Raw genomic sequence first — 576,716 nt, 5'->3', positions numbered from 1 at the left:
TTCCTTGGGTTGCCTTAGGATCTTCGTCGATACTAGTGACGCCAAAATAAGTTAATAGAATTCCCTTTCTAGCATAATAGCAAAAGTCCTTGAAGATAAGGTGAAGATTTAAAGGAAGCGTACCTGCGATTTCTGGTAGAGTTGAAGTTGAGACTATCTTCAAATGGGAAGCAGAGCCATTAAAATAAGCTCCGTATCTAACTTGGACTGAACATTTAGAAGATTAGCTCGCCTAAACTAGATTCGTGAAAAATAAATGATGATAGGAATAAACGAAGTATTGCACAGAAGTTGGAGGCTTTGCATATCTATTTGACTATTCTCACCGCAAACATAACAGAACATAACAGAACATAACAGCTGGATGTCATTTTAGAACAGTGCGCCCCAAATTTTTTTTACGCCGACACATTAAATGCGTGCCAAAACAATTCGACTTCTCACCCAGAATTTTGTAATTATTCGACACCCCACTATTTTGGTTAGTTCTTGACAAGTTGGTGATAAATGCAACAAGAGTGAAAGAGAGAGAAGGGACACGCTGCGACAGCCCAAGGTGTTGCAATAACCACTTTGAAAAGTTCTCTCCTAGACGTGTGTAGTTCACTGAAATGGTGAGGCTGTTGGTTGGTACTGGTCATTGTCTACGCAGTGGTATCGTCACCATTCCCCCCCCCACACACCAAGTGGAAAAGGCCCAGGTTCAAATCCCGTCGATGATGCGAGGAACTTTAATGGGTTTTTTCACTCCGTGGCTGAGTTAGTCCGTCTCAGGTGTAGTTAGCAAGGTTTTCCCCCCCTCCCAGAAACGGGTTTTTTCGTCCAGAAAACAGGCAAATCAACCAGAGAACATACGCAAATTACAGACATAACACAAATACGGGCAATATAAGAAATTATGGATGGCCTTAATTTAATAGTTTGGGGGGGGGGGGATTGAGGTACTGGTCATTCGTGTGTATGATTTTTTGAGCGCTTTCTCATGGTCGGTCCTAGAGTGCAGGCAGGGGGCCTGTGTGCAAGAATTAATTTAAAGCCACACGATCCACCTTGATGGTACCGAGGTGCAGTCCCTCAATTTTGTCTGTTTAGTAAGTCCAGGTATTCCCAATCTGGCTTATGAACACTTGCGCTTGTGAAACACTTCTCCCAACGAACTAGTTAAAATTATAGTGAATAGAAACCGAGTTGCACCACGAACAAGTAAAATAAATTATCTTGCGGAATGCTTAAGTCAAATTATCTTGTGGAATGCTTAATGCAGTAAGTCAAATGAAGTCATTTTAATATGCAACAACAATGAATTACTTACTTGAAATTAGATGCTTGTTCGAAAGAATCGTTCGCAATCGACTGACTATGCTATCAGCATAGTCATCCAGAATGCACAGAGGACTTCAATGTGGACATCGTTATTAGAGTTCTCTCACTATACTCACATTGTCATTTGCTGTTTCCTCTCTAAGAACGTGAGATACAGCAATCAGGCCATAGCGGGGTAAAGCTATATTGGATACGTGCATCTTATATAATCTGTCGCCCTCGTGAGTAGCACAGTTGGTAGAATCACTATCCTCCCAACGCTAGGTGTGAAAGGGCTGCGTTCGAATCCTGTCGATGTCGTGAGGATTTTTATGAGCATTTTTCACAATGGCTGAGTTAGTGGCCTTAAAAGAGGGTAGCATGGTTTTATCTCCCGCAAACTCGGGTTTTTCACGAAAAACACGAGTTTGCGGGAGATTTTTCTAAACGTTCACCTTATAATATAATAGAACACAAGGAGACAATTTAAATTGAGAAAGGTTGATTTCAGAAAAGATGTTCAATTGTTTTCCAAATCAAATACCCTGGCTGAAAATCTTCAGTCAGAGTAGAGTAGATGGAATTGTTTCTTTTGTAATCCTCATTTGGACACTATTTGGCATCAATATACATTTTGAAAAGGTGTATTAATTTATGATCTTAAGGAGATCATTTTACATGGTTTGATAAAAAAAATAATAATAAAACTGTCACTCGAAAATTACTTCATCTAAAACCTTGGTACCTCGCCTGAGGCCGACTAACTCAGCTATGGAGTGAAAATAGTCCATTTTTATGGCCTGTTTTCACTCCATGATGGCTCTTCGTGTCATTGTGGGATCGAACCAGGGCCTTTTCCACTAGTGAGGGACCATTGAGGGAGCACAGTTGGAATAATCACTGTCCTCCCCATACCGGGTGGAAAAGACTGATTTCGAATCCCATTGATGACGCAAAGAATTTTAGTGTCTTTTTCACAACTTGGCGAATTGGTGGTCTCAGGCGAGATTTTTATTTCCAGAAACTCGAGTTTTACGTCGAGAAAACAGCAAATCGACCACAGAATACACACAGTTTAAAGACACATTATTCGCAATAGGGCCTAATTTGCTGATGTGTCTAAAACCGCGCAACTATAGCAACAACAACCCGGTATGGAGAGGACGGTGGTTACTTGATTTGATAGTCAGTGTCCAGTGCAGCAAGCCGGTAGCCCATGCAGTGGTCTAGAAAGAAGATAACTATTCATATAATTCCATGTAAAATATTATTCTGTGGAGAAATGCTGAAGGCTTGACCAATGAATATGTCACATCTAAAGGAAAAAAATCACTAATTTCACGAAAGTTAAATAAAATAAATTCATACCGGCCGATTTCTTACTCAGACCTTTCTTAAACTGTTTTTTTTTTTTTCTGGATAGTAAGCATCAAGAACTTGCAGTAACTAAAGGTTATGCGAATGAATAAAAATATTGAAAGTGCATATTTGCTGAAATTATTTTAATGTTAAAATTTCTTTATTCTCTTGCATGCAAAATAAATTTTAAAATATTAATAACAATTTTCTTTTTTTTTCCTTTGTCTTTCAGTTCGAAGAAAAATGGGGAAAATTGAAAACCAGTGCAAAAAATACATGGCAAAAAACGAAAGACGGTGCAAGTAATACTTGGAAGAACATAAAAGAAAAATTTTCTTCTTCTTCTGGGAAGCCCTTTGAAATTCAAGATAAATAATATGATGGTAGCCAGTGACTCTCTTAAGAAAATAAAATAATACTACTACCAAAATGAAAAAAAAAAAAAAAAAATCCCAACAAATATGTCATTCTAAGTTCAATAGCAATGTAGACTTTAATATATTTTTGAAGAAAATAAACTGCTTGAACTCGAGTTAGTCCTTTAGCCATTAAATCCACCAAAAGAAATAAAGCCTATTGTCACTTCCGTATAACTCTGATGTCATCAAAATGTATCTAGAAATTTAATAAAATCAGAACTTTCCAAACAAAGTCATTGCGATCCATAGAACACAAACACGATCTTAATTTAATTCAAGAACAGTTAGCACAATAATCTAGCGAGGTTAGATTATTGTGCTAACTGTTCAGGAATAAATACAGGATGCTGAATTCATTACAAACAAATTTCTGCTAACGCAAGCTCTCACCTTCTGAAATTATCTCTCTTATACAATAAAATGTAAACTCTTCTGATGCTGCGCCCTCGCGATTAGCACAGCTGCTAAAATCACAATCCACTAACATCGTACAGAAAAAAAATTAAGTCGCCCGAGGCCAACTAAGGTCTCTACAATAAGAAATGTAAAATTTCTCCAGTAGAAGCGGAATTCGAACAAAAAGATGTAGTTTAAAGACATTCTTTAAAAAGAATGATTTTAAAAAGAGAAGACAGGTGGCATTTATTTCTTCTTCAACATTGAAGGAGAAATAAATGTCACCTGTCTTCTCTTTTTGCATCGGAAACCTTGCATCAGATAAAGCGAAATTTATGGATTCTTTTCATGGCTGATCAGTGTCGTTTCGTCAACAACTGCTCTTCAGAACGTCATGGCATCAGCAAATCTACATCTATTGAACATGAGCTGTAATTTTATATTTATCCATCAGTCAGTCGTCACAGTGTATCCAAGGCCCCATTTCTCTGCGCCTATCCTTAGCGCTTTGTGCAATGGTTCTAATGAATCATGGCTCACTTCGACTTCACCGAGAGTGGATTTGAACTCATTTCATAAACATCATGGTCGAGATCTCGGCAGTGGCTGCGTCGCCGTTTTTGTCCATAATTGACTTATTGATTTTTCAGTTCAACCCTTGTTTTAATTCGAATGATTTTCATTGCTCGTTGATTGCAAAATACAGGAGATGCATTTTTTTAACCTTCCTTCCCAGTTTCTCCAGATAAGTGTAGTTGGACTTTTAGCCAATCTTGTTTATCCAATATCTCTTCACAGCAGTGGAAAGTAACTACGATCGCTAACAGTAACTTCATTAGGCCTTCGGTTTCATATTTAAGTAACGAATTGGAAGCCATTGCATTCCAATCGGTGGCTTCAAACACGAAGAGACCGTTGTATAACGAACTGTGTTATTAATGATTGGAATGTGATCAGTTTCTAGAAATGGCTCACCTGACAACATAACAAACCTTCAGAGTCATTAGTGAAAACAATACCCAAAAATAAAGAAAGTCTGTTTTAAAACAGATTTGGTACTGAGTGTTTCAAAACCACATGTTTATAGTTACAATAGCAAAATCCTGCAATGTTATATGATTGTATAACATTGTACAGTACTGTAGTTGCAAACTATAATATATCATTGTACCATAGTTGCAAACGGAAATAAGTATAATAAAGACACTCTTAAAGCACCTGTTTCCAGTTTTCCTTAAGGCCTCACAGACATAACACTTAATCCCATCTGAAACAACTTCTCATTTAACGATCCATGTCCAGTTATCAAAAATGATGTGTCCATTCTCATAGAAAACCACATTTGATTCACCTTATTTAACATATATGTCACATTTGGAATGAAATATCTTGTCACTACTCCAGCTGAAGAATTGTCCCACCTCGTCTTATTTTCTAAACTTTGGACTATTCTGCAATTATAACTCTATTCCTAAACAAGTTGCCGGAATCCGTTTCTTAATTCGATAACAAAAGCCTCGAAAGACGACGGAGTGGGTGTGTGCCTTCTTCGGACCATTCCTGCCACGCCTTCACTACGGCATCCCTTGAACAGGCAGCAACTCCTGCAGTTCTGAGATATTGGTTGTCGCCTTCGTAGTGTCACAAATCAATCTCCATTAATACTCCGTTAGGTCCTTCTCTTTTCCCATTGCATGGGCCTCGGACTGACGAAATGACAGTCCACCACGCCACACCACACTGAGGCGGGCGACAACTATACATGTACCATCCTAAATGAATTATATCCACACCTATAGGAAAAAGCACAAGTCGTAGATGCCAGCAGTTCCAATACCCAGGAGTCTGCACGGTAGCACAGTGGTATCGTCACCGTCCTCCCCACACCGGGTGGAAAAGGCCCGGGTTCTAATCCCGTCGATGACGCGAAGAACTTTAATGGACTTTTTTCACTCCGTGGATGAATTAGTCGGTCTCAAGCGTAGTTAGCAAGGTTTCCCCCACCAGAAAACTGGGGTTTCTCGTTCAGCAAAGCAGGCAAATCGACCAGATAACACACGCAATTTACAGACATAACACACAAACGGTATATGCAATCATTTACGGGAGACCCTATAATAATAATACTGTAATACCCAGGTAGCCCAGTTCGGGTACGAGCAGGTGAATAATCCCGTCTCTAGTAAACTGGAGACCAGCAAATCTTTCCCCCAAAGGGACTGATATCAGAAAAAAGGGAAAAAAATACCACCGAAATCCTGTCCCTAAAGTGACAGGATAAATAACAATTTTAAATTTAAAAATAAATAAAATAATAATTAAATTTAACTTAAAAAATAAAATAAATAATAATAAGGAAGAAATCTTTATTGTACTAAACTGCGTACATAGTAACCATATTACACTGAAAGGACAGTATTCATGGGAGACCTGGTTCCTCGGCAACGCAACGCTGTCACCCCTCTCGCTAGTGGACGAATCCACCGCTTGGCAGGTGTATAGGTACACTGCATTCACGTAGATGGTAATTCGATGTCAGTATGGATATGAGTTAACCAACTTTGAAAGAGGGATGATAGTGGGTGCCTGACGCATGGGTCACCATAACGCGCAGGTGGTACAGAAATTGCACTGTCCCCGTTGGACAGTATCAAGAGTGTATCGAGAATAAGCCATTTCCGGAATAACATCTCATCGTGGACAGCGGTGTAGGCAGAGAAAAGTATTGGATGAAAGTGGCCGTCGACGTCTGTGTCGCATTGTTTCAGCCAACCGGAGAGCGATAGTGGCACAAATCACCACTGACTTCAACGAGGGAGGTACTAGAAACGTTTCCATCAAGACCATCAGGCGATCATTAGCCGCAATAGGTTATGGGAGCCGCCAACCCACCAGAGTTCCATTGTTAACACCATGACACTACGCCTCAACTGGGAGAAAGAACATCGACACTGGACCTTGGATGATTGGAGACGGGTCTCCTGGTCCGATGAGTCCCGTTTCCAGTTATTTATAGCAGACGGGAGGGTACGTATCTGGCAGAAACCGCACGAAGCTATGCACCCGTTATGTCAACAAGAAACTGTTCAGGCAGGTGGATGATTGGTAATGGTCTAGGGCGTGTTCAATTGGCACACGTTGGGACCTCTGGTACGTCTAGACCTCCTTATGTATTGGATATACATTGGCATTTTTTCAATCCAACGGAATCTCTCCTGAATCTTTGGATATACATTGACATGTAGTCATGTAGACATGTATAGTATCTTATGTAGGACGGCACCTGAACGAAAGTTCATCTCCGTCTTCGTACACTGTGATGGTTACAGAGCACTGTAACAGGCCAGAAATGTGTGTAACGTTATGTTCGTGCAGTGTGTGTGTTGTTGTGTTGTTTAGTTGTTTCTGGCCGTTTTGTCACCAGGCAGGCGATCACCTGGAAAGCCTGCCCAGTGTCCGTCTACACCACGGGGAGGTAGGCCACAACTGCGCAAGAACCATGGCCAACCTCAACAGTCACGTACTGAATGTCCAAAGAGGGTTTGGAGCCATTCAAAAGAACCCCGCGCCAGCAAGCCGGCAACAGCGCGCGCGCACACACACACACACACACACACACACACACACACACACAGGAGACAGGACAGCAGAAGACGAAGAAATAAGGATGAGAATAGCATAAAGTAAAAAAAAAAATAATAAATAAAATAAAATAAATAATAATAATAAAAAAAAAAAAAAATAGAAAATTAAATCTTTGTCCATTTCTTGCCCACATCTGTATGCAGTGCTGCCCAAAGTGGTCCACAAAGAGAAAAGGTGTATTGTCAAACAGAAGTTGTAATGTCATTCAATCATGATCGGCAGGAACAAGTTCTAGATATAATTCTGAATTCTTGTGGTCATTCTTGTGGTCATTCGCGTGGTCTTGAAAGCCACAACAATTTTGTATATGACGTCATCAGGACGACGAGGCAGCGCACAGTTGTATTATGATTTATGATGCATTTTCAGTTTCATTTCTTGAATTAACATCGAGGTTGAGAGCCTTCCTGCGATTAAAAGCAGCATTGCAGAAGGTTTGAAGGGCCTGGAAATTGTTGACAGAAATGAGTATCTTCTCACCTCCGGGACACAAGTTTGGTACTGTTGCCTTAAGAGCCGATCTTAGATCATCGTAAATGGAGCATTCAAAAAGTACGTGAGAAGAGTCTTCCGGTAGCCCACATCGACAGGAGACTGTATTGGAAAGTCTGAATTGGTAGAGTTTTGCGTTAAGCGAACCATGCCCAGTTAGTATGTAGGAGGTAAACAGTGAGGGTGAAAACCATTTTCTGGTGGATGATGAGAGTAGTGCAGTTACGTCGGGAACGAAGTTTTTGGTGATAGCTCCTTTTTTGGATATACATTGGCATTTTTCCAATCCAATGGAATCTCTCCTGAATCTAGTGATGCTCTCATAATTTGCCTCAATGGTTCAATGCACTCACTAGCCGCCTCCCTTAAAATTAGAGTATATGCCATCAAGCCCAGGAGCCTTACTCGCCTATAGACTCGAAAGTTTTTTCATTAAATAATCATGTGAAATTTCAATATCATTAATTACATATTTTTCAATTTCACTCCCAGAATTTCTCCAATATAGGCGTTGCGATGAGTGAGGCGCACTGTTCTATTCCGGAGGAGTGAATGCAGAAAAGCGAAAACGTCACCTTTCATTCGGAAGAAATTGATTAGCAGATTTAGAAGGGCTGTGATATTTAGGATATCAAAAGGAGCTTCGATATCGGCATAAACAACCGCCATTCCTGCCCTGGACTCAAATTCATTTCGAATTTCCGTTTGAATTGCCAGAAGGTTGGAGACAGTTGATCTGTTGGGGAGAACATAAATTTTATTTTTATTTTATTTTATTTTATTTTATTTTATTAATAAAAAGATACACAACAGGTAACCATTAACAGTGTATCTGAGATCAGATCAATAAACATAATAACAATAATGTGAAATCCTACAGGACGATAAACATTGATACAAATTCAAACAATAAAGCATATGTACAAAAGAGGATTGTATTAAGTTAAGTTACCGGTAAAACAAGTAATAATTAATCCGTTAGAGAATAGAAAAATAATATAACAAATAATAAGCTACAATAATTAGATGTGAGCTAGTCACTTTGCAGTTTAAGTGAAGAGGCAAACTTGTGGATGGAGTTCATCAGTGATTGGGAGTTGTCAAAGAAGTCAATGCGAGAGTCATTTGCTGATTTGCTGATTCTGTTCAGTGGACTGAACTTCATTAAGTCCGTGTTGGCAGAGTCAAGGCGAAACGGTGTAAGGTTCCTAACTTGTCTACAGGGAGCATTGAAGTTTATTTTACTCAGGATATCAGATGCTTCATAAATTCCAGTGATTACTTTGGCTAGGAGGGCGATGTCAGCAGTAACTCTTCTAGTGCACAGAGGCCTTAGATGAAAGTAATCACACAGCGATTCATAATACACTGAGTGATAGAATAGAGGATTGCGGTACGTAAGGTAACGGACAAAATTTTTTTGGACTGCTTCAATTTTGTTAGTTAAAGTCTTTGTGTGAGGATTCCAGATGGGTGAACTGAATTCAAGGATTGGCAGTACAATAGTTTTATAAAGGATAACCGCATATCTGTAGTTTTTGAACTTGTATGTGTTCCGTTTGATGAATCCCAGTGTTTTGAATGCTTTGCTGGTGATTTTAAGGACATGGGCATCGAATTTAGCACTGCTGGAAAAGAGAATCCCTAAGTCGTTAACTTGGTCACACCTTTCGATGATCACAGAGTTAATACTATACTCCGTATTCATTAGTTGTGGAGATCTGCAAGATGAGAAAGAGATAACTTTGCACTTCGAGGGGTTAGCAGACAAGCCATTCAGAGATAGCCACAGAGAGAATTTATTGAGAGCACATTGAAGTTGTTGAGAATCGGTAGTCTCCTTCACTGCTGAGTAGATCTTAAGATCATCTGCATAGAGAGCAACTTGAACATTGGAGGTGTAGATGAAAGAAGGAAGATCATTTACGAAAACAATGAAGAGAAGAGGACCTAAGGGAGAGCCTTGTGGTACTCCGCTTAGTGGTATAAAACAGTCTGAGTTCACTTGATCGATGATAACGCTCAAGGAACGATGCGTAATATAGCTGCGTAGCCATGAGAGCAAAGGGTCACGGATGCCATACAGCTTAAGTTTTTCCAGAAGTTGTTCGTGCGGGACTTTATCAAATGCCTTAGATATGTCTGTGTAGACTGCATCAACTTGTAGGTGGTTATCAAGAGCTTCAGAGGTGTATTGCCAGAAAGGAAGTAAATTTGTGACTACTGACTTGCCACTGCAGAAACCATGTTGATTCTGATCGATAAAAGGCTTGAAGAATTCGAAGAGATGTTTGTGCACTGCTGTGTCGAAGAGTTTAGCCAGGCTGTTTTGCAAGGTTATGGGTCTGTAATCGCATACGTCATTTTTATCACCTTTTTTGAAAATAGGAACTATATTGACCTGCTTAAAGTGATTAGGATACTTCCCCAGCCTGAGAGACAGGTTGAAGATCCGCAGTATGAGGGGTTTCAATGTAGTGACAGTCCTTTTCCAAAATAGGCCTGGAATGTCATCTGGGCCTCTAGTATAGTCATTTTTCATGCTTTTTAATGCCGAGTTTAAATCTTCATCAGTGATAAAGAGATTAATGAGGATATCATCTTTAACAGGTGTGAAGTCAGGAAATGAGGCAGGTCTCAATGTATCATTTGTTTGAATTCTAGAAAAGTGTTTGGCAAACTCTTGAGCAATACTGAATTCGTCAGATAAGAGAATTCCATCTGCGTTTCGGAGTTGTAACTTTCTACTGGTTATGTTCTTATGCTTCATGAAATTCCAGAATGGTTTGATATCTCTGTGAGTAAGCAGACTATCCTGAACTGACTCTGTATACATGTTGTAGGAGTTTAATATGAGAGTTTTCACTTCTTTGCGGAGTTGGCTGAATATTTCATAGTATTGACTGTCACCTGTTTGCTTATATTTGTTTCTGTAGAATTCTTTGGATTTAATTTTACGTATTAGTTCACTATTATACCAGTGCGGGTAGGTAGAGCGTGCGGTAAGATGGGATTGAGGAACAATGTCAGATATAACTGAATGGACACAGTTAATCAGGTTGTTGGTGAGCACATCGATGTCATCCATAGCGTCAGCGAGCTGCTTGTCTACGTTTCTTAGAGCTAGGTTGAGCAGAGGCCAGTCAGCCTTTCTGAAATTGAATCGAGGAGTACGGGAGCTGCATTTGAAGTTATGAGAAGTCACTGTGATGTCAAAAGTAATTGGTGAATGATCCGAGTGAAATATGGGGTTGTCGGTGTGAACATCTATATGAGTAGAGGAAAATATTAGGTCGAGGTAGGCATTTTCTCTGGTTGGAAAGTTGCAAATTTGTTCCAGACCATAGCTGTGAAGCATATTAAAGAGAGCCCTAGTCTGCAGTGATGGAGAAGAAGATTCTAAATTGGCCATTTGACAGTTAAAGTCACCCAAAACCATTGCTATGTCGGCAGATTGAATTAGTGGGAAGATTGATTCCAGCGAGCTTTCTAAGTACTGGAGGTCTATATTAGTTAAGGGAGGTGGAAAATAAAGCAATACTATTAAAACCTTTAACTTGCCAAGATGAAGAAGGCAGTATACTGATTCAATATTTGTGAAATTTGATGCAGTTTCACAGAGTATATGGTTAGAATGTATAATAGCTACTCCGCCTCCACGAGATCCTCTGTCCTTTCTATGGATTGTATATTGTCCATCTATAATCTCCTGATCATCAATATTTATGGAGAGCCAGGTTTCAGTGAGCAGGTAAATGTCGTAAATATGTGAGCCTTGGATTGCTCTGAAGTGGTTTAGGTTGCTAATTATACTCCTGCAATTCTGAAGGTAAACACTGAACAGTTGGGATCTGGGGATTCTATGACGAGAGGAGAACGTAGTATGTGTAGATAGCAGGGTATCTGATTGCTATGCCGGTGGAGAGGAGATTTTGGACTCCCTTGATGGTCTGTCCGTGAAGCGTTTTACTAGAGCCCCTGATAAAAGGGATCTTAGATTCAACACTTTTTCTGTTTGTGATGGAAGGCATGTTATTATAAAAGATGAGTAGGCGGGACATCGTGTCTTCAGAGAACGGACATCTACTCCGAAACCATATTCTTCTTTAATTAGGTTGATAAGATCATCAGATTTAGTGGAGGGTCCAAGTCTAGAAAGAAAAATTCGGTCTTTTGTGGGAATAATTGTGATATTATACTTGTGTTTGAGTAACTGAGATTTTTCTGCAGTAGTTACATTCTGTGTTTGATGAGTTATGGCTGGAAGCTTGGAGAAAGTACCTTGAGATATAGATGCTTTAATATTTTCTGACGGTTTGTTCTGTTTTGATCTTTGGTGCGATATTTGAGACTGGCAATCAGAAACAGGTTTACTCACTGTGGCGGCAGATCTACAGACAGGTTTGCAGACCTCATTAGATGTGGCAGCAGTTATTTTTGCATATGTTGCCTTAACTGATGTTGAAGAGGATTCCGCTTGGTGACTCTGAGCTTGTGAAATAGAAGTACAGACAGAACTGTTCCGCAGAGGAGAGTAGGTGGGAGGAGTGGTTCTATTTACATCAGAAGAATCATCTAACAGAGTCTGTTTGGCAATAAATTGCTCAGTTGAATGACTTGAATCATGAATGTTAGCAGGCTTGGGCAAGTTAATATTTGCAGCAGTAGAACTATTGAGGCCGGTGGAAGGTGAAGATCTGGTCTCAGTACTGAGGGCATCGTCAGTTAATGAAGAATTCGTATTCACTTTGAGCCCATTGGTGTCGAGAGTAGGTTCAGAATTCTTCCTAGCTTCCCTTAAGTGGCAAGACATAACTGATGTGAGATTTTTAATTTGGGCGTTAATGTCAGAAATTTCAGCCTGTTGATTAGCTAATATTGTTTTTATACCACAAATCTCCATGTATAGCTCGCTGTTTCCTTCATTGAGTGTATTAGAATCCAGGAGAATTTCAGAGTTTGCAGTATGAGGTGCACTGATTAGATGAGTTTGAATGAGGATTTTCTGCATAGTGTTAAAGAGTAGTTCCTGGAATTCAGTTGATTGCAGAATACCAAAGGTTGGATTCAGAGTTTCCGTAGGGAAGGAGTTAGCGCTGTGATCTTCTGACAGCACAGATGTTTGAGTTGATGCATCTGAGATTTGATGCGACAACAAAGAAGGATTAGAGGCTTCATCCATGTACGATTCAGAGTCGGTATTTCTAGTTATTGGCATGATATTTGTCTCAAATGTACTAGAGTACGGCATTTCAACTTTGTTAGCCGAAGAGGAGGAAAGTGACTCAGTTTCCGTGCTGTTTGGCGTTGCAACAGTTATAGGGCTTTTCTGAGAATTTCTGAGTCGACATCTATCACAACAGAATGATTTCCGCCGACTTTTATTTAATTTTTTCAGGTCAGAATGTGTACAGTCATTGCATATTAATTGTTTGCACTCAATACATTGGACAATGGGGTCAGAGCTGGTCCCACAGATGGTGCAGACGTTAGAATTTTGACAGGAGGTAGTATTTGTCATATTGAATTCAGTTACTGTAGTTTTACTAGATAATTTAATATCACCACAGTTGTGGTTTAGCAAGCAATAGGCACTGTGACCAGCCGGTCGCCTTAGTTGCCCTGCAGTGAAATCCACAGGGAGCAGGGGACTAAGTAGGGAGGGAAGAACAGAGCGGCTAGGCAAAACTCTAATGCCTGGTCAAGGTCAAGTGTCTGTTGGACACATGTATAAGTTGAACTACAAGATAATGGCTGAAAGCGCTTGTATGGAGTAGCGGAATGAACATGCAGAAATTCATTTAATACTTATCTGTTGTCCGTTCAAATAATACAGTACTTGCACCTGGCAGTCCAAGGGCCTATCCTTATGTGGTGGCACTAATAGGAACTTAATACTTTAAATAAAAAACACACAAAACAAGAAAAGTTTACGGAGCATATCATACAGACAGCCGGACACAATCATCCCCCTAGCGGAATAAATGGAGTTGTTTTGGTGGTTGTGGAAGAAGACGGCGTGTTATGCGTGGTAGAAGAGCATTTTTCAATATCTTTAGAAGAGTCGTTGCAGTGGATATCGGTCTATAATGCTTCGGCTGGCTTGGCACTTGAACTGGTGAATAGGGGAAACCCTGGAGCCCGCCAAAAAAAATAATAAAATACTTTGACTTGACTTTGACTTGGCACTTGAACTTTTGGTAGTGGGGCGATGGCGTATTTACTCCAAGACGCAGGAAACACCGAGAGAGAGAGAATGGAGTTAACCAAGTAGAGCACAGGATCACTTAAAGAAAAGAAAGAGATAATAATATAGATTAATACTACCCTAAGGAAATGAAGTCCAAGTAAATATAAAACTTCAAAACAGGAGGGATTTCTTTTCATGTAACAACGTCACTGTGCCACAGAGCTCAAGTGGTGTAGGAATATCTTTGAACTAAAGATATCCAACGACTGCCGTGGTCAGCACGATCACAGACTTAAATCCGATCGAACGTGTGTTTGACACCTTTGGGCGTCTCATTGCACGCCGACAGCCAACTTCTCGGTCACTTGGTGAGCTAAGGTCTGCGCTGGTGGGATTTGTTTCCACAGAATCTTATAGGCACCCTTATATCGAGCATGGTTCGCTGCCGTTAGACCTCTTTAGCCGTTGGCGGGGATCATACGCCGTGTTGTTGACAATATTTTAGAGCATCTTATATTGACTTCTGTAATGTGACATTTTTAGAAATTAGATTATCTACTCTAGATTAGCAGTCTGCGCGGTAGCAAGTGAAAGTCCCGCGTTCAAATCCCGTCGATGACACGAGGAATTTTAATGGGCTTTTATTCACTCCGTGGCTGAATTAGTCGGCAAGGTTTTTCTCCCCAGAAACTGGGGTTTTTTCGTCCAGCAAAACAAGCAAATCGACTATAGAACACATGCAATTTACAGACACAAATACGGGTTAACGTATTCAATTACGAGCAACCCTAAAATAATAATTTTTTTGCTCTAGATTAGCCAAGGAAATAGGGCACTGTTTTGTTGCGACCAGTACTTCCGGAAAGCAATGAATTTATCTAATCAGTGACCAAAACCAGCAATGATCTTCTAACTGAACAAACACTTGACTTTTATTGCACTTGACGTTCGTTTCTTTATAAAATATAAAAAGTACTTATCTATGCAGATATATCCATTGAAGTAATGAATATTGACAAATAGAACTTCACTTTATGGCAGCCTGATAACGAGTAAAAGATAATACTTGCATATTTAATAATTCACAAAAGGCAAAAACTCAGGAATAAGTAATAGACACCAGTATGCATTAAATTAATTTATTAGAGTTACCCGTAATTGATTACATAAACCCGTATTTGTGTCTGTAAATCGCGTGTGTTCTCTGGTCGATTTGCCTGTTTTGCTGGACGAAAAAACCCCAGTTTCTGAGGAAAACCTTGCTGTCTATGTCTGAGACCGACTAACTCAGCCACGGTGTGAAAAAAAGCCCATTAAAGGTCCTCGCGTCATCGACGGGATTCGAACCCAGGCCTTTTCCACCCGCTGTGGGGAGGTCGGTGACAATACCACTGTGCTACCGCGCAGACTGACACCAGAATACAGTGTTCGCCGCCTAGCGGAATCAAGTGAGATGTGTAAAGTGTATTTAGGGTCTAACGGCACCAGGGGGTTCCCCCAACTCCGCTGGATGGAGGAAACACAGCATCATGACAACGTCAGGATGCTGTGTGCTTGCAATTTAGTGCGAGAATGGGCAAGACGATATATTTTAGCGACTTTAAGTGGGGAATATAGTAGGCGCCAAACGCGCCAGTATTAACATCTCGGAAACTGCAACTCTGTTAGCGTTTCCATGTAAGACTGTGTCTGAGCTGTATTAAGATTGATGCAATGACCAAATAACATTCAGCCAGTGGCGATCCACTGTCAGAAAGAGTTCGTTGATGGAGAGGCTAATGGAAGCTGACTACAACATTGACTTCCAAAGAAGCATTTCAGAACGCATAAGTCGTCGTACTTGCTTGTCATGGATGAGGAACAGCAGCAGACGAACGAACTGAGTTCCACTTCCGTCAGCAAAAAAAAAATAAATAAATAAAATAACAGTAAAGAATTGTAAAAACAAAAAACCTTGCCTGTTCGGACAAATCACAATTCCTGTTGTTTTGTGGTGATGGGAGAACCAGAATATGGAAAAATATTCTAGTCCTTCGTCGAAATAAATTCCGTCTGCCAATTACCGATCATGTTGAGAAAACTTTCTATCCCAAAAACCATGCAGAGTTCCTCATGTCTCGTGGTGATTATGTAATGCTGTGGAGGAGTGTTTTCTGGTTATCCAGAAATGTTTTCAGACTGGGTGTCTCCCTTCAGAGCTGCAGTGTATCTGTCTGTGAATGAATTCTTCCAACAGGATAATGCGCCATATCACAAGGATCAGAATTGTATAGAGCTGGTTTGAGGAGCGTGAGAGTGAATTCAGCCTCCTGCGGTGGCCTCCTCATTCACCACATCTCAACCAAATTGATGAGTTGCAATGGACTCTTCAGAGTAGAGATGCGGTGAGTTTATGATTTTATGTAAATATTGTACTAAATTTGTCATTTAAATACTTGGCAGCATTGTTTCTGTAAATACAGTAGTGTAATTAAGTTCATGAAGGATTTTGATAAATAGACTCCACTAGAAACGGTTGGCAATCCGATGTGCTTCTAAAGCAATGGTATATCCGATATCAGTGTTATGATACCAACAGGAGTATATCTCAAAGGTAGTGCACGCGAAACAGTTTATCATTAAAGTTAACTAAATACATGCTAAAGTTAGAAAAATTTTGAATCTACCTTGATATAATTCTGGAAAAATATAAAGCAAATAAAGTCATTTCATTCCGAAAGCCTTTCAGTTTTTCTGGATAAGAACCCTGATATAAAACATTTAAAGGGGATGACGTTATTAAATCAGCTGTCTTCGGAAGGCACACGATAGTTGACTGTACATTCCTTCGCATCCACCCAACAAAGAAAGACTCTTTTATCTTTTAAAGAATAGATTTCGTAAGCAATTAAAGACAAATATTATGAAAGCTGGTTTCACAGCATTTATTCTGTGATACTGCGATTGCAGCTACGCTTTTATTACGCAAATTTTGAATATTTAGCCAGCTGAAAGAGAGAGCACACTTTAAGGAAACCTGTCACTTGATAAATTAATATCATCGAAGGAACTATTTAAACTAACTCTCCTTATCATCAGAAGCCTTACAATAGCATCTTAAAGATGCGTCCTGCAATCGTTCTCTGTGTTACGTTTTTCTTAATACTCGTCAAGCTTGGTTACAGTAAGGGAGAAAAGATATATGATAAAGTAAGTATTCTAGAAATCAATATTCACAAATTGATTTAATGAAAATGATATGTATTCATTTAAAATTTCCCTTAATAGTTAAACTGTTTATTTTTAGAGTTAACCGGACGATTTATTTTTAAACAATAAATTCTCCTTGCTATTTAATCATCTGGAGATACTTCACAGATTAATGTATGAGGAATAATCTTAATACATTCTGTGCTGAAATTATCCGAATATTCTGTTGTAGGTTAGCCTATCTTCTAAGAGAAAAATACTATGAACATTCCCCGGAGACTAGCTGTTAGTAATCGGTAAATGTCTGATAGATTTAGCAGCGTTAAAGAACACTTCAGATTAACTGCATTACAGTGAACTTTTATCTCTGTTCTCAGAAACCAAAATGATCACAGATTTAAAAAGAATTCCTGAGGGAACTCTTTTTGATATTCTATTACTGACCATTCAGGAGGAGGTGTTTCCTGATCAGCCTTAAACAATATGGTCCATTGCGCTACATCGTACTTACGAGCTTTTTTGTCACATTCCTCAGAGTCATTTGGATTGTAACATGTTTCTGTTTTCATATTCCCTTTACTGTAAGTCATTGCAAACCGCAGATTCACCAGATCAAAAGCTCATGGTAGCACACAAGAGCTCTCAGAGATTGTGCAAGTATCATTTTTTTCCCATTCAGCTGGCCTGAGTGGATCATGCCGCCTTCCTTAACCTTCTCCAGAGCTAGCAGTTTCTCTTAACATTTAATTGCTCCTCCTCAACGCTAGCAATATCACTTGCACCTCCTCTGTTTAAGTGAATACCATCCTCACGAAATAAATTCTGTCTACCAAGGGCAGCCATGCTAAGAACAATCCCCCCCCCCCCAATAAGACTTTCAGATTGCTGAAGCTTAGAGTTAATCCACAAGACCCTCATCATGAAATTCTTCCTGTCATGTCTGGGCAGAATGACAGACACAAGGACATTTTATTCTATATCGCGATACCCTTTCAACATGACCTTATATTTCGTAAAAAATTCACCTGTGCGTTTAAGCTTTAAGCAGTCACAAATTGCATTACTCTGCGCCCAGTAGTATCATTAAGATCACTACACTGTTGTCTCACTTTTCTTTTCTCTTTAGTTGAGTATAAGATATTTCTTCTTCTTCCAGTCACATAGCTCCCTGAGATGCTGTTGAGGTCACCAACAAATTCCTCCAACTGCATTGATCGTGTGCTATACGAGCAGCATCCAAATGTAATATATTTGGCTGTAGCTAATTACATATTGTCGAATTGCTCAAGTTTCCTTTCATAGTTCGTAATACAGTAATTACATATTGTTTTACATAAATCGCTAATTGGTTGATAAATTTGCAAATTTAAATGCAGGGCATTTCGGATGACATTATTATTATTTTTTTTCATTATTAGATTTTTTGCACCCCGTGAAGGGTACTGGTACCAAGTGCATGTGGTAGTTGGTTTTTGTCTGGTTACTATTCTTATTATTATTGTTGGTCGAAGAACTGTCTGACTATCCTACAGATGTTCAGGATCGCGGCTCTCTAGCGTTCCATGTAAAGGTTCTCAACGAGGACTATTGCCGCTAGGTTCTTATAGAGACTCTTTGCTGTTGTTGGGCACCGCTATGTCGATCAGGTAGGTTGCCATTTTCTTCTTGTCAATGAGGAATATTTGTTGGTCTATTGTGAAGAATTATCTTCTCCGCATTATCGCAAGGTACATTTTTTGAGCGGGGGGTTCCAATACGGCCTTGGGTACCTATTTTTGATACAGTGCACTTTCTTTGATCAACTGGTATTTTTGCGCTAGTTTCTGATTCGACCTGGTCGTGTCTATGAGTGTATTCCGTCTGAGTGATAATCCTACATCTAGCGGCGATGTGCTGGATTGTTTCTGGGGCCAGGTGGCATCATCGACACGTGTCAGCTGTCGGCGTTCCTTGGCGATATATTTCCTGTAGGACCTAGGGTTCATTACCTGGTCTTGGATGACGAGCATGACTCCTTCAGTGTCGGAGAAGAGCTTCCGCTCGTGAGTCATGCGTTAGAAGCCGCCTTATCTATCTAGTCTTGACGGAGGTCATTGTAGTGTCTGCAATGGAGTGTCTCTTCGCTCATCTTTCTGGCTTTATTTCTTCTATCTGCGTGAGTGAAGCTTCCTTGTTCAGTTCCAACGGTGTGTGCCGGTTGCCTATGTTCCTTATGGTTGGTAGATTAACGCTTGTTTTCCTGGAAGTAATCCCTGAAATTCTTAATCGCCTTCTTCTGTTGTTCAATATGTGGTCTGTCCAATTGCCCTTCTTCTTTCCGGGGATATAGTCAGTCTCTCGATGGCCGACTTCGGGTGGTGTTGGCGGATCTTGGCCATCATTATCCTGGTCGATCTCATGATCTCCTCCAGTTCAGTGTTGGTCCAACTTATGATCCCGAAAGAGTATGTGAGCGCTGGAATTGCGTAGGTATTTATGGCTGAACATGTACCCGCCATTCAGCTCTGATTTTAGCAGACTTCTCAGTCTCTGATAGTATTTCTCGGTGAAGTTGGCCATTATCTCCTTGTTGAGCCTGGCCTGCACCATCCAAATGATATTTGTAAGTCTCTTTCTATGTTATGGCTTCAATCTCTTCACCCATCTTCAGCTGATAGTTTTGACCAACAATATTTCTCTTATGCAATCCATTAGTCTTGCATTTGTCTAGGACAAATTGAATCCTGATATCAGTGCTGAACTCTACGATGATCAGAAGTAGCTGTTGGAGTTTATTCTCGGTTGTGGCATAGAGTTTAATGTCATCCATGTACATCAAGTGAAGGAGGATGTACAGGTTCTTCCTCCCTTTTTTTAGGGTATATCCGTGAAAAATTTTCAAGCTGCAATATTACTTTCAGGAACGTTGCAACTAGAATTCTCTGACTTCTGAATAATTATATCAGGCGCGCGGATGCATAAGTACACGGGCCTTGAGTGACCGGGGTTCAAGCCCGTGACTGCTGAATACGGTGCTGTTTCTTGTATTCTGTGTATCTTGTAAACTCCTCTGACCGTTTTGGTCGTCCCGGAGTATAAACAGAAAATTTATTTATTTATACATCCTTAACTATAAAATTATAGTATTCGAAATAGGCTGTCATTCAATTTTAAAAGAAAGTAATAAGTATACATTCATTTAACTATTGAGAAGAAAAGATATTAAGTATTTTTAAAATTTTTAATCTGGATTTCAAAAGGGTTTTTCTTTCTAGGTTCAGGAAAGGATGTCTAAGGCTCAAGTGCCTTTACAAGGAAGAAACCCAATTATGGGAAGCGACAAAATAAGTGATATGATGAAAAAAAACCAGGACAAAATAAGAGAAACGATGAAGAAAAGCAGCAGCAAAATAAGTGAGATGATGAAGAAAGGGAGTGAAAGAATTAAAAGTCAATCAGGAAAACCTGGTTTGACGAAAATGCTTACAGACATGCAATCTCGATCGATGAAAACATTTTAAGCGCAATCCAAAATTTAATTAGCAATGTTCATTTTTAATTAATTAACCATGTACTTTACAGTAATATAATTATATTTCTTGAAATATTAAATTAACATCTGGTTACCGTTCTGCTGTCCACTGAAATAAATTTCCTCTCAGGATGGTCGAAGTTGGCAGTTTGGTGAATTTTGGGACATGTGGATCGCTACCTTCTGGGAGTGGTAAGAACAAGATAATAGTGGCTATGCTTGCATAGACAATTTTTTTTTATAGGAGCAGCAACAGCTTGATTTATTTACAACTTTTGACATTTATTAATATTATTACAGTTTTTATTTATTGCGTTAAGCGGTTCCAGCCAACCTTTGGCAACATTGCCGCGTATTTGCAAAATCATACAGATAAAAGCCAGTAAAAAAGAAGATAGTTTCTGATCAGCAAAGTATTATTGCGAGCACAGAGAGAGGGCACGTAAAATTTGAGTAGCAACTCTTAAATCAGAATAGGTAAGAAGAACGAACAAATCTGAAATCTATAGCTGGCGAAGCAATATTTCAAGCAAAGAAAGGTTTTGATCAATGTTAGTACACTATTGGCAATTTGACCATTTCCAATAGTGTACTAACTGAAGATGTGTAAAGCACAAATGCGTGTAGTACACTACCATTTTGATGGGCCCAAGCATAAGTTCACTCAAGAGAGTTCACTGCCCAAAACTCTCAGATTTGTGCAGTGAACCTGCTTCAGCATGAATGAACGTATAACTCTTTTAAACTAATTTTAAACGATTTAAATTAAAGGGTCAATTTTCCTTTCTGGACCAAAGGAAATCATGGAAACACTTACCAATAATACTCGGCTTTTTGTATGTCGTTCAGAGATACTCCTCTGGCTCCATCTGCCCGCGAAGGTTTTCCTTATTTAAAGGCATTATACTTTCAACTGCAAGAAAGATTTTTCAATCAATTATTACAATCATTTATATATGACAAAAAGCATGAACAAGACTAAGAAGGCATTTTAGAATAATTACTACTTACGTACAGTTAGGTCTGCACTCCTTTTCACAACTAAACTGTTCTTTTGGTTTAAAAGTGGGATCTGCAAGAGAGAAGATAGTAAAGACGTTATTTTGCTTCCAAAATCAATGTACGTAATTAATACGTATTTTTCTTATCGTATTAAATTTGGCAGAATGTTCTTAATATTCAACTATTTTACTTACATTTCTTCAGAAAGATTGGAAGAAATGAGCTAATCAAATTCGAATGGAAATCACCATCATAATTTAAAATTTTTAAATGAATTAGGCTTTCAAATATCCACTCTTTTCACGAATTAGCCGAATTTTTTGCATTTGAATAGATTTCTAGAATTTCAAGAATGGCCTGACAATTTTAGGCCTACACCTTCAATTGCCACCGCCGTACTGCATTTATAGTTTTAATTGATGGTGTAGATAATCTTTTAGTAAGGCTGTTCTTTCAATATTGACATGTTAACGTGTCATAAAACATAGGGTCTTATGATTTTAATGGCGAAAACACCCATTTGAAATCCATGTACGTAATGATGATTTGGTTACTACTACTACTACTCAACGATTATAATCATTGTCCTTCCATGCTGCGCGGAAAATGTCTTGGTTCTTGTCCTATATAGACAAGAAGAATTTTTGAGTTTATTTCATACAGTGGCCGAGTTTTTTTAGCTTTAAGCGAGGTTTGCTGGGTATTCCTTCTCTGGATCTAAGGTTTCTCATAACCAGCAAAAAGTAATTTTGAACTGCGATCAGTATACACTCAATTAAAGGACAAAACAATGGCTGTATTATTTCCTCGGGACTTATTTCCCCTTTCCTTATTTTCTCGGTGCAAATAGAAAATCAACAATAACAAACAATCGATTGCTTCAGGGTGAATGGTGTGACGTACTTCTGGAGTTTTCTGACCAGAGCCCAATATAAAACATAAATTAAGAAATATTTCCATCAACCTCTGGAATACCTTTTCTTGTTGTTTAGAATTTTTAATGAAAATAAGGTTTCGCAATGATCAAAGTCTATAAAAAATCAATACTCTGTGTCAATAAAACATGAATTCGATGATTGGCTTCCTTGTTTTTAAGAATAAAAAACCGCGGAACTCTCACAGGAAAACAACTAATACATACCATATTAGCGGCTAAATGAGGCTATACAACCCAACCTAGCGAAATGTTATTGTTATCCATAAATACACGAAACTTTTAGTTCCAAGGAGTCTTATTTTTATAAATCACAAATAACTAAATTTTAGAACGAATAATAGAAAATCCACACTGTAATTGAAATGAATAAAAATTCATTTCAAACATCTAGGGCAAATTTATTCAAATCCTAATACAGCAAAGTGCAATTCACATGTTATGTAGCTATAATTATTCAATGCAGTGAATATCAATGCCAACCATAATCTCAGAGCACAAATGGCATTGCAAGACTAAGTGAGTACTGCATTTTGTATTAATGTTCATAAGATGCCTTGTAGCAATTCTTCAGTTCCGCCACAATTTAAAGTTTCCCTTGATTAATCAAGGGCTTTAAACTTAATCAAGGGAAAACCACACAACCAAGACTTTCATTATCAAGAATAGCAAGTTTCATTATTCGGTCACCAAGCAACTGGAAAATAGCAAAAATGTATGCAGTTTCAGTGTCAAGAAATACATTGTAAACCAATAGTCGCTGGGCGGACGATAAGGATAGGTTTCCACCCTAAGTAAATAAGACTGGTGTTTGAACGAGCGCATTGATTGGTTGGAGGATACGAACGAGTGCTCTGATTGGCTGTTAGGGCCTGTTCTGATTGGCTGTTGAGTCAAGGGGGAAAAAACATTTATTTTTGATCTTATTTCGTTCCCTAGATGGGATTGCGTATTTTTTGTTTTTATTTTTTTCCCTAGATGGCACTGCATATTTTTTCTATTTTTACCTAGGCTCAATGTCGTCAATGTTTACCCATGTCGTCCTTGCTAGTGGTCTGGTGTTTATCCCCACAGCTACCCTTTAAGCTATAAGAATATGTGTAAACGTGCCTGTTATAGGTAAAAGTGTGTGCGTGATGTCAAGAAACCTGTATTCTGCAATGAATTGTGGGCACTCCATCACAGGGCCGTGCCGATCGTTGTTTATTTCTACTGGTTGTATGTAACTGAAAAAAAAAAAGTTTTTATTTATTTAATTTCCAATGTTGCTGGAAATAAATACGGTGTTATTGTTAGTCCATTTTGCCAGTGAGAATCTGAAATTAATGATTTTTTATTTTATTAAATTTTATGTGTTTTGATGATTAAATATATATATTTATATATTTAATCATCAAAATGCGCCATCTATCGGTCCTTTCTGCCAGCTGAATTTGTCTCCCGTGTTTAGAGACACACTTTGTATGAAAAGTAAAGATTTTTATGTGTTCTGTACTGCTTTTGTTCTGTAAATTTATTTTCCAATGTTTTCCCTTCTTTTTCTAGAATGTAAAGTTTTTATTTCCATTGCTGATAATATTTGTATCCCAATGTTTAGAGATTTGCCTCTGAAAAAACCAGAAAAAGTAAAGATTTTTGTATGTTCTGTAGTGCTTTGATATGTAAATTTATTTACCGACACTGTGAATGATGACTACATCTATTGGTCCAATCTGCAACTTGAATTTTACTCTATATATTTTGTAATTTAATGCCATTTACATTTCTAAAAGTAACTTCCCAAAGTTTAAGGTTATTGATTAAGGGAAAAATTTTAATTTATTTTTTCTAGTATAATTACAATGTGGGGGTTATTGTGTTGTTTTCCCCAACAACAAAGCCTTCAATGTCGATTGTCAACCCCTCTTCTTCTAACAGTAGCACCAGCAGCTCACATAGGGCACAGAGAAAAATCATTATAAACGCCACCAGAATTCCTGAGCGTCCTGAAAGTAAGGCATCTCCGTCTGGAAAAGAACAAAAAAAAATGTTAGAAGATTACAATGATCCTCGTGTCGTGGGAAGTTTCAGTGGTGTTAATGCATTACAAAAACATACAAAACTACCCAGGCATGTCGTGAAAGAGTACTTGGTGTCTCAGCCTGCTTATATGAGACACAAACCTCAAAGAGTTAATTTTCCTATAAATCAGATAATAGTTCCAGGGCTATGCCAAATATTTTAGTGTGACTTAGCAGAAGTTTTCAATCTGTCTAAAGATAATGGAGGAGTATGTTATTGGGAAAGAAGACTTCAGCAGAAGATAGAAGAATTAAGAGTCAAGATAGGGCAATAACCAATTGACCCAATACCAACGGGGTAATAAGAGTAATAAATTCACTATAGGAGTCTCGGAGAAGACGGGAAAGAAGGGAATGGACCAACCGAACAGAACTGTACTTGCTCGTTTGTATAGATGCATTTTCAAGATACGCCTGGGTGAGAACACTTAGAAATAAAACTTCAAAGCAAATGGTAAAGGCATTCAAATCAATTTTCAAGGAAGAAACGCCATTCAGTCTTAACAGCAATCAAGGCAAAGAATTTACAAATAAAGATGTAAGAGCATTATTTAAGTCTCTTAACATTAATTGCTATACTACTAGTTTGGAAAAAAGGCAGCCATAGCTGAACGTTTCATCCGAACTCTGAAAGAAAAAATATTTAAATGGATAACTTATTCTGAAATTAAGAAATATGTGTGCATTCTTCCCGACATTGTAGCTACTTATAATCGAACACAGCATCGAACCATAGGGGTGCCACCAGCCGATGTCACGTTGCATAATAAAGAAGACGTCTACAGGAAATTGTACTTGAAAAAACCCAAAGAACAGATTCCTAAATTTAAACTAGGAGATCGTGTCGTTCTAAGCACAGGTTCTCATCTTTTCCGCCAAGGATTCTGGGGTAGTTGGAGTCGTGGGGTGTTCACTGTATCCCAAGTATTGAAACGAAGGCAACCAGTTGTGTACAGAGTCAAAGACAGGGCCTTTGAAACGATCGATGGCACCCTCTATGAACAACAGCTACAACGTGTTACTCTCCATGACGCCTGCCGACGTCTATCTTATTGAAAAAGTACTTAAGGTGCAATGTGTAGGAGGAGAGTGTCAATTACGTGTTAAGTGGTTAGGATATCCAGCATCCTACAACTGTTGGGTTCCAGCTAAAGATGTTCTTCTTAACCCTACCACGTAACGCGAGCATGGATTGCCATCCCCAGAATACACAGTCTAATTTCACTGTTGTCTTGCCTGATGCTATAGCTCTCAATGACAAGTGGGAGGTTGCGTTGGCAGAAATCCACGTTCCTAATTCCTGGAACAATATTTCCGAATGCTGGGCTGAGTTTGCAACTTTAACCAGGAACACAGAAGTTTTCATGTTGGACGCCGATTACGAAAATTCGACTAAATTGATCGATCACATGTGTAGTCTTAATGCCAATTTAGAGCTTAATGTAGTAGAGACAGAATTCAGGGCGAGATTCACAATTAACATTAAGAACAGCAGTGATCTGCGTACGGCTTTCTGAACTGCCAAAATTCTAGGCCTGATCCCTAAATCTAAAGCCAGGAGTGAAGTTGGTGTCAAATATAGAACTTTCAAAGGCGAACACACTGGAAAGTGGATACATAAAGGTAAAATTATGTTACCCGCAATAACGACCAACAGCGTTGATAGGAGGCTTGTGTTCAAAGGACCTTCGACTCGTGATGTTCGCGAGTATAAAATTCCTTATGGTAATTACAGTAGCATCTCCAAAATCATACAAGCTATTACCAAAATTAAGGGAAATGTAAATACCCATGGCTTTGTTTCTTTCGAAAGAGAAAGCAGGGTGTGTCTTCGTTTCCCTGAGACAGGACTAGGCAAGCTGCTCGGTTTGACCGTCTGCACGGTGATTTCAAAGATACTGTGAGATCGAGATTTCCGTGCGATATAAATAGAGGTGTCGGCTCTTACTTCGTTTATAGTAACATGATCGAAGATCAGATCATGGGTGATACCAAAGTACCTCTTTTGCGAGTAGTACCGTTCGGAAACAGAGGTGAATTCTCATATTTGCATTATTTACCAGTGCTTCTCTCAAGCATTCGTTCTGTGACTATAATGGAAACATTATACTGTATTGTAAAACCCGTGCCTAAAGTCAAACATCCGAAAGACAAGAAGGACTTTTGTCCCATCTCTATAAGCTGCAATTTATTAAAATTGTTCGAGAAGACTCTGCTGCCAATTCTTGTTATGCATTATTCCCATAAAAGACCACCATATTTACACACTGTGATTCCAAAGAGATCAACTGTGACGAATTTAATGGACACCCTATTTCGGATCCAAATGACTCTGAACGCCAAAGAACAGTTTGATGTAGTATTTTTAAACATTAAAGCTGCTTTCGATAATGTCTCAATGAATTCCTTGATGACAATACTTGAAAGGCATTTAAGAATATAGGGAGGACTATTAAAAGTGATCATTTTCATTCTCAAAGAAAATCATCTGAGAGTAGAATATAGAGCCTTCCAATCGAACCACGTCATCTACAGAGGAGTCCCCCAAGGTGGCGTCCTTTCTGCACTATTTTTTGCTGCTGCTTTGGACCCCTTCCTCTCTACGCATCCTGACTGCAGCTCTTACACAGATGATATAACACTCTTCATCTCATCAAAACACGGTGACAAATCTGACACAATCAACGCCCATGCCATTGCCCTAATAGAAGAACTTGACCATTATTTTGAGAATATTGGTCTATCCATAAATCCGACCAAGTCAGCACAAATGACTTTCACCAACTTGAAGAAGAAGATGAACATCCTTGAGGTTGTCACAGACATTCCCTCAGATATGCCAGACAAGCTGTACTTGCTACCTGGGAGTCTAAAACGCAGAGGGAACTGATATTCGAGACCACTCAAGTCAAGTGGACCAAATTTCGGCGAAGTACGGACGCTCTGTGACAGCCAAATCCTCTGCTTGCACCTTCACGATGGTGGGACTTTTAGTAATCCTGGGTATAACCTCCATGCACAAGTACATGGTGGGTGACCACCCAAGTGTGAACCAACGTAAGCAGGGGTCGATGTGTGGCGCCCACACCACATGGAGGAACACCGCCCCTCTAGGTTACCAGGCAGTACTAGGTGGTAGATGACTCTCATCAACCGGTGAAATACCACCACTTTGCTTATTGGAGGCTTGAAGTGGAGGAACCCATGTTTAGTCTCTAGAGCTAAGTTCCGGTCAACCCTTCCCTATCTCTTCCATCATGCAGTATGATTGATAACTTTCGAGGTTATTATCAACGTCGTGGCGAGATCCAATATTCCTTACATTTCGAGGTTACAGCTCTAAAACGGTGTTCGCAGGCCGGCCGCTAGTTAGTACACCGGGCCGAACCTATTGCCAACTCGCTAGGAGGCTGCCGGATCAGTTAGTGTATAATCTTGCTACCTCTACTCTGCCATATAGTGACTGGAGGGAGTCCGAGTAGTGTGTATGCGGGGAGCATTGTCGAGGCCACGTTATGTCAAGGGTCTGGATACATTCTTACCACGTGTACGCCATATCCAAAAATTTCATTACTTCATACAGCATGTCCCACCCACTTTTTCTTACTATTGAATACACCATGAATTGTCAAACTAATAGAGCAAGCTTATCTGCGAAAGATCTAAACCTCCCAAGGACTTCCTAATTCATTACACAAATGTACCTGGTCTCAATTCTAATCTCAACGATGTCCATTTCCACTTGCAGTCTTCCAAACCCCATGTACTTTTTCTGACAGAATCTCAGTTATTGGTTGATTCAACTACTGCTCATCTCAGATGCCCAAATTATTCGCTATATGGTTCCTTTCGCCTCAAAGGTGGTACTTGTGCATATGTCCATTCTGATATTCCCTGTCAGAGACTTGGCAATTTGGAATCTCCTCTCTTTGATCTTCTCTGGCTTAAAATCTCTCTACCTCATTGTGTCAAATTCATCCGTTGTCTCTACCGTTCTCCCAACTCCACTAATCACTTGGAGCTCTTTGACTTCCTCTCTTTGCAACTTGACTTTCTCCAGTCCAACTTTCCTAACAGTGAGGTAATTTTCCTTGGTGATTTTAATGTTCACAACTCCAGCTGGCTTCCGTTTTCTAGTCACACCGACCCAGCATGTCGAGATGCTGGGGCTTTTGCAATTACTAATGACCTAACACAGAGTGGTCATTTACCTACAAGGCAATCCTAATCATACAGCAAATACGCTTGATCTTTTTTTCACAAACAACCCTTCTAAGTACAAGGTCGAAGTGAGAGGTCCTTTAGGCACTTCAGATCACAACTTGGTGATTGTCTCTTCTCCAATGGAACCTTTATCTCATGGCTATTCCCAACCTCGTGTTGTTTGGCATTACAAGCATGCAAAATGGGATGCCCTGCGAGACTTCTTTTCTTCTTTTCCTTGGTCGGATTACTGTTTCAAAACTTCTGATGTCAACATTTGCTCAGATCGTGTCAGTGAAATTATTCATGCAGGAATGGAATCCTTTATCCCACACTCCACTTTAAAATCTCATCCTTTATCTAAACCTTGGTTTTCCAATAAATGTGCTAAGGCTGTTCAAGAGAAGAATGTTGCATATCGTAATTGGCTTGTTTCTAATTCTTCAATTTCATTTTCTGCCTACACCAAAGCTTGCAACAATTGTAAAGCAGTTATTAATCAGTCCAAACGCAGAGTTTGAACAGGCTAAGAGTAGAAAACTTGCTTCTTGCCCTAATGGTAGCCAAGCATTCTGGTCTCTTGCCAAAGCTATTGGCCGCAACTTTTGCCCATCTCTGCTCCCACCTCTGTCCAAACCAGATGGTTCTGTTGTCACTTCAGCCGAGGATAAAGCTTACCTGCTAGCATCCCATTTTTCTCCCAGCTCATGTATTAATGATCTTGGTAAAACACCTCCCACCATTCCCAACACGCTCCATTCAATGCCCCCTGTGGTCTTCCCTCAAAAGGATATCAGAAGGATTTTGATGAATCTTGATGCTAAGAAAGCTCCAGGTCCTGATGGTATTTCTCCACTTGTTTTCAAAACCTGTGCTCCTGAACTTACTCCTATTCTTTACCGCCTTTTTTCACTTTCTTATTTCAAAGGTGTTTTTCCTTCTGCTTGGAAATTTGCTCATATCCAGCCAGTTCCTAAAAAGGGTGACAAATCCCTCCCATCCAATTATCATCCCATTGCAATTACTTCTACTCTTTCTAAAGTAATGGAGAAATCAATTAACCGCCAACTCTTAAACTACCTAGAAACCTTCCGTCTGATCAACGATCGCCTGTATGGATTCCGTCAGTGTCGATCCACTGGTGATATTCTGGCTTATGTTACCCATTTATGGACTAATTCAATGGAAAGGTTCGGTGAAACACAAGTATTTGCTCTTGACATCTCAAAGGCTTTTGATCGTGTTTGGCATAAAGGTCTTCTAAACAAGCTTCCATCTTATGGTTTGTCAACTGTTTTTAGTAATTGGTTATCCAGTTTTCTCTCTGATCGCTCACTACCATCACCACTACCATACAGTTTTCTCTCTGATCGCTCACTACCATCCATCTAACCATCACCTTCAGTGAGAAGGTGATGATAGATGGCTCTCTGTCTTCTAACTTCTTAACTAATGCCGGTGTCCCCCAAGGTTCAGTTCTTTCCCCCACTCTTTTCCTTTTGTATATCAATGACCTTCTTCCATTGACTGGAAATCGTATCCATAGTTTTGCCGATGATAACACATTGCATTCAACTTTCCATTTTGAGAAACCTTGTCCTGCTCAATCAGCTTCAACTTCTCGAAAATCTGCTACCAATTCCTTAAATGCCGATCTTCAGGTAATTCTCCAGTGGGGCAAAGACAACTTAGTTGATTTCAACCCTTCTAAAACTCAGTCTTGTCTTATATCTCACAAAAAGGATTCTTCTGCTCCTATGCTTATCTTTAGTGACACTCCGATTTCTTGGCAAAATGATATATCTCTTTTGGGGATTACCCTGACTTCTAATCTCTCTTGGCACAAGCACATTACAAATATTGCTTCCTCTGCATCTAAAAAACTTGGTTTTCACTTTCGCTCACGGCGTTACTTTTCTTCCAAACAGCTGTTCACTCTGTATAAATCGCAAATCCGCCTTGCCATGGAATATTGTTCCCACATCTGGGGTGGTGCTCCCAAAACCTCTCTCAGGCTTCTTGATTCCATTCAGAAGAGGGCAGTTAGGTTAATTAATGATTCATCTCTAACAGAGTCTCTCCACTCGCTTTCTCATAGACGTACTGTTTCTGCTGCATGACTCTTCTACAGATACTTCCATGGGCACTGTTCTTCTGAATTGGCTTCTATAATTCCCGCTCTCTCTTTCAAAACAGTCCAAACACGTGCCGCCACCAGCCAACATCCATTTACTGTCCAACTTCAAACCCACAGAACCAACTTTTCATCTTCCTCATTTATTCATTCAACTGCCGTTTTCTGGAACAACCTTCCTTCATACGTATTTCCTGAAAATCACAATCTACCGAAGTTCAAGTCCAATGTCAACAAATATCTTCTTTCGTCTTCTTAACCTCCAACCCGAGCACGGTACTAAGTACTATAGATTCTAATACCTCTCGTGTTTGGGGTTCACATAAAAAAAAAAAAAAAACATCAATGGTATTATGGTTCAAAAGGTCTCTCATCACACTGATCTAGGGCTCACCTGTGATGAAGGCCTGACCTTCCAACAACACTTCGCCAACACTAAAGTAAAAACTCTGTCAGCAATTTGGGCGATAAGATGGGAACTTACTGGAGTAAACAACCAAAAACTAGCCACTCACTACATACAAGCATGTCTTCTTTCGATTCCTATGTATGCCTCGACGATCTCGTCCTCTGCTTCCCTCACTAACATCAAAAAATTCATGGATATCGAGTACTGGATTTTAAGGTGGTTGAACCGTGTTAATGGCTACCCCTTCACCATCTCGAGATCAATCATGTATGCTAACCTTGGTTGCACTCTTGGAATCAGTTGCTCATTACAGGAAATCTGCGTAATCTCTGTCAACTCCTCACTGATCGCTTTGACCCTCCAAATGTCCATAATCTTGTTGTAGGCCCTAGGCTTTCCCGCGTTCTTTGTAATAGTGCATGGATTTTCCTAAGAAGCTTATTACAGAATTTAACTATGCTTAGAAGATGTTTTCCGTCTAAAAATCCTCGAAACGTACAACACCCTGAAGATTCATCCCCACAAATTCTGTGATGAGAAAGCATACAGATCTGAGAAGATACAGAAATGTACCAACATATACAACTGTAGAAGTTTCCTGATTATCCTCTTCAGGATGGAATCTCCCTTCAACTCTACTTTGCTAAAGAATTAATTTGTTTTAAATCATTATGTGTTTTGTATGTATGTGTATTAGTTGTATATGCATTATTAGGCTTTATTTGCTCACATTAGATGTTATTTGTTGGAATATAGAAACTAATGTTTATTAGTATTAGTATTAGTAATGGCCGCATGGTGCATGTTTATATATCCGTAATTTATGTACGATTCCTATGTTTGCTCTCTAAGTTATAATGTAGCTGAAGGCTGTTCAGGGGTGAAGCATATGTAATAAATATAATAATAAATTAAAAAATAAATAAGTTATAGCTGAAGGCTGTTCAGGGGTGAAGCATATGTAATAAATATAATAATAAATTAAAAAATAAATAAATTCAAATTCGTACAGACAACGGCCAGATATTTCCATTCAGAGGAGGGAAAACTTTAATTAAGCTACGTTTTCCACCCCAATGAAAGCTTACGTGAAATACTACACCGTGTAGGCAGAGGGAAGTCCCTACTTTGCCAGAGCAGTGATCCAGAGAGGTCAAGGATTAGACAGCATATTCCGTTCTGCATTTACATTTCTCTCTCCTGTTCTGAAGCCCGCAGCTAAGTTCATTGGTCACCAAGTGCTGTCAGCAGGTTGTAACATGCTCGATGATGTCATTTCAGGGGACACATGTAAAACGATCGTTTATAAATCGAGCTTCCGAAATGGGACAAGCCATAAAGCAAAACGTCTGCAGTCAGAACGGATACAAATGCCGAAAATATCAGGACATCTTTCAATGATGCAGATGATGATGTCAGAATTAGATTTGTTCGTACAGCCGGCTACTAATCTGTGCATCGGACGGTCTTCTTCCTACATTACATTCTTGCCTATAGCATCTGTGAACACACTGGGGTCAATAGAGTTTTCCATTCCGGGAACGTCGGAAGAATATCTGGACCTGTGAAAAACTTATTTGCGGCTCAAAGTACAGTGAACCCAAAGCGATGGTAAAGAACTGCAATCGAGTGTGGTTGTTGTCAACAACGTTTTCCATTCCCTGTTTAACTATATCGACATTTTAGTTCAGGATAAACTCATCAACCCCAGCAGTGACACCTACGCCTATAGAGCTTATTTAGAAACACTTTTGAACTTTGACCAAGGAGCTAAAAACTCCCAACTCAGTACAGAACTGTTCGTAAAAGACAATGTTTGTGATATGCCACAGATGTTTTCTCAAACCGATAGCGGTATGAATCCGCATATGAAATACTTTTCAAAAACCAAGAAGGTAGAGCTTCTAGGATGCCTCAGATTAGATTTGTGCCACCAGGCCAAATATATTATTAACAGCATATCACTCCGTCTGATAATGGTTCGCAGCTCGCCCGAGTTTTGTCTGTTATCACACTACGGCAAAGGTACACATACGAGAAGCCTGTCTTTTTGTGCGTAAAGTTTAACTTAATCCCTACATACAGTTAGCCCACATGAGTGTTATTGAAAAGCACCCGTTTGTTTACCCCATTAACAGAGTTAACGTTACTTACTTCTCAGTTCCCAAAGGTATGTCCGATTCTACCAGAGACAATATATATCTAGGCCGGAACCCCGCCCATCTAATCGTCGGTATTGTGTTCAGTGATAGTTTCGATGGCTTCTTCAAAACCAACCGATTTAATTTTGCCCACTACAACCTGTGCTATTTACTTCTGATGGCCAACGGGGTCCAGTATCCTTCTGTACCACTCACACCCGATTATAAGAACGGACATTATACTAGATCCTACCTGTCGCTTTTTACATCCCTAAACAAGTGGAATTCGGACTGTGGAAACGACATATCCCTCTTGGATTATACAGAAGGCAACGTGCTTTACGCCTTCGATTTAACCCCAGATCAAAATGCAGTTGCGGAACACATCAGCTCAACACGTGAAGGTGGTGTTCGCCTTGAAATTAAATTCGCAGAACCACTTCCCGAAAACATATCAGTGATCTTGTATGCCGAATTTGAAAACATTCTTTCTGTGACCAAGGACAGGGCAGCCCTTATAGACTATGTATGAACACTGAACAGATCCTGAAAGTTTTAGAAGCCGACAGTGAATCGGGAAAACTTCTGATCGGGGTCTGTGCACGAGACGAATTACCGTCAAGAATACAGAGCAAACCAGCCCTACTCGTCGTCAATACTGACTTTACACACATGCCTGGCACGCATTGGGTCTGTATTTACCTGGGAAAAAACGAAACCCAATATTTCGACAGCTTCGGAAGACCACCACCACCAGCAGACATTGCAGAGTTCCTTAGCCAGAGGAGCAAGAAATGGGCTTATAACAAAGTGTTAATTCAACATCCAGAATCTATAGTGTTCGAACAACACTGTATTTTTTTTCTAACTCATAGATGTAGAGGTATTTCTATGCAAAAGATTTTAAACAAATATTATTGTAAAGATTTGTGGGCAAATGATGTAATTGCCACATTAGATGAAATTCAACATTTACTTCCAAATTAAATTTATTTTCTTTTAAAAAAAAGTCTGTTTTATTGAAAAAAAAATACTCACCATAATGATATCCATTTGTGCTTGTTCCTCAAGCACCGAGGAGAAATCAGTGCCATATAACTCCATTTGACTAACTTGCATTGCTTCTTCGCTCTACCCTCAGGCTGTTGTTGTTGCACTTCAGAGGGAATGCTGGGTAACGACACGTGGCTTGGTATCGATACGGTGACTTCGGTGTTGGGTGTTGCGTTAGAAATCTTTTTTTTCCGCATTTGTTTTCAGACCCAAATAAGACTGCAGAATCTGAAGATACATTTTAGCTTTAGACTCCGGAGGCAAGCCTTGTCTTTTTATTATAGCCGACATTTGCTCGTCTAAAGATACCAGCTGTTTTTGTTCTGGTGGTGCAGCTACAAGCAGGAATTTGCGGAAAGATTCGCTCATTTTCTGATCAAACTTGTGATGAGTGGTGTGATGATGCTTGCTAAGAGAGGGAACAATGCACCTCCTTGCTGATGGATTAATTTCCGATTACGTTTTTGCAAATCTCACAGAGTGAATTAATTTGAGTGGGGTTTGAGGCTTTCAAAATAGCAGTGGCCTGTTTTGGTCGAGCGTCCGACAGTAGACCCTTCGTTTGGCAGCACGTGTGTGCGCAGTCTCAGTCTATCGTCAGTATCCTGACAAAAATCAAACAGCAGATATGAATGCGGATCGTATGTGCCATTTTTATTTAGATAGTATGAATCAGAGCTGTGCTACTCGATATGTTCTACGTTGATAATAATATTAGTAAAATAATAAGAGGAGTATACCTCAATATAGTGCGTAGAACCCTTCCGTATGATACCCTCCAGAAATTAAAACGGAAAAAACGAAAAAATCGGCAAACTTACCGGTACATTAGAGTAAAAAATAAATAATTAAATAATCAAATTAACACAATACAAATCAATTTAAAACAATTAAAATCAAATTAACGCAATTAAAAGAATCAAACGAAAATATGTAAGTTGCACACTATATTGAACAATCACTCGGTTCTTTCAGCGTTCGCAACACAAATTAATGATCTGGTATACAACATTTCTTGCGGTGATTGCGACTCATCTTATCAGGGTTCGACCCGATTTTCTCTTAATATTGGTGTAAATCAACATGAAGCCTCATTTCGTGCTTCTCGTTCAGCGGCGTCAGAATTAGCCTTTCATGCCATTAACAAAAAACATACTTTTTTATTTAACGAAGCCAAAATACTTAACGTTCAACGTAATTATATGCGACTATTAATTGCAGAAACCGTTGAAATTAAATTACACGAGAATTCTGTTAATGTTCGGCGGCCATATTTGATCTCCGATTCGTGGACCTTTACGTGCATGCGCGAAGACAAATAATCTCTATTTAAGTAACAGGTTTAACCCGATTCGGTAATTTTCATTCCTGTGATCACGACATACGGTCGAAAAGCGTTGTCAGCTTCAGGAAGAAAAATCGTTTTGAATATTTTCGTTTGATTCTTTTAATTGCGTTAATTTGATTTTTAATTGTTTTAAATTGATTTGTATTGTGTTAATTTGATTATTTAATTATTTTTTTTTTACTCTAATGTACCGGTAAGTTTGCCGATTTTTTCGTTTTTTCCGTTTTAATTTCTGGAGGGTATCATACGGAAGGGTTCTACGCACTATATTGAGGTATACTCCTCTTATTATTTTACTAATAGTGCCATTTTTATATATGTGAACGAGAACACGTGACCTACCGGACTTGCTTGCTTGACACTTGACTTGCTAGATGTGAGATTTGTCTCAAGTCACGGGGATTTTTAAAAACAACCAGATAGTGTGAATTCAAGCTAATAGTGTGGAACTGAGTACCTTGAGAGAATAAGTTTAGTGTTAATAAAATCACACTCAGATTTCTGTGGTGTGATCCCTTTATAAATATTTCGGACACTATTGCACTATCTTTTGCCTGGCTAATGAGATCGTCTAAAACGAGTAAATTGTTTACTCTAGGATTGGATTTGGGGATATTTTAACCCTCTACGAACTCGATTTGTGGGTATCATCGAAACTTACCTTGATTCTCTAAATAGCAATAGACTATTCATTTAGGTGGAGGCAAAATTAAATTTTGACAGTTTTCTAACAGAGACAATACAAACATTGACTTCCCACTCTGTGTTGCTCCGGAGACTATAGCTGTAAATGGGTAGTTCATCATTGTGTAAGTGATCTTGCGCGAGTCTGGAGCCCCATATTTATGTGTGTTCGCATGCTAGTACAGATGCGAGAGGAAGGAGTAGCAACGGTAAAGATAGGTGACGTCTCCAGAAAAAAGATGCATTGTCCCACATTTAAAAAAAAAAAAAGTTGAGAATTTCACTCTGAAAAAGATCCTCTTTTTCGGGAAACTTTTTTTTTTGCCTTGAGCCCATCATGACAACATGAAAGGGTTGTGTACATTCCCCACCCAACATCTAAGTGCGCCCGTCACTACGTGACAGTGAGAGGGTGCTGCGACCCAGGTGCCCTCACCAACATCTGGAAAAAAGGAGATGCCACCAGGGTAGCCACTGAAATCTGCTTGGTGTCAAAAACATAGGGATTTCACGGGGATTTTCTAATGTTGACAGTGTGATGTCTAGGTGGATAGCTTTCACTAGGTGTCTGGGAAATATCCATAAGGGTAAGTGCGTCTCCAACCACACATTTAACGAAAGTAAATCCAAACCTTTTTGTGACTGAGGACTCAAGGAGACAAGAAGTGCATTTGTCTCTTCGGACAGAAAACGGTACTTCGACTGAAACATCAACATGTTGGCCTTTTGCTGCAGCTGTCATAACGTCCATGTTGACTACCTTCATGTTTTTGGCATTAAGGGTCACATTCTTGCATTTGGTCACCATTTTACCCCCCTCAAGTGCGAAAGAAGTAAGATTTGGGACCTAGTGAAGTGAACTTGACAATATGATCTCCAGATAATTCATCTGTGAGCTGTCCCAACGAGTGACTGACGGTTGGACGTTCGTCGCCCGGTTTCTGGATGAATACTACACTATCCGTGTCACAGTATAAAAGAGGGTAATGTAGAGGGGCCATAGCCTTGTAGAGCTTCATTCGGCCATAGGAAGCAATGAAAGAGACAATGACTGCATTCCCCCGATAGTAGGGTTCCTCCGTTCCCTTAATCAGAGCGAATGCAATTTGCATCATTTCATCCAACACTGATGTGGCCTCATGTATGATTTTTGTATCATCCATGAAAAGCTCTACACTGCTTTCGTAAGTGTTACATACTTTTGTACTCACCCTATTGGTTCTGATTGCGAGCCTCCCCCACAGAGAATTCAAACACAATTTACCAAGAGCGTGTTTTGCAGGGTTTGCCTTTATTTTGTGATTGTCCATAGCGATACTTTCTTTACTTTTAAAGTCGGGGATGTACACGTCGAGTTCAACCCCCTTGGGCCAGCCCGACACCTCCTGTTTGATTTTCAAGAAGGTGTCTATGTAGCCACCAAATAACGATTTATGGCTCTCTTCGAAATGCCAAACTTTGTAGATGTCATTAATTTTATAACTGCTCTCAACTGCCAGGTAAAACTCGGGTGTGCACCAGATCCCCGAAAAGCTCCAATCCTCTTGATTACACGTGGACGACATCTGCTTGGCACAAGCACCACATAGTGGGAACACTAGCTTGCCATTGGAGCTTATTGGGAGGGAGGCCAGGTAACAACTGCTTCTTGGGCGCTGCCACCCTTGCATGGATGACACCAAAGTATGAATTCTGACTATAGTCAAAGTCACTAAGAACTACTTTAGGGTGACCGTAGGGAAATAGAACCTTATTTGCAAACCCATGTATACAACGAACAAAAATCCACATAGTGAATCTCCTCGATATCTTCCACCTGGTGGCAAAGTTTAAAACAATCAACTCTACCACTTCTGAGAGCACTATGCGGAGTAATCGATTCGTGCGTTATGAACGCTGCAACAAAATCTTTCATGGCTAGGTCATTTTTCTGTTGGCATTCCTAAACAGAAACCACATCATATCCTTGAGAACTAATGAAGGCCTCGTGGTCCATGGTTTCAGCATATAGGGATCCCATCAGTTTGTTTCTTTGTGTCTGTATAGTGTTAGACCGAAAACACTTCTTGAGCCCATGATAGTAGCATCCATAAAACTCGTAGGCAGTGCTACCACAAATCCCATCTAATAAAAAAGGACCTACTCTAACTTCCCCACCCTGTGTTCGAGCTTGTTGAATTTTAATGTTGTTCTGTTGTTCCAGCCACGAAAGCCAAATCAATGCCTTCCTACTCTGTGTTACTCTCTATGTATCTGCCAGGTGGCAGGATAGCCATTGTGTTTGGTTCTAAAAAGTTTCTGGTGAAGATCCTGTGCTACATGCACTGGTGATAGTGATGTCTTGACAGAAAGGATCAACTTGTGAGACTGCTATGAAGAGAGAAGGAAACTTATTGCAGGAATCTCCCAATACCCTTATGTCATCCAAGGCATAAGCCAAAAGTTCACACTTCATGGTGTAGGTCTCTCATGACTTCTCTTGGTACCATAACACAAATTCCGTACGGGTTTCTTCGCTTATGAATTCCGGTTTAAAATATTTTTGGTCGGGTAAAGCTCCCACATAACCTAAAGTATCTATCTTGTGGAATTTGTGAGGGAAGAATCCCTTACGAACCTCAGGCAGCTAGAACATTGATGGCAGTTTTAGGAGCAGAATGGCTAGAAATGAATAAGAGTCCAAGAAGACTATGTTTAATGTGGACAGAAAGATGCCCAATATTTTCGACCCATCATAGATCATATGGGGAACTATGTGTTTCGCGAAAATATAAGATAGCACAAAGCAGCCATCCAAACCACGAAGGTTGTGAGCGACTACATGCACATTCTTATATTTTGGCTCAGAGTGACGAAGTTTTCGGCCATCCCTGCCTCGTTTCAAGGTCTCTTTCACTCCTAACAGCTCATCCAAAAACTTACCCATGCAATTTCGGCCCCAGTAAATGTGTTCTTGATCACCAAAAGAAGAAACGCAGAGCACAGCCACGTGATCACCGTTTGGCAAGATTGTTTCTGCGTCAAAGTAAACGGCGCCTCCATAGCCAGGTGGGCAGGAGCAGCAGTGCATAGCACACGCTTCTTGATTAGACCGGGGTTCGAGCCCGTGCCCACCAAATACGGAGGATGCGGAAAGGTCAGGGAATGACCACCGCATATCCCCGGAGCAATATGGCCTTAGTTGCTAATGCTCCTAAAATCCAAATAACAAACAAACAAAGTAAACAACAGAAGCATCGTGCTTCGGGTCCTCAGGTTTTTGAACAAAACAATGTTGTGTTTTGTGTGCAGTCTTGGAGTGGCTACAGAACTCGGGATTGATGCATTTGTGTGCTGTGTTGGTAAGAAAAGTGCACAAACAAACGCGACAGCGATACACTTCAGAGAAAGTTTTGTTTGCCCTGTGAGTGTTAATGAATTTTTCGCCTTGGAAATAACGATTGAAAAAGTTACATAAAAGAAGGTTACTTTCGTTATGAACGGCGATCGCTCTGCATCTATTGCACTTCATAGCGCAACTGTGAGTATTCAATCACTCACGATTAGGCATAACTTGATAGGAGGGAGTATATGATGAGAGCCCTGTCAATCAATTCGGCCCTGGAAAGATTGTGCAGGGCTCAAGGGGTAGAATTTTTTTCAGCCTGGTCTGTACTTGTTAACAGGAGAGACTGCTTCTACAGGGATGGGATACACTTAAATAGAAAGGTTGCAAGAATGTTTGCTGATGCTATCGAGGCAATGTTAGGTGGGTCGGAAAACTGCTAGATTGGGGGGATACAAGGACTAATAGATTAACAGTAGCCACTGGCAGAGGTGAAAGTGATTCTTGCACTGCTTCTATTGGAATGAGCCGCAGCCTGGAAAATAAGATGCAGGATATTTCAGAGACTGCTGGGAATCATTGGGGTACAAGTAAACACATGGGTTGTGTTAGGGTAGCTAAGAAAAAGAACAGGTGCATGTATACTTGTGTGTACACCAATGCTAGGAGTTTAGTAAATAAATTTGATGAATTTGCGGTATTGCTCAAAACATCAAAGGCAGATATTGTGGGGATTTCAGAGACGTGGTGTCACACAGATATAAGAAAAGCAGAACTGGAATTTGGGGAGTACAATGTCTACAGAAAGGATAGACAGGATAGGAAGGGAGGAGGGGTTATGCTATTAGTTAAAAAACACATAAAATCCAAGGAAGTGAAGCCAGTCGACATCGCTGGACAGTGCAGTGTTGAGTCAGTTTGGTGTGACATAAGCATTGGGAGATCAAAATTGAGAGTAGGAGTGTGCTATAGGCCTAATGACTCTGATGAGTATAATAAGAAACTGTTCAGAGAAATAGAGTGGGCCAGTAAATCAGAGAGTCTTATAATGGGGGATTTTAATTTCCCAGATATTGACTGGAAATTGGGGGCTGGTCACTCACACAGTAGCAAGGCTTTTGTGGATTTATTGGATGATTGTTTTCTACATCAGCATGTTCGGGAGGCAACTAGAGGGAGTAATACTCTTGATTTGATTATCAGTAGTGATTCTTCATGCATTAAGAATCTGCAGATAAATGAACCACTTGGTGGCAGTGATCACAGTGTGCTGAAGTGGGAGTTACTCAAAGAGGTAACTACCATTAGGGGTAAAGGGAAGGGGTATTGCTTTCGTAAAGGCGACTACAATGGACTGAGACAGTATTTAAATTCTATGCAGTGGGATCAACTGATGATATTGCCAACAGCAAATTCAAAATGGGAAGCATTCAAAGAACTTATCGTGGAAGCTACTAGGCTTTACATACCAACTAAGAAATATTGTTCAAGGTTTAGGCCTAAATGGTTGTCAGATGAACTAATGAGGCATATGGCAGAGAAGAAAAATGAATGGGATACATACAAATTAACACGTGACACGGACGCCTATGATAGATACAAGTTGATCTGTAACCAAGTTACAAAGGAGGTTAGGCAGGCGAAGGCAGATTACGAGAGATCCTTCGCAAGGGATGCGAAGAAAAACAGCAAAGAGTTCTTTACTTATGTAAACTCTAGAAGGAAGGGGATGAATCAGATTGGTCCACTTGAGATCGATGGGTCAACTGTTGATGACCCTGCTCGGGTAGCTAACAAACTAAAATGAATATTTTGCGTCGACATTCACACATGAGGAGTTATTCAGCGAGGGGAATGCCAGAGGTGTATTCAACTCTAGCAGTAAGCTAGAGAATCTTGTAATAACTGAGAGCAAAGTGGAGGAGAAATTGTTGAAGATAAACACAAGAAAGGCACCTGGGGTGGATGGGATCTATCCAGTTATATTAAAGGAGGCAGCAAAGGAGGTAAGCAAACCCTTAGCCATAATTATGAGAGCTTCCTTGGACTCAGGGGACGTACCCATTGACTGGAGATGTGCAAATGTGACCCCAATTCACAAAGTGGGATCAAAGGCTGACACAAGTAATTATAGACCTGTGAGTTTAACTTCTGTTCCCGGAAAATTAATGGAGGCACTGGTGAAAGAAGCACTGCAGGATCATCTAGACAAGACTTCAGTTATAGCTAGGACACAGCATGGTTTTGTTAAGGGGAAGTCTTGCCTGACCAATTTGATTGGATACTATGATGCAGTCACAAAAGAACTGGATGCAGGGAATAACTTTGATATTATATACTTGGATCTTAGAAAGGCTTTTGATACTGTTGCACATGGAAGACTGCTGCACAAATTGGAGCAGTGTGGCATTGGAGGCAAGTTGCTGCTATGGATAAAGGGGTGGTTGAGGGGGAGAAGACAGAGAGTGGTAATCAATGGACACTGCTCATCGTGGACTAATGTTATTAGTGGAGTCCCTCAGGGTTCAGTATTGGGGCCTTTATTGTTTTCTGTATTTATAAATGATATTGATGATGGTATATCAGGCTTAATGTCCAAGTTTGCAGACGATACGAAGGTTGGCAGGGTTGTCAAGGACACTACTGACACTATGCTGCTGCAACAGGATTTGGAAAGGTTGAGCAGATGGGTTTCGAGGTGGCAAATGAAGTTTAACATTGACAAATGTAAAGTACTACATATGGGAAACAGCAATCCCAGAGCAACGTATCAACTCTGTGGTACTACACTGACGGTGGTAGAGAATGAAAGAGACCTGGGGGTGGTGGTGCAGGCAGATATGAAGTTCTCTGAGCAGTGCAGACGAGCTGCAAGAGTAGCTCATGGTGTATTGTCAATGATATATAGGAATTTTTCTAGCAGGGATAAGGAGGTGATTATTCCCTTGTATAAGGAAATGGTCAGGCCACACCTAGAGTACTGTATACAGGCCTGGAGGCCTCATTTCAGGAAGGATGTAGAGCTGCTGGAACGAGTACAGAGAAGGGCAACTAGATTGGTGAATGGGACAAAGGGGTTCTCTTACGAAGAAAGGCTTAAGTTTTGCAAATTACAGTGTCTGGAAACTAGGCACCAGCGGGGTGATCTGATAGAGGTGTACAAAGCCTTGAATGGTTTGAGCATGCTCAATGCTGATGGGATTCTTCCTCTAGCTCAGAAAAATCACCTGAGAGGGCATAAATTCAAATTGAGGAAAGACAGATGTAGGATAGATGTGCGGAAATTTGCCTTTAGCCAGCGGGTGGTTGGTGGGTGGAACAGACTTCCATCCCTTGTCGTGGAAGTTGATAGCCTAAATAAGTTTAAGGCTCAGCTGGACAGGTATTTCGAACGAACAGAGGGGTGAAGTGGAAGTGGTTATTTTTATTTATTTATGTTACTTTTTTTTTTTTTTTTTTTGGCTGATGCTGCATAAGCTTGCTTTCTTGCATCAAATGCCTCTACTAATGCTAATGCTAATGCTAATGCTAACTTTAAGGCAGAGGGTACAATAGTAATCACTGCCAAATAGAGCTTTCAAAGATCGCATAAGATCATAATGACCATTGTGTCTGAGAAGAAATATCTGTTTATCAGCAGCGGGGCCCTGATATGCAACTTCAAAACCACACTCAGCGGAAATGACCATGATTTGGAAATCGGGGATAGCAAGCTGAAACAGTTCAACTTATGTCAAACCACAACTTCCTAAAGCAACTCCTGCGATTCCATGTAAATTAGTAGTCCTGATAGTTTGCATATTACATGCATCCTCTCGAACCTGTCTGTAAGTTTGAGCACCATCCTGATGGGCTGAAATTCCGACAGTTATAGCTCTGGCAAGACACAAACTGTCGGTATTATTGATTTGAATTACAGATTTTTTTTAAAAGTCATTCAAATTCAACATTGCCCGTTTTTTTATGTTCTCAGGACGGTTGCTTCCCTCCCCCTATTGGTGATATTAATGAGAATGGCGTCCAGATTCAAGTCATCCATAAGCATCAACTCGCTGTTTGACTGGTCGACGGCTATGAAAGCTGACATCACACGGTCAAACGTCAGGTCTGTCAGTGGCGTGAATGGTAAGTTTATAGGGTTCTTTAGACTGGGAGCATCAAAACACAACCTAACATGCGAATAAATGCCCTGGTTGTTTAAACTAGCAATTATCTCTTCCAACATCCGTCGAAAGTTCGAAAAAAAAGCGATCACCATCGATTAGTGCTCCTATATCTCTAAACCGGACCTCGAAAGTTTTCAGAAAACAGTTCTATCTACTAGAATCCTAGACATCGATACTTTTCTTCAACGTCTAGAAAACGAAAAGCCTGCATTTCTGCTAATGCAAACAGTTATATTGGAACACCTTGACAGTGTTAGAGAACGTATAAAGAACGATGTCTTTTTAACTTCTTTCGATGTTACGTTTAATGATGTATATGCTTATTATGTAAGAACTTCTGAACCACATACAAGTGTTCAATTTTTTTCTGCTAAGTGTTTGGAAGAGGGGATAACCACAGAGTTCAACATTTATGGTTTGTTTAATGCGGTAATTTCGATGATCGATGAACTTAATTGTGCCTACACTCTGAAATATACGACGTATCAGTTCAGATAAAAAAAGTATTGTACCTATGTAAGTGATTGTGTTAATTTTGTGATTTGTAGCTAGTTCTGTAAAAATCTTACCAATAAAAACATATCTATTTGTAAATATTGTGTCTGTCTTTTTTTTTTCTTAGATACTAGAAAAAATAAATTTTAATTTTTCCATTAATCAATAGCCTTAAACTTTGGGAAGTTACATTTCGAAATGTAATAGGTATTAAATTTCAAATATATAGAGTAAAATTGAAATTGCAGATTGGTCCAATAGATGGAGCCATCGTTCACAGTGTCGGTAAATAAATTTACACATCAAAGCACTACAGAACATATAAAAATCTTTACTTTTTTAGGTTTTTTCAATGGCAAAGTGTATCACTAAACATTGGGATACAAATATTATTAGCAATGGAAATAAAAACTTTACATTCTAGAATAAGAAGGAAAAACATTGGAAAATAAATTTACACATCAAAAACACTAGGGAACACACAAAATCCTTACTTTTCAGCTTTTCAAAGACAAAAGTGTGTCTCTAAACATGGGAGACAAATTCAACTTGCAGAAAGGACCGCTAGATGGAGTTTCAGATTCTCCCTGGTAAAAATGGAATAACAATAACACAGTATTTATTTCCAATAGTATCAGCATTGGAAATCAAATAAATAAAAAAAAAAATAAAAAAACTGTTTGTTTCAGGTACATATAAACAGAAGAAATAGTAGTAGTAGTAGTAGTAGTAGTAGTAGTAGTAGTGGCATGTGATGCAAGAAAGCAAATGTATGAGCTTATGCAGCATCAGCCAAAAAAAAAAAAATAATAATAATAATCACACCATTCCCTCCAAATGCCTGTCCAGTTCCTCCTTAAATTTATTCAACCTATCAACTTCCACAACGACAGATGGAAGTTTGTTCCAGCAATTAACCACCCGCTGGCTAAAGGCAAATTTCCGCACATCTATTCTACCTCTGTCCTTTCTTAATTTGAATTTATGCCCCCTTAGGTTCGTAATCTGAACAAGTGGAAGGATCCCATCAGAATTCAGCGTGCTGAACCCATTCAAGGCCTTATACACCTCAATCAGATCACCGCGCAGGTGCCTAGTCTCCAGCCACTGCAATTTGCAGAACTTAAGCCTCTCTTGGTAAGCTTTATTAACAAAGAACAGCAAGCGGCCCCTAGCCAGAAACTGGCAAATCCGCTATGTACATGCATAGATATATATACAATGATATATATATGATACAATATACTGTATAATGATACATACAATGATATATACATATAATCGTGTTAATTACAATGTTATAGGTGTGATGAACATGTATCATGTTCACACAGCAACTCACATCACGTAATTAAACAGAAGTATTACTTGTGTCCCAGGAACCACAAGACAGCAGTCTTTTCCTATCCTAGGAAGAACGAAAACCGCACCCACTGAAGGTAGTGCTATATACCAATGGGTGTTAGCTAATCCTGTATCCACAGCTGCCCAAACTGGGGTACCAGCTAATAAAAAAAAAAAAAAAAAAAAGAGAATAGATGGCAGGCGATATCAGTTTCAAGAGGCTATAGACATTGCAGGTGTTGGGTTGGTTCTTTGTTGTTGATATGTTGATAAACTTGAGAAGAGTTGCTTTCTTTTAGTGAAAACAGCAGAGCAGAACTGTTGTAGAGCTGAGAACGATTGAGAATTTTCAGTCAGCGCCACTTCATTTCCTTCAGAGAAGTTGCTGACAGCAGCTTGTAATGTATTTCTGTCATCGTGGTACAGGTTGCAGCGATACAGAATGTGCGTCCAGGTTTCCTCAGCACCACACAAGCAGAGATTGGTGTCAGACAAGGCAAATTTAAATAGTTTGGAGTTGATGGAGCCGTGCCCAGTAAGTATATACGATGTTGTTAGGCTAGGAGAAAACCATTGGCGGACGCTCTTGTTGAGAGGGAAGGTAACTGCAGGAACAAAAGAGTGGGTGACTTGACCAGTAGTACTGGAATCCCATCGTGATTGCCACACACTGATAAGTTCATTCCAGATTCTCCGTTTCTCGTCTTTGATGTTAGCAGTTAAGTTGCATGAGATGCCGAGAATCTCGCCGGGAACTCCGTGCTTTAGACGATAGCATAGTCCTTTGAAAATTACATGCAGGTCTAGTGGTAAGACTCCAGCAAGACCTGCAGAGCAGCAGAGGACACTGTCCTGCAGGCCCGGAGCATGGCAAGCAGCATAATCCGTTGAATGGAGATGAGCTTGGAACGGAGTTTAACATTAACGGCTCTATGGAACCAGACTCCCGAAGCATATGTTGTTATTGGTACGAATACTGCTGTATAATATAGTAAGAGAGTCTTCCTGTTTAGTCCCCAGTCCGATTTGGAAATTCGGATAACTGCTGCAGTGAATTTCTTAATCTTTGAGGCGAGGTGATTAATATGAGAGGAGAAGGTTAACCTGTCGTCTAAAATTACGCCAAGATGTTTTAATTCAGGAACAAAAGGGATTTGCTTTCCGTCTATCTTTACATTTGGAGGTCTTCTATAATCTAACTTGCCTTTAAAAATCATCAGTTTTGTTTTTGTGGCAGATATTCGCAGTTTATGTATACTTGACCACTTGATTAGCTGAGAAAGAGTTATATTGGCTGATTGTTCGAGTTGCAGACGTGATCGACCTGGAATTAGAAGAACCAAATCATCGGCGTAGGCGAAGGCAGAGATATTGTCAGGTTTTTGCGTGAGCCAGCTGTCCAGAACTATGTTCCAGAAGAGGGGCCCCAGAACTGATCCCTGGGGGCATCCTCTTGAGATGGTCCTTGAGAGAGATTGCTGTTTTGAGATTACTTGGATGAGTCTATTTTGGAAGTAGCTTCTAATAACTTGGAATAGTTGCTGAGAGCACTGGGCTTTGGTAAGACGATTGAGAGCGCTCTCCCACCAGAGGGAATCGAAAGCTCCCTCGAAGTCAATGAATATGGCCATTTCATATTTTGCCCTCGAAGCTGATATGTGGTTAACTAAAGAGACCAAGGCGTCTTCACAGGATTTTCCCTTCTTGAAGCCAAATTGGGATGGAGACATTAAGTTTTGGCCTTCAATTAAATCTGCTACTCTGGGTGCTAACAGTCTTTCAAATAGTTTGCCAAGGTTTGCCAAAAGAGAGATGGGTCTGTATGCTTTGGAATCAGATTTATTTTTGTCCGGCTTGTGAATAATTTTGATCAGAGCTACCTTCCAGAGATTTGGAAATATCCCCTCAGTAAGACATTTGTTGTACATAGTTAGAAGTATTTCTGGAAAGATTTCAGCAAATTTGATAATTACAGCATTTTCCACAAGATCTAAACCCGGACATTTATGGATATTTATTTTGCTTAGGGCCAGCTTTAGCTCGGGAAGAGTGAAGAGATCTGTTGCATATGAGGAGTGGTAGGTTGAGTTATTATTCCTGATAGATATTTGTTCTGGAGTTTCTGTGGTGAGATCGTCCAGGGGAAGCAAGCGATCCAGGATGGCGTTAACTGAATCATTCCAGTTAGTGGTTTCTGTGTTGTTGTTCACTACAGTGTTGTACACTTCATGAGAGTGATACTTGTTTTTGCTAATTTTATATAATAGACACCAGGGATCAGAATTTCCTGTGGAGTGAACTAAGTGTTGCCAGGAGGCAAGTTTTTGTTTTGCAATTGTATTTACGTATTCATTCCGCTGGCCTTTATAGATATTTTTTAGTCTGGTGACTTCTGGTTCAGGCCAGTACCTTCTCCGTTGAAAGTCTCTGCGTGCTTTGTGTACTTTTTTGCGCAGAGTGGAAAGTTCAGCTGTCCACCATGGAACTGTAGTATGCTTGCTAATTTTCTTCTTAGCGGAGCGTTCTGTAGCACGAAGTAAGGCAGCCTGTACATAGAATGCATATTCTGAGGAATTGAACTGGTTCAAAGACCGGCGAGTGTCAACGTTAAAATCCTGGTGAATTGAAGACATAAATAAAGGCCATTTGATGGTTTTGATAGAAAATCTTCTGAGATCTTTTGGAGGAGGAGAAGGAGGGGGACCTGTAGAATTTGGAAGGAGAGATACCTTAAAGGTGATTGCTCGGTGGTCACTGTTTGTGTAGTCAGTATGTATGGTCCAATCAGAGATCCTCGACGACATGGCGGACGTTGAAATGGTTAAATCAATGTTTGATTCTCCGTGGACGTTTGAGAAGGTATGCGGTTGGTTGGGTAAGTTGTGCAGATTTAAATTGTAGGTGAATAAAAATTCCTCCAAAATCCTACCTCTGTTGTCCAAGACACTGCTGAACCATAAGAAAGATTTTGCGTTTGAATCAGTTGTAATTATTAAATATGTGGGATTTAAAATAGCAAACACCTGTTCTAGATATCTTTGTGATAAATTAATATCTGCTGATGGTGGACAATATAGTGACAGTAGGTAGAACGAGAAAGTTGATGTAGAGACTAAAATACAGGTGGAAATTTGATTACATAAGCCAGAGATAACAGTGATATCCAGCTTGTTGTTGAATATGACGATGGCAGATTTAGGATTTGTTGCAGAGGACTGGATGATTCTTGTAGTCATGGGATATCCCATAACTTTGGAAGATTGCCCATAAATGTGCTTGGAGACATAAGGTTCCTGAATACATATTATATCAAATAAATTTTCTGTTGCAATGAGCCTGATCTCATCAGCAATGCATCTAGAGTGTTGTGCATTGATCTGCATGATTGTAAGTTGGAAGGGGCAGTCTGGTTCGCTGCCTAGCTATGCAGAGAGAGGCACACTGTCCGTCCTTGGTCTCGGGATCGCTTGTACCGCTGGCTGTTCATTATGATTGCCAAACGATGGCATTACCAAGAGACCTGCGGGCCACATATCTGTGTTTAGATATCTTTCTATATTGGGACTTTTGATCTTAATCCGGAAAGAGGAATAGGATGGATGCCTGGTATGGACCTTTATGGGGGTACCGGGTATGTTGAGCTGCTTCAGAAGGTTTTCGATTTGTTCTACTGTTGTTTCCGGGCATAGTCGACTTATAAAAATGCTGGTAGGCCTTGCCCTCCTTCCTCTACGCTGCACTGTTTTGATACCCAATGTGTTCGGATTAGAGCCAATAACTGCATCACGATTATGAGCTGCTTGGGTGAAGAAGGTCTTGTCTTGCTTGGAAGTAACGTTACTGTTGATAGGTGTTGATTTCATTCTCCATGCTCTTGGTTCAACTGTCTTCTTAGAACTATTTTCAAACGGCATGTTGTGACCATCAGTTGTATTTGTTGAATTACTGTCCATTGTTGTTCGGAAGTAATGTTGTTGTATGTTTTGCTGCAGATAGCTCGATTTGGGCTGTTTGGAATTTTTGTAGTTCAGTTCTGAACCTCTGACGGCCGCTTTAGTTGGTCTTTTGGTGTTCTGATGCGTTATTTCTCCTTGTGCAGCTGGTAACTAGTGTGTAGTCTGATTCGGTCTGTTTAGCTGAGAGGATCTGTCTCCTCTTAATAAGGAATCTGGAGTTTTTCTTTGTGTGATTTTTTTGATAAATTCTAAATAGTCAGAATTCCTCAGCATTTCTTCAAGGGGACTAGAGACCTCAAAAGCAGGTTTATTATTATTATTATTAATCGGCACCTGAGGTTGCTGCGGTACAGTCTCACTGGGCGCGGAAGAGACAGGATCTGATGTTTGAGTACCCACTTCCCTTTTGAGTATGGCTTCCTTTTCTTTTCTTGAGCTATTCGGGGTTCTTGGGTATGTTTCAAGAGTATCGGCTATTCTGTTAATGCCTTCAAGTATCATCTCAATGCCCTTTGTTTCATGCCCTTCTCTGTGTAATATTAAATCCTCAATTTTCTCGAGACGTTGTACCCAGTTTTCTAGTTTTTTCCCATTGGCCGATATATATTTTTTAAAATTATTTATCTCGCTAATACAAGTGACATGAAATTCTGAATTTTTTCTTTTTTTATCTCTGTTTTTGCTACCGGGTTCAAAGATCGCAACAGATCGTGGTTTATGGTCTTCTGTGTGGGTTACTGCTCCGGGCGTCCTCGGTTCAGGTATGCCGTCCGAAGAATCAGGGTGTCCAATAATTGTAATATTATCTCGCGTATTCTTTGCTTTTCCAAGTGTTTTCTTCATTGTGGTTTTCCTGTACGGAAATCTGAAAGTGCTGGTCGGGGAGTTATTCCTAGAAACCCTAGAGCTACATTTAGTTGGCTGAACACCGGAGGCACGTATTGGCCTGTCACTTAGACGTTTTAATTGTGCACATTCCTTTCGTGGGCAGTCTTGGTAAGAGGATCCCTTCATTCCCTTCACCAATCTTGTTGCCCTTCTCTGTACACGCTCAAGCAAATCTACATCCTTCCTAAAATGAGGCCGCCAGACCTGTACGCAGTACTCAAGGCGTGGCCTGACCATTGCCTTATCCAGAGGGACAATCACCACCTTTTCCCTGCTAGCAAAATTCCTATATATCATTGACAAAACCCCATGACCTGCCCTGGCAGCCTGTCTGCATTGCTCAGAAACTTCATATCTGCCTGCACAATTACTCCCAGGTCTTTTTCATTTTCTACCACCTTAAGTGTAGTACCACACAGTTGGTACGTTTCTCTGGGGTTACTTCTACCCATATGCAGTACTTTGCATTTATCAAGGTTAAACTTCAGTTGCCACTTCTTAACCCATCTGCCCAAATTATCTAGATCCTGTTGCAGTAGCACACTGCCATTACTGTCATTAACAACCCTGCCAACCTTTGTATCATCTGCAAACTTCGACATTAAGCCTGATATACCTTCATCAATATCATTGATAAATATACAAAACAACGGTGGACCCAACACCGAACCCTGTGCGACTCCACTAATAACATTAGTCCAAGAAGAGCAGCACCCATTGATTACCACCCTCTGTCTTCTCGCTCAGATAAACAAAGATCGACACCTGCGATGGAAGGGCCCATAATTCATTGCAGAATACAAGTCTCTTGACGTCACACTCACACACTTTTAACTATAACAGGCACATTTACACATATTCTTATAACTTAAAGGGTAGCCATGGGGAAAAGCACCAGACCACCAGCAAGGATGACATGGGTTTGAACATAAATAAAAATAGAAAAATACGCAGCGCCATTTAGGGAGAAAACAAAATATACGCAGTGCCGTCATGTAGGGAAAGAAAATAAATATCTTTTTTCCCCCTCGACTCAACAGCCAATCACAGTGCTCGTTCATATCCCCCAACCAATCAGTGCGCTCGTTCAAACACCAATTTTATCTACTGGCATCTATAAAACTGAATTTCCGATATTGAATAAATAAATAAAACTCACCTGTAGATTTACTTTATCTCATTCCTTAAATTAAAATATGTTCCCTCAATGCACCAAGAAGTAATACAAAAAAAAAAAAAAAAAAATATATATATATATATATATATATATATATATAACAAATACAAAGAACTAAAGCTAAGGAGAGAAATAAAAGGACAAATCTGGATCCCTCTGTAGGCTCCAGTTTTGTCCACACACTTCTCTAACCATACACTTTTGTAACTTAACTGGCACATTTTCAACACATCTCAAGTAGTTACAAATTACCAATAATATCAATATTTATCAATAATATCACTATTACCATTTTCGGATATATCAGTGATTCTTGGTTTTAATTTGCATTCTTCTTCTGTCATTGAGGGTCATAGAAAGGTATCCAGAGGAATTAAATTTGTACTTCTAGTTGACCTTTCTGTTGGCCTTCGGAGACCTATCCGCCATTAGATCAGGATTACTAACCAAATAGGAACTGTTAATGTCGAATTCGGTAGAGACGCATCACGATTCAGAACATTTTCCAGGTCAGAAGTGGTTGATCACACAAACCTTTACATCTCTAATTATTGTATTGCTCACTCAATATTCGTGGTTGTATTGCTGATTGTTGTATTGCATTGCAATGCAATTCTAATTATTGTATTACTCACTCAATATTTTTAGCAAATTCAAATCGAGAAACTCATTCCACCTATTCCGTAAAAGTGCAATTTTTTTTTTTTTTTTTTTTGATTTGGTAGTTGTTGGCGCATCGGCTTCTGTGGCCATATTGCACCTCCCAAGGTTTTTGCAGTACTTTGATCCAAGCCCGAGGCGGGAATCGAACCCGCGACCTTTGGGTTGCCGAAAAAGTGCAATTACAGTAGACTCCAACTACACTGCTTTAACGATCACAGCTGGATCGCAGTCCGCAATATTGAAAATCATGGTATTTCTCAACCTTCTACGCTTAATTTTCTCATTGAAATAAAGATTTAAATTTCAATTAAAAAATTGAAATAAAGCGTTTCAATTTTCTAATAAAGTATACGTTGATGATTAAACGCTTTAGTTTTAGAAAGATTTTTCCAATTTCTTTTCGTTTAAAAACAATAGAAATTTAAAAATACCGGAAGGCTTTCTAGAAATTCTGTTAGAGACATATGCATCTGTTTTTATAAATGCATATCTCTATAACAAAAATCTGCACCCTGAAAATACGCATATATTTTTAGATGCATATTTCTTTTCTTTTAGTCACGATCTGATTGTGATTTATATTCGTGAGATCATGGCTATTCTTAAGAAAACCGTATTCTGCCAGATTCGAGCTTATTATATTATCATGTGTTTTTAGGTCCCCTAATAATTAAAAAAAAAACATGGCATAAATTAACAGCTTAAATAAATTACTACGAATACTAATAGCGCTTAATAGTATATATATATATATATATATATATATTTTTTTTTTTTTTTTTTAATTAGAAGTATATTTTAAAAAGAAAATTAAAAAAAACAGGGTTCCTCTCTTCCGAAGCCACTTAATATCCCCCTTCATTGTGATATGTGAATTTAATCCTAAGAGCATTACATTTACTACTTGCCTTCTTTTCAACCATACCACATAGAAAACGCTTGTGTAATTCTAATCGCTCGAAAGAATTGAATAAATTAAGATATTCGAGGAACATTTGATTTTGTCACGACTCACAAGATATACGATACTTAAGTTCTTTCTTAAAGTTCAAGTGCAATAAACATTGGACCTACGACTTTTTTTCCCAAAACTCCTATTATTACAGTTGGACGCATGCGCATGTAAATGTGAGTTGAAACGGAATTCAAATGTCGGATATCGGTCTTTGTGATATCACTCCAGTGAATAAGCTCTGATCTCATAGTGCGACTCATAATTACTTTTATGATTTTAAACCATAATTGTTACTTAAAAGTAACCGTAAAATCCCTATTTGGTTTTCATTTTCGTTAGAAAAATCGTACTAAAATGCGTGTTGTCATCCTTTCTTACATGATTATCATCTTGATTATGCTGCTACACTTCAGTGCTAGTGAAGAACATGACGTGTGGAAAGAGGTAGGCCAATATATATATATATATATATACACTAATGGTGCACAGCAATGTGCACCATTTCATTTTTATTTCATACTATTCTAGGTTGTAATTAAAGAATTTTCTTCCTTCACTGCCTGTTGACTATGTGCCATTTTGGACTTGACTTAATTATATTGTTTGAATACATAAAGAGTTAGTTCCTCGTGACAGTTTGTGCAACAGCCGTATCACTATCTCCAGTCCTTTAATGAAATGGAGACAGCATTACTGACCCAAATGGAAAAAAACAATATTTTTGGAGAAACGTTTTCCAAAATATCAAAAATAGAATTTTATTAACAAATGATTAGTGTGGTAACACTCACCAATATCCCATTTTGAATACTCTATCCAAGTATGGATAGATCGGCATGGTAAGATCGGCAAAAGGGCAAGCGTTCGAGGAAAGACAGTTTATGTGGGTTACAGAGCTCGGCAACTAGGACCTTGGGGGGGGGGGGGGGGAGATATGACTGTGGTCTTTAAGGCTCTACGAGGAAACAGTGAAATGAATGAATGCGAAAGTCCAGTATTAGAGGCCATAAATTGAAATTCCGAGTGAAGAAGATTAAACTTAAATGTAGGAAGTTTTCTTTTAGCCAGACAGTTGTTGATGACTGGGATAAATCACCTCTGCTATTTCTTTCAATTGAAAGAAATTCAGAAGTCATCTAGAGGGTAAAAGATAATTATAGTCTTATTTTTTTGCATACTTTTTATATATCTTATTTTATTTTGTTTTAATAGTGTATTTTTTTTATATCTTCCTTTATATTTTTATTATATTTTATTAATTTATTTTTAGTGTTCATTTTGTTTTATTTATTTATTTCATTTTATTTATTTATTTATTTTTTATTATTATTTATTTGTATTATTATTTATTTATTTTATTTTATTTTTTGGCCGGCTTGCTAGCAAATAAAAAGTTTTAGCAAACGCCCGTGGCTTCCTTGCACTACAATGCTCAAAGTGGATTTCGGGGCAATAAATGGATATTGGATCACATCGTGAGGATCAAAACAGATATCAAAGATATGTTTTTAAGATAAATTCGCATGATATATTACATCACAGAGATCGTATCATCTTGCGGCAGTTTCTGATTTGTTGTCCTCCGCCGAAAATATGGAATCTGGCACAACGACGACACGATATCATCTGAAAAAAATGTAATATTAATAATACAGTATTGTCATGTGATCCTTACCCTCGTGGATAGCACAGTTAATATAACCACTGTCCTCCACACACCGGATGGAAAAAGCCCAACTTCGAATCCCTTCAATGACGCGAGGAATTTTTATTATTGGCGTTATTTTTTTTTGTTTTTTTTTTTTACCCCACTATGTGTCTGAGTTAGTCATCTCTTGGATTTTAGTCCGGCAAACAACAAATCACACTCACGCATGCACGCACGCGAATATCTTCTATAATTCTAATCTCTTGAAAGAAACGAATAAATCAGTTATTCGAAGATATTTAGCCTTGTCTTTGTAGTCCAACAATTAACTTTGGACCTGCTGAGTCATTTGTAAGATTGCAAGGGAATTTTCTGTAACTTACTGTTTTCTAAGAAATTGAGTTAGCACCTGCAAATCACCACAGACATCTTTTCAACTTATGATCATAGTATTTCAAAATTTTTTAACATGAATTTCAAACTATTGTAAGTTTCCTTTAATGTATGGAATAGGCAACGAATTTGAGGATAATATGTTCCCATTATGTAGCAAAACTCCTTTTAAGCTCGTTGAGCTTCAAAAGAGTTTGCTACATAATGGGTGTTATGTAATGGTAGCACCTTATATTCAATTCCTGTTGCCTATTCTTACTCGATTTTTTCCATTGAGTTGGCAAATGAAGAATTGAAATTTTATGTTAGTAAAGACCTAAAGAGAGCCCTCCTTGGAGTAGAAGGGAATGAATTCATTTGCTTCGTATCTTTACCAAGCAAATGAAATGCTAGGTGCCAATAGACTGTTTTCACTCAATATGGAGCCTAAGAGCTGTGTTAAATTCTTCCGGTTGATCTAAACCTTAAACCAGGTTGTTCAGTTCAGCTTGTATAAACTTTTGTGTCTTTTTTGACGTGGCTTCAAATACATCAGTACTGTACCTTCAAATTCACTATTCTTACTCGGGCAACGTTCAGAATCAGGGCAATCACGGCATGCCGTTTTCTGATCTGATGACCGTGTTTATTTTGGGCATTTTGTTCGGTGGATGTCCCTGCAACTTACGTGATAATTGTCCATGCAAAAAAACATGGTGATGTTAAGTCAGCACCAACCTTAGACAATGTTTGACCTTGACTATTGTTTACTGTCATACTAAAACCCCAGGGGCTTACATCTGGTGAGTATTCCTTTCTACTTCTCTCGCTCAGGGTAACTCGGGAATTTTTTTTTTTTTTTTTTTTTGGCTGGTGCAGCATAAGCCTCGGGCTTCCTTGCACCATATAGATAATAATAATAATAATAATAATAATAATAATAATAATAATAAAAGCCAGTTTCACAGGAAACTGTTCGTTGAAAAAGAAAGTTAAATTCCTCTTCGTCACCTGTGACGTGTTCACAAACCAAACATTTCTTCCTTATTTCCACTACACGTAGCCATGTACCATTGCAAATTCCATTTTTTATACCTAAGTTTCTTAAAACCATAACAATTGCGTTTACCTTTAAAAGTAGTCCATGCGGAGGCAAACCTTAAGGCTCCAGAGAATAATTCATCACACCAAACTATCTGGCATAGTTTGGTGTGATGAATAAACTATTTTCAGTTCTCCTGAAATCTTAATTCGGATACATTTTTTTCATTCAGCGAATTATTTATTGCGGCTAAATCGAAACTTTGCTTCCAAAGTAGTTCGATATTTCCAAAAACGTCATGTATTAAATTTCCTGAACTGCGATTATTTTCAGGAATCTCTATTTGATCATTTTCGTCTTTTACCACTTTATCATTTTTTAAGATTTTATTTTCTTTTTTCTTTTTTTATCAAATTAGAGTTTCATATTTTTTTAGCTCTTTTTGTATCTTTCCTTTCTTAATTGTGGAGCCTTTTAACTTATTACAATCGCTTTGTTATTATAAACGCTCTTTTCGTATCTTTCCTTTCTTATTTGTGAAGCCTTTAACATATTATAATCGCTTTGTTTTATTGGATATCAGGATTTTTAAGTGCTGCTTCATACTCTTCAATATCTTTTTTTTTTCTTCTCAGCCTTTCTGATACGATCTTTCTCTTTTCTATTATTGCATTATTAACAACATTACTAATAGCTGTGGTATATGCAGCTTAATTTAAGAGTGATGTGCCTAGGTTGAGATAGACCTGTCAATCACTTTGTTGTAGTATGACGCATAGCAGTTAACTCCACCTTGCGGAAAGCAAAACGTGTGCACGTGAAAAAACACTATTTTCCAAAATATTCTTTTATATATAAATTTTTACACTGTCTATTATATTTGCAGAAGATCCATTACGTTTAAAATCCTATTGAAATTCCTAGTGAAGGAATTTCAATAGGATTTTAGGATAGGATATTTGCAATTATATTTAAAAAAATAAAAAATGAGAAATTGAAATTCTCTAGTTTATAAGTCAATTTTGAAGGCAAAGTGAATGAATACGTTATATATTTTCTTTGCTGATCTTGTTCTCAGCTGGGTTCATTTATTTCCTTCTATTTGCAGCTCAAAGAGAAAACAAAAGATAAAATGGCAAAAGTCACAAAACAGGTAAAAGACGCATTTTCAAAACTCGAAGCATCGGTAGTAGCAGGATTTAAAAAAGTTCAGAAGGAATGGAAATCCTCATCATCACGTTAGCAGTTCGAAGATGTGCCTAACTATCTTAATTCTGGAGGGCATTTTGTTGGTATTCAATCATTGAACTTTTTGTTTAATTGCTCTTTTCATTTTTAACAGATTCAGTGAATAAATACTATATTTCCAGTCCTTAGATTTTCTTTCTTTTCTTTCGTTTTTCTTTTTCTATATTATACATAATATACAAATGATAAAATGCCAACTTATTTTATAAATACAAATTCTTGTAGTCTAATTTTGAATCATTTTACGGAGAATGAGAATTTGTATTATAATTCTTGAAAAGTTAATGCATTAAAAGTTTATCCAACTAAGGGCGCATTGTGTTATTTCATACTATGCATTGTCTTGCCAAAACAGAAAAGGGCCGTCTCCCATAGTACTATCAAGTGAAGGAACAGCGGAACTGTTCAAAATGTCAATGTAGCATGACATTCGTTGTTCTAAGACCAATGGTCCAAGAAAAGCCACGCGAAACAGTTCAGACGGTGACAGCACCTCCAACAAATTTCACGATTGGAAAAACACACTCTGGTAAATAACATTTGCAAGGATATCCACCGAACTCAAACACGGTCAACAGATCAGAAAACGGCATGCGTTGATTTGTCATTCCCTAACACAGCTATCTAACGTTCCAGGTACCAATTATGATCTTGTTTATACTCCCGCACGACCACCAAGTCAGTGAAGTTTACAATAAATCATCAGTACAAACATTAATCGTATTTAGTAGTCACGGGCTTGAATCCCGGTCCACTGAAAGAGCGCGTGCTATTGCACTCTCGCTCCGCTCCTGACCACTAGGCTAAATAAAGTGGTCTGTTAAGGGAAAATTATGTTTAACTAACCTGGATTACGATAGATTATGCCAGATAAGTCGATACCATTTATTGCATGTTGTCTGCGCGAGTAGCAGAGTGGTTACAATCACCGTCCTCTCCACACCGCGTGGAAAAGGGCGGATTCGAATCCTGTCAATGACGCGAGGAACATTTACGGGGTTTCCCCCCCCCCCCTCCTTGACTGTGTTATTCAGTCTTAGGAGTGGACAGCTAAGTTTTCCTCCCGGAAACTCGGGTTTTTCTTCCTGAAAAACACTCAAATCGATCACAAGCAATTTATGGACATAATACACGTGGGTAGATGATATCGTTCTTGGGTGGCCCAATATGACAATTCTTTTTTAATTTATTGCATGTTTTAATATTTTGTGCACTGTAGCTATTTCTTAAAATCCGAATCCCTAACGTCCTTACACTAATGTCAGTTCCTGCAGCCTCCCCTAATTGTATTCAATGGACTAACGGGATCTATGTACCATTCTTCTGAGCGCTCTTGTCTCTTTCATTCATTTTTACAGTCTACGGGAACTTTTCCCAGTTGTAGTAGCAACATAAAGTTTCCATTTGGTGATTATATCACCCACCATTGATCTAGGGTCATTTCTCTGTCATTTAAATGGATTTGTAGCTTCGTCGCTACCCACACTCTCGCCTATCAGCGACAGTTTCTCATCTACTTACTGTAACTCAACATCTATTTGGTCAATAGAAACAAAACATTAAAGACCGACAAGTCAATTCAAATAACAAAATAAAATTGAAAGAGATTATAATGACGCCCATTTAGCCTCGTGGCGGGGACGGGGCGTCACTTCCCCTCCGTGAGTTATTGTTCCCACCATGAGGAAGTAGGCTACTGCTATCTTACTAGATATGTTCTTTTCTGAAACAAACTTTTAACATAGATGCAAAATTCCGAGAATAACTTTCGAATCTCGAAGACAGCCCCCAGAACACCTTCGAAAAGGGCGACCATCCCCCTCTCCAGCCGAGCTCTAAAGTCCAAATAAATTGAACAAGTTAATATGATGTGAAGGCTGGTATCCGGCCCTCCTCAAAAGAAAAGTTCAGAATCAGCCAGGCCCAATTGGCAAAGCCCAGACATCAACCCATGTCCAGTCTGGGCACCGCAAGCAAACGGCTCAAACTGGAGCCATAGCCGAAACCTCCGGCTCAGAGTGTTAATGGAGGATAGAAAATGCAAAAGTCTGTCTTTCCTTCTCAGAATTAGTCCCCTGGTTCTGTCATATGGTTTCTAATTCATCACTGATTCTCCTCTGCTCAGATGTTAAACTCAGGCCATCGGTCGCCTGCTCACTGGGCATAACCGGACACCCAAAATGTCTCTGGGAATCCCTCGTTTGAGAGCATACATTAGAGCAGACTTTGCCACCCGCAGGCCTGCAGGGATCTTCCTGTCAAGATCACAGAGCACTTCATCGGAAACTGTCCTTACGGCTCGAGTGATGCCGAGAATAGCGATACGTTGTGCACAAAGGATATCCTAATACTGCTGTGAAACACACACCCTTTCCCAAGCTCCAGCCGCGTAAGTCATGATCGGGGAAAATATCTTATCGTAGAGGAGGTGGAGGGCTCTCCCCTTGATTCCCCAGTCAACGATAATTTGTTTTTTGTTTGTGTACTGTAGTATAATAGTAGCACCATTCTTCTGTATACCATTCTTCTTAGAGCTCTGGTCTCTTTCTGTCATTTCTACAGTCTACGCAAACATTTTTCGATTGTAGTAGCACAAATAACGTTTCCATTTGGTGGTTACATTATCCACCGTTTCTCTAGGGTCATTTTCTCTGTCATTTTAATCAGTTTGTAGCTCAGTCATTCCCAGATTCTCACCCATCAGCAACAGCTTCTCATCTGCCTACTATTTCTCAACATCTAGTTGGTTAATAGAAACACAAAACAATAAACAGAGATCCATAGATCAGTTCAAATAACAAAGTAAAATTGAAAGAGATTATAATAACGACCTTTAGCATCGTGGCGGGGACGGGCCATTATATCCTCACCTCCACAAATTATCATAGAGGAGCCATCGATGCTACAGCCAATGATATTTTATTGTGTATTGCGGCTATTCCTTAAAATCGAAATCCGTATCTCCTTATACTAATGTCAGTGCCTGAAGCTTCATTTCTACATTCTACGCGAACGTTTCCCTGTTGTAGTAGCACCATAAATTAGGATTAGGTCATGTAATCCTAATGGAAACTCCATTAGGATTACATGACCCACCATGATGATTATTATTATTATTATTATTATTGGCCATATGGTACAAGGAAGCCCAAGGCTTATGCTGCACCAGCCAAAAAAAAAAAAAAAAAAATCCCAAGTTACCCCCTGAGAGAGAGAGAGAGAGAGAGAGAAGTAGAAAGGAATCACCAAGAAAGAGAAGAATGATGATATCCAGCTCAGGACCCTGGGTTTGCCAAGCCCATACTCACCAGATGTGAGCCCCCGGGGTTAATTCCCGTTGGAAGTCGCTAAGCTCAACACCAAATTCCATCTGCTGTAAACTGCTATCTGCTTACTTCTAGTGTGAACACAGTTGATTTTATACCTATTCTTGACACGTTGATGGCGGGTATGGGCCATTTTCACTAAATCTCGGAGGTGTCTTAGATACTTTTGGCAATATAGTGTATATCAGGACGCCAAATTTTATGTAAAAAATTAGACAATTACGTTTAAAAAAACGGCTCTTTTAAATGGAGCTTAATGCCAATGAAAGAGCAACCCAAAACTATTTCCCCAAAATGGGCTTCAAAAATTGTGTTTGGGGGGAAAAAAAAATAAATATATATATATATATATATATATATATATATATAAACCTATGTTCGTTGAGAAAGAGTGATGGACGAATTTAATGCCAAGTGAATTACATTCATTAGATTTCCTTATTTTCAGCCACGCTTTCCAAGAACTTACAGTAATTCAATCCTACGAATAAATTGAGACATTCAAAAATTTGAATTTTGTCACGAGTCACATGATATACGATTCCTTAGCAATTCATAAAGTTCAAGTGCAGAAAACATTGGACCTACGACTCATTCCAAATCTCCTATGGTTACAAATGGACGCATGCGCAAGTAAATACAGAGTTGCAACAGAATTAACATGTTGTCTTTTGAAATTCATTTATTAGGAAATACGCTCTGATCTTGTAGTACTACTCACAATTATGTTTATGATTTTAAAGCATATATTCTACTTTAAAGTAAGTTTAAAAATACCGATTTTATTTTAACTTAATTAGAAAAAATCGTGTTACAATGCGTGTTCTCATCCTTTCTTACATGGTTATCGCCTTGGTAGTTCTACTACACATTAGTGAGAACGCTGATGGGAAAACGTGGAAAGAGGTAGGCCGATTATACACTATTTTGCAAAGTAATGTCTGTCTCTTTCATATTCTTAACTTCAAGCATTATTCATCCTTTTACGTGCCTGATTCTCCTTATTAAAATTATAGTGAATATTTGTGGGGAAAGGCAATGGATATCGTCCCTGACTGGGTCCCTAGTGGCTATTGCATTTCTTTTCTTTTTTGAGGAAATCTAGGTTCTTCATCCAAAAAAACACAGAAACTGGCCATAAAATACATCCAATTTAGAGACAATATACTAATCCACTCATGTATTTCTTGCCTTGGCACTAATTTTATTTTATTGAAACACAACATACACTATAGAACACCTAATTACAGTTCACGTGCAACAGAATGAAATAACAGTAATAAATATAATAATAAATTAAGAACAACTTAGAAAAATAAAAATAATAAAAATAATAAAAAAAAGGGAAGTCTAATTAGACTATATCACTTATTCCACCAAGAGAAGGCTCAAAGACGTTAATGGAGTAAATAGTGGTGACTGATAGTAATATGAGTTGTAGAATAGAGGATCACTGGAGGAGTAGTATCTTACGAAGTTACTGTGGATAGCTCTGAGTTTTTTCCAAGTAAATTTTCCTGTAGGAATTCCACACAGCTGAAGTATAGTCTGTGATTGGTAAAACGGTTGCTTCGTACCGGACAGCATATCTGTAACTTTGAAGTGGAGAAACGTCCTCCTGATGTATCCAATTATTTAAAAAGATTTACTATGGACATGATTTATATGGTTGTCAAATCGGCAGTTACTTGAGAAAATAAATCTTAATCAGTAATTTGATCACTCATTTGATTACAAACTCAACCAATACGGTAGGAACAGTCAAAATTATTAGATTTGGAAGTTACAAAGGAGGCACTTGGATGGAGTTTTTTTAGAACTTGCTGGAGTTGATGAACCAAAGATTTCGAAATGTTTGAGCAGAGTTTGATCGCAAAATGTGGTTGCTTGAATTGAGGATCCTGAGATGTTATTGATGAGGACGTTAAATAGGAAAATTTGACCATTAGTTTTTCCCCTGTGAACACAGTCAGAAGCAAACTGCCAAAATAGAATAAGTTTAGTGGTGACCGATCTAACTTTGAGGAATGCATATTGTTTTGAACCATGAAAAGTTTCAGATAGTAGTAGGATAAATTCCTGTGGATTACAGTATTGTCAAAAGTCCTTGCAATGCTGTTCTGGAGGGTTGTTGTTACTTGGATTTTAGGAGCATTAGCAACTAAGGCCATATTGCTCCGAGGATATGCGGTGGTCATTCCCTGACCTTTCCGCATCCTCCGTATTTGGTGGTCACGGGCTGGAACCCCGGTCTAATCAAGAAACGTGTGCTACGCACTGCCGCTCCTGCCCACCTGGCTATGTTGGTGCTACATTCTGGAGGGAAATTGGTCTGTAATTTTTATCAAGTCCTTTGATCCTTATTTAAAGATAAACTGTATGGTGACATTTTGAATTGAACGAGATAAACACCATCTTTTAACTGTCATAGTACGGCCTCTCCAGAACTAACTCATCTGCCCATGTGTAATATGTACGTAAATTGCATGTGTTCTCTGGTCGATTTCCTGTTTTGCTAGACGAAAAACCCAAGTTTCCTGGAGGGGGAGAAACCTTGCTTTCCACGCCTGAGACCGACTAACTCAGCCGTAAAGTGAAAAAAAAAAAAAAAAAAACATAAAAATTCCTCTTATCATTGACGGTATTCGAACCTGGGCCTTTTGGAGAGGACAATGAGACAAATGCAAAGAAACGTTGAAGACCTTTAGTCGACACTGCTGAAGACATGTTTTATTGTTGTTTCAGAAGAGAACAAGGATGAAATCAGGACCGTAGAGTAATCGTTATTCAGCTTGTTAAGAGCAAACTCTATATATTCATCACACATCAGTAAAGTATTCCTTATGATGAGAGTAGATTCAGTCCAGCAGCGATTCTGGACGTCATCTGGCGAGAGGTTGGCATACGGTATCACCCCCGAAAATATCACTGAAAGGGATCGATATGGCGGTCGAGGTGTTCTCCTCGACCGCCATATCGATCCTTTATGTGGTGGTCATTCCCTGACCTTTCCGCATCCTCCGTATTTGATGGTCACTGGCTCGAACCCCAGTCTAAACAAGAAGCGTGTGCTACGCACTGCTGCTCCTGCCCACCTGGCTACGGAGGCGCTGGCACACGGTATTACCCCCGCAAACATCACTGAAAGGGATCGATATGGCGGTCGAGGTGTATTCCTCTGTGGAGGCGTTATCTTGGATGGACGTACACAACTCCAGATACTGGAAGGCGGTACTGTAACCGGTGCACGCTACTGTACTGAGGTAATCCTTCCCCACGTGCGTCTTTCCGAGGTGTCATTGGCCCCGAGTTAGTGTTTATAGATGATAACGCCACACCCATGCAGCTGTTCTGTTGATATGCTTTTGGAAAGTGGAGGCATTGTTCGTATGGATTGGCCTGCCCGTTCCATCGGTCTAAATCCCATCGAACACATATGGGACACTCTGAGGAGACGCCTAGCGGCACGTTCACATCCAACAGAAAATGTTCACCAGCTGAAGATGGCACTGACAGGGGAATGGACGATGTTACCGCAAGAACTTATCAACAACATTATTCTAAGTATGGACAGGCGGTGCAAAGCCTGCATCGACATTAGGGGTGGCCATATCTCCTACTGAGGAACACCTCTTCCCTTTGTTCCATCTTGGGCAGTGATGCATCTGTATCATGGCAGCCAGTGCTATGTTGCCATTTTTGAATAAAGTAAAGCACCGGTTTGTTTCCGTTGTTGTGTCGGTGTTATTTCCTTCATCATTTCTGTACCTCACGAGGTTGCTTTTCCCATATCCAGGCCATTCTTGTGAGAAGCTACAGGTGAAAACCTGACTGGTCCTTAAATTTTACACACTAGTGTACAATTATGGATTTCGTGTTCGCAGGGAAAAAAGGCTCGGTTCGAAAGAGTTCAACAAAGATTTGATGACAGTGTTAGTGGTTAAGCTATTTTGAAGTGAATTGATTTAAGTTTGATAAGCCGATTGGCTTCCCACTTTGAAAGTTGGTAATTGATAAGATGTGCTTGATCACTAGATTTTGCATATCCTCCTAAAGAATTAATTTGATTTATTCTTAATTATGACCTCCTTGTTATACTAATGAGAAATTTTAGCATTGTACCAGAGATGGGAACACAATCATTGATGATTGAGACAACGGTATGAAGAAAATCATAAGATAAATGGCCGGTGTTCTTAGTCATGCTCAAAAATTAGAGATCGGAATTCCCAAAGATGGCATTTAGAGAGAAAATGATGAGTGGGATATTTGATAGAAAGTGAACTTCAAAAACAAGAGAAATGTGGTCAGATTGGAAGAGTGGAGTATTTTGTCATGCACTGATATCAGAGGAGGCCAACAAGAGATTCAGGCAGAATTTGATATCGAGGGAAGATGACAGTGCCGCTCAAGACTAAAACAACTCAGACATTTAAAATGCAGGCTAATTGTGTTGAATCTAGGTGATATCTAAGTTCGGCATATTGCTAAATAAAATGAGATAAACAGATAATTAGCCTTATTAAATTTCATCATAAATAAGATCATATATATATATATACTATTTTTCTAAAAGGATTGGGACACTACGAAACATTCATGACTAAAGAACTCATTTTTAATACAGCTTCGGCCTGCCTTTGCCTTTAATACAACAGACTTGTGATTATTTTTTTGAAAATTTGTATGTAAATGTTTCGCCACGCCTCATCCAGGAAATATACTGTTAAAAGTGTATGGCAGTCAGCAATTTCACGGGAATTCATTACTCCATATACTTTCTCTAACGATTTTCGCTTAAATACTTTCTCATATATGCGTATTAACGAAACTCGGTTTAACACACAAGCTGCTGTTCAACAATAAAATTTTAGATTTAGATTGTCTATCTGATGTGTTTTATGCAATTAAGAGTTTAAGAATCCACTTGATTTTTAGTAAAATTCCCTGCCAACTATGCAGAAAGAGCCCTTTTTGGATTTTAGAACTCTTGTCTACTTGTTCTGCAAGTAGTTAGTTGCCAATTTTCACGTGTTTGCAATTCCCCGCTAAGCCAAGTTACTGCCGTAAAATTTCAGAAATACTGTATTGGTCTCTTAAATCTGTTATTGCGATATTGTATTAGTTGCTTAAATTTTAAACATGAATAGATGAGCGTATAGTAGTCTATCCTATTATATTTACAGTTTCATTCATTTAATATTTCAATAGCTAATGTGCGCCTATAAACTGATATCATATTTAACGAATACAAAAGCAAAACCTACACCTTGTGGTTAAAAAAGCGAGCGAAATTATTAAAAGTTTTTAAGACAATTGTTAAAAGGCTCGCTAAACGGATATTTTAATACTCTGTCATTCCTCCATCTTACTTTCAGCTGGATTTATTTATTTCCTTCTCTTTGCAGCTCAAAGCAAAAAGAAAAGAAAAAATTGGTAAAGCGATAAAACGGATAATATTCATAGTTAAAAACCTTCAAGATTCAGTAATAGCAGGATTGAAAGCAATGAAAAAAAAAGCGAAAGCTTAACCAACAGCAACTCTAAGATGTACCTAATGACTTTGCCTTTGTTAAAATATTTTATTGGTATTCAGTCATTCATGTTTCTTTATTTATTTGTTTTTAGCATATTCAGAGAATAAATACTGCGTCTTCGATTCTTGGTTTTTTTTTTTTTTATAAGGAATTCAACAGAGATAAAACATAAAAGCCACACAATGACCTAATAGAGGTCTTTTAGCTGACAAAACATGATTTCAAGTTAAGCTGGTTCTGGACGTATCTCCATATTGGCTACAGATTGACCAGCAAACGCATCTGTTTTGCAACTTAAACAAGTTTCAAGACAGGATCAAATTTTTCACGGACAGCTGAAGATAGATTTTCATACAGCTTATATCATTTTTCAGGACAACATCTTCCAGAAACGAGGGCTGTTGGAAAAGTAAGGAAAGGAAAAAAAAAACATTTAATCGCACACAACACGAATAAAACACGAATAAATGAAGACGCCTCAGTGCCCTACTTTTCGATAAAGTCACCCATCACATTCAAAGTACTTGTACCACCGTGTATCAAGTACAGTCTTACTTCTGTCAAATAAATTAAGTGTGTGAACGTGTTTACGTGTATGAGTGATAATTGAGGATTGGGATAAAGTAGTGACAATTGCGCAATAACATTTCTATGGCATGTTAGATATCCTCCTCTCTGCGTTTATGCGAATTCGGCCTACGAATCTGTACTGCGACCTGAAAACAACGAGTGATACTATTGAGAATCATGATCCATAAAACGGGAAGTCGATGCTGATAGTTGCCTAAGGATCTAAAGGTACCATTCTTCGTCATATTGTATCTAGTGGTACCACGTTACTACGCTTCTTAAGCACCATCTCCTACCGAAAACTCGTCGAAAGCAAATACTGTAAAGTTGTTCGATACTGCACCTGTTGTCTTCCGTCACAATGAGTGATGGCATGGGTAGCATCTCTCGGACAACTTATGAATTAATGGAATTATAAAACACTGGAGCATCCACATACTCAGTTGATACGCGGGCCCAGGGCTTTGACGTGTTTTCTAGAATGAAAGAACATCTCTACGATTGATGTTTCAAAAACACTGGGATAATATGTCTCGCGCACCAGTGTTTTCTGGAAGACTACGCATTCCCCAATGAGTATATTTCTGATCATTGTCAAATTCCAGTTTCTGCAACCCAATTAATATACTGCGAAAATTGAACAGTTTGTAATCATTCAAATTTTCTGTTATTGAGACGTTGCGTTGGTTGCTTAACTTTTTGAACATGTGTTACACCTTAATATTGTCAAGAAATTTGTTTTTTGGCAAATCCCTATTGAAATAGCATAAACTGATATTATATTTATCTATTATAAATATAATATCAAATTTATATTTATTATAACAATTCTGAAAGTTTGTAAGACTATTTTTAAAGTCATAGTTAAAGTATAGTTTTACATGCATTCTTCGCTCTGCCTTACTCTCAGCTGGATTCAGTTATTTCCTTCTCTTTGCAGCTCAAAGAAAAAGCAAAAGAAAAATTTGTTAAAGTAAAAGACAAAATAGTAGGAGCATTTTCAAAATTTAAAGAAGCAGTAGGCAGTCGATTGAAACCAAAGAAAAGCAAGAGTGAAGATATTAAACACAAGTAGGAACTTGAAGATGTGCCCAAGGATGCAAATTCTGTACGGAACTTTTGTTAGCATTCAATAATTTATGCTTGTATTTAATTGCTTTTTGCTTTAAGTGGATTCAGAGAATAAATACTATCTTTTCAATTCTTAGATTCCTTTTCTTTTTTTCTTTTTTTTTTCTTATGTTTTTTCAAATAAACTGCCATGATCCCGTAAAACATGACTTGCTTAACATAAGAATTCAAAGCCAAGATGAGAATGATGTAACGAGGCATCTGTCTCATGTGCAAGACTTGAATGACCACAAGTGTTAACCGATTTAACCACATAAGTTCGTGTGATACAGTTAGTTATGAAAAGGAAAAGGAAACATTTCCGAGTAACTCCCTCGAGAAATGCCTCGTCCCGTCTCTGCTAGTCCCAAAGTCATCTTCAAATTAGTCCAGACGGTATCTAGGCCAATTACTCATCGATTAACTCGGATATCCAACGTTCTTGGAAACGAGAAAGATGGTCTTAGAGGAGAAGCATTTCTCAGCGTTTTTTATGCTTCGACAAATTACAAGTTACAGTTCAGGTTAGCAGTAAAGACCAATCAAATGTTGATTACTTTTAAACAGTCTTACATTTCACATTAAGACTTGAGGCTGTTTATTTTCACAGAGTTTTCTTTTCTTTATGTTTTTTTAAATTATTTAAAGAACTGCTACACTGATTACCAGTCCTGGATGAAAGCAAGTATTTTTAATTCCAGATCTGGGCTCTGATTTGTTGATCATCATACGCGATAACTTTTGATCAACATATGTAGATAAGAAATCTCAAGTAACTTGCTTTCATAGTCCACGTACTTGTCATTGAGTGTTGGAGTTCAGTTAGTTCAAGATACAAAGCTGGATCTGATAGCCCTTATAGCTGAAAATGGATTCTTAATGTTACATAAGCTTCCTGGACAGTTTTTTAAATGAAGTTTGAAATATTTTGCCTATTTTTTTATTTTTTTTTAATGAACACTCCAAGCACGAGAGGTATTACAACTTATAGTACTTAGTACGTCTCAACCTCCACTTGAGAGTGGAGGTCGAGAAGACGAAAGAAGATATTTGTTGACATTAGACTTGAACTTCTGTAGACTGCAATTTTCAGAAAATACGTATGAAAGAAGGTTGTTCCAGAAAACGGCAGTTGAATGGATAAACGAGGAAGATGAAAAGTTGATTCTGTGAGTTTGAAGTTGGACAGTAAATGGATGTTGGCTGGTTGCGGCACGTGTAGATATTGTTTTGAAAGAGAGAGAGCGGGAATTATAGAAGCTAATTCAAAAGAACAGTGCCCATGGAAGTATCTATAGAAGAGGCATGCAGCAGAAACAGTATGTCTATGAGACAGCGAGTGGAAAGACTCTGTTAGAGATGAATCATTAATTAACCTAACTGCCCTCTTCTGAGTGGAATCTATAAGCTGGAGAGAGGTAGGTTTTGTGGGCACTGCCCCAGATGTGGGAACAATATTCCATGGTAGGGTGTATTTGCGATTTGTACAGAGTGAACAGCTGTTTGGAAGAAAAGTAACGCCTTGAGAAAAAGAGAAAACCAAGTTTTTTAGATACTGAGGAAGCAATATTTGTGATGTGCTTGTGCCATGAGATATTAGAAGTCAGGGTAATTCCTAAAAGAGATATATTTTTGCCGAGAAAGTGGAGTGTCACCAAAGATAAGCATAGGAGCAGAACAATACTTTTTGCGAGAAATAAGACAAGACTGAGTTTTAGAAGTATTGAAATCAACTAAGTTGTCTTTGCCCCACTGGAGAATTGCCTGGAAATTGGCATTTAAGGAATAGGTGGCGGATATTCGAGGAGTTGAAGCTGATTGAGTTGGGCGAGGTTTCTCAAACTGGAAAGTGGAATACAATGTGCTATCATCAGCAAAACTATGGATCGGATTTCAGATCAATAAAAGGTCATTAATATATAAGAGGAAAGGAATGGGGGAAAGAACTGAACCTTAGGGGACACCAGAATTAGTGGAGAAGTTAGAAGACAGTAAGTCATCTTCTATCATCCTCAGGTCAGAGAGAAAACTGGATAACCGATTACAAAAAATAGTTGGCAAACCATAAGATTGAAGCTTGTTTAGAAGACTTTTATGCCAAACACGATCGAAAGCCTTTGATATGTCAAGATTCTCAAAGTTTAACCGTAATTTTCCATTAAATTTGTCCATAAGTGGGTAATATAAGCCAGAATATAATATCACTAGTGGATCGTCGCTGGCGGAATCCATACTGGCGATCGTAGATCAGATGGAAGGTTTCTAGATAGTTTAAGACTTGACGGTTAATTGATTTCTCCATTACTTTAGAAAGAGTAGAGGTAATTGCAATGGGACGACAATTGGATGAGAGGGATTTTTCGCCCTTTTTAGGAACTGGCTGGATATTAGAAAATCTCCAAGCAGAAGGAAAAACACCTTTGAAATAAGAAAGTGAAAAACGGCAGCAAAGAACAGGAGTAAGTTCAGGAGCGCAGGTTTTGAGAACAATCGGAGAAATATCATCAGCACCTGTAGCTTTCTTATCAAGAAAGATTCGTCATCAAGAATCTTTTCATAAAGATTCGTCACCAAGAATCTTTTCATAAAGATTCGTCACCAAGAATCTTTTCATAAAGATTCGTCAAAATCCTTTTGACATCCCATTGAATGGAGCGTTTTACCAAGATCATTAATACATGAGTTGTAAGAAAAATGGGATGCTAGCAGATCAGCTTTATCCTTGGGTGAAGTGACAATAGAACCATCTGGTTTTGACAAAGGTGGGTGGGGCAGAGATGGGCAAAAGTTGCTGCCAATAGCTTTGTCAAGACAACAGAATGCTCGACTACCATTAGGGCAAGAAGGAGTCATTCTACTGTTAGCCTGTTCGAAATCTAGTTTGGACTGATTAATAACTGCTTTACAATTGTTGATAGCTTTAGTATAGTCAGAAAATGAAACTGAAGAATTGGGAACAAGCCAATTATTATATATGCCACATTCTTCTCTTGAACAGCCTTAGCACATTTATTGGAAAACCAAGGTTTAGATAAAGAACGAGATTTTAAGGTGGAGTGTGTAATAAAGGATTCCATTCCTACAAGAATAATTTCACTGACACGATCTGAGCAAATGTTGACATCAGAAGTTTTGAAACAGTAATCCGACCAAGGAAAAGAAGAAAAGAAGTCTCGCAGGTCATCCCGTGTTGCATTCTTGTAATGCCAAAGAACACGAGGTTGGGAATAACCGTTGGATAAAGGCTCCATTGGAGAAGAGACAATCGACCAATTTTTGATTGGAGGTGCCTAAAGGACCACTCACTTCCACCGTGTACTTAGAAGGATTGTTTGTGAGAAAAAGATCAAGCGTGTTGGCTGTATGGTTAGGATTGTCCGGTGAAGAATCTGTGCGAGGCTTCCGGATCAGCTAGTATACACTAGCTGATCCGGAAGCCTCCTAAAGAGTTACCAATAGGTTCGGTCCGGTGTACTAACTAGCGGCTGGCCTGCGAACACCGTTTTAGAGCTGTACCTTCGAAATGTAAGGAAGATTGGATCTCGCCGCGCTGTTCATCATAACCTCAAAAGTCATCAGTCATACTGCATGATGGAAGAGATGGGGAAGAGTTGACCGGAACTTAGCTCTGGAGACTAAACATGGGTTCCACCACTTCAAACCTCCAATAAGCAAAGTGGTGGTATTGCACCAGTTGATGAGAGTCATCTACCGCCTAGTATTCCCTGGTAAAACAGAGGGGCAGCAATCCTCCGTGTGGTATGGGCGCCACACCTCGACCCCTGCTTACGTTTGTTCCCACACCTGAGTGGTCACCCACAGTGGCTTACGCATGGGGCTTACTAACAGTCCCACCATCGTGAAGGTGCAAGCAGAGGATTTGGCTGTCACAGACTGCCCGGACCTCACCGAAATTGGGTCCACTTCGCTCGAGCATCACCAGAATATCAGTTCCATTAGTGTTTTAGACTCCCAGGTAGCAAGCACAGCTTGTCTGGCATATCTGAGAGAATGTCTGTGAAAGCCTCAAGAACCCGCAAGCCATGAAAATACTTTTCATGAGGTGGATTATGATCGCATGTCGAAAACCACCAGAACCAAACTGCGCCTGAAAATATGACAATTGACATATAGCATATGACAATTGTATAAAGTTCTTAATTTGACAGGTCCCCTCGGCAATTCCCTGCCAGGTTTTATTGCATGGCATGTTTACATGGTATGTTTAAGTATTTACTTTAGGCAAATAATTCCCAACCTTCTTTTAGGATACGATCCATAATTATAACCAACATTCGCAACCTATTATGATGTTCTGTAACCTTACAGAAATACTGACATCCAAAAATATTTCTCATTAAGCTGTTTTACTACATTTGCAACTCACATTAAGATTTATAATAATATATCACATATTCATTTAAATTATTTGATTCGTTATTATTATTTATTATTCTTTGGAGTTCATATAGAATTCCACACGACCGATTACACATATTTCGGTGACTTTCAGTTGAAAAACGCTGCTTTGGACCAAAACACGTGACGCAATTTTGACTGTTTTAAACTAAAAGAAAAAAAATTAAAAAAAACCTGAAAATCATTACAGTGTTTGAATTTTCACATAGATTTCCTGTGGAGTAGCTGGTGTTCAGATATTTTGTTACAGGTCGCAATTTTATAAATTTGTTCCTGGATACCACTGATCTAAAGAATAATTTTAAAACAGTATTCTTTAAAACAGATTTAGGCATTTGTCCACACATCGCATATGAACATGAATTATCCATCGTGGGAACTAGTTATATCAAATGACATAAGATGGCGCCACTTTCAGGCACAAAGCCTCCATGCTTAAAATTACAGTAATCATTTTGATGTAGATGGAAATGTTAATACGACTTTAAAAGAACTCTTACTAGGACAACGGGCCTCTCACTTTCTGTGATTTGACCAATCAGGAGGGAATCTCATTTGGATCGTGCCAAAGCATTTTGATTCAAGACTTGACCATGTGGTGTATTGCCGCGAAATTCATGCCTCGTTCCCTGACTCGCACTGATTTGATTCTGTGAAAACAAGCGTATGTTTATGAAACATATATGAAACCAGGAATTCGTCTAGCGAGGACAACCCATGAACTTGAATTTGAATAGAGATGTCTGGAGAAGGTGTTCTGCTAAACATTCGAAGAAATAATTGACTAAAGACTGATTTTATATCGTGACGACAACGCTCTTGCTTAATTCTGCTTTGACTATGTACGAATTTCTGGCCAAAAATCGCAAGACTGCTGTCTCCCAATCTCAACATTCGGTAGAGCTAGAAACGCTCGAGTTTTTCTTTTTCCAAAACTGAAGTTCTCGTTGAAGGTGAGGAGTGGAAGGGAATTTAATGACATTATCGCTATACAAGAACAATGGCAGATTACAAAAACTATGAAAGTCCAAGTTTTTGAACTTTCACTTTCACAAATGCTTCTAAGAATAGCAAAAATCCCAGTTTTTCTGTATCAGGTCTCGAAGGATATTTTTGACAGTGACAGCAAGGAACACCAATCGAATTCGGGTGCAAATAAGAAACATACAATAGTAATAGTAGTAGTAATAGCAGAAGCATGTGACGCAAGGAAGCAAGCTTATGTAGCATCAGCCAAAAAAAAAAAAAAAAAAAAAAATTCACACATCCATTCCCTTATAAACGTTTGTCCAGTTCCTCCTTCAATTTATTTAAGTTATCAACTTCCACAACAACAATATATGTAAGTTTGTTCCGGCAATCAACTACCCGCTGACTAAAGACAAATTTCCACACATCTATTCTACAACTATCTTTCCTCAATTTCAAACTGTGCCCCCTGAGATTCTTAGTCTGAACAAGAGGAAGAATCCCATCAGCATTCAGCGTGCTCAACCCATTCAAGGCCTTATACACCTCAATCAGATCACCTCGCAGGTGTCTAATCTCCAGACACTGTAGTTTGCAGAACTTAAGCCTTTCTTGGTAAGACCACCCCTGCGTTCCCCTCACCAATCTTGTTGCCCTTCTCTGTACTCGTTCAAGCAACTCTACATCCTTCCTAAAATGAGACATCCAGACCTGTACGCAGTACTCAAGGCGTAGCCTGACCATTGCATTATCGATAAAGCGATAATCGCCGCCTGTTCCCTATCAGAAAAATTCCTGTATATCATCATCAACATCCCATGACCTGCTCTGGCAGCCTGTCTACACTGCTCTGAAAATTTCATATCTGACTGCACAATTACTCCCAGGTCTTTTTAATTTTCTACTACCCTAAGTGTAGTACCAGGCAGTTGATACGTTAATATGGGGTTACTTCTACACATATGCAGTTTCCATCGAAAATGTTTCCAATCCGGAAACTTTTTAGATGTAAAGGGCATGAAAATCGATTATGTTTTTTAATATATACGAAATTACACCAGGAACTAAATAACACCAGGAACGAAATTACACAAGGAACTCCTTGTGTACCATTCTTTAAAGACGACAAAGACCCATGTTTTTATTTAGAAAAGCGGGCAAACGACCATAGAATATAATTTACAGATGCATTACAGCATCTGCAAATTACGTCTTTTCTATGGTCGATATTTTTGATGTCTCTGCTTAATTTTTCATGCAAAAAATGGACATTTAACACTTTATTTTGGTAATTTCAATGTATTAATATTATTGAAATTAATAAACAAAGTAACCACAAAGTTACCTTTATTTTTAAAATCCAAACAAGATATCTGACGTTGAATTTTATTAGCATTAGCATTAGTAGAGGCATTTGATGCAAGAAAGCAAGCTTATGCAGCATCAGCCAAAAAAAAAAAAAACCCACTTCCACTTCACCCCTCTGTTCGTTCAAAATACCTGTCCAGCTGAGCCTTAAACTTATTTAGGCTATCAACCTCCACCACAAGGGATGGAAGTCTGTTCCACCAACCAACCACCCGCTGGCTAAAGGCAAATTTCCGCACGTCTATCCTACATCTGTCTTTCCTCAATTTGAATTTATGCCCTCTCAGGTGATTTTTCTGAGCTAGAGGAAGAATCCCATCAGCATTGAGAATGCTTAAACCATTCAAGGCTTTATACACCTCTATCAGATCACCTCGCTGGTGCCTAGTCTCCAGACACTGTAATTTGCAAAACTTAAGCCTTTCTTCGTAAGAGCACCCCTTTGTTCCATTCACTAATCTTGTTGCCCTTCTCTGTACTCGTTCCAGCAGCTCTACATCCTTCTTGAAATGAGGTCTCCAGACCTGTATACAGTACTCCAGGTGTGGCCTGACCATCGCCTTATACAATGGAATAATCACCTCCTTATCCCTGCTGGAAAAATTCCTGTATATCATTGACAATACTCCATGAGCTACTCTTGCAGCCCGTCTGCACTGCTCAGAGAACTTCATATCTGCCTGCACAACCACCCCCAAGTCCCTTTCATTCTCTACCACTGTCAGTGTAGTACCACAGAGTTGATACGTTCCTCTGGGGTTGCTGTTTCCCATGTGTAGTACTTTACATTTATCAATGTTAAACTTCATTTGCCACCTCTCAGCCCATCTGCTCAACCTTTCCAGATCCTGTTGCAGCAGCACAGTGTCAGTAGTGTCCTTGACAACCCTGCCAACCTTTGTATCGTCTGCAAACTTGGACATTAAGCCCGATATACCATCACCAGTATCATTTATAAATACAGAAAACAATAATGGACCCAACACTGAGCCCTGAGGGACTCCACTAATAACATCAGTCCACGATGAGCAGTGTCCATTGATTACCACTCTCTGTCTTCTCCCCATCAACCACCCCTTTATCCATAGCAGCAATTTGCCTCCAATGTCACACTGCTCCAATTTGTGCAGCAGTCTTCCATGTGCAACAGTATCAAAAGCCTTTCTAAGATCCAAGTATATAATATCAAAGTTATTCCCTGCATCCAGTTCTTTTGTGACTGCATCATAGTATCCAATCAAGTTGGTCAGGCAAGACTTCCCAAACAAGATATCTGACGTTGAAATTTATTAACTGGCTTGGTGTAAGAAGGTACTTATTTAATTAAACTCATTTGATTACACTCAGTGGCCGTTTTTCCCCAGACTCTGCCTACAAACATAGTAAGGTGTTGGCTTTCCATGGCGGCTTGTATATTACGAGGTTACGAAACATGTCCGGATATATGTTTCGTCATGGATCTCTGCAATCACCATGACAAATATCAAGTTTAGCTCAATCATCATAAAATCGCAAAGTTAGCCGCTTCATGAGGTAGGTAACTGATTAAGAGGAAGAGAAGAAGTGTTTTGAATATTCTACGAACTGTATCTGAACGCTCTTTGCCCACTGACATTTTCCTTTATTTTTCCAATCTTCGCCTCTTCGAATGCGTTTTCCCTCACAAAAGTCTGCGCCTGTTACTCGATTCGCAACAATTTTCAACATTCCTTCATCTCTCAAAGAGCAGAGCCTATTTGAACTGTTTTAACTATACATGGTGCTTGCTGATACAATGGTAAAAAGAAAACGTGATTCCCAAAACCAGAATTTTAAGACCATCTGAACTGTTGAAATTTGCAGTCTTTCGTGATATACGACTGCAAATGGAATATTGTGATGTTCCAAGATCAGAATTTTGTTGTCTTACTGTTATACTCCACCCAGTGAAGAGTGTATTGTCTTAGCCTTCACGAAATGTATTCTGGACGCTTATAACTGTATTCTAGGTGAATATTTAACGGTGTCGTCAAGGGCACATTAACCGAGAAACATCTCTCTTTAAAACTTAGAAAAAGTACGGAATTTTTCCCTAACACCATTGTAGAGAGAGAGAGGGGGGGGGGGGGGAGATTGTATTTCAATGGACACTGAGTGCACATATTGTCCCAAAATATTCATTTGTTAACCCTAACGTATTATGTTATCGAATAATATCGAAGAATTATCGAATCACATTTTGTGATTCGATAATTCTTCTTATTATTTATTATTATTATTATTAGCCATGTGGTGCTGCACCAGCCAAAAAAAAAAAAAAGAAATTCTGAATTACCTCTAGAAAGAGAGAGAGAGAGAGTAGAAGGGAATCACCAAGAAAGAGAAGAATGATGATGTCCAGCTCAGGTCCCTGGGTGTGCTAAGCCCATACTCACCAGATGTGAGTCCTTGGGGTTATAGTACAATTTACTGAAAATATGTCGAAGGATTAATCTAGCCTGATAGTCAAGTCTTTTTGAAATCCACTCTTACCTGAAATCTTTTGTTCGCTATCACTAAAATCATCTTGAAAAGTGTTCAAAATGAATGTCATTAAATGTTTTCTACGATGAAAGTTGTAATGTTTTTGTCAACCGCTAAATAATTTATCGAACAGTCAACATAAAATTAATTCGGATAATTAATTTTCCGTCTTCTATTGAGAGAAGAAAAGTGCGAAAATATATCACGGCGGATTGAATTCATTCGAATATTACACTTCTTTATAAAATCATCGCTTGACATTATCTTTTCAATCAAATTGTTATTTTCCTCTTAAAGTTTAAATGTGACCATTTGTGTAAAGAACAGTTCATCTGGAAATATTATGGAATTATGACGGAAATTATTACCAATAAATTTCCTGAATGATGATAAAAAATGAAATTTAGACCACTCATATCAAATACAAAACAAAATATCGTTTTTGGAATATTCTTGTCTTGATTTATGTTTAAAACAAAACTTAAACTGTTCATATTGTATATCCACGAACATTTTAGTATTGCTTTGTAAAATAATTATAACAAGGAAGTGAAATAGCACTTTTCCACCTATTAGACGTCTTTCCGGAAATTTGAGGCATCTGGTGGGAAATATGATTCCTGAAAACCATTTTTCCCTGGGCCAGATGAATCGAAAATTTTACGATTTCATCTACGAAGTCATAGTTCAATAGAATGATGCGACCGTGAAGTTATCGGTTACATAATTCATAGTTATAAGGGGTCAGGGAACGCGTCAGCACTCTGAATAGAAAAGGAAGATACTACGCATTCCAAATGCAAATGTTGTTGAACTGCTTATATTTGTAGTAAGCTTTAAGCAGCAAAATTTCACTTTGAAACCTGCTTCTTTTTCTTTTTTTATCTTTTACAGGGTTTGAATTTACAAAGGGAACTTTCGTTCCACTTGGGAATTAAAATGGCGCGCCGTTCAATACTAAACTCTCTCTCTCTCTCTCTCTCTCTCTCTCTCTCTCTTCAATCGAGGGAATAAATTAATCTTTTAAAAATGTCAATCATTTTTAAAATATTAATTTATCTAATTTAAGTCACTATCTGCTGTGCGTAATATTTTTAAAATTTATATAAGTGTTCTAATATTTGGTTGACTAAGATTATTTTTAATTACGTAGGACCTTTACTTTTGAATAATACTATCCAGCTATAATGTCACATGTATAGCGGATGCAACGCACTGAAAGCATCACAGACTGAGGTCAGCAATCGCTGTAGACCTATGTGAATATGCAATTTTCCAATTTCCTGGGTTCGATGTTCTGTGTGGTTATATCCGTTGCCTGTTTCGCTTGTTAGATAGCAAATATTTCGCCTGTTAGGTCAGCAAATATTTAAACTCTGCAATTTATTGCTAAGTGTTCTGATTTTATTGAAGAATACGTTGAATTTTAAAGAATTGTTTCATTTAATGCTGAGACAGCATTAAGAAATATTAAATATTTATTTACTTTTAAATTTAAAAGTAAATAAATTTAAAATTAAAATTTACAAAGCGTCTATTGTCTTCACCATGTCCGGCTTCGCATGTAATAACTTCAAAGTGGAGTTTCACGAAATTTTATATTTCGCTTTGTTACAAATATTTTTTGAGCCTTCCCAAATTTCATCAAAACGGTCATATAGAAATCCAACAATTATTATTTATTTATTTTTTCATACACTGTATCTCATAGTCCATCCGTATTCCCTATATGCCGAAGCACTGTATATTATGTTCGTTGAAATACGCTGTTGAAGGATGGATCAACAATTTGGCGGATACGTAGAAATGAAATGTTTTTGGTTCACGCATAAAATCGTTTTGCTTTTTGCTCTGTTTTTTCCTTTATTTTTTGTTTTAAATAATGAATTATTCCTATTTGCTGACGCGCTCGAAATATAACGTACTGCGTACATTAGCTTTTTTTTAAGTATTTGAATATAACAATAAGTGTTTTGTAATTGTTTTATTTTGTAACAATGAATGTTTTTGTAATGTTATTTTATCGGAAAAGTGATTTTTGTATCACTTTACCTATACCGTAAATGTGGATGGAATTACATCCCAGGCAACATCGAACATTACTGAGATTATCTGAATGCTGTTCCTGAAATGTGTTGCGCCATTAGCCAGCATCTTCATCAAGCTATGGAGGTAGTAGAAGTTTAGCTTAGGCTTTTTTTTTTTTTTTTTTGCATCCACAGATGGGGTGGTAGTTATCCGTAGCCACAGCAGTTGATGCCACTCCCTGCTTCGACCATCACTTTGATCTTGGGGCAAATATGTCCGATGAAGTGAGTTTCGCAATCTTATTTCCGCGTATTTTTTTTTTTTTTTTCTTTTCTCGCTACGGGATTCGAAAGTTCACCACTTTGTTGATCCAGCATCGTAACCCGTTAGCTAATCGCATCCCCTTTATTATTATCATTGGTAGCTTAATTGAGGATCCAGATTCCTGAAAGTAGTGGTTTTATGGTGGTAGAAGCAGCTGTTGCATAATTTAGTCTATAGGAGTGAAGAGCAAACAACTGTATTGATATATTTTACTGCAGTCGTTGACATCTTAAAGATCTTGGTGAGCAATTCATCTAAGCAGGTTAACACGAGTGAAGAGCATTTCGAAAAGGTGATGAAAGCTAAGTTTGTGGTCAAACGTAACTGCTAACTATTCCATTACGGTTTCATGGGGTGGGAATTGTTCAGATACAGAAAAAAATTGCCTCGCTTCAGAGAACTATGCTGAGAACGTTCAGAACTGTTTCTAGGGTGGCTCTGCAAGTTATAGCTGGCCAAATGCCTCTAGATCTTTATGTGGCTTACAGGGGTCTTTGTTACCGTATCAAAAAGAGAATACCTACTGACGTTTTGGGCATAATGCTAAATTTACAAATGGATGTAAAAAGAATGATCTCTTTGCTGGAATGAATGTGTGAACATATGACAGACCCTTTGGGATACGACTACAGCCGAGCTGGTGACAAGAGCATTTATTCTCAAGGTTTCCTTTCTTATTAATCAAAAACAAAATTGTTGGTTTTCTCTTGACATCTACTCGTCTTACATCATAACGGGGTATGGATCTTTAAACCAGAAACTTTTTCAGTTCAGACTTTTTCCAGAACGGACTTATGCAACTGTGGAGAAAGGTGTAAACGGATCCTGAGATTTCTCCCATCTCCGCGATTGACCTTTGTATCGGCCCAGAGATTTTAAGGTGTGTTGGTTATGTGCTATGTAGAGTGTTGTACCCTTTGTTCATTCGGTTAATAGCCGCCGCGACCCTAGTGGAACCCGATGTTACCACATCTTGCCTCTGGGAGGCTGACCAGGTGTACCATTGTTTCTAAAGTACTCTGGCAGGTCCTGGGATTTCAGTGGCTAGGACCTAAATAAAGTGCAAAGTGCAAAGTGCGTTAAGTGTCTAACGGCACCAGGGGTTCCCCCCATCTCCGCGTTGCTTTCATTGTGAGTGTACCAGTTCACTGGGAAGGCCAGAGATTTAAAAGTGTATGGATCATGTGAGTGTGTTGTGTTATGTACCGTTGTTCTTCTGGCCATTTAGCCGCTGGACCCCAGCTGAGGCCCAAGTTGCCCGCACTTCGCCCCGTGGAGTCAGACCAGGTAACCACTAGTTTAAATTTGCACTCTGGCAGGTCCTGCCACCTAGTTTCCTGGGATTTCAGTGGCTAGGACCTTTAAAAAAAAATTTGCATGGGAATATTGCGCTAGAATTAGAAAAGCCAAAATGGTGGGCGAACAGCGTAATTTAGACACGGTTATTTTTGGCGTGTGGGGCATTCGCTTGCATACAGATAGGGTTGGGTAGGGAGAATGAAGACTGGAGGGATAAAGACAGAAGAATGGGGTCAATAGGGGAGACGACCCCAGGTAGAATCAATGGGGCATGCCCATACCCCACCAGAGGGAAGAGTGGGGTCGGCAAGGAGGGGAGGAGACAGGAAAGCCGTCATCTTCCCCCGCCGGGGTAAGGGAGAAGAAAGGGCCGAACAAGGGAGCCGGCTCAGATCACTAACATGGCGTGTATGTAGCAAAGCTGTGGCTTCGTCACAGCTGTACAGTCCATTAGTTGGTCAGTGTTGGGATAGGATCTCATCCACTGCTGTTCCAATAATCAGGGTGTCAGTGTGGGATGGTGTCACTAAGGGGATATAGGTCTCATCCAGTAAGTCCTAGTCATTGTTGTCCGTTTCAGTTGTCAGAGTTCCAGTGTCGAGTTTAGGGAAGTTGTGGTAATGCTCGTAGTCTGCTGAACAGTTCGTGCGCACCTAAATAAAGCGAGACCTAAATAAAGCGAGAGCTGGGTGCACGTATTGTATCATTGTCCTTTGTATGACGACTTTAGGGAGGAATTAAGATCCTCAATAAACAGATCGTCGCCGAACAGTTTTGCTCCGGACAATGAATATCTCCTCATTCAGGATGCCGATTCTTATCGATCTTTGCAAACCTTCGCCAGGAACACTTTCCAGCGTAGGTGTGCTTTCTCTGGTCAACAGAAATGACACTGGTATAAGTAACGAGGTGTAATGAAGTTACTTTGTATCATAAGCTTTAAGTGGCTTTAAGTAGATTTTACCTCTTGTAAATAACTGTATATTTCATGATTACCATTTGTACCCGTGCACTCAATTCAGCTGCCGAGTTAAGTGTATAAAGGATGTAGGCGTTTATGATTGTGCAATTGATGGCTATGTATTCAAAATTTGTATAAAGGTTAGATACACTGTTGAAATCAAATTTAGCTTTGAATTCAGCACTCATTTTGTCATATACATATTTATTTGTATCTATTTGTAAATTTTGGTAAAGTTGTAAATAAAAATGTCAATAATGTTAAATTTAAAGAAGTTGATGTTACAACTTTTATTTATTATTATTTTTAAGTTAATTTTAAAATGTTCAGTTAATAGTACGTCGTAATTTTATCCTCTATTTTGGGGGATTAAGTATTGGTCGTTGATAACTATGTCATCGTTACTGCTAAATGTGAAGATTTTAATGTTAAATAGATTTTATTCATTTGTGAAACAAAGCGAAGTTTAACTAACGTTTCAGGAGCCGACCTGTCCTAAAACGTACTTACTTACCTATTCCATCGAAATACAGTACACACGTTATCGACAGGACTCAAACTCAGTGTTTGAGTTCACACGGTGTGGGGCGTTTCTATCAACTATGCTACCCACCAAGGCAATTTAGCACATGCTGTGTGTGCTGTATTCTGACAGTCCACATACCGCTGTAATTTTCCACGGTATTTACGAAAATTGTGCAATACTGATTCCAATGTAACGTAATTTTTAAAATTTTTAACGGTCTCTGCCTCCTCACATAAATCTTGTTAACAACAGTATTGACTCACTTCCAGGTAACGAAGTAATACAATTCAAGCCACATTATTTTAATTTTAATTAAAAAACTGTAATCATTAATTCAACCTACTCTTCCCTATGACATCGTAGCATTATACCTCATCCTCAATCTCCCCCCCCCCCAACTTTGTGTAATATAACTTACGAATGGCTTTGTTAAAAGTTAGCACCTTAATCATTAGATCCTGAAGCGTGGCTGATCCGCTTAGTTTCTCTTGACAATAGTAGTAATGCTATCTACACTCAAGGACGAAACGATAAATAAACAGACAAGATATTTAATGAACAAAATACTGAGAATTCAGTGAATTCACTAATTCCGGGTAGGGAGAAGTGGAGTTCTTGGAAAGAAACCAAATGGGATGAAAAGAATTTTTCATCCTATAGTTGATTACAATGATATCACTTTATCTTCATGCTCTTCAAGAGCGCTTTTGCTGTCGGATAGTGGCTTTATCCTACCATTTGTATCGTCCAGACAAAAGTAACACAACTGTATGAATGGTTTTCCTTACTGAGCGTCCTAAAAGCTAATTGAAGTGCATAATCAATGGGAAAAAAAACGCACTTTTAAGCACATTGATTGCTTATGACTTTTTGATCTTTCCTTTGCCCAATATAGAATAACCGTAGTTCTATGTCCTATGTCACCTCCACGCCTCTGCTAAGCACATTGTTTGTGGAGATTTCAATCTTCCACCTACTCTCGCACATCTCAGTAGGACACTCGTTATCAGTATGGATTCACTAGGTATCAGCCTTCTCAACTGCTACCCCACGAGAGGACCCAATCTCTTAGATTTGGTATTCTCCTCAGCACATGCGACCTCGAAGACAACCCTCACAATCTCTTTCAATCCGATCACGAACCCATTGCCATACTCCTGCACTTAGCCGCACCTAACTTCAATATTCAAGGCCCAAAAAAAGAAAAAAGAAATAACATCCCCCAAATTCATTGATCCAACACGATGTCTCGAAGCCGCATCCTCCATCCCTTGGGAAGCTCTCAACAATTGCGATCTCCAGTTGGCTGTGGACCTCATGACTAGGTGGATCCGGACCATTGCCAACTACGGAGCGACAAGGACTGTCTGCATCACTCCCCGTTCAAGAGCTTGGGGGACACCTCCACTGAACAAAATCTTCCAATAAAAACAAAATCTGCATAAGAGATGGAAAGAGTCAGTCGCTGTACAAGATCGGATTGCCTTCTCCAGAGCAAGGGCAGTGTTCAACCGCCAGAAATCATCTGCAATCAAAAAACACCTGAAAGCAACCCTACAAAATGGCAAACCATTTTATGACTCCCGGCACACAGGAATTCCTAAAACACTGGATCTTGAACAGTGGATGGACCACATTGCACGGTTCTCGAACAATGTGGCCCCGACATATCCAGGCAACTTACCTGTCAACAACATCCCAACGGATATGCTACTCGCCACCGTTAGCATCACCAGGAAGCAGCTTATAACTGCTATAAATGGATTGCCACCCACTGCAACTGCAGGCCCTGACCTTGTGCCACAATTCATGATCAAGTGTCTCAGCACGTTTATCATCGATCCACTACTCTCAATTTTTAACCGTCTTAACGCAGCACTACTTTCCCCCTCTCTGGAACAGATATGCTGTGAGGCCACATCCTAAATGCCAATCTGCATCCTTCATCAAACAGTTCAGACCAATCTGTCGCTCTTCCAGCCTCTTGAAACTTATGGAGAAGGCATTACTTTCAACCATCACCAATCAAATCATGCCTCACAAACCCCCACAAATTCACTATGCCATTCCCGGAAGATCCACAGTCACCAATTTAACATCCATAACCAGCACCATTCTCAGTGCACTAGAAGCTAAAGCAGAACTTGCCATTACGTATGTTGACACTTCGACTCAATCAGGATTCCCTCGCTCGTTCACCTCCTAGAAAATTACTTCCATATAAAAGGTGACTTGTTGTGGTTTATCACAACCCTGCTATCAGACAGAATCATTGTTCTTACAGCGGATCAAGATATAATCTCAAGAAAAATCACTGCAGGAGTTCCCCAAGGCGGAGTCCTCTCCGGATCATTATTTACTGCAGTCATTATTCCATTTGTTCAAGAGAAAGAAGACATAATCTGCTATGCTGACGATATTAAGCTACACACCCAGATTAACCCGGGCGAACATATCTCAAAAATTAATGAAAATACTTATTAATCCTGCAAAATCAGCCCAAATTGTCTTTTCGTTGAAGCACCAACTCACTGAAGTCCAAGCTTCTCTAGATGGCATTCTCCTTCCAGTGGTAAATACACATACAGACTTGGGAGTAGTTTTCGACTGCAAACTGACCTTCAAGCCCCACATTGACAAGTTCATAACAAAATTCTGCAAAATGTGGCGGATTACCAAACAACAACTACTCTACGTTAAGGATCTGGATGTGACTCGGCGGTACGTATACACCTCTGTATACCCGTCGTGTTATACGCCTCGGAAATATGGGCATCTGCAGCCCCCACGAATATCAAGCGTGTGTACTCCTCCGAATACTGGCTCCTTCGTTGGATCACACATAAACATCATCGTCCACCCCAGCAAAGAACAACTGCGATGGCAATCGCACTGAACTTTGCCCGACTGCCAAATCTTATAATGGAAAGACGCCTCACCCTAACTGTCAAAATGACCACTGGAATAATCTCGGAGCCAAACATATGGGAACTGTGCAGCTGGAGAATCCCTCAACCCGGACTAAGGTCAGCTCCAACACTTATAGCCAATCATAATAGACTAGTCCTTAGCGACCGATTTCTCCCTAAGCAGATGCTTATCACAGTCCAAGCAATCGAAGGCGACCTCTACAAATTTGTCAAGGATCGCAAATACCGGAGAGTGATCCTTGATGACCTGAACTCAACCAGGTAAACTGCACAGTAATGTCTCAGTATAATAAATTTTAAAAAAATGTCTGTATAATATTGTATATAATGTCAAAAATACTGTATAATATTTTTATGAATATTGTGAATAATTTAACCGAAACTTATTATGTTGTTGGCCCTGGGGGATGAACCCGAACTTCGATGTAGGCCCCGTCTTCAAGGCCTTTGTCCACCAGCCAATATGAAGCCCCTGGCATTCCTGCCGTGAAGGGTACATTGTATACATCCTTTAGTACACAATAAAGATTATACATATATATATCCAACGCATGTAGCCTATGCCCAGTCACTATGAATATGTATAGACATCACCTTATTAATAATACTATTCCGCTATTTACTTCTCCCATACTTTTGATTTGCTCTCTGTTAATAAACATATTTAATTTAGATATAATTTACTTCCTTTTCTTATTTTTGACCTACTCTCATTGAAATTCTTTAACACTAGAACCACCAGCCACGGTCGTCTACCTAGATGTGACCTCACAGGTCATTTTGACTGGGACATAAGAACAATGCACAATCATTGGAAAACCTTTATTTATAAAAGTTCAAAGCAACCCATATTAATTATACATTCAATAAAATATGTGATTTCAGAAACAGAAATAACTAGAATTCTAATTATCCGAAATTTCGATTAATCGAAAAAGTTTTTGAAGTTTGCCTTTTCGCTTTTCTTTTTCTCCCCAGTTTCAATCAAATAAATTGGCATATTTGTATAATAAAATCATGATTTCACTTATGCAAAGCATTATGAAAGAAGCAAGGAAGAGTAAATGTCATCTAGGTCACGTTTGTGTAAAACGGAATTTTTTACAGATCATAGCAATTTTATCATTGCTGTTCGATTAATTTTGTAATAAATTCTTTATACATTTGAACAGCAATGCACAAACCCAGAAAAAGAGCCGAATCGTTACTAGATGGAACAAATTTCAAGAAGAATTGAAAGAAGGTGACAAAGATAGAGAATCTTAAATCGAAAAAAAAAAAAAAAAAAAAAAGAAAAGACAAACAGCAGAACATTGGCAGGTATAGTTTATATAGGTTGTAAATAATAAGCAAATTATTATAATTTTCTCTCATTAATCTACTAAAACGGAAACAAAATCGATTTGAAAATATCACTTCGGATTTTAAATGTGGAAAGAGGCTAAAAAAATCTACTCGGTAGTAAACAACTACATTACATTTCATAATGTGACGTCACTACTGCAGCTGAAACACGTACTAACTTGTTGTTTTTTAAGTTGCAAACTATCGATCAGCCATTTTGACTAGTATGGAGATTTTAGGTATAATAACATCTAACTTTTAAAATAATGATAAAAAGTGAAAATAAAAATTTACTGCTACGTTGATACCATCATTTTATAAAAATTCTAAAGTTATAACTATGGAGGAACAGAACCCTAAAGACCTGGAGCAACTGAAACATTATAAAAAATGTCAAAATGACCTGTCTGCTGCTCCTAGTATTAAACCGATAGCGTTTGTAGAAAATATAATTAATACACTCTACAAACACAAAATGTTTAACCATCTGCCGGACATCAAATACCTTGTCCACGCATAGGCGATGAACACACCAAACCACGAGGTCCGTAACAATGACACATACAATACAAAACGCACGTGCATTATCACGCCTTAGAATTGATCTTCCTGTCTAGCAAACCAGTTTGTTTAAGCTGCCGAGGGGTGATGCTATGGACAAATTAACTGGGTTACCAGGACTTTTTTTTTGTCATATCACTTCCTGTCCGCCCAAGGGCAAGTAATGACGTCATCCCATATTTCCATTATCCAAAGTTCCCAGAGCTCGTTAGCATAGCTTTAGAGGCTGCACATGCAGTTTCGTTGAGGACATTTAACTCGAGCGAACTACAAACTTCTCTGGTAAGTAAGTTGCTTTCCAGTTCCAACTGCAGCCAGTCTCTTTCTAACTTTAGACATTTTCCTGTACGCTGCCCTTGGCAAATTCCCTTTACCACGGCTCGTAATAACCTCTCGTTTTCAGATATATCTGTTTATTTCAGCAGCTGAAACCCCTGCTGCGACAATGCGTCTAGAGGTCGCAATTTTATTAGCAACGTTTCTCTTTCTTCAAGTCATCAATCCGTGTCTGTGTGATGACGATGATGATGGATTTTTAAGCAAAGCCAAGGGCTTCTTCAGCACGGCCCGAGATCGTCTGAGCGACTTTGGAGACAAGGTAAGATTTCTTTATGAGACTGCCAGTTTATTTACACGATATTATTTTTAAATAAACATGCATAGCACTAAGAAGTAGCCATAGTTCCTGGTCGATCTCCCATACACGACCGCTTAGAGGACGTGTATGGGAGATCGAAACAGAGATTATATACACCCTCTTTATACATCGGTTGGAAGAGTCTTCAGTTCCAATCCCGTCAATGGCACTAGGAATTTTTATAGGTCTTCTCACAATATGGCTGAGTTCGTTGGCCTCATCCGAGGACGCCTGGTGTTCTTCTCTCAGAATCGTTTTTCGTCAAGCAAACTGACCGACCGAAAATTACATGCCGCGCAGCCTTAGTTTCTTTGCCTTAGTGGGAAGCACAGTTGGTATAATCACCCTCCTCCACTTCCTAGTGTAAAGACCTGAGTTTGAATCCCATCAATGGCGAGGAATTTTTATGGATTATTTTTTCATAATGTGGCTGAGTTAGTCGGCCTCAAACGAGGGTAGCGTGGTTTCTCCCCCAAGGAAACTCGGGTTTTCCGTCCAGAAAACAGCATATCCCCACAGAACGGAATGAACAGGCCTATTATATACGACGTAAAATGACTAAGTTGTTGATGCGCCTAAAATCCTACACCAACTAACGGTTTGTTAATGTAGGATAGCGCCAAAGAATCTAAGTTGGTTAGTTACTAACCAACCAACTTAGTTTCTTTGGCATTTAACACACACACCTATCCTAATTTAACCTTCCACTCTGGGTTCTAATCCCGTTAACATGACAAGAATTTTAATCAGCCATTTTTCACAAGTCGGACGTGGACTGACCGGTTTTTCATCCAGCAAAACATCTAAATCGACCAAACGATGCTCAAAGTTTGTAGATATACTGTAATATACTAAGACCTCAGCTTCAGCAACAAAAAAGAAACATCCACAAGAAAACATTCCCTCGGTTCGTCCTATTTTTTCTCACCGGTGGTATCCGTTAACTTAATATGGAGAACTATCAAGTCGAGTTGTGGGGATCCTCAGTTGTTATGTCAAGCATCCATTTTGAAAAATAACCGCTGAATACGTTGGGTGAAACTTATTCCAGAATTTCTCTCTTATACAACAATCAGCTAAATCTGCTAATGGTATCTAGGCTTGAATTGGAACTATATTAAAAAAAAATATTTTTTTTTTATTTTGCTCTCAGCCAGCGGGTAGTTGACTGTTGGAAGGCCTCCATCTGTTGCTGTGGAAGTGGACGTTTTGAATAAATTCAAGGAAGAACTAGACAAATTCTTGGATGGTGTGTAGGTGTTTGGTTTTTTTTGACTGATAGAAACTTAATAAATCTGAATATGACATCATAATGATTTTAACCTCGCTTATTTAACTCAAGTAGTGCGCTTTCAACGATACCGCTCATTTATAATCTAAAAGGGTACAGAAAACAAATTAGGCTTTTTCCTTCTATCTCTTCAATACGACGTTGCACAGTTGCGTAACGCTAGACGACTATTGGAAAAATGACAAAAGAAAAGGCAAACCTGATATTGTTGTAACCTTGATATTATTCTTCTCGAGCCATAAAGGTCTCAAGAAGAGTAATATCAAGATTGCGAAAACCACTTCACGAGGAGGGTCTCGAAGGCAAGCTTTGCCGACAGTTACATCATCTCTGGGTGACTGACCTGCGACCTGACTAACAACGAGATGCCGTAGGAAGATGAAAGCTAGGCAGCCTGTTCTCAAGCTGCTATTAAGCACAAGAATAACAGTTTTAAGGAAAACTGTATACAGATGATTTCAAGAAAAGGGATGTTGTTGTTTCGTATTTGCGCTGAAATAACTAAGCCCTACGAGACTTTATTATAAAAAAACATGGGGCTGTTGACTGAGCCCGAATAACTCATAATGAAAAAAAACAAAAATGCCCAAAAAGTCCCCTCCCCCAACAAGACTGTACTCCAACTCAGGCCGTTCCACACGGTGTGGAAGAAAATGAAAGCGAAAATAATCATAGACTACTTGCAAGGGCTCAGGAAGGAAGAATTCATATGTGACCGTTAGGTGCAAACAGGTCTCTGAAGTCAATACTAGTGGACTAAGGTTATCTTCACAGATGATTTAGAGCTTTAGTCGGAAACAAATTATAGACGTGTTCTCTTCTAAAGGGAACGGAAAACGCATTCTCATGCCTCCAACATCAGGAAAATGCCCTACTGTCGTGTCGGTGTTCCAATGGTTTTGGAGGCGTCATAACCCCTTCAAAGTAATGATAAGAGGAATCCGTCGGAACTATGGACCTGAATCCCATTTGAGCACGGCTGAGATGCTTCACAGAGACGGAACAGCACCTCTGCACAGAACGCATCCTGCCCTAAGACTTACTCTTGGTAGAGGATCAGGTTATCAAGTTAAAGAATGAATTATGAAGACTGATTCTTCATTTCTGGATAGCCTTGATATCCTCTTAAAATAAACAAAAATTCTAGTTTTTGTTTTTTGTTTAATTTCCTTCCTAATGGCTGTTTTTTTTTCTTTCATATTATTAAAAAACGCACTTGTCCTTGTTGTTGTTGTTGTTGTAGGGTTTTAGGAGCACAGCGACTATCATGTTGCTCCCCTATAAATTGCGTGTGTTCTGAAGTCTCTTTTCTGTTTCCTGGACGAAAAACCCGCGTTTCCGGGGGAGAAAAACCATGCTACCCTCGCCTGAGACCGACTAACTCAGCCAAGTTGAAAAACCCATAAAAATTCCTCCCATCATCGACGGGACTCGAACTCGGGTTTTTTCCACACAGTGTGAAACACACTTGACATTTAAAAAATAACAAATTTCGGTCACCTCTCCCATCTGTGTTGGTCAGATGTGCCGCAGTGCTGATTGGTGGAACGATGGCTGATGGACCTACAAGTTTCGATTAGTCTCCTGTTCAAATCTTTCTGGAATATTAAAGTTGTTTCTGCTTCCCTAATTTTCATTTGTCTTGAATTACAGCTTGCATGGCATTTAGCAGGCCATCTTATGTCCACGAAACTCAGTTCTCTACCTTTTGTAAACTCTAGGCATTTCCCTAAAGAAAGAAAGTTCCCAAACAGAAAGAAATTCGCTGTTCTGTTGGTTCACTATCTCTCTCTCTTATATCATACAGCATAAAGAAAGTGACATTTATCATCATCTACCCCCCCCTTCACGTGTGCGGCACTCTAGCGACAAGACTTTTACACCAACTGAAAACAAAATGACACACATTATAGAAACCAAATGCCCACTATCTTATGAAATCTCACTAAACACACTAACCGCACAGCTTCACTACATTATACCGTATGAAAAATATACCTGTTAAATTTCTGGTATCTTCTAAATGAATCTTGCTGATACTGAAGCTATTTACTCTTCTGTCTTTCCTACTACACACAAAGGAATTTCACAGCAGCGCCTTCTTTTCTTGCTTCAGGAACCACGATCATGGTCAAGCAGATCATGGTTTTCTCCATCGGGAGGACAACTAATTTTTTTTAAGAAAAGAGAATGGGGATTCTGTAAGAAGTTTCACTTACTAGGATTCCTCAACAAAACACATATTGAAAACACTAGTTTCTATTGCTGCTCAGACTACTACTATTTGTACCCCTCAAACTACGTCTGCTGTAGTGAAAAAAGTGGAATGGATAAAGATACATTGCAGTCCCCTGACAACCATTTCTTTGCAATCGGTGTTAAAGCACTCTATCGTGACTGTGGTTTCTCTGGTCTCCGGTGGAACGAGTTAATCCCTCTACTTTAGCTATAATTATGAGAGCATCCTTGAATTTAGGGGAGGTTCCTATGGACTGGAGATGTGCGAATTATCCCCAGTTCATAAAGTGGATTAAAAGTTGACTTAAAGACCCGTTAGCTTAAAGTCTATTCTAAGGAAAATAATGGGGTCTTTGGTTAAAGAAGTAATGCAGGACCAGCTGGACAGGAATGCAATTGTACTGCAATTACAGCACGGATTTGTTAAGGGGCAGTCTTGTCTAACCAATCGGATAGATTACTATGATGCAGTCACCTAAGAACTGGATGCAAAAAATAATTTTGATATCCCTCATAAACTTGGATTTCAGGAAGGCTTATGATGCTGTTGCACATAGAAGACTGCTGTGTAAACTGCGGCAATGTGGCATTAAGGGCAAGTTACTGCTATGGATAAAGGGTTGGTTAAGTGAAAGAAGACAGGGAGTGGTTATGAATGGGCACTACTCTTCGTGGACTAAAAAAAAAAAAAAAAAGGTAAACTGCAGCCATTATCAACCCACTGCAGGATGGAAGCCTCCTCAACAATTCATGCTGAGGGAAATGGACCATAATCTGCCACGCTCGTCCAGTGCGGGTTGACAGATCGACAGTCTACTCTTATTATTTAGGCACGAAGTGCACGAAGCCACTCCGTAGGCACTCGGCTACTCGGCTAAGGGCCTCCGTAGGCACTCGGCTACGGAGGCCCTTCGTGCACTAATGTTATATTTAAGTTCCCCAAGGTTCAGTGCTCCGCCCATTCTTGCTTTCAATATTTATTAATAATATTGATGAAGGTATACCAGGTTTAATGCTTAAATTTGCAGATGATACAAAAATTGGCAGGGTGATTAATGACAGTAATCAAAGTATGCTACTGCAACAAGATCTAGGAAAATTGGGTAGATGGACTGAGAAATGGCAGTTGAAGTTTAACGTTAACAAATGTGAAGTACTGCATATGCGTAGCAGTAATCCCATAATAGCTTATCAACTGTTTGGTACTACACTCAGAGTAAAGGAAACTGAAAAAAAAAAAAAAAAAAAAATCTGGAGGTAATTGTGTAGTCAGATACGAAATTCTCTGAGCAGTACAGACCGCTATGATACGCTGAAACTTTGCTAGCAGGGATAAGGAAGTGATTATCCCTTTGTACAAGGCCATGATTAGCCCGCATCTTAAATACTGTATACAGGTCTGGAGGCCTCCGTTAGGAAGGATGTAGATTTGCTAGAACCGGTACAGAGAAGGGCAACCAGATTGGTGAAGGGAACAAAAGATTGCTCTTACCTAGAAAGACTTCAGTTCTGCAAATTGCAGCGTCTTGAGACTAGGCACTTCCGCGGTGATCTGACTGATGTGTTTAAGGTCTTGAATGGATTGAGTAGGCTGAATGTTAATGGCATTCTTCCTCTTGTTGAGGCTACACACATGAGGGGACATAAAAATTCAAGTTGAGGAAGGATGGTTGCAGAATAGATGTGCGGAAGTTTGCTTTCAGTCAGCGGGTGGTTGATCGTTGGAAAAGGCTTCTATCTGTTGTTGTGGAAGGTTGTTTTGAATAACCGGATGTATTTTGTTTACAAAAGACTGCAGCACATGATTTTCCCAGGCATAATTCGTAACTGAACATCCACGATCCCCAGATTTTTATCTTTCACACTGCTTAAAAGGAATGGAATAAACTAACAACCTTCACTTACCGAAAGAATTAAAAGTCAATATCGAATCAGAAATTTCGCCAATAACAGACACTGTCAAGTCTCATCAAACATGATGAAAAGGGTGTGTGCTTATATTAGAGAAGGAGGAGACTTTCAATATTTCTTACAGTATTTGTTATAATTGGAGGAATAGAAAATATGGAAGTCAATTTATTGACGCCGTTGAAGGTACTCTTATTATTTCTATTTGAAAAATTCAACGTTGTAACATGAGAAGCAGACTGAAGTTTTGTTGAATAAGTAATAGTAATAAAATGTCTACTTTATACCGAATCAGTAATATATTTATTCATATATAAATACAGTTTTAAACAGCGTTTAAAATAATTACTTCTTTTTTTCCAAAAATCCACCATGCTGACTTGGTCACGCGCATATGAATTCAGGGTCACATTTCACGCTGTCGGACAGTAATATAACTAAGGCAATCTATTGAAAGTTATCTATGCAGTTAAAATCCTGTTTCCCACAAATACAACTGAAAGTGTGCAAAATAGTCATTATATACAGATGTAAAAAGTTCAGTTGTTATTTGCTGAAATGCGCTCTAAAACTACTTAATCTATTAGGCATTCCTCTCTAAAATCTAACACATCTCAATCCCCAAGGGTGTCGGATTTTAAAGAGCTTGTTGTATTTTATAATGACTTCTCTGTTCACTGATATATTTCAGTTCTTTTTTCTTTCTTTCTTTTTAGGTAAAAGAAGGAGGAACGGAGGCTCTCGGCAAAGCTAAAGAGTGGGCTTCCGGCGTGGGAAATAAAGCCGGTGAAACATGGAGAAATCTTAAAGATCGCTTCCGCAGTGGAACACAAAAAGGAAATGAAACTATCAAGAAAGTGGAAGATGTAGCAGAAGAAGCGGTAAAAAAATTCACCCCTTTTCGGTAGATGCCACGTTGTACTTCTGCGCTATTTCTGAACCTTCCAGTAAAGGCAACACCAAAGAATGCTCAAGTTACTAAAATCACATCGTTGTATTTTTCGCACTCAAGCCTTAATAAAAAAAAAACAAGAAAAACACAAATGAAAGTGTAATTTCTGCGTGAATTCAGAAAAATACAAAAGCAGAGTTGAAAGTTCAATTGTGGAAATTTCGATCATTTTAAAATCTTCTCATCATGTGAGTACAGTACAAAAGAGAGCGTAAATTCCCACTCTTGAATTCTTTCTACTTATTATTTACAAGTTGTAAATTAAATAAAGTGCCATATTAGGGTCACCCAAGAAATAACTCATTTGTCCATGTGTAATCCATAAATTTCGTGTGTTCTCTGGTCTTTTTTGCCTATTTTGATGGATGAAAAACCCGAGTTTCCGGGGATAAACCTTGCTGTCTACGCCTGAGACCGACTAACTCAGCTATGGGTTCACTGTATCATTGACACGATTCGAACCTGGGCCTTTTCCACGCAGTGTGGGGAGGACGGTGATTGCAACCACTTTGCTAACCGCACGGACTATTTATAAGTTGTGATTCTTATTGATGTATTAACCTGACCATCACATAATTCTCGCCACACTTTTTGAAAAGAAACTAAAGGGAAAATAGCAACCACGTTGTATTCGCGAATTAAATGCTGGACAATCTCGTTCCTGTTTTTCCACTCTTCATTTTATTTATCTTCTAAATAATAAATAGACGAAATCAGAGTCGACAACTGAAGGCAGCAGTAGCCGAGTGCTCAAGCGTAAAGTTATAGACGTGCCCGTGCTTGAGTGACTGTGGTTTAAACCTGCATGACTACTGAATACAGCGATGTGTCGTGTATTCTCTCTATCTTGTGAACTAATCTGACCTTGTTGTTGTCTGGGAGTATAAACAGAAAAATATTAATTATACACGAGTATATGACTAAAATTAAAACAGGTTTTATTTATATTTCGAGAGTAAGTTCATCCTAACTATAATTACTGTTGGTAGTTATGTAGTTTGTATTTTCTTGCTGACTGTTTCCCATATCCTATGCTTGAACTAGCTCACGTTGACACTGCCATCAGCGTTTGAACAGCACGGTTGAAATGTTACTGCAGTTTGTGTCGTGCGACTTCACCAGTGGTTGAACAGGTGCGATTAAATTGCCTTTGGCAGTAGGAGTGTCTGGGATCTGCAAGTACACGCGACATGTTAGTATTCAAAATGCCAATGACCGAATCCGCTCGGTTGCGTCAACAGACGACTTCACTACTTATGCGGTCGGCAGCAAAACGCACTTAAAGAGACCCATTTCATTTTTCAATTTCAAATGCAACTTATTAAGAGCTCCCCGAGTAACAAGCTCATACGCTCAAAATCACTTATACTAATTCAACATTTTTCCCAAGGTAATCCAACAATACAATATTACAAAAACAAGCAGAAACCTCAGTAATTTAAACACCGAGTCCATATCCAAAGACTGGCCTTCAGCCCATCTTGTATCCAGGTGCAGAGCAACCGTCCCTATCGCCTAGAAAATTGGCCTCTTATTACCCTTCTTCTGCTAAATACTTTTTGCGTACAATCCGAAATAAGCCAATATGTTATCGATTTAAGCAGAGAGCCGCTCAAGAACTCTATCTCCAAATTACCGCATTCTAATTCTAACATCCCTGATTCTAATTCTAACGCTTCAAGCTTACTGGCCCTTCTCTGCGCGTGTATTTTCGCAGGGTTGTTATCCCTGCCATGCAGCAGTACTATAGGGACATGTCAAGAACTCGAATCGATGATATAAGAATTTTATGGGATTTTTTCACTACTTGACTGAGTTAGTCGGTCTCAGGCGAATGCAGAAAATAACTCAGTTCGAGCCCAGTCGATGACGGGAGGAATTTTTATGGATCTTTTTAACAAGGTGGCTGAGTTAGTCGGTCTCAGGTGAAGGTCTGCGCGTGTAGCACAGTGGTATAGTCACCGTCCTCCCCACACCGGATAGAAAACGCCCGGGTTCGAATCCCGTCGATGACGCCAGGAACGTTAATGGGCTTTTTTCACTCCGTGGCTGAGTTAGTCGGTCTCAGGCGTAGATAGCAAGGTTTTTTTTTTCCCTCGGCAACTCGGGTTTTTCGTCCAGCAAAACAGCAAATACACTTCAGAACACACGCGATTTACAACGCAATTAGACATATATACAACGCAATATGGCCTAAGTTCTTGTGTGCAATTGTATAACTTTTAAACTTATAAATAATTCATTGATTAACTATATTCATATTATAGCAGGGCTTCTGCTACGCTTTTTTTTCTTTCTGCCATAGGAAAAATAAAATGTTTTCAAGACAAAGCAAAACGTGTTCGAAAACAGATTTAAGGGAAACAAAATATAACAATCTGATGGGAAAAAAACATAAATAACAGAGCTATCGTCTTACTGAAAGGTCTTCTGGGACTGATGGGAAATTGCTATAAGTCGTAAGAGGAAATAGCAAATGTCGGGCAAAGTGCCAAGCTTTTTTACAATTAGTGTGTTTAAAATACCCGTCCTTACTGATATGTTACGACATGATATATTTGCGTGACGCCTTTTCACTATAATCGTTTGTTCATTCACCCCAGAATTTACACCAAACGCATAACTGTGCTTTAAGTGCACTTTTATTACTATTTTATAAACGTCAATGTCCTCCTGAAAAATGGTCGTAGCTTTTAATTCGTATTAGTGTATTTAAGGGATGATTTGAGAAAGAAAGAGTTGCTAATTTTGTAAACTGAATCTCCTTGCTCAGCAGATCACATACATACACCCACCGCTAATCAAGAAAAAGCGAATCTGATTTAAACTAGGACTATTTGTGAATGTGATTTTCTTTACCGACAAAAATTCATTCGTGCACTCTCTAATGTGAAATAAAAAAATGCAATCTCTGTTCTGTTTTTTTTTTTTTTTTTTTTTTCTTGTGTAAGATAAAAAGAACGAAAAATGTGTATTCAAAAATGACAAAACGATTTATTAAAACGACATATTACTCTTAAATGGATCATGTGGCCTTTTGGTTCCCTTCTATCAACCCTAGGACTTCTTGGAAGATTTTTAGAATCCTTTATTTCTATATAAAATATGTAAATGCGTATCAAGTTACATTTAATAAGATGTATTTTTAATAAACTTAATTAGACAAGCGATGGGATACAACACAGTAAGACGAAGATGGAGACTAACAACATTCTGAGGACTTCCGCCTGAAACTTCGTACTAAAGTAGAAGTCGAATGACTAAGACAAGTTGAACATCAACGTATTTTGACAACAAAGGATCTTAAAACCGGTATCTTGGTATTGTCTCGAAACAACCCCACCAAAAGTTCAGGAACAATTGATAGTGCATGTACTGATGTTGCCGAGTGGTCAGAAGCGAGAGTCAGTTGCACACGCTCTTTGAGCGGACAGTGGTTCAAACCCATGACGGATAAATACGATTAACGATTGTATTTACGGTTTATTGTAAACTTATTTGATCTGGTAGTCGTGCCGGAGTGTAAACCCAGGAGGGATAGAACGTTTACTATCAACAAGATTGAATAGTAAAAAATGCCGTCCACAAGTGTTTCATCACCAAAGTTAATGCACGGCAAGGGTTGAACTATTAGGTTTTGGCCCTTTCTTAATCAGTTAACAAGTCATCATCATTACTTGGTAATTCAAATTTGCTGTTGTTCCCGACAGCTCTCGCTGCTTGGTCTGCCACCGTGCATAAGGATTGATGCAATGCTCAGAGAAACTAATCTCCGAAGGAGGGCAAAAGGTGACGAAATTCGATGTAAGCAGTTTATATCAGATTGAAGAACTTGGGTGTGGCAACCAGGGAGCAATCGGAATGGATCAGAATTCATCGCAACATCATTACCGTTCCACACATGAATCAGTAATGTTATGTAGATACTTTATTATTAAAAATGAGATGTATTAACGAGCTCTCTGTTTCGTAAAACTTTCCATTTCGACCATCAGGAAAACGATTTGAAAAAAACTGTAAGATCTGTAAAGTAGATGGCAGTTAGGTGATTTGGGCTTGTTTTTCATTGAATGAGATGGTATGAGCTTTAATACCATGAAGTTGATTTGCTGCTTCGATTTTTAATTCAAAACCACATCCCGCGAACAGGACACAAGTCAGCAGGTTCCCCTTCCTTTTATGAAGGTATTCAGGGATTTTTTTTATAAGAGATCTCTCTCTCTCTCTCATTTCTCATTAATTAAAAAAGAATAAATGCATTATTATCATTTATTGTTTCTTTTCTTTATACCATTTACACGCACTCGTGGATAGCACAGGCGGTAGGAACACCGTCCTCCTCACACCAGCTGGAAAAATCGTCAGTTCGAGTCCAGTCTATGACGGGGAGGGGAACTTTTATGAATTTTTTTCACAACGTGGCTGAGTTAGTCGCTCTCAAGCGAGGGTAACATAGTTTTTTCTCCTGAAAACTCGGGTTTCTCGTCCAGCAAACAAAACCGACCTCAGAACACGCGCATTTTATAGACAATATAAACGGGGCAATATGGTCTTAGTCGCTGATGCTCCTAAAACCCTACTAAAACTGCTTATATTAAAGATCTCAGGGCGCTCTGGTCGCAGAAGAGAACAGATCGGTGGATTTTTGGCTGCTATAAAGCGATAAGTATTTTGATAGTTTTACCATATTCTTCGTTAATTAGCATACCCTGGTGTGCAAAATTTAAGGACCAGTCAGGTTTTCACCTTAGCTTCTCATAGGAGTGGCCTGGATAATGAAAAAACATACCAAAGGAACCTCGTGAGGTACGAAAATGATGAAGGAAACAACACCGACACAACGACGGAAACAAAATGATAAAAAAGGATTTTATTCAAAAATGGAAACATAGCACTGGCTGCCATGATATAGATGCATCACTACCAAAAATGGAACAAAGGGAAGAGGTGGTCCTCAGTGGGAGATATGGCCACCCTTAATGTCGATGCAGGCTTTGCACCGCCTATCCATACTTAGAATAATGTTGTTGATAAATTCTAGCCGTAACATCGTCCATTCCTCTGTCAGCGCCATCTTCAGCTGGTGAGCATTTTCAGGTGGGTGTGGAAGTGCAGCTAGACGTCTCCCCAGAGTGTCCCATATGTGTTCGATGGGATTTAGATCGATGGAAACGGGCAGGCGGCCAATCCATATGAATAATGCCGTCACTTTCCAAAAACATATCAACAGCTGCAGTGCCATGTCGCGTTATCATCCATAAACACGAACTCGGGGCCAATGGCACTTCGCAACAGACGCACATGGGGAAGGATTACCTCAGTACAGTAGCGTGCACTGGTTACAGTACCGCCTTCCAGTATCTGGAGTTGTGTACGTTCATCCAAGATAACGCCTCCCCAGACGAGAACACCTCGACCGCCATATCGATCCCTTTCAGTGATGTTTGCGGGATGATACCGTGTGCTAACCTCTCGCCAGATTAACTGACGTCCAGAATCACTGCTGAGACTGAATCTACTCTCATCAGTAAAGAGTATTTTAAATAAAGATTTTGTGGTTGTAACCTTTTTAAATAGTGTTGGTCCTTAAGTTTTGAACACCAGTGTAATTAAGACACAGCATGGGTTTGTTAAAGGGAGGTTTTGTCTGACCAATTTGATTAGATACTGTGATGTGGTCACAAAGGAACTGAATGTCAAAAATATCATATACTTGGATATCGTATATAATTTACTTGAATATCATATACTTGGATTTCAGGAAAGCTTTTGATACTGTTTGATATCATATACTTGGATTTCAGGAAAGCGTTTGATACTGTTGCGCATGGAAGATTCCTGTACAAACTGGAGAGGTATGGCATTAAGGGTAAGTTGCTACAATGGATAAATGGATAGTTGGGTGGGAGACGACAGAGAGTGGTAATCGATGTACACTGCTCTTCGTGGACAAATGTTATTAGTAGAGTTCCTCAGAGTTCGGTGTTGGGCCCATTGTTGTTTTGTATATTTATCAGTGTTATTGATGAGTATATTTATCAGTGTTATTGATGAGTATATTTATCAGTGTTATTAGTGGAGTCCCTCACAGTTCGGTGTTGGGCCCATTGTTGTTTTGTATATTTATCAGTGATATTGATGAAAGTATACCAGGTTTAATGTCCAAATTTGCAGATAATACAAAGGTTGGCAGGGTTGTTAACGACAGTAAACACAGTATGCTACTCCAACTGGACCTAGATAAGTTGTCAAAATGGGCTGAGAAGTGGAAACTGAAGTTTAACATTGACAAATGCAAAGTTTTGCCTATGGGTAGCAATAAACCAAGAGAAACGTATCAACTGTGTGGTACTACATTCGGAGAAATGGAAAGTGAAAAAAACCTGGGGATAATTCTGCAGTCAAATATTAAGTTTGCTGAGCAGTGCAGACGGGCGGCCAGGGAAGGTCATGAAGTCTTGTGAATGATATATAGGAATTTTGCCAGCAGGGGCAAGGAGGTGATTATCCCGTTGTACAAGGCAAGTTTAGGCCACACCTAGAGTACTGTGTACAGATCTGGGGGCCTCATTTCAGAATGGATGTAGAGTTGCTAGAACGAGTACAAAGAAGGACAAGATTGGTGAGAGTTAAAAAGGGGTGCTCTTACCAAGAAAGGCTTAAGTTCTGCAATTTGAAGCTCCTGAAGAGTAGGCACCTGCGAGGTGACCTGATTGAGGTGCATAAGGCCTTGAATGGATTGAGCAAGCTGAATGCTGATGGGATTCTTCCTCTTGCTCAGATTAAGAATCCGAGGCGCCATAGATTCTAATTGAAGGAAGACAGTTGTAGAATAGATGTGCGGAAATTCGACTTTAGTCAGCAGGTGGTTGATTGGTGGAACAGACTTCCATCTTTTGTTGTGGAAGTTGATAGCCTAAATAAATTTAAGGCTGAGCTGGACACGCATTTGGAACGAATGGAGGGGTGAAATGGGAGGATTTTTTTTTTTTTTTTTGGCTGATGCTGCATAAGCTTGCTTTCTTGCATCGTTTGCTTCTACTAAGGTTAATGCTAATCTCATGAAACTAAAAAAAAAAAGTTGCCACAGAACTCTGAGAGTTCACAGAACAGTTTGAAAATCTATGCTATGCCTAGGCAAGTAGTTGCATATAAATGGGTATAGATAAAAGACTTGAATATAGAGAAATATCCGGGCACACGTCAGCTTTACAATGATGCTGCTGCCAGTCAGTAGAAAAGCATGTCAGTTCCCCATAGGCCGCTATGACACCCGTAGCCAGGTGAGCAGGAGCAGCAGAGCGTAGCACACGCTTCTTAATTAGACCGGGGTTCGAGCCCGTGACCACTAAATACGGAGGATTCGGAAAGCAGGGAATGACCACCGCATATCCCCGGAGCAATATGGCCTTAGTTGCTAATGTTCCTAAAAACCAAAAAACAACAACAGCTATGACACTTAATCCTTTTTGGGTAGGCCTCTTTCAACGAACCATAGACTGCAGCGAGTACAGTTTCCATTCCTCTTATAAAACAGTGACAAGTTCTAGTACCTCAATGTGAAATATATTGGTTTGAACATTACCGGAAAGTTCAGTTCGGTTGATATGGGAGATTCAGAAAGTTCAGAACATAGCATTGACAATGAAAAGTGATAGTAACTTTTTTTCTTTTTTTTTGGATAGCACGAAAAGTACATTAATTTTGTATACACTGTACTGATATTTTGATTAGTAAGCATTTCTGAATTTTATGTTTCGGATATATAAAATACGTTTACTAATATAGTACTTTATTTCTTGATTCGTTTTCCTTAAAATTCGAAGAAACTGAATTTCAATTTTGGTTGTATAAATTTTAACTCCCATTTCTTTTGATAAGCTAAATATTAAAGTAAGTTTTACGCAGCACTTTTACTGGCTTACAGGTTCTACTAGTATATATACAGCACCTGTATGCAACCCGTTTCTCGTGTAAAATCTTCGCGTTCTGAATTTTAATGCTTCTTGACCGTAGGGTCACGAAGCATTAAAGTCAGTATAGATCAATATGAAAATCCCAGCACCTCTCTTTCAAGGTGCTGGGATTTCAAAAGCTGCTGGAAACCATCATGAAACAAGTAATTACATGGGCTGTGTTAGGGTAACTAAGAGTAAGAACAGGTGCATGTATACTTACATGCACACCAATGCTAGGAGTAAAGTAAATAAATTTGATGAATTTGAAGTACTGGTCAAAGCTTTTTTTTTGTTAGGATTTTTTATTTTTATTTTTGTTAGGATATCAGAGACAATCAGAGATATCTGTTCAATGTGTACAGGAAGGATACACAGGAAAGGAAAGGAGGGGTTTATGTTGTTAGTTAAGAAACTTAAAATTTAAGGCAGTGCATCCAGTTGATATGTGTGGACAGTGCAGTTTGGTGAGCCAGTTTGGTGTGAAATAAGCACTGGGAATGGGAAAATGAGAGTGGGAGTGTGTTACAGGCCTAATGACTCTGATGAGTACAATGAACAACTGTACAGAAAAATAGAGTGGGCCAGTAAATCAGAATGTCTTATAATTGAAGATTTTAACTTCCCTGTTATTGACTGGAATTTGTGTGTTGGTCACTCGCACACTAGTTTGTGAATTTATTAGATGATTGTTTTCTACAGCAACATTTTCGAGAGGCAACTAGAGGGAGAAATGCTCGTGATCTGATTATCAGCAATGGTTCTTCATGCATTAAGAATCTGCAGATAAAGGAACCACTAGGCACAGTGTGCTGATGTTGGATTTGCTTAGAGGTGTACCTACCATCAAGGGCAAAAGGAGGGGTTTTTGCTTTCGTAAACGTGACTACGGTGGTCACCTTTAATGATTTTATAATAACTGAGAGGAACGTGGAAGAAAATTATTAAAGTTAAACATAAGAAAGACACCGGGGGTGAACGGGATCTATCATTTTATATTAAGGAATGCAGTGAAGAAAGTAAACAAACCCTTAGCCATAATTATGAGAGCATCCTTGGATTCGGGGGTGGTTCAGCACATTGGAAATTTGCGAGTGTATCCCGAATACACAAAAGGGTATCAAAGAGTGACATGAGTATTTACAGACCTGTTAGTTTAAATTCTGTTCCAGGGAAAATAACGGTGTCACTGGTAAAATAAGTAATGCAGGATCATCTAGACAGACATGGCCGCAATTATACTCCAGACACAGCATAGGTTTGTTAAGGAGAAATCTTGTTTTACCGATTTTATTGTATACTACGATGTGATCACAAAGGAACTGGATGCAAAAAATAATTTTGAAAGCATAAGTGGATTTCAGGAAATCTTTTGATAATGTGCAAATTGCAGCTGTGTGGAATTGAAGCAAATTGCTGCTATGGACAAAGGAATGGTTCAGTGGGAGAAGAACGTGAGTGATAATCAATGGACACTGTTTTCTTCGTAGACTAGTGTTATCAGTGGAGTTCAGTGTTATCAGTGGAGGGCTCAGTGTTGGGCCCATTGGTGTTTACTGTATTTATAAGTGATATTATTGAAGGCATATCAGAGTTAATGTCCAAGTTTGCAGATAATACAAACATTGGTTTATGACAGTAACAAAAGGATCTACAAAAGTTAGGCAGATGGGCTGAGAAATGACAACTGAATTTTAATATTGATACTGATAATTGCAAAGTACTGCATATGGGAAACAGTAATTGCAGAATAACGTATCCTGAGAATAGTACCAACTGCGTGATACTATTGGAGGCAATGAATACCTGAAATGGAAAGTTTTTTTTTTTTTTTTTTGCTGATACTGTATAAGTTTGCTTTCTTTTTTCTTTGATCATTTGCTATTGCTAATGAACGATCGTTACTTAAATTGTAACAGTTATGGCATTAAGGGCCAGTTACTACTATAGATAAAGAGAGATAGCTAGGTGGTAGGACAAAGAGTCATTAAAAATGGCCTGCTCCTCGTGAACTAATGTGAAGGGTGGTGTTCCACAGGGTTCTGTTCTCGACTCCTTATTGCTTCTAATATTCATTTCATTAATGCTATTGATGTATGTGTTTCAAGTTTAATCTGTAAGTTTTCTGATGATACAAAGATCAACAGTGTCATTAGTGTCACTGTTGGTGATACTAATGATACTAATCAGTGTGTGCTACTTCGACAAGACTTGGATAAATTATTTGGATTTTTGGATTGGTTGAGAAGTGTATAGTGTTTCTTGTCAAGCGGCACCAGGGCCCCCAACTGCCCCCATAAGCGGAAAATGGTCAGGCTGAGTAAAAACCAAAGAATTGGGGTCACCCGGTAAGCTAATACATATACAGTACCTGTACCGTATATATAAATTGGGTGTTCTCTGGTCGATTTGCCTGTTTTTTTGGACAAAAAATACCTTGCTGTATACGCCTGAGACCGACTAACTCAGCCACGGAGTGAAAAAATCCCATTAAAGTTAATCGCGTCATCGACGGGATTCGAACCCGGGTCTTTTCCACCCGGTGTGGGGAGGATATTTATTATTTTAGGGTTGTCCGTAATTAAATACATTAACCCGTATTTGTATCTGTAAATTGCGTATGTTCTATGGTTGATTTGCCTGTTTTGCTGGACGAAAAAACCCCAGTTACTGGGGAGAAAAACCTTGCTATCTACGCCTGAGACCAACTAACTCAGCCACGGAGTGAAAAAAGCCCATTAAAGTTCCTCGCGTCATCGACGGGATTCGAACCCAGGCCTTTTCCACCCGGTGTGGGGCGGTGTGGGGAGGATAGGCTAAGAAATGGCAACTGAGGTTTAACACTGAAAAACGCATCTGTAATCTTGTAATCTTAGAGTAAAGTACCAGTTGGGTTCCGCCAAACTGAAGATCGCAAATAATGAAAAGAGCTTGGGAGTAACTATACTGTCTCACGTGAAGTTTTTGAGCAGCGGGAACAAAGTGCTAGGACAGCTGATGAGGTTTTGTCAATAACACACAGAAAGAGATAAATCGGCGATTATTTCCTTAAACCAAGCAATGATTAGGCCGCACCTTGAATATTACGTATCGTTCTGACGACTCCAGAAGTCACCCCGCGTAAAAGGCTTTGAAGGTAAACAAAATGTTGAGAGAAATTTCCTGAAATCCAAGCATATGCTTTCAAAATTATTTTTTTGCATCCAGTTCCTTTGTTATCACATCGTAATCACATGACATGCACAAGGAGACATCAATGCAAATTGAGAGGGATAATTGTAAACTAGATGTCAGAAAATTTTCATTTAGTCAAAGAACGGCTGAATGTAGGAATAATCTCTCACCTACCCTTGTGGAGGTTGGAAGTGTTTATCTAAATTTAAGGAGGAATTAGACAAATACTTCAAAGAAACGGGCAAATGAAAGGAGAGAAGGTAAGATTTTTTTAAATTTTCATTTAATTAAAATTTAAATTATTCAAAGTAAAATGAACTTTTAGCATTTGAGGTGAATAATAACTACATTTTTTTTTTTTTTTTCAGTATTCTTCTTCGGCTGTTCAGAAGACGATAATCAATCAAAAAGAAATAAAATTCCCTCACTGTTTTTGAATTAAGAAAACTACTTTTCTTAAAGAACGTTTTCTATAACCTCAGGGGCTCATATCTGGTGAGTATGGGCTTGGGTCCTGAGCTGGATATCATCATTCTTCTATTTCTTGGTGATTTCCTTCTACTTCTCTCTCTCTCTCTCTCACACACACACAGGGTAACTCAGAATGATTTTTTTTTTTTTTTGACTGGTGCAGCAAAAGCCTCAGGCTTCCTTGCACCATATGGTTAATTATAGTAATAATTTCCAAAAAAAAAAAATAATAATAATAATAAATAAAGAACCATTTCCGTCCAGAGAACTCAAATAAGCCATTTGAATTCAAATAAGCCATAGTTGAAATCACTTTGATTATAATGTGTTGAAATGCGTCTTCTCTCCATTTATTTTATAGTTTTAATCAGCATTAACGCATGACGAAATTCATTATCAAGGAATACATAAATTTGCGGATATCCTGTTAATTTTGCAGTTGTGTATTATTGAGTTACTAAAAAACTTTCGCTCGTCTTCACAGTTGAATACCTTTTGTCACCTTCACCTTTATTCCTTTTCACCTTTTTATGACACTTAATATTGTAATAACGAAGGATCAGTTTTCAAGGTTGCAACCATAACGGATATACATCTTGGTGACCGCCTTTCTATACACGTATCAAACAAAGGCGCATCCGAGCTCTACTTAAAGCACACAGTTCTGAAATATAAATCGCTCATTTAACATTACTTCCAGGAAATACTGAAAAATTCATAATTAATACCCATTTTGTTAAAATAATGTTTTGTGGAAAAGAAAAGTGACCTTCAATCCTCATTCTTTAACTTCATATTATAAGCTATTTCGACAGTGTGATGAAAATAAAATCACAAGATCAGTTGTGACCTCTATTTATTCGTCAACCAATATAAATGGTATCCGTATAACATATAAGTGAATACAGGGCTGAAAAATGAAAGGGTAAAAAAATTTAGCATCGCCAACATTATTAAATTTAGCATCATTATCAATATAAAAAATGATTATAGTACAGAAGATAAATGCGGACATATTTAGGTGGTACAGAGTGCGATCATTGTGAGTATTAAGTTGATTAATGCAAAAATGTAGCTCAGTATATTATGATATAAACAGGCTGCGATGAAACTGGCAATTATTCATGTATTCCACTTTGATGTAGAGAAATGTGCACACATTTCTTTGATGTCCCTGTACGATACACCCTACAAAAAACAACAAGAAAAGATTTAAAACGGAAATTTTCGTGAAAAAGCAAATACATTAAAGCATTTGTGTAAGGAATTATATTCATATTCTCTCTCTCTCAGCTTAAAACTAGTATGTAACCAAATATAGTTTCCCACTGGCTTTTGAGAATACACATCTTTAGTAATATTTGATTTTTCTGTATCGCTTTCTTATGATTTCTTACTATTATTATCCGGTTCTGGTACCAAGTATACAGATTTGTTGTTATGTCCAGTTATTATTACTATAGTTCGAGTAACTCTGACTTGTCCTGCAGGTGTTCAGGAGTACGATTTTCTGTAGTTCCTTGTAACTGTTGTGTTCTCTGGTAGCCCTATTGCTCTAGGGCTTTGGCACCACGCCTGGGGTTGACACGGTCATTGGGATGGTCGTTACTTGTTCCATAAACCACATTTCTTTGACTTCCTGCCTTAGGTCTGTGTACCTCCTGATCTTTTCCTCATAGGTTTTCTGGAGGTTGCTGGTGTTGGACACTGCTATGTCGATCAGGTAGGTGGTCATCTCCTTCTTGTCGATGAGGGCTATGTCTGGTCTGTTCTGCGGGATCGCCTTGTCAGTTATTATGGCGCGGTCCCAGTACAGCCTGTGGTTCGTATTTGTAATATGGAATTATAAAAAAGTGCCAATAATGTTAAGACTTTCTTAGGTGCTGTAAAGATGGTTTCCATTTGAACATGGCCTTACAAACAACTAAAGAAGATATATCTTTTCGTAACATTTAAACAGACCTTTGTATTCTGCTCATTGACTTTCGTGGCTGTGTCTTTCCACCCTTTTGGAAAGGTTCAGGATCGGATTGCGTCGACACAAGAGGAACTTATTGAAGTTTTTTCATTTGAAAAGAACTGCAGAATTTCATTGGTAACCTGGCACGAAATTAGCACGCAAACATGCATGAGAACGCACAGAATTAACTCAACAAAAATATTATTCGCCTTTATAACAAAGATCGCTTTTCATCTGGCCCAATAACGTATTGCTTTGTAGTATTAAGGCATTAAAAAAAAAAACCACTGCAAAGTATTCTATTCAGTTGCGTATTGCAGAACCGAACATGCTTCATTTATTAATCGACAGCGGCCACAGGTTATACACATCTTTAAATTACCACTATAGAAATCTTGATCATTTACTGAATGTTAATAAATAATAAATAAAATAAATTCATGCGGAATAGAAAAAAGCTAACAGCATTACTGGATTCAATTGCAGTTAAAGAAAACACACAAAAAAAAAAAAAAAAACTACGAGAGAAAGATGGAGTTGTACATCTTTTGCTTATATTTAAAATAAATAAATGCACAAGGCATAATACTTTAAGAGTTTGGTATCTATATAATATCGGTGTTTAGATACACCATAGATAACTCTTAATAAGCTACAAAGTAGTTGTTGTAGGCATCATTTGCTGTTTCTCATATTGTGCTCTGCCTTCACGACGAGTTGCCATGATATTGCACTACTTCGAATAAGTAACTCTTCACTAATAGAGAAGACTATTGTTACTTATTCTCAGTTGAGTACTACTCAGGTGGTACTCAACTGAGAATAAGTAACAATAGTCTTCTCTATTAGTGAAGAGTTACTTATTCGAAGTAGTGCAATATCATGGCAACTCGTCGTGAAGGCAGAGCACAATATGAGAAACAGCAAATGATGCCTACAACAACTACTTTGTATCTTTTGCTTATGAAAACTAACTTATAAACACGAAAAATTTACTTTACAGACGTACTTCTCATCATCTATTTTACTCCGAGGTAGTCTTATTCTTATCGTTTTCAAGATCTTCAAGCAGAGTAGTATACTGAAAAGTGGAGGTTTCATTCATTTGATTCTCGTTCTCCAGTTTCGTTTGATTAACCATGTTTTCTTCTTCTGAGAGCAGCATGCTCTCGTTCTCTTCGCTACTCGATTCCTGAGATAGACTTCGTTCAAGAGTCATGTTACACACCTATAAGACACGAGAAAACATTGCTTTACATCAAAGATAATATTTTTATTTTACGTATTTGAGTTATCCAAAAAAAGTATATTTAAAAATATTTTTAAATGGATACAGAAAATGACAAGAAATACCGTTTTGTTCTGTATTAATTCATTTATTGTAAACAAAGACCCTTCTCCCTCTTGTCTTCTTTTTTCTGCAAACACATTTGCAGAAAATGGCATTACTATTAAAGTTTAAAATCATTTTCGCCAGTTATCAGCCTCGCTGGGAGGAATTGAATGTTTTGACAGATTATAAACTCTTGATACTCTAATTTTTGCGTTTGATGCTTAAGTTTTGAACATTAATAAAGCAGGTACTTTCCATTAGCATAATCCAAGTGTAACATAATTCCCACTTATATTCGTACTTTCCATGCTATTCTGAGCTTAATGTTTAAAAGTATACTTCGTATGATCACTTTATTAAAATGTCTTCACCATTACGTGAAACACCGGTCCATAGCAATCTTAATAAATCAATATTTTCATAAAATTTTTCTTAACTTTTATTTAGCGCCTCTTTTTCAGAAACGTTAAAGATCTATGCATTTCATAAATAATAACATGATTAAAGAAGTACTACTTCAATATACAATACTTACTTCTTTCATTTCTTCATACAGACAGGCCGCAAAATTTGATACCTTTAAAAAAAAAACGTTAAGATTTAATTCTGGAACATTTATCTTTAATTTTAAAGACAAAAATTTCTCATTTCACACATAAAAAAAATAACCAATGATATATTTCGGATGCAAAGATTTAGAGAGGGAAAAGAATATATTAAACAACTTTCACAGAATTTCACTTTATTGAAATATTTGATGTCGGAATTTAATATTTCCGTAACCACATAGAAAAACAGATAATGGGACTGTCTGAAAATCAAAACAGGCGACATAGCGTAATCGGAAGTCTTCATTCATTCATTAAGCCAGGATAGGCGTGCATTAAGCGCCAGAGTAAAGGCTATGAGGCATTAATGTATTGTGCCTCTAACGGCGTACATTCTTCGATCGATTTGATGTTTTCAGAGTTTAAAAACCGGGTTTAATCGGTTTAGCAGTTGATTCGTGGCACTTTTGGTGGTGGCCCTCTCCAGAGACCGGATAACTGAGGCACATTGTGAAAGCAGACAATAAAAATTCTTGTGTCATTGACGAAATTTGAACTCAGGCTATTTCCACACGGGAGGATGATCATAACCACTGTGCAACTCACGAGGATCACTGGAGGCAGGGCTGATTCAGGGCTTGTACTGATGGCGAAATGACCACAGCCATTGCAGGCATAGAGGATGCCTCTATGTTCGATGCTTTTAATATTTTCAATTTTTCGCGTTCTACGTGGTGGGACCCCGAAAAGGTTTCTTTCCAAGCCAAACCGAAACCATAAGCCAGTAATGACTCCAATTATCCGACCAGTTAGTTAACTTGTGTGTTAGGTGTTAGTGCCTGAAGAGCATATTTGTAGACATCAGATATACTTTAAATTCATTTAAACTATCAACTTCCGCAACAGCAAGTAAAACTTTATTCCAAATCAATTACTATTTGGCCAATGACATAGCTAAAATTTTGGACCCTTGTCCAAAGATCAGCCGAAGGGTTCCTCTCTCTGTTTTTATTAACGTGAAACGCCAATGTTTACTCGTAAAAATATTATTTATGTTGTACATTTTAAGTAATATTCAACAAATCTAAAAACTACAAGAAATTGTTTAAAAAGCTGGTTTGTTACGATGCTTATGAGTGGAGGGGGGGGGGGTTAAGTGTTCCTAAGCTTTTACACCATCAGTGTAGTTATGGCGTTTTAGGCACCGTTGTCTGACTCCCCTAAATATTACTATTCGTTTAACGGTAAGATTGGACAACAATCTCGTATATTTTCAATATAAAGGGGAGGGGGAACGTAACTCCTTTATACTGCAATTTGGATTGGCATTGTGATTAACATTAGAGATTTTGCTATGCAAAACAGCTTAAAACCTTTAATGCTGCAATAAACATATTTCTACTTTTGGTTTTCCTCTAGTATGGACGAGAGTTATCAGAGAGGGACAATTATTTAGGAAAACAGAACATTCATTGAAGACCTAGTCCTAGCATACACAACACATTCACAATTTAACATGAATAAAATTAGTTTGAATGGTATTGAACATATTTCCCATCTTCCTCTATTTAACTCCACGCATAAACTTATATAGAAATATTCCATTTGAATACTAAGCGTGCTTAAATACTAAGATACATTAATAGTTAAGACACAAAAGGTATATAAGATACCAAATACTAGGAAGAAATCACTCATCATTATCGTTCCTCTTGTATAGGAATTAACCCGATTATTTCTATTCACTTATTGTTATCTCAGACATTCTCCATCCATATTTATGGAATACTATTCGTAGAATAGGCATTTTCCACTTACCAAACTCACTGTGGCGCTGGGCCCTCAGAAGTTCAGGCGGTCGGGCGACGGAAGAACCAGCCTGGATATGGCGTTGGCTTCCTTAGTCCTAGCAGCGATCCCCATCAGCTTCTCATGGCGGCTTCTCGTCAATCTCCTTCTCTGTCGGACCACTTTCCTCCGTTGAATTCTTTCAGTACGATTCAACTCCCTTCTCTCGCCCGCCTTTTTTTTAGCTGCCCGAAACTCTCTCAAAGTTTTGAGAATCTTGGCATTCTACTGGACCGTCCGGATCGGGGACTCAGATCCCTATCACTCGTATAACATGTAATGGTCAGAAAGTAAAGAGCTGGACACATCATCTTTTCTTCGTCACCCTACACCTTCGCCCCCCCTCGGGGCTAAAAGCGGTGCCTGCGAAACCTATGAGCTGTTGCGACACTGACATAGGAAACCCTTTATTGCTAGGTGGTTCAAATATCTACCTCTTACTAGACCTGCGTAAACATTTTCATATTTCGCCATGAGAATTCCCCCCCCCCGCTGCTTCATGTAACGGGTTAAATTCTACTGGCCTCCTTTGGCCTTGGAGCGGTGGCCTTATTATGTTAAGAAATAGTTCAGAACAAAGCTTCTTATGGTTATGAGCTTTTTTTTGTTGAGTTACCAAGGGAGTTGGTTTTTCCAAACGTATTCTCCTTTTTTATCAGTACAAAAATAATATCTGCTCAAACATCTGGCTTTTATTATTAAACTGGAAGAATACAAGTGCATATGGTCTACTAATGATAAGAATATATTAAGAGAGGAAGAAAAGGAGGGAAGTGATTAAACAAAACACGGACTAACTTGCAGTAGAAATATTAAAAAAAAAACATTTGCGCAAGTGAACTGTACAGACCACAATATGCAAAAAAAAAAAAAAAAAAAAGCCTAATAAACATGGGTCCTTAAGTGAATCGTTTTCGAGATATTGCCCATTTCCAGTTGGGATCCACCACTGACAAGGCGAACTGTCAGTGGTGGGATACATCACTGACTTATTTGTTTAGGTTAGATTATGCTCATTCTCTCCCTTTCCCCTCTCTCAATGCTCTGAGACGTTGTAGGCATACTATACTGGTGTGCAAAATTTAAGGACCAGTCAAATTTTCGTCTAGCAAAACACGAAATCGACCAGAGAACACATGCAATTTACGTACATATTACATATGGGCAGATGAGTTAGTTCTGGAGAGGCCGTACTATGACAGTTAAAAGATGGTGTCTATCTTGTTCACTTCAAAATGTTACCATACAGTTTATCTTTAAATAAGGATCAAAGGACTTGATAAAAATTACAAAACAATTTCTCTCCAGAACAGCATTGCAAGGACTTTTGACAATACTGTAATCCACAGGAATTTATCCTACTACTATCTGAAACTTTTCATGGTTCAAAACAATATGCATTCCTCAAAGTTAGATCGGTCACCACTAAACTTATTCTATTTGGCAGTTTGCTTCTGACTGCGTCCACAGGGTCAAAACTAATGGTCAAATTTTCCTATTTAACATTCTTATCAATACCTTCTCAGGATCCTCAATTCAATCAACCACATTTTGCGATCAAACTCTGCTCAAACATTTCGAAATCATCGGATCATCAACTCCAGCAAGTTCTAAAAAAACTCCATTTAAGTGCCTCTTTTGTAACTTTCAAATCTAATAATTTTGCCTGTTCCTATGAGTGATCAAATTACTGATTTGGAAGTTATTTTCTTAAGTAACTGCCGATTTGACAACCATATCAATCATGTCAATAGTAAATCTTTTAAAATAATTGGATACATCAGGACGACGTTTCTCCACTTCAGAAGTTACAGATATGCTGTCCAGAACGAAGCAACCGTTTTACCAATCACAGACTATACTTCCGTTGTGTGGAATTCCTACAGGAAAATTTACTTGGAAAAAATTCAGAGCTATCCACAGTAACTTCGTATGATACCACTCCTCCAGTGATCCTCAATTCTACAACTCATATTACTATCCATCTCTCATATTATTATTAGTCACCATTGTATTTACTTTCACCTCAAAACTCTTGAGGTAAGAATTAACCTTAGCTAATCTGAAGTTTCTTCATAAAATTCTCTTTGGGATTCTTCGATACTACTGAAAATGATTAACTTTCATGTCCTTCATAGGACAACCAAACATCAGCAGATTTACTCTAATCAGTAAAGAGTACCTTAAATAAAGATTTTGTGATTGTAAATTTTAGAAATTGTGTTGATCCTTAAGTTTTGCACACCAGTGTAGTACTTGTCAAAAGGACAGTCAACATGGAAAGAGGTTACAGCAACGAAGAGTATGCGGACATGCACTTCATATATGGTAAAGCCAACGACAGTGCGCTCGAGGCTGCACGGTTGTACAAGAAGCATTTCCCCTCCGAAGGCAGTCCAACAGACGCACATTCATCAGGGTACATCAACGCCTTAGAGAACATGGGCGCTTTGCACATGGAGCACGAGCAGGTAGGCCCAGAAGCATAACACCTGATGTAGAGGAAAGGGTGTTAGAAAGAATATTCAAATTATTATATTATATTATGGCCACCCATAATTTCTTACATATACCCATATATGTATCATGACTGTAAATTGCGTGTGTTCTCTGGTCTATTTTCCAGAGAACCTTGCTATCTACGCCTGAGATCGACTATGTTAGAAAGAATAAAAAAAAAAAAAAAAAAAACTATTATATTTAGGCCACCCGAATAATTAAATTCATCTGCCGTGCTGTGTTTTATGTCTCTTAATTAATTGATTGTATTCTATGGTCGATTTGTCTGTTTGCTGGACGGAAAACCAGTTTCTGGGGAAAAAAAAAACTTGCTATCTACGCCTGAGACCGACTAACTCAGCCACGGAGTGAAAAAAAGCCCACTAAAGTTCCTCGCGTCATCGACGGGGTTCGAACCCGAGCCTTTTCTACCCAGGTGGGGAGGACGGTGACGATACCACTGTGCTACCCGCGCAGACTGTTAGAAAGAATAGAACAAAATCCAGGAATTTCGACAAGGAGGGTTGCTCTGCAGGAGCGTGTACTGAGTCATAGCAGTGTGTGCCGAATTTTACATCGCCAATTACTGTACTCCTACCATATCCAGCGTGTACAAGGTCTCAGCAATACAGACTACCCTCCCAGAGTGTACTTCTGCCAGTGAATGCAGAACAGTGTGTCCAGAACTCCCAATTTTTAAACATTTTGTTCACTGACGAAGCTGGGTTTACTCGTGATGGTATTTTTAATTTTCATAACTATCAAGTTTGGTCCGACGAAAATCCTAATGCAATTTACGAGTCACGACATCAGCAACGCTTCTCATTGAATTTCTGGGGAGAACTACTAGGAGACCATCTAATTGGACCACACTTTCTGCCAAACAGGCTAACAGGAGAGCTGTACCTTCATTTCCTGCAGAATGTTCTTCCAGACCTCCTTGATGATGATGATGATGATGTTCCACTTCAGCAACGCCAGAACATGTGGTTTATGCATGATTGTGCACCGGCACATTTTGCTCGAGTTGTGACTCGGTATCCAACTAGAAGGTATAGTCAACGGTGGATAGGTAGGGGTGGGCCTGTAAGGTGGCCTCCCAGATTACCAGACTTAAATCCTATGAATTTTTGTATCTGGGGTCATGTAAAAAGCTTGGTCTACACTTCAGACATTAACACAGTTGAGGAATTGCAGCGTCCGGTTGAAGGAACCTTTCAGCAAATTAGAAATGACAAAAAATGCCTGAGAGGATTCGCAACTCAATGCAGAGAAGACTACAAGGCTGCGTACGGTTCAGCATTTTGAACACCTTTTGTAACGTCCTGTAACATCTGTAAAATCCTGCGGTGTTGAAACCAAAAATGTATTATCTTATGTTTAATAACACCACCCTAAGCAAAGGTTTCACAGCTTTTTTGTTAAACTAGTGCTCTCATAGTCAGTGGCGGATCTTAACAAAAAATGTGCATTATCTCGAAAACGGTTCATTTGCGGCCCGATATTCACTCGGACATTTTTGCTTATTTTAGTTTGTACTTTTCACCTTTAAATTATTGACCATCATTTTTGAAACACCCTGTATAATAATACTGCTATTTGATATATTTTTTTTCTACAATATATCCTTGGATTCACGGGACCAACAGATGTGCGAATGTATCCTCAATTCACAGAGGGGATCAAAGGGTGACATGAGTAAATACAGGCCTGTTTACGTGACTTCTGTTCCAGGGAAAATAATGGAGTCACTGGTTAAAGAAACAATGTGGGACCATCTATATAGGAATACAGTTTTATTGCAGTCACAGCGTGGAACAGTTAAATGACAATTTTGTCGAACCAACCTGATTGGATACTGTGATGCAGTAAAAAAGGAACTGCACATAAATAAACTGGAATACTTTCAAGCAATAAGGAGGTAAGTTCCGACATATAAGGTATTCCAATTTTTTTTTCTTTATGTCAATTTACTTTCGGAACTTAAAGTTAGCCAATATTTTTTCAGTCAAAGAAACTGTAAGCAAAAAGTAATTGGAGATTGCAGAAAAGCTTCTGATACTATTGCACGTGAAAGATTTATATACTCGTACAAATTGGAGCCTCATACAAAGTGGAGCAGTGTGGCATTAGAGGTAGATTACTACTATGGATAAAGGGATGATTGAGTGGAAGAAGACAGAATGGTTATCAGTGGGCACTGCTCTTCTTGGACTATGTTATTAACGAAGGCTCCCATAATAACAGTGTTGTTTCCTATATTTATTAATGATATTGATGAATGTATATGAGGCTGAATGTCTAAGTTTGCGATGATAAAAGTTGGCAGAGTGGTTAATGACAGTAACCAGGGTACGTTACTGCAACTAGATTTAGAACAATTAAATAGATGGGCTAAGAAGTGGCAATTGAAGTTTAATGTGACAAATGCAAGGTACTTCATATGAGGAGCAGTAATCCCAGATTAACGTACCATTTGTGTGGTACCATATCAGGGCAGAAGAAAATGACAGTGAGTTGGGGGTAATTGTGCAGTCAGGTATGAAGTTCTCTAAACAATACAGACAGGCTGCCAGGGCGACTCATGGGATTTTTGTCAATGATATAGAGGAATTTTGCCAACAGGGATAGGGAGGTGATTATTCCACTGTATAAGACAATAATTAAGTTACCTTGAGTAATACAGGCCTGAGAGCCTCAAAGAGTGCTCTTACCAATAAAGGCTTCAGTTCTGCAAATTGCAGCATCTGGAGACTAGGCACCCAAGGAGATCTAATTGAAGTGTTTAATGCCTGAATAGACTGAATTAGCTCTATGGTAATGGCGTCCTTCCTCTTATATACAGACTATAGAAGAGGTGGTATAAATTCAAATTGAGGAAGGATGGTTGCAAGATATATGTGCGGAAATTTGTCTTCAGCAAAGGGGTAATTGATTGCTGGAACAAACTTCCATCTGGTGTTGTAGAAGTGGATAGGTTGAAGAAATTCAAGGAAGAACTAAACAAACTATTAGAGGGTATGGAGGGGCAATATGGGAAGTGTTATTTTTTGATTGATGCTGTATAAGCTTGCTTTTTGCATCGTTTGATATTACTAGTATTAACTCTAAATCATTATATATGTTTTAGAGGGACAGAGCCGTTTCCCTTCCTCCGTCTTCATTAGCCCTTACGCTTTGTTAGTTCTTGCTCTGATAACTATGGCTTTGTCTCTGGCTGAAAGCAAATTTCCGCACATCTATTCTGCAGCCATCTTTTCCCAATTTAAATCTACGTCCTCGTGTGATCTGATTGTGTGTATCATCTGAGAACGAGAGTAAGGATACCATCAACATTTAATTTACTCAATTCAGTTAAAGCCTTAAAAGAGTCAGTGAGATCTCCTTGCAGATGCCTAGTTTCGAGTCTCTGCAATTTTTGATCTCAGGGGGAGGGAGTAGGGCCCTACCCGTGAGTTATTCTGCATTTTTCAACCTGCACTCATCCAAATCGCTCGCTGAACACACTCTTTGCATAGGCATTTTACCCATAGAATAATATGGCCTTAGGTGATAATGCGCTATATAAATGACAATAATAACAGCAACAATACCCTTTTTGTGCTAATTTCTTTGTTGTTGTTGTTGCTCTTCTTCTTCTCCTTTTTTATCCTTTCCAACAGAATTATAATTTTCCTAAAATGAGGCTTCTAAACCTGTATGAAGTACTCAAGATGCGACTTAACTGTTGCCTTACAACAGGATAATTACCTCTTTGTCCCTGCTGGCAAAATTTCTGTATTCCATTGGTAGAACCCCTTATTAATGGACACACTAAGTACTAGCGATAACAACACAGATTTTCCATAACACAAATAGTTTACAATTTATGTACCAATTACTTACATTGCTGAAACTTGGGCATCAGCTTCGCTAGTAGATTAAAACACATCTTTACTGCCGGGTACTGGCTCTTCAAATGAGCAACTAGAAAGCATAACCGTCCATCCCTGCTTCATGCTACAACTTATGCTATAGAGTTACACAGCCAATGGTTTCCAGCTCTAATACAGAAACAACCTCATCATCCCATAGAATCGCCTTCATTCATCAGAGGGACTTCGCCAAATGCTACAGTAACTACAAAATCTGGATTTCAACTTTAGAAAATTAGTTATTGATCGAATTTAACTTGTCACAATTCTTTTCTCTGCAAAGTAACTCCTAAAGAATTAAGGTCGATCAGGGACTAAAGTCGCTCATCCGCAAGTATGGAATTATTTAAAGAGCTAGAACTTCAAACCGTTCTAGAGATGTTCTAGAAACTTCTAATCATCTAGGGATGTAGACCTTATAACCATCTAAGGATAAAGAACTTCTGACCAATCTAGTTGCCCTTCTTTGGGCCATCTCTAGAAGTTCTACATACCCTTTTTGGTGAGGCCCCTCAAGATCTAAATACAATAGTCAATGTGGCTAAAATGGTATAGAGTCCCACAGAATGACATCGTCACTTTTTTTTGAACCGCTACCATGTGTGCCTGTATCAGTTCTCGTGGGTCCTGTGTGAACTGTCGATGTTTATCATATTCTGAGTGTAAATTAATTTATTTGATTTACAAATGTAACCATTTTTCTTACGTGGATATCTCTTTCTATCTACCATGGCATTTAAATGAAGATTAGCAAAAAATTACAATCTACTTCTAAGTGTCAGTGTTATTAAAAGTATTAAAACAGGAATCGCCGTAATCTAAAAATATAATTCATTAAGTTATCAGAGAAGGAAATTAAACTTACATTAATATGATCACCATGACATTGTTCCCGACATTCACTAACCAGTTCCATAAATTCCTTTGTGGCATTGGTTTCCAGTAGCATATTTTGGAACTTCTGTCCAAGAAACACTTGTTCCGTAGAAACCTATCACGAACAATTTAAGACAAAATGAAAGAAAGAATGGAGATGGGTTAATAAAAGCTACAGGTACTAAACAATTTATTTTAACTGCTTATAAAAGTAACATTCTGCGTAATTAATTGCATACAGAATTAGACATCAAAAATTGGCTAATTATTGAAAAAAAGGTTTACGTGATTGATTGAGGAACCAATTTTGTGCTTCCATCTTATGGATACTCAATAATTTGATAAAGAAAAGGCCAAAGGATGCATAGTTTTACAAGGGAATTGTTCTTATAGGATTGCAGGGTGGAATTTCAATGCAATAGGAAATCATAAAATCTGTACTCATTATTGCTCTCTTTTGCGATACATCTTTAGCTAATAGAAATCACCATCTAGCTGATGAGAAACCAATGTTTCAAAACAGCTGTTTTGGCAGTCTCAGATTCTAATATGTATAGCATATTTTGCAATGCTATACCGTTAAAAATATATTAGCAACTTGGGCTGACTGTGGATAATGGTGTTTGTCTTTAAGTCTAACATAACCCCAAGCCTTAATGTCGAATACTCGGATTCACTCTTCAATGGGAGCAGATTCCCATTGATTGAAAAAGAACTCAGTACTGCACATCAGTTTTATTTGGGGTCAAAAGATACTTATTTCAGATATGAAACAAGTATCTTTTTTCCAAAATTAAAGTATAAATTTTGGAAAAAAATTGGAGGAAAATCCAATACACTGGTATCAGAAGTTAAACAATGAATGTAAAATGTGCTTATTGTGTTTTTAATAAAACCACAGTATTTTGGAAGCGATTTCACTTGTAATACATGCTCAAAAATCCTTCAAAACAGTTTTGTCGATTAATAAGCATTGAGACATGGTAGCTAAATATAAAAAGTAAATTAGTGAATGGCACCGTGATGCAGAAAGATCACAAAATGTAACGCGTAAAAAATTCACACTGTATTAATTACATGCATAAATATAAGTGTATTAATTAAAATATATAGCGTGTTAAAGGATAAGTACTTTTTTGTTGATTATATTTACATTTTGAACAAAAACTGAAAGAAGCCAAAATGATTAATGTTCATTTGCCTATGTCCGTACAGTAAATGCAACTTCTACAATGGTGGATGCGGATTTTTGTCAGATATGATACACTCCACGGGAATATGAATATCAAGACAGAATTATTAACCGTCGCTTGGAAATGTTAGATTACATACGTATGTTAAGTGCCAGAGCAATTAAGGCACTGAGGCTTCAGCACAGTGTGTCTGTAACCGCGTATATCCTTAGGTACGTTTGCTGGCATCTATTGCTGGACGAAAAACTCAAGATTTCTGGAGATAAAAACCACGCGACCCTCGCCTCAGACCGACTTACTCAACCACGTTGTGAAAATAAGTCCATAAAATTTCCTCGCGTCAATGATGAGATGCGAACTGAGACTTTTTCTAACAGGAATGGGAGGATGGTGATTGTAACTACACTGCGAATTTTAAGTAATCTTAATATTATGTGGAAAAGGGAAAAGATATGTTCCATAGCAATCATATGACAGCGAATCATCAGGTTACTGCTGCCCCTATTTTTTTAGTTGATAAAAATATCAACTTTAAATAAAAACCTAAGCAATTTTTGTTTGAATCAGAATAGGCAATCAGGGAAGCTGCTCTTGAAACTTACATGTGCTGGATTTGCCATGGGATTAGGGAAATCACCTGACCCACCTTATATATTGGTCGTGTGTATTTTACTTACTTACTATCAGTTTATTAACACAAGGTTCACCCCCTGTACAGCAAGTGGGCTAGGAGGGTCCTGATATTCATAACCAATCAAATTTGTGCTCAAGATGATCTACAGCAGCATTTCTCAATCTGTGAGTCACATTAAAATCTGGATGGGTAGATCCCCAAACATAAAATATTATATAATATAATAAGCAATAATATATAATAATTTTCGTTAAATTATATTTATAATTTCGAGTTGGAGAATTGAGTACTAAATAGCATATAACGCGTATTAATGGATAAGTACTCTTTTGATGAAAATATCTATAGCCATACCTAACAATGGAATGTAACGAAAATACGAGACGAAAAAAGAAATTGTTCACAAATATTTTTATTGTTGCATTCATATGACAAATACTTCTATTGCTGCAATCATACTTCCTGCAGTGGTAATTGCAGGAAGTATGATTGCAATGACATCACAATCCTGCAGTAGTAACTACAGGATTGTGACGTCGTACTGTTCAACAAATGGTTACAATCCAATTGGTAATTAGAATATTGGCTTGCTAACCTCTTTCAAGCCAAGGATGTTTTCACATAAAATAAAACATCTTTCGTGCGTACGAGGTACACACGCTGTTTTTTTTTTTTTTTTTCGTTAATTACATTTATACTTTGGATAAAAACTGAGAGAAGCCAAAATTATAATTTTCATTGTCCTGCGTCCACACAGTAAATACAACTTCTACAAAGGTGAATGCGTTTTTGTTTTGTTTTTATTTTTATTATTATTTTTTTTTTTTGATAATTTAGGTGGTGAGCGTTTAAGAAATTTTGAGCTGATGTAGAAATCTGTGAGCCTTTTCAGATCCTCTATGACTATAATCCGTTTAAAGGTTGTTTTTTTTTTTATCTTTGAAGAAAATGGGATCCATTATGATCATCCAGCAGCTTCAGAGATTTTCGTGTCTTGATGAAAGAAGAGATGGTTCATGTAGATTTCATATTGATTTTTTTTTTCTCTAAACAACTCGGTGGCAACAGTCCCTGGAAAATCCCATATGATGACGCACAGAAAATCCCTGTGGCGTCTTCTAGCTATGGCAATGTTAATTATTAATATTTCCATATTACCATTAATAATATTGGCAATATTAATATAAAATTGCCACGATATAATATATCGATATTAACATTAGCATTGCCATTAATAATATTACTATTGCCCTCTCGGTAGCACAATGCTTATAATCTCTTCCACACTGTGTGGAAGGAATGTTTGTTATGGATGAAGTCCCTTCCACACAGTATGGAAGCGATGAAATCCCTTCCACAGGGATTTTATCCTGCAACCGACTTAGTTGGTCTCGGGAAGGTGACACGGTTGCCCTTTTATCCAAAAAAAAAAAAAGCTAGAGATGTTATTTCTAATAGATGCGGAAACCAACCAGAACACTGATGCAATTTACGAACATAAATGATGGATGTGTTACACTTGTGCAAGTAACCCGAAATCATAATTCTTCTTTTTGTTTTCGTGTATCGTATTCAAGTGAAATAATCCCTAAGGTAACTTCGAGCAAAGTCTTCGTAAAAGATCTTTTAAGATAACCTATTACATGTATGTCTACAAATCGATAATTAATTTTTGACTAAATAAATTTCATACTTACGCATTCTATGATTTCGAAAGCACAGGAGAATGCCTGAAAATAACATACATTTGGTTAGACTCACGTAAAATCATACTAGTAATTTTTAGCTTACTTCGCTAATCATAGTTTCCGGATTTTCGAAAACAAATGTTTTCTAAAGAAGCTTATTTAAAATTACTTTAAATGCAAAATATTTAGACAGTAATGAAACTGTTATTTCCTCCGCTATTCGAAAGCAAATGAAGAATTCGTAGAGGTCTGTTATCAAAGAATAGAATACATAACTCACCTCCTTGCTTCTTGTGTCATCATCGTCTGATGGTGAAGTTGCATTAAAACACATCTCATATTTTCCTTTTAGCTGAAATCAAAAGTACATAACAGGTCTGCTTCTGAATTGACTTTTCGAATTAACATTACATGACTACAATATACATTAAAAATTTATTTTACTAAACCATTTTTTTTTTTTTTTTTCATAAGGTTCTGTCTTAAGCTGGAGTAGAGCCTGATTCGAATATCTAATCGTGGAGTCCATCTTTCCAGGCAGAAAAACCAACATCGATACAAGCGTACACACAGTATGACAGTATAAAAATAGTAATTCATATTGTCTTACAATAATGCTTAGAAATAATTAAAACAAATTAATTGCAGCTGATTTTAGGCACCTTTAGGCTTTGTAAGAATTAAGAACATACTCAATATAAAATAAATAAAATAATTATAATACGAGCAGGTGCGGCTAACAGAGTGCATCGCAACGAGCACTTTTTTTCAAAAATATTTATTAAATCATATATGTTTCGTAATGTTGCAATGTACACTCAGTGATCACTGAATTATGACCATCCCATCCGTAATGAACTACACCGCATAGCTCACATTATAAAAAACCGAAGAGTTTCGTACGCTTGAGAAGTGGTAATTTTCAGCTGGTCAATCAAGCCAAAGTGATCAAGTAGTCGTTATGGGACATAGTAAAGATATCACGCAGTTTCAAAAGGGCATGCTTCTGGGAGCTCGTGCGTCGGGTGCTTCCATATCGGAAACGGCACGTCTTGCAGGTTGTTTACGTCCCAATGCAGTTAAGGTGCACAAAAATGGTGTCGAACGGGTCACACCACCTCCCAGCGACTGAACTGTAAAGGATTATGTAAAGTGGATGTTTGTGATGCGTGAAGAGCGCAACACGTTGTATGGGCTGAACGGCAGGTCGCTGCTGAAATTGCAATATAATATGGGATGCAAGAACAATATCCACAAATGACGATGCGCCGTACACTCAGACGTATGGAGTTCCAAGAGACATCCTTTCTTCACCGCTGATCATCGTCGACGGCGACAAATGCTGTGGTGCCAATAACACGCTGGAGGACTGGAAACGAATGTGCTGGTCGGATGACTCCAAATACGTCTTCTTGTATAATACAAGCATCACGAGTCCATGGACCCAACGTGGTGGTTCTTGCTTAATATGAGGCATGTTTTTCTGGCAAGAACTAGGACCCCTTCTGTGTATGGACCAACGTTTCACCGGTGAGGTCTACCAGCAGCCCTTAGGAAACCATGTGCATCCTGCCATGTTGCATTTTTTCCAGGACAGAAACGGGATCTTCCAAGACGATAATGAGCCGTGTCATCGGGCCCGCACTGTGAGCGGTTCGAGGGCAGGCGAATTGAGGGCAGGCGAATTTGGCCTCCAAATTCGCCTGCCCTCAATACACTCGAGCACATGTAGGATGTTTTGGAATGGAAGTGAGGCGTATGGGCACGTAACCGTCATCTGTTCTGACACTGGAAAGCCATGCAGGCAGCATGGCAGCAGATCCCTTCGGACGTCTTCAGACATCTAGTAGACATTTACATTTTTTATTTCACATATACGCAAAACATGCATAGGTACAAACACTTTCTATTTGCAATTTAACGGCAAATATAAATTTAACAGCAAATAGAAACAATTTCTATTTGCTATTAAATAGGCTGTGCTCTTGAACATCCAGCCTTACAGTCATAAGGTCAAGACATCCAGTAGAGTTAATGCCTAGGCAAATAACAGCTGTTATCCGCGAGAACGTGACCCAACATGGTATTAGGTAAGTGTTCATAAATCAATGATCACTGAATATACAAATTTGTATATATATATAACGGCCCCCAAGCGTGCGCTCATAATAAGTGCAATAATTAAGTGTGCAGAAGTGTATTCACGGGCTGATTTGCATGTTGTGCGCATTGAAAACCCTGGATTTAGAAATTCTTCTTGATGACAAGAAGAATCGAATCCAGATAGACCTCTCCAAAAGTGTGGTAGACGGCATTGTATCGTGCTAGCTAAGGTGCCGAGGGGGGCCGTATTTTTTATAATGCTAAAATAAAGAATAACATTGTAAAAGATACAGTAAAAGACTAGGTCTTTTTTTTTTTAAATACATTTAAAATTATTATATTATATACAAAAATTATTTAAAAAAATATATATAAAATGTGTACAAAATGCACCACGCGCCTGCTTTACTAAAATTGTTATGAGTTCGTCGGAAGTTTACGGAATTATACTATACTTTACTCATTCCCCACAAAAAAAAGTAATAATAAATAAATAAAAACATGTATAAGGTATTTATTTGATAATTTCTCCAGAGGCTGTCAATATAGGGCTCTTAATCAGTCTGTCATCGGTGTCATCGGGGATTGTACAGCAAAATAAAAATAAATTTTTCTAAAAGTCGCCTTTCACAAGTTCATTTTAGGACGAGAGCTTAGTTCGACTTACTCTCTAGAACACGCTTAAAAAAAATAAATAAAGAAAACAAAGTCGGCCCTAATCAGAGGGCTATAAAATTCTTCGTTTTTCCTGACGAAATGCGTATATTGACCGCAATATGATGAAATGTCCTGCGCTCACCTTTTTTGTATTTGAATTTCAGGGTCAAATTTGAATTGCTCTTGCAGAAGAGTGAAAAGCTGCTGTCAAGCTTGAAGCACGGAAGTACCGCCAGGTCGGGTTAAAGGTAATTTCTTCTTCTCTAAAGGTCAAGGTTCGGGAATGGCTGCGTGTGTACGGTTGTAACAGCATGTGACAAGAAGGAAAGAAAGAGATTGAAATTTAGTATGGGCACGATTTTTTTTTTTTTTTTTAACCTTATGGTTGGAAGCAACGTCAGTAATGCCAAGAAAAAGAAATTTCGTGATATAACTTTCTAATAAATTGATGGGCGAATTTTTGTATCGGATGAAGTGAATATCACGCAAAGTGCTTAAAGTGCATAACTTGGAAGCGCGTGTATTGCTCATAATAACTAGCCAGATGTAAACAAAGTAATCTATGTATGACTCGCATGTAAGTATAAAAGAGCGATTATTTGAAAAATGAGACAATGTAAACGGCCTAAACCACATTCAGCGTGGATTAAATTCGTAAACCAGTCAGTCATCAGCAGAAATAAAAATAAAATACGCGAAATAGTTAATATTCTTAAAACTTTAAATTTAAAGCGTTTATATTTAATTTTTTCCTTAAGCTTCTATTATTATCATCATAACACAGAATCTCTCTTTAACAAGGTTTTTATATTGCAGGTTGGGCAAAACATTTACGATATAACTGCTTTGCCAAACAAAATAAATTATTTTTTAATTGCTTTTAACGTTTATACTGCTTGATTCAGCAGTATACACGTTAAGTTAAAAACAGCGAACGTAAAAAAAAAAATGTTTTCGTTCATAGCTCACAATAAGTATACTTACAAAATCAGGAATCTTTGAACATATGCACTCTTGTCCAGTATCTTCGTGGTGCGCAATGACTAAAAAGACCAAAATGTTTAAAATATTGTTAAAACATATATGAACTTAAACGGGTACATCTTTGAAAAATTAAAGTGCTCTTAGTGCATCAATCTCATATTCTGAAATTACATATAAAAACTGCACAGCGATTATACGTGTACATTGATTACAGATTTCAAAAATTACATAGAAAAGACTACATAAAATGTTCGTACAATGAAAAAAAACAAAATTTTTTTTGATTAGTGGGTACCTCAAAAAATGTATTCGGTGACACAGGAATCAGGAGTTATTTGACATATTGGCATAGTGTTTAGGGTAAGGCGCCACCCACAACTGCGCAGGACTTATTTGACAAAGGTTTTTCACAATATGGACATCAGGTTCGTGAGCAACAAACCATGATAGTATCTTGAATCTTTGTTGTTGGTTATAATTTGCTCTGAGGCGACTACAACCATAGTCCCGGGTACCAAGCGATTGTGACTGAGCGATTTCTCTGTGCTATTACTGCGATTTCCCAAAAGCGATTTACAGTTATTTTACGTTCTTGGCGTTAATAAATCTATTCATTTAATAACAGCTCTTGTTACAAAAGCACTTGTACAGAGCAAGAAAGGAAAGGCACCTTTCTTTATTTCTCATAGTTTATTACTAACACTTACTTTTCGCTTGGTCACACCAGGCACTGCTCCTGCCTCCCAGTGGTGGGGCCGGAAACCTTAGCATAACAGTTAATCAGCCAAGGACGAAAAGCAGCAAATATGGATCTTAATGTGTTTAATGTCTTTAGAGCCGACAAGCTCTCGGCCAGACACGGAAACCGAACATGTCATGCTCGGTTTCAGCGACAGATTTTCCTGCATTTATCATAATGCATTCTCTTGCCGATCGGTCTCTCAGTAAGCTTTCTCCGTTTCTTATCCATAAACACCTGGAAAGTCTTTCAAGATCTCCTAAGACAGTCAAGAGACTGCAATCAGGGGACTTACTAGTGGAGACAATAAACCGTGGGCATTCGGAGAAACTGCTAAAACTTACAAATTTTGCTGAAATTCCAGTAAAGATTTCTCCCCATGCAACACTAAATACATTCAAATGTATTATATCCAGCTGATATTGAATCTATTGAATGTTACAGAGGAGGAAATAACGCAAGAACTTCAAGATCAAAATGTCATTGCAGTGAAAAGGATTATGACTAAAAAAGACAATACACTCACACCTACAAGAAATATTATTCTCACTTTCAATACGCCAAATCTACTATTATCGATAAAAGCAGGCTATCTACTTTGCCGCATTAGACCATACATTCCTAATCCACTGAGATGTTTTAAGTGCCAAAAGTATGGTCACTCTTAAACGGCATACAGAGGAAATCAAGTTTTCCCCAATTGTGGGTCCTCTGATCACACTCAAAGTGATTGAAAAGAAATGACCTGTTCCAACTGTAAAGGCAACCATCCTGCTTATTCAAGGACATGCGACAAATGGAAAACTGAAAAGAAAATTGTCAAATATAAGATTGAAAATAAAGTAAGTTTCAAGAAGCAAGGAAAGTAATTGCTCCCAGTATGACTAAGCGTACATACGCCAGTTGCGCAAAAATATCTATCAGTGGCCACCCAAACTGACATTACAATCTCTCCATTTCTTGCCACTCTCAAAATATGAGATCGTTTGAACGGCAATTTCAGATATCCTTGAATAAAGTCCAAAGGTGGGCAGGACTCAATGGCTATCGTCTATCACAGCAGAAAACTGTTGCAATCCACTTTTGTAATCAACGAAAAATGCATACAGATCCTGAACTTCAGATGTCAAACTTTACCATTCCAGTGACTAGCAATATCAGATTCTTGGGATTAATCCTTGACAGAAAATTAAATTTCTTTGGGCACATTAAGCCTGTGCGTACTTCCTGCCTCAAAAAAACTGAACATACTAAGAGTTTTATCTGCTCTGTCTTGGGGAGCAGACCGTGTATCTTCGCTGCTTTTATATAGGGCATTGATCAAATCCCGATTGGATGCTCCACTATATGATTATGCTCGATAGAGTACACTACGCTAGCTGGATCCTATACAGCATAGTGCACTGCGGATTGCACGGTGCTTTCAGGACATCTCCTGCCCATAATTTATATACTGAAGCTCATGAGCCCCCTCTTTACCTCCGTAGATAAACTTTACTGCTTAAGTACGCAGCTAAAATACAAAGTTGCTGCCCGCAACCTATTGAGCCATACCTGTTTAATCCTCCACTGCAAAATCTCTATAGAATCAAACCCAGTAAATTAAGACCAGCAGGCGTACGCCTTATTGAATTAACACAAAGTTGGAATGCTCCTAATGTCAATAGGCTACAAGTAATGAAATGCTCTCATCCACCTTGGACACCTCCTCAATTAACTTGCGATACTTACCTTAACAAGTAGGGGAAGAATCATCTACCGTCACTCAGCGTGAAACAACTTCATGCAAGTCATATTCAGAAATATGCTAATTTATTGCCAATATACACTGAATTATGACCACCCGTATGAAAACTGAATGCGATCCGTTGACCACATGAGGTACGAGAGTGCGGAGTTAGTCGACCTACGTAGCATAAATAAGGTGTCAGTGGTTCAGTAGGTAGTAAAATTCCGAGCGTGATGGGTAAAAGGAAGGATTTATCGGACTTTGATAAAGGACAGATTATGGGAACTAGACGAGCTGATGCCTCGATTTCCCAAACGACTGAACTGGTGGGGTGTTCGAGAGCCGGCGTTGTTAAAATGTACCAGGACTGGCGTCAAAATGGTCAAATAACGACCCGATAGCAAAACTGCAAAGGTCAGCGAAAGATTGATATTAAAGGTGAGCGCCGGGTCCGACAACTCGTAGAGGCGAACAGGCGCAGCACTGTTCAAGAGTTGACTACCCAATACAACATGGGCCAACCCGGAATAATACCTGGCATGACCATGCGTCGCACGTATGGGCTATACCAGCAGACGACCCATACGGCATCCTCTCCTAACCAAGGTTCATCGGCGTAAAAGACTCGCCTGGTGCAAAGAGCATGCAAGTTGGACGTTAGAAGACTGGAAGAAGGTGTGCTGGTCGGATGAGTCACGTTATTTACTCCACACCACGGATAGTCGTGTACAGATTTGGCATCAACAACATGAGGCTCTTCATCCATCATGCATGGTATCAAAAGTGCAGGCCGGTGGAGGCGGTTGTATGGTGTGGGGCATGTTTCACTGGCAGGAACTTGGACTCCTGGTGCATGTGAAACAACGTATCACTGGTTTCCGCTATCGTCAACTGCTTGCTGACTGTGTTCACCCCGCTATGTTACACTTTTTCCCGAATGATGATGGTGTCTTCCAAGATGACAATGCGCCGAGCCATCGGGCACTTGTTGTGCAGGAATGGTTTGAGGAACACATTTCTGACTTCCAGCATATCGATTGGCCTCTGAACTCCCTCGATATCAATCCCATAGAGCACTTGTGGGACACTATGGAAAGGCATATCAGGCGTCTGGATACACCAATCACCTCCATACCTGCATTGCTGACCGCATTACACACAGCTTGGTTGGCCATACCTCCTGAACGCTTCCGGCATCTCGTTGAATCAATGCCACGTCGGATAGCTGCTGTACTGAGGGCAAAAGGAGGACCTAATGAAATCAATTGAAGAAAAAAGAGGCACAATAATAAATGGAAAAAATATAAACCACATAAAATATGCAGATGATATTGTGATTTTAACAGAAACCAAAGAACAACTAAAAGAAATATTAACAACCATCGATAAAGCAAGAAACAATTATGGAATTAATATTAATATAAATAAAACCAAAGCAATGCAAATCGGAAAAAAAACATAGAAGACATAAACATAAACATCCAAAATCAACAAATAGAACAAGTACAAAAATTTGTATACCTGGGCTCTCTAATAACCGGAAACCTAAGTAATGTTGACCAAATTAATCACAGACTGAACATCGGATGGACAAACATGAGCAAACTCAAAAACATATAAAAGAGCAATAAAATTTCAAATAGTCTAAAAATTAAACTATATGAAACTGTCATCATACTCACAGCAACTTATTAATCAGAGAATTGGAAAAGAAATAAGAAAGAAAGGCAAAAGGTAATGTCATTTGAAATGAGATGTCTAAGGAAAATCAATAAAAAAAATTAAAGAGAACATAAAACTAATGAACAAGTAAGGAGAGATCTAAAATTTGAACGCAGACTAATAGAGCAGATCTACAAAAAACAACTTCAATGGTTTGGACATGTGAACCAGATGAAACAACACAGGCTGCCTAATGTAGTACTGACCGGAAGAATTGGCGATAAGCGACCTCCAGGAAGACCCAAAAAGAATGGCTCCAATGTCTAAAGGAAAACACAGGCTTTCAGAATTATCAAAAAATGATGCAAGGTTCAAGAGATCGACAACAATGGAGGACGATATCTAAATAGGGACTCAACTCGTGCCAAACGGAAGAGTAGAATGATGATGATGATGATGAACTCTCCTCGCATGCCCATTAACATACCAACGACGTTGAGGCACCACAGATATTCATTGATGAGTGCTGTACTGAATTGCTTCGAGTAGTGTTTTCATGCCATAGTATGTCTCCGTTCAGATGAACAGAATATGTATATAAGAAAAAGAAGAAGAACTCTTTATTATATACAGAAAGCACATTGCTGTATACAACTCCATTCACGGCTACAAGCCAGGGGTTTACATAAAAGAAATCACACAACACAATAAACACAAAAAAGAAAAGAAAAAGCATTACGACAGGTTTGAACACTGGGATGATGGATTCAAGGCAGTGATGAATAGGTCTCTGGGAGCAGGTTCTAATGTCCTCTGACGTGGTCCTGGGAAGGAAGTCGATCGAGTACTTTCTGCCTATATTCCTTGTCGACTGCGAATTTGTAGAGGTCGCCGTCCAAGGACTGTATGTCTTGCAGCATTTGCACGGATAGGAACCGATCAGTTAGCTTTAACCGGTTTGGAATGGCCTGTAGGATTGGATTAGTCCTAAGGCTTGTGACCGGGATCTTCCATCCGCAGTCAGCCCAGAAATCTGGTACTGAAATAATGCCGACCATCATTTTGATGGCAAAGACGAGTCTTCTCTCTTGAATGATGGCAGGAAGACGTCTCATGTTGAGAGCTGCCGCCATATGTTGTGCCTTATGCAGGGCGATTCCTGAACGTTAAAGGAGTCGCTCTACATAAGATACAACAGATACATCATCTATAAAAATTATCCGCTTTGTTTAACTACTTTGTACCCCACCTCTTTTCACTATCTCCTTACTCACTGCTTCCAAACTTCTTTTTTTTGGGGGGGGGTCTCTGTCAGGAAGCTCTGGTGACCCTAGCAGAAGCCAAAAAAACAAAAAATTATGATATTAGGGTCTCCCGTAAATGATTAAATCTACCCGTATATATATTTTGTCTGTAAATTGCGTATGTTCTCTAGTCGATTTGCCTGTTTGCTGGACGAAAAAAAACAGTTTTTTTTTGGGGAGGGGGAACCTTGCTATCTACGCCTGAGACCGACTAACTCAGCCACGGAGTGAAAAAAGTCCACTAAAGTTCCTCGCGTCATCGACGGGATTCGAACCCGGGCGTTTTCCACCCGGTGTGGGGAGGACGGTGACGATATCACTGTGCTACCGGCGCAAATCCTGGCAGAGGCCAGTCAGAGTATAATGGGCAGCCTGGCTCACCTCCCAGTGGTGGTAGCGGACAATGTGGGATTCCGCTAGGGCCCTGAAGCCAAGCAGTCAGAGACACAACAAAAGAACAAACCAGACACTACACAACAAAAGGTGTGGGGAGGACGGTAACGATACCACTGTGCTACCGGCGCAGACCCTGGCAGAGGCCAGTCAGAGTGTAATGAGCAGCCTGGCTCACCTCCCAGTGGTGGTAGCGGCACCGCGACATTTACACTATCATTGCGTATCACTCGTGGCTTTTAACCACCCACCCTATATCGTTTGTAAGATCACCATGTGGCAGAGATGGATGCATGGAAGTGTTACGCACAGGGGAATATTATCTCGACCGAGTTCTTAAAATATTGTAAACCGGGCAATGTGGGATTCCGCTAGGACCCTGCAGCCAAGCAGTCAGAGACACAACAAAAGCACAAACCAGACACTACACCTTTCTGGCTTTTACAGAGGTTCTGTAATTAGAGAGGCACCTTAAAGACACAAAAAACCTCTGTAAAGATTTACAGAGGTTCTGTAATACAGAGGGTCCTAAGCTGGATATCATCATTCTTCTCTTTCTTGGTGATTCCCTTCTACTTCTCTCTCTCTCTCTCTCTCTCTGGGTAAATTGGATTTTTTTTTTTTTTGCTTGTGCAGCAAAAGCTTCGGCTTCCTTGCACCATATAGCTAATAATGATAATAATAATAATTCTGCACAAAGTACCGTGGCACAGATGTGGGGACCCACTGGTGGCACCTTCCACAAAACACTATGCCCGGTTAGGTCGTTCCTCCATGTTGATATGCCTAGCCGAATTTTTACAAGCCGGCTGGCCAGGCCTGACGCTCTTGTTTTTTTTTTTATTTTCGTGTTTCCTTCACGAAACGTCAATGCAAACGTTTATCGTATTTAGTAGACACGGACTTGAACCCGGGTCCACTCAAAGAGCGCGTGCCCCTGCATTCTCGCTCCTGATCACTCATCTATACTTTGTATCATCACAAAATCCATGTTATTTTGTGATGATATAGATGAATAGAATGAGCATTGGGGATGAATGTCTTTAAGGTCTCGTTACGCAAAAGAACAGCTATCAAATTACGCTGTAAGGAGTCGATGAAGGTAATGTGTACCTTTGACAATTCCTTATAAACTCCATTGGTATCATGGCAATAGCAGAGTAGACCGTTTGCTGTAAAGAATTTCGCAAAACTTCGTTTCTTTTTCGATAATGAGGTCAGACAAGAGGGAGGGAGGATTAGGGTTTTACAGTACCCGGGCCTGCAATGCTTCAAGGGACGCAGCCGAGACACCTAAGTATTATATTTTTTAGTAATTAAATTACTTGTTGTGTCCACGGCTTATTCTGGTCACCTTTAGGACAGCCGAAGTATAACTGTTTAAATTTTCTGAATATCCGTCGTGATTGCTCGCTGTTGTGGTTTAGTTAGGAAAGAGTCGCACACATAGCAGAATTAGCTAGGATGATTAAATACACTTTTGAGGCAATAATTCATCAATTTTACCCAAAACAATTTACAATCAAATAATTAAATAATGAAATGACACGGATATAAATATATTCAAACAATTACATTAATATGAACATATAAACAATAATAATTATTTTAATGTAACTTGGCTAAATCAGTCTCTTAATATGTAATCGATCTCATCAATAAACTGAGATTGCTATATGAAACCGAAAACAGATTTGGAATCAGTCCACATATTTTTTTTTCGATGAAATGTACTTACTGATCTCTGTGTAATCAGTAATCATTGCCAACTTTTCACCGCGACATTTACACTATCATTGCGTATCACTCTATAGCACTCGTGGTTTTTAACCACCCACCCTATATCGTTTGTAAGATCACCATGTGGCAGAGATGGATGCATGGAAGTGTTACGCACAGAGGAAGTATTATCTCGACCGAGTTCTTTTGCATGTTACGGTCCGACGGTTTGGACGGTTTGAACGGTTTGACATGTTCGAGACACTGAAAGCGTTCTTATATCGGATTTCGATCTAATTTCGTTAGATCGAAATCGTTTATGCACCCAATTGCTGCAATACTCTGCAATACAGAATATTGCAGCAGTTTTTGATTAAATTGAAATATCGCATCTTATGATCCACCAGTTAAGGTAATCCATCAGTTAAGGCAATCCATAAGTTAAGTTTAAGTAACAATTGCCTAAATTTCCAAAACTTACCTCCGATTTTTCTGCAGTTTTTTTTTTATCTCACATTTTAAAAAATAAAATTTCTTTTTAAAACCTCGCGGGGTTTCAGAGGAAATATTGTAAAATTAAACTATTGCTCGTTTATTAAAATTTTAATAGATTATTATATAAGTAAATAATATACATTTGATTCTATCTTGTAAAAACTAAATGTTATGGAGATGCCAGAGTATATTAATCGTGATGACAGATACAAAACTCCTGTAGTGCTAATTTCATTATGAATATGTGACGAACGAGTTAAAATGTGCAGTTGTATTTTCTTACATAAAAAATATACAAATATATTTTGTACAAATAAGTTATACAAATCTATGGGTGTTGCGTCATGTTTCGTGGTTAAAAATCTGACAACGGTAGACACGATAGATATACACTTGTCAATACGCCGTGGGGATATGTTATATAAAACAATTTATATTAGTACAATTGATGGTACGTGAATTTTTCCCAATAATTATATAAAGGTCATTAAAAAAGATCATGTTTCGACTGCTATCTTGTTCAATTAGCATAGATCTTAGGATTGTATAAATATGCCAAATATGGCTTTCTGAGATTGATATTGTTTTACAGGATCTCAAAAGATAACCAAAAGGGCGCTACGAACGTTGATAGACAAAGGAATCCCAGTTAGAAATTTGTCCATCTGGTAACATTCATATTGCGGATTTCTTTATACAAATGTTTATATAAAAGAAAAGCAGGGGGTCCCTTAAAATTTGGTACACGATGCTAGGAATACCAATATTAACGGCACATAAGGGAATATCTTATTTCTTAGATAAAATAGGAAAAATGTTTAATGACACTACTACACTGTGTAATATAATTACGTCCACTTTAACTTTGTTTGAAATGCCGAAATAGCATCAACAAATAGCATCAACAAATAGCTTCAACAGCAACAACGAAACTGATATTTCTTTCTATAAACTATTATGAAATTAAAATATCTTTGACTTCAGAAAGCATAAAGTTTTTTCATCTTCAAAAACCCCATAAATTGGAGGGTGTTGTTGTTATGAATTTTAATGCTTGTGCTGCTATTAATTGTTTTAATTGAAAATCGTACTTTAAAATGGAATTAATCATTATAGAATAGTTGGTATTAAGTTTGCCTTCCATCCACTAAGAAATTGGAATTGGACAATATCGTCAGGCATTTTGCTAGATTTAGATGGATTAATTACATTAAGCTTAACGACTAAGAGATTGCATCGTTATAACTTTGTCTGTATGCAAATAATGATCTCTTTGATTAGGCTTGCTGTCCATCTTTATTCAACCGCTCAATAACTTTAAATGCTGATTAATAGTTTTTACGCTAAGCAAATAACTAGACAATTATCGATATGTCTCATTTTTACTTAATGTAAGATTCTGTGTTTTGTGCGTCCTAGAAGGTGCCAGGGATAAAGCTGGTATTTTGTAATAATGCTTTCGTTACATTTGGCATAATAATAATTAATAATAATAAATTACCTTAGATTTTTGAGGCAGTATTGCTATAAAGTAGGCATACTAAAAGTAACGATCTATATTGAGTGCCCTCGTGGGTAGCATTGTTGGTATCACCATACTGCCTACACTAGGTGGAAGAGCCCTCAGTTCGAATTCCGTCAATGAGCGAGAAATGTTTATGAATCTTTTTCAAACATGGAAGTCGTGACTGAGTTAATAGGATTCAGGTGAGGATAGCACAGTTTTTCCCCCTCCGGGAAACAGGTTTTCTGTCCAGTAAACAGCAAATCGACCACAGAACACAGGCTATTTACAGACATATTACATACGGCGCAATATTTCTCTACACACCGGGTGGAAAAGACTTGAGTTCGAGTCCCATCGATGACGGGAGGATTTTTTATGGACCTTTTTCACAACGATGGGCTAAGTTAGTCGGTCTCAGGCGAGGGTAGCATGGTTTTTTCTTGGAAACTCAGGAGAAAAAAAAAACGTTAAAATTTTCCCTCCAGCAAACAGAAAAGCGACCTCAGAACACACACAATTTACAGATAATATACACGAAGCAATATGGGCTTAGTCGTTGATGCTTCTAAAACCTGAAGCTCCTAATCTAAAAACAACAACTGTACTTAGGTTTCAAGCATTTAGGTTGGATTAGTCCCAGTTTAATGAATTATTGCTATACTAAATATTTTAAAGCCTTCAATGAAAATTAGCTTTTGGCAGTCCACTTCTGTCGCCGGAAGAAGTTGAAAAGCACTTGCAGTCAGTAGTCAGTATAAGAGAACTTTATACGTTTTGCTCCCACTGTGGCTGGATTAGCCGGTCTGGGAGAAGACGTAAGATTTTTTTTTTTTTTTTTTTTCTTTTCAGGTAACTCTGGTTTTTCATTCCGCAAAACGTTCCAACTGACTTTAGAATACAGTACACGCAAATTGCAGACACAAAACACTGGTGCCTTGTGGCTTTAGTTGCTCGGCACAAAATTAAAAAAAATAATAATAAAATAAAATAAAACAATTAAATAAGACAGCTTCGAATGCACTCTTTCAATTTATTTTCTCGCTAAACAATAAACGGTTTCTTAATTATCTTCATTTTAAATTATATTTTTAATAAGAAAAATTCGTAATAATGAAGTAGATAGAACCATATTTAAGTAATACGAAGTAAAATATTGTTAAAATTAACCACTAACTACTAGCTATATTCATAAAGTTAAAAAATTAACTTTACTTAATATTTAATGAATAATTTGAACCAATATACACAGTTTTGGCCTTTCTTGTTTCGAATTATCGCATTGCCACAAATGTTTATTCGAAAAAGCAATAAAATATATCGACTTACCCATCAGAAGAGCCGCAGCAATCATCAAGCCAAATGTGACAATGTCTAATGAGTCACGACCTCTCATCTTTGTGGGTGACTGTCTGACAGACCTGTAGTTGGCATTCATGCTGTTCCTATATTTATAATGTATGTTGATAAGGTTTCCTGTCTGAAAGCGAAATGCGTCCAGTTCACACAGGACGCCTTCACAACCATTCAGTGGAATCAACAATGCATGAAGTTTTTCGTGACATTTTCATGGAACTTTTCATTGTATGCTATTTAAAAGAGACGCAACGATATCATTTCCTATGATTTTATTTTTGTGCAAGTCTAACTGTAGTCCTATGTTGGCAAAAAAAAAAAAAAAGAAAGAAAAAAGTGTTTGAGCAGCTGAAACAAAGACGGAAATGGTGTGAACTTTAGTCACGAAAAGACGCTTGAAACAAAACTATGAAGCCTCATCTCAAGTCAATGAGCTTGAAACAGCTGCGTACATCAAGCATTACCCACAATCCCAGAAAACATTGCTCTACATCCGTGAAGCAGTGAGATCCGTGATAGCGAAAAAGCACTATAAACAAAAGATTTTGCAACCACAGTTAATTCCTTTTCAAATGATAAGTGAAAGCAAATTTTCGATTGTAATTATTGCGCCTGTATATCTAAGTAATATACTTTAAATATAATGAAATATCTTTAAGAATACTTCATATTTTATTTTCTATATCTCGTTTAATCTTTATACACTTTTCTTAGCTGAACCACTAAAAGAAATTTTATGTTGTTCTCAGACAGCCATTGTTAAATTTAAATAACTATTAGCGACAAGGACCGCTGTTCTACAAGTATCCAAAAAGATGTGCAAGTTAACCTTTTATTTATTCTTTTTTCGGCACAAGCGTTAATTACTTCCTACACCAAAAATATTCGGACTTCCCTCCTAATGCAATGAGCAGTGCGAACGAGATGATTTAAATGCAAATCAGAACCAGGTTTAAAGTGCGGGGAACGAGCAGAGATATCAAAAATAAGTAGAAAGTGTCTCGACAAGCGCTTAAGGGGGCTTCAAAGAGGAATAATCGTCTGATATCATACCAGAAAATTGTCATTAGAAACGTGTGGCTGCATGTGACAGCCACGCGTTTAAACCTCGCAAGATAATTGTAGCTGAAACTGAAACAATGGAAGAACATAGATGATGTAAGTTTGTGCAGACAATCAAGTAGTTAAAAAAAAAAAACTGACAAATAAGAATCTCCAATTACTAAAGAAAGCGAACAGAGTGACGTCCTTGGAAAATATTACTGTCGAACTCGAAATGTCAATTGGAGTGTTTATGTCAAAGTAACATTTTTCTAAGGACATCACTGCTTAGAAGAACCACGTTACACCAAAACTTTCACATATTATTTGCAATGGTGTCAAGCCCATCGTCCTTGGGCCATGAAAAGCAGAAACAGAGGGGCAAGTCATGTTACATAGACTAGTCCTCAGATCAGACGTTGAGTGTGGGTGTATGTAATGCCTCGGAAAAGTAATCTGCAGCAGTGTATGTATTGTTCCCGAGTGAGATTGCAGTAGGGACACCGCGGCTAAACGGCTAGAAGAACAACAAAACACAACACTACGCTTCATAAACCCTACACTTATATATATATATATATATATATATATATACATTGTGGCCTTTACAGTGAACTACATGCATCACAAAATTACTATGCGAAATTGGGGTAGACCACCGATGCCGCTTGACATTGAACACTAGTAGTTGTTGGTGACTCTATTGTCAGGGAAACGGCGAACATACTTTGTAAAAAGGATAAGTGGAACAGGAGCAGGGTATGTCTGCCAGGGCAAAGGTTGATGACGTTGTAGAGCGGATATCACCTTTTAGGGGCACAAAAGGTGATATAGTTGTACACGTTGGTACTAATGATATTAAGAGTAGGAGACCAGCAGAATTACTTAAAAAGTACAGGTCACTGTTGAAAAAAAGCCGTGAATTACGGTTAAATTTGAAAGTGTCTGCAATTCTGCCCAGATACAATAGGAGGGAGTATATGATGAGAGCCTTGTCGATCAATTCGGCCCTGGAAAGATTGTGCAAGGCTCAAGGGGTAGAATTTTTTCAGCCTGGACTGTACTTGTTAACAGGCGAGACTGCTTCTACAGGGATGAGATACACTTAAATAGAAAGGGTGCAAGAATATTTGCTGATGATATCGAGGTAGTATTAGGTGGGTCGGAAAACTGCTAGCTTGGGGGGAGACAAAGACTAATAGATTAACAGTAGCCACTGGCAGAGGTGAAAGAGATTCTTGCGCTGCTTCTATTGGAAAGAGCAGAAGACTGGAAAACAAAATGCAGGATGTTTCAGAGACTGCTGGGAGTCACTGCGGTACAAGTAAACACATGGGTTGTGTTAGGGTAGCTAAGAATAGGAACAGGTGCATGTATATAGTTGCGTGTACACCAATGCTAGGAATTTGGTAAATAAATTTGATGAATTTGAGGTATTGCTCAAAACATCAAAGGCAGATATTGTTGGGATTTCAGAGACGTGGTGTCACACAGATATAAGGAATGCAGAACTGGAATTTGGGGAGTACAACGTCTACAGACAGGATAGACAGGATAGGAAGGGAGGAGGGGTTATGCTATTAGTTAAAAAACACATAAAATCCAAGGAAGTGAAACCAGTCGACATCGCTGGACAGTGCAGTGTCGAGTCAGTTTGGTGTGACATAAGTATTGGGAGATCAAAATTGAGAGTAGGAGTGTGCTATAGGCCTAATGACTCTGATGAGTATAATAAGAAACTGTACAGGGAAATAGAGTGGGCCAGTAAATCAAAGAGTCTTATAATGGGGGATTTTAATTTCCCAGATATTGATTGGAATTTCTAGAGGCAACTAGAAAGAGTAATGCTCTTAATCTGATTATCAGCAGTGATTCTTCATGCATTAAGAATCTGAAGATAAAGGAACCACTAGGTGGCAGTGATCACAGTGTGCTGAAGTGGGATTTACTCAAATAGGTAACTACCATCAGGGGGAAAAGGGAAGGGTTTTTGCTTTCATAAAGGCGACTACGATGGTCAGAGACAATATTTAAATTCTATACAGTGGGACCAACTGATGATGTTACCAACAGCAAATTCAAAATGGGAAGCATTCAAAGAACTTATCTTGGAAGCTATTAGGCTTTACATACCAACAAAGAAATATTGTTCAAGTGTCAGGCCTAAATGGATGTCAGATGAACTAATGAGTCACATGGCAGAGAAGAAAAATGCATGTGGTACATATAAATTACCATGTAACAAAGAAGCCTAGGATAGATATAAGTTGATCTGTACCCAAGTTACTAAGGAGGTTAGGCAGGCGAAAGTAGATTACGAGAAATCTTTGACAAAGGATGAAAAGAAAAACAGCACAGAGTTCTTTACTTATGTAAACTCTAGAAGGAAGGGGATGAATAAGATTGGTCCACTTGATATCGATGGTTCAACTATTGATGATCCTGCTCAGGTAGCTAACAAACTAAATGAATATTTTGCATCGACATTCACACATGAGGAGTTATTCAGCGAGGGGAATGCCAGAGGTGTATTCAAATCTGGCAGTAAGCTAGATAATCTTGTAATAACTGAGAGTAAAGTGGAGAAGAAATTGTTGAAGTTAAACATAAAAAAGACACTCTGGGTGGATGGGATCTATCCAGTTATATTAAAGGAGGCAGCAAAGGAAGTAAGCAAACCCTTAGCCATAATTATGAGATCTTCCTTGGACTCAGGGGAGGTATCCATAGACTGGAGATGTGCAAATGTGACCCCAATTCACAAAGGAGGATCAAAGGCTGATACAAGTAATTATAGACCTGTGAGTTTAACTTCTGTTCCTGGAAAATTAATGGAGGCATTGGTTAAAGAAGCACTGCAGGATCATCTAGACAAGAATTCAGTTATAGCTCGGACACAGCATGGTTTTGTTATTGCCTGACCAATTTGATTGGACATTATGATGCAGTCACAAAATAACTGGATGCAGGGAATAACTTTGATATTATATATTTTGATCTTAGAAAGGCTTTTGATTCTGTTGTACCTGGAAGACTGTTGCACAAATTGGAGCAGTGTGGCATTGCTGCTATGGATAAAGGGATGGTTGAGGGGGAGAAAACAGAGAGCGGTAATCAATGAACACTGTTCATCGTGAACTAATGTTATTAGTGGAGTCCCTCAGGGTTCAGTGTTGGGTCCTTTATTGTTTTCTGTATTTAGAAATAATATTGATGATGGTTTATCAAGCTTAATGTACAAGTTTGCAGACGATACAAAGGTTGGTAGGGTTGTTTAGGACACTACTGACGCTATGCTGCTGCAACAGGATCTGGAAAGGTTGAGCAGATGGGCTGAGAGGTGGCAAATGAAGTTTAACATTGACAAATGTAAAGTACTACATATGGGAAACAGCAATCCCAGAGCAACGTATCAACTCTGTGGTACTACAATGACAGTGGTAGAGAATGAAAAGGACCTGGGGGTAATTGTGCAGGCAGATATTAAGTTCTCTGAGCAGTGCAGACGGGCAGCAAGAGTAGCTCATGGTGTCTTGTCAATGATATAGAGGAATTTTTCCAGCAGGGATAAGGAGGTGATTATTCCCTTGTATAAGGCAATGGTCAGGCCACACCTTGAGTACTGTATACAGGTCTGGAGGCCTCATTTCAGGAAGGATGTAGAGCTTCTGGAACAAGTGCAGAGAAGGGCAACAAGATTAATGAATGGAACAAAGGGGTGCTCTTACGAAGAAAGGCTTAAATTTTGCAAATTACAGTGTCTGGAGACTAGACACTGGCGAGGTGGTCTGATAGAGGTTTGCCTTGAATGGTTTGAGCATGCTCAAACCATGCTCAAAAGAATCCCATCGGCATGGTTTGAGCATGCCGATGGGATTCTTCCTCTTGCTCAGAATAATCACCTGAGAGGGCATAAATTCAGATTGAGGAAAGACAGATGTAGGATAGATGTGCGGAAATTTGCCTTTAGCCAGCGGGTAGTTGGTGATCGGAACAGACTTTCATCTCTTGTTGTAGAAGTTGATAGCCTAAATAAATTGAAGGCTCAGCTCGACAGGTATTTCGAACGAACAGAGGGGTGAAATGAAAGTTTTTTTTTTTTTTTTTCTCTGCATGAGTTTGCTTGAGTAATACTATGTAAATATGCGCAAAATGAAGTTTAGAGGAGGGACGGACCACTGTGTAGGGCTGCTTCTCACAGAATGTACTCGGTGCGTAAACAATCGATGCGGAGTTCTACACTGACATCTTGGATAATTTCGTCGTGCATACACATAGAAACACTCTATCAGTTTTATGGAAATAGGGCCTTCCTCCATAAACTAATGCATAATGCTCCATTCTGTAGACTGAGCAGTAAAAATGCTTGGTTTGAAGAAAACCAAGTCCAGCAACTAGCCTGGCCAGCCCACATTCCAAACACGAAATCAAGTGATATCTTTTGGGATGAACCGGAATTCCAGGTCAGGACGGTGTCAAAGGAGCAGGATATTGTATACGGATATATGATTTACGTATAGGTTCTAAATTCGAAAATTTATAAATTTCTCGAAATTTCGGGGGGTTACATATGGTTTAGACCAGAATTACTCAAACTTTTCTTATTAAAATGTCGAGGAATTCTGGTCTAAACTATTCATTAAAAAAAAGTGTCCAAAGTGTATTTAATGAGTGTTGGTACGAAGTGTATTTAATGAGTGTTGGTAGAGAGAGAGTTTTCGGATCCATGTGAAAAAGCGCATTAGATGTGAAACACTATTGACTATGTTAGAAATAACAAAAATTATATAACACGTACTCTCATTTCTTGTATACTTAAAGCGTAGTGTTCCATTATGGAGAGGGAGGAAGACAAAAATAGTGATTATCCCTACTGCCTATTACTTGGGAGCATACTTTGCCCTCCTGCTGTTTATATTTTTCCAAAATTTGCTGCATCGATGTTATTATAAACACAACAATCTAAAGACTGCTATTTATTTTATTTATTTTTATAAAATTAACTAAGACTATGAGGAGTTAGTGTATTATATTTATGTATTGCGTTGGAGAAAAGGTGCAACTCTCGTTCATCCGAGGCCGACTAACTTTGCTACAGAGTAAGAAAAAAAAAAAAAATTTCCTTCCTTCTTGGTGGAATTTGAAGCCATGAAACTCCACAGTCTGGGAGAACAGTGATAAGAACTACTGTGCTATACGCGACGGTCTAAAAGTTTTTTTTTTTTTTGGCTGGTGCAGCATAAGCTTATGGCTAATAATAATAATAATAATAATAATCTTCTGCTGAAGTCTTCTTTCCCAAGGTGGTGGTTCCTTCTGTTTTCGGTTCTTCTGCTGCTGGTCTCTCGCTTCTCTTCCATTAATCCTCGTGGCTGCTACCGCAGCACAATACACGGCTATATGGGTGGCCTCCAGTGCTGTCGAGGTAATGTGGTATTATGTGCTGATTCAGGTGGTCTGTAACTCTCCACAAGGTTCTATTCGGCCTCTGCCTCGGTATCACGTATCGTCTTTGTGGGGTACATCTCTTCGAATTCTGTTAGGGTCTCCTTCCACTCGTCCTCTATTCTGGATATCATGACTTCGTCTGTTTCCACTTCAGCTGCTGTGGGTTGTATTTCCTCTTGCTCTTCTGCCTCTGGTTCGCGGTGGTATGTTCCTCCTCCGGTTCCATATTCTTTATCCTTTGTATTGCTCATGTCCTGCTTGATTTTTTCCAAGATTGCAGGGCAGGGGCTATTAGGTTCTTCGTGACGATGGTCCTTCTCTAGTCCGCTATTCGGTGACCTGAATATCCCCGAATCGTTCCAGCCACTTGGTATGTAGTCTCGCCCTATAAGTTGTCATATTGTAGTATATGTACGTATTCATTTCAAATGGATACGTACATATACTTTCAAATGAATACGTGCATTATGATGTACATATTCATTTCGATGTTCCATTTCATGCGTTGGCATTTTCTCCCATTCTGGGTGGTCACTAGCGCAGTTCCAGCGCAGGAAGAACTTCCTGTGGTGGAACTGCGCAGGAAGAACTTCCAGCCCCACCAACTGGAAGTTCTTCCTGCGCAATTAGGTTCTTCGTGACGATGGTCCTTCTCTAGTCCGCTATTCGCTGTTTGGTGACCTGAATATCCCGACTCGTTCCAACCACTTGGTATGTGGCTGGAACGAGTCGGGATATTATCGCCCTATAAGTTGTCATATTGTAGTATATGTACGTATTCATTTCAAATGGATACGTACATTATGATGTACATATTCATTTCGATGTTCCATTTCATGCTTTGGCATTTTCTCCCATCCTGGGTGGTCACTAGCGCAGTTGCGCAGGAAGAACTTCCAGTTGGTGGGGCTGGATGGTCTTGCCCTTCTCTTGTGGTAGCCATATGGGGGGACAGTACCACTCGCTCCACTGTCTTCCTCAGGAGATCGTCTCTGATTTTTCGAACCAAACCCTCTGCCTAAGGCCTGAACACGAGTGACTTTATCCTGCACCACTTGATGCAGTGTGATTAATATTTCTCTGGACATCATCCATTATTGGAGGTGGACCTGTTTAGCTTCGGCTTATTTCCAGTGGTAGCTCGGAGTGACGCCAGATAGCGCCACAATCTGCCTTAGCCGGCACTCCGACCTTGGGGTAGGTAGGGTCCCTTGGAACAACTTTGACGATGTTTCTTTATTTTATTAATTTTTTAATATTATTAATTTATTTATTATTATTCTAATTTATTACTATTATTATTATACTGGTCTCCCAGCGTGATGGAGCTGCGTTCGCTTCTGCCAAGGCGGTAATCGAACCCGGGTCCATCAGGCTGGTAGTCCAGTGTCGTAACCACTGGGCCATCGCGCTCCTTTTTTTATTATTATTATTGTTGTTGTTGTTGTTATTCTTATATTATTTCTCCCTGATTGGGGGATTCCACTCCTTGATGAGTACTGCTACCAACTACACAGGATGGTCGTAATGTCTGGTGTTACTGTTAGTCAAGCCTATTGCTGCTAGGCTGTTATGCAGAGTCTTTGGCACCATACCGGTGGTTGACACGGTGATCGGGATGGTCGATACTTCTTGCATATGCCACATCTGCTTGACCTCATGTCTCAGGTTGGTGTACTTCCTAATTTTTTTCTCATGGGTTTTCTGAACATTGCTAGTGTTGGGCACCGCTATGTCAATCAGGTAGGTAGGCTTTGCCATCTTGTCCACAAGGGTTATGTCCGGTCTATTGTGCGGGATGGTCTTATCCGTTATTATGGCGCGGTCCCAGTACAGCTTGTTGTGGGTTTTGGTCTCTAGTACTGCCTGGGGTTCGTACTTGTAGTATGGTACACTTTCTTCTTCTTCTTCTTATTATTATTGCTTTTATATTATTTCTCCCTGATTGGGGGCTACACCTCGTGACGGGTATTCCAACAAGTACAGAGGGTGGTTGTTGTTATATTATTGTTAGCCATATGGTGCAAGGAAGCCTGAGGCTTATATTGCTCGACTAGACAAAAAAAAAAAAAAAAAAATCCCACATCACCCTGAGTGAGTTTAGTTTAGTTTAGTTTTTTTTTTTAGGAACATTAGCAACTAAGGCCATATTGCTCCGGGATATGCGGTGGTCATTCCCTGACCTTTCCGCATCCTCCGTATTTGGTGGTGACGGGCTTGAACCCCGGTCTAATCAAGAAGCGTGTGCTATGCACTGCTGCTCCTTCCCACCTGGCTACGGAGGCGCCACCCTGAGTGAGAAAGAGAGAGAGAGAGAGAGTTGATGACGCGAGGACTTTAGTGGGATTTTTTTCACTCCGTGGCTGAGTTAGTAGGTCTTAGGCCTAGATAGCAAGGTTTCCCCCCCCCCCCCCCCCAGAAACTGGGTTTTTCGTCCAGCAAAACAGGAAAATCGACCAGAGAGTACACGCAATTTACAGACATAATTAATAAATTTCCCTCTTTGTTCCCTCAAATGGGTATATGTAAGAAATTACGGGTAGCCCTAAATATAATAGTTTTAGTTCGAGTACTCTGTGTTACTGTGGTTGTAGCAGTGACAAATTCTCATAATGTTTTTATACGAAGGTTAAAATTTCATGACTGTCTATAACTACACGCATGGTCGTTGATATCTGCATTGTGTTTACAAACCACAAGATCGTTTTCGTATGAAATTTTATCGAGTCCGGAATTAATGCATTAGTTAATGCATACTGTGTAACGTTTAGCAGACTGATTGCATATTTTGTTTTTCATGTTCGTGTTGTTTAAGTAAACTCGCAATTTTAAAGCTTGCTGTTACGAAACTAAAAATTGAATGGAATTATAAGTTGAAACTATTCAACATGGCATCCAGTTTCTGAAAACGTGGCTGCATGATTTGGTTCTATAAACATTATTGCATTAAATTGAGAAAGAAAAACGCACTAGCAGCTATAAAATTTATCACATGTATATTCTTATCTACTATTTCTTAGATAGTCTTTGTGGGGTATGTGATATTTTTTGTGTTTGTTTTAAACATACTATTATTTTAAATGACATTTACATTGAAACTCTAAAAGTAAAATAGCGAACATGTTGCTCATGTAAATGAAAAGCAAGAAGAGTACCTGTTACTTAAAATTTTAACAAAAGCAAGTGCACTTTACTTTGTGTCAAGGTATAAACTATGAATATATTTTTATAAATGCTATTCTGTTCTGTACAGAAAGGAGACAAACGTCGTATGTCCTGTTTTTTTTTTTTTTCTTGAATTCCAGAAGTACTGAAATTTAGATTTCTGGTCTTGATTTGCACATGTTTAAGTGGAGTTGTTTCTTATGTTGTATTCAACAGCTGACACTTGGCTTGGCTTAAGGTAAATTTGGCCTTGTCAATCTAACAGTAAAAAAAAAAAAAAAAAGTTAAGGTAACATGTCTAAACCAATGACATGTGCCTTTAGATGTATTGTAGTCTATTTTTCGTGATTAGACTACTATGAAATTTTGGCATATCTTTTCAAGCAAGATATGCAAAGATTTCGCTCCATGATCGATATCTAATGTTTGGTGGAATCCTAAGCCGTACGAAACTTTGAAGCAAAAATAATAAAATAAAAATATATGTAAATCCTCCTGAACATAGGGGCTCACATCTGGTGAGTATGGGCTTGGCACACCCAGAGTCCTGAGCTGGATATCATCATTCTTCTATTTCTGTCTCACTCTCAGGGGTAATTCAGAATTTTTTTTTTTTTTTTTCGGCTGGTGCAGCAAAAGCCTCAGGCTTCCTTGCACCATATGGATAATAATAATAATAATAATAATATTGTTCATAAAGCACATTCTGAGTTTAACCATAGACTGGTAGCATTATTTTGAGTTGTAGTGTAGAGTAATTTTTACTCCTATGGGTAAAATCCTAAGAAAATCAGTTTTATTTACAGGTTTTGATTTAAAACTGGTCAGTAATGTAAAGAGCCTTTATCTAGACAAGACCCCAGGGGCTCACATCTAGTGAGTATGGGCTTGGCACACCCAAGGTCCTGAGTTGGATATCATCATTCTTCCCTTTCTTGGTGATTCCCTTCTACTTCTGATTCTTTGTTTTCTCTCTTTCTCTCAGGGTAATTCAGAATTTTTTTTTTTTGGCTGGTGCAGCATAAGCCTCAGGCTTCCTTGCACCACATGGCTAATAATAATAATAATAATAATAAGACTGCAGTAATAGTTAAGACACAGCATTGGTATGTTAAAGGAAGGTCTGACCAATTTGATTAGATACTGTGATGTGGTCACAAAGGAACTGGATGCAAAACATAATTTTGATATCATATACTTGGATTTCAGGAAAGCTTTTGATAATGTTGCACATGGAAGACTGCTGCAAATTGGAGCGATATGGCATTAAGAGTAAGTTTCTACAATGGATAAAGGGATGGTTGAGTGGGAGACGACAGAGAGTGGTAACCGATGGACACTGCTCTTCGTGGACAAATGTTATTAGTGGAGTTCCTCAGGGTTCGGTGCTGGGCCCATTGTTTTATGTATTTATCAGTGATATTGATGAAGATATATCAAGCTTAATGTCCAAGTTTGCAGATGATACAAAGGTTGGCAGGGTTGGTAAAGACAGTATGCTACTCCAACTTGATCTAGATAAGTTGGGCAAGTCAGCTGAGAAGTGGCAACTGAAGTTTAACATTGACAAATGGAAAGTACTGCATATGGGTAGCAATAACCCAAGAGAAACTTACCAGCTGTGTGGTATTACACTAAGAGAAGAGGAAAGTTAAAAAAACCTGGGGGTAATTGTATAGTCAGATATGAAGTTCTCTGAACAGTGCAGACTGGCTGCCAGGGCAGGTCATGGTGTCTTGTCAATGATATATAGGAATTTTGCTAGCAGGGACAGGGAGGTGATTATCCCATTGTACAATGTGATGGTCAGGCCTCACCTAGAGTACTGTGTACAGGTCTGGAGGCCTCATTTTAGGAAAGATGTAGAGTTTCTAGAATGAGTACAAAGAACGGCAATAAGATTGGTGAGAGGGACAAATGGGTGCTCTCACCAAGAAAGACTTAAGTTTTGCGAATTGCAGTGCCTGGAGAGTAGGTACATGCAAGGTGATCTGATTGAGGTGTATAAGGCCTTGACTGGGTTGAGCAAGCTCAATGCTGATGAGATTCTTTCTCTTGCTCAGATTAAGAACCTGTGGGGGCATAGATTCAAATTAAGGAAAGATAGTTGCAGAATAGATCTGCAGAAATTTGCCCTTAGCCAGCAGGTAGTTCATTGGTGGAACAGACTTCCATCTTTTGTTGTGAAAGTTGGTAGCCTAAATAAATTTAAGGCTTAGCTGGACAGGCATTTGGAAAGAATGGATGGGTAATATTTGAGTTTGTTTTGGCTGATGCTGCATAATCTTGCTTTCTTGCATCGTATGCCTCTACTAATGCTGATTTTAATTTGTTATTAACAAAATTAAATTTACTTAAAATTTAAATGATTAAAATATTTTGCACTATTTTTTTTTTTGATTGGCTCTTGTGTTGTTCTTGCAATAGCAATTGGTCCAGGTTGAATATGAGTGCAAATTTCTTATTGAAAATTTTAGTTCTGCTGGATTTTGGTTTTGTATTCATTTTCCCCACTATAAGTTCTTCATTCACGTTTAGCAACAAGTTTGTAGAATGCAACATTGCAAGTGATGATGGTGTCGAGAGGCTGAAGATACATATGCTTTATTCTTTTCTTTTTTGGAGGTTCATATTCAATAGCTCTTTTTTGCTCAGCAAGTCTGTGATTATGTCATCTTCATCAAGTAAAGGGATATAATCCGGATCATCAGATCCAGTGCCATCTGGTGATAATGACGAAGCTACTTCTATGATATTTTCATCCTCAAAATCAGACTCAAGTCCAGCTAGGATTTGAAGAATATCCTCTGGGTTAGTGAACCTTTCTTGATCCATCATTGTAAAAGTTCTCTAAATACCTTCCCAGTAGGCTTTTATGAAAGAAAAATTTTAAAAATAATATGAACAAGGAATAGTCATTTAGTTACAAATGAGATTTTATGTATCTTGGTAGCAAAACAAAAAAATTACGTACCTTTGCGTTTCCCAAACTTTTTTAGTCACGGAACGCTTTTCATCTCAATGTATTTATGGAACACTTTCGAAAGACAAGTTTAGCGGAAGCCAAAGAACTGTTTGCTAATATTTTGTTACATACAATGCATTGTGCATCTTTATTTTCCAACACGTAAAGCCGAAATTCAAATAATTGTCATCATACTTTCGTTTTGGTCTTTTATTAGTTGGTTCCTGTTTTTTCACTTCAGATTTTTGCGGAACAAAAGGCTGCGATTGTTCATCCTCACTTTGAAGTGTGACAGTATTGTCTTCGTTTTCATCAACCACATTGCAATACTAGAAGTATTGCAATGTGGTTGATGAAGGCACAGTTGCAATACTTCTAGTATTGCAACTATGCTTCTCATTTTAAAGTTCCTTTTTTCAACCACAAATCCATGGTCATTTATTTTAATAATAATATTTTGAAATACTAATAATTATCAGAAAAGATTTATACAAGGAAATGAGTTTAGTTATGATATTGGTTTGCTTCCCCCTCTCCTTCAACCTGTGTACTCCAGGCTAAATCGCATATGAATGGCATATTAGATCACTACATTGTTACTTTTTCATAGATGCCATTACTTCTACGCATACTTTATGCAAAAGCCCGCCAAAATAAAGTGTTCCGCAGTCTATTTGATTATTAATCTATGCCAGTATATTAATAATCAGAAAAAAAAAAGTTAAAAATTATAATGATACGAAAGTGGTGTATGCTACAAATATACAAAATTTATTTATTTTATTTTATTTTATTTCTTTAATTATTAATTATGATTTTTCATGGAACACAAGTGTTCCTCGGAACGCAGTTTGGGAAACACTGCTCTAACTTCATGCCCAGGTAACATTATGTAAAATTTACTCCATACCCTTTTACTTTCACTTTATATTAACACATTAATGCTTGAACCCCTGCCACCTGTCACATCTCATGACTGAATAACCATAAAGAATTAACTTGGGGGAAAGGGGTAAAATGACATAAAGGAAAGAGGTGAGAGTGGTCTCTAAGATCCATGTGAGTAAGATTTATACACAACCAATCAAGGGTTAAAAAGAAGTGCTGTTACTAAATTCATAAGTTCAGAAATCAGCGACAATATCAAAATACATCTTTACACTGATATTTCCTAAGTTGTGCTCTGTAGAGGGCTGGAGGAGGGGGGCTTCATGGAAACCCCCAATGAAAATTTTTAAATAAAATATTCTTGAATAAACATTTTTCTAAGAGAAATATAAAGTTTTGCTTTATTTTCACAATACTTTGATTAGCACTGTTACTGATAAATTTATTTATGTAGCCCTTATACCCAAATGTGCTTGATAGATGGACATGACAATAAATACCAATCGTTTTGTTGTTGCCAGATAACAATGGTTTTATTGGCTTGCAGCAAAATTGACCATGAATATCTGATGCCTTATTGGTAGGTTTACCAGATGGATGAGTCCTCTCATTTTCTTGTTACCCTCCCTGTCCAGCCTCCATTTTCAGTAAATCTCATTTTGTCTGGTGTTTCACTCCCTCTAAACTGATTATAAATATATATATATTATTTATTTATTTATTTTTGTGCCACACTGCTCTATCAATAAACATATCTCAATTCATTATTCACAATGCTGTACAGCATTTGATTTCTTTTCCCCACCAAAAGTATATAAATGTATATTTCCTGCTTTACTTGCTAGGTGATAGCATTCTCTGTTTATTAGCATTAGAATTAGTAGTGGAATATGATGCAAGAGAACAAGCATATACATGCTGTATATGCTTGTTTTTTTTTTTTTTTCGCTGATGCTCAGCGAATAAAAAAAATCTTCCCAATTCACCTATCCATTTGCTCCAAAAGTTTGTCCAGTTCTTCCTTGAATATATTTAAGTTATCAACTTCCACAATGGCATATAGAAATGTGTTCCAGCAATGGCTAAAGGCAAATACCCACATATCTATTCTGCAACTGTCTTTCCTCAATTTGAATTTGTCTCCTCAAGTGCATAATCTAATTGAGAGGAAGAATCCCATCAGCATTGAGTTTGCACAAACCATTCAAACTTTATACATCTCAATGAGATCACCTTGCAAGTGCCTAGTCTCCAGATGCTGCAATTTGCAGAACTTAAGCCTTACTTGGTAAGAGCAACCCTTGGTTCCCCTTACTAATCTTGTTGTCCTTCTCTGTACTTGTTCCAGTAGATCTACATCCTTCCTAAAATGAGGCTTCCAGACCTGTATGCAAGGTGTGGCCTGACCTGACCATTGTTGCCTTATATACAAAGGGATAATCACCTCCTTATCCTGCTAGCAAATTTCCTGTGTATGTTTCTCAAACCTGAAGTTTCACACTTCAGGTGTGTTTCTCAAAGGAAAGAGATTTCTGAATGTTGAGGACAAAATATAACTGTTGAACTGAACATCTCTTTGGGCACCTTTGCTTATTCTTTGTAGAAACTTTTAGAAAAGTGTAATAAGTGCATTCAGTCAGGTGGTGATTACTTTTGAATAAAAATAAAGCCATTTTTGAGCTCCTTTACTCTGTGTTCTTTTTATTGCACCAGTCCCGGTACTTTATTACCACACTTCATATGTAACTTTTCCTTTTTTGTGTAATGCCTGAAACATATTGCCTGTTTTATTAATATAGATTTATGTGTGGGATTTGGGTACATGGTATTATAATTTAACTGAAACATGCTTTTCCTTCTCCAGTAATGCTTGAACATCCAAAACTAGGTTTCTGAACTGTCAAATTTGAATTGATCCTGAAAATCTTCCCAGGTATTAACAGAATGTACACTAAAGTCTGGTATCAGTCTGATGAGTAAGAGTCAAACATCCAAATGTTAAACATTCAAATATCCAAACGTTAGACATCTGAACATCAACAATGAGTAAGAGTTAAACACCATGGACTTTCCTAGTTGCCTGTTTACACTGTTCAGAAAACTTGATATCTGCCCATATTGTAACTCTAAGTGTATAATTTAAATGGGGGTCATTATCCCTCAAGTGCATTTTGCCACATTAAAACATAGCTGCCACTTTTCTGACCATTTTTGAAGTTGGTTCAAGGATCCTGAAGGAGCTCTGCTCGGCACCGATTATTAACAACTTTAGCAGTCTTCATATCGTCTGCAAATTTTGACATCATGCCTTCTATCCCTTCATCGATATTGTTTATGAAAATTAAAAACAATAGAACTGATCCTTGGGGACCCCATTCCTGATGTTACACCAATCTGAAGAATGTCCATTAATCACTACCCTCTGCCCTGTAGCCACTCAGAATTCCATCTTAGAATCTTTCCAGTAATTCCATCATCTCACAAGGAAATGAGTCAAATGCTTTGTTAAAATGCAAATAAACTATATTGCAATTGTTCCTTACATCCAGCTCATGAGTAACTGTCAAAGTAATCAAGTCAGTTAAACATGATTTTCTCTGTAACAAAACCGTGTTGTGTGTCCTTCAGAATGCCTTATCTATCCAAATGTCCTTGGATTTCACTCTTAATGATTTCCTCTAAGATTTTCCCTACACTGAAGTCAGACTAATTGATCTGTAGCAACTGCCTTTAACTCTTAGAACTTCCTTTATATATTGGCAATCCATTGGCACTTCTTCAATCCAAAAGAATCTCTCCTGAGTCCAAAGATGACTCATAATTAACCTCGGTGGTTCAGTTCACTCCCTTGCAGTCTTCTTCAAAATTACTGGGTATATGCCATCAACTTTGAGAGCCTTACTTGCCTTTATGCTGGAAAGTTTTTCTTATAAACTTTTTAGTGTAAAGTTCATTATACTCATTAGTTTTTCTAATGATGAATATAATGAACAACTATACAGACAAATAGTGTGGGCCAGCAAATCAAAATATCTTGCTTTTGGGATTTTGAACTTTATAGATAGTGATTGGAACCTGGATCAGTTGCTTGCTCAGTAGTATAGTAGTTCTTGATTTGCAGGCCAGTATGCTTTTTTAGCATGCCAGCCTGCAAATCCAGAAATGCTATACTACCGAGTGAGAAACTGATCCACAGGTTCCAGTGCTACATGTGAGCAATGTAGCATTAGGCAAGTTACTTCTATAGATACAGGATCGTTAAGTGTTTGGTGATGAGTAATTATCAGTGGCCACTACTAATGCTGTGAATGGGGTTGTATAGGGTTTAGGTGTTGGACCCCTTACTATTTTTAGCATTTATTAATGATATTAATGTGTTTTCAAGTTTTAATTCTAAGTTTACTGATTTTACAAATGTGTGTAAGGTGGTTAATGAAAATAATTAAGGTGTGCTATTTTAAAAAGATATCTAGATAAACTAGAAACATATTGCCACATTAAGTGCTGCCGAATACTGTTGTAAAAAGTCTTTACAAGCAACTGCACTTTATTTATAGTTGCAGGGACAAACTCCTTATGCACATTCCCTTTAAATTAAAAAAAAAAAAACAATCAAAATGACTAAAAAAATAAAAATGACTCACCTAAATTTTTAAATGTTGTTTTAGTTTTTCTTCATATAACAAGAAATTTGAAAAATGACTAATGTCCACTGCAAAATTATCCTAATTAGGTTAATTACCCACATATTGATTAATGATCAACATCCAGTATCACTTGAAAAATGCAAAATTATCATGTGGGGGGGTACTTACTCATAGATTGGGTATCACAGCACCAGCTAATATAGAATCCCAGAGCATTACAACAAATAAGTTTGTGTGCTGTGCTGTTTAGCATCTGGTTTAGAAATAATTTTTTAATTCATATCCTTAAAATGTAAGGTATATTTTCTTTCACTGTGGCGGAAGTCATCACCACTAAAAGATGTTTTATATTCTCATACTTCATGAAAAATTTTCTTTGTATTTCAAGCATGAATTTGGCCACCTTAGAATAGTGGTGTTTTGTACCAGGTGGAAAAAGCCTTGAAAACATTTTCATATTGAGAAGTAGTATTGCCTTTTATTAAATTGTGATACTGTAACTCTGACAGCTGCTTTTATCAAGTTGCTATCTCATGAGAAGGTTTTGGGAGCTGCCAACTAATACTGACCTAGCAAAGCAGGGATGATATGAAGCAGCAGTATAAACAATGCTATATGGATTTTCAATTAAAGCATCTTGAATTTTAAATTAAAGCATCTATTCAAGCATCTGATGTAGCCAAGTAGTCAGCATGGGAGAGTGCAGTAGCACATGCATTTGAGTTGACTGTGGTTTCAAGCTCATATTGACTTCTATTTAAATAGGATAAGATCATATTCTTGTCAAAATGGTTAGTTGTAAATTCCTCTGACTTTATGGTCATGCCCAAATTTAAACAGAACATATAAGTGTAAATTTAGTTTGTAAGTTTATATTATCATACTATTATTATATTAATTTAATTTAGCAAAATGAAACAGACTAATTAGAATAAGATATATATAATACTTATCTATTGCAAATATGTTTCTCTCCAAAGTGTAATAGGAATATTAGTAAAAAAATTAATAAAAATTATAGAAATTTGGAATTCAGTGTGAAATTTGAAAGATTTGTACTAATCTCATTAAAAGTATAATTTACAGGATAAAAATTTATGACAAGTTTTTCTGTTTCAGAAACTTTTAAACTATGCATTAGGAATCTAAAGATGGATTTTGAAGCCATAGATGGGTTTCTTCTTCATGGAAATCCAGCTGCTCAAGCAAGGGTAAGTTTTCCTGAAATGTATTGAAAATAGTGATTCAAAGTTTTCAACAAAAACTAACTTGTAGCCAATAAATTATCATGTTTGTGCACAAGATGTATTAATAATGTTGGTATAACCTCTTACTTTCTAGTTTATGCTCATTTAGTAAAAAGTCAGAAGTGGCACAACACTGAGTGTGGACTAAGAAACTTTTGTACACAATGCAGTACAATACAATAGGATGAAAGGAGTAAACAGTGTTGGTGAGCTCTGAAAAATCTTTTCTTTATCAAGAAAGATTAGAACAGTTCCTATTGATTTTATTTGCATTGGGGAATTGTTATTGTGAATATAACAATGTTATTGGGAATTGTTAATATTGTTATTGCGAAGTACCTACCTTTTTTGTATAGGGCATTGCCTCTAGTTTATTGATAACAAAGAAGAAATTTTTGAAAAATGTAGTGCTTGGTTTATTGAAGAACTGATTAGAAAGAGCAAAAATAAAAGTTTTCCATTGTACACAACTCCAACTTATAAAAGTTAGCATATTCACTTCCTTTAAGCGTATAAGCATAAAAGAGCACTAGAAGTGATATATATATACGGGCCCTGGGTGCAAAGCAAATTAGAGGTCAATTTCAGTGCAATTTATATAGAGCTGCTCTAGAAAAGTGATTAAAGTTCTTTTTAAGTTTATCCCATCTTTCTCCTAAAGAGCCTTTCATTTAAAGCAGTTCTTAACTGATTCACAAATTAGAATACAGAAAGGAATGCCTTTCTTTTCTTCTTCTCTTTGCTTTCTCTCTGTGTATTTTATTATTGTCTACTAACCGACTAATTCTTTCAACTACTTGACCTCCTAGTGGCACTGCTTCTGCTTCCCCATGGCAGGACTGGAAGCTGGGAGGGAAAGTTAACTCCAGGGAAAAAAGGAGAAAACCATGGAATATGACAACTATCCACCATTTGAACAGCCTAGGTGCTCAACATGCGAAATTGATCATGATACTGATCATGATACATTACAGTTAAAAAGACTGTGCATAGATGTGCAACAAAAGAAATGCCTATCATTTCCTGACTTGCATTCACTGTTGGACAAATCTTTGAGTACTCTTAACTCCATTCCTTGTACAGAAATGCTTAGAAAATGTGGTGGGTTCACCCAAAATGGTGAGAAGACTCAGATCTGGTGATTTCTTTTGGTCAAAACTGCAAGTCAAAAACATTCTGAGACTCTGCTCCAACTATCAACTTTTAGTGAAATATCCATGCAGGTTACCCCAGATGCAACATTAAATATCTCCAAAAGGGTAATTGCAGAGTGGGGACCTAATGAGCATTACAAAAGTTGAACTGGTCCAGGAACTGAAAAATTAAAAAATTACACAAGCCAGACACATTCAGAAGATATGGTGAAATTACTGCCACATCATCCTGATATTCAGTACACCTATCCTAGCATCCACTGTCAAAGCCAGCTATCTCAATAGCTGAATATGACCATATATACTGAATACTATAAGATGCTTCAAGTGCTGAAAATGTGGTCACAAATATCTTGTCAGGGAGATACAGCCTACCCAAACTTTGAGTCAAAGTCACATATGCAAACAGACAGACTGATGCTGAAATACTGCACTGTCCAAATTGCTAAGGTCACTGGCTTACTCCAAATCCTGTGAACTTTGGAAAACACGGAAAAAAAAATCAAAAGTATAGGATAAAGCAGAAAGCCATGTTTCACTAGGGGAAAGAAACAAATTATACTCAATATACCTAATAACACATATGCAGCAGCAACACAAACTGAAGTCTCAGTTTCTCTAACCATATCCATTGCAGGTTGAGCCTGATATTATCATCCTTGAAACAGATTCCTAAGGAACAGAAGGTAGTAGACAGATACAAACAATATCCCAGTCACAGTTCCACCAGCTGCACCATACACACCCTCAGACATTATAAAACTGAAAATTTATTTAGCTTCAACTAAGAAATCAAACAACTTTATATTAATGAAGGGAAGGATATCAGTAACAATGCCGACTCAGATGGTCACCAAGGCATGCTTGCAAACTGCCATGTGGCTTCTTGATTAGAAATTAGGGTAAGACCAATACCCCTTCTTCTGTCTACCGACAACTCTATGCTACATACTGAGCCGAATACTCTGACCTCTTGCCACTTCAAGCCATCAGTGAATGCCACTGTCTTCACTGATGGCTTGAGGCACCTCCGTAGCCAGGTGGGCAGGAGCAGCAGTGCATAGCACACGCTTCTTGATTAGACCGGGGTTCGAGCCCGTCACCACCAAATACAGAGGATGCAGAAAGGTCAGGGAATGACCACCGCATATCCCCGGAGCAATATGGCCTTAGTTGCTAATGCTCCTAAAAACCAAATAACAAACTAACAAACTGATGGCTTGAAATCAGAGTTTTCTGTGGGATCTGTTGCTGTCTTTCCAGATAGTACTATATCTGGGAAGATTCCTCAAAGAATGCAGCATGTACAGTTGCAGACAAAAAACACTGCATCACCTTAAAAAAAAAAAAAGTAGCATTTGTAGTGAAACATATAAGATATTGTTTGATTACGGTTATTTTGTTTGTTGCAAAGCAAAGGTATTGCATCAGATAACGCTTCTATTGCATCAGCCAGTAATTGCGAGGTGTAATTGCATCAGCTGTATCTATAAATACGTCATTGGAAGGGTATACTGCTTATTAGTACCCTGTTTTGCGGAGGTGTAAGCATGGCTCCATATGTTCAGTTGACACCAAGAAAAAAAGTGTAACTGTTGCTCTGTCCCAGGAAGGGCTTTTTATGCGTGTTATCGCTGATAAAATAATGCTGCCACCAGTCAACAGTATCCCGGGTGCTGAAATTAAAGCGTGAAACCGGTGATGTGAAGAGAAGACCTGGGTCGGGCCCTAAGAGAGTAACACTACGCCTTCCCAAGATCAATATTTGAAACGGCTATTCCTTCATAATCTCCATGCTAGTGCTCCTGATCTAAAACTGGACTTTGAGATGGCCTCTGGTGTTGAAACAAGTTGAAACACGAACTATACAAAGATAGCTTTCGGAATGTGGTCTGCATGCCTATTGACCCAAGAAGAAACCTTTGCTGACAGTTACACTTTTTTTTTCTTGGTGTCAACTGAACATATGGCCATGCTTACATCTCCACAAAACAGGATACTAATGAGCAGTATACCCTTCCAATGCCGTATTTATAGATACAGCTGATGCAGTTACGCCTCGCAATTACTGACTGATGCAATACCTTTGCTTTGCAACAAATGAGCAAGAAGCGACTTGCTTGGGCTAAAATGCATGTTTCATGGACAAAAGAGCAATGGGACACCGTTATATTTTCTGACAAATCGAAATTCAACCTGCATGGCTCGGATGGGAAGCGATTTGTCAGAAGATGAAAATCAGAGGCATACCATCCTGACTGCATAACACCACTGTAAAGTTCCCTGCTGGTCAGTTGGTCTGGGGATGCATAACAAGCAAAGAGGTGGGGCAAATTAAGTTTATTAATGGAACGGTGAATGCAGAAACCTACACTGCTATCTTGGAGGAGTGCCTGAAACCCGTTATTAGGGATCACCACACAGATGTCCAAAACTGCATTTTTAAACAGGACTCGGCACCTTGCCACACAGCAAAATTGGTAAGTTTTATGTTATTTAGATTTAATGATGAGTTTGTCTCACAAGGCTTAAAACGTACTTACACCAATGTTTTCCCTTGTTTTTGTCCTTTACCTCAGAAATGCCAGCATTTCTGAGGTACAACTGCATTTTAAAGGACAAAAAAGTTGTGTTGGACTGGCCCGGCAACAGTTCAGATTTGAACCTTATTGAAAATTGCTGGTACGTAATGTCTAAAATTGCTCAGAAGAAGCCAACAAGTAAGATTCAGCTGCAGGAGAGCATTGTAAGGGTGTGGTACCACGAAATTGGACAACCATATATCCAGAAGTTGATTAACTCTATGCCAGATCATTGCAAGGCTGTAATTGCAGCTCGAGGAGGAACAACAAAATATTGAGCACTTATTTTGCTGATTTACAGTACATAATACTATTATGTTAACTTGTCATTTCAGTCTGTACACATAAATGCAATAAAATGTATGTTTGGTTGTCATGATTGCCATTTGCATGATTTCTCATATTTTCATTAATTGCACATTTTACCCATTGGGAAGATATTTATGGCAATTCAGTATATCAGGTGGAGTCTTTTTATTGGATTTCATTCACAGAGATATATATATCCCATCTAACAAATGCATTTCGAACATTTCTACAACCCACAATGTAGCGCAAAACATTATTTGCAAAATTCACAAGTGATGCAGTTTTTTGTCTGCCACTGTATACAGTTGAGTTTTATGCTATGCAATTAGCCTTGGATCACATTGAAACTCACAAGTACCAAAGGTGTACGTTGTATACTGACTCTAAGTATACTTCAGGCTTTATCGGGGGATGAGGCATAATACTCATCCGTTCCTGACCCAGATCCAGCAGACATTACATTGTCTTTCTGAGTGTTCATTTGACATTTGTTTCTGCTAGATCCCAAGCCACATTGGGATTAGGAAGAATGAACTGGCAGATGCTACAGCCAGATCACCAGAATCCCACAACACTCATTGCCTCTTAGTCCCCCTATACAGACTACAGGCAGGTGATACACTGTAAATTACTTTCCCGATGGCAACAATCTTGGCATGGGCAGGTCACAAACAAGCTGATAAAGCCTGTAATACAACACTGGCAGTCTAGTCTGCACAGGAACCAAAGAGAGGCTTTCCTCCACATAGGACACAGTCATCTTACCCATGCATTTCTGCTGAGGGCAGATGACTGTCCTATGTGTGAGAATTGTGGCACCGTTTTAACCAGTCATATTTTAATTGAGTGTCTATGCTATAGACACGAGTGTGCTTTATATTTTACCGCTTTTAGTCATCTGGCTGAGCCTTATACACTCAGTCAAATTTTATCTGACAATGACCACGTGTCTTCTGTTTTTAGTTATTTAAAATCAGTTAACCTTTATACTTGTATCTAAAATTTACAATTTTATTGCTATATCTTTATTGTTATATTTTATAGATTTTTATGCCTTTATTGTAATATATATACTGTGACACAGTGACCTAATTCTTTAAGTCACTAAAATTTTAATTGTGTACTTTTATGACCTCGTTTTGGCGCATTATAGCCTCAGTAGCTAATGCGCCAATAAAACCCAACAAAACCAAACCAAACCAAGCCAACTCAGATGAACCTGTCCTAGATCTTCATGCAGAAGATGATGTAGACACTGGATGCTCAATGAAGCATGATCACCATAAACAGTATGGGCAAAAGAGTCAGAACCATCCTCATGCACCAAAACCAAAAAATGCACCATATCATACAGTGGAACTGTAGAGGCCTTCACAGCAACATTGATGATATCCACAAGCTAATCAGTTGTTATCATCCTGTGGGCATCTGCTTACAAGAGACAAATTTAACACTTCAAGTATCTTTCTCAATTAAAAATTATACACTTTTTGGGCAAGGCAGAACTGTTACGAATAGTGCTTGTGGAAGGGTAGCTATACTCCTGGACTCAAAAGACCTACGTAAACAGTCTTCTCTTCAAACCTCATTAGAAGCTGTTGTGACATGTATTATGATTGGCATTGCTTTGACACTTGTCTATCTACCTTCCATCCAACCATCCTTTTGCGATGCAGGAACGGGAAGACCTTATTTTGTTTATTGGGTGACTTCAATGGACATCATCCATTGTGGGGTTCTCCCAATGCAGATGGAAGAAGACAATTCACTGAAATGCTCACTGATAGACAAAATCTAACCACACTAAATACTTGCTCACCAACTTGCATCTATTTCCCTACAGGAAAAACCTCTGCAATAAATCTGTCTGCTCTCTGATCCTCTTTCCTAGTATCAAGTGGAGAGTTCTTGATGATCTGCTGAATAGTGATCATCATCCAGTAATATGTAAAATTCAAATATCACACTCCATAACCTCAGAAAACTACATAAAATGAAAATTTTCCAAGGCTGATTGGGCAGAGGTACTCTTCTCATGTATCCTTTGATGATTAGATTATCGAATCTTGTCCTATTGACACAGTCCCTGTCCATATTATGAAACAAATACTAGCAGTTGCAACTACTGCCATCTCACAGTTAGCATCCATAGAACCATAAATTAATTGGTGGAGCAAGGATTATAAGATTGTAAAAAAAAAAAAAAAAATGAGTATGGAATCTCTTCTCATCACCACTAATTTTTATAAATTACAAGAGACTTAGATCCAAGGCCTGCCATGTTAGAAGAAAAGCTAAAAGAGACTCATGGATTCAATTTGCAACCTCAATTAATAAAAATACTGATGTAAAGATAATATGTAGAAAAATAAAGCAACTAAATGATAAATTCCCTCCATTACCCTGTCCACTATTCAACTGGAATGGGCAGGAACTGTATTTACGCAGTTGTCTACCTCAACTGCATATGAACCATCATTTCAGAAGAAGGCTTTAGCCAAAATATCTCAACTGTACTTCAGAACCATATCTTCTCTGCCCTACAATCATCTACTTACAATGCTCAAACTTGAAGCCACAGCTACCTCAAAGAATAGTGCTGCTGGTCCCAGTGGAATATATTACACAATGCTTCAACACTTAGACAGTAAATCATTATCTTTTCTGATGACCTTCTACAATTACATCTTCATTTACATCACTCCCATGTACTGGCAATTCCAAAACCATGGAAAGATCACTCTAGTTCTTACAACTATAGACCCATTTCCTTGCCAGCTGCTTGAGTAAAACTTTGTAAAAAATTATACACCATTAACTAACATAGTATCTTGATTCCCACAATCTAATCTCTGATAATCAATATGGTTTCAGAAAAAAAAATCAATCATCCCTGAATCTGATGGTCAAACTTGAAACAAACATCAGGAATGCATTTATCCAAAACAAATATACACATACAAAACTTCCTTCAGCATAGATTGTTTCAAGTCCACTATCAACAAGCCCTCTCGCAAATCTGTATTCAAGAGGAAGGAGTCCCACAAGGCTCATTTCTCAGTGCCACCTTATTTGCAAAAATAATAAATCATGACCAAAAGTATTTTCAACCCTGTAAACTCATACCTCTATACAAATGATCTGACTATTTCTTGCTGTCCTGAGAACATGAGCTTCATTGACAGGCAACTTCAAATCTCAATTAAAATAATATTGAGCTATGGATAGCACAGAACGAGTACCGATTATCTCATTAGAAATGTAGTGTCGTTTGTACTTTTTTGTAACAAATGGAAGATGTATCCCGATTCAGAGCTACACTAAACAAATCATTTTTTTTTTTTTTTTCAGTTTGAATAGCATTTGTCTTCTTGGCCTGACTTTGATAGTAAGTTGAACTTCTTAGAATTCATCAAACATCTACAGACTACTTGTCAAGTTATTTCTTGTACAACATGGGGTTCAAACCGTTACACCTTGTATAGAACTCTAATTAGATCTTGCCTTGATTATTGTGCCCTGCTGTATGATTCTGTTAGGGAGAGAAATTATATTTGATGTTTTGATGTTCTCTAGAACTTCCTGAAGATTTCAATCCAGGAGGTTTGAGTTCAAATGAATTACCTGAGGATTTTCGATTGATTCCTGAACTGGCTAGACAGAGTATACTGCAACAACCAGCTTCGATTGCGTCATCCAAAAAGAAACAAAATGATATTTCAGCTCCACAGGTTTCAACAGTAGTCAAGCATGAAACATCGAACATGACCGTAACTCCTATAAATAATTTAAATGACAATTTCTGAAAAAAAAAAAAAAAAAAATTTGGAGCAATTTGTGATATCTGTGATCGATTATGGTTTGAAAATGATAGAAGTGCACCCAACTTTTGCTCATAACACAGATCTCATCAAAATTAAAGTTGACATTCGGAAATATTTTAACAACAGCCCTACATAGAGGAATAAAAGTTAAAATATTGATATCCTCCTGTGCCATTGGTAAAAATTGACACATTACTTTGCTGTTGCCAATGTGGGCTGCAAAAAAAGACTGGCAACACACATGTGGAAGGGAACTAGTTTGTAGGAATTTGTGCGTTAAGCGGCCCTAGATGTATGCTACCAGCGTTATTGAGGGGAAACACAGTCATAACAGATGTGGTGGAAGAAAAGATCTGGCAGCAGATAAAATTCAGTTCCATCTGGTAATATATACACTTATTGAATATACTGATGCATTCAGTAAATAAAAAGAAACATTTATTGAATTAGCATACTAATTCAATAAATATTACATGAAAAAATTGGCAGTCAACTAGCAACTCCCTCTAGTGAATATATAATGGGAAACTAATTTGCCATCATGAATGGTGTATCACATATAATACTCTTTAATAATTTGATTTATGTTTCCTCACATGTAAAGGCTTTGCTGGTCTCAGTTCTAGAGTTCTCAGTTGATCTTATGTACTCAACTTTGGATTATCCAAGATGTTTTTTTTTTTTCCCTGCTCCAAATTATTCAGTTTAATGCTTTTCTGATTTTTGTAAATCCTGCTGGTTTCTGTTACAGGGATCTCTGTAATTATACCACCATTATTAAAGATAATAATAATTATTATAATTATTATTTATTAGATGCTGTAGTAACTGCCATTTTGCAAACATGCTTTGTTTTACTTTGCTTAAAGGGCATGAATTGAATTATGTCTATTATTATATTTAGATTTTGCCAAAAAATTTTTATATCTTTCATCCTTTAATTTAGCTTAAGTGTCTTCATGGTATAATCTCTTCTTTAATAGCAATTTAATTTACATTAAAATTAACAAAAAGACAGTGAGTTAATGGTAAAAAACATTAGTGTTCTACAAAGAGAAAGTCCAGTCATTTTGAATACCAAAAAAATCATCGCCTTCAAATCCCAAAAACTCATCCTCGCTAATGTTGGTATCATTGTCTTCAAATAACACAGTGACTTCAGTGCCATCAAGGGCATTACTAATTCCAGTCTTCTTGAAAGACTTTATAATTATTTTACCACTTGTATTTCTCCAAGATTCCTTACCCATTCATATACCTGTGCAATGGTGAGCCTCTTCATTCTTCCTGTGGGTGTGGGGCCATAATCAGGTTCTCCCATTCATTTGTTCTACTGTTCTCTCTTATTTTGCTTAAATCGCTTGTTTATGGACACATCCAAAGGCTGAAATTGGCTTGTCAGTCCACCAGGAATGACAACCACTTGTGTATTCAATTCCCTCACCCTCTTTTTAGTGACTTCAGTTCTATGGGCTCTGAACTGGTCCCAAATTAGAAGAGATGGTTTCCTTAAGAGACCACCAGGACAGGATAGGATGCCTTGCCCATATTTTTTGGGGCCATAAATTCATTTCATTTAACATGAACAAATTCATTTCAGATTCATTCATCCATCCTTTTGGATGAACATGAACAAATACACTTTCTGGAATTTTTTCCTTATGTGGAGTTTTTCTTTTAAAAATTAAAAATGGTGGTAGTTTTGTGCCATCAGCACAGCAGGCCAAAACTAATGTGTAATGTTTTACTCATGCCCGGTGGTTTTTATCGACACCATTTTAGACCCTTTGATGTTCACAGTTTTGTTGGATGGTGCATCAAAAGTTAGTGGGACCTCGTCCGTATTTCCTATTTGGCCAAGTTCAAAAGAAGTTCGTTTTAGTGCCTTTATTACAAATTTATGGAATTCCCAGTATTTTTTCTTCATAATCTGCCATAATTATGGAATTCCCAGTATTTTTTCTTCATAATCTGCCAGGGCAGGTGGGGTAGGTAACAACCTACCCCACCTGCCCTGATGCCAATGGGGGAGGGCTCACTTCTGCATATAGGATGCAGAGTGATTTTTCAAGGCATTTTTTTGGGAAAAAAGTGTCTTACATGGTACCTATGACCAGCTTACACAATTGTAATTAGCGCAATTTTCCAAAGTTTATGGAATGAGTGGTAGTACTAGAAGAGAGAAATGTCACTATGTTTTGCATGGTAATAAAGTATTAAACAGTAAACAATATTCCAAAATGTGGTCTCTCTTCCCCTCTCTCCCTTCCCCCCCTTTCTCTCTCTCTCGGCACCTCCGTAGCCAGGTGGACAGGAGCAGCAGTGCGTAGCACACGCTTCTTGATTAGCTCGGGGTTCGAGCCCGTGCCCACCAAATACGGAGGATGCGGAAAGGTCAGGGAATGACCACCGCATATCCCCGGAGCAATATGGCGTAGTTGCTAATGCTCCTAAAAACCAAACAAACAACATCAAAACTCTCTCTCTCTCTCTCGCGCGCACACACACACACACACACACACACACACACACACACACACACACACACACACACACACACACACACACACACACACACACACACACACAAGTATACATAATAAATAACACACACCACTTCTTTTAATGTACAGCTCATATACATCAAGCTGCATAACAATTGTGTTAGCAAAAACCAAACTTGGCAATCTGTTATTACATGCAAAAAATTGAAAAAGATTTCACATTCCTCATTAAAAAGAATAGTTAATTTGTTTTAAATCCTCCAATACAAAAATAGTTTTTTTCTCTGTAATGTATTCATTGCCATTCTCTCTCAAATTGAGTGGGTACATGTAGTGACTAACAATACAGAATGTGAGAAATCATGTTTTGTATCATTAGTGATCAGTATTTCCTCCTTTAGCCACAATAAAAGAAGATTGCTTCAAATAAAAAATACTTTTTTTTTTAGATATAAAATATGAATGGCTGCACACTGTTATATTTTTCTGTGTGTACCACTTGTGGCATGCATTCCATTTGTTTTCCATCATTGATAGAGTGGATTTGCCTTTTCAGTTAGTGCCGTACAATTTAAAAAGATATTGTTAACTAAGGCTAAACTGTGGATAATGATATTTGTCTCTAAGTTGAACATAAATCAAAGCCTTAGCACTGTTAACACAGCAACATTTGTGATGGCAAATGGCATGTGCCAAATTTTAAAATAATAAAAATAAAATGGCTATCAGAGTGAAGTAAACATTAATTTTAATATTCCTTCAGTATATTTTTGACTTTTGATCTGCACCATGATTTTGCTGGAATTTAAGAATTATGTCCATAAAAATATCAGATCTGAGTATTAAGTGTATGCCAGTTCACGTAACAATAGGTTTAAGCATTGTGTTGAAAACACCAAATGTTTGTAATAAAAAGAGCATCATGTATCAGAAAAATTACGCCTAGAGGGATGTAGATGGCCAACATTATTTTTAGTTTGATTTCATATCTTACATATAAAGGGAAGGACTTTTGCTTTCGTAAAGGTGACTACAGGAGTCTCACATGTTTTTAAATTCTGTACAGTGGGATCAACTGATGATGTTACCAACGTTGAATTGTTGAATTCTAAATGGGAAGCCTTCAGGAACTTTATCTTGGATCCTACTAGGCTTCTCAATCCAACTAAGAAATACTGTTCAAGGTTCAGGCCTAAATGGATGTCAGATGAATTAATGAGGCTCGTGACAGAGAAGCAAAATGTATGGGATGCATATAAAGTATCAGGTGACACAGAAGCCTATGGCAGATATAAGCTTGTCTGTAATCAAGCCACAAAGGAGGTTACAAGAAATCAAGATTACAAGATTACAAGAAATCTTTGGCAAAGGATGCAAAGAAAAATAGCAAAGAGTTCTTTATTTATGTAAACTAGAAGGAAAGGGATTAATAAAATTGGACCACTTAACATAGACCACTTAACATTGACTATTGATGATCATGCTCAGGTAGCTGATGAACTGAATATCACTTCTGGCATTCCCAATGAGGGGAATGCCAGAAGTTTATCAAACTCTAACAGTGACCTAAGTGATTTTGTAATAACTGAGAGCAAAGTGAGGAGAAATTGTTGAAGTTAAACATAGGGAAGGCACCTGGGGTGGATGGGATCTATCCAGTTATATTAAAGGAGGCAGCAAAGGAAGTAAGCAAACCCTTAGCCATAATTATGAGAGCTTCCTTGGACTAAGGGGAGGTCCCCATGGACTGGAGGTGTGCAAACTTATCACCAATTCACAAAGGGGGTTCAAAAGGCGACACAAGTAACTATAGACCTGTTAGTTTAACTTGTGTTCCGGAGAAAATAATGGAGTCACTGGTTAAAAAAGCATTGCAGGATAATCTAGACAAGACCGCATTAATAGTTAAAACACAGCATGGGTTTGTTAAAGGGAGGTCTTGTCTGACCAATTTGATTGGATACTATGATGTGGTCACAAAGGAACTGAATGTCAAAAATAATTTCAATATCATATACTTGGATTTCAGGAAAGCTTTTGATACCGTTGCGCATGGAAGACTGCTGTACAAATTGGAGAGGTATGGCATTAAGGGTAAGTTGCTACATTGGATAAAGGGTTTGTTGAGTGGGAGATGACAGAGTGGTAATCAGTGGACACTGCTTTTCATGGACAAATGTTATTAGTGGAGTTCCCCACTAATAACTTTGTTTTGTGTATTCATCAATGATATTGATGAAGGTATATCAGGATTACTGTCCATGTTAGCATTAGCATTAGTAGAGGCATATGATGCAAGAAAGCAAGCTTATTCAGCATCAGCCAAAAAAAAAAAAAAAAAACCCACTCCCATTTCACCCCTCCGTTCGTTCGAAATACCTGTCCAGTTGAGCTTTAAATTTGTTTAGGCTATCAACTTCAACAACAAGTGATGGAAGTCGGTTCCACCAACCAACCAACCACCCGCTGGCCAAAGGCAAATTTCCGCACATCTATCCGACATCCGTCCTTCCTCAATTTGAATTTATGCCCTCTGAGGTGATTATTCTGAGCAAGATGAAGAATCCCATTGGCATTGAGCATGCTCAAACCATTCAAAGCCTTATACACCTCTATCAGATCACCTCGCTGGTGCCTAGTCTCCAGACTCTGTAATTTGCAAAACTTAAGCCTTTCTTCGTAAGAGCAACCCTTTATTCCATTCACTAATCTTGTTGCCCTTCTCTGTACCCGTTCCAGCAGCTCTACATCCTTCTTGAAATGAAGCCTACAGACCTGTATACAGTACTCAAGATGTGGCCTAACCATTGCCCTATACAAGGGAATAATCACTTCCTTATTCCTGCTAGAAAAATTCCTGTATATCATTGACAAGACACCATGAGCTACTCTTGCAGCTCGTCTGCACTGCTCAGAGAACTTCATATCTACCTGCACAATTACCCCCAGGTCCTTTTCATTCTCCACCACTGTCAGTGTAGTACCGCAGAGTTGATACGTTGCTCTGGGGTTACTGTTTCCCATATGTAGTACTTTACATTTGTCAATGTTAAACTTCATTTGCCACCTCTCAGCCCATCTGTTCAACCTTTCCAGATCCTGTTGCAGCAGCATAGCATCAGTAGTGTCCTTAACAACCCTGCCAACCTTTGTATCATCTGCAAACTTGGACATTAAACTTGATATCCCATCATCAGTATCATTCATAAACACCGAAAACAACAACGGACCCAACACTGAACCCTGAGGAACTCCACTAATAACATTAGTCCACGTTGAGCAGTGTCCATTGATTACCACTCTCTGTCTTCTGCCACTCAACCATCCCCTTATCCATAGCAGCAATTTGCCTCCAATGCCACACTGCTCCAATTTGTGCAGCAGTCTTCCATGTGCAACAGTATCAAAAGCCTTTCTAAGATCCAAATATATAATATCAAAGTTATTCCCTGCATCCAGTTCTTTTGTGACTACATCATAGTATCCAATCAAATTGGTCAGGCAAGACCTGCCCTTAACAAAACCATGCTGCGTGTGAGCTATAACTGAATTCTTGTCTAGATGATCCTGCAATGCTTCTTTAACCAGTGCCTCCATTAACTTACCTGGAACAGAAGTTAAACTAACAGGTCTATAATTACTTGTGTCAGCCTTTGATCCTACTTTGTGAATTGGGGTTACAATGTTTGCGGATGATACAAAGGTTGGCAGGGTTGTTAACAAGAGTAAAGACAGTATGCTACTCCAGTTGTATCTAGACAAGTTGGGCAGTTGGGCTGAGAAGTGGCAACTGAAATTTAACATTGACAAATGCAAAGTACTGCATATGGGTAGCAATAACCCAAGAGAAATGTACCAACTGTGTGGTACTACACTCAGGGAAGTGGAAAGTGAAAAAGACCTGGGGGTAATTGTGCAGTCAAATATGAAGTTTGCTGAGCAGTGCAGATGGGCTATCAGGGCAGGTCATGGAGTCTTGTCAATGATATATAGGAATTTGCTAGCAGGGACAGGGAGGTGATTATCCCTTTGTACAATGCAAGTTTAGGCCACACCTGGAGTACTCTGTACAGGTCTGGGGGCCTCATTTCAGAAAGGATGTAGATTTGCTAGAACCGAGTACAATGGGCAACAAGATTGGTGAGAGTTAAAAAGGGGTGCTCTTACCAAGAAAGGCTTAAGTTCTGCAAATTGAATTGCAGCGCCTGGAGAGTAGGCACCTGCGAGGTGATCTGATTGAGGTGTATAAGGCCTTGAATGGGTTGAGCAAGCTGAATACTGATGGGATTCTTCCTCTTGTTCAGATTAAGAACTTGAGGGGGCATAGTTTCAAATTGAGGAATGACAGTTGTAGAATAGATGTGCAGAAATTTGCCTTTAGCCAGCATGTGGTTGATTGGTGGAACAGACTTCCATCTTTTGTTGTGGAAGTTGATAGGATCGAATGGAGGGGTGAAATGGGAGGTTTTTTTTTTTTTTTTGGCTGATGCTGCATAATCTTGCTTTCTTGCATCATATGCATCTACTAATGTTAATATCATTGTTTGTTTTGTAAGTGTTTTTTTTTTTTTTTTTTTTATTTGTGCTGGCATTCAGCTAGCACAAAGTATTTTTTTTTTTTTGTAGTTTACTGGCGGTTTCCAGGGTGTCCCCTATGTCCGCCGTTCGTTAAGCTTAATTGTGTGCCAGCAGAATCGTTTTTTTAGTTCATCTAATTAAAATTTAAGTTTAAAGTTAAGTTTAAAGTTGAAGTTTAGATCAAATCGTTTGAATGTGTTTTAGTTAATTTAAGTTAATGTTTAGTGTTTAGTTTTAGGTTAGGGTTAAGTTAAGTTTGAGTAAAGTTTAAGTTCTGTTGTGTGTTTAAGTTGAGTGTTAGTTAATTTAGTGGGCAAGTTTGGGTTTGAGTTAAGTAATTATGAAGCTGGTTTTGACATTAGTGTAGGTTCGGTTTAGGTTTAAATTTAAGTTATAGATGAGTTTAAGTTTAGGTTGTAGTTTAGGTTTAAGTTTAAGCTTAGATTTGAGTTACTGTTTAATTAAAGTTATAAGTTTAATTTATGGTTGATGTTTCCTAATTTAATTTAGTTTTAAGTTAAGCTGAAGTTAAGTCGGGTTTGAGGTAGAGTTAGGTTTAATTTAATTTTAGTTTAAGTTTAGGTTGAATGTAAGATTTAAGATTTGAGTGTGATTTATAATTATAGTAAGTATTTAGTGAGTGATAAGTACGCGAGCCTTTACGGAATTTAAGTTATCTATCGCGGTTACTATTTATAATTGTCATTAGTGTGTGTAATGTGTTGTGTATGTTGTTTGTGGCTGGCATCTGGCATTTAGCAGCAGGGGGCCGCGGAGAACTAGTCCCGACCCCCCGCTCCCGTACCGCGCCACGAGGAGGCAGCCAGATTCTCTTTTTTTTTTTTTTTTTTTTTTTCCTCCTTTCTCCCTTCCTTTAACATGGTTATAAGCTTAGTATTACGTGGTAAGCCATCCCACACTTGCAGGGCCCAATCCTGACCTAGTGTGAGGGATATCTAGGTATGTCACTTAGTCATTACGTGTTTATGGACCGTCCAAATGTAGTAGATCCCACACTTGCAGGGCCCAATCCTGACCTAGTGAGGAAGATACTAGTGTTGACACATGATTTGGACTGTTCAATTGTGATGGATCCACTCTCGCAGGGCTCAATCCTGACCTAGTGCGGTGCCTCATGGTGAGTGAAAGTCTGTATTTACATGGTTTAATATCCATTTTGGCAAAGGCCCTGGCATTTTCGAGCCCATGCTGGTCTGGTGAGTTGATGGTAGTTTAGGGCACATATTGAAGACACATATTGATGACACTTAAGCGTGAGTATTGCCCAGAGTGGCATGTCCATTTGTGGTGGACCACCACGTGGTTCCAGTTTAATGACGCACATCACAGTGTGGATTGAGTCCCAGTTCGTCCAGTCCAACCAGTCAGTTCTGATTGTTCCCTTGTATCGCCTGTCTTCTTTTGAAAACGCGCTCCGCGAAAGTCGATACCTGTTTATAGTGTTCCTCAGTAGCAACCAACCGTGGAAAGTCACTTGTATCAAAGACGTTGGTTTCGAGTTGAAGGGGAAGCCTGTAATCCGTGTAGTAGGGACACTCCAGGATGATATGTTGGACCGTTTCCAGGCCCCCACACTTACAGCACGGGGTAGCTGATAATCCCAGTGCGTTTAGCCTCGAGTTCAGGCTGCCATGACCACTAAGGAGGAATGTTAGGTAGAGTCCCGGATTAAACCACGATCTTATTTGTTTGGTTATTTCCGCCGCTTGAGGTAGGAATAGATGTGTTGTCCGCCCCTTGCTGTCATTGGTCCAGCTCTCTTGCCAGTCTATGACGTATAGTTCCCGTAGTCTCTCGTTGTCTTTTTTAATTGTGAGGTTTCTATCTATTTGGTATCTTTCAAAAATAGATATGATGTTCCTACTTCGGCAATATTGGAGATAGGTATTTATGACCTCAAATTTAATTGGGAGCTTTCCGCTAATTATCTGTAGTGCTGATGTTGATATAGTGCGGCACGCTTTGGTGGATGCCAGAAGGAAGAATCTTTGGGCTTGAGTGATTATTTTGTTAACAGTATGTTTTTGTATACTGCCTGCCCATGCACCTGCAGCGTAAGTTATGATTGGAAGCAGAATGCAGTTGTAGTAAAGCAACAAGGTGCGTGGTTTGATATCCCACGAGGTTCTGGTAATTCGAATTAATTTTCCTGTTACTGTCTTAACTTTCTGGAGTATATATTTTGCATGGGGTATGTATTGCTTTTTACTGTCAATCATCACTCCAAGGTATTTAAGTGTAGGGACCATTTTTAGGGTTTGGCTTCCAATCTTTATGTTTGGTGGTCGTTTTATATCCAGTTTTCCTTTCAACAGGATCTGTTTGGTTTTGTCTGAGGAGATTTCTAGTTTATGTGTGGTAGTCCAGGCAGTCAGGTCTTCGAGGATTTCTTGAGCGGCGCTTTCCAAGGATAACCTTGAATTAACAGTCACTAATAGGGCACTACTTTGACCAAAAATTTCAAACACATTGGCACTTAAATTTCTCATTTGGCCATCATTATTGTCTGCAATTATAAAATATAAAACCTTTAATTATATCAGCATAAAATATTATCAATATAAAATATAAAACCTTTAATTATATCAGAATAAAATATTATCAATTTTATTTGCAGATTTATTGTGGACTTGTTTGCAAATCTGATTCACATATGATATGCACTTGATTGGCAATAAAGTGCAGGAAAATGGTAGAAGCAAATGTTACTTCCACCGTTTTTTAAAATTTTTTACTGTACTATCAAGATAATGAATATATTAAGTGCCCAGTTTTAAATTATTTATTTCCTTTAGTCCAGACATTTCCATGGAGGGCTCATATGCATCAGCCAGATGTTAATATATTAACACCTAGCTGATGCATCCCTTTTAGGGATGCTCTAAAATAGATGTCAATTTTGAAATCAGTAAAGAAAACTTTACTGACTTCAAAATATTTAGAAATTTTTAGAAAAGGCAGCACATTAGGACAGAAAACCCATTCAGCAGGGCAATTCAAGATTTCTGCAACTGAAATTGTAAATGTTAATTTATCATTGACACAATTTGATGGAATATTTTTCTTGTGAATGGAATGTGGTGCTACTGTCAAATTTAAAGAATTTGAATTTGAGAATAGCACCACATTCAAGTTCAAAAGGGAAATAAAGTCTAATACAGTAAATCCCTGCTATTCGCGGGGTTTACTGTATTAACTGGACGTTGAACCTCCTGTTCAATGTCCTCTACCGCATGATGAAGGCATTTCGGACCCTGCAATGCTATGTGGTTCCCGAGAAATGTCGCGAATACTGAAAACGTGAATACTGAGTTATGGCTCCCATAGTAATAAAGGGGTTCCGTTCCAAAGTATGAAATATATAAGAAAAACTAGTCTAAAATTTTGTCTACGTATGTATTATACAGGGTGATTCACTACCAGTGCGACAAACTTGTAGGAGGTGTAGGGGGCACAAAGACGAATCGGAACCACATAGCATTGCAGGGTCCGAAATGCCTTCGTCATGCGGTAGAGGACGTTGAATGGGAGGTCGCGTGAACAGCGATCCCGCTGGAAGTCAGCATTTGCAAACCGTTTCTGTTCAAGAAACCAAGTAGCAAAAGACCTCCGGAGTGGATAATCCGCAGGCTCCAATGATTGGATGCGTTGCAGATGGTATGAACTCATTTGGTTTGTTGACAGTATCCTCCATACAGTGGATTGGGAAATACCCAATCGTTGGCCTATCGCTCGAGTACTCGTACTTGGATTGCCTTCTGCAAGACATAGGACATTCTCCTCATTGTCTGGCGTCCTCATCATTCGCTCTCGATTCATGGTACCTCTCGTGAAACAGCCAGTCTCACGTAACCTTCTGTGCACACGTGCAAAAATCATATGATGAGGAGCACGCCTGTGCAGGAAACGTTCCTGGTACAAGTGCAGAGCGGCGCGCCTGTAACAGTCCACAGCTCCATACGCGAGGTGCATGTTGGCCAGTTCAACGTTTGAATACTCGTCCATCCTACTGCCTCAGGAACCGGTTTGCAAATGCTGACTTCCAGCGGGATCGCTGTTCAAGCGACTTCCTGTTCAACGTCCTCTACCGCATGACGAAGGCATTTCGGACCCTGCAATGCTATGTAATTCCGATTCGTCTTTGTGCCCCCTACGCCTCCTGCAAGTTTGTCGCACTGGTAGTGAATCACCCTATATGTACCTTCATAATATGACTATGTACGTAGAGAGTACATAGTGAAATGCCAGCATATGGCATCGAAATGAAAATAAGAATCAATTTAATATTAAATGTAATATTTATTAGAAATTTCAAACCAGCGCCTTTGCTAGCAAAAAAACTTATCCCGCCATTGTTATCACCAGTTTTGCTAAAGTGTTGATAAAGGAGTTTTGCCTTTTCACGAATGATGAGTGAATTTGACGGAATTTTATTTTGAGTTCGGTCTTCTATCCACAGATTTAAAGCTTTTTCCATTTTTTCTAATTTAACATCACGAGTTACAGAGCAAATTTTTGAAGCAATTAGCGCATTTTCACGGACATTACGGCAGATTTTTTCTTCCGATTTTTTGATTGATCGTACCGTCGACTCATTGATTTTATACTGTTTTGCCACTGAGGAGACACTTTCACCATTAGAAATTTTGTCTAATAACTCAATTTTATTTGCTAATGTCATCACCTTTGATATTTTCACATTTCCCTTGTTATTCGTAGCCATATTTTTGTACGGGTTAGAAAGAACTTGTCCACAATAAAGTCACTTTCTTCCGTTAACACACTCGAGAAAGTCTGTTTTACACTGCAAAAGGTAGATTTATCACTTTTGTAAGCATATCAATTTATAAATTTATTCAATTTATAAGCATATAAATTAAAAGCAAATGACGAAGCTTTCCATGGCAAGCGCATAACACATACTGAACAAGGATTAGCAAGAAATATCCATGCTCGCAATTTTGTCACCCCTCTCCCCCCACCCACCGAGGGCTGTTTTGACCGGGAAAGATAATTTTAGCCACGTCCATGTTTTTTTATGGCAGAAAATGTTCATGGCGCTTTAAAATTCACATTTTTTTAGGTTTCATTTTATATTAAATCAGCGATCGCGAATACGCGAAACCACGAATACAAATACCGCGAATAGCAGGGATGGCGCCTCCGTAGCCAGGTGGGAAGGAGCAGCAGTGCATAGCACATGCTTCTTGATTAGACCGGGGTTCGAGCCTGTTACCACCAAATACGGAGGATGCGGAAAGGTCAGGGAATGACCACCGCATATCCCGGAGCAATATGGCCTTAGTTGCTAATGCTCCTAAAAACCAAATAACAAATCAAAAACAAAAAACATAGCAGGGGTTTACTGTATTATAGGATTGCAGGAGGATTTTCAACACAGTAGTTAAAATAAAATTTGTTTTTTGTGTTCAGTTTTCTTGGGATGATCATTCTTTAACAACTGAATACCAAGGTTAATGTTCCGTGTAAAGACAAAGTTCTCATTGAACTACAAATTTTCATTGAAAATTGAACATAGTAAAGCATATAAATTTTATTTGATTTTTAACAGCTATGTTGAAACATCCTTCTACAGTCTTATAGTATCTGACTTTACATTAACAACTTTGAACGTGGATGCACTGTGCTGCTATTGTCAAATTCAAAGGATTTTAATTTGACAGTAGCAGCACATTCAGAATCAAATTCCACCAAGTTGTCAATAATAAATAAATGATACATTTTCGGTTGCAGAAATTTTAAATTGCCCTATTTTCTGCCCTAATGTGTTGCCTGCCTTCCCTAAATTTGCTATATTTATTTCAAAATTTACATATATTTTGTAACTGTAAAAACAAGAAAAAAGCACTTCTCAGTATTTTTTGAATATATTTATTTTGGAGAACTTAACTCAGGATTAAAATTAGGTTTTCATTTTTTTCCCCAGGATGAGTTAGTTAAACTAACTTTATTGATTCGGAATCATGACTCAGACCAGAGCAGCAAAGCAAAAGGCTCAAGCTAAATGGAGTGCTGTGGCTCAGGGGAGAACTGAGGAGGGCAGTTGCCCTCTGAATCACAGCCTTTTAAAATGCACTGCTTGCTTGATGTTTGTGGAGCAATCGGGTACGGAATACGATATTGCCAAGGGGGATGTCTTTGTGTGCACGATGTAAGGATTGTGAGGAAATGATGCGACAACTCACCGTTGTTATAGCCTATATGAGAGCTTGAAGGATGGTGGATGCCCTCGAAGGATCTAAATTGAGGGGCCCATCAAGCTCTCAGCTGCCCACATCAATACCAGAGCTTGCACCTGATCATGCAACACAGCGGCAACCCCCAAGGCAGAATGCGCTGGTCCCACAGGAACTAGTAGTTGTTGGTGACTCTATTGTCAAGGAAACGGGGAACGTGCTATGTAAAAAGGATAGGTGGAACAGGACCAGGGTATGTCTGCCAGTGGCAAAGGTTGATGACATTGTAGAGCAGATATCATCTTTTAAGGGCACAAAAGGTGATATAGTTGTACACATTGGCACTAATGATATTAAGAGTAGGGGACTGGCAGAATTACTTAACAAGTACAGGTCACTTTTGAAAAAAAAAAAAGCCGTGAATTAGGGTTGAATTTGAAAGTGTCTGCAATTCTGCCCAGACACGATAGGGGGGGAGTATATGATGAGAGCCTTGTCGATCAATTCGGCCTTGGAAAGATTGTGCAAAGCTCAGGGGGTAGAATTTTTTTCCGCATGGTTTGTACTTGTTAACAGGAGAGACTGCTTCTACAGGGATGGGATACACTTAAATAGAAAGGGTGCAAGAATATTTTCTGATGCTATCGAGGTAGTATTAGGTGGTTCGGAAAACTGCTAGCATGGGAAGATACAAGGACTAATAGATTAACAGTAGCCACTGGCAGAGGTGAAAGTGATTCTTGCACTGCTACTATTGAAATGAGCAGCAGCCTGAAAACAAGATGCAGGGTATTTCAGAGATTGCTGGGAGTCATTGTGGTACAAGTAAACACATGGGTTGTGTTAGGGTAGCTAAGAATAGGAGCAGGTGCATGTATACTTGCATGTACACCAATGCTAGGAGTTTGGTAAATAAATTTCATGAATTTGAGGTATTGCTCAGAACATTAAAGGTAGATATTGTTGAGATATCAGAGACGTGGTGTCACAGATATAAGGAATGCAGAACTGGAATTTGGGGAGTACAATGTGTACAGGAAGGATAGACAAGATAGGAAGGAAGGAGGAGTTATACTATTAGTTAAGAAACACAAAATCCAAGGAAGTGATGCCAGTCGACATCGCTGGACAGTGCAGGGTCAAGTCCGTTTGGTTTGATATAAGCATTGGGAGATCAAAATTGAGAGTAGGAGTGTGCTATAGGCCTAATGACTCTGATGAGTATAATAAGAAACTGTACAGGGAAATAGAGTGGGCCAGTAAATCAGAGTCTTATAATGGGGAATTTTAATTTCCCAGATATTGACTGGAATTTGTGGGTTGGTCACTCACACACTAGCAAGGCTTTTGTGGAGTTATTGGATGATTGTTTTCTAAATCAGCATGTTCGGGAGGCAACTAGAAGGAGTAATACTCTTGATCTGATTATCAGCAGTGATTCTTCATGCATTAAGAATCTGCAGATACAGGAACCACTAGGTGGCAGTGAACACAGTGTGCTGAAGTGGGATTTACTCAAAGAGGTAACTACCATTAGGGGTAAAGGGAAGGGTTTTTGCTTTCGTAAAGGTGACTACGGTGGGACCAACTGATGATGTTACCAACAGCAAATTCAAAATGGAAAGCATTTAAAGAATTTATCTTGGAAGCTACTAGGCTTTACATACCAACTAAGAAATATTGTTCAAGGTTTAGGCCTAAATGGATGTCAGATGAACTAATGAGACATGTGGCAGAGAAGAAAAATTATTATTATTATTAATAGCCATAGGGTGCAAGGAAGCTTGAGGCTTATGTTGCACCAGGAAAAAAAAAAAAGTTCCGAAGTAACCCTGAGAGAGAGAGAGAGAGAGAGAGAGAGAGAGAGAGTCAACAGTAGAAGGGGATCACCAAGAAAGAGAAGAATGATGATATCCAGCTCAGGACCCTGGTTGTGCCAAGCCCATACTCACCAGATGTGAGTCCACGGGGTTAATGGCCCCGAGTGCCAAGCGAGTGATCTAGCGATTTACAAAGCGAATTTGAAAGAGTTTTTTCTAAAGAGAATTTGTTAAAGAGATTTCCAAAGGCTTTACTTTCAAAGTTATTTATTTTCTGGCTCTTTGTAAATAAAGAAGGAAGCCTCCTACAAGAAAGGAAAGACACCTTTCTTTTGTATATATAACTACTTTTCTAACACACTAACCACTAACCTTTTATCGCTTGGTCACTGGTGGCACCACTCCCTCCTGCCAAGTGGCGGGGCCGGTAATCTGGGGGACAAATCAACCCTCAGGGCTAAAAGGAGCAGTAATGGAAACCAATGAATTTCCATGTCTAGAGCCCAAGAGTGCTCAAAATGAAAATCATGAAACCAACCATGACTTACTTCTCTAGCCGACCAGGCTAGCCGGGTGAGTCAAGTGCCTGCTTGGCAACCCAAAGGTCGCGGGTTCAATTCCCGCTTCGGGCGTGGATCAAAGTACTGCAATAACGTTGGGAGGTGCATTATGGCCACAGAAGCCTATGTGCCAACAACTAAAAAAAAAAAAAAAAAAAATGACTTCTCTACCTCGAAGAGAATGAAAAAAGATGCAGGCAGACAGGAATCACCAACCTTCCTGATTATCCATTCTCTGTCGGCACAGCCTGTTAGCAAGCTCTCCCCTTTCATCATCCAACGATGCCTGGAACATGCAGCAGCATCACAAAAAATGGTGAAACGTCTCCAATCCGGGGACTTGCTAATAGAGACTTCTCTCCCAAGACACTCTGAACAACTATTGAAACTCACCACTTTAAGCGGAATTCCAATACAAGTCACTCCACATAACACCCTGAATTCGTCCAAGGGAGTGATTACTGAGTGGGATATACTGAACGTGTCTGAAGAAGAAATAGTACAGGAACTAAAGACACAAAATGTAACTCAAGCAAAAAGAATCATGATACGAAAAGATGGTATCTTAGTCCCAACACGTAACGTAATTCTAACTTTCAATACATCGAATCTACCAGCATCAGTCAAAGCAGGTTACTTAAATTGCCGTGTTCGACCCTTTATCCCAAATCCCCTAAGATGCTACAAATGCCAGAAATTTGGTCACTCCCAGACAGCATGCCGTGGCGTTTCAACATGTCCAGACTGTGGCTCCACAACTCATACCTAGTCAGAATGCAAAGCACAAACTCCGCAGTGTCCTAATTGCAGGGGAAGCCATCCAGCATACTCTAAAGAATGTGATCTCTGGAAGGTAGGCAAAAAAGTACAAAAATATAAGACTGAAAATAAAGTCTCCTATCAAGAAGCTAGGAAGCAAAGTAAACTAATTATGCCAAATAGCTCTTATGCCTCGGTTATCCACTCTCACCAATCAGTAGCATGTCAGACGGAAGTGTCACTCTCTCCAGATAAATCGATCGCAGACTGGGCTCGATCAGTTCTATCGACCGACCCAGCCTACATCAAAGCTAAACACAGTAGATCAAAGTATGAATACCCCTCTCACGGTTCCAACCCAAATTATAACCCAAGGTAAAGTAACAGAAAAACTGCAAAAATCAGATCCTGTCGAGGTTAATCAACCACCCTCAACAAGGATGGATACTGATGATACGATTATCCAAGACCTTCTTGAATTACATGCAGATGGTGAAATGGAAGATAACAATAATTCAACATGCCCCAACTTCCCCAGAAAAGAAAAACCTAAGCTGGATCGTCACAAACAACCCACTTATAAAAAGCAGTCAGATTCATCTCCCTCTTACAAATCCAAATAATGGAACAGATCATCCAATGGAACTGTAGAGGCCTTCGCAGTAACATAGATGATATCCATGAATTAATTCACCACTACAGACCTCTTGCAATCTGCTTGCAGGAAACGAATTTGATACCTCAGATCTCAATCAAAATCAAAAATTATACTATGTTCAGACAAGACAGAGCTCACAGAGGAGTAGCAATACTCGTGGATTCAAGCATCCCCTCCAGATGCATCCATTTACAAACCTCCTTAGAAGCTGTTGCCACTCGCGTTGTAAATGGTATTACACTGACACTGGTTTCAATCTATCTTCCACCAAATCATCAATATACCATTCAGGAAATCGAAGATCTTGTCTTGCAGTTACCATCTCCATTTTGTATACTAGGAGACTTTAATGCCCACCATACAATATGGGGTTCCCCTATATCAGCCAGACGAGGGAAGCTTATTGAAATGTTGATAGACAGGCAGAATTTAACTTTACTAAATACTGGCACTCCCACATATATCCATCTCCCTACAGGTTCAACTTCTATAATAGATCTTACCATTTGTTCCCCAATCCTCTTTCCAAGTATAGCGTGGGTAACTCTAAGCGATCCTTATAGCAGCGACCACTATCCCATAATCTGCAAAATTCAAACATCCTGTTCCTTCCCAACAGAAAATCCAATTAAATGGAAAATTTCAAGAGCTGATTGGACAAAATACAGAACGCACATATCATTTGACAACTACATCATTCAGTCCTGTTCCATCGACAGTGTTACTGAACGCATCATAAATCAAATTCTGACAGCCGCATCCGTTGCCATTCCTCAATATCAACTAGGAAATAGACGAAAAACAAATTACTGGTGGAATGAAGACTGTAACCATGCGAAAAAAGAGAAAAACAAAGCGTGGAACCTTTTCTGCAAACACCCAACCACTTCCAATCTTATTAGTTATAAACGTCTTAGAGCAAAAGCTCGTTACATCAGACGTAAAGTGAAAAAAGAAAATTGGATTAAATTCGCCTCATCAGTAAATAAAAATACCAATATCAGATTAATCTGGAGAAAAATAAAATGTTTAAACAATAAATTCCCTCCTTTATCCACCCCACTACTTAACTGGAATGGACAGGCGCTTACTACTCCTACAGAAATATCAAATGCACTGGGGACTGCACTTTCTCAGTTGTCCTCTTCTATCGCCTATGATCAAACATTTCAAAAACTCAAAACAATTGCAGAGAAATCCAGAATAAATTTCACTGACAATTCCGCTTTACCTTATAATAAACCATTTACCATGCTTGAGCTACAACAATCCTTTAACAACTCAAGAAACAGTGCTGCTGGCCCAGATGGGATATACTATATAATGCTCCGAAATTTGGATCAAAGATCACTCTCCTTATTGCTCATATTTTTCAATCAAATTTTTTCTGAACATACCTTCCCAAGTTCCTGGCGTCACTCTTATGTACTAGCAATTGCAAAGCCTGGTAAAGATCATTCTATTCCGCAAAATTACAGACCGATATCCCTTACCAGCTGTCTAAGCAAAACCCTCGAGAAAATGTTACATCGCCGTCTCACTTGGTTCCTGGAGTCCCAAAATTTGATTAACAACAACCAATTTGGATTCCGGAAAAATCGATCTTCATTGGATCTCATGATCAAAACTGAGGCAAACATTAGAAATGCTTTCATCAAGAAGGAACATCTCGTCATGGTCTGTCTTGACGTTGAGAAAGCCTTTGACACTACATGGCGCTTCAGCCTCCTAAAAGACCTGCATTCTCTTGGCCTGAGAGGTAATTTACTGTACTTTATCAAAAATTTTCTTCATCGGAGATCCTTTCAAGTTCGTTACCGGGGAACCCTCTCTAAGATCTTTACCCAAGAAGAAGGAATTCCGCAAGGGTCGGTTCTCAGTGCCACTTTATTTGCAATGAGATTGAACCATATAATTGAACTCATTTCCGAAAACTGTAGATTCGTACCTTTTCGCAGAAAAGGTACGAATCTACAGTTTTCGGAAATGAGTTCAAACGCTGGTGTTCAATTATATAATCAGCTGCAAATATCAATTAATCGCATCCTGACATGGATGACACAAAATGGTTATAGACTGTCCAGCCAGAAATCTGCTGCCATTCACTTCTGTATCAGACGCAATATGCATCCTGAACCCGAGCTCCACTTGAACAACCATCCTCTTCCCATAGCTAATAGTATTCGTCTACTAGGATTATTTTTCAACAGAAAGTTAAACTTCCAAAAGCACATTGAATATCTCCGGACAAATTGTCAAAAGAAACTGAACATACTCGAGAGTCTTATCAGCGACAACATGGGGAGCAGATCGTTACAGCCTGCTTCACCTATACAGAACCATAATTAGATCACGCCTGGATTATGGGGTGTCTGTTTTCAATTCTGCTAGGGAGAGTGTTTTATCTCGCCTCAACCCAATTCAACATTCAGCTCTTAGAACAGCATTAGGTGCATTCAGAACATCTCCAGTGCAAAGTTTGTATATTGAAGCCCATGAACCTCCTCTAAATATCCGGAGAAAAATGTTGCTGTTGAACTATGCAATCAAGATCCAAAGCCAGGTGACCCATCCTGATTGGTCAATACTTTATAATCCGCTGTATAGAAACAAACCACAGATAGTTCGGCCTGCCGGTATTAGGCTAAAACATTTAACAGAAGATTGGGATATACACTTCGATAAAATCTTGCAAGATCCTATAGATCCTGACCCTCCATGGTCTGTCATCATGCCATATTGTGACAAGTATTTCCATCAGTGGGATAAACACTCTCTATCAGACTTTACCATCCAACAGCTACACATTGACTTGCAAGGTTCCGTATTAGCATTGCAAAACAATTCCCCGCCTACTCACCCGATATTAAAGCTCATCAAAACAGAGTTGATACGTCTTAGAGAGCATCAGCAAAAGGTTATCTTCTGCTGGATCCCAGGCCATACCGGAATACCAGGGAATGAAGTTGCAGATGATGCTGCCAAAAATCCATCCAGCCCAGCCCCAACGAATTCACTAGTACCCGTCACAGATTATAAAATGAATATACAAAGAATATGTAAGGATCAATGGACTCTTCAGTGGCACCTTACCAAAATTATGGGCTTCTAGCTCTATAGCAAACAGACAAGAAGAAGTAATTCTAGCCAGAGCCAGAATCGGTCATACTCATTTAACCCATCTGTTTCTTTTGTCAGAAAATGATCCTCCCCAGTGTAATCATTGTCATACACCACTCACAGTCAAACACATACTTCTGGACTGTACTCTATATAATAATGCTCGACTAATGTCTTTCAATTCTCTGTCAAATTTAAAGGAACCTTTGTCACTTAGCCATATCATAGGCGAAAATTCAAATCTCACAGAATTCTTCTCCTTTCTAAAACGAATAAGATTGTATAACCGTATTTAACTGCTTCTAAATCAACAAATGCAGACAGTATGCACCACTTCCATAAGTGCAATATGGCCTAAGTAGCCATTGCACTTTAAACCTCAACAACAACAACGGGGTTAATGCATGGGATACATATCAATTAATGGGTGACATGGATGCCTATGATAGATATAAGCTGGTCTGTGACCAAGTCACAAAGGAGATTAGGCAGGCAAAGGAAGATCATGAGAAATCCTTTGCAAAGGATGCAAAGAAAAACGTAGAGTTCTTTACCTATATAATAAACTCTAGAAGGAAAGGGATGAATCAGATTGGTCCACTGGATATTGATTGTTCAACTGTTGATGATCCTGCTCAGATGGCTAACTAACTAAGTATTTTGCATCTACATTCACCCATGAGGAGTTATTCAGGGAGGGGAATGCCAGAGGTGAGTTAAACTCTGACAGTGAGCTGGATGATTTTGTAATAACTGAGAGGAAAGTGGAGGAGAAATTGTTGAAGATAAACATAAAAAAGACACTCTGGGTGGATGGGATCTATCCAGTTATATTAAAGGAGGCAGCAAAGGAAGTAAGCAAACCCATAGCCATAATTATGAGAGCTTCTTTGGACTCAGGGGAGGTACCGATGGACTGGAGATGTGCAAATGTGACCCCAATTTACAAAGGAGGATCAAAGGGCAACACAAGCAATTATAGACCTGTTAATTTAACTTCTGTTCCAGGGAAATTAATGGAGGCACTGGTTAAAGAAGCACTGCAAGATCATCTAGACAAGACTTCAGTTATAGATTGGACACAGCATGGTTTTGTTAAGGGAAAGTGTTGCCTGACCAGATTGATTGGATACTATGATGTGGTCACAAAGGAACTGGATGCAGGGAATAACTTTGATATCATATATTTGGATCTTAGAAAGCCTTTTGATACTGTTGCACATGGAAGACTGCTGCACAAATTGGAGCAGTGTAGCATTGGAACCTAATTGCTGCTATGGATAAAGGGATGTTTGAGTGGGAGAAGACAGAGAGTGGTAATCAATGGACACTGCTCGTGAACTAATGTTATTAGTGGAGTCCCTGAGGGTTCAGTATTGGGTCCATTGTTGTTTTCTGTATTTATAAATGATATTGATGATGGTATATCAAGCTTAATGTCCAAGTTTGCAGACGATATGAAGGTTGGTAGGGTTGTTAAGGACACTAATGACAGTACGCTGCTGCAACAGGATCTAGAAAAGTTGAGCAGATGTGCTGGGAGGTGGCAAATGAAGTTTAACATTGACAAATGTAAAGTACTACATATGGGAAGCAGCAACCCCAGAATGATGTATCAACTCTGTGGTACTACACTGACAGTGGTAGAGAATGAAAAGGACCTAGGGGTAATTGTGCAGGCAGATATGAAGTTTTCTGAGCAGTGCAGACAGTCTGCAAGAGTAGCTCATAGTGTCTTGTCAATGATATACAGGAATTTTTCTAGCAGGGATAAGGAGGTGATTATCCCCTTATATATGGCAATGGTCAGGCCACACCTTGAGTACTGTATACAGGTCTGGAGGCCTCATTTTAAGAAGGATGTAGAGCTGTTGGAACGAGTACAGAGAAGGGCAACAAGATTAGTGAATGGAACAAAAGGTTGCTCTTACGAAGAAAGGCTTAAATTTTGCAAATTACAGTGTCTGGAGACTAGGAACCTGCAAGGTGATCTGATTGAGGTGTATAAAGCCTTGAATGGTTTGAGCATGCTCAATGCTGATGGAAACCTTCCTCTTGCTCTGAATAATTATTTGAGAGGGCATAAATTCAAATTGAGGAATGACAGATGTAGGATAGATGTGCAGAAAATTTGCCTTTAGCCAGCAGGTGGTTGGTTGGTGGAACAGACTTCCATCCTTTGTTGTGGAAGTTGATAGCCTAAATAAATTTAAGGCTGAACTGGACAGGTACTTGGAACAAACAGAGGGGTGAAATGGGAGCGTGTTTTTTTTTTTTTTTTCTGGCTGATGCTGCATAAGCTTGCTTTCTTGCATCATATGCCTGTACTAATGCTAACTAATGTAGAGATATCCTTTTCTACAGTTTTAGATTATTTGCATTCAAAAGATGCCCTTTTGTGATGATGTCATCAAAGATGACATCTTTTTTTTTTTTTTTTTTTTTTTTTTTTTTTAATTATGGAAAGATTTCAATAAATTGGAAAATCATTCTAATGATCCATTTTTTTTTATTATTTTGTAAGTTTATATAATTTATCCAAAATGTTTACTTTTTTATTATAAATTGGAAAAAATCAAAGTGAAGAAAATAGAAGGCCATTAATGCAAAAATTTAACATTTATACAGCTAAATCAGCTTTCTTTGAATAAATTATAGGTCTTTTGTTCTTGAATAAATGGTTTTGCAGTTTTTTATATATAAGTGTTATACCAGATGTCTAACTTTTTAAAGACCAAAGTAATATATCATCATGTTTACATTGAACCTTCCCTATCCATCCATCCTGGTGGAATTGCTCACCCTGTTCTTTGCATTCTAATTTTAAATTTGTTGAGGAATTATGAAATTTTTGTAATTTCATAGTTTCATAATTGTCATCTCTCTTGATTCCTGAGAAGTTGTGAATAAGATTTTTGAATATAGTCTATGCTTCTTCAACTATAGTCATAGTTCCTTTAGATTGTTTGTCTCATGTTTATGTTCTTTATTTAGCCCAGTGAAAATAACTTCTTTAGGTTTTGCATTGAATAAACTGTAAATCTGAGTTTTATAACACCAGTTGCTTTTTTTCTTTCTTTTCTTTTTTATTTGCTCGGACTTTCCTGGCTGGGAAATTTTGGTTCATTCTGGAATAATAGTAATAGTATTTGCCATATAGTGCAAAGAAGTTATAGGCTTTTTTGGCAAAAAAAAAATAAATAAATAAATAAACAATAAAATGAAGAAAAACCCAACCAAGTAGATAAGAAAACACAAACTATATGGTGCCTCCGTAGGCAGGAGCGGCAGTGCGTAGCACACGCTTCTTGATTAGACCGGGGTTCGAGCCCGTGACCACCAAATACGGAGGATGCGGAAAGGTGAGGGAATGACCACTGCATATCCCCGGAGCAATATGGCCTTAGTCGCTTAGGCTCCTAAAAATCAAAATAACAACAACAACAAACTATATGCTTCCTTTCTCACATAGGTAAGTATCCAGTAGACCTTTGAATTTATTCAAACTGTCAGCCCCAACTACCTGAAAGGGCAACTTGTTCCAGCTATTGACTCGCTGGCTAAAAGAAAACTTCCTACAATCTAATCTAAACCCCTGTAATTTTAATTTATGAGCACTAGTTCTGGAATTCTTTTTAACAGTGAGAATTCCACCTTCATTCATTTTATTAATCCCTCTCAGAGCTTTGTAAACCTCAATCAGGTCACCTCTGAGGTGCCTTGTTGCCAAGCTCTGTAGCCCACATAATCGTAGTCTTTCCTCATACAATCATCCTTCTGCTGATCTCACCATTTGAGTTGCCTGTCTTTGGATCCTTTTAAGTAGTGCAACGTCTTTATTCAGATGAGGTGGCCATACTTGAACACAGTATTCCAAATGTGGTCTTACAATTACCTTATACAGTGCAATTATGACCTCCCTTTCTCTACAGGATAGCATTTGATAAATCATTGATTGGACACCATGGGCTTTCCCGCTGCCTGTTTGCACTGTTCAAAAAACTTCATATCTGCCCATATTGTAACTCCCAGATCCCTTTCCTGCTCCACTGTTTTTAATTCAACTCCACAAAATGTATAATTTATTTACCTTGTACAATTTCAGCGAAGTCCGGACGGTCTGTGACAGCCAAATCCTCTGCTTGCACCTTCACGATGGTGGGACTGTTAGTAATCCTGGGTATAACCTCCATGCACAAGTACATAGTGGGTGACCACCCAGGTGTGAACCAACATAGCAGGGGTTGAGGTGTGGTGCTCACACCACATGGATGAATGCTGCCCCCTCTATGTTACCAGGCTGTACTAGGTGGTAGATGACTCTCATCAACCGGTGCAATACCACCACTTTGCTTATTGGAGGTGTGGAACCCATGTTTAGTCTCTAGAGCTAAGTTCTGGTCATCCCTTCCCCATCTCTTCCATCATGCAGTATGATTGATGAACATCGTGGTGAGATCCATTATTCCTTACATTTTGAGGGTGTTTGCAGGCCGACCGCTAGTTAGTACACCGGACCGAACCTATTGGTAACTCTCTAGGAGGCTTTATGGATCAGCTAGTGTATAATCTTGCTACCTCTACTCTGCCAGATAGTGACTGGAGGGAGTCAGAGTAGTGTTGCATTCAGGGGGCATTGTCAAGGCCATGTTATGGCAAGGATCTGGGTATATTCTTACCACGTGTACGCCACATCCAAAAATTTCATTACTTCATACAGCATGTCCCACCCACTTTTTCTTACTATTGAATATGCTATGAATTGTCAAACTAATAGAGCAAGCTTATCTGCAAAAATATCTAAACCTCCCAAACACTTCCTAATTCATTTCACAAATATACCTGGTCTCAATTCTAATCTCAACGATGTCCATTTCCACTTGCAGTCTGCCAAACCCCATGTACTTTTTCTGATAGAATCTCAGTTATCGGTTGATTCAACTACTACTCATCCTAGATGCCCAAATTATTCTCTGTATGATTCCTTTCGCCTCAAAGGTGGTACTTGTGCATATGTCCTTTCTGATATTCCCTGTCAAAGACTTGGTAATTTGGAATCTCCTCTCTTTGATCTTCTCTGGCTTAAAATCTCTCTACCTCATTGTGTCAAATTCATCTGTTGTCTCTACCATTCTCCCAACTCCACTAATCACTTAGAGCCCTTTGAGTTCCTCTCTTTGCAACTTGACTTTCTCCAGTCCAACTTTCCTAACAGTGAGGTAATTTTCCTTTTTGATTTTAATGTCCACAACTCCAACTGGCTTCCGTTTTCTAGTCACTCCGACCCAGCTGGTTGAGATGCTGAGGCTTTTGCAATTACTAATGACATTGTACAGATTGTTCATTTACCTACAAGAATACCAGACAATCCTATCATACAGCCAGCACAAGCTTGATCTTTTTCTCACAAACAACCCTTCTAAGTACAAAGAAGTGAGTGGTCGAAGTGAGTGGTCCTTTAGGCACTTCAGATCACAACTTGGTGATTGTCTCTTCTCCAATGGAGCCTTTATCTCATGGCTATTCCCAACCTCTTGTTGTTTGGCATTACAAGAATGCAAAATGGGATGACCTCCAAGATTTCTTTTCTTCTTTTCCTTGATTGAATTACTGTTTCAAAACTTCTGATGTCATCGTTTGCTCAGATCGTGTCAGTGTAATTATTCTTGAAGGAATGGAATCCTTTATCTCACAATCTTTAAAATCTCATCCTTTATCTAAACCTTGGTTTTCCAGTAAATGTGCTAAGACTGTTCAAGAGAAGAACGTTGCATATCGTAATTGGCTTGTTTCTAATTCTTCAGTTTCATTTTCTGCCTACACCAAAGCTCGCAACAATTGTAAAGCAGTTATTAATCAGTCCAAACTAGAGTTTGAACAGGCTAAGAGTAAAAAACTTGCTTCTTGCCCTAATGGTAGCCGAGCATTCTGGTCTCTTGCCAAAGCTATTGGCCGCAACTTTTGCCCATCTCTGCTCCTACCTCTGTCCAAACAAGATGGTTCTGTTGTCACTTCAGCCAAGGATAAAACTTACCTGCTAGCATCCCATTTTTCTTCCAACTCATGTATTAATGATCTTAGTAAAACACCTCCCTCCATTCCCAACACACTCCATTCAATGTTTCCTGTGGTCTTCCGTCAAAAGGATGTCAGAAGGATTTTGACGAATCTTGATGCTAAGAAAGCTCCAGGTCCCGATGGTATTTCTCCACTTGTTCTCAAAATCTGTGCTCCTGAACTTACTCCTATTCTTTGCCACCTTTTTTCACTTTCTTATTCCAAAGGTGTTTTTCCTTCTGCTTGGAAATTTGCTCATATCCAGCCAGTTCCTAAAAAGGGTGACAAATCCCTCCCATCCAGTTATTGTCCCATTGCAATTACTTCTACTCTTTCTAAAATAATGGAGAAATCCATTAACCGCCAACTCTTAAACTACCTAGAAACCTTCCGTCTGATCAACGATCTCCAGTATGGATTTCGTCAGTATCGATCTGCTGGTGATATTCTGGCTTATGTTACCCATTTATGGACTAATTCAATGGAAAGGTTCGGTGAAACACAAGTAGTTGCTCTTGACATCTCAAAGGCTTTCGATCGTGTTTGGCATAAAGGTCTTCTAAACAAACTTTTATCTTATGGTTTGCCATCTGTTTTTTGTAATTGGCTGTCCAGTTTTCTCTCTGATTGCTCACTGAGGGTGATGAAGTGGAATCACCCTCAGTGATTCCACTTCATCTACCATCTTCATCTTCCATCTTCCATCTTCATCTTCATCTACCATCTTCATCTTCATCTCCATCTACCATCATCACTTGTTCCACTTTCTCCACAAGTGGAGAAAGTGGAACAAGTGGTGATGGTAGATGGCTCTCCGTCTTCTAACTTCTCCACTAATGCTGGTGTCCCCCAAGGTTCAGTTCTTTCCCCCACTCTTTTCCTCTTGTATATTAATGACCTTCTTCCATTGATTATCCCTTTGTATAATGCAATGGTCAGGCCAAACCTTGCATACAGGTCTGGAGGCCTCATTTTAGGAATGATGTAAAGCTGCTGAAATGAGTACAGAGAAGGGCAGCAAGATTGAGAGGAACAAAGGTGTGCTCTTACCAAGAAATGCTTCATTTCTGCACATTGCAACATCTGGAGACTAGGTACCTAGTCTCCAGATGTATCTGCAAGGTGATCTGATTGAGGTTTATATGATCTTGAATAGTTTGAGCAAGTTCAATGCTGATGGGATTCTTCCTCTTTCTCAGATTACACTCCTGCGGGGGCATAAATTTCCCTTTAGCCAGTGGGTGGTTGATTGCTGGAACAAACTTCCATCTGACGTTATGGAAGCTGATAGCTTAAATAAATTCAGTAAAGAAGTGGACAAACTTTTGGCACGAATGGTTGGGTGAAATGGGAAGGTTCCTCCCTCCCCTTGGCTGATGCTGTATAAGCGTACTTTCTTGCATCATATGCCTCTGCTAATGCTAATATATTGCTAATATACTTTTGAATATGTATATAATATATAGAGAGTTCATTGTATTATTATTTATTTTCTTTTCAGGTTGTTTATTTATATATATAAAATTTTTTTTATCTTTATATTACAGGCTCTTCAGTACTTTGAACAATTAATAGCATCTAAAGATGGATGGCAACTTTGCACAAGCACCTTGATATCTGGAAAACAACTGTGAGGCTTAGTACCTACATATTTATCATTCATATACTGTAAACCTCAGCAATTTGGAATAATGGGGGAAGGTGTAGTCCAAATTATAGCATATAATGATATGTAAATATCTTAGTTTGGTTAAAAAAAAAGAGGTAGATTTATTCACAATCCATCAAAATGCATTAATTTGTGGTTTGAAGACAAAGGGGTAAGGCGCCTCCGTAGCCAGGTGGGAAGGAGCAGCAGTGCGTAGTACACGCTTCTTGATTAGACCGGGGTTCGAGCCCGTCACCACCAAATACGGAGGATGCGGAAAGGTCAGGGAATGACCACCGCATATCCCGGAGCAATATGGCCTTAGTTGCTAATGCTCCTAAAAACCAAATAACAAACAAACAAACAACAAACAAAGGGGTAAAAAAAGTTTTTCGAAAATGTTTATTTTGAAAACAAAATTGTACTTAGAGTTAAAATTAAATAGAGTATAAATAATGCAGTTTCTCAAACTTTACTGAATTTATGCCCCCTCGTGTGTAGTCTGAGCAAGGGAAGAATGCCCTTAGCATTGAGTTTACATTAAATCAGACTACACACATAAGATATAAATTCAAGTTGCAGAAGGATGATTGCAAGATAGATGTGTGTAGGTTTGCTTTCAGCCAGCAGGTGGTTTATTGCTGGAATAAAATTTCATTTGTTGTTGTTGAAGTGAGTAGTTTCAGTAAATTCAAGGAAGAACTAGATAAATTATTGGAGTGGGTGGACAGGTGATGTGGGAGATTTTTTTTCTCTGATGCAAGAAAGCAAGCTTATAAAGCATTGGGTGGGGAACTCCCACGTCACCTGTCCATCCCCTCCAATAATTTGTCTAGTTCCTTGAATTTATTCAAACTATCCACTTACCCTGAGGTTTATTGCAACAATCAACTACCCACTGGCTGAAGGCAAACCTCTGCATGTCTGTCCTGTAACCATCCTGTTCCCTTGTGTGAGTATTCTGAGCAAGAGGAAGAATGCCCTTAGCATTGAGTTTACTCAATCCATTCAAAACCTTAAACACCTCAATCAGATTGCCTTGCAGGTACCTATATAAAATATATATAAAATTTTATTCACTCACTGCAATTTGCAGAAATGAAGTCTTTCTTGGTAAGACGACCCTTTCATTCCCTTCGCCAATTTCATTGCCCTTCTCTTAACCTGTTCTGGCAGATCTACATTCCTCCTAAATTAAAACCTCCAGCCCTATATTCAATACTCAAGATGTGGCCTAACCACTGCCTTATACATTGGGATAATCACCTCCTTATCCCTGCTAGCAGAGTTACTGTATATCATTGACAAAACTCCCCATGAGCTCTCCTGGCAGCCTGTGTGACTGCACAACTCCCCCCCCCCAGGTCTTTTTCATTTTCCACTACTCTGAATCTAGTAGTACCACACAGTTAATATGTTACTCTGGGGTACCATATGCAGTACTTTGAATTTGTCAGTGTTAAACTTCAACTGCCATTTTTCAGCCCATCTGCCTAATTTGTTTAGATCATGTTGTAGCAGCTTACCCTGATTACTGTCATTAATCCCCCCCCTGCCAAACTTGAACATTAAGCCTGATATACCTTCATCAATATCATTGACGAATACACAAAACAACAAGGGACCCAGCACTGAGCCCTTGGCGACTCCACTAATTACATTAGTCCACATAGAGCAGTGTCCATTAATTACCACTCTCTGCCATCTTCCACTCAACCATCCCTTTATCCAAAGCAGTAACTTGCCCTTTCTACTCCAATTTGTACAGCAGTCCTTTATGTGCAACAGTATCAAAAGCCTCCCTGAAAACCAAGTGTATGACATAAAAATTATATTTTGCACATCCAGTCATTGCATTACAATATCCAATGGGATATGTCAAACACGAAGATTTCTTAACAAATTCATTCCAAGACTAATTGGTTTTTTATGCCTAGATGGTCCTGCATTACTTGTTTAATAAGAGAACATTATTTTCCCCTGGAACAGAGATTAATCTAACAGGTATGTAATGACTCATATCTTTTGACCCCCCCCATGTGAATACATTTGCATATCTCCTGACCGTAATTCCCTGAATCCAATGATGCTCTCATAAGTAGGACTAAGGGTTTGATTTACCTCCTTTGCTACCTCCCTTAATATTAAGAGAGGTCACTCACACACTAGCAAGATTTTTTTGCGGATTTATTGGATGATTGTTTTCTATAGCAGCATAAGTTTCGAGAGGAAACCAGAGGGAGTAATACTCTTGATCTGATTATTAGCAGTGATTATTCATTTATTAAGAATTCTGCAGATAAAGGAACCACTTGGTGGCAGTGATCACAGCGGACTGATGTGGGATTTACTTAAAAATTTAACTACCATCTTTTGTAAAGGTGACTACAGCAGTATCAGACCGTTTTTAAATTTTGTACGGTATAGTACAGTACAGTGGGACCAACTGATGACATTACCAACAGTAAATTCTAAGTGGAAAGCATTCAAGGAATTAATCTTGGAAGCTACTAGGCTTTTCATGCCAATTAAGAAATACTGTTCAAGGTTTAGGCCCAAATGGACAGCAGATGAACAAGTGCAATTTGTGGCAGAGAAGAAAATTGCATGGGATGCATATAAAGTATCAGGTGACACAGAAGTTAGTCGTAGATATAGGCTAGTCTGTAATCAAGTCACAAAGGAGGTTAGGCAATCAAAGGCAGATTATGAGAAATCTTTGACAAAGGATGCAAAGAAAAACAGCAAAGACTTCTTTACTTATGTAAACTCCAGAAGGAAGAGGCTGAATCAGATTGGTCCACTTTATATCGATGGTTCGACTTTTGATGATCTTGCTCAGATAGCTGACGAACTGAATGAGTATTTTGCATCTACATTCACACATGAGGAGTTATTCAGGGAGGGGAATGCTAAAAGTTTATCAAACTCTCAGTGAGCTAAAGGATTTTGTAATAACAGAGCAAAGTGGAGGAGAAATTGTTGAAGTTTTACATAAGGAAGACATTGTGGTGGATGGGATCTATCCAGTTATATTAAAGAAGTAAGCAAACCCTTAGCCATAATTATGAGGGCATCCTTGGATTCAGAGGTGGTCCCCATAGGCGGGAAATGTGCAAGTGTATCTCCAATTCACAGAGGGTTCAAAGGATGACATAAGTAATTACAGACCTGTTAGTTTAACTTCTGTTCTGGAGAAAATTATGGAATTGCTAGTTAAAGAAGCATTGCAATATCATATTGACAAGACTGCAGTTATATTTCAGCATGGGGAATAAGTTAGGTCTTGTCTGGCCAATTTGATTGGATACTAAGATGTGGTCACAAAGAAACTGGATGCAAAAAAATAATTTCGATATCATATACAGTAAGCCCCTGCTATTCGTGGGGGTTACGTTCCAGAGAAATGTCGCGAATACAGAAAACGCGAATACTGAGTTATGGCTCCCGTGGTAATAAAGGGGTTCCGTTCCAAAGTATGAAATATATAAGAAAAACTAGTCTAAAATTTTGTCTATGTATGTATTATATGTACCTTCATAATATGACTATGTACATAGACAGTACATAGTGAAATGCAAGCATATGGTATCGAAATGAAAATAAGAAACAATTTAATATTAAATGTAATATTTATTAGAAATTTCAAACAAATCTTTCAAACCAGCGCCTTTTCTAGCTAAAAAACTTATCCCGCCAGTGCTATCACCAGTTCCGCTAAAGTGTTGATAAAGAAGTTTTCCCTTTTTACGAATGATGAGTGAACTTAACGGAATTTTATTTTGAGTTCAGTCTTCTATCCACAGATTTAAAGCGTTTTCCATTTTTTCTAATTTAACATCACGAGTTACAGAGCAAATTTTTTTAAGCAATTAGCGCGTTTTCACGGACACTACGGCAGATTTTTTCTTCCGATTTTTTGATTGATCGTACCGTTGACTCGTTGATTTTATAATGTTTTGCCATTGAGGAGACACTTTCGCCATTAGAAATTTTATCTAATAACTCAATTTTATTCGCTAATGTTATCACCTTCTTTGATATTTTCACATTTCTCTTGTTATTCGTAGCCATATTTTTGTAGGGGTTAGAAAGCACTTGTCCACGATAAAGTCACTTTCTTCCTTTAACACGCTCGAAAAATTCTGTTTTAAAATAAATTTTCTGTTTATACTCCGGCACGACAACCAAGTCAGTAGAGTTTACAATAAATCGTCAATACAAATATTTATCGTATTTAGTAGTCACGGGTTTGAACCCCGGTCCACTCAAGGAACGCGTGCTATGCACTCTCGCTCCTGACCACTGGGCTACGTCAGGCCCTCACTGCAAAATGGTAGATTTATCATTTTTGTAAGCGTATCAATTTATAAATTGATAAATTTATTCAATTTATAAGCATATAAATTAAAAGCAAACGACGAAACCTTCCACGACAAACGCATAACACATACTGAATAAGGATTAGCGAGAAACATCCACGCTCGTGATTTTGTCACCCCTCTCCTCCCACCCACTGAGCGCTGTTTTGACCGGGAAAGATAATTTTAGCCACGCTCATGTTTTTTTATGGCGGAAAATATTCACGACACTTTAAAATTCACATTTTTTTAGGTTTCATTTTATATTAAATCGGCGATCATGAAACCGCGAATACAGATACCGCGAATAGCGGGGATTTACTGTACTTCAATTTCAGGAAAGCTTTTGATACTGTTGTAAGTGAAAGACTACTGTACAAATTGGAGCAGTATGGCATTAAGGGCAAGTTATTGCTATGGATAAAGGGATGGTTAAGTAGGAGAAGACAGTGAGTGGTAATCGATGGACACTGCTCTTTGTGGACTAATGTTATTAATGGAGTCCAACAGGGTTCAGTGCTGGACCCATTGTTGTTTTCTGTATTAATCAGTGATATTGATCAAGGTATATTAGGCTTAATGTCCAAGTTTGCAGATGATATGAAGGCTGACAGGGTTGTTAATGACAGTAATGACAGCAGACTACTGCAACAGAATCTAGAATAGTTGTGCAGATGGGCTGAGAGGTGGCAACTGAAGTTTAACATTGACAAATGCAATGTACAGGGGATACTCTATCCAAGGATAATTGGTTCCAGAAAATTCCACTTAAAACGGGGACCAATTTTCATAATGTTTATTATTTAAATAAAACTGAATGCAACTAGGCATAATATTTTAAGAGTTTAAGATTCTATATCTAATATTGGTGTAGATACACCATAGACAACTCTTAAAGAGAAACTATGATAGTACTGTAGTGTGAAAAGCATCATTTCATCCGTATCTCATATTGTGCTCATCCTCACAATGAGTTGCCCATGTATTGCATAATCTTGAATAAGTAACGTTCATTAATAGAGAAGACTATTGTTTCTTATTCTCGGTGGGCACCACCACCCAGATGGCACCGTTTCAAAGCTAGTTGGCTTTTCATTGGTGGGTGGGCAGGTACCCTGGTATTGCAAGTGAAGCCTTACTTGTTTGAGGTAGTGCAATACATGGGCAACTCATTGTGAAGGATGAGTAGATTTGGTGTATCTACACCAATATTATATAGTATGTTTATTATGTACTTGTACATAGTAAAAAAATGGATGAAGGAACTGAAAAGTGAAAAAATTATTTTATTAGATATTTTTTATTATATGTTACACAATGTAAGGTTAAGTAAAGTTTATTGAAGTTACACTATTTTTCAGTTGTACAAATAAAGAATGAATCCAGAGTTTGTGGGTGTTTTTTTTTTTTTTTTTTTTTTTTGTCGTATTTTTGAGATAAAATTGTGTTGTAGCATTTAGTTATGTTTTTAACTTTGTGCTTAACATTTGTTGCACAATCGTGAAGGAGATCGTTCTCACAAAAAATATTCAAGTGCTTGGTCAGTTTTCTCAAGGGAAAGAGCTTTAATTCTTCAATTTTCAAATGCTCATAACTGCATGGGTGCAGATGATGAATACTCGGATTCCGGGGACCCCTGTACTGCATATGAGTAGCAGTAACCCTAGAGTAACCTACCAACTCTGTGGTACTACAATCACTACTCTCAGTGTGGTACTACTACACTCAGGTGGTGCTAAGAGGGTAATTGTGCAGCCAGAATGAAGTTTTCTGAGCAGTGCAGACAGGCTGCCAGAGCAGACCAACGATACACAGGAATTTTGCTAGTAGGGATAAGGAGGTGATTATTCCCTTGTATAAGGCAGTGGTCAGGCCACACCTTGAGTACTGCGTACAGGTGTGGAGGCCTCCTTTTCTGAAGGATGTGCAACTACTTGAATGAGTACAGAGAAGGGGAATGACATTGGTGAATGGAACAAAGGGTTGCTCTTATCAAGAACGATTTAAGTTCTTTTTTTTTTTTTTAGGAGCATTAGCAACTAAGGCCGTATTGCTCTGGGAATATGTGATGGTCATTCCCTGACCTTTCCGCATCCTCCGTATTTGGTGGATCACGGGCTCGAACCCCGGTCTAATCAAGAAACGCATGCTACGCACTGCTGCTCCTGCCCCCCTGGCTATGGAAGCGCTGATTTAAGTTCTGCAAATTGCAATGTCTGGAGACTAGGTGCCTGTGAGGTGATCTGATTGAGGTATATAAGGCCTTGAATAGTTTGAGCAAGCTCAATGCTGATGGGATTCTTCCTCTTGCTCAGATTACACACCTGAGGGGGCATAAATTTAAGTTGAGGAAGATATGTGCAGAAGTTTGCCTTTAGCCAGCAGGTGGTTGATTGCTGGAACAAACTTACTTCGGTTGTTGTGGAAGTTGATAGCTTAAAAAAATTTTGGAGAAAGAACTGGACAAACTTTTGGAATGAATGGATGGGTGAAATGAGAATTTTTTTTTTTTTTTTTTTTTGTCTGATGCTGTATAAGTTTTCTCTCCTGCATCACATACCCCTGCTAATGTTAATATTAAGTGATTTTTTTTTTTTTTTTAATGTCAAGCGTTAACAATTTTCTTTCCACTTTCCTCTCAGTTATCACAAAATTATTTAGCTCTCTGTTAAATTTTGATAAACTTTGGCCTTCCCCTCCCTAAAGAATTCATGCTTGAATGTAGATACTAAATACCTATTGAGTTAGTCAGCAACCTGAGCAGGATCATCAACAGTTAAACCACCACCATCATCGTCAAGTGGATCAATGTGTAATTCAACCCCGTCCTTTTACTGTTAATATAAATAAAGAAGTCTTTGGCGCTTGTCTTCGTATTCTTTTCTAGAGATTTCTTGTAATATGCCTTGCTTACATAACCTCCTATTGTGACTTGATTACAGACTAATTTATATATACCATGGGCCTCTGTATCATCTGATAACTGATATGCATCCCAGTATTTTTGTTCCCCGACACGTCTCATCAGTTCATCTGACCTCCATTTAGGTCTAAGCCTTGAACAGTATTTCTTCATTGGTATTAAACGCCTTGTAACTTCTACGATTACTTCGCTGAATCCCCCCCACTTAGAATTTGCTGTTAGTAACATCAAATGGTCCCACTGTGTAGAAATTAAAAACTGTCTGAGACACTATAGTTACTGTTATGAAAGCAAAAGTCTTTCCCTTTTCCCTTGACAGTAGTTATGTCTTTAAGTAAATCCCACATCAGCACACTGTGATCACTGCCTTCCAGAGAGTCTTTTACCTGAAAATTCTTAATGCATAAAGAATCGCTGCTGATAATTATATCAAGAGTATTGCTTCTTTCTGTTGCCTCTCTAACATTTTGCTGTTGAAAACAGTCACCTAATAAATCCACAATTTTGCTAGTGTATGAGTCACTAACCTACAAGTTCTAGTCAATAACTGGAAAGTTAAAATCCCCATTATAAGACATTCTGATTTATTAGCCCGCTTTGTTTCTCTGTATAGTTGTTTGTTATACTCATCACTGTCGTTAGGCTTATAACACACTCCTTTCATTTTTGTTTTCTCAGTGTTTATGTCACACCAAACGGAATCAATGTTGCACTGGCCACCCATTTTGACGACTGGATGCACGGCTTTAGATTTAATGTTTCTTAACTATACAGAGGAATTTAATAAAAATTTTAAGAGCCAAATAATTGAAAGCTGCGCAGGTTAATAGTGCAAATTCTGATTTCGTATCACACAACAGAGCAACATATTTCTGAAATCAGTATGGATTTTGAAAAATTATTTAAAAATCTGTAACATTCAGTTTATCTCTTGACAAATCCACAGATATTCAAGATAATTCACAGTTACCTGTGTTTATTAATTATATTTCTGCAGGTGCAACTATGAAAGAAGAAATGCTAGATTTGGGAGTGCTTAAAGAAGCAACTTTGTATTCTTATTTTCTTAAAAAGCAATCCAAGAATTCTAGTTTCTGCCTGCTCATTGCATCAATCACCATGAACATCTCATAGCTAACTATTTCAAATGTGTTAATGCTACTAAAACAGGTCTACAAATTGTCAGGTACATTTGCATAAATGCAAAGAACCATTGTCAGTTAAAAAATTTCCTTGAAGACTGCCCTAATGATATATCTTTCTGCTGCCTTGTGAGGTGGTTATTTTAACTTTAACAACTGCAAGGTGAACCCTTGAGGTGGTTCAAGCTAAAATGTTTTAAGCTGGGTTGTTGAATTATCAATACCTATCATCAGTTGTCTTACAGAAAAAGAAAATTCCCATCCACAATTGGAAAATTTGGGATTTTGTTTTTGACTGATAATGTGACATTTACAATCTTTCAACTTAATATTACAAAGCAGGGTAAGGATAAAATTATTTCTGACTCACTCAGACAATTTTCATCTTTTAAAAATACAGCTTTTTCAAAATGACCTGATCCCTTTCCCTGTCTGAAGAATAGATTCCCTGAAAGAAGATCGAAAACTCAATATTGAATAAATTTACAAGAATTGCTTTGATGTCAAGTTGGATTTGATGTTTTGAATCATGGTTTGCCTTTCTTTAAAACCCATTCAAAATTGATGTAATCAGTGATTACATCAATGGTTTTCCAATTTCCAAAACCCTGCTTCCTGAACTATATGGTAGAGAAATGGAATTGCAGATATTCAGGAGGATCAGGATCTAAAGATGTAACATAAATCATCACAATCTGCAATCACATTCTGGAAACTTGTTCCAGAATCAAAGTATCTCCATATCAGGAATGCTAGTTGTCAGCTAATTTTAATTTTTAATACAGTGATTCGCTGCAGACTGCTGTAAATTGCTGTAGTCTAATGAATTCATAAAATCGAAAATACTATGCTCAAGTACCAAACCAACATCTGACAGCTAATTTGTACTGTGCACACAAACTATCAACTGATAATCAATAGGTTGTGAGCCTCATGCCCAAGATGCAATCATGGAAAGCTTCTACCAGCAAGTAGTTCAATTATTATCATGTTAATTAAAAAGAAAAATAAAAGATAAGATTAACATATGAATGTACAAATTAAAATGCAATTGTATTTATACATAAGGTATAAAAAAATAAATGTGTAAAATGTGTAATAAAAATTATCCATAAAAATATATTTTGAAATTATTAAAATATATTCCTAGACCACATTTTATTGTTATGTGGCTCTTGAACCTATGGATTCTATTATAAAGTTTGGCCATCCCTGCCATATAACAATAAAATAAACATGATTGCTTTGTTTTAGAAGAAATAATTTCATTTATACAGGGGTGCTAAAGTAAATATATTATAGTTGGTATATAAATTTGTGAATTAATTAATGAACTATAGCTGAAATTCCATTCAATACTTTTTAATTTAACATGGCATAACTTTCTCACTTTTATAAGAAATAACCAGTTTCTCTGTTTAATTTAGCAATGATCATGTAAAGTTCTTCTGCCTGCAGGTTATAGAAAATTATATTAAAATTAGGTGAGTTTACATAATAGCTTCAAATTTTAAATTAGCAAAAAAACTATATTAAATAAATAATATTAAATTATTTGTATATTTTTAATATACAAAACTATATTAAATTAAAAAATTATATTTGTACTTATATTTTGTAATTGTTTGTTTATTGTAACTTTCTTTTTGGTTAAAAGGATAAGTTTTGTTCTCAAGCAATACACAGTGAGATGTATTAAATGAGAAATGAAAATGAAGGGTTTGTGACACTATCTAACTAGGAGGATATCATCACATCTCCAAAGCTAGGCTTGTGGGTAACCAACTGGGTGCCCACCCAGCATCTGCTGCTTACCATCTCATGATGTAACCTGTTAATAGGGAACCAAGTATATGGCTACTGAAAACAAAGATGTTTTCAGTAGCCATATACTTACATACACAAGGGCTGCAAATATGGGCTAAGCCAACCAAATTTGATAAATTATATCTTAAAACCTTATCAACATGGTAGAACAAAGCAATCAAGACTTGTACTACTTGACTTTGCCTAGACCACAAGTTCTCCACATTCTAAATATGCAACGGGAACAACCATCAATATAAGTACCTACAAAATTACAGACGTAAATGGCAAAGAAGTGGAATTAGAATAACTAGGTTAATATGATATCAGAATAGAAGGTATCACAGAAAGCAAGTGGGTGAATATAGTCTAGCTGCAGCTGAACAATAATTTTTAATTTATTCTGGAAGTAAGTTCATTGTAAGGAAGGTATAACAACAGCTTGTAGAAGAACTAGTTGAAACAAAGTTTAATTGGCTCATTCAGTAGAATTGTGTGGACAGAACTTAAGATGTGAGTTGTTTGATAAAATTTGTATGTGTATATTGTCAATATTGAAAAAAAAGGTGAAATAGAAGAATTATTTATTATCTTCTGAATTAGAAAGAGTAGTAAAAACTGATAACAAAGAAAGTATAGTTTTTATTGGAGATTTAAATAGCAGAGTAGGAAATAACTGACATCTACAGAGATATTTTAGGAAAATTTGTCAAAAAAGGTAAACTTAGCAGTAATGGCTTCCAGAATCTGGTGCTTCAAACCACATTTCATTACACTGTATTTTAAAAAAGAAATAGCCATAAGTTTGGGGAGGGAGGGAGCATAATAGAAATAAGTAAAGCATAATTGACAGTACAGATAACCCTTGTATAACACGGTTATTAGGTTCCTATAAAATGTCGTGTTGTGCGAAACCATGTTATACAGGACTAAGAAAAAGTACAAAAAAGGGGGGTTGCATTCCAAAGTACACTATTTCGTTAAGAAAACTGACAAAAATACACCATTCTAGATTTCGTGTATCTTCTGCTCTCTTTAAAAAAATCGATAATCTGGGTTTGTTTGCTTTTGCTTGATAAATTTTTGTGAATTTCATCACATGGAACTAAGCATTTTTGAAGATCCCTTTTTAACTTTGGGCTCCTTTCATTCAAGAATCTGCATTAAAAAAATAAGATTCTAATTGCTCGGCTAACTTTAATTTTTGTTGCACTATCATCCTCTGAAATGATTTTGTTTTACCTCTGATGCCATTTGCACCAAATCTGCTATGTCAGCCTCTTTTTCTACCAGTAATTCTTGAATGTCTTCAGTAATCTTATCCTTTTATTTTTTTAGGAGCATTTGCAACTAAGGCCATGTTACTCTGTGTATATTGTCGATAAACTGTGTGTGTCCTGAGGTCGATTTTCTGTTTTGCTGGATGAAAAACCAGAGTTTCCAGAAAAAGGGGGGGGGTATGCTACCATTGCCCAAGCTCGACTAATTCAGCCACATTGTGTAAAATACCCATAAAACTTCCTCTCTTCAATGACAGAATTTGAACTCAGGTCTTTTCCAGCTGGTGTGGGGACGAGGGCGATTCTATCAAATGTGCTACCCACAAGGGCTTCAGTAGTCATATCATCAAACCTCCCCCCTCTCCCACCAACATAGCAAGTTCTACTATCGCACCGATTCTGTTTTCTTCCTGTTCGATCATATTTCCTGCATAAACTGACTATGGCCATACATTTTTCCACACACATTTAACGTTGACGGTTTTACTTCTTTCAGTGATAAAGTTATGATTCTGATACAGTCACAATGATTCTAACACAATTGAAAAATGTTTCCATGCCTCAATTACTTCAATATATATGAAATCAATTTTTTTGCAAAATCCATTGCAATGATTTTCTGATGTAATGAGTTTTAAAGGTGGATATAATGCCTTTATCTAACGACTGAATGAAAGAATCTGTATTAACTCAGTACAACTGTGGCGGTAGGAACATAACTTCAACGTTTGGATGACTTAAATCTTTTGGATGGCCTGGTGTGCTGCTGTCCAATAGTAATAAAAATTTGAAATCTAGATTTTTCCACAAGTTCAACAAGTACAAGTTCAATAGCACAGAACATAACATGGGAATTTCCCAACAAAATAAAATAAAGGGATTTCTCAATATTTTTTTTTTTTTTACTAGCGAGTCAACAGTGGGGATTCAAAAAGAGTGGAAATGTTGAAAAATTACATCCAACATAATAGCAGGGTTTTCTCTGCACAAAAGCTCAAAAATACTCTGTTATTCAAGGTTTACTGAAATTCTCTAATTGATTGCCACAATTTATCAATTGTATTAGAGCAAAACCATGTTGCAGAAATACCACGTTATACAGGGGTTGCCTGTATATCATTGTTTGATAAGAGGATGAAAGATATACAGTAAAGAGGATTTGAGATCGGAAAAATTTTTTTAATCTTCTCATCTAGCATTAAGAAAATTAAAAATTATAATTAATGCCAAAATATAAGATGTATAAAAAAAGTGTTAAAAGAAAAAAAAAATTAGGGACCTTTCTGATTTTTTTCCAACAGTCATTAAATATAGAAGACTTTTACTTCAAAAGTTAAATGGTATTCATCATACTAATATAGTTTTTGATGAAATTAGAGTACTAATTTAAAATTGAGTCCCTTGTTTATAAACTGATTTTATTTGAAGGAAAAACAAATACAATGGGTGTAATGTACTTGCATTTCCTCACTCAGGAGGCATAGCATTGAAGAAAACATTGAATGGGAAGGATAGTGCTCCAAGAAGATTTGACTTTTTTTTTGTTAATTTTTGGTGCATCAGCTTCTGTGGCCATAATACACCTCCCAAAGTTTTTGTATTTTACTCTAATCCAAGCCGAGGCGGCATTCGAACTCGCGACCTTTGGGTTGCCAGGCAGGCACTTTACCCACCTGGCTAGCCCGGTCAGCGATTGACTTGTGCTATCATAATGAACTGTTTTTTTTAAAAAAAGGGAAGTGGATAAATACTTAGATGAAATAGATAACAGAACTGAATGAAAAGATCATAAGTACAGTTAGCAGTATTTAATTATTTTATATTATTTTTTATCCTCTAATGGGCATGCTAGACAATGTAACATGAGAAGATACACTTGTGTTGAGACCACTCAGTAATTTGTGAACAAAAGCAAGTGATAGTTTTGAGTTGTACAATTTTTAATGCTATTCTTTATTTTGAAATACTATATATAAGACGAAAAATACTTCACCATTATTTTACAATTCAATTCGACAAACTAATATAAATAAAAACGTTGTCATCGTTTTAACAGTTTTTCTATGTGCTTACTATTGTACCGTTCCATATTTAATTTAAATTTGCAGCACAGTTGTAAATAGAACTTTATTTAATTTTTAATATTGGACACTGTCTTTTTCCTCTTGTCAGAATTGTGTAAAAGCTCAGTTGTTTCTTCAGTTGAAGAATATCTTCAATTTCAATCTATGAAAGCCTACATTATCTTGGATCTTGTTGAAAACTTGTACATCCTATCAATTTTTGAAACATAATTAATAAAAAGTTATGTTTATAATAAACACAAGTAATGGATAGTGACATATACTTGTAGATTTTCAATACAATCTGTACCTATACCAATAATTTTTTTGATACTGCATTAAAACAACTTTAAAAGGCACATACACACTCACAGTAGGGTTAAAAGTTATGGGGAAGCTGAGAATACTTTGTCTTGTAATTTGTAAATTGTCACAATTATTCATATTAACAGTTTTTGTTGGATGAGTTAATATCAGTTATAATTATAATAAGGTAGCATATATTTAAATCATAAAAGCAACATTTTGAATTAGGCAGATTTCATTTTATCATTATAAGCTTTTTTATTCCTTCATGTGATTTTATCTTTCAGGTATGATCATGCAGATGCTTCAGAGCAGCAGCTTATGAAAGATTTTATTAGTCAATGGATTCAAATGCAGGTATAATTGACATCTTTATTATATAAAGCAAACCTTCATTACTTGTTATTAATGGTGAAAGCTTGTATTCCTGTTGCCATTTTATTCCTGTCTATTCCTGTCCCCGTATCAAAAAGGGAGATTCATTTTGTTCACTATTAAATATGAACTGCTCATTGCAACATAAAATTAAAATATCACCCTTCATAAGTGTAACAAATTTGGTGCATTACTAGAATTTGAGTCTGTGAAGAAACAGGTGCTTGCACCAGTGATAAATGTAACTGGCAGCTCGTCAGGGACTCAAGGTTTCAGCAAACTGCCAAGTTGGGTCCCATAACAGAACATCCCAATTTGGGCCCCATAACAGAATAAATCAAGTGCACACTGTTCTAATTCACACATAGGAACTAATATATTAAGCACACAATTTGTTGGATATATGTGGGACCATGTTGAAAAAATGATGCAAGTTAGGTTAGAATGTGTGCAATTCTTCCCAGACATGATAGGAGGGAATATATGCTTGAAAGCCTTGTGGATTAACTCAAGTCTCGAGTTAATTCACAAGGGACTCTTCAAGACTTTTTGGGTGCCTCCATAGTCAGGTGGGCAGGAGCAGCAGTGCGTAACACACACTTCTCGATTAGACCGGGATTCGAGCCCATGACCACCAAATATGGAGGATGCGGAAAGGTCAAGGAATGACCACCGCATATCCCTGGAACAATATGGCCTTAGTTGCTAATGCTCCTAAAAAAAACCCAAAATAACAATAACAAGACTTTTGGTTGGAAATTTTTATTAGCACAGCCCACACTTGTAAGTGGTAGGCATCTGTTTTGTAGAATGGAATTCCTTTTAACAAATGTAGTGCAAGGGTTTTTGCCAGTATTATTGAGGATACTTAAGAGTATGGTGAAACTGCTAAGATAGGGGAGTAGAGATAATATAGATAGTTTATTTGATGATATGAAGCACAGTAACACCTGCACACATTTTAAGAGTACATTTGTTACTGTAGCAGCCAATAGCTTATACAGCATCAGCCAAAAAAAAAATTTTTTTTTTTTTTTTTAATGAATATCTTCATGATCTTCATGAATATCATTGATAAATGCAGAAAACAACAAGGGATCCAGTGAGTTGGAAGTAAAGGTAGTAGTAGTAGTGGCATGTGATGCAAGAAAGCAAATGTATGAGCTTATGCAGCATCAGCCAAAAAAAAAAAAAAAAATATCACACCATTCCCTCCAAATGCCTGTCCAGTTCCTCCTTAAATTTATTCAACCTATCATTATAATCTACAGAAGTGAAGATTATAATGAGAAGTGTAATATGATACTTACAGTAAGTGTAAGTATCATATTATGAGTGATTTTAATTTGCCTCTGATTGATTGGAGCAAGTGGGAGAGAAACTCACCAGGGTGAACAAAATTTTTCAACTATTTAGATGATTGTTATTTGAATCAGCATGTTAGGGAAAGTACTAGGGTCAAGAATGTTTTAGACCTGATAATTACCCATGAACAAGATGACATCATAGGGTTGACAATATAGAACCTATTAGCAGGGGCGCCTCCGTAGCCAGGTGGGAAGGAGCAGCAGTGCGTAGCACACACTTCTTGATTAGACCGGGGTTCGAGCCCGTCACCACCAAATACGGAGGATGCGGAAAGGTCAGGGAATGACCACCGCATATCTCGGAGCAATATGGCCTTAGTTGCTAATGCTCCTAAAAACCAAATAACAAACAAACCTATTAGCAGGGGTTGGTCACAGAGTTCTAAGTTGGATGATGTTGAAAAAGGAAGCAGTAGTTAAAGGCAAAGGAATGAGTTTGTATTTCAGGAAAGGAGATTATGACAGCTTAAGGTGTGACATTAGCATTTTTAACATTAGCATTAGTAGAGGCATTTGATGCAAGAAAGCAAGCTTATGCAGCATCAGCCAAAAAATAAAAATAAATAAATAAATAAATAAAAAATAACCACTTCCACTTCACCCATCTGTTCGTTCGAAATACCTGTCCAGCTGAGCCTTAAACTTATTTAGGCTATCAACTTCCACGATAAGGGATGGAAGGCTGTTCCACCAACCAACCACCCGCTGGCTAAAGGCAAATTTCCGCACGTCTATCCTACATCTGTCTTTCCTCAATTTGAATTTATGCCCTCTCAGGTGATTATTCTGAGCAAGAGGAAGATTCCCTTCAGCATTGAGCATGCTCAAACTATTCAAGGCTTTATACACCTCTATCAGATCACCTTGCTGGTGCCCAGTCTCCAGACACTGTAATTTGCAAAACTTAAGCCTTTCTTCATAAGAGCACCCCTTTGTTCCATTCACTAATCTTGTTGCCCTTCTCTGTACTCGTTCCAGCAGCTCTACATCCTTCTTGAAATGAGGCCTCCAGACCTGTATACAGTACTCTAGGTGTGGCCTGACCATTGCCTTATACAAGGGAATAATCACCTCCTTATCTCTGCTAGAAAAGTTCCTATATATCATTGACAATACACCATGAGCTACTCTTGCAGCCCATCTGCACTGCTCAGAGAACTTCATATTTGCCTGCAAACAACCACCCCCAGGTCCCTTTCATTCTCTACCACTGTCAGTGTAGTACCACAGAGTTGATACGTTGCTCTGGGGTTGCTGTTTCCCATGTGTAGTACTTTACATTTGTCGATGTTAAACTTCATTTGCCACCTCTCAGGCCATCTGCTCAACCTTTCCAGATCCTGTTGCAGCAGCATAGTGTCAGTAGTGTCCTTGACAACCCTGCCTACCTTTGTATCATCTGCAAACTTGGACATTAAGCTTGATTCATCAATATCATTTATAAATACAGAAAACAATAATGGACCCAATACTGAACCCTGAGGGACTCCACTAATAACGTTAGTCCATGATGAGCAGTGTCCATTGATTACCACTCTGTCTTCTCCCCCTCAATCACCCCTTTATCCATAGCAGCAATTTTCCTCCAATGCCACATTGCTCCAATTTATGCAGCAGTCTTCTATGTGCAACAGTATCAAAAGCCTTTCTAAGATCCAAGTATATAATATCAAAGTTATTCCCTGCATCCAGTTCTTTTGTGACTGCATCATAGTATCCAATCAAATTGGTCAGGCAAGACGTCCCCTTAACAAAACCATGTTGTGTCCGAGCTATAACTGAAGTCTTGTCTAGATGAACCTGCAGTGCTTCTTTAACCAGTGCCTCCATTAATTTTCTGGGAACAGAAGTTAAACTCACAAGTCTATAATTACTTGTGTCAGCCTTTCATCCTCCTTTGTGAATTGGGGCCACATTTGCACATCTCCAGTCTATGGGTACCTCCCCTGAGTCCAAGGAAGCCCTCATAATTATGGCTAAGGGTTTGCTTACTTCCTTTGCTGCCTCCTTTAATATAACTGGATAGATCCTATCCACCCCAGGTGCCTTTCTTGTGTTTATCTTCAACAATTTCTCCTCCACTTTACTCTCAATTGTTACAAGATCATCTAGCTCACTGCCAGTATTTACTTCATCTGTGGCATTCCCCTTCCTGAATAACTCCTCATGTGTGAAAGTTGATGCAAAATATTGATTTAGTTTGTTAGCTACCTGAGCAGGATCATCAACAGTTGACCCATCGATATCAAGTGGACCAATCTGATTCATCCCCCTTCCTTTTAGAGTTTACATAAGAAAAGAACTCTTTGCTGTTTTTCTTTGCATCCCTTGCCAACAATTTCTCGTAATCTGCCTTCGCCTGCCTAACCTCCTTTGTACTTGGTTACAGATCAACTTATATCTATCATAGGCTTCTGTGTCACGTGTTAATTTGTATATATCCCATGCATTTTTCTTCTCTGCCATATGTCTCATTAGTTCATCTGACATCATTTAGGCCTAAACCTTGAACAGTATTTCTTAGTTGGTATGTAAAGCCTAGTAGCTTCCAAGATAAGTTCTTTGAATGCTTCCCATTTTGAATTTGCTGTTGATAACATCATCAGTTGGTCCCACTGTATAGAATTTAAATACTGTCTCAGTCCATCGTAGTCGCCTTTACGAAAGCAATAACCCTTCCCTTTACCCCTAATGGTAGTTACCTCTTTGAGTAAATCCCACTTCAGCCCACTGTGATCACTGCCACCTAGTGGTTCATTTATCTGTAGATTCTTAATGCGTGAAGAATCAATACTGATAATCAAATCAAGAGTATTACTCCCTCTAGTTGCCTCCCGAACATGCTGATGTAGAAAACAATCATCCAATAAATCCACAAAAGCCTTGCTAGTGTGTGAGTGACCAGCCCCCAAATTCCAGTCAATATCTGGGAAATTAAAATCCCTCATTATAAGACTCTGATTTACTGGCCCACTCTATTTCCCTGTACAGTTTCTTATTATACTCATCAGAGTCATTAGGCCTATAGCTCCTACTCTCAATTGTGATCTCTCCTAATGCTTATGTCACACCAAACTGACTCGACACTGGACTGTCCAGCGATGTCGACTGGCTTTACTTCCTTGGATTTTGTGTTTCTTAACTAATAGCATAACCCCTCCTCCCTTCCTATCCTGTCTATCCTTTCTGTAGACATTGTACTCCCCAAATTCCAGTTCTGCATTCCTTATATCTGTGTGACACCACGTCTCTGAAATCCCAACAATATCTGCCTTTGATGTTTTGAGCAATACCTCAAATTCATGAAATTTATTTACCAAACTCCTAGCATTGGTGTACACGCAAGTATACATGCACCTGTTTCTATTCTTAGCTACCCTAACACAACCCATGTGTTTACTTGTACCCCAGTGATTCCCACAGTCTCTGAAATATCCTGCATCTTATTTTCCAGGCTGCTGCTCATTTCAATAGAAGCAGTGCAAGAATCACTTTCACCTCTGCCAGTGGCTACTGTTAATCTATTAGTCCTTGTATCCCCCCAATCGCAGTTTTCTAACCCACCTAACACTGCCTCGATAGCATCAGCAAACATTCTTGCACCCTTTCTATTTAAGTGTATCCCATCCCCGTAGAAGCAGTCTCTCCTTTAACAAGTACAGACCAGGCTGAAAAAAATTCTACCCCTTGATCTTTGCACAATCTTTCCAGGGTGGAATTGATTGACAGGGCTCTCATCATATACTCCCTCCTATCGTGTCTGGGCAGAATTGCAGACACTTTCAAATTCAACCCTAATTCACGGCTTTTTTTCAACAGTGACCTGTACTTGTTAACTAATTCTGCCGGTCTCCTACTCTTAATATCATTAGTGCCAACGTATACAACTATATCACCTTTTGTGCCCTTAAAAGATGATATCCGCTCTACAGTGTTATCAACCTTTGCCCCTGTCAGACGTACCCTGGTCCTGTTCCACATGTCCTCTATCAACTAGGAAGATAGCTCTCAGAGTGCATTATATTAGAATTGTGGCATCCTTTTAAAGCTTCAGTTATTCACAGAAACTTTGAATGCGTACATAGTTTACTTTGAATGCATATATACCCTTTAGGAAGTACAGCATGAGGAGGATTCTTTGATTGAATAGGAACTAGCTAATTTGATAGAGTAGAAAAAAAAGATGGCATGGAAAAGGTAAAAAATGTTCTGATAAAAAGTAATGAAGCTTATAACAACTACAAACTGATCTAATAGTATATCACAGAAAAAAGTTAGGCTGGCAAAGAGCAGATGTATTTTTTGTAATTGAAGTTAAGTGCATTACTGTTTAATTTTTTTTAAAGCCTGAATGCTTTTAATCTTTGTTAATTTTAATATATCTGTGCTGCCATTGGCACATAATGAAATATGGACAGAGGCCACATTAGTGGCTTTACGTTGCTTACGCACATATAAAGCAAGAACAAACAAAAAAATTACAAAAAATAAAATAAATTTGCTAACTAATTTAATACTAATTCAGTAAACTAATCTAAAGGATAATGACTAAACAATTTTTTCCTATTTCTAGTTATTGTACTACAATGCTTAATAACCAGTTTTTTTTTTTTTTTTTTATTACTTTAACTTTTTTTTAGTTTTGCCTTATTTAACTTAAAAATCACATTTAATTTTTGAGATTGATTCATGAAAACTTTTTACTTGATAACAATTAAAAATTATTTTTAATTCTTTGGACCACTTTGAATTACTTGCCAAAGGACAGCAGTGTTGTCTGCTCTTACAGCAACCTTGGCTTACTCTTACAGCAACCTTGACTTACTCTCGACTGCACTTATTATCCAAATGCAACCACTTTCAGTTGATCTCATTAGAGGTGAAGATCAGAATAGATGAGATAATTAATTAAATTAAAATTTAAATATTGATGCATATAGTGTAATCGAAATTTCAGAAAGCGAAAAATAATTTTGTGTTGTGACATTATTATGCACATGTACAAAATCCACAGTTCGGAATGGAATTAAAATATATTAAGTTTATAGCTTAGTAAAATTTGTAAGGTTAACAAACACATGCATAAACAGTTATTTGTTCTGATTGGAATTAATCAGGAATTGAATTAATGGAGGAAGGTCCATATAAAATATACATTTTGCTATTAGTTTGCTAATTTCAAATACTTTTTCCTTTCTTTATTTTTGACGTGAATAAAGTCTATGCTGGGGTACCCTATGGCACTCAGGCTGTCACAAAAAGTAAAACGTCTAACCGCTATTATATCTGCGAAACTAATAGACAATAGTATAAACAATTTATATTTATTTTGTCAGGTATATAATGCCGTCAACAGATATGTAAGAAAAAATTAGAAATTTTGGTATTTAATCATTTTTTTTTGAAAAAAACTAAAAAGTTCACATTTTGATCATTTGCTGTTGACCCTTGGTTACTTTCACTCTCAATAACTTCTAAACTATAATAGGTAGACATAAACAGTAAGTGACAAAATTGTTCAGTAGGAAACGTAGTTTTTACATCTATAAATAGTTTTGATGTAGCTATTAGTAATAGTAATATTAGTAATTCCTGAGTAATAGTGATGCAAAATTGAGAGAGTTGAAAAATTCGAGCATTTTCAAGTTTGTTTTCGCAATATCTTAAAAACTATAAATGTTAGACAAAAACAGTAAGCAACAAAATTGTTGCCCTTTGAGAGCTCTACAAGGATATATAATTAGATTTCAAATCGTGGTTTTTAGTTTTTGAGAGTTGAACAACTCGTTAAAGTAATTACTTCGTTCAGTTACTTCGCATTTATTGATCAGTTCGGTTGTGTTTCATATAGTTAAGTTGTGACAATGCTGAAAGTTACATCAACTAAACATGTTCAAAGATTTCGACAAAATCACAAATCTAATGTTGAAAACCAAGCACCAAAGTCAGCGGTGGAACACGAGAGAGAGAGAGAGAGAGAGAGAGAGAGAGAGAGAGAGAGAGAGAGAGAGTTGTAAGCATAAACGCAAGCAAGATCAATTAGAGGCAGATGTCTGGCCATCAACATCGAAAAGAACAGTGCAATCAGCAAATGAAGATTGCCAAAAGTGTTATACGTTAGTTTCAAAAGAATTTGGAAGAACGTTTTTGAACAACTTGTTCGGATATGTCTACAGTGTTTGCGACACTGGTTTCAGAATGATTTGAGATTACCAAAGCCAAACCATATACAAATTCTTGAAGATGAATTTCCAGAAACAGAGGCATTGTTTATGCTTTGCAATACTTGCTTCACAAGCATGTATTGCAAAGCATAAACGAATCGGGAAATTTACCATCGTTATCCAAGTCCAGCTGCTTCATATATCACCCGTTTCCATTGAGTTTACCGTCGCTTGATTGTATGAGTGAACGGTTGGTTTCAGCTAGATTGCCATTCATGCAGATTCGACGTTTGCAATATGAAACTGGCAGTTATGGTTTTGTCGGATAAGTCATAAATGTTCCAGTCAACGTGAATAATGTGGTTAGAGAGTTGCCTTGTGCTTTAGACGACAATTATGCATTCAACGTTTCAGTTTGATTCATAAATCGACTTACTTGCAAGGATATGTGAGAAAAGAAACTTACTTTCAAGGATATGTGAGAAAAGAAACTTACTTTCAAGGATATGTGAGAAAAGAAACTTACTTTCAAGGATATGTGAGAAAAGAAACTTACTTTCAAGGATATGTGAGAAAAGAAACAGTCAAATCGTGGCTAAGGTATTTAATCAATACTCCTCTGTACAAACGTTATAACATCACAGTCGATTGTCAGTTGCTTGCTACAGTTTCATTGAGAGTTACCAATAGTGAACAAATAGACAATGTAGAGAAGATAATGTCGTCTGAAAGTGACATTGAATTACTTATGGCACAGCAACACACTTTACTTTGGAATGAAGACAAATATCTTGAATTGCTCCTGGACAACACAATCAACCAATGTCGATAGTTTAGAATGAACATGCTGAGGAACTGTCGTTTCCGGCGATATACTTAGGCCATCCACGTAAATTTAAAGATGGATTATGCATTACTCTGTTTATGATGGCAACTAGCAAAATAAGATGAAAAGATCGCCGAGGAATAACGGCACATCATATTCTATACATGGCGATGAAAATTTTACTCTTGAGATAACCGATATTCCACTTTCAAATGTGTCGGAGAAACTTCCAACATAACAAAACGTATGATAGAAGACCAAAGATTTGTTGAAGAATGCATCGGACATAACTTGTCTTTTCTCAGATCCATTCCAAATTCTGTACACTACTTGTCTCAATACAAGAAAGATCTTTACTATGATCAGACAACTTGGTAAAGATGTATCGACTTGGTCTTCAATTGCAATGTTAATAGTTTGAATTGTTTCAACTATGTATCCTATTTTAGTTACCACAAACCTTTATTGTTGATTGTAAATGAAAATACTGAATAAAATAAAACTGATTGTATTAAGCTTAAATTTTATTTTTTCATTTCACATGATGTTATTCACAGATTCATTGTGAATGATCATTGCCATTCATACAGATTCGACATTTGTGATATGAAACTGGCAGTTATGGTTTTGTATTTTTTTTTATTTTTTCGAATTTTTTTTTTTTTTTTTTTTTAACATTTGTTTTGTTCAGTTGTTCTTGCTTTATACAGTAGTGTTTAAAAAATTTCATCACCTAATTTTTTAGGTTGTTTGCCCTTATACTGGCAGCTAATCTTTTAGAAATAGCTGAAAGAACATAAGTAATAACAATATACATATGAAACTATTAATTGCAGAAAAATTTTCTTTTATGCTTTATGAAAATAGTACTTTTGCTTATTATTACTGTTAGTTATGGTTCATATAATAACAAAAATTCCATGAAAACAGTGGCTTTGTTTTTTTTTTTTTTTTTTTTCATTACTTTTCTTGTACTAGGATGACAGACAGCTATATAACCAAAATGCACATTAATATTTCATTGGCCCACCCATTGCTTTGATGATTGTACATCATCATGGCATTGATTGGATAAGATTCTGAATGTATTTCTGGGTAAATCTCATAGTACCAAACATAGATTGTCTCCTGCAGCTCTCTAAGTGTTTTTTGTTTCCTTTGCATTACTAAAACACCCATTTTGCTCCAACAATTTTTAATTGGATTGAGGTCTCAACTGTTCCCAAGCCATGTTATTGTGTGAATAGATTTATCCTTCAACATTTTTGCACCCATGGACAATAAAGACAACGGAAAAATTACATTTATTTAAGGAAGAGCGCATTGTTTTATAAATTTAAAACTTTTGCTAATTTTATGAAGTAGCACTTATGGTTTTGGCTCTATGACATGGAGTAGAGTCAACCTGAAAAATGTAAATTGGCAACATCCCCATTGTGATCTCTAATTGTGGGAAGTAATTTTGTCTCAAAAATGTACATCTCAACATTCACTGCACCCTTCACAAATTAAATACAGCCCCATATCATTTCAGCCAAAGAATGTTTCACTGTGGAGGTGATACAGTCAGGATGAAATTCTTCTCCTCTTTGTCATCTAATTGTCTTGTGTCTGTCTGAACCATGCAAGTTGAATTTTGATTCATCAGAGAAAATAACACATTTCCACCGATCCTCAAACCAGTTGCCATAATCGTTTGCTCACTTTGGACATTGAGCTTTCATTTTTTGCGCTGAAAGTGGCTTTTTTCTCAGGCGACATGCTAATGCCTATGAGAAAAGGCATCTACATATTGTAGCAGTACTTGCCTTTACTCCTGTATCCTCCTTCCATGCTGTTCTGAGATCTGCCAATGAGGATTTTCTGTTTCGAACACACAGACTGACCATGTCCTGCCCTGCGGATGATATCCGTGGACATCCACTTCCTTTCTTTCTGTTTAGACTAGCAGTTTCTGATAATTTTCGTAATAAATGCACCACCATTGACTGATTACAGTTAATCCTTTTAGCTATTTCATACATAGAATATCCCTCTGCATTTAATACAGCAGAAACACTTTTCCTACGTGATGTTAATTGTGAAAACCTAGCCATTGCAATAGCACAGAATCTCAGGTATTCATTGTTCAAAATGAGATGTAATGAAATGATGCCACTATAATAACTTTGGTTAATTTACTGCATATGGACAGAATGCATTTTCACTAACTTATATGTCTATAAATTTTCTCACAGTCTGAGGCTTTAGCCCCGAATTTTTAATAAGTATTAAACTACTAAATACCATTTGGCATCTCTCATATTGTGGAATTATTTTCACAACTGGGTTGTCAGCTGTTATACCATCAGTTACCTATCCACTGATGAAGGGCTAAATAGCCCTGAAACAACCATCTGGGTGGTGGTATCCATTGAGAATAAGTAACGAAGTTAGTCTTCCCTATTGGGGAAGCATTACTTATTCAAAGTATAACTGGATTGGCAACTCACAAAGGTATTCACAATATGAGATGTAACGAAACAATGTGACTGTAAATAACTTAGGTTAATTTGCTGCATATAGACATGATGCATTTGCACCAACTTAATATATCTACCAGATTCAAAAATGAAGCTATTAATAAGATTAGCAGACAGAAAGAGCTGTTTGTTACAAACACTATACTAATCATAAATATTTATATTTTTTATATCTTGCAGAGTTGTACAACAGCAGGACAAGAAAAAAGTTATATCAGGAATAAAGCAGCACATCTCATTTGTTTAGTTTTTTTAGTTGATTATCCTCTTCGTTGGCCAACATTTTTTACTGATCTTTTAAGAATGCTCAATCTTGGACCTGAAGCTGTTGATACTTATTTAAGGATACTTTTAACTATTAACAGTGATGTAGCTGACAGAGAAATAGCTAGGACTCAAAAGGTAAATAATTTATTCCCATGCAAAGTTAAATTATTGTAATTTTATTTTTTAAAACTAGCCTCTGCATACATGGAAGCTCTACTCAATGTTTACTGGGGTTTCTGTTTAAAATCATTTACACATAGGGGGCCTAGCCTAGCTATTAATTGATCATGAATGTAATGAATTTCTATATAAATAAGTTTCTTCTCATTTTTAAAATATACTTTCATAATATTTGCAGCACACCTAGCCACCTCTTACAGTGCACTGTTTGAGAATCACTGTGCTATTGTATCAAATATATTAGTTAAGGAGTTAAAGATTATATAATTATCAACTGGATCCTTTTTTATGAAATGGGATCTGTTTTCAAGATGAGAAGGGTAGGTTCTTGAAATTATTGAAGTATTAAATAAAAATAAACTAATGTAGGAAAACCGTGCTTCCATAGCTTGAGGGAGGAGGGATTAGCATTAGTAGAGGCATATGATGCAAGAAAGCAAGCTTATGCAGCACCAGCCAAAAAAAAAAAAAAAAACCCCTTCCACTTCATCCCTCAGTTTTTCTGAAATAACTGTCCAGCTGAGCCTTAAATTTATTTAGGCTATCAACTTCCACAACAAGGGATAGAAGTCTGTTCCACCAACCAACTACCCTCTGGCTAAAGGCAAATTTCCGCACATCTACATCTGTCTTTCCTCAATTTGAATTTATGCCCTCTCAGGTGATTATTCTGAGCAAGAGGCAGTATCCCATCAGCACGAGCATGCTCAAACCATTCAGGGCTTTGTACACCTCTATCAGATCACCTTGCCGGTGCCTAGTCTCCAGACGTTGTAATTTGCAAAACTTAAGCCTTTCTTCGTAAGAGCAACCCTTCGTTCCGTTCACTAACCTTGTTGCCCCTCTCTCTGTACTCGTTCCAGCAGCTCTACATCCTTCTTGAAATGAGGCCTCCAGACCTATATACAGTACTCAAGGTGCGGCCTGACCATTGCCTTATACAAAGGAATAATCACTTCCCTATCCCTGCCAGAAAAATTCCTGTATATCATTAATAAGACACCATGAGCTACTCATGATTCCTGTCTGCACTGCTCAGAGAACTTCATATCTGCCTGCATGATTACCCCCAGGTCCTTTTCATTCTCTACCTTTGTTAGTGTAGTACCACAGTGTTGATACATTGCTCTGGGGTTGCTGTTTCCCATAAGTAGTACTTTACATTTGTCAATGTTAAACTTCATTTGCCACCTCTCAGCCCATCTGCTCAACCTTTCCAGATCCTGTTGCAGTAGCATAGCGTCAGTAGCATCCTTAACAACCCTGCCAACCTTTGTATCGTCTGCAAACTTGGACATTAAGCTTGATATACCATCATCAATATTATTTATAAATACAGAAAACAACAATGGACCCAACACTGAACACTGAGGGACTCCACTCAAACACAATAACATTAGTCCACGATGAGCAGTGTCCATTAATTACCACTCTCTGTCTTCTGCCACTCAACCATCCCTTTATCCAGAGCAACAATTTGCCACCAATGCCACACTGCTCCAATTTGTGCAGCAGTCTTTCATGTGCAACAGTATCAAAAGCCTTTCTAAGATCCAAATATATAATATCAAAGTTATTCCCTGCATCCAGTTCTTTTGTGACTACATCATAGTATCCAATCAAATTGGTCAGGCAAAACCTTCCCTTAACAAAACCATGCTGTGTCTGAGCTATAACTGAATTCTTGTCAAGATGATCCTGCAGTCCTTCTTTAACTAGTGCTTCCATTAATTTTCCTGGAACAGAAATTAAACTCACAGGTCTATAATTACTTGTATCAGCCTTTGATCCTCCTTTGTGAATTGGGGTTACATTTGCACATCTCCAGTCTGTGGGTACCTCCCCTGAGTCCAAGGAAGCTCTCATAATTATGGCTATCGGTTTGCTTACTTCCTTTGCTGCCACCTTTAATATAACTGGATAGATCCCATCCACCCCAGGTGCCTTTCTTGTATTTATCTTCAACAATTTCTCTTCCACTTTACTCTCAATTATTACAAGATCATCTAGCTCACTGCCAGTGTTTACTTCATCTATGGCATTCCCCTTCCTGAATAACTCCTCATGTGTGAATGTAGATGCAAAATATTGATTTTGTTTGTTAGCTACCTGAGCAGGATCATCAACAGTTGAACCATTGATATCAAGTGGACGAATCTGATTCATCCCCTTCCTTTTAGAGTTTACATAAGTAAAGAACTCCTTGCTGTTTTTCTTTGCATCCCTTGCCAAACATTTATCGTAATCTGCCTTCGCCTGCCTAACCTCCTTTGTAACTTGGTTACAGATCAACTTATATCTGTCATAGGCTTCTCTGTCACATGTTAATTTATATGTATCCCATGCATTTTTCTTCTCTAGCATATGTCTCATTAGTTCATCTGACATCCATTTAGGCCTGAACCTTGAACAATATTTCTTAGTTGGTATGTAAAGCCTAGTAGCTTCCAAGATAAGTTCTTTGAATGCTTCCCATTTTGAATTTGCTGTTGATAACATCATCAGTTGGTCCCACTGTATAGAATATAAATACTGTCTCAGACCATTGTAGTCGCCTTTACGAAAGCAATAACCCTTCCCTTTACCCCTGATGGTAGTTACCTCCTTGAGTAAATCCCACTTCAGCACACTGTGATCACTGCCACATAGTGGTTCCTGTATCTGCAGATTCTTAATGCATGAAGAATCACTACTGATAATCAAATCAAGAGTATTGCACCCTCTAGTTGCCTCCCGAACATGCTGATGTAGAAAACAATCATCCAATAAATCCACAAAAGCCTTGCTAGTGTGTGAGTGACCAACCCACAAATTCCAGTCAATATCTGGAAATGAAAATCCCCCATTATAAGACTCTCTGATTTACTGGCCCACTCTATTTCCCTGTACAGTTTCTTATTATACTGATCAGAGTCATTTGGCCTATAGCACACTCCTCCTCTCAATTTTGATCTCCCAATGCTTATGTCACACCAAACTGACTCGACACTGCACTGTCCAGTGATGTCGACTGGCTTCACTTCCTTGGATTTTATGTGTTTCTTAACTAATAGCATAACACCTCCTCCCTTCCTATCCTGTCTATCCTTTCTGTAGACGTTGTACTCCCCAAATTCCAGTTCTGCATTACTTATATCTGTGTGACACCACGTCTCTGATATCCCAACAATATCCGCCTTTGATGCTTTGAGCAATACCTCAAATTCATCAAATTTATTTACCAAACTCCTAGCATTGGTGTGCACGCAAGTATACATGCATGTGTTTTTTTTTTAGCTGCCCTAACACAACCTGTGTGTTTACTTGTACCCCAACGACTCCCAGCAGTCTCTGAAATATCCTGCATCTTATTTTCCAAGCTGCTGCTCATTCCAATAGAAGCAGTGCAAGAATCACTTTCACCTCTGCCAGTGGCTACTGTTAATCTATTAGTCCTTGTATCCCCCCAATCTAGCAGTTTTCCGACCCACTTAACACTGCCTCGATAGCATCAGCAAACATTCTTGCACCCTTTCTATTTAAGTGTATCCCATTCCTGTAGAAGCAGTCTCTCCTGTTAACAAGTACAGACCAGGCTGAAAAAAATTCTACCCCTTGAGCCTTGCACAATCTTTCCAGGGCCGAATTGATCGACAGGGCTCTCATCATATACTCCCTCCTATCGTGTCTGGGCAGAATTGCAGACATTTTCAAATTCAACCCTAATTCACGGCTTTTTTTCAACAGTGACATGTACTTGTTAAGTAATTCCGCCGGTCTCCTAACCCTTAATATCATTAGTGCCAATGTGTACAACTATATCACCTTTTGTACCCTTAAAAGATGATATCCGCTCTACAACCTCATCAACCTTTGCCCCTGGCAGATATACCCTGGTCCTGTTCCACCTATCCTTTTTACAAAGCATGTTTCTCGTTTCCCTGACAATAGAGTCACCAACAACTACTAGTTCCTTTGGGACCAGTGCATTCTGCCTTGGGGTTTGCCGCTGTGTTGCATGATGCCCAAGTGCAAACTCTGGCTTTGGTTTGGGCAGCTGAGAGCTTGATGGGCCCCTCACTTTTAATCCTTTGAGGGCATCCACCCTGTCCTTCAAGCTCTCATATAGGCCCATAACAATGCTGAGTTGTCGCCTGATTTCGTTACACTCCTTTGATCGTGCACATACAATGTGGATAATAACATCTGGTTCCTTTAAGTTATTAATAGGTGTGAATAATTAATAAAGGCTGCTGTGTGCATTCAGTCATCTTATCAACAAAAAAAAAAAAAAAACTGATTCCAGAAATCAAAACAGCATTTAATTTTTTTATTTTTATTTATTTATTTTTTTTGATTCAAGAGGAATCAATCACAAGAATTCATTCCAGATGAACCAGCTCAGATTTTCATGAGCAAAAAATTGGTTTCCCTTAGCAAGTAAATCATTAGTGTTTAAAGGTTCTAATTCTTTCGGTTATAAAAAAAGAAACACAGAGTGGCAATTTTACTGTGTGTAAATTCTTTGGGACAAAAAGGAAGCAGCATTTGTGTTCAGTATTGTGCTGAGACCAAGATGTTTTTAAAACACAAATATGTCATTCATGAATGTTGATTAGTATGCTAATAAAAGAGCATAGATGACAAGTGCTATTTTTTTTTTGAATGGCTTCATAATTTGGACAAAAAAAATGAAAAAAGAAAATAGGAAGATCTTGCTATTATTAAATAATGTTCTATGTCATGTCAAAAATTTTAATTTAAGTAATCCAATTTATTATTTCTTCCTGCTAATACATTAAATGTTTGTTAACCACCTGACCAAGGTATCATTTATTCATTTAAATTGTTCTAGCGCCAACATATTTTAACTAAATTAGTAGCAAATATGGACAGCACATGTTGAAGAAATAGTTTAAAAAAATTCACTAGCAAACGATAAATACATAAAATTGGCTTGGAGTAGTGTTTTTGTGAAAATACTATACAAAAGTGTTTCAATAAATGTGGAATTAACTGTGATACCAACATGGAGACTGATATTAGAACCAATTTTTGAGAAGTGCAAAAAGAAATTATTCAGCAGATAAATATAAACATCGATGTGGAATTTGAAGAATTTGCAGTCACATGTGAAAAAGACTTTGAAGACCGGGAAGAAGAATTTTATGATTCTGCTAGAAATATTGACAACAGTGACAATTTATGTGAAAATACGAACACAAGCAATGAATTGGATGTTAAAGAAATTAAAATCCTAAAACAAGAATGTGGAACTGAAGGTCATCTTGGTTTCACTGGCCACTTTATTGTGCTTTTTTTTTCTTTTCTTTTTGTGCTAACCACAAGTGTTTCATAATGACTATAATGCACTTTAAACTGCATTTATTTCTTATGCATATTTTTTCACCCCCTTATTAAGAAATGAGAAAGAAACCTCTTGAAAACATGCACTATTTGATTACAATTATTTTCAGGAACTATATTTATATTATTATTCAAGTAGTCAATTTTATAATAAGATTATTTAATCACATTGGTCACCTCAAAATTGTTATTCCGATTATTCAGTACTCTAGTTCTCAGGTGCCATTTTGTATGCTTACATCCAGTTGATTGCCTCAAGAGCTCTCAAAAGTTTGTCTAGTTCTCGGTCTGTCTCCAGCTGCAGTAGTTTTCCATTAATCCAAAACCTTTTCCACCAAATAAGTTTTTTCCTTTTTTTTTTTTTATGAAAACCCTAAACATTAAAGGTATAAAAACATATAGTACTTATTACTGGCACCTCCGTAGCCAGGTGGGAAGGAGCAGCAGTGCGTAGCGCACACTTCTTGATTAGACCTGGGTTCAAGCTCATCACCGCCAAATACCGAGGATGCGGAAAGGTCAGGGAATGACCACCGCATATCCCGGAGCAATATGGCCTTAGTTGCTAATGCTCCTTAAAAAAAAAAACCAAATAAAAAACTTGTTACATTATTGTAACATCTCATATTGTGAAATCCATCACAATGAGTTGCTTTCAAACATTACTTCAAATAAGTAACGCTTTCCCATTAGAGAAGACTCTGTTACTTATTTTCAATTGAGTACCATCACTCAGACAATGCTGTTTCGAAGCTTTTTGGCTTCTCACCTATGAGCTGGTAGGTACCCAGAGGTAAAGAGTTAACAATCCAGTTTTGACTTATTTAAAAATTTCAAGTGTACTAACTAATGTCATAGTTTGAATTTTGCATAGTTTGAGTTTTTCTACCTTAAAATATTATTAGTCCAATAAACACTTTTTGGCATCCCTCATATTGTGTGAATAAGTCACAACTTGGTTGACGACCCTTTACTTCAGTACTCATAGGTTCATCCATTGGTGAGAAGCCAAAAACTTGGAAACAGTGCTGTCTGAGTGGTGGTACTCAACTGAAAATAACTAACAGTAGTCTTCTCTAATGGAGAAACATTAGTTATTTTAAGTAACACTTGATAGCAACTTGTGAAGGATTTCACAATATTGAGAGGTTACAGTAGTAATGATGCCAATGTACAGACTGGTTTGTCAAAAAAATTCAACTATGTAATAGTGATGCCAGTGCATTAACTAATGACATGGTAACTTATTATTGCTTGCTCTTCTTCATATCCATTAATGTAAAATCTTTCAGTGGATACTGCTGAAAAAGTTTAAATTTATTATAGAGGTGTTGTCTTTGTTTGCTAAAGTAGATAAATGCATTTGATTGGTTTTTAATTATTATTTTTCTTTTTTTTTTTAAGGAATTGGAAAGGAACTCTGTGATTAAAGATGCTGTAAGGGATCACTGTGTAACAAGTTTGGTTGATTCCTGGTATCATATTGTGGTAAGTTTAATGCCAAAATAATTAGCAAGAAAACTTGAGAACAAAATTCTAATTTTCAAGTTTATAAAGATCAAATTTTTAACATATAAAAAGCAGTTCACATATAAAAAGCAGTTTGTGGTTATCACAGATTATTCTTTTTTGTATTTGTCGATGTAGGAACTTACCAGTAAACCCAGATTGCTCTAGTTTATATAATAGCCTTATGTGGGGAACCATAGCAAAAGCTTTACTAAAGTCAAGTAAATAGTGTCAGAATTAGAAAAAAAGAAAAAGTCTGTTCATGTTATTTTAATTCCTTATTAGAAACCAGACTAACTCAGGTGTCAGAAGCTTTGAAAAACAACAGAAAAAAATACTGTTTATACTTCATAATATAATAAGTAACAAATCCATTTAATTTATAGGCCAACAGCATTATAGCATTGACAAAGGATGGTGATAGTGGCAGTGTTTTTGTGGCTCTTGTGTGGTCATATGGTTGCTGGAACATTTGCAGTTTCATTAGTGTGTATAGTGTTCCTAACGTACAATGCGACTGCTGTCTTTTCTGTTCCCTTTCGGTATACCACAACAATACCCACAGAGACGTGTGTGCATGCGCTCTGGCTTAACACAGTCGTCTGCTTCGACTTACTCTCTCCCACTGCGCAGAACAGAACAAAGCAAGCAAGTGCTACCTTTATCAGTTGGAGAACAATTTTAAAACACCAAGTGGCAGTGGATGGGCCAGAAGATGATGATAAGATTGCGAGGTCAAAGCCAGTGGGTTGAGAAGAATGACATAGCTGTAATAGACGTTCAGTGCTGTGCCATTTCCTGTGTCTATTGTAGGAAGGAAACTGGAGGTTAATGTAATTGCTGAGGATACTAGCAGGGAGGGGAACAGAATTGCAGAGTGGAACAGCAAGGGACTGGTTTTCCATCAGTCCCTGAGAAGGCTTTTGATTGCAAATCATATTTTCATAGGAGACACCACTTTTCTCAGATATTCCTTACAAAAATGAGTAAGCACTTCTCCATAGTTGTCCACCTTATTAGGTGGAATACCCGGAGCAAAACCTCATCAGAAAGTATGGTATCGATTATACTTTTGCATATACCTTATACCCTGCACTCAGCTGAATTATTATTTATTTGAATGTTTGAGGAAATGTAATTATTGTAATAAATACACCAACTGTTCAAATGCAAACATTCTTGAATTTAAGTGTAGAAATTCTAAATAGATCCTATTATTCATCCCCTTTCATGTCCAAACTGTGAGTTTCTATCACTTTTGCTGTCATTTACTTTAAATTATTGGGCTAGCAAAACAAGAAAAACATTAAATCAATCCATTGCAACTTCTGCAAGAAATTCTCAATACACCTTTACACACTCCTCCCCTCCTGCATTTTAAGTATTTCTTATTGGAATGTCATTTTAAAGTCAGTGAGATAACCATTCCCTGGATTCTAATTGATTTACTGGGTGTGACACAAACGTGTGAATACTTCCAAGCAGCAAGCACATGAATATCAATGGGATATTGATCAGAATTAATTGTACACAATTAAAAGTTTCAAACAAGTTAAAGAATGTGCTTTCATATCTGGCAGAGATCATGAGTGGGACCTTTGTCAGCGTCACTGATGTTTGTTAAGTCTAAGTAATGCACAACAACTTAATTATTTTAAAACCGAAACTATATTCTATCATGAGGGAATTTAATGTTACATGAATATGAATTTCAGAGATAGAGAGTGGATCTTCCTACCAAACAGAGCAATTCATCCCATCCCTTTTTCAAGTAAGGGTGCTTTATATGGGATTGAAAGAAAGAAATATTAATTCTTCGCGTATTAATCAAAACATGTGAGTAGAGAGTAGTACAAAATACAGCATATGTACTTGAAGGGTCAAACACAACAAACCTTTATTTTATCTTCTGATGCTTTATTTTATTTTAAAAAATAAAGGATCAGAAGAAAAAAGGACCATACACTGGCTGTTTCCAATAATATTAAGAAGAAAGATTTACCGCCATCTTTATTTTTCTGTCAAAGTTGTTTCTCCCATGAAAGAAAGGAATTTTACTTTGATGAAAGAACCTAAGCACTGTTAGTCTGCTGCAATCTATATAGAGTCTGTCAAAGTCCTTAAATTGCTATTCCCTTCCACTCCTTCTCTACCCACAAATACAGAAAGATGAGAGCACAGAACACCATCGACCTGTGTTTTTTTTTTGTTTCTTTCTTTTAAGGACCAATTCCAGTGTTCTGTGAAGTTGCTGTCATTTTGAAGATTATTGACAACCCCTAGTCTGATGATGCATTTCGTCTTATCACAGAACCACGGTGGCGTTACACAAAAGAGTGGTCCCAAGGACTTATCCTCTCTCTCCACATGTTACAAAAGGTAGTCAATCAACAAACAAACAATTCCTTACTGAAATTATAGGGCGAAATTGTAGGGGAGGGGAAAAGGCTGATTCAGATGGTGGCAGGATAAGGGGTCTAAAAAGAGAGAGCACGCGTAGAATGGGAAAATATTCGAGTTGGAGTAGAAAGAGGAAAAACACTAACTATATGAAAATAAATGACATAATATGAGATGCTGGCTTGGAATAAACAGTAGGATTGAAATAGGTAGCATGTGGTACCTGGGAAAAGATAAACACAATGCAGATGGCAGACATCAGAGGCTCTAAAATTCCTTATTTTATAACTGGCTTGGGCGAAAACTACGAAGGTGAACTCACTTGTCTATAGTTATCCACAGCATCTTTCATACCTTCTTTGTGGATTGGGGAGAGTTAAAAAGTTGTAGAAACTTAGAATGTTAGAATTTGTAGTGAGAATAAGAGGAATCTACTGTGGTTGAGAAAGGAGGTTTGTTGAAGGCTGTTATCAAGAATTGGAACTTGTAGGTTGTTTTTTCATGGGTGGCCTAATTATAGAAGTGAATGAACTGCCATCATGCACCTTCATAATTCTCTTTTAAAACTAGTATACTATAAAATTAAAATTAGTATACTAATAATTAGTATACTTTTAAAATTAGTATACTATACTAAATTAGATTATACTATACTATTAATAGAATTACATTAAATGTTCAAACTTTTCTTTGATCTTTTGCTGAATTTATGAACTATTTATATAAGGAACTTTCAATATAATGGTTGTTTTTTTTATTCCTTTGGCAGGGTGGTCACTACAAATAGCTTTGACTGTAGTTTTTAGCATTCACTTCTTAGGTTTAATATTTGATTTAAAAAACAAACCTATCTTGTGAACAAAGGAAACAACCACATTACAAATAAAATGTCTTTTTCAGGCTAGACTTGGTAAGATGCCATACTGTCCCCTATGTACCTGAAAATAAAATTTGGGTGGGAGGGAACCATGCTCACCTCCATGAAATCCACAACATCTTCCAAATCACACACACATCCACAATCAGCACCACTTTTTGTAAATGAATCATTAAATTAATTAATTAGTCATTTGACTTTAATTTGGTTATGTTAAATATGATTATTATGATTTAGCTCAATGTTAATTTGCATATTTGCATTTGGTTTAGACCTGTCAATGGACTATGTTGACATTTAAATTTGCATTTTGATTGTTATGTTTGCTTATTTAGCTTGGAGGAGGTGCTGATCACAACATCCTTAACCCTAGCCTGGTCTGCCCTGTTTTAAGCCTACATTTAACCCCCCACTTGAAAGTTGTCCCCCTTGAAAAAAACTAATAATTTCCATAATTTCTACTCAATTTACAAAATTTAAACTCTCAATATACATAAACAGAAGTATATTCTTTGATTTCCTACCTTTAGTGTTCAGCAAAAACTATTAATTCACTCGAAAACAGAAAAATGTACAATCACAATATCAATTTATGAATTATTACTTCAGCAAAACACCGTTAGACGCTTTGAAGATGATACCCGTTACAGCATTAGTTTAAAATTCGCGCCTAATCTGTCTAAAACAAATCAACAGACACGGAGATATATTGACTGGTCAAGCTTATGTCATTAGTGTTACCAAGGTAATCCAAGGAGAAAATAAAAATGTAAACAACTTTCGTGGAAAACAAACAGTTGAGCATCATTACTTGCGAACACTATTTTGCACGGCTCTCTCACAACAGTTTGCTTTACTGTTTTTCATAACTGTTGTATGAAAGAATTGCAACGAATTGGTTTTGAAAAACAAAAATATCTTCTTTCCTTTCTTCAGTATGTATTGTATCTTCTAACAAAAAATCAAGGAAATTCATCTATTGGAAACGGAAGGGGAAAAAAAAAAAAAATGTAAAACTGATCACAATGCGCATTTCATAAAAAAAAAGTTCGCTTTATTGTAATTGTTTTTAGAGGACTGAATTGGAACAAGGTGTCTCCGTAGCTAGGTGGGAAGGAGCAGCAGTGCGTAGCACACGCTTCTTGATTAGACCAGGGTTCGAGCCCGTCACCACCAAATATGGAGGATGCGGAAAAGGTCAGAGAATGACCACCGCATATCCCGGAGCAATATGGCCTTAGTTTCTAATGCTCCTAAAAACCAAATAACAACAACAAAATCGGAACAGCAGTTTCATGGATATATATTTGATCTTCTTACGAAATTTCAAGAAAATATTTCTATTGATAGCTGCGTTATAATAAACTTTGAAAACTGATGTCGAAGGAACTTCGCATGCATCTCACCTGGTGTGCAAATGGGGAAAAAAAAAAAAAAAAATGCGCTACTAGTAACAGATTGTGAAAATAATCTGTTACTTGTAGTGACAGAGTGGGAAATTGTAAGTAAATGTTATTGAATACTTCAGTATTTTCTTCATATGCATTTGATACCATCAAAAAATTTCAAGAGAAAAATTGAATTTTCATTATCACACAACGCCCGAAAAATTCACCATAAAATGTCGTGTTTTGATGCTTGAATTCCATTCTGAGCTGCAACTGTAATAAAGTCACTTCTCTTGCACTGACAGAGTAGCTGTTCACCGAATGAAGAAAAACAGGGTTCATTTTCCTGAAATTTGCAATTCCCTTCATTCACTTGGGGAAAAAAAAAACTCCTTAAGAGAGGGAGTCAACCCTTTCTAGTCCGACCCTAGAGAGAGAGAGAGAGAGAAATAAAAATACCCTTTTGGTGGGGAGAAGGCCAAGAGATTGTCAAAGGTCCAGAGCTCTAACTTTCATTCATTTTATTTATTTATTTTATTTTATTATATATATTTTTTTCTTGTGTTGTTCTAGCAATCCATCCTGGATTGGGGCTTCCCTGGGCTGGGGAAGTCCTTCTCCTCTTTTCTCCTTCCCTCTCTTCATCTTATACAAGTTTTTCTTTCCTCCCTGGGAAACTCATTCCTCAGGGAGGAGGGCATGCAGATAGTAGGAGAGACCTTGCCCTCCTGCTAGGGACGAGTACCTGGAGGCAGTCGTCCAGGTGATCACTGCTTCCAGGTAGCCAAAATACCAAAACACAACATCAAAATACAGAACATACACAAGCTCACAAACACAATTTTTCTTTCCTCTCACTTTCTCCTGTGCGGGATGAAAAACTTTTTTTCTCTCTCTCTTTCTCTTGCTTCCTTTTCATCTGTCTTCATCCAACATGTTATATTCCTATGCGGGATGAATTTTTTTTTTTTTTTTTTTAACACGACACACACTGGCCTTACCTCGACAGAGTCTGTAAAAACTGAACACAGCAACAAGGCGAAGATGAACTTTTGTTCTAGGAGCCGCCCATACAAAAAAATAAATTAATAATAATAGAAATAGCATTGTAGCTCTACGTCCGTTCATCCTAGGATGACGAAATTCTAATTAGTCTGATGTGCATTTGATTAAAAAATAATAATAAAATTAAACTTTACTGCAGTTGTTTTAGAGAATAATATTTTGCATTTTTACTTTCTAACAATATTTTACATTTTAGCTCTATTACAATGTTTTGCTTTGTTGCTTTACGTTATTGCTGTAGCCAACAATATCGTGCACGATGTTTCATCCCAGATGCTGAAGTTCTAATTAATCAGTTCATCCTAGGATGCGGAAGTAATAATCTGATTTTGTTCTAGTGCGAATTTGAGAAAAAATCCACATTGCTTTACTGTAATTGTTTAGGGAACAATATTTTGTATTTTTACCCGAGAGAGAGAGAGAGAGAGAGAGAGAGAGAGAGAGAGAGAGAGAGAGAGAGAGAGAGAGAGAGAGAGATAGATAAAAGTAATTTTTTCTTTTTTTGTGGGAAGAAGGCCAGGAGGTTATCAAAGGTCCAGAGCTCTAACTACTTGGCAATGTTATAATAAATGAAATCCTAATCTTTTTCAATTTTAGAAAAAATAGTGTAATGATTAATTATTAGTAAACAATATTATATTATTATGTGTATGATATGCAAATAATTTATAAATAAACAATCTTATCATGAATAAGGTTTGTGTTCAGTGTATTCCTGTGCTATTGAATTACAATATACAATGTTGCATTTGAAAGATTTGTTCCACAAGAATGGTTGTTTCCTCTTATTGAGTTTGATCTGAAAAGATAATGCTTTCCAAAATCTGATTGCATTCTCTTTTTTATTTTTGATTATGGTATACTACTTTTAAAAAAAAGTAGTATACCATAATCAAAAATAATTGTCTCTTGTTTATGACATTCTAATGGCTGTAATTTATTGATATTTTCTACCAAAAAAAAAAGGAAAAAAAAGTAAATTTTGGATTGTCATATTTTTAACACAGCAAAGCCAAATGAAGTTCAAGCAAATATTTTTATAATAATATGTTAACACTCATATTTACACTCAGTATAAAAAATTATAGTAGAACTGAAACTAAGCTGGTATATGGTTCATCAGTACATATTTACATTCTGCATATAACACAAATAGTGCCCAGGTAAAAACAATCAGATGGAAGCAGTTGGTGTTTATCCAATAGATCAACATCTTTCGAAAACAAGAGAAGCAAGATTCTGGAAGGTGGAATGAATTTCTTTGTTTTCCACAAGATGACGTTCCACTACAGGACGAAAATCTCTAGTTTTTTTTATCGAGTCCTCATAAATGTCACAGTCAAATAACACATGCTGTCAGTCTTCACGTTGTCTGTAAGAGCAGAAGTTAGTATGAAAAAGTCCGAATGTGCACAGTTTATCGTTTAGCGACCGTTTCCAGTGATGAGATATGACTTCTTCATCAATAGGGTGAACCATTATCCTTCTGCCTTTATCCGTTAAGTAGGTAACCTCTGGAGAAAACTTTCTAGTAACCTGCCTGGTCAGCGATGTGTCCCATTGTGTCTATCATCAGGTAGAAAGTTTGTTCCTGTTGTTTTTCTTCTCACCTTAGATGTTATGATTATTCATGTTGATTCTAATATCAAAGAAGTCAGTTGAAATTGCTTGTTTTCAATCTGTAACTCAACCATAACGTGAAGATCTAGTGGAATAGATCCTGCCAGCACTTGAGGAGCTGATGAACCTGTACAGTAGTCATGCATCAGGACTAATAGTATGCTCCTTTTTATAGAAATTAATTTATTTTGAAATGTTTTATTCTGTAACCTCTGAAACCAGACTCCAGCACTGAAGTTTACAGTAGGGATGCCTTATTGGAACTTCAGCATCTGTTGATGAAGATGACTGTTGAAAAAGTGAACATCACAGCAGCACAGACAAAGCATGACTATATCAGAAAGAATAAAGTCACCGAATGAAGAAAAACTGCTGTCCTCCAAAATATCCACACAACCCAGAACATTATATGTCATCTGCCAGGTACGAGGGCTGCAGCAAGAACACCAATCACTACAGGATTGTCCTTTCGATAATGTAATGTTAACCCACATAGTGATTCACGCCAGATGTTAAAGAACAGATAACGATGAAATTAGCTTTCTAACAAACTTTTTTTTAGGAACGTATCATGCAGCGAGTTAAAACTTGGAAAATATGTGGAATAATAATGGTTGGTCCGAAGTAACAGACTCAAAAGAGAAAGAAACAGACCGATTAGCAGCATTTACAGATTTTTTGTTTTTGTTTTTAGATAGATGCCGAAGAAATTACATAGTGCTGTAATATCCTGAAGATAAACAGCTAGTTTCATTCAATGATAAATGTTCTTTTTTTCCCGGATACGTACCAGTAAAATAGCAAAATGTGAACTGCATACTACATTATACATTATGCCAAATATGATTTGATACACAAAGAATATGGAGATTTATGTAGATAGACAACAGCCAGACAACTTTTCAAGCATGTCCTGATGTGATGAATCAGCTTGTTTGCCCTATTGAAGAAACTAATCACAATATGCTCCTATAACAACTGGTTCTAGCATTGTCTTTGACTACTAAAATTTTATGAGGAAACACTGTTTGTTGGCTCGCTGCAAAAAGAAAAAAAGAGAACTGCCAGCTGAATATCACAAAAAAAAAAAACAGAAATTGTGCTCCTACACAGCCCACTTTGACAGCTCTATAGATAGCAATGGTGGTATTAGTATTAGTAATGGCCGCATGCTGCGAGAAAGCCTATGGCTTATGCTGCACCAGCCAAAAAAAAAAAAAAACTCGAATAAAACAATGATATATAAAAAAAAATAATAAATAAATAAATAATAATAATTAATAAAAAAAAAAAGGAAATTAAACCTATCATCCAATGCGCTTCCCTGACCCGAAGGTACTATCTAGATGACCTTTGAATTTCCCCAAACTGTCAGCCTCTACCACCCATGTAGGCAACTTATTCCAGTAATTTACAACTCACTGGCTAAAATAAAATTTCCTGCAGTCCAATCTAAACATTTCCCCCTGTAGTAGAAAGCCAGAAATTACGCTTCAATATGATCGAATGTGGAATAGACCCATAGGATGAAATGTGATCTACTTCATGTCTCAGGAAAGCAGAAATTTTTTTTTTTTTGGATTCCTGACGTTTCAGGAATTAATACCATGAACATCCTGCAGAACAAAAATCCAGAAGTGAATAATACACGTGGAGAGCTTCTCATAGAGATTGGCATCAGTAGTGAAATTACACAACTCTAAAAAAGAGTAGCCATTCGGTCTCTGCCAAAACTGCTTCATGTAAAAGCTGCAGAACTACAGTTGCATCCAGCCAAAAGAAGATTTCTGACCCTTCTGAAGTGTACACACCTAAACAAGAAGCTATGCTAATACTAATGTAATCTATACTAATCTAATCCCTAAATAAATTTTTAAAAAAATTTAATGTGTCAGTCTAATCTCTAACAATAAAAATAATGAGCTATGTTTAGCTAATCTCTAACTAAATAAGGAATTTATGGTAACCTAAACCTAAATGAATAAAAAAAGATGTCAACTTAATCTCTAAGTGAATAACAAATAAATAAATGTGCTAATGTAATCCTAAACGAATAAAAAATAAATGTGCTAATGTAATCCTAAACAAATAAAAAAAAACTGTGCTAGTGTATGTAAAGGAATATATTAGTAAAATAATAAGAGGAGTATACCTCAATATAGTGCGTAGAACCCCTCCGTATGATACTCTCCAGAAATTAAAACTGAAAGAACGAAAAAATCGGCAAACTTACCGGTACATTAGAGTAAAAAATAAATAATTAAATAATCAATTTAACACAATACAAATCAATTTAAAACAATTAAAAATCAAATTAACGCAATTAAAAGAATCAAACGAAAATATTCAAAACTATTTTCCTTCCTGAAGCTGACAACGCTTTTCGACCGTATGTCGTGATCACAGGAATGAAAATTACCGAATCGGGTTAAACCTGTTACTTAAATAGAGATTATTTGTCTTCGCGCGTGCGCGTCCACGAATCGGAGATCAAATATGGCCGCCGAACATTAACAGAATTCTCGGGTAATTTAATTTCAACGGTTTCTGCAATTAAAATCATGTATAATTACGTTGAACGTTAAGTATTTTGGCTTCGTTAAATAAAAAAGTATGTTTTTCGTTAATGGCATGAAAGGCTAATTCTGACGCTGCTGAACGAGAAGCACGAACTGAGGCTTCATGTTGATTTACACGAATATTAAGAGAAAATCGGGTCGAACCCTGATAAGACGAGTCGCAATCACCGCAAGAAATGTTGTATACCAGATCATTAATTTGTGTTGCGAACGCTGAAAGAACCGAGCGATTGTTCAATATAGTGTGTAACTTCCGTATTGGCCTAGCTACAATTTTAAATTCGGTATCTTTAAAGAATCTGTTAAGCTGTTTGTGCCACTGTTCAACATATGGGACAGAAATAAAGTATTTTTTGATGTTACTATTGTTGATTGGTGTAGTATTTTGTATCCTATCCTTAGCTTGTACCCTAATTCGGTTTATTGTGGTAATGCAATAACCCCTGTTTAAGAATCTGCTAGTTAATATTTGTATTTCTGAGTCCAAAGCAGATTCCGTCGTTGAATATTTATAGGCATTAAGAAATTGGTTAAAGATAATCGATCTTTTGTAGGTGAACGGGTGATAGCTATTATAATGTAGAAGCATACCGGTGTTTGTAGGTTTTCGATAGATGCTAAATTGTATTCTATTCGATTCCCGGGTAAGCGTGAAATTTAGAAAGTTTAATGACTTAGTATCTGTATCCTCCCTTTCCAATGTAAATTTGAGTCTAGAATGAATATTATTAAACGAATGTAAAATGTCTTGGATAGTATTACTATCGGTAATAACTAGAACATCATCTAAATACCTCCCATAGTATGTGATACGGGTTCGAAAAGGTGTCAACTGTATCTGCTCAATCGTTGAGAGATAGATCTCTGACATTAAGCCACTCAGCCTCAAACCCATTGGTAATCCAAAAATTTGTTTGTATACCTTGTCTCGAAAGGTGATGTAGTTGGCCTCAACTAACAGTTTAATTAAGTGAAAAATTTCCTTAATAGGTAGCTTCGTATAATTAATCGGTGTCGAGTTTTTATTTAACATATCCCAAATAATATCTAATGTGTATTCAACGTTTACATTCGTATATAATGTTTACATTCGTTAAATAAAAAAGTATGTTTTTCGTTAATGGCATGAAAGGCTAATTCTGACGCTGCTGAATGAGAAGCACGAACTTTTTGGACTCAGAAATACAAATATTAACTAGCAGATTCTTAAACAGGGGTTATTCCATTACCACAATAAACCGAATTAGGGTACAAGCTAAGGATAGGATACAAAATACTACACCAATCAACAATAGTAACATCAAAAAATACTTTATTTCTGTCCCATATGTTGAACAGTGGCACAAACAGCTTAACAGATTCTTTAAAGATACCGAATTTAAAATTGTAGCTAGGCCAATACGGAAGTTACACACTATATTGAACAATCGCTCGGTTCTTTCAGCGTTCGCAACACAAATTAATGATCTGGTATACAACATTTCTTGCGGTGATTGCGACTCGTTTTATCAGGGTTCGACCCGATTTTCTCTTAATATTCGTGTAAATCAACATGAAACCTCAGTTCGTGCTTCTCGTTCAGCAGCGTCAGAATTAGCCTTTCATGCCTTTAACGAAGCCAAAATACTTAACGTTCAACGTAATTATACACGACTATTAATTGCAGAAACCGTTGAAATTAAATTACACGAGAATTCTGTTAATGTTCGGCAGCCATATTTGATCTCCGATTCGTGGACCTTTACGCGCATGCGCGAAGACAAATAATCTCTATTTAAGTAACAGGTTTAACCCGATTCGGTAATTTTCATTCCTGTGATCACGACATACGGTCGAAAAGCGTTGTCAGCTTCAGGAAGGAAAATAGTTTTGAATATTTTCGTTTGATTCTTTTAATTGCGTTAATTTGATTTTTAATTGTTTTAAATTGATTTGTATTGTGTTAAATTGATTATTTAATTATTTATTTTTTACTCTAATGTACCGGTAAGTTTGCCGATTTTTTCGTTTTTTCCGTTTAATTTCTGGAGAGTATCATACGGAAGGGTTCTACGCACTATATTGAGGTATACTCCTCTTATTATTTTACTAATATTATTATCAACGTAGAACATATTGAGTAGCACAGCTCTGATTCATACTATCTAAGTAAAGGAATATAAAAAAAGGTGTGTAAATTTAATTTCTAACTAAATTAAAAAGTATGCAAATTGCCATTAGTAAACCTAAATGAATATATATCTGTACTAGTCTAATTCCTAAATGAATACGAAGAAGCTGTGTCAAGCTAATTTCTAAATTAATTAAAAATAAAAAAATCTGAACTTATCTGCTTGAATAATGAAAAGCTATGCTGAATTCTAAATATAAACTAAATCTACTTTGTGATAATGTACTAGTGCACCAGGAAGATAGAATAAAACTAAGGCCTTCTGCACTATGTTGCTCAAACTAACCTACAAGAAACACCACTTCTGAAAGCATGTCTCATAAGAAGTGACCTGCTGAAAAAGTTGTAGTAGCAACATCCTAATTAAAAATTGCGGAAAACACACACACACACATACAGGGTGATTCACTACCAGTGCGACAAACTTGCAGAAGGTGTAGGGGGCACAAAGACGAATCGGAATCACATAGCTTGCAGGGTCTGAAATGCCTTCGTCATGCGGTAGAGGACGTTGAACGGGAGGTCGCGTGAACAGCGATCCCACTGGAAGTCAGCATTTGCGAACCGGTTCCCAAGGCAGTAGGACGGACTAGTATTCAAACTTTGAACTGGCAGACATGCACCTCGCGTATGGAGCTGCGTACTGTAACGGGCGTGCCGCTCTGCGCTTGTACCAGGAATGTTTCCCGCACAGGCATGCTCCTCATCATACGATTTTCGCACGTGTGCACAGAAGGTTACGTGAGACTGGTTGTTTCACGAGAGGTACCATGAATCGAGAGCGAACAAAGAGGACGCCAGACAATGAGGAGAATGTCCTACGTCTTGCAGAAGGCAATCCGAGTACGAGTACTCGAGCGATAGGCCAACGATTGGGTATTTCCCAATCCACTGTATGGAGGATACTGTCAACAAACCAAATGAGTTCATACCATCTGCAACGCGTCCAATCATTCGCCTGGGGATTATCCACTCAGGAGGACTTTTGCTACTTGGTTTCTTCAACAGAAACGGTTCGTAAATGCTGACTTCCAGCGGGATCGCTGTTCACGCGACCTCCCGTTCAACGTCCTCTACTGCATGACGAAGGCATTTTGGACCCTGCAATGCTATGTGATTCCGATTTGTCTTTGTGCCCCCTACACCTGCAAGTTTGTCGCACTGGTAGTGAATCACCCTGTAGATTATTTTATTTAGATGTACTGTTTTATATTAGCATACATAATTTTTGCTACGTTTGTGTATATAAATATACATATATAAATTATGTATGCTAGTATAAAGCAGGTTAACTAAATAAAAAAAAGCCAACTTGATAAGTGTATATTTTTAGTCATCACTGTCACTACTTTCAACATTTTCTTTAGGTATCTTCCCAAAACATAATTCACTGACAGTCTTCAAGTGCTCCTTACAAACTTGTTCTAAACATGCTTTGCAGAATTTCTTTGTTTTATGGTCTTTCTTCCTGGGACACTTGTAACATCTTCCTTGCTTAGGTGGATGCTGTTGGGAAGGTCCAGGAATTTCTTCAGGTGGAATACAAGCATATTTCGCTGCTTTCGCACGAAGAGATTTTGGAAGAGTTACTGTGGCCGCTCTTTTACAGAGCTGTGGATTCACTAAACTTTTTCCAATCTCTGCGAGAAACTTGCTTCGAGGGAGTCTCACTTCCTTATTATTGCTACGGAAAATAGCCAAGGCATTTATTCGAGCAATGTTCAAAATCCTGTGGAAAAGTACCATTGGCCACCTCCTGGTTTTCCGATAAGTAGTATACATTCCACACATTTCATCCAAGACATCAACTCCACCTCTGGTCATATTATAAAACGTAATAATTTCCGGCTTTCTTTTGTCGCCACTGTCAGGATTTATAGTATTGTTGTGGTGCTTAGTTGATATTAGGATCACATTTCTTGTTTTTTTTTTTTTTTTTTTTTTGGTACATAGGACACAACTGTGGTCTGATCTTGGAACGCGAACAAACTACTAGTTGGCTCGTGTTCCTTCACATTGACCAATTCAGCTGGTAGCTCACGTTTATTTTTCCGAAGTGTGCCAACAAGAGTAATGTTTTTTTCTCGTAATTTAGAAGCCAGAGGCACACTGCAGAACTAATTGTCTGTGGTCAAATTACAGTTGGTTCCTTCGATTAGGCGAACAAGCCGCATCACCACATCGAAGGGCGAATTTGAAAAGGCATATGGTCCAGGAGGTTGTCTCTCCGCATAAACTTCCATATTGAATGTGAAACACATCTTAGCATCGGCTAATGTAAATATCTTCAGTCCATATTTTGCTGGTTTACTTGGCATGTATTGAAGGAATGAGCATCTACCCCTGAATGGCACTAATTGTTCATCTACAGTTACATACTCTGAAAGTGAGTAAAATCTCTGGCATCTCTCCAAAAACATGAAAAAAAATTCACAAAAAGCTGCAAGTCGGTCCGATTTTTTTCTAATGTGTCTATTATTCTTGCTATCGAGTCGCATCGCCTGAAGGAGGAATGAAAACCTCTTATGGGTCATAACCGATGACAGCAAGTCAGGGCCAAGTCCATCTTTACGCCACATATGTTCCGCGTTTATCCCTGCTAGCCCAGACATTCCTGACAAGATTAAAATACCTATCAAAGCTCTCATTTCATCGTTATCTGTTCTTCTAGCATCCTTTGCCATCGAAAAATTAGAAGATATATTATCAACATATTCATTAGTATGCTTCACTATATGGGTTATCATTTCATTATTGAAAAAATAATAAAAAAACAATCAATTGGTGATTTGGCGGACTTACCTGCAGCCTTCACACCTGGTAAATGAATTATGTTACCTCGAGCTGCACGAATATTTGGACGAGGGGCAACTTTCCTCCACATCGTGCTTTTATCCTTCCCGATATAAACATCCTATTCCAGCTGCTCCCAGTCGTTGTCACTGCCATCGCTTGTCTCAGTGCTACTGTGATGGTCCATTTCCTCGCAGGAGCTATCATCTTCTGATGATGACTGCTCTTTAGCTGGTCTTTCTTCATAATCTCCTCCTTCCAGGTAACTTCTATGCATGTTTTAAATCTAAGTCTGAAATCTAAATCTGAAATCTGTCTGAAATCTGAACGGTTGTCATTACTTAAATTGAAGTTCTCGCATTGTGCAGAAGCAAGAAATGTGGAAAATCCCTTGAGGGGGAATACAACGTTAGCAACTCTTTCTTGTAGTGAAAATAATTTGTTTGGATAGGGTATGTGTTTTCACCTTGTACATATGTATAATCGTGGAAACTTATTTGTGGTAAATTCAGCAAATAGTAGTCAATAATCCCTCTGGAAATATTGGGAAGCGTTTCATTCTAACCTTACGGTAAGATCAAACTATAGTACAGTAATCCTTTATTGCATGGAAAGTAGTTGTCTAGAAATAATGTCAGGACAGTAACAATAAGTGTATGCAGTTAGAACAGATGTTTTGTTCTGAGAGTTTCTTGTAAAATCAAAGGGGAAGTTACCCTTCATGTTACCGCAAGTAATTCATTACGGTAGGGGAACATAAACTGTCTTCTGTTTGACAGATATCAGTATTTGCAATATTCCCAACGGGGAATAATTTCAGCTTAGAAGAGACAATGGACGGCATTCATTGAGGCAAACAACCCCTTTTCGTCAATTGGATATACTAGCCATAAATATATTGGAAGCTGGATTATACATTTCAAACAACTGTATAATTTGTCCTTGAATGCAAATGACTACACAGTTACTTTGGACTGACCTGATGTTTTCATGTAAAATCAGTCTTTTGTTGTAATTTCCCTAAATGTAATTGTATTCAAACAATTTTCCCAAATTGTTTGAATATAGGAATAATTTTTTTATTTCCAATGTGTATTTTACTATCATATTTCCTTTCTTCAGTATGTATTGTAATACATATTGAAGAAATTACAATACATATTCTGTCTACTGACACAAAATCGAGGAAATTCATCAATTGGAAGCCACAGTGGAAACAGGGGGGGAACCACTTTGCTATACTATGTCATATTAGCCTGACTATTAGCTACCAGATGGAATAGTTATTTATTTACCTGAAATGTATACAATGCCATAATGCACTTTAAGTTCTACTCACAGCCTTAGATACTTATGTAGATTCTACCCAGTACACAAAGGACAAAAATTCATCTGATTTATGTTTTATCTCTCTTTTTATATACTGATGCAATTAATACCTTACTCCGGTTTATCGTAACTTGAACTTTAGATCTGTGGATAGGGTGGATACTAATTCCTTTCAGCATTTTAGGTCTGATTTCATCTGCACTTGTTGCATTTCTATACATGATGTCATGTCATGTCCTTTTCTACCTCAACAATACAGAGATAGTATTCAAAATTCTTCCATTTCATTCTAAATAAGAAAAAGCTAAATAAAGTGTTTCTTATATTTATTTGTAAAAATTTTCCTTTTTTCTTTTTTACAATTGGATCTTTAACTGAGATCTGTTGTAGTAGTCTGAATTTACTGACTTTTAGTAGTTCTACTCATACTTTTTTTTTTTTACAACTTCCACTAAAGGTGCTCTTGAACTTTTTCCTTTCCTCATCCAAAGCCATTATCATCAGGAATCCTTTAACTTTTGGAAAAGAAGGTTGAATTAAAGACTGAAAGTGTTCAGGTTGATGCTGAGAAAATTAAAAATGGTAATTAATGCCAAAAATAAGCAGTATAAAAATGTCTGAGGCTATCTAAGCATATGGAATTAATTAAATTCCATATGCTTAGATTGCCTCAGGCATTAGCATTAGTAGAGGCGTAGGATGCAAGAAAGCAAGCTTATGCAGCATCACCAAAAAAAAAAAAAAAAAAAAAAAAAACCTTCCACTTTACCCCTCCGTTTGTTCGAAATACCTATCCAGCTGAGCCTTAAATTTATTTAGGCTATCAACTTCCACAACAAGGGATGGAAGTCTGTTCCACCAACCAACTACCCGCTGGCTAAAGTCAAATTTCTGCACATCTATCCTACATTTGTCTTTCCTAAATTTGAATTTATGCTCTCTCAGGTGATTATTCTAAGCAAGAGGCAGTATCCCATCAGCATTGAGCATGCTCAAACCATTCAAGGCTTTGTACACCTCTATCAGATCACCTCGCCAGTGCCTAGTTTCCTGACACTGTAATTTGCAAAACTTAAGCTTTTCTCTGAAAGAGCAACCCTTCTCTGTACTCGTTCCAGCAGCTCTACATCCTTCTTGAAATAAGGCCTCCAGACCTGTATACAGTACTCAAGGTGCGGCCTGACCATTGCCTTCTACAAGGGAATAATCACCTCCCTATCCCTGCTAGAAAAATTCCTGTATATCATTGATAAGACACCATGAACTACTCTTGCAGCCCGTCTGCACTGCCAAAGAACTTCATATCTGCCTGCACAATTACCCCCAGGTACTTTTCATTCTCTGCCACTGTCAGTGTAGTACGATAGAGTTGATATGTTGCTCTGGGGTTGCTGTTTCCCATATGTAGTACTTTACATTTGTCAATGTTAAACTTCATTTGCCACCTCTCAGCCCATCTGCTCAACCTTTCCAGATCCTGTTGCAGCAGCATAGCATCAGTAGCGTCCTTAACAACCCTGCCAACCTTTGTATCGTCTGCAAACTTGGACATTAAGCTTGATATACCATCATCAATATTATTTATAAATACAGAAAACAACAATGGACCTAACACTGAAATCTGAGGGACTCCACTAATAACATTAGTCCACAATGAGCAGTGACCATTAATTACCACTCTCATTAATTAACACTCTGTCTTCTGCCACTCAACCATCCCTTTATCCATAGCAACAATTTGCCACCAATGCCACATTACTCCAATTTGTGCAGCAGTCTTCCATGTGCAACAGAATCAAAAGCCTTTCTAAGATCCAAATATATAATATCTAAGTTATTCCCTGCATCCAATTCTTTTGTGACTACATCATAGTATCCAATCAAATTGGTCAGGCTAGACCTTCCCTTAACAAAACCATGCTGTGTCTGAGCTATAACTGAATTCTTGTCAAGATGATCCTGCAGTGCTTCTTTAACCAGTGCCTCCATTAATTTTCCTGGAACAGAAGTTAAACTCACAGGTCGATAATTACTTGTGTCAGCCTTTGATCCTCCTTTGTGAATTGGGGTTATATTTGCACATCTCCAGTCTGTGGGTACCTCCCCTGAGTCCAAGGAAGCTCTCATAATTATGGCTAATGGATTGCTTACTTCGTTTGCTACCTTCTTTAATATAACTGGATAGATCCCATCCACCCCAGGTGCCTTTCTTGTATTTATCTTCTACAATTTCTCCTCCACTTTACTCTCAATTGTTACAAGATCATCTAGCTCACTGCCAGTATTTACTTCATCTATGGCATTCCCCTTCCTGAATAACTCCTCATGTGTGAATGTAGATGCAAAATATTCATTTAGTTTGTTAGCTACCTGAGCAGGATCATCAACAGCTGACCCATCGATATTAAGTGGACCAATCTGATTCATCCCCTTCCTTCTATAGTTTACATAAGTAAAGAACTCCTTGCTGTTTTTCTTTGCATTCCTTGCCAAAGATTTCTCGTAATCTGCCTTCGCCTGCCTAACTTCCTTTGTAACTTGGTTACAGATCAACTTATATCTATCATAGGCTTCTGTGTCACATGTTAATTTATATGTATCCCATGCATTTTTCTTCTCTGCCATATGTCTCATTAGTTCATCTGACATCCATTTAGGCCTGACACTTGAACAATATTTCTTTGTTGGTATGTAAAGCCTAGTGGCTTCAAAGATGAGTTCTTTGAATGCTTCCCATTTTGAGTTTGCTGTTGGTAACATCATCAGTTGGTCCCACTGTATAGAATTTAAATACTGTCTCAGACCATTGTAGTCGCCTTTACGAAAGCAATAACCCTTCCCTTTACCCCTGATGGTAGTTACCTCCTTGAGTAAATCCTACTTCAGCACACTGTGATCACTGCCACCTAGTGGTTCCTGTATCTGCAGATTCTTAATGTATGAAGAATCACTTCTGATAATCAAATCAAGAGTATTGCTCTCTCTCTCTAGTTGCCTCCCGAACATGCTGATTTAGAAAAGAATCACTCCTACCTTCCTATCCTGTGTATCCTTTCTGTAGACATTGTACTCCCCAAATTCCAGTTCTGCATTACTTATATCTGTGTGATACCACATCTCTGATATCCCAACAATATCCACCTTTGATGCTTTGAGCAATACCTCAAATTCATCAAATTTATTTACCAAACTCCTAGCATTGTTGTACACGCAAGTATACATGCACCTGTTCTTTTTCTTAGCTACCCTAACACAACCCATGTGTTTACTTGTACCCCAATGACTCCCAACAGTCTCTGAAATACTCTGCATCTTATTTTCCAGGATGCTGCTTATTCCAATAGAAGCAGTGCAAGAATCACTTTCACCTCTGCCAGTGGCAACTGTTAATCTATTAGTCCTTGTATCCCCCAATCTAGTAGTTTTCTCGACCCACCTAACACTGCCTCGATAGCATCAGGAAACATTCTTGCACCCTTTCTATTTAAGTGTATCCCATCCCTGTAGAAGGAGTCTCTCCTGTTAACAAGCACAGACCAGGCTGAAAAAAATTCTACCCCTTGAGCCTTGCACAATCTTTCCATGGCCAAATTGATCGACAGGGCTCTCATCATATACTCCCTCCTATCGTGTCTGGGAAGAATTGCAGACACTTTCAAATTCAACCCTAATTCACGGCTTTTTTTCAACAGTGACCTGTACTTGTTAAGTAATTCTGCCGGTTTCCTACTCTTACTATCATTAGTGCCAATGTGTAAAACTATATCGCCTTTTGTGCCCTTAAAAGATGATATCCGCTCTACAACCTCATCAACCTTTGCCCCTGGCAGACATACCATGGTCCTGTTCCACCTATACTTTTTACAAAGCATGTTTCCCATTTCCCTGACAATAGTCATCAACCAAGTGAGGGGCACATCAAGCTCTCAGCTGCCCACACCAATGCCAGAGCTTGCACTTGGTCATCACGCAACACAGCGGCAGCCCTCAAGGCAGAATGCACTGGTCCCCAAGGAACTAGTAGTTGTTGGTGACTCTATTGTCAGGGAAACGGGAAACATGCTTTGTAAAAAGGATAGGTGGAACAGGACCAGGGTATATCTGCCAGGGGCAAAGGTTGATGAGGTTGTAGAGCGGATATCATCTTTTAAGGGCACAAAAGGTGATATAGTTGTACACGTTGGCACTAATGATATTAAGAGTTAGGAGACCGGCGGAATTACTTAACAAGTACATGTCACTGTTGAAAAAAAGCCATGAATTAGGGTTGAATTTGAAAGTGTCTGCAATTCTGCCCAGACACGGATAGGAGGGAGTATATGATGAGAGCCCTGTCGATCAATTCGGCCCTGGAAAGATTGTGCAAGGCTCAAGGGGTAGAATGTTTTTCACCCTGGTCTGTACTTGTTAACAGGAGAGACTGCTTCTACAGGAATGGGATACACTTAAATAGAAAGGGTGCAAGAATGTTTGCTGATGCTATCGAGGCAGTGTTAGGTGGATCGAGAAAACTGCTAGATTGGGGGATACAAGGACTAATAGATTAACAGTTGCCACTGGCAGAGGTGAAAGTGATTCTTGCACTGCTTCTATTGGAATGAGCTGCAGCCTGGAAAATAAGATGCAGGATATTTCAGAGACTGCTGGGAATCATTGGGGTACAAGAAAACACATGGGTTGTGTTAGGGTAGCTAAGAAAAAAAAACAAGTGCATGTATACTTGCGTGTACACCAATGCTAGGAGTTTAGTAAATAAATTTGATGAATTTGAGGTATTGCTCAAAACATCAAAGGCAGATATTGTGGGGATTTCAGAGACGTGGTGTCACACAGATATAAGGAATGCAGAACTGGAATTTGGGGAGTACAATGTCCACAGAAGGGATAGGAAGGGAGGAGGGGTTATGCTATTAGTTAAGAAATACATAAAATCCAAGGAAGTGAAGCCAGTCGACATTGCTGGAAAGTGCAGTGTCGAGTCAGTTTGGTGTGACATAAGCATTGGGAGATCAAAATTGAGAATAGGAGTGTGCTATAGGCCTAATGACTCTGATGAGTATAATAAGAAATTGTACAGGGGAAATAGAGTGGGCCAGTAAATCAGAGAGTCTTATAATGGGGGATTTTCATTTCCCAGATATTGACTGGAATTTGGGGGCTGGTCACTCACACACTAGCAAGGCTTTTGTGGATTTATTGGATGATTGTTTTCTACATCAGCGTGTTCGGGTGGCAACTAGAGGGAGTAATACTCTTGATTTGATTATCAGTAGTGATTCTTCATGCATTAAGAATCTGCAGGTAAATGAACCACTAGGTGGCAGTGATCACAGTGTGCTGAAGTGGGATTTACTCAAAGAGGTAACTACCATTAGGGGTAAAGGGAAGGGTTATTGCTTTCGTAAAGGCGACTACGATGGACTGAGACAGTATTTAAATTCTATACAGTGGGACCAACTGATGATGTTACCAACAGCAAATTCAAAATGGGAAGCATTCAAAGAACTTATCTTGGAAGCTACTAGGCTTTACACACCAACTAAGAAATATTGTTCAAGGTTTAGGCCTAAGTGGATGTCAGATGAACTAATGAGACATATGGCAGAGAAGAAAAATGCATGGGATACATACAAATTAACACGTGACACAGAAGCCTTTGATAGATACAAGTTGATCTGTAACCAAGTTACAAAGGAGGTTAGGCAGGTGAAGGCATATTACGAGAAATGTTTGGCAAGGGATGCAAAGAAAAACAGCAAAGAGTTCTTTACTTATGTAAACTATAGAAGGAAGGGGATGAATCAGATTGGTCCACTTGATATCGATGGGTCAACTGTTGATGACCCTGCTCAGGTAGCTAACAAACTAAATGAATATTTTGCATCGACATTCACAAATGAGGAGTTATTCAGCGAGAGAATGCCAGAGGTGTATTCAACTCTGGCAGTAAGCTAGAGAATCTTGTAATAACTGAGAGTAAAGTGGAGGAGAAATTGTTGAAGATAAATACAAGAAAGGCACCTGGGGTGGATGGGATCTATCCAGTTATATTAAAGGAGGCAGCAAAGGAAGTAAGCAAACCCTTAGCCATAATTATGAGAGCTTCCTTGGGCTCAGGGGAAGTACCCATGGACTGGAGATGTGCAAATGTGATCCCAATTCACAAAGGAGGATCAAAGGGTGACACAATTAATTATAGACCTGTTAGTTTAACTTCTGTTCCCGGAAAATTAATGGAGGCACTGGTTAAAGAAGCACTTCAGGATCATCTAGACAAGACTTCAGTTATAGCTCGGACACAGCATGGTTTTGTTAAGGGGAAGTCTTGCCTGACCAATTTGATTGGATACTATGATGCAGTCACAAAAGAACTGGATGCAGGGAATAACTTTGATATTATATACTTGGATCTTAGAAAGGCTTTTGATACTGTTGCACATGGAAGACTGCTGCACAAATTGGAGCAGTGTGGCATTGGAGGCAAATTGCTGCTATGGATAAAGGGGTGGTTGAGGGGGAGAAGACAGAGTGGTAATCAATGGACACTGCTCATCGTGGATTAACGTTATTAGTGGAGTCCCTGAGGGTTCAGTGTTGGGTCCTTTATTGTTTTCTGTATTTATAAATAACATTGATGATGGTTTATCAAGCTTAATGTCCAAGTTTGCAGACGATACAAAGTTTGGCAGGGTTGTTTAGGACACTATGCTACTGCAACAGGATCTGGAAAGGTTGAGCAGATGGGCTGAGAGGTGGCAAATGAAGTTTAACATTGACAAATGTAAAGTACTACAAATGGGAAATAGCAACCCCCAGAGCAACGTATCAACTCTGTGGTACTACTCTGACAGTGGTAGAGAATGAAAGGGACCTGGGGGTGGTTGTGCAGGCAGATATGAAGTTTTCTGAGCAGTGTAGATGGGTTGCAAGAGTTGCTCATGTTGTATTGTAAATGATATATAGGAATTTTTCTAACAGGGATAAGGAGGTGATTATTTCCTTGTATAAGGCAATGGTCAGGCCACACCTAGAGTACTGTATACAGGTCTGGAGGCCTCATTTCAAGAAGGATGTAGAGATGCTGGAACGAGTACAGAGAAGGGCAACAAGTTTGGTGAATGGAACAAAGGGGTGCTCTTACGAAGAAAGGCTTAAGTTTTGCAAATTACAGTGTCTGGAGACTAGGCACCAGCGAGGTGTATAAAGCCTTGAATGGTTTGAACATGCTCAATGCTGATGGGATTCTTCCTCTTGCACAGAATAATCACCTGGGAGGACATAAATTCAAATTGAGGAAAGACAGAGGTAGGATAGACGTGAGGAAATTTGCCTTTAGCCAGCGGGTGGTTGGTTGGTGGAACAGACTTCCATCCCTTGTTGTGAAAGTTGATAGCCTAAATAAGTTTAAGGCTCAGCTGGACAGGTATTTGGAATGAACAGAGGGGTGAAGTGGAAGTGGTTATTTTTTATTTATTTATTTAATTATTTATTTTATTATTTTATTTTATTTTTTGGCTGATGCTGCATAAGCTTGCTTTCTTGCATCAAATGCCTCTACTAATGCTAATGCTAACAAGTACTAGTTCCTTTGGGATAAGCGCATTCTGCCTTGGGGGTTGCCGCTGTGTTGCGCGATGCCCAAGTGCAAGCTCTGGCATTGGTGTGGGCAGCTGAGAGCTTGATGGGCCCCTCGCTTTTAATCCTTTGAGGCCATCCACCCTGTCCTTCAAGCTCTCATATAGGCCCATAACAACGCTAAGTCGTCGCCTGATTTTCTTACACTCCTTGCATCCCGCACATACAAAGACATCCACCATGGAAATATCATGTCCTGTACCTGACTGCTCCACAAACATCAAGCAAATAGTGCATTTTTAAAGGCTGTGATTCAGAGGGCAACTGCCCTCCTCAGTTCTCCTCTGAGCCACAGCACTTCCATTAGCTTAAGCCTTTTGCTTTGCTGCTCTGGTCTGAGTCATGATTTCGACTTAATTTCAATAAAATTTCAAATTCAGTACAAAATTAAAACCCTAAACTTGTATAACACAGTTATAATGCTATATTTATGTTTCAGTATTGAGTGTTATCTACAAAATCTCTTTATATAACTTCGGTATCAAGTTAAGTATTAATTATTTATTTTTGCTAATTATTTATGTTACGCAATCTAAGTCGTTATATGTATATAGTTAAAAGTACAATTTAATTGACAATGAAGTTCAACAAGATTAAAAGATTTACTGATTAATTGACAATACAATAAACCCCCGCTATTCGCGGTGTCTGTATTCACGGTTTCACGTATTCGCAATCGCCGATTTAATATAAGATGAAACCTAAAAAATGTGAATTTTAAAGCGCCGTGAATATTTTCCGCCATAAAAAACATGGGTGTGGCTAGAATTATCTTTCCTGGTCAAAACAGCGCTCAGTGGGTTGGGGGAGAGGGGTGACAAAATCGCGAGCGTGGATGTTTCTTGCTAATCCTTGTTCAGTGTGTGTTATGCGCTTGTCATGGAAGGTTTTGTCGTTTGCTTTTAATTTATATACGTATAAATTGAATAAATTTATTAATTTATAAATTGATATGCTTACAAAAATGATATATCTACCGTTTTGCAGTGTAAAACAGACTTTTTCGAGTGTGTTAACGGAAGAAAGTGACTTTATTGTGGACAAGTTCTTTCTAACCCGTACAAAATATGGCTACGAATAACAAGGGAAATGTGAAAAGATCAAAGAAGGTGATGACATTAGCGAATAAAATTGAGTTATTAGACAAAATTTCTAATGGTGAAAGTGTTTCCTCAGTGGCAAAACATTATAACATCAATGAGTCAACGGTACGATCAATCAAGAAATCGGAAGAAAAAATCCGCCATAGTGTCTTTGAAAATGCGCTAATTGCTTCAAAAATTTGCTCTGTAACTCGTGATGTTAAATTAGAAAAAATGGAAAAAACTTTAAATCTGTGGATAGAAGACCGAACTCAAAATAAAATTCCATTAAGTTCATTCATCATTCGTGAAAAGGCAAAACTCCTTTATCAACACTTTAGCGAAACTTGTGATAGCACTGGCGGGATAAGTTTTTTTTTGCTAGGAACGGTGCTGGTTTGAAAGATTTGTTTGAAATTTCTAATAAATATTACATTTAAAATTAAATTGTTTCTTATTTTCATTTCGAGGCCATATGCTTGCATTTCACTGTGTACATAGTTATAATATGAAGGTACATAAATACATAGACAAAATTTTAGACTAGTTTTTCTTATATATTTCATACTTTGGAACGGAACTCTTTTATTACCATGGAAGCCATAACTCAGTATTCGCGTTTTTGTTATTCGCAACATTTCTCAGGAACGTAACCCCCGCGAATAGCGGGGGTTTACTGTATTATATTATGTACTATGCTATACTATACTAAGCTTATGCTATCTAGTTCGAGATATTTTGTATCGCGTAACAATGGCGGCAAAATACGAACGGTAAGTCTACGGACACTTAAGTATCGATTAACTTCCAAATCTCGCTGTATCAATTCAGAATAAACTAAGGATTCTGACTAGCTACTTACAGAAAATAATTTGATATAACAACTGGTTAATAAATCGGCTAAATATGGTTAAAAAAAAACCTTTCGTTCAACTGAGCTGTAACTTGTAAGACGTGGATTTGATACCCTTACCGATACTAAGTAATACCTACAAAATCTCTATCTAAGTTAAACTTTAAACTACGTATCGTAACTAGTAATATAAAGCTACTCTAGAAAGTAAGTTAATATGCCAATTTAAGCTAATAAAACAGAAAATAAATCAGAAAAAACTTCTCTGTTCCAGGAGTGGCAATAAGCTACGTCTGCACAGGCTACCCTCGTTTTGGTACCCCTGTATAAAATTTAAAATTGTCTAATTAGTATTGAGTAAATTTTGCTTTATATTAAAGAAAAACTTTTGTCCTCATGTTTCTGTTTAAATAAAGTAACTTCTAAAATCATTTTTTAATGATTTCCGATTTTTAGATATTTTATTTTAAAATGAAAGCAGAAAAAAAGAGCTTTATTTATTTACATACAAAGAAGGTAGTTTTAAATTGATTAAACTTTAGTTTTTATTGTCTTTACTTTGCATAAGTCATCTTTAAATGTTATCAGGCCTGTTTTTGTTTTTTTAAGACTTCATTAGTAGAATTACTGTGAAGGTTAAGGTATTTAAAAAAAAAACTGAAATAATATTTGAAATTAATACTTGAGATATTGAAAAAGTGATAAGGCTAGCAATAATGTGTTTCTTGTGTGTGTGGAGGGGGGTGAGAGAGAGAGAGAGAGGTGCTTAGGTAATTAAAAAAAAAGACCAAGTTATGTTAAATGATTCTTTAGTTTTCAGTGGAGTTTAAAAAAAAGAAAATAAGTAAGGGATTTTTCATTTTTATTCCTTTTTGAAAAAGGGGCTAATTTTCATTTCCGTGAAGAATGTTTCAATAATAACATAGAATGCTTAAACTATGAATGCTCTCTTGAAACTTTTCAAGGAAACATTAAAAAGCAGTAGTAGTTGAAGAGCTTTTTTTGTAGAAAAATTAAAGTTTCAACTTTAGTTTAACAACTGAAGTAACTTAGTCATACTTTGAAATATAGTAGTGAAATTTAATAAATCCATATTCTCACTGGATTTATTAAAAAATGATAAAAAATAGTCTTTTATTCAATGTCTAGTAGGGCCATCTTTTGCCTGAATTACATGCACGTCATGCTAAGGATGCCACTGGGTATGGCGCCTCCATAGCCAGGTGGGAAGGAGCAGCAGTGCGTAGCACACGCTTCTTGATTAGACCGGGGTTCAAGCCAGTCACCACCGAATATGGAGGATGCAGAAAGGTCAGGGAATGACCACCGCATATCCCGGAGCAATATGGCCTTAGTTGCTAATGCTCCTAAAAACCAAATAACCACCACCAGCCACTGGGTATCTGAGGGAGTCTAGCTTCAGATTTTACCATTCTTCCATCTGGATATTTGTCAGCTGCTCTGTTGTGGTCACTGAAGAAATAAAGTCAAACTGTCCTTTCCATCACATCCGAGACATTCTGAATTAGATGGCCAGGGTAGATGTTGGAAATCATAGTAATGTCACAAATGATTCGTACACAATTTTTTAATGGTGGATAGTTGCATTGTTGTCCTGAAAAATTTATTGCAATCTAGGTAAAAATGAAGCATTTCAGGGCGAGTTCATCTGATATGACAGAAAGATATTCATTGGAGGTAACACAATCTTCTAATGGTACAAGTGGACCCAGTCTGTATGATATTCCATACCACGATGCCACCTCCAGCTGCTTGAGTGGTGAACACAAGACAGTCTGGCTGAATGGCTTTGTGAGGTTTGTGCCACATTTTAAACCCTACCATTGGTGCAAAAAAGTATAAATTGAGACGTCAAATCATGTGGTCTTTTTCCACTACTCCACTCCAGCCTTAGTGGTGCTACTCCAATCGGATCTTTCAATTTTTTACAGAAAGGTGTGGTTTTCGTATGGACACGCGACTACCAAATCCCAGATTATTCAACTCTCGCTGTATTATTTCTTTGCCTAAATTGAATTTTTCAATAATTTTCTGCACAGGACCTTCAATTCTGATGCACAATTTACTTGAAATTCCTGTGGTCTCATTCTTGGAGTACCAACCTTCTAGCACATTTATTCTCTTAGACTGCATTCTAAGAGAATAAATGTGTACTCATTGTATACTTTCAATACACCAGTGATTTCCTTTGTTTTCTCAATTATGGCTCCTGCTAAACATGCTCCAACAAAATACCTTTCTGAAAATGAAATATCACCTGTCTTCCCCATGATCAAATCAACTAAGAAACCCCAGAAAAGTGTATAGTATTTATCTGATACCAAGGAACTTTTGATCATACACCATGTGACGACTTACATTTTCATACTGTATGTATGTGTTGATGTCAATTGCAAAAGGTTTCTAATTTTTTTGTATAGTGTGTGTAGATTTATAAATATATCAAAAATTCTAATTTTTTTAAGCAGATATTAGCATTAGTAGAGGCATATGATGCAAGAAAGCAAGCTTATGCAGCACCTGCAAAAAAAAAAGCACTCCCATTTCACCCCTCCGTTCGTTCCAAATACCTGTCCAGCTCAGCCTTAAGTTTATTTAGGCTATCAACTTCCACAACAAAGGATGGAAGTCTGTTCCACCAACCAACTACCCGCTGGCTGAAGGCAAACTTCCGCACATCTATCCTGCATCTGTCTTTCCTCAATTTGAATTTATGCCCTCTCAGGTGATTATTCTGAGCAAGAGGAAGAATCCCATCAGCATTGAGCATGCTCAAACCATTCAAGGCTTTAGCTTTATACACCTCAATCAGATCACCTCGCAGGTGCCTAGTCTACAGACACTGTAATTTGCAAACCTTAAGCCTTTCTTCGTAAGAGCAACCCTTTGTTCCATTCACTAATCTTGTTGTCCTTCTCTGTAGTCATTCCAACAGCTCTACATCCTTAAAATGAGGTCTCCAGACCTGTATACAGTACTCAAGGTGTGGCCTGATCATTGCCTTATACAAGGGGATAATCACCTCCTTATCCCTGCTAGAAAAATTCCTGTATATCATTGACAAGACACCATGAGCTACTCTTGCAGACCGTCTGAACTTCTCAGAAAACTTCATATCTGCCTGCACAATTACCCCCAGGTCCTTTTCATTCTCTACCACTGTCATGTAGCACCACAGAGTTGATACGTTACTCTGGGGTTACTGCTTCCCATATGTAGTACTTTACATTTGTCAATGTTAAACTTCATTTGCCACCTCTCAGCCCATCTGCTCAACTTTTCTAGATCCTGTTGCAGCAGCGTACTGTCATTAGTGTCCTTAACAACCCTGATATATGATATAACTCCTGAAATTTCTACCATCATGGTTAAATCAAGGTTTATGCTGTATGTTTATATCCTAAAATATCATACAATATGTTTATATAATATCAGTGTAAATACACCATAGTTTACCCATAGGTTTAACTGCATACGTAGTGTAACGGCATCATTTAGATTTTATCTCATATTGTGACTATCTTCAACAACAAGATACCCGGTATTGCACTACTTCAAACAAATAATGCTTCTCTAGTAAAGGAAACTACTCTTATTATTCTCAGTGGGCACCACCACCCAGACGCGTTTCGGAGCTTGTTGGCTCACTCATCGGTGGGCGGGCAGGTACCCTGATAATGCAGACATGCCATCACGGTGAAGTTAATTCCACAATATGAGAAATGCCGAATGGTGAAGATAATGATAATATGTTGAAAACTAAATGCACAAGTCATAATATGTTATGGGTAGAAATTAACTATATAATATCAGTGTAAATACACCATAGTTTACCCATTAGTGTAACGGCATCATTTAGTGGGCGGGCAGATACCCTGATAATGCAGACATGCCATTAACTTCATAACCATGATGGCATGTCTGCATTATCAGGGTGCCTGCTCGCCCACTGATGAGTGAGCCAACAAGCTCTGAAACGCACCTGGATGGTGGTGCCCACTGAGAATAAATAACAGTAGTCTCCTCTACTAGAGAAGCGTTATTTATTTGAAGTAGTGCAATGCCTGGTATCTTGTTGTTGAAGGTAGCCACAATATGAGATAAAATCTAAACGATGCCGTTACACTACGTATGTAGTTATGGGTAAACTATGATGTATTTACACCAATATTGTATAGTTAATTTCTACCCATAACATATTATGCCTTGTGCATTTAGTCTTCAACGTATTATCATTATCTTCACCATTTGGCATGTCTGCATTATCAGGGTACCTGCCCGCCCACTGAGGAGTGAGCCAGCAAACTCCAAAACGCGTCTGGATGGTGCTGCCCGCTGAGAAAAAATAACAGTAGTCTCCTCTACTAGAGAGCTGAGACCAGTCGAAAAAATCAGGTTGCTCTTGGAATTGCTGTGCATTTCATCAGAAATGCCTATATGCCAGAGCAGGAAATTTTTTTTTCTGACAAATTTTTGTTTGAAGAGCACAAGGCTCTTCAAAGAAAGACTTACTATGAAACAGTATATCCCAAAGAAGGCCAGTTTGGCTTAAAGGTAATTTTTTCTTTTGAAGTCAACACTGGTTGTGCCTGGGACTTTTTTTTTATATACCTATTGAGAGAAAGAGAAACAGAAGGGTATAGTGCCACTAAATCCTGTTAGTCATGCATCAGTTACAAAACTTCTGCTTTGTCCAGAAGTGGCGCCTCCGTAGCCAGGTGGGAAGGAGCAGCAGTGCGTAGCACACGCTTCTTGATTAGACCGGGGTTCGAGCCCGTCACCACCAAATACGGAGGATGCGGAGAGGTCAGGGAATGACCGCCGCATATCCCGGAGCAATATGGTCTTAGTTGCTAATGCTCCTAAAAAAAAAAACAACCAACCAACCTTGTCCAGAAGTAATAGGTAAGGGTCACATTGCTTTCATGGACTAAGGTTCATAAGTCCCACACTATTTTGAGAATGCAGCTTTTGGAGCTGTGATTATGCAAAGAAAGAAAATGCCGAAAGAACTAATGTCGGCTGAAGTGAAAAAAGGAATGGTTCTTTGCTACACATAAGGAAGCTTATCAATAAAGTTGCATGATAAAAGGGTTGTCTTGGTGCTGTCTATAATCCATAGAGGAACATTGAGTGAAACTGAGAAACTTGACAGAAAAACTAAATAAGTAGTGAAAAAACTAGATGCTGTAATCGAATACAATTCCAATATGGGAGGAGTGGACATGTTAAACTAAAAGAAGTTAAACCTTATGAATTCCTTGGTAAAAGTGTAAGGTGGTACAGGAAACTTCTTTCACCTGATGGACATTTAATAGTAAATACACACATTGTGAATGGGAAAAGTAGCTGGCAACAGGAATTCCTCCTACAGTTTCGGCACAAAGATTGGAAATGGATTGTTAGAGAAATACACAATGGTGAGAACGACATTTCAGCAGGAATGTGAACAGAGATGAATCTGCCTGCTTTTCTTATAGAAAGATGTCTCTCTACATATATTCCACCAACTACAAAGAAGTTTCCAAGCAGAATGTGCCCTTTGTGTCCAGTAAGGAAGGAAACAAACAAGATGGAAATGTAAGAAATGTGGGGCAATCCTCTGCATATAGAGTTGTTTCTAGGTGTATAACACCAAAAGAATGCATTAAATTTTAATAAAAATTTTTCTTTTAATGTAAGGCACAAAAAAAGTGAATTTTGGTTCACTGAGAGTGTTCTGACACTGTTGATGATGATGATAATAACAAATAATGTCTTTAGTAACAGCAGTCTTGTTATGCAGAAAAAACCTCACTCCAACACCTCGTGCTCTATAAGGAAACAAGGTGCTACTGGAAATCAGGAAGGGAGTGAATAATATGCAGGGTCTTTTATACAGAAAAATGGAACTGTAAAGAATTTTTTTATGGCTATATTTCTCCAATTAAAAAATAATTGATGATTCAAATCAAATAGCTATCGTGTTGAAGGAATATAGAGAAATAAAATAGAAAAATTAAAATTCATACTAATGTAACTCTAATGGATATTTTAATCTTGTAAGTTTTTCTTATCTTGGTGTATAGCAAATACACCTGATAGAGGGTTATAAGAGATAATTGCCAGTAAATTTATGAATTTTTTTTTTTTTTTTTTTTTTGCAGACAACTTACCAGTCTTCTGAACCAGAATTAACTTCTCGCTGTTTAAAAGTCATTGGAGCATATGTTGCTTGGATTGATATCAATCTCATAGCTAACGACCGATTTGTTAGTGTACTTGTACATTTCCTCACTGAGAAACCACTTCAAGAGGCAGCTTGTGATTGTATCCATGAAATTATTAACAAAGGAATGGATCCTGTTGCTAAAACTAAATTGGTCGAGTCTTTTGTTGTAGTTCTTGAACAAGCCAAAGTTCTGAATCCCCAAGAGGTATGTGGTAGTTTGTTTTCAGATTTCAATATACATTTTAAAGTAGCCTTTTCATTTTAAATACATTTCATACATTTACTTCACACATCTTAAAATAGCACTAAAAATAACAGTGCTGTTCTGTTAGTAATCAATTTATTTTTTGTGTGCTAGTAACTTCCTCTGTAATTTTAACATTAGCCACATACACCGAGTGATCACTGAATTATGACCACCTACCTAATACATCGTAGGTCCTCCTTTTGCCCTCAGTACAGCAGCTATCCAACTTGGCATTGATTCAACAAGATGTCGGAAGTGTTTGGGAGGTATGGCCAACCAAGATGTGTGTTATGTGGTCAGCAATGCAGGTATGGAGGTGATTGGTGTATCCAGACGCCTGATATGCCTTTCCATAGTGTCCTACAAGTGCTCTATGGGATTGATATCGGGGGAGTTTGGAGGCCAATCGATATGCTGGAAGTCAGAACTGTGTTCCTCAAACCATTCCTGCACAACAAGTGCCCGATGGCTTGGCACATTGTCATCTTGGAAGATACCATCGCCATTCGGAAAAAGGTGTAACATAGCAGGGTGTACACAGTCAGCAAGCAGTTGATGATAGCAGAGACTACTGATACGTTGTTCCACATGCACCAAGGATCCAAGTTCCTGCCAGGGAAACATGCCCCACACCATACAACTGCCTCCACTGGCCTGCACTTTTAATACCATGCATGATGGATCAAGAGCCTCATGTTGTTGACTCCAAATCTGTACACAACCAGTCATGTTATTTACTCCACGGTGGGGAGTAAATAATGACTCATCCGACCAGCACACCTTCCAGTCTTCTATTGTCCAACTTGCATGCTCTTTGCACCAGGTGAGTCTTTTATGCCGATGAACCTTGGTTAGGAGAGGATGCCATAAGGGTCGTCTGCTGGTATAGGCTATACGTGCGAGCGTGCAACGCATGGTCATGCCAGATATTGTTCCAGGTTGGCCCCATGTTGTATTGGGTAGTCAACTCTTCAACAGTGCTGCACCTGTACGAGTCGTCGGACCCAGCGCTCACCTCTAACATCAACCTTTTGCTGACCTTTGCAGTTTTGTCATTGGGTCATTGTTGACCATTTTGATGCCAGTCCTGGTACACTTTAACTACAACAGCTCTCAAACACCCCATCAGTTCAGCCATTTGGGAAATCGAGGCACCAGCTTGTCGAGCTCCCACAATCTTTCCTTTATCAAACTCCCATAAATCATCCCTTTTACTTAACTACCTACTGAACCACCGACACCTTATCTATGCTACTTAAGTCAACTGACTCTGCACTCTCGTACCTCACGTGGTCAACGGGTCGCATTCAGTTTTCATAGGGGTGGTCATAATTCAGTGATCACTCAGTGTAAGATAGCCTTAATAGAATTATACAAGGATCAGAAAAATTTATTAAACATATCTGAACTAAAATAAAATCTTTTTGTGACCTAGAATGTTTGTATAAGTTTTTAAAGTAGGTGGCATTTTGATTACACATGCACAGATCTATTTTTATTTGTTGTTGATTATTTAGTAATTTCATACAATCATTTTTTAGAATGTTGCTTTTTGAACAGTACCAAATTCTTTTTGTTGAAGAAATTCAGTACTAGTTATGAGACTAGAAATCTACTCTCATAATCTAGTAAGTTGTTGAAATTGAATCAAATGATATGCAGATATCTGTAGAAGATAATATCAGGTGACACAGAAGGCTATGGTAGATTTAATCTAGTCTGTAATCAAGTCACAAAGGAGGTTAGGCAAACGAAGGCAGATTACAAGAAATCTTTGGCAAAGGAGGCAGAGAAAAATGGCAAAGCCTTCTTTACTTATATAAACTCTAGAAGGAAAGGAAAGAATCAGGTTGATCCACTTGATATCAGTGGTTCGACTGTTGATGATCCGGCTTAGATAACTGACGAGCTGAATGAGTAATTTATATCTACATTAACATGAGGAATTCTGTAGAAAAGTGGAGAACAGAAGCTTATTAAACTCTAACGGGAAGCTAAATCATTTTGTGATAGGTGAAAGCAAAGTGGAGGAAAAATTGTTGGAGATGAACACAAGAAAAGCACCTGTTATATTAAAGGAGGTGGCAATGGAGTTTAGCAAAACCTTAGCCATAATTATGAGAGCATCCTTGAACTCAGAGAAGGTCCCCATGTACTGGAAGTGAGCAGGTGTATCCCCAATTCAAAAAGGGGGATCAAAGGGTGATATGAGTAATTACAGACCTGTTTAACTTCTGTTCCGGGGAAAATAATGGAGTCACTGGTTAAAGAAGCATTGCAGGATCATCTTGACAAGACTGCAGTAATAATTCAGACACAGCATGGGTTTGTTAAGGGAAGTCTTGTCTGACCAATTTGATTGGATACTATGATATGGTCACAAGAGAACTGGATGCAAAAAGTAATTTTGATATCATATATCATACTGCTTGATATCATACTGTTTCACATGGAAGACTACTGTACAAATTGGAGTATATGGAATTAAGGGCAAGTAGCTACAATGAAAAAAATGATGGTTGAGTAGGAGAAGACAGAGTGGTGGTAGTAGTAGTGGTAGTGGCATGTGATGCAAGAAAGCAAATGTATGAGCTTATGCAGCATCAGCCAAAAAAAAAAAAAAAAAAAATCACACCATTCCCTCCAAATGCCTGTCCAGTTCCTCCTTAAATTTATTCAACCTATCAACTTCCACAGCGACAGATGGAAGTTTGTTCCAGCAATTAACCACCCGCTGGCTAAAGGCAAATTTCCGCACATCTATTCTACATCTGTCTTTTCTTAATTTGAATTTATGCCCCCTTAGGTTCGTAATCTGAACAAGTGGAAGGATCCCATCAGAATTCAGCGTGCTCAACCCATTCAAGGCCTTATATACCTCAGTCAGATCACCGCACAGGTGCCTAGTCTCCAGCCTTAAGTTCTGCAATTTGCAGAACTTAAGCCTCTCTTGGTAAGAGGATTCCTTCATTCCCCTCACCAATCTTGTTGCCCTTCTCTGTACACGCTCAAGTAAATCTACATCCTTCCTAAAATGAGGCCTCCAGACCTGTATGCAGTACTCAAGGCGTGGCCTGACCATTGCCTTATACAGAGGGATAATCACCTCCTTTTCCCTGCTAGCAAAATTCCTATATATCATTGACAAAACCCCATGACCTGCCCTGGCAGCCTGTCTACATTGCTCAGAGAACTTCATATCTGACTGCACAATTACTCCCAGGTCTTTTTCATTTTCTACCACCTTAAGTGTAGTACCACACAGTTGGTACTTTTCTCTGGGGTTACTTCTACCCATATGCAGTATTTTGCATTTGTCAAGGTTAAACTTCAGTTGCCACTTCTTAGCCCATCTGCCCAAATTATCTAGATCCTGTTGCAATAGCACACTGCCATTACTGTCATTAACAACCCTGCCAACCTTTGTATCATCTGCAAACTTCGACAATAAGCCTGATATACCTTCATCAATATCATTGATAAATATACAAAACAACAGTGGACCTAACACCAAACCCTGTGGGACTCCACTAATAACATTAGTCCAAGAAGAGCAGCACCCATTGATTACCACCCTCTGTCTTCTCCCACTTAACCATCCTTTTATCCATTGTAGCAACTTACCCTTAATACCATTCTGCTCCAATTTGTACAGTAGTCTTCCATGCGCAACAGTGTCAAAAGCTTTCCTGAAATCCAAGTATATGATATCAAAATTATTTTTTGCATCCAGTTCCTTTGTGACCACATCATAATAACCAATCAAATTTGTCAGACAAGACTTTCCCTTAACAAACCCATGCTGTGTCTGAATTATTGCTGCAGTCTTGTCTAGATGATCCTGCAATGCATCTTTAACCAGCGACTCCATTATTTTACCCGGAACAGAAGTTAAACTAACTGGTCTGTAATTACTCGTGTCACCCTTCGATCCCCCTTTGTGAATTGGGGATACATTTGCACATCTCCAGTCCGTGGGAACCTCCCCTGAGTCCAAGGATGATCTCATAATTATGGCTAAGGGTTTGCTTAGTTGCTTTGCCGCCTCCTTTAATATAACTGGATAGATCCCATCCACCCCAGGTGCTTTTCTTACGTTTAACTTCAACAATTTCTCTTCCACTTTGCTCTCAGTTATTACATGATCATTAAGCACCCTGCTACAATTTGATAACCTTCTGCCATTTTCAAACCTTAATAACTCCTCATGTGTGAATGTAGATGCAAAATACTCATTCAGTTTGTTTGCTATCTGAGCAGGATCATCAACAGTCGAACCAATGGACACTGCTCTTAGTGGACTAATGTTGTTAGTGGAGTCCCTAGGGGTTCGGTGTTGGGTCCATTGTTTTGTGTATTTATTAATGATATAGATGATGAAATATCAGTCTTAATGTCTAAGTTTGCAGACGACACGAAGGCTCACAGGGTTGTTAATGACACTAATGACAGTGCATTACTGCAGCAGGATCTAGAAATATTGAGTAGATGGGCTGAAAAGTGCAACTGAAGTTTAACATTGACAAATGCATATGGGTAGCAGTAACCCAAGAGAAACGTACTAACTGTGTGGTACTACACTCAGGGTAGTGGAGAATGAAAGAGATCTGGGAGTATTTGTGCAGTCAGATATGAAGTTTTCTGAGCAATGCAGACAGGCTGCCAGAGCAGGTTATGTGGTTTTGTCAGTGATATACAGGAACTTTGCTAGTAGGAAAAGGAAGTGAGTATTCCTTTGTATAAGGCAATGGCCATGCCTTGAGTACTTTATACAAGTTTCGAGGCCTCATTTTAGGAAGGATGTAGAATTGATAGAACAACTACAAAAAAGGGTAACAAGATTGGTGAGGGGGAACGAAGGGATCCTCTTACCAAGAAAGGCTTAAGTTCTGCAAATTGCAGCGCCTGGAGAGTAGGCACCTGCGATGTGATCTGATCGAGGTGTATTAAGGCCTTGAATGAGCAGGCTCAATGCTGATGGTTTTCTTCCTCTTGCTCAGATTGCTCACCTTAGGGGGCATAAATTGAAATTGGGAAAAGGCAGTTGTAGAACAGATGTGCAGAATGTTGCCTTTAGCCAGCAGGTAGTTGATTGCTAGAACAAACTTCCATCTGTCATTGTGGAAGTTTGATGGCCTAAATAAATTCAAGGAAGGGGGAAAAAATTTTTTATTTTTTTTGAACTGATGCTATATAAGCTTGCTTTCTTGCATCATATGCATTTACTAATGCTAATATTATTACATCAAAAAAAAGAAATAACAATGGTTTTTTGACTTTTATGAATTTTTTTCTCTGATTTTTTATATTTTTTTTCAATTTTAAAAAAAAAATTCTGCTTTGATTTTTGACAGTTATTTTACTCTTAATTTTTGGAAACTAAGATGTGCATTTATATACAAATGTGTTCATTTTTATGAATTTTTTATTAAATTTCACGATGAAACTCTGTTCCCAGAGACACCCCTGGCAGAAAATTTGCTGCTTTCATAGCTGCTTTCAATTATTAATCACATGAGAGATGCAATTGCCAAGTGACGGTATAGCCAGGATTATTATGAAATTTGTATTGCAGTTATGCTATACACTCCTTGATGGAATTTATGAAGGACTGTGCTGCAAAATTCTATCTCCAAATTGTATTGCATGTAATTGTTCTGTTTTCAGTGGATGGAAAGATTAACCAACTTGCTATTTTACTGTATTACATACTTCTAACTTACAGGTGAGATTCTTCCATATTTTATGGGTGCCTCCGTAGCCAGGTGGGAAGGAGCAGTAATGCGTATCACATGCTTCTTGATTAGACCGGGGTTCGAGCCCGTCACCACCAAATACGGAAGATGCGGAAAGGTCAGGGAATGACCACCGCATATCCGGAGCAATATGGCCTTAGTTGCTAATGCTCCTAAAAACCAAATAACAACAACAACAACAGCTCCTAAAAACCAAAACAACAACAACAATCTTCCATTTTTTATGTTCAAATTTATTTTCATTCATTCTTTCCTGATTAAAAGTCTTAAAGGCCTGCCAATTTCTGGTGATACATGTTTAATTTGGAACTTAATAATATATATATATATATATATATATATATATATATATATATCCATGTTAGGCGAAGAATTATTTATAAATTTTAAAATCATAGATAACTTAAGGTTATTAATAAAATCATATATATATATATATGTGTATACAGGGTGTCTCAAAAATATTGGTACAAATGTTTAGGAGAGGTAGGTAACATCTAAAGGAATGTGAATCGCATAGGAACCCATAACCGGAAACGTCACTGTAAGTCGGTACACGACGCTGTTCATCAGTTCGCGAGAGGGAAAATTTCTGGTTTACTCATTCAAGCAGTAGTCACTGCACGAAGAGCATGCATCGATATACGAACTGTGAGCTGGCAGACATGCACCTAGTGTATGGATTAGCAGAGGGCAATGGACGAGCTGCTCAACGAATTTATGGAGAATGCTTCCCAGACAGACATGTACCGGACCACCGTTTGTTGGCACCTGTGCATCAAAATTTGTGCGATTATGGGTCATTTAGAGGTAACAGGAGTAGTGCGGGCAGACCACGTTTGACGCGAACTCCCGCCATGGAAGAAAGTGTGTTGAATGCTGTCCAGAATAATCGTACTACCAGCCCATGTGTCGTTGCCTCTGCCTTACGAGTGTCTCGTTGCAGTGTACAGCTGGAAGTAGCCAAAAGAGGCTTATATTATAGATTTAAAAAGGGCATATCCACAGAATTTCTGGGGATAGCCCTTGATACAACCAATACCTTCAATGATGAAAGAAAAAGAATAGCCACAAAGCTCCACGAGCTATGGCAAACAAAGTGGGAGCAGGAAACCAGAGGTCTGGTCACCAAACGGTTTCTGCCACTGGTGTCAATGGTTAGCCCAAAGCCACCTAAGTGGTATGACCCTGGACTTTTTACAACATTTATATTGACAGGGCACGGCTCCCTAAAGGCGAAACTAACCTCCTTAGGCCTGACCGATGACCCAAACTGCACCTGTGGCGAAAGTGAAGACTGGGCACACATTCTCTATGAATGTATAATATATGACATCCCCAGAACAGAGCTAATAGCACAGATTGGTCCCCTTCCCAGGGGAGAAGAACATCTCTTCATCATAGAAGAGCAAAATTATAAAGCTTTTACATCTTTCACACAGAAAGTTTTCGAAATGCGCAGAGCAATTTCAGCCCCCCAGCAATTAAACAATAATCAATAGTAAAATTGCCCAAGTTTCCCACCACGCCCAGATGATGACTTAAAAACTGTTAGGATAGCAGTATTCTGCACCCTGACAGAAACCTGACATAACAAAACTCCCCATGACTACCATGCCATGTGTAGGAACCTGGGGCCCCAAACCAATGTAGGGGAGGGGGATGGGAATGCATGCAGAGAAAGTGAATGGGAGTGAGCAGACGAGCAAATGTAATTGGCCGAAAGAATACAAAGCTAAAAATAACTTACATTACTTTATATATACTGTACCAACAAACATTTACAAACCACATAAACACTATCACTGCATTCTCCCCTGGCCTGCAAAAAAAAAAAAAAAAAAACCTTGCAGCTAGGCCTGCACCACAACTGAAGAATAACAGTAAGTTGCGGTGCCCAGAGAGTGCAGTGCAGAAAGAAAGAGTCGAATAAATGAGATGAGAACTAGAAGAATGAATAAAAGTGCAAGCGTGAGAGAAAAGAACACAAATGCTAAGTTAAGTACACACTAACCCTGGTTTTAATTAGTATTTAAATTTACGCTACCCATCATTGCATCCCCTCCTGGTGTGTGAGAAAAAGATGAATGAGTCGAGTGAAAAAAAAAAAAAAAAAAAAAATTTATAAAATAAGAAAAAAGTATAAAAAAAAAAAATAATAAAATAAATAAATAAAAAAAATTATAAAATGAGAAAAAAAGTATAAAAAAAAAATAAATAATAAAAAAAAAAATTATAAAATAAGAAAAAAGTATAAAAAAAAAAAAAAAAAAGAATGCAAGTAGAGTGAGAATGCACATTCCGAATGAAGTAAATGTGTGCGTCTCCCCCCCTTCACCTGGTAGATTCCCCACTGCCAGCTAACATATCCCACCCCCAGAGCGGGATGGGCAGCTGGACCTTCATACCGGATTCGACACTCCTTGGACAAGACACCGACGAAGACATTCTGCGGCTTTGCTGCCAACACGCCATTGGCGATCCGAACTGGGTACTCTAACCTGGTTCCCTTTAAAACCCCATCCCCAGGCAGGGAATGGAGGAGATGGACCTCTGTCTCCTCTCCTCCCTGCCTACCCCCCATATTTCGCCTGGTGGGGCTCGTCTCCACTGACCTCTTTGGGGATGCCTACTCTATCCGTCCCTATTCTTCTATCTGTTTCCTCCCCAGTCTTCAATCTCCCCCCCCCCTCACTAAATCGACCGAGTACACCCCTTAACAATGCCGCCAAATTATAACCAACGTCTAAATTCTACCGGTTTTATGCAAATCTCTAAGATATCTAACACTATCAGCTTTTATCTAGCGTTACATGTCTAAATTTAATAACATCAAAATTTTGCCCGACCTATTTGGCCTTTAACACATCTCTTTAGTGTTCAACCCTAACCAGCGATTTCCTAACAGCAATCCCATTAAGCATTAATGTCAAATGCATAAACTTTTATTTTATTTTATTTATTTATTTTTTATTTATTATTTTTATTTTATTTTTTTTTTAAATAGGCCCTAGCCACTGAAATCCCAGGAAACTAGGTGGCAGGACCTGCCAGAGCAAATTGTTGTGATACTGGATACACCCGGCTAGCCTCCACGTGGCAGGGTATGGGCAACGTCGGGCCCCACTAGGGGCCTGGCGGCCAATAAGCCGGATAAACAATGGGCACAACATATCACACTGCACAGACACGACCCACACACTTTCAAGTCTCTGGCTTGACAGTGTACTGCCCTCGATACAGCGAAACACACGCGGAGATGGGAGAAATCCCAGGTGCCGTCTGACACGAACATACCTTATACCTTATATACCTTGTGCAGTGTACAGCGTGTCTGGCACGATGATTCCTTACACCCCTTTCATCTCCAAAGGGTCCAGTTACTGCTCCCCCAAGTTCGTCCTGCACGTGTGGCTTTTGCGCAGTGGTTTCTCCAAGAAAGTGTTCAAGACTTGAATTTTTCAGCCTATGTTTTGGTCACGGATGAGGCTTATTTCACGCGGGAAAGCTTATTCAATCAGCACAATGCTCATGTGTGGGCTCACGACAATCCACACGGTGTGCACCCCCATGCGACACAACATCGCTTTGCAATAAATGTGTGGGCAGGTATGGTCGGTGACTGCTTAGTCGACCCATACCTGTTACCATCCGGCATGAACTCCGCTAAATATCGGATCTTTCTTGAACAAGTTCTACCAGGGTTACTTGACGATGTTCCAGCAAATGTGAGACGCAACATTTGGTTTCAACATGACGGGGCTCATGACCATTTTAACAGGCGTTTTGGGTGTCGATGGATTGGCCGTTGTTAACCCATTGCCTGGCCCCCACGCTCACCTGATTTATCAAGCCTTGATTTCTTTCTGTGGGGACCCTCAAATCTATCGTGTATGAATCGCCTGTGGAGACGGAAATGGATCTCGTGGCTAGACTCAGCTGTGCTGCTGCTACTGTCAAAGAAACTCCAGGTCTGTTCGACCGTGTCCACCAGTCTATGCTGCGTCGGTGTCACACATGCATCGTGTCTCATGGTGGAACCTTCGAGCATCTGTTGTAACATCATGAAATGCATCCATCTCATACTCCATTATTAATATTATGTCAAATAAATGTTTGCCACTAATTACTGTCTTGTATCATTTCTGCTTCTTGTGCCTCTGCTACTACTTTCCCGTGACGTTTCCAGTTATGGGTTCCTATGCGATTCACATTCCTTTAGATGTTACCTACCTCCCCTAAACGTTTGTACCAATATTTTTGAGACACCCTGTATATATATGCTTAAATATTATTTGAAAAAAGTTGTGTGAAGCATTTCTTTAAAATGTGGGAAAATCTCATGATCTCTGACCTAAACCAGCTGTGTCACATACAATTTTGTTACCAGCACAAATGATCAAACATATTTCAATAAGTGAAATTGCCAGAACAAGATATTATGTAGATTAGGCAGATATCTGTCTATCAGTATTTATATTCACTTAGGACTAGAGACACAAGTTTAGCTGATAAAACCATTTAAAAAACCACAGCTTCAATGAAAACTGGCAAAATGACATTTTTCTGGGTTTATTCTTCTAATCACTATGTATAGTCAATTGTTAAAGTAAGTATATTGATTTATAATAAAAGTAATCATGATCAAAATCATTATTACTTGAACACACGAAATATTTAAAAAAATCAAGACACATAGAATGCATTTCTTCACATGGTAATATAAACAGCTACTCTGTATATCTATAGAAACACTGAAATAAAGTTAAACAATAAAAAAAATTTTAAAAAGGCAAAAAAAACCCCTTTTATTTAACTTATTCAGTCATGGCTAAGGAGCCGAAAAGTTAAGACATGATGAATCTTCAGAGTTAGACTCATTAAAAGCTCCTTACAAGCTTTAGCCTTGCATTTTACACTTGACACACTTCTTTTTTTTTTTTTTTTTTTTTTTTGTTTATGCCCTATACCTGGCAGATGCAAGAAATAGACGCATGAGACTCTAAATTCTCCGACAGCTTTAATTTCAGTCAGTGCAGCACTCAGATGCACACACTTTCTTCTTTTTACCAGTTTTTTTAAGGGCCATGATGATACACTGAAAGTGAGGTTATAATAAACAGAGCACAGATGAATGCTCGTTAATATAATTTTTTTTTTTTTTTTTGCTGGTGCAACAAAAGCTTTGCACTCTGTGGCTAATGATAATAATAATAGCAAGCATATCCATAAACAGATTGAGATGCATGCCATCAGCTGCTATGGCTTGTAAATTCCCAGTTTTCTCTATCTTGTGAGCATTTAGAATACACGGTGTCTCAAAAAATTTACACATACTTTGATGGGCAATAAATTCTATGTTTATTTATTTAATGCTAATCTAATAATTTAATTACATAGAGCAAATATTTAGATATATGGCACATCATCTTAAATGTTTGAACTGTTCACCGTTGGCTTCCAGGTACATCTTTGCTGACATTTTTGAACAACTGAACTGCAAACATCCATCAACGTCACTCTAGAGATCGTTGCACATTTTTCTTCAGAACAATGTGCAACGATCTTTACGGTAACCCCACAAGTAAAAGTCAAGTGCAGTTAAGTCAGGTTAACATGACGGTTTTTAACACTACATCTTCGTCCAATCGATCTGGAAAAGTTTCATTAAGATAGATCCTGACATCACGAAAAAAATGTGGAAGTGCCCCACCTTGTTGAAAATAAGTCTTTGTCCTCATACAGCTGATGCATTGCGGACACAATTGATGTCTGAAGCATGTTGAAGTACAGATCTTGGTGACTGTTCTGTCAGAAAAAAAATTATCGAGCCAAACCTTTGGATGAGAAAACACCGTACTGTCGTGCCTGGTAAATTTACATGGTGTTCCACACAAGCATGTGGATTATTGGTAGATCAGTATGTGCAGTTGTCGTGATTGATTGTGCCATTTAACTTGAAGGTAACTTCATCAGGTCAAACAATCTTGTTAACAAACTGTGCCTCATCTACTTTTGTCTAAAACCACAAATCTCAATTTGGCGATCGGCATCATCTTCATTCAAGGCATGTGCCAATCTTGAAATATAACATTTTCACCTTGCATGTTTTGAAAATTGATGAACACCGCTTGTCTTGCTGATTCCTCTTTCATGAACATATTGTCTTTAGGTTTTCTTGGTGATTGTGCAAGTTGTTGTAAGACGACAGTTGGCATTTCAGGGATCGTAGGTATTCCAGGTCATTTTTATTCGCATGTCTTTCTTTTAGCATTGGCTTCTGATTTATTTTGATGCATGAAATGGTCACTCGTGTTAGAGGTTCTGTTGCAAATTTGCATCTCTGCTGTCTTTGGACTTCTGATACATTTTCAAATTTCCAGTACTAGCCCAGCACAAATTTATATTTGCTCAAATGTAAGCTGTTGGTTCTTCATTTTGGCATAAACTTTTAATGGGGGGGGGGGGTATCGATTTATGGATTTTAAAAGGTTGTATGCATTGTATCTACTGTGTAACTAAATTATTAGATTAGCATTAAATAAATAAACATGGAATTTATTGACCATCAAAGTATATATACATTTTCTTGAGACATCCTGTATATTCTATTACCAGTAAAAAATTTTTAATATTTAAAGCTGAAGTCTGTTAAGTCAGCAAAATTAAGGGTTTACTGTTTCCTGATACTTGTGTAACTGCCTATTAGTCCCATAGCTAATTTGCTGCCAGACAATTCTTTTTCTTTCCCAAAAGTTGAACAACCATCTGCTAGACATTTCTGGTCTAAAGTCCAAGATTGAGCGAAAAGCAAAAGATTTAGCAACAGTTTTAAAGATAGAAAGCATTGGAGCAAATAACGGATGGATGTTACATTATCTAGAAAGAAAAAGAAACAGAGTAGTGGGAGTAATAGTGCAGATACAGGCAACAGAAAAATCACCAGTCTGTTTTAGATTTGCAGATTGGGATGATATTACTATCAGCATTAGTTGAGGCATATGATGCAAGACAGCAAGCTTATACAGCATCACCCAAAAAAAAAAAAAAAAAACCTTCCCATTTCACTCACCTAGTCACTCCAAAGTCTAGTTCAGCCTTAAATTTATTTAAGTTATCAACTTCCACAATAACAGATGGAAGTCTGTTCCAGCAATCAACTACCCGCTGGCTAAATGCAAACTTCTGCACATCTGTTCTGCCGACCGGGCTAGCCTGGTGGGTAAAGCGCCTGCCTGGCAACCCAAAGGTCGCGGGTTCGAATCCCGCCTCGGGCTTGGATCAAAGTACTGCAAAAAACCTTGGGAGGTGCACTATGGCCACAGAAGCCGATGCGCCAATAACTACCAAAAAAAAAAAAAAAAACATCTGTTCTACAACTGTCTTTCCTCAACCAATGAATCTATGCCCCCTCACGTTCATAATCTGAGCAAGCGGAAGAGTCCCATCAGTTTGAGCTTTCTCAAACCATTCAAGGCCTTATACACCTCAATCAGATCACCTTGCAGGTGCCTAATCTCCAGACATGCAATTTGCAGAACTTAAGCCTTTCTTGGTAACAGCAACCCTTTGTTCCATTCACCAGTCTCATTGCCCTTCTCTCCAGCAACTCTACATCCTTCCTGAAATGTGGCCTCCAGACCTGTATGCAGCACTCAAGGTGTGGCCTGACCATTGCCTTATACAAAGGAATAATCACCTCCTAGTCTCTGCTAGCAAAATTCCTATATATCATTGACAAGACTCCATGACCTGCTCTGGCAGTCTGTCTGCACTGCACAATTACCCCCAGGTCTTTTTCATTCTCCACTTCCCCGAGTGTAGTACTGCATAATTGGTATGTTTCTCTTCGGTTACTGCCCATATGCAGTTCTTTGCATTTGTCAATGTTAAACTTCAGTTGCCACTTCTCAGGCCATCTGCCTAACTTTTCTAGATCTGTTTCAGTAGCATACTGTCTATAACAACCCTTCCAACCTTTGTATAATCTGAAAACTTGGACATTAAGCGTGATATACTTTCATCGATATCATTGATAAATACACAGAACAACAAAGGGCCCCATCACCGAACTCTGGGGGACTCCACTAGTAACATTAATCCACAAAGAATAGTGTCCGTATATTACCACTCTCTGTTGTCCCCACTCACCCATTCCTTTATCCATTGTGGCAACGTGCATTTAATGCCATACTGCTCCAATTTGTACAGCAGCTTTCTATCAACAGTATCAAAAGCCTTCCTGAAATCCAAGTATATGATATCAAAATTATTTTTTGCATCCAGTTCCTTTGTGACCACATCGCAGTATGCAATGAAATTGGTCAGGCAAGAGCTTCCCTTAACAAACCCGTGCTCCGTCTAAACTGTTACTGCTGTCTTCTCTAGATGATCCTGCGATGCTTCTTTAACCAGTGACTCCATTAATTTCTCTGGAACAGAAGTTAAACTAACAGATCTGTAATTATTTTTGTCACCCTTTGATGAACCCCCTTTGTGAATTGGGGATATTGTTCAAGTATTATTTTAAATTCATCCACTTATACCTCTAGCTGAAATTTTTGATATTCATTGATTAGACCAAGTGTCTTGACCTCCTTGGTCATCCTCTGTCTCCATGATTTCCTCCCCCGAAGCTGCATTAAATAGTAGAAGTTTGAAAAAAACATGTTATTTGGAAAATTGCACCAGTACTAGCACCCTTTTAAAATTGCCTGATGAATTATATAGAGCAGTGTTTTTCAACCTTCAGTAGACTATTGAGCCCAACAAAGTATTACCTAATGTAGATGTAGCACCTGAAGAAATATATATATATATTTTTATTTACGTTATATAATCGGCACTTACTGTATTTATATACAATAAGTGCCGGTTATAGTGATCACATTTGTAAATTGACCTTTTAATTCTAATAAATGGCAATTCTAATAAGCAAAAATTGATAAATATTATCCAGAGGCTATAAAGATAAGATATAAAGCACAAATTTACACTTTATTACCAAAGGTTTTTACCAATTAAATGATATGTGAAAATCGGAAGAATATTATCCACAGATTAGCAAAATAAAAATAAATTTATAAATTTATATTGTGAAAATATCATAATGTGAACCCAATAACATTTTTTTTTTTTTTTTTTTTTTTTTTTTATATATTCATTCCCAAGTCCTTGGAAGTTAAATTTCGCTATATTACTAGAGCTATTTATCTCTCTTAAAGGTCATATAATGGAAATTGCACTACCCTTTCATCGTTATCATATGTTCCCGTCATAAGAATAAATTTTGAAAGCCTTTGTGATATTTTTCTAAAGCACATCTCTGGAGGTCATGACAAAAAAAACAATAAAACAATTTGCACTTTCTGGTTTATTGGGCTTTTCTGTTAGCGCAGTCTATTATAAACAGGTAGTAAACTCTATCTTATTGCATTTGCGACAACTGGAATTCTGTTGGTTTTTACATGGCAGTATTATGGTGAAATGTGTTCCCCTTCATTGAAATTTTCAATCATATAAAAAACAAATTTTCAGAAATTTCTCTTCATTCCTATTTACATATTACAATGATGAAGGGACCAATAGAAAGTGCAAGTGCTGGCAGTGCCAGGAAATGAAACAAAATTGATTTAGAAATGAAAATGATTAAGAAGTATGAAGCAGGACAAAGTTTGTCATCTATTGCAAGGGAATTAGGTCTTATTACTTAAACAGTGAATACTATTTTAAAGGACAGTGCACATATAAAACAGCATGTCAAAGGATCAACGCACTTAAGATGAACAGTGATTACAAAACAGTGTTCAGGTGCTGTATCGAAGATGGAAAAGCTATTAATAATATGAATGGAAAATCAGATTCAGAAGCAAGTGCTGCTGAGTCCAATGGCCATTCAAGCAAAAGCAGGAAGTATTTATGAAAATATTAAGGATAAGTATGGCGAACCCCCACCAAGTTCGTGGCAAGCAATGGGTGGTTTAATAGGTTCAAGCATCATACTGATTTCCAAAACATTAAAGTATATGGTGAAATCACCAGTGCTGATTCTGCAGCTGCAGTGAAATTTTGTGATGTGTTGGAAAAAATTATTCATGGAAGCTATTCAACACAGCAAATTTTTAATGTTGACAAGGCTGGCGCTGTATTGGAAAAAAAAATGCCAGATTGAACATACAATGCCAAAAAGGAAAACACAGTGTCAGGTTTCAAGGCTTCAAAAGATAGAGCCACGCTCTTGCTTGGGGCTAATGCAGCAGGAGATTACAGATTAATACCACTGCTTGTGAACCATTCTGGAAATCCTCATGCATTTAAGGGCATCAATAAAGCCACCCTACCCATGCATTTCCAATAGAACCAGAGAGCATAGATAACAATGTCTCTCTTTGAGGATTGGTTTAAATGCTGCTTCATTCCTGAGGTTGAAAAATATTGTAAAGACAACGATGTTCCTTTCAAGGTTTTGCTTCTATTAGATAATGCTTCTGAACATCCTTCACATCTAGATGATTTCAATTTGAACGTGAGAGTCACATTTCTACTGCCAAACACAACCACTCATCCAACCTATGGATCAGGGTGTTATTTTGAATTTATAAGGCATACTATTTGCACACAACATTTGCTCAGGCATTGTCTGCAGTAGACGGTGAGAAAAATTTTACATTAAGAGACTTTTGGAAATCTTACAATATTTATACATCTTAAACATTAATAAGACCTGGGCAGAAATTATTAAAAGTTGTTTGTTTAAATGGCACATGGAAGAAAATATGCCCGCAGCACATAAAAGGCTTCAAAGGGTTTGAAAAATACTAATCATATGAAGAGGTTACAGATAAGATTGTAAAGGTTGCAGAGCTACTTCAGTTGGAGTTGTTGCCAAAGACGTGGAGGAGTTAATAAATGAAGAAGAGGAGGAATTATCTAACGAAGAACTTATTGACTTGCAAGCAGCGATAGTGAAAGGAGAAAATGCTGACGAAGCTGAAGATGAATGAAATGAGGAACCGAGACGCTTCATTACCAAAGAGATGGCAATGGCAAGGCTTGAGAAGATGGATCCTGACAGCGAACAATTCTTAATAGTTAACAGTGGGGTGAATGATATGCTTGCTTGCTACAAAGAAATCTACGATGAAAAGAAAAAAGCCACTGTCCAGTCATCCATTAATATGTTCTTTTGTAAGGTTGAGCGGCCGACCCCTTATAAATCTCCACAGCCCTCAACCTCCGCAGTGGCATACTTATCAGCTGAAGACGTCGATTCTGGCAATGATGCTTGAGGGATAAAGCTTACTGATGTTATGCCTGTCTCCTCTCTTTCTTTGTAATTCTATAATTTTGAAATTTTTTAAATTGCACGCTTTTGTAATTTTTCCTGCGCATGAGATAAATTGAATAAACACAAATAATTCTATTCACATGTTCGTTGAGCATTTCTTTTTTGATTCAATCAATTCAGCGAGTGCTGCACAAACATGGGGGAAATTCCAACTTACATAGAATTCCGTGGAACTCAACCCTTACGTTAATCGGGGAGTGACTGTATATTTATAGATTTTTCAATATTGTATTAACAGTCTATATTCATGATAACTTGCACCAGTTTCTTCAAAAGTTCTCCTCAGGGCAGCTATAGCTTCACGAGTTTGCTGTTTTGTAACTGGAATTCGTTCGCATTCATCCTCATTTTCCTCCTCCTCCTTGATGAAATTATCAGTAGCAGACTGGGCAATTTCTTCATCTGTTAAAGCTGTAGTAATTTGTAGATCATCTTTTATGTCCACTCAATCATTAAACTCCCGTTCACCCATGTCTTCAGGCTTTTCGACATGATCAGTATCGTGACTTAGTTGACCATCATGAATAATTAATCCACATTTTTTGAAACAGTTGCTAATGCAGGTTTCGGAAACTTCATTCCAGGCACTCATTTTCGTATGAAGTGCATCTAGAACAGTTATCTGCTTTGCAATATCGGATGATGTTCCCAAACTTTCATCTGTAGACCGGATGATTCTTCACCTCATATCTGAAACGTCTTAAAAGTTTTTATTATTCCCTGGTCGAGAGGTTCAATCAGTGACATGGTATTTGAAGGTAGAAAAACTAATTCAATGTTTTTGAAAGTCAGCTTTGGATGAGCTGGGAAGTCCAAAACCAATTCAATTTTTTTGTTTTTCTTATTCAATTGCAAATCCCATTTGTGAAGATAATCTTAAAATAAAGAAGCTGTCATACAAGCATTGGCATTATTGGCATATTCATCAGGCAGCTGTTTTACTCCTTTAAAACATCTAAGTGATTTACCTTGCCTATAACTAATGGCTTCATTTTGACTGTTCCCGTCATGTTGCATGATTGCAAGAACTGTAATCCTGTCCTTTGATCGCTTCTGTCACCACAGAAGCGATCAAAGCCGGGGGAGATGTACTGCTTCGCCGACTACACTCACTCCTCAAAACCATCTGGTGCACTGAACAAATTCCGCTAACATGGAGGAAAGCCATTATCGTACTGATCCACAAGAAAGGTGATAACCGGGACTGCAAGAACTACCGTGGCATCAGTCTCCTTTCCATCATCGGAAAGGTCTTTATGAAGATCATCCAGTCAAGACTGCAAAAACATCGCGAGCAAACCAGTCGAGAAGAACAGGCAGGATTTAGACCCGGGCGAGGATACTGTGATCAAATCTTTGCCATTCGTCAGCTGATGGAGGAGAGGATCCGGTGTGGACAGCGAACCGTCATTGTTTTCATTGACTTTAAGTCTGCTTTCGACTGTGTCCACCGGCCTGCCTTATGGAAACTACTAGAGGTTGAACATGTACCTCGAAAAGTCATCACACTCCTCCAAACTGCATACAACGGTTTAACCAGCCAGGTGCACATCCAGAACGATTTATCTGAGGAATTTGCCATCCAAACTGGAGTCCGCCAAGGGGATGTAGCCTCCCCGTTGCTTTTCAACATCGTGGTCGACGCCATTATGAGGCAAGCATTCAGAAACAGACAGGGCATACAATATGACAAGGATCACTATGTGACTGACCTGATGTTTGCTGATGATAGTGCTATCCTTGCCGGTAACGACACTGAAGCCACGGACATCCTCTACGACATTGCCCGCATTGCCCGGCCATACGGTTTGAAGATCAATGCTGATAAGACAAAGGCCCTGACAACAGATGGGTCGCAAGCCACCATCTATCTCGAAGGCGTCCAGATCGAGCAAGTGCAGGACTTTAAATACCTTGGGTCGCTGGTCCAGGAGAAGAAAGTTGCATCCACCATGGAAATCCACAGCAGAATTGGACAGGCGGCCACTGCGTTCGCCTCGCTCAAATGGTGTCTGTGGAAGAGGACCAACATTTCCACAAAGACTAAAATCCGACTCTTCCGGACTTTGATCCTGCCCATTCTTCTTTACGGATCGGAAACATGGATTTGTCTCAAGTTAGATTTGAACAAACTTGAGGTATTCCAAATGCGATGCCTGCGGCAGATCTTGGGCATCTCTCTTCGCGACCGCATCACTAATGATACCATCCGTGCCAGATGCCAACAGCAACCAACCATTGCCGACCAAATCCAGAAGCGAAGGCTTAGATGGTTTGGCCACGTATGTAGAATGGGCACGAATAGAATACCATCCACACTCCTTTGGAGACAACGACCCACCCAATGGAGCATCCAACGGACCGCGCCTAGGAAAACGTGGGCCAAGCAAGTGGAAAATGACTTGAAGAGCCGACGTCTCGACCTTAACCAGGCTAGGATTGACGCCATGGATCGTAAGGTATGGAAGAACATCACAGAGCAAGTCCGAAACCCTGCGGCACCTACAGCAGCATACTGGTTGCGTGGCCAACCGCCTCCCCCAGCTGCCAGCTAAGGACCGAAGAAGAAGAAGAATCCTGTCCTTAATCTTTTTTGAGGAATTTTATCAAAATCGTGCAATGGTCTGGGGTAGCCCTGTAGTACAACCCTGTTTCATCCATATTAAAAATGTCTTCAGGATTATAAGTGCATAACACAGTTTGCCAAGAGGATTTCAACCAGATATCAGCTTCAGAACCATCGGAATCTTGTTTTTCTCTGTGAAGTTATTTGTAAACAATATCATGCTTCTCCTTACATCTTGTCAGCCATCCGTCAGTCGGCTTCATGTAGTTTTTCAATAAAATCATTAGATTTTTGATGAAGAATGGTGCATTAAATGAGATAGCCTGTTTGAACCAAACAAACAGAGCCTCATCCACCGTTTGGCATTTCCCTTCATGCTTCTGTTTTCTGGTTTCACTAGTATGACGTAATTTTAATAAAGATGGAATCTATCCAGTTATATTAAAGGAGGCAGCAAAGGAAGTAAGCAAACCCTTAGCCATAATTATGAGAGCTTCCTTGGACTCAGGGGAGGTACCCATGGACTGGAGATGTGCAAATGTGACCCCAATTCACAAAGCAGGATCAAAGGCTGACACAAGTAATTATAGACCTGTGAGTTTAACTTCTGTTCCCGGAAAATTAATGGAGGCACTGGTTAAAGAAGCACTGCAGGATCATCTAGACAAGACTTCAGTTATAGCTCAGGCACAGCATGGTTTTGTTAAGGGGAAGTCTTGCCTGACCAATTTGATTGGATACTATGATGCAGTCACAAAAGAACTGGATGCAGGGAATAACTTTGATATTATATACTTGGATCTTAGAAAGGCTTTTGATACTGTTGCACATGGAAGACTGCTGCACAAATTGGAGCAGTGTGGCATTGGAGGCAAATTGCTGCTATGGATAAAGGGGTGGTTGAGGGGGAGAAGACAGAGAGTGGTAATCAATGGACACTGCTCATCGTGGACTAATGTTATTAGTGGAGTCCCTCAGGGTTCAGTATTGGGTCCTTTATTGTTTTCTGTATTTATAAATGATATCGATGATGGTATATCAAGCTTAATGTCCAAGTTTGCAGACGATACGAAGGTTGGCAGGGTTGTCAAGGACACTACTGACACTATGCTGCTGCAACAGGATCTGGAAAGGTTGAGCAGATGGACTGAGAGGTGGCAAATGAAGTTTAACATTGACAAATGTAAAGTACTACATATGGGAAACAGCAACCCCAGAGCAACGTATCAACTCTGTGGTACTACACTGACAGTGGTAGAGAATGAAAGGGACCTGGGGGTGGTTGTGGAGCCAGATATGAAGTTCTCTGGGCAGTGCAGATGGGCTGCAAGAGTAGCTCATGGTGTATTGTCAATGATATATAGGAATTTTTCTAGCAGGGATAAGGAGGTGATTATTCCCTTGTATAAGGCAATGGTCAGGCCACACCTAGAGTACTGTATACAGGCCTGGAGACCTCATTTCAAGAAGGATGTAGAGCTGCTGGAACGAGTACAGAGAAGGGTAACAAGATTAGTGAATGGAACAAAGGGGTGCTCTTACGAAGAAAGGCTTAAGTTTTGCGAATTACAGTGTCTGGAGACTAGGCACCAGCGAGGTGATCTGATAGATGTGTACAAAGCCTTGAATGGTTTGAGCATGCTCAATGCTGATGGGATTCTTCCTCTTGCTCAGAATAATCACCTGAGAGGGCATAAATTCAAATTGGGGAAAGACAGATGTAGGATAGATGTGCGGAAATTTGCTTTTAGCCAGCGGGTGGTTGGTAGGTGGAACAGACTTCCATCCCTCGTTGTGGAAGTTGATAGCCTAAATAAGTTTAAGGCTTGGCTGGACAGGTATTTCGAACGAACAGAGGGGTGAAGTGGAAGTGGTTATTTTTTATTTATTTATTTTACTTTAATTTTTTTGGCTGATGCTGCATAAGCTTGTTTTCTTGCATCAAATGCCTCTACTAATGCTAATGCTAAAGATGACTGAGGCGCTACTAATTTTACTGCCGTTTCCCTTTGAGATGTTATTGCCTAAGTTAAGTTTAATTTATTGTATGTTTCTGTAATTCTTAACTTATCTTTTACACTCAAATTCACTCCCTTTCTGTTCACGAACTTTTTTTTTTTTTTTGGTAGTAAAATTTAAAACACAGTAAAAAAGATGAGCATCAATCAATAACAAAGCACATGGCACACACAAATTGGAACTAACATGACACACGCAAGTGAGATGAAGTTTAGATATATATAAATGAAGAGCAGATTTCAGCGAAGGGAAAACACATTTCGCTATAGTGAAAACAGAATTCCAGCTATCGGTATTATCGCAAATGCAATAAGATCGAGTTTACTACCTGTTTATTGCACTAACAGAATTGCATTAACAGAAAAGCCCAGTAAATGGGAAACTGCAAATTTTATGGTCGTGACCTCCAGAAATGTGCTTTAGAAAAATATCACAGAGGCATTCAAAATTGATTCTTCTAACTGAAAATGTGATTCTAGTAAACAGTGAAAGTGTAGGGCATTTTATTGATTTGAATCTTCAAAATTTGATTCTATAAAGTGGCTGATTCTAATAACCAGTGATCACTATAACCAGCCCATACTGTATTATATTAACATAAAAATGATCCAGAAAATGAACTAAATTAGATCTCGCTCATATTTACACAGACAGTGCTTATAAATAAATCATGTAAAAATTTATTCTGCAGAACAGAATCCCAAGTGATGAGTATTCACAGCGTATCAGTTGAAAAACGCTAATATAGAGCACTGAATTATGGTTCAGGAGAATATTTTGAGCATCTCTGCTAGTTTAACATGAAAGTTTTAAGCATTATTTTTATTTCTTTATTTTGTTCATGTCAACTCCAGATGATTCTTTACACTGAGTAGTTTAAATCCTTTTAGTAATGAAACGAGTGTTCTCTTAGGATATTTACCTTTCTCTTAAAAGAATATCACCCTTTAAACGTGCATTTGTAATTTATAAGTTAATTATTAATAAGTAAATATAAATTCATAAGGCATAATACATTACAAATTTAAATTTACTTGAAATTTAAGAATATCCTTCAGTGAAATCACCATTCTTTGTTCGTAATAGTAAATTGTAATGAATGGCATCGATTTAATTTAAATTTGTAATGTATTATGCCTTGTGCATTTATTTTAACTTAGTAATTATTACTATGTACACCCTTTGCCATCTCTTATTGTGGAGTTATACTTCATTTCTGGGTTGGCATGATTGCAGAACCAGGGTACCTGTCCATCCACCGACAATAGGCCAACAAGTCTTGAAATGGTGCCGTTTGGGTGGTGGTATCCGCTGAGAATAAGTAACAATGGTCTTCTCCATTGGTGAAGCGTTACTTATTCGAGGTAGTGCAATACATGGTAACTCGTTGTGAAGGTAGTCACAATATGAGATACAATTATATTGATGCCACTCATTACAATTTACTGTTACAAACAAAGAATGGTGTATTTCACTGAATGTTCAATAGTTAATTATTAATGAATATTAAAGTCTGTACTGACCAATTCTTGAATCCCATTTTTTGGGTCTTTATAGGATGATGGAGAATTTATTGGGAAGCTTTCGAAATTAGTGAATGGGATGGGTACGGCTCTGTTGAACAGTTGGACAAAGTAAGTATCTTTTTGAGTGTTTAAATAAAACTTTTATATACACTTTCATATTTTTTCCCTCAATATTATAATTACCCTTCAGCTCTTGAATGAATCAAATTACTATTCTATGAAGGATTTTTTTGTTATCCTAAAAATTTTACTATATAGGAAGTTCCAAAGTTTTCCTTCAACCCTTACAGTTATATAGCCTTTGTCATTTAGAAAAGATGGTACAGGTAACTGTATAGGAACATAACTACTAAATATAAAATTGACATATCCAAGAAGAGAAGAGATAAATGGGACTTAGAATAAAGAAGGCTCTTTTTAATTTCAGTAGAAAAGAATATCATAAATTTAATGTGTAAGAAAGTTAATTTCCATTGTAAAGGAGATTGGCCTGCTTCATGTTGGTTAGTTATTTACAGAATTCACAGTTTTGATATTACAGAATCTTGAATTTGAGATTTTCTGATCTTTTCTCAAATATCATTGGTAAAGTAAAAGGATTTTGCTTTGTGATGACTGGAAGACTTGTGCTATGGTGCGGTCAAGAATAGACTGAAATAAAATTATTTCTACAGTGTTGTTACAATTTAAAGCTATTGCAGTCAAATGTAGAAACTATACATTAGACTGCAATAGCTGTTCTGCAAATAAAAACTACCAGCTATAAAATCAGTTATCAGTAATCAAATCTAAGCTGCATTTATGTGAATTGCAATAAATAGATGAAGCAGGCATCAATGTACAGAAATCAAACTTTTATTTATAAATTAATCAGGCTCAGTAAAATCGGTTATTAAAAAATACAGTCAAGATATAAACGAAAACTGAGTACCAAGCAGTTTTTGTGATTAATTGGTCCTCTGCAACTTGTATTAGGTCCCTTGTATGATAAGCACTTCTGTGTTTTTAACACCCAGTTATTTCATTTAAGTAGAAGCAATATTTTGCTTTATCTTATTATTTATTTTTTTTTTTTTTCTGCTTGTGCTGCAAAAGCCTAGGGGGTTCTTATTAATACTAATACAATGAATAAAAGTCCAGAAAATAAAAATAAAAAAAAAACTTTATTTATTATTATTTTTTTTAATTAATTTTTTTTAAATAAGCATTAATTTTAATCACAACTTTAGTCACCAAGTGGCATCTTCTAAATCATAGGAAAAAGATATTTCTGACCAGGTTACCCAACTTTTCTTTTTTACTCACTGTATATGCAGTCAGTGAATACACTTATCCTTTGCAGCTCAGATATATTTGATGAATGCTGCCAGTCCTCCTAAAATGGTGTAAAGATGTTAGTGTCGTTATGGAATTTAACATAAAAATACAACTGCTTTGATGTAAGTACATTGATCTGTGCATTAGAAAAAATAACAGCTAAAGTTTTATTGTGGGGCCTCAATTTACATAGCTATAAGTTCAATAAGACCCCCGTATCTGTGAGGAATACGTTCCAAGACTTACCGTGGATGGCTAAAACCGCGGATATAAGCGAACACCTGCTGATCCCATATATAACGTGATTTTCTTGTATATACATACGTATAATAAAGTTTAATTAATAAATTAAACACACAGTAAGACATTACCAACATTACATACGGTAATAATAAAGTACAGCAGACTCAAGATTCACCGGGATTGAATTAACCGGGACACTTCAAGACTCCAAATTAAAAAATATATATATATATATATATCAACCAGAAATCATAAAATTCAAGTAATAATTAGAATAGGTATAAACATTTATTTTGCAAGTCATAAATAAGTGACAAGAACCGGCGTTATAAGTCACCATTGGGAGAATAGTGTACCTATTCTCCCAATAGTGCAACCCCCACTATCTACCGCTCAAAAAAAAAAAAAAAGAGATTAAATGTTTAGTTTGATTTAGTGCATTGTGTCAATTGTTGTGTTCAGTCACGCTGCAACAGGATAAATTTTGTTTTGTTATTTATGTCAGGAATGTCAGAATTTTTTTTTTTTTTTTTTATTATAGTAACTGTGTATATATATATATATATATATATATACACAGTAAACCCCCCCGCTATTCGCGGGGGTTACATTCCTGAGAAATGTCGCGAATACTGAGTTATGGCTCCCATAGTAATAAAGGGGTTCTGTTCCAAAGTATATAAGAAAAACTAGTCTAAAATTTTGTCTATGTATGTATTATATGTACCTTCATAATATGGCTATTTACATAGACAGTACATAGTGAAATGCAAGCATATGACATCGAAATGAAAATAAGAAACAATTTAATATTAAATGTAATATTTATTAGAAATTTCAAACAAATCTTTCAAACCAGCGCCTTCGCTAGCAAAATAACTTATCCCGCCAGTGCTATCACCAGTTTCGCTAAAGTGTTGATAAAGGAGTTTTGCTTTTTCACGAATGATGAGTGAATTTAACGGAATTTTATTTTGAGTTCGGTCTTCTATCCACAGATTTAAAGCTTTTTCCATTTTTTCTAATTTAACATCACGAGTTATAGAGCAAATTTTTTAAGCAATTAGCGCGTTTTCACAGACACCATGGCGGATTTTTTCTTCCGATTTTTTGATCGATCGTACCGTTGACCCACTGAGGAGACACTTTCACCATTAGAAATTTTGTCTAATAACTCAATTTTGTTCGCTAATGTTATCACCTTCTTTGATATTTTCACATGTCCCTTGTTGTTCGTAGCCATGTTTTAGTACGGGTTAGAAAGAACTCGTCCACAATAAAGTCACTTTCTTCCGTTAACACACTCAAAAAAGTCTGTTTTAAACTGCAAAACGGTAGATTTGTCACTTTTGTAGCATATCAATTTATAAATTGATAAATTTATTCAATTTATAAGCGTATAAATTAAAAGCAAACTACGAAACCTTCCACGACAAACGCATAACACATACTGAACAAGGATTAGCGAGAAACATCCACGCTCGCGATTTTGTCATCCCTCTCCCCCCACCCACTGAGCGCTGTTTTGACAGGGAAAGATAATTTTAGCCACATCCATGTTTTTTTATGGTGGAAAATATTCATGGCCTTTTAAAATTCACATTTTTTTTTAGGTTTCATTTTATATTAAATCAGCGATCGCGAATACGCGAAACCGCGAATACAGATACCGCAAATAGCGGGGTTTACTGTATATATATATATATATATATATATATATATTTTTTTTTTTTTTTTTTGTTTTTTTTTGTTTAGAAATCGCAAAAATGATGGGCAAATGCAAGAGTTGTGCTTTCAAATTAAACAAAAACTTGAAATTATTCAAAAGTTTGAAAACAGTGTATCCGTTAAATCTATAGAGAACCATTATAATGTTGGTGACCAAACCATATACACAACATTGTAAAAAATAAAGAGAAGCTATTCGGTTTAAAATCGACATCGTAAAAAATAAAGGGAAGAATCGTATTGGACTTGAGTAGTATGTGTTAAGTTTTTTTGTTTTATTTTTTTTTCCGTGGTTAACCGTGGGTAACTGAATCAGCAGATACCAAATCAGCGGATACAGGGGCATAACTGTATTTCCAAAAGTCTTGTCAATATAACAATAACAGTTCTAATGCAAGTAATGAATTTATAAACAATAGAGGAAACATGATCCCACGACACATTTATCATCCCTGTTTCCCTTTTTTTGACCCAGAAATGTGCTTTAGTAAAATGTGAGATGTTAAATGTGTGTCTGTGCCTTTACAGTGTTGTTTATTCAGTTGCTACATGTGCGCAGCTTTGTTTGTGTATGAAGCATGCCTCCTCATTTTGTAATTGTGCTTTATTCCCTACAAATTACTTAAAAGATGTGAAAAGGAAGTGTCCTGGTGAAGACACTACAGATTGAGAGAGAAAAAGAAAAACAATATCGATAAACAGAGGCAGACCGGGTCAAAAATTCTTACCCGGGAAAATTTGTAGTGGCCTCATACAATGGTTTATGGCCAAAATCACACTGGCCTCCAGCCCACCAGGGTTTCCCAGGTAAGGTTTATGGCCAGTTTGCCTCTGTCGATAGAGAAAAAATATGAAATTGTGAAACGCTTTGAGCGAAATGAAAGACCATGTGATATTGCACGTGCTACAAGCCTAAATGAGGCAACGCCGAGAATTAGAAATAATGCAGAGAAAATAAAAACAACTTTCATAGCAGGAACAACTCAAAGCGTAATTAAAATCCATTAGATCAAGACACAAAGAATTGGAAGAGATGGAACAGCTGTCATCTGTTTGAATAGAAGATCAAACAAAGAACAAGTTTGCTTATGATAGAAGCAAAAGCATTATCTATATTTTATTACATAAATAATCGTAATAAAATACGTATTTTATTATGATTATTTATTGTGTTTGGTAATGTTTTGGTTACAAATGTGTGTTCAACCTTGGGTGGTCGGTACCTAACCCTATTTTTCCCATAGGGCCTGTTGTTTATATTGTGCAATTTTCCATTGCACAAGGGCTTCTAGGAAAACAACTATCGTGCTATATGAAGACTGACTGTATAGCAAATTAAGCTGATTGCCTTCACTAGCTTTAAAACAGTTTAATGAATAATAAATTCTATATTAACCTGTTTTCTTAAATGTTTATGAAATCAAGTCAAGACTAATTTGGCTTGCAAAAAAGAAAAAAAAAAAAACAGAATCTTCACTCAACTTAAAATTAAGTGGTGAATCTATTTTAAATTTAGTTCCTTGTTTGTTTAGTACTCTGTACCTGGTTAAAATTTGTCAAATCTGTAGGAAAACTAGAAAAAATAAATGAAGAAGAGAAAAAGTTAGTTTTATGAGTTGGAAGTTGAACATTGAAGAATAGATGTTGGCTATTTGGACTAGTTTTGTGGAATTACAAATGCAAATTCAAAGTAATGGTACACCTGTGGAAATATCTATAGAAAAGGCATGCAGCAGAAACAATATCTGTGGATCATGAACTGACTGCCTCTTTTGGATAGAATCTAGGAGCTTAAGAGAGATTCATTTGGGGCACCCAAGATGTGGGAACTGTATTTTGTGGTAGGGTGGATTTGAGATTTGGAGAACTGTTTAGAAGAAAAGTAACCCTGAGAGTAAGAAAAGATAACCTAGTTTTTTTTTTTAGGTGCTTCTGTAGCCAGGTGGGAAGGAGCAGCAGTGCATAGCACATGCTTCTTGATTAGACCGGGGTTCGAGCCCGTCACCACCAAATACGGAGGATGCGGAAAGGTCAGGGAATGACCACCGCATATCCTGGAGTAATATGGCCTTAGTTGCTAATGCTCTTAAAAACCAAATAACAAACAACCTAGTTTTTTCAATGCAGAGGAGGCAATATTTGTGATGTGCTTATGCCAAAATGGCTAAAGTCAGGGTTATTAAAAAAAAATGATTTTGTTTAGAAATTTGAGTGTTATTGAAAATAAGCATGGGAGTAGTAGACTTTTCAATTTTTTTGCAAGAAGTAAGGACTGTTTAGAAGAATCGAAAATATCCACGTTTTCCTCATCTCAGTAGAGAATTACTTGGAGATTGGCATTTAAGGAATTGGGGTAGATATTTGAAGTTTTCCAGGCGGTACTAATACATCTTACTAATTTTCGTAAACTCCGAATTGAACCTCCTAGTTCATATAAAACATCTAAGTACACCATCCTGAAAATCCTAAATATCCTCAGCAATATTTGTTGTCATGAGCACCTGTTCATCAAGTATTGTGATATAATTAGATTATGGTGGACATTTGCTAGATAAAAGGTCCTAAAATGGCTCATCTAGCTTCATTGGAACAGATATGAATTTCGTTGGGAACCTGTCACACATCACCAATTCAGAATCCGTAACTGAAGCTTTTGAGCTCTCACTCACTTTTTTCCTAGATTGTACAATATTATGTTTAAATTTAGGAACCCTTCTAAAGCATACATGTCATCTGTGCAGCTGCCAGCTCTCTCGATTTACAATAGAGGATCAGTCTCTTTTTTTTTTTTTTTTACTCGATTTGGCCCCCTTTCTATTTCACCATTGTTGCATAGTTGGCTAAAAAGTTTCTCCATTTTTCTTTTTCAAAGTTAAAACTACATTAAAATTGGAATTTTTTAAAAATTTTGCAAATTTCTGCTTATTTTCTGTAATGAATTGGATGTCAGGTGTGCTAGTCTACATTTCAAAATAAAAACATGGTATAATGTTGTTTTTTGTTATGTTGTTATGTGCAGTCACCTTCAATTTGTGCAGGGGTTCCATTCCTGTTTACAAAAAAAAAAAAAAAATTGAAAAAAAATTACCTTTATTCACAAATTTTTTTTTTTTTTAACATTTTACTATTTTTTTCATTCGTAAAAAAATTATGCTTGGTGATCTTGATGCTGTTTTGCTATGAAAAACTTGCAACAGTAACTGGTGCTTTTTGGAAAAAATTAGTTAAAATTGTTTGCTTAGCAGCATGCTGTTTTTATCTGTATAATCCTTCATAAGGAGTAATAATAAACTACAAAATTTTAAACTCCTCTCCAAATTAGGATCCATATCCAGAGATTCTTGGCTCAGTTTGATTAAAAACTTGGCTAGTCCTTTTCAATTTTTTGTGTGTTGCTACCTCTGCATCCTCTATTTTTTATTTGTTTCATCATTTTGTTATCTTCACATTGTGATAAAATATTGTCCACTGATAACTGTTCTCTATGAGCTTCAAGAACTTCTATAATATCTGTCAGTTCCAGGTCTTCAAATTCCTCTCTACTAATCATTTTTCCAGTTCTCACAATCTAAACTACCTCTCACATTTCAACCATGACTTCTATGATGCAGCTTTCTGGCTACAACTTTTTCCAGGCTGCTTTCATTGTTGATTTCTTAAGTTCATCCCAGGAAAACTTAATATTTTTTACAGCATCAAGAATGCTATAATTCCACCAATAATCATGAATTGAAGGACGGTTTGTTCCATCAGCAGCTTCCACCAATTATGAAAAAAGATCTTCATAAGCAATAGAGTTTAAAGGTGGCTGTTAATGCCTTTATTCATTGGCTGAATTAACAAAATTGTATTCTCTGGAAAAAAGGTAACCCTCACATTTGGGTGCAGATCAGATAAATGTGTAGGATGACTGGGCACATTGTCAAGAATATGCAAGATTTTTGAATGTTATGCTTCTCTTCAGATAATATTTTTCTGCTTCTATGCAAAGGTAATTTAAAAACCAATCTTTGAAGATTTTAGTTGTCATCCAGGCTTTATTGCTTGATTTCCAGTGAACTGGTAAGGTGCTTTTTGATATTCCTTTAAGCACAAGAATTTTCTGATATATAAATTAGAAGCAGTTTGCACTTAGTCACTTCTACATTGCCACTTAAAAAAAAGTATTCACCTGTCTTTTTAAAGTTTGAAACCTTGTTCAAAAGTTTCAAAAGAAGAGGTTCTTCTCTCTTCTTTTGAAATGAATGTTTGGCTTGACATGCGCTTCCAAAATAAGTGAGTCTCATCATCATTAAACCCTTGACTTTCTAGATAGCCCTCATTCGCAATAATATCCTATAAAGTTTTCAGATATAAGGAAGCAGCTTCCATATCAGCACAGGCTGCTTCACCCATTAATTTTAGATTACGAAGGTTTTTGCATTAGCAGTGGCAAATGATGCAAGAAAGAAAGCTTATACAGTGTCAGCCAAAAAAAAAAAAAAAAAAAAAAAAAAACACCTCCCATTTCACCTATTCATTCCCTCCAGTAGTTTGATTAGTCCTGCTGTGAATTTATTTAAACTATCAGCTTCCCCAACAACAACAACAACAGATTGAAGTTTGTTCCAACACTCAACCACCCGTTCGCCAAAGTTCCACACATCTATTCTGCAACCATCCTTCCTCAATTTGAATTTGTGTCCCCTCATGTGCATGGTTTGATCAAGAGGAAGAATCCCATCAGCATTGAGCTTGCTCAATCCATTCAAAGCCTTAAGCACCTCAATCAGATTACCTCGCAGGTGCCTAGTCTCGAGACACTGCAATTTGCAGAACCGAAGCCTTTCTTGGTAAGAGCACCCCTTTGTTCCACTTACCAATCTCGTTGCCCTTCTCTATACTCATTTCAGCAGCTCCACATCCTTCCTAAAAATGAGGCCTTCAGATTTTTACACATTAAAATTCATCATATACTAGATTCATTTGTGCTGTGTTTCTTGGCTAATGCCACAATTTTTATGCCATTTTATAACTCCTTACCAACCTGAAAGACATCTGCATTGGATGGTCCGGCTTCTTCATGCAGGCAATTAAAAATTTGCAGAGCTTTTGTGCAAATAACATCAGAACTAAGGTATTATATTTCGATTGATTCTCTGTCTAGAATGCAAATAAATTTTCAGTTTTCTCTATTTTTCTCACTTTGTAGTGCATTTTGCAACCAATGACGTGGAGCACATAACTGAATTATTAATATTCTAAGCATTTTTTTCTAATTTATCGCATGTTAGATTTGTTTACACTGTTTTTCTTGGCCAATGCCACAATCTTTATGCCATTTTCTAACCCCTTAATGATTTTTAATTTTTCATCTAAATTCAAAATTTTTTTTTGTGTAGCTTTCTTCATTTTAAAGCCCTGTAAAATAAACATATTGTACGTATATAGTTAAACACACATAAAAAATAGGAAAAAACATTTTATGTTATTTGAAAAGAAAACTTTTTTTTGTTCAAAAAATCATGCAGCAGTGAAACTTACTGCACATTCAAATATTTTAGTAGTAAATACCATACTGCTCACTAGAAAATCTGTGCAAATCGAGGGATGACTGTACTTGTGTAATGCAAAGCTAATTAACAATGATTAAGTAAGATGCCAAAGTCAGACATAAACATGGATTTTCCATGTACTTCAAAATCGGACGCCTCCGTTGCCAGGTGCGCAGGAGCAGCAGTGCGTAGCACATGTTTCTTGATTAGACCGGTGTTTGAGCACATGACCACCAAATATGGAGGATGCGGAAAGGCAGTAAATTACCACCGCATATCCCCAGAGCAATATGGCCTTAGTTGCTAATTCTCCTAAAAACCGAATAAAAACAACAACTGCAAAATCGGAAAATGGTAATATGTTTGCTTTCTGTAATGTATGTGATTTTTAAATTTCAAATGGCAGGAAATGTGAATACACATTTTAAAACAAATAAGCTTAAGAACTTAGGAAGAAATGCAGAAATAGATGTAGCATTTCATAGTGACAGTGTCATACTTGCCTAATGTTTATTTGCATCTTTTTTATCATAGAACATAATTTTTATTTATTTTTTTGAGTTGTGCTGAACATGTAGGCACATTTTTAAAAAAACGTTTCCAGAGAATGAAATAGCAGAAAAAATTGTTGTGGAAGAACAAAAGCAAAAGGCGATTATTGAATTTTCACAGATAGAGAAGGGAAAAGTAGTGATTTCTCTGAAAAATTTGATTGCTAGAAATAATGCTAATCAAAATGATTCCAAACTATATCCCATTGGGTGGCCATTCTTAATAAAAAACATAATGTACTTGTCACCTTAATAATTTGTGGTGCCTCCGTAGCCAGGTGGGAAGGAGCAGCAGTGCTTAGCACAAGCTTCTTGTTTAGACCGGGGTTCGAGCCTGTCACCACCAAATACGGAGGATGCGGAAAGGTCAGGGAATGACCACCGCATATCGCGGAGCAATATGGCCTTAGTTGCTAATGCTCCTAAAAACCAAATAACAATAACCTTAATAATTTGTGTACCGAAAAGAGAGCTACATATTTCCTGTAAAAATGGATAAATATTTGTTAGATATTTACTACTAATAATAATAAGAATATTAAACATTCCAAATAGCAAATGGTTAATGCACGGCACTCACCTTATACAATCTGCAATAGTTATTAGAGTGAAATGATGGCTAGATTTTGGGTTGAATAATTTAAATTAGTAAATTAAAAATCAAGATAAAAAAAAAATTAATTAATTTGACGGAATTTAAAATAAGCGCAAGGAGGCAGAAGTGCACAACTCCGTCCCTGATTGTCACGAAGGAAAGTTAATTAAAAAACTCTGAGTAATATAAAACTGATAAGGCCAGTAGTCATAACGATGGACTTTCGTTTAGTTAAAAACGTCTTCAGTTGGCAAAGTTGAGTAGAGAGTGAGCATGTGCTGTATTTAAAAGAAATATCTATACTCCCATGATGCTCTTTGAAACACGTGGGAATCTCAAATGTGAGAGATTCCAGACTGGGTAAAGATTGAAGGGGAGTTTTGCATTTATGATGTTAAGTTTAGAGTGGTGACGGAACCATTCAATAATGAGAGCCTCATATTGGAGAATTTCGTAGCTGGTTTTTAGTTTAACTATAGTAGTGGCGGAATCGACTAGGGGAGTGTGGTTGTGGGTGTGTGCATGTATTGTGAGCTCTGTGCTAGATTGTCCTGTTCTAAAACTATTATACTGATAGTATGCACGTGTATTAGAGGTTTTTGTGGAACCGAACTTTGTTGTAGTGCTTCCAATATAGCAAGCATTACAGTTTTGTTGGCATCTGATCAGATATATTATGTTGTTCATATCGCTTGTCGGGTACTTGTGTGTATCTCTTATATGTATTGAATAAAGATCCGAGTTTGTTGTATGCTGAAAATATGAGGGTGATATCTGTACCTGTAAATACCCAACGGAACTGTCTAGCGAGTTCACTGTGATAGGGAAGGATGATTCGTGTATTTGCTTTAGTAATATGTTTGGTTGAGTTGTTAATATTAGTTTTTGCAATGAAAATAGTGTTGAATTAGTTGGGGTGGATAGCTATAAACATTTTTGTGAGATATTGGAGTTGGTTGGATAAGTCATCTTGTGAGGAGGTATATTTTATGCATTATGAATTTGATTATATAGGACGGCTTTTTTTGTGCTAAGTGGGTGGTGTTATGCGAAGTGTAAATATTTCCCTATCTGTGTGTTTTCTCTAAAAATCTTGGTGCCCAGTTTGGTGCCTGTTTTGTAAATGGTAAGACTGAGGAAATTGATTTTGATTGTCCACTTCAATTTCAAGCGTGAATTTCAATCTGTCGTGTATTGAGTTGAATTTTGAGAAAAGATTGTCTATTGTGGATTTATTACCTATTATAAGTACATCATCTGCGTAACGTGTGTATAATTTTATCTCTAAAGGGAAAGGGTGTGAAATTTGGTTTTCTATTGTTGCTAAATAGATAGTGTGAATAAGAGCTGTAATACTCAGTATGTTCTACGTTGATAATAATATTAGTAAAATAATAAGAGGAGTTTACCTCAATATAGCACGTAGAACACTTCCGTATGATACCCTCCAGAAATTAAAACGAAAAAAAAACTGAAAAAAATCGACAACTTACCGGTACATTAGAGTAAAATATAAATAATTAAATAATCAATTTAACACAATTCAAATCAATTTAAAACAATTAAAAATCAAATTAACGCAATTAAAAGAATCTAACGAAAATATTCAAAACGATTTCCTTCCTGAAGCTGACAATGCTTTTTGACCGTATGTCGTGATCACAGGAATGAAAATTACCGAATCAGGTTAAACCTGAGACTTAAATAGTGATTATTTGTCTTCGCGCATGCGCGTAAAGGTCCACGCATCGGAGATCAAATATGGCCGCTGAACATTAACAGAATTCTCGAACATTAACAGAACACCTTTTCGAACACCACTGAACATTAACAGAACACCTTTTCGACCCCGTATCACATACTATGGGAGTCATTTAGACGATGTATAATTAATAGTCGTGTATAATTACGTTGAACGTTAAGTATTTTGGCCTCGTTAAATAAAAAAGTATGTCTTTCGTTAATGGCATGAAAGGCTAATTCTGACGCTGCTTGCACAAGAAGCACGAACTGAGGCTTCATGTTGATTTACACGAATATTAAGAGAAAATCGCATCGAACCTTGGTAAGACGATTCGCAATCACCGCAAGAAATGTTGTATACCAGGTCATTAATTTGTGTTGCGAACGTGGAAAGAACCAAGCGATTGTTCAGTAGAGTGTGTAACTTCCGTTATTGGCCTAGCTACAATTTTAAATTCGGATAATTTTCAAGGTGGTAAATTATAATTTAGTCCTTTGGATAAAAGTGAAATCTGGTCCTGTGATAGTGTACACGAGGAAAGATTTGTAACCTGTTGATATGTCGGTTCGTTGAATACTGGGTGAGGGGGTGTTCGTGAACTAGCTGACATATTCTGTGATAGTACGTTGTGTGTCTGTGGGGGGTTGTCACCCAACTCGTATGAACTTGGTTGCAAGCCCACAACAATGTGTTAGAATTCGCATGAACGTGTCTTGACCTATCCGATAATGTTTGCAACTTATTAACGTGTCTGTTTTTTATTTCTGAGGCCTGTGCTTCCCGTCGCAAATCTATGGAGGTCTTCAATACAGACCAATCGTTCGGATGTAGATAATTTTTTTAATTTATCGCGAAGCTTCCTAACCTGGGAAAGGTATTTTTGTTTATTCGAATATCGTGATTTTAAGGCAAGCTTAACAATATTACGCAATGTCACCAGTGTTAGTTGTTTTGTGCCTGAAATTTTTGATTTAAATTCACCCTGGCAAATTTTGGAACGATGTTACTATGGTTCAGTTAAAGTAATTGAAATCCAGAATGTACAATATTCCTGCACTTTTCGGTCAGGTAAAATTACACAAGACTGGATTTCCTATTCGACCTATTGTTTCCTACAGGAACTCGGCATTTTCATCCTTAGCTACACATGTATATAACATTATAAAACCCTTTAGACAGGTAATACAATTTGGGATTAAGAACTATGATACATTATTTAATAATCTTAAAGACTGTAGACTCGGTGACAATGACAATTTATTCTCACTAGATGTTACCTTGTTATATACGAATGTAAACGTTGAATACACGTTAGATATTATTTGGGATATGTTAAATAAAAACTTGACACCGATTAATTATATGAAGCTACCTATTAAGGAAATTTTTCGCTTAATTAAACTGTTAGTTGAGGCCAACTACATCATCTTTCGAGACAAGGTGTACAAACAAATTTTTGGATTACCAATGGGTTTGAGCCTGAGTGGCTTAATGTCAGAGATCTATCTCTCAACGATTGAGCATATACATTTGACACCTTTTCGACCCCGTATCACATACTATGGGAGGTATTTAGACGATGTTCTAGTTATTACCGATATTAGCACTATCCAAGACATTTTACATTTGTTTAATAATATTCATTCTAGACTCAAATTTACATTGGAAAGGGAGGGTACGGATACAAAGTCATTAAACTTTCTAAATTTCACGCTTACCGGGACTCAAATAAAATACAATTTAGCATCTATCGAAAACCTACAAACACCGGTATGCTTCTACATTATAATAGCTATCACCCGTTCACCTACAAAAGATCGATTATCTTTAATCAATTTCTAAATGCCTATAAATATTCAACGACGGAATCTGCTTTGGACTCAGAAATACAAATATTAACTAGCAGATTCTTAAACAGGGGTTATTCCATTACCACAATAAACCGAATTAGGGTACAGGCTAAGGATAGGATACAAAATACTACACCAATCAACAATAGTAATATCAAAAAATACTTTGTTTCTGTCCTATATGTTGAACAGTGGCATAAACAGCTTAACAGATTCTTTAAAGATACCGAATTTAAAATTGTAGCTAGGCCAATATGGAAGTTACACACTATACTGAACAATCGTCTGTGTGTCTGTGGGGGGTTGTCACCCCCCACAGACACTCAACGTACTACCACAGAATATGTCAGCTACTTCACAAACACCCCCTCACCCAGTATTCAACGAACCGACATATCAACAGGTTACAAATCTTTCCTTGTGTACACTATCGCAGGACCAGATTTCACTTTTATCCAAAGGACTAAATTATAATTTACCACCTTGAAAATTATCCAAATTTAAAATTGTAGCTAGGCCAATAACGGAAGTTACACACTGTACTGAACAATCGCTCGGTTCTTTCCACGTTCGCAACACAAATTAATGTCCCGGTATACAACATTTCTTGCAGTGATTGCGACTCGTCTTACCAAGGTTCGATGCGATTTTCTCTTAATATTCGTGTAAATCAACATGAAGCCTCAGTTCGTGCTTCTCGTTCAGCAGCATCAGAATTAGCCTTTCATGCCATTAACGAAAGACATACTTTTTTATTTAACGAGGCCAAAATACCTAACGTTCAACGTAATTATACGTGACTATTAATTGCAGAAACCATTGAAATTAAATTACACGAGAATTCTGTTAATGTTCGGCGGCCATATTTGATCTCCGATGCGTGGACCTTTACGCGCATGCGCGAAGACAAATAATCACTATTTAAGTTTCAGGTTTAACCTGATTCGGTAATTTTCATTCCTGTGATCACGACAAACGGTCGAAAAGCATTGTCATCTTCAGGAAGGAAATCGTTTTGAATATTTTCGTTAGATTCTTTTAATTGCATTAATTTGATTTTTAATTGTTTTAAATTGATTTGAATTGTGTTAAATTGATTATTTAATTATTTATATTTTACTCTAATGTACTGGTAAGTTGTCGGTTTTTTTTCGTTTTTTTTTTTTTTCGTTTTAATTTCTGGAGGGTATCATACGGAAGTGTTCTACGTACTATATTGAGGTAAACTCCTCTTATTGTCTTACTAATTGTAGCTAAATAAATTTCAGACAAAGGGGTAGAAATACCTAGACCAATGGGTAGGCCAAATATCTGCTGAAAAATTTTGTTGTGGAACCTGAAATATCTAGCATCTAGTAATAGTGAAGTGAGTTCTAGGATATTGTTAATGGAAAGAGAGGTGCGTTTGGTTAAGGTGTCATGCTCGTAAGGCTTGTAATGTGAATGGTATATGCACGTTTGTGTATAAAGATACTACGTCAATAGATGCTAAGATGTCTCCATTGGAAATTGTAGTGGTACTTATTTTCTGGAAAGCTTGATTGGTATTGCTGATTTTAAATTTCGAGAATCTAGTGAGAGGGGATATAATTTTAACTAAGTAAGTGGATAAATTAGCAAAGGCTGATTTACTGAAGGAAATTATTGGTCTCAGGGGGTGGCCAGGTTTATGTAGTTTGGTGATACCAAACATGAGGGAGAATATTGTTACAAATTCCTATCTGTTGTAGTGTATATAAATTGATTTCTTTGTTTTGTCTGTGTCTCCTTAAGATTATATCAAGTTTGTTTTTTAGTTTGGAAATATAGTTATTGTCAATTTTGTATGTATCTTGGTCAGCCAGAATCTGACAAAGGCGACGCAATCGTAATTTTAGACAAAAGCACGTATATAGAAAAAATGGAACAGATTCTGGCTGACCAAGACACATACAAAATTGATAATAACTATATTTCCAAACTCAAAAACAAACTTGATATAATCTTAAGGAGACTCAGGCAAAAGAAATCAATTTATATACACTACAACAGATAGGAATAAACCTTGCCACCCCCTAAGACCAATAATTTCCTTCAGTAAATCAGCCTTTGCTAATTTATCCACTTAGTTAAAATTATATCCCCTCTCACTAGATTCTCGAAATTTAAAATCAGCAATACCAATCAAGCTTTCCAGAAAATAAGTACCACTACAATTTCCAATGGAGACATCTTAGCATCTTTATACACAAACGTGCATATACCATTCACATTACAAGCCTTACGAGCATGACACTTTAACCAAACGCGCCTCTCTTTCCATTAACAATATCCTAGAACTCACTTCACTATTATTAGATGCCAGATATTTCAGGTTCCACAACAAAATTTTTCAGCAGATATTTTTAGGCTTACCCATGGGTCTAGGTATTTCTGCCCCTTTGTCCGAAATTTATTTAGCTACAATAGAAAACCAAATTTCACACCCTTTCCCTTTAGAGATAAAATTATACACACATTACGCAGATGATGTACTTATAATAGGTAATAAATCCACAATAGACAATCTTTTCTCAAAATTCAACTCAATACACGACAGATTGAAATTCACGCTTGAAATTGAAGTGGACAATCAAAATCAATTTCCTCAGTCTTACCATATACAAAACAGGCACCAAACTGGGCACCAAGATTTTTAGAAAAAACACACAGATAGGGAAATATTTACACTTCGCATAACACCACCCACTTAGCACAAAAAAAGCCGTCCTATATAATCAAATTCATAACGCATAAAATATACCTCCTCACAAGATGACTTATCCAACCAACTCCAATATCTCACAAAAATGTTTATAGCTATCCACCCCAACTAATTCAACACACTATTTCATTGCAAAAACTAATATTAACAACTCAACTAAACATATTACTAAAGCAAATACACATATCATCCTTCCCTATCACAGTGAACTCACTAGACAGTTCCATCGGGTATTTACAGGTACAGATATCACTTTCATATTTTCAGCATACAACAAACTCGGATCTTTATTCAATGCATATAAAGATACACACAAGTACCCGACGAGCGATATGAACAACATAATATATCTGATCAGATGCCAACAAAACTGTAATGCTTGCTATATTGGAAGCACTACAACAAAGTTCGGTTCCACAAAAACCTCTAATACACGTGCATACTATCAGTATAATAGTTTTAGAACAGGACAATCTAGCACAGAGCTCACAATACATGCACACACCCACAACCACACTCCCCTAGTCGATTCCGCCATTACTATAGTTAAACTAAAAACCAGCTACGAAATTCTCCAATATGAGGCTCTCATTATTGAATGGTTCCGTCACCACTCTAAACTTAACATCATAAATGCAAAACTCCCCTTCAATCTTTACCCAGTCTGGAATCTCTCACATTTGAGATTCCCACGTGTTTCAAAGAGCATCATGGGAGTATAGATATTTCTTTTAAATACAGCACATGCTCACTCTCTACTCAACTTTGCCAACTGAAGACGTTTTTAACTAAACGAAAGTCCATCGTTATGACTATTGGCCTTATCAGTTTTATATTACTCAGAGTTTTTTAATTAACTTTCCTTCGTGACAACCAGGGATGGAGTTGTGCACTTCTGCCTCTTTGCGCTTATTTTAAATTTCGTCAAATTAATTAATTTTTTTTTTATCTTGATTTTTAATTTACTAATTTAAATTATTCGACCCAAAATCTAGCCATCATTTCACCCTAATAACTATTGCAGATTGTATAAGGTGAGTACCGTGCATTAAACATTTGCTATTTGGAATTTAGTCTAACAATCACGGTATTTTAAGAACTCTATAATTTCTCATATTGAATATTAAACATTTATTACTACCACTATATAGAGGAAGTGCTAAAAGAAAAGATATATTTAAACAATTTCAACTGGTGCATACCACAGAAGTAAAATAGATTTTGAAATGTGTATGTACATATCAGCTGTCTTTAGTTAAATGTGTTATAGACTGGTAGAACAGTGGCATCCGTTAACAAGTCTATTTAAAGAAGAGGTTAGAAGTGGCCAGAAAAACTACTTGAACACTTTTCAGAGTAACGAAATTGAAAAGTACAATGAGAGATCTGTAGTGAATGCCACTGACTTATATCCAGATCCAGTTCATGATCCAAAAGAAAATTTTAAAAAAGACAAAAATTAATGAATCCCTCAAGAAAAAGAACTTCTGAATCACACACTTCTGGTAAAAGAAATTTGAAAACAGGCCTGGCAAGCTAATAATTATGGGTATGTTATTCTCACCCATGCAAAAATCTGTTTGTGTTTCTCTCCTCTGAATTGAATAAAGCACTTTTCTTGTTTCCTTTAAATTTTATGCCAACTTTGAAAAATTCCAACATGTCTCTTCCATGCAACATACCTCACTTCCATATTCTGAGGTCATTACTCCTAGATGTGTTGAAGAATGCTTACAAATTCACAAAGGAAGCACAGAAATTCATTTTCAAAGCTGATTAAAAGTTTCAAGAGACTGGTTCTGATGGAACCAGTCTCTTTAAACTGTGTCCCTTTAATTGTTAATAAATAAATAAATAAATAAATTTTTCTGTTTATACTCCGGGATGACCAAATGGTCAGAGGAGTTCACAAGATAGACAGAATACAAGAAACAGCACCGTATTCACTAGTCACGGGCTTGAACCCCGGTCACTCAAGGCACGTGTACTTATGCACCCGCGCGCCTGACCACTAGGCTACGGCGGTCTTAAGCTGTGAACTGAAAGGTCTGGATTAGATGAGCATGCTGTGGCATCTGTCTAGGAAGTTTTTAAGCAAAGCCCACAAATATCCTGAGGCATCTCAGGAACTCAGTGTTCCTAAAGCAACAGTGCACAAAATTCTTGGAGTGAAATTGCACAATTGTTTCTGGAAGAGGCCTACCACATGAGATTAGCTTTCTGCCATGGGTTTAATGAAAATGTTGAAAATGGCATCTCTTGACAATCTAATGTTTGGTGATGAAGCAATGTTTCACATTAGTGGCAAGGTTAATTGCCACATTTGGATGACAGAGAAATCACAAGAGGTCTGAGAACATGAAAGGCATTCCCTTAAAGTCAGTGTCTTGTGGTTTGGTCACTCACACACTAGCAAGGCGTTTGTGTATTTATTGGATGATTGTTTTCTACAGCAGCATGTTAGAGAGGCAACAACACTCTTGATCTGATTATCAGCAGTGATTATTCATGCATTAAGAATTTGCAGTTAAAGGAACCACTAGTTGGCAGTGACACAGCGTACTGATGTGGACTTAAAGCTGTAACTACCATCAGGGGTAAAGGGAAGGGTTTTTGCATTCATAAAGGTGACTACAGTGGCCTTAGATATTTTTTAAATTCTATACAGTGGGACCAACTGATGATGTTACCAACAGCAAATTCTAAGTGGGAAGCATTCAAGGAAGTAATTTTGTAAGCTACTAGGCTTTTTGTTCCAACTAAGAAATACTGCTAAAAAGAAGAAAAATGCATGGGATGCATATAAATTATCAGGTGAAACAGTAGCATATGGGTAGATATAAGCTAGTCTGTAATCAAATCACAAAGGAGGTTAGGCAAGTGAAGGCACATTATGTGAAATCTTTGGCAAAGGACGCAAAGAAAAACAGCAAAGACTTCCTTACTTATATAAACTCTAAAAGGAAGGGAATGAATCAGATTGGTCAACTTGATATCAATGGTTTGACTGTAGATGATCATTTTCACATAGCTGCCAAACTAAATGAGCATTTTGCGGAGTTATTCAAGGAGGAGAGGGCCAGATGTTTATCACACTCTAACAGGGAGTTAAATTATTTTGTAATAACTGAGTGCAAAGTGGAGGAGAAATTGTTGAAGTTAAACATAAGAAAGGCACCTAGGGTGGATGGGATCTATCCAGTTATATTAAAGGAGGTGGTAAAGGAAGTAAGAAACCCTTAGCCGTAATTATGAGAGCACCCGTGGACTCAAGGAAAGTCCCCACGGACTGGAGATGTGCAAATGTATTTCCAATTCACAAAGGGTGACACGAGTAATTAACAGACCTGTTAGTTTGACATCCGTTCCAGAGAAAATAATGGAGTCACTGGTTAAAGAAGCATTGCAGGATCATCTAGACAAGACAGCAGTAATAATTCAGACACAGCATGGGTTTGTTAAGAGGAAGTCTTGGCTGACCAATTTGATTGGATACTATGATGTGGTCACAAAGAAGCTGGATGCAAAAAAAAAAAAAAAAAAAAAAAACTTTTGATATCATACACTTTGATTTCAGGAAAGCTTTTGATACTGTGTACATGGAAGACTACTGTACAAATTGGAGCAGTATGGCATTAAGGGCAAGTTGTTACAATTGATAAAAGGATGGTTGAGTGAAGAAGATGGAGAGTGTGGTAATCAGTGGATACTGCTCTTCGTGGACTAATGTTAATAGTGAAGCTTGTTTTCTTCCCTCCTCTAAACTGCAGCCAGTGGGCCCAGGATTTGAAAATGCACTACCAAAGACGCATACTGAAAAAAATTATACTGTGAATAGATATCAACCAATGTATAGATTCTGTTATAGATTTGTGGATGTGCATATTGGAGTTGGTGAAAGTGTTGAGTCAAGATGTGACAGAAACAACGATTAAGAATTATTTTGCAAAAGCAGGTTTTGCTAAAACACTAATTAACAGCGATGAGAGGGATGAACTACTACAAGACATTGAGCAATCTTGAGAAGAGTTCCTAGCAAGGTTTGATCAGTGGAGAAATTGTTCTTGGCCAATTTTTAGAAGTTGATAATGATGTCATAGTTGCTGAATATCCAAGTGACTCCAACATTTTGGGGTTTATTTAAAGAACTAGTGACAAAATCGACAGTGAGCGGGATGAAAATGAGGGCAATATTAACCCTTTCAAACAAGAAATGTTGGCAGCATTTGAAACTGCATTGAGGCCTTCAGTGAGAAGAAAATGTAACAAAAAATATATTTGAGTGTTTAAACAAATGTGAACATTTTTATGAACAGTGTAATTAGTGTATAACAAAAAATTACCAAATATTTTATGACATAATTCTTAACAGCGTGCACAATGCATCAGTCAAATGCATTGTGTGCATCATGTTAGTGGTCATTTCTTAATATGTATGTATTAATAAATTAATTGTTTTAAAAAGTCAGAAAATTTATTCATTCCCAATTATTTCTGATTTATTTTCCATCTTTTACTAATTTCTGAATGTTGAATTACAGTATTTTTCATTGTTGAAAAGGTCATATTTCTGTTTAACGAATTTTTTCAAGGGAACGATCGATTTTGTTATATAGAGGTCTGACTGTAGTTTATATTCTATGCATTTCCACACAAAGGTTTACAGTTAGCCTGGTAAACTTGGATGTTGATTGTTTAAAAAAAAAAAAAAAATTCTTTCTCTGGTAGTGATGCCAGATAAGTAAGGCTCACTTTTTTCTTCCCTCCTTTTTTCTTTCTTTTTTTTTTTAATAGTAAAATTTAATATCAGTATATTTATACCTGTTAGATTCCTGAACTAAATAGGAATATAAGGGATGGGGTTTCAGAAGCTGTACTTTGGTTTCTAACTCCTTACACATCTTTTAGACTACAAAAACAGAGTGATCCTGAAGGTCTTGCTCTTACCCAGAAAGCAGTGCAAAGCAAAGTTCCTTTGCTTCTTCGGTTTCTGAATCACGAGGATGAAGAGGTATCCCAAGGTGTTAGTGAATTTGCTCGTGAATATATTCAGTATTTGAAGCATCAGTCAAATGTTGGAGCATACAGTGTTATGGAAAAGTCTAACGTTGAGGTGATATGAAGTTTTTTATCTAATTGTTTTTTCTTATTAAATAGCATTTTTCAGATATTTTTATTAACTTTATTTTTTCTTTTAATTGTTAAAATATGTATTAAACATTAAAACATTTTTACCTTTACTTAATAACTGAGAGTTATAGCAGGTGATAAATTAAACTCATCATCCACAGCCATCAGCCAATCTACTGCAAGATGGAGGCCTCTCCAGCAACTTTCCAGTTCCTTCTGTTTTGTGCAATGGCCATCCATTCAGTAAAACAAACTCTTGAATTTCATATGTCCATCTCCGTTGTTGTCTTCCAGGTTTTCTTTTAGCTCCTCTTGGGTACCATTCTGTTATTTTCTTAGTCCATCTGTCATGTCTTTGAGCTATGTGTCCTGCCCAAGTCCATTTCAGTTCTTTAGTTTTGAAAAGAATGTCCTTTACTTGAGTTTTCTGCCTAATCAATGCGTTTCTCTTCTTATCCAACAGTTGGATTCCTAACATAATTCATTCTGTTCTTTGCTGTGTAGTTTACAGCTGCTCTTCCATTCTTTTGGTGAGTGCCCAAGTTTCACTTCCATAAGTCATGGTGGGGAGTATACTTTGGTTCATTATTTTACATTTCAGACAAATTGGGATATTGCTCCTCAGTGTGACTATATTTCCTGAATGCTACCATCCACAATTTATTCTTCTCTTGACTTTTATCATTATTACAAATAATGACTTGTCAAAGATAAGTATATGAATCCACTTTTTCAATTTCCTCTCATGCGATTAATCTGAGCAAGAGGAAGAATCCCATCAGCATCGAGCTTGCTCAAACCATTCAAGGCCTTATACACCTCAATCAGATCACTTCGCAGGTACCTAGTCACCAGACACTGTAATTTGCAAATCTTATTGCTCTTCTCTGTACTCATTCCAGCAGCTCTACAAATGAAGCCTCTGGACCTGTTTATAGTACTCAAGGTATGGCCTGACCATTGCCTTATACAAGGGGATAATCACCTCCTTATCCCTGCTGGCAAAATTCCTGTAGAAGACCTCATGAGCTGTCCTGACAGCCTTTCTGCACTTCTCGGAAAACTTCATATCTGACTGCACAATTAACCCCAGGTCCTTTTCATTCTCTACCACCCTGAGCGTAGTACCACACAATTGATATGTTACTCCGGGATTACTGCTACCCATATGCAGTACTTTACATTTGTCAATGTTAACCTTCAGTTGCCACCTCTCAGCTCATCTGCTCAAAGTTTCTAGATCCTGTTGCAGTAGTGCACTGTCATTAACAACTCTGCCACCCTTCGCGTCATCCGCAAACTTAGACATTAAGCCTGATATTTCATTATCAGTATCATTAATTAATACAGAAAACAAAAAATGGACCCAACACTGAACCCTGGGGGACTCCACTAATGACATTAGTCCACGAAGAGCAGTGACCATTGATTACCACTCTGTCTTCTCCAACTCAACCATCCCTTTATCCATAGCAGCATTTTTGTCTTTGATGCCATACCACTCCAATTTATACAGTAGTCTTCCATGTGCAACAGTATCAAAAGCTTTCCTAACATCAAGTATATGATATCAAAATTACTTTTTGCATCCAGTTCCCTTATGACCATATCATAGTATCCGATCAAATTGGTCAGACAAGACTTCCCCTTAACAAACCCATGCTGTGTCCGAACTATAACCGAAGTGTTGTCTAGATGATCCTGCAGTGCTTCTTTAACCAGTGGCTCCATTAATTTTCCTGGAACAGAAGTTAAATTAACAGGTCTGTAATTACTTGTCGCCGTTCCATCCTCCTTTATGAATTGGGGTCACATTTGCATGTCTCCAGTCCATGGATACCTCCCCTGAGTCCAAGGAAGCTCTCATAATTATGGCTAAGGGGTCTGCTTACTTCCTTTGTTGCCTCCTTTAATATAAGTGGATAGATCTCATCCACTCCAGGTGCCTTTTTTTTTTTTTTTGTTTATCTTCAACAATTTCACCTCCGTTTTGCTCTGTTATTTAAAAATCATTTAACTCATTACTATAGTTTAATACAACTCTGGTATTACCCTCCTTGAATAACTCCTCATATGTAAATGTAGATACAAAATACTCATTCAGTTTGTTAGGTACCTAACAAACATCAACAATTGAACCATTGATATCAAGTGGGCCAACCTGACTCATCCCCTTCCTTCTAGAGTTTACATAAGTAAAGAGCTCTTTGCTGTTTTTCTTTGCCATCCTTTGCCATAGATTTCTCGTAATATGCTTTTGACTGCCTAACTTCCTTTAAGACTTGATTACAGACCAGCTTATATCTTCCATAGGCTTCTGTGTCACCTGTTAATTTATATGTATCCATGCATTTTTCTTCTCTGCCACATGTCTCATTAGTTCGTCTGACATCCATTTAAGCCTAAACCTTGAACAATATTTCTTAGTTGGTATGAAAGCCTAGTAGCTTCCAATATTAATTATTTGAATGCTTCCAATTTATATTTGCCTTTGGTAACATCATCAGTTGGTACCACTGTATAGACTTTAAAAACTGTCTCAGACCTCCTGTCGCCTTTATGAAAATAAAAACCCTTCCCTTTACCCCTGATGGTAGTTACCTCTTTGAATAAATCCCACATCAGCACGCTGTGATCACTGCCACTTAGTGGTGTCTTTATCTGCAGATTCTTGATGCTTGAAGAATCACTGCTGATAATCAGATCACGAGTATTACTCCCTCCAGTTGCCTCTCGAAAATGCTGCTGTAGAAAACAATCATCCAATAAATCCACAAAAGGCTTGCTAGTGTGCGAACGACCAACACACAATATCCAGTCAATAACAGGGAAGTTAAAATCCCCCATTATAAGACATTCTGATTTACTGGCCCACTATTTCTCTGTACAGTTGTTCATTGTACTCATCAGAGTCATTATGCCTGTAGCACACTCCTCTCTCTCAGTTTTGCTTTCCCAGTGCTTATGTCACACCAAACTGACTCAACACTGCACTGTCCACCCATGTCAACTCGATGCACTTCCTTAGATTTTGTTTCTTAACTAATGGTGTAAACCCTCCTCCTTTCCTGTCTTGTCTATTCTTCCTGTACACATTGCACTCCCCAAATTCCAATTTCGCATTCCTTATATCTGTGTGACAGCACGTATCCAGTATCCCAACAATATCTGCCTTTGATGTTTTGACCAGCACCTGAAATTCATCAAATTTATTTACTACACTCCTAGCATTAGTGTACACGTAAGTATACATGCACTTGTTCTTATTCATTACTACCCTAACACAGTCCATGTATTTACTTGTTCCGCAATGACTCCCAGCAGTCTCTGAAATCCCTGGCACATTGTTTTCCAGGCTGCTGCTCATTCCAATAGAAGCAGTTCAAGAATCACTTTTACCTCTGCCAGCAGCTACTGTTATTCTATTAGTCTGTGTATCCCCCCAAGTTAGAAGTTTACCGACCCACCTAACACTGCCTTCATTGCATCAGCAAATAATCTTACACCCTTTCTATTTAAGTGTATCCCATCTCTGTAGAAGCAGTCTCTCCTGTTAACAAGTACAGGCCAGGCTGAGAAAAATTCTGTTATATCCCTTCCTGTGGCATATTTGTTCATCGTTTTTGTTTTAACCATATTTATCTTTATTCCGAAATCTTTACTAACTCTGCATAACTGATTAAGATTTTCCTCCAATTCTTTGGGATCGTGGTTTATGAACACAATGTCATCTGAAAATCGTAAATGGTTTAGGTACTCTCCCTTCACATTGAGTCCTTTCTGTGATCAGTCCAATCTGCTGAATGCTTCTTCAATGGCAGCAATAAACAACTTTTGAGATTTTGTCTCCTTGTCGAACTCCTTTCTCAATTTTAAATTTACTACTGTCTTTGTCTAGTCTAATAAAGGAGGTAGCATTGTTATATATTTTCTTCAAAATCATAATGTATGGGGTATCTGTGCCTTGTCTTTCCAGTGCCCAAAACATTGCTTTATACTGTACGGAGTCAAATGCCTTTTTATAATCCACAAATGCCAGGCATAATGGCATTTTATATTCATTTGCTGTCTCCATTAACTGTGATATTACGTGAAGGTGATCCATACTTGAGAATCCTGTCGTAAAGCCAGCTTGCTCTGTGGTTGATTCTCATCAAGGATTCTTTCTAATCTGTAGTAATGACTCTTGTGAACAACTTTTAGGTGTGGGTCAACAAGCTAATTGGTCTATAATTTACAATTTCTGATTTATCTCCTTTCTTATGCCACAGAATTATGATTGCATTATCCCACTCCTTAGGCTTCACGCCCAGAAGTGGACTGGGTCAAGACTTCTTACCTTGGGAAAACTTGTAGTGGCCTCATACTAGTGTTTATGGGTCATATTTTTTATGGCCAAAATCATACTGACCTCTGGTTACAACTTTCTTAATGTAAAGAGTCTTGGCAGTTTCTGTGTCGTGTCTCTTCCTCCTAATTTTAACAACTCTACAGTAACTTCATCTTCACCTGGGACTTTTTGATTGTTCATTTTCTTCAATGCATGTACTATCTCATCAGGAAGGATATTGGGTATGTTATATGCATTGCTAATTTGTGAGGCGCCTCCCTACCCAGCGTAGCACACGCTTCTTGATTAGACCGGAGTTCGAGCCCGTCACCATCAAATACGGAGGATGTGGAAAGGTCAGGGAATGACCACTGCATATTCCCGGAGCAATATGGCCTTAGTTGCTAATGCTCCTAAAAACCAAACAGCTAATTTGTGATCTATCTTCCCCACTGCTGGCATCATTCCCCTTGCTCCTTATATAGTACTTTATAGTAGTCTTCTGCAATTTGGAGTACACCATCACTATTCTTCAGATTCAGTATCATTTGTCTTTGTTTTTCCTTAATACTTGTTCTACTTTTCTTGCGTTAAATCTTCTTATGTCCTCTCTTTCTAATGCCTTTGCATAACTCAGTATACTCAATTTTGTCCTTGTCAATGTTTATCTTAGTTTTTATTTTTCATCTTTGGTTCATCATGACAGGTGTTTGTTGACTGATTTTTTTCTTTGAATTTCTTTTTACCTATGGGTTTCTTGGGCTATATCACTTACAAAAAATTATTGTATTCCTCATTCGATACTGGTTCATACTTGTTCCTAAGTTCTAGTACATACTGTTTTTTCTTCTCTTCTGTTATCTCAAAGACCTCCATATTATTTACTCTAGTCTTTTTTTTTTTTTTTTTCTTTTCTTTTTTTACATCTGTGATCACTTCCAACGTTTACCTTGTTCAGGATAGCAGCATCGTTTACAATATATCTTCTGTTAGAGAAGGTGAAGTCAATTTCATTAGTTGTTAATCCATTTGGGCTAATCCAATTTCATTAGTTGTTAATCCATGTCCACTTTCTATTTACCATTTTCTTGAAAAAAGTGTTCATTACTGACATTCCACTAGATTCTTCAAATTTCATTAGTCTTTCATTTCTTTCACTAGTTCCAAAATTTTCTATAGTTTCTGTGCTGTTTTGTCTCTTTCCAACCTTAGCATTGAAGTCCACCATAATGATGGTGTAGTGAGTTTTCTGTTCATCTAGAAGTATCTCAATTTCAGTGTACATTTCATCATCATCATTATGGCTTGATGTTGGTGCATAAATCATTATAACCTTTAGTTTGTACCCCTTAGAAATCATGAGTTGTAGTATTTGACACCCTTGGTGATGTACTTTTGAATTCCAAAATGTTGTTTTTAATATCTTTATGATCAGAAAGCCAACTCCACCTTCTGTCTTTTTGCTGTTTCCATTGGTGTACAGCAGATTTTCACTTGATGAACTTAAGTGATAAACTCATAGATCATTGTAATTCCCATTTTATGTTTATTCTTAAATGTAGTGAAAACCATAATGAACCCATTCCAGAATGTCATATTATTCATATTTCTTTTACATTCTTCTTGTCATTACTCATAAACATTGATTAAAATCATTAGAATTTATTTAAATATTATTAAGCTATTGTAAGAACTTCTAGAATGTGGCTGTTACAACCTTGTGCCTCATGACTTTAATAATGATCTTAATAGTCAGTGCACTGGTGTTAAATGCCTAAACTTTGAACACATATTAATTTGGCTTAATTAAATTAATTCTGTCGGATGAGATCCACTGTATTTATCCTATGTGATGTTGTTATTTTTAAGTCAAATTATTTCTTGAAAAGATTATATCTAGGGGATATTTGTTGTAAATTTGCCTCAAGTCCTGTGCTCACTGCAAAATTGTTCTGTTGTACTGTGGAAAGATTGATTTTTCCATGAAAAATATAAGCAAGACATTCAGTTTAATTTTCACAATTGTAACTGTGTTCGAGGTAATTTGATTTGATGCATAATGCCTAAGCTGCTATTGTGCCATTAAACAACCATCTACTCATTCATGATAGCCCAACTAATTAAAAGGAATGTAGCATTACTAAATGTTACTATAATGGTAATGGTACCAAGTGTTTGTATAAGTTGGCATATGAGGTACTAGTGATAAGAAAAGATTGGAGACAATGAAGTGAGGAGGCTTTACTCATATTGCAAGAGCTGCAGATATATGGCATGTCCCTGGATGTTTTGTTTCATTTTGGAATATAGCAGAAAATATATTTTTTCATTTGGATAACCTTTGCCATCCAGATGTTGCATTACTTGTATCAATGTGTGCCAAGAAAACATTTCCCACACCATCATCACTGACATGAAATGGCATGAACACTGGGATTCTTTAGACCAGGCAACATTTTTCTATCCCTCTACTATCCAGTGTTCTTGAGCCACTGTAACTGTATCTTCTTGTTTTTTGCTGACAGGAATGGAACCTGGTTTGGTCATCAGCTGTGATACCCCATCAGTGACAATTTACGAATGAGTAGTGTGTACTGAAATGCATCTTTGTTACCACTGCTTACTGGGTTGTTATTTTGACTGACTGACTAACTAACCTTTCTGTTACCCTGTAACAGTCTTGTCAGGATCACTATTAGCTGGATGTTATTTCGTTATTGAGCCAACTTTGATACACTCAAGACACAATCATATGTGAAAACCACAGCAGGTTTACAGTTCCAGGATATTCATATCAGTGCATCTGGCACTAACTACTATGCCACATTCAAAAGTCACCTAAAATCTTTTGTCCTACCCATTCTTGCATGGGTAGGACAAAAGCACACATACATAGTACCTACATGTATCTGCTCACTTGTTTTTAATTGCATGGTATGAACAGGTAATGCAGTTACTGAAGGAGTGCTACATTGCATAAAAAGGAGTAAATGTACCTAATAAAATTTCCACTTAGTCTATATACTTAACATGAATGTCCAACATTGTCTGCTTTTTGTCTTATATAAAAATTAGTCTCTTGTTGGGAAAAGGAGGTTTCTTAACTTCTTGATGTGGTCATCTATAAATCATTACTTTAAATCATTATTATAAATCATTGCCGAACATCAATAATTATCCAACTAGATGAATCATCCTTGGTACCAAGTTAGTTGAGTGATTAAAAAATGTAATCATTGTCGTATTATCTCATCCAGTTGTAACTTGTATGACTGTCCTGTGTGATCAGCAGTGTACTGAAGTTCTGATGGCCAGTGATTCGAGTTGGAACACTTACTAGAAGATGCTAAGGTAGTGTTTTGTCAGAAAAACTGATAGTAACCTTTTTGCTATTATAATTATTGACTCTAGAATTGCTGTGCTGTATACTACAGATTGAATTTCCAAAATTGGTATTCCTGGTGTTAAAGCGGTTTCACCCCCCACCCCAAACTCATGAACTGATTATATGCATGTTTAAAAACTTACTAGCTTTGCAGAATATTTAAGATTCTTCTTTTGGTATTCCACTCCCTTTAATTTGATTTGTGTTGGGATAGTAATATCTGCAGTGTCAATTCAGTCAGTAGTATTTTACAAATTTTTTTGTTTGTACACCAACCTTTTTGAACTTCATGTTTGCATTTTGTCATAAAATACAAAACCTAATTTTTATTTTGTGGCTCAATTTGAACTCTGCTTACATACTTTTTTGCAGTCATTCTTACAAATATTAATTTATATCAATAAAAATTTAATACCCTTTAAATAATGACTCCCAAAAATCAAAAATTAATACATATTGTTGGAGGGGAGGGGAGGGGGGAAGTTCTTGCATTTGAGTTAAACACTCAGTATAATTATTCAGAAAATGGGTGGGTGGGACAAAGCTTTGATATATCTATATCAAAGGCAGGACCATATGTACACTTCTCGGGGCCCGAGGTGCTAAGCTCTTACGGGACCCTCTTTAAAGATACCAGAGGCCCAGAGTCCAAAAAGAAAAAAAAACTTGCATATATAATCAGAAAAAAACAATAACTTGTACCGATCTGTTTAAACACAAACGTTGCAATACAAAGATTGCTTTTAAAATTTGAGATTATAGAGGCTATGCGAGGTCCCTCTCTATGGTGTGAAGCCTGAGGCCAGCACCTCATGTGCCTGTTTATAAGTACGGCCCTGATCAAAGGTGCTTTGGGCCAGCCTAAATGAATCTACTGTTAGGATTGTTCTGAAAATTAAAGATGAAAAAAAAATATATATTGAATCATATGTTTTAGATTAATTCTGTAAATAAGACTCTTATTTGGGAAGTTTTTTGTAGTAATTTCTTTATTTTCACAACACTCTTTTTACCAAAGCAAAGAAGATTTGATATATTTACTTCCTTCTGCAACTTCTGAACACTTAATTATATTAAGCTTTACCTCAAGTTCTAGAAATTTTTACCATCACTTAAACTACCCTTTTATTTTGTAGCCATTTAATAAATGTTTTAATTTTTTATAATATAAATCATGAAATGACTTTACGAAATGACTGTGATCTATATACAGTTGTGCCCCCGTATCCGCTGATTCAGTTACCTGTGGTTAACTGAATAGAAAAAAATGAAAAAATTTAACACCAAGTGGTCGGGAGTGCAATAGCACACGCTCTTTGAGTAGACCGGGGTTCAAGCCCCTGACTACTGAATACGATCGATCTGCCAACCCGCACTGGACCTGCGTGGCAGATTATGGTCCATTTCCCTCAGCATGAATTGTTGAGGAAGCTTCTATCCTGCAGTGGGTTGATAATGGCTGCACTTTACCTTTTACTTGTGTGTCCAATACGATGCTTCCCTTTATTTTTTACAATGTCATGTATGGTTTGGTCACCAACATTATAATGGTTCTTTAGAGATTTATCAGATGCACCATTTTCAAACTTTTGAATAATTTACAACTTTTGTTTACTTTGAAAGCACAACTCTTGCACTTGCCCATCATTTTTGCAATTTCTAAACAACAAAAAAATAAATTCCGACATCCTTGACATAAAGACAGTGGGGGTTGTTAAGATAATAGGTACACTAATCTCCCAATGATTTATAATGGTGGTTCTTGTCGCTTATTTATGACTTGCAAAATATCTGTTTATAACTATTCTAGTTATTACTTGAATTTTATGATTTCTGGTTGGTTATTTTTTTTATTATTATTGTTATTATTTTTTTTTTGGAGTCTTGAAGTGTCCCGGTAAATCGAGAGTCTGCTGTACTTTATTACCATAATTAATGTTGGTAATGTCTTACTGTGTGTTTAATTTATCAATTAAAAAACATTATTGTACGTATGTACAAGAAAATCATGTTACATATGGGGTCAGCAGGTTGTTGTTGTTGTTGTTGTTGTTTTGGTTTTTAGGAGCATTAGCAACTAAGGCCATATTGCTCCGGGATATGCAGTGGTCATTCCCTGACCTTTCCGCATCCTCCGTATTTGGTGGTGACGGGCTTGAACCCTGGTCTAATCAAGAAGCATGTGCTACGCACTGTTGCTCCTTCCCACTTGGCTACGGAAGCGCCTGGGTCAGCAGGTGTTTGCTTATATCTGTGGTTTCAGCCGTCCACGGTAGGTCTTGGAATGTATCCCCCGCGGATACAGGGGGGTACATTCCAAGTATTTGAGATATAGAGATTATTACTTGCAGACCGGATTAGGGAAAGAATCAGGTTCAAGATAAGATGGATATTGACTTTAACATAAATCAAGAAAAGTTTCTCATTTATGACAACTAAAAGGAAAATATCCCATGCATACCACACCTTACAGAAACAGTCCTAAAAATGAAAAGATTTTCATCACCAGTAGAGCATGGTTCATTAATTTCTTGGTTACATTTTATTAAGGGGAGGCACCCTGCAGATGTTGAGGTGGATGAAGCTTTTCTAACACAATTAGACAAAATTATTGTAGGGTGGAGGGAGAGTTTGTTTGTTATTTCTTTGGACTTAATGTGTCCTTGGGAGGGGGGTGAGAAAGAGAGATAGTGACACAATAGTACTCAGCAGGTTTTTGTATAGATGAAACCATCCTTTTTGTAGGGGGAAAAAAATTTCTGTTAGAAATTGCATTTCAACAGAGAAAATGAGGTACCTCTGGATTGAAACCAGTCTTATCTCTTTAGGTGCAAATTCAGCTGGTAATCATAAATTTAGAGTTTTGGATTATATAATTTATCACTCAGACTCCCAGAGCTTGAAAGGAATATGCAAGGAGCTGTGTACATGTGATTGGGAAGTCCATGCCATGGCTGTGGTTACTGTGAGTCTTTTTTATTGATTAGTTCATGAAAGAATTTATGGTAGCAGTTAAGGAGTTTATTGAGATAAATAACCTAGGCAACAAGGCCTTATTAATTCTAAACACTGCACTAAAATACTTGCAACTGCTCAGTGATTTGCATGAAAACATTGATATTGTGTTTCTCCCAAAAAATACATTATTGCAACTCATCGATCAAAGGATAATTTCAACATTCAAAGCTTATTTACCCAAGGTAAGCTAGACAGTAGGTGGAAAGAAAAAACTAATATAGTTCTGAAAAGGTTACCTTATCAAGAATGCAATTGGCAACATTGCTGAGGATAGTAAAGTAGTAGTAAAGAGTTAATACAGTCCACTCTCAGTGCCGTTTGGAAGAAATTATATTCCAGTTTAAAGAATAATTTTCGAGGTTTTGAACCAAATATGATAACAGACACAGACAGGCTTCAACTCTCACTGGCCACAAGGAACATCCAGATGTTTATATGGGTATACAATTTGGACTTGATGAAATTGAAACACTATTTCTGCAAGCTTTTAACATTTCATTCAGAGGAGCTAATGGAACAAGATAACAGAGAATTCAAGAGCCAGAAATACATGAGACCATGAAGATGAAATGCTGGCAAAATTATTCAGGATAATTGAACAAGTTACATCCTTTATGGCCACAGTGTCCAACAGTTTTCCATACACACTCATTTATAATTAATAAATTTTCTATAGAAGGGTAAAACACACACATCAATATTTTCAGTTATTTATTAATAATTAATATGATGCTGCATCTTAACTCCACCTCCAAATTACCATCTAGAATTCGTGATCTGTATTTTGATTTTATGAGTTACCACTGAAAAAGTTTAGATCCACGTGGCTCTGCGATCAAACATCAAAAACAGTCTTGGAATAATTAAATTTATAACTGTAAACTTGTGTCTATTCAAAATTCTCAACCACATCTCCACAATGGCTGTTTTAGAGACCAATATGCTTTAAAGCATTATTGGTCTCTAAAAGAGCCCAGTTAGAATCTAATCACTTGCAAGCTTGTGAGCGAGAGTTTTGAATTACGGACATCAAGATTAAATTGATCAAACACCAATTGAAAAACAGTTTTGTAATTTTCAAAATCAGTATCTTCTGCATATTGATTCATCATATTCAGAAAATGCATAAAATCTTTAACCTTCGTATGCAACACAAAGTTTCAATTTTGATATAAATTCTCATACATATTGCACGAAATCACACATTTTGTTTTTTCCTGAAGATTCAGGTTCAGATTGTTCAAATGGGCAGGCAGTAATAGTAGTTAAAAAAATACAACTTGCAATGCCATTCTTCATCCTCTGAAAAGTTATTTTTTCGTTTTTAACAAGGATGATGGTTGAGTGGGAGATGACAGAGTGGTAATCAATGGACAAATGTTATTAGTGGAGTTCCCCAGGGTTTGGTGTTGGGCCCATTGTTGTTTTGTGTATTCATCAGTGATATTGATGAAAGTATATCAGGATTAATGTCCAAGTTTTCAGATGATACAAAGGTTGGCAGGGTTGTTAATGACAGTAAAGACAGTATGCTACTCCAACTGGATCTAGATAAGTCTAACTGAAGTTTAACATTGAAAAATGCAAAGTACTGCATATGGGTAGCAATAACCCAAGAGAAACTTACCAACTGTGTGATACTACACTCAGGGAAGTGGAAAGTGAAAAATACCTGGGGGGTAATTGTGCAGTCAAATATGAAGTTCACTGAGCAGTGCAGACGGGCTACCAGGGCAGGTCATGAAGTCTTGTCAAGGATATATAGGAATTTTGCTAGCAGGGACAGGGAGGTGATTATCCCATTGTACAAGGCAGTGGTCAAGCCACACCTAGAGTACTGTGTACAGGTCTGGAAGTCTCATTTTAGGAAGGATGTAGAGTTGCTAGAACTAGTACAAAGAAGGGCAGTATGATTTGTGAGGGGAACAAAGGGGTGCTCTTACCAAGAAAGGCTTAAGTTCTGCAAATTTCAGTGCCTGGAGAGTAGGCACCTGTGAGGTGATCTGATTGAGGTGTTTAAGGCCTTGAATGGGTTGAGCAAGCTGAATGCTGATGGGATTCTTCCTCTTGCTCAGATTAAGAACCTGAGGGGACATAGATTCAAATTGAAGAAAGACAGTTATAGAATAGATGTGTGGAAATTTGCCTTTAGCCAGCAAGTGGTTGATTGGTGGAACAGACTTCCACCTTTTTGTTGTGAAAGTTGATAGCCTAAAATAAATTTAAGGCTGAGCTGGACAAGCATTTGGAATGAATGGAGGGGTGAAATGGGAGAGTTTTTTTTTTTTTTTTTTTGCTGATGCTGCATAAGCTTGCTTTCTTACATTGTATGCCTCTACTAATGCTAATCCTAAAGAAGTTTTGGATTGTTTTAGCAAAGCAGCGAATTGTTGCAAGATTTTTTCATGACTTAACCAATTTATATCCAGCATTCTCCATTTCGCTGAGTAATTTTGCAAATTGTCGATGGTTCAGAACACTACCTCAAATATAATTCACTATTTTGATAAGTGTGTTCATGATATCTTTCAATGCATTATCCTCTGTCATTTGAGGACAAAGATTCTCTTCATGTAAAATGCAGTGAAATGAGACCAAAGCATCACCATTAAAGCCATTCTCTTTTAAATGCTGCTTCAGGAGACTAATAAAACCAGTCTTACACCCAGTCATTGCTGTTGCACCCTCCGATGTTACAGAAACCAGTTTCTTCAAACCTAATTTAAACTGTTTAACAACATTACAAAATACTTCAAGCATGTTGGTGCCATGAGTGTGATATTTCAGCCCATGAACTGTGAGCATTTCTTCATGGATTTCTAGGTTTATTGATACAAAAGTTCAAAAAACATAAGCAGTTCTGTAATTGAGCACATAGTTTAGCATCAAGATTTTGAACCAGATCTAACAATAAACAAGTAACCGTTTGAAGACTTTGAACTTTCTGCATTGTCACTTTTTGTTTTCAATAGATAATGTTCTAGTAAAGTTTCTATGACAGTATAGATAATGTCTTTCACTAACTTGGCATCTTTTCTTTTTTTTTTTTTTCGAGCTGATCCATGGTACTTTGTAGCTAGCCAAAGTTACTAACTTAGATGATGTTAGAAATTTTTTGAAATTTTGTTATTGCTTGTTGAATTTTGACTTCAGGTGAGCTATTTCATGAACTCGTATTTGCTGACCAATAGGAAACTTATTAAACTCACTATATAAAAACTAGTCACTGTATTTGAAAAAGCACTTTGAAAATGCCTTTTCAAACTTTCTATCGTGTTTTTGCTAACTGTTTTTTTTTTTTTTTTTTTTTTTTGCACAATATACATACAGATTTTTCATTCATTTCCATCACAGCAAATTCCAACTCCCATTCTGTGAAATTTATGGTTGACTTTTTTCCAGTGTCCTTTTTTTCTTTGCTGTATTTGCTGAAGTGCTGGCTTCATTATAAGCTAGGTTACCTTTTTCATTGCAGCATGTTTGGTTATCTCCTATTACAAATATATCCATATCTGAAATAAGCTAAAAATATTTTAATAAATAATCAAATACTTTTATGCATACAGTGCTTACTGATATATACGTATTTGAGGTAAAATATTTATACAACGTTCGCTATGTTAGTTCCTTGAAAATGAACAAAAATCAATGCACTTGACCTGGCTGACAGTACAATATGTTTAATTTCAGAGACAGTGACCGTGCTTATTGGTCCTGTCCATAGCACAAATGCATTCTGAAACATACAGAAATCTATGTCTACTCCCCTTAGATTCTAATAGGGCAGGTGTTGGTCATGCATTTAATAAAAATTAATGACATTTCAATTATCAATAATCATGCAACTGCACACAAACATAATCGAATTTCAGAAATAAAAATTTGTTGCAGTGTAGTTCATCAAAGTTAGGTATAAAGATAGGTAGAAGAACACTTAGCACCATCAAGTTTGCAGATGATCAGGTAATCCTTGCAGTTAGCCCGAAAATGTTATCCAATATGCTAAAACAGTTAACCAAGAAAGTGAAGAAATATGAAATGAAGATTAACACTTATTAAACAAAGATTATGATAAGTTAAAAGCCTAAACAATTTCACATTGAAACTGATGGTGAAAAAATAGAACAGGTAAAAAATTCAAATATCTAGGACAGATTATAACATATGTGGCAATCTTGCCACAGTGAAATCGGTTCAAGAATTGCAGTGGCAAAACAATCATTTAGAGGTAAAATCTCTTTATTAAGCCAAAGAAATATGCCACTAGATCTAAGAAAAAGAATTATGAAAACATACATTTGGTCAATTGCATTGTATTCAGCAGAGACATGGACATCAAACAAAACCAACTTGAAAAAAACTAGAGGCATTTGAAATGTGGTGCTGGCAGAGAATGGAAATGATTAGCTGGACAGAAAAAATGAGTAATAACGTGATTTTACAATGTGTAGGAGAAGAAAGACAATTGCTAAGAAGAATCAAAGACAGCAGCTACAATGGATCGGACACACCATGAGGCATAGAGGGATGTTACTGGATATGCTGGAAGGCAAAATACTAGAAGAAAGAAAACAAGGAAGACCAAGAAACACTTAGTCTTTCACTTCTGCATAGTTCCGAAGCCCAGTTTCGGAACTATGCAGAAGTGAAACACCTAACACAAGACCGTGAGAAATGGAGACAGCTCATCAAAGGGCAAACTAGTCAAAAGAATTATACACTGAAGAGAAGTTAGGCCATCAATTCAACACATGCTAATAACCATTTTGTCACATGTGGCAAGTGGTCACCATGTTTGATAATGCAGTTTTATGGGATGAACCTGACCCTAATAGAGAAAGAAGGGCATCTGTAATCAGGGGAGTGAGACAGCAGTGTGAAGTTTACACCAGTGCGTGCGTGCGTGCATGTGTGCGTGCATGTGGAGGGGACAAGACAAAGAAGCAGTTGAAGTTTGGTGCAAAAATAATATTCCAAAAAGCATTTACCTCGTTGATGACTTCTGCGATAGAAAGAACACCAAGATTTCACTTTGTGTTACACAAATTAAAATCTTGATGATTTTTCACTTCAGTGGCCTTGACCAAATGGTTTAGGCAAGATGATCACATTGAATTTGCTTTAAAACAGCACCTATCTTTTTTTGTTAGAAAACAGATATTTATTACTCACTTTATAAGGATAGGTAAGAAAGTAGTAGTAGTAGTAGTGGTGGCATGTGATGCAAGAAAGCAAGTGTATGAGCTTATGCAGCATCAGCCAAAAAAAAAAAAAAAATTTACACCATTCCTTCCAAATGCCTGTCCAATTCCTCCTTAAATTTATTCAGCCTATCAACTTCCACAACGACAGATGGAAGTTTGTTCCAGCAATTAACCACCCGCTGGCTAAAGGCAAATTTCCGCACATCTATTCTACATCTGTCTTTTCTTAATTTGAATTTATGCCCCCTAAGATTCGCAATCTGAACAAATGGAAGGATCCCATCAGAATTCAGCATGCTTAACCCGTTCAAGGCCTTATACACCTCAATCAGATCACCGCACAGTGCCTAGTCTCCAGCCACTGCAATTTGCAGAACTTAAGCCTCTCTTGGTAAGAGGATCCCTTCATTCACCTCACCAATCTTGTTGCCCTTCTCTGTACATGCTCAGGCAAATCGACATCCTTCCTAAAATGAGGCCTCCAGACCTGTACGCAGTACTCAAGGCTTGGCCTGACCATTGTCTTATACAGAGGGACAATCACCTCCTTTTCCCTGCTAGAAAAATTCCTATATATCATTGACAAAACCCCATGACCTGCCCTGGCAGCCTGTCTGCATTGCTCAGAAAACTTCATATCTGACTGCACAATTACTCCCAGGTCTTTTTTATTTTCTACCACCTTAAGTGTAGTACCACACAGTTGGTACTTTTCTCTGGGGTTACTTCTACCCATATGTAGTACTTTGCATTTGTCAAGGTTAAACTTCAGTTGCCACTTCTTAGCCCATCTGCCCAAATTATCTAGATCCTGTTGCAGTAGCACACTGCCATTACTGTCATTAACAACCCTGCCAACCTTTGTATCATCTGCAAACTTCGACACTAAGCCTGATATACCTTCATCAATATCATTGATAAATATACAAAACAACAGTGGACTCAACACCGAACCCTGTGGGACTCCACTAATAACATTAGTCCACGAAGAGCAGCACCCATTGATTACCACCCTCTGTCTTCTCCCACTTAACCATCCTTTTATCCATTGTAACAACTTACCCTTAATACCATTCTGCTCCAATTTGTACAGTGTAACAGACTGTGATTTCTTATATACATCCTTTTCCTCATTTCGAATATATTAAGTGGTATAATTTTTAGATTGTATTGGTAAACATTATTTTTGCCAACTGGAAACTATAAGCACAGTTTTGTTCCCAATTTTATGGGATTACCAAAAATCAATTTTTATTTCCCATGTATTCAGAAGAGTTTCCAAAAAAAGTAACATGATTTGCTGTAGTGCACCCAGTTGACCTGTATAATATGCTAGATTTTATTTGATAGTAATAAAAGTGTTGTAGATGTTTCAATTGTTAATTTATTAATTAATAACTGCTAATTTTATTTTTATTATTATTAATAATCCTGACTCCTGGATGGAAATTTTACGGCATGAAATCAGAGGCAAAGAATCACTGACTTTTACATGAAAAGCATATTATGCTTAATTTTCACATGTATTGAAAATGCGAAACAATGTATTACTGGAAGAGTGAAATTCTTTGTTTTTGCTGTACCAATGGTAGTGATAGAAAACCTTTTCTAGCCAGAAATGTGTTGAAACAAAAATGTAAGAATTTCTGCATGCCCTCCCCCAAAGAAACCACTAAGATTAATAAATAGTCTTTCTTTATATTATGAAAGGATAACAATACTTGAAAGCCTATAATGAGAACTCTATTCCTGCATAATTTTGTATAAAGGTATGGTTATTAAATATTCCATATGTTTCTTCCAAGCATAGAAACATTTCTGGAAGTTATCTTCTTTAAGCCTGTTAACACTTCATGTCTTCCGTTAGCTGAAAATTGGTTCCCTTAAGTGCACTTCAGTTTACGGAAGAGAAAAAAGTCACAATGGGCTCTCTCTCAGTTTCTGGCCAAAAAACAAATCCCTGTGTGTGAACATGCACTTTACTTACCAAAGTAGGGTGCTTTTTCACACACACAGGGATTTGTTTTTTGGCCAGAAACTAGCAAACAGAGAGCATGTTGTGCTGAAACATTGTCTTGATGGAGCATACAACCATCCTTCCACGATTCAGGTCTCTTCCTTCAAATTTTTTCATGCAGTCTTGTGTGCGAACTTCAGCGCAATATGCTTGATTGACAGTCTGATTTGATGAGATATATTCAGCTATAATAATTCCTTTAATATCAAAGAAAACAAGAAACATGGTTTTCATTTTTGATTTTGACATTCTTACTTTTTTTGGCCTGGGTGATTGTTTTGTTTTCCATTGCACTGACTGTCTTTTAGTTTCTGGGTTCTACTGGAACAGCCAACTTTCATTGCAAGTAATTACAGTGCTCAGAAAGTCTGGATCATCTTCAGTTTTTTATAAAACACCTTCACAAACTTTTAGTCTTCTCATTCTTTGAGTTTCATTCAAAAGTTTTACTGCCATCTTGGCACAACTTTTCTCGCACCTAAAATTTCAGTTAAATTTGTCTAGCTGTTTCTTTGTACATATGAAGTTCTGATGCATGCAATCATTCTAATGCTTAAACAACAATCACATCTAATCAGTATCCTTACCTGATCGACATTTTAATCAGTTTTCATGGATACTGGTCATTCATCATCTTCCACATTCTCTCTCTCTCCCTTCTAAAAAATTTTTATGCCATCAAACATGCAAGCAGTTGATATAATATCTTTCCTATAAAATTTTATGTAACAACTCATAACTTTCAGCTGGTGTTTTCTATAGTTCTGTTAAAAATTTAAGGTTGATTTGTTGTTCAATTCTTTTGTCTATTTTTCCGGCAAACTGCAAAAACACAAGATAATAAAAATTTCTCACTGCAAAGCTAATGAACATGTTGGAATGTGACTTGACAGACAACTAAGGAAAGGTTCAAGGTGAGCTGCTGTGCCTTTGTTTTTGATTCCAAGTTGAGTGAAGAGAATCTGCTACAACCTGGTACTCCATTTGTTTAGTACAGATACAAAGAAAAAAGAATTCATTCCCTTCTACTGCAATTAGGGAGCTCTTATTTACTGATATAAATGGTTTAATCAGTGACCTGGATGTTACATATGATCTATCAGAATGGCAGTACTGATGGATATCCATATCCATCTGGAGAATTCTTCATTGACAACTCAATTGATAAAATTAAAAGTTTGGCTACACACTGATAATGTTGTTACCCTCAATTCTTGCATATTCCATAAACTTAAAGGAAACTTTATGATGATTTGAAATTCTTGTTAGAAAAGGTTAATATTTTGAACACGAGTGGATAATTTGAAGGTGTTAACCATAATTCTTGACAGTACTAATAGAGGCATGTGATGCAAGAAACCAAGTGTATGAGCTTACGTAGCATCAGCCAAAAAAAAAAAATTTCACACAACCATTCCCTCTAAAAGTTTGTCCAGTTTCTCCTTGAATTTATTTAAGCTATCAACTTCCGCAACGACAGATGGAAGTTTGTTCCAGCAATTAACCAGCCACTGGCTAAAGGCAAATTTCTGCACATCTATTCTACAACAGTTGGGTTACACAAAAATTCACTTGTTTTATCTGTGAATGAGCAGCAGAGCTAAAGCTGATTGTTGGATTAGAAGGATGTGACCAAAAGAGAACTAATCTCACACCTGAAAGCAAAAATGCCATCAGTAAACCACCTCTTTCCAAGCTAAATACTCCCATTTCTTCATATAAAACTGAAACTAACAGAATGGTTGTTAAATCTGTAGATAGAGGGAGGCTGGATCTGTGATATAACAGGTTTGTAACTGTGTCAATATAATACACACTTTCACACTGTCAAATAGCATTTTCCCTACCACTTGAAAACCTTTGCTCTTCCAACCAAGGATATAAGAAAAACATAATGAACCTTCTACCTGCCAACAGGAAATGGTTATGATAAAAAAAAAAAAAACTTTAGATGATCCTGTCCTGCCAAGAGATTTTTGTTAAGAAGGTGGAAAGGAAAACAAGAATGAAAAGAATAAAATCTCAGCAACATAGAAATGTTCCACAAGCTTTTATTTTTATGAAAATCTTAAACAAGAAAGGTATAAAAACCTATACTACCAACTACCATGCGTTGGTTGAAGGCTTATTAGTCGGAAGAGATACTTGTTAACATTAGACTTGAATTTCTGTAGATTGTAATTATCAGGTAATACATGTGAATGAAGGTTGTTCCAGAGAACAGAAATAGAAAGGTAAATGAGGAAGAGGAAAAGGAAAAAATTAGTTCTGAGAGTTTGGAGTTATGTTGACTAGCTATGGCATGTGTTGAGACTGATTTGGAAAAGAGTAAAGGAATTGTGGATGCCAATCAAGGAGAACAAAAGAACATATTTGACGAGCCTTAGGAACTGTAGCGTAACAAGAAATAAATAGTGAACATACACACAATTTCAGTAGAATTGACATGGTTTCTGAGCCAATTTTGATGACTTCCATGATCTTGCCTATAAAATGTACAACAATGTCTGTGCCTCCAAGACATATTTCCAACAACAGGATATGTCAAAACTGTGTCAGTATAATATCTTTATATTGTACAGAACCAGTAAAAATATTACACGTGGTTGTGTGGCAGTTCTAAGAAACCCATGTTTCTGCCAAACATATTTTGCTGAGCTCTCCCCTCCCCTAAAGGAAGCAGTCTGATTAGCTGTTCATATACATGTTATAATCTGCTCCAACAAAATGAGATAGATAATCTCATAGCTCACCTATTCACATCTTCAATAATCACATAGATCAAAGAGGAATGCTAATTGCACAGTTTTTAGATAACAACCTTCTTGTCTTAATGACAGATCATCCTGCATACATTCACCTTCCTTCTGAAACAAATTTTTCAGTACATTTGACTATTTCTTTTTTTTTTTTTTATGAAAACCCCAAACATGAAAGGTATCAAAACCTATAGTACTTAGTACCGTGCATGGGTTGAAGGAGAAGTATGGGGGGAGGGAAATGCCAGACATTTTGCTCTAGAGACTAAACATGGGTTTCACCACTTCAAGCCGCCAATATCTGTTCAATTCTTTATTCTACTCTGTGGAAGGTAACCAATGATCCACTACATGATCATATTCTTGATAATAACTGAATTATCCAGCTTAGTGAGGGACTTCAGTCTAACCAAATCATCCAGTGAAGAACTCCTGACATCTCATTTAAAAAATTGGAACGTACTAGACTCCAGCTGCAAGGCTGGAGTCTAGTACGTTCTAGTACAGAAAAGGGCATCACTTATGCCATGGTTTTACACTTTAAAAACCTGTGCTATTTTGATTTGATTGGTCTTTACGAAGAAAGTGTTATTAGTCACAATCCAGAAGAGTGGCATCTTTTCAACAATTGAAGTAAAAGTTTGAAAGCCATGTTGCTTCACAGTCAGAATATACAGTGATTTTACAGAAGTTTGAAGCATTTTGATCTTCTTGATATTCTCTAATACAGAAGTTTGTATTAGAGAAGGTTAAGAACGACTAATATAAATGGGATGTCTGTGGGAACTTCAGGATTCTGGGTTCCTTCTTTGATAGGTGGTTTCACTAAGTTCCCTTGTTTCTCTGCTCTAGGATTGCAGGGCAATAGATCATCAGCACTACAGAAGAGAATGGCCTGATACACATAATGTAGTAAACAGTCCCTTAGGTTCCAAGAAACAGTGTAAATTATAAATTATAACTATAAAGTGTCATCCTAAAGATGACACTTTATAGTTATAATTTAGTGAAATTCCTGGGAGTTGTTTAGCATTTGTAGTGAATGGCTTTCTTGGTAACAATGAGTAAAAACTAAAAAGAACTAGTTGCTGAGTTAATCGAAAATTATTTAAAAATGGGGTGCAGAATATCAGTCAAGCTTCATTACTTCACTCTCACTTATAAATTTTTTCAAGACTAAATCTGGACAACGTTAGTGAAAATGATAGGGGAGAAGTTCCACCAGGACGTACAGTCAGTAGAGAAGAGATACCAAGGAAGGTGGGATGAAGCTATGTTAGCTGACCATATATGAACATCCTGACCATAGTTCAGGATGTTCATACTGGTTTACAAAAGACAGATGTTAAATTGTAAATTTCTAAGGAAATATTTTTTATTACTTTTTTTTGTAAATTTTTTTACCTACTTTTTAATATGAGATTTTTTTAGCCTGTTCTTTACTTGTAACAAAGATTAATACTCTTTTCACAGAAGTTAAACATGTTAATAAATCTGATATAGTATTATTGCACATTTACTTTTCTTTCATTGATGCTGTGCAAAACTAAGGTCATATTTAATTGAACCAAAACATAACCAATTTATTTAGTTGTCGGGACTGTTTGGGCGTGTTGTAATAATTGTCCTTTCCTTCCAGTAAAATAATTAAATACAGTGGATTCCGGTTATTTGGGCCACCGGTTAATCGGGGCAGCCGTTTATTTGGAGCAAATCTTAAAAAACAGAACCCAATCGAGAAAATAACCAGGGTTTACTTTGCTTAATTGGGACAACATGCTGTTTAATCGGGGCAGGAGACCCCAGCACTGGAGATTACCCTACGATTGTCTCTGACTGTACTACATGGTTCGGTCGAATTTCTGGAGGTCACAACCATAAAACAATAAAGACAATTAGCAGTCACCTGTTTATTGGACTTTTCTGTTAGTGCAATCTATCATAAACGGATAGTAAACTCGATCTTATTGAATTTACAATAATACCAACAGCTGGAATTCTGTGGGTTATTATGGTGAAATGTGTTTACACTTCCATGACATCTTAAATCATAAAAAAAATTAATTTTCATAATCTTCTCTTCATTTCTATTTTTAAAGCTTCGTAACTTGTTACTCCGCTCTCACTTGCGCATAATGCGTTACTTGCAATTTGTGTTCGCCGTGTTCTTTGTTATTGATTGCTTATCTTTTTACCATTTTAAATTTTAACCCCCCCCCCAGAAATGTCGGTGAACAGAAATGTCAACGAGTTAGTATGTACGTATTAATTATTCCGATTATCACGTATATTCTTCCGGTGCCTCCATAGCCAGGTGGGCAGGGCAGCAGTGCATAGCACATGCTTCTTGATTAGACCGGGGTTCGAGCCCGTGACCACCAAATACGGAGGATGTGGAAAGGTCAGGGAATGACCACCGCATATCCCGGAGCAATATGGCCTTAGTTGCTAATGCTCCTAAAAACCAAATAACAAAAAAACAACAGTATATTCTTTCAATTTTCATGTATCATTTAATTTTTTAATTGGTAAGGTAATAAAGGGTAAATTTGTGCTTAATATATCTTTACTTATATACCCTGTGGATAATATTCCTCCTATTTTTGCTAATTAGAAACGCTGTTTAATAGAATTAAAATTCAATTCACAGACATGATCACAATGACCGGCGCTTACTACACATCGTATAGTGAATGGTACTTTACTGTGGTGAGTCCGCCGTAACATGATTTGATTGTGCAGTGAACCAATTGTAAAGCGGGGATCTCTTGTATTTTTAACTATTTACGCGAAACTTCGGATAATTGGGGCAGCCGCTTAATCAGGCCAAAATGCACTAGTCCTGATGTGTCTCAAATAACCAGAATCGACTGTACTTCAAATGTCTTTACTAAAATTACTTAAGGTGATATTTGGAATCAGCATACCCAAATTCATAAAGAAACACCAAGAAATGTAGATAAACAGAACTTTTTTAAATATATTACATGGTATGATGTCTATAATTATTTCTGAAATAAAAAAAAATATATATATTTTTTTTTAGGCAATGCTGTTTATAATTATGAACAGATACAAGTATGATGAGTTCTACAATTTTGAACATCAAGTAAGTTGGAAAATAATTCTTAATAAATAATAATAAAATTCTTTATTCATAGAAATGTACAGGGACACAATTCCCACTGCAGGCAACTTTTTTAAATATATTACATAGTATGATGTCTATAGTGAAATGTCAGTGGAATCTAACAATTAACTGGACACATTACATTAAGTACATACAATACATACAATAATTTATAGATAGATTTTATTGGAGTGTATGACTTCCTATGGCCTGTAATGCAAATCCTCCTCTTCATAGAATACTTTCCACCAATTCGTACCACTTATCAGTGAAAAAAATTTTCTGTTCCTTCAGCAGAGCAGTTTTTGAATTGGGTAAGTGAAGTGTGCTATGAGCAAGTCCTCATGGCTTTCCATTTCATCCAATTGCAGTTCTATTGGGCTCTGATTGGGTGAGTGCATTGTTTTTCCAACACAAAGCCATCATGTGGAATTTGTTGATATGGAATTGTAGTGGCCTGCTGAAAACTATAAGAGCCTGCCCTAATTGGAAACTTTTACTACTGATTATTATATCCCCCCACCCCATTATCATGCTTATCCCTCTTCTAGGCATTAGATTTACTTTATTTAAATCCTGCATCCAGTATATCAGAATGATACCATGTTTCTGATATTTCTATTATTTCTACATTTTATGACTGGTGCAAAACATTAAAAGGGTTATAAAATAGGATATTTTAAGAATTATTTCATTCTATTATAAATGTTTTATTAAATATATTGTACTTAGTATAGTGTTATATATTGTACTTTTATGTCATTTTTAATTATAAATTTTTATATAATTTGCTAAATTATGGCCTGGTGAAAATACTATGACTCAGGATTGCATGACTGGGGAATGATTGGGGAATTTGGCATGTGATTCTCCCTTAAGTTATAGTTTTACTTAATGTAATAACAACAAGAATTGAAGCTATCTCTGTAAGATCATAGTGCCCTGTGATGCTTAAAGAGTTAATACCCTGGATGAAATTAAATTAGTGGACTCATTAGGCACCAAAGAAATTCAAATCAATACAGGATCTTTTCTGATGCAGTTGATTATAGAGAACCACCACCACCAGGGTCAGAAGGTACTAGCCTTACAGGTAGATGTAATTCTGGGTGACTAAATTGTCAGAAAAACAGGGAATATATTATGTAATGGGAATAAGTGGAAAAGGATCAGGATGTTTACCAGAAGCTAAGGCTAATGATATCATATTTTAAGGCAATAAAAGGTGATATTGTTAAGTGTAAGTACTAGTGTTAAATGTAAATAGTCTGAGGTCTTAGATCAGCATTATGAGGTGATTTTGAATAAAAGCTGTGAGTTAGGGCTTAATATGAGAGTCTGTAATTTCACCCAAGCGTGGGGTGCGAATTTGTCCTGAGTCAATCAGTTCCAGTGTGGAGATTGTGTAGCACTTGTGGGGTAAAATTTTTTTTAACATGGCCTACACTTGTTAACAGAAGAGGATGCTTTTTTAAATACAGGATACTTAAATAAGAAGAGGCATTTTGCTAATGCTATTGAGACAGAGTTAGGTTTTTCAAAAAGCTATGCCTTTAATTGTCATCATTCTGTTGATGACAATTAAAAGCAGAGATAGATATTATATTCTTGTGCTGCTTCAAACCATTGTATTTGGACAAATACTGACTTGGGAATCAGTAGAGAAAATATAGTGCCAACTGGGGTTTATCCTTATGACACTAATAATATAGTATTCTTATAACACTAATAAAGTCTGGAACTGCCTGTAAGGCCATAGAACCCTGGGAAAGTATTGAGAAATTACTGAACAGTTGTGCAGATAATTCTTAAACTAACCTAATATCCAGCTGGAAAATTCCTGGAGAAACCACTGCCATAAGTAGTTATAAAGGATGTGTTTGGGTCACAATGAACATAATAAGATAGATTCTCATATGCTTGAAGTGTAGTTAACAAATTTTAATGAAGGCAAAGTGCTAATTAACCTTTTTTACACCATATCTATATATATATATTTTGCATGTCTGGGCTCTGAAGAGTATAAGTACATTTTCAAGATTGTTTCATATATAATTCAAATAACATATCCGTTATTGTTTTTTAAAATCTTGCAGTGCATGTTTCTGTCTCTTATTTGTGCCTCCACCAATAATAGTTGAGACAGTTTAAATAGGTGGAATCACCAAAATAGCTTTTAAAATCAGAGGTGGAGATTGCATCTGTGAGCACATTTTTGGCCGTTTCTGGTTTACGAAAGCTGAAATTTTACAGAATTCAAATCAAATAATTGATGAAATTGAATCAAGTGATGCATAAAGTTATGACTAGATATAAAATATAGTATTTCATCAAAGAAGTGGCAAGAAGTTTTTTACGATTTTTTTTTTGTAAATTTTTAAAAATTTTGATTTGATTTTTGAGATTAATTTCATTCCATCGTTGAGAGACCAAGTCATAACCATAAATTATTTATTAAAACATTAATAAAATTAATTAATATTAAAAAAATTTAAAACCATTTATATACAAATTTTCAGAATTTCCTGAAGAAACTCACTTCCCATGGCCCACCCATACACTTTGAGGTACTCAATCTGGAAAGGATTGATCAGCCAATATGGACATAATGAGAATGTATAATAATTTTTATTTTTGTGGGGTAAAAAAAGATTTTCAATACAGATGATCAGAGGAATTATACAAATACAAAAGATAAAAGATTTACAAATATTAGTAACTGTTGTGCAGCCCAGAAGCTGTGGCTATAAAATTTGTTTACAAGCATACATATTTTGAGTTACTCAGTAAGTGAGATGAAGGTAAGTTAAAAATAAATATATATATGAATAAGACAATTAAGCTGAAGAGGGGAGGGGGGGTTAGCTGACATTTTGAAAGCCACTGCTTCTTCTTCTACTGGGATTCCTGATACACAAAGTTCATAAAGCACAGTCTGACTAATCTGCATGAAGGGTAAAACCAAAATTGAGTCATTTAGGGATAACAAACACTGGGCTAACAAAAATGAAAGTAGGAGTGTACTACTATAGACCAAATGACTGATGGATATAATAAACAACTATACAGCCAAATCAAGTGAGCCAGCAAATCAGAATGTCTTATCATGGAGGTGGGTTTAACTTTTCAAATGATAAAAATAATAGATGTTAGAATTTATAGGGTGGCAGCCAGGTCATTAGCAGAAAATTTCTGGATTTGCTAGATGACTGTTAGTGAGATTACAAAAAAGAGCAATATTATTGATATGATTATTAGCAGTGATTCATCATGTATTATGAATCTTCATGTAATGGAACAGCCACTAGGTTTCAGGCAGGGGCTCACAGAGTATTGATATAGGATTTTGTTTTCACAATGACAGTTATAATGGATTTAGACATTTTCAAAATTATTTTCAGTGGCATCGACTCATGTTAATAATCATAAATTCCAAATGGGAAGTAATCATAAAGCAAAGTTTTTTTTTTTTTTTATACAAACTAAGAGAAATATTGTTCAAGGTTTAGATCAAAATTGGTCTCAGAAGAAAACTGATGAGTTTAATGATAGCGAAAAAGAATGCATGAGATGATTGAAAATTGCTACTGAACATCAAATCTGATAGTATATATAAATTAGTCTATAAGGCATGCTAGAGTAGGTTACAAGAAGTATTTAGCTATAAGTGCAAAGAAAAGTAGAAAGGAATTATTTTTCTTTTGTTAAAACTAAGTAGATGACTCATGTTATTCCACTTAATATGAGTGACATAGCTATTGATGATCCTATATAGGTTGCTGTCAAATTAAAAAAAAAAAAAAAATATATATATATATATATATATATATATATATATTTTTTTTTTTTTTTTTTTTTTCATTAATATTCAACATCCACACATGAATGGTTTTTAGGGATTGGGACAGTAAACATTAGAACTGTTTAGGAGTTAAATGATTTTTTGATAACCGAAAGGAGGTGGGGAATAAAAATTATTACAGCTGAACCTGGGCACCTGGGGCTGAAGGAATCTATCCATTTATATTAGAAGCAGCAGCAGAAGAGGCAATCAAATCTATATATATATATATATATATAATACTGAATGCATGCTTGGATTCAGGGGAAAGTCCCTACAGATTGGAGGTGTGAAAATTCTCCCCTATTCACAAAGACAGCTCAAAAGGTAAAGTGAATAACTACAGACCTTAAAATTGTTACTTCTGTGTTAGGGAAACTGAGGAGTCAATAATTAAAGAAGGTAATCCAAGATCATTTTGGTAGGAATAGAGCTATAAGGTAGAGCTATATGAACTCGTTAAAGGTAGGTCTATACTTGACCAATTTGATTAGCTACTATGAAGTTATCATAAAGAACTGGATAAAGAATAATTTTGACATCATATATGTAGGTCTCATTGAAGATCTTGAAATTGTATCAGTAAAGGTTTTGATCCATGAACAATTGTTGTATAAACTAGAGCAATGTGGCATTAGGGGTGAGTTACTGCTCATAATTACTACTCTGGATAAAGAGATTAGTTAAGTGGTAGGAGACAAAGTAGTTATTGATGGCTTCTGCTCTTCATTGACTGTTATGAGCAGTGAACCATAAGATTCATTATTTGGTATTCCTTATGTTTTGAGTGATGGTTTAGTATTTGGTATTCCTCATGTTTTGAGAATTAGTATTCAATAGTATTAGTATTATTCAGCTGATGCAGCAAAAGTTACACTAGCTAAATAAAAATTAAATAAATAAAATAACAATTATAAAACCCTTATGTTTTCCACTTGTCATGTAGATGCTGATCTAGCTGACCTTTGAATTTTTCCAAGTTCTCAGCCTCAACTACCCATGGAGGTAACTTAGTCTTTCCTCATGTGGCACCCTTTGCCAATTTCACCAAGCACATTGCTAACTGCTAACCTTTGAAAATTTAAAAAGTTCAATGTCTTTCTTTTGTGTGGTTTTCTTACTCACAGAGTATTGTGTCCAATGTCTCCCAGTGAAAATCTATTCATTGGGAGAGAAAGAAAGAAAGAAAGGAAAAAAAAAAAAAAAAATTTCAACACCACATATGCCACCATAGTTAATGTATAGGGCAGCCAAAGCTTCCCTAGATATTTTCAAATATCAGAATTTCAAACATGTAAGCTGTAAATGTTAATACAGTTAGTTAAAATCACTTAAACACATCTTTATCCACATTAGGGCATATAATTATCCACTGTTAACACATACAGTAGGCATCAAGCTACCTGGTAGGAATCTAATAATTTATCAAAAAATAATCAACAGACAACATTTAGAGCCTAATTAATACTGAGCGTAATATTCAGATTGCACTTGCACTGCAATAAACAGGCTTGAACAATCTCTTAATCCATTCCATTGCTGAGAAGTTTCCAGATTCAAGTAGAATTTCTGTACTTTATATTGGTTTCTTACCCACTGTTGGTTCCCCTTCTGCACAGAAACTTTTTCATATCCAAGATGATAAATCTCTGCCTTCTGATTATCATCCCATTTTGCTTACTACAACCCCTTCCAAAGCAATGGAGAAATTTGTGACCCACCATCTCAACTCTCACACTCTGGAAAACATCCATTTGATAAATGATTGCCAATATGAATTTTGTTCAATTTTCTACCCACTGATGATATCTTTGCTAGTTTGCAGAATTTATTTTATATTTTAAGTTGCATTCATTTGATCAGTTTCCTACAAAGAATCATTTTGGTACTGTGTGTGTCACACCCTTGAATGCAAAACATGTTCCACGTGTTCTTGCCATTAATGTTTTTATTTTTTGCAACTTTACATTTTCTGTATTGCATGCTATTTATTTCTGTAAAGAACTGTTTTAGATTCTGAGGCTTTCTCTTGTGATGAATTTTTGTACCTTTTTTATTTCTGTAAAAATAATAAACTTAGAGTAATATTTTTTATAACCTATTCTGCTTTATTTTATATTATTTAAAAATTCATTTAGGGTGAAGATGAAGCCATGTTTGATGAATACAGGAAGTCTCTCAAAGTTTTGTTTGACAATCTTGCACTTCTGGTAAGGCAAACTATTTTAATTTTTATTTAATATTATTACAAATTGTTCCTTCCAAGTGTACAGAAGTGCAAAATGTTACGGTTCGTTTTGGAAATGCGCTGCATAGCATCTTCAAACACAATCTTAATTCTTTTAAATCACTTTCAAAATTGAGAAAGTGTCAAATGAGTGTGGGGGGTAGTTGAAGTTTTCCAATAGCTGTGAGTTCTGTGGAATTTTTCTGTGGAATTTTGAAAATTTGTAAAAATGAAAACTTGGTATATAAAAGCTTTTAAATATTAATTATTTTATATTAGCATTAGTAGAGGCATATGATGCAAGAAAGCAAACTTATGCAGCATCAGCCAAGGGGAAAAAAAAAAAGTGTACTTCCATTTCACTCCTCTGTTCGTTCAAAATACCTGTCCAGCTGAGCCTTAAATTTATTTAGGCTATCAACTTCCACAACAAGGGATGGAAGTCTGTTCCACCAACCAACTACCCGCTGGCTAAAGGCAAATTTCTGCGAATCTATCCTACATCTGTCTTTCTTCAATCTGAATTTATGCCCTCTCAGGTGATTATTCTGAGCAAGAGGAAGAATTCCATCAGGATTGAGCATGCTCAAAGCATTCAAGGCTTTATATACCTCTATCAGATCATCTTGCCGGTGGTGCCTCCGTAGCCAGGTGGGAAGGAGCAGCAGTGCTTACCACACACTTCTTGATTAGACCGGGGTTCGAGCCTGTCACCACCAAATACGGAGGATGCAGAAAGGTCAGGGAATGACCACTGCATATTCCTGGAGCAATATGGCCTTAGTTGCTAATGCTCCTAAAAAAAAAAAAAAAAAAACCTCACCGGTGCCTAGTCTCCAGACACTGTAATTTACAAAACTTAAGCCGGGGTTCGAGCCCATCACCACCAAATACGGAGGATGCAGAAAGGTCAGGGAATGACCACGCATATCCCACAGCAATATGGCCTTAGTTGCTAATTCTCCTAAAAACCAAATAACAAACAAACAAAACTTAAGCCTTTCTTTGTAAAAGCAACCCTTTGTTCCATTCAATAATCTTGTTGCCCCTTCTCTGTACTCGTTCCAGCAGCTCTACATCCTTCTTGAAATGAAGCCTCCAGACCTGTATACAGTACTCAAGGTGTGGCCTGACCATTGCCTTATACAAGGGAATAATCACCTCCTTATCCCTGCTAGAAAAATTCCTGTATATCATTGACAAGACACCATGAGCTACTCTTGCAGCCTGTCTGCACTGCTCAGAGAACTTCATATCTTCCTGCACAATTACTCCAGGTCCTTTTCATTCTCTACCACTGTCAGTGTAGTACCACAGAGTTGATATGTTGCTCTGGGGTTGCTGTTTCCCATGTGTAGTACTTTACATTTGTCAACGTTAAACTTCATTCGCCACCTCTCAGCCCATCTGCTCAACCTTTCCAGATCCTGTTGCAGCAGCATAGCGTCAGTAGTGTCTTTAACAACCCTGCCAACCTTTGTATTGTCTGCAAACTTGGACATTAAGCTTGATATACCATCATCAATATCATTTATAAAGATTATATTATTATATTACAGAAAACAATAATGGACCCAACACGGAACCCTGAGGGACTCCACTAATAACATTAGTCCACAATGAGCAGTGTCCATTGATTACCACGCTCTGTCTTTTCCCCCTCAACTATCCCTTTATCCATAGCAGCAATTTGCCTCCAATGCCACACTGCCCCAATTTGTGCAGCAGTCTTCCATGTGCAACAGTATCAAAAGCCTATCTAAGATCCAAATATATAATATCAAAGTTATTCCCTGCATCCAGTTCTTTTGTGACTGCAACATGGTATCCAATCAAATTGGTCAGGCAAGACTTTCCCTTAACAAAACCTGAAGTCTTGTCTAGATGATCCTGCAGTGCTTCTTTCACCAGTGCCTCCATTAATTTTCCTGGAACAGAAGTTAAACTCACAGGTCTATAATTACTTGTGTCAGCCTTTGATCCTCCTTTGTGAATTGGGGTCACATTTGCATATCTCCAGTCCATGGGTACTTCCCCTGAGTCCAAGGAATCTCTCATAATTATGGCTGAGGGTTTGCTTACTTCCTTTGCTGCCTCCTTTAATATAACTGGATAGATCCCATCCACCCCAGGTGCCTTTTTTTTTGTTTATCCTCAACGATTTCTCCTCCACTTTCCTCTCAGTTATTACAAAATCATCTAGCTCACTGCCAGAGTTTACTTCACCTCTGGCATTCCCCTTCCTGAATAACTCATGTGTGAATGTAGATGCAAAATACTCGTTTAATATGTTAGCCTTCTGAGCAGGATCCTCAACTGTTGAATCATCAATATCCAGTGGACCAATCTGATTCATCCCTTTGCTTCTAGAGTTTACATAGGTAAAGAACTCTTTTCTGTTTTTCTTTGCATCCTTTGCCAAGGATTTCTCATAATCTGCCTTTGCCTGCCTAATCTTCTTTGTGACTTGGTTACAGACCAGCTTATATCTATCATATGCTTCCATGTCACCTATTAATATATATGTATCCCATGCACTTTTCTTCTCTGCCATATGTCTCATTAGTTCATCTGACATCCATTTAGACCTAAACCTTGAACAATATTTCTTAGTTGGTATGTAAAGCCTAGTAGCTTCCACAATAAGTTCTTTGAATGCTTCCCATTTTGAATTTGCTCTTGGTAACATCATCAGTTGGTACCACTGTATAGAACTTAAATACTGTCTCAGACCATCGTAGTCGCCTTTACGAAAGAAAAACCTTCCCTTTACCCCTGATGGTAGTTACCTCTTTGAGTAAATCCCACTTCCGCACACTGTGATTACTGCCACCTAGTGGTTCCTTTATCTGCAGATTATTAATGCATAAAGAATCACTACTGATAATCAGATCAAGAGTATTACTCCCTCTAGTTGCTTGCCTCCCGAACATGCTGATATAGAAAACAATCATCCAATAAATCCCCAAAAGCCTTGCGAGTGTGTGAGTGACCAACCCACAAATTCCAGTCGATATCTGGGAAATTAAAATTTCTTTCGCCTTTACGAAAGAAAAACCTTCCCTTTACCCCTGATGGTAGTTACCTCTTTGAGTAAATCCCACTTCAGCACACTGTGATTACTGCCACCTAGTGGTTCCTTTATCTGCAGATTATTAATGCATAAAGAATCACTACTGATAATCAGATCAAGAGTATTACTCCCTCTAGTTGCCTCCCGAACATGCTGATATAGAAAACAATCATCCAATAAATCCCCAAAAGCCTTGCGAGTGTGTGAGTGACCAACCCACAAATTCCAGTCGATATCTGGGAAATTAAAATCCCCCATTATAAGACTGATTTACTGGCCCACTGTTATTTCCCTGTACAGTTTCTTATTATACTCATCAGAGTCATTAGGCCTATAGCACACTCCTACTCTCAATTTTGATTTCCCAATGCTTATGTCACACCAAAGTGACTCGACACTGCACTGTACAGCGATGTCAACTGGCTTCACTTCCTGGATTTTGTGTTTCTTAACTAATAGCATAACCCCCTCCTCCCTTCCTATCCTGTCTATCCTTTCTGTACACATTGTACTCCCCAAATTCCAGTTCTGCATTCTTTATGTCTGTGTGACACCACGTTTCTGATATTCCAACAGTATCTGCCTTTGATGTTTTGAGCAATACCTCAAATTCATCAAATTTATTTACCAAACTCCTAGCATTGGTGTACATGCAAGTACACATGCACCTGTTCCTATTCTTAGCTACTCCTAACACAACCCATGTGTTTACTTGTATCGCAATGACTCCCAGCAGTCTCTGAAATATCCTGCATCTTGTTTTCCAGGCTGCTGCTCATTCCAATAGAAGCAGTGCAAGAATCACTTTCACCTCTGCCAATGGCTACTGTTAATCTATTAGTCCTTGTATCCCTCCCCATGCTAGCAGTTTTCCGACCCGTTGATAGCATTAGCAAATATTCTTGCACCCTTTCTATTTAACTGTATTACATCCCTGTAGAAGCAGTCTCTCCTGTTAACATATTATGTTATATTATGTTGATGATTGCTCAGCATTAGAATGAAATCTCTACAAATAAAATAAGAAGTAAAAATAAAAGCACAAGCTCATTGTTACTTTTAATGCAATAATAAACTTGCATTTATCTATAATTTCATGAATTTCTTGGTCTGAATTCCAGATAATATATTCAGTTTCAGCCTATGTATATCCATATCAGAAAACTGAAGCTAAAATTTGCAATCCTCTTCATTTAAACCCTCTTTTGTGCTGCTATCTGTTATAAACTGTCTACTGTTAGTTGGGAAAACAGATAAGAAACGTTAGCATTTCTTGGATGATTTCAAGACAATTCATATATTAATGGAAATGTTATTTGAATTAATAACATGTCCATTAATATATGAATTGTAATATTTTTAATGACTTTCGAAGCATATGTGAACTTTAGGAAGGGCTAAAAAAATTCTTGTGACCACACACTCAGCTAAAATATCCAATTAATAACTTAAATTTTTTGATTAAATTTGTGAAGCACATGATTTATACTTATTAACTTTAAGTATAATTAAAATAAGATAGTAACACAACTATGAATTGTGAAAAAGACATTACATGGTTATTCATCTAGAAATTATGTAGTGCAGTTAGATAGGAATGAAATAACTAAACCACTTGAAATTAAGTTTGAGTAGAATTGATTGTGTTGAAGTTACAGATTACATGTATGTATGTTTTACTTCTGAACCACTATTTGTCTTTCAAATGCTTTTACAAAAATGATTATTTTGCACAGTAATTATACTTTACAGAAGAATTATTTATATAAAAAATAAATTTAAAAGCGGAGGAAGGAAAGATCAATTGAATTTGTAGAAAGAATTTTTTTTTTTATTTATAACTGCCACATTACCATTGTTATGAAAAAGTTAATTTAAGATTTAAAACAGAATAAATGTAATTAACCTCCCTGTATTTTACTTTTAGCAAAAAAAAATGGTATGCTATTTTTATTAATTTTCTTTTTGAAATAGCTGTCGTTTAACTAGAAGACCACCTGCAACTCTACTCAGCACATAGAGCTGAACATTCTGACTTCTGCAGCTGTCTTCCCAGACACTGATATCCAAGCAGATTCCCCTGAATGCAGCATATTCACTGCAGAGCTGCACACAATTGAGCTAGCCTTGGATTACATACAAACCCACTGCCACCAAAACTCTATTATATCAATTTTCTCAGTTCATTGCATGCCTTGTCATTGATGAGGTTTAATCCTCATCTAGTCCTGTCCCAGGTGTTACAGAGGCTACACTTCCTTTCTGAATCTCAATTTGATATTCATTTCTGCCGGATGTGCAGCCATGATCATAGGAAATAATTTGCAGACACCACAGCCAAATCAGCGGTGACCATTTTATAATTTTGCCTGTTAGTCACCTATACAGACTACAGGCAAGTAATATGTAAGAAACTGGTTTCCCAATGGTATCACTTGTGGCATGGGCAGACTGAAAACAAGTTATATGAGATTAAGCCTGTAATCTAATATTGGTAGTCTAGTCTGCATGGGAATTGTAAACAGGAAGTTGTTCTGGCTTGGCTCCACATAGGGACATGGTCATCTGACACACTTTACTTTTCACTTGCTTCTAGCTTATTTAATTCTGACAGCACTTTTGTGACATAAAGTATGTTGTTATGTATTTATCACTATTCATTCATACCTTGGCATGAAAAACAACCATAAAATATTTTTAATGCAGTGTTTAGTAGTTTAAAGTGTATCTTTAGCAGATACACTTTCTTCATCTGACCTCCTTTCAGGTGTAAATCTCATTCCCTGCACCTCAAAATGAAGGAACTTGTTTTGAGGCGAGAGAATTGGAGAAAAGAGAATTTTTCTCCAATCTTTAGTCCAGCTTTTATTCCTTTTGGTCCAGTTCAGTCTTTTTTTAGCATGTCTCTTTGGACAAAAGTTGCTTTTATGGGTGGTTTACATGCTCTGACCAATTTCTAAAAGTCTGCAACAGACCATTGATATATTTTCATGCAAGTTCCAACCAAATCCTCTTGTAAGTCAGAATTGGTTATACGAGAATCTGTTTTACTTCTTCTGATTATATAAGCATCAGTGTAAATTTTTTCCACCCCATCCACATCAGCCTTTTCTTTTGGGTGAAATTGAACCTGTCTCATGTTTCAGCCTATTTTTAACAGCTCCCAAACTAACTTGATACTATTCTGCTACCTTCCTCTGAGTAAGAGAAGTATGTTCTTATACGGTTACACTCTTAGACCATTTTCTTGGGGTCAGATCCATTTCTGAAATGAAAGATCAGTGAACACTAAAGCACTGTACAGAATACATATTTAAAAATATAGCCCTCTGCATAAATCATTCTTTAGCCAGCGGGTGGTTAATTGCTGGAACAAACTTCCATCTGTTGTCGTAGAAGTTGATAGCTTAAAACAGATTCAAGGCAGAACTAGATAAACATTTGGAGCAAGTGGATGGGTGAAATGAGAAGGGTCTGGTTTTTTTTTTTTTTTTGTGCTGATGCTATATAAGCTTGCTTTCTTGCACCATGTGCCCTGCTAATGCTAATTTCCTTAAAACACACCTGTAGTGACATAAAATGATCCTGTAAAGAAATTGATGAAAAGACAGTTATAAATAGCTGTTAACATGATAAAAGACAATATACCAAAATTCCCATTTTGTGCACATTAATTTGTACAAGACTGTAAAATGCAAGCTTTAATGTTTGTTAAGCCAAATAAACAAAAACAGAATGATATTGAAAGGAGTTTATTAGAAGATTCTGTCTTTTTCATATTTAATGAAAATTGAAAATGTGACATCAATGAAACATCAGATAATTAATGACTGTCTGCATTAATATAAAAGCAGACCAAAAAAAAAAGTATTAATTTTGGATTTCTGAGTGTTTCAATGAGCTGTAACATAAAAGTTAAACAAGCTTGCATTAGAAAAACCTTGATTGCCTAAACATATATAGTAATTACCAGGTGAAGAAAAGAAGAAATACTGTAGAGGATTGTAAAGCAGTGGCACATATTTATTTAGAAAATTAAAAAAAATAGAAAGAAAGAAATAATTTAATGACAATACCAGAACTGAAATAATTAAATCTGATCTAGTTGAAATGATGCCCATAAGAGTCTTTTATGGTGTAATAACTCAGCTCTGCTTTGTATAACAACTTGAAAAAAAAATTACTACTTCTGTGACTAAGCACCAGATGAAATACCAATAAAAATTTTCCCATTCAACAATAGGATTCAGACCTTAATTGCTTTCTAATGATGCACGCATCACAAACTGACTGAAAAAAGGAATATATTTCATTATATGGTTTTCATTTTATTATAACTTGTTGAATTCTGAATATAAAATATATTTCTATTAAATCTTTTTTATTTTATTTATTTTATTTTATTTTTTTTTGCAGGACAAAGAAGTTGTATTAGGTAGAACAAAGGAAATGATTACCAATACGTTACAACAGTGGAGAACACTGCCATTTCAGGATGTTGAAGCTGCCATAACATTTTTATATCTTTTAGGAGAAGCACTTCCAGTATGTATTTTTCACCTCTGACATCATTTCTAAATTTTTATTGTATATGTTAAGTTGACAATAAAAATTGGAACATAAATAAAAATTATAAGTAAAAAAAATCATGCATTGTTATTTAAAAAAAAAAAAAAACCTTCCATGAGGTTTTCTGTGATTCTTACATAATCAATCAAGCAAATATAGGACAGCTCTCACCTGCCCTTGTTCAGTCATGTCTTGCCATCTTGAAGTACATACACATGGATTGCAATTTTATACTATTGTTATTTATTAATACAGGTCATCGTCATCATCAGCCATTTTCAATCCACTGCAGGATGAAGGCCTCTCCAGTAACTTTCCAGTTCTTTCTGTTTTGTGCAATGGCCATCCATTTACTACCCACAAACTTATGAATTTCATCCATCCATCTCTTTTGTTGTCTTCCAGGTTTTATTCTAGCTCCCCTTGGGTACCATTCTGTTATTTTCTTAGTCCATCTGTCATCATGTCTTCGAGCTGTGTGTCCTGCCCAAGACCATTTTAGTTCTTTAGTTTTGATAAGAATGTCCTTTACTTGAGTTTTCGGCCCAATATATGTTTTTCTCTTCTTGTCTAACAGTGATTCCCAATATAATTCGTTCCATTCTTTGCTGTGTAGTTCTCAGTTTCTCTTCCATTCTTTTGGTGAGTGCCCAAGTTTCACTTCCATAAGTCATGATGGGGAGTATACATTGGTTCATTATTTTACATTTCAGACAAATTGGGATATTACTCCTCAGTATATTTCCTGAATGCTATCCATCCAAAATTTACTCTTCTCTTGACTTCCAGCCATTTATCATTATTACAGCTAATGAGTTGTCCCAGATATGTATATGACTCCACCTTTTCAATTACTGCTCCTTCAATCATATCCCTTTCTGTGGCATACTTGTTCATCATTACTTTTGTTTTAGCCATATTCATCTTTAGTCCAAAATCCTTACTAACTGTGCATAACTGATTAAGATTTTCATCTAATTCTTTGGGATCGTGGCTTATAACTACAATGTCATCTGCAAATCTTAAATGGTTTAGGTATTCTCTATTCACATTGACTCCTTTCTGTGACCAGTCTAATCTTCTGAAAGCTTCCTCAAGGGCAGCAGTAAACAACTTCGGGAGTATTGTGTCTCCTTGTCGATCTCCTTTTTTCAATTTTAAATTTACTACTGTCTTTATCTAGTCTAATAAAGGAGGTAGCATTCTCATATATTTTCTTCAAAATCGTAATATATGGGGTATCTATGCCTTGTCTTTTACAGTGCCCGAAACATTGCCTTATGCTGTATAGAGTCAAATGCCAGGCATACTTGATGAGAATCCTGTCCTAAAGCTAGCTTTCTTTTTTGGTTGATTCTCATCAAGTATTCTTTCTAATCTGTTAGTAATGACCCTTGTGAGCAACTTGTAGATGTGGGATAACAAGCTAATTGGTCTGTAATTTCCAATTTCTGTTTTATCTCCTTTCTTATGCAGCAAAACTATGATTGCATTATTCCGCTCCTTAGGGGGTCACACCTTTTCTAATGCATTTTGTGAAGAGTCTTGCCAGTTTTTGTGTGTCATGTCTCTTCCTCCCAATTTTAACAACTCTACAGTAACTTCATCTTCCCTCGGCGCCTCCGTAGCCAGGTGGGAAGGAGCAGCAGCAGTGCGTAGCACACACTTCTTGATTAGACCGGGGTTCGAGCCCATCACCACCAAATAAGGAGGATGCGGAAAGGTCAGGGAATGACCATCGCATATCCTGGAGCAATATGGCCTTAGTTGCTAATGCTCCTAAAATCCAAACAACAACAACATCTTCCCTCGGGCTTTCTGATTCTTCATTTTCTTCAATGCATGTTCTACCTCATCAGGAATGATTTCAGGTATGTTGTATGTGTTACTAATTTGTGATCCATCATTCAATTGCTCCTTGTATAATTCTCTATAGTAGACTTCTGCTATTTGAATTATGCCTTCTCTGCTATTTATAAGTACATCATCGCTATTCTTCAGTTTCAGTATCATTTGTCTTTCTGTATTACTGCTTATGGCTGCTGATTTAAATCCTTTGTTTTCCCTTAATGCTTGTTCTAATTTTCTTGTGTTAAATTTTCTTATGTCCTCTCTGAGTCTCTCTCTAATGGCTTTGCATAACTCAGTATACTCAGTTTTCTCCTTGTCAGTGTTTTTCTTGCTCTTCATTTGTCGTCTTCGGTTCATCATGACAAGTGTTTCTCGACTTTTTTTTTTTTATTTCTTTTTACCTATAGGTTTCTTGGGCTTTATCACTTTCAGAAAGTTGTAATATTCCTCGTCGATATCTTGTTCCTGAGCAGTCTGCAGAAGCTCAAACTTGTTATTAAGTTCCAGTACATACTGCTTTTTCTCCTCTTCTGTTATCTCAAAAACCTTCATATTATTTACTTGAGTCAGTTTTTTCCTTTCTTTTCTCACATCTATATCAAGTGTGCATCTTACCATTCTGTGATCACTTCCAACATTTACCCTGTTCAGGACAGTAACATCATTCACAATATATCTTCTGTTAGTGAGGATGAAGTCAATTTCATTAGTTGTTAATCCATTTGGGCTCTTTCATGTCCACTTTCTGTTCACCCTTTTCTTGAAAAAAGAGTTCATTACTGATGTTCCTCGAGATTCTGCAAATTCCACAAGTCTTTCATCTCTTTCATTTCTTTCACCAATTCCAAAATTTCCTTTATAGTTCCCTTTTCTGTGCTGTTTTGTCGCTTTCCAACCTTAGCATTGAAGTCCCCCATAATGATAGTGTAGCGAGTTTTCTGTTCATCTAGAAGACTTTCAGTTTCGGTGTACATTTCTTCAACCTCTTCATCATCGTGGCTCGATGTTGGTGCATAAATCGTTATAACCTTTAGCTTGTACCTCTTAGAAATCCTGAGTAGTAGTCTTGACACCCATGGTGATGTACTTTTGAATTCCAAAATGTTGTTTTTTATATCTTTATGGACCAGAAAGCCAACTCCACCTTCACTCCTTTCACTGTTTCCATTGGTGTACAGCAAATTTCCACTTCATAAACTTATAAGTGATTCATTTCTTCTTCTTGTTTCAGCCAAACCTATGATATTCCAATTCACATTTTCTATTCCTTTTACAGCTCTAATATCCTGTCTTCACTGATAAGTAATCTTACGTTGTAACAGGCCAAGTTCAGTTTCCGTGCATGGCAGCCTGGTCGTACCCAGAGTAAGAGGGGGAGTGAAAGCCGCTGGGGACTGAAGGCCATTTGTTTCGTCTTACTGTCATGTGCTGGAGGGTTTGGCATTTTCCTCATCACACTGACCAGGCGTCTTGAAGAGAACCACTCTACACGTTCGTTGCCACCTAAGTGACATAACAGGGCTTACCATCGAGCAGGTGTGCATGAGGGGATTTTAGGGAACCCTTGTATAACACGGTAGTTTGGTTCCTACAAAACTTGTGTAATGCAAAACCGTGTTATACGGGACTAAGAACCAATACAAAAAGCTAGGTTACATTTCAAAGGCTAACAAAAATACACCTTTTTTATATATATAACTATCTGAAACTTAATTTTTATAGTAGTAAAAGCTTAATATCTTAACTTTATTTTTGTAATAGTAGTAACTTAAATAGTAATAATAAACAACAAACATCTTACCTTACAAACTGTAATACTTATATGTCAGATAATCTATGTTCATTTAATTTTGTTCCTCTTCATCGTGGCTAAGCACAATCTCTTCTGCAGCATCTAGATTTCGTGAAACTTCTGCTCTCTTTAAAAGTCTCAAACTGCACACTTCAAAGTTTCAATTTTTTATGTTTCAAACAAGCAAAAGTTCAATAGCACAAACCTAACCCAGGGATCTTCCAACAAAATGCAGTGGACCCCTGATGATACATGAAAATTGGAAGAATATTTTTCAGTTAGCAAAATAAAATTATATTTATGCTTACATAATAGCTTAATTAATATGTACTGTAATATGTACATACTAATTGATATTTCTGTTCAATGGCTTTTTTTTTTTTTTTTTGTTGTAAAATTTAAAACAGTAAAATTGAAAAGCAATTAATAACAGAGAATGCGGCACACACAAGTTACAACAAACATGATACGCACAAGTGAGATATGGAGTAATGAGTTTCTGATAATTTGTTTTTTAATGATTGAATATTTCATAGAAAAAGGGGAAACACATTTCATCATAATAACACAAAAACCCCAGAATTCCAGCTATTGGTACTATAGCAAATGCAAGAAGATCGAGTTTACTACCTGTTTTTAATTGATTCAACAACAAGGATTCACAAAAAGGAATGAAAACATTGAAAATTACATCTAACATAATAATAGGGTTTTCCCAGCACAAAAGCTCAAAAATACAGTGTTATGCGAGATTTCCTGCAATTCTCAAACCGTGTTAGAGCGAAACCTTGTTATATAAGTACCGTGTTGTGCGAGGATTGCCGTAATTTATCAGTCATGTTGTAGAAGTACCGTGTTATATGGAGGTTGCCTGTATATACAAAGGGTACTAGGAAAGTTTTGCAATATGACGCAACAATGAATCACAGGAAGCTGCTTGTTGCTGCATGTTGAGACATGTTCATACGTGCATAGTAGCCGCCGCGCCAAGTCGATGGGCTCAGTTATTCATTAGTAGTGAGAGTGTAAAGTGCTTGCGATGGCATCGTGGTCACGAAATGAGATAAGGACAGTTTTGCGGTATAATTTCGTGCGTGGTTTAACCATAGACCAGTGCTTAGAAGAAATGACTCTTGCACTAGATGATGATTGTCCACATCGTACAACGATATTCAGGTGGTATAGAGAATTCCAAAGGGGAAATTTCACTCTGGAGGATTCTGAGAGGCCGGGAAGGCCACGAACGTCAGTTACGGAGGAAAACGTTACTGCTGTGAGGAAAGTGCTTGACGAAAACAGGCGAGTGACCTACCAACAGATAGAGAATACTTTGGGCCTAAATGCACCAGCAATTCGTTCGATTCTGCAAGATCATTTGCACGTGAAGAAACTTTGCTCTCTCTGGGTGCCGCATCAACTGACTGAAGAGCAGATGACACGACGTGTGACTTGGTGCCGGGAGATGTTAAAAAAGTTTGATAAGGGACAATCTCGGTATGTGAACAACATCGTGACAGGTGACGAGATTTGGCTGTACTATTACGATCTGCCGACCAAGGCTCAAAACAAAGTTTGGGTCTTTGATGATGACGACACACCTGTAATTGTCAGAAAATCCTGATCTGTAAAGAAGAAAATGATAGTTGTATTGTGGAACGTGTCGTTTTGGACACGCAGAAGACAGTCACAGCTAAGTGGTATACTGAACAATGCCTGCCTAAAGTCATTGGATCTATGAAGAACCTGCGGCCAAAGTCAAGAATGGACACCTGGTACCTCCATCACGAAAATGCTCCAGCTCACCGCGCCAAAGCCTGCACCGAATATTTGACCACGACAGGACTGAAACTTCTCTAGCACCCTCCCTACAGTCCAGACCTTGCTCCCTGCGACTTTGCACTGTTCCCACATGTGAAAATGTAGCTAAAAGGGAGGCGGTTTTCCAGTGATGAGGACCTTCTACGGGCTTGGGACAACGAGTGTGCTTTACTCCCTAGTGAAACTTGGCAGAACTGGTTTAAAGATTGGTTTCGGAGGATGGAGAGGTGTATTGAATGTAGAGGAAATTACTTTGAAAAAATTAAATAAACAAAGCTGTATTGCAAAACTTTCCTAGTACCCTTTGTATTTCATCCTTTTTATGAATCATCAACTTATACTATGTTAATATTAGCATATTAACATCTATGATGAAAAAATAAAAGAAAATTCCAGTGATCCCATTCAGAAAGTTAACCCAGCCTTGTTATATTATTTTTCAGAATAGTTACTTATTTTTATCTCTCCCAAAAGTACATGCTTGGGATGGAAAACCATAGCTTCCAACTTTCCAGATTTATGAAAGGAGACTGTCTGTTTAATTTGATTTGACCTTTCTCCATCTTTTTACAAATACTCAGTTTTTTTCTTTTCATAAAAAAAAAATAAAACTTAGAATTGGAATTAAAAAAGAAAAAAAGAAATTTGTGAAATTCTTCTTTTCATTACTGAACTGGCCATTAAGTGGTGTGTTGTGAAATAAAACTGTGGGTTAATAGCTTTGTTTTCTCTTATGCTCAATTTCATAGAAGTTGCATAGTACAAAGGCTAATTAATAATGTCTTTCAGTAACTATGTTTTTTCAGTAGGAAATATGACATTATTATTAAATTACAGTTGCTCAGAGCAAAACGGATACAAAAATAGATTGTGACAAGTTTAATAATAGGAAAATATACCTTTCATAAAATTCACGATCAAGCTAGTGTCGGACAACACCATACCATACTTGGACACCCTTGTCCGATGTGAGGGCATGCATTTGAAGACAGCTGTCCATCGTAAACCTATGTGTGCTGGACAATTTACCAACTTCCGGTCAGCACACACACGTAGCCATTTTCTTGCCACTGCACGAACCTTGCTAACTCGTGCCTGGACACACTCTAGCTCTGTAAATGAGAGGCACACCGAAATTGCTAAAGTCAAGGCGGATCTTACGAGTTGTGGCTATCCCATCGATACCCTTGACAGGTGTGACCTACAGACACACGGCCACGTTGCGACCAACAGAAACATTCAAGGTGATGACTCAGCCACGAGTGCCTTTATCCCATACTACCCAAACCTATCACAACAGGTTTGTAGAATCTTAAAATCACATGGGATTAAATGCGTACAACTCCCAGGCAGAAAATTATGATTCCTCATCTCTAAGGTAAAAACACCTGTCCCCACCCTACTACAAAGCGGATTGGTCTACCGCATCTCTTGCTGTGACTGCACTAGCTGCTACATCGGGGAAACTGGGAGACAGCTCAAAAAACGCCTTTCCGAACACAAAAGAGCAATCCGCTTAGCAGATGTGGAGCACTCAGCTATTGCCGAACACATTTGGGCAACCCACCACGACATTGACCCACACCGCGATGTTGTGATTGTGGATAAGTCCCGCCACTATCGGCCACGCGCCTGGTTGGAGTCGTTAAACGTCAAATGCTCCAATACCTCAGTGAACAGGAACAGTGATCGTCAAGTCCACCCTGTCACCGAAACAGCAATCCTGTCCATTGACAAACGCTGGCCACGTCGCATACATCACAGCCACAGGCTTCAACATCCAACAATCAATCATGCACTTCACGTACAAGATTGGCAGTACACACCCTCATGCTCCAATCTTAACTGTCAGTTTAACTGAGGAAGGTTGACTAAACAACCGAAAGCTTTTATTTGTATGTATCTAATCTAATATATGTATATTTTCCTATTATTAAACTTGTCACAATCTATTTTTGTATCCATTTTGCACTGAGCAACTGTAATTTAATAATAATAATGAATCCAGAGCGCACAGGCCTCTTCAATCATAAGAAATATGACATATAATCTCAGAAAACATATTCACAGTATTTTCCATGTATTTAAAAATCTGAAAAAAGTAATTTGTTTGCCTTGTATACTGTATGTAAATGTGATTTTCAATTTCACATCCTCACACATTTGCATAAAAACAGGTTATGGGGCATAGAAAAAAAAAATTCAAAAATAACTAGAATTTCAAAGCGATGATGCCATATTTGATGCCTGAATGTTTATTTGCAGCTTTTGTCATAAAACATAACCTTCCTCTGAGTTATGCTGGTTATGCAGGTACCTATTTCAAAAATGCTTCCATATAGCAAAATAGCAAAAAAAAAAAAAAAAAAAAAATTGTAAAAGAACCAAAACAGTAGGCATTGTTAGCAAAATGCATTGATAGAAAAGAGTTAGTGGTGGCAATGAAAAATGTGTCATTTTCAGTTACTACAGATGGTAGTAATCAGTCAAAGTGAAAAGCATTTTAATTACAACAGGACACCACAATGGGATACCCATTGTGATGTCCTGTTGTAATTAAAAAAAAAAAATTGCCAAATTGAAAGTAGCTTGCTCTCAGTGCCAGTATTGGAAGGTGGCTCTAATTAAACCAGTTAATGTTTATTTCAAACATACACCAAAGACACTTTTAGACTAAACTGAGGAATAGGGGAACAACTTACTTACCCCTTAAGAAAAAAGGTATTAAGCAAATTTTAAAAATTTTGAAATCTAAACAGTAATACTTAGTCCAAGTATTATTATTTAGAATTTTGCAAATTTTGTTGCCTTCACCTTTTGTGTGTGTTATTGGAATTTAAAAACTGAAAGAGGGCTAAGGTAAAAGAGAATAAAGAAAATCCAGTAAAGATGTGAGAAACAAATATCAGGAAGGTAGGAAGATATTTTGACATTGGTAATCAAAGTGATAGGGCAAACTTTTAAAATAGAAATGAAACATGTAATAAATATTTTGACCATTTGCTTAACAAAGACATTGCTGAAGAAGAGGAAGAGAAAAAGATTGAAATTAGGAAAACCTTTGAAATTATCTGTATTATTACTGAGATATCGAAGGTCCTAGAAAATATTAAGTACAGTAAGCAGGTTTAGATTAAATTGTACCTAAAATGCTGAAAACAGGAGGGAAAATAACATTATCTAGAAGTCAATTTCTTCAGAACAAGACTTAGAAAATTGTACCAATCTATAAAAAAGGGGAAAAAAAATCTTGAGTATGACAGTTATAATGAATTTTTGCTTATTTTACTAGGTAAAATTTATGCAGATATCTTAGAGAAGAGAGTTAGAAATATTGTTGAACCTTGGGGGGGAAGCAGATTTAGACCAAACTGGCTGTCAGTATTGAATATTCATATGATAAAAGTCGTGGGAAGAACATAACACTAACCTGATTGGGATTTACTGATCCAGAAAACTCATATGATAAAGTACTTAGAAATATGCTCTTTCAAATTTTATAAAAATATGGAATCACTGATAATCTTTTAAGGGTAATTAAAAGTTTTTATGCAATAGCAAATTTGCAGTGAAGATTGAAAGAAGCATTGGTAAAGTAAAGTAAAGTAAAACTTGAAGATAAAATGAGTGGTAATGGGCTCATAGGCAGACCAAGATGAATATAGAAAAATGGTGTCAGGCAAGCATTAAGGGTATGATAATTTATTAATATATTTGATTATAATGATTCATCAAAAGTATTTTTTGGATGTTCAAGCATTACTGTAAAAAGAAAGTTGGATCAGCACCAAATTTTCAGTATACATTTCATTGATCCATCAGAAGGTTTTAGGCCCAATTAAAATTTCATAGCCTTACTCAATTTCCTCTTATAGGAACATTGCTTTAAATTTGAAGCAGCAGACTTCATCCTTTTTTAGAATAAATATTCTTGGGGACCTTGATACTAGATATCATGTTGATAGGTTTTTTTTTTTTTTTATGAAAACCCCAAACGCGAAAGTTATCAAAACCTATAGTACTTAGTACCGTGCATGGGTTGAAGGAGAAGTATGGGGGGGGATGCCGGAAACTTTGCTCTAGAGACTAAACATGGGTTTCACCACTTCAAGCCTCCAATAAGCAAAGTGGTGGTATTTCACGGTTGATTTACCTATTTAAACTATGCAGTCATCTACCCTTAAGAAGTATTGGTACATAAATTTAATTGTTACCCAAATTTCTTTGTGCAGTTTCATGCTCGTTATAGTTACAATTATATCCATAACTATAATGAGCATGAAACTGTTTTAAAATTGTTTGTTTGGTTGGGGATTTATTAGGTGCATCGGCATCTGTGGCCATAGTGCTCCATACGTGTGGTTAATGTGTATGCTATTTCTTCTTGGATAGAGTTAATTGCAAAACTAGTACCAGTAGATTTATTTTTAATTAGTTAAAGGAGGTGGTATACATTAATCATTGGTTTTAAAATACTCATTAATATTTCCACTTTAGGAAGTGGAAATAATGAAACTCTGAAACCCTGAATATGAGAGAGTTCTCACTTATAGAGATTTTTAAGACTGGGAAGTATTCCCAATTTCTCTCTGTTTCTTCGTCTGTTGTAGATTTAAGTTTGTTTTCTGTTTCTCTCCCTGTCCCACATAAATTGTACTTATTAATTGTAATCTAACAACAGAACCAATTACTATACTGAAAATGATGTTATCTAGCAAGTTAAAATTTGATAAGTTGATTGAATGTCATATGGATTCTTTTTTTTTTTTGTTAAATACCTTTTAAAGGCTTAATTTTTTTTTAATGAAAAGAAAAAAAAAAAAAAATCTCATGGCCTCCTATTGATGGTACCAGTTAGTGCTAAAGCTGTCACCTGGGATGTCACAAAAATTGCTTATTTCTCGAAAATAGTCATTTTGTAATAGCCTGTACATTGGTGTTCCTTATATATTTGTATAAGCAGGTCTTGAAAGAGATGCGTGTCCAGTATATGGCAGTCCTTGGACGTCTACATGAAATTTATATACATTTAATTTAATATAAAAATGTGATATTCACATGATGATATTTAATATTTGATAATCAAATGCATCTGAAATATATAACTTACATAAATGTATAATTTGTATAACACTTATTTTTGTTCTTCACTGGATTAGGGAGTTTGGATTTTGGGAAAAGGGTTTAAATAAGTTAGGATGTGATTTGCTTGTTAGCTGTGGTATTAACCATGTTTTTTGCTTTTCATTGGTTCTGTGCATCTGGTCATGATGCTTTAAGGATTTCTGCTGTTGTTGTTTCTTATGAATAAGAGATCCTTAAAAAAACAGGTCTAATTAATGAATTCATAATCTCCATCAAAGAAATAGAAGTCATGCTTCAATATGGATTCTATGTATTCATATTCTAAGAAATGAATTAGTCTGTATTCTAATCACCTATTATACTTTGAGAGGAAAGACAATTGATTTGCTGAAATAAATTGATTGCTTAATTGATTTGCAAGTAAGTCTTTTGGGTGTATGAATGAAATCTTCATTTATATTAGTCTTAATGGTCTAGAATGGCTGCAGTGCTCTTGACCAAAGTGGAATGTGAAACCATCAAATACCACCTAAAACCCATTACACATAGTTAATATCATTATTGCATGGAGGCACATAGGAAAATTGAAGCAGTTCTCTATAACTATATGAATATAAATCCTGTGCAATTGACAAAATCAAAGCCAAAGAACTCAAGATTTCCAAAACACAAAAACACTGTTCAAAGAGAAGCAGCACGGTCTCTCATCATCATTCTCTTCTTCTCACTATAAAAGCATTAATGATAAATAATTACAAAATTTAATGCAGATTGTGGGGGGGGGGGGAGGCTGATGACCAGAATTAAGGGAACACAAAATATATGCCTGAATGAAGAAATTGAAAATGTAGGCCATTGTTGGAAAGCAAGCCACATATTTAATTTCCCAAATCTCAATGTCCTTGTTGCAGAAACAAACAAAATTACTTGAATCCAAAGTTTTTAATTAAAAAAAAATGCAGGTAATTCCATTATTAATAAGAAACTAATTGTACTTTAGTATAATTTATGTAATCATAACCTTTTAATGGTGTGGCAGGGCCCATTAGCAATTTTAATATATTAAAAAGGTACTCTCTTACAAAAAATTTTACAACTTTTGAAATTCCCTCTCTGTAGTTTCTATCTATGATAAATTTTTTTACTCGGTGTTGTGTAAGTACATTTTACCCATACCTAATTTCTCTCTGAGAGGTACTCCATCATGAAGAGTAGGGTGCTTTTTATTGGGAATGAGATTGTTCCTCATTAAATTGTATCTCATGTAATATGTTCATTTTTCTCATTCATGTGAATAACTTATATTCCACTGTTAAATAGTGTGTATGCATGCACCTGCACGTCTGTGTATATAGATGTACATGTTTGAAGTCAGATTCTTAGCTGGTTTAGGAGAGTTAGGAAGCTACAAACTTCAGATTATTGAAACTGCTGACTGAAACGGAAAAATCCAGAAATCCAACCATGATTTGAATGTAAGTTTCTTAATTTAATAATTGAGTAGCAGAAATGATAGAGTATTTTTTAATTTTAAGATGTCATCTGCATCACATTTATTTTTCAGGCATCACATGGGAATCATTTTTCTGGAGAAGGGGAAAAAGTATCTGCAATGACAGAAATGCTCCGGCTGGCAAGTATAACTTACTTTCATGTTTCTCCAACCTATATTATATAATTTGCAATTCTGTATTCCCATATAGTTTGCATTTCAGTAAGGAATTTTCTAGTTTCGTATAACATAAAATTGGATTGTGTGTGTGGGAAGGAAGGCAGAGAGAGAGAGGTCTGGAATGTTTCACAGCCATTTCCCAGTAAAATGATAATCATCATTTGAAATTGGAGGCAGGACATAGTGGCGGACAAAAAAAACTGCATCACCTTTAAAAATGTAACATTTATAGTGAAATATATAAGATATTGTTTGATTACAGTCATTTTGTTTTGTTACAAAGCAAAGGTATTTGATCTGATAATGCTTCTATTGCATCAGACACTAATGAGAGTGTACATGCTCATTAGTGTCATGTTTTGCAGAGGTGTAAGCATGGCTCCATATGTTCAGTTGATACCAAGAAAAAAAGTGTAGCTGTTGCTCTGTTCCAGGAAGGGCTTTCTACGCATGCTATCTCTGATAAAACAGGCTGCAATCAGTCAACAGTATCCCGGGTGCTGAAATTAAAGCGTGAAACCGGTGATGTGAAGTGAAGACCTGGGTCAGGCCATAAGAGAGTAACACTACGCCTTCCCAAGATCGATATTTGAAATGGCTATGCCTTCGTAATCGCCATGCTAGTGCTCCTGATCTAAAACTGGACTTTGAGATGGCCTCTGGTGTTGAAACAAACTATTCAAAGACGGCTTTCGGAATGTGGTCTGCATACCTATCGGCCCAAGAAGAAGCCATTGTTCACCCAACAAATGAGGAAGAAGTGACTTGCTTGGGCTAAAACGCATGTTTCATGGACAAAAGAGCAATGGGACACTGTCATCTTTTCTGACAAATCGAAATTCGACCTGCATGGCTCGGATGGGAAGCTATGTCAGAAGACGAAAATCGGAGGCATACCATCCTGACTGCATAACACCGACTGTAAAGTTCCCCACCGGTCAGATGGTCTGGAGATGCATAACAACGAAAGGGGTGGGGCGAATTAAGTTTATTAACAGAACAGTGAATGCAGAAACCTACACTACTACCTTGGAGGAGTGCCTGAAACCCGTTATTAGGGATCACCACACAGATGTCCAAAGCTGCATTTTCAACAGGACTCAGCACCCTGCTACACAGCAAAATTGGTAAGTTTTATGCTATTTAAATTTAATGATGAGTTTATCTTTTTGTCTCACAAGGTTTAAAACATACTTACTCCAGTGTTTTCCCTTGTTTTTCTCCCTTAAGGTGCAATCATACCTCAGAAATGCTGGCATTACAGTGTTGGACGTGCCAGGAAATAATTCAGATTTGAACCCTATTGAAAATTGCCGGTACATAATGTCATCTAAAATTGCTCAGAAGAAGCCAACAAGTAAGATTCAGCTGCAGGAGAGCATTGTAAGGGTATGGTACCATGAAATTGGGCAACCGTATATCCAGAAGTTGATTAATTCATGCCAGATAGATCATTGCAAGGCTGTAATTGCAGCTCGAGGAGAAACAACAAAATATTGAGGAATTATTTTGCTTTTCAGTTTGTACACATAAATAAAGTGTAAAGTGTGCAATAAAGTGTATGTTTGGTTGTCATGATTGCAAATGATAATCATCATTTGAAATTGGAGGCAGGACATACAGTGGCGGACAAAAAAACTGCATCACCTTTAACCTGTGAATGCAAAACACATAGTAGTATGTGTTTTGCATTCACAGAGATATATATCCCATCTAACAAATGCATTTCAAACATTTCTGCAACCCACAAGCAGTGCAAAACACATTATTTGCAAAATCCACAAGTGATTCACTTTTTTTTTTTTTTTGTCTGCCACTGTAACTGTTTCTACATTATCCAATATTCAAATAGACAATTGACAAGTCCTGCATTTCAAAAAAATGTTTAGGAATCGTTTCCAGTGCAGTTTTCCTGTAAAAATAATTGTTAATGTGTAAGCATAGTCTGTTCAAGCTCTTATTGACTCATTCAAATTGTCCACAGATAGCAGTTAGCCCATATGCTGCCCAGAAGTAGCTTGCATTTCAGAATTCCTGTTTTCCCTTTTTTTTTTTTTTTTTTTTTTTGATAAACTATATTGCCTGACATAACAGACTAGTCAAAGCAGAAATATAGTGTCACATGCATATTTCTGTTGATATTGGTTTGAATCCATGTCACCATAAAATACATTTAATCCTTTTCCTTTTATCTCTGTGATCATACTAGAGTATAAAAGAATATTTTTATGCCTGATGTAGTAGTAAATGCAGAAATCTAGTCAACATGTTTGAACTGACCATGGTTCAAACCTATGTAATATTCTTGTCAAGTCTGTAGTTGTAAGCTCCTTTTATCTATGGTTATGCCAGAATATAAATCAGAACTTTTAATATTATGTGTATGAATGTATTCTCCATTTCTGTTATTCACCTTGCATTTCATAGTGGTAGTAGTAGTGACATGTGATGCAAGAAAACAGGTGTATGAGCTTATGCAGCATCAGCCAAAAAAAAAAATGACACCATTCCTTCCCAAATGCCTGTCCAATTCCTCCTTAAATTTATTCAGCCTGTCAACTTCCACGACAGATGGAAGTTTGTTCCAGCAATTAACCACCTGCTGGCTAAAGTCAAATTTTCGCACATCTATTCTACATCTGTCTTTTCTTAATTTGAATTTATGCCCCCTAAGATTCGCAATCTGAACAAGTGGAAGGATCCCATCAGAATTCAGCATGCTCAACCCGTTCCAGTCCTTATACACTTCAATCAGAGCACCGCACAGGTGCCTAGACTCCAACCACTGCAATTTGCAGAACTTAAGCCTTTTAAGAAGTTCAGTGTTGGCATTCGAGGTGAGTGGATGCGCTTAGTAAGGGCTCCTCAGTTAAGTGGTTTACTTTTGGATAGTGCTTTTAAATATTTGATTTATTTAGATATTGTTGGATTATTTTGTTATAGGTTTTCCTGTAACAGTTTGATTTTAATAATATTATAGATATAATTTTGTAAAGTTAACTTTCATTGATATTTATTTAATTTTATAATGGTAGTTACGAGATCTACCTTAAACACGTCACAGGGTATCGTGACTCACACGGAAATAGCCGATGGCGATTTACGGGTGAGTAATGATTTAATCCATTGTGGAACCTGTGGAATGTTTTCCAAGGTCGACCTGGTGACTAATCCTACCTCATCTGGGGATTCTTTTCTTTGTGATCGATGTAAGGAGTGCACCGATCTTAAATTACAATTTGGTGCACTGATGGAACAATTTGAGTCCATGAAAAAATGGGTGCTTGCCCTCGAGAATAATGCATCTGGGAGCTCGTCAGGGACTCAAGACTCCAGCAATCTACCAAGTGATGCACACCCGATTCGAGCCTCAAAACAGAAAAACCAAGTGCAAACTACTCTGGTTAAAAAGGACATTGTTTTATTAGGAGACTCCATTGTCAGGGAAACGGGGAATATTTTTTGTAATAAGGATAGGTGGAGTAGAACCAGGGTATGTCTGCCGGGAGCAACTATTGATGATGTCACCAACAGATTGTCAGATTTTAAAGGGGGTAAAGAGAATATTATTATTCATGGGAAATTGTGGGAGCGAAGTTAAAAAATATGTAATTAATGATATTGAAATTTCGCAAGATCATTTAATGAAAAAACTTTCAAGCCTACAGACCAGTAAGGCTCCTGGAGTTGATGGAATATACCCTATAATCTTAAGGGAGGCAGCAAGCGAGTGCATTGAACCATTGAGGCTAATTATGTGAGCATCACTAGACTTTGGAGAGATTCCCTTGGATTGGAAAAGTGCAAATGTATCTCCCATACATAAGGATGGCTCTAAAATTGAAGTTGGAAATTATCGACCTGTCAGTCTGACTTCAGTAGTAGGGAAAATCATGGAGGAATTCAGGATCATTTGGATCGAATTGAAATTCTCAAGGATACTCAGCATGGTTTTGTAAAGGGAAAATCATGTTTAACAAATCTGGTTCGCTATTTCGAAAGGGTCACTCACGAGCTGGATTTAGGGAATAATTTCGACATTGTTTATTTAGATTTCAGCAAAGCTTTTGACAGTCCCACATGAGCGGTTGCTTTATAAGCTGGAACAGGTTGGAATCACTGGGAAAATCCTTAGATGGATAGAAGGATGGCTTCGGGGCAGGAGGCAGAGGGTTGTGATAAATGGCTATTCCTCAGATTGGGTTGATGTAAGAAGTGGGGTTCCCCAAGGATCAGTATTAGGACCACTGTTGTTTTTAATTTTCATAAACGACATGGATGAAGGGATAGAGGGCATGATGTCTAAATTTGCAGATGATGTTAAAATTGATAGAGTAATTAATGATCACTGTCAAGCTGAGCTTCTTCAGAGAGACCTAGATAGACTTCAGGAATGGTCAGAAAAATGGCAGCTACGCTTTAATCCAACAAAGTGTAAGGTATTACACCTGGGAAACAGTAATCCCAAAATAACTTATTCACTTGGTGGAGTTCAACTAAACCTAGTACTGGAGGAAAGGGACTTGGGTGTTACAATACGGTCAGACATGAAATTCTCTGAGCATTGTAAACAGGTTGCAAGGAAAGCCCATGGTGTCCTATCAATGATCTATCGAACTTTTGCAAGTAGAGATAGGGATGTGATAATCCCATTATATAAGGCTTCTATTAGACCATTGGAATACTGTGTTCATGTATGGAGACCACACCTAAAGAAAGACATCGAGCTTCTTGAAAGGGTGCAAAGACGGTTAACTCACCTGGTGAGATCGGCAAAAGGGCATCCTTATGAAGAAAGACTTTGAATATGTGGGTTGCAGAGTTTGGAAACTAGACACCTTAGAGGAGATTTGATTGAGGTGTTTATGGCTCTGAGAGGCATCAGTAAAATGAATGAGGACGAAGTGTTCAAGATTATAAATGATGCTAGAACTAGGGGACATAAATTCAAGTTACGGGGGGAAATGTTTAGATTGGACTGCAGGAAGTTTTATTTCAGCCAGCGAGTTATAAATTACTGGAATAACTTGCCTGCATGGGTGGTAGAGGCCGACAGTTTGGGGAAATTCAAAGGTCATCTGGATAGTACTTTCGGGTAAGGGAAGCACATAGGATGATAGGTTTAATTTCTTTTTTTTTTATTAATTATTATTATTTATTATTATTTTTTTAAAATTTTATTATTATTATTTTTTTGTTTTTATCATTGTTTTGTTCGGATTTTTTTTTTTTTTTGGGCTGGTGCAGCATAAGCCATAGGCTTTCTTGCACCATGCAGCCATTACTAATACTAATACTCTCTTGGTAAGAGGATCCCTTCATTCCCCTCACCAGTCTTGTTGCCCTTCTCTGTACACTCTCAAGCAAATCGACATCCTTCCTAAAATGAGGCCTCCAGACCTGTACGCAGTACTCAAGGTGTGGCCTGACCATTGCCTTATACAGAGGGACAATCACCTCCTTTTCCCTGCTAGCAAAATTCCTATATATCATTGACAAAATCCCATGACCTGCCCTGGCAGCCTGTCTGCATTGCTCAGAAAACTTCATATCTGACTGCACAATTACTCCCAGGTCTTTCATTTTCTACCACCTTACGTGTAGTACCACACAGTTGGTATGTTTCTCTGGGGTTACTTCTACCCATATGCAGTACTTTGCATTTGTCAAGGTTAAACTTCAGTTGCCACTTCTTAGCCCATCTGCCCAAATTATCTAGATCTTGTTGCAGTAGCACACTGCCATTGCTGTCATTAGCAACCCTGCCAACCTTTGTATCATCTGCAAACTTCAACACTAAGCCTGATATACCTTCATCAATATTATTGATAAATATACAAAACAACAGAGGACCCAACACCGAACCCTGTGGGACTCCACTAATAACATTAGTCCACAAAGATCAGCACCCATTGATTACCACCCTCTGTCTTTTCCCACTTAACTATCCTTTTATCCATTGTAGCAACTTACCCTTAATACCATTCTGCTCCAATTTGTACAATAGTCTTCCATGCACAACAGTGTCAAAAGCTTTCCTGAAATCCAAATATATGATATCAAAATTATTTTTTCCATCCAGTTCCTTTGTAACCACATCATAATAACCAATCAAATTTGTCAGGCAAGACTTTCCCTTAACAAACCCATGCTGTGTCTGAATTATTGATGCAGTCTTGTCTAGATGATCCTGCAATGCATCTTTAACCAGTGACTCCATTAGTTTACCCGGAACAGAAGCTAAACTAACTGGTCTGTAATTACTCGTGTCACCCTTCGATCCCCCTTTGTTAATTAGGGATACATTTGCACATCTCCAGTCCGTGGGAACTTCCCCTGAGTCCAAGGATGCTCTCATAATTATGGCTAAGAGTTTGCTTAGATGCTTTTCTTTGCTGCCTCCTTTAATATAACTGGATAGATCCCATCCACCCCAGGTGCTTTTCTTATGTTTAACTTCAACAATTTCTCCTCCACTTTGCTCTCAGTTATTACAAAATCATTAAGTACCCTTCTACAATTTGATAACCTTCTGCCATTTTCAAACCTTAATAATTCCTCATGTGTGAATGTAGATGCAAAATACTCATTCAGTTTGTTTGCTATCTGAGCAGAATCATCAACAGTCAAACCATCAATATCAAGTGGACCAATCAGATTCCACCCCTTCCTTTTAGAGTTTTTATAAAAGTAAAGAAATCCTTGCTGTTTTTCTTAGCATCTTTTGCCAAGGATTTCTCATCTGCCTTCGCCTGCCTAACCTCCTTTGTGACCTGATTACAGACTAGCTTATATCTGCCATAGACTTCTGAGTCGCTTGATAATTTATATGCATCCCATGCATTTTTCTTCTCTGTTCCGAGTCTCATTAGTTCATTTGATAACAATTTAGGCCTACTCTCAATATTTCTTAATAGGTATGAAACTTTTAGCATTAGCATTAGTAGAGGCATTTGATGCAAGAAAGCAAGCTTATGCAGCATCAGCCAAAAAAAAAAAAAAAAAAAAAACCACTTCCACTTCACCCCTCTGTTCGTTCAAAATACCTGTCCAGCCGAGCCTTAAACTTATTCAGGCTATCAACCTCCACCACAAGGGATGGCAGTCTGTTCCACCAACCAACCACCCGCTGGCTAAAGGCAAATTTCCGCACGTCTATCCTACATCTGTCTTTCCTCAATTTGAATTTATGCCCTCTCAGGTGATTATTCTGAGCTAGAGGAAGAATCCCATCAGCATTGAGCATGCTCAAACCATTCAAGGCTTTATACACCTCTATCAGATCACCTCGCTGGTGCCTAGTCTCCAGACACTGTAATTTGCAAAACTTAAGCCTTTCTTCGTAAGAGCACCCCTTTGTTCCATTCACTAATCTTGTTGCCCTTCTCTGTACTCGTTCCAGCAGCTCTACATCCTTCTTGAAATGAGGCCTCCAGACCTGTATACAGTACTCTAGGTGTGGCCTGACCATTGCCTTATACAATGGAATAATCACCTCCTTATCCCTGCTGGAAAAATTCCTGTATATCATTGACAATACTCCATGAGCTACTCTTGCAGCCCGTCTGCACTGCTCAGAGAACTTCATATCTGCCTGCACAATCACCCCCAAGTCCCTTTCATTCTCTACCACTGTCAGTGTAGTACCACAGAGTTGATACGTTGCTCTGGGGTTGCTGTTTCCCATGTGTAGTACTTTACATTTGTCAATGTTAAACTTCATTTGCCACCTCTCAGCCCATCTGCTCAACCTTTCCAGATCCTGTTGCAGCAGCATAGTGTCAGTAGTGTCCTTGACAACCCTGCCAACCTTTGTATCATCTGCAAACTTGGACATTAAGCTTGATATACCATCATCAATATCATTTATAAATACAGAAAACAACAATGGACCCAACACTGAGCCCTGAGGGACTCCACTAATAACATTAGTCCACGATGAGCAGTGTCCATTGATTACCACTCTCTGTCTTCTCCCCCTCAACCACCCCTTTATCCATAGCAGCAATTTGCCTCCAATGTCACACTGCTCCAATTTGTGTAGCAGTCTTCCATGTGCAACAGTATCAAAAGCCTTTCTAAGATCCAAGTATATAATATCAAAGTTATTCCCTGCATCCAGTTCTTTTGTGACTGCATCATAGTATCCAATCAAGTTGGTCAGGCAAGACTTCCCCTTAACAAAACCATGCTGTGTCTGAGCTATAACTGAATTCTTGTCCAGATGATCCTGCAGTGCTTCTTTAACCAGTGCCTGCATTAATTTTCCTGGAACCGAAGTTAAACTAACAGGTCTATAATTACTTTTGTCAGCCTTTGATCCTCCTTTGTGAATTGGGGTTACATTTGCACATCTCCAGTCCATGGGTACCTCCCCTGAGTCCAAAGAAGCTCTCATAATTATGGCTAGGGGTTTGCTTACTTCCTTTGCTGCCTCCTTTAATATAACTGGATAGATCCCATCCACCCTGGGTGCCTTTTTTATGTTTATCCTCAACAATTTCTCCTCCACTTTCCTCTCAGTTATTAGAAAATAATCTAGCTCACTGCCAATGTTTACTTCACCTACGACATTCCCCTTCCTGAATAACTCCTCGTGTGAATGTAGATGCAAAATACTCGTTTAGATTGTTAGCCACCTGAGCTGGATCCTCAACTGTTGAACCATCAACATCCAGTGGACCAATCTGATTCATCCCTTTCCTTCTTGAGTTTAAATAGGTAAAGAACTCTTTTCTGTTTTTCTTTGCGTCCTTTGCCAAGGATTTCTCATAATCTGCCTTTGCCTGCCTAATCTCCTTTTTGACTTGGTTACAGACCAACTTATATCTATCATAGGCTTCCATGTCACCCATTAATTTGTATGTATCCCATGCATTTTTCTTCTCTGCCATATGTCTCATTAGTTCATCTGACAACCATTTAGGCCTGAACCTTGAACAATATTTCTTGGTTGGTATGTAAAGCCTGGTAGCTTCCAAGATTAGTTCCTTGAATGCTTCCCATTTTGAATTTGCTGTTGGTAACATCATCAGTTGGTCCCACTGTATAGAATTTAAATACTGTCTCAGACCATCATAGTCGCCTTTACGAAAGCAAAAACCCTTCCCTTTTCCTCTGATGCTAGTTACCTCCTTGAGTAAATCCCACTTCAGCACACTGTGATCACTGCCACCCAGTGGTTCCTTTATCTGCAGATTCCTAATGCATGAAGAATCACTACTGATAATCAGATCAAGAGTATTACTCCCTCTAGTTGCCTCCCGAACATGCTGGTGTAGAAAACAATCATCCAATAAATCCACAAAAGCCTTGCTAGTGTGTGAGTGACCAACCCACAAATTCCAATCAATATCTGGGAAATTAAAATCCCCCATTATAAGACTCTCTGATTTACTGGCCCATTCTATTTCCCTGTACTGTATCTTATTATACTCATCAGAGTCATTAGGCCTATAGCACACTCCTACTCTCAATTTTGATTTACCTATGCTTATGTCACACCAAACTGACTCGACACTGCCCTGTCCATCAATGTCAACTGGCTTCACTTCCTTGGATTTTATGTGTTTTTTTAACTAATAGCATAACCCCTCCTCCCCTCCTGTTTCTGTCTATCCTTTCTATACACATTGTACTCCCCAAATTCCAGTTCTGCATTCCTTGTGGTGCATTACGGCCACAGAAGCTGATGCGCCAACAACTAACAAGAAAAACACAATGCTGAGATAGGATCTGGGGATATGTTTAGCGGGGATGAGGGGGACCCTATGATGTTAATAAAAACATCCTCTAAACCATGATACTGCTGCTGCTGCTCTCTTTTTGTCCAACCATGCAGTCTGGTTTTAGCCATTCGCCTGCCCACTGTCATGATGTTGTTAACCTTGATTCATCAGACCACATTTGACCCAGTTGTCCATTGTCCAGGAGTGGCGCTCCCATGCCCACTGCAGACAGAGGTGTCGATGACAGTCAGTCAACATGGACATATGAACAGATTGGCTACTCTGTAGCCCTCTTCACAAGAGTATCCACTGGATAGTGTATTTGGAAATGTTGCTCTGTGTGTCCTGCTTTTAGTACACCATTAATTGAGGGTTTGTGAGCCATTTATTCCAGTAAGTGCCATTTACCTCAACTGTCAACCAGTGGTGGTCTCCCCATTCCAGGCGGCTGTAGCCAGGTGGGCAGGAGCAGCAGTGCATAGCACATGCTTCTTGATTAGACCGGGGTTCGAGTCCATGCCTACCAAATACGGAGGATGCCGAAAAGTCAGGGAATGACCACCGCATATCCCCGGAGCAATATGGCTTTAGTTGCTAATGCTCCTAAAAACCAAATAACAAACAAACAAACATCCCCATTCCAGAATGTTGGGTGGTTGTGTGTCCCACTTTGAACCGTTCCTATCACACCTTCACTACAGAGTCCCTCAAACAGCTGATAATGCCTGCAGCTGCTGAGGTGCTGGCTCTTACCTCCTAGTGCCAAAAATCATTCTCCGTTCAAACTAACAGTTACTTCCTTTTCCCCTATTGCACAAACTTCACACTGATGATCAGCACTACCATGCCTTTACTATATATGCTGTGCCTGTCAGTGACATCACTCCTGGTACTGTGAGATGCACTCACTTGTGGAGACAGGGGCTAATGAGTGTAATTCTCTGTGTAATAGCTGTATTTTGGTTATGGCAACTGTGTAATTGTTCATTGTTTTATTAGAAGCCATAGCAGAAAAGTGTGGCCACGATCAAAGTGTACTACAAAACTGTCATCAATTTCCTGTCTCTGAGATGAAAAATCTAAAACAATTTATGAGGATATGAGTGCAGTATATGGTATGGGGGATACTGTCCATGCTTGTAGTTTTCTCACTGAGTGCTATAAGTTCATGTTCATGACAGAAATTTCCAATAATCCAGTATCTGTTATGGAGCAGAATGTGAAGAAAGTGGAGGAATTAGTCATGAAAGATTGCTGAGTAACAGTTTGACTTATGAGGTCCATCTGAGTAGTGAATGTGTTGAAAATTCATGCAAAACTACATGCACATAAGGTTTCTTCCAAATGCATTTTTCAGAAGATGCAAAGGCAGAATTGCACAAAGCAGTTTGTTTCTGACCATGTACATCATTAGAGGTCTTTCTAATATTTTCAGTCATTGCCCCCAGAAAGACAGCTGTTGAAAAGTGATACTGTTGGTTTTGTGGGACCAGCTTAGTGTCAGAACACCAACAGTTGTCTTCAAAGTGGTACCATCATCGGAACATAAAAAAGGCAAGAAATATTATAACCTAGATGGGATTCTGATATAGTTTGGAAATTTTGTTGCATTCATATTGCCTGTTGAGATTTCTTCCTCTTTGTCTGACTCTGAAGTTCTTTTTTGAGTGGCAAGCATCTTCCTGTTGTAGGCAAATATTGATCTTTACTGAATGACCCTTAGGTTTTTCTTTTTTTTTTTTTTTTGTTAAAATATATATATATACAGTAAGCCCCTGTATCCGTGGGGGTTACGTTCCAAGACCTACAGTGGATGGCTGAAACTACGGATATAAGCATAACCTGCTGACCCCATATATAACGTGATTTTCTTGAACGTATATATGTATAATAAAGTTTAATTGATAAATGAAACATACAGTAAGACATTACCAACATTAAATACAGTAATAATAAAGTACAGCAGACTCTCGATTTACTGGTATTGGATTAACCGGGACACTTTAAACTTATAACTCCAAATTCAAAAAAAAAAAAAAAAAAAAAAAATCAACCAGAAATCATAAAATTCAAGTAATAACTAGAATAGGTATAAACAGTTATTTTGCAAATCGTAAATAAGCAACAAGAACCAGTGTTATAAGTTGTCATTGGGAGATTAGTGTACCTATTATCTTGCAATCCCCGCTGTCTTCACACCTACCACTCAAAACAAAAAAAAAAAAAAAGAAAGACCAAATGTTTAGTTTGATTTAGTGCATCGAGTCGATTATTGTTCTGTCGCACCGGAAAAGGACAAATTCTGTTTCGTTATTTATGTGTGGGATGTCTGAATTTTTTTTTTCTTTTATAGTAACTATTTTATTTTTTGTTTTGTTTTGAAATTGTGAAAATGATGGGCAAACGCAAGAGTTGTGCTTTCAAATTAAACAAAAACTTGAAATTATTCAAAAGTTTAAAAACAATGCATCCGTTAAATCTCTAAAGAACCATTATAATGTTGGTGACCAAACCATACATGACATTGTAAAAAATAAAGGGAAGCATCGCATTGAACATGCGAGTAGTATATGTTAAGTTTTTTTTTTTTTTCCCCCCATGGTTAACCGTGGGTAACGAATCAGCGGTTATTGGGGCACAACTGTATATATATGTATACACAATTTACTAATTAGTGTTCCTAGAAAACATGTAGTAAACATCTCCTGGGGATGGTATGTTCGATCTTTCACAGGAGACCCATACTTTTGGCGCTGACCTTCAAAATTCAGTCAGTTCTAATCCTGATATTAATAAACATATTCTAAATCAGACCTTGTCTTTTTCCAAATGCCATGACAAACATTGTCTAACCTGTCCTGCTATGGGTAACCCTGAAATCAACCATCGCACAGATTCCATACCCTTTTGCAAAAATACTAATGTCATCTATCTACTTACCTGTAAAATTTGCAATATCAATTATGTAGGACAAACTTCTAACTCCCTAAACATAAGAATTAATGGACATAGATCAAAAAGTAAAAACCTAACTATTGGAATAAACTACACTGATTTAGAACTATTACATTTCCACCACCATAACTTCACTAATGCTACTATAAAAATTCTTAGCTATCATTGAAGATAATCACACATGTGAGTACTACGAAAACATTTATATGTGTATCCACAAATCCCTGTATCCACGTGGTCTTAACAACAAATTCTTCAATAAAATTTTATTTAGCAATAGTTCTCTTAACACCAAACACTGTATTTACAAATTATTTAATCTTAACCATATCGTGCTAGCTAAAAATTGCAGACACTCATGTGGTAACAAAAAGCATAATCCACACAAAAATATATAGTTTGATTTTAATAACTTACTCAGTAAACCATACTAAACCATACCATACTAAACCATACTTGGAACCATACTACTCTTAATAAACCATTTCCTTCTTAATGACAAAAAATCTATCCTTAAAGCTTTAGTTTCATTCTGTCAAAATTTCAAGTTCAACAATATCCAACTAAAACACTATACAAGACATTGGTCTTTATAGAATTGGCAATCCTACTGCCTACTGCATTGAATTTTGCAATATTAAATTTACACAAAAATGGTTCGACAATATATCTTGGTCCCCACTACTCAATAATCATAATAACCTATTGCCAGCAAACAGCCGATTCAATTTTGATATACATCATGCTTACAACTAAGGTCCTCCATTAGGCTTAAAAATTTGTAACTATAAACAACTAGCTATTAACATAGGAAATATTCTACCTACTGATCTCTCTCTAACATTTTAACATTCTATTTTAACTAAATTATATTTATACCTCTATAAATTACACTGCATTGGGACTACCTTGTCCATACTATATTAGAAAGTGCTAATTTCTTTATCATGACTTGTTTTGGCCATTCACTTTTCTTCTACTACTATGGACAAGTATAGAAATGCAGTTCCTGATACATGGTCAGGTGTAGTCCCCTAATGAAATACCTGATCATGTATCAATAATTATTTCTGCTGACATCAGATCATGCATATTTGCATTACATATATTCGAACATTTTCTAAATATGTTCCCCCCATATCTGATGGTAGCTATAACATTTTAATTTTTATTTTTATTTGCATTATTATTATTTTGATGTACTAATTTTCCTTTACAGTTCCTCCACTTTATATTGGCTTGGTAATTCAGCCCATAATTTTTCTTAATAACCTCTATCATAACCTTTATCTATAATAACCTTTATCATAACCTCTAGGATTTTAACATTCTTTCACCTTTCATAAATCTACTACACTTCTTTTTCTACTTTCCTCGCCCTGCTAGTTGCTGGCACTTTGTATAACTGTCACATCCATTTATGCATATTTGCCGATTGGGCTAGCCGGGTGGGTAAAGTGTCTGCCTGGCAACCCAAAGGTTGCGGGTTCAAATCCTGCCTCGGACTTGGATCAGAGTAGTGCAAAAACCTTGGGAGGTGCATTATGGCCACAGAAGCCGATGCGGCAACAACTAACAAAGGAAAAAAAAAAATTATGCATATTTAATTCAATATATTAATACAACTTTTTAATACAACTTATATTTACTCTTGCATCCTTTAATGCTGCTTTGCACTTTTAGATGCATCTGTCATACCTATTTATTAATTTTGCATTTACTGAAACCATTTCATCTACTATATACCTTTTTCATATGTAAACATTACCTTCATAGAGTTACATTGAACATTACTCTTTAAACATTACCTTCATAGAGTTACATTGAATACCCATATATATATATAATGTGCGTATGTGTGTGATGTATTATATACCACATTTTCTGGACAGAAAAATACTCCCCCCCCCACTCAAAAATTTTCTTGATTCTTATGGTCCAAAGGTATAAAAAAGCTAGATTTTTTTTTTTTTAAAGAAGGCTGTCTGGACGTATTGACCATACTGTCTCTAGCCATATCTAGAGATAGATATCACTGCATGTGTCTGATACAGCATATACCTTTGGACCATAAGAAGCAAGGAAATTTAGGCAGCATTTTACAGGGAAAAAAAAAAAAAAAAAAGCTTTCTGTCTGGAGTGTCATTGGTGGCCCTGGAAACGATATGCTCTTAGAAGAAAGTGAGAGTTCGGACCATAATGTAAGTAATGACGGCACATTACATAATATAAGTAAACTTTATTTTACACTGATGCTTGTGAATCTGTGCTTCAAATTTATGCAATAAAAAATTTTTCCCTAAAATTTTCCTTCTAAAATCTGCGCACTCATACTCAAATGAATTTTAACTGTTTTATATAGTCTCAATCATGAAATGCTTGTGGACCTGTTACTCCTTGTCCTGTAGTTTGTGAGATTGGACAAAAAGGCTTTACTGATATTGGATGTGAATTTCAGAATATTTTAATTTTCAGAGGTGTATATGTATATGAAGAAATTTGGTTTCATAAATTTACTTTAGTATTGAAGGGTTGGCTGACTGTTGCTTCTGTTTAAATGGATTTAGAAGAAAGTGAATGAATCATAGATATTAAGTGAATGATCTGTCTTAAATGCTGATTTCTGGAATAGTCTAGAATAGAATCTGTAGCCAGTGGAGGAAGAAGATTTATTTTATATTTTTTTTTTCATATTTTACTATAAACAGCCAAATATTTTATCGCATTAAGCACTGTGCCATGTGTTTCAACAATAGGAATTTACTCTCACATCAGCCTGTCACAGTATAAACATGAAATCACACTGCTATAATGTCATGATAAGCAAAATGTGAAGGGGAATGTTTTTTTTTATTTATTTTTTTTATGTAAACCCCAAACATGAGAGGTATTAGAACCTTATAGTACTTAGTACCGTGCTTGGGTTAATTTTTTAAAAGATTATATACACAAGTATGTTAGCATTTTGACCATTCACATTTGGTATTCTTTATGTGTGTGTGGTATAATTTATTTAAAAGCATCAGTTATATGTAAAATATTTGAAGTGACTGTTATTTTAATAATATTTGATGAGAAAAGGTGGTGAATCTCACAAGAAAAGAAGAAAAAAGTGACTAGTCAAAGAATAAGGACAGCATTGATAGCAGCATCAGTCTAGAAATGAATAAGTTCTCTCTCAATGTGGCAGAAGCTGGGTTTAGTTCAGTTCAAAACAGAACTGGTTGGTTATCTTGGTTGTCAGACTGGTAATAGTGTGAATATGAATATTCTATTTTGTTTTATAATTATTTTATTTTTCTTTTTTTTTTTTTTTTTTTAGCTGATGCATAACGAATGGGTACTGCAAAAGCAAGTGAAACCCTTGAGCAAATTAAAATCATCACAGGAGCAATTGACAGTGCCAAACAGAATTGCAATCTAGAATGTGATAATCAGATTTAACAATCCATTATAATAGGTGTTGCATGAAGCTATAAATTCTAATCAAAACAGAATTAAGTAAACATAAATTGAGACAAGAAGCCCAAAATTCCTTAGAACAAAATACTTAACAGCACAATTGTGGTCCTTTTATAATTATTTAGGTTTTGAAATTACGAAGTTTTCTTAATTTCTTAATCTCAGTTTTTCTTTAAAAGTTTAAAGAAAAACTGAGGCGCAAAAAAAAAAACAAACTAAAATTGGAGTTCAGAGTCAGATCCTAATTTTTCACATTATAAAAATTTCAGGGAAAGCATTAGTGCTGTGTCATTAATTTCAGTTTTCAGTGGGTGCAAAAACTGCTGTAAACCTAACATAAAACATTTTGGTAATAAACCTGATGCCATGTTTCACGGTCAGGTTTATCACCAAATCTTTCATCTTCATTCGACTAATGACTAAGAAATTTGCACAATTATATGTGCTCAATAGCACAGAAGCTGTTGATACTCATCTCAAATTAACAGATGCACTGTCATAGGGGCGCTTCCTTAGCCAGGTGGGCAGGAGCAGCAGTGCATAGCACACGCTTCTTGATTAGGCCGAGGTTCGAGCCCGTGCCAACCAAATATGGAGGATGTGGAAAGGTCAGGGAATGAGCACCGCATATCCCCGGGGCAATATAGTCTTAGTTGCTAATGCTCCTAAAAACCAAATAACAAACAAACAAACAAACTGTCATAGGGCTGATTTACACTAATTTTTTTCACCGTATAATAATGGGATAGCTATTGCCATAAAAGCATAAATATCTCCGACAGACCAGTTATGGTGTAGATGTGTGGTCACATTTGATGTCAAGATGTGGGGTATTTGAAGAGTGTGTGCCATAGTATTTCAATGTGGCAGAGTGTGAAGCACTCTGCCACATTGAAATATGTGCTCAATAGCACAGAAGCTGTTGATACTCATCTCAAATTAACAGATGCACTGTCATAGGGGCGCTTCCTTAGCCAGGTGGGCAGGAGCAGCAGTGCATAGCACACGCTTCTTGATTAGGCCGAGGTTCGAGCCCGTGCCAACCAAATATGGAGGATGTGGAAAGGTCAGGGAATGAGCACCGCATATCCCCGGGGCAATATAGTCTTAGTTGCTAATGCTCCTAAAAACCAAATAACAAACAAACAAACAAACTGTCATAGGGCTGATTTACACTAATTTTTTTCACCGTATAATAATGGGATAGCTATTGCCATAAAAGCATAAATATCTCCGACAGACCAGTTATGGTGTAGATGTGTGGTCACATTTGATGTCAAGATGTGGGGTATTTGAAGAGTGTGTGCCATAGTATTTCAATGTGGCAGAGTGTGAAGCACTCTGCCACATTGAGAAGCACTTGCTTATGGTATGCATCCTCTATCAAGTACAGTAGATCTAATATGGACTTGAAGTGGGAGTATAATGCAAAGTAGTGAATTTTTATAATTATTTCAAAGTCAAAATTATTTCACTGTATATTAGTATTAGTTGTAGCAAATAATGCCAGCTTATGCACCATCAGCCAAAAAAAAAAAAAAAAAAAAAAAAAATAGAAGTTTGTACCAGCAATCAGTCACACTTGACTGATTTTTTTTTTTTTTTTTTTTTTTTTGTGGATCTATGATCATGCTACAGCTGAATATATTAACTTATAGAAAAAACCATTAGCATTAGCATTAGTAGAGGCATTTGATGCAAGAAAGCAAGCTTATGCAGCATCAGCCAAAAAAAAAAAAAAAAAAAAAAAAAAAGTAACATAAATAAATAAAAATAACCACTTCTACTTCACCCCTCTGTTCGTTCGAAATACCTGTCCAGCTGAGCCTTAAACTTATTTAGGCTATCAACTTCCACGACAAGGGATGGAAGTCTGTTCCACCCACCAACCACCCGCTGGCTAAAGGCAAATTTCCGCACATCTATCCTACATCTGTCTTTCCTCAATTTGAATTTATGCCCTCTCAGGTGATTTTTCTGAGCTAGAGGAAGAATCCCATCAGCATTGAGCATGCTCAAACCATTCAAGGCTTTGTACACCTCTATCAGATCACCCCGCTGGTGCCTAGTTTCCAGACACTGTAATTTGCAAAACTTAAGCCTTTCTTCGTAAGAGAACCCCTTTGTCCCATTCACCAATCTAGTTGCCCTTCTCTGTACTCGTTCCAGCAGCTCTACATCCTTCCTGAAATGAGGCCTCCAGGCCTGTATACAGTACTCTAGGTGTGGCCTGACCATTGCCTTATACAAGGGAATAATCACCTCCTTATCCCTGCTAGAAAAATTCCTATATATCATTGACAATACACCATGAGCTACTCTTGCAGCTCGTCTGCACTGCTCAGAGAACTTCATATCTGCCTGCACCACCACCCCCAGGTCCCTTTCATTCTCTACCACTGTCAGTGTAGTACCACAGAGTTGATACGTTGCTCTGGGGTTGCTGTTTCCCATATGTAGTACTTTACATTTGTCAATGTTAAACTTCATTTGCCACCTCGAAGCCCATCTGCTCAACCTTTCCAAATCCTGTTGCAGCAGCATAGTGTCAGTAGTGTCCTTGACAACTCTGCCAACCTTCGTATCGTCTGCAAACTTGGACATTAAGCCTGATATACCATCATCAATATCATTTATAAATACAGAAAACAATAAAGGCCCCAATACTGAACCCTGAGGGACTCCACTAATAACATTAGTCCACGATGAGCAGTGTCCATTGATTACCACTCTCTGTCTTCTCCCCCTCAACCACCCCTTTATCCATAGCAGCAACTTGCCTCCAATGCCACACTGCTCCAATTTGTGCAGCAGTCTTCCATGTGCAACAGTATCAAAAGCCTTTCTAAGATCCAAGTATATAATATCAAAGTTATTCCCTGCATCCAGTTCTTTTGTGACTGCATCATAGTATCCAATCAAATTGGTCAGGCAAGACTTCCCCTTAACAAAACCATGCTGTGTCCTAGCTATAACTGAAGTCTTGTCTAGATGATCCTGCAGTGCTTCTTTCACCAGTGCCTCCATTAATTTTCCGGGAACAGAAGTTAAACTCACAGGTCTATAATTACTTGTGTCAGCCTTTGATCCCCCTTTGTGAATTGGGGTCACATTTGCACATCTCCAGTCAATGGGTACCTCCCCTGAGTCCAAGGAAGCTCTCATAATTATGGCTAAGGGTTTGCTTACCTCCTTTGCTGCCTCCTTTAATATAACTGGATAGATCCCATCCACCCCAGGTGCCTTTCTTGTGTTTATCTTCAACAATTTCTCCTCCACTTTGCTCTCAGTTATTACAAGATTCTCTAGCTTACTGCTAGAGTTGAATACACCTCTGGCATTCCCCTCGCTGAATAACTCCTCATGTGTGAATGTCGATGCAAAATATTCATTTAGTTTGTTAGCTACCCGAGCAGGGTCATCAACAGTTGACCCATCGATCTCAAGTGGACCAATCTGATTCATCCCCTTCCTTCTAGAGTTTACATAAGTAAAGAACTCTTTGCTGTTTTTCTTCGCATCCCTTGCCAAGGATCTCTCGTAATCTGCCTTCGCCTGCCTAACCTCCTTTGTAACTTGGTTACAGATCAACTTGTATCTATCATAGGCGTCCGTGTCACGTGTTAATTTGTATGTATCCCATGCATTTTTCTTCTCTGCCATATGCCTCATTAGTTCATCTGACAACCATTTAGGCCTAAACCTTGAACAATATTTCTTAGTTGGTATGTAAAGCCTAGTAGCTTCCACGATAAGTTCTTTGAATGCTTCCCATTTTGAATTTGCTGTTGGCAATATCATCAGTTGATCCCACTGTATAGAATTTAAATACTGTCTCAGTCCATTGTAGTCGCCTTTACGAAAGCAGTACCCCTTCCCTTTACCCCTAATGGTAGTTACCTCTTTGAGTAACTCCCACTTCAGCACACTGTGATCACTGCCACCAAGTGGTTCATTTATCTGCAGATTCTTAATGCATTAAGAATCACTACTGATAATCAAATCAAGAGTATTACTCCCTCTAGTTGCCTCCCGAACATGCTGATGTAGAAAACAATCATCCAATAAATCCACAAAAGCCTTGCTACTGTGTGAGTGACCAGCCCCCAAATTCCAGTCAATATCTGGGAAATTAAAATCCCCCATTATAAGACTCTCTGATTTACTGGCCCACTCTATTTCTCCGAACAGTTTCTTATTATACTCATCAGAGTCATTAGGCCTATAGCACACTCCTACTCTCAATTTTGATCTCCCAATGCTTATGTCACACCAAACTGACTCGACACTGCACTGTCCAGCGATGTCGACTGGCTTCACTTCCTTGGATTTTATGTGTTTTTTAACTAATAGCATAACCCCTCCTCCCTTCCTATCCTGTCTATCCTTTCTGTAGACATTGTACTCCCCAAATTCCAGTTCTGCATTTCTTATATCTGTGTGACACCACGTCTCTGAAATCCCCACAATATCTGCCTTTGATGTTTTGAGCAATACCTCAAATTCATCAAATTTATTTACTAAACTCCTAGCATTGGTGTACACACAAGTATACATGCACCTGTTCTTTTTCTTAGCTACCCTAACACAACCCATGTGTTTACTTGTACCCCAATGATTCCCAGCAGTCTCTGAAATATCCTGCATCTTATTTTCCAGGCTGCGGCTCATTCCAATAGAAGCAGTGCAAGAATCACTTTCACCTCTGCCAGTGGCTACTGTTAATCTATTAGTCCTTGTATCCCCCCAATCTAGCAGTTTTCCGACCCACCTAACATTGCCTCGATAGCATCAGCAAACATTCTTGCACCCCTTCTATTTAAGTGTATCCCATCCCTGTAGAAGCAGTCTCTCCTGTTAACAAGTACAGACCAGGCTGAAAAAAATTCTACCCCTTGAGCCCTGCACAATCTTTCCAGGGCCGAATTGATTGACAGGGCTCTCATCATATACTCCCTCCTATCGTGTCTGGGCAGAATTGCAGACACTTTCAATTTCAACCCTAATTCACGGCTTTTTTTCATCAGTGACCTGTACTTGTCAAGTAATTCCGCCGGTCTCCTACTCTTAATGTCATTAGTGCCAACGTGTACAACTATATCACCTTTTGTGCCCTTAAAAGATGATATCCGCTCTACAACGTCATCAACTTTTGCCCCTGGCAGACATACCCTGGTCCTATTCCACCTATCCTTTTTACAAAGCATGTTTCCCGTTTCCCTGACAATAGAGTCACCAACAACTACTAGTTCCTTTGGGACCAGCGCATTCTGCCTTGGGGGTTGCCGCTGTGTTCCGCGATGACCAAGTGCAAGCTCTGGCATTGGTGTGGGCAGCTGAGAGCTTGATGGGCCCCTCACTTGTAATCCTTCGAGGGCATCCACCCTATCCTTCAAGCTCTCATATAGGCCCATAACAACGCTGAGTTGTCGCCTTATCTCCTTACACTCCTTGCATCGCACACACACAAAGACATCCCCCATGGCAGTATCATGTCCCATACTTGACTGCTCCGCAAACATCAAGCAAATAGTGCATCTTACAAGGCTGTGATTCAGAGGACAACCGCCCCCCTCAGTTCTCCCCTGGGCCACAGCATTCCCATTAGCTTGAGCCCTTTGCTTTGCTGCTCTGGTTTGAGTCATGATTTAGATTTACTTTCAATAAAATTTCAATTTCTGTACAAAATTAAATCCTAAACTTGTATCCAAACACAGTTATAACGCTATATTTATGTTTCAGTAATGAGTGTTATCTACGGAATATTTACGTTTCAGTAACGAGTGTTATCTGCGAAATCCCTTTATATAACTTTCGTATCAAGTTATGTATTAATTATTTGTTTTTACTAATTATTTATGTTACGTAACCTAAGTGGTTATATGTATAATTAATTATGTTAAATAAAATTAATTATATTACGTTTGTAATCTAAGTCGTTATATGTATTTATTTAAACGTACAATTTAACTGCTAACGAAGTTCAACTAACGCTATCTAGTACGGTATATCGTATCACAAAGGCGGGAAAATTACGAACGGTTAGCGGAGTTGAAACACGTGGAAACGTGGCCGACCGGGCTAGCCGAGTGGGTAAAGTACCTACCCGGCAACCCAAAGGTCGCGGGTTCGATTCCCGCCTCGGGCTTGGATCAAAGTACTGCAAAAACCTTGGGAGGTGCAATATGGCCACAGAAGCCGATGCGCCAACAACTACCAAATCAAAAAAAAAAAAAAAAAAAAAAAAAAAACACGTGGAAACCTTTACCGATACTTTTATGCAATTACAAGGCCGAGTAAAGAATAAATACACCAAATTAATCAGAGAATCACAAAATAATGTTATACTACTAAATTTAAATCAAAAGTTTTAGAAAAACAATAATTTCAAATCAATAAATAAGAAAAATCCACTTAGCGGCTTTGAAAACGACCGTCTCTAGTAGCCTCGTCAGTATGAAGACATTGGTAATCAAAATGTGAGCCCTTCGCTTACTTTATTTCCATGATAGTCTTTTATCATGCAGTGAAAATTTCTTATTATATGGTTCTGCTCTGCAAATTTTTTAGAATTATTCATGATTTATATTTTAAAGAAATTTATCTGTCATTATGTCTTCAAAAAGAACGTCTTAAATTCGCTGTGCTGCCAAGAAGAAATGTATTGATTTAGAAGAGTAACTTGCATTGCTTAAGCACTTTGAAAAGAGTGATCACGTGATTGATATTTCTAATTCACTGGGCTTGGTTGAATCATCTGTGCATTCAGGATGTAATTTGATTATCAACCTATGAAATTACAGCATTTTTGTAGTTTGACAATGGAAAGAATGGTTGCCTTGTTAATAATTTGGATTGTAGATCAGACTTGAGTACTGTTAAGCACAACAATAATTCAAGAGAAAAGCAAAAGTCTCTGAATTCAAGGCAAGCTCTGGATGATTTGAGGGTGTAAAAAAAAAAAAAAAGCTAATCTACACAACATTGAAGTTAGCTGGTGTGGGAGCTAGCACTAATTTTGAGGCATCAGAAAAGTGTCATGAAACTTTGCAGGCTGTTGTAGAAGAAAGAAGATATTTACAATGTCAAGAGGCATTTTTTTTTTTTTTTTTTTTTTTTGAAGAGAATGCCCAGAAGAACTTATTTCCCATGAGAAAGTCTGCACTTGGGTTTAAGCCTACAAAAGATGGGTTAACTGTTTTTGCTAAAGCAAATTCTGGAGTGATTTTAAGTTAAAGCCCATGCTAATATATCAGAGAAAGAATCAAAGAGCTCTTGAAGGATATGAAAAACCTTTTTCTGTGGTGATCATATCAGAACCGGGGGTTAACTTCTTACATCTACCCTGCTGTAGAGAAATATACAGGATTTTAAGAATAATGCGGATCTGTTAGAATGAATGCAGAGAAAAGCATCAGGGACACAAAAGGGAGTACCTTTTCTGCTCATGACAACTTTCATGTCAGATCTGAAAATTGCAGTGCTAGGAGATTGATTAGACTAAATGCTATGTTTTCAGCCAGAAAGTAATTCATTGTTAGAAGAAACTCCCATTTGATGTTGTGGAAGTTGATAGTTTGAATAAATTTAAGGAAGAATTATTAGAGGGAATGGACAGATTTGGTGGGGCTTCCCCCCCTTCCCTTCCTGCTGATGCCATATACACTTGCATCATTGCCACTACTAAAACTAATTCTGGCAAAATTACAACATGGGTGCCATTAACAAACAATACAGTCAGTTCTGCTATAACACACATTTTTTGAAACGCAAATTTGCTCCACCGCTACTGAATATGACGGGAACAATGCAAGTATGACACAATTTTTGCATTGGCTCATGTGCAATATCTGCGAGTAACACCAGGTGAATGCAAAACCTGGCACCAAACTGAATGTAGCGACCTGCGCAGCAATACATACAAGTTTATGAAGCTTTAAAAAATGTCAAATGTGGGATCACTGTATTTCCCATTTACTGTAGTTGTATTATTTGGAGAGACGACACTGTTGTCATTCGCTGTATTCACAAGATAACATGTGATATTGTAGGCCGACTCATGTTTTCAGGAGCTCACATTTTTCTGTTTGAACAGAAATTTGTGAGGCGTGATACATTTCTGGAGGTCACTACCATAAAACAATAAAATAAATTTGCAGTTCCCAGTTTATTGGGCTTTTCTGTTAGTGCAATCTAATTATAAACAGGTAGTAAACTCAATCTTACTGCATTTGTGATAATACCAATAGCTGGAATTCTGTAAGTTTTTACGTTATTATGGTGAAATGTGTTTCCCCTTCTATGAAATCTTCAATCATATAAAAAAACATAAATAAATTTTCAGTATCTTCTCTTCATTCCTATTTTTTAAGCTTCATAAACTTGTCTCACTTAAGCAATTTATGCATCCCCTGTTTGTCATTACTGATTGGTTATCTTTTTTACTGTTTTAAATTTTACAATCCAAAAAAAAAAAAAGAAAATGTCAGTGAACAGAAATCAATCAAACAAACTTCGTATCTTGTCAAGGTAAAGTGCTATATTTACTGTAATAGTTATTTACATCAATCCTCATAGGAAGTAACCAGCCAGCACTCAATGACCATATAAGTCTGCACAACATACAGCTAAGCAAACAAAATGAAGACCCTGATCATATGATGTCTCAACATCTCCAGCATCATTCATTATTCTCCCAACCACCTACTACATCACTGCATCACACAAAGTCAGCCTTTCCTAGGCAACTCCATATTTGCATATGCTTACCCGAAACCTGTAGACATCATCATGCACTCCCTTGGTAAGGAGGTCTGCAGCTCTTCTGCTACTACCTCCCATACCAACCAGCCACGGGAGAAGCTTACCCATACGATAATTCTTCAACCTGTGCAAAAGTCACAGTGGGTCTCACATTGTGTGCAAAAAGACTCTTCCAGCTACCTGCCCGGAACCCACTCAACGAACCCCACCAGTACAAAAGCGCCTAGTTGTCATGGGCACCTCAGCTACATCAAGGCTCCATGCAATAGAACAGCCTACAAATATGAGAACAAGCATCTTTATCTCAAAACTAGATCCTCATACAACCCCCACCCAGATCGCAACCGTAGTTGAAGAAGAAATCTGAATATGTGTTTCTGTAAAGCAGCTGCCAGTCAGAAGTAATAACTATGCAGCTTTTAAGCTGGAATGCAACCCAAGAGATTTTAATAAAATCTCCCACCTATTGATGTGGCCAATTGGAACAATAATCCGACCATTTTATGAGACCTCTCACTGAGACAGACCCACCTCAGCCATAGCAAAGAACCACTGGATGCCAACTAGCTGACTCCTACAGGACCCTGTTATTAAATTGCCAGGCCAAGAATATGATCATAGTGCATTCGGTCGCACATATCCAATACCCCATAGCAAACATTAATCATCTTCATCTCCTGCATTCTTGCTACCTCCGAACGAAATGGACATGGCTATCCCAACCAGGATCACAAATCGCTCCTACCATAAGCCACTGAAGAATAAATATTATAGGCCGGCCACCTTGGTAAAAATACCTATGACTGCTGCACTTCAGCTACTCTACCAAAATGTGTGTAGCATAAGAAATAAAATGGACGCCTTAAGCAGTTACTCCTAGCTTCACACTTGGACCTTCTCTACATCACAGAAACATGGCTAGAACCCTGTCAAGAATGTATTGCGATCACCGTCCCAGCTGGATACGGGTCTGCATTTACATCGAATAACAGGAAGGGAGAGGGTACTGCCATCTTTTATAGACAAAGCCTCTTCACACTGATCTCTACACATCACATTTGCACATCTCCAGTCCGTGGGTACCTCCCCTGAGTCCAAGGAAGCTCTCATAATTATGGCTAAGGGTTTGCTTACTTCCTCTGCTGCCTCCTTTAATATAACTGGATAGATCCCATGTGTGTGCGATGCAAGGAGTGTAAGGAGATAAGGCGACAACTCAGCGTTGTTATGGGCCTATATGAGAGCTTGAAGGATAGGGTGGATGCCCTCGAAGGATTACAAGTGAGGGGCCCATCAAGCTCTCAGCTGCCCACACCAATGCCAGAGCTTGCACTTGGTCATCACGGAACACAGCGGCAACCCCCAAGGCAGAATGCGCTGGTCCCAAAGGAACTAGTAGTTGTTGGTGACTCTATTGTCAGGGAAACGGGAAACATGCTTTGTAAAAAGGATAGGTGGAATAGGACCAGGGTATGTCTGCCAGGGGCAAAAGTTGATGACGTTGTAGAGCGGATATCATCTTTTAAGGGCACAAAAGGTGATATAGTTGTACACGTTGGCACTAATGACATTAAGAGTAGGAGACCGGCGGAATTACTTGACAAGTACAGGTCACTGATGAAAAAAAGCCGTGAATTAGGGTTGAAATTGAAAGTGTCTGCAATTCTGCCCAGACACGATAGGAGGGAGTATATGATGAGAGCCCTGTCAATCAATTCGGCCCTGGAAAGATTGTGCAGGGCTCAAGGGGTAGAATTTTTTTCAGCCTGGTCTGTACTTGTTAACAGGAGAGACTGCTTCTACAGGGATGGGATACACTTAAATAGAAAGGGTGCAAGAATGTTTGCTGATGCTATCGAGGCAATGTTAGGTGGGTCGGAAAACTGCTAGATTGGGGGGATACAAGGACTAATAGATTAACAGTAGCCACTGGCAGAGGTGAAAGTGATTCTTGCACTGCTTCTATTGGAATGAGCCGCAGCCGGGAAAATAAGATGCAGGATATTTCAGAGACTGCTGGGAATCATTGGGGTACAAGTAAACACATGGGTTGTGTTAGGGTAGCTAAGAAAAAGAACAGGTGCATGTATACTTGTGTGTACACCAATGCTAGGAGTTTAGTAAATAAATTTGATGAATTTGAGGTATTGCTCAAAACATCAAAGGCAGATATTGTGGGGATTTCAGAGACGTGGTGTCACACAGATATAAGAAATGCAGAACTGGAATTTGGGGAGTACAATGTCTACAGAAAGGATAGACAGGATAGGAAGGGAGGAGGGGTTATGCTATTAGTTAAAAAACACATAAAATCCAAGGAAGTGAAGCCAGTCGACATCGCTGGACAGTGCAGTGTCGAGTCAGTTTGGTGTGACATAAGCATTGGGAGATCAAAATTGAGAGTAGGAGTGTGCTATAGGCCTAATGACTCTGATGAGTATAATAAGAAACTGTTCGGAGAAATAGAGTGGGCCAGTAAATCAGAGAGTCTTATAATGGGGGATTTTAATTTCCCAGATATTGACTGGAATTTGGGGGCTGGTCACTCACACAGTAGCAAGGCTTTTGTGGATTTATTGGATGATTGTTTTCTACATCAGCATGTTCGGGAGGCAACTAGAGGGAGTAATACTCTTGATTTGATTATCAGTAGTGATTCTTAATGCATTAAGAATCTGCAGATAAATGAACCACTTGGTGGCAGTGATCACAGTGTGCTGAAGTGGGAGTTACTCAAAGAGGTAACTACCATTAGGGGTAAAGGGAAGGGGTATTGCTTTCGTAAAGGCGACTACAATGGACTGAGACAGTATTTAAATTCTATACAGTGGGATCAACTGATGATATTGCCAACAGCAAATTCAAAATGGGAAGCATTCAAAGAACTTATCGTGGAAGCTACTAGGCTTTACATACCAACTAAGAAATATTGTTCAAGGTTTAGGCCTAAATGGTTGTCAGATGAACTAATGAGGCATATGGCAGAGAAGAAAAATGCATGGGATACATACAAATTAACACGTGACACGGACGCCTATGATAGATACAAGTTGATCTGTAACCAAGTTACAAAGGAGGTTAGGCAGGCGAAGGCAGATTACGAGAGATCCTTGGCAAGGGATGCGAAGAAAAACAGCAAAGAGTTCTTTACTTATGTAAACTCTAGAAGGAAGGGGATGAATCAGATTGGTCCACTTGAGATCGATGGGTCAACTGTTGATGACCCTGCTCGGGTAGCTAACAAACTAAATGAATATTTTGCATCGACATTCACACATGAGGAGTTATTCAGCGAGGGGAATGCCAGAGGTGTATTCAACTCTAGCAGTAAGCTAGAGAATCTTGTAATAACTGAGAGCAAAGTGGAGGAGAAATTGTTGAAGATAAACACAAGAAAGGCACCTGGGGTGGATGGGATCTATCCAGTTATATTAAAGGAGGCAGCAAAGGAGGTAAGCAAACCCTTAGCCATAATTATGAGAGCTTCCTTGGACTCAGGGGAGGTACCCATTGACTGGAGATGTGCAAATGTGACCCCAATTCACAAAGGGGGATCAAAGGCTGACACAAGTAATTATAGACCTGTGAGTTTAACTTCTGTTCCCGGAAAATTAATGGAGGCACTGGTGAAAGAAGCACTGCAGGATCATCTAGACAAGACTTCAGTTATAGCTAGGACACAGCATGGTTTTGTTAAGGGGAAGTCTTGCCTGACCAATTTGATTGGATACTATGATGCAGTCACAAAAGAACTGGATGCAGGGAATAACTTTGATATTATATACTTGGATCTTAGAAAGGCTTTTGATACTGTTGCACATGGAAGACTGCTGCACAAATTGGAGCAGTGTGGCATTGGAGGCAAGTTGCTGCTATGGATAAAGGGGTGGTTGAGGGGGAGAAGACAGAGAGTGGTAATCAATGGACACTGCTCATCGTGGACTAATGTTATTAGTGGAGTCCCTCAGGGTTCAGTATTGGGGCCTTTATTGTTTTCTGTATTTATAAATGATATTGATGATGGTATATCAGGCTTAATGTCCAAGTTTGCAGATGATACGAAGGTTGGCAGGGTTGTCAAGGACACTACTGACACTATGCTGCTGCAACAGGATTTGGAAAGGTTGAGCAGATGGGCTTCGAGGTGGCAAATGAAGTTTAACATTGACAAATGTAAAGTACTACATATGGGAAACAGCAACCCCAGAGCAACGTATCAACTCTGTGGTACTACACTGACAGTGGTAGAGAATGAAAGGGACCTGGGGGTGGTGGTGCAGGCAGATATGAAGTTCTCTGAGCAGTGCAGACGAGCTGCAAGAGTAGCTCATGGTGTATTGTCAATGATATATAGGAATTTTTCTAGCAGGGATAAGGAGGTGATTATTCCCTTGTATAAGGCAATGGTCAGGCCACACCTAGAGTACTGTATACAGGCCTGGAGGCCTCATTTCAGGAAGGATGTAGAGCTGCTGGAACGAGTACAGAGAAGGGCAACTAGATTGGTGAATGGGACAAAGGGGTTCTCTTACGAAGAAAGGCTTAAGTTTTGCAAATTACAGTGTCTGGAAACTAGGCACCAGCGGGGTGATCTGATAGAGGTGTACAAAGCCTTGAATGGTTTGAGCATGCTCAATGCTGATGGGATTCTTCCTCTAGCTCAGAAAAATCACCTGAGAGGGCATAAATTCAAATTGAGGAAAGACAGATGTAGGATAGATGTGCGGAAATTTGCCTTTAGCCAGCGGGTGGTTGGTGGGTGGAACAGACTTCCATCCCTTGTCGTGGAAGTTGATAGCCTAAATAAGTTTAAGGCTCAGCTGGACAGGTATTTCGAACGAACAGAGGGGTGAAGTGGAAGTGGTTATTTTTATTTATTTATGTTACTTTTTTTTTTTTTTTTTTTTTTTTTTTGGCTGATGCTGCATAAGCTTGCTTTCTTGCATCAAATGCCTCTACTAATGCTAATGCTAATGCTAATACCCCGGGTGCCCTTCTTGTGTTTATCTTCAACAATTTCTCCTCCACTTTACTCTCAGTTATTACAAGATTCTCTAGCTTACTGCTAGAGTTGAATACACCTCTGGCTTTCCCCTCGCTAAATAACTCCTCATGTGTGAATGTCGATGCAAAATATTCATTTAGTTTGTTCATCATTAGTTCATCTGACATCCATTTAGGCCTAAACCTTGAACAATATTTCTTAGTTGGTATGTAAAGCCTAGTAGCTTCCAAGATAAGTTCTTTGAATGCTTCCCATTTTGCATTTGCTGTTGGTAACATCATCAGTTGGTCCCACTGTATAGAATTTAAATACTATCTCAGTCCATCGTAGTCGCCTTTACGAAAGCAATAACCCTTCCCTGTACCCCTAATGGTAGTTACCTCTTTGAGTAAATCCCACTTCAGCACACTGTGATCACTGCCACCTAGTGGTTCATTTATCTGCAGATTCTTAATGCATGAAGAATCACTGCTGATAATCAAATCAAGATTATTACCCCCTCTAGTTGCCTCCCGAACATGCTGATGTAGAAAACAATCATCCAATAAATCCAGAAAAGCCTTGCCAGTGTGTGAGTGACCAGCCCCCAAATTCCAGTTAATATCTGGGAAATTAAAATCTCCCATTATAAGACTCTCTGATTTACTGGCCCACTCTATTTCTCTGTACAGTTTCTTATTATACTCATCAGAGTCATTAGGCCTATAGCACACTTCTACTCTCAATTTTGATCTCCCAATGCTTATGTCACACCAAACTGACTCGACACTGCACTGTCCAGCAATGTCGACTGGCTTCACTTCCTTGGATTTTGTGTTTCTTAACTAATAGCATAACCCCTCCTCCCTTCCTATCCTGTCTATCCTTTCTGTAGACATTGTACTCCCCAAATTCCAGTTCTGCATTCCTTATATCTGTGTGACACCACGTCTCTGAAATCCCAACAATATCTGCCTTTGATGTTTTGAGCAATACCTCAAATTCATCAAATTTATTTACTAAACTCCTAGCATTGGTGTACACGCAAGTATACATGCACCTGCTCTTCCTCTTAGCCACCCTAACACAACCCATGTGTTTACTTGTACCCCCATGATTCCCAGCAGTCTCTGAAATATCCTGCATCTTATTTTCCAGGCTGCTGCTCATTCCAATAGAAGCAGTGCAAGAATCACTTTCTCCTCTGCCAGTGGCTACTGTTAATCTATTAGTCCTTGTATCATCCCCAATCTAGCAGTTTTCCGACCCACCTAACACTGCCGCGATAGCATCAGCAAACATTCTTGCATCCTTTCTATTTAAGTGTATCCCATCCCTGTAGAAGCAGTCTCTCCTGTTAACAAGTACAGACCAAGCTGAAAAAAATTCTACCCCTTGAGCTCTGCACAATCTTTCCAGGGCCGAATTGATCGACAGGGCTCTCATCATATACTCCCTCCTATCGTGTCTGGGCAGAATTGCAGACACTTTCAAATTCAACCCTAATTCACGGCTTTTTTTCATCAGTGACCTGTACTTGTTAAGTAACTCCACCGGTCTCCTACTCTTAATATCATTAGTGCTAACGTGTACAACTATATCACCTTTTGTGCCCTTAAAAGATGATATCCGCTTTACAACGTCATCAACCTTTGCCCCTGGCAGACATACCCTGTTCCTGTTCCACCTATCCTTTTTACAAAGCATGTTTCCTGTTTCCCCTGACAATAGAGTCACCAACAAATACTAGTTCCTTTGGGACCAGCGCATTCTGCCTTGGGGGTTGCCACTGTGTTGTGCGATGCCCATGTGCAAGCTCTGGCATTGGTGTGGACAGCTGAGAGCTTGATGGGCCCCTCACTTGTAATCCTTCGAGGACATCCACCCTGTCCTTTAAGCTCTCATATAGGCCCATAACAACGCTGAGTTGTCGCCTGATTTCCTTACACTCCTTGCATCGCGCACATACAAAGACATCCCCCATGGCAGTATCATGTCCCATACCTGACTGCTCCGCAAACATCAAGCAAATAGTGCATCTTAAAAGGCTGTGGTTCAGAGGGCAACTGCCCCCCTCAGTTCTTCCCTGAGCCACAGCATTCCCATTAGCTTGAGCCTTTTGCTTTGCTGCTCTGGTTTGAGTCATGATTTCGATTTACTTTCAATAAAATTTCAATTTCAGTACAAATTTAAATCCTAAACTTGTATCCCAACATAGTTATAACGCTATATTTATGTTTCAGTAACGAGTGTTATCTACGAAATCTACGAGTGTTATCTACGAAATATTTATGTTTCAGTAACGAGTGTTATCTACGAAATCCCTTTATATAATTTCTGTATCAAGTTATGTATTATTTATTTTTACTAATTATTTATGTTACGTAACCTAAGTGGTTATATGTATAGTTAAAAGTACAATTTAATTGCCAATGAAGTTCGACAAGATTAATAGATTTTACTGATTAATTTCCGCGTAACAATGGCGGCTATTTACGAACGGTAAACACGTGGATTTGATACCCTTTCCGATATTCTAAGTTACTTTAAACTTAAGTACCATAAATAGGAATATAAAGCTACTCTAGAAAATAAGTTAATATGTCAATTTAAACTAATAAAGCAGAAAATAAATCAGAAAAAACTTCTCTGTTCCAAGAGCGGCAGAAAGGCACATCTGCACAGGCAACACTCACCCTCAGAACACCAACCGGCCATTTAAATATTCTCAATAAAGAGCTGCAAGGAAAGAATAAACTTATCACTGACATGTATGCTTGTATTAAAGCTTTTAAAGTTAAATTGCAATTATGGGAAACACAACTGGAATCAAAAGATTTCGTACATTTCCTACATCTTAAATCCTGCACTATTATTTCAAATGAAAAATCTCAAGAATATGCAAGAAAAATAGCATTATTGCAATAAGAATTTGAAGAAAGATTTAAATATTTTAATGATTTGGAGTCCGATTTTACATTATTTTCATTACCATTAAAAACGAATGTGAATAACGCACCAGAAAATCTACAAGTGGAGCTAATTAATTTAGAGTGTGATATAAATCTTATTCAAAGATTTGAAGATACAGATTTGATTACTTTTATTCGTACTTGTCAAAAGATAAATACCCTCAGTTAAGAATTTTTGCAATAAGAATAATTGCTTTGTTTGGGAGTACATTTATTTTGAACAGTTTTTTTCGCAGTTGAAAATTAATAAGTCTAAGAAAAGAACCCGATTGACCGATGAGCATCTACAATCCGTGATGAAGATAGTTTCTAGTAAATTTTCTCCAAGGCTACAAACTTTGTCCCACTTGGAAAGTTTTCATAATTTGTTTATGGTGCCTCCGTAGCCAGGTGGGAAGGAGCAGCAGTGCGTAGCACACACTTCTTGATTAGACCGGGGTTCGAGCCCATCACCACCAAATACGGAGGATGCGGAGAGGTCAGGGAATGACCACCGCATATCCCGGAGAAATATGGCCTTAGTTGCTAATGCTCCTAAAAAAAACCAAACCCAACCAATAATTTGTTTAAGTTAAAAGTAAGTTATTTAGTGGTTAATTCAACATATTAGAATTATTTGAAATAAATGTCAGTCTGAAAATTTAATATTTGGCTGTCAATATGTTTGAATTACAAAGTGTAACCAACAGAAATTTCTTGCAGGTACCAACCTTTAGATTTCAGATAGAAAATAAATATAATTTGAATTTTTTCCTTTGCGTTATTATTATTATTGTTTAGGTATGTTTTGATAAATATTTAGTAAGCGATTGGGCATCTAAAGAAAATAGAAAAGAAAATTTAACCGAAAGAAAGTCTCATAATTTTAGCCAGGGAGAGAAGGAGAAAAATATAAGTTTTAAAAATAAAAAGTAAGTACAGAGAAAAACACTGTAGAAAATACAATTGAACATTATTGAAATAAATTTTCAATTAAACCATATTCGAGGCAAATTAAATTTTAAAAGTAAAATTTCCAAACTTATTATAAACTTACACACCACACACACACGTCACGCCAGGTTATAAAGGGGTGGTATCCATACATTAGGGGTAAGTACGGTGCAGTATATATATATATATTCCCTCTCATTTTGTTAAAAAAAAATTCCAGCCCATCAGCTGCTTTCAGATCGTGCATTCGGCCCTCGTGCAATTTGAGTTTGAGACCACTGACCTAAAGCAACAGTTCCTCTCTCACCTTCATACCTCAGATCTCTGCCTTGTCAGCAAACTCCCAACTCGTGGGCCTAACCAACTTGACCTGATACTAGCCTCCATACCATGCATCATCAGTAAAACCCATCATCAGTTGAGTACAGTAGAGACTGTACTCAACTCTGACCATGACGCACTTTTAATGCCATTTCAACTACCAACTAATCACCATCTTCCAAATCAGCTGAACAAAACCATGTTGCACGTCAGCCCTATATTCCTGGACATACCAAGATGCATTGAGGCAGCGTCATTAATCCCTTGGTCGATCCTAGAGTCGTGATATCCAGTTAGCTGTCACCATCCTTACCAATTGGACTATATCTGTAACAAGCTATGCGGCCACAAGAAAGATCACAATCTCCCCTTACTCTAAAGCATGGTGGTCCCATGACCTGAAGAAGCGATTCGACCTTATGCAACATCTACATAAATTTCGGAAGCAGTCTCACAGCGTTACGGACAGAATTGCCTACTCCAGAGCTCTAGCTGAGTTTAACCGCCTGAAATCCATAGCGATTAAATTGCACCTTGACAGGACCATACACACAGGGAAAGTTCTATATAAAGATACCCCTTCAGGGTTTCCCCCTCAACTTGATCCCAAAGCTGGCTTGACTACATTACCAGGTTTACCACTACCGTCAACCCAGAAGACCAGCCCTCACTACCAACATCTGATACCAGTTTTGACCCATTGACAACCATAATAATATCGAGACAAAAGTTAATTAATGCCAGCAACTTCTACTACTGGACCCGACGGGATTCCGCAATTTATGCTTAAGAGCATAAGTCCTTACACCCTACAACCTCTGTTACATGTCTTTAACTCAGTGCTCTCAAATTGTTATTGTTATTTGATTTTTAGGAGCATTAGCAACTAAGGCCATATTGCTCCGGGAATATGCGGTGGTCATTCCCTGACTATTCTGCATCCTCCGTATTTGGTGGTCACAGGCTCGAACCCCAGTCTAACCAAGAAGTGTGTGCTACGCACTGCTGCTCCTGCCCACCTGGCTACGGAGGCGCCGGTGTTCTCAAAGCACTGTTTCCCACACCAATGGAAGGTGTGGGAAACAGTGCTTTGTCAAACCAAGGCCAAAAATTTGAGTTCCATCACTTGTGAAACACTACAGACCAATCTCAAACTCATCTTGCCTATTGAAACTGCTAGAAAAAATACTGCTGCCCATCTTCGCTAAGCAAATCCTGCCAGACAATCCTCCACAAATCCACTATGCACTCCCACACAGATCAACTGTGACCAACCTTCTAGCAACAACCAACAGAATCCTTACAGCCTTTGAGAACAGAGACGAGCGGTAGCCACCTATATAGACATTGAATCTGCATTTGATGCTGTGCACATCCCGTCTCTCCTGAAACTACTAGAAAATCACTATCAGATAGGAGGCAACATCTTAGTTGAATAACCTCACATCTCTGCTGAATAACCGGAGTGTCAAATTATCTGTAGATAACTCGTGATACTGCAAAGTAATCTCAGTTGGAGTTCTGCATGGAGCAGTGCTATCTGGCCTCCTCTTAACGCCCTTATTGCTCCACTGGTAATCCACAAATTAAATATTCTGGTATATGCTGACGATCTAAAGGTACTCATGCCAATAAAGGTAAATCAAGACCCTCACCAAATCTCAGAAGAGCTAACTTCCACTCTCTCCTCAATATGCATCTACCTCAAACAATTTGGTCTGCGTATCAATCCCGAGAAGTCAGAAATCATGGTCTTCTCATTAAAGAAACAGCCAACAAAAATCTATCCAACCCTCAATGGAGTCTCCATCTCTCTTGTCCAACATCACATCGACCCGACCTAGGAATCAGATTTGACCCAAAGCTTCTTTTCGGCCAGCATGTAGATGTACTCCTCACAAAAGCCTCCAGACTGAGATGGATATGTAAGCAACATCTGCACCACGTAACAGACAAATCCACCATGGTGAGATACATTTTAACAACAGTGTATCTGCCACTTCTCTATGTTGCAGAGATTTTGGCATCTGCATCTCCCTCTACCACCAAACCAGTTTTCTCATCCAAGTATTGGCTTCTCAAGTGGGCATGCCACAAACTTAGCCTGCTTCCACAGCTCCAGACCACCGATATGGCCAATGCACTTAAAATCCCAAGGCTCATGTCGCTCATTAATGAAAGGAGGCTCGTCACAACAGTCAAACTCATGACCGATCTCATCTCCTCCCCCTCCTCATGGAAAAACTGTGCATGGAGGGTCCCAGTGGCACGTCTATGAGCATTCCCCAAGTTATGTCCTCTGCAAAGACGCCTTCACCTGCCTGACCGGTTTCTTCCTCAGCAGATGCTAACTCGAGTCCTGGACTTAGATATCAACTTCAGCAAGTTCTGTGAAGATCGACAATATAGGAAAGGAATACTCAGTGGAGTGGCCAAAGCTACTACTATTATAATTTGAGTCTTGAGCAATGTATATTTTTAACCCAACCAACTATGTACATATTTATGCACTTCAATGTATATCCTTGTAGTATGTATTTTGAAATAAATGGTTGTATACTCACTTAATGTTCTATATATGTAGTATACTCAAGTCATTTTTCCATTTTCCTGTACTTTATTTCACTTATTTATCATTCTATTATTTATTTATGTATTTTGGCTTTTGAGGCAAAATGTCTCTGTAGTACATTGTTAACCCCTGGCCACTCTGCCGTGATAGGCTGTTGCAACTACTGTTATGTAAATTATCATTCTAAGCATTGCAATAAAGATTCTTCTTATTATTATTTTTTTATTAGAAATTCAGATGTTTAAACCTGTGTCAACAATTTTATTGGGTTTCTAACTTGTTTTAGTGTTTTACTTACCAGACTGAATATTTTTTTGAGTGCTGTGCCCCTATCCCTATTTTTACCATAAGCCTTGTTGTTTTCAATGCGTGAAATACCATAATGTGGAGATTTTTAGGAACACATGTACCGCTTTATAGCAGAACTGACTGTACTAGAGAATCTTGGGATGAAATCAAATGATCAAAATTGAATTTAGTGTGGTATTCATGATTTTCAAGGCTTTAATGACTAATCAGCTATAATAACAAACATTGTTAAACTTTCACAAGATATAAGCTTTGCTGAGGTTGAGGAAGGTAATGTGATAGAGTAGTTAAATTCGCATAAAAAGCTTTATCAAATGAATGAAGATTTAATTAAATTAGAGAGCATAAAAGCAACTTTGGAAGATGAGGAAGAAAAAGTCTGAAGGCGAGACCACCCATCAAATTACAACAAAAAACTAGGACAACTTTTCACTTTAATTGAGGAGATGCAGTCAGTTTTTGAAGAGATGGATCTGTAGTAAGTCAAAGAGATTGGATCAATTGCTTAAATGTTATAGAAAAATTTATAGGGAGAAGCAGAAGTCTTGTACTGTGCAGGGTATGTTGGACATTATTTTTAGAAAACTTAATTATCAGCACTAAGTTTATTTGCTTATTGGAGGTGTGAAGTTGTGAAACCCATGTTTCAAACTTCAAGAGCAAAGTTACGCAATCCCCCATCTTGTCCATCATGCAGTGTGAATGATGTCTTTGAGGTTATGGTGGACATCATGGCGAGATCCATTTATCCGTGAAAAGATCAAAAAACTTCCCAAACACTTCCTTTTTCATTTCACTAATATTAGTATTAATAGTGGCAAATGATACAAGAAAGCAAGCTTATACAGAATCAGCCAAACAGATGCCTTAAACACATCAATCAGATCACCTCGAAAGTGCCTAGTCTGCAAATGCAATTTATAGAACTGAAGCCTTTCTTGCTAAGAGCACCTCTTTGTTCACCTTACCAATCTCATTGCTCTTCTCTGTACCCATTCTAGCAGCTGTGCATTGTTTCTAAAATGAGGCCTCCAGATCTGTGTGCAGTACTCCAGATGTGACCTGGCCATTGCCCAATACAATAGGATAATCACCTCCTTAAGCATACTACTAGCAAAATTCCTGTATATGATTGACAAAACCCCATGAGCTGTCCTGATGGCCTGTCTGCATTGCACAGAGAACTTTATATCCGACTGCAAAATTACCACCAAGTCCTCTTCATTTTTCTGAGTGTAGTACCACACAGGTGATACATTACCCTGGGTTACTGCTATGTCATGTGCAGTAACTTTCATTTGTTTATATTAAATTTCAATTGCCATTTTTCAGCCCATCCGCCTAATTTTTCTAGATCTTGTTGCAGCAGCATACCTTCATTACTGTCATTAACTGCCATGCCAACCTTTGTATCATATGCAAATTTAGACATTAAGTGTGATATACCTTCATCAGTGTCATTAATAAATTTATTAACTATAAATTTGATGAGCTTGAAGTGCTAGTCAAGACATCAAAGGGCGACTCCGTAGCCAGGTGGGAAGGAGCAGCAGTGCATAGCACACGCTTCTTGATTAGACCGGGGTTCGAGCCCGTCACCATCAAATATGGAGGATGCGGAAAGATCAGGGAATGACCACCGCATATCCCGGAGCAATATGGCCTTAGTTGCTAATGCTCCTAAAAACCAAACAACACAAGACATCAAAGGCAGATATTGTTGGGATATTAGAGACATGGTGTCTTACCTCCTTTAATATAATCGGATAGCTCCCATCCACACCAGGTGCCTTTTGTACGTTTAACTTCAACAATTTCTGTTCCACTTTCCTTGCAGTTATCACAAAATCTTTCAGTTAGTTTTATAAACTTGTGTCATCCCTCTCCCTAAAGAATTCTTCATGTGCAAATGAAGAATTCCTACCCCTTCTGTCCTTTATGTATACATTGGTGACCAACCCACAAGTATATGCAAAATACCTGTTCAGGCAGTCAGCAACCTGAGCCGAATCATCGACATCAAGTGGACCAATTCAACCCTTCTACTGTTAATACAAGTAAAGAAATCTTTCCTGCTTTTCTTGGCATTCTTTGCCAGAGACATCTTGTAATTTGCCTTGACTTGCCTAACCTCCTTTGTGACTTGATTGCAGACCAGTTTGTGTCTACCATCTGTATCACCTGATGATTTATATGCATCCCAATCATTTTTCTTCTCTGCCACCAGTCTCATTAGTTCATCTGACATCCATTTAGGTCTAAGCCTTTAACAGTATTTTTTGGTTGGTAAGAAAAGCCTAGTAGCTTCTATGATTATTTCCTTGAGTGCTTCCCCTTTAGAATTTGTTGTTGGTTACATCATTAGTTGGTCCCAATGTATAGAATTTAAAAACTGTCTGAAACCGCTGCAGCCTCCTTTACAAAAGCAAAAATCCTTCCCTTTATCCTCGATACTAGTTACATCTTTAAGTAAATCCCACCTCAATACACGATGATCACTGCTGCCTAGTGGTTCTTTTATCTGCAGATTCTTAATGCATGAAAAATCACTGCTGATAATCAGATTGAGTTTTTCTCTCTCTTGTTACCTCTCTAATATGCTGCTGCTGCTGTCAAAATCAGTCATCTAATAAATCCACAAAATTCTTGCTAGTGTGTTGGTGACCAACCCACAAGTTTCAGTGAACATCTGAAAAGTTAGTCTCCCATTATAAGATATTCTAATTTACTGGCCCACTATTTCTTTGTACAGTTTTTCTTTATACTCATCACAGTCATTTAGCCCATTCCCACACATTCCCACTCTCAGTGCTTATGTCACACCAAACTATCTCAACATTGCACTGGCTACCTATTTCAACTGGATGCACTGCTTAGATTTTATGTATTTCTTAACTAAGAGTATAATCCTCCCCTTCTGTCCTTTATGTATACATTGTACTTCCCATATTCAGTTTTTGCATTCCTTATATCTGAGTGACACCGCGTCTCTAATATCCCCACAGTCTGCATTTGATGACTTCACCAGCACTTCAAATTCATCAAATTTATTTACTATGCTCCTAACATTGATGTACATGCACCTGTTTTTACTCTTAGTCACCTTAACACGACCCATATATTTCCTTGTTCCATGATATCCCACAGCATGCTTTGAAATATTCAGTACCTTGCTTTCCAGGCTGCTATAATCTACATGGTCTTATTTCCAATCTCAATGACGTCACTTCCACTTATAGTCTGTCATGCCCCACTTCCTTTTTTTGGGCAGAATCCCAATTATTAGCTGCCTCAACCACTGCTCATCTCAGTTGTCCTAATTATTTGTATTACTGTATGACTCATTTCACTTTAAAGGTGGTACTTGTCATGTGTCCACTCTGATATTCCTTGTCAGAAACTTAGCAGTTTGGAATCTCCTCGTTCCAGTCTTCTGTGGCTTAAAATCTTTTTACCCCATTGTGTTAAATTCATCTGTTGCCTCTGTTGTTCTCCTACCAGAATATACGACAATTCTAACTACACAACCAACATGCTTGATCTTTTTTTCACAAACAACTCTTCAAAGTACATGAACAAGGTGAGTAGTCCTCTAGGCACCTCAGATCACAACTTTGTGCTGGTCTCTTCTGCAATATAGCCTTTCTGTGATAGCCATTCTCAGTTTCTTGTTTAGCCTTAAAAAAAATTCCAAAATAAGATGAACTGCTATATTTCTCTTCTTCTTTTCCTTGCTTGGATTACTGTTTTAAGTCTTCTGATGTCATTTTTTGCTCAGATTGTGTCTGTGAAATTATTCTTTTAGGGTTGAAATAATTTATCCCACACTCCACTTTAAAATCTCGTCCTTATCTAAATCTTGGTTTTCCAATAAATGCACTAAGGCTGTTCAGGATAAGAATGTTGCATATCACAATTGGCTCACATCAAAATCTCCACTTTCGTTTTCTGCCTGCATTAAAGCTTGCAACAATTGTAATGCAGTTATTAATTAGTCCAAACTAGATTTTGAACAGTCTAAGAGCAAAAAACTTACTCCTTGTCCAAATGGTAGTCTAGCATCCTTGTCTCTTGCCAATGCTATTGGCTGCAACTTTTGTCCATCTCTATTCCCAACTCTGTCAAAACCGGGTTGTTTCTTTGCCCCCTCAGCTAAAGATAATTGTGACTTTCTAGTTAATTCCAAATTCCTACTTTTCTTTTAGCTCGTGTATTGACCATTTTGTAAACCACCTCCTTCCATTCCTAGTACACTGCGCTCAATGCCTCCTGTGTCCTTTCGTCAAATGAATGTCAAAAGAAGTCGAATAATCTGTGCCAAGAAAACTATAAAAATCCTGATGTGATTATTCCACTGGTGTTGTTACTCTTCTACTTGGAAATTTGCTCATATCCAGCCACTTGCTAAAACCAGTGACAAATTCAGAATAGATGGCTCTCTGTCATCTAACTTCTACACTAATGCTGGTAGAGAAGATAGAAGACTAGTGTTCTCCAAGATTCAGTTCTTTCTCCCACTTTTTTCCTCTTGTTTATTAATGACCACCTTCCACTCACTGGAAACCCTCTCCATAGTTTTGCTGGTGGCACGTTGCATTCCACCTTCCAGTTCAAGAAACCTTGCTCTGCACAAACAGCTTCAACTTCTCAAATGTACCACAACTTCTTAAATGTCCTTGAAGTTGTCACAGACATTCTCTCAGATATGCCAGACATGCTACCTGGGAGTCTAAAATCCTGATGGAACTGATATTCGGGTAACACTCAAGTCAAGTGGACCCAATTTCGGCGAAGTCCGGATGGTCTGTGACAGCCAAATCTTCTGTTTGCACCTTCATGATGGTGGGACTGTTAGTAATCCTGGGTATAACCTCCATGCACAAGTAAATGGTGGGTGACCACCCAGGTGTGAACCAACGTAAGCAGAGGCCGAGGTGTGGTGCCCACACCACATGGAAGAATGCCGCCCCTCTATGTTACCAGGCAGTACTAGGTGGTAGATGACTCTTATCAACCGCTAAATTAATATGTAATTGGCATTATCCTAAATTTTGTATAGTTTTTGTTAATTGGATTTAAAGTTTGAAATTATACAAGGGTTTCTGGGCTACTATTTATGTCTATTCTTGTTTTTCGTTCGTTTGTTTATTTGGGTTATTTTTATGTTAATTTTCGCTCTACAGTTTTTGCCATACTACTGGCTTATATTTTATTTTATTTAATTTAAAATATTGGATGTATTTCAGCTTCATATGGAGGAATTGCATGTCGCTGCCTCTAATGAATGCTTAATTAATTAATTAATTATTTATTTTCACTTTATTATAATTTAACTTATTTTAATATAATTCAATGATAGTATATATATATATATATATATATATATATATATATATATTTAAGATATTAGTTGTAGAGGTAAGTTCTAATAGTGCAATAATAGACATATATGTACGTTAAGTAGGACTTTTGAATGTTAGTTCAACTATGTAAATAACTATAAATTGGCCAGAAGTGCTCGTATGGGCTCCATGCACCATGTGCTCGTATTGTTTAGTTGTTTCTGGTCACTTTGCTACTAGAAGACTGGGAATTTTATTTTTTATATTTTTATTTTTAAGCTAAATTTTCCTATTTCTATAAGGTTCTGTATACAGTTATCACAAAATATTTTAGCAACTAAAGTGGATCAAAAATGTAATAATGCAAACTGTTTAGGATGGTATATGTGACAAAGTTAAATCAGGAGAACATCTTATCGTTATTACTTGTATTACTGAAAATCAATTTTGTTTAGCGTGATGATTTGCTGGAATGTATCTAAACAAGTACCTGTAGTATTAGAATGGCAAAATAAAAACTTTCTCTTGTTTCTTGGTTTTCTAATTTGCTCTAAGACTTCCATCACACACACACACACACACACACACCCACCCAAACCCACCCCAGAGAGGTACAGGAACTCCCTGACTTATGTAAAGGTTGCGTTCCGCAGAATGCTACGTATGTTGGAATCCCCCATGCTTGTGCAGCACTCGCAACCATGCTCACTGAATTGATTGAATCAAAAAAGAAATGTTCAACGAACATGTAAATAGAATTATTTATTGTATTTATTAATTTTTTTATCTCGTGCGCAGGAAAAATTATAAAATTACAAAAAAAAAGAGAGGCGAGAGGCATAACATCAGTAAGTTTTATCTCTCAAGCATCGTTGCCGGAATCAACGTCTTCAGCTCATCAGTACACCACTGTGAAGATTTAGAAGGGGTCGGCCACTCAACCTTACAAAAGAACATAATGGATGACTGGACAGTGGCTTTTTTATTTTCATTGAAGATTTCTTTGTAGCAAGCAAGCATATCATTCACCCCTCTATTAACTTTTAAGAATCGTTCGCTGTCAGGATCCATCTTCTCAAACCTCGCCATTGCCATCTTTCTGATGATGAAGCATCTTGGCTCCTCATTTTGGTTCATCTTGAGCTTCGTCAGCATTTTCTTCTTTCACTGTCGCTGCCTGCAAGTCAAGTTCGTTGTTAGATAATTCCTTCTATTCTTCCTCTAACTCCTCCACATTTTTGTCATCAGCCTCCAAATGAAGTAGCTCTGCAACCTTTACAATCTTATCTGTAACCTCTTCATATGATTCGTCTTTTACAAATCCTTCGAAGCCTTTTACGTGCCATGGGCATATTTTCTTCCATGTGCCATTTAAACAACTTTTAGTAATTTCCGCCCAGGCCTTATTAATGTTTAAGATGGCGTGGTAAATATTGTAAGCTTTCCAAAAGTCTCTTAACAAAATTTTTTTCATTGTCTACTGCAGACAATGCCTGAGCAAATGTGTGTAAATAGTATGCTTTTAAATTCGAAATAACAGCACGATCCATAGGTAGGATGAGCGAAGTCGTGTTTGGCAATAGAAATATGACTCACTATCGAATTGAAATCATCTAGATGCATAGTATGTCTAGAAGCAAAATCTTGAAAGGAACATCGTTGTCTTTACAATATTTTTCAACCTTGGGAATGAAGCAGCATTTAAACCAATCTCTCAAAGAGAGATATTGTTATCCATACTCTTTGGTTCTATCAGAAATGCACGGGTACGGTGGCTTTATTGATGCCCTTAAATGCACGAGGATTTCCAGAATGGTATACAAGCAGGGGTTTTAATCTCTAATCTCCCACTGCATTTAGCCCCAAGCAAGAGCATGGCCCCATCTTTTGATGCCTTGAAACCTGGCATTGTATTTTTCTCTGTAGCAGTGTATGTTCGATCTGGCATTTTTTTCCAGTACAGATCAGTCTCATCAACGTTAAAAATTTGCTGCATTGAATAGCTGCCTTCAGAATAATTTTTTCTAACACATCACAAAATTTCTCTGCAGCCGCAGATCAGCACTGGCGACTTCACTGCATACTTTAACGTTGTGGAAACCTGCATGAAGCTTGAACCTATTAAACGACCCGTTGCTTGTCACTAACTTGGGTTGGGGTTAGCTGTACTTATCCTTAATATCTTTATAAATACTTGTTGCTTTTGCTGGTTTTGGTTTACATCGTTGGTTTACATTTGAAAATAGGAATAAAAATCACAACACTTTTCAACTAGAGGCCAAAACAGATAAACTGAGGCCACAGGACACATGGGTTACTGCAGAATAAAGTATATATTTATATATTAACCCCAGGGGCTCACATCTGGTGAGTATGGGTTTGGCACACCCAGGGTCCTGAGCTAAATATCATCATTCTTCTCTTTCTTGGTGATTCCCTTCTACTTCTGACACTCTCTCTCTCTCTCTCTCTCTCTCTCTCTCAGAGTAATTGGGATTTTTTTTTTTTTTTTGGCTGGCACAGCATAAGCCTCAGGATTCCTTGCACCATGTGGCTGATAATAATAATAATATACATTTATAGGGTGTATATATATTCCATTATATATATATATATAAAAAATGGAATTACGCATGGCAACCCCCCATGCGTAAGTCTGATTAATTATTGACAACACAATATGTCTGTCTCAGCACTCCCTAAATCTTTTTTTATTAGTGACCATTTTCTAACATTTTCCACCATCAGTGGTGGAAAATGAGATGATCTATGTTGGAGGGTGTCCAGCCTGCAGGCCCACTCCTTTAAATTGTGTTGCCCGCGGTCATGTAGGCAGCCTTCAAATGTTATGCATCCCATAAGTTTAAAACTGACATGTCACAAAATATAGTTTTACATTGGCTTTTGAAAATATCCATTTTTAATAATATATATATATAACCATAATAATAGGAATGTTATTAGTATTATGTAATAATTGGCAGATTTTTGTATTTAATTCTTAAATGTAAAAAAAAAAACAAAAAAAATCAGTAAATACAGATGTAGATAACAAAAATTAAATTATCTTTTGAAAAATGCATAATTAATGGTATGGAACTGGGCTTGTGGCCCATTTCTGCAGTAACCCCTGTGTCCTGTGGCCTCAGTTTATCTGTTTTGGCCTCTAGTTAAAAAGTGTTGTGATTTTTATTCCTCTTTTCAAAGCAGATGATTATATCTTCTTTCCATGTTGAGCAAACTTCTTAATATGCCCTTTAAAATCTTGTGATCTCCAACAAATGATTTTATTTGCATTTTGTGAGACCACATTGAACCTTGTAAGATGTGTTTTCTAGAACATTCTAGAGTCCATATCAGTTTTATCTACTTGCTGTTTATTGGAGCTGATGGCCTGTGTGTGAGATGTAGGGAGGTGATTACAACTTATGTTATTGTTGTTTGGTTTTTAGGAGCATTAGCAACTAAGGCCATATTGCTCCGGGGATATGCAGTGGTCATTCCCTAACCCTGGTCACAGGCTCTAACCCCGGTCTAATCAAGAAGCGTGTGCTATGCACTGCTGCTCCTACCCACCTGGCTACGGAGTCGCCGATTACAACTTATACCCACTTTTGCTTTAAATTTTTTCCTAGGACCCCCAAACTTGACAAAATATTTTCTGTGCTGTCAGTTCTTTCTGTTTTTAAATATTTCTAAGAAATTTTAAACTATTTATGGACTCTTGGAGTATCTCTGTAGAAGAATTCACCATGTAACACACAACATAATGTAGCATGTCTCTCGCCCTCCCCTTCCCAGTACAAGCACATAGAGTGTACCCCCCCATGGTAATGCTGGTACTTCAAATTAGCATCATTGGAATCTGTCTACAGCTAAAGTAAGTACCTGGATAATACTATAATAATCTGATGTCGGCAACCTGTGGAAACGGATCACAGTTTGAAAAACACTGAATTATGCTGTTACCTGTTTGACAAATGATCTTAGAATCAAACATGTGATTTCATTTCAGGTTGTAGGGGGTGGATTCATAATATTTTGGCCAGTGTTTATATGTTATATATATTTTAATGGTGTAGAATTAAATGTTTACTTTTCTTTAAGTAATTCATTGCCACTTTTTCCTCTCTCCCTTTCTTTTTCCTAGCTTGTTAGCTGTAGTGTTAGCACATATGTTCATATAGCAGTTACATTGCAGTACTTTGAAACCATTGTGAGATTTGAAAAGTTTTTTTCACAAGAACCTCATCACATTCCAGAAGCATTGGTAAGATATTTCTGTTCTTTTTTTAATCTAATACTGTGCATCAGTTCTCTAACCTTAGCCTGTTTCTCCTTTCTGTGATCACAAAGAATGCAGCCTAATAGTTGAGAGTTTAATGTTCTGTTTGAATTTTAGAAATTTGTGCGTGTGTGTGTGTTATAGGAATTTTACATCCACTTCAGTGTATGCTGATCGTTCTGCATGAGGTTTAATTAAATGGGGTAGAAGCTATCTTTCATCTCCTTACTGTACATTGTTAAAAATTTGCATATATCCTTTATTGTTTTAGAAATTTCCCTAGTAAACAAACCTATGCATAATGGAGATGTCCAGCAGGAAAACATAGTATTATTTTTAGATCTCCTCTGATTCAGTACCACCGATAAGAAATAAATTCCTTTATGTAAAATAAGTTATTTCACTTAATGTAACAAGTACTGACAAGGACCTTAATGTTAATTAAGATCCTTGTCAGTATGATAAAAAAAAAATGTGTATGAAAAGATTAAAAAAAAAAAGCATTGGCTATTCATCCAAGTTGATTATGCAGGTTAGATATTTCAAATCAGAGCCATGAGTTTTTATTACGATCCAATGACATGAATAAATTTGTTAGGCTATAGAATTGTCTGATTCCATTTGTGAACAAGATTAGCATATAATTGTTAATTGTTGGATTACTTAGAATTTTTGGATTTCATGATTCATACATGGAGGATTAGACTGAAATAACAATTATTATATATTAGAAAACAGGCCTTGTGTGTCGGGTTGCATTATATCACCCAAGTTTCTTGCAACGTCCAACTAACTGGTTAAAATAAATTAATTAAAATAAAAATAAAAATGATATATACATAAGATAAAACAGATATAAAATAAGATAGAAGCGTTAAAATACAATAATTAAAAGTGTTAAAATATAATATAATAAAAGCATTAAAATACATAGTAGCTTTCGAAGCGAAGTGCCTCTTCATCAGCTAGTCTGTGAATGGTATACTTCAGTATATATTTGATGGTTACAATAGCACAAGTCTAGTGTCGGTAGAGCAGAATTACGTACATGTGATGATCGGCAGCGCTCATTGCACTGCAATACAGTACATTCTATAATAGGGTGTAAGTGTACTCCCCTCGTGCTATTTATGGTACTATTATTGGTGGCTATGTGCAGTGCTTCAAGCCATGAACGCTGGCGGTAATCACATGAATAGTCAACGATTTCACAATCATCACATGTACGTAATTCTGCTCTACCGACACCAGACTCGTGATACACGATCATGCCCAGCTGACTTGTGCTATTGTAACCATCAATATATGCTGAAGTACACCATTCGCAGACTAGCTGATGAAAAGGCACTTCGCTTCAAAAGCTACTATGTATTTTAATGCTTTTATCTTATTTTATTTCTGTTTTATCTTATGTATATATCATTTTTATTTTAATAAATTTATTTTAACCAGTTAGTCGGTTGTCGCAAGAAACTTGGATGGAATTATTATATATGTTTATTATTCATACGCTTATCCCAGAGGATTGTGGCATTTCTAAAGACATACACAAGTGATTATTGTGATCAAGATTATATTGATAAACACCTCAAGATTAGGACTTCAATAAATCTAATTCTGTGAAACTTTTTATTTACTGTAAATATACTGTATATAGTGTTAAATGTATTTTGGAAGAGAAAATAATTAATTTTATTTTTACTCTGGTTTTTGAAGTTCTATATGCTACCTTTTTCTCTTGAAAATAAGGTTACACTTGAACAGCACTATGTACAATAATTGCAGTATAGAAATGAAATATTTTATAACTGTGATATGGCTACCTGAAATCCAGAAAATTCCAAGATCCAGTGTGGACCAGGTTCTGAGGTTGTTAATTATACTGTAGTAGTGAATGGAGAGTTTATAAAGTGAGAACAGGGTAGAGCATATGGCTCAGATCAACAAGGAGAGTGACAACAGAAGAATTCACCATGTAACACATAGCACAATATAGCATGTCTGTTGCCCTCTCCATCCCCTTCCTGTACATGGAGAGTGGACTCCCAAGTAATGCTGGTCCTTCAAATTAGCATCACTGAAATCAGCCTACAGCTAAACTAAGTACCTGGCTAATACTATAATAATCTGGTGTTTGGTGGGCACTGCAACCTGTGGAAATTCAGAAAACAGATTCTGCCAATTGAAGAACCTAACTCCAATCCACCACTAAGTATCTGCTCTGGAAGAATGATTGATCCCGAGATGAAATATTTTCAAATAGCCCTTACAGATAAATCTTCAGCTAGAGGGTTTACCTGTAACAACAAACTGTGCTGGTACCATGCCCTTACCCTCATGGTTCAGTATAGTGCTTAGGTAGCCTTATTTCTATTTCTGGACACATTTATTGCTTGCTTGGTGGTGAGTATCCCTTTGTAGTGGGTGGGTGGGTGGGATAGCAAAAAACTGAATCAGAAAAAAAAAAAAAGGTTTGAAGGGGTTACCAGTTTCCCCTAACTGATCAAACACCTTCATTCTTTTTGATCCATAACAGCCCAGTAATGGTGGCTCCTCTGTTTTGAGAATGCCAATTACAGTAATGCCCATAAGACCATTGTTTTCCCAAAAGTAACTATGTTGAGATCATGAGGAGTGATCTCATAACAGAACCCCTCTTGAAATCTGAAGAAGGAAGCTCTTCTGAATTAGAATGATCAGTGTGATGGTTAAAATTATAATTGGGTATCAGCATTATCTTTTATGGTTGTATAAGCGGCCTCCGTAGCCAAGTTGTCAGGAGCTGGAGTGCAGTAGCACACGCTCTTTGAGTAGACCGGGGTTCAAGCCCCTGACTGCTAAATACAGTCGATCTGCCAACCCGCACTGGACCAGCGTGGCAGATTATGGTCCATTTCTCTCAGCATGAATTGTTGAGGAGGCTTCCATCCTGCAGTGGGTTGATAATGGCTGCAGTTTATACCAAATCTGCAGAAAATGCTTTAAATGCCAAAACAAATTGTCATTTGCTGTCATGCACCCAATATTCATGCAAAAGACCATGAAGCCAAGGTTTGTTCATCTCCAGATTCATGTGAACTGTGAAAGAAAACACCCTGCATGCTCATGCCAACAGTGGCATAAAGAAAAAGAAAAATACCATAGATGCTCAAGTATAACTCGAGAAATTTTGGACATTTTCAAAATCAAGTACAGATCACCTTATATTACAGAAAAACATTTCTCCATATGTAGAATGAGTAAAACTAACACGGTAGGATTTACCTTCTGACATTAAGTGTGTGTTTTTAAAAACAGCATTAGTAATGCTAGTGATGGTACTGAAGTCTGTCTTTTTGGGGAAGCAAATAACAGATGAGTTTGAAACTACCAGTCATAGCCCATTTTATGTGTATGACAGTTGTCCAAAAATTACAGAAGCAGCAGCTAAATACTTTTTGGCAATGAACAACAAAGAGAAATAACAGGACTTTTGTGGCTCTTAATAAAATAATTTTTCAAAATTTATTTATTGGCAAAAATAAGGCTTGACTTCAAACATTTGCTTAATCATTTAATGTTAAAGTAAGTGGTAAACAGTACCTTTGATTTTATAAAATTCATTAATATAAATATGCAATTCATTTACTATCAAAAAGAGGGTATAGGTCAAAAATAGTTTTGCACACTTTACCATTTCATTATGCTGAAATGTACAAAATCTGGCTGAATTGGTTATGCCTTAAGTACATTTTCTGATTTCTCAAGACCCAGAACTAGTCAACTTGTACTTAAATATGAATAGTAGAGACTTAGGCAAGAAAAGCAGTAAAACCCATAAAATGTAATAAACTGGCATACCTTGAAGGTTACAGGGAAGTGTTCCATCAGAGTCAAACTGAAATGACTATTCCATTAGTTTAAAAATATCAGAAGTTTTGGACATCTTAGAAGCAGCATTAGTAGAAATGCAAGCTAACCAGTATAATTAAAAATTTAGGGGAGAATAACAGCTTATTCAGTAAATCATTGCCAGACTGTCTAAAAGGGAGCATCAAATTTAATCTTGAATGTTGGTGTAAGTTATTTGCGCGTTTGGGTGTTCCCAGGTACAAATTCACACTGAGTATCCATGGTCAGGTCTGCAATTTGACAAATAATGAGCAAAAAAAAAAAAAAAAAAAAGTCATCAATCTGGGACTATAGTTCAATTGAAGAAGGAACCGAAGGCTAAAATCTCTAAATGTTACCTTTCATATTAGTATTCAGAGTTGTCTGGGAAATGAAGTCTAGGAAGATCTCCTCATCAGATGCCTTCAGAATATGCACAGTTAAATTAGCATTAGCAAAGGCACATGATGCAAGAAAGCAAGCTTATATAGCATATATAAGCTTGCTTTCTTGCATCATATGCCTCTGCTAATGCTGAATGCTGAAGAGAGCATCAGCCAAAAAAAAAAAAAAAATTTCACCCATCCACTCGTGCCAAATATTTGTCAAGTTCTGCATTGAATCTATTTAAGCTATCAACTTCTCTACAACGACAGATGGAAGTTTGTTACAACAATCAACCACCTGCTGGCTAAAGGCAAACTTCTGCACATCTATCCTACAACCATCTTTCCTCAATTTGAATTTATGCCCTCTCAGGCAATTATTCTGAGCAAGAGGAAGAATCCCATCAGCATTGAGCATGCTCAAATCATTCAAGGCTTTATACACCTCAATCAGATCACCTCGCAGGTGCCTAGTCTCCAGACACTGTAATTTGCAACTTAAGTCTTTCTTCGTAAGAGCAACCCTTTGTACCATTCACTAATCTTGTTGTCCTTCTCTGTATTTGCCTCCATGTGTAACAGTATCAAAAGCCTTTCTAAGATCCAAATATATGATATCAAAGTCATTCCTTGCATCCAGTTCCTTTCTGGCCACATCATAGTATCCAATCAAATTGGTCAGACAAGATTTCCCCTTAACAAAACCATGCTTTGTCCGAGCTATAACTGAAGTCTTGTCTAGTGATCGTGCAGTGCTTCTTTAACCAGTTCCTCCATTAATTTCGCTGGAACAGAAGTTAAACTAACAGGTCTGTAGTAGTAGTAGTAGTGGCATGTGATGCAAGAAAGCAAGTGTATGAGCTTATGCAGCCTAGGCAAAAAAAAATCACACCATTCCCTCCAAATGCCTGTCCAGTTCCCCCTTAAATTTATTTAACCTATCAACTTCCACATCGACAGATGAAAGTTTGTTCCAGCAATTAACCACCCACTAGCTAAAGGCAAATTTCCGCACATCTATTCTACATGTCTTTTCTTAATTTGAATTTATGGCCCCTTAGGTTTGTAATCTTATCCCATTTTCTATGAAATGATGCAAATATAGAAGAACTTTTAGTCTATTTGAGTGTATTGGCATGTACAAAAGCATATAATTCAACACCTGTAACCTTTTCTGTTGCTTGCAAATAAACCTATGAATAGACACAATTTGACCTTGCTAGCCCTTATGCCATTAAATCCAATACCAATGAAACATCGCTGTTAAGAATGCATATTAGTAAATTTCTGCTGACTACTGGGGCACTTTGATATCCTGAGGTACAAAACTGCAGGTTGTGTGGCCAAATGGCTTACTGACTTTACATGAATTTTAAATTGACCTATTGACTTTTCATAGATTTTATAAATGACCTTACATGGATTTTAAAAGAATGCAACCTTGAATTACCCAGATGTGGAGAAACCAAATCAACAACTAAATCAAAGCTAAACCACAAATATATACATCTAGCTTCCAACAAAATTGACATAACGTGATGTTAACATGATTGCAAATTTGCCTACTTATTTTCCCACCTGCACTTACATATAGGTGAAACTCAGTGCACTTCATGCCAAACACAGCTTGCTCTTAAATATGTATTAATTGACTGTTCCCACTATCCAACTACCAGATCTTACACCTTCCAAACTTTCCCGTTTACATAGTCCCCAACATTAAAACATGCTCCTGGAGATAAGGACAATTTAAACAAACTTTTCCTTTTCTTCAAAAATATAAATTTATCAATGTATTTAATAGAAACACACATTTTGGCTTTAGTCATCTTGTATCATTAAGCTATCACAGCAATGTAACAGTGCCCTAAGTTTTAGACAAATAGCAGATTCACCTTTTTTCACCTTTTGATTTCAATTGCCTGATCTCCATTTTTTTAAAAGTAAAATTGCCAACTGTGTAAATTTATTTCTGTGGTTTCTTTATCATACTAAATGTAGTATTATTTTTATATTAACAGAATCCTTCTTTCCCACTCCACTCATTTAAACATTTCCATAAATAATTTTAGTTTAAAGGATTTTTAAACAAATCCTCATCACTCTTTTCTAGTAGTACTACAGATGGGGGTCTGAACTTTTCATTTAATTTTTTTTTTTTTAGGTTGCCTTTATGGATGAAAGAGGTCTTAGAAATAATAGTCCCCAGGTGCGAAGCAGAGTATCTTATTTGTTTTCCAGGTTTATTAAATGTCTGAAGTAAGTATGAATTTCTTTATAGCCATAATGGAATTTTATGCACTCTCTAGAACTTCTGCCATTCCCTTGGTCTCAATCCCTATTCCACCTGATACTCAGTGATCAGAATAGAATGTTCAGAAAAGAAATGGAAGATAGATAACATCATAAGAAAACAATTGACCCAATTAACCAATTGGAGGAACCCAGAAACCCCACCCTCTCCTCTAAAGATTCTTTTGTAATTATATACATAAATTTTAATCCCTTACCTCTAAATGAGAAATTTTTTTATATATATAAATTTATATTTTGTTGTCAAATAGATTCATTCCATGATGCATCTTTTGATCATATTTCTATTTATTGTCTTTAAATTTTGTTATATACATAGCTTCTTTGGCTTTTATTTTGATCAAATCCCTTCCTGTTGATAAATTCTGTAAATATTTGCATTCACATTTACATGTGAAGTTTTTATAGATTGGATTGCCAGAAATCTGTATGGTACTAATGTGTTGAAAGGGAGTTAAATAATTTTATGGTAACTAAAAGGCAGCTGGAAAAGAAATTGTTACAGACAGAAGTAAATAAGGCACCTCGGGTGGATGGAATCTATCCAGTAGAAAAGGGGATAAATTCCATTCACCCCTTGTTTTAGAGAAGGAATTTTTTAAATGTTATTCCAATCTGGTTATCTATATATTTTTTGCATCCAGCTCCTCTATAAGTCACAAAAGAGCTGGATGCAAAATATTGGTAAAACTTTTTATATTATTTCATATGAACAACTACCATAAATATTAGAACAGCGGAGCAAGATGCTACTTCACTGAACTTTATGGAATTTCACTAATAACATTTAGTTCAAGAAGTGCAGTGTCCATTACTGCTATTTATCCATAGCACTAACTTGCCCCTAATGCCACAGTGCTCCAATTTGTATGTAGCAGTCTTTCGTGTGGAACAGTCTATGTATGTGATAACAAAAGTATTTTTCTGCCTCCAGCTCCTCTATGAGGAAGAGCTGTCACAGAAAGAGCTAAATGCAAAAATTAATTTTGAGTTCATATACTTAGATAAAAGTACATTAAATTAGAAGATGTTAAATATAAAGTAAATATTATAATAATAAAAATAAAATACATTAAATTAGATTAAAAGTAAAATGTGCCTAGATAAAAGTACGTTAAAGCTTTTGATACTGTTCCACACAAACAACTACTGTACCAATTGGAGCATGGAGCAGTGGGGCAAGTTACTGCTATTCTTAAACTAATGTTATTAGTGGGGTCCCACAATTCTGGGTTCAGTTTTGGGGGGGGGGCCCTTACTGTTTTTAATATTTATTTACAATATTGATGTAGGTATTTCAAGCTTAATGTAGATCAAGTTCTGTGTTTTCTGGTGATATAGAGGCGGGCAGGGTAGTAATGAAAGTAATCAGGATGTACTATTCCAAGACCTGGATAATTTGGCAGATGTGCTGATGGATGGCAGTTGAGGTTTAACATTGATTTATCAATGAAATTCTCTGAGCAGTATAGACAGGCTGCTAAACGTGCAGGTTCTGTTGATGACATACAAGAATTTTGCTAGTAGTATCCAATTGTACAAGGTGATGCAAAATTCATACAACCTAGATATCAGTAATTAAAATTTATTAATCCTTTTACTATATGTAATCAGATAATTAATCAGGTTTTTGATGGTATAAATAGTAATATCTGCTTTGTTTTTCAGGACTCATATATATAGTTATACAGAAGACATATTAAAACGTGTTCAGGATCTTCTTATATTGGCACCCCCAGAGAATGGAGTAACCACTTCCCTGTTATCTACTGATGATCAGTTGTTTTTATATGAAACCACTGCTGTACTTATTATATCCAGTCAGTTTGATACTCAGGTAATTCAGGGGTTTTCAACTGATTATAACTTGTTTTTAATTGACTTGACAGGTTTTAATGAGTAGCAATTATCACATAATAAAAGTATCTATTAGCATTAGTAGAGACATATGATGCAAGAAAGCAAGCGTATATAGCATCAGCCAAATAAATAAAATAAAAACTTCTGTTTTCACCCATCCATTACCTCCAAATGCTTGTCTAGTTCTGCCTTGAACTTATTTAAGTTGTTGACCTCTACTATGACAGATGGAAGTTTGTTCCAACTATCAACCACCCACTGGCTAAAGGCAAATATCCACACATCTATTTTACAATTATCTTTCCTCAATTTGAATTTATATTCCCTCAGGTGAGTAATCTGAGCAAGAGGAAGAAGAATCCCAATAGCATTGAGCTTGCAGAAACCATTCAAGGCCTCATACACATCAATCAGATCACGTCACATGTGCCTAATCTCCAGACTCTGCAAATCATATTACTTAAGCCTATCTTGGTAACAGCAACCCTTTGTTCCATTCACCAATCTTGTTTCCCTTCTCTCCAGCAGCTCTGCATCCCTCCTAAAATGAGGACTCCAGACCTGTATGCAGTACTCAAGGTGTGGCTTGACCATTGCCTTATACAAGAGAACAGTCACCTCCTTACCCCTGCTAGCAAAATTCCTGTATAGCCACTCCCCGACTTACTTAAGGGTTGTGTTCTGCAGAACTCTATGTAAGTTGGAATTTCTCTAAATGCTTATGCAGCACTCACAAATTTGATTGAGGCAAAAAAGAAATGTTCGATGAACACATAAATAGAATTATTTATTCAATTTTTTTTATCTCATGTGCAGGAAAAATTACAAGAGTATACAAAATTACAAAAATTTCAAAATTATAAAATTACAAAAAGAGAGAGGAGATAGGCATAACGTCAGCAAGTTTTACCTTTCGAGCTTCATTGCCAGAATTAACTCTCCAGCTGATAAACACGTTGCTGCAGAAATTGAGGGCTGTGAAGATTTAGAAGGGGTTTTTTCCAGCACATCACAAAATTTCTCTACAGCTGCAGAATTGGCACTGGTGATTTCACCACATACAGTAATACCCCGAAGTTACGCGATAGGTGGGTCCGACGAAAATCACGTAAGTCGAATTCGCGTAAGTCGGGGTACAACTTTGCATATAAATACGTATAAATTTTGCTTAATTGGGACCAGGGACTAACAAAAACACTAGTTTAGAAGAAAAATATTAATAAAATTGCAGTTCTTTATACAGTTTAATACAAAATATGTATTAAAAAAACAAATGACTTACGTTAAAAAGTTATTTCGATGTCGATGGCTTCATAAAATCTAACAAATTCGTCTGACGCGCCTTCTTTTTTTCACGCAGAATTTCTTCGTAGCAAGCTAATAATTTTTTTATTCCTTGCTTTGTAGCTATAACGCTTTCTTCGTTGGAGTCTATGTTTTCTAAAATTTTTAAGCCCTTTACAATTGAGCCCTTTTCAATTTTCAACCTGTCAAGTTTGCAATTGTCATGTGCTTTTCGCCGTTGCTTCATTTAGGTCTGTAGCACGTGCAATATCACATGGTCTTTCATTTCGCTCAAAGCGTTTCACAATTTCATATTTTTTCTCTATCGACAGAGGCGGACTGGCCATAAGCCTTACCGGGGCCAGTGTAACCCCGGTGGGCCAGTGTGATTTTGGCCATAAACCATAGTATGAGGCCACTATAAATTTTCCCGGGTAAGAATTTTTGACCCAGTCCGCCTCTGTTTATCGATAATTGCTTTTCTTTTTCACTCTGAATCTGCAGTGTCTTCACCAGGACGCTTCCTTTTCACACCTTTTAATTAAGTATTTTATTCATTTTTAGGGAATAAAGCGCAATTACAAAACGAGGAGGCACGCTTGATACACATAAACAAAGCTGCCCGCATGTAGCAACTGAATAAACAACACCATAAAGGCAGAGATACACTATTAACACCACACATTTCTAGGGGTTACTCCCATAAAACAATAAAAATCCAGTTGCGTTTCTGCTAGTGAAATCTGTTATAAACTGGTAGTAAACTCGATCTAATTGCATTTGCGATTATACCGATAGCTGGAATTGTGTTGGTTTTTACGTTATTATGGTGAAATGTGTTTCCCCTTCACTGATATAAAAAACATAAAAGCAGCAAAGTTGAATTTTGTTCAACTTTCGCTCTCATTCTACGCCGTTGCATCGTATATCGATAACATATGAAAAACGACCTTGAAGATAGTGGGCGGCAGCGTTGCAAAACGAAAAAATCAAGAACCGCGTAACTCCGAGTTCGCGTAAGTCGGGGTATTACTGTACTTTAATGTTTTGGAAACCAGGACGATGCTTGAACCTATTAAACCACCTGTTGCTTGCTACGAACTGGGCTTGTGGTTCGCTGTACTTATCCTTAATATCTTCATAAATACTTCTTGCTTTTGCTTTAATGGCTATTGGACTCGGGGACTTGCTTCTGAATCTGATTTTCTATCTATATTAAAAGCTTTTCCATCTTCGATATAGCACCTGAACACCGTTTTGTGATCACTGTTGATCTTAAATGTGTTGGTCCTTTAACATGTTCTTTTATACGCGCACCGTTGCTTAAAAGAGTATTCTGTTGAAGCAGCGAGACCTAATTCCGTTCAATAGACGACAAACTTTGTCTTTCTTCATACTTCTTAATTAATCATCTTAATTTCTAAATCAATTTTGTTTAATTTCCTAGCACTGCCAGCACTTGCACTTTCCATTGGTCCTTTCCATTCACCAATATAATAAGTAAATAGGAATGAAGAGAAGATTCTGAAAATTTGTTTTTTACATGATGGAAGATTTCAGTGAAGGGGAACTCATTTCACCATAATGCCATAATGTAAAAACCCACAGAATTCCAGTTATTGGTATTATTGCAAGTGCAATAAGATCGAGTTTATTACCCATTTATAATAGATTGCACTAACAGAAAAGCCCAATAAACCGGAAAGTTCTAATTGTTTTCTTTGTTTTATGATAGTGACCTCCAGAAATGTGTTTTAGAAAAATATCACAAAGACATTCAAAATTGATTCTTATAATGGAACATATGATAACGATGAAAGCGTGATGCAATTTTCATTATAAAAATGACCTTTTATAGAGATAAATAGCTTAGTTATATGGTGAAAATTTCAACTTCCGAGATCTTGGAACGAATTACCAAAAAAACCAATGTGTTACTGGGTTCACATTACGATAGTTTCACAATACTTCCATTTATTCCTACGGGACGCAAAATATGTTTCCACGATTTTTTTTAAGTTTGCACCAACTTGCAGAAACTTGCTTAAAGTCGAATTTCCGTAAGTTGAGTATTACGTAAGCCAGGGAATGGCTGTATATCATTGACAAGACACCATGAGCTACTCTTGCAGCCTGTCTGTACTGCTCAGAAAACTTCACATCTGACTGCACAATTATGCCCAGGTCCTTTTCTTTCTCCACTATCCTGAGTGTAGTATCTCACAGTTGGTATGTCACTCTGGGGTTACTATTAACCATTTGCAGTACTTTGCATTCATCAATGTTAAACTTCAGTTGCCACCTTTCAGCCCATCTGCTCAACTTTTCTAAACCTTGTCCTTGCAAACTTGGACATTAATCCTGATATACCTTCATCAATATCATTGATAAATACAGAAAACAACAATGGCCCCAACACCGAACCCTGGAGGGCTCCACTAATAACATTAGTCCTTGAAGAGCAGTGTCCATTGATTACCACTGTGTCCTCTCCCACTCCATCATCCCTTTATCCATAGCAGCAACTTTCCCTTAATGCCATACTGATCCAATTTGTACAGTAATCTTCCATGTGGAACAGTATCAAAAGCTTTCCTAAAATCGAAGTATATGATATCAAAATTATTTTTTGCATACAGTTCCTTTGTGACCACATCATAGTATCCAATCATATTGGTCAGACAAGACCTCCCCTTAACAAAACTGAGCTGTGTCTGTCTGTAACTGCAGTCTTGTCTAGATGATCGTGTAGTGCTTCTTTAACCATGACACCATTATTTTCCCCAGAACAGAAGTTAAACTAACAGGTCTGTAATTACTCATGGCATCCATTAAACCCCCTTTGTGATTTTTGGGTACATTTACACATCTTCAGTCCTTGAGGACCTCCCCTGAGTCCAATGACATCATAGTCGTGGCTTAGGGCATGCTTACTTCCTGTGCTGCCTCCGTAGCCAGGTGGGCAGGAGCAGCAGTGCGTAGCACACGTTTCTTGATTAGACCGGGGTTCGAGCCCATGACCACCAAATACGGAGGGTGCGAAAAGGTCAGGGAAGGAGCAATATGGCCTTAGTTGCTAATGCTCCTAAAAACCAAATAACAACAGCCTCCTTTATTATAACTGGATAGATCCCCTCCACCCCACGGTGCCTTTCTTATGTTCTACTTCAACAATTTCTCCTCCACTTTGCTCTCAGTTATTACAAAATCATTTAGCTCCCTGCTAGAGTTTGATAAGCTTCTGGCCTCCACTTCCCTACAGACTTCTTCATGTGTGAATTTAGATGCAGAATACTCATTCAGTTTGTCAACTACTTCAGCAGGATCATCAACAATCGGACCATCGATATCAAGTGGACCAATCTGATTCATCCCCTTTTAGAGTTTACGTAAGTAAAGAAGTTTTTGTTCTTTTTCTTTACATCCTTTGCCAAAGATTTCTCATAATCTGCCTTCGCTTGCATAACCTCCTTTTGCTAGCAGGGAAAAGGAGGTGATTGTCCCTCTGTATAAGGCAATGGTCAGGCTATTGCCTTACAGTAAGTACTGTGTACAGGTCTGGAGGCCTCATTTTAGGAAGGATGTAGATTTGCTTGAGCATGTACAGAGAAGGGCAACAAGATTGGTGAGGGGAATGAAGGGATCCTCTTACCAAGAGAGGCTTAAGTTCTGCAAATTGCAGCGGCTGGAGACTAAGCACCTGCGAGATGATCTGATTGAGGTGTATAAGGCCTTGAATGGGTTGAGCACGCTGATGATAGGTTAAATAAATTTAAGGAGGAACTGGACAAACATTTAGATGGATTTGTTTTGTAATTTTTTATTTTTATTTTGGCTGATGCTGCATAAGCTCATACACTTGCTTTCTTGCATCACATGCCACTACTACTACTATTACTACTACTACTACTTTTGTCACCTTTTGAACCCCCTTTGTGAATTGGCGATACATTTGCACACCTCCAGTCCATGGGGACCTCCCCTGAGTCCAAGGAAGCTCTCATAATTATGCAATGCAAGTAATGCAAAATCTTAAAGAAAAAAAAAAAAAAATGCCTCCACAACCTTGTTGGAAAAATTAGATCCAAAAACTTAGGTATCAGTGGTATCTAGAAATTGCTGATAAATTATACTTATGAATTGATCAAGTAGAGTTCAGCTTGTTGACAGTACTGTGTGCATACTGGAAAAAAAAAAAAAAAAAAAAGATAGATAATCTAATAATAAGAATTATTGTCAAACTCAAGGCACTAAGATGACAGATGACTAAGTTTTAACTTGACAGAAAGCCTCTTACCTCTCCTGATAGAGCACAAAAACCTGAGGTCTTTTACTCTAACAAAAATTGGCCAAATGCAAAAAGCTGGAAAATAGTACTTAGACATAATCAAACATTTACAATAAACAACCATCATACACTAGAATTTCCAGACCGGTGCAAAAACTCCTACTAGTTAAACCTAATTGATGAAACCCTTGAACATGAAAACATATGCAAGGTTTTCTGAGTCATATGTTTTCATATACATGAAAACATATGACTCAGAAATAACCAAATGTCCTGAGGGCCATCTGATCCAGTATGCTGATTTCCTTTTCTTGTTTTAAGAATTTGTTTATTGTAAAAATCTTTCCTCGAGGAAATTCATGACCCTTTGTTAACCGATTCATTTGCAAATGGGCAAGAATTTTTGAAGAGTTAATGGCCAGCAGCTGTTTAAATATAGGTAATCTATACTTTATATGAAACCTATTGGCGCAAATGAAGTTTGTTAATCTTGTGCAGAGGGAATAGAATTTCCTGCCATGAATTGTTCAAAGTATTTCAGCCCATAAAACATGCAGATCTACTCATGCACACACTGCTACCATAATAATACAAGACCAAAACATACAAAGTATGATATCATAAGAATTGGATACTGTAAAAGGAAAAAAAAAAAAATCTGCTATTTTTTGCATTGGCATGAGTAGCCAATGCACAAAAATAGTTTATAACGAAAACATATTGTGATTATATTTAGAATTCATTCTTGTGTTCTTTTCCTGCATAATGACATTTTTCAAAGAAGTTATTTGCTTTTTTTTTTTCTTTTTTAACAGAAGAAACAAATACTCTTAAAGAATCTGTTGAGTCCTGTACTTTCAAAGTTTGAACTTCTTCTTCAACGGCTACCATTAGAAAGACATGAAGAACAGCAACATTTTATTGCTGAATGTATGAATCATGCTATTGCTGTTACAAGGTAAAAGCTTTAATTGTGTTATCTACACTAGATATAATCATTTTAATAATCGTTCCAAGTTTTAAATAATTTACTGTTTTAATAATTGATATATATATATATATTTTTAATTGCAGTCGCACCAGTAAAGCATTTTCTAATCAGCAAACAATGAAATCTTGTGGTTGTGTACAGATCTATTTGGATTCATTGCAAGTATTTCTTCAAGCCTTAGAGGTATGAAATAATGAAAAAAAAAATTAATATTGAGCATTTTCTTTCAAGATTAATATTCTTGGGTAACTAGAAATTCGATAATTAGAATAAGTAGTTAAGCACAAGATCTTTCCTGACTTCAACTTCACTTGTCATAAAATTCATGTTTGTTCATCTTTATAAGAAATACTTTAGCAAATATTATTTACTACAGTTTACTACTGCCTTAACTTGGCACAGTCTTTTTGGCACATACTTCCTGTTTGGAAGGTCTGAATTTCAGTCCTATTGGTTGGTAATTTTAAACTGGAAATTGGCGAACTAATGAACATTTAAACATGTGTGGAGTGTAATCTGCCTTTAATTTCTTAAAGAATTATAGATTATTCTCAGACATTTTATGGTACTTCCTGTACCACTCTTCAGTGAACTGTTGTAATGCTGTCCTTATGACACCATCAGCCTGACACCAAGATACGGGATTACAATTCGTTATATTTATATGTTCTGTATTCATAATTCTTAGTTTGAGAGTACTGTTATTCTCCAAGCTAAGAATGTTTTGAATTAATACTCCAGTTAAGGTCTCTTGCGCCAATCATAAGTTAGTTTGTTGCTGAGGGTGTTTAGAATGAGAATAGGGAGATTTTGACGTTTTAGGATCGAATATCTGTCTGACGAACAAAATATGAAGCTTGTTTTGGCAGCAAATATGCTTGTTGTACAACCTAATATACAGCCTGCTATACAGTTTTATGGAATGTTAGCTTGTTCAAATTGAAGGTAACTACAATTGCATTAGTGGTATGGTGTGTGCTGAGTAGTAGTACTAGTAGTGGCAGATGCAAGAAAGAAAATGTATGAGCTTATGCAGCATCAGCCAAAAAAAAAAAAAATCCCACCATTCCCTCCAAATGCCTGTCCAGTTCCTCCTTAAATTTATTTACCCTATCAACTTCCACAACGACAGATGGAAGTTTGTTCCAGCAATTAACCACCCGCTGGCTAAAGGCAAATTTCGCACATCTATTCTACATCTCTCTTTTCTTAATTTGAATTTATGCCCCCTTAGGTTCGTAATCTGAACAAGTGGAAGGACCCCATCAGAATTCAGCATGCTCAACCCATTCAAGGCCTTATATACCTCAATCAGATCACTGCGCAGATGCCTAGTCTCCAGCCACTGCAATTTGCAGAACTTAAGCCTCTCTTGGTATGAGGATCCCTTGATTCCCCTCACCAATGTTGTTGCCCTTCTCTGTACATGCTCAAGTAAATCTACATCCTTCCTAAAATGAGGCCTCCAGACCTGTACGCAGTACTCAAGGCGTGGCCTGGCCATTGCCTTATACAGAGGGACAATCACCTCCTTTTCCCTGCTAGCAAAATTCCTATATATCATTGACAAAACCCCATGACCTGCCCTGGCAGCCTGTCTGCATTGCTCAGAAAACTTCATATCTGACTGCACAATTACTCCCAGGTCTTTTTCATTTTCTACCACCTTAAGTGTAGTACCACACAGTTGGTACGTTTCTCTGAGGTTACTTCTACCCATATGCAGTACTTTGCATTTGTCAAGGTTAAACTTCATTTGCCACTTCTTAGCCCATCTGCCCAAATTATCTAGATCTTGTTGCAGTCGCACACTACCATTACTGTCATTAACAACCCTGCCAACCTTTGTATCATCTGCAAACTTCGAAACTAAGCCTGATATACCTTCGTCATTGATAAATATACAAAACAACACCGAACCCAACACCAAACCCTGTGAGACCCCACTAATAACATTAGTCCACGAAGAGCAGCACCCATTAATTACCACCCTCTGTCTTCTCCCACTCAACCATCCTTTTATCCATTGTAGCAACTTACCCTTAATACCATTCTGCTCCAATTTATGCAATAGTCTTCCATGCGCAACAGTGTCAAAAGCTTTCCTGAAATCCAAATATATGATATCAAAATTATTTTTTGCATCCAGTTCCTTTGTAACCACATCATAATATCCTATCAAATTTGCCAGACAAGACTTTCCCTTAACAAACCCATGCTGTGTCTGAATTATTGCTGCAGTCTTGTCTAGATGATCCTGCAATGCATCTTTAACCAGTGACTCCATTATTTTACCTGGAACAGAAGTTAAACTAACTGGTCTGTAATTACGCGTGTCACCCTTTGTGAATTGGGGATACATTTGTACATCTCCAGTCCGTGGGGACCTCCCCCAAGTCCAAGGATGCTCTCATAATTATGGCTAAGGTTTTTTTTTTTTTTTTTTTTGCCGCCTCCTTTAATATAACTCGATAGATCCCATCCACCCCATGTGCCTTTCTTATGTTTAACTTCAACAATTTCTCCTCCACTTTGCTCTCAGTTATTACAAAATCAGTAAGCACCCTGCTACAATTTGATAACCTTTTGCCATTTTCAAACCTTAATAACTCCTCATGTGTGAATGTAGATGCAAAATACTCATTCAGTTTTTTTGCTATCTGAGCAGGATCATCAACAGTCGAACCATCAATATCAAGTGAACCAATCAGATTCATTCCCTTCCTTTTAGAGTTTATATAAGTAAAGAAATCCTTGCTATTTTTCTTAGCATCCTTTGCCAAAGATTTCTCGTAATCTGCCTTCACCTGCCTAACCTCCTTTGTGACTTGATTCCAGACTAGCTTATATCTGTCATAGGCTTCTGTGTCACCTGATAATTTATATGCATCCCATGCATTTTTCTTCTCTGTCACGAGTCTCATTAGTTCATTTGATAATCATTTAAGCCTAAACCTTGAACAATATCTCTTAATAGGTATGAAACTTTTAGTAGCATCCACGATTAATTCCTTGAATGCTTCCCACTTAGAATTTGCTGTTGGTAACATCATTAGTTGATCCCACTGTACAGAATTTAAAAACTGTTTGAGACCACTGTACTCACCTTTACAGAAGCAAAAACCATTTCCTTTACCCCTGATGGTAATTATATCTCTAAGTAAATCGCACATCAGTACACTGTGATCACTGCTGATAACCAGATCAAGAGTATTACCCTCTCTAGTTGCCTCTCGAACATGATGCTGCAGAAAACAATCATCCAATAAATCCACATAAGTCTTACTAGTATGTGAGTGACCAACCCACAAGTTGCAGTCAATAACTGGGAAGTTAAAATCCTCCATCATAAGACATTCTGATTTACTAGCTCACTCTATTTCTCTGTACAATTGTTTATTGTACTCATTCGAGTCATTAGGCCTATAACACACTCCTACTCTTATTTTTGTTTTTGCAGTGCTTATTTCACACCAAACTGACTCAACAATGCACTGTTCATCTATACCAACTGGTTGCACTTCTTTTGGTTTTATGTTTTTCTTAACAGCATAACACCTCCCTTCCTATCCTGTCTATCCTTTCTGTACACATTGTACTCCCCAAATTCCAATTCTGCATTCCTAATATCTGTGTGACACCATGTCTCTGCTATTCCAACAATATCTGCCTTTGATGTCTTGACCAGCACTTCTAATTCATCAAATTTATTTACTATACTTCTAGCATTGGTATACATGCCTCTATTCCTATTCTTAGTTACCCTAACACATCCCATATACCCACCTGTTTCACGATGACTGCCATCAGTCCCTGAAACCCCCAGCACCCTTTGCTCCAGGCCTCTGCTTATTCTAATAGAAGTAATCCAAGGATCACCTTCACCTCTGCCTGCAGCTACTTTTAACCTTTTAGTCTGTGAATCCCTCCCCCACTAACACTGCCTCAATAGCATCAGCTAATATTCTTGCACCCTTTCTATTTAAGTGTATCCCATCCCTGTAGAAGCAGTCTCTCCTGTTAACAAGCACAGACCACGCTGAAAGAAATTCTACCCCTTGAGCCTTGCACATTCCCTCCTGGGCCGAATTGATTGACAAGGCTCTCATCATGTACTTCCTCCTATCGTGTCTGGGCAGAATTGCAGACACTTTTAAATTTAACCCTAACTCACGACTTTTTTGCAACATTGACCTGTACTTGTTAAGTAAATCTGCAGATCTCCTACTCTTAATGTCATTGACAAACGTGTACAACAATATCACCTTTTGTGCCCTTAAAAGATAATACAGTGAAACTTCTCCTAACGGACACCTCTCGTTAACGGATATCTCTCTACAACGGACATTTTCAAATTCCCCAACTCACCTCTATTGGTTTTAACGTGTTTGCAGCTTCTGTCTAGCGGACATTCTCTGTAACGAACGCGGACAGGCAATCTGCACTGTTTCGTTTAGATTAGCACTTAATTTGATCTCCCCATAACAGACTGCGGGAGAGCTCACGGCCCTTTTGCTAGGAACTTTTCTTCCACGTATTGCCTCAATCGTGTGTTTATTTTCTATTTCCGATTCTCTGAATTTTATCAAGGTTTATGTCGCGGTTCTAAACCCTTTTTCAAGAATTTTAAGGCACGTGTAAAACTTCTGATGAATTCGGTGTGTGTGTGTGGGGGGGAGAATATGGTCGGCCTTTCGTCTTTTCAGGTTCAGTTTTGTTCAGTGTCGTGTGAAGTGCACAATGTCTTCTCGTAAACATTTAACTTTAAAACATAAAGTCGAACTCATTAATGCATATGGTCGGCAAAAAAATAGTGTTCGCAATCTCACTGCAAAATTCAAAATCGGGAAGACGCAGGTAAGCGACATCCTAAAGAAAAAAAAATTAACTGCTCAAATAATTTCGGCAACACGGAAATGATCACGTTCAAAAATCATTCCCGAAAACTGTTGGACTTCAAATTAACAATGTTATGTATGAGTGGTTTTGCCGCGAACGTGCTAAAAAAAATTCCCATTAATGGGCCTATTATTAGGGAAAAGGCTTTGGAGGTTGCGAAATCTATGGGAGTAAATGAGTTCAAAGCTTCTGTGGGATGGCTAGACAAGTTCTAAACTCGGCATAAGATTTCTTGGAAAACCGTAAGTGGTGAAGGTGGATCTGTTGATACTGGGGTTGTAACAGAGTGGACCGTCAAATTGGAAGATTTATGTCGTGATTTTGAAGCTAAGGATATTTACAACTGTGACGAAACAGGGTTGTTTTTTAAAGCTCTTCCTGAAAAAACCATGAGTCTAAAAAACGAAAAGTGCCAGGGCGGAAAAATTTCTAAGGAACGCTTGACTGTACTGTTGTGTACAAATATGCTGGGAGACTTTGAACAACCTCTTGTTATAGGAAAACAACAAAATCCTCGTTGTTTCAAGGGCATAAAGTTGAATATTTTGAATGTTGACTGGAAGTCTAATAAAAAAGCGTGGATGACACGAGATATCATGAGCGAATGGATAAGTCACCTTAACCAAAACATGATTCGTCAAAACAGAAAAATTATTCTTTTCATGGATAATGCTGCATCTCACCCGCACATTGAATAGTCCAACATTCAAATCGTTTTTCTGCCACCAAACACATCTGCAGAGTGTCAGCCCTTGGATCAAGGGATAATAAAAAATTTTAAACTTCACTACAGAAAACGTGTTTTAAGACATCTCATTGCAAACATGAACGATGTAACATGTGCGAGTGACCTTGCAAAGAAAATCAGCATCCTAGATGCGATTCAATGGATTTCCTCTTCAGTAAACGCAATTAGAAAACAAACTGTCGTGAACTGTTTTGTAAAGTCTGGCTTCTCAAAAGCAAAAATTGAAGTTGTGAACCGCAATTTGGAGTACCAAGAAGAACAACAAGAACTTCGACATCTATTGATAATGTACGACACTTCAGCTACAAGTGACCCTGGCTACAAAGATATAGACTCGAACCTCACTACAGAAGATGGTGCTCTAGATATCAATGACATTATCATCGATATTTTTCAAGAAGTTCCTCATGAGGATGAAGAAATGGAAGGAGGTCATTCTGTCGAAGAACATATTAACGACGAACCACCGATGAAAATAGAAGAAGCGCTCATACAAATCAATCGTTTAAAAATGTTTTTCGCCGCTGAAGAAGATACTGAAGGACTTTCGATGGTTTCTTCACTCCAAACAAATGTTAAAAACAAAATAATCAGCTGGAAGAAGGTGCTGAAGAAAATAAGTGATTACTGTAGGTATTTTTCTTAAGATAAAGTCATAATATGCATAGCACACTTGTATGTATATTATTTACAAAAATATTGTGCAAAATCTGTATATAATTTAATTTAATTTTACATTAAACGTTTAACGATTTTTCTTTATCTCTTGTGTATGTAATTGTATATTATTTACAAAAATATTGTTCAAAATCTGTATATATTTTAATTTAATTTTACATTAAAAGTTTAACGATTTTTCTTTCTTTCTTTCTTTTTTTTTTCTCCCTCAGACTTCTTGTTAGCGGACACTTCTCTCTAATGGACACATTTTCGTTCCCCATGACTGTCCGTTAAAGGGAAGTTTCACTGTATATGCTTTACGTCATCGACTTTTGCCCCTGGCAGACATACCCTGGTCCTATTCCATCTATCCTTTTTACACAAAATATTCCCCGTCTCCCTCACAACAGAATCACCAACAATAACTAACTCCTGTGGATCCAGCGTATTTTGCCTTGGAGATTGCTGTTGTGTTGCGTGATGCCCAGGAGTGAGCTATGGCGTTGAGTTGTGCAGCCGAGAGCTTGATGGGCACCTAATATTAATTTCTTCGAGGGCATCTACCCTACACCTCAAGCCCTCATAGATGCCCATTAGAATGCTGAGTTGACGCCTAATTTCTGGACACTCTCTGCACCTGGCTCACACAAAAATATCCTCCTTGGCTAGATCATGTTCTGTTCCAGAGAGTTCGGCAAACATTTCACAAGTTGCACATTTTTTCAGGCTGTGATGCATTGGCCAATCGCCCCCCTCAGTTCTCCCCCGAGTTGCAGCATTCCTGCCACTTTGTGCCCGTTGCTTTGCTGCTCTAGTCTGAGGCTTGATATTTTAAATTAATAAGATCAATAAATTTAATTAATTAATTATCAATTCTACACTATCTAATAAAATCCTAAATGCAGTAATGCATATTATGCTATATAATTTTACGTTATAGCTACCTAGTTACCACAATTAAAAATTTGAATTCCCTACCACTGTATACAAAAACAATGGCTGCAAGATTGGGAAAAAACAGCGGTTTTACGAATGTTAAGTAGTAATCTACAAAAAATCTTATCTAAATTAAAAAATAAAAGTAACTAGCATAACTAGAACTATAAGACTAGGTATAAAGTACAATATAAAATAACCATTAGGTAAATAAAATGGCAAACACTTATTGCTTTTTCGGAGCCTGTAATTTTTAAAGAGAGTCAGCACCCTCTCTTCAGTATGTCTATGAGACAGAGAGGTGAGTCATTAATTACCCTAACTGCCCTCTTTTGAATGGAATCTAGAAGCCTGAGAGAGGTTTTGGGGGCACCGCCCCAGATGTGGGAACAATATTCCATGGCAAAGTGGATTTGCGATTTGTACAGAGTGAGCAACTGTTTGGAAGAACAGTAATGCCAAGAACGATAGAGAAAACCAAGATTTTAGATGAAGAGGAAGCAATATTTGTAATGTGCTTGTACTAAGAGAGATTAGAAGTTGGGGTAATCCCCATAAGAGATACATCATCTTGCCTAGAAATCGGAGTGTCATCAAAGATAAGTGTAAGAGCAGAAGAATCCTTTTTGCGAGATATATAACAGGACTGAGTTTTAGAAGGATTGAAATCAACTAAGTTGTCTTTGCCCCGCTGGAGAATAATCTAGAGATCAGCATTTAAGGAATTGGTAGCAAAGATTCGGAGGAGTTGAAGCTGATTGAGCAGGCAAGGTTTCTCAAACTGGAAAGTGGAATGCAATATGCTATCGTCAGCAAAACTATGGCTAGGATTTGCGCTCAATGGAAGAAAGTCATTAATATACAAGAGGAAAAGAGTGTGGGAAAGAACTGAACCTTTGGGGACACCAGCATTAGTGAAGAAGTTAGAAGACAGGGAGCCATCTACTATCACCCTCAGTGAGCGGTCAGAGAGAAAACTGGATAAAAAATTACAAAAAACAGTTGGCAAACCATAAAATGGAAGCTTGTTTAGAAGACCTTTATGACAAACATGATTGAAAGCCTTTGAGATGTCAGGAGCAGCTGCTTGTGTTTCACCAAACTTTTCCATTTTTCCAGCCTTAGCACATTTATTAGAAAACCAAGGTTTAGATAAAGGACGAGATTTTATGTGGAATGTGGAATAAAGGATTCCATTCCTACAAGAATAATTTCAGACACAATCTGAGCAAATGTTGACATCAGAAGTTTTGAAACAGTAATCCAACCAAGGAAAAGAAGAAATCTCGCAGGTCATCCCATTTTGCTTTCTTGTAATGCCAAACAGCATGAGGTTGGGAATAGCCATGAGAGTTAATGCTCTACTGGAGAAGAGACAATCACTAAGTTGTGATCTGAGGTGCCTAAAGGACCACTCACTTCAACCATGTACTTGGAAGTTTTGCATGTGAAAAAAAGATCAAGTGTGTTGGCTGTATGGTTAGGATTGTCCTGCATTCTGGTAGGTAAATGAACAATCTGTGTGAAGTCATTAGTAAATGCAAAAGTCTATCCATCCTGACCAGCTGGGTCTGCATGACTAGAAAACGTAGGGTCAGCTGGAGTTGTGGACATTAAAATCACCAAGGAAACTTACCTCACTGTTAGGAAAGTTGGACTGAATAAAGTCAAGTTGCAAAGAGAGGAAGTCAAAGAGTTCCAAGTGATTAGTGGAATTGGGAGAATGGTAGAGACAACAGATGAATTTGACAAAATGAAGTAGAGAGATTTTAAGCCAGAGAAGATCAAAAAGAGGAGATTCCAAATTACCAAGTCTCTGATAGGGAATATTGGAACAGACATATGCACAAGTATCACCTTTGAGGCGAAAGGAATCATACAGCGAATAATTTGGGCAACTGAGATGAGCAGTGGTTGAATCAACCGATAATTGAAATTCTGACAGAAAAAGTACATGGGGTTTGGCAGACTGTAAGTGGAAATGGACATCATTGAGATTAGAACTAAGACCATGTATATTTGTGAAATGAACTAGGAAGTGTTTGGGGGTTTAAATCTTTTCGCAGATAAGTTTTCTTTATTAGTTTGACTATTCATGGTGTATTCAATAGTAAGAAAAATAATGGGGGGGGGGGCATGCTGTATGAAGTAATGAAATTTTTGGATATTGCATAGGCATGGTAAGAATATACCCAGATCCTTAACATAACATGGCCTCGACAATGCCCCCCGCATACACAATACTCGGACTCCCTCCAGTCACTATCTGACATAGTAGAGGCAGCAAGATTATACACTAGCTGATCCGGAAGCCTCCCAGACAGTTACCAATAGGCTCGGTGTGTACTAATTAGGGGCTGGCCTGCGAACACCGTTTTAGAGCTGTACCCTTGAAATGTAAGGAAGTTTGGATCTCGCCATGGTGCTCATCGTAACCTCAAAAGACATCAATCTTACTGCAAGATGGAAGTGAGGGTTGACCGGAACTTAGCTCTGGAGACTAAACATGTGTTCCACCACTTCAAGCCTCCAATAAGCAAAGTGGTGGTATTACACCAGTTGATGAGAGTCATCTACCACCTAGTACTGCCTGGTAACACAGAGGGGCGGCATTCCTCCATGTGATGTGGGTGCCACAACTCATCCCCTGCTTATGTTGGTTCAGACCTGGGTGTTCATCCACTGTGTGCTTGCACATGGGGATTATATCCAGAATTACTAACAGTCCCACTATCGTGAAGGTGCAAGTAGAGGATTTGGCTGTCACAGACCACTTGACTTGAGTGTCACCCAATATATCAGTTCCATCTGCATTTTAGACTCCCAGGTAGCAAGTACAGCTTGTCTGGTCTATCTGAGAGAATGTCTGTGACGGCCTCGAGGACCAGTTGCATTAATAATCTATTGTTCTCTGCAACAACAACATTTTAGACTTTTAATTTTCAGGAATATAAAAAAATTGCAATGTGAGAGGTCAGGTGAGTAAGGTGATGTAATACAGCTATATCGTGTTTAGTGAGCTCTGTTTTACATGAATGGTATTCATTGTCATAGAAAAGTTTCCACTCTTTTGCTGCCTGCCATTCTGTATGCTTTTGCAAATTGCTTCCACTCTCTCTCTCTCTCTCTCTCTCTCAGCCAGCACAATACTTAAATATCTTCTTGAAGAAGAAGATATTTAAGTATCTTCAATTAACATCGGCTGTCTTGCACTCCCATACTCCATCCATCCATGTCCTCCTAGGTCTTCCTGTTCTCCTTCTTCCTGTAGGTATCCATTCCAGGGTAGCCTTTAGATATCTGGTTTTTTGCATCCATTTTCCAAGTCCATACCATGTTAAACCCTTTTCTTTGATAATAGCAATAATATTCGTTTTCACTTCCATTTTCTCTTTTATGCCTTTATTCCGTTTTCTGTCTCTTCTAGAAGTTCTTGCTGAATGTCTTCAAAAATACTTTTCTGTGGAGAGCCATTTGTTTTCCCCCTAGCCTATTCAAAGTCCAAGTTTCTGCTCCATACAATAAAAGACTTTGTACAATCATTTGAAATATAAGTTTCTTTGTTTTATTTGGAATATTTCTGCTCCGTAGAACAGAATTTAGCATGCCGATAGCCTTTCTGCTGTCTACAATTCTCTTATTGATCTTTGCTTGGAATGATCCATCACTTTCTAAGATTGATCTCAAATATTTGAATTTATCAACTTGTTTGATTTGTGTAAACCTTCAATATTAGAATGTGTCCTGATCCTGAAGACAACATTTCAGTCTTGCTAAAATTGATTTTTAGACCCCATCGTTTATATTCCTCAAAACAATTTACGGCATGCATAGTCTACATCTTCCAAGTCTTGTACTATCACTAGACCTGATCACCTGCAAAAAAGTAAATTATGAATTTAGATGTTCTTGTTGATTGAATTTTGAATTTTGAAACGTGTTGGTGACATGCAACAGCCTTGTAATTAGTCTTTTGAAGTGTGGAATTCAGGTGACTAAGCCAATCCCACTTTAATTCTACATCTATTATTCCTATAAATTGTCTTAATATGTTATTCAATTGTTCCACCAATACTTGCATCTTTCAGTGCTTCCCATAAGAGTTTTCTTGGAACACCATCATATGCCTTTTCAAGATCAATAAAAATCATAAAGATTTCTTTTCCTTTCAATTGGCATTTTTCAAGGATCTGTCATACTGTTGAGATATGGTCTTTACATGACCTCCCAGCTGAAAACCACTTTCTCCTTCTGACACCTCGATTCGATTTGAGTTTCTAAATGGTTCCTGATCCATTTTATAAGAATCTTTAAATGTGGATTCAGGATGCATATTCCTCTGTAATTTGAACAGCTTTTCCCATTGCCCTTTTTATAAATTGACGTAATGTACCCTGTTGTCATTTCTTTTGGTATTTCTTCTCCTCTTAGTATACCATTTAACAGTTTTTGTATGGATGGATGGTAACTATTGTGGTGTAAGAACATTCCCATGTTGGTAGCTTTACGATAGTACTGTATACTGTCCCCCTCTCTTGTAAGTGTAAAATTTAAGAAATTAATTGGGCTAAGGTAAAGAAAGCCAAAACGAGAACGACGATAAAAGTCTGATAACTTACGTGTAAAATTAGTTTCCTGACACCGGACTCTAGCGCTGCTCGCTCAGTAAACAGATGGTAGGTGTTATCGGTCTGGAGCCGAAATCGAGAAGGATATATTGATTGGCAGTTAGGCATGCCAAACGATGAAATGATTGGTGGTGGGTGTGTCAGATGACAAGCTACTGTGTAGTCATTGGTTGGCATTATAATGTATATTTATGAGTAAAGAATGGTGCATAATAGTTTTGTGATGAACAGTAAACAGGTAATAGTAGCAATGAATCTTTTAAAGATGGAAGAAATTTGTAAGGAAAATAAAATGTTGGTTGATGAAAACTAAATTAATAAAAGTTCGTTCCGTTCATTTTTATGTTCTTCATTATGTTTTTTTTTCTCATTATTAAAAGCAGATTTTTGGAGTTCATGAGTGTTTTTATTGTATTGTTGATTTAGGTTTGGTTACGAAAAAAGAAAAAGGTTTCTCTATTTTTCGTTATATTTCGTAACCTGGCCTTAAATGGTAGGTTAGGAAACAATAGAAAAGGTTTTCATATATTTCTTGACATAACCTTAAACATTAGGTTAGGAAATAATAGGAAAAGAAAGAAAGATTCTTTTTATATATATAAATATATATATAGCGAATAGCTGTTGAAGTGTTGATTGAAGTTATGATGCGTGTGTATCTGCACAAGTGTCTTAAAAAATAAAAGTACAGTAATAAAAAAAGTAATATTTTGTTAATAAACAATTTCTGCACTAGTCCACCCATGATTCTAAAGAAAAAAGGTTATGTTACCCTCTCCATTTTAGGAGGGGTTCAAGCTCCCATGGGATTCAAGTGGAAGTAACCTGACCTTTTTTCACCATTATGGAAAGCGGCGATTAGGGCAAGTTACCATTAGTGCTTCTGAGTTACAGGATACTAAACAGATGTTATCGTGTGTTGTGTTCGCGGACCTATCAGCACATTGTATGCCACGCCTACCTGTCAATCAATATATATCGTTCTCGACTTTGCTCCAGACCGATAACACCTACCGTCTGTTTACTGAGCGAGCAGTGCTAGAGTACCGTATCGGGAAACTAATTTTTACGCGTAAGTTAACCGATGTTTCTTGTCGTTCTCATGTTGGCTTTCTTTACCTTCGCCATTAATTGTTCTAGTCTGTTCATTCTCATTTTCCAATGTAAATTTTAACCTCATATGTACGTTTTTAAAAATCTGTAAAACATTTGTCATATGCTCATCCGTAATGATAAGAATATCATCCAGGTACCTCCCACAAAACGTAATCCTATGTAGAAACAGTGAAGTGTATCTGTTCAATCATATTTAAATAAATCTCAGTGATTAGGGCCACTGAGATTCAGCCCTATGGGCAAACCGAAAATTTGTTTATAGATTTTTACGTTGAAAGATGTAATTCACATGGATTAAAAGTTTGACCTTTTTTTTTTTTTTTTTTTTTTTTGTAGTTGTTGGCGCATCAGCTTCCGTGGCCATAATGCGTCTCCCAAGGTTTTTGCAGTACTTTGATCCAAGCCCGAGATGGGATTCGAACCTGCGACCTTTGGGTTGCCAGGCAGGCACTTTTACCCACCCGGCTAGCCCAGTTGGCCTTTTTTTTTTTTTTTTTTTTTTTGTAAACCCCAAACACGAGAGGTATTAGAACCTATAGTACTTAGTACCGTGCTTGGGTTGGAGGTTGAGAAGATGAAAAAAGATATTTGTTGACATTGGACTTGAACTTCTGTAGACTAATTTTCAGGAAATACATATGAAGGAAGGTCGTTCCAGAAAATGGCAGTTGAATGAATAAACGAGGAAGATGAAAAGTTGGCTCTGTGAGTTTGAAGTTGGACAGTAAATGGATGTTGGGCTGACTAAGTTAAAAATCTCTTTTTTCGAAAACTTAGTCTGGTTAATACTAACTGTGTTGTCATTAAATAAGTCTCAAATCGTATCCAGTGTATATTCTATGTTGACATTAGTATATAATAATAAACATACAGTGAAAATATTTTATCCCCATCTCCTATTTTACGATCCTTCAAGTTAGTAAATAAAGTGTCATGGTTTTTGATGCTGAAATTCAGTATTTGTCTCAAAGATTTTATGTAATATAAGTGTACAAATGGCAAGTTTCTATACGAGACTATAGATCTAATGGAATGACCAGCTTGTGAAGTTTAACCTGACCAAACAGTATTGTTACATTAGTCCTTGCCTTGAGATGTTTTAGTTGTGCCATGGAGATATAATCCATTTTCCTGTATTCAGTCAGGGATTTATTATATTGTTTGACCAATATAATATCCCAGCGATCAGATGTGCTGGGAAATGAACCTGATGTGTCTGATCATTTATGTAATAAGAGTGATGAATACATTAAATTATTTTAAAGAAGTTTTTATGCATTTTAAATCAGTCTTTCGTAGAGAGTAGTGTAGAAGCCATCCTGTGAAGAAGTACTGAGGGTAAACTCTTTTGCATTTTTAAGTATTAATAAAATTTAGGATATATTGAGCCATAGTATCTCTTAGTTTCATATTATGACTGCAGAACTGTATGGCCAGTCTAGGGACTGCTTGATATACTATGTATATAACCCTTTTTAAAAGCCATCACAATAATACTGTTACTTTGCATGTGAAACCATACAAGTAGTTCATTCCATAATTTGAGAGGCAGGGTGGGCTTTGTGCTTTATTTAACAGTCATGAAGAATTTGTTAATTGAAGCTTTGGGTCCCAGAATCTATCATTACAAGATAACTGTCATTCAGTTTTCTAAAATCTGTGATCTATTTTTTAAAGAACCAAGAGAAAATGCGAATTTGACATTTGAACAGTGATATTCTACACAAGGTATTTAAACTCAGAAGCAATTTATTGACAGTCATGTCACAGTATAAATAGCCATAAGCAAAGAGCATAATTTTTTAGAGTATATGACTGAAAGTTGGCATTCGTGGATGCTTTCCATTTTAATATATAACAGCCTGTAGAGTGATCAGTATAAGAGTGCAAAAGGACTATGCTTTGGCATTAGTCCCTTTTTCCCAGGATGACTGCATGGTGACTGATTTTGTCCATCTTTCCTCATTCACATAACTTTGTTTACTTCAGTATCTGTGATTAAAATCATAACATATAAGAGAATAATTTTTAGCATTAATGGAGGCATACAATGCAAGAAAGCAAGCTTATACAGCATCAGCCAAAAAAAACCCTTCCCATTTCACCAACATTAGTGGAGAAATTAGACAGAAAGTCATCTACCATCACCTGCAGTGAGCAGTCAGAGAGAAAACTGGATACCCAATTACAAAAAACAGCTGGCAAATCATAAGCTGGAAGCTTATTTAAAAGACCTTTATGCCAAACACAATCAAAAGCCTTTGAAATGTCAAGAGCAATTGCTTGAGTTTTTTGTTAAAGGTAGTCTGTTTGCAAAAAAAAAAAAAAAAAAAAAAAATCTTATATTATAAATAATTTATTTGAACTGAAAACTAATTATATATAAAGAAGTATGATAATAATATACAAAACCCAAAACTTTCCCAGAAAACATATTTTAAACTACTATACCAATTTATAACAATCACCTTTTTCATCCCAGATAGCTTCTTTTTTTTTATTCTGTTTTGCCTTACACTAGTTTTATACTTAGCCTACTAACATAAATATAGCTGTTTTGTACCAGAAAATGATTCATACCAATTATGTTATTGGTACATTAAAATGTTTTAAAGATTTTTTATTTAATCTAGTTTCCAAACGAACAGCCAATTTTGCAATCTGCAGTGCGCCAGTTTCTTCATAGAATGGTAGTATGCTTAGAAGTGGAAGTATTACCCTACATTCCTGCTGCTGCCGAACAGTTACTAAAGACCTCTGATGTACGCAGTATCCAGGAGTTCATTCCTCTCATAAATCAGATTATTAGCAAATTTAAGGTACATTTCTTTATCCTTTATATTCAGGGATATTATTGAACAAGTTTATAATCTATACTCATGTGATAAATAAATTTAGTTTATTGAATTTACTTACAGAGGCACAAAGCCCTCCAGTATAGTATTCTGTTACTGAACTTTTTTTTTCCAGACTTTTTGGGGTCCATTGTGAGATCCTGTCATCAGGCCAAAGACGGAGTTCAGAAACTTCAAATTTCAAAACTGCACTCATGCAGTGCAGCCATGGCAGTGACAGACTTGTGAGAGGAGCATTGTTCAAGACTCCTTTGCTGAGTTTTCCTTGGTGTTTTTCTTTGATGTTTTCATGTATATGCCTCACAAAATCTGTGGAATATGCCCCTATGACTGTCTGGCCTTTCTGGAGGTAATCCACTAACAACACTCTGTTAGCATCCAAAAAACTGATGCCATCGCCTTTCCACAGAAGAAATCAATTTAGCTTTCTTTGGAGCGAGAGAAGATCTGTGTTTCCACTGTTTGGACTGCTACTTTGTCTCTGGCTAAAAGTGATGGACCCATGTCTCATTCAAAGTCACAAACCTTGAAAAGAAATTTGCTGGATCTGCTTAAAAACAATGCAAATGTTCACTTGACATAACAGCCCTTGTGCTTTTTTCATCTGCTGTCAACAACTTTGGGACCCATCATGCTGACACCTTTATCATAGCGAGAACCTCTTTTATTATATGGTATATGTTCAGATGAAATGCTGAAGATGCTGGCAATGTACTGAGACCCACTGATCACTCATCACCAGATCATGCACACTGTCAACAACTTCTGGATTGATGGATTATTGCAGGTCTTCCACAGCATGAGTCATCTTCCAGGCTCTCCCTCACTCATTTAAATTCTGCTGCCCACTTCTTAACATAAAACAGGAAGATGCATCTTTCCCCAATTTTGTAACCATATTTTCATGAATTGCTTTGGCATTAGTCCCTTTTTCCCAAATATTGGATGAGTGCAGGGTGAATGATTTTGTCCCTCTTTCTTCATTCACACAACTCTGTTTACTTCAGTACCTGTAATTAAAAAAATAAGGCATTATTCAAACTGCGTGAAACTTGGTGGTTGGTTACTATTTGAAGTGTTACACACTGAGGACAGAAATCATGGGATACCTACCTAGTAACGGGTAGGCCCACCTTTCACTCAGATAAGGGCATTTGAATGGTGAGGCATTGAGTCCACTAGTTCACGAAAGAGTTCCACAGGTATTTCCATCCATGCTTGCTGCACTACTGTCCATAATTCCATTGCATTCCTGGGTGAAGGATCCAAAGCTCAAATGAACCTTTCCACAGCATCCTGAAGATGCTCCACAGGGTTCATGTTCGGTGAATGGGGAGGCCATTCCATGGTGGTAAAATCTGCAGAATGCTCTTCGAACCATGTTCTAGTCACCATGGACTATTCAGAGATGCATCTAGACGTACCAGAGGTCACAACGTGTGCCAGTTGAACGAGCCCCACACCATTACCAACCGTCCGCCTGCCTGAATAGTTCCTCGCTGACATGATCGGTGCATAGCTTTGTGCGGTTTCTTCCAGATACGCACACTCCTGTCCGGTGCAATAACTGGGAACGGGACTCATCGAACCAGGAGACCCATCTCCAGTCATCCAAGGTCCAGTGCTGATATTCTTTTGCCCAGTTAAGGCATAGAGTCCTGTGTTGTGGTGTTAGCAATAGGACTCTGGTGGGTCTGCGGCTCCCATAACCTATTGCAGCTAATGATCTCCTGGTGGTCTTGGTGGAGACATTTCCGGCACCTCCCTCGTTGAAGTCTGCGGTGATTTGTGCCACTGTTGCTCTCCGATTCACTGACACAGTGCGAGACAGACATCGATGGCCACATTCATCCACCACCTTTCTCCTCCCACAGCACTGTCAACAATGAGATGTTATTTCAGAAATGGCACGTTCCTGATACACTCTTAATACTGTCGAACTGGGATAGTGCAATTTCTGTACCACCTCCACGATGGAGTGACCCATGTATCGGGTACCCACTTTCAAAGTCGGTTAACTCAACAACATTTATCCATATTTACATCGGATTACTGTCTACATGAATGCAGTGTACCTATATACCGGTGAGTTTGTCCACTAGCAAGAGGGGTGACAGTGTCACGTTGCCCAGGAACCAGGTATCTCATAAATTCTGTCCTTTCAGTGTACGTTAATTGCAGAAATTTTTAGCACTACCACTACCCTTTCATACTCAGGCTACAAATTTTTCAAATGCCCCTCATATTTTTGCAATAAGATTTTAAATTTAAATTTTTGCAATAAGCAGAGTGCTAGGGAAACAATTTTCACAGACTTTGAATAAACTGTAAGACAATTTCCATTGCTGCTATATGACACCAATAAATTTCAAGCTCCTCTGCTCTACACAGTAAGTTTTAATACTGTCTTTTATTGCACAATAGATATAATAAAATACAATATTGCAACTTTAAATGTTTTTTATTTCTCAGTGCAGCATTTATTTTTAATAGCATTCAAACAATTTCAGCAATTATATATTTATTTTGAGTTTAATGGATGGTCAGATTCTTTTCACCTGTATAGTCCATTCAAGTAAGGTTTTACTGTACAAACAGGTAAACTAACAGTACTATTAAATCTGAATTTAGCATTACCTAAATACGGGCCCAATTTTAGTAAATGGCATAAAGAGTATTAACCTTTTTTTTTTTTTTTTTTTTATTATTATTTTATTTTAACTAAGGTTTTCCTAATATCATTTAACACTGACTTCAAAATTTATCATTTTAAAAAACATTGTACAGAAACTTGTTTTCATATATTTTAGAGCCACTGCTATAAATAAACTTAGGTTAGTTTTTAACTCTACATCACATGGCAACTGCAAGACAGCTTTATTTTTATTTTTTATTTTTTTTGTTATTCCTTCAATATGGAAGTTGGATTATATCTTCCCCTGTACTTTTCCTCATATAAAACCCCATTACAGTGACCATCTGTAGGATGCATGAATAATTAATTTATTGTACAAAAGTTTCATTCTAATGAATATTGTTAATTATTTCCAAAAGAATTATTATTTGGATAAATAAATTTTGCAGCCCTTTTCTAATACAGTCGATTCTAGTTATTTGGGACACATCGGGACTAGTGCATTTTGGCTCAATTAAGCGGCTGCCCCAATTATGCGAAGTTTCACATAAATAAATAAAAATGCAGCTTTACGATTGATTTTCTGTACAATCAAATCACGTTACGATGGACTCACCATAGTAAAGTACCATTCACTATACGATATGTAGTAGGTGCCAGTCATTGTGATCACATTTGTGAATTGAATTTTAATTCTATTAAACAGCGATTCTAATTAGCGAAAATAGGAGGATATTATCCACAAGCTATAAAAGTAAAGATATATTAAATACAAATTTACACTTTATTACCTTACCAATTAAAAAAATAAGTTTACACTTATTTGCATAACTTAATTAATACATACTGTAATATGTACATACTAACTAGTTGATATTTCTGCTCTCTGACATTTGTGGATGGGGTTAAAATTTAAAACAGTAAAAAAGATAGGCAATCAATAACAAAGAACACGGCACACAAATTGCAAGTAACATGGTACGTGCAAGTGAGAATGGAGTAACAAGTTATGAAGCTTAAAAAATAGGAATGAAGAGAAAATTTACTTTTTTATATGATTGAAGATTTCATGGCAGTGTAAACATATTTCACCATAACCCACAGAATTCCAGCTGTTGGTATTATTGCAAATTCAATAAGTTGAAGTTTACTATCCGTTTATAATATATTGCACTAACAGAAAAGTCCAATAAAGAGGGGACTGCTAATTGTTTTTATTGTTTTATGGTTGTGACCTCCAGAAATCTGACCAAACCACATGGTATGATCAGAGACAATCATAGGGTAATCTCAAGTGCTGCAGTCTCCTGCCCCAATTAAATGGCATGTTGTCCCAATTAAGCGAAGTAAACTGTGGCTGTTTTCTTGATTGGGTTCGGTTCTTTAAGATTTGTCCCAAATAAATGGCTGCCCCAAATAACCAGAATCCACTGTATATGTAAGTGTGCTTTATTTTTTTAAATATCAACTTGAAAATCAGTAATAAACAAAATAACAAAATATGTGTATTACCTAAGTAAAATATTTTGTTCAGAGAGTGTCATTTTGAAAGCATCTTTTATTTATAAGAAATATCACATTCAGAAATGCAGTACAATAGGTACAACTTATTGTTACTTTTCACAAATTTTTTTTGTACATTTTTAATATTTAGCCTCCCCACTAATACAACTTGAGTGTAATTGAAAATATGTGTGGATACTATTGCAGTGGGGGCGAAAATCATAAAAAAGGATGGAAAATGTAGTAAATTAATATGATAATGAATTCTTTTGCTGCATCTTTTAAAACATTCATTTTTTTGATTCAATTAAATGCTTCAATGTTTACAATGTGAGCTATACATTGCTATTCATGATTTTTTTTTTTTTTTTTTTTTTTAACCTTTGTAAGCCATCACATTTTAGGCAAAGTGAACTTCGAATATATTTTACTGTATATTCTACTGAATTTTTCATCAAAACTATTTCATTCAAAACAAGACACAAAATTCAATGCATTCAAGGAAGTAAACTCTTGGAAAAAAAATCTTGGAAGCTAGTAGGCTTTTCATACCAACTAAGAAATACTGTTCAAGGTTTAGGCCCAGTGCTATTTTTTGTAAAAAAAAATAGGTACCGGTACTCATTCTTTGCTATCAGGAAAAATTGAAAATTAAAAGGATATGAAAAGTACTCTAAAAATTGTTTTTCCTAATATTGTTTGTTACTTTCGTAGTAATGGTTTTGGAATAAGAACAACAAATTTATTATATTATCACAGTTTATTAAGTATAAATTAATTATTCAAGCATATATAGAAAAATAAGTAAAATGTGTGAATAAAATAAGTAAATAAATCGGTCAACTACTGAGTGTTGGGCACTAAGGATGACACGAATGGTTGTTAGTGTAGTATCTCAAATAGAGAGCTTTGTGGTAACTGAAAAAAGTTTCTAGTACCCTGGCTTGACCTAAAACTTAGGAAATAACGAAAACGTTGTCTGTTTGAGTCTTTCCAGTTGTTGTTATTGTGAATGCCAAGGGTGGGAGGAGCGACTCTCACTTCTTCCTGGAGAAGCGATTAAATCTCGGGGGAAAAGCGACTGGCAGGTGAGGGCCGTGCAAGGCTCCGTGCAGGCGCCTCTCCACCACAACCGCCTCAACACTGGCTCTCTGTGTATCTCCCCTTGCCGGGACAACTCCAGCTTTGAAAATTGTTAAAAATACTTCTGGTCGCAAAATTTATAAATGACCTTTATAGAATTATTAACTAACTATTTAGCAACCTTTTTGTCACCAAAAGGAGAGTTACTTAGTACAAATAAGTGCGCTATCGAAGTGCAATAAAAAATTGGTTTTTTAATTTTAACACAAAAATAAATTATAGATTTTGATTGGAATAGTTTTCCCTTGATAAGCATCGAATAATGCAGCTAAATTTTTAGCTCTGTTAGTGACAGAAATAGAGAGGGTGGGACACGAAAATTACTCACATTTTCCTGTCTGGCGCCACCATTTTTAATTAAAAAAATATTTTAAATTTATATTTTAAACTTACTCATTGAGCTCTTTCCAATGGGGTAGCCATAGGTTGTCGACAACATTTTTATCCCCCTCCATTTCTCAGACAAATTTTTGTCAACAATGATCAATATGGTGTTATGTTGGCCCACTTGATGTGCAAACCCATGCAAAATTTCTAGTCAATAGGTTGAATGGTTCCAGAGATACTATGCTGTGACAGATGGATGGACAGGCAGACAACTGAGTGACATTTTAAGGGTCCTTCGTTAGACTATGGCCCCAAAAAATAATAAGTAAAAATAAATAACATAAGTAAAATTAATTTCATAAAGTTTTTGTAGAATATTCCAAATTTTTATTAAGTTTTCATCCGACACCCTATGCCGGCTTTTTTCCTTCCTCTTTGTGTGTCGGTTGCTGAATGATGTTTCTGAAGCAGCCACGAATCGACATATTTTGCTGGATCGAAGCGGGTCAATGGTGGGAATACAATTTTAAGAAACAGTAGTGAAGAAACTGTTTTTGCCATCAACGAAGCTCTGGTTGAGCTGACAATCGTATTCATTTGTGGAAATCCTTGTTCACATTCACTTGATGAAATTGGTATCGTACTCAGAGCATCCATCAAATTCTACAGTTCTTCCGAAACCATCTTTTCAATTAGGTACCCCCGAAATCCACGAATTGCATTTAACTGTAACCTAATTGACAATTTTCTAACTTCATTTTCACCAAATGCCAACATTTCATGAGAAGGTTTAATACCTTCTTTGTCCTCGTTTTCCATCTCTTGTCATCAGTATTGTCACTAGTTGTTAAATTTGAATTTTTAAAAAAAATTCTTTTTTTGAAACTGTCAAAAATTTCAGTGTCATCTGGATATTCAGGTACTGTGACCATGTAAACAGAGATGTGGATAACGCACTTCTGCAAAACGACAGATGATTATTTGTTGAGGTCAAAGAAAATCGCCATCTCCTAATTCTCAAACGGGGTGCTTACAGTTGATTCACGAAGTGTCCAACCTACAGCCTGCCCGGAAAGTGAACTAAAACAGCATTTTAAATTTTGTTAATTATCAAAAAAAATCTCATTAAATGTTTTGTTCAGTAAATGTAATTGTGTATTGTACTTAATAAAATTTTTGAATATTTTCAATTTAACATGCAACAAGATATGGAAAATGTAACACGCTAAAGAAATCTAACTTTGAATTTTTTTTGAATATGGCCCCTGTATGGGAAATGTTTGGACACCACTGCAGTAGAAGATGGACCAGAGCCCATTGGGAATACACCTTAATCTGCTCACTGCAGACCAACGCAACTTCTCCGTATGTGGGACAGGTGTTCGGATAGTTTTTACCAGGTACCACTAAGTTGTAGAATGGTAATCCCTTCAGCTCTCTTAATTCGCGCAGCAGCACTAATTTCCTGAATTGCCTGAAGGCCAGAAATGCGAACAGGGCATACCTAGTTCATCCTCTCCTAATCCATTCACTATATGAAAATTTTTTCGCTCAATGGAAACTATTTTAAATGTAACTTCCAAGGGGAATTCAAAATAATTAAACAGAGGTCCGACTGAGTAATTAGAATTATAAAAATCGTTATACAGTTTTATATAGAAAATATCTTAACAATAGACAGTGAAAAATGTAAATTTAGTTAAATAATTTTAAGCTTATTTGAATAGTAGATAAACGTGAAAAAAATTTACAGAATATTACAAATTTCAAAGTGCATTGCATCCAAATGTCACACGTCACTGTTAATAAAGTGCCGGTACACCGTACCTTTGCGTACCATCACAAAAAAAGCATTGTTTAGGCCCAAATGGATGTCAGATGACCTAATGAAACTTGTGGCAGAGAAGAAAAATGCATGGGATGCATATAAATTATCAGGAGACACAGATGCCTCTGGTAGATATAAGAAAGTCTGTAATCAAGTCACAAAGGGCATTAGGGAAACAAAGGCAGATTATGAGAAATCTATGGCAAACATTGCAAAGAAAAACAGTAAAGATTTCTAGAAGGAAGGGAATGAATCAGATTGGTCCACTTGACATCAATGGTTCGTTTGTTAATAAACCTGTTGAGGTAGCTGACAAACTGAATGAGTATTTTGCATCTACATTTACACATGAGGAGATCTGTAGGGAAGTAGAGGCCAGAAGCTTATCAAACTCTGGCAAGGAGCTAAATGATTTTGTAATAACTGAGAGTAAAGCGGAGGAGAAATTGTTGAAATTGAACATAAGAAAGGCACCTGGGGTGGATGGGATCTATCCAGTTATATTAAAGGAAGCAGCAAAAGAAATAAGCAATCCCTTAGCCATAATTATGAAAACGTCCTTGGACTCAGGGGAGATCCCCATGGACTGGAAATGTGCAAATGTGTCCCGAATTCACAAAGTGGGATCAAAGGGTGACATGATAATTACAGACGTGTTAGTGTAACTTCTGTTCCAGGGAAAAGTAATGGAGTCACTGGTTAAAGAAGCATTGCAGGATCATCTTGACAAGACTGCAGTAATAATTAAGACACAGCATGGGTTTGTTAAGGGAAGTCTTTACTGACCAATTTGATTTGATACTATGATGTGGTGATGAAGGAATGGGATGCAAAGAATAATTTTGATATCGTATACTTGGATTTTAGGAAAGGTTTTGATACTGTGGCACACAGAAGACTGCTGTACAAATTGGAGCAGTATGGCATTAAGGGCAAGTTTTTACAATGGATAAAAGGATGATTGAGTGGGATGAGAGTGGTTATCAATGGACACTGTTCTTCATGGACTAATGTTATTAATGGAACCACCCAGGGTTCGGTGTCGGACCCATTGTTGTTTTCGGTATTTATCAGTGTATTGATGAAGTTATATCAGGGTTAATGTCTAAGTTTGCAGAATTTACGAAGGTTAGCAGGGTTGTTATTGACAGGAATGATAGCATGCTACTGCAACAGGATCTGGAAAAGTTGAGCAGATGGGCTGAGAGGTGGCAACTGAAGTTTAATATTGACAAATGTAAGTACTGCATATAGGTAGCAGTAACCCAAGGTAACATATCAACTAAGTGGTACTACACTTAGGTTAGTGGAGAATGAAAAGGACCTGGGAGTAATTGTGCAGTCAGATATGAAGTTTTCTGAACAGTGCAAAAAGGCTGCAAGAGTAGCTCATGGTGTCTTGTCAATGATATTCAGGAATTTTTCTAGCAGCAATAAGGGGGTGATTGTTCCCTTGTATAAGGCAATGGTTAGGCCACACCTTTAGTACTGTATACAGGGCTGGAAGCCTCATTTTAAGATGTAGAACTGCTGTAACAAGTACAGAGAAGGGCAATGAGATTGGTGAGTGTAAGTTTATTCAGGGTCAAGCGGCACCAGGGGTTTCCACATCTCCGCATTGCGTTGTTTATGTTGTAGTGTGTTACAGTACGCTGTAAATGCCAGAAATTTAAGTGTGTGGATTTTGGATTGTTTAGTGTCATGTATCGTTGTTCTTCTGGTCATTTAGCCGCTGGACCCCTGTTGGGGCCCTGTGTTGCCCCACTTACGCCCCGTGGAGGCAGACCGGGAACCCAGTAGCTTATATATATAATCTGGCAGCTCCTGCCGCCTAATTTCCTGAGATTTCAGTGGCTAGGACCTAAAAAGAAAAAAAAAAAAAAAAAAAGGTCCACTAAGTTGGAGGCCGAAAGTCAATGGGCAAGGTTCAATTTTCACGGTTAAATTTTGACATGTAGGGTGTATGCTAGTGTATAGGCAGAGTGGGGGGAGACTGAAGGCTGGGGGAGAAAAGTCAGAAGAATGGGTGCGATAGAGAAGGTGCTCCCAGTTAGTGACAGTGGGTCAGGCCCATGCTCCACCAGAAAGAAAAGAGGACGGCAAGGGGGGGGGAGGGAGCAGAAGTCTGGCTCCTACCCCCTGCCAGGAAAGGGGAATAAAGGTACCCATCAAGGGAGCAGGGTACTGATTACCAAATAGCACATAGGCAGCAAGGCTGCAGTTGGTTGAATCCGATGCATTTCCTTTAAGTCCAGTGACATCATTATCACTGGACCAAAGGTGTGACCAAAGGTAGGACAATGCCCTGTCCAGACGGTCAGTCCCAGGTAGTAGTCCCAGGTAGATCTCCAATGACTCGTGTGCAGCAGAGCTGCTATCTGAGTCAGAGTCTGGAATCCAGCATTTGGGTCAAGTTCAGTAAAGATTTCCTTTTTAGGAGTTCAGGGTCCATTCCAAGTTGTAGTCTTGTCAAGGGATTCGGTCTTTTTTTTCGGAGAGTATCCCATCCAGGTTGTTGATTGGGTTAAGTTTGATTTTCTTTGATGGTTTTGGGGTCCAATCTGGGTTGTAGGCATTGTCCAGAGCTGCAATCATTCTTTGAAGAATGTCCCATTCTGGTTAATGGTCATTTTCTGTTAGAACAGTGTCATGGAGAGTGCAACTGGTTCCAGTCACTTGCTAGTTTGTCAATGCGTATCAGGTTCCTCTTCTCGCAAAGAGGTCCTGGCGTATTTTGTGAGGATTTTGTATTCATCGTGTGAGTCCAAAAAGTGATGCTCCTGGTCCTGTGGGATGTATGTCATTCTAATGTAGAATAATCTCGTAGATCTTCATACTTGGACACTGATACATAAGATGTGACCAGCTCTCATCAATCATGGGTCATCATTTTCATTCATTTCATTTATTTGTACACACACAATTATTAAATATATATATATAGCTCGGTGAGCTTGTCATTGAAGGGCCCATTGCCCGTTAGTAGAAAGGTGAGTGCCCGTCCTGTCTGAAGCCAAGCCGGTGATTTTGGGTAGACCTTGTCAACGTATGGTAAAATTTTCTTTTGACCTCCCCCCCTTGTTGGAGGCCATCCACCTGTTCTGCCATTCTTGTTGGAGGTGTTTTTGTAGTTGCAGTTTTTTCCATGCTCTTTCCGTTTGTCGGTTCAATTGGTTATCCTTGGAATATGATAGGATCCCTTCAGAGTAGTAGTAGATTAGGCCGCGTTGGACTGCGTCCGGGTTGGTCCAATGGGAGGACACCGACCAGCACCTGGAGGGCCTCCGTGCTGACTGTGTTGCAGGCTCGAGTCACTGTGAGTAAGATTGACTGATGGGTTGATTCTAGTGTCCTTCTATTGACGACCATAGTGGTCTGGTGATACTAATTAGCGGCCACATAGGTGATCATTGGAATAAAAGTGGTCTTGTAATACGTCAGGAACGTTTTTTGAGGCACCAGCTGTGGCACGTGATCCTTGCAACCATGGCAGAGTATTTCCTTATTTTATTCCTGACTTGTTTGAGGTGGGGCTGGAATGATAGCTTTATGTCAAAAACGACACCAAGATATTTTATTTCAGAGGCAAAGTTGATTTTGATGCCATTTATTTTTATTTGGAGTGGCCTTCTGAAAGGATTCTTTTCAGTAGTATTGATTTGGTTTTCTCTGTTGATATTTGGAGAAAGTTGTCCTCTGTCCACTTCTGTAAGATTTTTAGGGCATTGTTTGCTTGGTCCTCCATCTGAGCTCTTGAGTCTGCAATCACTGTAAGGATTAAATCATCAACAAAGGCCTGTGAGTGCACTTCCCCAAGATTAATGTTCAGGAACTCGTCGGAGACTACGTTCCAGTGAAGGGGGCCTGTTAGCATTAGCATTAGTAGAGGCATTTGATGCAAGAAAGCAAGCTTATGCAGCATCAGCCAAAAAAATAAAAATAAATAAATAAAAAATAACCACTTCCACTTCACCCCTCTGTTCGTTCGAAATACCTGTCCAGCTGAGCCTTAAACTTATTTAAGCTATCAACTTCCACGACAAGGGATGAAAGTCTATTCCACCAACCAACCACCCGCTGGCTAAAGGCAAATTTCCTCACGTCTATCCTACATCCTTCTTTTCTCAATTTGAATTTATGCCCTCTCAGGTGATTATTCTGAGCAACAGGAAGAATCCCATCAGCATTGAGCATGCTCAAACCATTCAAGGCTTTATACACCTCTATCAGATCACCGCGCCGGTGCCTAGTCTCCAGACACTGTAATTTGCAAAACTTAAGCCTTTCTTCGTAAGAGCACCCCTTTGTTCCATTCACTAATCTTGTTGCCCTTCTCTGTACTCGTTCCAGCATCGCTACATCCTTCTTGAAATGAGGCCTCCAGACCTGTATACAGTACTCTAGGCGTGGTCTGACCATTGCCTTATACAAGGGAATAATCACCTCCTTATCCCTGCTAGAAAAATTCCTATATATCATCGACAATACACCATGAGCTACTCTTGCCGCCCGTCTGCACCGCTCAGAATACTTCATATCTGCCTGCACAACCACCCCCAGGTCCCTTTCATTCTCTACCACTGTCAGTGTAGTACCACAGAGTTGATACGTTGCTCTGGGGTTGCTGTTTCCCATATGTAGTACATTTGTTAATGTTAAACTTCATTTGCCACCTCTCAGCCCATCTGCTCAACCTTTCCAGATCCTGTTGCAGTAGCATAGTGTCAGTAGTGTCCTTGACAACCCTGCCAACCTTCGTATCGTCTGCAAACTTGGACATTAAGCTTGATATACCATCATCAATATCATTTATAAATACAGAAAACAATAATGGACCCAATACTGAACCCTGAGGGACTCCACTAATAACATTAGCTCACGATGAGCAGTGTCCATTGATTACCACTCTCTGTCTTCTCCCCCTCAACCACCCCTTTATCCATAGCAGCAATTTGCCTCCAATGCCACACTGCTCCAATTTGTGCAGCAGTCTGCCATGTGCAACAGTATCAAAAGCCTTTCTAAGATCCAAGTATATAATATCAAAGTTATTCCCTGCATCCAGTTCTTTTGTGACTGCATCATAGTATCCAATCAAATTGGTCAGGCAAGACTTCCCCTTAACAAAACCATGCTGTGTCTGAGCTATAACTGAAGTCTTGTCTAGATGACCCTGCAGTGCTTCTTTAACCAGTGCCTCCATTAATTTTCCAGGAACAGAAGTTAAACCAACAGGTCTATAATTACTTGTGTTCCCTTTAATCCTCCTTTGTGAATTGGGGTCACATTTGCACATCTCCAGTCCATGTGTACTTCCCCTGAGTCCAAGGAAGCTCTCATAATTATGGCTAAGGGTTTGCTTACTTCCTTTGCTGCCTCCTTTAATATAACTGGATAGATCCCATCCACCCCAGGTGCCTTTCTTGTATTTATCTTCAACAATTTCTCCTCCACTTTACTCTCAGTTATTACAAGATTCTCTAGCTTACTGCCAGAGTTGAATACACCTCTGGCATTCCCCTCGCTGAATAACACATCATGTGTGAATGTTGATGCAAAATATTTATTCAGTTTGTTAGCTACCTGAGCAGGATCATCAACAGTTTACCCATCGATATCAAGTGGACCAATCTGATTCATCCCCTTCCTTCTAGAGTTTACATAAGTAAAGAACTCTTTGCTGTTTTTCTTTGCATCCCTTGCCAAGGATTTCTCGTAATCTGCCTTCGCCTGCCTAACCTCCTTTGTAACTTGGTTGCATATCAACTTGTATCTATCACAGGCTTCTGTGTCATGTGTTAATTTGTAAGTATCCCATGCATTTTTCTTCTCTGCCATATGTCTCATTAGTTCATCTGACATCCACTTAGGCCTAAACCTTGAACAATATTTCTTAGTTGGTATGTAAAGCCTAGTAGCTTCCAAGATAAGTTCTTTGAATGCTTCCCATTTTGAATTTGCTGTTGGTAACATCATCAGTTGGTCCCACTGTATAGAATTTAAATACTGTCTCAGTCCATCGTAAGTCACCTTTACGAAAGCATTAACCTTCCCTTTACCCCTAATGGTAGTTACCCCTTTGAGTAAATCCCACTTCAGCACTCTGTGATCACTGCCACCTAGTGCTTCATTTACCTGCAGATTCTTAATGCATGAAGAATCACTACTGATAATCAAATCAAGAGTATTACTCCCTCTAGTTTTGAAACAAGTTAATCGAATGGAAAACAGAAAACAAGTTAATCCAGAAATTTTCTATTACTGAGCGAGCAACCAACCCACAAATTCCAGTTAAAATTCCTAGATCAAGTTAAAATTCCTAGTGATAAGACTTTCTGATTTACTTGCATACTCTGTCTATAGTTGTTCATTATAATATGATTATAATGAAATTAAATAATTGTGATATATAGTGATACATATAGGTATCATTATACATGGTTCTTTTTTTAATTTAATTTCAATTGAAATATGAAAAACAATTGGCTTTCAATTGTAAAAAAAATGCATTTGCGAACTTCCCCTTGATTGAAAGTGCAGCTATCTTGGGTATTTCAGAAAGAAATAGTGCCATTCCTTCAAAGAATCTTCATGCCTCTCGTCACAGTTATATTTAATGCACTGGCAATTCCAGTTGATGAAAATGACCAGCAGGCTCGGCGAGAAAGGCAGATGTTACAAAGAAGTTATTTTCTTTTCATTGCTGCTATTGTAAATAATAATGTTACAGAAGTAATTTCTTCACAAGGTAAGTATTCTTTTATTGTTTTAACAGATTTGATTTTAAATTGAAATTATAATTTTAAATAAATTTGTAGTGCATTACTTTATTATTAAATTAGCATGCTAGTTTTCCGTGGGGTTGCTGCTGAACACAGCAGCAACCCCCCCCCCCCCAAAGGCAGAATGCACTGGTCCCACAGGAACTAGTATTCTTGGTGACTCTATTGTCAGGGAAACGGGGAACATGGTATGTAAAAAAGGATAGGTGGAACAGGACCAGGATATGTCTGCCAGGGGCAAAGGTTGATGACGTTGTAGAGCGGATATCATCTTTTAAGGGCACAAAAGGTAATATTATTATACACATTGGCAATAATGATATTAATAGTAAGAGACTGGTGGAATTACTTAACAAGTACAGGACAATGTTGCAAAAAAGTCATGAGTTAGGGTTAAATTTGAAAGTGTCTGCAATTCTGCCCAGACACTATAGAAGGGAGTATATGATGAGAGCCTTGTCAATCAATTCGGCCCTGGAAAGATTGTGCAAGACTCAAAGGATAAATTTTTTTTCAAACTGGTCTCAACTTGTTAACAGGAGAGATTGCTTCTACAGGGATGAGATACACTTAAATAGAAAGGATGCAAGAATATTTTCTGATGCTATCGAGGCAGTGTTAGGTGGGTCGGAAAACTGCTAGCTTGCGGGGGATACAAGGACTAATAGATTAACAGTAGCCACAAGCAGAGGTGAAAGTGATTCTTGCCCTGCTTCTATTGGAATGAGCAGCAGTCTGGAAAACAAAATGCAGGGTATTTCAGAGACTGCTGGGAGTCATTGCAGTACAAGTAAACACATTGGTTGTGTTAGGGTAGCTAAGAATAGGAACAGGTGCCTGTATACTTGCGTATACACCAATGCTAGGAGTTTGGTAAATCAATTTGATGAATTTGAGGTGTTGCTCAAAACATCAAAGGCAGATATTGTTGTGATATTAGAGACGTGGTGTCACCCAGATATAAGGAATGCAGAACTGGAATTTGGGGAGTACGATGTGTACAGGAAGGATAGACAGGATAGGAAGGGAGGAGGGGCGGTTATGCTATTAGTTAAGAAACACATAAAATCCAAGGAAGTGCAGCCAGTCGACATTACTGGACAGTGCAGTGTCGAGTCAATTTGGTGTAACATAAGCATTGGGAGATCAAAATTGAGAGTAGGAGTGTGTTATGGGTCTAACGACTCTGATGAGTATAATAAGAAACTGTACAGGGAAATAGAGTGGGCCAGTAAATCAGAGAGTCTTATAATGAGGGATTTTAATTTCCTGAATATTGACTGGAATTTGAGGGTTGGTCACTCACACACAAGCAAGGCTTTTGTGGATTTATTGGATGATTGTTTTCTACATCAGCATATTCGGGAGGCAACTAGAGGGAGTAATACTCTTGATCTGATTATCCGTAGTGATTCTTCATGCATTAAGAATCTGCAGATAAAGGAACCACTAGATGACAGTGATCACAGTATGCTGAAATGGAATTTACTCAGAGGTAACTACCATCAGGGGTAAAGGGAAGGGTTATTGCTTTCGTAAAGGCGACTACGATGGTATGAGACAGTATTTAAATTGTATAGGGTGGGACCAACTGATGATGTTACCAATAGCAAATTCAAAATGGGAGGCATTCAAAGAACTTATCTTGGAAGCTACTAGGCTTTACATACCAACTAAGAAATATTGTTCAGTGTTTAGGTCTAAATGGATGTCAGAGGAACTAATGAGACACACAGCAGAGAAGAAAAATGCATGGGATACATATAAATTAATGGGTGACATGGAAGCCTATGATAGATATAAGCTGGTCTGTAACCAAGTCACAAAGGAGATTAGGCAGGCAAAGGCAGATTATGAGAAATCTTTGGAAAAGGATGCAAAGAAAAACAGCAAAAAGTTCTTTACCCATGTAAACTCTAGAAGGAAAGGGATGAATCAGATTGGCCCACTGGATATTGATGATTCAACTGTTGATGATCCTGCTCGGGTGGCTAACGAACTAAATGAGTATTTTGCATCTACAAAGGGTACTAGGAAAGTTTTGCAATATGACGCAACAATGAATCACAGGAAGCTGCTTGTTGCAGCATGTTGAGACATGTTCATACGTGCATAGTAGCCGCCGCACCAAGTCGATGGGCTCAGTTATTCATTAGTAGTGAGAGTGTAAAGTACTTGCGATGGGATCGTGGTCACGAAATGAGATAAGGACAGTTTTGCGGTATAATTTCGTGCGTGGTTTAACCATAGACCAGTGCTTAGAAGAAATGACTCTTGCACTAGATGATGATTGTCCACATCGTACAACGATATTCAGGTGGTATAGAGAATTCCAAAGGGGAAATTTCACTCTGGAGGATTCTGAGAGGCCGGGAAGGCCACGAACGTCAGTTACGGAGGAAAACGTTACTGCTGTGAGGAAAATGCTTGACGAAAACAGGCGAGTGACCTACCAACAGATAGAGGATACTTTGGGCCTAAATGCACCAGCAATTCGTTCGATTCTGCAAGATCATTTGCACGTGAAGAAACTTTGTTCTCTCTGGGTGCCGCATCAACTGACTGAAGAGCAGATGATACGACGTGTGACTTGGTGCCGGGAAATGTTAAAAAAGTTTGATAAGGGACAATCTCGGTATGTGAACAACATCGTGACAGGTGACGAGACTTGGCTGTACTATTACGATCTGCCGACCAAGGCTCAAAACAAAGTTTGGGTCTTTGATGATGACGACACACCCGTAATTGTCAGAAAATCCCGATCTGTAAAGAAGAAAATGATAGCTGTATTTTTCAAATCGAGTGGAATTGTGGAACGTGTCGTTTTGGACACGCAGAAGACAGTCACAGCTAAGTGGTATACTGAACAATGCCTGCCTAAAGTCATTGGATCTGTGAAGAACCTGCGGCCAAAGTCAAGAATGGACACCTGGTACCTCCATCACGATAATGCTCCAGCTCACCGCGCCAAAGCCTGCACCGAATATTTGACCACGACAGGACTGAAACTTCTCGAGCACCCTCCCTAAAGTCCAGACCTTGCTCCCTGCGACTTTGCACTGTTCTCGCATGTGAAAATGAAGCTAAAATGGAGGCGGTTTTCCAGTGATGAGGACCTTCTACGGGCTTGGGACAACGAGTGTGCTTTACTCCCTAGTGAAACTTGGCAGAACTGGTTTAAAGATTGGTTTCGGAGGATGAAGAGGTGTGTTGAATGTAGAGGAAATTACTTTGAAAAAATTAAATAAACAAAGCTGTATTGCAAAACTTTCCTAGTACCCTTTGTACAGTCATACATGAGGAGTTATTCAGGGAGGGGAATGCCAGAGGTGAATTCACCTCTGGCAGTGAGCTAGATGATTTTGTAATAACTGAGAGGAAAGTGGAGGGGAAAATGCTGAAAATAAACATAAAAAAGGCACCCTGGGTGAATGGGATCTATCCAGTTATATTAGAGGAGGCAGCAAAGGAAGTAAGCCATAATTATGAGAGCTTCCTTGGACTCAGGGGAGGTACCCATGGACTGGAGATGTGCAAATGTGACCGAAATTCACAAAGGAGGATCAAAGAGCAACACAAGTAATAATTGATCTGTTAGTTTAACTTCTGTTCCAAGAAAATGAATGGAGGCACTGGTTAAAGAAGCACTGCAGGATCATCTAGACAATACTTCAGTTATAGCTTGGACACAGCATGGTTTTTTTAAAGGAAAGTCTTGCCTGACCAATTTGATTGGATACTGGTTTAAAGATTGGTTTCGGAGGATGAAGAGGTGTGTTGAATGTAGAGGAAATTACTTTGAAAAAATTAAATAAACAAAGCTGTATTGCAAAACTTTCCTAGTACCCTTTGTACAGTCATACATGAGGAGTTATTCAGGGAGGGGAATGCCAGAGGTGAATTCACCTCTGGCAGTGAGCTAGATGATTTTGTAATAACTGAGAGGAAAGTGGAGGGGAAAATGCTGAAAATAAACATAAAAAAGGCACCCTGGGTGAATGGGATCTATCCAGTTATATTAGAGGAGGCAGCAAAGGAAGTAAGCCATAATTATGAGAGCTTCCTTGGACTCAGGGGAGGTACCCATGGACTGGAGATGTGCAAATGTGACCGAAATTCACAAAGGAGGATCAAAGAGCAACACAAGTAATAATTGATCTGTTAGTTTAACTTCTGTTCCAAGAAAATTAATGGAGGCACTGGTTAAAGAAGCACTGCAGGATCATCTAGACAATACTTCAGTTATAGCTTGGACACAGCATGGTTTTTTTAAAGGAAAGTCTTGCCTGACCAATTTGATTGGATACTGTAATGTGGTCACAAAGGAACTGGATGCAGGGAATAACTTTGATATCATATATTTGGATCTTAGCAAGGCTTTTGATACTGTTGCACATGGAAGACTGCTGCACAAATTGGAGCAGCGTGGCATTTGAGGCAAATTTCTGCTATGGATAAAGGGATGGTTGAGCGGGAGAAGACAGAGAGTGGTAATCAATGGACACTGCTCTTCGTGGACTAATGTTATTAGTGGAGTCCCTCAGGGTTCAGTGTTGGGTCCATTGTTGTTTTCTGTATTAATAAATGATATTGATGATGGTATATCAAGCTTAATCTCCAAGTTTGCAGACGATACTATGTTGACAGGGTTGTTAAGGACACTAATGACAGTATGCTGCTGTAACAGGATCTAGAAAAGTTGAGCAGATGTGCTGAGAGGTGGCAAATGAAGTTTAACATTCCCAAATGTGAAATACTACATATGGGACGCAGTAACCCCAGAGTAACGTATCAACTCTGTGGTACTACACTGACAGTGGTAGAGAATGAAATGTACCTTGGAGTAATTGTGCAGGCAGATATGAAGTTTTCTGAGCAGTGCAGATGGTCTGCAAGAGTAGGTCATAGTGTCTTGTCAATGATATACGGGAATTTTGCTCGCAGGGATAAGGAGGTGATTATCCCCTTGTATAAGGCAATGGTCAGGCCACACCTTAAGTACTGTATACAGGTCTGAAGGCCTCATTTTAAGAAGGATGTAGAGCTGTTGGAACAAACACAGAGAAGGCCAACAAGATTAGTGAATGGAACGAGGGTTGCTCTTACAAAGAAAGGCTTAAGTTTTGCAGATTACAGTGTCTGGAGACTAGGCACCTGCGAGGTGATTTGATTGAGGTGTATAAAGCCTTGAATGGTTTGAGCATGCTCAATGGTGATGGGATTCTTCCTCTTGCTCAGAATATCCACCGGAGAGGGCATAAATTCAAATTGAGGAAAGACAGTTATAGGATAGATGTACGGAAGTTTGCCTTTAACCATCAGGTAGTTAGTTGGTGGAACAAACTTCCACCTTTTGTTGTGGAAGTTGATAGCCTAAATAAATTTAAGGCTGAGCTGGACAGGTATTTGGAACGAACGGAGGGGTTAAATGGAAGCGGTTTTTTTTTTTTTTTTTTTGGCTGATTGTGCATAAGCTTGCTTTCTTCCATCATATGCGTCTACTAATGCTAAAATTTTCAGATTAAGTTGTTTGGCTATTAGGTCTCACTAGGACTTGTATATTCTTGAAATTTGGGTTCCTTAGTAAATGAAATTAGAATAGGTGCAAAATAAGTAATTAAAAACAAATATTAAGATTTATTTTAACAAATTTTAATATTTTAAGGTGTCAATGAAAATGACAATCCCAATATGCAACATAACTTAATATTACAAAAGTGAGCATAAATGATTGTACTTTGCTTGAATTTAAACTGTGCGACAGAATTATCACTTTTATCAACAGAATGGTCCATAATTTTTTAAAAATGTATCCTGTAAAGTTAACTGTTTCATGTATTTAGCCTTATTTTTTGCAAAACCTCTTGTATTTTATATCCTCCACATAATAGACTGCTCAAGAATGAAATTCTAAGAACAGATTTAAAAACACTGCACTCCATTTTATTTTTATCCATCTAGCCTGGTTGGTGAAAGTGTCAGCTCCATACTTTAGATTTGACAATGATATCCACGCCACATAGATTTTGAAATATCATCATAATTGGTCTTCAATTGGTTGGGTTATTGCAATGTTTTTCCTAAACCCTTCTTTCCATTGGTTTCAGTAAACTTGATTGTTTTTTTTTTTTTTTTTTTTTGCCTGTAAAAATTAACGTGTGGAGTGCAGTGGTTCGTAATCTATTATTAGAATTAGTTATTTCCCATTGTTTTTCTCCCAAGAAATCAGAAAATAAATTTTTGTTCCATTCCTTTGATAACTTCAAACTAATGCATTTGTCAATTGAAATTTCTTTCTTCATCCATATCATCATCGGTATTTCTCCTTTTACAAAATGCATAACCATTTCACTCTGTGAGTTGCAGAAAAATAGAGGACCATTGTCTACATTAAAACATTCCTAGATAAAACATTTTTGCTTCTTCTTATGTTAATTCATTTTCATAGTTTAATAGATCATTCACAACTTGCTTTTTTTTGTAAAATAGTTAAACCTGTAAAATGGGGGGGGGGTTGTATTTTCATTATCTAAAAAGCAGTTAGCAATTAATATATATTCCATTGGACAAAATTTTTTGTAGTATGTACTTTTCCATGCCTTCTAGGCTCTCCATAATGTATCTTTTACCTTAGATTCCTTTTGAAATTCCAGAATTCCTCTGCTGTTGTTGAATACAGGTAACCCTCGTGTAACACGGTAGTTTGGTTCCTACAAAATCTCACGTAATGCGAAACGGTGTTATATGGGACTCAGAACCAGTACAAAAAGGGGGTTTAGAACGTTCCAAAAGCTAACAAAAATATAACTTTATATAACTATTGGAAACTTATTTATAGTAGTAATACTTAATATTTTAACTTTATTTTTATAATAGTAGTAACTTGAATAGTAATAACTGAACAAACATCTTGTCTTACAAACTGATACATTATATGTCAGATAATGTCAGATAAATTTTCTTCTTCTTTATCGCTGCTAAGCACAATCTCTTCCGCAGCATCTAGATTTTGTGTACCTTCTGCTCTCTTTAAAGTCACGAACTGCCCGCTTCGAAGTCACAATATTTTATAATCTCAAACAAGCACAAGTTCAATAGCACAGAACCTAACCCAGGGATCCCCCAACAAAATACAGTGGACCCCAGCTTTAAAGATATAAAGCACAAATTTAACTTTATTACCTTACTAGTTAACAAAGTTAAATGATATGTGAAAATGGGAAGAATATTTTCCAGTTAGCAAAATAAAACTAAATTTACACTTATGTACATAGCCTATGTATAAGTATAGTGCGAAAGCATCAATAATACATAGCCAAATCTGAATGAACAGAATATTAGCAAAGCGGCATCGTTTTAAGTGAATACCTTCACAACGAGTTGCCATGATATTGCACTACTTCGAATAAGTAACACTTCACTTGAGGAGAAGACTAATGTTACTTATTCTCAGATGGATACCACTACCCAGACGGCACCGTTTCAGGGCTATTTGGCCCTTCTTCAGTGGATAGGTACCCGAGTGATGCAATGATGGCAAAACAGTTATGAAGTATAACTCCACAATATGAGAGATGCTTGATGGTGTATGATGTATTTAGACTATAAAGCGTTTAGGTCATAAGCCCTAAATGGGGGACAGGTTTATGGGGAGTTCAGTGTTTAATACATTTAATGAAGTGTATCGCTGAGACCATTCGATAACGAGAGCTTCATACTGAAGGATTTTGTAATTGGAGTTCAATTTAATAACTGTAATTGCCAAAACAATTAACGGATCGTGATTACAGGAATGGGACATGTTGTGTGAGTTTTGTATGTGTTTGATTGGTTGGTTTTGAACCTGTTTAAGTGATAATACGTGTGTGTATTAGATGTCTTGGAGGTGCCGAATTTTACCATAATACTTCCCTATGTAACACACAGTTCAATTGGCATCTTATCAAGTATATGATATTATTAAAGTCTAGTGTCGAATACTTGTGTGTCTCTTTATATGTATTGTACTTAGAACCCAGTTTGTTGTATGATGAAAACGTCAGTATTATATCTGTGTTCATGAAAACTTGACGAAGACATTTAGCATATTGATTATGAAAGGGAAGGACAACATGAGTTCCTTATTTCTTATCACGGTTTGTATTATTTGGGTTGTTAATTCTGTATTCAGCTTTGGAGATGGCTTCTCTAATTAATTGTGGTGGGTATTTCCTGGTTATGAATTTCTCTGTGAGATACTGTAACTCTATGGATAAATCCTAATGTGTGGAACTGTATTTAATGGCATTATGAATTTGATTGTAGAAAACTGCTCTTTTGATGCTTAATGGATAGTGTGAATAAAAATGTAAATATTTCCTCACAGTCGTTTTTACTGGCAGAACTATCCAGTTTAGAATATGGATTTAATTTTGCCATTCATAACAATAACTATCCCGTAAAAGACACAATAATAGAATTTAAAATCAAATTAGTTAATCATCCTGACAGACATTGTATGAAAAGAATCGTATTTTCATCGTATGAAAACAATATTGGTTTCATCATTCAATGAAACCAATATTATTTTCAATTCCCAATTAAATTTTAAACCCAACATCAGCCAACAACAACTAGTTAATATTCACAAGCTAATGAAGAAACCTAACATCATAGAACAAAACCAACTTTCTTAACCTTACCATATACAAAACAGGAACAAGGCTAGCCACTATAGCCAGGCAGGCACTTTACCCACTATAGTGGGTAAAGTGCCTGCTGGCAACCCAAAGGTTGCGGGTTTGAATCCCGCCTCGGGCTTGGATCAGAGTAAAATGCAAAAACTTTGGAAGGTGCATTATGGCCACAGAAGCCGATGCACCAACAACTAACAAAAAAGAAAAAAAGAAAAGTTAGCCACTAAAATCTATACGAAAAGCACACATACAAGTAAATATTTACATTTTTATTCACACCATCCATTAAGCATCAAAAGAACAGTTTTCTACAATCAAATTCATAATGCCATTAAATACAGTTCCACACATTAGGATTTATCCATCGAGTTACAATATCTCACAGAGAAATTCATAACCAGGAAATACCAAAAAGAAGCCATCTCCAAAGCTGAATACAGAATTAACAACCCAAAACCGAGGAACTCATTCATAATCAATACACTAAACGTCTTCGTCAAGTTTTCATGAACACAGATATAATGCTGACGTTTTTATCATACAACAAACTGGGTTCTAAGTTTAATACATATAACGAGACACACAAGTATTTGACGCGCGACTTTAATAATATCATATACTTGATAAGATGCCAATCAAACTGTACTGCATGTTACATAGGAAGTACTACAGTAAAATTTGGCACCTCCAAGCACATATTATCACTTCAACAGTTTCAAAACCAACCAAACACATACAGAATGGAAAAAGATCAGAAGAATGACAAACAATTCTCAAATAAACCCCTCTCCACTGCTAAACTGGAAAGGACAGTTGGTTACAAATATCTTAGATATAGTCAATGTGCTTGGCGAAAATATTTCTAATACATCTGCTAATTGTGCATACTCTACTGCTTTCAAAATGTACAAGAAAGAGGCTGAAAAAATAAATAAAACTAAACTTTTCTAGCAATCAGTGTGAACAACACAACTTGCCACTCTCATTAGCAGAACTAAAACAAACTCTGTTACAAGCGAAACACAGCGCAGTCGGTCCTGATGAAATACATTATGCAATGAATACAACAATTATATGAACAATCCCAATTAGCCCTGTTAGATCTATACAACAAAATATACCTTGAAAATTCTTTCCCAAACAAATGGCACCACGCAATAATACTGAGTTTTCCAAAACAGAGAAAAGATCTATCAGACCCACAGAACTATCGTCCCATAGCTTTGACTAGCTGCTTAGGCAAGATCTTAGAGAAAATGGTCAACAATCGACTAACATGGTATCTAGAAAATAATGATCTTCTCAACCCAAAACAATATGGCTTTAGAAAAAATCACTGTACCTTAGATGTACTTATACAACTAGAAAATCAAGTAAGAAATGCTTTTCTCAGGAAACAACACCAAGTCATGGTTAATTTTGATATCGAGAAGGCATATGATACCGTGTGGCGCTATGGTATACTTAGAAGATTATATTAACATGGCCTTAGAGGACATCTATCCCTCCACATATACAATTTCCTTAAGAATCGGACCTTCCAAGTTCAAATGAACAATACACTTTCCAATATATGTTATCAAGAAGAAGGAGTCCCTCAAGGAGGATCTGTACTAAGTGCCACACTTTTTGCAGTCCACTTCAGCACAATAATAGAACAAATCCCAAACAATATTTTTACAAATGTTTATGCTGATGATTTCATTATTTCGTATGAAGTGCAGCATATGAGGGCAATAGAACAACAATTACAAGTAGCCATAAACAGAGTCATAAAATGGACAGAAAACGGTACAAAAGACTGCATGTATACATTTCTGCAGAAAAAGGGATCTCCATCCTGACCCCGAACTCAGACTGAAAGAACAGATCATCCCAGTTAAAAATAGTGTCCATTTCTTAGGACTTGTTTTTGACAAAAAATTGACATTTCTAGATCATATCAGTAACATAGGAGTCCGCTGTCTGAAGAAAATGAATATCTTGAAGGGCCTATCCGTTGTATCCTGGGGAGCAGGCAGGATAGTCCTACTACGTTTACATCGCCTTCTCATTCGGTCTAATCTAGACTATGGTGTCCCAGTCTATCACTCGGCAAGACCTAGTGCCCTGAGATGGCTCGACCCGGTACATCGCTGCGCACTCCATTTAGCCCTTGGAGCTTTCCGCACCTCACCCATGCAGAGCCTGTACACTGAAGCCCACGAACCTCCTCTACAAATCAGAAGACAAAATCAATTACTTTCTTATGCAGTTAAAATAAAAAGCCTTACCAGGTCACCTCCCTACAGAAAACTCTTTTTGCATCTGAATGGGAACAACATTATCAACAACAACAAAAAATCAATAAACCTGCGAATGTGGATTAAAATACCTTCTTCTCGGTAGAGAGAGCTTAACCTGGATAATATAACTCCACTGACAAAGCAGTTTACACCACCATGGATAATCAGACAGCCTTTATGCAACTTCTCCTTCCACCTTTGGATCAAACAAACCCTTTCTCCTATAAACCATTGACAGCTACAATTTTCAGATCATTAACTTTCTATATACAGATGGATCCAAAATTTATTCTCATGTGGGAGCAGCAGTTTACTTTTCTGACATCACATTGGCCCAAAACTCCCAAAAGACTGCAGTATTTATACTGCAGAACTGCAAGCCATTATGTTAGCACTAAACCAAATCGACCATTCAAGTTTCCAAAACAGCATCATTTTCACTGACTCTCATAGTTCCATGATGGCGATACATAATATCAATTCTAACAAACATCAACTACAACAGCAAATTCCATACAGAATATCAAAACTCCTTGAACAACGCCGTAACATTAGATTTTGCTGGATCCCAAGCCATGTCGGAATATATGGTAAAGAGCACACAGACAGAGCTGCTAAAGAAGCCAAGAACAACATTTCTGCATCAGAATATATCCCTTTTTCAGACTACAAACAAGTTATTCATCACAGTGGGATACATCACTGTCAACAGCAATGGCAAGCACTAACCACTAACAAATTACATCAGATTAAAAGATTACTCCAACCATGGAAATCCAGCATACAGAAAAATAGACATGATGAAGTGATACTTGCAAGGTTAAGAATAGGACACGCATTTCAGCCACTCTTATTCTTTTGCGAGGAGAGAATCCCCCCCTTGTCCTGTCTGTCTCACACAGCAAACAGTAGAACATGTACTGATTACTTGTCCAGCTTTTGCAGATGAGTGCCGAAACTGCTTCAAAGAGTTGAATCAACATCACTCCCTCACTCTCAAAACCATACTGGAAGATAGGAAAAATATAGCAGATGTTTTTCAGTTCCTCAAGAAAATAAATTATTATAATCGAATATGAAACCAAATATTATCCCTGAAGCAAGCTATAGTCATTCTGTGACTCTTGGAAACTATTAGCAACAAAATACGATTTAGAACAAAACCATTGTATAAAATATTATAGGTGCATTTTAGCTGCAGTAGCTCTTGCACCAAGAATTCTTAAATCAATCAACACATACAGAACTCACACAACATGTCCATTCCTGTAATCACAACCCATTAATTGATTCAGCAATTACAGCTATTAAATTGAACTCCAATTACAAAATCCTTCATTACTAAGCTCTGGTTATTGAATGGTTTCGGCGATACACTTCATTAAATGTATTAAACACTAAACTCCCCATAAACTTGTCCCCCATTTGGAACTTAACACGTGAAATTTTTGCATGTACTGAACTGTATCATGGGAAATAAACCTTCTTTAAATACTTCATGTTCTTTGCTGCACAATGCTAACTGAAGACAAAAAGTTCGAAAGTCACCCTTTCACGACTATTAGCTTTTTCTCATTAACTACTCAACTATCAGTGTTAACACACAGGTCCTATTGACAACCAAGAAACGGGATGTGCACTTCTCTTTCTTGAGCAAGTATTTTAATTATTTTAATTCTTTTAAATTGTAATCATAATTACAGCCACACAATAGTTATGTTCCATTTATATCATTTAAGTTTCTAATTCACACAACCATGCTTCTTCCTTAATTTTCATTACACCAAAACAGATTATACAAGATGATTGGTGTAAATTAGGTTTTTTGCTATTTTAAACAAAGTCTTCAAATTACGGTACATAAGGAATTCTTAAATTCATCATGGTATAAGATCATTTGAGATATTTTTAAAAGTTTTATCAATTATAAACATTGCATCAATAATTGTCAAGTTACTTGCTTGTAGTTGCTTATTTATGCAACTCGACCTTGATAAAAATCTTTTAAAAATAATATTAAGCCACACACAACATTATTTTTCAATTTTTCCACTAAATCTTTATGATTAGGTTCCAATCATAACACTACTTAAAACATTTTCATACAGTTCACAAAGACACCGAACACTAGCATCAAAACTTAACCATCTTATGTGATTATAATTAAGTAATGCATTATGCTTTTCGTCATTATTGTTGCATAACCCACTAAGATTATTTAGTAACACACTACTTGTGTTGATTGCATTTAGAACTCTTCGAATTGTCAGTTCCACATCATCCGTGCACTTAATTACAGTTTTACCAATGAGATCCTCTTGATGAACAATACAATCTAAGGGAAAATTTTCATTGGGACAGTCTTTATTAAACAAACTTAGTACATCCCCACAGACTGAAGATGTGCAAATGTATCCCCAATTCACAAAGGGGATCTAAGGGTGACACAACAGACCAGGTAGTTTAACTTCTTCTCCGGGAAAAATAATGCAGTCACTGGTTAAAGATGCATTGCAGGATCATCTAGACAAGACTGCAGTAATAATTCAGACACAGCATGGGTTTGTTAATGGAAAATCTTGTCTGACAAATTTGATTGGATACTATGGTGGAGTTACAAAGGAGCTGGATGCAAAAAATAATTTTGATATCATATACTTGGATGTCAGGAAAGCTTCTGACACTGTTGTGTGTGGAAGACTATTGTACAAATTGGAGCAGTATGGTATTAAGGGCAAATTGCTATAATGGATAAAAGGGTGATTGAGTAGGAAAAGACAGAGAGTGGTAATCAATGGACCAGGGCTGTCTTAAGGCACGATCGAGCAGTTCACCTGAACAGGGCACAAAATGCCCCGAAGATTCACTGATTTGATTTAATTTTCAAGTCGGAAAGGGCACACCAAAAAATATCGCATAGAGTGCTGATAGACCTGAGAGTGCTTTTGCAGTGATTGCTGCTCTTTGTGGACTAATGTTATTAGTAGAGTCCCGCAGGATTCGGTGTTGTGCCCACTGTTGTTTTGTATATTTATCACTGATATTTGTAAAGATATTTACAATGATATTTACATTGTATCAATGTAAAGGGAAGGGTTATTGCTTTCGTAAAGGCGACTACGATGGACTGAGACAGTATTTAAATTCTATACAGTGGGACCAACTGATGATGTTACCAACAGCAAATTCAAAATGGGAAGCATTCAAAGAACTTATCTTGGAAGCTACTAGGCTTTACATACCAACTAAGAAATATTGTTCAAGGTTTAGGCCTAAGTGGATGTCAGATGAACTAATGAGACATATGGCAGAGAAGAAAAATGCATGGGATACATACAAATTAACACGTGACACAGAAGCCTATGATAGATACAAGTTGATCTGTAACCAAGTTACAAAGGAGGTTAGGCAGGCGAAGGCAGATTACGAGAAATCTTTGGCAAGGGATGCAAAGAAAAACAGCAAAGAGTTCTTTACTTATGTAAACTCTAGAAGGAAGGGGATGAATCAGATTGGTCCACTTGATATCGATGGGTCAACTGTTGATGATCCTTCTCAGGTAGCTAACAAACTGAATGAATATTTTGCATCGACATTCACACATGATGAGTTATTCAGCGAGGGGTATGCCAGAGGTGTATTCAACTCTGGCAGTAAGCTAGAGAATCTTGTAATAACTGAGAGTAAAGTGGAGGAGAAATTGTTGAAGATAAATACAAGAAAGGTACCTGGGGTGGATGGGATCTATCCAGTTATATTAAAGGAGGCAGCAAAGGAAGTAAGCAAACCTTTAGCCATAATTATGAGAGCTTCCTTGGACTCAGGGGAGGTACCCATGGACTGGAGATGTGCAAATGTGACCCCAATTCACAAAGGAGGATCAACGGGCGACACAAATAATTATAGACCTGTTAGTTTAACTTCTGTTCCTGGAAAATTAATGGAGGCACTGGTTAAAGAAGCACTGCAGGATCATCTAGACAAGACTTCAGTTATAGCTCAGACACAGCATGGTTTTGTTAAGGGGAAGTCTTGCCTGACCAATTTGATTGGATACTATGATGCAGTCACAAAAGAACTGGATGCAGGGAATAACTTTGATATTATATACTTGGATCTTAGAAAGGCTTTTATATACTGTTGCACATGGCAGACTGCTGCACAAATTGGAGCAGTGTGGCATTGGAGGCAAATTGCTGCTATGGATAAAGGGGTGGTTGAGGGGGAGAAGACAGAGAGTGGTAATCAATGGACACTGCTCATCGTGGACTAATGTTATTAGTGGAGTCCCTCAGGGTTCAGTATTGGGTCCATTATTGTTTTCTGTATTTATAAATGATATCGATGATGGTATATCAAGCTTAATGTCCAAGTTTGCAGACAATACGAAGGTTGGCAGGGTTGTCAAGGACACTACTGACACTATGCTACTGCAACAGGATCTGGAAAGGTTGAGCAGATGGGCTGAGATGTGGCAAATGAAGTTTAACATTGACAAATGTAAAGTACTACATATGGGAAGCAGCAACCCCAGAGCAACGTATCAACTCTGTGGTACTACACTGACAGTGGTAGAGAATGAAAGGGACCTGGGGGTGGTTGTGCAGGCAGATATGAAGTATTCTGAGCGGTGCAGACGGGCTGCAAGAGTAGCTCATGGTGTATTGTCGATGATATATAGGAATTTTTCTAGCAGGGATAAGGAGGTGATTATTCCCTTGTATAAGGCAATGGTCAGACCACACCTAGAGTACTGTATACAGGTCTGGAGGCCTCATTTTAAGAAGGATGTAGCGATGCTGGAACGAGTACAGAGAAGGGCAACAAAATTTGTGAATGGAACAAAGGGGTGCTCTTACGAAGAAAGGCTTAAGTTTTGCAAATTACAGTGTCTGGAGACTGAGCACCGGCGAGGTGATCTGATAGAGCTGTATAAAGCCTTGAGTGGTTTGAGCATGCTCAGTGCTGATGGGATTCTTCCTCTTGCTCAGAATAATCACCTGAGAGGGCATAAATTCAAATTGAGAAAAGACAGATGTAAGATAGACGTGAGAAAATTTGCTTTTAGCCAGCGGGTGGTTGCTTGGTGGAATAGACTTCCATCCCTTGTCGTGGAAGTTGATAGCCTAAATAAGTTTAAGGCTCAGCTGGACAGGTATTTCGAACGAACAGAGGAGTGAAGTGGAAGTGGTTATTTTTTATTTATTTATTTATTTATTTTTTTTTTTTTGGCTGATGCTGCATAAGCTTGCTTTCTTGCATCAAATGCCTCTACTAATGCTAATGCTAATATTGATGAAGGTATGTCAGGCTTAATGTCGAAGTTTGCAGATGATACAAAGGTTAGCAGTGTTGTTAATGGGTGACACAACAGCCATTACTGTGTTAATGGCAGTGTGCTACTGCAACAGGATCTAGAAAATTTGGGCAGATGGGCTGAGAAGTAACGACTGAAGTTTAAAGTTGACAACCGCAAAGTACTGCATATGGGTAGAAGTAACACCAGAGAAATTGTCCAACTGTGTAGTACTACACTTAGGATGGTAGAAAATGAAAAAGATCTGGGAGTAATTGTGCAGTCAGATATGAAGTTTTCTGAGCAATGCAGACAGTCTGGCAGAGCAGGTCATGGGGTACTGTCAATGATATACAGGAATTTTTCTAATAAGGAAAAGGAGATGATTATCCCTTTGTATAAGACAATGGTCAGGCCACCACACCTTGAGTACTGCGTACAGGTCTGGAGGCCTCATTTTAGGATGGATGCAGAGTTGCTTTAGCATGTACAGAGAAGGGCAACAAGATTGGTGAGGGGAACAAAGGTACTCTTACCAAGAATGCATAAGTTCTTCAAATTGCAGCAGTGGAGACTATGCACCTGTGAGGTAATCTGATTGAGGTGTATAAGGCCTTGAATTGGTTGAACGTGTTGAATTCTGAAGGGATTCTTACACTTGTTCTTCAAGTGGAAGAATCCCTTCAGTCATCACTGAGTTACTTCAGTCACCCAAGCAGTCATCACTGATCGGGCGCATAGATTTTGGGACCGCAAGTGGCTTGAGAGCCTACGAATTAGTTCTATTGGGAACAATATAAATAGAGACAGGGGTACATGCATTCATCCCCTCTTTGAGGCGGTAATCCTTGGAGGGGATGAACGTTTTCGTCTGGAATGCTTCCGGTTCTAACATGTACGGAACAGTACACGTTTACGTGAATCATTTTATTTGTATATTCACTGTAAATTACATTTGTTTTATTTTATCTTAATTCAGTATTTTATTATCAGTAACATTTTGTATAATCGTATTTTGTTTGATCTACTGTAAATTTATGTAAACTTAAACATAAACTTTTTAAGATTTTGGTTTCCGTTTTTACTCAATGGTTGGTGAGAAACACTAAAAATTATAGTATTCTTCCACTTGTTCAGATTACAAACCTGAGGGGGTATAAATTTAAATTGTGGAAAGACGGTTATAAAATAGATGTGCGGAAATTTGCCTTTAGTCAGCGGGTGATTAATTGCTGGAAGAAACTTCCATCTGTCGTTGTGGAAGTTGATAGAAGGAGGAACTGAACAAACTTTTAGATGGAATGGATGTGTGAAATTGTTTAGTTTTTTTTTTTTTTTTTTTTTTTCGGCCGATGCTACATAAGCTCATACGCTTGGTTTCTTGCATCACATGCCTCCATTACTACTTTTTCTTTCACTTTTCATTGCTGTTGCACCATCAGCAGTTACAGTGCATATATTACTTGTGAAATATTAACTTTCTTTAATTGCATTATATATGTTCACTGCATTAGGACATTCTTTTAACAAAGTGAGACAAATAACTTTTCAACAAATTTAGTTTTATCAATGTCATAGTATCTCACACATAGTATTTTTGTTATATCGTCATTTTCATCTAAGCATAAACTATAAAAAGAACTCGTATTTATTGATTCACTTACTACTTTACCTATAAACACACTTAATTCTTAATTCATCGTTGAATTGAATATTTCGAAATATTTTGTTTTCAGGCTCTATGGCCAAAACAACCGATTTCAAAAATTCACCTTTGGTAAAAGGGTTGCGATATTTTTCTATCTAAAAATTCACTTTCAAAGACCCTAAATAAAATTTTGTAATTCTTTCAGAGGAAAAGCATCATTTGTTTCCTTTGAGAAGCCATATCCTTTTTTGAAATTTTCAATAAGTTTGCAGCGTAAATGTGGAGTTGCCCCTTTTTTCTCAACTTCTGCCTCATGAGTGTTGTAATGACACTGCATAGCATAACATTTAATTTGATAAATAGTCATTTTACAAACTATACACGTGGCCTCAGTTACATCTTTTTTTATTTTCATTTAATTATAATTAAATACATTTATTCCCACTTTTGACAAAAAGTTATTTTTTCTTCTCGGAAATTTCAGCTTCGTTTCGATGCTGGCTGTGAAATACTTGTATCACTTTCAGTACTTGTGCTTGCTGCAGTTTCCAAAATTTTTTATCTTCTTTTCTTTTCTTATATCCATACCGAAGATATTAATAAGGAATAGAAGTATATAATAAAATAAATAAATACAACTTACATTAATGAAGCAACACATTACATTAATGAAGCACCACAAATAAGAAACATTACTACAAAAGCTCCAGTCACCTTAACACCTTGGAAGTATTTGATTTTCATTGAAATATACACCCAATGAAAATAAGACACCAGAGAGAGAAAGAAAACACACCTAATATAATTTACAGGATAATATAAGATGAATGCTGCATGCAACAAAAACTTAACCAAAAATAACTTTTCTTAGAAGTGTGCAACTACTATTAACATTGCATCGCTGCAAGTTCTTGTAAAATGTTGAAGAGTACAGTCTTAATAAGTTTAAGGGAATGAAATTATTACATCCAACTTTTATGTAGGCAATTTTTGAGCTACATATCTTTCAGCTTGAAGCCATGTGTCGGCATCATTTGCAGCTTAGAGAACGAAGAGCCGACAGATATCTGCAAATCTTTGTCGGTATTTAAAGTAAATCTAGTACATTTATTAAGATACTGGTACTCTGGATGAACAATCTTGTCTCATACCATTGAATATCGCTTTTATAAAAGTCCATATATTTTATTGTATATAAATTGTTTTTTAAAGTTGAAATTTAATAAATAAAAAATTCTGATTTTTATGAAAATTGTCTGGTGGCCGCACTTGAGAACCACTGCTATAGAAGCATTCTCTGCTGTCAACACACGCAGACCACCTGTGAAAAATTCTGCCCCATGTGCCTTGCGCAGCTCTCTAGGGCTGAATTGATTGACAAGGCTTTATCATATACTTCCTCCTATCATGCCTGGGCAGAATTGCAGATGCTTTAAAATTTAACCCTAACTTGTGACTTTTCCTCTACATGCCAACATGTAGAACCGTATCACCTTTTGTGTCCTTAGATAATATCTGATATCTCTGCAACACCTTCAACTTTTTCTCCCTGGCAGCATACCCTGGTTCTGTTCCACCTATCATTTTTTGCACAGTGTACTTTTATAATTTATATTCCCATTTAGGGAATATAAATTCAAATTAAAGGAGATGCTATATAGGCTGGATTATAGGAAATTTTCTTTTAGCCAACAACTTGTAAATCTAAAATAAGTTGTCTCCATGGGTATTTGGGGCTGAGAATTTGGGAAAATTCAAAGGTCAGCTGCATCAGCACATACTTAATGAGTAGAATACTGAAGAAGGGTTTTATTTATTTTTTATTATTATTTAATTGTATTGGTGCAGCAAATTGAAGCTTTCTTGTGCCATATGACTAATGCTGAATACTGATGTTGATCCATACCTGCCATTGGCAGTGAAACACATCTGAGAAAATCATCACTATTAAAGCAGCTAGAGCTGTATCATTCTACTCCAACATTCATTCTACTTCAACATTCATTCTTTTCCAATATCATGAACCTGTTTAACACATTTTTGATGCTGGCTTCTCTGGTGACCTTTTCAACCCATGATTGAATCAATCTGGATTGGAGAGGCAGAGACATTTTTGAGCTTTTTTGCTCACTGTGACTGAATTAGTCAGCATCTGGTGAAGGTTGCTTGACAAGAATGTTTGGCTTTTCTTCTGTTTGAGTGTTGGAAGAAAATATACTAGAAGTAGGGTGTGAAGGTGTTAATTAGAGCACTTCATATATGGAATGGACCTCCTCTGATTTCTTTAATTACTTGAAAATATAAATTAATATTTCTTGCAACTCTGTCGGTTATGCTATGCAACCTTTATTGATTAAAATCATAATAGGCATTTTGGCCATAATATATTCAGTGTGTGTGTGTGTGTGTGTGTGTGTGTGTGTGTGTGTGTGTGTGTGTGTGTGTGTGTGTGTGTGTGTGTGTGTGTGTGTGTGTGTGTGTGTGTGTGGTAGTTGTTGGCGCATAGGCTTCTGTGGCCATAATGCACCTCCCAAGGTTTTTTTTTTTTTTTTTTTGCAGTACTTTGATCCAAGCCCGAGGCGGGAATCGAACCCGCAACCTTTGGGTTGCCAGGCAGGCACTTTACCCACCCGGCTAGCCCGGTCGGCTGCGTGTGTGTGTGTGAGAGAAAAATCCTCACTCATTTGGAGAGGCCTTGGTTTGATTCCCCTCGATGACTGGAGGAATTTCTGAAGTTCTCTTTAGTCAAGGTTGTAGTTAGCCAATCTGAGGCAGAGGGAGTAGGCCCCCCCCCATTGAGCTATCCCAGGTTTTTCCAACCCACACGTGTAAGTTTACCTGTGAACATACACCTGTGTAGACTTAATACACAACAGTGCAGTGTGACCTAATTTGCTGATGCTGCTAAAAACCAAGAACAACAAGTTGTTTTTAATCATCAGAGCACAGTCCTCAATGTCTTCCAGTGCATAAGTGATGTTTATGCCCAGATATAAGCAATGACATAAACAGTAAGTGATCAGTTTAACTCAGAATTTGGAGTACTAAGCATATGTCAGTTAGAAATCATTAATTTGGTTTTTGCTTCAAGCAGATTAGTAAAATTATAACTGAACATTTTCTTATAGCAGCAAAAAAATGACTAAGCATCCATATGATGTGCCACTTGCATACTAATGATTCAGAAAGACGGTGCTGTTATAACATAGGATTACTTCAGACTTAAAAAGAACGTGTAATTACATTTTAAGTTAAATTTATTATGTTTGGAGAAATTCTCCATATAATAATATATCGAATTGAGAAAGTGAAAGGATCTTCCATAATGTTCCTCAGAAATATGGTAATTTCTGCACATGTTTATGAAAATTGGACTCTTAACTGAATAGTGCTCTACCATTTAATTTTTTTTGTTTCATTTCTCTGAACCTTTCTGGCCTCTAGATTTTTGTGATGTATGTGTGTATTTTGTTTCAGTGTTTATTTGCAATACATTATATCCCAGTTTACTTATACAGAATGAACATATTATGCAAAAATTTTAATTACTGTTTTTCTTCCTTTTGATTAAAAGATTATCGTGTTACTTGGTTTCACTGTATTGTGTACATTATTAGTGTTAACTGTTTAACTTCAAAAATGAAATTAACTATGCATCTAAACCTATTACATTGTGGCAAGCTATTTATTATTAAGTTATTTGATAAATTATTCATGTGTTTTCCTGCTATAATTCTGATGTTAACTCTCAGTTGTCATGTTAAAATTTCTAAAACTGTGAATATTGTTTATATTTAAAAATGCATAGACATGCAGAACATGCAACAAGTATTGCTTACTGTGATCCAGGGTGCTGTGGAATTTGCTGACCCTGTGGTAAGAATTTTTAAAAAGATTTTAATGTTCCTTGCATTTACTCCCTTTTTTTTTTATTTTCTATTCATTTACTCCCATTTTTTTATTTTCTATTTATTTAATATACTATTAACAAAAGGTAGAGTGTAGAGTGTGTTTAGTGCCGAATGGCACCATGGGAAACCCCCATCTCCACAGTTAACAAAAGGTATTGCGACAGAGAGAAGTACAGCTATAAAACTGTCGAGACAATTGTGGCAGTACCAAAGTATCAATAAAGCTGCAAAGGCCAAGGTATCATTTACAATCAGTATGCCATAAGGATATGAACTTAGTGAGCTTCTATTGGGATGGTGTTAGGGAGGACTTTAGTACATCCGATTTCTTCTTTAGCCTACTGAAGAGTAAAACCAACAATTTAGCAGGTGCCTTTTTGGTTATCAAAATATGAAAATGTATTTTCATAACCAAAAATAAAAGTTAAAAAAAAAATTCTCTGTGGCTCACTCTATCAGTGTGCTAAATGCTCCAGATACTCATTTCTATGTTATTTTTCTTTACAGTTTTGGTTTCAGCTTTAATTTTTTCTTGCTCTACATTACTGAATTCTAGAAGTGAGGTAGTCAAGTTTTTTTTTTATATATTTATTTACAAAATCAAATACTATTATACCACATTATACCATATCAAATACTCTTAAAGTAATGGAGAAATCAATTAACTGCCAACTCTTAAACTATCTAGAAACCTTCCGTCTGATCAACGATTGCCAGTATGGATTCCGTCAGTGTCGATCCACTGGTGATATTCTGGCTTATGTTACCCATTTATGGACTAATTCAATGGAAAGGTTCGGTGAAACACAAGTAGTTGCTCTTGACATCTCAAAGGCTTTTGATCATGTTTGGCATAAAGGTCTTCTAAACAAGCTTCCATCTTATGGTTTTCCTGTTTTTAGTAATTGGTTATCCAGTTTTCTCTCTGATCGCTCACTGAGGATGATGGTAGATGGCTCTCTGTCTTCTAACTTCTCCACTAATGCTGGTGTCCCCCAAGGTTCAGTTCTTTCCCCCACTCTTTTCCTCTTGTATATTAATGACCTTCTACCATTGACTGGAAATCCTATCCATAGTTTTGCCGATGATAGCACATTGCATTCCACTTTCCATTTTGAGAAACCTCATTCTGCTCAATCAGCTTCAACTTCTCGAAAATCTGCTACCAATTCCTTAAATGCCGATCTTCAGGTAATTCTCCAGTGGGACAAAGACAACTTAGTTGATTTCAACCCTTCTAAAACTCAGTCTTGTCTTATATCTCGCAAAAAGGATTCTTCTGCTCCTATGCTTATATTTAGTGACACTCCGATTTCTAGGCAAAATGATATACAGGCATACCTCGGTTAACGTTACCTCTGATAACGAAGCTTCGATATAACGAAGTCCGCAATTTCAAGCCCCATTTAACATAAAAATATTCCAGTTTAATCACCTGAAATCTAAACAAACTGAAGAAATTACGGAAACCTTTGGGGCTTCTCGTGGTTGGTTCGAGAAATTTAAAAAACAGGCCAGGATTCATAGTGTAAAATTAACAGGAGAAGTTTCCAGAAAAACTAAAGGAAATAATTGAACGTGAAAATTTTCCACCAAATTTGGTGTTCAATGTTGACGAAAGCGGTTTGTTCTGGAAACGGCTATCAACAAAAAGCTTCATTTCTATTGAAGAAAAATCAGCTGCTCGGTTCAAAGCAGCCAAAGACCGTTTAACGTTACTCTTTGGATCAAATGCCTCTGGCGATTATAAAATGAATTTACCTGTAATACGGAAAGCAAATAGAAAAGCGTGGGTTACCAAGGAGTTATTTACTGATTGGTTTGTTAACCACTTTTGTCCTGAAGTAAAACGGTATTGTCAAAAAAACAACTTTGAAGAAAAAGCTCTTTTGTTGTTAGACAATGCTCCGGGACATCCTACTGATCTTAACACGTTGGACACATGCATTCCTGTCAAAGTTGTGTTTCTTCCAGCAAACACAACTTCCCTGCTTCAACCATTGGATCAGGGAGTAATAGCATCATTTAAAGCTTATTATCTGCGTCGAACATTAAGCAATTTAACTGAACTAGAGGATAAAGAGGAAATGACAGTTAAAACTTTTTGGAAAAACTACACCATTAAAAACGCAATTGAAAACATTGATAGTTCTTGGAAAGAAGTCACTAAGAAATGCTTACATGGAGTTGGGCACAAAATATGGCCAGAAGTTGTACTAGAAGAAGAAAATAACAGCCAATAAATTAGAAATGAAGTTACCCAGATGGCTCAATCAATAGGTTTCGAAAATGTCGATGAAGAGGATGTTAGAAATTTATTGAATGCAGAAGATGATGGTTTTTCAGTGGAAGATTTAGAAAACCTTGTTAGCAACGAAGACAAAGATAATGAAGACGAAGTTAAAGAAGTTCCTGCCGAAAAAGTGTTAAAAACCAAAGATTTAAAAAGGTGCTTAAATGACATTGAAAACGTTTTAAATTTTTTTAGTGAAAATGATCCTGATTTAGGAAGAAGTTTTATTGTTAAGTGATCAGTGTTAAATGCAATAACTCCGTATAGGCAATTGTTAAATGAAAGAGAAAAAAAGCATAAGCAATCAACTTTAGACTCATATTTTAAAATGTGATTTCACTTTGTATGTAAGTTGACTGTTTATTTAATAAAACTTTTCTTTGTTCGAAAAAAAAGCTTTTCATTTTCTTTACGTAGGAACGTATCCCTATTCTGGCCATAGTATTTTTACCTCTGAAAACGAAGTTTCGCTTAGTGAAGTAATTTTGTGGAACGCATCCTATTCGTTATTCGAGGTATGCCTGTATCTCTTTTGGGGATTACCCTGACTTCTAATCTCTCTTGGCACAAGCACATTACAAATATTGCTTCCTCTGCATCTAAAAAACTTGGTTTTCTCTTTCGCTCTCGGCATTACATTTCTTCCAAACAGCTGCTCACTCTGTATAAATCGCAAATCTGCCCTGCCATGGAATATTGTTCCCACATCTGGGGTGGTGCCCCCAAAACCTCTCTCAGGCTTCTTGATTCCATTCAGAAGAGGGCAGTTAGGTTAATTAATGATTCATCTCTAACAGAGTCTCTCCACTCGCTTTCTCATAGATATACTATTTCTGCTGCATGCCTCTTCTACAGATACTTCCATGGGCACTGTTCTTCTGAATTGGCTTCTATAATTCCCGCTCTCTCTTTCAAAACAATCCGAACACATGCCGCCAACATCCATTTACTGTCCAACTTCAAACCCACAGAACCAACTTTTCATCTTCCTCATTTATTCATTCAACTGCCGTTTTCTGGAACAACCTTCCTTCATACGTATTTCCTGAAAATTACAATCTACAGAAGTTCAACTCCAATGTCAACAAATATCTTCTTTCGTCTTCTCAACCTCCAACCCAAGCACGGTACTAAGTACTATAGGTTCTAATACCTCTCGTGTTTGGGGTTCACATAAAAAAAAAAAAAACATTAAATGAATTATTGAAAACTGCACGATAAAGCGGTGACAATTGCCACCTTCATTACAGCAAAAAATTAAAAATAAAAATAGATAAAATGAAAAATACAGAATAGATAAACAGGGGCTTATACTCAACCAGGCAAGCTCAGAGGCTCAGTCTCCTGCATAAAGAATTGCATAGTTACTGCTATAAAAGGAAACTCCCCACTGCACCAAACTCATTCAGCAAATATAGACACCCACTTAAGAAATCAAACACAAGAAAGTTTAGGAGAACCACAGTGACCACTTCTTCAAAGAGGCATTGGCCCTTGGAAATTCTCAAACCACTTGAATTTTAAAGTATGCTTAACCTGATAACTAGCAAACATCTGAGACAAACTGAAAATACATAATGTAAATTCCATGTTGACTGAATCCAATCAATGTGCCCAAACCAAAATGCAGATATAGCATAACATCCATGAACTCAAAATACCAAATTATAATATTTTGAAATTTTAAAAAACAAAGAAATAAAAAAAAACAGAAAATGAGATTAATTAAACTTTATTAGAATAGGGGTAACCATACCAGAGAATCTTGAAAAATAAGAGGCAGTTGAGAGAAGAACACAAGAAAATGCAAACAGACTGTGTACTAGCTATATCTGAGTCACCAAAATGTAAATTAAAAATGGTTAATCAAATAATGATTTACAGAATTGAACACTATTATACAGCGTTAAAGAAATTGTTGCAAAATTCATAAAGGCATCTTCGGTTATTTTGCTGTTAACAGGCTACGAAAGAAAGTGTGTCTTTTGGGAATTTCCACACAATCGATGCCTCCTAGAAGAAGTGGTTATTGTGGTTCCTCTAAACTTTTTATTGTTTTTAAGTGGTTGTCTATATTGGTTAATTGGGTTTGGTGCTAAGGAGGAACTCCTTGCTTGTTTCCAGTGGCAGCAGTTGTACCATTCTTTATGCAGAAGACTGTCTCTGTCCTTTTCTGGGTGAGGTTACCCCTACTTATCAATTCTGTATCTTTCATTTTATTTATTTTTATTTGGGAGTTTGATTTTTAATGGAATGTCACTCATATGTGGGAAACAATTTGTGCCAAAATTCAGCATCATTATGGGGAACTGCATATTTTCAAAATATTTAGTCATGTTATGTAGAAAACCCAAGAACTCTGAAAATATGGGACAGTTATTAGTGTGTATATTGTAAGCAGAGAATTAAATCAACAGGGAACCACAGCCTTGTTGCAGAATTTAAGTCGAAGCAGCTGTTGTCGTGCTTGTAACTGGTCTTCAGTTTAAAATTTACAAATATAATTACAAAATGTAAGATTATCCTTCAGAAAAAGGAATTTCAACATACACTTTTCACCACAGCCTTGATATGCCATGACTCATAACACAGTTTTGGTTAAACCACGAGTATGACTGTGTCCGCCAAAATACAATATATGTTAAAGAACCACTTCACTGGAAACTGGCAAAAGTAAACATCTCTTGTACCGTACCTTGGTGAGGAAATTCAGCTTCTGGATTTTGCAGTATATTCAATTTACAGGGTAATATTTATAATAACAGGACCTATCCAGACTAATCATTGTAGATTTCCAATTTCTTCTATATCTTTCTGAATCTGGATACAATTTAAAAATTATCAGTAAAGTGCTAATTTCATGTGAAATATTCATTTCTACCTCTGAGTGGGGAACCCAGTTAGTGTATTTGTCATTATTCAGTTATAGGATAATTTTTAACAGTAGTACAAAGGGTACTAGGAAAGTTTTGCAATATGACGCAACAATGAATCACGGGAAGCTGCTTGTTGCTGCATGTTGAGACATGTTTATACGTGCATAGTAGCCGCCGCGCCAAGTCGATGGGCTCAGTTATTCATTAGTAGTGAGAGTGTAAAGTGCTTGCGATGGCATCGTGGTCACGAAATGAGATAAGGACAGTTTTGCGGTATAATTTCGTGCGTGGTTTAACCATAGACCAGTGCTTAGAAGAAATGACTCTTGCACTAGATGATGATTGTCCACGTCGTACAACGATATTCAGGTGGTATAGAGAATTCCAAAGGGGAAATTTCACTCTGGAGGATTCTGAGAGGCCGGGAAGGCCACGAACGTCAGTTACGGAGGAAAACGTTACTGCTGTGAGGAAAATGCTTGACGAAAACAGGCGAGTGACCTACCAACAGATAGAGGATACTTTGGGCCTAAATGCACCAGCAATTCGTTCGATTCTGCAAGATCATTTGCACGTGAAGAAACTTTGTTCTCTCTGGGTGCCCCATCAACTGACTGAAGAGCAGATGACACAACGTGTTACTTGGTGCCGGGAGATGTTAAAAAAGTTTGATTAGGGACAATCTCGGTATGTGAACAACATCGTGACAGGTGACGAGACTTGGCTGTACTATTACGATTTGCCGACCAAGGCTCAAAACAAAGTTTGGGTCTTTGATGATGACGACACACCCGTAATTGTCAGAAAATCCCGATCTGTAAAGAAGAAAATGATAGCTGTATTTTTCAAATCGAGTGGAATTGTGGAACGTGTCGTTTTGGACATGCAGAAGACAGTCACAGCTAAGTGGTATACTGAACAATGCCTGCCTAAAGTCATTGGATCTATGAAGAACCTGCGGCCAAATTCAAGAATGGACACCTGGCACCTCCATCACGATAATGCTGCAGCTCACCGCGCCAAAGCCTGCACCGAATATTTGACCACGACAGGACTGAAACTTCTCGAGCACCCTCCCTACAGTCCAGACCTTGCTCCCTGCAACTTTGCACTGTTCCCGCATGTGAAAATAAAGCTAAAAGGGAGGCGGTTTTCCAGTGATGAGGACCTTCTACGGGCTTGGGACAACGAGTGTGCTTTACTCCCTAGTGAAACTTGGCAGAACTGGTTTAAAGATTGGTTTCGGAGGATGGAGAGGTGTATTGAATGTAGAGGAAATTACTTTGAAAAAATTAAATAAACAAAGCTGTATTGCAAAACTTTCCTAGTATCCTTTGTATATGCTTGGTAGCTTGCTACTGATTGCAGTTTTTTTTCTTCTTAGATAATGTACTCTGGATAATGTACTCTGATAATGTACTACAGCTAGTGGATGAGTTTGTGGTTGGGGGGGGGGGGTTCTGATCCAGCTTTATCACATTAATTTCTGTGTAAAAATGATTTTCAAGATATAGGGATTCTCGGTGATTTCCAGGAACATTTTATAGTAAAACTTGAAGGATTTTATTCTTTCTTTAAAGGTTAAACCTTCATATTGCTACTGTCAGTTATTTTATGCAGCTGTTTTCCTCAATTTCAAAAGAGATATCAAAAAAGTACCTCATTTTGACTCTGTTAAGCATTAGTACACCATAAATTTTTTTTTTTTTTTTTTTTTTTGAAAGAAATTCCTGACAGTTACGTAATTATAAAGGAACTGTAACATTGAATGAATTTTATAGTTATGAACTATAACATTAGTGAATTTTATACTTATCATACTTATTTTGTAGTATTGAAGTGGAGGTCTGTAAAGGAGATGAGTTTGGTTACATCAAACATAAACAACTCTCTGTAGCCAATGTTATTACTCTTTGACTGTTGATTTACATTGAGACATTTTGCAGTGTGCACAGCCATATAAAAAAATAAAAGTTAGCATAATTTATTAAAGTTACTGTAATCAAGTTTCCACCTGTAGATTTATGATAGAGAGCCTATCTTTATATAAAAAATAGTGAAACTATGTTAATATTATTAACATATTTTTACTGTGATTATAGTATTAACGAGAATATGGGATCAAGGCTACAGCGTGTGACTGCATATTTTCGAAACCCTTCATTGCAGGTTATTTTTTGAAATTATTTTGAGGTATTTTTTTTATTTTAATATACTAAACTGTAGTTAATATATAGTTTGAATTCCTATAGTCACATAGGTTAGTTTATTTAAATTTAGATAGGTTATTTTTTTGTAAAGTATTTGGAAAGCTACAGCTTCATATTCAGATAGCCTTTGCTATCGATATTTTGATGGGAACTTTGTTACTTTTGTTGGGTGGCTTAGATTTAATTTTAGTATTGGTTAAACCTTTTGTTATCAGTATAATTTCTGTAATACTCTGTTAATTTAGATTCCATAGTATATCGTGAGTTTAATTTTGTAAAATATTTGGAAAGAAACCGCCTAATATTCAGATAGCCTTTGTTACCAATATTTTGGCTGGAATTTTGTAACTTTAATTTAGTAGCTTAAATTTAACTTCTTTAGTGATTTAAGTTTTTCAACACTTTAATTTCTGCAATATTTTGTTAATATAAATTCTGTAATATATTCTAAATTTAAATTTTGTAATCTTTGTTGAGTTCAAATTTTACTTAAATTATGGTTACAATACAAAGTACAGGGACATAGGACTCAAACGGAAATGCTTGCAGGCATTTCCAGTGTGAGTTGCAACTTTGTTGTTTGTTTAACCCAGTAGTTTTCAACCTTTTTTTAATAACGGCACCCCTACTCAATATCAATTTTCTGCCTGTTAGATCCGATTCTCTCTCTCTCTGTGTGTGTATATATATATATATATATATATATATATATATTACAATAATATAATTATAAAAATTACATTTCATAATACAAATTATATATATATATATAGTATATAATTTTATTCTTTATATAGAGGTGCTAAGTAAACATAGATCACCACAAAATTAAAAAGATACTGTACACATTTTCATAATGAAATAAACATATAAATTAAAAAAGAATAATAAGTTTAAGTAACTTAAACCAAAATTACATGGCACCCTTGGAATGTTGTTGTGGCACCCTAAGGTGCCGCTGCACCCCGGTTGAAAACCACTGGTTTAGCCTGTGGCATATATTCTAAGGCTGATCTGTTTTACAAACCTAACTTATCTGGCGATTCTTTTCTTTGCAACCGATGTAAGGAGTGTACCAATCACATATTACAACTTGGTGCGTTACGAGAAGAATTTGAGTCAATGAAGAAACAAGTGCTTGCCCTAGAAACAGATGTTACTGGGAGCTCATCAATGACTCAAGTGCAGGCTGCTTTGGTCAAAGATGATCTACTTTTATTGGGAGACTATTGTCGGGGAAACAGATAACCTTTTTTGTAATAAAGATAGGTGGTCCAGAACCAGAATATGTTTGCTAGGAGCAACGGTTAATGATGTTACGAACAGAATGTCAGATTTTAAGGGAGGTAAAGAGAGAATTATTATTCATGTGAGGACTAAAGATATTTAATGTACAAAAGTTAGGTGTGTGTGTGTATGTGTGTGTGTGTGTGTATGTGTGTGTGTGTGTGTGTGTGTGTGTGTGTGTGTGTGTCAGCAATTCTGCGCTGACACGTTAGGAGGGATTATGTGCCAAAAGCCTTGTGGATTGACTTGAGAGAATCTGCAAGGGTAGGGGGAAGGGATTTTATCAATGTGGCCAGCATTTGTAGGTAGAATAAATCTATTTTGTAGAGATTGTATTCATTTGAACCAAAAGTGGTGCAAGGATTTTTGCCAGTATCATTAAGGATACTCTAAGGTAGGAGTCAGCAACCTTTTTTGAGTGAAGAGCCATTTTTGATCTAATTAAAAAAAAAATTACAATCCAAAGAGCTTCAGCTCAAGCTGGGAGGGATTTAAGAAATGGGATAGAGTGGGAAGGTATTTTGTTAAAAAATATATATTTTTTGAAATATTATTTATTAATACTGAAAAAACGTAACAAACATCCAATTAGGTATGAATTAATGTGACTTTTGCTGCTGAACTTCTTGAGCAAGTCTCTCAACATCAGGTGAGTATGCCGTAATTTTCATCTTTAAACGTGCTGAGAGACTCGCATTATTCAGACAGTTTCTTGATTTATTTTTAATATAGTTCATGTTCAAAAATATATGCTTGCAGAAATATGTCAAACCAAGAGAAGTCTTTGTTCCATGCATTGAACACAATTTGGTCTTGCTTTTACAACTCATCTATCGCCGTCCATTTGTGTAGAATTGCAAGGATGGCCTTTTGCCTCTCCAAATCCTCAATTTCAGTCTTGCACTCCACATGTCCATGATTTTTAAGTCCTCTAACTCCATTTCAAATTGTGCTTCATTTCATATGGGCTAAAAGTTAAAGAGCCGCAGGTTGCCAACCCCTGCTCTAAGGGTTCAGGGAAAATGCTAATTAGGGTGGGAGAAGGGTAATTTAGATCTGTGTTTATCTGGTGATATGGGTCAAAGTAATGTGTGAACTTACTTTGTGAATTCTTGTTTGTTGCCACAACAGCCAATGTTGATAAGATGTTCTGAGGGTGGCAATGTTTAAAATTAGGAGGAAGGTAAAGCTTGGGATACAAACCTAAATAACTTCAAGGGGCATGTCAGGGTAGCAAACTGTACAAGATTATTTAGTTGGAGTGTTGTCAATAAAATGGCTCAATTTGAACTCCCTGTTAGGACAATTAATGCTGATATAATAGGGCTAACAGAAACATGGTGCAACCTGAAAATTGGTGATAATAAGTTCCACTCTTATGCATAATCTATCTAGGGAAGATAGAAGGGGTGGAGGAATCATGCTTCTTATCAAAAGCAGACTGAGCTTTTGCTGAGTCTGAAGTTATGTCTGCCAACATAGAATTTGTGGTGTGAGTTTGGAAGCAAAGCAGCAATGAGATTGGGAGTAATCTGCAAAGCAGAAGATTGTGAAGAATATGACGAGAGTCTTTACATGCAGATGGAATGGGCAAGCAAGTATGAATGTCTTATTATGGGTGACTTTAATCTTCTCCAATTGATTGGAATAAGTGGGAAGGAAACTCGCCATGGGGAAAAACTTTTTTAAGTAATCTAGGTGATTATTATTTGTACCAGCATATTAGAGAAAGTACTAGGGGCGAAAATATTCTTGACCTCATTATTACTAACAAATCAGATAACATCGCAGGGCTTGAATGTACAGGAACCATTGTCAGGAAATGATCATGCAATTGTCAGTTAGAAAATGAAGAAAGATGCTGCAGTAGTTAAAGGTAAAAGCATGCGTTTTAACTTCAGAAGATGGGATTTTGACAGTTTGGTGCTATATGGCATCTGTGAATTGGGCAGATTGCTGAGGGTTGGCGAATACCTGTGAATTATGGAATATTTCAAGAGTTTAGTGTCAAACAATGTTAACTACAAAATCATTTTGTAGTAAACGTGTTTGTAATTAACCAAGAAAAAGTCATTTGACATTTTCTTGGTTTACCAGAAATGTGCTTATAGCCTAAGCTAACTTGTAAAGTTCAGTAGAGCATCAGTTATCTGGAATAATTAATGTCACACCTCTTGGGATAGCCAAATTTTTCTGGATAATTGAACGTAAGGTAAGATTAAATAAATTCTGTTATAATGTATTCAGGTAAAAGAAAAAGAGTTTAAATATCATGAAAAAAATGAATTTATTTAATTTAAAAAATAATAATAATAACATACATAAAAATTTGCACATTTACATATGTATGTACACTAAAAACACAGAATTCATGGGATTCCTGGTTCCTTTAAAAAAAACGAATTTATTTAATTAAAAAAATAGTAATAATAACATATACAGGCAGTTCTCGCTTTACGAGTTCTCGGGTTTACAAGTTTTTTTCCCCAAGTATCAAGTGTCAACAAAATCGAAAATGTGAACTTTAATTGCAAAAAAATGAATGTTAAACATTCATAAATAATGCATTTCAAACCATACAATACAGTGTACCCAGCTTTACGATATTAATCCTTTCCAGAGACACCATCGTATCGTTAAAATATCGTAATGTGAACCCAATAGCACATTGTTTTTTGGTAATTCGTTTCAAGATCTCGGAAGTTTAAATTTTCGCTGTATAACTAAGCTATTTATCTCTCTAAAATGTCATTTTTAAGGTTACGAGCATGACTTTAAGGGCATATAAAAGGTCATGAGCCTGGTTTGTAAATTCTATTAGTTACGACTTCAAATCATTAAATGCACTCACTTTCATCGTTATCATATGTTCTGTTATAAGAATCAATTTTAAAAGCCTTTGTGATATTTTTCTAAAGCACATTTCTGAAGGTCACGACCATAAAACAATAAAAACAATTTCACTTTCCGGTTTATTGGGCTTTTCTGTTACTGCAAGCAATTATAAACGGGTAGTAAACTCGATCTTCTTGCATTTGCAAAAATACCGACAGCTGGAATTGAGTTTTTTTACGTTATTATGGTGAAATGTGTTTGCCCTTTACTGAAATCTTCAATCATATAAAAAACATAAATAAATTTTCAGAATCTTCTCTTCATTCCTTTTTTTTTAAGCTTCGTAAACTTTTTACTCCATGCGAATCGTGTTATTTGCAATTTGTGTGTGCCATTAAAAAATGCTTATGCATGCTATTAAAATTTATAAATAAAATAGAAGATTATCTTGGAAACAAACGCCTCTTGAAGCATTTCTGAAGACGACGACTCCTTGTGCAACAAACCAACACGTGCTGAGCCGATTATAAGTGATCAACAAGTGTGCATTTAGTCGATGATGAAGAATAAACATTCTTTAAAATTTGTAAGTCATAAATAATTTCTTTATTATTATAATTTGCTTGATTTTACAGGCAACGTTTTAATTTCTTTGGTTAAATCAATCATTGTTTAAACATAAACTAATTAGCTAACCAATTTCATTGTTGAGAACGTAACCCCTATTTTTAACCTTATGTCTTATGTTTATATTTATGTGAAATAAATTCCCAATTTACGAGCGCGCTAAGAACGAATTAACTTGTAAAGTCACGAACTACCTGTACATAAAAATTTTCACATTTATATATGTATGTATACTGAAAGGACAGAATTCATGGGATACCTGGTTCCTGGGCAACAAAACGCTGTCACCCCACTTGCTAGTGGATGAACCCACCACTTGGCAGGTATATAGGTACACCTCATCACTGCATTCACGTAGTTGAATGTAGACAGTAATTCAACGTCAGTATGGATAAATGTCATGAGGTAACCGACTTGGATAGAGGAATGATAGTGGGTCACTTTATCTTGGAGGGGATACAGAAATTGCACTATCCCTGTTTAACAGTATCAAGAGTGTATCGGGAATACACCATTTCCAGAATAACATCTCATCGTGGACACCACTACGGGTGGAGAAAGGTGGTGGATGAACATGGCCATCGACGTCAGTCTCACATTGTTTCAGTCAACTGGAGAGCAATAGTGGCACAAATCGCCGCCGACTTCAACGAGGAAGGTGCCAGAAACGTCTCCACCAAGACCATCAGATGATCATTAGCTGCAATAGGTTATGGGAGCTGCCCCACCAGAATCCCTTTGCTAACACCACAACACAGGATGGATTCTATGCCTCAACTGGACGAAAGAACATTGGCACTGGACCTTAAATAATTGGAGACGGGTCTCCTGCTTTGATGAGTCTCGTTTCAGGTTATTTTGAGTGGATGGGAGGGTGCATATCTGGCAGAAACTGCACGAAGCTATGCACCCATCGTGTCAACAAGGAACTGTTCGGGGCAGGTGGACAGTTGATAATGGTCCGGGGTGTGTTCATCTGGTACACGTTGAGACCTCTGGTATGTCTAGATGCATCTCTGAATGGTCCAGATTACTTGTCCATTCTTGCAGGACCATCTGCATCCCTTCATGGTCATCATGTACCCACAGAGCAATGGACTCTTCCATCAGGACAATGCACCTCCCCCACAGAGCCATGGTGACTAGAACATGGTTCAAAGAGCAATCCGCAGATTTTGCCACCATGGAATGGCCTCCCCATTCACTGGAGACGAACCCTGTGGAGCATCTTTAGGATGCTGTAGAAAGGTCCGTTTGAGCTTTGGCTCCTCCATCCAGGAATGCTATGGAATTATGGACAACGGTGCAGCAAGCATGGATAGAAATACCTGTGGAACACTTTCGTGAACTAGTGGACTCAGTGTCTTGCCATGTTGACTGCTCTATCCAGGCGAAAATTGGGCCTACCTGTTACTAGGTAGGTATTCCATGATTTGTGTACAATCAGTGTATATTTGGATAGGTATGTTACTACAAAATTTATGTAGGAAAAAATTTAAAGTAATGTTTTAAAATAATCGTTTCGTTTTTTGTTTCGTTTGTTGTGACTTTTTTTTTTTTTTTTTTTTGTTAACTAAATCTCAAGTTCACTTTGATTATATCACATTCCTCCTGTTTTTCTGCCCATTTTAGTGCTGTTTCTTTTCATTGACATTTTACTGTAAAAAAACCTGAGAAAAAAAATAAATTATACAGATTCGGGCTGTATTATTCTTACCGAATTTGGAGCTAAACTAAACATAATATGAAATGAAGAGAACAAAATAAGCCATTGAAAATTGAGTTAATGAAAGCAGACTAATCTATCAATCATGGTTTCCTAATCCAACATTTCACCTGATATACAAAATAAAAAAACAGATAGTAATACTCTCTTAACATAATAAACATTTGTCTAAATACTACCATTAATAAAAAAAAAGAGAAAGAAAATCGGTCTTTCAAATTATTCTGGATAACCGACATTCTACTGTATTAGAGAGATACAGCTGTGTTACATGATGTGCATCGTTATTTGTATAAAGTAAAACTAAAGTTATCTCAAAACAAAATTGCAAATTTTGTGGTTAATGTTGTTTGACACTGAACCCTTGACTTTTGAAGCAAAAATAATAGAAGCCATGAATGCATACATACCTTTAAGAAAATATTGCAGGAGGAGGATGCTGAAATGTATGACTGTGGAGCTGCCTGATCAAATAGAGCAGAAAAAGATAGCATGGGACAATTACAGAGCGATGAAAAGTACTGAAGCCTGCAACAAGTACAATTTGATCTGTGATAGTACCACAAATAAAGTCAGGGAGGCCAAGTCTGTGTATAAGAATACATTAGCTAAGAGAGAGAGCAAAGAATGGGGATAAGAAATTTTTCATATATGTGAATACAGCAAAGAAGAAAGCTAATCATATTGGACCCTTGTGCACTGGGTGTGGGAAAGTCTTAGATAACCCAGCTGATATTGCAGAACAATGAATAGGTATTTACATCAGTCTATACTGACAAAAGACCCTTTGTGCTGAGAAAGAACTAGACTTGAGGGGATAGAAGTGTTTTATTTGTTGGTTTGCTTGCTTTTTTTTTTTTTTTTTTTTTTTTGCCAGTGTTGTATAAGCTTGCTTTCTATCATTTTCCACTACAGTCAGTCCTCGTATAGCACGATAGTTGTGTTCCTAGAAACCCTCTGCAATGCAAAATCGTGCAATATAAACAACAGGCCCTATGGGAAAAATAGGGTTAGGTGCCGACCACCCAAGATTGAACACACATTTGTAACCAAAACATTACCAAACAATAAATATTCGTAATAAAATATTTACGTATTTTATTACGTAATAGTTACAATATTTTATTACAATAAAATACAATATTAATAATTGCAATATTTTATTACGTAATAAAATATTGCTAATGCTTTTGCTTCTATCATAAGCAAACTTGTTTTTTGTTTGATTTTCTGTCCAAACAGATGAGAGCCTTTCCATCTCTTCAAATTCTTTGTGTCTTAATGTAATGGATTTTAATTACACTTTGAGTTGTTCCTGCTATGAAAGTTGTTTTTATTTTTTCTGCATTCTTTGTAATTCTCGGCGTTACCTTATTTATGTCTGTACCATGTGCAATATCACATGGTCTTTCATTTCGCTCAAAGCGTTTCACAATTTCATATTTTTGCTCTATCAACAGAAATGGCCCGGTAAGGCCATAAGCCTTACCAGGGAAACCCCGGTGGGCCGGAGGCCGGTGTGATTTTGGCCATAAACCATAGTATGAGGCCACTATAAATTTTCCCGGGTAAGATTTTTTGACCCAGTCTGCCTCTGTTTATCGATATTTCTTTTCTTTTTCTCTCTGAATCTGCAGTGTCTTCACCAGGACGCTTTCTTTTCACACCTTTTAAGTATTTTACTCATTAGTAGGCAATAAAGAACAATTACAAAACAAGGAGGCACGCTTGATACACATAAACAAAGCTGCGCGCATGTAGCAACTGAATAAACACCGTAAAGGCAGAGATACGCTATTAACACCTCACATTTTACTAAAGCCCATTTCTAGGGGTTACTACCATAAAACAATAAAAACAATTTCCAGTTGCATTTCTACTATTGGAATCTGTTATAAACTGGTAGTAAACTCGATCTAATTGCATTTGTGATTATACCGATAGTTGGAATTGTGTTGGTTTTTACGTTATTATGGTGAAATGTGTTTCCCCTTCACTGATATAAAAAACATAAATACATTTTCAAAATCTTCTCTTCATTCCTATCGTGTTGCGCTCGGTTGGGGTGATTCTGCGTTCGACTGTCATTTCTTGTAAACACAAAGGCGAATCGTGCATATGCGAATTCGGTTCGTGTTATATGAGATATCGTTCCCCTATTTATAAATCGTGTATGATCGAATTCGTGTAGTGCAAACACATGTTATACGAGGACTGACTGTACTTGTATTAATAAGCTATATTACTCAGGGAAAGAGGGATCTGGGATATCCTGACAAAATTAAATCAGAATAGGCAGAGTATCACCATTTGCTGGATTCCTGGTCACATGAGTGTGTAGATTTTGCCGCCAAAACTGCAACAAACCTAATTCATCCAACTTTCAGTACACCTATGCAAGTGAGGCTGAGCCATATGAAATTAGTGATGTCATAACAGACGATTGTTTATGAGAAAAACTTTCGAGCATAAAAGCAAGTAAGGCTCCCAGAGTTGATGGCATATATATATCCTGTAGTTTTGAGGGAATGTGTTGAACCATTGAGGTTAATTATGAGAGTATCTTTAGGCTCAGGGTAGATTCCTTTGGATTAGAGAAGTACCAATGTAGCGCCTATACATAAAAGTGGTTTTAAAAGTAAAGTTGTTAACTGCAGATCGATTAGTCTGACTTGAGCATTAAGAAAAATCTTAGATGCAATAATATAATAAAGAGTGCAATCCAGGTATATTTAGATAGATATGGCATGATGCAAGAAAGCAAGCTTACATCGATGTGCCAAAACATTATGACCAGCAAGCGTTATGCAAATCAGAGCAACTGCAGGTGAACTACGGTGTGGGTCGGGACATGGTATAAAAAACACCCGATACTGAGCTCCGTTATTCAGTGTTACTCTTGTTCTTCAGATGGGAAAGGCAGTGGACTTAAACAAGTTTGACAAAGGCCAAATTGTAATGGCCAGATGACTAGGTCAGAGCATATCCGAAACGACTTGGCTGGTGGGATGCTCATGATCAGCCGTGGTTAGTACCTACCGAAAGTGGTCCGAGGAGGGGGGGGGGTCACAAACCGCTGGCGAGGTGTTGGGCGACGCAGCTCGTCAGTGCTCGAGGTGAGCGAAGGCTCTCCTGGATGGTACGTGGCAACAGAAGGGGAACTGTGATGCAACTTGCTGGTAATTGGAATGCTGGTGATGGGATTAATGTGTCACAACACATAGTGCATAGAACCCTGTTGAAAATGGGGCTGTGTTAACCACAGCCACTCAGAGTGCCCATGCTAACCATGGTTCACCAGTGACGGTGCCTACAGTGTGCACGCGAGCATCGAAACTGGACCTTGAGTGATTGGAAGAAGATCATCTGGTTCAATGAATCACATTTCCTGTTGTACCATGTGGATGGCCGGATACACGTGCGTTGTTTACCTGGGGAAGTGATGGCACCTGGATGCACCGTGGGACAAAAACAAGCCGGTGGCAGTGGTGTCATGCTTTGGGCGATGTTCTGCCGGGATACCCTGGGTCCAGTCATCCATGTGCCGGGAACTCTGACATCTACTACCTACCTAAACATCATTGCTGACCAGGTAGGTACACCCTTTCATAGCAACGGTCTTCCCCTCTGGCGGTGCCGTCTTTCAGCAGGATAATGCACCATGCCACACCGCCCGGATTGTTCGAGACTGGTTTGCAGAACATGAGGAAGACTTCCAGGTATTACCCTGGCCTCCAAATTCCCCAGACAATCCAATTGAGCATCTGTGGTTTGTGTTGGAACAGCAACTCCGATCTGCGGCATCTTAATCACAGACCTTACAGGAGTTAAAGGATCTGCTAGTTACATGTTGGTACCAGATACCACAAGACACATTTAGAAATCTTATAGCATCCATGCCTTGCCGCTTTTGGCTGCATGTGGAGGACCAGCATCATATTAGGTAGGTAGGTGGTCATAATGTTTTGGCTCATTGGTGTATATAACATCAGCAAAAAAAAAAAAAAAAAACCTTCTCATTTCACCTATGCATTCATTCATTCCATAACGACAGATGGAAGTTGGTTCCAGCAATCTACCACTCGCTGGCTAAAGGCAAATTTCTGCAAATGTCTTTCCTCACTTTGAATTTATGTCCCCTCAAGTGCATAATCTGAACAAGAGGAAGAATCCTATCAGCATTGAGCTTGCTCAAACCATTCAAAGCCTTATACACCTCGGTCAGATCACCTCGCAGGTGCCTAGTCTCCAGATGCTGCAATTTGCAGAACTTAAGCTTTCTTGTTAAGGGCACTGCTTTGTTCCCCACACCAATCTCGTTGCCTTTTTCTGTACTCATTCCAGCAGCTCTACATACTTCCTAAAATGAGACATTCACTTACTCCAATCAACTAACATGACATGTGCAAGCGAGATACTGAAGGGTAAAAGTTTAGGAAGGTTGGATGTCAGAATGAAGAGAAGATTCTGAAAATTTCTTTATGGTTTAGGTACTGTACACCATTGAAGATTTCATAGAAGGAGAAACACATTTCACCATAATAAATATAAAAACCCTCAGAATTCCAGGTATCAGTATTAATCACAACTGCAATAAGATCGAGTTTACTACCTGTTTATAATAGATTGTACTAATAAAAAAAAAGCCCGAGAAACTGGAAACTGCAAATTGTTTCATTGTTTTATGGTGGTTTAAATTGACCTACAAAAATGTGCTTCAGAAAAATATCACAAAGCTGTTCAAAATTGAATCTAAAAAACAAACATTTGATTCTAATAAATAATGAAAATGTAAAGCATTTTAATGATTTGAATTTGGTTTTTTGAAATTTGATTCTAATAAATGATGACAATGTAAAGCATTTTAATGAGTTGAATTGGTTTTTTGAAATTTGATTCTAAAGCAGCAGATTCTAATAACCAGTGATCATATTAACCGATGCCTACTGTAGCTAATTGATGTATGAGTTGATGAAATCATAGATGAAATTTTCTGTTAATGATAGCTTCCAGTTCTTTATTTTAAGTGAATTCTCTCCTTTTTTTAGGCTCAGAGAACTTGCTTCACAATCCTTCGAAAAATGGTAGAATTATGGGGTACGTTCGTTATTTTATTGTTATGTAACATTCTTTATTATTTTTTCTGTATTGTGGAGATATTAATGCAGTATTTTTCAGTAAACATATGTATGTTATTTTTGTGTATCTTTGACATACATTAGAACTTTCTGAAATGAAATGTGAGAGTTACATTTTAGAAGGATATTGCATTGTAAAAATGCACATTTTAGACACCATCATACGACTGAAGAAAATTAGTGTTCAGCTCAAGTTCAAAAAGAAAAGAAAAAATTAGCTTAAAATTTTTTATTTAAATGAAATAAAACAATTTTGTTTGCAGTTACATGCAAACATTAAATATACAGTAAAATCTTGCTTACTTGATCTTGAATAACTCAAAGAAAGTAGCAGATTTCAGCAAAGAGAATACAAAAAAAGCGTATGGTAAAAGATACAAAATGTTTTATGAATAACAAAAAATATTGATTAACATTCCTGTAATATAGCAAGGCTTAAATTACAGGAATGTGGAGAAATTAAAATACGAGAAAATTAAAACTTAGCAATATTACATAATTTGTTTAGGGAAATAGCATCATGTTTATACGTAGCCAACTACTAAGTAGTTACAAAATTGGCATCATTTAAGTATATCTCATATTGTGAATGCCTTCACAACAATTTGCTGTCGTATTGCACTACCTCGAATAATTTGTGAAGGGATTCACAATACGAGATATACTTAAATGATGACAATTTTGTAACTACTTAGTAGTTGGCTACATATAAACCTGAGGCTATTGCCCTGAACAAATTATGTCATTTTCAATTCTGTACACCATCAGGCATCTCTCATATCGTGGAGTTATACTTTGCAACTGAGTTGTCCTCATTGCAACACCATGGTACCTGTCCACCCACTGATGAAGAGTCAATAAGCTCTGAAACGGTACAGTCTGGATGGTGATATCTGCCGAGAATAAGTAACAGCAGTCTTCTCTATCAGAGAAGCGTTACTTATTCGAGGTAATGCAATACCATAGCAACTCGTGAAAGCATTCACAATATGAGTTATACTTAAATGATGCCAATTTCGTAACTACTTAGTAGTTGGCATGTCTGTAGCCAGGTGGGCAGGAGCAGCAGTGCGTAGCACACACTTCTTGATTAGACTGGGATTTGAGCCCGTGACCACCAAATACGGAGAATGCGGAAAGGTCAGGGAATGACCACTGCATATCCCCGGAGCAATATGGCCTTAGTTGCTAATGCTCCTAAAAACCAAAATAACAACTTAGTAGTTGGCTACGTATAAACATGATGCTATAGCACAAACCTATGCGTTAGTTAACTCAGCAATATTTAAAAATTATCACCAAGATAAAGAGCGCAATTTTTTCATTGGTTCATCAATGTACAACTAAAATCATAAGCTCTGGGCTGGGAACCAAAAGTTCTAAATTTATATTGCTCACTTGAAGAAAGTTTTATTTATTAAAGGTGGCCTCTGGTTCCCAGTGATACTTGTTTAATGCACACATTGAGAATTTTGTTTGTTTCAACTGACATTTAGATGAAAAATTAGCAGGTAGTTTCACATTGAGAATGTATACTTATGAGTTTTATGGAAACACTCAATTGTCATGGCTTCTTATATTAGCAATTTATAGATTGAATTTAATTTCATTAATGTTATAGAAGTGTCAGTTAGAGGGTTGTAAGACGAGTGTGAATACTGACTGAATAATTTGTATTGTGACTGGACTGATGATAATATGCTTTAATATTTGTATTTTTTATGGACCCAAATTTAATAGTACTATTTCCTATGTACAAGCATTCAGTTCTGCTGAAATGGAATTAAATATGCAATATTACTGATGTGAGATTTACTTAAAGATGGGCGCCTCCGTAGCCATGTGGGCAGGAGCAGCAGTGCATAGCACACGCTTCTTGATTAGACCGGGGTTTGAGCCCGTGCCCACCAAATATGGAGGATGCGGAAAGGTCAGGAAATGACCACCACATATCCCCAGAGCAATATGGCTTTAGTTGCTAATGCTCCTAAAAACCAAATAACAAACAAACAAACAAAACTTAAAGATGTAACTACCATTAGGCGTAAGGGGAAGGGTTTTTGCTTTCGTAAAGGTGATTACAGTAGTCTCAGAGAGTTTGTAAATTCTATACAGTTGGATCAACCAATGATATTATCAAATGTGAATTCTGAATGGGAGGCCTTCAGAGAATTAATGTTGAAAGGTTTAGGCCTAAATGGATGTCAGATGAATTAATGAGGCTCGTGGCAGAGAAGAAGAATGTATGGGATGCATATAAAGTATCAGGCAATACAGAAACCTATGGCAAATATAAGCTAGTCTGTAATCAAGTCACAAAGGAGATTAGGCAAGCGAAGGCAAATTATGAGAAATCTTTGGCAAAGGATGCAAAGAAAAACAGCAAAGAGTTCTTTATTTATGTAAACTCTAGAACAGGGGTCCCCAACCTTTTTCATCAGAGGGCCACATAGAAAATTCATAACAAATGGCGAGCCGGAGTCGGTGCAATTTTGACGACTAAAAACACTGTAAACCAAAAAACACAATTTTAGCGACTTCACCAGGTCAAAGGGGGTGTACAAGATATAAAAACTATAAATTATAAACAAGGGATATTTATTGTAAATAAAGACAGTCATATTAAAAATCACATTTGATATTACAGAAATAGCAAATCAATGAGATGTTTGTAGTTGTTTTGATTTAGCAATAATTGAAATGTTAGATTTAATAGTAGAAGTTCCCAATCTTAAAAAGTCTTGCAAATGTTCATCTGTCATTCTTGATCGATGTTTGGATTTTATATATTTCATTTTTGAATATGTTTGTTCACATAAGTAAGTGCTACCAAAAATAGAAATTATTCTTCTTGCTAATTTTTTTAATTCTGGAAATTCATTTTCTGTCAAAAGTTTTATAAATGTTAATTAATGTTTCATTTTTCAATAATGTTTTCAGGTTATCATTACTTTGAAGATCTATGATTTCTAATTGTAGATCTTTATCTATTTGTGAAACATTTACATCAAATGGATTCTGAAATAATGTAAATAATTTTCTGTTGTTTTCGAAATCAACAAATCGATCAACAAATGCTTCCATCAATAATTCAAGATTTCGGACAAAACTGTCGGTAGAAAAATCACAGTTGGGCATATTATTATATAAACTTTCACAACACAAAAAATGGGAAAAATTATTTTGTTCAATTTGATTTTTAAATAATTCTAATTTTGTTTGAAATGCTTTAATATTGTAGAACAAGTCATTTACAAGTAGATCGCGACTTTGAAGTTTTTTATTCAATGTATTCAAATGTTCACAAATATCTGTTAAAAGTGAAAGTTCCCATAACCATTTAGAGTGTTAATTCTGGGACTGGTTTTAATTTTTCGTTCATGAATATGTCTATTTCGGTTCTGAGTTGAAAAAATCTTTTTAACACATTACCGCCACTCAACCATCGCACCTCCGTATGATACAACAAATCACCATATTCGCTTTCGATTTCCTCCAAGAAAATTTTAAACTGATGATGGTTCAGGCCATTTTTGCGTATAAAATTCACAATGCTGATTATAGTCGACGTGATTGAGTTCGAAGACAAAAATTTACCGCACAACGATTGCTGGTGAATAACACAGTGAAATTGCATAAGTCTTTCGATGTTTTTGGAATCAAAATATTTATTAATGTGGCCAATGAAACCAATATTTTTTCCAACCATATTCTTTGCACCATCGGTTGTAATTGCTGTCAAGAATTCCCAATCAAGCTGCAGGTCTTCAAACACTTTTGATACGCTATAAAATATGTTTTCACCAGAGGTTCTATTCTTCAGGCTTTCAAGTGCAGCCAGTTCTTCTGTGACTTCAAAATTTTGATTTATATCACGTATGTAAATGAGTAACTGTGCTGTGTTGGTAATATCTTCACTTTCATCAGTTGCAATCGAAAAATTTATAAAATCTGTAACTTTTTGTTTCAGCTGATCCTTAACATTAGCAGACAAGTCTTCGATTCTTCTTGCTAAAGTTAACGCTGATAAACTTATAGCAGCGAAGTGCTTAATTTGATCAGGGCATATTTCTTCTGCAATTGATAGGCACACTCTTTTCACAAACTTGCCATCAGTAAAAGCCCTTAGACGCCTCCGTAGCCAGGTGGAAAGGGGCAACAGTACGTAGCACATGCTTCTTGATTAGACCAGGGTTCGAGCCCGTCACCACCAAATACGGAGGATGCAGAAAGGTCGGGGAATGACCACCGCATATTCCCGGAGCAATATGGCCTTAGTTGCTAATGCTCCTAAAAACCAAAAACAACAGTAAAAGCCCTCCCTTCTTCAGCAATGATTTGAGATGCTCGCAAACTAGCTCTAATTAAATTTAAATTCTGATTAGTGAAACATGTCATCTGTTGTTGTTGCCTCTTGAAATCAAAGCTCAGCTCTTGTAAGTTCTTGTTTCCCAACTCTCCTTGAAGTTTATCGTAAGTTGAAGCATGTTTTGTCATATAATGCCGTTTCAAATTATATTCTTTCAACACAGAAACTGCTTCCTTACATATAAGGCAGGTACATCGGTTATTGTCCCTTATAAAAAAAATAATTAATCGACCAAAGTTCATTGAAGACACGACATTGGGAATCAGTTTTTCTTTTCCTTGACATCTTGATTCGCTAAAATTAAAATGAAAAATTAAAAGTTAAATAAAATTAAAAATATATGCATTTATACAAATAGCACTAATAAATTGTTGTTAAACGACTATGGTTTAACTTTACTATTTCACTTTTTGACAACTTGTGTTCGCTGGGAATACTCAAGGCTATAAACTTATAGCCTTGAGCACTCACACTGTTGGGATTTCCGACATCACAAGAAACACTGCTGCCAAGTGGAAGCGCTCAGAGTTGCAACAATGTTACAAAATTATATTTGGATGCATTTACATTATATTTTGATTAAAAATATCCTTATATACGATATGTAGCAACCAAAAAAGATTTCTATAGAATAAATTTCACGAGGAGGATGAAAGTCTTTCAGGCCAGACCCGGCCCACGGGCCGTAGGTTGGGGACCCCTGCTCTAGAAGGAAAGGGATGAATCAGATTGGTCCACTTAACAGAGATGGTTTGACTACTGATGATTATGCTCAGGTAGCTGATAAACCGAATCAGTACTTTGCATCTACATTCACACATTGAGAGTTACTCAAGGAGAGGAATGCCAGAAGTTTATCAAACTCTAACAGGGAGCTTCATGTCTTTGTAATAACTAAGAGAAAGGTAGAGGAGAAATTGTTGAAGTTAAACATAAGGCACCTGGGGTGGATGGGATCTATCCAGTTGTATGTAAGGAGGCAGAAAACCCTTATACATAATTATGAAAGCTTTCTTGGACTCTGGAGAGGTCCCCATGGACTGGAGATGTGCAAATATGTCTCCAATTCACAAAGGGTGACCGAGTATTTCAGACTTGTTAGTTTGACTTCTGTTCCAGGGAAAATAATGGAGTCACTGGTTAAGGAAGCGATGCAGGATCATCTAGACAAGACTGCAGTTATAGTTCAGACAGCATGGGTTTGTTAAGGGGAAATCTTGTCTGACAAATTTAATTGGATACTATGATGTGGTGATGAAGGAATGGGATGCAAAGAATAATTTTGATACCATATACTTGGATTTTAGGAAAGCTTTTGATATTGTGGCACGTGGAAGACTACTGTACAAATTGGAGCAGCACTGTATTAAGGGCATGTTGCTACAATGGATAAAAGGGTGGTTGAGTGGGAGAAGACAGAGAGTGGTTATCAGTGGACACTGCTGTTCATGGACTGATGTTATTAGTAGAGTCCCCCAGGGTTTGGTTTTTGGCCCATTGTTGTTTTCGCTGTTTATCAATGATATTGATGAAGGTATATCAGGGTTAATATTATTAATAATGTCAAAGGTTGGCAGGGTTGTTAATGACAGTAATGATAGTACAGTACTGCAACTGGATCTTGAAATTTTGAACAGATGGCCTAAGAGGTGGCAACTGAAGTTTAACATTGCCAAATGTAAAGTACTGCATATGGGTAGCAGTAACCCAATAATACCATATCAGCTGAATGGCACTACACTCAGGGTAGTGGAGAATGAAAAGGATCTGGGGGTAATTGTGCAGTCAGATATGAAGTTTTCTGAACAGTGCAAAAAGGCTGCAAGAGTAGCTCATGGTGTCTTGTCAATGATATACAGAAATTTTGCTAGCAAGAATAAGTGGGTGATTGTCCCCTTGTATAAGGCAGTGGTCAGGCCACACCTTGAGTACTGTATACAGTTCTGGAGACCTCATTTTAGGAAGGATGTAGAGCTGCTGGAATGAGTACAGAGAAAGGCAACGAGATTGGATTGGTGAGTGGAACAAAAACAAAAGGTTGGTGTTACCAAGAAAGACTTAAGTTCTGCAAATTGTAGCTTCTGGAGACTAGGCACCTGCAAGGTGATCTAATTGAGGTGTATAAAGCCTTGAATGGATTGAGAAAGTTCAGTGCTAACAAGATTCTTCCTCTTACTCAGATTACTCACCTGAGGGGGCATAAATTCAAATTGAGGATAGACAATTTTAGAATAGATGTATGGAAATTCGCCTTTAGCCAGTGGGTGGTTGATAGTTGGAAGAAACTTCCATCTGTTGTAGTGGAGGTCAGCAACTTTAATAAGTTCAGGGCAGAACTAGACAAGCATTTGGAGTGAATGGATGGGTGAAATGGGAAGGGCATTTTTTTTTGGCTGATGCTGTATAAGCTTTCTTTCTTCCATCATATGCCCTGCTAATGCTAACTATTAAATATAGAATCCTCTTTTTCAAAAGTTAATGACAATCCTGATGCTAACATGACTTTAGATGAAGGATAATAAAAAAAATTTATGATAACTTTAGGAGATATTGAAAAAGTGATGTATGGAGAGAAGTTTTGTAAAGACAGGAAATTAAGAATACTTTGGTTAATCTACGAAGTTAACAGAGCAATTAGAGAAAAGAAAAGTTATAAGAAATTTTTGGTGAATAAACTAATAAATTCTTGTTGGAATATAAAGAAAAGTGTAAAAGGACTAAGATATATGTAACGAAAAATCTAGATTTCGAATGAGAGAGAGAGAGAGAGAGAGAGAGAGAGAGAGAGAGAGAGAGAGAGAGAGAGAGAGAGAGAGAGAGATAGCAAATCGATATCAGGAGGGTTGAAATATGTTTTGACATTTAGTGAATAAATCTCAAAGCTTAGGAGGGACCATAATTAAGGTAATCAGAATAAGGGCAAGGGTAATGCAGAAGAGAAGGATATTAGAAGTATAGAGTAAATACTTTGAACTAAATGAAGGATCTGTGGACATTACCTGAAGAACAGAAAAAAAGATTAAAAGGAAGAAATTTTGAATACTCTATTACTGAGGTAGAAAAATGTTATGGAAAATATCAAGTATGGAAAGACAGTAAGTATATATAAAATTACCCATGAAATGCTTAAAGCCAGAGCTAAAACAGTGTTATTACATTATTCAGAGATCATTTTCAAATGATAGGTTCTGGAAAATGGGAGATACACACTAATTGTGTGTGTATATATATATATATATATATATATATATATATATATATATATATATATATATATATATATATATATATATATATGTGTGTGTGTGTGTAAAAAGCAAGTAAAATTAATGTGTTAATTTTGGAGGAATTTCACTTCTTGGTGTATTTGATGAATTTGTAAAAGTATCTTAGAGAAGAGGATTAGAAGTATTAAATATAGTTTTATAGAAGAACAGTTAGATATTATGCCAAATAAGGAATTTCAGATCAAAGCAGTTAAGGGCACTACACCCAGTATATCAGACAATCTACCATATCAGTATCCATTAACATGCAACATGCATGTTCAACCTGAATTTGCATGAGAACATGCAAATTCAGGTGGCAGCTGTTTCATTTTACAGAATCATGCTGCAAATGACAACACACCCATTGATTATTGTACTTAATTATCTGAAAATGTCATCTCATATGGATTTGTCCAAGGTGGTAAAATGCAAAGTCTTACACTTGGGAAGTAACGACCCTAGAATAACTTGTACACTTGGTGGTGTTGGATTAAAATTAGTAGAGGAATAAAAGGATCTGGGAGTTACAATATAGGCAGATATAAATTTTTTTGAGCAGTGTAAACAGAAAGCCAGGAAAGCCCATGGTATCCTATCTATGAAATATCGAACAATATATCATCAATTCATAATGACAGCATTGCCTGGAGAAATTTAATAGTTCTCCCAGAAAAATTGCTCAGCCACAGTAATTTCCCATAGTCTGTGGTCTCTACTGCTCTAGTATGTTCCCCTATACAATTTTTAAACCTGTATTCTGTCTCACCAATTTGATTTGCTCTTCAGAAATATAATACTATCAGTAGAGATAGGAGACTGTATTCACCCCTTCTTCCCCTCGACGTGGGCACCTGTACGTGGTGAGGGGACCTCCCAGTGACGCTGCTGGACTTCCAGGCTAGCATCACTGTGATCCACAGCCCAGGTTCCAGGCTTACATCAATGGAATCCGGCGTGTTTGCCGTGCGCTGCGACCCGTGGAAATTCGGAAAGGGGGATCCTGGTGGTTGAGGGGCCCAGCTTCAATACACAACTTTGGCCCCTGCTTCGACAAGACGGGAGGTCCTGGAAGGCCCGGCTAGGATCAATCAGCTAGTAGGCTCGCCTGCGAGGGTCAACCGTGTCAATGCCATGCCCCTACCCTCACGGTCCGAGGGACAGGATTCAGGCTGGCGGCGGTGCGGGTATAGTGTCTGGGTAGCCCTGGCGATCCACTCCCAAGCGCATTTATTGCATGCCGGGTAGTGGGCGTCCCTTTGGGCTCCGTGGTGGGTGGGGAGCCCGGGCACTGAACCATTTAAAAAACTATATGAATCCTGATAAACTTATTTCTTCAGGGGCCCCAACCCGGTCTCTATCTGAAAACATTGACACAGATACAGATAGCATTATTGCTAAAAAGAGGCAGCAAACCGAATTACCATCAGGGCCAGTCCCAAGGTTCTTAATCATGCATTCTACCAATGAGACACCGATTGGTAAAATGTCGCCCTTTTTTTTATTCAAAAAGGGTTAGATGGGTTAGCAGGTTCACCCAAATCAGTTAAAAGGCTTCGTTCTGGAGACCTTTTAATTGAAACTAAAAATGACAGGCAATCGGAACATCTACTCCGAACATCAATCGGAGGAATCCCTATAACAGTGACACCACACAGAACACTCAATTCATCGAGAGGTGTCATTTCGGGGTGGGACCTTCTCGACGTAACCGAGGAGGAAATCTGCTCCGAATTAAAACCACAGGGAGTCATTGCCATCAAGAGAATCACTGCGCGAAGGGATGGAAAAATTCTTAAAACCAGGAGCGTTATCCTGACTTTTAACTCTCCTAAACCTCCTGACGAGATTAAAGCTGGATACATCAACTGTTCAGTGCATCCGTACATTCCGAACCCTTTACGGTGCTTTAAATGCCAGAAGTATGGACATTCTCAAATGGCCTGCCGTGGAGTCCTTGCATGCGCTCGATGCGGTGCAAAGGACCACGAAACAACAGCATGTTCAGCCGCAAAACCCACCTGTATTAACTGTGAAGGCGAACACCCGGCCTATTCACGAGCATGCCAGAGGTGGAAAGAAGAAAAAGAAATTCAACGGCTGAAGGCAGAGCTAAATATATCATACCAGGAGGCAAGGAAATCGGTCAAACCCCTGAATATCAACAAACCTACCTACGCCCAGAAGGTAGCAGGGAGATGTTCCGTCGGAACTCAGATGGACATGACCATTCCTCCAAAGGAGTCTTTCACTCCCATCACGCAGTATCTCTTAAGTTCTCAAAAACCTGCACAAAAGGACCAATCAGCTGCCACTCCTATATCGGTACCTCCTAATGCTCCACAAGTGACAAAGGTAATTATGAAAGAAAAGAATAAGAAAGGGGAAGTCCCCCCTAGTGCCCAAGAAAAGATGGATGTCGAGCAGAAGGAGGTACCCGAAGATTCAGTCTTGGAACTCTGTGCGGAGGAGGAAATGGACAAAGGACAGCATCCATTCTTCCCCAAAAAAGATAAATCCAAGACTGATAAAAGTAAGCCCTCAGCACCTCGGAAGCCGCCTGATGGACCCACCAAGCCAAAATAATGGCTAAATTCCTACAATGGAATTGTCGTGGATTCCGGCGAAATATTGATGACATCAAGGCCCTCCTGCAAAAGCACGAGCCAGTTTGCTTTTGCTTGCACGAGACATATCTAAAGGCAAATGATGATCCCACCATGCACAACATCACAGTTTTTCGAAAGGATAGAATTGCGGATGGCTCTGTACATGGGGGAGTGGCTATCCTTGTGGGTAACCAGACCCCAGTGCAGCCCTTGCTAATTACAACCAGCATAGAGGCTGTTGCAATTTGCCTTTCAGTGGGATTTTTATTAACTGTGTGCTCCATTTATTTGCCACCTGGGACTGACATCTCCCAGGCAGACCTTGATGATCTTCTAACGCAGCTGCCTCCCCCTTTCTTACTTCTCGGGGATTTTAACGGACATCACACCCTGTGGGGTAGTGCTAACATCAACAGAAGGGGACGAGTCATAGAGCGTATGCTCAATGACAATGACCTTTCCCTTCTAAATACTGGAACAAACACCTTCTTCCACATGCCTACCCGTACTTTTTCTGCCATTGATCTCTCTATCTGCTCCTCTTCTCTACTCCCTTCACTCACTTGGGAAGTGGAGGAGAATCCATACTGAAGCGATCGCTTCCCTGTGATAACCTCGTTACACAGCGGGAGACCATGTCTTCCCTTCAGGTTACCATGGTGGAAGATTGATCAGGCTGACTGGACTGCCTTCCAACATCAGGCAAATTTTGATCTTAGCACAGTCAGTCAAGAGCCTATCAATGATGCAGTTAAGTACATCACAGAAAATACTGTCCAAGCAGCTGCGAATGCTGTTCCAAAAACATCTACCCGGTTTCCACCATTTCCTAAACCTTGGTGGAATTCACAATGCACAGCAGCAAAAAAGGCTCAAAACAAAGCGTGGGGGATATTCCGCCGATATCCCACCACGACCAACCTTATAGCCTTTAAACGTGCACGAGCCAAAGCACGATACATCCGCCGTCAGAGTCGAAAGGAATTGTGTATCCGTTTTACATCATCTATTAACCAGTCTACCAACTCTAAGGTAGTCTGGGATAAAATCCGGAAAATGAAGGGAAAATATACATCCCACCCTTCTTCAATCCTAGATTATAATGGATGCGCTATTGCAGATCCAACTGCAATAGCCAATTCTCTTGGGGTAACATTCTCTAACATCTCCGCAACATCCTCGTATTCCCCAGAGTTCCTGATCCTGAAACATAAACTGGAAAAACAAGCACTTAATTTTAAGTCCAAGGGCCTCTATCCCTACAACGGGGCATTCACTATAGAGGAACTGAAAAGAGCCCTCACTCTTTCCAAAGCAAGTGCTGTTGGACCAGATGGCATCCATTATGAAATGATTAAACATCTTTCACCAAAATCTATGGATTGTCTGCTCCTTCTGTATAACAGAATCTTTACTGAAGGGCAGTTTCCGGACTCCTGGCGAAAGGCAATCGTTCTTGCCTTCCCTAAGCCAGGAAAGGATCCAAAAGTCACCACCAACTATCGTCCTATTGCTCTGACTAGCTGTCTGTGCAAAATCCTGGAGAGAATGGTTAATTCTCGTTTAATATGGTATCTCGAATCAAATGACCTTCTCTCCAACATCCAGTGCGGCTTCCGAAGGAACCAGTCCACTTTGGACCATCTTATTAGATTGGAAGCATCCATCCGGGATGCTTTCCTAAAACGCGAACACTTGGTGTCGGTGTTCTTTGACATGGAAAAAGCGCATGACACAACTTGGAGATTTGGCATTTTAAAAGATTTACATAGCCTAGGCCTTAGTGAGCATCTCCCCTTTTTTATTCAAACCTTTTTAGCCAATCGATCGTTCCAAGTTCGTGTGGGATCCTCACTCTCTCGCTCCTTTAGCCAAGAGGAGGGAGTACCACAAGGATCAGTATTAAGTGTCACGCTTTTTGCCATCAAAATAAATTCCATCACAGAACAACTTCCTCCGACTGTAAACAGTGCCCTCTATGTTGATGACTTTAGCATTTTTTGTCAGTCATGCAACATGAGGGTTATTGAAAGACAACTGCAGAAAGCCATCGATAGTCTGAATTCCTGGGCACTAGCTAATGGCTTCAGGTTCTCGCCGGAGAAGACCATTTGCGCACACTTTTGTCGCAAGCGTAATCTTCATCCTGAACCTGAATTAAGGCTCGGACAAAATGCTATTCCAGTAGCAGCAAACACAAAATTCTTGGGACTCATATTCGATAAAAAACTAACCTTTTTGGATCATATTCGTCAACTCCGCACAAAGTGCACACGTGGGCTTAATATTCTTCGCTCGCTCTCCTCTACATCTTGGGGAGCAGACCGATGTACCCTTCTTCGGCTTTACCGTGCACTTGTGCAATCCAAACTAGATTATGGGTCCCAGGTATATTCCTCAGCCAGAGACAGTGTCCTGCGGTGGCTGGACCCCGTCCATCATCAGGCCCTACGTATTGCTACTGGAGCATATCGCACATCTCCTGTCCAGAGCTTATACGTCGAAGCAAACGAACCACCGTTATCGCTTCAACTTAAGCAGTTGTCTTTAAAGTATGCTTTAAAACTGAAATCCCTGCCAGACCATCCTACGTGGCCATTCGTTTTTGAGCCACGATGGGAAAATTTATACAATACCCGTAAGACTGCCAATCGTCCTTTTGGTATTCGTCTCCAAGAGCTACTCAAAGAACTTAATATCAAGGTAGACAAGGTTGCCCAAACACCAAAGCAACCCTTTCCACCCTGGCATGCTCGTGTCCCGGCATGTGACTTGTCCCTTAGAAATTGGGGAAAGTCGGTCACTCCACCGTCGGTCTATCTGCAGCTTCTTTCAGCACACCGAGCTGAACATTCTGACTTCGCGCCAGTTTACACAGATGGCTCGAAGTCTGCTGTCTTTACAGACAGCACTACATCGGAGCAGATTCCCTCTGAATGCAGTATATTTACTTCAGAGCTGCATGCTGTAGAGTTAGCCTTGGATCACATTAGTGAATGCCAATACCAACGGTTCATTTTATATTCCGATTCTCTCAGCGTGTTACAGGCTTTGATATCTGTGAGGTATAATCCTCATCCAGTTCTGTCTAGTATTCAGCAGAAGATTCACTTCCTCCATGAACGTGAATACGATATCCGCTTCTGCTGGATTCCCAGCCACATTGGGATTAGGGGAAATGATTTGCCTGACTCCGCAGCCAAATCAGCAATTCCCAATAATAACCGCTGCCTGTCAGTCCCCTATACAGACTACAGGCAAATAATACACCAAAACATACACTCCCAATGGCAGGACTCGTGGAATGGACAGACTGGCAATAAACTATATTGTATAAAGCCTGTAATTGAACCGTGGCAGTCTAGTCTGCGCAGGAATCGTAAGGAGGAAGTTGTTCTTGCCCGGACCCGCATAGGACATAGTCATTTGACTCATTCTTTTTTGCTAAGGGCTGATGACCCTCCTATGTGTGTGTCCTGTGGCACAATTTTAACGATTAGACACCTTTTAATTGACTGTCCAGATTTTAGCAATATCCGTTTTACCGCTTTTAACCATCTGACTGAGCCGTATACACTCAGTCAGATTTTATCCGACAATGACGTGTCTGCTGTTTTTAGCTATTTTAAATCAATAAAAGTTTTTAATTGTATTTAATTTATGTTATTGTTACGTCTTTATTGATTTATTTTGTATATCTTTGTTATTATATATCTGGACATGGTGGCCTTACTAATTAGGCCACCGAGAATTTAAAAAAAAAAAAAAAAATTTTTTTTTTAAATATTACCTAGTCTTGGCGCATTATAGCCGTAGTTGCTAATGCGCCAAAAAAACCCAAACAAACAAACAAACAAATCACCCCTTCTTTGAGACCATAATTTTTGGATGGGGTGACCAGTTCCACCTAGCCCACTCCCAGGCCATTTCTGGTCTCCCTGCACATGTGGAGGATAATTCCCCATACTCCTGTAGTAACATATGCTGCAAGCCATGATTCTGCTGGTGTTGTTTAAGGATGAATTTTTCGGTGGATTTTTGGCTGCTGTAAAGGGATAAGTATTTTTAATTTTTACCATATTCTTCAGTAATTAACATACTATCTTATGAGCAGCAGCCGGAAAGCAAGACAAGGCAGATTTCCAGGACTGCTGGGAGTCATAGTGGAACAAATAAATACATGGGGGACTGTGTTAGGGTAACTAAAAGTAGAAACAAGTGCATGTATACTTGCATGTACACCAATGCTAGGAGTATAGTTAATAAATTTGATGAGCTTGAAGTGCTAGTCAAGACATCAAAGGCAGATATTGTTGGGATATTAGAGACTTGGTGCCACACGGATATAAGCAGTGCAGAATTTGAATTTGGGGAGTACAGTAGTAGTGTGTACAGAAAGGATAGACAGGACAGGAAGGGAGGATGGATTATGCTGTTAGTTAAGAAACACATAAAATCTAAGGAAGTGCATCCAATTGATGTTGGTAGACAATGCAATGTTGAGTCTGTTTGGTGTAACATAAGCACCGGGAAAGGAAAAATGAGAGTAGGTGTGTGTGTTATAGACCTAATGAATCTGATGAGTAAAATGAGCATTTTCACAAAGAAATAAAGAGTGGGCCAATAAATCAGAATGTCTTATAATGGGGGATTTTAACTTTCCAGATATTGACTGGAACTTGTGGATTGGTCACTTGCACACTAGCAAGAATTCTGTGGATTTATTGGATGACTGTTTTCTACAGCAACATTTTCGAGAGGCAACCAGAGGGAGTAGTGCTCTTGATCTGATTATCAGCAGTGATTATTCATGCATTAAGAATCTGCAGATAAAGGAACCATTGGGTGACAGTGATCACAATGTACTGATGTGGGAATTACTTCAGGATGTAACTACCATCACAGCTAAAGGGAAGGGCTTTTGCTTTCGTAAAGGTGACTACAGGGGTCTCAGACAGTTTTTAAATTCTGTACAGTGGGATCAACTGATGATGTTACCAACATTGAATTCTAAATGGGAAGCCTTCAGGGACTTAGTTTGGAGGCTACTAGGCTTTTCATTCCAAATAAGAAATACTGTTCAAGGTTTAGGCCTAAATGGATGTTAGATGAACTAATGAGGCATGTGGCAGAGAAGAAAAATGTATGGAATGCATATAAAGTATCAACTGACATAGAAGCCTATGGCAGATATAAACTAGTCTGTAATCAAGTCACAAAGGAGGTTAGACAGGCAAAGGCAGATTACGAGAAATCCTTGGGAAAGGATGCAAAGAAAAACAGCAAAGAGTTCTTTACTTATGTAAACTCTAGAAGGAAAGGGATGAATCAGATTGGACCACTTAACATAGATGGGCTGACTATTGATGATCATGCTGAGGTAGCTGATAAGCTAAATGAGTATTTTGCATCTACATTCACACATGAAGAGCTATTCAATGAGGGTAGTGCCAGAAGTTTATCAAAATCTTAACAGGGAGCTAAGTGTTTTTGTAATAACTGAGAGCAAAGTGGAGGAGAAATTGTAAAGTTAAACATAAAAAAGACACCTAGGGTGGACGGGATCTATCCAGTTATATTAAAGGAGTCAGCAAAGGAAGTAAGCAAACCCTTAGCCATAATTATGAGAGCTTCCTTTGACTCCAGGGAGGTCCCCATGGGCTGAAGGTGTGCAAATGTATCACCAATTCACAATGGGGATTCAAAAGGTAACACGGGTAACTATAGACTTGTTAGTTTAACTTGTGTTCCAGGGAAAATAATGGGATCACTGGTTAAAGAAGCATTGCAGGATCATCTAGACCAGGAGTGGCCTACTTAATTTGTGATGCGATCTACTTTTTTCCTTCAAAATGTGCTGCAATCTACCATCTCAAAAATTACTTTGCACAAGGTGCACAAATCGAGGGATGGCTGTATGTTTAAAATTCGTCGTGATCGACCAAAATTAAATCCGCTATCGACTCGTTGGCCACCCCTGATCTAGACAATATTGCAGTAATAGTTAAGACACAGCATGGGTTTGTTAAAGGGAGGTCTTGTCTGACCAATTTGATTGGATACTATAATGTAGTCACAAAGGAACTGAATGCCAAAAATAATTTTGATATCATATACTTGGATTTGAGGAAAGCTTTTGATACTGTTGCGCATAGAAGACTGCTGTACAAATTGGAGAGGTATGGCATTAAGGATAAGTTTCTACAATGGATAAAGGGATGGTTGAGTGAGAGATGACAGAGTGGTAATCAGTGGACACTGTTTTTCGTGGACAAATGTTATTAGTGAAGTTCCCCAGGGTTCGGTGTTTGGCCCATTGTTGTTTTGTATATTTATCAATGATATTGATGAAGGTATATCGGGTTTATATCATGTCCAAGTTTGCAGATAATTCAAAGGAATGTTAACGACAGTAAAGATAGTATGTTGCTTCAACCGGATCTAGATAGGTTGGGCAAATGGGCTGAAAAGTGGCAACTGAAGTTTAACATTGACAAATGCAAAGTACTTCATATGGGTAGCAATAACCCAAGAGAAACATACTGAAGCACTACACTCAGGGTAGTGGAGAATGAAAAGGATCCGAGGGTAATTGTCCAGTCAAATAGGAAGTTTGCTGAAAAGTGCAGAGGGGCTGCCAGGGCAGGTCACTGGAGTCTTAGCAATGATAGGAATTTTGCTAGCAGAGACAGGGAGGTGATTATCTCGTTATACAAGGCAATGGTCAGGCCACACCTATAGTACTGTGTACAGGTCTGGAGGCCTCATTTTAGGAAGGATGTAGAGTTGCTAGAATGAGTACAAAGAAGGGCAGCAAGATTGTTGAGGGGGAACAAAGGGTGCTCTTACCAAGAAAGGCTTAAGTTCTGCAAATTGTAGCACCTGGAGAGTAGGCAACTGCGAGGCGATCTGATTGAGGTGTATAAGGCCTTGAATGGGTTGAGCAAGCTGAATGCTGATTGGATTCTTCCTCTTACTCATATTAAGAACCTGAGGGAGACCGATTCAAATTGAGGAAAGACAGAGTTAGAATAGATGTGCGGAAATTTGCCTTTAGCCAGTGGGTAGTTGATTGGTGGAACAGACTTCCATCTTTTGTTGTGGAAGTTGATAGCCTAAATAAATATAAGGCTGATCTGGACAGGCATTTGGAATGAATGGAGAGGTGAAATGGGAGGGTTTCTTTTTTTTTTTTGGCTAATGCTGCATAAGCTTGCTTTCTTGCATCGTATGCCTCTACTAATGCTAATAATGTTCCGTAAAAGTAAAGTGCCACTGTTGATAAAGGAGGGTCAACTTTGAAAGTAGCCACATGCTTTTAATTTGTTTTATGACTTTTAGCACTATAGTCTTCATTGTATTTTATTTTATTTTTATTTTAATAAAGCTTTGGTCATATTTGGTAGGTGTGTTCAATCGCAGTAAGTATATATCCCCCCCCCCCCACCAGGCCTGTTTGAAGAATCGATTGTTACTTACCTGAATGATGTTATTGAACAAGTATTCAGCAAAGCGTGTTTCCTGTGCTGGTAACACCAAACATGACACTTTCTTTTGTGAAAGAAAAAAAAACACTTGATTCTTTAAAATACTTACTGAAGAATAATATATCCAATCAAAATCTTGGAAAAATATTACAAGTTACATTAAAGACATATGAAATACATTCTCTCAAATATAAGTGGCAGCTAACATGTTAGAGGTAGAGGAATAGATTTTAATATCATGAAAGGAGATTATGATGCCTTAAAGTGCTGCATGGCCTCTATAAATTGGAGTGAATAAATATGTACAGTATTCAGATCATGAATACATATTTATGATATAACCTTAAAGCTGTAGTCACAGAAGCTAAGAAAGCATGTATGCCATTAAGAAAATATAACATGAGTAGAGGGCCAAGATGGAATAATTAGCTAACCAGTTTGATCGAGCAGAAAAAGATGGAATGGCAAATTTACAAAGTGATAACAAGTACTGAAGCTAGTAAAAACTACATTGCTTATTGTTTTAAGAATTTCCCATAGGCACCTATCTGTAATAGTAATGCACAAAAAGTTAGGCTGAGTATGAGAAATCACTGGCTAAGAAAGCAAAGAATGTAGAATGGTGTTCACATATGTGAATGCAAAGAAAAATCAGATCACACTGTTGTGTAATGGAATGGAAGAATGGAACAAATTATATTGGGAATCAGACTGTTAGATAAGAAGAGAAACACGTGGATTAGGGCAGCAAATGCAAATAAAGGACATTCTTATCAAAACTAAAGAACTGAAGTGGACTTGGGCAGAACACATAGCTCGAAGACATGATGAAAGATGGACTAAAAAAAAATAACAGAATAGTACCCAAGAGGAGCTAAAAGAAAACCTGGAAGACGACGGCGGAAAAGGACAGATGAAATTTACGAGCTCGTGGGTAGTAAATGGATGGCCATTGCACAGAACAGAAGGAACTGGAAAGTTGCTGGAGAGGTCTTCATCTTGCAGTAGATTGAAAATGGCTGATGATGATGTGTAATGGGGATGGGAAAGTCATACATAACCAAGCTGATGTTACAGATGAAAGACTTCCTAGTGAGAAGTAACCAAATGAATGAAACTGGGCAGCATGAAATTAGCAATATTGAAATTCTGAGGCTATAGGTAGGAAGGCACCAACAGAGTGCATTGGGCCATTGACGTTAATTATGAGGAGAGATTTCCTTGAATTGGAGACAATACTGTCACTAGGCTTATAAGAGATTTCTTTGAATTAGAGAAGTGCCATTGTGTTGACCTTATTTACTTGCATTTTAGCAAAGTATTTGACTCAGTTCTGCATGAGGGGTTTACTGCATAAGCTGGAACATGTTGGAATCACTGGGAAAATCCTTAGATGGAGCACAAGGTGACTGCAGGGTGAGAGGAAGAAGGTTGTGATTAGTGGATTCTTCATTTTTGGTGTAATGTCCGAACTGGGGTCCTCAAGGATTGGTTTTTGGACCATTGTTGTTTCTGATTTTCATAAATGACATGAACGAGGGGTTAGTGGATGTGATGTCAAAGTTTGCAGATGTAAAGATTAGGAGAGTGAGTAATGATCTACGCTAAACATTGCTCCTTCAGGATGACTTGGACAGATTTCAAGAATCGTCAGAAAAGTGGCAGCTATATTTTAATCCAACAAAATGGAAGGTCTTACACTTGTGGAATACCGAGCTGGTTAGTTCAACTGATTTTCAAATTTTTCCAAGCTGCCAGGATTGAAAATGGCTGATGATGATGTTGTGTAATGGGGATGGGAAAGTCATACGTAACCTGTGAAATTAACTTGTTCCAATAATCAACAACCTACTGGCTAAAACAAAACTTCCTACGATCCAAACTAAACCTCTTTCCCTGTAATTTGAATTTATGACTCCTACTTCTGGAATCATAACAGTGAAATTTTAATTTTTATTCATTTTACTATTTCTTCTCAGGTTCTTATTAGGTTCCATCTAAGGTGTTTTGTTGGCAAGCTCTGTAGCCCACATAATTGAAGTGTGTTCCCTCATAGAAATGCCCTTTGCAGATCTCACCCTATGGGTTTCCTGTCTTTGGGCCCTTTCAAGAAGCTCAGTCTTTTTTTTTAGGCATGGTCTCCTCTCTCTATCCCATTGTGTCATATTCATCTGTTGCCTCTGTTGTTCCTCTCAGCTCCACTAATCACTTGGAACTCTTTGACTTCCTTTCTTTGAAACTTGACTTTCTCCAGTCCAACTTTTCTAATAGTAGGGTAATTTTCCCTAGTGATTTTAATGTTCATAATTCCAGCTGGCTTCCGTTTTCTAGTCATATATACCCAGCTGGTCAAGATGCTGAGGCTTTTGTAAATCCTAATCACACAGCCAACACCCTTGATCTTTTTCTCACAAACAACCCTTCCAAGTACAGTCTAAGTCAAGGATCAGCAACCTTTTTTTGTGTGAAGAGCCATTTTTGATCTAATTTTAAAAAGGGAGAGAATCCAGAGCCGCACTCAGCTCAAGCTGGAGTGGGGGAGAAAGTTTTAAGAAATGGAATAGAGTGGGAAGGTGTTTTATTAAAAAAATGTATATTGAAATATTATTTATTAATACTGAAAAAACGTGACAAACATCCAATTAGGTACAGATTAATGTGACTTCTGCTGCTGAACTTTTGAGTGAGTCTCTCAACATCAGCCGAGTATGCCTTAATTTTCATCTTTAAACATGCTGAGATACTCTCATTGTTCGGTTTCTTGATTTATTTTTAATATAGTTCATGTTCAAAAATATTTTCCCACAGAAGTACGTTGAACCAAAAACTGAAAGAAGTCCAAACACAAATATTTTCAAATTTATATACTTGTCCAGTAAGCTACTCCATGCATCAAACAAAATTTGCTCTTGTCAACTCATCTATCGCCGTCCATTTGTGTAGAATTGCAAGGGCATCCTTTTGCCTTTACAAATCCTCAATTTCAGTTTTAAGGCATTTTAGTCTTGCACTCCACATGTCCTTGATTTTTAAGTATTCTAACTCCATTTCAAATTATGTTTCATGTGGGCTAAAAGTTAGAGCCACAGTTACATGTTCAAAGAGCCGCAGGTTGCCGACCCCTGGTCAGGTGATAGTCTGTTCTCCAATGGAACCTTTTTCTTGTGACCATTCTCAACCTCGAATGAACATTCGAGGTTGGCATTACAAGAATGCAAAGTGGGATGAACTGCAAGATTTCTATTTTTCTTTTCCTTGGTTAGATTATTGTTTTAAATCTGATATCAATGTTTGCTCAGCTCGAGTCAGTGAAATTATTCTTGTAAGAATGAAATCCTTTATTCTGCATTCCACCTTAAAATCTCATCCTTTATCTTAACCTCGGTTTTCCAATGTGTGCTAAGGCTGTTCAATGATAAGAATTTTGCATATCACAATTGGTTAGCATCCAAAACTGTCTAGAAACCTACCATCTGATCAACATATACCAGTATGAATTCTGTCGGTTTCGATCCACCTGTGATATATTGATTTATGTTACTCATCTATGGACAAATTCAGTGGAAAAGTTTAGTGACATTCAAGCAGTTTTTCCTGACATTTCAAAGGCATTTGATCATGTTAGACATAAAGGTCTTCTAAATAAGCTTCCATCTAGAGTAGGAAACTTGCTTCTTATCCAAATGGTAGTCAAGCATTCTGGTCTCTTGCCAAAGCTATTGGCCGCAACTTTTGCCCATCTCTGTCAAAACCAGATGGCTCTATTGCCACTCATTTATAATCAATGTACAAATGAGTAAAATATGAAACAAATGTACAGTAATCCCTTTTCAACTGCAGATTTGAACACATTTTATATCTCTGTATGCCAAAATTTTATAATCAACAGTTTGTGTTTTTTATCAATCCAGTCTCTCTAAACAAAGGAACAACAATAACTGTTGCTCCTGTTTCCTGGAAATCATGGGGCTCAACGATGCACTGGTCATTACATATGCTTGTCATTTATGTAGTTGAATTTGGGTGCCACTTTTCTAGATTTTTGATTTTTTTACTCATTTACTTTATCCAGATGTTTTTTGGATTTGTTTTTGTAATGCTTTGAAGATTATCATGTTTGTTATAAATTAAATTTTATTTTGCTTTTTATGTCTGACTTCTACATTCAATAAGTGATGAAAGTAAAAGCAGTGAAAATTATGCCATTGGAACAGATAATAAAAGAACTTGATAGATTTAATGTTGCATAAATTGTAAAATGATTCCAACCTCTCAATTATTTTATTGGCGTATGTATCTTTTTTCCTGTTTCCCGGGAAACCAACTGCTGTTTTGCCACGTGTACTTTTCAGGAAAGTATCTCCTGTAGTTGGTGAGAGACTACTATATAAAAGCATAATGTGAGCTTCATAGATTATATCTTAGAGTTAAATTTATATTTAAAGGTGCAGGGAAGTGGAAGGAAAATGCCTTTTTATAAAAATTTTGAGAAAAATTGAGTTTAAGAATTTTCATATGAGAGAATATACCATGTTCACCATTTATATCTTCCCATAATTCATATGGTTGGAAACAGTTTTTTGACATTAGTAATGTATAAATTAAACATTTTACTGTCAGACTAAAAAAAAATTAGTCTGACCACATTTCTTAAAAATGAACTTAAAAAAAAAAAAAAAAAAAAAAAGAGGGAAAAAAAGTGTTATAATAGATCGAGTGCACTCACTTTTAAATATCAGGGAGGCAAAACCTGAAGAGGTATTTTGTTGACTTTTACAAAACAAATATCCATTCATTATTAGAAGTTCCAAATCAGTGTCCCTTGAGAAGAAATATATGCAAACTATTGTATATATTTCTCATTTTTAACTTTTATTCTGTAGACAATTCATTTATCTGTCCTATTTCTTCCTTAAAACTGCATATACTATCACAATTTTTTGTTGATAACTGTATTTAAAATTATTAGGTGGCCAAGATACCATAGCTGGATTTGTTGAATTTATGTACAAATCCATTGTGCCTGCCTGTTTCATGGCTCCTCTAAAAGAAACATTTGACTTATCAGATGCACAGACTATTCTTGTAAGTTTTAGTTATTTTTAAACATTTGATATGTTATTTTTGTAAATGTAGGTAAACACAAATCAAAGCACTTCTTAAGTGGATTGTAATTTTAAAGTTATAAAGGGTAAAAAACAAAAAAGTGCTTTTGCATATGACTAAAATATTGCTGTTTGTATGTTTGTCTGTTTTTTTTTTTTTTAAGCATAATTATTAACTCCTGAATTACTTCTGCTGGATCAAATTTGAATAGTGCTTTTGAAGTTCATATAAATTATACTTTTTTACTGCTGGGTTATTTTTTATTATAGAAATTAATTCCTCAACAATCTTTTATTAATAATAATGCAGTTTTAGACCTCATATTAAAATAACAGCAATAAAAAACCATTTATTTAGAAAGCCAATACAAGCACCACAGCAAACTTCGGGCAACTTACCGGACAAAAATTGGTTTCCCACTCCCACAGTTTCTCCCTGCATTCTCTGTAAACAGACGGTGCATGTTATCAGTAGTTGCAGTAGAAGTCAATAACGATGTACTGATTAGTTTTTTCTCATTATTAAAAGCAGATTATTGTCTTAGGAGTTTTTTTCCTATTTTAAAACAGCAGGAAGGAGGGGTGGGTATAAACAGCCTAAGACTGAGGCAGTCTGTAGGGTGTACATTTCAGCCACGAAGACATTACGCTCAAAAACTCCAATAATCTGCTTTTAATAATGAGAAAAAACTAATCAGTACATTGTTATCAACTTCTACTACCACTACCGATAACACATACTGAGAATGTGGGGAGAAACTGCAGTAGCGGGAAACCAGTTTGTCCGGTAAGTTGACCAAAGTTTGCCATGGTTCTCATGGTTTCTTTACCTTCGCTCATTTGTTTTGTTGTCAGCTATTGCAACATTATTTCTGCCAACTGCTCCATTAAAATAAGAATGCTTCAGATAAATCACACTCACACTGATTTCCTCATTTTTTAAAAAAGAAATTTATAACAGTTTATCAGATGAATCTCTAGTTACAGTTGGTAGGTATCTGTGGGGTATTTGCACAAAAGTAAAAATTAACTGAACTGCAGCAAATATCCCTTTATAGCTAATTACCAATGCTAATCACTAGATCTGCTTCAGTTAAATTCAGGATATTTTGCTCCTTTACAGTGCAGTGAAAACTTTTTTTTTTTTCCATCATCATCCAAATGGAATGGAATTTCTGCATTTAAGAAATATTTTGCAGTTACATATCAACAAAAAGGATGTTTAACATACAGCAATTTAGCTGCTGAATTTCATTTAGCTTTGACAACATATCTTCCATTTCAGTAAATGTTTGCTGAAAAGCAACAATCTTTACAATAAGAGTAGATTACTCTATTTTTATATCTACTGTTTATTGATATTACTGTTGCTCACTGTCATTCATTGTTGTATTATATAGTATGAACCAGAGCTGTAATACTCAATATGTTCTACACTGATATCAATATTTGTAAAATAATAAGAGAAGTTTACCTCAGTATAGTATGTAGAACACTTCCGTATGATACTCTCCAGAAATTAAAACGAAAAAATCAAAAAAATTACATTAGAGTAACAAATAGTTTAAAAAATAATTAAAAATCAATTTAACACAATAAAACTCAATTTAACACAATTAAAAATCAATTTAACGAAAAAAAATGGCAAAACGATTTTCCTTCCTGAAGCTGACAACGCTTTTCCACCGTATGTCTTGATCACAGGAATGAAAATTACCGAATAGGGGTGAGTAAGAAACTTAAATAGGGATTATTTGTCTTCGTGCATGCGCGTAAAAGCCAACGAATCAGAGATGAGATATGGCTGACGAACATTAACAGAATTTTTGTGTAATTTAATTTCTACGGTTTCTGCAATTAATAGTCACGTATAATTACGTTGGACACTAAGTATTTTGGCCTCGTTAAATAAAAAAGTATTTTTCGTTAACAGCGTGAAAGGCTAATTCTGACGCTGCTGAGCGAGAAGCCCGAACTGAGGCCGCTTGTTGATTAACACAAATATTCAAAGGAAAACACAGCGAACCTTGATAAGACGAGTCACAATCACCACAAGAAATGTTGTATACCAGGTCAATAATTTGTGTTGCGAATGAGGAAAGGACTGAGCGATTGTTCAGTATAGTGTGTAATTTCCGTATTGGCCTGGCCACAATTTTAAAAAAAAAACAGACACGTTAATAAATTACAAACATTATCGGGAGGATCAAGACGCGTTCATGCGAATTCTAACACATTGTTGCGGGCTTGCGGCCAAGTGCATACAAGTTGGGTGATGCCCCCCCGCATACACACAACTTGCTACCACAGAATACGTCAGCTAGTTCACGGACACCCCCCCCCCCCCCCCCCCCGCCCAGCATTCAACGAACCGACAGGTTACAAATCTTTCCTCCTATACCTATCGCAGGACCAGATTTCACTTTTATCCAAAGGATTAAATTATAATTTACCATCTTGAAAACTACCTAAAAAACAGTGCATAATTGATATTGAATTTGGACTTCGTAATGTTCCACAAAAAGATTTATTTATTCAAAAAGTTAGCCAAGTTGTGAATAACATAAAAGAAACGCAACTTCCTAAATTGTATTTTGAATTGAATACACATGACAGTCCAGCTTTACGTGAACTTCGGGAAAATAAAGACATTATTATACAGAGGGCAGATAAAGTGGTAATACTCGATAAACCTGATTATATTAATACGTTAGAATCAGTTGTTTCAGATACCTCCACTTATCTTGAAGTAGACCCAGCACTATTTAGTCAATCAATACAATAAAACGGTAACCACATGTCGAAAAAATGACTACATTACTACGGCTCAGTTAAAGGAATTGAAGGCCAGAACATGCAATATTCCTGGACTTTTCGGTCAGGTAAAATTACCTATTGACTATTTGACCTATTGTTTCCTACAGAAACTCAGCATTTTCATCCTTAGCCACACATGTGTATAGCATTTATAACTGCATTATAAAACCATTCAACCCAAGCACGGTACTAAGTACTATAGGTTCTAACACCTGTCGTGTTTGGGGTTTACATAAAAAAAAAAAAAAAAAAAATTAGACAGGCGATACAATTTGGGATTAAGAACTACAATACATTATTTAATAACCTTAAGGATTGTACACTTGGCGATAATGACAGTTTATTCTCACTAGATGTTACCTCATTATATACAAATGTAAACGTTGAATACACATTAGATATTATTTAGGATATGTTAAATAATAACTCGATACCGATTAATTATACGAAGCTTCCTATTAAGGAAAATTTTCACTTAATTAAACTGTTAGTTGAGGCCAACTATGTCACCTTTCGAGACAAAGTGTACAAACAAATTTTTGGTTTGCCAAAAATTTGATTGGATTGAGCCTGAGCAACTTAATATCGGAGATATATCTCTCAACGATTGAGCATATTTGCTCAATCGAAAATTTGAAAACGGAAAAATAATGGAGTCACTGGTTAAAGATGCATTGCAGGATCATCTAGATAAGACTGCAGCAATAATTCAGACACAGCATGGGTTTGTTAAGGGAAAGTCTTGTCTGATAAATTTGATAGGATATTATGATGTGGTTACAAAGGAACTGGATGCAAAAAATAATTTTGATATCATATAATTGGATTTCAGGAAAGCTTTTGACACTGTTGCGCATGGAAAACTATTGTACAAATTGGAGCAGAATGGTATTAGGGGTAAGTTGCTACAATGGATAAAAGGATGATTGAGTGGGAGAAGACAGAGAGTGGTAATCAATGGGTGCTGCTCTTCGTGGACTAATGTTATTAGTGGAGTCCCACAGGGTTCAGTGTTGGGTCCACTGTTGTTTTGTCACCAAATACGGAGGATGCGGAAAGGTCAGGGAATGACCACCGCATATCCCGGAGCAATATGGCCTTAGTTGTTAATGCTCCTAAAAACCAAACAACAACAACAAACTGTTGTTTTGTATATTTATCAATGATATTGATGAAGTTATATATCAGGCTTAGTGTCGAAGTTTGCAGATGATACAAAGGTTGGCAGGGTTGTTAATGACAGTAATGGCAGTGTGCTACTGCAACAGGATCTAGATAATTTGGGCAGATGGGCTAAGAAGTGGCAACTGAAGTTTAACCTTGACAAATGCAAAGTACTGCATATAGGTAGAAGTAACCCGAGAGAAAAGTGCAACTGTTTGGTACTACACTTAAGGTGGTAGAAAATGAAAAAGACCTGGGAGTAATTGTGCAGTCAGATATGAAGTTTTCTTATATGACCTGCCAGGGCAGGTCATGGGGTTTTGTCAATGATATATAGGAATTTTGCTAGCAGGGAAAAGGAGGTGATTGTCCCTCTGTATAAGGCAATGGTCAGGCCATGCCTTGAGTACTGCGTACAGGTCTGGAGGCCTCATTTTAGGAAGGATGTAGATTTGCTTGAACGTATACAGAGAAGGGCAGCAAGATTGGTCAGGGGAATGAAGGGATCCTCTTACCAAGAGAGGCTAAAGTTCTGCAAATTGCAGTGGTTGGAGACTAGGCACCTGTGCAGTGATCTGATTGAGGTGTATAAGGCCTTGAATGGGTTGAGCACGCTGAATTCTGATGGGATCCTTCCATTCTGATGGGATCCTTCAGATTACGAACCTAAGGGGGCATAAATTCAAATTAAGAAAAGACAGATGTAGAATAGATGTGCGGGAAATTTGCCTTTAGTCAGCGGGTGATTAATTGCTGGAACAAACTTCCATCTGTCGTGGAAGTTGATAGGTTAAATAAATTTAGGAGGAACTGGACAGGCATTTGGAGGGAATGGTGTGATTTTTTTTTTTTTTTGGTTGATGCTGCATAAGCTCATACACTTGCTTTCTTGCATCACATGCCACTACTACTACTAATACATAGGTAATTAATTTATATGCAAATTGCAAAGTAATGGTGCATGCGAAGAAGCAAAACCTCTTAAAGTGCCAGTTCACAGTTTTCCATGAAAATACTTCCTTTGGCTAACACTTATGAGTGACACTTCCCCATATTTATTCTAAAATTTAGTGGCAAATGATGCAAGGAAGCAAGCTTATACAGTTATACAGCATTAGGAAAAAAAACATTTCCCACATCACCAGTCCAGCCCCTCTAATAATTTATCTGGTTCTTCCTTAAAGTTATTAAAACTACCCACTTCCACAACACCAGTTGGAAAAAGCTTATTCCAACATTACCTATCTACTGATGGAAAGAATATTTCTGCACATCTATCCTGCGACCATCCTTCCTCACACCCTCATATGTTGTCTGAGTAAGAGTAAGGATGCTGTCAGTGACCATTTAGTTTACTCAATTCCATTCATAGTCTTAAACACCTCAATCAGATCTCCATACTGGTGACTATTTCCAAACCAAATTGAAGAGTTGCAGAACTGGTCTTTCTTGGTAAGAGTACCTTTTCACTAATCTCATTGCTGTTCTTCCATGAAAATGCAGATCCACATCCTTCCTAAAATGAGGCATTCAGACCTGTATGTATTACTCACGATGTGGTCTAACCATTGCTTTATACAATGCAATAATCACCTCCTTATCCCTGCCGGAAAAATTCCTGTATATCATTGCCAGAACCCCATGAGCTTCCCTAGCACTGCTCAGAGAACTTTGTCTGACTGCATGTTTACCACAGGTCTTCTTTGTTTTCCACTAATCTGAGTGTGGTACCTCACATTTGATATTATTCTGGGATTACTGTTACCCATATGCAGAAGGCCGACCGGGCTAGCCGAGTGGGTAAAGTACCTGCCCGGCAACCCAAAGGTCGCGGGTTCGATTCCGGCCTCGGGCTTGGATCAAAGTACTGCAAAAACCTTGGGAGGTGCAATATGGCCACAGAAGCCGATGCGCCAACAACTACCAAATCAAAAAAAAAAAAAAATCATATGCAGAACCTTGCATTTAGCAATGTTAAATTTCATTGCCACATCTTAGCCCATTTGTCTATTTTTTCTAAATCTTGTTGCAATAGTATTACCTGATTACTCTCATTAAGTGCCCTATATAATCATCTGAAAATTTAGACATTTAACTCCATCAATATCATTAATAAATATTGAAAACAACAGTGTTTTCAATATTTTTTAATGATATCAACATTATTTTTTCCAAACTAATATTAATCAAAAATGCTATGAGTATGTATGTTTAGTTATTTATAGTAATGTAGCATGTCCCTGATCTCCAGAAAAAGATTCTGTTCAATCACATAGTTGCTCGTTAAAAGGCATTAATTTACAATTCATAATTACTTGTTAGACACTAAACTTTTCATTTTATGAGTGGTTGCTTGGGGTAGCTAATACACCTCCATTTTAAAAGCTTATAACGTGGCCATACATTAACTTTTTTTTATTATTATTATTTTATTTTTTTTTTATCGTGGTTAATAATACTGTGCAGTGAAATTCTGAAATATGTTTTGTAGTCCTGGTAGTGTTTTTGCTTTGTAACCTAATTAGTTGTCACACTTGTTGATTTTTGCATTTCAACCTATATAAATTAATAATGCAGACATTGTAAACGTACATTAGGACACAATTATAATCAAATAAATGTAATAGCTTTAAATAAACTTAATGTCCACTTCTCTACACGCCCCATTTTTAGTACACTATAATATTATAGCTGTGTATGGAAATTTCTCTGTGATATTTTTTCTGGTTGACACTACATATATTGCAAAAATAAAGTATAAATATCATTGTGGCAAGTATTTTTTAATCCTAAAATGGTTGCTTTTGTTAATTATAGAACACCTTGTTAATTTAAAAAAAAAAAAATTTAAATACACCAGCAGAGTTTTTATTAGAATTTTTTTTTTTATCAAACCTCTATGCTGTGATAAAATAATCTTATAAAAACAATTTAGTTTTTTTTTTCAACCTGACTGATCAGTTTGATAATTGATACACTCTGTTTTCATAAAATTATAATGAAGCAGAAGAGTTTTTATCAGTATTTTTTATTATTTTTTTTTCCTAATTCAGTCCATGCTAAATACTACAAAAATGAAATGCCTTTATTATGAAAAGTGTTAGTTATTTTTTGTTAACTTGAGTTATTTATATTAGGTTTTTTTTTTTTTCAGCCTAATTTGTCATTTTTTCTGATCACTGTGCTCTATTTTTAAAATATATATTATGATGTGCCAGCATATTTTGATATATTTTTTATTAAAAAAAAAATATTTTTTTCAGTCCTGTTATCCATTTCTTTTAATTTTTCAGCCAAGCTGGTTATTTTTAGTGATAAAACAATGCAATAACTTTCAAAGGTGATCACCTCCTTTATCAGCAGTGGAATTTTACTGTCACAGTATATCCTTAAATAACATCAGCAGGCTCATGGTGGAGTTACCATAGGAGCGCGAGCATTATCCTTCACACATGCATGAAGACCAGAAATGGCATGGGAACATGCCAGACAGAACTGTACATCCCATCTAAGAATTATGATCTCAAAGAGGGGGTAAATACAGACTCCCTCTATCCCCTGATGGCATTATTAGAGGAGTGGAGGATAATGTCCATGCTCTTGCAGTAACATGTGCCATGAGTCTTGATTCTAATGATGTTATTTAAGGATATACTGTGACAAAGTTTCACTCTTGACAAAGGAGGTCACCTTTGAAAGCTAGGATTATATTTTTGTGTATTTTTAATTTTATGTATTTTATTTTTATCACTTCTAACTCTACAGTTGTCAGTGCATTTTTATTTTTACATCAACATTTTATCCTATTTTATTTTAATTTATCCTAATGAAGTTTTAGTCATATATGGTTGGTCTGTTCAATTACAGTTAGTGTGAGAAGAATAGTACACAATGGAGAAGTATGGTCTAAGTTGTTGATACTTCTAAAAAACCGGTAACAACAATTTAGCAGCATGTGCAAACACATTGTAACTGTACATCCATGATAGATGGAGCAACAACATCATTTAACCCTGTGTATTACACTTCCTCAGCATCACTGTCATGATTACATTACCTCACGTATCTTCAGAACTGTAATCAGTAAATATTTCAGTTTTTTGTGGGGACAGCGAAATAGAAATTGTCCTTTGGTACTGACACTATGACTGCCACTGAATTGAACACTAAATTTTTGTGTGGACAAGATTTCATGAACTTATATGATATGAGATAGCTGGTATCTGCACACTTGATAGTTGAAAATATCTGTTCAGCAAATTCTGTTTGTTAATATTTTACCATGGTATTTTGTTTTGGGTTCATTTCAAATATTAATGAATATGGTAAAAATATGATTATCAGAGTGAATTGATGCTATCAAGAAGGCATTAGAGAGAAGAGAGCTCACTTTATCTTGAGCTAAAGATCTAGCAAGAAAGAAGACAGCATGGAAGAAAATAATGAACGGAATGCTGATAGTTTGCAAGGACAATTTGTACTGTCATAGCTACTTTTACATTCACTAGGTACAAAAAATTAGAATGGTGATGACAGAGTTATGTAATAAGTTTAATAAAAAGATACTTTAACAATAACTAAATAACACTGACTAATGTCATTACTTATTGGGACTGGTTGGTGTCTGTTTGTATCAATTTGTCATTTTCATACCAATATTGTGGTAATGTGTCTTTTATTAGACATAATGTCCTTCTCAAGTTTAATTATAAAGATGTTTCATTTTTGTTAGGAAATTATCATCATCAGCCATTTTCAATCCACTGCAGGATGAAGGCCTCTCCAGCAACTTTTCAGTTCCTTCTGTTTTGTGCAATGGCCATCCATTTACTACCCACAAACTCATGAATTTCATCTATCCATCTCCACCTTTGTCTTTCAGGTTTTCTTCTAACTCCTCTTGGGTACCATTCTGTTATTTTCTTAGTCCATCTGTCATCATGTCTTCGAGCTATGTGTCCTGCCCAAGACCATTTCAGTTCTTTAGTTTTGATAAGAATGTCCTTTACTTGAGTTTGCTGCCTAATCCATGTGTTTCTCTTCTTATCTATTTAACAGTCTGATTCCCAATATAATTCGTTCCATCCTTCGCTGTGTAGTTCTCAGCTTCTCTTCCATTCTTTTGGTGAGTGCCCAAGTTTCACTTCCATAAGTCATGGTGGGGAGTATACATTGGTTCATTAATTTACGTTTCAGACACCATCGCTATTCTTCAGTTTCAGTATCATTTGTCTTTCTGTATTACTGCTCATGGCTGCTGATTTAAGTCCTTTGTTTTCCCTTAATGCTTGTTCTACTTTTCTTGTGTTAAACCTTATGTCCTCTCTGAGCCTCTTTCTAATGGCTTTGCATAACTCAGTATACTCAATTTTCTCCTTGTCAGTGATTATCTTGCTATTCATTTGTCGCCTTCAGTTCATCATAACAAGTGTTTCTCGACTAATTTTGTCTTCTTTGGATTTCTTTTTCCCTATAGGTTTCTTGGGCTTTATCACTTTCAGAAAGTTGTAATATTGCTTGTTGATATCTTAGTCCTGAGCAGTCTGCAGAAGCTCAAACTTGTTCTTAAGTTCCAGTACATACTGCTCTTTCTCCTCTTCTGTTATCTCAAAGACCTTCGTATTATTTACTCGAGTCAGTTTTTCCATTTCCTACATCTATATCAAGTGCATCTTACCATTCTATGATCACTTCCAACATTTACCTTATTCAGGACGGTAACATCATTCACGATATATCTTCTGTTAGTGAGGATGAAGTCAATTTCATTATTTGTTAATCCATTTGGGCTCTTTCATGTCCACTTTCTGTTCACCCTTTTCTTGAAAAAAGTGTTCATTACTGACATTCCTCGAGATTCTGCAAATTCCACAAGTCTTTCACCTCTTTCATTTCTTTCACCAATTCCAAAATTTCCTATAGTTCCCCTTTCTGCACTGTTTTCCCTTTTTCCGACCTTAGCATTGAAGTCCCCCATAATAATAGTGTAGTGGGTTTTTTGCTCATCTAGAAGACTCAATTTCGGTGTACATTTCTTTAACCTCTTCATCATCATGGCTCGATTGGTGCATAAATCATTATAACCTTTAGCTTGTACCTCTTAGAAATCTTGAGTATTAGTCTTGACACCCTTGATGTACTTTTGAATTCAAAAATGTTGTTTTTTATATCTTTATGGACCAGAAACCCAACTCCATCTTCACTCCATTCACTGTACAGCAGATTTCCACTTGATAAACTTATAAGTGATTCATTTCTTCTTGCTGTTTTAGCCAAACCGATGATATCCCAATTCACATTTTCTAGTTCCTTTTCCAACTCTAATATCTTGTCTTCACCGATGAGCAATCTTACGTTGTAACAGGCCAAGTTCAGTTTCCGTGCATGCCAGCCTGGTCATACCCAGAGATTCTTAGCACCCTCTGCTTCCACTCTGATCCTCTCGCTGCCATAAGAGGGGGAGTTACCATCAATGTACACTAATCATATATATATACAGTAGAACGTTGGTTATCCGTAATAATTTGAGAAGCTGATTTTTCTTCTTTTTTTTTTATTAATGGTGGTATTTGAGACAAATGTTTATTATGTTACGAGAGTATTTCTATCTGTTTTTGTTACTTCGTATATCTGGTTAAATGTTGGATTAGGAAACTGAGTGATAGAATTTAGTCATTCATTTCTGTGAACCCATATTTTGTTCTCTTCATTTAATATTATGTTCAGTTTAGCTCTAGATTCAGTAAGAATAATATCAGCCCGAAACTGTGCAATTTATTATTTTTCTCAGTTTTTTACAGTAAAATGTCAATGAAAAGAAACAGCACTAAAATGGGCAGAAAAACGGGAAGAAAGTGATATAATCAAGGTGATATTGTTAAGGAACTTGAGATTTAGTTTGTTTGTTTGTTTGTTGTTTTTTTGGAGCATTAGCAACTAAGGCCATATTGCTCCGGGATATGCGTTGGTCATTCCCTGACCTTTCCGCATCCTCCGTATTTGGTGGTCACGGGCTCGAACCCCGGTCTAATCAAGAAGCGTGTGCTTCGCACTGTTGTTGAGATTTAGTAGAGGGAACAAAGGTCACAAGAAACAAAACAAAAAATTGATCGAACATTATTTTTAAAAATTACTTAAAATTTTTTCTACATGAAATTTGCAATAAAATACCTATCCAAATATACATACATATGTAAATGTGCGGATTTTTATGTATAAGTTATTATTATTTTTTAATTAAATAAATTTTTGTTTTTTTTTTTTTTTTTCACGATATTTAAAGTTTTTCTTTTACCTTAATACATTATAACAGAATTTATTTAATCTAACCTTACATTCGATTATCTGGAAAATTCGGCTATCTGGAGTAGGTCTGGCATTAATTATTTCGGATAACTGACACTCTACTGTATTTAGAAAATATCTGCTTGTACTGGTTGGGTATTTAAGAAAAGTGAACAAACTTGTATTTTCTCCTTGTTAAATCTTTAAATTAATATCTTTCCACTGATTACTTTTGTTAAATTATGGAAGAAACTTGTAACACTTTTTTTTTTTCTCTCTCTCCTTTAGGCATTATCAGAAAGTGCCATCTGTCTGAAGACCGTTTTGGATAAAAGGGTATAAACATCTAATATTATAACAAAAATTTTGTGTATTAAAGTATTTTTCTATAAAAGAAAAGAAAAAACACAAGTAAAAAAATCCTTAGAAATCACATGTATCAGAAATAATTAAATTTGTTTCTGTTTAATTAGAGCGTGTCACTCAAGTCATTATTCATATAGCTCCGAATTTAGGTATAAAGGAATTTGTTCAAATCTCTGCCAACAACAAATATAATATCAAATGATCCATAGATTTGATACCTATATATTTCAAGGTTTTTTTTTTTGTTTGTTTGTTTTTTAATTCTGTAGCACCTTAAGATAGCCTGTGTTTATTTTCATATTTTATTCTACAGTGGTTTCTTTGAAAAGTGGTCTGAAAATCAAAATTAATCCATTGCGTATACTTTGTTTCTTACCAATCATCACTATATAATGTGTAACACATTAATTAGTAATGCTAAATGGTATAGCTGACAAGTCTTCATCTCACCATTGTAATACAGTTGATTACAAAGAATTTCCTTATGTTTTTGCAAAACCTTTACTTTTCTTCATCTTTTTATTTTCACAAATAAAAAGTGGTAAAACATTAAAATTGCAATGTTTAAAAATTCTGCTTATTTTTGTTAATGAATTGACCATTAGGTGTGCTAGTGTATTGCAAAATATAAACATAAGCTAATAGCCTTGTTCTTTGTAACAACCATTGCGCTATGAAGCTGTGTGCAAGATTTTCCATGTATTTTAAAATCTGAAAAAGGTAGCATTTGCCTTTTGTACTGTGTAGATGTGATTTTTAAGTTTCAAGCATCAAGAAACATGATGTAATTAGACATTTGCAAAATGAATAAGCATAAGGGCAGTATAGTGCATAAAAAGAAATGAAAAAAATAGTTGTAGCATTTTATAGGTGATAATGTTATATATTGCAACTTTTATTATAGAACAATAATATTTTTCTATAATATTATTTTAGACTATCAACTTCTATCTGTCATTGTGGAAGTTGATAGCCTAAATAAATTCAAGGAGGAACTGGACAAACATTTAGAGGAAATGGCGTGATTTTTTTTTTTTTTTTTTTTTTTTTGTTTGCTGATGCTACATGCCCATATGCTTGCTTTCTTGCATCACATGCCTCTATTACTATATTCCTCTGAGTTGTACTAATAATGCAGGTGTGCTGTTCGAAAATATGTCCCAATAGAGAAATAGCAAAAAAATATGGTTGTGGAAAATAAAAACCATCAGTTGAAATTACATGAATAGAAAAAGAAGAGATGATGATGGCTCTGAAAAAATGGGCCATTTTTTATTGGTACAGAAGGCAGTAGTCAAAGTGATTCCAAACTTATATCCCATTATGGTGATCATTCATAATAAAAAAAAATAAAAAATAAAAAACCTCTCATATTGTAAACAGTGTGCCTTACTGTGTAGGGCCACTATTACAAGGTGGCCCTACATAGTACAATATTGGGCATCTTCTTCTGAGAAATTGAAAAAAACAGTCTGGCACTTAGTGTTAATGCATCTGTTATGCTAGATGTAAAAACCAGAGTAACAAGGATTTTAAAAGAGGAGATAGAGCACTTGGTGTTAATATGCTGTCCTTGCCATCTTATTAATTTGTGTGCCGAAAAGGTGGCTGCCAGCCTTCCTGTGAAAATGGATGGATATTTTGTGGAAATATACTACTATCTAGAAAGAAGGGGAAAAATAGATTTTTTCAGTTCAGTTGATGCATGCCACTGAAAAAAAGATATTGAAGCATATGTGCACACATGGACTCTAAAACAGTGGTAGTCTTTGACAAATCTATTGGAAGACTGTACAGCTGTATCTTTAACTGTATCTTTCTTGAAGCAGATAAAATTAATTGACGTCTAACAGAAAAATCCTAGGTAAGCTAATGTTCGAAAGCATACTGTACTGGTAAATAATCCTATGTCTGTTTTTTAATATAAAATGCATATCTTGTATTTAATTTCTTGTGCAGTGTGGACTTTAAAAAATCTGCTTGCTTCCTGGTTTTTACAAGGACTTCTGTTTTTTGCAGAAAGTGCCCCCCCTCCCTCCTTTTTTTCCCTTCATGTTTTGATTCAGAAATTTCCTGTTTTCCCCCAGCTTTCAGTTACCAGTGATTTCTTTTTGAAAGTCAAAGGTTGACTGCTATGGAATTATTGCCCTTCTCACAGAAAAATCAAATTGTACTCTTCTTTACTGTATGTTGTATGTAGTAGGGATTTGTTTATTACAATACCAAATGATTGAATCTCTCATCAAATAAAATTAGAAAATTTATTATACTCTATTTAAAACAGGTATTTACCTCTACTATTATTTAATAAGTAAATGCTATGATCAACAACTTTGAATTTTGGGAACGCTTATTGTCTCTATCACTTTAGCATTAGTAGAGGCATACGATGCCAGAAAGCAAGCTTATGCAGCATCAGCCAAAAAAAACCCTCCCATTTCATCCCTCCATTCGTTCCAAATGCCTGTCCAACTCAGATTTAAATTTATTTAGGCTATTAGCTTCCACAACAAAAGATGGAAGCCTTTTCTACCAATCAACTACCTGCTGGCTAAAGGCAAATTTCCACACATATATTCTACAATTATCTTTCCTCAATTTGAAACTGTGCCCCCTCAGGTTCTTAGTCTGAACAAGACGAAGAATCCCATCAGCATTCAGCTTGCTCAACCCATTCAAGGCCTTATACACATCAATCAGATCACCTCGCAGGTGCTTACTCTCCTGGAGCTGAAATTTGCAGAACCTAAGCCTTTCTTTGTAAGAGCACCCCTTTGTTCCCCTCACCAATCTTGTTGCCATTCTTTGTACTCGTTCAAGCAACTCTACATCCTTTCTAAAATGATGCCTCCAGATCTGTACACAGTACTCTAGGTGTGGCCTGACCATTGTTTTGTATAACGGGATTATCACCTCCCTGTCCCTGCTAGCAAAATTTCTATATATCATTGACAAGACTCCATGACCTGTCCTGGCAGCCCGCCTGCACTGATCAGCGAACTTCATATTTAGCTGCACAATTACCGCCAGGTCTTTTTCATTTTCCACTTCCCTGAGTGTAGTACTACCCAGTTGGTACATTTCTCTTCGGTTATTGCTACCCATATGCTGTACTTTGCATTTGCCAATGTTAAACTCCAGTTGCCACTTCTCAGCCCATTTTCCCAACTTATCTAGATCCAGTTGGAGTAGCATACTGTCATTACTGTCGTTAATAACCCTGCTACTTTGTATCATCTGCAAACTTGGACATTAAACCTGATAACCTTCATCAATATCATTGATAAATATACAAAACAACAATGGGGCCCAACACCGAACCCTGTGGAACTCCACTAATAACATTTGTCCACGAAGAGCAGTGTCCATTGATTACCACTCTCTGTTGTCTCCCACTCAACAATCCCTTTATCCATTGTAGCAGCTTACCCTTGATGCCATTCCTCTCCAATTTGTACAGCAGTCTTCCATGTGCAACAGTATCAAAAGCTTTCCTGAAATCCAAGTATATGATATCAAAATTATTTTTGGCATTCAGTTCCTTTGTAACCACATCATAGTAAGAAATCAAATTGGTCAGACAGGACCTCCCTTTGACAGACTCATGCTGTCTTACCTATTACTGCAGTCTTGTCTAGACGATCCTGCAATGCTTCTTTAACCAGCGATTCCATTATTTTCCCCGGAACACAAGTTAAACTAACAGGTCTGTAGTTATTTGTGTCATTGAACCTCCTTTGTGAATTGGTGATACATTTGCACACCTCCAGTCCATGGAGACCTCCCCTGAATCCAAGGAAGCTCTCATAATTATGGCTAAAGGTTTGCTTACTTCCTTTGCGTGCTAGTGTATTGCAAATACACTAGTATTTGTCAAATCAAATCAAATCAAATCAAACTGTAATCAACAATCAAATTTTTTCATCAAATCAAACTGTAACTCCCACTGGATAGATCCCATCCACCCCAGGTGCCTTCCTTATGTTTAACTTCAACAATTTCTTCCCCACTTTGCTCTCAGTTATTACAAAATCACTTAGCGTTTGATAAACTTCTGGCAATCCCCTCATTGAATAACTCCTCATGTGTGAATGTAGATGCAAAATACTCATTCAGTTTATCAGCTACCTGAGCATGATCATCAATAGTCAACACACCTATGTTAAGTGGGCCAATTTAATTCATCCCTTTCCTTCTAGAGTTTACATAAGTAAAGAACTCCTTGCTGTTTTTCTTTGCATCCTTTGCCAAAAATTTCTCATAATCTACCTTCGCCTGCCTAACCTCCTTTGTGACTTGATTACAGACTAGTTTATACCTGCCATAGGCTTCTGTATTGTCTGATACTTCATATGCATCCCATACGTTCTTCTTCTCTGCCACTAGCCTCATTAATTCATCTGACATCCATTTAGGCCTAAACCTTGAACAGTATTTCTTAGTTGGAATGAAAAGCCTAGTAGCCTCCAAAATTAAGTCTCTGAATGCTTCCCATTTGAATTCAATGTTGGTAACATCATCAGTTAATCCCACTGTACAGAATTTAAAAACTGTCCGAGACCTCTGTAGTCAACTTGACGAAAGCAAAAGCCCTTCTCTTTAGCCTTGATGGTAGTTACATCTTTAAATAATTCCCACATCAATACATTGTGATCACTGTCGCTCAGTGGTTCCTTTATCTGCAGATTCTTAATGCATGAAGAATCACTACTGATAATCAGATCAAGAGTATTACTCCCTCTGGGGGTAATCAAGAGTAATACTCTTGATTGTACATGTTGCTGTAGAAAACAGTTATCCAATAAATGCACAAAAGTCTTGCTAGTGTGCGAGTGACCAACCCACGAGTTCCAGTCAATACCTGGAAAGTTAAAATCTCCCATTATAAGACATTCTGATTTACTGGCCCACTCTATTTCTCTGCACAATTGCTCATTATTCTCATCAGATTCATTAGGCCTATAACGCACACCTACTCTCATTTTTCCTTTCCCAGTGCTTATGTCACACCAAACAGACTCAACATTGCACTGTACACCAACATCAATTGGATGTAAATCTGCACTGCTTATGTCTGTGTGACTTCACTAGCTCATCAAATTTATTAATTATGCTCCTAGCATTGGCGTACATGCAAGTATATACATGCACCTGTTCCTGCTCCTAGCCACCCTAACACAGACCATGTATTTACTTGTTCCACTATGACTCCCAGCAGTCCTGGAAATGTCCATTACCTTGCTTTTCAGTCTGCTGCCCATTCTAATAGAAGCAGTGCAAGAATCACTTTTGCCTCTGCCTGCAGCCACTGTTAACCTTTTAGTCTGTGTATTCCCTCCCCCCACACACACTAGCAGTTTTCTGACCCACCTAACACTGCCAAGATAGCATCGGCAAATATTCGTAACTTCATAATTTATAATATATTAAAAATACCTGAAGAACATTTCCATTAGAGATGTCTGAGTACTCTTAATTATAATTTATTAATTGGGAAGAATTTTGTGTGAAATTTAAAATACTAAAACCTTAAATATTAGTTCCTTCCTCAGTAATTTAGATGTAGTCTAATTGATAGATGCCAGCTATATTTTTAACCAGTTCTGATTGTCTGCCATGTGCAGCATGGCAGACATTTGGAATCTGCTTGATTCCTTATTACCATGTCTCACTGATTGTCATATGTGCAGCCCAAATTTGCATAACTGTTTTCACATTAAATTAAAGTGAAAACTGGTTATAAATTCGATTTTACTTATTTTCTTAAAATAAGTCGGATAGTCATTGCCATCAACTAATTAATGGACAAAGAATGTTTGTTTTTTACACTGTTCCTAATTTTGAAAGGATTTTGTAAAGCAATAATAAAAAAAGGTGCATTAGTAGAGGAATATGATGCAAGAAAGCAAGCTTATACAGCATCAGTCAAAAAAAAAAAAAAAAAAACCTTTCCAGTTCACTGATCCATTCGTTCCAAATGTTTGTTTAGTTCTGCCTTGAATTTATTTAAGCTATCAACATCCACAACAACAGACGGAAGTTTGTTCCAGCAATCAACTACCCGCTGGCTAAAGGCAAATTTCAACACATCTGTTCTACAACTGTCTTTCCTCAATTTGAATCGATGCCCCCTCAGGTTTGTAATCTGAGCAAGAGGAAGAATCCCATAAGCATTGAGCCTGCTCAATCCATTCAAGGCCTTATACACCTCAATCAGATTGTTTCGCAGGTGCCTAGTCTCCAAAAGCTGCAATTTGCAAAATATAAGCTTAATGTTTGCAGAATATTTACCCTTTGTTCCCCTCACTAGTCTTGTTGCCTTTCTCTGTACTTGTTGTAGCAACTCTACATCCCTCTTAAAATGAGGCTTCCGGACCTGGATACAGTACTGAAAAGTGTGGCCTGACCTTTGCCTTATACAAGGGGATAATCACCTTATCCCTGCTTGCAAAATTCCTATATATCATTGACACGACCCAATGACCTACCCTCGCTGCATGTCTGCCCTGCTCCAAAAACTTCATATCTGACTGCACAATTACCCCCAGGTCTCTTTCATTCTCCATTACCCAGCTAGTACATTTCTCTGGGCTACCCATATGCAGTAGTTTGCATTTGTCAATGTTAAACTTCAATTGCCACTTCTCAGCCCATCTGCCCAACTTTTCCAGATCCTGTTGCAGCAGCATACTATCATTACTGTTATTAACAACCCTGCCAGCCTTTGTATCATCTGCAAACTTTGACATTAAGCTCGATATACCTTCTCAATATCATTGATAAATATACAAAACAACAATGGGCCCAACACCAAACCCTGAGGGACCCCCACTAATAATGTTAGTCTGTGTAGAGCAGTATCTATTGATTACAACTCTGTCTTCTCCCACTGAACCATCCTATTTTCATTGTAGCAAGTTGCCCTTAATGCCATACTGCTCCAATTTGTACAGTAGTTTTCCATGTGCAACAGTACAAAATCTTTCCTGAAATCCCAGTATATTATATAAAATTTTTTGCATCCAGTTCCTTTGACCACGTCATAGTATCCTATCAGATTGATCAGCAAAGACTTTCCCTTAACAAACCCATGCTGTGTGTGAATTATTACTGCTGTCTAGATGATCCTGCAATGCTTCTTTAACCAGTGACTCTGTTATTTTCTCTGGAACAGAAGTCAAACTAACAAGTCCGTAATTATTTGTGTCACCCTTTGATCCCCCTTTGTGAATTGCAGGCAGATACATTTACACATCTCCAGTCTGTGAGGGCATCCCCTGAGTCCAAGGATACTCTCATAATTATGGCTAAGGGTTTGCTTACTTTCTTTGCCACCTCCTTTAACATAACTGGATAGATCCCATATACCCCAGGTGCCTTTCTTATGTTTAACTTCAACAATTTCTCCTTCACTTTGCTCTCTGTTATTACAAAATCACTTAGCTCCCTGTTAGAGTTTGAGATAAACTTTTGGCACTTCCCTCATTGAATAACTCCTCGTGTGAATGTAGATGCAAAATGCTCATTTAGTTTGGCAGCTATCTGAGAATGATCATCTATAGTCAAACCTTGATATCAAGTGGACCAATCTGAATCATCCCCTTCCTTTTAGAGTTTATGTAAGTAAAGAAGTCTTTGCTGTTTTTCTTGGCATCCTTTGCCAAAGATTTCTCATAACATGCCTTCTTTTGGCTAACCTTTGTGATTTGATTGCATACTAGCTTATATCTACCGTATGCTCTAATGCATTAAGGGCTTATGCCTCAAGCTGTGAAAGAGTTAGACTATGTATATTTTAGTGCACTTGCATCATTTATATACAGCCAATTATAGATTAGCAAATTTGCAATAGCTGTATCATTTAAGTTTCATCTCATATTGTGAATACTACCTTCACAACGAGTTGCCATGACATTGCACTACTTCGAATAAGTAACGCTTCACCCGAAGGAGAAGACTGTTGTTACTTATTCTCAGTGGATACCACCACCCAGTTGGCACTGTTTCAGGGCTATTTGGCCTTTCTTCGGTTGGTTGGTGGTTGGTAGGTACCCAAGTGATGTAATGATGACAAAACATTTATGAAGTATATCTCCACAGTACGAGAGATTGTGGAGCAAGCTGCGAAAGAGTTAGACTATGTATATTTTAGTGCACTTGCATCATTTATACACAGCCAATTCAGGCATCTCTCATATTGTGGAGATATACTTCACAATGTTTTGTCATCATTACATCACTTGGGTACCTACCCACCCACCAAAGAAGGGCCAAATAGCCCTGAAATGGTGCCGTCTGGGTGGTGGTGGTATGCACTGAGAATAAGTAACAACAGTCTTCTCCTTCGGGTGAAGCATTACTTATTCGAAATAGTGCAATGTCATGGCAACTCGTCGTGAAGGTATTCACAATATGAGATGTAACTTAAACAATGCCGCTATTGCAAATTTGCTAATCTATAATTGGCTGTGTATAAATGATTCAAGTGCACTAAAATATACATATCTACCATATGCTTCTGCATTGTTTACACAATTTATATGCATCCCATATATTTTTCTTCTCTTCCACGAGTCTTATTAGTACATCTGACATCAATTTAAGCCTCAACCTTGAACAGCATTTCTTAATTGGTATGAAAAGACTAGCAGCTTCAAAAATTAATTCCTTGAATGCTTCCCATTTAGAATTTGCAGTTGGTAGCATCATCAGTTGATCCCACTGTACACAATTTAAAAAATCTCTGAGGCCATTGTAGTCTTACTTTACAAATGCCAAAAACCTTTCTCTTTACCCCTGCTGGTAGTTACATCTTTAATTAAGTCCCACATCAATACACTGTGATCACTGCCACCTAGTGGTTCCTTTATCTGTAAATTCTTAATGCATGAATAATCACTGCTGATAATGAGATCAAGAGTGTTACTCCCTCTTGTTGCCTCTCTAACACGTTGCTGTAGAAAACAATCATCCAATAAATCCACAAAAGCCTTGCTAGTGTGCGAGTGACCAACCCACAAATACCAGTCTATATCTGGGAAGTTAAAATCCCCCATTATAAGACACTTTGATTTACTGGCCCACTCTATTTCTCTATATAATTGTTCATTGTACTCATCAGAGTCATTAGGCCTATAACAAACTCCCGCCCTAATTTTTGCTTTCCCAGTGCTTATATCACACCAAACTGAACATCGCACCATCCATCATGTCAACTGGATGTGCTTCCTTACATTTTGTGTTTCTTAACTAACAGTATAACCCCCTCCTCTTTCCTATCCTTTTTTTGGGGGGTACACATTGTACTCCACAAATTCCAATTCTGCATCCCTTATATCTGAGTGACACCACATCTCTGATATCCCAACAATATCGTCCTTGGATGTCTTAACCGGCACTTCAAATTCATAAAATTAATTTACTGTACTCCTAGCATTGGTGTACATGCAAGTTTCCATTCACCTGTTTTTACTCTTAGTTACTCTAACACAGCCCATGTATTTACTTGTCGCATGATCCCCAGCAACTTGCTTTCCGGGCTGCTGCTCATTCCAACCTCTGCCTGTGGCTACTGTTAATCTATTATTCTGTGAATCCTCCCAAGCTAGCAGTTTTCCAGCCCACCTAACATTGCCTCAATAGTATCTGCAAATATTTTTGCACCCTTTCTATTTAAGTGTATCCCATCCCTGTAGAAGCAATCTGTCTTGTTAACAAGTTTGAGAACCTCTATGTTAGACCATAAGGCCTTGATCACCAGAAATCGCATAAATTTGTGTAATAGCTGACTAATCAAAAAATAAATACTTAATAAATAAAATATAAATAAAAGAGAAAATATATGTGAATTTTCATTTGATGTGAAGTGTCATTTGGACTGATAAAACCAGATAAAAAGTGATAATATAAATATTAACCTAGCAATATTCTTTCCTTAGTTATAACAAAAATGGTTGCAACATATGCAGTAGGCAGTCAGATTTCTTTTTCATTTGTGGAAAACGTTTTTAGCATTAGCATTAGCATTAGTAGAGGCATTTGATGCAAGAAAGCAAGCTTATGCAGCATCAGCCAAAAAAAAAAAAAAAACCACTTCCACTTCACCCCTCTGTTCGTTCAAAATACCTGTCCAGCTGAGCCTTAAACTTATTTAGGCTATCAACCTCCACCACAAGGGATGGAAGTCTGTTCCACCAACCAACCACCCGCTGGCTAAAGGCAAATTTCCGCACGTCTATTCTACATCTGTCTTTCCTCAATTTGAATTTATGCCCTCTCAGGTGATTTTTCTGAGCTAGAGGAAGAATCCCATCAGCATTGAGCATGCTTAAACCATTCAAGGCTTTATACACCTCTATCAGATCACCTCGCTGGTGCCTAGTCTCCAGACACTGTAATTTGCAAAACTTAAGCCTTTCTTCGTAAGAGCACCCCTTTGTCCCATTCACTAATCTTGTTGCCCTTCTCTGTACTCGTTCCAGCAGCTCTACATCCTTCTTGAAATGAGGCCTCCAGACCTGTATACAGTTCTCTAGGTGTGGCCTGACCATTGCCTTATACAAGGGAATAATCACTTCCTTATCCCTGCTGGAAAAATTCCTGTATATCATTGACAATACTCCATGAGCTACTCTTGCAGCCCGTCTGCACTGCTCAGAGAACTTCATATCTGCCTGCACAACCACCCCCAAGTCCCTTTCATTCTCTACCACTGTCAGTGTAGTACCACAGAGTTGATACGTTGCTCTGGGGTTGCTGTTTCCCATGTGTAGTACTTTACATTTGTCAATGTTAAACTTCATTTGCCACCTCTCAGCCCATCTGCTCAACCTTTCCAGATCCTGTTGCAGCAGCATAGTGTCTGTAGTGTCCTTGACAACCCTGCCAACCTTTGTATCGTCTGCAAACTTGGACATTAAGCCGGATATACCATCATCAATATCATTTATAAATACAGAAAACAATAATGCACCCAACACTGAGCCCTGGGGGACTCCACTAATAACATTAGTCCACGATGAGCAGTGTCCATTCATTACCACTCTTTGTCTTCTCCCGCTCAACCACCCCTTTATCCATAGCAGCAATTTGCCTCCAATGTCACACTGCTCCAATTTGTGTAGCAGTCTTCCATGTGCAACAGTATCAAAAGCCTTTCTAAGATCCAAGTATATAATATCAAAGTTATTCTCTGCATCCAGTTCTTTTGTGACTGCATCATAGTATCCAATCAAGTTGGTCAGGCAAGACTTCCCCTTAACAAAACCATGCTGTGTCTGAGCTATAACTGAAGTCTTGTCTAAATGATCCTGCAGTGCTTCTTTAACCAGTGCCTCCATTAATTTTCCTGGAACAGAAGTTAAGCTCACAGGTCTATAATTACTTGTGTCAGCCTTTGATCCTCCTTTGTGAATTGGGGTCACATTTGCACATTTCCAGTCTATGGGTACCTCCCCTGAGTCCAAGGAATCTCTCATAATTATGGCTAAGGGTTTGCTTACTTCCTTTGCTGCCTCCTTTAATATAACTGAATAGATCCCATCCACCCCGGGTGCCTTTCTTGTGTTTATCTTCAACAGTTTCTCCTCCACTTTACTCCCAGTTATTTCAAGATTCTGTAGCTTACTGCTAGAGTTGAATACACCTCTGGCATTCCCCTCGCTGAATAACTCCTCATGTGTGAATGTCGATGCAAAATATTCATTTAGTTTGTTGGCTACCTGAGCAGGATCATCAACACTTGACCCATTAATATCAAGTGGACCAATCTGATTCATCCCCTTCCTTCTAGAGTTTACATAAGTAAAGAACTCTTTGCTGTTTTTCTTTGCATCCCTTGCCAAGGATTTCTCGTAATCTGCCTTCGCCTGCCTAACCTCCTTTGTAACTTGGTTGCATATCAACTTGTATCTATCATAGGCTTCTGTGTTATGTGTTAATTTGTATGTATCCCATGCATTTTTCTTCTCTGCCATATGCCTCATTAGTTCATCTGACATCCATTTTGGCCTAAACCTTGAACAATATTTCTTAGTTGGTATGTAAAGCCTAGTAGCTTCCAAGATAAGTTCTTTGAATGCTTCCCATTTTGAATTTGCTGTTGGTAACATCATCAGTTGGTCCCACTGTATAGAATTTAAATACTGTCTCAGTCCATTGTAGTCGCCTTTACGGAAGCAGTAATCCTTCCCTTTACCCCTAATGGTAGTTACCTCTTTGAGTAAATCCCACTTCAGCACACTGTGATCACTGCCACCTAGTGGTTCATTTATCTGCAGATTCTTAATGCATGAAGAATCACTGCTGATAATCAAATCAAGAGTATTACTCCCTCTAGTTGCCTCCCGAACATGCTGATGTAGAAAACAATCATCCCATAAATCCACAAAAGCCCCGCTAGTGTGTGAGTAACCAGCCCCCAAATTCCAGTCAATATCTGGGAAATTAAAATCTCCCATTATAAGACACTCTGATTTACTGGCCCACTCTATTTCCCTGTACAGTTCCTTATTATACTCATCAGAGTCATTAGGCCTATAGCACACTCCTATTCTCAATTTTGATCTCCCAATGTTTATGTCACACCAAACTGACTCCACACTGCACTGTCCAGCGATGTCGACTGGCTTCACTTCCTTGGTTTTTATGTGTTTCTTAACTAATAGCATAACCCATCCCCCGTTCCTATCCTGTCTATCCTTTCTGTAGACGTACTCCCCAAATTGCAGTTCTGAATCCCTTATATCTGTGTGACACCACGTCTCTGATATCCCAACAATATCTGCCTTCGATGTTTTGAGCAATACCTCAAATTCATCAAATTTATTGACTAAACTCCTAGCATTGCTGTACACGCAAGTATACCTGCACCTGTTTCTATTCTTAGCTACCCTAACACAACCCATGTGTTTACTTGTACCGCAATGGCTCCCAGCAGTCTCTGAAATACCATGCATCTTGTTTTTCAGGCTTCTGCTCATTCTAATAGAAGCAGTGCAAGAATCTCTTTCACCTCTGCCAGTGGCTACTGTCAATCTATTGGTCTTTTTCTCCCCCCAAGCTAGCAGTTTTCCGACCCACCTAACACTGCCTCGATAGCATCAGCAAATATTCTTGCACCCTTTCTATTTAAGTGTATCCCATCCCTGTAGAAGCAATCTCTCCTGTTAACAAGTACAGTCCAGGCTGAAAAAAATTCTACCCCTTGAGCCTTGCACAATCTTTCCAGGGCCGAATTGATCGACAAGGCTCTCATCATATACTCCCTCCTATCGTGTCTGGGCAGAATTGCAGACACTTTCAAATTCAACCCTAATTCTCGGCTTTTGTTCAACAGTGACCTGTACTTGTTAAGTAATTCTGCCGGTCTCCTACTCTTAATATTATTAGTGCCAACGTGTACAACTATATCACCTTTTGTGCCCTTAAAAGATGATATTCGCTCTACAACGTCATCAACCTTTGCCCCTGGCAGACATACCCTGGTCCTGTTCCACCTATCTTTTTTACAAAGCATGTTCCCCGTTTCCCTGACAAGAGTCACCAACAACTACTAGTTCCTTCGGGACCAGCGCATTCTGCCTTAGGGGTTGTCTCTGTGTCACGCGATGCCCAAGTGCAAGCTCTGGCGTTGATGTGGGCAGCTGAGAGCTTGATGGGCCCCTCAATTTAGTTTCTTCGAGGGCATCCACCCTGTCCTTCAAGCTCTCATATAGGCCCACAAGAACGCCGAGTTGTTGCCTGATATCGATACACTCCTTGCATCGCGCACACACAAAGACATCCCCCTTGGCAGTATCATGTCCCGTACCCGATTGCTCTGCAAACATCAAGCAAACAGTGCATTTTATAAGGCTGTGAGTCAGAGGACAACTGCCCCCCTCAGTTCTGCTCTGAGCCACAGCACTTCCATTAGCTTGAGCCTTTTGCTTTGCTGCTCTGGTCTGAGTCATGATTCTATTAATTTATTAATTAATTATGTTATTAATTATATTACGTTTGTAATCTAAGTCGTTATATGTATTTATTTAAACGTACAATTTAACTGCTAACGAAGTTCAACTAATGCTATCTAGTACGGTATCACAATGGCGGGAAAGTTACTAACGGTAGCGGTAGTTACGAACACGTGGAAACCCTTACCGATACTTTTACAAGGCCGAGTAAAGAATAAATACACCAAATTAATCAAAAAATCACAAAATAATGTTATACTACTAAATTTAAATCAAAAGTTTTAGAAAAACAATAATTTCAAATTAATAAATAAGAAAAATCCACTTAGCGGCTTTGAACACGACCACCGTCACTAGTAGCCTCGTCAGCAGACTTTTTTTTCAATTTTTTTTTTTGTTTATTTTAAATTTTACTTTGAGAATATCAGTGTGTGACCTTTTACTAAGGGATGGCAATATTTGTTAAATGATTTTTTTAATTGAAAATTTGAAATTTTTTTACACTTGCTATTTTCATTAAAAAAGATAACTTTTATTAATTCGGCAAAAAGCAATTTTAAAAATGTTATAACATAACATGTTAACATAAAACTCTTAGCCCGGTGGTTTTCAACTGGGGTGCTGCAGCACCTTAGGGTGCCACAACAACATTCCAGGGGTGCCATGTAATTTGATTTAAGTTACTTAAACTGACTTTTTTTTAAATTTATATATTTATTTCATTATAAAAAGGTGTACGGTATCTTTTTAATTTTGTTACGATCTATAATTTGATGTTTATTTAGTACCTCTATATAAAGAATAAAATTATTATATATGTACATATATATAATTTGTATTATGAATTGTAATTTTGTTTATAGTTATATTATTATAATAACTATCATATAACATATTTTTAATGTTATATATATATATATATATGTGTGTAATATTACACACACACACACACACGCACGCACACACACACACACAGAATTGGATCTAAGAGGATCTAATAAATTACTTAGGGGGTGCCGTTATTAAAAAAACCACTGTCTTAGCCACTTGCATGTACAGTAAAGCGTCAAAAATCTGAACATCAATAATCCGAAATCCATTAATAATTTATTCATTTTATGCTTGTGCCTTAAAATAATTACAGTGAGCAGTGGTTGTGATCACATTTGTAAATTGAACTTTGATTATATTAAGCAGCAATTCTAATAAGCAAAAATCAGAGAAATATTATCACAGGCTATAAAAATGAAGATATAAGGCACCAATTTACACTTTTATTACCTTACCAATGAATAAAATTAAATGATATGTGAAAATCAACAAACTGAATGCATCCAACTCAACTACTCTTGCTGAAAAGAGAGAGATCTGGCAATAAAGAAATGAAGTTCGAAAATAGTCTGGCAAAAAATAAATAATTATTTTTGTTAAAGGCCTATACATATGTGTTATTGTGGCTGAAAGTTCCATTTATTTTGTTACCAATGAATAAAAATACATAATTACAACTTATGTACATTTCTAAACTTACTAAACTTTTTATTTTAGTCTCCAGAATAGTATTTTTGATAAGTTCAGATTATCGATCCTGTACTGTACATTAATATTAGTTGGTAAATTACCACTAATAATAATAATCATAATCTAAAGCACATTTTGTATAATAATTAAACTAAAATGAAAAGAGTACCTAATATCAGATAAAGTGATGAGCCTTAGTGGCAGAGAAGAAAAATACATGGAATGATTGTAAATTATCATGGGATGTAGAAGCCTACATTAAGAATAAACTAGTTTGCAATCAGGCTACTTGGAGTGTGGGTTGGGCATGCTAAGACATATGAGAAATATTTGGCTAATTACCGTCTTCTTGAAAGAAAAGTAGAAAAGAATTCTTTGCTTATATTAACACCAGAAAGAAAAGGATGGATTACTTCATAATGAAAGGATCCTTTCATTATGAAGGAAATGACTATTGAAGATCAGCAACTCATAGATTTGCTGACAAACTGAGTAAATATTTTGCATCTACATTCAGGACATGAAATTTTTAGGAATGGAGATACCAGAAGTATACTTAATTTTAACTGGGAGTTAAATGATTTTGTGATAATGGAAAGGAAGCTAAAAGAAACATTGTTGAGGCTAAAAGTAAATAAAGCACCTAACACTGATGGAATCTATCCAATTATATTAAAGAAGCAACAAAAGAGGTAAGTAAATCTTTGGCCGTAATTATGAGAGCATACCTGGATACAAGGGAGTTCCATACACACTGAAAATGTCCCCCTACTCAAAGAATGGAATCAAAGGAAGGAATGAATATTTCCTATAAACTTGACTTCTGGGAAAATGATGGCATCAGTGGTTAAAGAAGTAATGCAGATCATCTTGACAGGAATGCAGTTATATGGCAGTTACAGCATGGATTCATTAAGGAGAAATCTTGACTGACCAACCTGATTAGCTACTATGATGCAGTCACAAAGAAACAAGATGCAAAAAATTATTTTGACGTCATATACTTAGATTTCACTAACTCTTTTGGTGTTGTTCCACATGAAAAACTGCTGTATAAATTGGAACAGTGTGGCATTAGAGGCAGGTTACTGCTGTGGATGATGGGATGATTGAGTTAGAAAAGACAGTGGTTAGGTACTGCTCATCTTGGAGTGTTATTGGCTGAGTCCCTCCAGTTCAGCAATAGACCTTCTATTGTTTTTTGAATATTTATTACTGGTATCAATGAAGGTTAATATCTAAGTTGAAAATGATAGTATGGTCTGCAGGAAAGTTAATGACACAAATGTCATTAACCTTCCTCCGTCCCAATGATGGACAGAAATTGAATATCATGTAGGTATTTGCATCATTTAACACTACTAATACTATCAGTCATTTCTTTTTTCATGAGAAAAAGCAACTTGCCTGACTTATCTGGACACAACTTATTTTGCATAACTTTCTTTCCTCAGATTGATGAACTTGGAAAGCCAGTTTTCTTTCAACAAGACCATACCACCCTGCATTTTAGTAGATATCTTCAGACAGCCTTAAATGACAAATATACAACTTGGATAGGAGGAGGAGGAGGAGGTAGACAAATCTGGGCCCCCTAGAAGTCCTAATCTGATGCCCTCTGAGCTTTGGGGAGGGGGGGATACATTAAAAATATTGCTAGTTCTGCAAAAATCCATGATTTATAATACTTAAAGAAAAGAATCCTATTACAGCTATTACACCAGCCATGCTGGGGCGATTGTGGACAAAAATGGAATATCACATGGGTATTAGCCAAGCGAAAAATGGTGCCCATGCTGAAGTTCACTAAATGAAAAAGAAAAAGAAACCTTGATAGATTCTTGTCATTTTGTGACAACAATCTCTGCTGTAGCTTAATTGTTTAATAAACTACACTTTAAAATACATATATTCTTTTATAATGATCCTCTATATAAAATTAAATATATAAATTAAGAATATGTTAGCAGGTTGACCAAGCAAATAACAATAAAATAAAATAGCAAGAAAAATACTAATGAAACTAATATATTACTACAGCAACGAGAGAGAGAGAGAGAGAGAGAGAGAGAGAGAGGGGGGGGGGGGCTAAATTAAGAAGGTGTTGCAGGAGGAATACAAGGAGTGGTTATTAAATAGTGAGATTTACAATAAAATAAATATAATGAAATATTTTGTATCTTACAAATTATCCCATTCACAAGCCAACTTTCATTGCAAGTAATTACAGTCTTAGACAGTCAGAGCATCTTCAGTTTTTTTCAAAACATCTTCACAAACTTGAGTCTTCTCATTCTTTGATCTTTGTTCAAAATTTTCAGTGCCATCTTGGCACTCACTTTTCTCACACCTAAATTTTCAGTTAAAATTTGCCTAACTGTTTCTCTGTCCATGTGGAGTTCTGATGTAACCATTCTAATGCTTAAACGATATCTTCTAATCAGAGTCCTTACCCAGTCCACAGTTTTCGTGGATTCTGGAGAGCCTGATCATTATATTCCATTCAAACATTCGAACTCTTGACATAGCATCTTCCCCATAAACTTGACATAACAATTCAGTTTTTTTTTTTTTTAATTTAGTTAAATTGTTTTGCCTGTAATTTTTTGGCATTCTGCCAAAACCTATAATGGAAACCTATCTCACTGCAAAGTGAATGATATTTATTTACATAAACCCCAAACACAAGAGGTATTAGAACCTATAGTACTTAGTACCATGCTTGGGTTGGAGGTTGAGAAGACGAAAGAAGATATTTGTTAACATTGGACTTGAACTTCTGTAGATTGTAATTTTCAGGAAATACGTATGAAGGAAGGTTGTTCCAGAAAACGGCAGTTGAATGAATAAATGAGGAAGATGAAAAGTTGGTTCTGTGGGTTTGAAGTTGGACAGTAAATGGATGTTGGCTGGTGGTGGCATGTGTTCGGATTGTTTTGAAAGAGAGAGCGGGAATTATAGAAGCCAATTCTAGAAGAACAGTGCCCATGAAAGTATCTGTAGAAGAGGCATGTAGCAGAAACAGTACGTCTATGAGACAGCGAGTGGAGAGACTCTGTTAGAGATGAATCATTAATTAACCTAACTGCCCTCTTATAAATGGAATCAAAAGGCCTGAGAGAGGTTTTGGGGGCACCACTCCAGATGTAGGAACAATATTCCATGGCAGGGCGGATTTGCGATTTATACAGAGTGAGCAGCTGTTTGGAAGAAAAGTAACGCCAAGAGAAAAAGAGAAAACCAAGTTTTTTTAGATGCAGAGGAAGCAATATTTGTAATGTGTTTGTGCCAAGAGAGATTATAAGTCAAGGTAATCCCCAAAAGAGATATATCATTTTGCCTAGAAATTGGAGTGTCACTAAAGATAAGCATAGGAGCAGAAGAATCCTTTTTGCAAGATATAAGACAAGACTGAGTTTTAGAAGGGTTGAAATCAAGGCATTTAAGGAATTGGTAGAAGATTTTCGAGAAGTTGAAGCTGATTGAGCAGGACAAGGTTTCTCAAAATGTAAAGTGGAATTCAATGTGCTATCATCGGCAAAACTATGGATAGCATTTCCAGTCAATGGAAGAAGGTCATTAATATACAAGAGGAAAAGAGTGGGGAAAAGAACTGAACCTTGGGGGACACCAGCATTAGTGGAGAAGTTAGAAGACAGAGAGCCATCTACCATCACCCTCAGTGAGCAATCAGAGAGAAAACTGGATAACCAATTACTAAAAACGGTTGGCACACCACAAGATGGAAGCTTGTTTAGAAGACCTTTATGCCAAACACGATCGAAAGCCTTTGAGATGTCAAGAGCAACTACTTGTGTTTCACTGAACCTTTCCATTGAATTAGTCCATAAATGGGTAACATAAGCCAGAACATCACCAGTGAATCGACACTGACGGAATCCATACTGGTGATTGTTGATCAGACGGAAGGTTTCTAGGTAGTTTGAGTTGGCTATTAATTGATTTCTCCATTACTTTAGAAAGAGTAGAAGTAATTGCAATGGGATGATAATTGGATGAGAGGGATTTGTCACCCTTTTTTAGGAACTGGCTGGATATGGGCAAATTTCCAAGCAGAAGGAAAAACACATTTGGAATAAGAAAGTGAAAAAAGGCGGCAGAGAATAGGAGTAAGTTCAGGAGCACAGGTTTTGAGAACAAGTGGAGAAATGCTATCGAGACCTGGAGCTTTCTTAGCATCAAGATTCGTCAAAATCCTTCTGACATCCTTTGGAAAACCACAGGAGGCATTGAATGGAGTGTGTTGGGAATGGTGGGAGGTGTTTTACCAAGATCATTAATATATGAGTTGGAAGAAAAATGGAATGCTAGCAGGTCAGCTTTATCCTTGGCTGAAGTGACAACAGAACCATCTGGTTTCGACAGAGGTGAGAGCAGAGATGGACAAAAGTTGCGACCAATAGCTTTGGCAAGGGACCAGAATGCTCGGCTACCATTAGGGCAAGAAGCAAGTTTTCTACTCTTAGCATGTATAATAACTGCATGTATAATCTTAATAACTGCTTTACAATTGTTGCGAGCTTTGGTGTAGACAGAAAATGAAACTGAAGAATTAGAAAGAAGCCAATTACGATATGCAACATCCTTCTCTTGAACAGCCCTAGCACATTTATTGGAAAACCAAGGTTTAGATAAAGGATGAGATTTTAAAGTGGAGTGTGGGATAAAAGATTCCATTCGTGCAAGAATAATTTCACTGACACGATCTGAGCAAACTGTTGACATCAGAAGTTTTGAAACATTAATCCGACCAAGGAAAAGAAGAAAAGAAATCTCGCAGGTCATCCCATTTTGCATTCTTGTAATGCCCAACAACACAAGGCTGGGAATAGCCATGAGATAAAGGCTCCATTGGAGAAGAGACAATCACCAAGTTGTGATCTGAAGTGCCTAAAGGACCTCTCACTTCGACCGTGTACTTAGAAGGGTTGTTTGTGAGAAAAAGATCAAGCGTGTTGGCTGTATGATTAGGATTGTCCAGTATTCTTGTGGGTAAATGAACAATCTGTGCAAGATCATTAGTAATTGCAAAAGCCTCAGCATCTCGACCAGCTGGGTCGGTGTGACTAGAAAACGGAAGCCAGCTGGAGTTGTGAATGTCAAAATCACCAAGGAAAATTACCTCACTGTTAGGAAAGTTGGACTGGAGAAAGTCAAGTTGCAAAGAGAGGAAATCAAAAAGCTCCAAGTGATTAGTGGAGTTGGGAGAATGGTAGAGAACAGATGAATTTTACACAATGAGGTAGAGAGATTTTAAGCCAGAGAAGATCAAAGAGAGTAGATTCCAAATTGCCAAGTCTCTGACAGGGAATATCAGAACAGACATATGCACAAATACCACCTTTGAGGCGAAAGGAATCATACAGCGAATAATTTGGGCATCTATGATGAGCAATAGTTGAATCAGCCGATAACTGAGATTCTGTCAGAAAAAGTACATGGGGTTTGGCAGACTGCAAGTGGAAATGGACATCGTTAAGATTGGAATTGAGACTACGTATATTTGTGAAATGAATTAGGAAGTGCTTGGGAGGTTTAGATCTTTTCGGAGATAAGCTTGCTCTATTAGTTTGACAATTCATGGTGTATTCAATAGTAAGAAAAAGTGGGTGGGACCTGCTGTATGAAGTAATGAAATTTTTGGATATGGCGTACACATGGTAAGAATATACCCAAATCCTTGACATAACGTGGCCTTGACAATGCTCCCTGCATACACACTCCCTCCAGTCACTATCTGGCAGAGTAGAGGTAGCAAGATTATACACTAGCTGATCCTGAAGCCTCCTAGAGAATTACCAATAGGTTCGGTCCGGTGTACTAACTAGCGGCCGGCCTGCGAACACCGTTTTAGGCTGTACCCTCGAAATGTAAGGAATATTGAATCTCGCCACGATGTTCATCATAACCTCAAAAGTCATCAGTCATACTGAATGATGGAAGAGATAGGGAAGGGTTGACCGGAACTTAGCTCTAGAGACTAAACATGGGTTCCACTACTTCAAGCCTCCAATAAGCAAAGTGGTTGCACCGGTTGATAAGAGTCATCTACCACCTAGTACTGCCTGGTAACATAGAGGGGGAGGCATTCTTCCATGTGGTGTGGGCACCACACCTCGGCCCCTGCTTACGTTGGTTCACACCTGGGTGGTCACCCACCATGTACTTGTGCATGGAGGTTATACCTAGGATTATTAACAGTCCCACCATCGTGAAGGTGCAAGCAGAGGATTTGGCTGTCACAAACTGTCCGGACTTCATCGAAATTGGGTCCACTTGACTTGAGTGTCACCCAAATATCAGTTGCATCAGCGTTTTAGACTCCCAGGTAGCAAGTGCAGCTTGTCTGGCATATCTGAGAGAATTCCTGTGACAACCTCAAGGAGCATGTTGGAATGTGACTTCACAGGCGGCGCTTGGTATGTATTGGCTGTGTGTGCAGTCTCATTATTTAATAGTTAATTGAAATAAATTTAACAGCACTCCCTTGATGATACAGCTGAATTATGAAAACCTACAACATTGCTAATTTATTCATACTTTATGTTTTTACTTTTCATTATATAATCTGCAGCAGTTGCTAGTTGCTGCCACATTACTGTTTTCTTGTAGTTTCTTCCTTTATTTTTTCTTTATTATATTATTTATTCAAGTTTATTTTTTACTATATATACATATATTCCCCCATGTTTCAGGGTGAAGAGTTCATTACATATCTGCAAAATGAATACCTGCCAACTTTGAATGTGTCACCTCAGCAAATTCAACAATACTGCCAGGCCTTGCATTCTGATACTAGGATATTTAAGAATTATCTTAGGGTAAATAATATATGTTTTTTTTTTATATATAAATATAGTTTTCTTGATATTTATTATGTGTAATACAGCAAGAGGTACTTTAAAAAAAACTTCAAGTCTATAAGTAGATAACCATGTAAATAAACTGATATAATTAAAGAGACATAAGTCCTGCTCCTTATAATGGGCCCTTCTTCATATAAGAACTGATAATAAATACAGAATTTTCTTCAAGTGGGGTCTTACTAATTGCAGTTTCCTAAATTCTCCTATTTTACTAATTTGGCACCTGCATTTGTTCTTTCTCCCTCTGCTTAATCCCCACCCCTACCGTTTTTCCCAGCCATGATTGAATGATATTAAATACTCATTATATTCACTGTTCTTTCCCCTGCTGCCTGGATTTAATGGGTAATTCCTTCCTGTGTGCGTGTGTGTGCGCGCGCACATATGCTTCTTAAATACAGTAAACATCACCATTGAACATTGCATGTTATTTCATTTTTGCAAACTGTAAAGGGAAGTTTATTGCCACAGAAGAAAGCATGGTGAGAAAATCATAAATCAGTAATTGCATTCTATATGTTGCTAAAGTGGAAAACAGCTTCAACTAATGGAAAAAGTTACTACCTGTTAATAAAATAATGTTGAATTTTCATTTTCTGTCTTTACTATATTAAAATAACATTAATGAAATGACTGTCAAAAAAAAAAAAAAAAAATGCTTGCAATCCTGGCTGTTGGCACTCGATGAGAGGCCAGTTTTGTAAGTTGTGTGGCATCATCCTTATTATGTCAATTTTGTAATTATTTATTTTTTATTAAACATATTACATATTTTTATTTTGTTTTTTGTTACCTTCTATCCCCATTCTAACACTGTCTTCCTCTTTTCTTTTCTTTTTTTATTTATTTTTTTTTTCACTTTATTGTCTATGCTCTGCATAGGTTTAGCATTTGCTGCCTTTGACTGCACCAGTCTACTTCCTCCTTTTTCCATTTTTCTTCCTTCTTGTTTCCGCTTGTTATTTTATTCAATAAATACAGGGCTTTTTTATTGTTTGTTTGTTCGTTATTTGGTTTTTAGGAGCATTAGCAACTAAGGCCATATTGCTCTGGGAATATGCAGTGGTCATTCCCTGACCTTTCCGCATGCTCCGTATTTGGTGGCGACAGGCTCGAACCCTAGTCTAATCAAGAAGCGTGTGCTATGCACTGCTGCTCCCTCCCACCTGGCTACGGAGGCGCCTTTTTTTTTTTTTTTTTTTTTTGTAAAGCTGAGAAAGGGGTCTCGGGGTTCTCCTCAAGAAAAAGATTATCATTTTGGCTGCTTGCTACTTTTGCTGCTCTCTCGCTTTTTTGTTGCAGTGTGTTTAATAAAGTTGCCTTTTCCTTTATTTGATACTTCAGTAATATCACTTACACAATAAACTGCATGTGTTCTCATTCTCCAGTGAGAATTTTGGCATTATAAGCACTGATTTGATGTTGCAAAAAAAAATAAGTATACTACATTGGACAAAACTAATTTAATGAATATTATTAATTTATTAATTATTCAAAATGTTATCATATTTCTTAATGTGATTTATTTTTATTTTTTTTGCTGTTTATGTCAATGGCTGCATGACGGCCCTGAATATGCCATAGTTTTATTAAGCTTTTTAATGATTAATTAAGTGTAGTGAGTGGCAAATGCTTCAAAAGATGAGTCACAAATCAAGCTGTGCATCTAGTTTAACTTTCTGTTGGCACACAATGCACCAAAGGCATTAGTAATAATAAATCATTTTTATTTTTATTTCTATTTTACATCTGGAACGCTGTTCCACTGCATTCTGGCAGAAAAAATATATATTGTTGTAGCAGTACTCCAGTACAATAATATCAATTAAATATAAAAAATGAGAAAATAAAATGAAATATTATTGTTTGCTAGGTACTCTCATCTGGGATAAATGAAGCCATGAATATTTTTGCATGTTTATCATAATAAACAAAAACTGAGTACAGGCTATGCAGGTGCTCATTTAACACTGGGATGCTCCCGGGAGAAGTGAAGCATCAGCAAACTGTGTCATTTTATTTGCTCTCTTTTATTTTTATTTATTTTATTGTATTTTTACTATATTACCATAGTAGTATAACATTAATGTTTTCCATAAATAGATATCTGCCCTAGTATAAATTGATAGTAGCTATATAATTACTGTCTTCAGTTATTACCCATATCATTTATTTTTACGTTATTTGTTCTGTATCTCATATAGAAGAAAAATGGCCACTTTCGTGTCGTGGTAACAGCAACTAGAATTGCCTAAATATGTTCAATATTTGCACTTGAGACTTCAAAAATCATGGAGGAGGCAATGATAAAGGTTGCAGTATGGGAGAACATTTAGATAGAAATATAATTCTGAAAGATACATAACACAGTTTTATTATGGAAAAATCATGTTTAACAAACTTGGTTAGCTCAATCCCTCATGAGAGCTTACTGTATAAGCTGGAATGTGTTGGGGTCTCGGGTAAGGTTCTAAGATGGATCACAAGGTGATGTTAGGGAAGCAGAGGGTTGTGATTAATGGTTACTCTTCAGATTGGTCTAACATTAGAAGTGCTCTCCCCCCCCCCCCCCCAATATCAGTTCTGGGACCACTGTTTTTGATTTTCTTAAATGACTTCAACAGAAAGATACAGGACATGATATCAAGATCGGTAAAGGGTTCAGAAGTTAATGATCAGTGCCAAGCAGTGCTTCTGCAAGACTATTTAGTTAGAAAAATAGCAGCAAGGTCACAGCAAGGTCTCACTCTTGAGGAATAGAAACGTCAAATTAACATTTACACTTGTTGGGGTTGAATTAAAAACAGAAGAGGAGCAGTGTAGACAGGCTACCAGGAAAGTGTCCATGGCATCCTAATTGGTTTATCAAACACTAGCCTATAAAGATAGGGAGGTCATAATCCCGTGTATAAGGAAATTGTAAGACTGTGCTTGGAATACTGCATCTAAGTATGGAGACTGAACCTAAAAAAAAAAAAAAAAAAAAAAGAGAGACATCAATGAAGCTTCTTAAAAAGGTCCAAAGATGCTTGGTAAGATTTGTAAAAGGCACCCCTATGAGGAAATAGCTTGAATACAGGGGACTACAGACCTTGTAAACCACACACCTTTTAGAAGGGATCCGTTTGAGGTCTGTAAGGCTCTGAGAGAGAGAGAGAGAGAGAGAGAGAGAGAGAGAGAGAGAGAGAGAGAGAGAGAGAGAGAGAGAGAGAGAGAGAGAGAGAGAGAGAGAGAGAGAGAGAGAGAGAGAGAGAGTAGTCAAATGCTTAGAGGTGAAATTTTTACTGTTATAAATGATTCCATAACTAGGTACTGTAAATTCAGGTTATAGGAGAGATTCAGATTGGATTATAGGAAGTTTTCTTTTAGCCAATGAGTTGTTCATTACTGGCTGGAATAAGTTAGTACTATGGAGCTACCCAGCAAAAGGACATTCGGCGAAGGTAAAGAAAGCCAACACGAGAACCACGGCATACTTTGGGCAACTTACCAGGCAAACTGGTTTCCCGCTACCATAGTTTCTCCCTGCATTCTCGGTAAACAGATGGTGTGTGTTACCAGTAGTGGCAGTAGAAAAAAAACTAATCAATAATGAAGTATTGATTAGTTTTTTCTCATTATTAAAAGCAGATTATTGGAGTTCATGGGTGTTTTCATGGCCGAAATTTACTTACAAGTACACCCTCCAGACTGTCTCAGTCTTAGGGTGTTTATACCTCCCCTTCCCACTGTTTTAAAATAGGAAAACAACTTCTACAGATGGCGTGTGTTATCAGTAGTAGAAGAAGTAGATGTCATTTACATATATATATATATATATGTTATAACAGTAAAAATTTCATTTTCATTCATTTTACCATTCCCTCTCAGTCTTATAGAACTCAGTAAAGTCCTCGGTTCCCATGCTGTGTTTTGCGCATATTCAAAGTCATTGTTCATATTGAATGTCGGTCTAAGGTAAAGAAAGCAAACACAAGAACCATGGCAAACTCAGTAGAACTATATATATAGTTTGACAGCATAAGTAACTTCCAAGGTCAGATGGACAGTTACCTAGATGAGGAGGGAAATACATTCATAATTTTCTTTATAATTATTTTTAGCTGAAGGCTTCCTTATACTATATGGCTAATACTATCTAGCTTAACAGTTACTTAAAAATGAACTCAGAATACAAAACTGCCTTGTTCTTATGTGTGCTTAATTCATATCAGTAATACTAATTAATGTGAAAAAATAGCTTCTCACTCAGCTGAGTTTAGAAATAACTTATGAAATGCAGTAAAACCCTGATAAGAAATTCCCACATAAGTTTTGCCATGTAAGAAGTTTCCCAGGTAAAAAGTATTGATAAAGCATACACGGTGTATTATTATAATGACGTTTTCCTACCCAATACGTTTTTTAAATATAGAAATTCTTTATTTTTATTTAAAAAAATATAAAACAATATAAACATTTTGATAATCGAACAAGTTAGTGCATGGCATCATTTTAGTTCGTAGTAAACCACTGGAGTAGGTTTAATGGCATTATTTTTTTTTACATCTCACGTTGTGAGTGCCTTCATAATATGAGATGTTAATGTTACTTATTCTCAGCAGATACCACCACCCAGGGTTGGTGGTATCCGCCGAGAATCCACTGATGAAATGTTGACTATTTGAGAATCCACTGTTGAAGGTTGTTCAATATCAGGGCAACTTGTGAAGGCATTCACAATATAAGATATAACAAAAACAATGCCATTTCACCTACTTCTGTGATTTACTACAAACTAAAATGATACTATTCACTAACTTGTTCGATTAGTGAATTTTCTGTAGTCAGAGGCTTTCATTGCTAAAACATTTTTAGTATAAACATTTTGATATAATGGAAGTGACATATTGCAATTGTTTTCATCAATATCCATAATTGGATACATCAGCCACGTTAAGAGTTAAGTTCTGATGGTTGTGAACAGTTCTGAATTACTTAGTGGATTGTTGCTCTGTCTTATTGTAAATGTGACCTTTTAAGGTAAATTGAAACTCCAAAGGGGCTCATTCTTCCAACTTGGCAATGAGTTTAATGACCAGAATGTTAAGCAATTAGAAATCCTCAATTTAAAAATGTTTCCCATAGGCAGAGTAAAATACAGGTAGCCCTCATATAACATGGTAGTTTGGTTCCTACAAAATCTTATGTAATGCGAAACTGTGTTATACGGGACTAAGGACCAGTACAAAAAGGGGGTTTACGTTCCAGAAGCTAACAAAAGTATGCCATTTTTTATATATATATATATAACTATCAGAAACTTAATTTTTATAGTAGTAATAACTTAATATTTTAACTTTATTTTTATAATAGTAGTAACTTAATTAAATTCCTTTTATTAACCCTTGGTCACGAGTTCCTACAATGCAGAGAGGCAACAGCTCCAGACAAGCTAAGAGTTGCAGGTTTGTCCAAAAGGCATTCTGGAAAAAGTGTCAGACCAACATGGCTGTATAGAAAAGTACCATCTATACCAGACATGGACAACCTTTCCTAGTTTGGAGGCCAAATTATCATTCTGTCTCCAAGTCAAGGGCCGGACCAAATTATTAAATAAAATAAATTAATATTAAATGAATTAAAACAAGTTGCTACTTCATATTCCATTTATTTATAATATAATGAACGACATAACAATTTAATGTGAAGATTGGCCTTGTACTTGAACTACGAGACTATCAATATTGACATTAATATTACTTAAGGATAATCGCATAGAATTTTCAAGGTTTTCATCCATTATTCTTGTCCGAATTTGATTTATTGTATTTCATCCTCAAAAAAAAACTATTCACAAATATATGTGCTGCCAAAAAAACAAATGATTTTTCTTGAAAAGGCACGTAAATTTGTATATTTTTCTTCCACCAAATAAAATTTATAAAAATCCGTCAAAGCAATGTTGTTAAATTGTGATTTTAGCACTAAATCTGCCTGAAGCTCAATAAGTTCCATCTGTAAATTTTCTGGCACATTATTTACATCAGCATCGATCGGACGAGCAAATATAGTGAATGTGGAGTCTGTTTTGGAAGTCGGCAAACCTTGTATCAAATTGCTCTATTAGTGCCTTCAGTTCTTCTCCATAACAATTATGTAGCAACTGAGTTGCTAGAGTAGGAAAATTATAACAATTTTTAGCTCTTATCTGACTTTCCAACAATCTTAGTTTATTACAAAAAGCTTTGACATGTCCATGCAGTTCATGAATCAATTGTCCTTGTTTTTGCAATTTGAGATTCATTTCGTTTAGGTATCCAGTGACATCTACAAGAAATGCTAAATCACACACCCTCATCATCTTTTACTTGGTTAATTGTGTTTCCTTTTATGTCCATAAAATCTGCAATATCTTGTCTCAGATCATAAAATCATTTTAACATTTTACCTTTACTCAACCACCTCACTTCACAATAATAAGACACATCTTCATAATCCGAAAATAGGTCTGCCAAATACTCCTTAAACTGGTGGTGATTAAGTGCATGTGACTTAATAAGTTAATGCTGGCTACTACAACTTCCATAACATTTGTGAATTTAATCGATTTTGTTATTCGACACAGATTTTGTTGGTGGATAATGCAGTGAAAATTTGTTAAATTTTCCTGATGGATCTGTAGTTCTATTGCTCTTTCATGAACTATTCCAATAAATCACTTCCATGCACCAACCATTGCAGGGGCTCCATCAGTGCATATGCCAGATAGTGAACTCCATTTAAGCCCAAACCTCTCGAAGACTGTGTTGACTGTTTCAAATACAGTAAACCCTTGCTGTTCGCGGTTTCACGTATTCGCGATCGCCGATTTAATATAAAATGTGAATTTTAAAGCGCCGTGAATATTTTCTGCCATAAAAAACATGGGCGTGGCTAAAATTATCTTTCCCGGTCAAAACAGCGCTCAGTGGGTGGGGGGAGAGGGGTGACAAAATCGCGATCGTGGATGGATGTTTCTCGCTAATCCTTGTTCAGTGTGTGTTATGGAAGGTTTCGTCGTTTGCTTTTAATTTATATGCTTATAAATTGAATAAATTTATCAATTTATAAATTGATATGCTTACAAAAATGATAAATCTACCAATTTGCAGTGTAAAACAGACTTTTTCGAGTGTGTTAACGGAAGAAAGTGACTTTATTGTGGACAAGTTCTTTCTAACCCCTACAAAAATATGGCTACGAATAACAAGAGAAATGTGAAAATATCAAAGAAGGTGATGACATTAGCGAATAAAATTGAGTTATTAGATAAAATTTCTAATGGTGAAAGTGTCTCCTCAGTGCTAAAACATTATAAAATCAATGAGTCAACGGTACGACCAATCAAAAAATCGGAAGAAAAAATCCGCCGTAGTGTCCGTGAAAATGCGCTAATTGCTTCAAAAATTTGCTCTGTAACTCCGAACTCAAAATAAAAAATTCCGTTAAGTTCACTCATCATTCGTGAAAAGGCAAAACTCCTTTATCAACACTTTAACAGAACTGGTGATAGCACTGGCAGGATAAGTTTTTTTTTGCTAGCAAAAGCGCTGGTTTGAAAGATTTGTTTGAAATTTCTAATAAATATTACATTTAATATTAAATTATTTCTTATTTTAATTTCGATACCATATGCTTGCATTTCACTATGTACTGTCTATGTACATAATCATATTATGAAAGTACATATAATACATACATAGACAAAATTTTAGACTAGTTTTTCTTATATATTTCATACTTTGGAACGGAATCCCTTTATTACTATGGGAGCCATAACTCAGTATTCGCGACATTTCTCAGGAACGTAACCCCCGCGAATAGCGGGGGTTTACTGTATATCTTCACCTGTAGTTATTCCTTTTAATGGCCAAAGCCCCAATAATTCTTCTGTGATGTTGAAATCCACATCAACTCCTCGAAGAAATATTGCTAGTTGTGCTGTATCGGAGGCATCGGTGCTGTCATCCAAAGCAATTGAAAATTCTTTCAATCTAGCAATCTTCTATTTTAAACTTTTTTTGATATCATCAGCCATAATTTCTATCCGTCGGACAACAGTACATCTCAACAAACGAATATTCTCGAAGTCTTTTTCCTTTTGAGGACATATTATACTTGCAACATCCAGCAGACATTCTTTGATAAATTCTCCTTCACCAAATGACTTCGAATGTTTCACGATTTTTTTGCTTACCACAAAGCTGGCTTTGGCAATGCTGTGGTGCTGCGTTCTTTGCTTGTTGAACATTTGCTGCTGGGTATCCAAGTTCTTCTTCAACTTCTGTATTTCATCTTTTGTAGTTGTCCATCAATTTTCGGTGATCTGCATGTCTCTTCAAGTTGTATTCTTTGTTGACAGATACGGATTGCTTGCACAGCAAACATACAGGAAATCCTTTGTTCAGAATAAAATAATAACCCTCCGTCCAGTTGTCTCGAAATTGACGATTCTCTACATCTACTTTTCTTTTTTTTTGACATAACCCCTGACATTGTCCCAAATTTATAAGCGATACTCAGAACTGTCTTCTACACCGCAGGCACCGAACAGAACACAACATCAACGCAGGCACCAAACAGAACATAACATCAATGCAGGCACCGAACTGACACATTGTAACACATTCACACAGCTACTAGTCAAAGTGAGAAAAAGACCTTGGTAGGAGAAAACATGGTGTGTTTTGCACAAGTCATATGACGTCAGCTTAATGTGAGTTAGTAGAACACACGTTTTCTCCCACCATGAATCAGACAAACTTCGCTGAAATAGATTAGGGCCGAATCAAAAGAAGTAGAGGGCCGGATATGGCCCGCGGGCCAGGGGTTGCCCATATGTGATCTATACAGTACAGAAAACATGCTGGCAATGCTTAGCTTGCTCTGGGACAACTGATGCACCAGCTATAGGGGCTTACATAAAGTCACAAGTTTAACAGAATACGATACAATTAATAGGAAAGTCAAAATTATTAAACAGTAATAACTGAACAAATGTCTTATCTTACAAACTGTGATACTGATATGTCAGATAATGTGTATTCATTTAATTTTCTTCCTCTTTATTGCTGCTAAACACAATCCCTTCTGCAGCACCTAGATTTCTTGTACCTTCTGCTCTCTGTCACAATAAAAGTGACAAACTGCACGCTTCAAAGTCGCAATTTTTTATGGTCTCGCACAAGTACAATAGTACCCAGGGATCTCCCAACAAAATACAGAAGGGATTGTGTTTAGCAGCAATAAATTAACAAAGTTAAATGATGCGTGAAAATGATAAGCAATTAATAACAAAGAACACAGCATGCACGAGTTGCAACAAACACGATACGGAGTAATGAGTTTCTGGAAATTTATTTATGTTATTTATATGATTGAATATTTCATCGAAGGGGAAATACATTTTACCATAATAACATGAAAATGCACAGAATTCCAGCTATTGGTACTATAGCAATTGCAAGAAGATAGAGTTTACCACCCATTTATAATTCATTACACTAACAGAAAAGGCCAATAAACCAGAAAGTGAAAATTGTTTTTATTGTTTTATGGTAGCGACCTCCAGAAATGTGCTTTGGAAAAATATCATGAAGGCGATAAAGATTAGCAAGTCAACAGAAAGGATTCAGAAAAAAGGATTGGAAACATTTAAAATTATATCTAACATAGTAGCATGGTTTTCCCAGCACAAAAGCCCAAAAATACCATGTTATGCGAGATTTGCCGCAATTCTCAAACTGTGTTGTAGAAGTACTGTGTTATATGGGGTTTTGCCTGTATTTATTAATTCTGAAATAGTACTTAAAAATTATCTTTAACTTGTGTGTATCTTTTCATTTGTGTAGTTAATATTTTATACCCTTAGGTAATTTTCCCTTCTAAGAAGTTTTCCCTCATAAGAAGTTCTAAACCTTCACTGCCTTGGGAAACTTCTTATCTGGGTTCTACTGTGTTTTCCATCAGCCTATTCAGATCATTCTCCTTTGATTACAACAAAAGTTTATATAGTTGTTTTCACTCCTTAGTCTGTGCTGCACTGGACTCTGATTCTCCTACATTCGTTCTCATTTATTTTATTTATTTATTTTTTTTTATATAAACCCCAAACACGAGAGGTATTAGAACCTATAGTACTTAGTACTGTGCTTGGGTTGGAGGTTGAGAAGATGAAAGAAGATATTTGTTGATATTGGACTTGAACTTGAAATATGTGCGAAGGAAGGTTGTTCCAGAAAATGGCAGTTGAATGAATAAATGAGGAAGATGAAAAGATGGTTCTGTGAGTTTGAAGTTGGACAGTAAATTGATGTTAGCTGGTGGCTGCACGTGTTTGGACTGTTTTGAAAGAGGGAGCAGGAATTATAGAAGCCAATTCAGAATAACAGTGCCCGTGGAAATATCTGTAGAAGAGGCATGCAGCAGAAACAGTATGTCTATGAGACAGCAAGTGGAGAGACTCTGTTAGAGATGAATCATTAATTAATCTAACTGCCCTCTTCTGAATGGAATCAAGAAGCCTGAGAGAGGTTTTGGGGGCACCACCCCAGATGTGGGAACAATATTCCATGGTAGGGCAGATTTGAGATTTGTACAGAGTGAACAGCTGTTTGGAAGAAAAGTAACGCCGAGAGCGAAAGAGAAAACCAAGTTTTTTAGATGCAGAGGAAGCAATATTTGTAATGTGTTTGTGCCAAGAGAGATTAGAAGTCAGGGTAATCCCCAAAAGAGATATGTCATTTTGCCTAGAAATCGGAGTGTCACCAAAGATAAGCATAGGAGCGGAAGAATCCTTTTTGCGAGATATAAGACAAGACTGAGTTTTAGAAGGATTGAAATCAACTAAGTTGTCTTTGCCCCACTGGAGAATTACCTGAAGATCCGCATTTAAGGAATTGGTAGCAGATTTTCGAGAAGTTGAAGCTGATAGAGCAGAGCAAGGTTTCTCAAAATGGAAAGTGGAATGCAATGTGCCAGCATCGGCAAAACTATGGATAGGATTTCCAGTCAATGGAAGAAAGTAATTAATATATAAGAGGAAAAGAGTGGGGGAAAGAACTGAATCTTGGAGGACACCGGCATTAGTAGAGAAGTTAGAAGACAGAGAGCCATCTACCATCACCCTCAGTGAGCGATCAGAGAGAAAACTGGATAACCAATTACTAAAAACAGTTGGCACACCATAAGATGGAAGCTTGTTTAGAAGACCTTTATGCCAAACACGATCGAAAGCCTTTGAGATGTCAAGAGCAACTACTTGTGTTTCACCGAACCTTTCCATTGAATTAGTCCATAAATGGGTAACATAAGCCAGAACATCACCAATGGATCGGCGCCTCCGTAGCCAGGTGGGAAGGAGCAGCGGTGCATAGCACACGCTTCTTGATTAGACCGGTGTTCGAGCCCGTCACCACCAAATACGTAGGATGCGGAAAGGTCAGGAAATGACCACCGCATATCCCGGAGGAATATGGCCTTAGTTGCTAATGTTCCTAAAAACCAAATAACAAACAAACACCAGTGGATCGATGCTGACGGAATCCATACTGCCAATCGTTGATCAGACTGCAGGTTTCTAGGTAGTTTAAGAGTTGGCGGTTAATCGATTTCTCCATTACTTTAGAAAGAGTAGAAGTAATTGCAATGGGACGATAATTGGATGAGAGGGATTTGTCACCCTTTTTAGGAACTGGCTGGATATGAGCAAATTTCCAAGCAGAAGGAAAAACACCTTTGGAATAAGAAAGTGAAAAAATGCAGCAGAGAATAGGAGTAAGTTCAGGAGCACAGATTTTGATCATTCAGATCATTCTCCTTTGATTAAAACAAAAGTTTACATAGTTGTTTTCACTCCTTAGTCTGTGCTGCTCTGGACTCGGATTCTCCTACATTCATTCTCATTTAATTTTTTTTTTTTGTGGAAGGATAGCAAGAATTACATAGAAATGAACGAGTTGCCATTTCAAATAAAAAATGTTTGATCCTAAATTGTTAAATAACTATAGCAGAAAATCATATGAGAACAAATCTGCTGCAATCAAATTATAGGAAATTGCACAAAAATGAAATATTTTGGCAGTACAAGTATCATTGAGCACATTATGTGATTACAATTGTGGAAATTGTCATGTAGGGCAAAACTCGTTACTGATTTGTGTTAACTTGAAAAGCATTGCATAACATAAGAGATACCTGTATACCATGAGTAACATCCCTGGATTAATTACTATCTTCTTACACATATTACTCCCGTCAGTGGTGGATGCACTTCTTCTCTAATACCAATTTAAAATAACTACATTCCTAAGGTTTTCCATGGATATTTCCATTGATGATAGACACCCCACTTGTAAGTATAAATTGTTGGTAAAGCTGATGATAGGGTCCCACTTCAAGTTGAGTGTAGTGAATTTCAGCAAATTTCTGTTGTTCTGTATCTTCTAAATGTAGTACCAACTGTGTGCTACTAAATTTAGGGTGATAGATAATGAAAAGGACCTGGGAGTAATTGTGCAGCCAGATATGAAGTTTTCTGACAGTGCAGACAGGCTGCCAGAGCAGGTGATGGAGTATTGTCAATGATATACAAGAATTTTTCTAGTAGGAAAAAGGAGGTGATTATCCCTTTGTATAAGGCAATGGTCAGGCCACACCTTGAGTACTGCGTACAGGTCTGGAGGCCTCATTTTAGGAAGGATGTAGATTTGCTTGAGCACGTACAGAGAAGGGTGACAAGATTGGTGAGGGGAATGAAGGGATCCTCTTACCAAGAAAGGCTTAAGTCCTGCAAATTGCAGCATCTGGAGATTAGACACCTGCGAAGTGATCTGATTGAGGTGTATAAGGCCTTGTATGGTTTGAGCAGGTGTGCCTCAAGGGGGGAGGGTCCTGTCTGGCATTCTCTTCTCAGCAATCATGGTGCCGTTTGTGAACAAGTGCAATTGGATCACATATGCTGACGATGTCAAGCTCCTTACTAGGATATCGGCAGCCAAAATCAATAGCAAACTGCAGGACTTGGCTGACCACCTAATACTTTCAACCTCCAAATCAACCCCCTAAAATTGGCACAAATAATTTATTCACTAAAGGACAGCCCAACAACATTGAAACCTGTGCTTAACTGCTCCTCAGTTCCAAGTGTTCAAATGCACAAAGATCTGGGGGGGGGTCGCTTTCGATTCCAAACTGTCTTTCAACGATCACATAAACCTTATGCAGTTAAGGCTGAATTCACTACGCTGGGTCACCGAACAACAGCTGTTCCACACCACCGACCCACACCTGGTAAGGAACCTCTGTAGCCAGGTGAGCAGGAGCAGCAGTGCGTAGCACACGAGCTCATGACCACCAAATACAGAGGATGGAGAAAGGTCAGGGAATGACCACTGCATATCCCCTTAGTTGCTAATGCTCCTAAAAACCAAATAACAAACAACAACAAAATACCTGGTAAAAAGATACATCGTATCAAACCTATACCCGGCAATACTGTATGCTTCAGAGATATGGGCCTTGGCTGCTGAATCCAACATTAAAAGGATATTCTCTGCCGAATTCTGGCTTCTAAAATGGGCTAACACCAAACTTCACCTTCCCCCAGCTCTCAGATCAACACAGTTAGCAGATGCCCTTCAACTGTGCAGGCTCCGATCCTACATCGGAGAAAGAAGGCTGCTGTTCACCATCAAGATGGCCACGGGTAAAATTATAGAGCCGAACTTCTGGGATCACTGCTCTTGGCACATTCCTCCCCCTTATCTCCTGTCTTCAGCAGAGCTGCTAGCAAACCATAACCAGCTAGTATCAACTGGCAGATTCCTGCCAAAGCAAATGCTGCCCTCACTGCAAGCCATCGACGGGACCTTCAAGAAGTGGTCAACAATAAAAAATACAGGAAGGGAATCCTCGCTGAACTGAAAATGTAGAACTGTGCTTTGTTGCCTTCCAATAATCTGATGTAACATATATGTTTTTCTCATATGTATCTCTTTTGTAAATGTATTGTAAACCCCTGGCACCACCATTGCTGTGATGGGACTAACTGTATGTTTATCATTCTGTAATGTAATTTAATAAGACTGTGTTTTATATTCTAGTGAAAAAAAAAAGTATTGAACTTTTTTTTCACAGATATGCTTTTCATATTAATGTTTTTATAAGCAATTTTAATTAAAATGTAATTACAGTATGTGTTATACCCATTGAGTTTACAAAATACAAACTTTTTCTTTCTTTGAAACTCAAAAATGCATTGCAGTAAATGTAATGTTCAGGTTTTGAAAAGTGGAGTATGCTAGGACAAACAAACAAATATGACTAATAAAAATTGGTTTTTATTAGTCACACAGGCTTTTTATTTTTTTTTTTATGAAATACTAATAATACTAATTATTAGATATACTAATAATTTTCAGTCAGCAAAAAAGCAAATGCATAACCAATGTAATCTCTTACCTGAAGTTTTACATTGACTTTCAGAGGCAGCCTGGGAAAATCAGAAGTTCCCTCCCTACATAGCACTTTGCAGTATAGTACACTTTAAAATATTTAGTTTTTAAAAGTGTTTGAATAGCATGGATTTATGCTCAAGTATATCAGCTATTCCAAAGCTTTTTTTAATTTTTTTAAAGATTTTGTATAACTGGAGGAAAAAATTACCATAAGGATGAAATTTATAATTTGATTTAATGGTGTGTTTTTTTTTTACTTATTATATACTTTAATTGCTTTTTTTTATTACCATTTTAGTTATTCTTTCAGCAAGCTCGATCCTAGCCTGAAGTGAAAATATATTACATTTATAGTGTGAAGAAAGTAGATATGTACAGAAGCTATCTTCCTTAAAAAGCAACAGTAAAAGAAATGTGTAAATATTAAGAAATGTAAAGGATTAAGCAATTCTTTAATATTTTATATTTCAAACCATATCTTCTCTTATGTTTTTAATCTTTTTTGCACATCAAGAATTGAAATAAAGGCCTGATTTTTAGATGCTTCCTAGATTATAAAATTAAAAATTTTGTCAATAGGATTTCACTTGCTTCTTTATATATGTAATGAAGAGCACATATATAAAGCATTACCTTTTGTATAGATTTGATACGATAAACATATTTATGTAAATATATCCTTATGAAAGATTAAATCATTTTTCATTTAAAAATTTATATTTAAATGAAATGGGTAGTAAATGGGTTTTTTTTTTTTTGTAATATAATTTGTAGTCTTTTGTCTATGAAGTCAGTGAACAGTATTTTAAGATATGTTTATACTGTTCTATACATGAAAGGAAACCTGTGCCTGTCCATCCTTAAAATGGTATAAAAAAGTGGCTTATTTCTGAATGTAATATGTAATTCAAAGCTGGATTTGTGATGTTTGTTTAGAGTGAGCATAGGATGAAATTTTATTATAAGTATAATTCATCCTTATACACTTCTTGTGTTCTACCATCTGTTACAAATTGTACTGAAATAATTTGCATCTATTACAAATTGCACTGGAAGGCTATATAAATTGTTGATATTATAAAACCAAAACTAAAGTGTTCTACATAATTTATGCTTACTATTTGCTGTCACCATTTTTATTGCCAGTAACAGCCATTAATGTATCCCATGAAGATGATTTGTGACTTTCATTATCTGTTTCCATGTAGTGGGTATTACATTTCATATTGTATGGAATTTCTACTCGCCACTATATATATACATCAATTTATGATAGATCTAAAATTTTTCTAACATTAGACATTTTTCAACACACTAACATTACAGTTAGCATCAAAACTTTTATTATTCTGCAATCTGATTAAAGAATTTCCATGCCATTTTGGAAATTCATCCTTTTCAAGTGCATTCCACTTGACCATACAGAAGTGCAATATTAATGACATAAACAAAGTAAATAGTTTTGACAATAAAATAAAAACTGAAAGGCCAAATTCACAAATGTGATTCATTTTAAAGGACTACCATCAGAAATTTGTAACATGCCCTTGACTTGATTCTGTGGTGATTTCATCAGTGCACATTTTGAGCTAGGATAGCTTAACTTAGTGTAGAAAGTGTTTTATTTTATTTCTAATATCATATTTACTGTAGTGAAGTATGCAGAAAATCTTCCAAAAATATCAGACTTTTGTAACATGGAATGGAAAATAATGTGTTGATTCTCCTGTGGTGTTAGTGTGTTCCATAATTTTAATGTGAAGTCATTTTTAAAATAAGTCACATGTATTAAAATTCAGTATGGCATATGTTCAAAGCTCTCTAATATAAGCTGAATGATAACAAAATAAAGTTTTTTCAAGGTTGCTTCTATCTTGTGTAAATAAAAGAGAATTCCTGTTCTTAAAGACAGTGTAGACACTTGTAAGTTTGGTAAGATAAACTGATATCCATTACTTTTGCCATTTAAATGCGACCATAATTCTTGAAATGTTTATGCAATAAAAATTCTTGTTAGTTTGTTTATACATAGTGATAGATATAAGGGTTTTTTTGGGGGGGGGGGGAGTTTTTTTTTTTTTTTGCAAAGGAGGTCTTATTGTCACTTTGCTATTGCAATAATTTCTTATTAATGATATATTTAAACCTGTATCTTATATGTTGTGTAAAAGGCATCATATGAGATTGACAATTCAGTGATTTTTTTTTTATACGAAGAGCTGAAATAAATTATACCCTACACAAGACATGTTCAGTTTACTAAATAAAATTGCATTAATGTCAACATATCTGGTCCACTATGGAATCCCATTATCAAGGTCATTTGCTAAGCTGGAGTAGACTAGACATTAAGAGGATAGATTATATGAGCAGAGTTCTTTCAATTCATATCTGTTCAGAGGACAAATATTAATTGAGAAAAACTCTCTAAAGACTCTTGTCACTGCTCTGGCTTAGCATTTGGTCATAAAGGTGGAATCTCAGATTGAATCTGGATCTTTACATTAATTCAATTTTATTTAGAAATTTATGTGTCTTGGTGCAGGAAATGCTTATTTTACAATATTGGTATCAATAAGCCATTTGATTTTTCAAAATATAGAGTGCAGTGTTTTGCTCTACTTAAATTTAAACCTATATAGACACTATATAAATTTTCTTTTATGTTCTAAATGAAATGCCTATTTTAAATTTTAGAATAAGCACAACTCTAAGAATTATTTGTGAGGTATATTTCAATGTTGCTTGCTTATTCCATCTTCCTTTTTATTAGTATTTTTCATTTATTTATTTTTTGTTTACATTCACTATCATTCCTGCCATTGGGAACAAGAAAAATCCATATAATTAATGTTGCTGATGGTAAGCATGCAAGCCAGTAAAGTAATGCGCAGTGTTATTTCTTATTAAAATAAGAAACAAAGCATTCCATAAAGACAAATCATCTCTAAAAAAAAAAAAATAAATAAATAAAATATTAAGTATAACATTTTCAAAGAATATTTAGATTCTTAGTAATTATTCAGTTAATATGCTAGGTGACCCCCCTGGAATTCCCTTTTCAGTAGTTAGCTAGTGTCAACCAGTATTATAATAAATATAAATTTCCATCTTAAAATTAGAAAGGATTCACAAAGTACTGCAGAAGTTGATAAAATTTTAAAATGATAAGTAATAATATTGCTCAAAAATCATTTTTTTTTTTTTTTTTTTTTTCACAGGAAAAATTTGATAAAAATTTGCTGTCTAACATTTATTTTGTAATGTGTTCATAAAATAGTATGAAATAAGCATAATAACTAGCTTCATCAGCAGTGTTGCATACTTCAAACTTATTGCATTATTAATTGCCCTTAACAATTTGATTTTATTTTAAAATAAATTTTGTGTAAGAATTTAATTTGATGCTTAGTAAGCAGATTAACAATACTACTTATATACGTCTGGATTTCTAATTTTCGTATTTATATTCAGACAGCCTACAGAGCTTTCATTTGCCTTACTGTTCAAATAAAAAAGAAATTAGTAAAATATTCTGAAAATTTGTGATTAAAAAACAATTATCACTAATACTGTGTGTTTCAGTAAAAGTTAATAAGAATATAAATAAGTACTATTTTTTTCTAATGGCATGTTTTTTAAATGTGCCATTAACAAAAATTTAAACAAAGAATTTCAAGTAAATTTTAAGGTGTGTATAAGTTAGTGCACTCAAGCGAAACTAAGTTTGCAAAACAGCATTTATACTTGCTATGTATAGAAATGGTGCATTATACTGGCTTATACATATGTTAAGTTTTTGTAGTTTGAGGCCTTATTGCCATAGCATATGGCTTTTTTAGTTTTTTTTTTTTTTTTTTTTTACATATATTTATATGTACACAATAGTAAGTTCTATTGATAATTATAAAGGCAGGCAGAAACTAAAACGATTTTGAAGATTCTTATGTAATGGCAGAATATTTATAATTTTCACCAGATAATGTTCTTTAGTGAAGAATTAGACAAGGTATCTTTGTGACAAGTTGTCTCCTTGAGTGTGATTAGTGAATCAGGAGATGCACACTCTCATAATATATTGTATATAACTTGTTAGCTTAAATATATTTAATAACCAGTCATTTCATTAGAATAGTATCATGGTTTAATCAAAATTTTTATGCTCACCCACATACCACACAGACTGCGTTTATATTGAAAAATATTTTCATGGATACTCTCCTAGTAAATTGCTTAATATATTTTTCTAAATGCTACTCTTTAGCTCTGTATAGTAAATCAAAACAGTGTGGTAGAACTGTAACAGGAAATAAGCAATTCAGATAATCTAATCTAAGTTAACCGAAGAAAACAGCATAGTGAGACAAATGGGGGGATACATGTAATAAGTCCTATGTATAGTGAATTAAGAAAACTTCAGATATAACCATATGGAGCTAATTTCCAAGAAAGTACATGACTTTTGACTGAAATTTTTTACATGACTGCAGCTAGATGTTATGAAATTCCAAAGAACATGTACATTGTGAAAAAGTCTTAAAAACTTGATTTATATACTATGGAATTTGTCTTAGGTTTGTAAATATTGTTCTTTCTTGATAAACATAAATAAATAGGCAAGTATATGTAAATACATGCCTTGTACTATAATTGAAGTAATAAAAAATATTGTGGAATACATTGTGGTTATGTAAATTCTTGAATAGTTGTAAACTAACCAAAATAATTTTTTGATATCATATTTCAGTTAATAACACCAAAAAATACTCCATTTTATGAAATCCTATACCATGAATCAAATACCTAATGTTAACATTGGTAAAGAATTTCATGAAGATATGAAATGTTTTAGAATCTTATAGCACTAGATATAGACTATAAAAACTGAAACCTGTAGTATTCCACCATTCTCAACAAGATCTTGAACAATATCCTGGAGTATATGTACCAAAAGAAATTAAAGCACAGAAGGGAATTAAGACTTCTTATGATCCTTTTGCAACATATGTACATGTATGTTTTTCAAGGTTGTTTCAAAGAATGGACAGAAATCGTGGGATACCTAGCTAGTAACAGGTAGGCCTACCTTTCGCCTGGATAAGGGCAGTCACATGGTGAATTATCGAGTCCACTAGTTCACAAAAGCATTTCACAAGTATTTCCATCCATGCTTGCTGCACTGCTGTCCATAATTCTGTCGCATTCCTGGGTAGAGGATCCAAAGCTCGAATGGACCTTTCTACAGCATCCAAAAGATGCTCCACAGGGTTCATGTCCGGGGAGGCCATTCCATCGTAGTAAAATCTGCAGAATGCTCTTTGAACCATGTTCTAGTCACCACGGCTCTGGGGGTAGGTGCATTGTCCTGCTTCATGGTCATCGTGCCCTGTGTGTGCACGATGACCATGAAGGAATGCATATGGTCTGCAAGAATGGACACATAACATGAACCATTCAGAGATGCATCTAGGTGTACCAGAGGTCCCAATGTGTGCCAGTTGAACATGCCCAAGACCATTATCGACTGTCCACTTGCCTGAATAGTTCCTTGTTAACATTATGGGTGCATAGCTTTGTGCGGTTTTCACCAAATATGCATCCTCCCGTCTGCTCGAAATGACTGTAAACAGGACACTTAGATGATTTATAGAGCTTAATGTACCATTGTATAATCGACTTAATAATGTGAATAGTACTGAAAGCTTAATAGACGGTACTCACCTTAATTGATCTGCTTAGTTACATGAAGTTCCGGAACTTCATGTAACTCATCGGACCGGGAGACCCGTTTCCAATCATCCAAGATCCAGTGCCAATGTTCTTTTGCCCTGTTGAGGACATAGAGTTCTATGTCATTGTGTTAGCAATGGGACTCTGGTGGGTCTGTGGCTCCCATAACTTATTGCAGCTAATGATTGCCTGATGGTGGTGGAGACATTTCGGGCACCTCCCTCGTTGAAATCGACAGTGATCTGTGCCATTGTCACTCTCCAGTTGGCTGAAATAATGCGAGATAGACATCATTCTTCCACTCCCCTTTCTCCGCCCACAGTGCTGTCCACGATGAGATGTTTTTCATGAAATGCTGTATTTCCGATACACTCTTGATACTGTCGAATGGTGATAGTGCAATTTCTGTACCACCTCTGCGATAGAGTGACCCATGCATTGACACCCACTATCCTCTCTCTTTCAAAATCTGTTAACTCACGACATTTATCCATACTGACATCGAATTACCATCTATGTGAATGCAGCATTGTGTTGCCCAGGAACCAGGTATCCCATGAATTCTGTCCTTTCAGTGCACAATACAAATCTTACAGTTGGTGCTGCTAACTATAATCTATGCTTCTAAGTGATTGTAGAGGCAGTTTATAATGGATGACAGTACAAATGGATTTTAAAATCTTAGAAGATTATGCCTGTTAACCATTGTTTTCTGACTTTGGCTTATAGAAGCCAAAATTCCCTGGAATTCAAATCCACAAGATCAATGAAATTAAAGTGATGAAGACAGTAGTATCACATCAAAAAAAGGGGTAATAATGATTAATATTTTCAAATTTTTTCAAATTCAGATTTGATTTTTTAAATAATTTTGCTCTGATATTGGGCAGCCAAGATATAAAAAAATTAATATTTAAAAGAATTTATGTAATAAAGTTTTAATTTTTATATTTTGAAAACAAAAACAACCTTTGTGGCTACACAAGCTTATAAACTCACTCTTGAACAGGTTAGGACATTTGAGGATTTTGGCTTTCTCAAAACAGGTCACAGAAATAAAGGTTAAAAAATATTGCAATATCAAACATACCAGAATTCCACTGAATAGTTGATTACATTTTTGTATGGTCATTAATTGGCAAAGTCTGTCATTCTATCTGTAATGTTCCAGTTCATTTTTAGTAAGATATTATTGCTACCACTTTTATTAATCACTTAACACCATGTTTCATTACAGCTAAAAATCAAAACACTTTTAAAAAATCTTATGTTGGCATTATCAGTTGTGATGACTAGGGTGAAACAACTGTGGATTTGAACTAATGCAGTTTTGTATTGGTATGCTGAAACTTTCAGTCCACATTTTTTTAAATGCAGTTATATACATGGTTCAGTCCAATCTCCTTAAAGAACATGATTGGAGTGACTGGATGGGTGAAATGAGTAGAGGTTTTTTTTTTTTTGCTGATGTTGTATAAGCTTGCTTTCTTGCATCATATGCCTCAACTAATGCTAATTACTGCCCCTGCCTCCCACATATTTGTAGGTGGTACAGAATTTGTTTCCAGTGTATCCTCTCAGTGATGCACTCTTCGGTAAATTATAGCGTTATGCATGGATGCCTCTAGATTTTTGGTTAACATTTATTTTTCCCTAGCTGTATTTTGGATTTGTTTCCATAATACTGAAGATTACCTTGTTTATTATAGGCTAACATTTATTTATTTTACACTTCATTATGGCCCCTAAATGTTCAGTAAGATCTGTTAGTTTTCAGGAACATTGATGACATAATAACTCACAAGATAAAACCTTGCACCCTCCACCTAAGGTAAACTAAGTACAGTCTGAATTGAAGAGATCTTTAGAAATTCGTTTGGTCTTCACCACGATGTGAAATTGCCATATTGCCACAAAGGGAGAAGGTGAATGTGCAAAAAGAGCACATCCACTTTTGTCTGAAGTTACACATGTGGAACAGATGATAAAAAATACTTTATATATGAACATGCATATATTATACAGTGGGGGACAAAAAAACTGCATCACTTGTGAATTTTGCAAATGTGTTAGTAGTAGTAGTGGCATGTGATGCAAGAAAGCAAGTGTATGAGCTTATGCAGCATCAGCCAAAAAAAAAAACACACCATTCCCTCCAAATGCCTGTCCAGTTCCTCCTTAAATTTATTCAACCTATCAACTTCCACGACAGATGGAAGTTCGTTCCAGCAATTAACCATCCGCTGGCTAAAGGCAAATTTCTGCACATCTATTCTACATCTGTCTTTTCTTAATTTGAATTTATGCCCCTTAGGTTCGTAATCTGAACAAGTGGAAGGATCCCATCAGAATTCAGCGTGCTCAACTCATTCAAGGCCTTATACACCTCAATCAGATCACCGCACAGGTGCCTAGTCTCCAGCCACTGCAATTTGCAGAACTTAAGCTTCTCTTGGTAAGAGGATCCCTTCATTCCCCTCACCAATCTTGTTGCCCTTCTCTGTACACGCTCAAGCAAATCGACATCCTTCCTAAAATGAGGCCTCCAGACCTGTACGCAGTACTCAAGGCATAGCCTGACCATTGCCCTATACAGAGGGACAATCACCTCCTTTTCCCTGCTAGCAAAATTCCTATATATCATTGACAAAACACCATGACCTGCCCTGGCAACCTGTCTGCATTGCTCAGAAAACTTCATATCTGACTGCACAATTACTCCCAGGTCTTTTTCATTTTCTACCACCTTAAGTGTAGTACCACACAGTTGGTACGTTTCTCTCGGGTTACTTCTACCCATATGCAGTACTTTGCATTTGTCAAGGTTAAACTTCAGTTGCCACTTCTTAGCCTATGTGTCCAAATTATCCAGATCCTGTTGCAGTAGCACACTGCCATTACTGTTATTAACAATCTTGCCAACCTTTGTATCATCTGCAAACTTCAACACTAAGCCTGACATACCTTCATCAATATCATTGATGAAGATATGTTTTGTGATGCTTGTGGGTTGCAGAAATGTTCGAAATGCATTTGTTAGATGGGATATATCTCTGTGAATGAAATCCAATAAAAAGACCACCTGATATACCTAATTGCCATGAATACCTTTCCAAAGGGTAAAATGCGCAATTAATGGAAATATGAGAAATCATACAAGTGGCAATCATGACAACCAAACATATATTTTATTGCATTTATGTGTACAAACAAAAATAATTTAATGTGATAATATTATGTACTGTAAATCAGCAAAATAAGTCCTCAATATTTTTGTTGTTCCTCCTCGAGCTGCAATTACAACCTTGCAACGATCTGGCATAGATCAACTTCTGGATATATGGTTGCCCAATTTCGTGGTACCATACTCTTACAATGCTCTCCTGCAGCTGAATCTTACTTGTTGCCTTCTGAGCAATTTTAGACGACATTATGTACCACAAATTATCAATAGGGTTCAAATTTGGCCTGTTGCTGGGCCAGTCCTACACAGTAATGCCAGCATTTCTAAGGTATGACTGCACCTTAAGGGAAAACATTGGTGTAAGTATATTTTAAGCCTTGTGAAACAAGACAAACATCATTAAATCTAAATAGCATAAAACTTACCTTTGCTGTGTGGCAAGATGCTGAGTCCTGTTGAAAAATGCAGTTTTGGACATCTGTGTGGTGATTCCTAATAACAGGTTTCAGGCAGTCTTCCAAGATTGCACATAGATTTCCGCAGCCATTAATAAAGTTAATTCGCCCCACCCCTTTGCTTGTTATGCATCCCCAGACCATCTGACCGGCGGGGAACTTTACAGTCAGTGTTATGCAGTCAGGATGGTATGCCTTCGATTTTCGTCTTCTGGCATATCGCTTCCCATCCGAGCCATGCAAGTTGAATTTCGATTCATCAGAAAAGATGACTGTGTCCCGTTGCTCATTTGTTGGGTGAACAAAGGCTTCTTCTTGGGCCGATAGGAATGAAGACCACATTCCGAAAGCCATCTTTGGATGGTTCATGCGCTTGTTTCAACATCAGAGGCCATCTCAAAGTTTGGTTTTAGATTAGGAGCACTAGCATGGCATTTACAAAGGCATAGCCATTTAAAATATAGATCTTGGAAAGGCGTAGTCACACTTTTATGGCCTGATCCAGGTCTTCTCTTCATATCACCAGTTTCACGCTTTAATTTCAGCACCCAGTATACAGGTGGCAGCTTATTTTATCAACGATAGCATGCGTTGAAAGCCCTTCCTAGGACAGAGCAACAGCTGCACTTTTTTTTTTTCTTCTTAGTGTCAACTGAACATATGGAGCCATGCTTGCACCTCCGCAAAACAGGATACTAATGAGCATGTATACCCTTCCAATGCCAAATTTAAAGAAAAGGCTGATGCAATACATTTGCTTTGCAACAAACAAAATGACTATAATCAAACAGTATCTTATACGTTTCGCTACAAACTTATACTTTCGCTACTACTAACAAATGTTACTTAAGGTGATGCAGTTTTTTTGTCTGCCACTTATATTACAGAGTAAGGCCATGGAATTTGCAGATACAGTGATTTTTGGACTATAAGAAGTTTTTTTTTTTCAGGATGCATTTTCAAAAAATTTAAGAACATACTGCTTAGCCTGAGTTGTAATTATGGTCTTATCACAAAAGTCCCTATAAATCCCCCAACCTTCAACCCAGCCTTGATTGATAAGTACTGAAAGGCATTCTGGTAGTAATGTCACCAGATGAGAGAGAGTATTTCATATTATCCCTTCATTTGTGAGCTTAACAGTTCTGTAGGCACATAATGACCCCTCAAGAAGTTAGGAAAAGGTGGTAGAATGTCTGAACATTATAAATATTGGTCTGTTATAACACTTACTGTTTAGTGTTGCATATTTTGAAACTGGCAGTTTGTCCGTGATGTTTCCCAACTTTTGCGGGCCATATAACTTATAAAGGTAATCTGTGGGATTGACAATAAAACAGCTTATTTTTTGCAGTAGGCAACAATCACATTAAGAGTGAGTGATGTGAGATACAAGTGTGCTTACAGCGACTTAACATATATGTACCTTAAGTACAAGTACATATTGTATTTAACAAGTAGTTATTAATATAATTAATCACTGTAATTAATCATTGTAATCACTTCAAGAAACAGCATAACTGATTTAATTAACAAAACAAGAATATAGCTGTTTAGCAGTATTTAGTGATGCAGGGCAGAAATGTGTACATAAAAAGATGGAGTGGGCAGAAAGAAAACAAAACAAGCAATACAAAATACTTTGACTCCACTATTTGAGAAAATTGTCAATAAAAATAAAATGACGTTTCTGGAAATCCATTCAAAAAATAAAGAAAATATTAAAATCAACAATTAAAAATGGGCGAATGTTCTATTGTAAAGAAGGTTCGTGGGAGTACAGATACAATACTCTTTTTCCAGAGTAACGACATGACAACCATACAAACTATCAAGCAATAACTGGACAAGCAAGACATAGTTCAAGAATAATGGGATGTTTCATAATGACTTCCAATACACATGCATAAACCATGATTAGGCAAAAAAAAAAAAAAAAAAAACACTAAAGGGTTGATCACAATAAACATTTTTCTATGTATTAATATATACACTGAGTGATCACTGAATTATGACCACCCCTATGAAAACTGAATGCAACCCACTGACCACGGGAGGTACGAGAATGCAGAGTTAGTCGGCCTAGTAGCATAGATAAGGTGTCAGTGGTTTAGTAGGTAGTAAAATTCCAAGTGTAATGGGTAAAATAAAGGATAGATTGTGGGTGCCTCAATTTCCCAAACGGCTGAACTAGCGGGGTGTTCAAGAGCCAACGTAGTTAAAGCATACCAGGACTGGCATCAAAATGGTAAAACAACGATCCACTGGCAGAATTGCAAAGGTCAGCGAAAGGTTGATGTTAGAGGTGAGCGCTGGGTCTGTCAACTCGTACAGGTGAACAGGCACAGCAATGTTGAAGAGTTGACTACTTAATACAACACGGGCCAACCCAGAACAATATCTGGCATGAATATGAGTCGCATGTATGGGCTTTACCAGCAGACAACCCCTATGGCATCCTCTCCAAACTAAGGTTCATCGGCGTAAAAGACTTCCCTGGTGCAAAGAGCATGCAAGTTGGATGTTAGAAGACTGGAAGGTGTGCTGGTCAGATGAGTCACATTATTTACTCCACACTGGCTGGTCGTGTACGGATTTGGTTTTTTTTTTTTTTTTTTTTTAGTTGTTGGTGCATAGGCTTCTGTGGCCATAATGCACCTCCCAAGGTTTTTGCAGTACTTTGATCCAAGCCCGAGGCGGGAATCGAACCCGCAACCTTTGGGTTGCCAGGCAGGCACTTTACCCACCCGGCTAGCCCAGTCGTTTACGGATTTGGTGTCAACAACAATGCATGGTATCAAAAGTGCAGGCTGGTGGAGGTGGTTGTATGGTGTGGAGCATGTTTCACTGGCAGGAACTTGGACCCCTGGTGCAGGTGGAACAATGTATCAGTGGTCTCCGCTATTATCAACTGCTTGCTGACTGTACACCCCGCTATGTTACACTTTTTCCTGAATGGCGATGGTGTCTTCCAAGATGACAATGCACTGAGCCATCGAGCATTTGTTGTACAGGAATGGTTTGAGGAACACAGTCCTGACTTCCAGCATATCAATTGGCCTCTGAACTCCCTGCGATATCAATCCCATAGAGCACTTGTTGGATACTATGGAAAGGCATAGCGAGCATCTGGATACACCAATCACCTGCATTGATGACTGCATTACACACAGCTTGGCTGGCCATACCTTCCGAACGTGTCTGACATATTGTTGAATCAATGCCACGTCAGATAGCTGCTGTACTGAGGACCTACGAAGTATTAGGTAGGTGGTCATAATTCAGTGATCACTCAGTGTATATCTAATCATGACTATATAAAAGTGATACCACTATTCATGACCACAGTAAGCATCGTACACTGTATTTAGTATTAGTAGTGGCAAATGACACAAGAAAGCAAGCTTATAGGGAATCAGCCAATAAAAAAAACTTCCCATTTCACCTAACCATTATCTCCAATAGTTTGTCTAGTTCTTCCTTGAATTTGTTTCAGCTATCACTTCCACAACAATAGTTTGTTCGAGTAATCTACCTGCTGGCTATATATAAGTTTTTTCCAGCAAAGCACCTGCTGGCTAAAGGCAAACTCATACACATCTGTTCTGCAATACCATCCTTCCTCAACTTGAATTTATGTCCCCTCATGCGTGTAGTTTCAGCAAGTGAAAGAACGCCATTAATATTCAGCTTACTCAATCCATTCAAGGATTTAAACACCTAATCAGATCTCCTGAAGGTGCCTAGTCTCGAATTTACAGAATTAAAGTCACCCCTTTGTTCCCCTCACCAATTTTGCTGCCCTTCTCCATACCCACTCCTACAGCTCTACATCCTGAAATGAGGCCTGTATGCAGTATTTAAGGTGTGATTCTACCCCGATAGTACTACAGAATTAGAATTTTTTGCAGCATGGTCTGTGCTTTTTAACAGGAGAGACTATTTTTACAGGAATAGGATGCACAAATAGAAGGGGTCCAAGAATATTTGCTGATGCTATTGAGGCAGTGATAGGTGTGTTATAAAACTGCTAGCTTAGGGGGAATATACAAAATAATAGCTTAACTAAAGCCACAGGCAGAGGTGAAAGTGATTCTTGCACTGCTACTATTGGTACAAGAAGTATCCTGGAAAGCAAGGTGTCACAGATTTCAGGCCCTGCTGTGCACCATCATGGAACAAATAAACACATAGGGCTGCATTTAGGGTAATTAAAAGTAAGAACATGCTGAATGTATACTTGCACTAATGTTAGAAGCATTGTAAATTTTATGAATTTGAAGCTGATTAAATCATCAAATGAAAACATTGTAGGAGTAGTAGTAGTAATAGCAAATGCGTGTAGTTTCAGCAAGTGAAAGAATGCCATTAATATTCAGCTTACTCAATATTCTAATTAAGAATAATTAGAATATTGAGTAAGCTGAATATTAATTAATTACTTAATATTCTTGCAAGAAAGCAAGCTTATATAGCATCAGCAAAAGAAAAACCTACACAATTCACCCATCCATACCCTCCAAGAATTTGTCTGGTTCTTCCTTGAATTTATTCAACCCATCCACTCCCACAACAGATGGAAGCCTGTTCAAACAATCAACTACCCATTGGCTGATGGCAAACTTCTACACATCTATCCTGCAACCATCCTTCAACAACTTGAATTTATGTACCCTCATGTGTAGTTTCAGCAAGTGAAAGAATGCCATTAACATTCAACTTACTCAAACCATTCAAGGCTTTAAACACCTCAATCAGATCTGCAGGTGCCTAGTCTCAAGGCACTGCAATTTACAGAACTAAAGTCTTTCTAGGTAAGAGCACCCTTTGTTCCCTTCAGTCTGGCTGCCCTTCTCTGCACCCATTCCAGCAGATCTACATCTTTCCTACAAGCAGAAGCATAGGTGTCACTCAGACAGAATCAACAGCTCTTAGTTAAGAAGAATATTAAATATAAGGCAGTGCATCCAGTTGACATGGGTGACGAGTGCAATGTTCAGTTGGGTGTGATATAAGCACTGAAATTGAGAGTAGGAGTGAGTAAAGGGCCTAATGACTGTGATGAGTACACCAAACAGCTGTACAGGGGAAATAGAATATGCCAGCAAATCAGAATGTCTCAATGCGCTATTTTAACTTTCCAGATGTTGACTGGAATTTGTAGGTTGGTCATTCACACACTAGCAAGACTTTTGTGGATTTCTTGGATGACTTTTCTACAGCAGCATGTCTCTAACATGCTGCTGTAGACAAGCAACAAGAGGAAGCAATTCACTTGATCTGGTTATCAACAGTGATTCTTCGTGCATTAAAAATCTGCAGGTAAAAGACCCACTGAGGGCAGTGGGTCTTTTACCATCTTACAAAAGCAAAAGCTGTTGATGATCCTTCCAAAAGCAAAAGCCTTTCCCTTTAAGGGAAAGGCTTTTGCTTTTGGAAAGAATGTCTACAGTGGTCTCAGACAGTTTTTATATTGTGTGTAGTGGGACCAACTGATGACGTTACCAACTGCTAGGCTTATCATACCAACAAAGAAATACTGTTCAAGGCTTAGACCTAAATGGATGTCAGATGAACAATTGAGACATGTGTAAGAGAAAAGTGCACGGGATGCATATAAATTATCAGGTGATATGGTAGACATATATTACTCTGTAATCAAGTGACAAGGGAGGTTAGGCAGATTATGAGAAGCTCGTAATCTGCAATAAGTCAAAAGAATGCAAAGACTTCTATTCTTATATTAACAGTATAAATAGGGGGTTGAATCATATTGGGCCATTTGATGATCCTGCTCAGATTGAGGACAAATTGAATAGGTATTTTGCATCTACATTCACACCTGAGCAATTCTTTAGGGAAGAGAATGCAAGAAGTTTATCAAACCCCAATGATGAGTAAAATGAATTTGTGATAACTGAAAGGAAAGTGGAAGAGAAATTGTTTAAGATGGACATAAAAAAGGCAGATGGAATCTATCCAATTATATTAAAGGAGGTAAGCAAACCCTTAGTCATAATTGAGAGCATCATTAGATTTAGAAGATCCCTATGGACTAGAGATGTATGAATGTATCCCCATTACATAAAGGAGATCAAAAGGCATCATGAAGAATTACAGACCTATTACCTTAATGTCTGTTACAAGGAAAATAATGGAATCACTGGTTAAAGAAGTAGTGCAGGACCATCTGGACAGGAATGAAATTATACAGCAATCACAGCATGTATTTGTTAAGGAGCAGTCTTGTCTAACCAATCTGATATGTTACTATGATGCAGTGACCCAGAACTGGATGCAAAAAATAATTTTGATATCATATACTTGGATTTCAGAAGGCTATTGATACAGTTGCACATAAAAGACTGATGTACAAACTGGAGGAATATGGCATTAACAGCAAGTTACTGTTATGGATAAAGGAATGGTTAACTGGAAGACAGAGAATAGTTATCAATGGACGCTGCTCTTCTTGGACACTAAGTTGTTTTCAATATTTATCAATGATATTGATGAAGGTATATCAGGTTTAAGGTCTACGTTTGCAGATGATACAAAGGTTGGCAGGATGGTTAACAACAGTCATCAGTGTGAGCTATTGCAGCAAGATCTAGGAAAATTGGTTCAATGAGTTGAGAAATGGCAGGTGAAGTTTAACATTGACAAATGCAAGGTACTACATATGGGTAACAGTAACCAAAGAGTAACTTATCAACTGTGCGGTACTACACTCAGGGTAGTGGAGAATGAAAAAAGGCTTGGGGGAATTGTGCAGGCATGAAATTCCTGAGCAGTACAGACATGCTGCTAGGACATTTCACAGGGTTTTGTCAATGATATACAGAAACTTTGCTAGCAGGGATAAGGAGGTGATCATCCCTTTGCATGTGGCCATGGTTAGGCTGCATCTTGAGCACTGTATACAGGTTTTGGGGGCCTCACTTTAGGATGTAAATCTGGTGAAGGGAACAAAAGGGTGCTCTTACCTAAAAAGGCTTTAGTTCTGAAAAATGCAATGCCTGAGTATCAGACACTTGCAGAGAGATCTGACAGGTGTTTATAGCCTCAAGACTACACACGAGGGGGTATAAATTCAAGTTGAGGAAGGATGGTTGCAGAATAGATGTTTGCCTTCAGCCAGAAGGTGATTGATTGTTGGAACAGGCTTCCATCTGTCATTGTGGAAGCAGATGGTTTGAATAAATTCAAGGAAGAACTAGACAAATTCTCGGAGGATACAGGTGGGTGAATTGTGTAGGGTTTTTTTTTTTTTTTTTTTTGGGCTCATGCTATATAAGCTTCCTTTCTTGCATCATTTGCCATTACCACTACTCAGGGGTTATTGCTACCCATATGCAGTACTCTTCATTTGTCAATGTTAAACTCAATTACCATTTCTCAGCACATCTGCCTGATTTTTCTAGATCCTGTTGCAGTAGCATACCATTGTTATTAACCACTCTGCCAACCTCTCTATCATCTGCAAAATTGCATATATAGTTCAATAATTTTTGTGTCTATAATCTCTACCTCAAATATAAAAGTGGTCTGTGATTCCCACCTGAAATAGAAAAGTGAGCTGTATCTGAAAAAAGGTTGAGAAATATTGCAGTAAAATTTCAATTTTTTTTTAGCTTTAAACAAGCATCCACTTTCCCACATAAAAATTCAAGATTAGGCATGAAAATAAGAGGGAAAATAAGATTCATTAATTATGAATTAATATCCATCTAGTGTAGTAGTAAGATAAATAATTCTTCTAATCTAGGCAGAAGTGCCCCATACAATCATGTCTAGTGCAAAGAGAAGAAAAGAATGGAGGGTTGGGCTGCTTTATTTGGGGGGGGGAGGAATATGGTAGTAAGGCATAGTTACCTATAAATTGCATGTAATCTATAGTCAGTTTGCGAAAGGTAAAACAGCCTTTTTGGAGAAGAACACTCCTACTTGGCCAAGGTGTGAAAAAACTAAACTACTGTCTCAACATGATGTAAAGGGAGAGGCAAAAGAAAAAAAAAATTTTTTTTAAGTATTCCATTTTCCATTTATTTAAATAAAAATCATCACAATTTAGGTACTCATCCCATCTTTACACTACATTTTTTTATACCTTGCAATTGTTTTGGTTGCTGTTGGCACCACTGACAACTTACCTTCACTTTGCTGTCCATTCAGAATCAACATCCTGCCTGATTATTTTTCAGTCTCCCAAAAATGGAATAATGGTGATATAGGCATAGATTCTTGGCTGATATCTAGATCACTGGCCATATTAACTGCTGCACACTGATCTGTCCTAATTGACATTACAGTAAACCCCCGCTATTCGCGGTATCTGTATTCGTAGTTTTGCATATTCGCGGTCACTGATTTAATATAAAATGAAACCTAAAAAAATGTGAATTTTAAAGCGCCGTGAACATTTTCCGCCATAAAAAAACATGGGCGTGGCTAAAATTATCTTTCCCAGTTAAAACAGCGCTCAGTGGGTGGGGGGAGAGGGGTGACAAAATGGCAAGCGTGGATGTTTCTCGCTAATCCTTGTTCAGTATGTGTTATGCACTTTTCATGGAAGGTTTCGTCGTTCGCTTTTAATTTATATGCTTATAAATTGAATAAATTTATCAATTTATAAGCTTACAAAAGTGATAAATCTACCGTTTTGCAGTGTAAAACAGACTTTTTCGAGTGTGTTAATGGAAGAAAGTGACTTTATTGTGGACAAGTTCTTCCTAACTTGTACAAAAATATGGCTACGAATAACAAGGGAAATGTGAAAAGATCAAAGGTGATGACATTAGCGAATAAAATTGAGTTAATAGATAAAATTTCTAATGGTGAAAGCGTCTTCTCAGTGGCAAAACATTATAAAATCAATGAGTCAACGGTACAATCAATCAAGAAATCAGAAGAAAAAATCTGCCATAGTGTCCGTGAAAACGTGCTAATTGCTTCAAAAATTGCTCTGTAATTCGTGATATTAAATTAGAAAAAATGGAAAAGGCTTTAAATCTGCAGATAGAAGACCGAACTCAAAATAAAATTCCGTTAAGTTCACTCATCATTCGTGAAAAGGCAAAACTCTTTTATCAACACTTTAGCGAAACTGGTGATAGCACTGGCGGGATAAGTTTTTTAGCTAGCAAAGGCGCTAGTTTGAAAGATTTGTTTGAAATTTCTAATAAATATTACATTTAATATTAAATTGTTTCTTATTTTCATTTCGATGCCATATGCTTGCATTTCACTATGTACTGTCTTTGTACATAGTCATATTATGAAGGTACATATAATACATACATAGACAAAATTTTACACTAGTTTTTCTTATATATTTCATACTTTGGAATGGAACCCCTTTATTACCATGGGAGCCATAACTCAGTATTCGCGTTTTCGGTATTTGCGGCATTTCTCAGGAATGTAACCCCCGCGAATAGCGGGGGTTTACTGTATTGGCAAACACATTTTCATTTCTGACAAATGGGTGAGCTCTATGGCAAAGGTGATCTGTCCTTGCCTTGTTTTACTTTTTTTTTCGTGATAACAGTTTGTCCATTCACATACTCATGGACATGACACAGTTGTTGGAGTACACTTTTTCTGTATACCAGTGAATTTCTGCTAGAGGGGTGGATACCCTCTGTTGTAATAAGCTGAAAAATTGCATTGTTACTAGCTTGAATGTAACCATCAATTATGGCATTCACTGCATCACGCAAGGTGAAACCAAAAACAAAGGACACTATATCTCTTTGTAGGTTAGGGTTTCCAGAATGAAAAACTAGAATGAATGGAAGAAAAACAAAATTTTCAGAAGTGAAAACTCGGAAATGCCAGTGAGATGATGTCTCTCCTTGCCTGGCTCAAGCAATCATAAATAAATGAAAATTTAGAGAAAATAAAATTAAGGTTGCCTAACAAAGAATAAATGAAAATACCTGGAAAAGAATAGGAGTTTTGTCGTCGATGCCCCATCTCTTCAAGAGGAAGCTACAATACACTCCAGCAGGCAAAGGATGAATATAGTGTTCTGATGATAACTCCCTCAACTTAGAAGAGCAAGTTCAGCGGCAATAGCCGTAACATTACATACCCAGTAACACAGTCCTGACCAGTGAAGGTGTTTTCCCTTCTTTTTCTATATAAGCAGGTTTTCTACATGAATACTGTTTATATTACTTCACTTACAGCCTCTAAAAAAGTGGTGTTATAGTTTAGCTTTTAGCCCTTCTTCTATACTGCTCACCATTTGTAATTCTTCAACTTTGCTCCCCCCCTTTAAGTTACCTAAACTGCTCTGTGTTTGTACTATCAGATTTAAAAGAGATGGTTTTCGGTGGAGGCTTTTCAGATTCCCAAGGCACTTGAGTGATCAGAACCATTTTTTAGAGAGAACAATGTGTGGAGAAGTATTAAAGAGGTACAGAGTTAACTCATGCTATAGCAGGAGAGAACTGCAGTGGTACTTTGGTGTGCGAGCATAATTCGTTCCGGAAACATGCTCGTAATCCAAAGCACTCGGATATCAAAGCGAATTTTCCCATAAGAAATCGTGGAAACCCAGATGATTTGTTCCAAAACTCAAAAATATTCATATACTGTAAAAATGATTAATACAAAATACATACATACCTTTTCATATTTTTAATATTTAAATTTAATATACATAAAGCAATCGAATTTATGGTAGGACGACTTTCACTGTCACTAACGGAATCACTGCCATCTGTTGACTCTTTCTTTTTGTGCGACTTTAACAAGGAACCTCTGCAATGACACTTGCCTCCTCTTGAGGATTTCACGGAAATATGACATTGCATTGTCATTAAGCAGATTCATCGCTCACACTATTACAAAATGAGGAGGCACACTTGATACACATAAACAAAGCTGCGCGCGTGTAGCAATTGAATAAACAACACCATAAAGGCAGAGATACACTATTAACACCTCACATTTTACTAAAGCACATTTCTATGGGTTACTACCATAAAACAATAAAAACAATTTCCAGTTATGTTCCTGCTAGTAGAATCTGTTATAAACTGGTAGTAAACTCGATCTAATTGCATTTGCGATTATACTGATAGCTGAAATTGTGTTGGTTTTTACGTTATTATAGTGAAATGTGTTTCCCCTTCACTGATATAAAAAAAAAAAAAAAAAAATACATTTTCAGAATCTTCTCTTCATTCCTATCGTGTTGCGTTCGGTTGGGGTGATTCTGCGTTCGACTGCCATTTCTTGTAAACACAAAGGCGAATCATGCATAAGCGAATTCGGTTCGTGTTATATAAGCTATCGTTTGCGTATTTATAAATCGTGTATGATTGAATTCGTGTAGTGTGAACACGTGTTATACGAGGACTGACTGTACTCGTATTGCAAGACCTCACTCGTTTATCAAGTTAAAATTTATTAAAAATTTTTGCTCGTCTTGCAAAACACTCGTAGACCAAGTTACTCGCAATCCAAGGTACCACTGTATATCATTTTCAGGCAATCAGAATGTACAAACCACTTAATATACAACCGTTAACAAGTAAGATTATTTAGTGGTAATCTTAAATTTTGGATTCTTTCACACAACCACTTCAGTTTTTCAAAATGTGACCAGATACTTGTAATGCAGTAAACCTTTAATGGAATTCAGTTTAACAGAGCAGACAGTATTCACTAAACTAGGATTTTTGATGTGAAAACATGTATGGCGGCACTAGAATAAAATCGATTTGTAATGAAATTTTCTTGTAACAGAAATGACGCAATTGATTGTTAAAATTTTTGATGTGAAAACATCTTTGGCAGCACTAGAGCAAAATCAATTGGTAACGATTTTACTCTAGTGATTTACTCTAACATTGATTCGGTAGAGTAAGCAGCTGGTAGTAATATTATGCCAGAATAAAAGCAGAATATTATGCAAGAAAGTAGGTATTAATATTATGCAAGAATAAAATGCAGACTTTAATAAAATCTGTTTCTCAAGATTTTGTTCAACATCAACTTAAGTAGTGTGGGTAAGTAAGTTTCAATCAAACCGTTCAAAAATTTAAACGGTTTTACAATTGCGATAAAATTTTGAGATAATATTATGCAAGAATAAAAGCAGAATATTATGCAAGAAAGTGGGTAGTGATATTATGCAAGATTTTGATCAACATCAACCTTCTAAGTAGCATAAGTAAGTTTTGATTGAACTGTTCAAAAATTTAAACGGTTTTCTCTAGTGCCACCGAATCACGGAAAAAATATCTCCCAGGAAAAATATCCCATTTTCTTGTTGTTATTATTATAATAAAATTATTTAAGTAGGTAAAACTCCAGATCTTGGGTACAATTCCATATTTCGACTAACGGTTACTTGTAATATTAAACAATGAAAAAATCGCAAAATTTGATTCTGTGATGCAGAAATCAATATAAACTACTGCTTCACTGCAAGAGATGCTGGTGCTTATGGAAGTTTTTTTTTTTTTTTTTTTTTTTTTTGGTAGTTGTTGGCGCATCGGCTTCTGTGGCCATATTGCACCCCCCAAGGTTTTTGCAGTACTTTGATCCAAGCCCGAGGCGGGAATCGAACCCGCGACCTTTGGGTTGCCGGGCAGGTACTTTACCCACTCGGCTAACCCGGTCGGCCTTATGGAAGTGATGGTGATTTGAACATGCTGGAAGACTCTATCCTCCTAGTAACCTAATGGTTACTTCTATCTAATATTATATAATGAAAAAATAGCAAAATTTGATACTGCTTTTCCCGCGGACTGTCCTCCTAGGTTGATATGCCTAGGGTGTTTATCCCCCCCACTTGATACTGTTTTTAAATCACAAATTCATTTACTGATTTTAAAACAGTGGGATGAGGGAAAACACACCCTACCTCAGCTAAGCACGTCCCCTCCTCGATGACACAAATCAATCAGAAAGAAAACGCCTTCACAATAA

At 37.4% G+C, this 576,716-nt stretch overlaps 6 protein-coding genes and 1 long non-coding RNA gene across 9 annotated transcripts in view; 5 read left to right on the top strand and 2 right to left on the bottom strand.

Moving 5' to 3' along the window:
* LOC150076176 (uncharacterized) overlaps positions 1 to 3,038 on the top strand; it is a 5,798-nt gene extending 2,760 nt beyond the window's left edge. The window contains exon 2 of the long non-coding RNA XR_016547843.1: positions 2,894 to 3,038. This is a non-coding gene — a long non-coding RNA (uncharacterized LOC150076176). The remainder of the gene's footprint in view (positions 1 to 2,893) is intronic.
* A 13,850-nt stretch (positions 3,039 to 16,888) lies between these two features.
* LOC150076175 (uncharacterized) lies at positions 16,889 to 20,492 on the top strand. The gene is made up of 2 exons (XM_090387276.1): positions 16,889 to 16,992; positions 20,247 to 20,492. Exons 1-2 carry the CDS (start codon positions 16,906 to 16,908, stop codon positions 20,490 to 20,492), a joined length of 333 nt encoding a protein of 110 aa, XP_090243402.1. The 5' UTR covers positions 16,889 to 16,905.
* Positions 20,493 to 33,339: 12,847 nt separating this feature from the next.
* On the top strand, positions 33,340 to 33,918 carry LOC150076174 (uncharacterized protein F54H12.2-like). Its single transcript, XM_090387275.1, has one exon. The coding sequence runs from the start codon at positions 33,340 to 33,342 to the stop codon at positions 33,916 to 33,918; it is 579 nt and encodes a 192-aa protein (XP_090243401.1).
* A 3,371-nt stretch (positions 33,919 to 37,289) lies between these two features.
* On the bottom strand, positions 37,290 to 38,036 carry LOC150076173 (uncharacterized). Its single transcript, XM_090387274.1, has one exon. It carries the CDS (start codon positions 38,034 to 38,036, stop codon positions 37,290 to 37,292), a length of 747 nt encoding a protein of 248 aa, XP_090243400.1.
* A 49,700-nt stretch (positions 38,037 to 87,736) lies between these two features.
* On the top strand, positions 87,737 to 94,621 carry LOC150076172 (uncharacterized). Of its 2 annotated transcripts, none has more exons than XM_090387597.1 (3): positions 87,737 to 87,806; positions 87,947 to 88,122; positions 94,315 to 94,621. In XM_090387597.1, the coding sequence occupies exons 2-3, from the start codon at positions 87,970 to 87,972 to the stop codon at positions 94,504 to 94,506; spliced, it is 345 nt and encodes a 114-aa protein (XP_090243723.1). In that variant the 5' UTR covers positions 87,737 to 87,806; positions 87,947 to 87,969; the 3' UTR covers positions 94,507 to 94,621. The 2 variants fall into 2 exon arrangements, with proteins under 2 accessions (XP_090243723.1, XP_090243724.1); XM_090387598.1 differs by having other exon boundaries at positions 87,741 to 87,806; positions 87,950 to 88,122.
* Positions 94,622 to 107,158: 12,537 nt separating this feature from the next.
* On the bottom strand, positions 107,159 to 137,343 carry LOC150076171 (uncharacterized). Its single transcript, XM_090387575.1, has 8 exons — positions 137,262 to 137,343; positions 126,388 to 126,446; positions 122,924 to 122,995; positions 122,653 to 122,685; positions 119,118 to 119,243; positions 109,979 to 110,020; positions 109,120 to 109,338; positions 107,159 to 107,338 (listed from the first exon to the last, which is right to left on the bottom strand). Exons 1-7 carry the CDS (start codon positions 137,326 to 137,328, stop codon positions 109,135 to 109,137), a joined length of 603 nt encoding a protein of 200 aa, XP_090243701.1. The 5' UTR covers positions 137,329 to 137,343; the 3' UTR covers positions 107,159 to 107,338; positions 109,120 to 109,134.
* Positions 137,344 to 146,725: 9,382 nt separating this feature from the next.
* LOC150076170 (exportin-T-like) lies at positions 146,726 to 554,808 on the top strand. Of its 2 annotated transcripts, none has more exons than XM_090387100.1 (27): positions 146,726 to 146,811; positions 155,562 to 155,653; positions 191,380 to 191,462; positions 201,334 to 201,390; positions 205,649 to 205,718; positions 216,796 to 217,017; positions 223,813 to 223,896; positions 255,876 to 256,145; positions 279,433 to 279,509; positions 300,615 to 300,819; positions 324,596 to 324,658; positions 330,659 to 330,730; positions 338,237 to 338,365; positions 350,500 to 350,568; positions 397,099 to 397,218; positions 403,654 to 403,748; positions 405,471 to 405,639; positions 412,050 to 412,192; positions 412,309 to 412,408; positions 427,846 to 428,031; positions 442,062 to 442,251; positions 463,998 to 464,065; positions 483,003 to 483,051; positions 505,793 to 505,908; positions 517,482 to 517,529; positions 539,752 to 539,877; positions 554,698 to 554,808. In XM_090387100.1, exons 2-27 carry the CDS (start codon positions 155,594 to 155,596, stop codon positions 554,722 to 554,724), a joined length of 2,898 nt encoding a protein of 965 aa, XP_090243226.1. In that variant the 5' UTR covers positions 146,726 to 146,811; positions 155,562 to 155,593; the 3' UTR covers positions 554,725 to 554,808. The 2 variants fall into 2 exon arrangements, with proteins under 2 accessions (XP_090243226.1, XP_090243225.1); XM_090387099.1 differs by having other exon boundaries at positions 442,044 to 442,251.
* The last annotated feature ends 21,908 nt before the right edge of the window (positions 554,809 to 576,716 follow it).

This window comes from Mastigoproctus giganteus, chromosome 13, assembly GCF_048544385.1.
Source record: "Mastigoproctus giganteus isolate SK-2022 chromosome 13, ASM4854438v1, whole genome shotgun sequence".
NCBI classification, from domain to species: domain Eukaryota; kingdom Metazoa; phylum Arthropoda; class Arachnida; order Uropygi; family Thelyphonidae; genus Mastigoproctus; species Mastigoproctus giganteus.
Note: the sequence above shows the minus strand (reverse complement) of the source record. Positions and strands in the feature narration are given on the sequence as shown.

Coding starts and splice junctions, on each gene's coding strand:
- LOC150076173 (XM_090387274.1), bottom strand. CDS start 38,036: ATGTCGTCCACGTGTAATCAAGAGGATTGGAGCTTTTCGGGGATCTGG.
- LOC150076172 (XM_090387597.1), top strand. CDS start 87,970: ATGCGTCTAGAGGTCGCAATTTTATTAGCAACGTTTCTCTTTCTTCAA. Junction 88,123..94,314: donor TGAGCGACTTTGGAGACAAG/GTAAGATTTCTT, acceptor CTTTCTTTTTAG/GTAAAAGAAGGAGGAACGGA.
- LOC150076170 (XM_090387099.1), top strand. CDS start 155,594: ATGGATTTTGAAGCCATAGATGGGTTTCTTCTTCATGGAAATCCAGCT. Junction 350,569..397,098: donor TGACAGAAATGCTCCGGCTG/GCAAGTATAACT, acceptor TCTTTTTCCTAG/CTTGTTAGCTGTAGTGTTAG. Junction 405,640..412,049: donor CCAGTCAGTTTGATACTCAG/GTAATTCAGGGG, acceptor CTTTTTTAACAG/AAGAAACAAATACTCTTAAA.
- LOC150076175 (XM_090387276.1), top strand. CDS start 16,906: ATGCGTCCTGCAATCGTTCTCTGTGTTACGTTTTTCTTAATACTCGTC. Junction 16,993..20,246: donor GAGAAAAGATATATGATAAA/GTAAGTATTCTA, acceptor TTTTCTTTCTAG/GTTCAGGAAAGGATGTCTAA.
- LOC150076171 (XM_090387575.1), bottom strand. CDS start 137,328: ATGAGAGGTCGTGACTCATTAGACATTGTCACATTTGGCTTGATGATT. Junction 126,447..137,261: donor TGCTGCGGCTCTTCTGATGG/GTAAGTCGATAT, acceptor TGGTCTTTTTAG/TCATTGCGCACCACGAAGAT. Junction 122,996..126,387: donor GTTCAAAGATTCCTGATTTT/GTAAGTATACTT, acceptor TTTTGATTTCAG/CTAAAAGGAAAATATGAGAT.
- LOC150076174 (XM_090387275.1), top strand. CDS start 33,340: ATGAGTGTTATTGAAAAGCACCCGTTTGTTTACCCCATTAACAGAGTT.